Source organism: Mesoplodon densirostris, chromosome 14 (genome assembly GCF_025265405.1).
Source record: "Mesoplodon densirostris isolate mMesDen1 chromosome 14, mMesDen1 primary haplotype, whole genome shotgun sequence".
Taxonomy (NCBI): domain Eukaryota; kingdom Metazoa; phylum Chordata; class Mammalia; order Artiodactyla; family Ziphiidae; genus Mesoplodon; species Mesoplodon densirostris.
Genome location: NC_082674.1, coordinates 45,732,080 through 46,308,795, shown reverse-complemented (window position 1 = coordinate 46,308,795; position 576,716 = coordinate 45,732,080). Strand labels below are relative to the sequence as shown.

The following is a 576,716-nucleotide window of genomic DNA, read 5'->3' as shown; positions in this document are numbered from 1 at the left end:
TTTGAGTCTAAATCATTTACATAGATTCTACCTCCAAGTAGGCATCTTTCATTTGCTATCCCAGTGTCTGATTTGCAGAGACCCCTGACATCACCCTTGAGGCAAAGTTTTGGCACTGGACCCCCTTTCTCACCTCGTTTTGGTTCTGTCAGGTTGCTTCAGCCCAGACAGAGCTTACAGGACTTCAGATTAGTTGAGGAGACAAGATGTAGACCCAGACTAATTTAAAAAATAGTATGTTAATTGTAAGATCTCAGAGGGCTTAATTTTGGTCCTGAGGGACAGTCAGGATTTGCATAAATGGGAAGGAGCAGAGGGTGCATTCTTGGCAGGAGACAAGTCTTCAGCAAGAGCTCAGGGATGGGAATGTGCTTCACGAGTTCAGGGAGCAATGAATAAACCGGTTTGCTAAAAATACTTATCAAGTGCTTCCTATGTGTGAGGCACATAGAAGATACAAAGGAAGGGTAATGAGTGATCCTTGTCCTCAAGGATTCTGCAGCGTTCTGATTCTGAAATGCCCTCATCAGAGCAGAAAGGCCTGGGGAAAGTCTGAGGAATAAATCTGGAGGCAAGACTTGAGGGTGCAGGAAGGCATCAGCTCTCTTAGCACAGATATGGATGACCAAAAAAAAAAATGTGCTCAGGACATAATCTTAGTAAAGCTGCAGATTATGTTTAAAGCAAACATTTACAAAGAGGATTGGCATGAGGAATGTGCAGGCAGAGGGAGCAGTTCCGTGTCACAGAGCTTCTGAACTGCTGCAGTAGATTGAGCAAAAGTGGAAAGAGAAGGTACCAGGGACCAAGCCCAGATGTATTTTAACAGCAGACTCTCCAGCCAGCTGATGTCCCTGATATTTGTTATGTTGCTATTGTGTTGGTGACCTTGGCAGCAAAGTCGTACAGGCCGGGGAGACCTTTCTAGGTTGCTAGATTCTTTGGCTTTTTGAACTTGTTGCAAGAATTTGCTTTGGTTTCCTCTCCCTGACTACAGAGGAATGCCTGTGGTCCCTGAAATAGAATAACAGTTGACGGAGCTCTGCGTCATGTTCACAGGGAAAATTACTAGTGAGATAAGTGATTGGGTCCTTGCATTTGCTTTCCTCAACACAGCTAAATTCTAATGGTTTCTCTGAAGGAACTGAATTTGAATTTGCATTTCTAAAAGCTGGTATATCATCACTTAAAGGTACAATTAAAAAGTAGCAAGACATGAAATAAGAGCTTAGGTATACCGATAAAATGAACATTCATTCAGCAGACATTTTTGTCCCTATCATGTTCCAGTCACTCTGCTGGGCACAAAACCAGGTGCCTATTTATAAATGCCTCCCTTGTACAATGCTCTTATATACACAAGATCAGGACACTATCCAACTAAATGAGCAAGGAATTCCAGGCTCGAATTCTTCCATTGGAAGCATGAACTGTCCATCTAATAGAAGGGCATGAGAGAAGGGATTTCTTCAGTGGTCTGTGATAACCATTTGGCCTCATCCCCCTCCGGACTTTGTGAGGCTACCAAGTTTCACAAGGAAAGGCCCTTTTCCAGGGCTGTGTATGCAGGAGGCAATGAGACCAAGAGGTGGGGGAATAACCTAACAAAGCAGGAAACAAAACCCGACGTCAAATTCTACAAAGTGGTGGAAGCTGGCTTGCCTCTGATGAAGCTGGTTCCTTTTACAACAACAAGCAGGGCACTCTGCCTGTTCTCAGCCCAGGCTGGGTGAACCTAATCTGAATAAGCCTGCTGGGTGGAAAGGTGTTTGCCTACGAACCGGTGAGTGGGGTCCAAGAGCCAGGATCTGAGGATAGGCAGATGCCTGGTGTGGACGCGGCCCCCTGTGGTTGAGGCCAGAAGGCCATAGGGAGGAAGGTATACTGCGGGTTCCATCTGTTTGTGCTTCTGCTCAACTCCTTTGAGAACCAGACACAACCGAGAGAGGAAAGCTTGGCACAGGATGGTGCTGGAGCATGCACTGTGGAAGCCCAGCCTGGGTCTTCTGCACATTAACTTCCTGGTTGCCCCAAACATAGGGCTCTCCATTGTAGCACTAATCTTTTTTTTTTTTTTTTAATTAATTAATTTATTTTTGCTGTGTTGGTTCTTTGTTGCTGTGCGAGGGCTTTCTCCAGTTGTGGCAAGTGGGGGCCACTCTTCATCGCGGTGCGTGGGCCTCTCACTATCGTGGCCTCTCTTGTTGCGGAGTACAGGCTCCAGACGCGCAGGCTCAGTAGTTGTGGCTCACGGGCCCAGCCGCTCCGCGGCATGTGGGATCCTCCCAGACCAGGGCTCGAACCCGTGTCCCCTGCATTAGCAGGCAGACTCCCAACCACTGCACCACCAGGGAAGCCCTTTTTTTTTTTTTTTTTTAATTGGGATTTCTACCAATATGAATCATTTGTTAGAACAGTTTGGGTCCAGAAGGAGTGGAGACTGTGATACCCCTGGGTTTATGTTTGGGTGGTTCCTCTGACTCACTCAGAGAATCGGGTGATCTTTTGTACCTCAGTTTCTCCTACCCATGAAAACAGGATGAAACTTGCCTGCTTCAGATCACAAGGCTGTGGGAAACTTGCTTAAAGAAAGTAAAGAGTGTTTATACACGCGTAATACCTTTGAGGGAGGCAGGATTTCCATAGGAGAGCTACATGGTGCTCTGAAAAATCTTTCTTCAAAGTGAAGCCCATTTCATTGCTTGTGCCAATGTCCCTTTTCTTCCCACCTCTCTTCTAATCATCCCCACATAGTCATACACCCCATGTGATCACTTATTAGTAATAATAATAGCTACCCTGTATTGACCAACTCCTCTATGCCAATCACTCTGCTAGATATTACCTTGAATTCTTAAAACAGCTATGAAGATTAATTATTAATCAATCAATTAATTAATTATTAATTATTAATCCCTCTTTATAATGTGGAAGCTGAGGCCTAGAGAGGCGGGTGGAAAGGGTAGAGGTGAGCCAGCAAGTAAGTGGTAGAGCCAGGATTGTAACTCACGTCCATCTGACTCCAAAGCCATACCCGTTCCACTACACCCCACCGGCTCCTGGCCACTCTTCTCAGATTTCTGAGGGCAAAGGAGTGGAAACTGCTAGAGGAGGCAGCTCCTAGCAGAAAAGGGACGCAGAGTGCGTGGTGCCTAGCACAGCATTGGTGATGCCCACACTCACCCCAAGGATGTGCCTGAGGCTGCTTGTGGTGGACACAATGCAGTGGCTTTTCCTTGGCCTTTGCAGAAATGCTATCTGAGCTGAACCCACCCTTTTTTGTGTAGAACGCTGCATATTCCTAGTTCCCAGCTGTGTGGAGGAGCTCTGAAAAGGAATGAATTTATTTTCTGGGGCAGACTCATCACACATCCAGGTCCCTCTCCCCTCTTGTACTTTGGGGATGCAGCAAGCCCCCTATGTGTCCACCCGACCGCTTGTTCAGAGGGTTGAAGGCAGGTGGTGTCATGGGGCGCTGTGGATTGTGCCTCTGTTGTGCTGCTTCTAGAAGGTCCAGTTTTCTGGCAACATAGCTTACCTGGAAGCTGTTAACTTTGCCCTAGTTCATTTTATTGCATGCATTCTTACCTGTTTTGTGATGTTTTCAGACAATAGGTGTGGTGGCTGATGAGTTGAAACCCGTCTTAATTGTGCACTGAAGCAGGCTTAAGGAGTGTCATTACTTGCTTAATGATAGCAGCTTGCAAAACAGTTTCCATGGCTCTCAGCACAGCCAGGTCTTCATGGTCATACATCTGCTCCTGAAAAGGATTTGCCATTTGGAAATGCAAGCATTTGGCTCTGGCAAATGGTGCCCTGACGCAATCATTCTAGTGTTCGATGTCCTCTAAATGTCATTGTCTAGTGATTGGTATTGATTTTGGTAGCTCTTTCAGAGGCTGGGCTGTCAGCAACCCCTCTGGGGGAGATCATAGCATTTGATACCTGGGGAGTAGCTGCTGGTTTTATTGGTGCTTTGTTAGGACCAGAATTCCCTAGGGCCTATCATTAGCTCTTCAGAGGAGTTTTTATATACAATATCCAGAATACTTGTCAAATTTCTATATTATGTAATCACCATCAATGTAGTATGTGTAAGACTTTCTTTTTCCTATTTGCAGTAATCACCAGTTTAATACTTAGTTACTTAGGTAAGGATGCACAAAAAGGCAGAAATATGGAGCCAGTTCTTATATACAGTAACATTCTATTTTTCCAACTTTCTAGCCTTCTCAGGCAATGGTGTATTCCAAATACCATGTTTTTTCTGGTATCTAAAATTTACCTCTTCAAGTAAAAAAATTGATTTTTAGATGTTTAAAAATTAGATTTTAGGGCTTCCCTGGTGGCGCAGTGGTTGAGAATCCGCCTGCCGATGCAGGGGACACGGGTTCGTGCCCCGGTCCGGGAGGATCCCGCATGCCGCGGAGCGGCTGGGCCCGTGAGCCATGGCCGTTGAGCCTGCACGTCCGGAGCCTGTGCTCCGCAGCGGGAGAGGCCACAACAGTGAGAGGCCCGCGTACCGCAAAAAATAAAAATAAAAAAAAATTTTTTTTAATTAGATTTTAAACTTTTGTAGTATAGTCTTGATTTCTTAAATATTACATATTTAATGTAATATAATTTTTATTTTAATGACTTGATCTATACCAGAAATTGTGCAATACTGCTGTCAGTCAATGATCGTCTCAAGGCAGTTGAGGCGCATGGAGTTGGCCCTTTTCCCCCGTTAGCTAGAGTGTTGTGAGCTCTCATTCCCCTGGACCTTTCGCATTCTCCACTTTCATTTCTCCCTGCTGCCACGTGTTCTGTTGCTCCTAATCCACAGCCTTATTTCTCACAGAGGAGTAAGGACTCGGCAATGACTCTATTCCCCTGGAGAAGTTCAGCACGTGGGCTTAGTGACAGCAGCCCACTGCTTACATGTCCTCTTCATTTACTCTGGAATTCACAGCTTTGCTGTAGATGGTGGAGGGTAGAGGAAGGCTAAACCTCCAGCTCTCCAGGGTGTTACTGGCCTTGGCACTGAACAGAGCTGCCTGCCGCTTGGGGAAACGCATCTCAGCCTGTATGGGGACCTCACAGGTTATAGATTCATTGTATGTATGATGTGTCCTTTATTTCCTGGCCTGACTTTGACAGAAACCCCTGCTCTGATTTCTGTTTTACAAGTAGCTGATGGTTCGTGGAGCAACCGAAGCTTTCCCCCCCTCCAGTCTCTGTTTTGGTCCTTATGTACCACCCCCTGGATGGGCAAGAGATGCCAATACCATAGCAAAGAACCGGCTGCCCAACTTCTGAGCACTTCTGAGGATCCTTTGGTAACCCTCGTCACACGTGTAATTTCTTTTTTAATGCCCATCTTCCCCACCAAACTGTGAGCTCCAAGAAATAGGGAACTGTGTCGTTATTCTCTGAGGCCCCGGCCTCTGCAAAGTGCCTGACACATCGTGGGCACTCAGGGAATAGATGCTGGGTTAAGTTTGAAAAGGTCCTTCACTGACTTTCTCATCTGAACAGTCCTGCAAGAATACTTAGTGGACACGGATATTCTTCAGACTAGGTGTTTGAGCATGAAGAAATGTTTTTAAGGTGGCAAAATCTGTACTCTCCCCTGCAAGGCTGATGGGAAGGTCCATGCTGTCTTTCTGGTTTTCATTCTGTGATCGCTTTTCAAAGTGCAGCATGTGGAATCTTAGTTCCCCGACCAGGGATCGAACACCACGCCCCTTGCATTGGAAGCACCAGTCTTAACCACTGGACCGCCAGGGAAGCCCCCAGTCTGTGATGGCAGTCCAATCAGTAAGTGGCGACCCTGTGCTCAGCACTCTTCTAGGGGCTGTGACGACTGGAGACCCACTGGGAGACTCTGCGCTTGCCAAGAACAAGTTTATACCCTAGACGGGAGGCAACAGCAGCCTCACGGGGAAGTATGTTAAGTGCGCAGAAGTCTTGTGGGTTCAGAAAGAACAGAGAGACGGACGGAGCCCGGAGCTAAGACTAGGACCCTGAGAGGGGAGTCTTCGACATTTGGTGACTCAGCCTCCGACCTTCTGCCTGTCTTTAGAGGACAGAGTTATCTGCACAGTATCCACATCATTTTCTTATTTGTTTACACTGCCATTTCTCTAGCCCCGTCTTCTCTGGTGAGATAGCTGAAGTCTGGGCCAAATAGCTCTTTGATATCTTCCTACCTTGATTTCCTCTTTTCCTGTCTCATTTTCTTATTCATTGTTTCCCTCCTTCAGCCACCGTATTTCAGTTTTCTTCACATGTCCTTTCCTACCTTCCCAGTTCCCAGACCTCTAGCCTCCTTTCCCCCCACACCCTGTTGCCCACCTGAACATGTACCGCCCAGGCAGGAGTCGGTTCACCTTTCCTTCTACTCACTTTTTCCTACAAACTAACTACCCCATGGCCCTATACTTCTGAGCTTTGCTTTGCGTTTTCCAAAATGAGAGTGATAACTTTATTTTCTTGTCAAACATTTACCTTCTCCGATCCAAGTGCTGTGAAAGGCACCACAGAGAAGTAGTGTAATGAAGATATACCTTTCCAGGAACTCAGAACAGACTATTGGCAGTTATTTTATCTGAGAATCTCCTAAGCCTTTCTGGGGAAAAAAATAGAAGAATTTTGGGACTTAAGTTGAGCCCTAATATTGTGAACATTTCATAATTATATATTAGGAGGGGAGACAATGGGTGATCCTAATACCCTTAGGTAGAGAGGGAACCTATTGTGAGGCGGGAGAAAATTTACATTCTTACCCATTCTACCATGGTTGGTGGGCGTAAGACATGAGAAGGTATCATTCAACACCCTCTTGTCTAGCTCTGGGAATGCTCTGCTCACCTGCAGACAGAGCTGCAAATGAAGAATAGCAGGTTTCCTTGGGAGGTGGGAGGAGTCTCAGAGGAACTGTTATCACTGGTGAAAAAAGAAGCTTCCCCTTCTGTGATGAGAGACAGGAGCAAAAACTCTGAGAGCAGACCCATGGTGAGCACTAGGCCAGGCAGAGGCAGGGCCCTGGTCTCCTGCTGCCAGCAGCAGTGAGCTCTGTGGACTCCTCTTCCACCCATGGTAGTAGTGAAGAGTTACAGAGAAGGACCATCATCCTTGGGCAGTGGAGTCAATGGGGCATGTTTGGGAATGGTGGGGACCCACGGGGAGCTTAGACTTCCAGCAATGACTCTGGGTAGAGAATCAGGACTCAAAGGTATTACAGTTGTGCCCTTAATTGTTTCCCCAGACTTGGTGGGTAGAGAAAACTAAGATTAGGTAAAGAAGAATGAACTATGCCCCTGGTCCTCACAGAGAATGACATTGTGATGGGTGGTTAGGGAAACGGACACATACGCATGTAATACAGGGGAGTGAACAGAGTTGGGGTGATGGGTAAGGAGAGAAAGTGTTGAGTGTGAGCTGAGTGTGGGATTGGCCAACCTTAGTGATCTGAATGGGAAGAGTCGAGTTGTGGCCTCCTTGGAAATCTCTTAAAGTGACTGATGGTGTTTGTTCCTCTTTGTGGCATAAATGTTCTCAAAACTGCTGATGAGGAGATGAGGACTGAACCTTCCTCATTCACTCTAACCAGATGAGATCATTAGTGTCCTAGAGCATTTTCTTACTAGTTGATACTGAAGTTTTCCCATCCTGGTCTTCTTTGGCCAGTGCAGAGATAAATGCTAATGACACCAGGGAATTAAACTTAGCAGAGTTCAGATAAAACCAGCTGTCCAGGGGGTGATGGTGCCACGACCACTGCTCAGGGCACTCTCATTCCGTAAAGCTGACTTCAGTATAGGTGGTACAGAGTTGCTGAAGACCAGTCATGGCAGAGATCATACAGATAACCAGGTACAATTTCTGTCCTCTCTCACCTGAAGAATCTGAGGTCCAGTGAAGATAAGATCTTGCCCAAATTCAGAGTTGCAGAACCAGGGAAAAAAAACCCAAGTCCTCCAATTGCTGGGTCAGGGTGTCATCTCTTCTGCAGTGTAACCTTAGAATACAATGTCCTCTAGCTAGACTGGGCTATAGCACTTGACTCAAGAAGACCTTAATAAAATACAAAGTGAAGCCATGTATTAAGCTCCAATCATCAATAATACTTTAGTGTGGAGGGTGACAGCTTTCTCTTACATCAACCAGGCCAATAGGATAGGATTTAAGAATAACCTGCTCCCATCCCTACTACCAGTAGAAAACCTTCCCCCTTCTTTCCTCCTTCTGCTTTGCCCTAAAGCACATACCCACCTTAGTTAGGGCAGCATCTTTGTTAGTGCTGAGCCTAGAAGTGCACCATGTTGACTTTCCTCTTTGGGCCATGTCAGGATCTCTTAGACAAGGCAGATCTTTGGGCCTTTCCTGTGTTTTTCTAGTTGCCATTTCTGTGATGGAAGTGAAACTCAAGACGTTTTAGATTAAATCTCATAATCTGTCATTCTTCTTCACACCTAAGAGATCAAGAGTAGAGGAGGAAAAGCCATGAAATATTCCTTCTGCCAGCCAGTGAGGTCATTGATGACTAACATGGTCAGTGTCTTTAGAAAAACTGACACTAAGAAAATGCATTTGGACAAGAAGGTCCTACTGTATAGCACAGGGAACTATATTCAGTATCCTGTGATAAACAATAATGGAAAAGAATATAAAAAAGAATTATATATATATATATACATACACACATATACATATAGGAATCAATTTTCTGTATAGCAAAAATTAACACAACATGATAAATCAACTATACTTAAAAAAAATGCATTTCAGGGGTTAAAAACTCCATTCTAGAGCTTTATAAATGACACGCTTTATCTGGTAACTTAAAGAACTTTTGATGTTCCATTGTTCTCCTATGAGGACCATGGGTCATGTGGTTCATCTCCCTTAGTCCCCACTGCCAAGTAGGTGAAAAATGAGATGCTTTGAATCAGATCTCACCACTGAACATATACTCACTGCCTGGGCTAATTCCTTCTCTCACAAATTCCTTTCCTTACATATCTTCTCACAGAATTATCGGCCCTTCAAACTGGTCAGATAAAGACAGTAAGCACTCAGCTCTGGTCACCTCACTTCCCTACCAAAACAGTTATCAGCTGCTGACTAGCTGTAGCAGTTGTTCCCAAAGAGTGGTCCCTGGACCAGCAGCGTCAGCATCGCTGGGAAGCTTGTTAGAAATGCACATTCTTGGGCCCCACTGCAGACCCACTGAATCAGGAACTCTGCAGATGGAGACCAGAAAGTTGTGCTTTAACAAGCCCTCCAGATGATTTTGATGCATGTTTGACAAGCACTGGACCCCAGCATTAAATGTGCTCTCTGGAGCCTGCCATTGGAGAGGCATCATATTATAAACTAAAAGCCACCTGTTCAGCCTTCTGTGTGCACCCCTGTATGCACTCTGTACTCTGGTTAAAGAGAAGAGGCACTTCATTTTCATGCCTTCCTGCCTTTACTCAGTTGGATCCTCTGCCTGGAATGCTTTCCCCTGCCTTACCCTGTACCTGTCTACCCAATTCTTTAACTAAAAGCTTTGCCTGCCTTACATGTCGGAAGGCATGTTTCTGATGAGGGATGTTTTTCATTTTTAGAAGCAAAGATGGCCATCCCCAGTTATTTACAGGCCCCTTCATCACGCTAATAGGACCCCAGCAACACTGGAGGGTTTCTCCAAGTGACAGTCTGCAAGCATCCTCTAATCCTCACGTAGGTTAACTAACATTTGCTCATTGTTTCCCTTCCGGGAGCCTCCAAAGGCAAGTGCTGTGACCGAAGAGGGGATGATTCAGTCCAGACCTGATGGGTAAACAGGATACAAAATCCAATGCTGCTGATGTGAGCAATGAGCAATAACGACAGCCTATAATTCAACGGCATGAGCTTTGATAACTATCTCTTGCAGTTTCTAGCCTCCCAAGCTGAATGCCTCCTCAGGATGTGAAAGTGAAACTCATCCTGATAATTGAAGCACTGGAAAACACTGGTAGTTTTGTAAAAACGACATACTGCAAATACACGATGTTCTGAGCAATGCATTCGCTTCTGCCAGGTTTCATGAGCCAAAATGACCACCTTCATTACAAAAACCGGAAACAAATCCTGACTACTAATCCTAAACTCTCAGCTAGTCTCTGTAGGACGTTGCTCAAAATGGTGTCCACCAACGTGATCCCTCCTGCCTTCAAGGTGTCACTCACTAGGTCTGTAGCCATTTGCAGCTGTGGGGGAACTGGGCAGCCTCTTCCTGCACAAATGGATGATAACGACTGACATGTCCGACAGGGCTGTTGTGAAGATTAACTGGATCGTAGGTTCCCCTGTAAATGGCAAAGTTAATGTAAATATGAGCTAATATTATTATTTTGACCACCCACTCCCTGCTGCCTCCTCCAAAGCCAGAGATCTTATAGTTTCACTTGACAAACTGAAAAATCATTCTTATGTCATAAATATTCAGTTAGTCCTGGAGTATGCCCAGAGGTGACTGGGGCTTGGCTGAAAACAGCCACTAGGTTTTTTTAAATTTATTTATTTATTTATTTATTTATTTATTTATGGCTGCATCGGCTCCTCGTTTCTGTGTGAGGGCTTTCTCCAGTTGCGGCAAGTGGGGGCCACTCCTCATCGCGGTGCGCGGGCCTCTCACTATCGCGGCCTCTCTTGTTGCGGAGCACAGGCTCCAGACGCGCAGGCTCAGTAATTGTGGCTCACGGGGCCAGCCGCTCCACAGCATGTGAGATCCTCCCAGACCAGGGCTCGAACCCGTGTACCCCGCATTAGCAGGCAGACTCTCAACCACTGCGCCACCAGGGAAGCCCAGCCACTAGCTTTTAGTGAGATGTTGTGATTAGGATGTGGAAGGAGTTAGAAAGAACATATTTGGTTCGAAGCGCTGATTTTTCCCAGTGTGGTCCTCAGGCTGATCTCTTGTTCACAGAATTGTGGGCTCTTTGAATTGGAGGGTGCCGTAGAGGTGACCTAGTCTAACCTTCACACGTTTCAGAAATCCATGCCACAGCATCCCTGACAACTGTCATTAGCTCTTGCTTGGACATCTCCAGAGTTGAGTGAGCCCATCTCAAAAGCGCATTGCACTGTTAGATGGTTCCAGTTGTTGGAACATTCTTTCAAACTTTGAGCCAAAGTCTTTCATTTTACTTCGAACTATTGTTCTACATTCTCAACTCTGACAGAACACACAGAAGGCTGCTCTTCTCAATATGGCAGGGCTTCCTGAAGACATAATGCACAGCTAGCTTGCTTCTCTTCTCTGAACTAAACATCCTCAGGTCTTATAAATTTCCTTTGTTGATGTAGTTTCTAGAACTGCCTCCCAATCCTGGTTCCCTTGTCTGGATGAGGAGCATGAATTTTTATGATGTGATTGCTGGGGTAATGATAAACTGGCAGGAAGATGGTCTTATAATAAGGCAAACTTTCCCCTCCTCCCTGCACCCTTACTGCAGCACACAACTACAGGAATTCAAAAAGAACCCAGTGGTAACTGACCCTCCAAGCTTCCAAGTCTCTAAGGAACCAGCCAACACAGTGACATTGGACTACGCGGGCAGCCTGATACTGTTTGTTATGCAGAATGAATTCACTTGGTGTATTTCCTGCTGGTCCTCTCTTTATCCAAAGTGATAGAATTCTTCTCAGTACTTCTATAGAAATGTTTAAGCAGCAGGCAGTGTAGGAAGTTGGATGTAGTGGTAACGTGCATAGGCAGACTGATCTGAGTTCGAATACGGCTCTGCCACTTCAGCGATTTACTTTACTTCTCTGAACCTCTGTTTTCTCATGTGTAAAATCAGGATGATCATTCCTACCTCAAAAAGTTAATGTGAGGGCTTAAAAACATTGCTATTTCCAAAACAGAGCCTGGCTCACGGGAGGTGCTTATGAGTGCACTCTGATGTTCTTAGCACATGGACTTTTGTTGAGGTTTTGGCCCTCCTCCCTCCAAAGCAGCCCAGATAAAGGTGTTTAAGACATTCTGGTGTGGTGATGAGAGTACTGAGGAATCCAAAGCATGGGGTGGCAAAATTCTTTTTGTGAAAGCCCTAAGGTAATTATAATACTTTAAATTTGCATTTTAATAGTCACATGTGTCTAGTGACTACAGGTAGCAACCTAGGTGCATGTGAATTAGAATTGTGGCAAAAAAAAAAAGGCTAAGCCCAGTCCTTGGGTTGAATGACAAACTAATAAGCAGTAGGGAAAGGATTCAAGTTTTCCTGTAGGAGAATAACAAGAACAGAAATGTGGAGAATCCGAAGACAGCCAACAGCTGACACCCTTGCACAGGGTGGTCAGGTATTTCAGCCTTTGTGGGTCATACAGCCTTATCACAACCACTCAGCTCTGCTGTTGAAGTGCCAAAGAACCACAGACAATATGTAAATAAATGACTGTGGCCATGTTACAGTACAGTGTTATTTACAAAAACAGGCAGCAGGCTGGATTTGACCGTAGACCACAGTTAGTCAACCCCTGGTCTAAAGTCCTATCTTCTTTCTTTCCCTTTTCCTTTTCTTTTCTCTTTCCTTTCCTTTTCTTTTCTTTTACTGTTTCTTTCTCTCTCTCTTTTTCCTCCTCCCTCCATCCCTCCCTTCCTTCCTTCCTTTCTTCCCTTGTAAGAACAGTTAACATGAGATCTACCCTCTTAACAAATTTTGAACTGCATATTGTCAACTATTGTCACAGTGTTGTACAGCAGATCTCTACAACTCTGTAAGTTATTCATTTTGCATAACTGAAATTTTATACCTGTAGAACAACAACTCCATTTCTCCCTCATCCCAGCCCCTGGCAACCACCATTCTACGCTCTTCTATGAGTTTGGCTATTTTAGATATCTCATATAAGTAGACTCATGCAGTATTTGTTCTTCTGTGACCAGCTTATTTCACTTAGCATAGTGTCCTTAAGGTTTATCCTTGTTGTCATCAACAGTTGAAAGTCAAACTTTCCTTCTGGCATGTGGCTGATTCTTTCTGAGTAGTGCTGCAGTGAACATAGCATCAAATATCTCTTTGAGATCCTGATTTTGATGCTTTTGGATAAACACCCAGAAGTGGGATTGCTGGATCATATGGTAATTTTTTTGGCAATTTTTCAGGAACCTCCATACTGTTTTCCATAGCTATTACGCCATTTTACATTCCCATCAAGAGTTCCAATTTCTCCACATCCTTGCCAACATTTGCTCCTTTGCTTTTTTGATAAAGCCATCCTAACACACATCCTAAGTATGAGGTTGTTAGAGTCTTATTTTCTGATCTCAGCTCTGGGGACCTGCTTCTATCACTTTCATCTTTCCAAGAGCATCTCTCTTCCACTCTCAGGGACTCTAGGATCCCCTCTAGGTTCACTGGGCACACAGTCCCAAAATCTGTCTGAAGATTTGCTTCAAATACTTGTAGCTCCTAGAGGGGCAAGGACCTCCATCCAGTATCCTTGAGAAAGAAGGAGAGGGAGTATGTATTATACAAAACCTTCCATCCAAATCATCTCTTAGGTATGCAAGTGCCCTGTTGTATGATTCCATGACAGTCTATACTCTTGCTTTGTACCATTTAGCTCAACTATGGTTATTTTTGTGATAGTCAGCTTACCGTCTCCCCTCCTCCCTCTCTATGAAGGCAGGGCCATGTCTGAATTGCTGTACCTGGCTATATCCCTGGCATTTAGCAGAGTGACCCACACAAGGTACACAGTCAACAAATACCTGCCCCTCAACTCATCCATAGAAGTTTTTCAGACCCCATCTGCCAGACTTCCTCTTCCTAGCACTGTAGGGAAAAGTTTGACTTCCGATGGTTAATGAACTCCAGGCCTAAAAAACAAGACCTAACGACATATTATAGGCATGGTCTTGACTGAAGGCCTGCCATCTCAGGCCTCAGAAGTTTTCTTGGTAACTATCACTGACAAATCTTCTCTATTTACACATTTCAGGGATTTCTTGGGAAACTTAAGGAACTGTTCCTTTTGAAACTTGGGATTGGTGATTCAGTCAATATTTTCTTCCTTGGAGAAAGGACCTTTTAGAATTTTTGTACCTGGCATACCTTTTTTTGATCCTTAAATTGGATTTTGTGAACTAAGTTTTGGGGGGCTTTTCCTTTTGTAAGCATGAACAGCAGCAGAAGACAGTTAAGTGCTGAATCTGTGTTCACAAACCAGGCGTGGAAGTGCAGTCATCTGAACAGCCCCTCAGTGGACAGAGCTGGCTGACCTCCACAAGGCAGGCAAAGTTCACTAAAAGGCTGCTGGGAGAGTTTCCAGGGCTCATCCCAGGCTGCCGCCTCGCTTATACCCCCAGGAGGGTAAAAAGGAGGGTGATTCATAGGTTACCCAGCAGGGGTAAGTGAGGTGGGAGGAAGATGGTGGGTAAGTGCGGGGAGAGATGGATGGTGTGTCTCTTTCCCTGTTATTTTGTTGTTGCAGCCACCTGGTGCCCTCTGTGGGTCTCAGTGGAGGGCAGATCCCAAGCCAGTGTCCCTTCCTCCCTACTGCAGCCATGCTGAAGTCCCATTCAGTATCCCACAGCCCTTGCCACCATAATTTGGCTGAATAACTCCCCTTCCCACTTTGTCCCACGAATTCTTGCAGGTTTCAACAGAGGCTCAGTGTAGTGTCCTTCTCTTGTCCCTTTCCCTTTGCTTGGGGGCTGCAGAGGGTTGAATAGTGGTCCCCCCCAAAGATATGTCCAAGTCCTAACCCCTGGAACCCATGAAGGTGACCTTATTGGAAAATGATCTTTGCAGATATAATGTAAGGATTTGAGATGAGATCATCCTAAGCTTAGGGTGGGCCCTAGGTCCAATGACAGGTGCCCTTATAAGAAGAGGAGAGGACACACAGAGACACAGGAAAAGGTTATGTGAAGTCAGAGGCAGGAATTAGAGCGATATAGCCGCAAGCCAAGCAATGCCGTAGATTGCCCCTGGTGGAGGCAAGGAGTGGATTCTCCTTCAGAGCCTCCAGCTGGAACCAACCCTGCCCACACCTTGATTTTGAACTTTTGGCCTCCACAAGTGTGAGAGAATAAAGTTCTATAGTTTTAAGGCACCCAGTGTGTGGTAATTTGTTATGGCAGCCCTAGGAAACTCGCACAAGTGGTAATGTGAGCGTGGTTCGGAAAAGACCTGAACATATCAAGCACACATTGTTATCTTTTCAGCAGCATTGTCTGGGGCAGCCAGGGCTTGGAAGTGTTAAGGAAAATAGTGCTGGGTCATGTGCTATTAACCACCAGCCCTAAAGCCAGGGGTGACTGTGGCAGATAGCACCTCCCTTATCCTTATCAGCTGGGAAAATGAGAGAATAACGATAGAGCTCTGTGACCACCCGGCTGGCTGCAGAGGGCGAGAAAGGGCAGTCTGGTCATGGGGCTTTCATATCTCTCTCCTCTCTTCACTCCTCCTTTGCTTCTTAGCCTACAAGTGGGAAAAGAACAGGGCTTCCCATCCGCAGCAACTGCTGCCTGTTAGACTGCAAACACAGTTCATTTTCTAAATGATGGACTCTTCCCTAAAGGGGCAAAGTAAAGCAGCATTCAGAGTTGGAGAAGAAAAATCCTCCCAGCCTCACTACTCTCTTTGGTCTTTCCCTCTTCCAGGCACCAGCCCTTTGGCCTGACGTCAGATCAGTGTGGCCGGAAACATAAACTGGGTGAAGCAGAGAGTGAGTACCAGGCATGTGCTGGTGAGATATCTGGGGAACCATGAAGGGGCCAAGGTGGGGGATGGCTCGCTTTGGCTGTTTGGGTTTCCATCATTTAAAAATGTTGGGAGTTCCTTTTGGTGTTGATGGATAGGACAAATCTTGTTTGTCCTATTGGCTGAAAAAAGTCTCAATTAATGATAAAGAGAGAGATTTTTGGCAGTCACTAAATGGTCCAGTGCTATAGCTTCAGCTAAGACATTTCTGTTAAAACAGAAATATGTGTGCTGTTTATAGTTGCTTTCATGTTCATTTCATTTGAGTCTCTCAATAGCCCATGAGATGAGTGGAGCAAGGATTATTACTCCATCTTATAATGAGGAAACATGAGGTTCGTGAGGGGCAGAGGATATAGATGGACAGCAGGGATGTAGTAGGGAATTCCAAGTTCGGGGAGGAGTATGGGTTGGGAGATGAGTGTGAAGGGATCTGAAAGTGAAGAAATCTTCATGGCTGCAGAGCAAGTCACGTGGATGAACGATACAGTTGGAGAGCACTGTCACTTGAACAGTTTTCTGAAGTGGCGTAGGTGATTAGAAATGAAAACTGAATGGGAAAAAATCAGGGATACCTGTGTTTTGTGAGCAGAGATTCCCCCTGGAGCCTGAACGTTCAATACGTGGTGGATTTTGCTAAAACTGAGTCTCCTCACCCCCATGACTGCCCACCTTAAAGATGCTTCATGATAATATGACGAATGAACTTTGTCCTCTGCAATACAGAGGAGAGGCTGCCATGGTAGCGAGTTGTTGCATCCTGTGCCTGGATGCTGAATGGGGTCCCCCTGTGCAAGGCAGCATTTGAGGAAGCTGGCTCTTTCGGGCTCTGGGAGGCCTGGCTGGTGCATGTGACCTTTGGGTTGTTATCTGTCTATATGGAGCCTTGAAAGGAGGGACTTGGCACATCTACCACCCAGGGCGGGAGGCCTGTCCTCAGCTGGTCTGACACATCACATTTGCTTTTTGATTTGCACACATAAAATGAATCTCCCCAACGACCCTCTCCCAAGAGCCTCATCAATTAGAACTGCTTTTGTCCTGAGCCTCCTTTTGTTGACCAGCTTGGGAATTCGTTAGGAGGGAGAAGAAAGGGAAATTGTCTTTGTGGGCAATGGTGCTGGAGAGCTGGCTTCTAATGAAGGAGCCCTGAATGGTGCCATTGTGCTGCTGTTTATATAGTTTTTATTTTAATTTGCATCCGTACCAGGCCCGGATCCCGAGAGCCATTCGGCTGTGTTTGGAGCTTTTATCTCCTCCCATAGAGCCAAATCTGCCAGCTTATCATTTGCCTCGAGGAAATTAATGTGGGTCCCCCCTCCCCTTGCTTTTATCATGTGCAGTTGAATTGTTTATGCATCCGTGGAGAGAAAGAAAGGCTGCACAGAACCGCAGAAGGTTTCTTTCCCAGTGTTCATGGATCATCTGAGACTTAAAAGTCTTCTAGAGCCAAGGACTCAGGGAGCAAGGCCTGGACTGAGGCAAAGGGATGGAGGGTAGGGGATGGGGATGCGGCCTCAAGGAACTGAACTGAATGCCTTGAAGTAAGAAGTGAGATAAACTGTGCTCCATTTCCCCTCATCCTCTGCGTGGATATATATTCCTTACTCTTTTTCTACCTTTCCTGAATGTGTCAGCAAAATATGACTCAAGAACCAAACCCAGCTCACTTTTCCCTTTCTTTTTTTTTTTTTTTTTTTGCGGTACGCGGGCCTCTCACTGTTGTGGCCTCCCCCGTTGCGGAGCACAGGCTCCGGACGCGCAGGCTCAGCGGCCATGGCTCACGGGCCCAGCCGCTCCGCGGCATGTGGGATCTTCCCGGACCGGGGCACGAACCCGCGTCCCCCGCATCGGCAGGCGGACTCCCAACCACTGCGCCACCAGGGAAGCCCCACTTTTCCCTTTTTAATTAAATTGCAGCTCTGTAGTGTGGCATTGAAGACTCCACATAACTTAGTCCCTTGCACTTCCTGCTGCTGGCTAATGAGAATTATCAGTTCCAGCGTATGGACTTCCTGCGCCGTGGTTCTCCCGCTCTGTGAGCTTGCCTCTGTCCCATGTCCCTGCTCAGGCTTCCCGCCCCTGGAATGCCCTCCTGCCTCGTCTAGTCCCCGCTCCTTCAGTCCCATTTGTGGAGCCTTCCCTGAACGCTCCAGCTCACATGGTTCTCTTCATTCACTAAGTCCTGGCTACTCAAAATGGGGCCCTGACCAGCAGCTGGGACCTCCACTCAGAACCTGTGAGAAATGTAGCATCTTGAGCTCCACCCCAGAACTACTGAATCAGAATCTGCATTTGAACAAGACCTCTGGGTATTCCAAATGCACAGTAAAATTTGAAAGCCCCGTTCCAGACACCTGTGACATTTATCAATTGGGCCTCCCCACCTGGGGATGGGTTGATTCCCAAATGTCTTCATGAGAGTGGACCTCGCTTCCCTGCTGTGAGTGGTCACACTTAGAGACAAAGGCAGGCAACTTAGGTTCACTTGTGGCATCCTTTACAGCTCAAGGATGACCTGACTACATTGTAAGAGCTCAATAAATACTTGGTTAATTCCATGCAGATTTGCCCTGTAAGTCACATTTATTTGTTGCTCTTTTTAAAACATTGGGCATCCAATGTTTTGATGTCCTTTTATGTGTGCTTGTTTTATCATCCTCATCTTAATTATGAACATATTAAGGGCAGGGACCTTTGGCTGTTTTTTCTTGTCTCCATACAGCTCTTTCCCCTATGACAAAATAAGCCTTCCCAAGACTTTTCAGAGCAGAGAATAGCGATCGCCTCTGACCCTATTTCCACATTGTGTTGGGTCAGATAATCCTGGTGCCCAGAGTGTTGCCCTTGGGGCTCTGCCCCCATCTCAGCCTTCCTAAGGCAATTACTGCCAACATCAGGTTACCCTCATATCTCTGTCTCCAGTACTCCAGCTCCAGAAACAAAAGACTTAGACATTGCCCTCAAGAAGTGACAGTTTAGTGAGCATGAAAGAGGTTATAGATGCACAGTGTGTATTGGGCACAGGGGTCTGAAGCCCTCAGGGAGAGCTTCTGGAGGAGCCTTAAACCATGCCTGGAAGAGGAGGAAGGTTTTGTGTTCAGTCTAGGCTAAGCCATGTGACAAAGTCCTCAGGCCGAGAGACCATGGGGATGGAGAGCCAGGGCACTACCGCGCCGTGTGTGTGTGTGTGTGTGTGTGTGTGTGCGCGCGCGCGCACGCGCGCGCCTGGGTGGGTGGGCCCAGCTTGCCCAGGGCTTTGTGCCTATCTAAGTGAGATTTCATCTTACAGGTGGTGGAAAGCCACAGGGGACACTGAGCTGGGAGGAGACAACTGTGGGGTTAAATCTCTCTGTGCCAACACTGGGTTGGGTGGCCGGGACAGGGTGAGAGGGACACCTGTGGAAGGGCTGTAGCCAGAATCTAGGCAAGAGAGGATGGCAACCCCCCAGGAACGCCAGCTGTAAGGACCCCAGGGTTGTGCTCTCCTCACATCGGGTTAGTTGCCAATTCATGTCCAACCAGCCTCTGAACTCTCCAGAACCTGTTGTCTATTCCCACTGGCATGGTCCAAATACTCATCACTCCTATTTGCCTCCCCTGGAGGTTCTTCTAAAGTGTAGTCTGGCCTGGCTCTCTTTCCTGGCTCCCTAGTGTCCTTGCCTGGAGGGTAAGGACCAACCCCTCCCCCATGGCATAGCAGGCCCTTTGTTCTGGCCCACCAGCCCCTCTCCAGCCTGAGCTCTCTCCACCCCATCTAATGCCCTCCTCTCTGCACAGAGTTCCCAGTTCCTGGAACCTGCTTTGCCCTGGGGAATTTCAGAGCTTTCCCCTGCACTTAGAAACTCCTCCCCCCACTCTGGTTGGTGAATTCTCTTCCTCCAAGATCCAGTGCAAATGTCATCTCTCGGGGAAAACTTCCCAGACTCCCTAGACACACATGCTTCCTCCTCTGCATCACCTGAGCCTTTATGCATCACTCTCTGGCTTCTGATGTTGAATTCAAGGTGACTGTTTATGCATCTGCCTCCCGCCTCCCTGGCTAGTGCCTTGAGACAGTTCCTGGAAAAGGGGGTCTTGGGGGGCACAGAGGGGTGACGTACTCAGGGCCCCCCTCTCCTCAGGCCCTTCACCTCTGTAGCAACAGCTCCCCGCTCTGGCTCTGCACCTGGCCCAGGGCACCAGTTGGTTGAATTAAACACAATTGGCCTGAGCCAGGAAAGCAGAAGGCTGAGAAGAGAATCTAAGTGTGCCCCGTCCAATAGAAATGCAACGTGAGCACATTTTACATTTCGTAGCTGCCATATTAAAAAAAAAAAAAAAAGTAGGGCTTCCCTGGTGGCGCAGTGGTTGAGACTCCGTCTGCCGATGCAGGGGACATGGGTTCGTGCCCCGGTCTGGGAAGATCCCACATGCTGCGGAGCGGCTGGACCCGTGAGCCATGGCCGCTGGGCCTGCGTGTCCGGAGCCTGTGCTCCGCAACGGGAGAGGACACAACAGTGAGAGGGCCCACGTACCACAAAAAAAAAAAAAAAAAAAAAAAGTAAAAGTTAAAAGAAACAGATAAACACATGTTCATAGCTACTTTATCTGTAATAGCCCCCAAATAGAAACAACCCCAATGTCCATCAACAGGTGAATGGATAAAAAAATTATGATAGATTCATATAATGAAATACCACTCAGCAATTAAACAAATGAACTCCCGATAACAATGTGAGTGAATCGCACAATAATTATGCTGAGTGAAAGCAGTAAAAAATTATGCATACTATGTGATTCCACTTACTTAAAATTCTATAAAATGCAAACTATTCCATAGAGACAGACTGAATATCCTTAATTATCTTAGGATGGGGGGGGTAGTGGGAAGGAGGGACTACAAAGGGGCATGAGAAAACCTCTTTGAGGGTGATGGACATGTACATTATATGATGTAATGATGGTTTCACGGTATGTACATGTCAAAACTTGTCAAATTGAACACTTTAAATACATGTAGTTGATTGTGTGTCAATTATACTTCAATAAAGTGATAGAAATGAAACAATAATTAATTTAAATAATATATTTTAACCCCATATATCCAAAATATTATCATTTTAACATATCAATATAAGAATTATTAATGAGATTTTTTACATTCTTTTTTTTAAATTTATTTATTTTATTCATCTATTTTTGGATGCGTTGGGTCTTTGTTGCTGCGCGTGGGCTTTCTCTAGTTGCGGCAAGCAGGGACTACTCTTCGTTGCAGGGTGCGGGCTCTAGGCGCGCGGACTTCAGTAGTTGTAGCACGTGGGCTCAGTAGTTGTGGCTCGCAGGCTCTAGAGCGCAGGCTCAATAGTTGTGGCGCATGGGCTTTGTTGCTTCGCGGCATGTGGGATCTTCCCGGTCCAGAGCTCGGACCCGTGTCCACTGCATTGGCAGGCAGATTCTTAACCCCTGCGCCACCAGGGAAGCCCTACATTCTTATTTTTGTACTGTTTTTGAAATCTGGTGTGCATTTTATAGAGACAGCACATCTCACTTTGGACTGGATATTTCAAGTGTTCAATAGCTGCACTGACCAGTAGCTACCATGCTGGACACCACAGATCCAGACCCTCTCGTGAAACTCCCTCCTCTCTCCTCAGATTGGGCAAATCCTGGGCAAACAGCTCAAATCTGCAGCTGGAATAGTTTTGAGCTGGCCCTTTCTGTGGCTCTGAAGGTCTTGGGCCCTGTGGGGCTGTGGGTCAGAGAGTGGCTTTGGAAAGTCTGGATCATAAACCTAGAATTTTGTGTGAATTCCCACCTCCCATCCTACCCTCTGTTTAAGCCTGAAAAGTAGCGTATCTGTTTGCTTTAAGAGAACACCTTCTTATAATACTTTCCCTTTTGCATGAGGTCACAAACTTACTTCACTGACTGCATGTGGGGGGGTGGGTACTGGGGTAGCAAGAGGAGCTGCCCGGAGCTAAGGAGGGCACCCACTGGGTGGGCATCAGCCTCTGAGAGGTGGAGTGAGCCTGGGGCTGCAGCTGGGGAGAGTGCTGGTGCAGAGCAGCCCTGGGCCCCACCCAGGGGCCTTCTCTGAGTCTGGGATCTGCCCTCTCAATGCCCTCAGCTCCTGTCAAGAAGGGGTCAGAGGGGTGGGGGGAATGGGAGGTGCTGGTGACAGGACAAATCGGGGCTTCTCCAGCCCTGTGGTTGAGGGATCTCCTTGGGGGCTACCCAACAAATGCTGCCTTAAGGATTGTGAGAGCTTTTTATAGTTCTGCCAGTAACCAGCTCAGGGCCCCTGACCCAGTTACCTTCTCCTCAGGGTCTCAGTTTCCCCATCTGTACAATGAAGGAATTGGAATAAACAACCTAAAAGGTCCCTTCCAATCTTGTGTGAGGGACAGTGATTCTAACTGCATTAAATTGAGCACATACAGGTGCTGGACAGTGTCCTGCATAAGGACGAGGTGACAAGAAGCACACATGACACAGTTCTTGCCTTTATTAATGGAAAGTGGATTTATAGCCCTCTGTATTGCTTGACATTTTTTACGAGAACATATACCTTTTTTTTTTTTTTTTTTTTGCGGTACGTGGGCCTCTCACTGTTGTGGCCTCTCCCGTTGCGGGGCACAGGCTCCGGACACGCAGGCTCAGCGGCCATGGCTCACAGGCCCAGCCGCTCCACGGCATGTGGGATCTTCCCAGACTGGGGCACGAACCCACGTCCCCTGCATCGGCAGGTGGACTCTCAACCACTGCGCCACCAGGGAAGCCCAGAACATATTACTTTTGTAAGTGAAAAAAGGCAGAGAAAGGGAAAAAAAAAAAAAAAAAGGTATGTATGTGTGGTGAGAAACTAACCCCTCAAGAGATCAGTTTTAAATTTTTTATTTAAAATCTTCAAACATACACAAAAGTAGAAAGTGTAGTACCCATCACCTGGCTTCAACAATGAACACACTGCCATTTTTGTTTCATTCACTCCTCACACCACTACTTTGTTTTGTTGGTAGTTTTTAAAGCAAATTCCTGATGTCACATAATTCTATGGATAAATACTTGAATAAGTATCTCTGACAGGTAAGGACTTCTGACAGAACAAAATAATGCCATTAGCACACCCAACACAATTAACAGTAGTTTTAAAAACATATAAGAATGTGTTCAATTTTCCTGATTGACTTAAAAAATCTTTTTCCATTTGTTTGAACCAGTGAAAGAATACTGGGAGCTTTCTAAATATTTTTAGAAACACTTTTAAAAACTGCTGTCTTGGGCTTCCCTGGTGGCGCAGTTGTTGAGGGCCCGCCTGCCGATGCAGGGGACGCAGGTTCGTGCCCCAGTCCGGGAAGATCCCACATGCCACGGAGTGGCTGGGCCCGTGAGCCATGGCCGCTGAGCCTGCACATCTGGAGCCTGTGCTCCACAACGGGAGAGGCCACAATAGTGAGAGGCCCGCGTACCGCAAAAAGAAAAATTGCTGTCTTGGTTGTGGCCTGTGAGGCATCTGCTTGAAGGCCATTTCTTGTTGTCCTGTGTGACTGTGACACTCACTGGCTTGTGGGTGATCAGTGGATGGGGAGCCAGAGGCCACACGTGACAGTGTGGTTCCCAGCCAACCTGCTCCCCAGAGGGGCCCCCCACAGGAACCCAGAGGCCCCAAGGAGGGGGAATTGGTATCGCTGACACTCTAGATTCTTAAGGGAACGGACTGCTTCAGAGATTCAGCTGTCGCTGGGCTTTTATTCCCCCAAAGCAGTGTGGGGTGTGCTCTTCACCTCTGGTTTCTGCACCCCCTTCTCCACTGCCCCTAGTGCAGGAACATGGCCCCAAGCACTTTTGCTGTCAAATCTTAGGAGGAGGAAGTTGGGTCATCTATAGCCCAGGAGACCTAGGGATGTCCTTAGGGATTAGCAGAAACCCTGGGGCAGCTGGTGGGGCAGGTGGAGCCTGTATGTTTGGCAACGAGAGGTCTACTGTTCTGTGCCCCCCATGAGTGGAAGGCTGTGACAGAACAAAGGGCGGTGGATCATGTGATCAGGGTGTTTGGGGGAAGGGAGACAGTGGCTTCCTGTGTTAAAGCCAGCCCTCCTCAATCCTGTATATACATTACATGTGTGTTTATAATTTTCATCCTGTTTCCATAGAAGATCCAGGTGGATAGTAGGCACATCATTAGAATTAGGTTAAGGACTTGGCACATGGGCTGTCTTTGCACACACTCACCAGGGTTTTTTCTATAATAAGTCTTCATTAAAGGACCTGCACATTTATTAATAGGTACTTTATATTTTTAAGCCATATAATGCCTCAAATTAAAGTAAGGATCGAAATAAACAAAAAAATACAAGTTTAAATAATGTGCTACTGCTTAGCTATTATAAGCTTTCTTATCTGAACACTTTTCTTTTTGAAAAACAGTTATTATGAACTGTTTCAAAATACAAAAGGCATTATTCTTTCTACTTTTTGTAGAGACAATTATATAACAAATATTGTTGTTCTCCTTACCCAGCTTAAGAATTTGTATAATATAAATATAAATGGAAGCCTCTTAAATGGTTTCTCATCCAGCACCCCTCCCTCCATAGATGTTCATCTCTCGCTTGCATGTCTTTATACTTATACTAATTTGTTTGTATTAATATATATATAATATCATAATAAATAATAGTAAATATTGATAAATATAATAAATAGTAAATATTTGCATGTTTTAAAACATGCTAAAATTAGCATCATACAATATGTAGGGAATTAAATACTTGATTTTCTTTATACAATGAAGACAAACAGGGGGCCCAGGACTTTTTGTGTGGTTCCTGGACATCTCTGTTCCAACCTGCTATTCAGAAGAATGGTATTAATTACCTTCTTAACACCTCTCCATTGTTGCTCTTATTTTTCTTTGTCCTGGCTGAGCTTTTTGTATGCCACCTCTGCTCTTGCTGGCTCTGGAATCAGCCAGACCTAGACTGAAATCTTTCTGTGTTATTTGATAGCTGTGTGACCTCAGGCAAATTACTTTACTTCTCTGAGCTTCAATTTCCTCTGTATTGTATAATTCCTTCAATTTCCTCAATTTCATCTATGTAACAAATAATATTAGTACTTGTAAAACAGATAATATTAGTACTCAGCTCAGACTTGTGAGGTTTAAAGAAGACAGTGCAGTTTAGGGGCTTAGCTCTGGACCTGCCAGAGTTGGTGCTAGGTCAGTCTGAATTATTTCTTCATTTTTGCATCTTGACATCTTTGAAGGAATCGACATTGAGACAAATGCTCACTTAGCTCCAGATTCCCCTTCAGGGCTGAGGTGTTCATTCCTCCACCTGCTGCCCACAGCCGAGTCTCTCCCAGGACCGGCCTCTCAGCTGAAGTGAGTTGCTTTGGCCAAAGTTGCACTCCTTTCCCAGAGGCAGCCCCCATCCAGTGACTGGTCATGCGGAGGTGCAAAGGCCCAGCCCCCTCCCCCCATGCTGGGACCACTCTGAAGAGCCCTCTCCGCTCCAGAGCTCCTTCTGGGACCTGCTAAGACCTTTGTTGTGATGGCACCACAGCCTCTGCTCAGTCCTGTCTTCACTCCCCCAGAGGTGCTGTTCCCCAGAGCTCTTCCCGGTAAACCTCTTGCATGCAAATCTCAGTCTCAGAGTCTGTTTCTCAGGGAGCCTGACCTGAGACACAGTGGAAAATAGAATAACATCTATCAGAAAGAAAGGAGACTTATTGGCACATGGGTGCGGGCTGACACTGGGCAGGTGGTGGCTCCTTTTCTCTACCCCGTCCCCCCTCTCCAGACCCCAGTCGGGCTACTTGGGCCCCCAAAGGGAGGGTAGACCTAATGGATTTGATAGGTCTGTCGTTTAGCAACCCTGGGCTTATGTTAATTCCTTTTTCTTTTAAAATTGCACAAGTAATATATGCATAGATTCTTCTTGCAAAAATATCAGCCAACAGAACAGTCATAGCAAGAGCCCCTTCGCTGCTGCCTCCCCAGACCCACTCTGCTACCCAGAGAGAACTTATTGCCAGTTTAGTATTTTTTCCAGAGGTATTTCTATCCATTTACACATGCATATATGTACATATAGAAATGTGTGGTTTTATGGGGTTACATGTTTAAAATGTGGATTACACTATGCATATTGTTAAACAATTCACTATTTTTTCACGTCCTATGTCTTGGAAATCTGTCCATGTCAGTGCTCAGCATATCACCTATACTTTCTAACCGCTGCATAATGTTCCCTGCGATGTCTGTCCTGTGGCTTATTAGGCCATGCCTTTACTAGAGGACATTTAGGTTATTTCCAATGTTATGCTTTTATAAACAGTGTTATAATGAACATTTCTGCCTGTGCTTCTTTATTCACAAGGGCACATGTTTCTCTAGGTTAGCTGTTAGAAGTAGAATGCCAAGTCAAAGAGCATAACACGTTTTAAAATTTGATGCAACCTAACTGCCCTCCTAACTCCCAATACTGGATACTTTTTTCTCTTTTCTTCTAGCTTTACTGGGATATAATTGATGTCTAACATTCTGTAAGTTTAAGGTGTACAATGTGATGATTTGTTACACAAAGATATTGTGAAATGATTATCACAATAAGGTTAGTTAACACATCTATCACCTTACATAATTACCATTTTGCTGTTGTTATGGTGAGAACATTTAAGATCTATTCTCTTAGCAACCTTCAAGTATGCAATACAGTATTGTTAACTATAGTCACTATGCTGTATATGAGATCCCCAGAACTTATTCCTCTTATAAGTAATAGTTGATACTCTTTGACCAACATCTCCTCATTTTCCCTACTCTATAGTCCCTGGCAACCACCAATCTACTTTGTTTCTATGAGTTTGGCTTTTTTAGATTCCACATATAAGCGAGATTATATAGTATTTGTCTTATCTATTTTCTTTTTGATAATAGCCATTCTAACAGGTGTGAACTGATATCTCATTGTGGTTTTGATTTGCATTTCCCTGATGGTTAGTGACGTTGAGCACCTTTTCATGTACTTTTTGGCCATTTGTATGTCTTCTTTGGAAGTCTATTCAGGTCAATTATTTGGAAAAGTTTGAAAAGGATTGGCATTAATTCTTCTTTAAACGTTTGGTAGAATTCACCAATGGAGCCATCTGGTTCTGGACTTTTCTTAGCTGGGAAATTTTAAATTGCTGATTTAATCTCCTTACTCATTACCGGTCTGTTCAGATTTTCTAATTCTTCATGATTCATTGTTGGTAGGTTGTATATTTATCAATTTATTCTAGGTCGTCCAATTTGCTGGGCTATACTTGTTCATAGTAATCTCTTAGGATCCTTTGTATTTCTGTGTTATCAGTTGTAATGTCTCCTCTTTCATTTATAATTTTATTTATTTGAGTCTTCTCTCATTTTTTGCTTGGCAAATCCAACTAAAATTCCAGCACTGGATATTCATAGTCTTTTTAATGTCTGCTAATTTAATGAACTATGATATTTTAGTATTTTAACTGTAGTTTTGTTTACAGTGAGATATGGCATATTTTCCTTTGCTGTTTGCCATTTCTATTTCTTTCACTAGGAAGTGCCTCTTTATATTCTTTCCCCCTTTTTATTAAATGGTTCACCTTATTCTTAATAAATTGTAAGAATTATTGATATACTGAATATTAACCCTAGCTTGTTATACATGCTGAAGATATTTTAATATGTCATTTTCTTTTAACTTTGTGATATCTTTTATGGTTCCAAACTTTGGATTATTATGTGGCCCAGGTTTTTAGTCTTTTTTCTTCATGGCTTCTGTGTTTTTGAACCTTAAGGCCTTCCTTACACCATGGTTACAAACGTGTGAAAACATTTATTAAAGTTGCAATGAGTTGGGACTCTCCTGTGGGCCAGCATCCGCTTGGTCTTTTACACTTAGGAGAGAAGCCCAGGTGGGGTGGCTATGTCCTGGAGGCCTACACCTCCACATTTCCTTCATCTTAGGAGGGAAAAGAACAGACGCCACTGTTTGTAGATAGTCACTGCTGCCACGAAGCAAGTCTAGACAGAGCGCTTCAAGCTGCTGTTGCTGCCCACTCCATCCTGGGAGGGTGCAGAAAGTGTGAGGCCACCGGGAAGACCAGAGTTGTGGAGAGTCCCATCCCTTCCTGCCCAAAGTCCTGACACACTCAGCAGTCCTGAAACAGTGCAGATGGGTGTAACAGGAGAGGTACTTTTAGGATGTGCTGCCATGTAGTAGAAAAAGCAGACACGGAGTTGTGGTTCTGTTGCTAAACCTGAAAACATCTATCATCACAAGGTCTCGCTCAAGTATCTGCATTTATAATGAACCGCGCTAGGCAATGTGCAAAAAGGGAGTGATGCCTGCCTTGTTAGAGGTGGCCCCTTCCCCAAAGGTGCTGCGATCAGAATCAGACAGGTCTGTGATTGCATCCTAGCTCTGACCGTTAGCAGTTGTGGAGTGTGGGCAAACCAGTGACCTTCTCGAGGTCTTGATCACCTCCTCTGTAAAATGAGCATTATCCTGGCCTGAGGGTGTGGTGTGTGCTGTGAGGATTGATGGGTTAGTGGATGAGAAAGGGAATGTTAGTGTTCTAGAAACTATAGCATCGTTCTTTTACCTGGAGCCTTGGGGACATGTGAAGGAGAAGACATGGTCTCTGTCCTCAAGGAACTTGTGATGAAGACACATGGAAACAGAAAATAGCTCAGGGCAGGAAATCATCAAGTTGTCAAACTGTACGGTAGTGGAAATTGGAGAAGGGTTCAGATGGCCTGAGTACAATCCTATGCATGGTTGTTTTTTTACAAAAGTTGCCAAAGTCGTTTGTGTGAAGTGAAATGAAGCGATCCAAAGGAGATCACCTTGTCAGCAGAATCTGTTTGTCCCGCCCTGTTCTGAAGAACAGTGGAGCATCACTTGGGGCAGCTTCTGTCCCAGACTCCTCACTCTAAGGATGACGCTCTTTTCCTCTGATTTAGCCTTAAGTGCCTGCAGGGCTTTTCTCCATTGCCAAGACTCTGACTGTCTTGGTGAAGTGACCCTATGAGAGCTTCGGGGTATCTAACAGGAATCACCAAACAGGATTTAGAGGGAAAGGCTGAGAAACTGACTGTTGGGGGTCTGAATAACAACAAGGTAACATACCCTATGCTGAGTCCTCTCAGTGGGTTTTCAGTCTTGCTCCATGCTAGGCCCCAGAGTAATGCAGATAACCATCAGAGAAGGACAAGTAAAACATTGGTAAAGGAGAGGGAGGTTAGGATGATGCTTTCAGCCATAACTGGCTGCGGAGCTTATGTATGGGGAGCTGGCAATTCCACTGTGGTCAACAGAGAAGAGGCCTGTGACTGGCCTGTGTGTTATTTTGCCTTTGCTCAGCTGTGGGCCAGTGTAATCAGGACACAAGGTCCCCAGTCCATCTCTGAATGGGTCATTTTGCTTCCCAAGACCAGCTTCCTAAGAGATAGTTGTCTGACCTCCTTTACAAAGAGCAGTGGTGGCCATCACCTCTAGAAAATGGTCCAGGGTAGGGCTGGCTACATAATTTGCAGGACCCAGTGCAAAATGAAAATGTGGGTCCCTCGTCCAAAAAGAAGGAAAGAAAAGTGCTGTTATACTAAAACATAAAACTTTTTCTTTTAAAAAGATCTTGTAGCTTATAAACATAATAGGCATAATAATGTTACATAAATTACAACATAAACTTACAAATGCAAAAACATGTTTTTGGTGTCATATAATATTACATAATACAATAAATGATCATACTTTATTAATGCAATAACTTGATCATAAGATTTTACTGGTTTGCTTTTTTGCAAATTCATTTATTAGGTCATCAAAAGTTGTACTTTTAGTAACTTCATTTTCAATTGATGTAATTGAAAGTGACTTTAGTCACTCTTGGCAAATGCAAGATCTCAAATAATTTTTGAAAATCGTTAATTTTGAGAAGGATCCTTCTGTGGTACAACTCTTACTGGAAATGTTAGGTATATTTTAGAGACTGAAACAATAGGGTAAATTATTTCAAAATAGAAATGTTAGTATGTCTAGAGCTGATGATCAGCTTCATGTATGTCTGAATTTAATTTTAAATATAAATTTATACAATGGCATTTTAATGTTTCCTCTGGTATTTCCAGTAACTTGCAGAGGTTATACAAGAAACTGAAAGCAATTCGTGATTTGTATATAATTAAAAATGCTTATTTATGCATTCTATTGCTTTATCTTTCATTATAATAAAATTAATTAATTTAAAATTCTTTCTTATTAATAATTGGCTTATCTGAAGCTTCAAATGAAAATAATGTCCTTTCTGTTGAATGCAGTGGTCTTTAACTTTACTTTCTAAGTCTGTGGATATTTGCTTTGTAGTGCTGTAACATTTTTCAAAACCAGAAATTCTAAACTATTTAAAGAATTCTAATAACTTTCTGATGGGTTTTACTGCGATGTCCATGTGCACAATTTTATTTTATAATAATTTACTGACACCTGTTTATTGACTGAGCAATGGCAGTTCCCATCCCAGAGCTCAGACCGGAGAGTTAGTATTTGTGTGGATGCTGCAGGGGTGGGCTCTGGGCTGGTGGGTCTGCTGGCCCCCCACCGCTGTACTGGCACTGCTTCCATGAGGGGCTTCTCCCTCTCCTGGGGCTGTGGCCACCACTGCCATCAGTGCTTCTTCTGTTGCTACCACCACTGTCACTAATCTGAGCTCAGATCTGGGCCTGGCTGTCCCTTCAGCACATTGCCCGCTGTGCCCACAGGCTGGAGTGTGTGTGTGTGTGTGTGTGTGTCTTTGTGCTCTGCTGTCAGAGTATCTCCTCTGCTCACCCACATGCTTTGTTGTATCATCAGACTTTGCTTACAAAACACAAATTCAAAGGTAAAATTATGAGGTATTTCAAGAGAGTGGCCACAGAGAATTGAACCAAATCTGAGAGTTGGGCCCCTGTATGACTGCACAGGTTACAAACCCATGGAGTCAGCCCTGATTCAGGGCATGGATGCAAACCTTGGTGGGGAAGCAGAAGCATCTTTGTACTGCAAGCCAAAAAGCGCTCCAAGTCGGGGACCCATAAACACCAGGACTGTGTTCTAAAAATGGAAACCCAGCACATCCTAAGTTGTAAAGTAGGGGTTCCATACCGATGAACAGCTTGAAAAACTTATATTCCCAAGGTAGAGAGGAAGTCACAATAAGTAACAGATGGTACTTATTCTCCCCATTCCTGCCCCAAGAGCTGGTGACCTAGGCCTCGTGAGAGGTCAGCTGAGCATAGGGGATGACCATTGCCAGGTGCCAGGTAGCAGATCTCCCACTGGTGCTTAACTATCATCACGGCCTCATCCTCTAACAGTGCTACAGAGTGGTGGGCAGTGTCCTAAGGCCTTGCCCAGCCAAGGAGAAGAATGTTCACTGGATGGAGAAACAGGAGACAGAAAAGCAGACGTGGTCTTATGTCTAGGTAAGATGACTGGTACTTGTTTTGACCCAGTACAAGTGCTTTCTCCAGGATGACACTCAAGTTCTCCAGAGATGGAAGTGGGATTTCTCTCTTCATCCAGGATTCCCCAAATGAGACATGTTCAATAGTGAAGCTGGTACCTTAGAAAGTTTTTATAACTTTATTATTTTTTTAAATTTAATTTTTAAAATTGAAGTATAGTTGATTTACAATGTTGTGCTAATTTCTGCTGTACAGAAAAGTGATTCAGTTACATATATATGTATATAATATATATATATATACATTCTTTTTTTAAAATATTATTTTCCATTATGGTTTATCAAGGATATTGAATATAGTTCCCTGTGCTATACAGTAGAACCTTGTTGTTTATCCATTCTATATATAGAAACTTACATCTGCTAACCCCAACCTCCCACTCCATCCCTCTGCCAACTCCCTCCCACTTGGCAACCACCAGTCTGTTCTCTATGTCCGTGAGTCTGTTTCTGTTTTGTAAACAGGTTCATTTGTGTCATATTTTAGTTTCCACATATAAGAGATATCATATGATATTTGTCTTTCTCTTTCTGACTTACTTCATTTAGTATGATAATCTCTAGTTGCATCCATGTTTCTGCAAATGGTATTATTTCATTTATGGCTGAGTAATACTCCACTGTATATATGTACCACATCTTCTTTTCCTTTCCCATATTAGGGAAGTTTTCAACTATAATCTCTTCAACTATTTTCTCAGTTCCTTTCTTTTTCTCTTCTTCTTCTGGGACCCCTATAATTTGAATGTTGGTGTGTTTAATGTTGTACCAGAGGCCTCTGAGACTGTCCTCAGTTCTTTTCATTCTTTTTTCTTTATTCTGCTCTGCAGTAGTTATTTCCACTATTTTATCTTCCAGGTCACTTATCCATTCTTCTGCCTCAGTTATTCTGCTATTGATCCCTTCTAGAGTATTTTTAATTTCATTTATCGTGCTGTTCATCATTGCTTGTTTCCTCTTTAGTTCTTCTAGGTCCTTGTTAAATGTTTCTTGCATTTTCTCTATTTCCAAGATGATTTTGGATCATCTTTACTATCATTATTCTGAATTCTTTTTCAGGTAGACTGCCTGTTTCCTCTTCATTTGTTAGGTCTGGTGGGTTTTTAGGAGCAAAACGCAAGATGAAGCAAGTTGAAGGTCTTGCTCCTTCATCTGCTGTGTGTTTCTCTGTCTTCTCATTTTGCTTATCTTACTGTGTTTGGTGTCTCCTTTTCCCAGGCTGCAGGTTCGTAGTTCCTGTTGTTTTTGGTGTCTGTCCCCAGTGGCTAAGGTTGGTTCAGTGGATTGTGTAGGCTTCCTGGTGGAGGGGACTAGTGCCTGTGTTGTGGTGGATGAGGCTGGATCTTGTCTTTCTGGTGGGCAGGTCCACGTTTGGTGGTATGTTTTGGGGTGTCTGTGGCCTTATTATGATTTTAGGCAGCCTCTCTGCTAATGGATGGGGCTGTGTTCCTGTCTTGCTAGTTGTTTGGCATAGGGTGTCCAGCACTGTAGCTTGCTGGTCATTGAGTGAAGCTGGGTGTTGGTGTTGAGATGGAGATCTCTGGGAGATTTTTGCTGTTTGTTATTACATGGAGCTGGGAGGTCTCTTGTGGACCAGTGTCCTGAAGTTGGCTCTCCCACCTCAGAGGCACAGCCCTGACGCCTGGCTGGAGCACCAAGAGCCTGTCCTCCACATGGCTCAGAATAAAAGGGAGAAAAAATAGAAAGAAAGAAAGAAATAGGATAAAATAAAATAAAGGAAGATAAAATAAAATAAAATAATTCAAATAAAAAGTAAAAAATAATTATTAAGAAAAACAATTTTTTAAGTAAAAAAAAAAGAAGGAAAGAAAAAACGGGCGGACAGAACCCTAGGACAAATGGTGAAAGCAAAGCTATACGGACAAACTCACACACAGAAGCATATACATACACACTCACAAAAAGAGGAAAAGGGGAAAAAATAATATATCTTGCTCCCAAAATCCACCTCCTCAATTTGGGATGATTTGTTGTCTATTCAGGTATTCCACAGATGCAGGGTACATCAAGTTGATTGTGGAGATTTAATCTGCTGCTCCTGAGGCTGCTGGGAGAAATTTCCCTTTCTCTTCTTTGTTCGCACAGCTCCCAGGGGTTCAGCTTTGGATTTGGACCCGCCTCTGCGTGTAGGTCGCCTGAGGGCGTCTGTTCTTCACTCAGACAGGACGGGGTTAAAGGCGCAGCTGATTCGGGGGCTCTGGCTCACTCAGGCTGGGGGGAGGGAAGGGTACGGATGCGGGGCGAGCCTGCGGTGGCAGAGGCCGGTGTGACATTGCACCAGCCTGAGGTGCCCTGTGTTCTCCCGGGGAAGTTGTCCCTGGATCACGAGACCCTGGCAGTGGCGGGCTGCACAGGCTCCTGGGAGGGGAGGTGTGGATAGTGACCTGTGCTTGCACACAGGCTTCTTGGTGGCTGCAAGCAGCAGCCTTAGCGTCTCATGCCCGTCTCTGGGGTCCGCGCTGATAGCCGCGGCTCGCGCCCGTCTCTGGAGCTCCTTTAAGCAGCGCTTTTAATCCCCTCTCCTCACGCACCAGGAACAAAGAGGGAAGAAAACGTCTCTTGCCCCTTCGGCAGCTCCAGACATTTTCCTGGACTCCCTCCCGGGTAGCCGTGGCGCACTAGCCCCTTTCTGGCTGTGTTCAAGCCGCCAACCCCAGTCCTCTCCCTGGGATCCAACCGAAGCCCGAGCCTCGGCTCCCAGCCCCCGCCCTTTCCGGTGGGTGAGCAGATAAGCCTCTCGGGCTGGTGAGTGCTGGTCGGCACCAATCCTCTGTTTAGGAATCTCTCCGCTTTGCCCTCCACACCCCTGTTGCTGCGCTCTCCTCCGTGGCTCTGAAGCTTCCCCCTCTCCGCCACCCGCAGTCTCCGCCCGCGAAGGGGCTTCTAGTGTGTGGAAACCTTTCCTCCTTCACAGCTCCCTCCCACTGGTGCAGGTCCCGTCCCTATTCTTTTGCCTCTGTTTTTTCTTTTTTCTTTTGCCCTACCCAGGTACCTGGGGAGTTTCTTGCCTTTTGGGAGGTCTGAGGTCTTCTGCCAGCATTCAGTGGGTGTTCTATAGGAGCAGTTCCACATGTAGATGTATTTCTGATGTATCTGTGGGGAGGAAGGTGATCTCCACGTCTTACTCTTCTGCCATCTTCTCAAATCCCCCTGTACCACATCTTCTTTATCCGTTCCTGTCAGTGGACATTTAGATTGCTTCCATGCCTTGGCTATTGTGAAGAGTGCTGCTATGAACTTACGGGTGCATGTATCTTTTTGAATTATAGTTTTGTCTGGATATATGCCCAGGAGTGGGATTACTGGATCATATGGTAATTCTATTTTTAGTTTTCTGAGCAACCTTCGTACTGTTTTCCACAGTGGCTGCAACAACTTACATTCCCACAAACAGTGTAGGAGGGTTCCCTTGTCTCCACATCCTTTACAGCCTTTGCTATTTGTAGACTTTTTAGTGATGGCCATCCTCACTGGTATGAGGTGGTACCTCATTGTAGTTTTGATTTGCATTTCTCTAATAATTAACAATGAAGAGCATCTTTTCATGTGCCTATTGGCTATCTGTGTTTCTTCTTTGGAGAAATGTCTATTTAGGTCTTCTGCCCATTTTTCGAGTGGATTGTTTGGTTTTTTGTTGTTGAGTTGTATGAGCTGTTTGTATATATTGGAAATTAAGTCCTTGTCAGTTGCATTGCTTGCAAATATTTTCTCCCGTTCTGTAGGTTGTATTTTCATTTTATTTATGCTTTCCTTTGCTGTGCAAAAGCTTGTAAGTTTGATTAGGTCCCATTTGTTTATTTTTGTTTTTATTTCTATTGCCTTGGGAGACTGACCTAGGAAAACATTGGTACAATTTATGTCCAGAATGTTTTGATCTCTTCTAGGAGTTTTATGGTGTCGTGTTTTATGTTTAAGTCTTTAAGCCATTTTGACTTTATTTTTGTGTATCATGAGAGGGTGTGTTCTAACTTCATTGATTTACACGTGGCTGTCCAAGTTACCCAACATCACTTGCTGAAGAGACTGTCTTTTTCCCATTGTATATTCTTGCCTCCTTTGTCAAAGATTAATTGACCATAGGTGTGTAGGTTTATTTCTGGGCTCTCTATTCTGTTCCATTGATCCATATGTCTGTTTCTGTGCCAATACCACACTGTTTTGATTACTGTAGCTTTGTAGTATTGTCTGAAGTCTGGGGAGGTTATGCCTCCTGCTTTGTTCTTTTTCTTCAGGATTGCTTTGGCAATTCTAGATCTTTTATGGTGACATATGAATTTTAGGATTATTTGTTCTAGTTTTGTGAAAAATGTCATGGGTAATTTGATAGGGATCACATTAAATCTGTAGATTACTTTGGGTAGTATGGCCATTTAAAAAATATGAATTCTTCCAATTCAACAGCATAAAATATCTTTCCATTTCTTTAAATCATCTTTAATTTCCCTCATTAATGTTTTATCGTTCTCAATGTATAAGTCTTTCACCTCCTTGGTCAGGTTTATTCCTAAGTATTTTATTTTTGGGGGTGCAATTTTATTTATTTTTATTTTTATTTTAAAAAAGATTTATTTATTTATTTGGCTGTGCTGGGTCTTAGTTGTGGCATGTGGGATCTTCGTTGCCAAGTGCGGGATCTCCGTTGCAGAGGCAGGATCTTTAGTTGTGGCATGCGGGATCTGTTAGTTGCAACATGCGGGATCTTTAGTTGTGGCATGCGGGATCTTTAGTTGTGGCATGTGGGACCCTTAGTTGTGGCATGTGAACTCTCAGTTGCAGCGTGTGGGATCTAGTTCCCTGACCAGGGATCAAACCCCAACCCCCTACATCGGGAGCACGGAGTCTTAGCCACTGAACCACCAGGGAAGTCCCCAGGGGTGCGATTTTTTTGTTTTTTTGTTTTTTGTTTTTTGTTTTTTGTGGTGCGCGGGCCTCTCACTGTTGTGGCCTCTCCCATTGCGGAGCACAGGCTCCGGACGCACAGGCTCAGTGGCCATGGCTCACGGGCCCAGCCGCTCCGCGGCATGTGGGATCTTCCAGCATGTGGCATCTTCCCGGACGGGGGCACGAACCCGTGTCCCCTGCATCGGCAGGCAGACTCTCAACTACTGCGCCACCAGGGAAGCCCCCAGGGGTGCGATTTTAAAAGGTTTTTTTTTTTTTACATTCCCTTTCTGATATTTCATTGTTGGTGTAAAGAAATGCAATCGATTTCTGTATGTTAAGCTTGTAACCTGCTACCTTGCTGAATTCGTTTATCAGTTCTAGTAGTTTTTGTATGGAGTCTTCAGGGTTTTCTATATATAGTATCATATCATCTGCATATAATGACAATTTTACCTTGTCCCTTCCAATTTAGATACCTTTTATTTCTTTTGCTTGTCTGATTGCTGTGGCTAGTATAACTTTATTTTCTTATTACAAAATCAACTCCAGTTTTTAGAGACAGATGTTGATTTAGAAAATACAGATAAGTAAAAATAAGAAATCCCACCTAGCAGAAATAACTACTGTTAAAATTTTGATATATGATCTAGCAATCTTGCTGTTTGTTTGTTTTTCTGTATGTATTTCAGGAAATAATGTCAACTATAGGAAAGTACATGGAATAACATGAGAAACACTCATGTGCCCAATACCCTGAATGAATATGTATTTACATTTTATCATATATGCCTCAGATTATTTTATATAAAAGAAAAAAATATAATATTACTTGGTATCCTACTCAAATCCTGTTTCCCTTCGTCCTTCCCTAAAAGCAATTCACCTCTACTGTGAATTTATATATATCCTTTCCATACACATTTTTATAGATTTACTACATATGTATATATATATATATATATATATATATATATATATATATATATAGTGAAGATTAAATATTTCCCTAAACTGTACATACTTTTTCTGGAATTTGTTTTTTTCACTCATTGTTTGTTGCTAAGACTTATTCAAGTTGATACAAATAGACCCAATTGACTAATTTTAATTGCTGTTATAGCAGGGATTGGCAAACTATGGCTACAAGCATCCAGCCTGTGAGCAAATCTGGCTAAGAATGGTTTTGCATTTTTAAAATTTGTTAAAAAAAAAAAGAATCTGCAATACAGACTTAGGTGATTTACAAAGCCTAACATATTTAATATCTGACCCAGAAAAAGTTTACGAAGCCCTGTTGGATTGTAGCCCTTTCTATGAACATATGACAATCCATTCCCCATGGGTGGACACTGAGGTTGCTTCCAATGTTTTACTTTTCAGACAGAACTGCTATGAACATTCTCACATATGTCCTCCTATGCATATGTGCAAGGGTTTCTCCAGAACAAGTAAAATTACTGAGTTGGACAGTGTGTGCATTTGTAGTTTGACTGCCAAATTCCCCTCTACAGTTGCTATACAAATTCAGACTTAAACTAACAGTAAATGAGAGGTCTCAGTTTTTCCAAAATTTCATCAACATAAAATTTTATCAGATTTTCAACTGCTGGCAGTCTAATAGAGGTGAGTGGCTCATGGCTTTTATTTATGTCTCCCTGTATTCTAGTGAAGTTGAGCAGCTTTACTTACATTTATTGGCCATTTAAATTTTTTCTTTTGTGATTGCCTTTCTTTTCTTTTTACTGGGATTTACCTTTTATTATTATAGGAATTATTTATATATTCCAAATTCTAATATTTTGTGAGGCCAATGTGTTGTAGATCTCTTATCCTACTTCGTTGGTTTTTTAATTTTAAAATTTCTTTTGCTGTTTTGGGTATCATTTGATGTACAGAAGTTTTAATTTTTGTTGTAGTTAAATGTATGAATCTTTTTCTATATGGCTTGTGCTTTTTACTTCTTATTTAAGAAAATTTCTCCTATTTTGAAATCATAAAGATAGACTCCTATCTTATGATTTGAAAGTTTGAAGGTTTCACTTTTTATTTATATATTTTTAAATATTTTCCATTTTTATTGCAATATAATTGACTTACTGTTTTTTATTTTATTTTTTAAAATAAATTTATTTTTATTTATTTATTTTTGACTGCATTGGGTCTTCATTGCTGCGTGTGGGCTTTCTCTAGTTGCAGCAAGCAGGGGCTACTCATTGTGGTGCATGGGCTTCTCATTGCAGTGGCTTCTCTTGTTGCGGAGCACAGGCTCTAGGCACGCAGCCTCAGTAGTTGTGGCTTGCGGGCTCTAGAGCACAGGCTCAGTAGTTGTGGCGCATAGGCTTAGTTGCTCTGTGGCATGTGGGATCTTCCCAGACCAGGGCTCGAACCTGTGTCCCCTGCATTGGCAGGCGGATTCTTATCCACTGCGCCACCAGGGAAGCCCTGACTTTTTATATCTAGGTATTTAATCCATCTAGAATTTGCTTGGTGTATGGTGCAGGGTAGGAATTGAATTTATTATTTTCTGTCTGGAATACCAAGTCCCAACACCATTTACTAAAGGTCTTCCTTTCCCAATTAATTTATCATTAATTAATTAATTGATTAATCCATTCATGCATTCAATGAATATTTGTTGAGGTTCTACTATGTGCCAGGCACTTGAAAACAGTAGGGGGAAAAAATACAGAAAAATCCCCTCTGTCCTAAAGAAGTATACATTCTAGCAGAGGAGACAGACAATAAACAAAGTATACAGTGTGTCCGATAGTGATACCATCTGTGAAGAAAAATAAAGCAGAGCAGAAGGACAAGGACTGTGAAGGAAGCATTGCTATCATAAATAGGGTGGCCAGGGAAAGCCCCTTACAAACTGGTATCGTGACATTTGAGCAGAGACTTGAAGGAAGTGAGAGAATGAGGATGTGGATATATGAAGAAAGAAAGTGCCAGGCAAAGAGGGATGAGTACAAAGGTGCTGAGGAGGGAGTGTGCTTGGTATGTTCAAGAAGACCAGCCAGGAGACACATATGACTGACGCAGAGAGATTAGCAGGCGAGGAGGTCAGAGAGGTAATGAGCAGCTGGCTCATGGAGGACCTTGTGGGCTGCCGTCAGGACTTCAACTTTTTTTTTTTTTTTTTTTTTGCGTTACGCGGGCCTCTCATTGTTGTGGCCTCCCCCGTTGCGGAGCACAGGCTCCGGACGTGCAGGCTCAGCGACCATGGCTCACGGGCCCAGCCGCTCTGCGGCATGTGGGATCTTCCCGGACCGGGGCACGAACCCGTGTCCCCTGCATCAGCAGGCGGACTCTCAACCACTGCGCCACCAGGGAAGCCCCAGGACTTCAACTTTTAGTCTGAGCGAGCTGGGGAGCCTCGCAAGGTTTTGAACAGGAGAGGGCATCATCTGACTTACATTTTAAAGGATTCACCTTGGTTGCTGTGCTGGAGGAAGTTGGTGAAACTTCTCATCACCTCACTTTTTCTGTCTTTGTGGTTGAGGATGTCTAATGCATCCTTTGCTTCTAGTTGATACAAGGCTACTTGTATGATACCACAAAGGGCTGGACCCTCTCGGGGGAGAGGCTCCTGGTGATTACCATTGTCAGGGGAAGAGTAAGAATAATGGAACGTGAGGATAGCATGCTGACTATAATGACCTCAATGGATAAAGGGGTCAGTCATGCTTCCTGGAGAACTCTGGATACTTTGATGGATGCTCTATGATTATAATTATTTATTCCCAGAGCTTTATGTTCGAGTGACTGATAATGAAATAGAACAGGCACCAGATGAGTAGATATTAGCTAAAAGTTTAATTAGCTGAAGAAAGAGAGAAAGCAGTGACAGCCTTAGGCTGACATCTCTTGAGACCCTAATAGTCTGAACTTCACAGTATCTCTTAGTGACAGTTTCCCTATCAAGGCAATTCCTTGTGGTCAGTTTGCATTTTCCCTACTGTTGTGCTCTTGGCTCTTTGACCCTCCTCTATCAAAACACTCATCACATAATAACCAGCTTAATTGCAAGTGATTTCTTCTAGACTGTAAACTCTGTGAGAGTAGGGATTGGGGTTGCCTAGTTCACTGCTCTATTCCTCGTCCCATGTACAGTATCTGCCAGAGAAGGTGCCCAATAAGTATCTGGTGAATGAATGAGAAACTGTCTCAGGACATGGAGCTATTGTGTGGGATTTGCAGCTGGTTCTGTGTTCTTGTGTTTGGTCTGCTGGGGAAGGCGTTGTATGCCGCACTTTTCTCTTGGGAGTGTTCGGTTGGGTGGTCCCACAGGAATTCTCCCAGCTCTCCTGGTGGCCTCCTGGGTCTCCTTGTTGGTTGAATCATCCTTGAGTGGGGACCCTGGGGACCCCTGCAGTTGGATGCAATATCTGGAGCAGCCGCTGCCTGCAGCCACGTGGGTGTGATCTGGAGACCAAGCTTGTCTTGATCTCTGCGCCAGGCTTCTGACAATAAACAAGCTTTCCACCCAGCAGCTGTTGACAGTTACCTCCCACGCGGCCCACCAGAGCCCTGCCCGGAGGTGGCATGACTCCCTCCCAGTTGCTGTAAAAATAACAACACTATATTCGTAGCCAGAGCTCCAGGCCTTTACTCACATAGACACTGTTCACTTATCTTAGAATGGGGGTCAGAGGAGCATAGAAACACAGAAAAATCATCTGGACATTTATTTAACCATCTCCACGTTAATCTGTTCAGGTTCACGTTCTCTGATTCCCCTGTGCCACTTCTGGCTGCTGAGCAGTGGGAAGGGGACAAGCAGAGCTGGGGAACAGTGAGAGGCTGGTTGTCAGCTCCCGGCCATGAGGAGGGCCCCTGGGGAGGCCTGGGGCCTGGGCTCTATTTCCCCTGGGGCTGCCAGGGGCCCAGCGGCAGTTTGCTCCTGCATCTGCCCACGCCCTGAACCCGGCAGTGGGGAAGGCCTTCTGGGAGGAGCAGCCTCCGAGAACTGGAAGGCTTGCCTTCCTTCTAAGAACCTTCTGTTTCCTTCTGCCTGGGTCTCTGCTCTTCAGAGATGCTCTGTGATGCTCCGGCCCTGCTCAGGTGCTGCGGGGGCCAGGCAGGTGCCCAGGGTGGGTGTGGGACTCGTCCATCACCCTCCTCTCAGCCTCCTGGCTGGTCCAGGTGCACATGGGCTTGCATTTGACAGCCGCTGCACTGACCGCACTTTTTTTTTTCCAGCTCCTGAGAAGCAAATGGAGAGGCACTTTCAGAATCCCATCCACATCCTCCCACCTCTCAGGCTGGCCAGGGGCTGAGAGAAGGAGAAATAGGAAGCCGACTAGTCAGTGGCCTGACTCCTACGCCCCTGTATAATTATGGGTTGGCCACAAGTTCCATCTCATTTTCTCAGCAGCCCTTTGACAGAAGGGAGGAGCAGGCAGCTGTTGACACCACATGCCCTGGATCTGAGTGTTGCCCCACCGGCCTGGGAGCAAGGCTGCCCTGTGACATCCCAGGGGAGGTATTTACTTCTCCCCCCAGCTTTTTGTTTTTGTTTTTTTGGGTTCTTTTTTGTTTGTTTGTTTTTTGTTTTTTGTTTTTTTGTTTTTTTGTTTTTTGCGGTACACGGGCCTCTCACTATGGCGGCCTCTCCCGTTGCAGAGCACAGGCTCCGGACGCGCCGGCTCAGCGGCCATGGCTCACGGGCCCAGCCGCTCTGCGGCATGTGGGATCTTCCCGGACCGGGGCATGAGCCCGTGTCCCCTGCATAGGCAGGCGGACTCTCAACCACTGCGCCACCAGGGAAGCCCCTTTTGTTCTTTTTTTTGCTCCCTGTAATACTTCCAAAATTTCCACTGTGGCTGAGTGAGATTCCAAGGTGGTCTGGTCACTGCCCAGAGAATACGGGATTACACTGTAGCGAGGAATGCCTGAGGTTCTGTGAAGAAAATGGTCCTATACGTCCAAGGCATCATTGTGTTTACTTCCACTTTAAGGCTATTATACTCACATCTGGTGAGCCTGGGCCCCTTAGCTGAGGGATGAAGCCAGCAGCCATCACGTGTTCTTAAATAGACTCAAGGCTTTGCTCTAAGCTTTCCAGATAGATTCATTTAAAACTGCAGCTTGCCTGTCACTTTAAGAAATTCATCGTATCCACCACCAGCCTGATACTGTTGAATATATTACTATTATGCATGGAGACACATACGATAGCTCTCACAGTGGAAACTACAGCTTTAGATTGGATAATTGCAGAAAATTTGACTGCAATTCACCAAGAATGTATTTTGGTGAATAAGGAAACAACATTTTGAAAAGTAGGTCAGGGCACTTTTAGGGAACCCAAAAAACCCACAAGGATTCTCTGCAGGTGTGATAATTGGGTGGTCCAGCAGCCTCCCACCTTCATCCCGGTTCCCTTGTATTTTTCTTTCCAGGCTGCTGTCTGTGACAGCTTGGGAAGGGGGCCCAGGCAGCTCTCCTCTGAACCCCTCCCTATGACTTCTCCTCTCTGCCTTTCCCCCAATACACATCAGCCTCACTAGCACCTCAGCTTCTAATTTTAGCTTCTGTTTTGCATTTTGTATAGCATACAAGGAAATATAATGCAGAATTTAGACAGGAGAGAAGTTGGGCTGTTTTCTCCCTGATAAATTGGCAGCGATCCATATTGATGGCTGTTGGCTGAGAGCAGTCAGTAGAACAGGGAACAGCAGAATGGCTGTGCCCTTATCTGCGTTAGCGAGCAGTCTCTTTTCAGGATCCCAGGAGCTAGAAGGTTTCTGTCCTTTTCCCTTTGCACTGATGGCTGGTTGCATGATTTCAAACACCACTAAACTTACTTCTGGTTTTGTAGAAGTTCAGATGGACACAGATCATTGACTGTGTTGAGAGTGAGGGAGTGTGTGTGTATGTATTTGGGGTGCAGGGAGGAGTACTTCCTGTAAGAACAATGAATTAGATTCGATAATCTGTCAAGACTAGAAGCTAGACAGATTCTGCATTAACAATCAAGTTGAGGACCATATCTTACAGCCTGTGTCATGTGGACTGTCTTCCTTGGGTGTCTTTTAAAGGATGGGGCAAAACTTTGGGAACAGACTAGATCAGTGCTACTGAGTGTGGTAACATCAGCATCATCTGGCAGCTCATCAGAAATTCAGAATCTTGGGCCCCAGACTCTACCTGCTGAATCCTAATCCCTGGAGGGTGAGGCCCAGGAATCTGTGTTTTAACCTGCTCTCTAGGTGACTCTTATGCATGCTAAAGTTTAAAAATTACTGAGCTAGATGGTCTCTCAAGGTCTTAACAGTCCAACTAAAAGTTAATTGTTCCTATAACTTTTTCTATGTCTTCTCAGGTGAGGTTGTTGAAAATTTCGTTAGAGAAACAAAGCCAAACCCAGCCTTTGTTATTGCAAAATATAACGCACAGAAAAGCACATAGATGAATTATATAAAAAGAAGTCTGTAAAACTAAATGAATTATCATAAAAGTAACCCTTGGTCACTTCACCCAGGTCAAGAACCCTAGGAGGCGCCTTCTCAGTGGAATCCCAAACCCTTTCTCTACCCTAAAGTGAACCACTCTCCTGACTCCTGTGGTAATCACTTCTTTTCTTTCCTTTATATTTTTACGGTCTAAAACTGTATCCCTAGATAGCCCAGCGTAGTCTGGTCTATTTTTGACCTTTATCTAAATGGAATTACAAAGCACCTCCTCCTTGGTGTCTGGTTTCTTTTTTTTTTTTTTTTTTTTTTTTTTTTTGCGGTATGCGGGCCTCTCACTGTTGTGGCCTCCCCCGCTGCGGAGCACAGGCTCCGGACGCGCAGGCTCAGCGGCCATGGCTCACGGGCCCAGCCGCTCCGCGGCATATGGGATCCTCCCAGACCGGGGCACGAACCCGTATCCCCTGCATCGGCAGGCGGACTCTCAACCACTTGCGCCACCAGGGAGGCCCCTGTCTGGTTTCTTTTGCTCAACATTTTGTCTTCGAGGTTTCATTAAGTTTTCAACACAGTGATTCTTGCCCTTTGTAAAGCTGCCTCACCCTCTCATTGCTTGGGTCCAGAGCAACACCTCAAAGCTGCACAGATTTTCCTTTAAAATGGCAGCAAATTAGGGGCCTCCCTGGTGGCGCAAGTGGTTGAGAGTCCGCCTGCCGATGCAGGGGATACGGGTTCGTGCCCCGGTCTGGGAGGATCCCATATGCCGCGGAGCGGCTGGGCCCGTGAGCCATGGCCGCTGAGCCTGCGCGTCCAGAGCCTGCGCGTCCAGAGCCTGTGCTCCGCAACGGGGGAGGCCACAGCAGTGAGAGGCCCGCATACCGCAAAAAAAAAAAAAAAAAAAAAGACAGCAAATTAAAATTAATTTGGTTAATGAGAATTTCATGGTGTTCCTTGAGCTAATCATGGATTCCACAGGATGTTACCAAATGAGGACTGGGAATGACTGCTCCAGGGCTCCAGCTGTGTCTTCTCTGTGCCAGGGATGGGATGGAGGAGACAGTTAGGAGGACCTTCAGGAGGGGGCAGCTCTCCTTTACAGAAAGGCAACGCTCAGAACTCTGAGCTCCCAACATTTCTGAGGGACCTCAAAACCCAACAATCAACCAGTGTGTGGCATTGGATCAGGTACAGGGTGACCCAGGACTGTTTCAAGGCAACACGTCTGTCTTCCTGCTAGTTTCATTCAGGTTTTCTCATCCATCACACAAACAACAACTGTGCTTAAAGCACATGCTAGAAAGAGTAGAAGAGGCAAGACATATAAGGCACGATTTCTGTCAGTCTTTCCCCCTAGACTCTTGTTCTCCACAGAGGTTAAGGGCAAGGCCTTTGAGTCAGTCCAACCTGAGTTCTGGTTCTGGTTCTGCTACTTACCAACTAGGTGACCTTAAGCTCATCTCCATCTTAAAAATGGAGATTATAATACTAGTACATATCTCATGGGGCTATTTTGGTGATTAATTAGGAAATGCTTGAAAAATCCTTAGCGTAGCATCTAGCTAATAATAATTCCAGCTAACAGTGAATGCTTCCAATGTGCTAGGTTCTGCAACCCTATATGCTTGGTTCTATTGTTACCCTCAGTTTCAGATGAAGAAACTGAGGCCCAGAGAGGTTAAAAAACTTGCCCAGGATCCCACAGCTAGTATGTGGCGGAGGCAGCCTAACACCAGAGTCTTTGCTCTTAACCACTGTGTGTGTTAGTAACTCTTAGCTGTTTTTATCATCTTTTTATGTCTAGGCTTTGGTACTCTTGGTGTGTTTTTCTCGTTATCTGTTTCAAACCTCTCACGTGACTTCTAGCACAGCCAGGGTCCTATCAGCTGCCTGTCCTAGATCAGCCTCTTGAAGCAAATGAGACTGGCTTTGGAATTTGAGGATGGTCCCGTCTCCTTGTTATATGATCCTCTTTTGAGGGTCGTCTCTCACAACAGAAACTGGTGACGACAATGGTAGCCATAGTAGATGCCAGAGGGTCTTAGCTGTCACTTTACAAGCACTGGCTTGCCCCAAAGCCTCATGCCTCACTGAATTGGGATTCTGCAAGCAATGAGCAGTCAAAATGGTTCAAAGGTGGGAAAATGGTCCTGAAAGGACAGCTTAAAGGAATTGGCAGTCATTTGGTGGTGGCATATTGGTGACTCTAACTTTGAACAAGATATGAAAGTTGACAGTTTCCCCTGCTCGCATGTGGTGAGAGAAGAAGCAACTGCTGAAAGGCATGAGCTTGACAGAATGTTTTCCTTCTATTGATGACAAAGTCTTAGTGCCCTGGAGTAGACTACTGAGGGATATTGGGAACAGACTGTGTTTCCTGGGCAGTGACATCGGCAGGTTGAGACGGGGGTGAACTTCTTCCCTTCTTTTTCCACTATTTTATGATAAAGGCATTTCTTCTTTACTCTCAAATTTCTAAAGACCTTCCACCGTTATGGTAGGTAGAAGCATCCCCCCCACACACACCAAAGATGTCCACATACCAATCCCTGGAACCTGTTTATCCAGGTGGGCCCACAAGTTTCTTCCAAGAAGAGGGAGCAGGAAAGCCAGTTTCAGGAGGATATGCTGTGAGGAAGACTCAACCAGCCATTGATGGCTTTGAAGATGAAGGACGAGGACCACGAATCAAGGAATGTGGGTACCTCCAAAAGCTGGAAGAGACAAGGAAGGGGACTGTCCTCTGAAGCTCCCAGAAGGCAATGCGGGCCTGCCAACGTCTTGATTTTAGCCCAGTGAGACCCCTGTCAGGCTTCTGACCTACAGAGCTGTAAGAGGATAAGATTTGTGTTCTTTTACGTCACCTAAGTTTGTTGTAGTTTGCTACAAAAGCTGTAGAAATCTAATACACACAGTTTAACCCGTATGGCAAGAATATAATTTGGTAGATTGAGGGGGGAATTTTTAATTTTCTCTCTCAGTCTTGGCTTCTATATCCCAAGTTCATGAGACCTGTAAGCCCAGATGTAGGTGTTAGTGCAGTAAGTACCTCTGTTTTTCAAGCTGTCTTTAATGCTGCCTGTCAGCTGATACACCCTCTGGTGTCCCCTGGGATTGACATGGGGAGGGGATGGGGACTGCTGTTCTTTATGCTGTCACCAACCCTGAGCGTCTGCACCCAGAGAAGCTTCAGAGGAGAACGCAGTAGGACCGGTTGTCAAAGGCAGCCTGATGGGTGTGTAACCTTCTCTGCTTCTCGGAGTGACCCTAGTCAATCATGGCATCTCTCGTGACCTGGACTTTGGAGCCTCCTGTCCCCTTCCAGCTCCAGCCCCTGCTTAGAGAAGGGAGTTTTCTCCCTGTGCTGACTCACCTCTCAGGCTGCACAGTGGAGCCGCAGACTAACTCACGGCAGTGGGAGGAAGAACAAGCCAGGGTCATCAGGAGCGAAAGATGCACCAAGTCCCAGAGCGAAGACGTGACATCACAAAATGTTTGAACTGTGCCTGTCTTATTATAGATTCATGAAAAGACAATTGATTCCAAACCGCTGACTGGAAAGAAAGAAGCCTAGCTATATTTTTCTATAAATTGAATATTTAGCATTGTAAAAGGAAAGCAAAACTTTCAACAAGTACAAAGAAAATCAAGTTTTAAGTAAAATACGGTTTCCCAAAGCAAGGCTGTGAGGCCATGTCAGGGGCCAAGAGGCCGAGCGTTGGAGCGTTTCTTTCCCAACCTGGCTTACTTGCTCAGGACCCAGGTCAGAAGGAGTTGATTTTCTGTTTTTGGCCGGGGAGGGGTGGCCAAGAACATGCCTGGAGCAGAGAAATTCCTACATTTGGCCCCAGACTGTTGGGCCAGGGGCTCCTTGGCCTTCTGGTCCCCAGCTGCTTTGGCCTGGAGGTCACCTCTCCCTCATCTTCCCACAAGGCTAGTAAGTGCTTCTGTGACTCCTACGTGGGGGGAGGTGGTATGTGAGAGGAAGGCAGGCGGATGAGCCTATAATATTGTCTAACTGCAACAAGGGTCACTGCCGCAGCCTCTCAGAGCAGCTGCCACTGCCACCCTGTCTCCTCTCCCTACTGTAGACTGACTGACAGAAGCTTCCCGGGAGGGCTGAGCAGTCAGGGGTGCTAATGAGGAGAAAGGCAAACACAGCCTCACCTGAGATCCTAGTCTGTTGTCAGGGAGTATCCATGAGGCTTGTGTTCAATTCCACACTGGCCTGAGTGTCCCCAGACTGTAGAAACCCCAGCACTGGGACTCTGAGGGACCCTCTTCCATAGGTAAGCAATGCCCCCCCTCCAGCAAGGAAGAGAACACACCTTCTCCCATCTCAGGGAGCCATGGCCCCAGCCCCTTCCCCTCCTCCCGGAAGAAAGAGTGTGGGGGTCCCTCTTGCTGGTGAGTCTTTCTATTTTTCTAGTGACAAGCACAGGACAGAGCCTTTCTCTCCTTGTCAGGTCACCGTGTTCCTCCTTCTCCTGCCAGCCCTGAGGTTTCGTCTAGGCCCTGGCATCACAGTGTGACCAGGCCTGCTCTCTCTGGACCATCCTCTGAGCTCCTGGCTACCCACGTTGTTCTGGTCACAAGTTTTCATTCTACAGTGTGTTCTTCAGAAGCCAATTTTCCCATCTTTGTAGGCGCCAGACTCTTGCCACTTCCCCTTTTCACTTTTAGCTATTTTGTGGTTCCACAAACTCCAGTTGAGGGTTTGCAGAAGAAATCCAACAAGTAAGCCAGAGTCATGAGCAGCTCTGTTGAGCCCTCTAGCAGAGGAGAACTCCGATTCTAGCGTTAGATGAGAGTCGGGGGTCATCTGTTATAATTATCCTTGCCCCTTCAAGCCCTACTTACTCAGTTATAGAAGTGCAGGCCTCCCCCTGAAACATCAGTGTTTATCCATTTGGAAATCTGTTTCCATAAGACAGCCCGAGCTGCAAGGCTGGGCTGGGAGCCAGCAGCAGGGTGGATGCAGTGCCCTGAAGGGTCGGCCTCCGGAAGAGCCTCTGAGGGCTTCTGCAGACATAACTGAGGCAATCTGGCTCCAAGTTCACTGCAGGGGCAGTGCCTGGGGAGAGGCTCCTCTATAAAGAGCTCAGATGCCAGCTGGGGGCTTCCTAGCCCTTCCGCTGGCCATGCTTACTTAGGTTTGGAACTGTATATGTATGGACGGTGTAGCTTCTTGAAAGCCGGGAGTGTTGATGGGGTTAGGAGCCTGGACTCCTAATCCCCAGGTCTAGGCTCAAATCCTGCTTCATCGCCACTTGGCTGTAGGCTCTGTGACCCCCAGTTTCAACACCTGTAAAGCGAGGGTTTTATGTCTGCCTTCCAAGGTTGCTACGAGGCTGTCTGTGCCAAGTGCTTAGTGAGTAATAAGCGTGCGGTCCACAGAACCTTTATTAGCAGTGTTATTTGTTGTCATCACAGTCGTCACTGCACCCAATATCATAAGCTGCTGAGGTGGGCCTGGTATAGTCCTCAGCAAGCTCGCCCCCAAGCAGCCTCTCGAGCTGGCCCCCGAGCTCTTCCCAAGGCTCAGGTGCACCCTCCCCTGATTTCAGTGGCACTGAATTGGAAGGCACTGCCCAAGTGCTCACTTCCTTTTGACTGTCATCCTTGGAGCAGAGTCCCCAGAGGACCACTGCAATCAGCTGCTTCTGGTGGTTACAGCAGTTTTTAGAGCCGTGCATGCCCACAAGGCAGACTTCAGCTCGCTGAGTCATCCTGCAGTGTCTGTGCCGAGCCAGCCACCAAGACAAAAGGCAGCAGCAGTCAGGAAGACGAATGACCGTGGTGTACACGGGGATTTTAGCAAATATTTCTCTTTAATGTGTCTGGATGAAGACAGGGTTGGGTGGGTGTTAACATTTATTAGACACTTACCGGCCACTTGGCCTCCACAATTGGACTTTGCTTTCTCTGAGCCCAACCCAAACTGCCCAGTGGGGACCCCCTCCTCTCAAACAGCCAGACACCCTCCTGAGGGGGTCCCTGGGGCTAGTCTCTGACACCCAGTGGAGGGTGGGAGGTGACTGTGAGGGGAAAGTCACTAGTGTGGTCCTGGATGGGGGGACGACCCTCTCCTCCCCTCCCCCTACGCATGCACACAAGCTTCAAGGTGGGATTATAGGAACAAGAGAGGACAGCATTGATTTCTCCCTGGGGTCATCACAGAAGGAAGTGACTTGCAATAAGGACTGTGCTGTGAGATCTCTTTTCCACAGTTGCTGGGGAAATTCAGTTGTTTCTGTTAATACCACTGTTTATTTGGGCCTAGGATATGAGGATGTCTCTAAGACTGCTTCATCATTATCTATACTTACTTTCTGTTTGGAAATCGTGGAAGAGTGAGGTTAAAGTGAAGTGGTTTCTTTCCTGCAAATATTCCAATGTTCTCTCAGAAATTATTAGAAAATAAAAAACAACTTTGCAACTAGCAGATTTCCCAAGGTTTGCAAGCAAATGAGTAAAAAGAAAGATAATATAATTTTTTTTTTTTTATAACCTGTGGGGTTTTTTTTTGCGGTACGCAGGCCTCTCACTGCCGTGGCCTCTCCCGTTGCGGAGCACAGGCTCCAGACGTGCAGGCTCAGCGGCCATGGCTCACAGGCCCAGCCGCTCCGTGGCATGTGGGATCTTCCCGGACCGGGGCACGAACCCGCGTCCCCTGCATCGGCAGGCGGACTCTCAACCACTGCGCCGCCAGGGAAGCCCAACCTGTGTTTTTTATGATTTGAGGTTGGCTTTTAATTTTATTTCTGGAGCGAACACATTTGGTATTTATTTAAAGAATGAGACAAACAAACAAACAAAATGGATCCAAATGGATGTATCTATTTCTTAAGATAGATTGACGTTGGTCTGCATTATTAATAAGTAATCAGGAAATGCTTTTTGGGAACGTTTGTTTTCTTCATCAGCAAGAATTTTTCCAGATATAGTTCCTCAACAAGGGATCAAACCCATGCCCCCAGCAGTGGAAGCACAGAGTCCTAACCACTGGACCTCCAGGGAATTCCCTGCTTCTTTTGATATTATTGTAACCTTGAGTAAATACCTGTCGTCATAAGAAAATGGAAGGTGAGAAGGGGTCACCTGGCCTTGCCCCTGCTTCATTTATAGCTTCAATTGTACTTTCTACCGATGAAAGAGACCCTCTGAAATTGAGATGCCAGAATTTTTTTTTTGATAACATTCCTTCTTTACCCGAAGTTTTCTCTTCCTACTTACGGGTGTAAGCCAAATGTCTCACTCTTCAGTGTAGAGGCACACAGTTGCTTCCTGTGAGTAATAATACCCCTGCACAAGTCTGAGATTTTATGTGGGTGTGCCCTCAGTCTCCTCTTTCCTTGACTGAGTGATCCTCATTTTCAGATAGTTAGAGGCTGTCTGCTCTCTGCCTGGAGATGCTGTGTACTTGCAGGACGCCCAGGCCATCCCATGCTCTGAGTCACTGTTGCTTTTCCCCTGACAAACCACTAACAGGGTGCTTACATAATGATACCCTCTTGCTCTAGGGCATAACAGCAAAATAGCCATCCTGCTCAAGTTCTTCCTGTTCTAGAAGGTGTTTCAGCAGAATGCTTGCTGAATGTCAAGTCAATATCCAGAGTGAAAAATTTCAGAGGACAGAAATTCCAGGAGTGGATTTCTCATTAAAGTTGAGTTATCCCTTTTCTATTCAGGGCTCACCTAGCTATGTGATACTGTACCTGGTGGTCCTTCTGTAAGAAATGTGAGGATTTGGCTTTTGGTAGCACAGATAATACCAGGAGCCATCAGTGGAGCCCAAGCTGTGTTGGAGTCACCCTGGTTTATCATCAGTGTTGACATCTGCCCAATTTTGCATCTATTGTTGAAGGACTCAAGCTGCTCCAGGGACTTTCTCCCATGCAGGCACCTACTTGTCGTGACTCTTTGTTATGGCTTATGATTTTGGACATTTACTGCATTTTAAAAGGAATTTAGCACTCTTTTCATATATAGCTGGGTTTTTATTAAATTTCAAGATTTTAAGAGTTTATAATTTACCAATCTTTGAAGAGTTGTGGCTGAAACAATTCACAAGTGGATGCATTTAAAAATAATAGCTCAGGGCCTCCCTGGTGGCGCAAGTGGTTGAGAGTCCGCCTGCCGATGCAGGGGATACGGGTTCGTGCCCTGGTCTGGGAGGATCCCATGTGCCGCGGAGCGGCTGGGCCCGTGAGCCATGGCCGCTGGGCCTGCGCGTCCGGAGCCTGCGCGTCCGGAGCCTGTGCTCCGCAACGGGGGAGGCCACAACAGTGAGAGGCCCGCACACCGAAAAAAAAAAAAAAAAGCTCAGGGCTTCCCTGGTGGCGCAGTGGTTAAGAATCTGCCTGCCAATGCAGGGGACATGGGTTTGAGCCCTGGTCCGGGAAGATCCCACATGCCGCGGAGCAACTAAGCCCATGTGCCACAACTACTGAGCCTGTGCTCTAGAACCCGCAAGCCACAACTACTGAAGCCTGTGTGCCACAACTACTGAAGCCTGCACGCCTAGAGCCTGTGCTCTGCAATAAGAGAAGCCACCACAATGAGAAGCCTGTGCCCCGCAACAAAGAGTAGCCCCCGCTCACTGCAACTAGAGAAAGCCCGCGTGCAGCAGCGAAGACCCAATGCAGCGAAAAATTAAATAAATGAATAAATAAATAAATTTATTAAAAAAAAATAGGGCTTCCCTGGTGGCGCAGTGGTTGAGAGTCTGCCTGCCGATGCAGGGGACACGGGTTTGTGCCCCGGTCCGGGAAGATCCCACATGCCGTGGAGCGGCTGGGCCCGTGAGCCATGGCCGCTGAGCCTGCGCGTCCGGAGCCTGTGCTCCGCAACGGGAGAGGCCACAACAGTGAGAGGCCCTCGTACCGAAAAAAAAAAAAAAAAAAAAAAAAAAGCTCAATCTGTAGATTTAAAACAAGTCTACTTCTCATCATTCAGATATGGTACTTGGAGCAATAGCCAGCTGAGCCTGCGGTCACTAGAAAAGGCTGTGGACCTGAGAAACTTCTGGCCTTGACCTTCTCTTGCCATTTTTTTTCAGGAACGTGTTCAGCGCAGAGCTCCTGGAACTATTCTCTGAGGAATATAACTGTTAAGAGTTCCTGTAGATCCTCTGTTCTTACTATTTTCTGGATTCTAGTCATAGAGTTTGTTCTCTTATTTCTTTGGGGGATCAGGGTAATAAGTGAGGAGAGGTCAGTAAGGATAGAGGCAAGGCCTAGTGGTTTTTTATTTCCAAATCCAGAATAGACGATTTTTATCAACACCCCTTCCCCAATTTCTCCACTGGAGCCACTCTTGCTGACTCTTCCCCTCAAAATACAGTGAAAACAAAACAAAGAGACAACCAGAAAACCCCACTCACGCACGTACTGCAAGGGACTCCTGCCTCTAATAAATCCCCATTTTCCTGATGCTCACGGATATGAGGGCTCCGGGTGCCCAGAGGGCCCTTTATCTACCCAGAGCCTGACTGACATCTCTGCTCACTTTTGTATCTGCTCAGCCCAGAGTGCATGACCTTGTTCTATAAATACCAGTCTTGTTTAAATAACAGCTGCCTTGGACTCGTGGCCACCACAAATCCCCCAGATGCACTAGGCAGGCAGTTCCCTCCTGGCTGTGAGCTTTGACCCGCCCTCCCCCTGTGAGAGGCAGCAGAGGCAGGAGGGTAGGGCCTTGAGCTGCCATCACTCACCCTTTCTTTCCACCAGTGGGTGAGACCTTTGGGGGATACAAAGATGAATACAACTCAGTCCCAGCTTTCGAGGAACTTACAGTGTGGTACAATAGAAGAGAGATGCACAGATAATCATAATACTAGAAAGAAAGAAAAACCATGGGGCAGTAGGGATTGAGAGAAGAGTGGGCTCTCTCCCAAGTGGGAGATCCTGAAAGCCTTCATGGAGGACATGCATTTGAGCTGAGATTGAAGATTAGGCAGGATTTGAATATAGGAAAACAGATGAGCTATTTAGGAAAATATTACTTTGGATCCCTAGCTTATACATCAAAGTAAATTCCAAGTCCCAACAGTTTAATAGAAAATGCAACTCCTGGGAATTCCCTGGCGGTCCAGTGGTTAGGACTCCGCACTCTCACTGCTGAGGGCCTGGGTTCAATCCCTGGCTGGGGAACTAAGATCCTGCAAGCCCCACACTGTGGCCAAAAAGAAAAACAAAATGCAACTCCCCAAATAGTAGGAAATATAATCAATTGTTTATGTGATCTTGAAGTGGGGAGGTTTATTTTAAGCATAAAAGAAATAAAATATAAAAGAAAAGACTGTTTTTTCTAATTGAAGCATAGTTGATTTACAATGTTGTGTTAGATTCTGGTGTACAACAAAGTGATTCAGTTATATATATATATATATATATATATATATATATATATATTCTTCTTCATATTCTTTTAAATTATAGGTTATTAAAAGATATTGAATGTAGTTCCCTGTGCCATACAGTAGAACCTTGCTGTTTATCTATTTTATACATAGTAGTTCGTATCTGCTAATCCCAAACTCTTAATTTATTCCTCCCCCGCCTTTCCCCTTTGGTAACCATAAGTTTGTTTTCTATGTCTGTGAGTCTGTTTCTGTTTTGTCAATAAGTCCATTTGTATCATATTTTAGATTACACATATAAGTGATATCATATGATATTTGTCTTTGTCTGACTTTCTTCACTTAGTATGATAATCTCTAGGTTCACCCATGTTGTTGCAAATGGCATTATTTCATTCTTTTTTATGGCTGAGTAGTATTCCATCTTATTTATACCACATCTTCTTCACCCATTCATCTGTCAATGGACATTTAGTTTGTGTCAATGTCTTGGCTATTGTAAATAGTGCTGCTATGAACATCAGGGTGCCTGTATCTATTGGATTTAGAGTTTTGTCTGGATATATGCCCAGGAGTGGGATTGCTGGATCATATTGATAACTCTGTTTTTTTTTTTTTCTTTTTAAGGAAACTCCATACTGTTTTCCATAGTGGCTGCACCAATTTACATTCCCACCAACAGTGTAGAAGGGTCCCCTTTTCTCCACACCTTCTCCAGCATTTATTATTTGTAGCCTTTTTAATGATGGCCATTCTGACTGGTGTGAGGTGATACCTCATTTTAGGATTGATTTATACTTCTCTAAAAATTAGTGATGTTGAACATCTTTTCATGTGCTTATTGTCCATCTGTATGTCTTCATTGGAGAAATCTTTGGAGTCTACTTAGGTCTTCTGCCCATTTATTGATTGGGTTATTTATTTATTTATTGTTATTGAGTTTATGAGCTTTTTGTATATTCCGGAAATTAAGCCCTTGTTGGTTGCATCATTTGCAAATATTTTCTCCCAGTCTGTAGGTTGTGAAAAGATTGCTTTTGACTAAAAAGATGAACTATCATAAACACACTATACAACATAAGAGAGCTAGGGAGAATGGGGAAATATTTGTTACCTATAATAGTAGATAAAGGGTTCATATGAATATAAAGAGCTTGCATAAACTAAATTAGAAAAATAAATATCCTAACAGAAAAATGGGCAGAAGGCAATGAGCAATTTATCAAAAAAGAAATATAAATGGCTTATGAACATGGAAAAATTCCATATGAGTAGTAATCAAAGGAATGTAAATGAAAACAATAGAGAGATGCTATTTCTCACCTATTAATACAAGCAAAGTTTTGTTTTTGTTTTCAGTTTTTAACCAATGTCCAGCAATAACACTGGCAAAGAATGGACAGCTCTTTCATTCAGAGCTGCCTCACTGTTTCTTTAAATATTTTCTTAACTTGGCTTAAAAATGAACTTTATGTTAGTAACTTCTTAGATTAATAAAGAGACTTAAAGTTGCTTTTAGAAACGTAACATTATGAAGTTTTGTTTTACAAATCTCTTGTATTCCTTCCCCTGCCCACCACACCCGCCTCCCTGATTCCAGGTCTAAAGAGAAGCAGCAGTTTCTAAGCATCAAGGGCTGGCCTGCAGCGAAGGCCAGTAACCTGTAGCCATGGGTCCAGTCTGACCACCACCAGGTTTCTGTCAGACTGGCCAGCTAAGAATGAATTTTACATTTTTAAATGATTGATAAAAATCAAAAGAAGACAATATTTCATGACGTGAAAATTATATAACATTTAAATGTTAGGTTCCCTAAATAACTTTTTATTGGAACATGGCCACACCCATTTGTTTATGTGTAGACAATGGGGGCTTCTGTACTACAACAGCAGAGTTGAGTCATTTCTATGGTAGGGGAGGAAAAAGTTTTCCTTAACTCTCGTAGGGTCCCTGGCTGAGTCTGAAAATTAAACTGACAGAAGACAGATGAACAAGACAAAATCATATAAATTTTATTGAATTTTTATGTGTATGTAGGAGCCTTTACAAGTGAATAAAGACCCAAAGTGACCAGAACGGGTCAAATACATTTGTGAAGAGTTGACAAGACAAAGGGGTTTGGGCTGGGGTAGTAAATGATGAAGAAATAAGTAGGAAGATAAGGGTTAGTTTAATAAGGTTTGCTTGTACAGCCTTCTCGGTCCTCAATTCCCTGCTTTTGGTGCTAAGAATGTCTTCCTTCCTCCTGGTACAGGGAAGGCATCTTTCACATGGGAGTTTTACGACCTGTTTCAGGGAAGAGGACAAGTAGGGGGAGGCCTGAGTGACCTTCCTGCTTCTGCTGTTTTTTAAAATTCCTTTGGCTTAAAATATTTAATATGCCAAGGTGCCCTCTTTTGGGGTAGTATGTCCTGAACCCCATCACAACAGAGACTCCATGGCCCACAAGGCCCCAAACATTTACTCTCTGGTTCTTTACAGCAAAAGTTTGCTGACCCCTGGCATAGAGTAATAGTAGATATGACATCTTCAAGGAATTTCAACTCTCCAAATCTAAATCCAATGCTATTTCACTTGACATTTTGACCCTCCCTTCTCTTTCCCCCTAAATCGTCATCTGTTGCAGAGAAAGGACTAAAATATGTCGGCATGGTTTGGACTGAAAGTTATGAAATAAGAACATCTCATCTTTAAGGAAAGTTAATATTAATAATTTTTCAAAATTGACTTGTTAACTTTATAATTCAAAATGAGACCAGAGACTTTCTTCATGTCTTTAGAATTCAGATATCCCATCTAAAACAAATACCAGTAAGAAAGAAGATTTCCCAACTATTTATGTTCTTTTAATTTTACATTTGATTTAGAAGTGTCAAAGTATATGATCCTATATCCTACAATGAGTGATAATTTTGTAAAATTTGAATATGCTGATGAAATATACATTTTTAGTCACTTAGCCCTTATCAAAGGAAAAATTCACTGTAGCCATAACAATTTGAGCAGTACAATTAATTTATTTGCTTACTTTTTTTTTTTTTTTTTTTTTTTTTTGCGGTATGTGGGCTTCTCACTGTTGTGGCCTCTCCCGTTGCGGAGCACAGGCTCCGGACGCGCAGGCTCAACGGCCATGGCTCACGGGCCCAGCCGCTCTGCGGCATGTGGGATCTTCCCAGACCGGGGCACGAACCCGTGTCCCCTGCATCGGCAGGCAGACTCTCAACCACTGCACCACCAGGGAAGCCCTATTTGCTTACTATTTATTCACATGCAGCAATTCTTCTAGTTAATTGTTGCTGTGCTCCAGGATATATATATGGTTGTTCATACTGTAAGAGGGCAGAAACTGGGTTTATCTTTTTCCTCACTGTCTAGCTAGTACTTACACATCTAGCACGTTGACTGGAACATACTATTAGTGGAAAATATGTTTAATGAATGAATGTGATTTGTTCATTGTTCTGTCAAACTTTTTGGTTGTATATATACATGAAAACATACACTGAATTATTTTGGATTCAGTGAAGGCTAGGTATATTGCTTTTCAACACATCAGTTACTATATTAATAATAACTTCTATTTTCACAGAGGGTTACTAATATTATACCACTCAACCAAGAAGCTACCATAAGAAATCTCATTAATATTATTACAATTGATAATATATTCTTTCACTGTTCTGAACAAGTTATTTCAATAACAACATTGATTTTTCCAAAAATCTCTTTTTCTGATTGAAAAATTTAATACTTATTCATAAGAAATTCAGGGACTATAGAAATATATAGGAAAAGACAATTATAATTTCACCCCTAGAAATAATCCCTATTAACAGCTTGGGCTATCCTTCAGATTTTTTTTATTCATATGCCAACATGTATCATAATTATTATTTTACTAAAATATGATCCCACTATACATACTGTTTTGAAACTTATTTTTCCTCTCAAAAACATGTTTCCATGTCAACACCTAAAGATCCACTTTATTATTTTTAGTGACTGAATAATTTCCATTTTATGAATCTACCATCATTTATCCACAGACACGTCCCTGTTGACAAACATTTGGATTACAATTATTATTTTTAAAGTGCTTTAAATGCTATATCATCTTAATAACATATAAGCTACTCAAAAAAAAATCCTGAGTGCTTTCTATCAAGACACACACTCACATACAACACAAAGAGGAAAACAACTGAGTAAATTTTTATTTAGGCAATGACAGACCTGGTACATCCTGGGAATTTCTGGCCAGAGCCTTGCAGACAACTTGGCGTAGCTGATGCAATGACAGTGCAATTATATGTCAGTGATGCAAGGAGGTAAAATTGCAAGCAAACGCCTTTGTTTGAAGGAACCCATGGCATAAGCAGTTTAGGCACTTTTCATGTTAGGGCTCTGTCAGGCTTTCAGGTTTAGCGAGGTGCCTGGAGTCTTTGTTGGGATCTAGTGGACCACCAGGGAAACAGCCCCCAGGCTGCTGCTTCTCTTTCACTGTCTTTATTCTGAACTATTCAGTGGCGGCAGCCCTGAATGTTTTAACCCCCCAAACCTGAAGAAAGAGTTGTATTGCAAATAGTTGAATGGATGGATATTTGATAATATGGATGGGCATCCAGACAGGACCAGTGTTAGGATTTATGTGACCTGAGATATGTCTCACAGCTCCACCAGTTTGATTAGAAACAGAGCTGGAGGGCTTTGGGAAATGCCACCCCTAACAGCTCCCTGTGCTGCACTATGAAAGACCAGACAAATGTGGCTTGGCAGTGACTCCAGTGAAAAGTGAGACCTTAACTCCCCAGTTGGGCCACTCCCAGCCAGGCTCCTGCCAATTTGCCCCTTTCCAGATGAATATAAAAAGCAGGAAGTGTGCTGTGCTTGAGGACCTTACGAATGCTATTAGCTTTGTTGAATTTGGATTCATTTATAGGAAATGTTCTAATATGTGTGAGTGTTACATCATTTAGAGCTGCACATTAGTGGGATAAAAGCTGCAGATGGAACTTTAGAATCATTTTTTAAAATAAATCACTGTGTCACTAGTTATGAATAAAACTAAGTCTGTGTCGCATACAAGATGACCCACAGTATGAGCAGACAACAATGACGAGGCTAAAAAGAGAGTAGTAATAAGAATACTAATAGCCAACCCTTACTCAAGTCCTGCGGTCTGGCTCGATGCTAAGCACTTTATAGGAATTACCTCATGTAAATCTCACCAGGATCTTGTGAATTTAGGCATTGTTATTAGTCTCATTTTACAACTGAGAAAGCTGAAGCACAGATAAGTTGATAAAATGGGCCAATGTCACATACTTAATAAGTGGTAGAGCCCTGATTCAAACCCAGGAGCCTCTGCCTCTTGCCTGTCTACCTCTGGAGCCTGTGTTGTTAGCCACCAGTATGTCTGAGAAATTTAAAACTCTGAAGTCAATGTCAAATCAACCCAAGGGCAATGAGCACCCCCAGAGCCTGGATGGAGGTCTGGAAATACCATCTTCCATTTAAAGGAGCCAAGATGTAAAAATAATTATAAAATTAAAAAAAAAAATTTTTAACTTAAAAATTAAAAAAAAAAAAAAAAAAAAAAAAAAGGAGCCAGGCTGATTCAAGGTCTGGGGCAGGAAATGAACGAGAGAAACTTGAAACATCTTGTCATACAGATGGCAAGAAAGCTATCAAAGACTACTAGGGTCATTCCTAAAGGACTCCAGAGCCAATCTAAAGAGGCTCCCATTAGCCAAAGATGTGACAATTTGAGCATCAATAGGAATAACAACAGCAGGGGATTGAAATATACAAATGTGTTTAAATCTATGAGTTCATAATGATGCTTTAAAAATTCATCACGTTTAAAAGACGATTGGGAAGCAATTCATTATTGATTTGAAAACTGGTAAATAAATTCTATTATTTTTCCCTCTCTTCCCTATGTGAACAATATCCCTGAGTAACTGAATAATACATGGAGTGAAGCTCCTCTTTACAGAAGTATTTCAGCTTCTAAATGACAAAGGAATGATTAAATTAGAGTATTATCTTTCTGCAACTCCTAAAGAACTAACGGATCTTGACATTGAGCATCACTGATTACTAACATAACAAAAAAGAGAGACAACCAAACAATATTTACTTCCTCATGGAAGAAGGAAGAAGACACCACCACCCAGGAAAAAGTCCTGCCAAAAAATCTGAATCTTGTCAAGCTTCTCATTCCAACTACCAATTTTAGAAAATACAGAGGACAGAGGAACATGTTACACTACACTGTGGGAACACAAGCAACAAAGACCCAGACAGTGGGGAATGCTACAGGACAAATGAACTGATTTTGTCAATAAATAATTTACAAGGGAAAATGAAAAAAGAGGGAGACAGATGAAAAGGCATAAGAGGCATATCAACCAATTGCAATGTGTGAACCTTATTTAGATCTTATTTTTTAAGTTGTAAAAGAAGTTATATTGGGACTTCCCTGGTGGCGCAGTGGTTAAGAATCCGCCTGCCAATGCAGGGCACATGGGTTCGAGCCCTGGTCAGGGAAGAACTCCACATGCCACAGAGCAACTAAGCCCATGTGCCACAACTACTGAAGCCCATGCGCCTAGAGCCCATGCTCCGCAGCAAGAGAAGCCACTGCAATGAGAAGCCCACGCACCACAGCGAAGAGTAGCCCCCACTCGCCGCAACTAGAGAAAGCCCGTGTGCAGCAACAAAGACCCAACACAGCCAAAAATTAAAGAAATAAATATATTAAAAAAAGAAGTTATATTTATGAAAAATTGATAATATGAATAATGACTGAATATTTGATTATGTTAAGGAAATGCTGTTAATTATTTTAGGTGTAATAACGGTACTTTTTTTTAAAGGCTTCTCTTTTACTGATGAAAGGACATGGTCTCTGGCATTTGCTTCAAAATAATATGAAAGGAGTGGGGGTTAGAAACAGAACTGGCCCTGAGTTGGTAATTACTGAAGTGGGTAATGGGTACATGGAAGTTTATTAATATTCTACTATTGTATATGTTTGAAAAATTATCATAAAAATTTTTAATGAAGTAACTAATTTGGGGGTTGCACAAGGTACACACTATTTCTGATCAAAGAATACATGAGTAATTTGGCCCCAAATCCTTTAGATACTAAGATAAAATGAAACTTATTCTATCACTCATGATTTTAATGTATACACTTTCTATGCTATGCAGTAGTATGAAAAAGATAAATTTGAGTAGCTCTTGTTAAAATAAAATGTGAGAACATTAAGCTAGAAATAGGAAGACAAAACCCAGATGGTACTGTGTCAAGAAATATCAATGGCAATAATGTATAATAGTTTGGTAGCTATTATTTGAGTAAATTCATTTACAATTTAAACACTAGAGTTTTAAATAATTAATTATATATCTTTATTGGAGTATAATTTCTTTACAGTTTTGTGTTAGTTTCTGTTGTACAACAAAGTGAATCAGCTGTAAATATACATATATCCCCATATCCCTTCCCTCTTGAGCTTCACTCCCACCCTCCCTATCCCACCCCTCTAGGTGGTCACAAAACACCGAGCTCATCTCCCTGTGCTACAGAGCAGCTTCCCACTAGCCATCCATTTTACATTTGGTAGTGTATATATGTCAATGCTACTCTCTCACTTCGTCCCAGCTTCCCCTTCCCCTCCTGTGTCCTCAAGTCCATTCTCTACGTCTGCATCTTTATTCCTGCCCTACAACTAGGTTCATCAGTACCGTTTTGTAAAAAATTTATTTATTTATTAATTATTATTACGTTTTTGGTTGCACTGGGTCTTCGTTGCTGCACACGAGCTTTCTCTAGTTGCGGCGAGTGTGGGCTACTCTTCATTGCAGTGCACGGGCTCTAGGCGTGCGGGCTTCAGTAATTGTGGCACACGGGCTCAGTAGTTGTGGCTTGCGGGCTCCAGAGCACAGGCTCAGCAGTTGTGGTGCACGGGCTTAGTTGCTCCGTGGCATGTGGGATCTTCCCGGACAAGGGCTCGAACCCGTGTCCCCCGCATTGGCAGGCAGACTCTTAACCACTGTGCCACCAGGGAAGTCCCAGTACCGTTTTTTTTTAGATTCCATATATGTGTGTTAGCATACGGTATTTGTTTTTCTCTTTACTTCACTCTGTATGATAGACTTTAGGTCCATCCACCTCATTACAAATAACTCAATTTTGTTCCTTTTTATGGCTGAATAATATTCCATTGTATATATGTGTCACATCTTCTTTATCCATTCATCTGTCAGTGGACACTTGGGTTGCTTCCATGTCCTGGCTATTGTAAATAGAGCTGCAATGAACATTGTGGTACATGACTCTTTTTGAATTATGGTTTTCTCAGGGTATATGCCCAGTGGTGGGATTGCAAGGTTGTATGGTAGTTCTATTTTTAGGTTTTAGCTCTTCTCTAAATGTTTGATAGAATTCGCCTGTGAAGCCAGCTGGTCCTAGACTTTTGTTTGTTGGAAGGTTTTTAATCACAGCTTCAATTTCAGTGCTTGTGATTGGTCTGTTCATGTTTTCTACTTCTACCTGGTTCAGTCTTGGAAGGTTGTACTTTTCTTAGAATCTGTCCATTTCTTTCAGGTTGTCCATTTTATTGGCATATAGTTGCTTGTAGTAGTCTCTCATGATCCTTTGTATTTCTGCAGTGTCAGTTGTTACTTCTCCTTTTTCATTTCTAATTCTATTGATTTGAGTCTTTTCCCTTTTTTCTTGGTGAGTCTGGCTAATGGTTTATCAATTTTGTTTATCTTCTCAAAGAACCAGCTTTTAGTTTTTTTGATCTTTGCTATTGTTTCCTTCATTTCTTTTTCATTTATTTCTGATCTGATCTTTATGATTTCTTTCCTTCTGCTAACTTTGGGGTTTTTTTGTTCATCTTTCTCTAATTGCTTTAAGTGTAAGGTTAGGTTGTTTATTTGAGATGTTTCTTATATCTTGAGGTAAGATTGTATTGCTATAAACTTCCCTCTTAGAACTGCTTTTGCTGCATCCCATAGGTTTTGGGTCATCATGTTTTCATTGTCATTTGTTTCTAGGTATTTTTTGATTTCCTCTTTGATTTCTTCAGTGATCTCTTGGTTGTTTAGTAGCATATTGTTTAGCCTCCATGTGTTTGTATTTTTTACAGTTTTTTTCCAGTAATTGATATCTAGTCTCACAGCATTGTCGTCAGAAAAGATGCTTGATATAATTTCAGTTTTCTTAAATTTACCAAGGCTTGATTTGTGCCCCAAGATGTGATCTATCCTGGAGAATGTTCTGTGTGCACTTTAGAAGAAACTGTATTCTGTTCTTTTTGGATGGAATGTCCTATAAATATCAATTAAGTCCACCTGGACTAATGTGTCATTTAAAAGTTTGTTTCCTTATTTCTTTTCTGTTTGGATGATCTGCCCATTGGTGTAAGTGGGGTGTTAAAATTACCTACAATTATTATGTTACTGTTGAATTCCCCTTTTATGGCTGTTAGCATTTACCTTATGTATTGAGGTGCTCCTATGTTGGGTACATAGATATTTACAATTGTTATATCTTCTTTTTGAATTGATCCCTTGATCATTATATAGTGTCCTTCCTTGTCTCTTGTAACAGTCTTTATTTTAAAGTTTATTTTTTCTAATATGAGTATTGTTACTCCAGCTTTCTTTTGATTTTCATTTGCATGGAATATCTTTTTCCATCCCCTCACTTTCAGTCTGTATGTGTCCCTAGGTCTGAAGTGGGTCTCTTGTAGACAGCATATATATGGGTCTTGTTTTTGTATCCATTCAGCCAGTGTATGTCTTTTGGTTGGAGCATTTAACCCATTTACATTTAAGGTAGTTATCAATATGTATGTTTCTATTACCATTTTTTAAATTGTTTTAGGTTTGTTATTGTAGGTCTTTTCCTTCTCTTGTGTTTCCTGCCTAGAGAAGTTCCTTTAGCATTTGTTGTAAAACTCGTTTGGTGGTGCTGAATTCTCTTAGCTTTGCTTACCTGTAAAGTTTTTAATTTCTCTGTCCAATCTGTATGAGATCCTTGCTGGATAGAGTAATCTTGGTTGTAGGTTTTCCCCTTTCATCACTTTAAATATATCTTGCCACTCCCTTCTGGCTTGCAGAATTTCTGCTGAGAGATCAGCTGTTAACCTTATGGGGATTCCCTTGTATGTTATTTGTTGTTTTTCCCTTGCTGCTTTTTATATTTTTTCTTTGTGTTTAATTTTTGTTAGTTTGATTAATATCTGTCTTGGCATGTTTCTCCTTGGGTTTATCCTGTATGGGATTCTCTGCACTTCCTGGACTTGATTGACTATTTCCTTTCCCATATTAGGGAAGTTTTCAACTATAATCCTTCAAATATTTTCTCAGACCCTTTCATTTTTTCTTCTTCTGGGACACTTATAATTCGAATGTTGATGTGCTTAACGTTGTCCCAGAGGTCTCTGAGACTGTCCTCCATTCTTTTCATTCTTTTTTTCTTTATTCTGCTCTGCGGCAGTTATTTCTATCATTCTATCTTCCAGATCACTTATCCGTTCTTTTGCCTCAGTTATTCTGCTATTGATTCCTTCTAGAGTATTTTAAATTTCATTTATTGTGTTGTTCATTACTGTTTGTTTGCTCTTTAGTTCTTCTAGGTCCTCATTAAACATTTCTTGTATTTTCTCCATTCTATTTCCAAGATTTTGGATCATCTTTACTATCATTACTCTGAATTCTTTTTCAGGTAGTTTGACTATTTCCTCTTCATTTATTTGTTCTTGTGGGTTTTTTTTTTTTTTTTTTTCTTTCTTTCTTTTTGCGGTATGCGGGCCTCTCACTGTTGTGGCCTCTCCCGTTGCGGAGCACAGGCTCCGGATGCGCAGGCCCAGCGGCCATGGCTCACGGGCCCAGCCGCTCCGCGGCATATGGGATCCTCCCAGACCGGGGCACGAACCCGTATCCCCTGCATCGGCAGGCGGACTCTCAACCACTGCGCCACCAGGGAGGCCCTCTTGTGGGTTTTTATATTGCTCCTTTGCCTGTACAATATTTCTCTGTCTTCTCACTTTGTCTAATTTACAGTATTTGAGGTCTCCTTTCCCTAGGCTGCAGGGTCATAGTTCCTCTTGCTTCTGTTCTCTGCCCCCGGTGGTGGGGTTTGTCCAGTGTCTGGTGTAGCCTTCCTGGTGGGAGGGACTGGTGCCTGTGTTCTGGTGGGTGGAGCTGAGTCTTTTCCCTCTGATGAGCAGGGACGTGCCAGGTGGTGTGTTTTGGGGTGTCTGTCCAGTTTCTTCTCATTCTGATCTATTTTCCATTCTGCGGTCAGAGTATCAGTGTTCCAAGCTTCCCTCATCAGAAATACCCAACATGCTTGTTACAAATGCAGATTACCAGGAGTTTCCTTGGACATTCTGAGTCTCTGAGTCTGGGCTGAGGCCTAGGAATCTGTGCTTTTATAACACAGGCTCTGAATTAGTATTATTATTGGGGAAGTTTGAGAAATACTGTTTGAACACACATCCCTGATACCATCCTTGTAAGACCTCCCTATAACAGTGTTTTAAAGAACTTATTTAAAGGTGATTTCCAATAAGAAATAGAGATTACATTGCAAACCAAGACATGCAAACATTTTTGTGTGCAGTAACAGAAACTAAATGTTCACAGAACTAATTTTTTATCCTCTATTCTCTTTCACTCTAAAATAATGTTAGTCAGGGGCTTACTAAATGGATTTTAAGACCCAGAGTTTGAAAACACTATCCGGTGGGTTAACATCCAAGTTCCTTAGCTTGTTTTGTCACAATCTAGCTATTTTTTCACACTTTGCAAGTACTTCCATGTTAACTTGCTTCACGGTTGTGGCTTCCTCTGCCTAGAACTTCTCTTGGCCTCTTGGCCACTTGGTGAACTTTTTTCTTGTTTCAAGTCTTTGCTCATATATCACTCCCATGTGTAATCTCCCCAACGTCCTGGAGCCACTGAGGAACTTTGGCCTAGATGCTCCCTTTGCAATTTGTACACACCTAAATTAACACCTAGCATTTACCCCACAAACCTGCAATTATCCCTTTACAAGGCTTGTCACTCTAACTACCCCACACTCCTTGAGTGTAGGGAGCCCCTTCTCAGCAATTTCTGTATTCCAGGGCTTAGAAGGATGACCATCATGGAACAGAAGCTTGGTAAACAATAACCCATGCAGTATGCATGAAGGAATGAGCAGATTGTGAGTGACGAGTGCTAGCGCCAAACCCAGAGCTCAAGGCAGGAGATGAAATGAGAAAGTAGTTTATGGTCAGTAGCCTACATGTAATGTTGGAAAACTTGGACTTTATCTTCCAACTAAAACAAAGGGTTTTTTTTTTTGTTTTTTTTTCCTAAGTAAGATTATTTGACCAGAGAAAGGGTATGACTAGAACTTGTCTTAGAAAGACAGCTTTGATAGTGTCATGGAGGATGCTGGGGAGGGACTGGGAGCTTGGACTTGAGGCTGTCGGGATGATGCTAATGAGAACTCGGGCCTGGGACCTATATTAGGTAAAAGCTGGTGGTTGGTAGGATGCCAGGGATGAGAGGTGAGGAATCAAAAATGACTTGGAACCTTAGCCAAGGCATCAAGGTCAACATCAGCAGTGATGAGTCATGTTGATAGTATGTACCTTTGATATGGTGTGATGAGAATGACACTTTCCCTCTGTGGTCTGTTTTTCAATAACCCATCGCTTTAGTCCAATCATGAGAAAAACACAGAAAATCCCAATTGAGAGACATTCTACAAAATATCTGGCCAGTATTCCTCAAAACTGTCAAGGTCATCAAAAACAAGGGATGTCTCAGAAACTGTTATAGCCAAGAGGAGCCCAAGGAGACATGACTGAGTGTAATGTGATGGCCTGGATGGGATCCTAGAGCAGAAAAATACATTAGTAATCTGAATAAAGTATTGACTTTAGTTAGTGATAACATGTCACCACTGGTTTGTTAACTGTAACAGATGTTCCCCACTGATCTAATAGAACTGACTTGGAGGTGGGTGATGCTGTGATTAACATCATGATAGTGTATGGCTGTTACATGTTATATGCATGGCAGATGATGGTGTAGGAAATACAGGGGAGGATTTGTGTGGAGTAGGAGGTCATTCTGAGACCATTTTTATTTCATTGATATTCAAAGTCTGAAGCTTCTTATGTAAGTATTCTTGCTATGCATCTTTTTTTTTTTTTTTTTTTTCCGGTACGTGGGCCTCTCACTGTTGTGGCCTCTCCCGTTGTGGAGCACAGGCTCCGGACGCGCAGGCTCAGCGGCCATGGCTCATGGGCCCAGCCGCTCTGCGGCATGTGGGATCTTCCCGGAACCGGGGCACGAACCCATGTCCCCTGCATCGGCAGGCGGACTCTCAACCACTGCGCCACCAGGGAAGCCCTTGTTATGCATCTCTTACTTCCACTTCTGGATATTAATACTCTCTCAAGTCTACTTCATTCTTCACCTGGCCTAACTCAGAGGTAGCAATCAGTTAGCACAATGCTAACATCTTTGTTCCCTGTGCCTCGGGCTTTATTCCACCAGGTTATCTCCTAGTTGGCTCTTCCTCATCATTCAGCTCAAGTATTCCCTCCTCAGCAAGCTTCCTTTGACTATCTGATCTAAAGTAACCCCTCCCCAGTCATTCTGCACTGCATTGCCCTGTTGTGTTTCCTTCATGGCTCTTATCACTATCTAAAATTTGCTTGTTTGTTTATGTGTTTATTGTCTGTGGCAGATCTCCCCACTGGAATCCAAGTCCCACCAGGAAGGCAGAACCTCATCTGCTTTATCATTGCTCTGTCCACAGCCCTGGGATAGTACCCGGAGAGGCTCAGAAAATATCTGCTAAATGAATTCATGTAAATCACTGTCTTAGTCAGCTCAGGCTGCCATGACAAAATACCATAGACTGGATGGATTAAACAACATACATTTATTTCTCACAGTTCTGAAGGCTGGGAGGTCCAAGAATAGGTGCTGGCTGATTTGGTTCCTGGTGAAAGCTCTCTTCCTGGCTTGCAGATGGCTTTCGTCTTGCTGTGTCCTCACATGGCAGAGAGAAAGAAAGATTATAGCACCATCCATTATGGTTCCATCTCCTCTGCCACCCAGATATGTTAGTGACTGCAGGAAAATCTACTCTTATGGTATTTCCATGTCCTACTCATACTCCTTTTTTTAAAAAAGGGAAAGCAAGGAAATGTTTTTCTTTATAATTTCTTTCCCATTCTTTTTCTCCTTAAACAAAGCAAAGCATGCAGACAGCAGAAGCATATCTAAATGAAATGCATCTTTTCCTTAGCAGATCTTAAAGGGAAGTTAAGTAAAGAGCTCTGCTGGAATTAGGGGAGGGCAGAACTGGCCATATTTGCCCTTTTACCCTTTTCCTCTTACCAATTTTTCTTTCCCTCCTACCCTCATTTATCTTTAATTCTCTCCTAATTCCCCCTTGTGGGGGAGAGCTGTGGGTATCCTTGCACACTCCAGGTCTCAGCGAGATGCAGGCCTTGCTCAGAGACAAACATCACTTCTAAGCTGAGCTGGGGGATCCCTTAGGGATTATGGGGTCCAGGCCCTCCCTCAACCACAGCAAACACCTTTATGGCCTAACAGGAGAATATAAAACACTTTCTTGAGGCCCAGGGAGCTTACTGCTTAAGTTATTCAAGATACACACACACACACACAGACACACACACACACACACAGACACACACACACACATGAAACAATATACTTGTACATGTGCTTTCGGCCAGTTAGAGGTCAATGACAATTCAAATGTATTTTTGAGCAATTCAAGCACAGAGTCTGTTGAACTAGGTGTTTACAGGTATTTACTAAGAACAAATACAGATTCTATATTGCATAAAATAATAAACATGTGCAATATTCCTTCTCTACGAGAGCTGCTACTGCAATTTGCAGCCTCATGAATGTACATCACGGGCTATCAGAAGCATTTTCAACCAACCAGAACAAGGCAAGGCCCTCATCATGTGCTGTTTGCACACTCACACACACATGATTATTTATGTTAGTTATCAGGATCCTAAGCAACATTGAATTGATAAATAAAAAAGTGATTTTTTTAGTCATTAGCTGTGGTTAGTGACTGAAAGTCAAACACAAATGTTTTACCCTTTGGGAAAAGGTCTGAAGAAAAAATGAAGTGGCAAGAGCAGAACATTTCAATAAAGTTATAAAAAGAGACAAAACTGGATACTTGGAAAGAATGAAACTTTCTTTGTGTGTGAATTTTCCTCAGGCCTCTGCCAGCTCGAGCAAGGCCTCTGTTTTTCCCAGGGGAGGCCCTGGTCCATTTTACCTGACTTAGGGGAAAAGTTAAATGACAAAACTTAAATGAGTGAGGCTTTTAGCAGATGCCACAGTCCAGGATGGCCTTTGATGGAGGGAAAACAGGAAACAAGTGAAACTCAGATGCATTCTTTCACACATTGTGACTGTTCTGTGCCAGGTGCTGTTCTAGGAGCTCACATTCTAATGGGGAGAGACAGATGAAAAATATGTAAACAAACAACAAATATGTGTTCTTAGGAAATAAAACAAGGTAAAACATAGAGAGTGACAAGTGGGCCGAAGTTCTGGGACTGCGGCAGCTATACAAAAATTTACGGGAAAAGCATTCTAGGCAGAAGAATAGCGAGTATGAAGGCTCTGAGGGAAGGAGCACCGTGTGTGTGTGTGTGTGTGTGTGTGTGTGTGTGTGTGTAGAAGGGGTCAGTGTTCATGACACCCCATGAATGGAGGAAGAGAGGAAGGAGGTGAGGTCAGACAGGTGAGCAGGACCAGGTCACGAGGGGCCCAATAGACCACGGGGAGGAGTTTGAATTGCAGTGGATGCCATGGATGATTTTCCACTGTGGACTGGTATGTTCTGATTTGGACACACACACACACCCCCCATCTGGATGCTACTGATATGTAGAAAAAAGATCACTGGGGGCCAGAATAGAGGCAGGTGACTAGGAAGTTAGGAGGTTCTTGCACTAGTTCAGCTGAGGAACGGTGGCTGATACTTGGGTGGGATCATCAGAGATGTATGGAGAAGGTGAGAAATGTCCAAACTTGGGATGTGTCTTGGAGGCAGGGCTGTCCGGGCCTGCTGATGGCTTGGTTAGAGGAGAGAAGGAGGAATCAAGGATGACTTGAAGTGTGAGGCTTGAGCAACTGAGTGGATGCAGGGCTGTTAACTGAGATGAGGAAGATGAAGGGAGGAGCATGTTTATGGGGTGGAGTTGAATTTGGCTTTTGGCCATTTAAAAAATATATATAAACAAATAATTTATTTTAAAAAATTTCACTGTCAAGCATATCATATCAAGTAAATCTGACATCAGACTTGGAACACCTCACTAGGGCAAGAGCAATTAACTGTGCCAAAGGCAGTGATGGAAAGATTCTTGTCTTCAGTGTTTGTCCAATTTATCCAGCACTGAAATAATGCAAAACACTATTTTAAGAAATTACAGAATATATAGGACATGAGTCAAATGTAACAGCAAAGATAATACACTACAGATATGAACCTAATTTTAAGTAAAGATCAAGTACAAAACTTGGATATATATAAGCAATAAGTTAAAGGTGGTGATTTATAAACAGACTTCCTTTAAATAAGATTTATCCTGGTGCATCTAAACTCATTCTATTGCAAACAAAACAAAAGCCACAATATTTAGACTTCTCAGCAATAGCTCCTATTAAAATGTAGTACAATACAACTCTAGTTATATTTCAAAATTGAAGCCTTTGTTTGAGGTAGAACCAGCACAAATATATAAAAATATATGATTTAAATATATGATTAACTAATAAAACTCAACTTTTACCTAGTCATCAATCTTCTACAACTTTAAGTTTTCGTATTAACTGTACTTTGTGAACATTCACTCAATGACAATAAGAGTAGATCTTTTACATACACAGGTGAATAATGTGCTTATTTCTTCTTTTTCCATTAAAATACTCCCATTTGTAAAAGGACATATGTTTTTCTATTTATCTTTTCAGATCTGGGTATGAGAGAATGGAGAAAATTGTTCTCAGTATGTTTCCATCTTCAGATTATTTAAGATCCTAAATTTCTGAAAAAAAACTCATTATGTAATTAAGACAATTTTTTTCATACTCATTGACTCAATTGACCATCTTTTTCCAATTTATTAATCACATGCTATGAAATGCCATTATTCAACACTGAAAAAATGTTTCATTATTATCCCCTTCAGAAGGAGAAGTTGAAATAAAGGCTTCTTTTCATTCTCTGATGAACACTGGGCTCCTCCCATAGGAGTCAAGTAAGTATCCACTCTATTATGTTATTCAAAAGTAGTATTTTGAAGTCCAGAGACAATGGACTGTGAAAATTGCATCTCCTATGTATTCCCCAGGCAACATTTCACAGCTTGGTTGCAGCACAAGGAATCATCTCATGGCTCATGTGTTTACCTTCTGCCTGATAGGCTTTTGGCCATTTTAAATTGGAGTTATCTGTTAGACATCTAAGAAGAGAAATTGATTAGGCAATTGGATCCAAGGTCAAGTGCTAGAGACAGGTCTTTGGGAGTCAACAGCTGCAGTCACCTTGCCCCTTAGAATGGGCACAAAACCCTACTCCACATTTCATGGAACTCCAGAGTGCTTAAGATGATGTGGGAGAACTTCCGGGTAGACGGAGGGGAGGAGTGGCTTCACTTTCATTGTCACCTCTACCTAGCTCCCGCTTCTGCTTCTGTTGAATCAGTGCAGTTTATGGACTGTCTCTTCTTCCTCTGCAATATCCTTCCCCCAAGGGAAGGAATTCAGCCACTTCCTTGATTTCCATAGCCAGTCAAGCTAGAGAGTGTGCAGGAAACTGCACTAAAGATTTGCTGGAGACAGAGGTGAGTGCCTCAGACAGTGTATGAGTAGCGTGGAGTAATAATGTTAAATGGAATATTAGTCCTCCCTGATTTTAAAATGTCTTGGCTCACTCTACCTGAGGCATATTTAGGGATATTTCTATGGTCTTATGATACCTCACATTCCCAGCTACTGGACTTTCCAGGCTCTCTCTACCCCTGCCTCATCCTTCCCGCAGCTCCAGACCCATTTTTCAAATCTACCAAGTACTCAGGAAAAAAAAAAAAGAAAATTCATTAAACACATCTCTCCCTAGAAAACATATGCTATTTGTAAAAAGTAAGCCTTTCTCAACTTTAACAATCCCTGAAGAGTCTTGACCCCTGTAACTATTCTGACTTCCAGACAGCTTCTGGGGGCAGAGAGCAGAGGAGGGCGTTCAGTCTCGTTGCCGCTCCCCGATCACTGATGTGGGCGATGGGGGAATGGCTCCATGCCCCAGCTATCCCAGGAGGCATCTTGTAACCACGTGCCTGGAGAGACCAGTGGCAAGGAAAGGAGTAAGACCCCACCCTCGGCACCGGGACCACAGTGCTTTGCAGAGGAGTGACGGCCAGGGGAAGGCATTTTGCTTTGGAAAAGACTTGTACCTCAGTGCTTCTGCATTTCATGTAATTAAGACAAATTTTTCATTATTCATTCAGATTTAGGAAATGACAACTAGAAACAGAAATAGCTAAAGAACAAAACAGGCAGTTGACAACTTTCGCTTTGCTGGAGCAGAACATTTCTGTTCTTTAACTGAATTTTCAGCACATGCAGACAAGGAGATAGGTTTTTCTGCAATTGATATGTCCATTAATGCAGACAGTTCAAGAAAGTGGCTGGACTGATCAAAATGCGTTGTGACCAGAAAGAACTGTGGAGGCGGACAAGATACGTTCAGGGTTCTGTGACCTCAGAACCAAAGCAGAGACCCTTCCCTGGCCCCAGAGCTGAGCATTTAGCAGTGCTATCCTGGAAGGGGTGGGTATCTTGCTGCTGTGCTGGGTACATTAGTGCTGGATTTTAGCATTCATGCTGATGTTTAAGTTAATGATAGAATATGTGCTGTGGGTTCAGTTCTTCCAAACACTTTGTTTGCTCTGTAGTATCCTGAGATAAATCAGCCAGAGGATGGGAAACCAGATAAGCTGCCATTAAAAAAATGTTGTCTAAGGTGGACTCATTCCTGATTGATGGTCCCACCATTGTACAGACTCCACTTTTGGCTCTCTCTCTCCTTTTCTGTGTTCCTCTCTCTGTCTCCAACCGTCTCTACTCCTTTGCTTTCAGAAGATTCTTTTCTTTCTGCCTTTCACCAAATCCAAGTGGTCATTTTTAACCTATTTTGCTTCCCAGGCCCTTTTGAGGAAAGCTGTAGACCTTACCCAAGAACAATGTATGTAAAGGAACATTCATTGTCAAGGCTGCTAAAATCTATCCATGGAGCCCAAGTTAAGGACTCTGCTCTGAGGGGCAACACAATGGTTGAAGGAAGTGAGGAGGGAGTTATGAGCTCTGGGTTATGGTTATGAACTATTGCTCCTTTGGTGGAGCAATGACCCTGGCTTGGGAAGATGTAGTCTGGCCTCACTGTGGGCGCCCTGGAAACCCCACTGTCTGCTTCGTCATCGGTAAACATGGCAAGTCTTCCTATTCCCTTTTCTGTAAAATGAGGTGTTTGGAATAGATGATTTCTAAGGTGCCTTCTGACTACAATTCCTGATTTGTCCCTCCCTGCCAGCCCCATATCATGTGCTATTAGTTATTAGATCCAGGGAGTGCCCTGCTCTGCACATATTCCAATATATATTCCTGCTGAGAGAATATATGAGAAAATAATATAAAAGGTTTTTTAAAATTTATTTATTTTTATTACTTGTTAATAAATTTACTTATTTATTTATTTTTGGCTGTGTGGCTGCGTGTGGGCTTTCGCTAGTTGTGGTGAGCGGGGGCTACTCTTCGTTGTGGTGTGTGTGCTTCTCGTTGCAGTGGCTTCTCTTATTGCGGAGCATGGGCTCTAGGTGCACGGGCTTCAGTAGTTGTGGCACACGGGCTCAATAGTTGTGGCTCGTGGCTCTAGAGTGCAGGCTCAGTAGTTGTGGCACACGGGCTTAATTGCTCCGTGGCATGTGGGATATTCCTGGACCAGGGCTTGAACGCGTGTCTCCTGCATTGGCAGCTGGATTCTTAACCACTGTTCCACTAGGGAAGCGCAATATAAAAGGTTTTGATGTGCCATTAGTCCAAGTTGAAAACTATTTATATTAAAGAGTATTATCAAGTCACCTGACAGTTAATCCAAAAGAATGCATGTGTGGTTTATATTTTTAAATAAACAAACTTTATGTGTCCCCACACACTCTAAGTTGTGATGCAGACCAAGCAGGGAAAAAGCTGTCATTTCCACTTTCCCTTCCTTTCTTGTGTCCTTGAATACTCATTGAGTCCCCTCTGTGGACTGGGCCCTAGGGATACAAGACTGTGCATAGAATTTGTCTCTGCCCCCCCCCCGCCCCCCGCAGCTCATGTCCCAGCTGGGCAAAGGTAAGGTAAACAACTAAGTACACTTGAGAGAACTGCTGTAGCTGGACATGCAAGGCCCTGAGGCAGCATTCCCTGACCTAATTTCTCAGACATCTGCATGTACAGTCAGGCAGATTCCTGGCCCTACTTAGACGAAGAGCACTAAGGTTCTAGAACCACAGTTCTGTGGGAAACGAGAAGGGGAATGAGGCTGTCTTTCTCTTTGCAAATGCAAGTGTCTGTATTTATAAATTATTTGGAAAACTTAAGAGAGTTATTAAGAATATTACATAGCAATTTACTTGACAAACATTTTTTAAAAACCTGACCATACAAATGATCTGGAGCAAGGACACCCTGATGTCAGCTGGTAGCAGTATAAGTTGGTACAACCACTTTGGAAAGCAATTTTGGCAATATCTAGTATAACTGAAGATATACATATACTATAATTCAGCCATTGCTCCCTAGAGAAATTCCCAAGCAAAGGTGCAAAGATACATGAATAAGAACAGTCTTTGCGTCATCATGTATAACTGTGAAAAAGTGGGAACAACCAAAATGGGCATCAACTGGATTCAGATTTGAAAAATCAGAATGTTGTATAGCAGTGAAAGAGAATACATTGGACTATTTGTACCAAATAGATAAATCTCAAAAAATAAGTTGTAGAATATTTTCAGCATGATACCATTTATATGAACTTTTTATAAATGCAAACCAATGTTATTATTATGGATCTATCCATATGTTGTAAAATTATAACATTGAAAAGATAACAATAACAAATATTAATGAGTGAGTATGTGGAACATCTGGAAACCTCATCAATTGTTAGTGGTGTGTAAATTAGTACAACCTTTGCTGTTTGGCAGTTTCCAGTAAAATTGAATATATGCAGATGTGTGACCCAGAAATTCCACTTCTAGCTATGTACTGAACAGAAGTACATAGATGGGCCACGACTCATGTATAAGAGTGTTCCTAGCCACACTGTTCACAGCATTCCCGAACTGGAAACAACCCAAATGGTTGCCTGGATGAACTAATTGTGTTACATTTATACAATGGGTTACTACACAACAGCAACAGGACAGAACAAAGTAGTGGATTAATCTCACAGACATAATGTAGAGCAAAGGAGGCCAGACACAAAAAAGCACATCCAGTAGAACTCCATTTTTATAAAGTTGAAAACCAGGCAAAATTGGTTGATGGTGATAGACCTTTGGATGGTGGTGACTTTAGGGAAAAGGTGATGTCTGGGAGGGCTCCCTAAGGGGCTTCAGAGATGCCAGTTATGTTCCATTTCTTGGGTTTAGTAGCAGTTACATGGGAGTATTCATTTTGTGAAAATTCATTGAGCTGTAAATTTATAATCTGAGTAGCATGTTATACTTTAATCAAAGTTAAAAGACAAACAAACCTAACATGTATTTGTAGACAGTGGTCAGTTCCTGAACTTGTTATACAGCTTTATATTCCCGTACTGGGCAATAAGCCAGGCAGGCACCTTAATCTTTATGTGTTTTCAATTTAGATGAATTGGGAAATTGAATTAAATTAAATTAAAATAGCTGCTGTCCTTGAGGGCGTGTGGCGCTTCCGTGCATGGCACACATTTGATAGTAAGGGCTTGAAGTTGGAAGTCCTGACTTGTCTGAGCTCTATCATCTGTTAACTCTGTGATCTTGGACATGTCATAATATTCTCTCTGGCCTTAGGTTTGACTCAATTAGGACTACAATAATGGCTTTTGTGAAGATTACACAAGATATATCCATGAACATATGTTTTAAACCTTAAGGAGCTTCAAATTTGATTTAATATGATCCAAGAAATGTATAGTGAGGTGGTGTTCATGTCTCATAAGGCCTAATGTCAGACAGAATCTGGGGTCCTTAATGATGTGTGTCAAAAGATGGGATGAGCCTGGACAGGATCTGAAACACAAATTCATTTTTTTTCTGCATAGACTGGGGAACGATCATGTGATGGTTAACTTTATAATGTCAACTTGGTTGGCTATGGTACCTAGTTGTTTAGTCAAACATGTCTAGATATTGCTGTGAGGTATTTTTTAGATGAGACTGACATCTGTATCAGTAGACTTTAAGTAAAGCAGATTACCCTTCGATATATGAGTGTACATTACCAGTCAGTGGAAGGTCTTAAGAGAAAATACTAAGACACCTTCAGGAGGAAGAAATTCTGCCTCCACACTGCCCTTGGACTCAAGACTGCAATGCTAACTCTTCCCCGGGGCTCCAGCTGAAGCCTGCCCTGGACGTTTCTGACTTGCCAACCCCACAATTGCATGAGCCATTTACTTAGATTAAATATCTCTATATTTCTCTCCATATATCCTATTGGTTCTGTTTCTATGGAGAACCCTGACTAGTACAAGTTAGGTGAGGGAAGGATGACAGGAAGGTGAGAGGGAAATATTTATGGCTGTTAGAGAAAGGAAGATCCAGTGCCCTTTCTAAAAAGTGAATTCTGCAGGCTTGGGTGAACTGTTTTCTCTGGATTACATATGAAAGTACATTTTCTCTTACAATTCCCCTTAATTTTGTACTATTTAAATGAACATATAGATTTGTCTATTTTAACAAAACTGGTATTTTTCCTTCCAATATATATGTGTGTGTGTGTATGTGTGTGTGTTTAAACATAGTTTAGATCATTCTGCATATACAAATTCATGTCCTGCTTTTGTTATATTTATATATAAACATTTTTCTATGTTGTGACAAAGTGTTGAAGACACCACTTTTAATGACTGCGTATCCAACCTAATGATATTAATTTATTTATTCATCCTTCTATTGTTTACCTCGGATGGTTGTTGATACATTGTTGTTACTATTGTTTTAAATCATAATGCAGCAAAGTTTAGTGGGTAAAGCGTAAAATTTGGAGATTTTAGACCTGGGTCTGAATTTCAGAAATGCTACTTAGCTGTATAACTCAGGGCAAGTTACTCAGCCATTTTAGTGTGAGATGAGGCTGCTACTACTTTACTTTATAGGTTATAATGATTAAGTGAGAAAACATATAAAATGCCTAGTGGAGTACCTGGCACATGGTAGACATTCAGTAAATGATAAATATAAAATTTCCAGTCAACTGTAAAGTTCCCAAGGGCAAGCAATGGTTTTATTATTTCCAACACCTAATCTGGTTTATGGTGCATCATACTCAGTACAGTACGTATTTGTTGAACTATTGACTGCTTTAGTGAGCTTTGCAGAAACGTAGGATTATTTTCTTAAGTGGAATTACTGGGTCAAAGGAAGACCTTTTAAACATGTTATAGATTGGTCTCCTAAAAGGTTTGAACCAATTTAAGTACTGTTATACAAATAGGAAGTGTATTTATGCATGAAAGCAGCAGGCCTCATCTGCCATGAATCATGACCGTAGTCATAACCAGGGGGCTTGGCTTTGAGTCCTGCTGGCACTGAAGTTTCCTGTACCATAAGGAAGGGAACAAACCAGGGCCACCAGGCCACGGGTGGGTAAAATTGGGCTAGTCACCAAGATTGGTTTGCTATGGCAGCCCACCAGGGGACTGCCTGTTTTAGGAACTTATTTGGGAATGTATTTCTGGGGGCTACTCCTGAATTGGCTGTTCTTGAGTCCTTGACTTTGGGGGGAAATGTATCTCCAATAACATTTTAGTTGTGACATAACTTTTGAGTGTGTAGAAAACAATGACAGAGGTGGTTACTTACTATTGCGTTTATGGAAAGCCAGAGTGTCAGGTGAATGTGTCTTGGTTCCTATATTAACAAGCACCTTGGGTACAGGTCTATCAGCCTGATCCTGAGCTCCAAACAAGGACATAGTACAGCCAGTGAGAAATAATCTCTATAGTTTCAGAAATAACAAATACAATCTTAATAGATACAAATTTTTGCACATTTATGCCTAGAGATTACATCAAAGATTGAAATTCAGTTTAGGCCTTTTTTTTTTTTTTTTTTTGCGGTATGCGGGCCTCTCACTGTTGTGGCCTCCCCCGTTGCGGAGCACAGGCTCCGGACGCGCAGGCTCCGGACGCGCAGGCTCAGCGGCCATGGCTCACGGGCCCAGCCGCTCCGCGGCATATGGGATCCTCCCAGACCGGGGCACGAACCCGTATCCCCTGCATCGGCAGGCGGACTCTCAACCACTTGCGCCACCAGGGAGGCCCCAGTTTAGGCCTTTTACTGAGAAAGTACCCACCTACTGGGAAGAATAAAATGGCTGTAGTATTTAAAGTCAGCATGAGGATAAACAGCAGAATTTATGTGTGTTCAGGTCTCCTTTTCCCCACACTTGGTAAAAATGAGTTAGCAATCTTGATTAGCAGAAAGGCAGGAGCTTTCCATTTTTTCTATCACCAAGATGAAATAAACTCTCTGGATTTGCAAGTAGTGCAATAATCAGGAATGTTTAATATTCAAAATGTTATCTGTGCATTTATATGCATATAATGCTGTGTTGCCAATGTGACATTTAAATTAGACAAAGAGTGAGTTTGGGGTTCATTTTCTTGTGCGTAGCAGCTTAAGAGAGGGGGAAGGCACTGTGCCCCTTTGAAAGATCTAAATACAGAAAAAAAAAGTATCATGTCACTCCCTTCCGAAAGAAAATTTTTTTTTCTTTTTCACTTTTTTTTTTTTTTTTTTTTTTTGTGGTATGCGGGCCTCTCACTGCTGTGGCCTCCCCCGTTGCGGAGCACAGGCTCCGGATGCGCAGGCCCAGCGGCCATGGCTCACGGGCCCAGCCGCTCCGCGGCATATGGGATCCTCCCAGACCGGGGCACGAACCCGTATCCCCTGCATCGGCAGGCGGACTCTCAACCACTGCGCCACCAGGGAGGCCCCTCTTTTTCACTTTTAAGACCAAAAGATTTTTGAAAGATAAAGGTTACCTATTGTCTACATAGTATAAATTTCTTTCAAATCAATTTAATTAAGTCTGACTAGAGAGATACTGTCAAAAGCATAGTTTATGGTATGTATCATGTATATAAATGTGCAAAAGCACCGTAATTTATTGGATATAAATAAAAGAGGAAGGACCTTATGCCCTATACTTTAGGAAAAATAGAATATTTTAAAAGAAGATAAAAATCTTTTCTTAATAGAAAGGTGGTTTCAGTCTACTCAAGTTTTCCTACCCTTTCTTCAATGTCCTTTGCTTTCAACAGAGACTTCTCATTGAAAAGTTCTCAAAGAGGAGTTTGAAGCATAATCATGTTTGAAATGAAACAAGGTCTATTCTTGTTATGAATAACTTTGAGGAATGTGGTACTAAGGCATTAAAAGAGGGTATGAAAATTATAAGTCTGACACAGAATGTGGAGAGAAATATCATGATGGAGATGAAATATGACAACAGAATCATGGTAACTGGTATGAATTTGCTCTTTGTCACTCAGATACAAGGAGTCACATTTCTGTCTTTTTTTATATCAAATTAAATTTGACTCAGTACCTCCACCTAACCAGGATGATTGGAAATCCACTCAGTGTGGACCCACTCCCTACACTCAAAAGTGTAGGGAGGGGCTTCCCTGGTGGCGCAGTGGTTGAGAGCCCGCCTGCCGATGCAGGGGACACGGGTTCATGCCCCGGTCCGGGAAGATCCCACCTGCCACGGAGCGGCTGGGCCCGTGAGCCATGGCCGCTGGGCCTGTGTGTCCGGAGCCTGTGCTCCGCAACGGGAGAGGCCACAACAGTGAGAGGCCCGTGTACCGCAAAAAAAAAAAAAAAAAAAAAAGTGTAGGGAGCCTTCCTTTCCCCTTGAGATTAAACAAAAGTACGGTTGTCCCTTGGTATCCATAGTGGATTCCAGGACCCCCAGTGGATACCAAATTCCATGGATTTTCAAGTCCCTTAGTCAGCCATCCATATCCGTGGGTTCCATATCTGTTGATAGCGAAGGCCAACTATAATGCAAGCTACATAGAATACAACCTGTACCAGGCCCTGCTCTGACATATTAATTCATTTTATCATCACAACTATCTGAGGCAGGTCATGGTATTATACTCATTTTTAAATTGAAGAAACTATGGTACAGAGATTAGCTTGCATTAGATCACCTGGCTAGTAAGTGGTGAGTATTTGGACTCAGGCAGTCTGAGAATCTGTTCTCTTAATGACAATACCAATTCTAGAGCTTATGCATTTCAGGAACTTTGGGACAGACTCTTCATCCCTTTAATCCTAGGCACCATGTTTCTGTAGGAGAGTCTAGATCTGTTGCTCCATGATCTGACACTCAATCAGAAAACTGGTGGCCTCTGGTCAGATCTGACAGCAGACAAGTTTTGTTCAATGACTGTAGTATCTTTCAACACTCTGAATTAATTGCCAACATTCAAAATGTAGAGAATTCTTTAAAAAGTTAAAATTTCTAGCTTTTATTGAAAGATCACAAGGTCTGGCAACACCACCAATGTTCCCACTGGACCATAGGCTGGAACTCATTGTCTTCTGTCACTTTACACAGGAATTTGTGCTCCAGTAGCTCTCCCTGGGTATAGTCAAGCTCTTTACTCATCTAGGTTACCTGACAGACTCAGTAGGCCAGACTTGGGAAAAAAAAAAAAAAAAGGTCAGCTACACCTAGTCTTCCAGGACACAAAGATATGTCTGCCCTCCCAAGAGATGGAAGAAGAAATAGGACTTGTTCCTTCATGATAAGTCAACCACCCAGACACAATTAATTTCTCACTAGCACTGGTAAACTTTTTGCTTCCATAAAGACAAAGATTGGTTTGGGTTTCCCTACCATCTTTCCAGGCACTGAGATTTGAAGCCTTGGCAACCTTTTTGGTTCTTCTCTTATCTTTGCCTAGTAGATCAATCAACTGCTAAACCATAGAGACACCACCAAACCTCTTATGCCCACAACCTCCTCTATATTCTCCTTGCCCACCTCCAAGATACCACGTTAATACAGGCAGTCCTTGCCCCTTGCCTGGACCATACTAATCCATGACCTCCTAGCAGTCTATTGGCTCCAGTTAATCTTTTTGAATTTATTTTCCATTTCCCATCTCTCATCCTTATCCCCAGTGCTCAGATGAACTCAACCTCTTTTTTGCCAGTACCTGCACTGGGTTTTTCTACTTGTGCGATCATTCCATTTCTCTCAAACTAAAATTCTCTTCCTTCCCTTCCATTTATTCAAATTTAACTCTCTTCAATAGCCTTAAATTTTAATTTCTCCTTGACTCTTTCTGTGATCCTACCTGGAAGTAATTACCCTCTCCCTCAAATTCCCACAGCACTTTACATGTACCCCTTCTAAAGCACTTCCACCTTCACTCTGTGTTTACAAATAATGTCCCTACTTGACAGCAAAGCTTTTGAAATTTCATTTTTTAGTTCATTTTTTAACCATTCGGTATGTTCATTTTGTATTGCCCACAACTCCCAGAATGGTATCTTGCAAGTATTTTTTAGCAGGTTTTCAATATTTGTTGAAGTAAAGAAGAAAAGGAAGGCAGGTTAAAGTCTTCTATGAAGCAAAGAAGTATTTAGTAATAGGAACTTGTTTATTTTTTATAACTGTTTCCTTGCCTCTATAATGTTAAAGAAAAACTGAAATATCATTTCTAAATCTACAATATTTGGCTTAAGAATAATATGGCAAAACTATTATTTCTACCTTGATGTTTCATTATTTTATTTTCTAACACCTTTATTAGAAATAACTGCTTTACAATGATGTGTTAGTTTTTGCTTTATAACAAAGTGAATCAGCTATACATATAAATATATCCCCATATCTCCTCCCTCTTGCATCTCCCTCCCAACTTCCCTATCCCACCCCTCTAGGTGGTCACAAAGCACCGAGCTGATCTCCCTGTGCTGTGCAGCTGCTTCCCACTAGCTATCTATTTTACATTTGGTAGTGTATATATGTCCATGCCACTCTCTCACTTCATCCCAGCTTACCCTTCCCCCTCCCCGTGTCCTTAAGTCCATTCTCTACATCTGCGTCTTTGTTCCTGTCCTGCCCCTAGGTTCCTCAGAACCATTTATTTTACTTTAGAATCTATATATATGTGTTAGCATATGGTATTTGTTTTTCTCTTTCTGACTTACTTCACTCTGTGTGACAGAATCTAGGTCCACCACCTCACTACAAATAACTCAATTTCATTTCTTTTTATGGCTGAGTAATATTCCATTGTATATATGTGCCACATCTTCTTTATCCATTCATCTGTCAATGGACACTTAGGTTGCTTCCATGTCTTGGCTGTTGTAAGTAGAGCTGCAGTGAACATTGTGATACATGACTCTTTTTGAATTATGGTTTTCTCAGGGTATATGCCCAGTAGTGGGATTGCTGGCTCATATGGTAGCTCTATTTTTAGTTTTTTAAGGAACCTCCATACTGTTCTCCATAGTGGCTGTATCAATTTACATTCCCACCAGCAGTGCAAGAGGGTTCCCTTTTCTCCACACCCTCTCCAGCATTTATTGTTTGTAGATTTTCTGATGATGACCATTATGACCAGTGTGAGGTGATACCTCATTGTAGTGTTGATTTGCATTTCTCTAATGATTAGTGATTTTGAGCATCCTTTCATGTGTTTGTTGGCAATCTGTATATCTTCTTTGGAGAAATGTCTATTTAGGTCTTCTGCCCATTTTTGGATTGGATTCTTTGTTTTTTGGATATTGAGCTGCATGAGCTGCTTGTAAATTTTGGAGATTAATCCTTTGTCAGTTGCTTCATTTGCAAATATTTTCTCCCATTCTGAGGGTTGTCTTTACATCCTGTTTATCTTTTTTCTTTGCTGTGCAAAAGCATTTAAGTTTCATTAGGTCCCATTTGTTTATTTTTGTATTTATTTCCATTTCTCTAGGAGGTGGGTCAAAAAAGATCTTGCTGTGATTTATGTCATAGAGTGTTCTGCCTATGTTTTCCTCTAAGAGTTGTATAGTGCCTGGCCTTACATTTAGGTCTGTAATCCATTTTGAGTTTATTTTTGTGTATGGTGTTAGGGAGTGTGCTAATTTCATTCTTTTACATGTAGCTGTCCAGTTTTCCCAGCACCACTTATTGAAGAGGGTATCTTTTCTCCACTGTATATTCTTGACTCTTTTATCAAAGATAAGGTGACCATATGTGTGTGGGTTTATCTCTGGGCTTTCTATCCTGTTCCATTGATCTATATTTCTGTTTTTGTGCCAGTACCATACTGTCTTGATTACTGTAGCTTTGTAGTATAGTCTGAAGTCCGGGAGCCTGATTCCTCCAGATCCATTTTTCTTTCTCAAGATTGCTTTGGCTATTTGGGTTTTTTTGTGTTTCCATATAAGTTGTGAAATTTTTTGTTCGAGTTCTGTGAAGAATGCCATTGGTAGTTTGATAGGGATTGCATTGAATCTGTAGATTGCTTTGGGTAGTATAGTCATTTTCACAATGTTGATTCTTCCAATCCAAGAACATGGTGTATCTCTCCAACAGTTTGTATCATCTTTAATTTCTTTCATCAGTGTCTTATAGTTTTCTGTTTACAGGTCTTTTGTCTCCTTAGGTAGGTTTATTCCTAGGTATTTTATTCTTTTTGTTGCAATGGTAAATGGGAGGGTTTCCTTAATTTCTCTTTCAGAATTTTCATCATTAGTGTATAGGAATGCAAGACATTTATGTGCATTAATTTTGTATCCTGCTACTTTACCAAATTCATTGATCAGCTCTAGTAGTTTTCTGGTAGCATCTTTAGGATCCTCTATGTATAGTATCATGTCATCTGCAAACAGTGACAGCTTTACTCCTTCTTTTCCGATTTGGATTCCTTTTACTTCTTTTTCTTCTCTGATTGCTGTGGCTAAAATTTCTACAAGTATGTTGAATAATAGTGGTGAAAGTGGACAACCTTGTCTTGTTCCTGATCTTAGAGGAAATGGTTTTAGTTTTTCACCATTGAGAACGATGTTGGCTGTGGGTTTGTCATATATAGCCTTTATTATGTTGAGGTAAGTTTCCTCTATGCCTACTTTCTGAAGGGTTTTTATCATAAATGGGTATTGAATTTTGCTGAAAGCTTTCTCTGCATCTATTGAGATGATCATATGGTTTTTCTCCTTCAGTTTGTTAATATGGTGTATTATCTTTTTTTTTTTTTTTTTTTTTTTTTTGTGGTATGCGGGCCTCTCACTGTTGTGGCCTCCCCCGTTGTGGAGCACAGGCTCCGGACGCGCAGGCTCCGGACGCGCAGGCTCAGCGGCCATGGCTCACGGGCCCAGCCGCTCCGCGGCATATGGGATCCTCCCAGACCAGGGCACGAACCCGTATCCCCTGCATCGGCAGGCGGACTCTCAACCACTTGCGCCACCAGGGAGGCCCAATATGGTGTATTATCTTGATTGATTTGTATATATTGAAGAATCTTTGCATTCCTGGGATAAACCCCACTTGATCATGGTATGTGATCATTTTAATGTGCAGTTGGATTCTGTTTGCTAGTATTTTGTTGAGGATTTTTGCATCTATGTTCATCAGTGATATTGGCCTGTAGTTTTCTTTCTTTGTGACATCTTTGTCTGGTTTTGGTAACAGGGTGATGGTGGCCTCGTAGAATGAGTTTGGGAGTGTTCCTCCCTCTGTTATATTTTGGAAGAGTTTGAGAAGGGTAGGTGTTAGCTCTTCTCTAAATGCTTGATAGAATTTGCCTGTGAAGCCATCTGATCCTGGGCTTTTGTTTGTTGGAAGATTTTTAATCACAGTCTCAATTTCAGAGCTTTTGATTGGTCTGTTTATATTTTCTGTTTCTTCCTGGTTCAGTCTTGGCAGATTGTGCTTTTCTAAGAATTTGTCCATTTCTTCCACGTTGTCCATTTTATTGGCATATAGTTGCTTGTAGTAATCTCTCATTATTCTTTGTATTTCTGCAGTGTCAGTTGTTACTTCTCCTTTTTCATTTCTAATTCTATTGATATGAATCTTCTCCCTTTTTTTCTTGATGAGTCTGGCTAATGGTTTGTCAGTTTTGTTTACCTTCTCAAAGAATCAGCTTTTAGTTTTATTGATCTTTGCTATCATTTCCTTCATTTCTTTTTCATTTATTTCTGCTCTCATCTTTGTGTTTTCTTTCCTTCTGCTGACTTTGGGGTTTCTTTTTTCCTCTTTCTCTAATTGCTTTAGGTGTAAGTTTAGATAGTTTATTTGAGATATTTCTTGTTTCTTGAGGTAGGAATGTGTTGCTCTAAACTTCCCTCTTAGAACTGCTTTTGCTACAACCCATAGGTTTCCGGTCATCATGTTTTCACTGTCATTTGTTTCTAGGTATTTTTTGATTTCTTCTTTGATTTCTTCAGTGATTTCTTTCTCTTGGTTATTTAGTAGTGTATTGTTTAACCTCCATGTGTTTGTATTTTTTACAGGTTTTTTCTGGTAATTGATATCTAGTCTCATAGTGTTGTGGTAGGATAAGATACTTGATACAGTTTCAATTTTCTTAAATTTACCAAGGCTTGATTTGTGACCCAAGATATGATCTATCCTGGAGAATGTTCCATGAACACCTGAGAAGAAAATGTATTCTGTTCTTTTTGGATGGAATGTCCTATAAATATCAATAAATCCATCTTGTTTAATGTGTCATTTAAAGCTTGTGTTTCCTTATTTATTTTCATTTTGGTTGACCTGTCCATTGGTGAAAGTGGGATGTTAAATTTCCCTACTATAATTGTGTTACTGTCGATTTCCCCTTTTATGGCTGTTAGCATTTGTGTTATGTATTGAGGTGCTCCTATGTCGGGTGCATAAATATTTACAATTTTATATCTTCTTTTTGGATTGGTCCCTTGATCATTATGTAGTATCCCTCTTTGTCTCTGGTAATAGTCTTTATTTTCAAGTCTATTTTGTCTGATAAGAGTATTGCTACTCCAGCTTTCTTTGATTTCCATTTGCATGGAATATCTTTTTCCATCCTCTCACTTTCAGTGTGTATGTGTCCCTAGGTCTGAAGTGGGTCTCTTGTAGGCAGCATATATGCAGGTCTTATTTTTGTATCGATTCAGCCAGTCTATGTCTTTTGGTTGGAGCATTTAATCCATTTACATTTAAGGTAATTATCGATAGGTATGTTCCTATTACCATTTTCTTAATTGTTTTGGGTTTGTTATTGTAGGTCTTTTCCTTCTCTTGTGTTTCCTGCCTAGGGAAGTTCCTTTAGCATTTGTTGTCAAGCTGGTTTGGTGGTGCTGAATTCTCTTAGCTTTTGCTTGTCTGTAAAGATTTTAACTTCTCCTTCAAATCTGAGTGAGATCCTTGCTGGGTAGAGTAATCTTGGTTGTAGGTTTTTCTCTTTTATCACTTTATTTTTTTTTTTTTTTTTTTTTTTTTTTTATTTTACAAATTTAATCAGTTATACATATACATATGTTCCCATATCCCCTCCCTTTTGCGTCTCCCTCCCACCCTCCCTATCCCACCCCTCCAGGCGGTCACAAAGAACCGAGCTGATCTCCCTGTGCTATGCGGCTGCTTCCCACTAGCTCTCTACCTTACATTTGGTAGTGTATATATGTCCATGCCGCTCTTTCACTTTGTCACAGCTTACCCTTCCCCCTCCCCATATCCTCAAGTCCATGCTCTAGTAGGTCTGTGTCTTTATTCCTGTCTTACCCCTATGTTCTTCATGACATTTTTTTCTTAAATTCCATATATATGTGTCAGCATACAGTATTTGTCTTTCTCTTTCTGACTTACTTCACTCTGTATGACAGACTCTAGGTCCATCCACCTCATTACAAATAGCTCAATTTCATTTCTTTTTATGGCTGAGTAATATTCCATTGTATATATGTGCCACATCTTCTTTATCCATTCATCCGATGATGGACACTTAGGTTGTTTCCATCTCCGGGCTATTGTAAATAGGGCTGCTATGAACATTTTGGTACATGTCTCTTTTTGAATTATGGTTTTCTCAGGGTATATGCCCAGTAGTGGGATTGCTGGGTCATATGGTAGATCTATTTGTAGTTTTTTAAGGAACCTCCATACTGTTCTCCATAGTGGCTGTACCAATTCACATTCCCACCAGCAGTGCAAGAGTGTTCCCTTTTTTCCACACCCTCTCCAGCATTTATTGTTTCTAGATTTTTTGATGATGGCCATTCTGACTGGTGTGAGATGATATCTCATTGTAGTTTTGATTTGCATTTCTCTAATGAGTAAAGATGTTGAGCATCCTTTCATGTGTTTGTTGGCAGTCTGTATATCTTCTGTGGAGAAATGTCTATTTAGGTCTTCTGCCCATTTTTGGATTGGGTTGTTTGTTTTTTTGCTATTGAGCTGCATGAGCTGCTTATAAATTTTGGAGATTAATCCTTTGTCAGTTGCTTCATTTGCAAATATTTTCTCCCATTCTGAGGGTTGTCTTTTCGTCTTGTTTATGGTTTCCTTTGCTGTGCAAAAGCTTTTAAGTTTCATTAGGTCCCATGTGTTTATTTTTGTCTTTATTTCCATTTCTCTAGGAGATGGGTCAGAAAGGATCTTGCTGTGATTTATGTCATAGAGTGTTCTGCCTATGTTTTCCTCTAGGAGTTTGATAGTGTCTGGCCTTACATTTAGGTCTTTAATCCATTTTGAGCTAATTTTTGTGTATGGTGTTAGGGAGTGATCTAATCTCATACTTTTACATGTCCCTGTCCAGTTTTCCCAGCACCACTTATTGAAGAGACTGTCCTTTCTCCACTGTACATTCCTGCCTCCTTTATCAAAGATAAGGTGACCATATGTCCGTGGGTTTATCTCTGGGCTTTCTATCCTGTTCCATTGATCTATCTTTCTGTTTTTGTGCCAGTACCATACTGTCTTGATTACTGTAGCTTTGTATCTTTTATCACTTTAAATATGTCCTGCCACTCCCTTCTCACTTGCAGAATTTCTGCTGAGAGATCAGCTGTTAACCTTATGGGGATTCCTTTGTATGTTATTCTTTGTTTTTCCCTTGCTGCTTTTAATATTTTTTCTTTGTATTTAATTTTTGATTGTTTGATTAATACGTGTCTTGGTGTGTTTCTCCTTGAATTTGTCCTCTATGGGACTCTCTGTGCTTCCTGGACTTGATTGACTCTTTCCTTTCCCATATTAGGGACGTTTTCAACTATAATCTCTTCAAATATTTTCTCAGTCCCTTTCTTTTTCTTTTGTTTTTCTGGGACCCCTGTACTTCGAATGTTGGTGTGTTTAATGTTGTCCCAGGGGTCTCTAAGACTGTCCTCAATTCTTTTCATTCTTTTTTCTTTATTCTACTCTGTGGTAGTTATTTCTAGTATTTTATCTCCACGTCACTTATCCTTTCTTCTGCCTCATTTATTCTGCTATTGATTCCTTCTAGAGAATTTTTAATTTCATTTATTGTGTTGTTCATCATTGTTTGTTTGCTCTTTAATTCTTCTAGGTCCTTGTTAAACATTTCTTGTATTTTCTCCATTCTATTTCCAAGACCTTGGGTCATATTTACTATCATTACTCTGAATTCTTTTTCAGGTAGACTGCCTATTTCCTCTTCATTTGTTTGGTCTGGCGGGTTTTTGCCTTGCTCTTTCACCTGCTGTGTGTTCCTCCGTCTTCTCATTTTGCTTAACTTACTGTGTTTGGGGTCTTCTTTTCACATGCTGCCATTTCATAGTTCCCATTGTTTTTGGTGTTTGCCCCCAGTGGCTAAGGTTCTTCAATGGGTTGTATAGGCTTCCTGGTGGAGGGGACTGGTGCCTGTGCTCTGGTGAATGAGGCTGGATCTTGTCTTTCTGGTGGGCAGGACCCCATCCGGTTGTGTGTTTTGGGGTTGTCTGTGACCTTATTATAATTTTAGGCTGCCTCTCTGCTAATGGGTGGGGTTGTGTTCCTGTCTTGCTAGTTGTTTGGCATAGGGTGTCCAGCACTGTAGCTTTCTGGTCATTGAGTAGAGCTGGGTCTTAGCGGATTATATGGAGATCTCTGGGGGAGCTTTCGCCGTTTGGTATTACATGGAGCCAAGAGGTCTCTGATGGGCGAATGTCTCGAGCTCGGCTCTCCCACCTCAGAGGCACAGGCCTGACACCCGGCTGGAGCACCAAGACCCTGTCAGCCACATGACTCTTGGGAAGTCTGAAGTCTCCTGCCAGCATTCAGTAGGTGCTCTGTAGGAGTTGTTCCACATGTAGATGTATTTCTGATGTATTTGTGGGGAGGAAGGTGATCTCCACGTCTTACTCCTCCGCCATCTTGAAGGTCTCTGATGTTTTCTTATTCTATGATGCTCATCTGTGAGCTAGCTTTAGAGTCACTACCACCTTTCACAACATCCCGCAAAGCAAATGAATTACTGAAGCACATCACCCTCAAGAATGTGAGTGTCTGAGAGAAGACTTCAAATTTATGCCAAGGGTGGACTGTGCTAATGTTGCCACCTAATATCATGATTGGGTTAGGCAAGTGAGTTGCTTTGGGACATGCTGTGGCTTTGGCTTAGCCTTACAATTGAAGTGACCAGGGCAGGTGGCCCTAAGGGCGTGTGGTGACGTGGATGGTGCACCAGATCTCATGTTGGAGACTGAGGATCAGGTTCTGGCACTGCCACTTACCAATGAGTGATCTGGACAAGTTTATCAGTCTCTTTCTTTGCCTTTAAGTGAAGAAAATTGTGCTTTACCTGTAGAGTTCTTTTCAGTTCTCAGTATCTGTGAATCAGGCTGTTAGATTATAATTTTCAGTACATGATTCAGCAAATGTTTTCAGAAAGCCTTTGGTATGAGCAGTCTGAAGACAAATGGGAATTCTAGAGATTGCATTTAAAGTGGTACCTAATGGACCCCTGGAATTTTTGTACATTGACACCATGATATAGCTTCATATAGATTGCACATATTAGCATTCTGCTATAATTCCCAGAAGATGTTGGAGCAGTCATTAACCATTTCCTTAAGTAAACCAATTTGTTGCCAAATTCCCCTTTCTCCTTCTACTCTTAACCCTGTGGACAGCACATGAGAATTGAACTACTGCACTGTTTCTTCTAGTGGTCACAACCAAATTTATGCTACTGCATATTTATGTTTCCTATAAAGTTATTTGCAGACAGTACCATAGATAGTTAAATATGATGAGATGCACACTGATTAAATTGATACTCTTGGTTGTTTGATATTTATGGAGGGAAATAAATAATGAGATTGAGCTAAAGGTTATCCCCAGCAGGAAAGAAAAAGGTCATCTAAGTGTATGAATAGCAATAAACTCCGTTTAAAAATGGTTTCTGTGGGAAATAGAGCTAGTTAGAATTGACTTGTTTTTTGTTGTATAGTATGTACAGTAAACCTTTTCTTTAGGATTTATTTTAAAATATTTGACGTTCAGCTTAGCCTCTTAATAGCATTGCCTAATAAAACTGCAGAAATAAATAATTGTATTGGGTAATGCAAACTGGAAGAGGCAATTGAATATGAGAAAAAATGGTGAAGCACAGCAACTGAAGAATCTTGTTTCAGGGGGTAGAGTTACAGAAAGAACACTAACAATTTTTTTTCTTTTTTATTTATTTTATTTTATTTTTGGCTGTGTTGGGTCTTTGTTGCTGTGCGCAGGCTTTCTCTAGTTGCGGTGAGCGGGGGCTACTCTTCGTTGCGGTTCATGGGCTTCTCATTGCGGTGGCTTCTCTTGTTGTGGAGCACGGGCTCTAGGCTCACAGGCTTCAGTAGTTGCAGCATGTGGGCTCAGTAGTTGTGGCAGGTGGGCTCTAGAACGCAGGCTTAGTAGTTGTGGTGCACGGACTTAGTTGCTCTGCAGCATGTGGGATCTTCCCAAACCAGGGCTCGAACCCATGTTCCCTGCATTGGCAGGCGGATTCTTAACCACTGTGCCACCAGGGAAGTCCCAAGAACACTAACAATTTATCTTTTGATTATCTGAAAGAAATATGGCACATTTGAGGAAGTATAAGGCACAAATGATAACCCTGAAAAAGAAGATGAAGAATGGCTATAATTATGATCTTTATATTTAGAGATTTCCAAATTTGAAGATCATGTAAACATTCCTTTGGACAGTTTCAAAATTAGAATGTATATCAAGTCTTATTAGGCATGTACTCAAGTGCTAAGTGGTGGAGATATATCTAGAACACCAAGATGGCACCATGATAATTAAAGAAAGGGACTTCCTCAAAAAACTTACTATCAAAAATGAAAGCTTTAAAAATGTGTGTGCCCCTTGATGCAGAAACTTCATGATCAAGAATGCATCCCAAGGAAACATAGATACACATGACAATTTTCTTTGATGGTAGTTAGTCAGTTGTATTTATAATTAAAAAGAGGAAGAAAGAAAAACTAGAAATGACTCACATTTCCATCAATAAGTAATTGTTTACATAAATTGTGCACACCCATACAAAGGGAGACTATTTTAATGATACGGGATAGGATGGGGGCCATTTAGTGCCGGAAGCAGGGGGAGGAGTATGGTGAACATTTCTACTTTCTTGTAGTCTGGAAAATTCTCAGATAAATGAAGTTTATCTTAGAAATCTTTCAACTTTCCTTTCTGTTCTCTCTCCTTTTGGATTCTAAAATCCTCAAGCTAACTCAGTCACTATAACAACTCTATGTCACAAAGTTATGTAGACTCATCTCTCCTAAACTATTATGATTCTTCTCTTCCTTCACTAATAAATCCACAGAATCTCTCAAAAGATTCTGGGGTTTTGTTTGGATTTTTTTTCATTACAATCACAACATGGCAGCAGTGCTGGGATTCTAATGAAGGGTTTGTGTTACTGTTTTCTAAGAAGAGATAATCTAGAAATTAAGTGTTTGAAGTCAGTGAGTGCCTGCAGTATTTTTCATAGAATCAGATCACATTTGTTCTGTGCACTAGCAATAGCAAACAACTGATATTTTTAGTGGCAAATTGTCCCACTCCTACACTGGCAAGGCAAATCATATGCAGTTAAAAGCAGAAAAGGGCATCAAACACTTTGAGGCTGCTTGTTAATGGGTTTCCCTTTTTGCAAAGAACATGACTAATTACATCTGAGTATATTTTCTCTTAATTTTTTAAAGCACTTTTACATCTCCTTTCATTGTGTTCTTATAATCACCTGTGCAGAAGGTAGGTGACATACTATTGCACCCATTTGAGAAATGATGAAACCGAGACACAAGGATTTATTTGTAGAGCAGTAATAGAACGCAGGGTGACTGACTCTGAGCTGGACATTTTCTCTTATAGATCACAAGCAGGAGCCCCCTCTGGCCAATAAATTCTTACTATAGAAGTGAGGTAGAATGTGAAGCTATTCCCAGGGACTCAGCTTGGGCTTATAGTTTTGCAGTTCCATTAAAAAAAAAAAAAAAAAACAGAGCAGCTGTTTGTTTTTGATGGAGACAAAGAAATGGAAGATTTTCTATGCTGAGGTAATGATACATCTAGACCAGTGGTTTTTAACCAGGGGCAATTTTGACCCCTCCCCTCAACCCTCCCCCAAGGATATCTGGCAATGCCTGGAGACATTTTTTTTCTCATTTATTTATTTTATTTTTTCTTTTTTTACATCTTTATTGGAGTATAATTGCTTTACAATGGTATGTTAGTTTCTGCTTTATAGCAAAGTGAATCAGTTATACATATACATATGTCCCCATATCTCTTCCATCTTGCGTCTCCCTCCCTCCCACCCTCCCTATCCCACCCCTCTAGAGACATTTTTGATTGTCTTAACTGGGAGGGAGTATTACTGGCATCTCATGGGTAGCAGCTAGGCCTCCTGCTAAATATCCTACAAAGCACAGGACAGACCCCACAACAAAGAATTATCCTGTTCATAATGTCACCAGTGCTGAGACTTGAGGAACCCTGATCTAGATGTCTCTCTGCCTTGGTTAATGGTGGCTGGCATGCTCTCAATTAGTCACATGTTCAGTCTCTGCCATCAGAATTACATAAACTAATGATGGGCAAAACTTTTAAAAAGAGTTCCATAATGTGTTCCCTTTCCGTCCCATATGGTTCTTCCTCTTAATTCTTCACCTCCTCTCAATCCTTGCTCCCCAGTTGTCATCCTCCCCACCTCCCCAGCTTAATTCATATTTCTGTGTTTCCCCCAGCCTTTTCCTCTTTGACATCAACTGATGTGGTACCTCTCCACTCTGGCCCCTCTCACTTGCTCTCAGACTGAGCACACAGTCTGGCAGAGACTGGGTGATGGATGAAGTTGCAGGCCCTTGGAGGCACCACCAGGAATGCTGACTGGGTCTCTCTTGGGAACTGCCTATCTCAGAGCATCTGCTATTAGTTTTGAAAGCCTGCCCAGAGTGCCTTAAAGAAAACCCACAGGCTAATTTTCCCAAAAGCAGAGTAAACTATGCTTCTCTTGGGAGGAGGACAAACAATTATATTCCACACTGCCCTACACATTGTAACCCTATTTGCTTAATGTTAGCGAACTACGCATAGGTAGTCTCTGGACATTCAGATATTTTCAGCTTGCTCTTAGACAGTGGCAGAATTGAATGTACTAAATAAGAGGAGCAATTAGAGTATTAAAGAGAGTTTCTGATTTGGGGGGAAGGAAGGAGGTAGAGAAGGCCAAATTATTTTGGTATTTTCTTTTCCAAAAGAATGCTGACATGGATGAGAAGCATTATCCACATCTCAGTAATAAAGATTAGAACTACATATCTTAAAGTTGTGACTTCTTGAATATGATTGGGCTAACCACAACTTTTTTTTTTTTTTTTGCGGTACACGGGCCTCTCTCTCTGTTGTGGTCTCTCCCGTTGCGGAGCACAGGCTCCGGATGAGCAGGCTCAGCGGCCATGGCTCACGGGCCGCTCCGCGGCATGTGGGATCTTCCTGGATCAGGGCATGAACCTGTGTCCCCTGCATCGGCAGGTGGACTCTCAACCACTGCGCCACCAGGGAAGCCCATCCACGACTATTTTAATCAGTCTCATTAGGATTGGCTCTGAACTAGGTAAAATGTGTCAGTTTCTTCAGCTGAATTTTCATCTAGCTAGCAGCTCTCAAAGTGTGGCCCCCATAACCTTGAGGCCTCGTGAGGTGCTTTCAGAAAATCTGAAAGGTCCAAATTTTTCTCATAATGATATTAAGAAATTATTTGCTTTTCTTTTTTGTGTACCACTCTCCTCACTCATTTTGCAAAGGAATGGTTATGAGAACCCCTGGTGCCTTGCCACAAGTCAAGCAGTGGCTTTCAAGTGTACTAGTTTCCAATGTCTTCCTCACCTCCATGCACTCGCAGTAAAAAGAAAATTCAGTTTTACTTAAAATTTTACTTAAGATCCTGTTGAAGCAGTAGAAATTATTAATTTCTGTCAAACCTTGACCCTTGAATACCCATATTTTTAATATTCTGGTTGACAAAATGGGAAGTACACATAAAACACTGTGGCTACATATTGAAGTACAGAAGTGCAGTAGTTGTCTTGAGAAAAAGCACTGTGCAATTGTTTGAGTTGCAAGCTGAACTAGCTAATTTTTCCATGGAGCACCATGTTTACTTGGAAGAACTACTGAAATACAAACTATGGTTATTCAAACTTGGGTGTTTGGCAGAACATTTCAAAAAAATAAATGAAGTGAACCTATTATTTCAAGTGAAAAAAAAACCTACAATATTTTCTAAAGTTAAAATCTGAGTTAAGCAAAAATTAGAATTTTGGAAAACTTATATCCACCACTGTGAGTTTGACAGTTTCTGAATACTAAAAGACTTTTCTAATAAGATGAGTGGTGATATTAATTAATGTGATTGTATAGTATTGTATAAGGAAACGTGTCAACATTGGGAAGACCTGAATAAATCTTTGTACTGATATTTTTGATATAAGCAATGAATAATGTTACCAAATCATGGATGGGTGGAAGATTCATTCAAAGTGCAAGACAGACCAATGGATTTTAATGTAGCAGAGTAGGAGAAGTTCATTGATGTGAACTTTTTGTTCACAAAAAAGCAATGAACCAAGTTTGTTGGTTTCAGATTCAGACTGCAAATAACCTTTAAAATACCACAACTTACTGGGTTTTGGTGTAGTATCAAATAGTCATATTAACAATTATCTGAAAAGGCTATTAATATGCTCCTTCCTTTTCCAAATACATATCTATGTAAGGCCAAATTTTCTTCATATACTTCAACCAAAACAACATGTTGCAACAGATGGAATGCAGAAGTAGATGTAAGAATCCAATTGTCCTGTATTAAGCTAGACTTTAAAGACCTTTGCAAAATGTAAAATAGTATCTCTCGTCTCACTAATTATTCTTTGCTTTAGGGAAAAATAGCTCTTTCTCACAAAACTTAGTTATGTTAACATGTAATGAAAGGGGATATTCATATTATTTTTTTTTGGAAGAAAAATTGTATTTTTTTTTTTTTTTTTTTTTTGTGGTATGCGGGCCTCTCACTGTTGTGGCCTCTCCCTCTGCGGAGCACAGGCTCCGGACGCGCAGGCTCAGCGACCATGGCTCATGGGCCCAGCCACCCCGGGGCATGCGGGATCCTCCCAGACCGAGGCACAAACCCGTGTCCCCTGCATCGGCAGGCGGACTCCCAACCACTGTACCACCAGGGAAGCCCTTCATCATATTTTTGAAATACTACCATATTGGTTCAGAAACTGTTAGAAATTATTAGCATGTGAACAATTCAAATTATCATCAGTTTGAAAAAGGGGTTATTAAATTACTTTCAGGTGACCAATATTAAACTCAAATATATTTTCAAATCATATTGGGTTTGAGTTATGCTCTTTATGTTGACATGCAGATTATTTCAAATTCTGAATTAGTAATATCTAAATGAATGTTTTTTATAACCTCTTTATATCTGTTCATTGTATTAGATTTAACTATGAGAAACTGTCAATATTCTCTCATTTTTTGACATAAAAATGACAACTTCATGTGGCTCAACTTAATGCAATTTTGAAAACACAGAAGATTAATGAAATCATTTAAATTAGGTTAAAAATGATATAAAAAGTATGAAAAAGTATAGACAATAAAAAAACGGCCTATGTAAAAACCCCAAGTCCTAGTCCCATACCCCAGCATTCTGAGATAACTACTGCCAACAATTTCCTGTATATCATTTTACAAATTGTCCATGGACACACAATCATACATATATCTGCTAAAACATACATACAAGTGGAATCATACTAAACAAACTACTCTGCAAATTGCTTTTTTTGCTTAATATATTTGGATATCATTTCATTTGATTCATATATGTAGTTCTATTCCCTTTTTAAAGTTCTATTAATCTATTGGAGGATGTACAATAATTGACTACTGAATTTTAAAAATATTGACAATAATAATGTCCATACGGTAAAATGCACTAATCTTAAAGTTTATTTTCTGCATGTGTATATACATGTGCATGTACATTAATTTCTACATGTATATGTATGCCTGTGTAACTGCCACCTATATTGAAGTATAGAATATTCCCAGCATTCTAGAAGGCTCCACCAAGTTGATTTTTGGGAAGGAAGAAATTTTCCTCTATTTTTCTAGGTTCTTCTGACTGGTCTAAGAATTAAATTGACATGAGACATATTAACAGGAGAAAATCACACAGAAGTTTAATAACATGTTAACGTGGGAGAGACCCAGAAAAACTGAGTAACTCTTCAAAATGGCTGAAGCCCTCATCTTAAATACCATCTTCAGCTAAAGACAAAAGAGAATGTTGGGAGTAGTGGTTTGGGACTTCAAGGGGGTGGAATGCAATTTACAGGGAGATGGAAAGCAAAAGTTTGGTAAATAAATGTTTGCTGGGCCATACAGAGACAATGGGACACAGAGAGGAATTTTAACAAACAGGCTTTGCTAGGTTCTTCCCTGTCTATATAGTTATCTATGGTGTTTGCTCCTGTCCTGGAACAGGTCCTCCATCTACATTCTTTAGGCAGTTAGGGGGAAGGTCAAAGATTTCTTCCTGAGTGTTTTGGGCCTTGATTGTTTTCAGCTCAAAATAATCCACATACCAGAGAGACCTTTTGGGGTGGCAAATTTTGCTCCCCAGCTGTTCCCATCTAATACCACCCCAACCCAGCCACCATTATTCTGATTTTTATCAACATAGTTTGATTTTGTCTGTTCTTAATCTTCACATAAATAGAATCATACTGTACGTTTTTGGTATGTGAGTGCCTGATTTCTTTTGCTCAACATCAGTTCTCTGAGATCAATCCACATTATTGTGTGTAGTAGTAGTTTGTTCCTTTTTATTGCTGTATAGTCTTCCATTGCATGAATTTATCCATTCTACTGTTGATAGACACTTGGTTTTTTATTTTTAAAGTTTTAGATGTTATGAATAAAGCTTTCATGAGTATTCTTTACACGTCTTTTAGTGGACATATGCATTCATTTTATTTGGTATATTTTACCAAATGATAGAATATACCAAATAAAATATTCCAATTTATTCTTTGATGATTTAGGAACTTTTGTGTTAACCTTTTAAATATTAATGATTATTGCAAAAGTGCTACAAATGGTCTAAACCTGGGATGACTCTGGAAGTTTCTTTTTTTTTTTTTTTTTTTTTTTTTTTTTTTGCTGTACGCGGGCCTCTCACTGCTGTGGCCTCTCCCGTTGCGGAGCACAGGCTCCGGACACACAGGCTCTGCGGCCATGGCTCGCGGGCCCAGCCGCTCCGCGGCATGTGGGATCCTCCGGGATCGGGGCACGAACCCGTGTCCCCTGCATCGGCAGGCGGACTCTCAACCACTGCGCCACCAGGGAAGCCCTGGAAGTTTCTTTTAAAAATAAATTTTTGCTATCATGTGTTTCTTACCATTTGAGAGCTTAAATTAATGTTTTTAAATCAATATTTTACCTAATTCAGATCTTTTAAATAAAACATTATTTCAGTAGCATATCATAAGTAAAAAAAAAAACAAAAAACAAATTGAGAGTACTACATCACTTCATTTTTACCAAAATGACACTCAATAGTATTTTTTAGCAAATTATTTTTTTTGGTTTAATCTTTAAACAAACTACAACATTTAGAATAAACTTAAAAAACTTAACTTACAACTTACAACAAACTAACAAACAAACTTAACATTTAGAACAATCTGACATTATCACCTGTTTCTAAACATAAACATGGTTCTGGTTATTCACTGCTTGAAACTACAATTATTAATAAATTAATATTACTAGAAATAGGTTTATTAGTATGGTTTCTTTCTTTTGATTAAATACTGAGTGACCAAAGTATATTTTTAAAATAAAGTATCACCTGTGGTAATTTATGGATGGGGAATTTTTTAAAACACTGGAAACCATACATTGCTCTCATGCTCTAGGTGTTTATATTAAGTTGCCTACTTGACACCTCTGCTTCAACATCTGGAACTCAAAAGTTCTAAAATGGAATCCTTACTTCCCACCCCTTTCTAATGTACTTCTCTCCTCTCCCCACTTCCACCTGTTCCTCTTCCAGTCTTCCTCACTTCAGAAAAAGGCTCACCCACTTACCCGTTGCTTAAGCCAGAATCCCAAGCTTTATTTCGGATTCCTTCGTCTTCTTACATTCCACCCATCAGGGAGTTCTGTCATTTCTCCCGCATAACCGTCTCTTATTTGTTCTCTCCTTCCCCTCCTCAGTGCAACAGTAGCCCAAGCCACTAGCTTCTCTTGCCCAGACCTCCAAAATAGTCTCTTTTCTGGTGATGGTGGTTTCACTTTTTTTTTTTTTTTTTGGCTGCACCACGAGGCTTGTGGGATCTTAGTTCCCCGACCAGGGATTGAACCTGGGCCCAGGCAGTGAAAGTGCCGAGTCTTAACCACTGGACCACCAGGGAATTCCCAAGTGTTTTCACTTTTGACACCCTCTGTCTGTTCCCCACAGAGCAGTCAGAATAATTTCTAACAACATAAATCAATTTTATTCTCCTGCTTACAACTCTTACCATAACATCTGAAAAAGAAATTCAACTCATTACCATGGTCTACTAATCCAGAGTAATGTGGCATCTACTAACCTGTCCCACCCCATCTGGTGCCATTAAGCTCTAGCTACATGGCCTCCTTTTAATTCCTTGAGCATGTCATGCAAGCCCTTTCCCACCTCATCCCTTTTCACATGCAGTTTCCTTTCCTTAGGAGACTCCTTACCATCTCACATGGTTTGCTCCTTCTCAGCATTCCATTCTCAGCTTAACTCTAACCTCCTTGGAGTGGCCTTTCCTCATCACCTGATCTAACTAGCCACTATCTTTTATTCTCCTACTCTATTTTTTAAGCAGCACTTACTCAAAATTGTAAATATATATGAATTGGGCTTCCCTGGTGGCGCAGTGGTTGGGAGTCCGCCTGCCAATGCGGGGGGCGCGGGTTCGTGCCCAGGTCCGGGAGGATCCCGCGTGCCGCGGAGTGGCTGGGCCCCTGAGCCGTGGCCGCTGGGCCTGCGCGTCCGGAGCCTGTGCTCCGCAGCAGGAGAGGCCACAACAGTGAGAGGCCCGCGAAGAAAGAAGAAAAAATAAATAAATATATATGAATTTTCTTGTTTATTATCTTCTTTGTTGCATCAGTTAAGATTTGGTTCAACTGCCAACCAAAATACAGTGGCTGGAAAAGATAGTGGTTCATTTTTCTCTCATATAAACAAAGTTTAGAGATAGGTAGATCAAGGTTAGTATGATAGCTCTATGATCCTAAGAGATCTAGGTTCCTTCTCTCTAGCTGCTCCACTGAATTCATCACGTGGCTTCCACTTCACAGTTCAAAGTGGTTGCTCAAGCTCCAGACATCATGCTTTTATTTCCTCCATCAGCAATCAGGAAGGTAAATGTGGTCTTCATGCAAGGTGGGGGAGGTTACAAACACAGTTAAAAGTCGTGAGTTCTTTAATGTTGGTTCAAGCAAAGATTAGCAATTGGTGTTAAAACTATTTTAGGTAAATGGCTGATGAGAAAAGGACCTCCATAAAGTGCCCCCCAAAACTCTACACAGATTTCTTTTTGTCCATGAGGAGAAAAAAGTAGCTTTATAGTGGAGGAGTCAGGCCGTCATCAGTTTAACCCAGTACCGTAGTTAAATATGCTGTGCCTCTTGATGTGACCGAAGTACACAGTACCACCTGTGATGTAATCTTGCCAAAAACTTTTGAGTCTAATTGGACCTTTTGTTATAACTTCCAGTTTTATAGGAATTACAAGGAAAAGAGAAATGAACTAAATGATACCCTGAGGAAGCAATCAGACAGATTGAGGAATTGGGACAATTGTCACTGTCTCTGTCTCTTTAATATTTCAGTATCATGACTATAGGGACTAATTTATTTTAAGAAGACTGAGGGAACATAACAACTAGATGTGATGTGTGGTCCTCAATTCGATCCTGGTTTGGACTAACCAGCTATAAATGGCATTGTGTAGACAATTGGAGAAATGTCAATATGAGTGGGTATTAGGATATGATATACTGTTAAGGAATTATTAATAATCAGCTGTGATTATGTTATTTTGGCTATGTAGGAAAATGTTCTCAATTTAAAGGATGCATATTAAAATTCAGGGGAAGAATGATGACTGCTATTTACTTAAAATTCTTCAGCATAACAAATTGGGGGTCTATTTCTCAAGAAGAAGGGGATAATGGATACTGGGGGCCAACAAGAAGTCCACCACTAGACTGTAAGCTGTATGAGGGCAGGGACTATGCCTGTTTTGCTTCCTACTCCATAACCACTGTTTAACGCAGGACCCAGCATGGAGTAGGCCCTTCAGATATATTTGTTAAATGAAGGAATAAATGAGTATGGGAAAGAAATGCAGAAATTACCCATGATTTCCACTAATGCTGAAAATTCAGCAGACATTGCTTAAGAGATCATGGTACTTGAAAAATAAGTACAACTGAAACATAACCATGTGCTATAATTGTAATTAAAAAGATAAGAAAAACTATAAAACTTCAACAGAAAAAACCCCAAAATCCCAAAAGGTAGAAAACATTAAAATGGTAAAATAATAATGAGCAGGATACTATTATTAATTTTATTGCCCTGTACCTATTTCTTTTGGAGTCCAGGACATCGAACTGGCATTTTGTAATAAAAGAAAAATAACCAAATATGAAAAACTAAATTCCATGTGTTTTTCAGGAGATTGTTAGAAATTCAAGTAGATATTTTTCTTCTCCTTACTCCCCACCTTCTCTCTTCTTCCTACTCCTGCAATAGTAAGATAGCCAGTTCTCTCTTCTTCCTACTCCTGCAATAGTAAGATAGCCAGACACCCACTGAAACAGAGCAAGACCCTGTGGGGCCTTCTCAGGGACAGACCCCCTGTGTCCCCTAGTTTGTAAAAAAAACTTTAGCCTTCTAGGCCTTCCCTGAATTCCAAAGAGCAAATTTAATCAGAGGAGTGAAAAAAACAAACAGATAATCCCCCCAAACACCTGCAGAAACAAAGGAAAACAGTCAAGCAAGACAAAATAATAATAGTTCAGCCATAAAACAAAGTCAAGGACCTTTAGTTCCTCCTCAGGGGCTATAGATAATATCCTGAGCCATATCCTTGAGTTGTTTTGCAGATACTAAAACTCCCACCAGATAGAAGAAGCTAACTGCATGATGACCATGAGCATGTAGCCCCCAGATGCTGGAGCCTGAGGATTGATAACACTGACCCCTGTAACATCACCCTGTTACTTCACCATCAACCAATCAGTAGAATGTCCACAAGCTGATCAGGCAGCCCTCAACTCTCTTCACCTTGCCTTTAAAAATCCTTCCCTGAGAGCCATTCGGGAGTTTTGAGCAGTAGCTATCCATGTGCCTTGCTTGGCCTTGAAATAAACACTGTACTTTCCTTCACCATAATCTGATGTCAGTAGATTGGCTTTATTGTGCTTCGGGCTGGTGGACCCAAATTTGGTTCGGTAACACCATTTGCTGGCTGTATCTCCTACTGATTAGCCAACCACATTCCAGGAGAGTTTTCTCCTTTCTGGCATCTTTAATTGAAAAGTAATAATTAAATTTTTACTATATGTATGAAGTTATTTTTTAAAAAAGAAAAAACTGATTAAGTCTAAATCATAGATCTTATTCTCAGGGGGTCAGGATCAATACAGGTAAAACAAAAGTAAAAAACGCCAAAAATACCTTATTTTTTCCTCATGCTTTACATTTACAAAGAGCTTTGAAAACAAAATTTCATTTATTCCTGAAATGATACCTTGCTGTAGGCTGAATAACAAGAGATTAATTGACTTGCTCAAGGTCCTCTCCGTAGTTAGAAATCTGGTATCAGAAGCCTTGTTTTCTGACTCTGTCCCACATCCCTTATGTATGGCACTACCTTCTGAAAGCCAAAACTTAAGACCAGCATTGCATTTTTGACTCTGCAGTGTGCCAAGGACAGCTAACTGAGCTACCTTATGACTGAAGTACATTTTGACTTAGAGATGATTTCTAAAGCTTTCTGTCCTTCCTGTGGGATTTTTTCCCCCATTTTTCTTAGCAACCAAGAAGCACCACTTTATTTTCCCTGTTCTCCTGGCTGAGCTCCTTCAGCTGCACCCAATGTGATCATCCAGAGAGAAAGAAAACCTCCAACTACCATGAATCGCGCTTAACCCAATAGGAGATCATTGTGGATTCTACTAGGAGAACTTCAGCTAAAATTTCCTCCACACAGCAAAGCTGTGAAATGCATGCCAGCTGAAAGTGGCTGGTAGCTGGCATGTATACCGTAGTAATCCCTTAGGAGTAAAAAAGAATCTGTGATTTTGAGTGGTGCATTTAACATTATCACCACCTACACATTCAGTTAAAAGCTGTTCATGGCTGAAGAGAAACCCCTGATTCCCTCCCACGTCATATCTCAGCTTCGTTTTGGTGTGAGCTGTGGGCGGCTTCATCAAGAATGTTTGTACCCTTTACCCAGAGCAAACATTCCCATAGTGCAACACTTGTAGGTTCCATAAAATAGAAAATCAATTTAGTAATATTTAATAATAAGTAAATAATAAAAATACAATAAATCAAAAAAATATCTTCTCTGACTTTCCCCTCTGCTTTATCCCCTGTATATCACTAATCAGCCCCTGAGGTCTCTCCATTTTTTTTAAGCCCCTCAAATATATTATTTATTTCCACTCTACCACCCTTGTTTAAGTTCTTTTCATCTTCAGTACTACAAAAAAACCCAATGAAATACTCTTACTACTCATTTTCCCTTCACTTTCTCCAAGTTATTCTTTTCATGTTCCAAATAGTTTTATTGAATCAAGTTCTTTTCCAGCGCAAACATACAATGACTTGTAAAGCCTTAGCTGCTCTGACATTCCAGGTCCTCTAGAATATGGTCTCCCCTTACCTATGTGACCTTATCTTGCTTTCCTAATAATAATTATTATTATTTCCTAACAACAATAATAATTGCTATTGAGTACGCAAATCGCAGACTCTGTGTTATGTGCTGTTCCTGTTCAATTTGCTAATGCAAACTCTTGCTCCAGCTAGTTCTATGTCCGTATGTTTCCCACGTAGGCTTTGCTCTTTTCTATAGTGTGCTCTATTTCTATATCTTCTATGTCCCCAAATTCTACTAACTAAGATGTTTAATACCACCGTATGATTATTTAGTCATTTCAGGTATGTAAATTTACCTCCTGTAAGTTGTCATATATTGGCAGCCATGGATGGGCTTCAAAGGGTGCATGAACCATTTAAGAGAGTATGTTTTGCATTTGTGCATTTTTCCTAGGTCAGGAGATCTCATAGCATCCCAAAGAGGTCCATTGAGGGGGCTGAGTTACTCTCTGGATGCCAAGCCATACTGTCAGTCATTCCTACTTAAGCATAGGAAATATATATCTTACTGCATACCCTATGATCCTCCACTGTAAAAAAACTTCTAGCAAAGGTGCATGGGCCTGAGTTTTAAAATTCTGATCTGTTTTTTCACTCTGTATTAAATGAGGTGTCCTGAATTTTGATGTGGAAAATACTATTACTATATGCAGAGCTTATTTCAACAATAATTTTAAATTAAATACTTTTGAATAGGTAATACAATTACACAATTTGAAGGTCAAAACTACATAAAAAGGATAACCAGAGAAGTCTCACTCTTACCTGCCTTTTACAGATAACGATCATCAAAAAAGATTTTAATACCATAGATAATAAAATAATGTCTGTAGCTACATTCATCAACACTCTTTTGTTTGCAGGTAACAGAAATTTATTTCATACCAGTGTAAACAACAGCAAAAAAGAAATTTCTTTAAAGAATGGAGTATCTCAAGGAAGGCAGATAGTACAGCCAGGTTTCAGGAAGGATTAGAACCAGGAGTTGGGAATCCATCAAGAACACAGCAGCCAATTTTTGTCTCACTTACTGTGCTCATTGGCTTCAGTTCTCTCTTTCTTTCTTTCCAAACTGACTTGGTTGCTTTGGCTGCATGAGGCCAAACATAGCTACCCCCTTCCTCCTGAGTATACTCATCCTCAGTTCAGATGACCAGCCCAGCTTCTTATCTCTCAGGGCTAATTCTTAGAGACAGATAAAGAGACAGAGACAGAGGGATTGAGGTGCTGTTTGGCCTGACTAGGGTCATGTGTGCATCCTTGGTTGATCAGCTCTGGACAGGCGAGCAGGGAAACAATACAAACATAGATGCCAGGGATTAAGCCCTGTGTAACGAAGTTAAAGCAAAGGGGTGTGGACCAGCCTAATATCCCTCAAAGTGCCTACTAATGCAGTCTTGGTCAACTAGCTTTTAATTTTCATGGCCCTGAGGCCACCTTTGTTTCAGATAGGTAGGTACCCAGGGCTGATGATCTCTTTTCGTTTTGGCAGGAAACAACACAGAATATGAGTAGCATACTCTCCTGAGACCTGGAGGACTGCTTATCCTAATTTTTTTGTTTGTTTGTTTGTTTGTTTTTTGGCCACACCATGCGGCTTGCAGAATCTCAGTTTTCTGACCAGGGATTGAACCCGGGCCATGGCAGTGAACCCCCAGAATCCTAACCACTAGGCCACCAGAGAACTCCCCTGCTTATCCTATTTTTATTTAAAGTTTCCCTGGGTTAATTCTCACACTAGCTGATGCTTATATTATCACCTCTGGTTACCTCCTGGATGTCTCCTAGTCAGGAACAAGGACCACTGCCTAATCACCAATTACAACAATGCAGAGTAATGTGTAGCTCATACCTGATCCTTCCTTCCATCTCTGTTTTGAAGAAGGTGGGGGTGAATGCCATGAAGAAAGATAGGTATTGCCTAAGTAACAATATCAAATTTTAATACATAAGGAATATGGCTCTAAAGTACTTACATGTCATAATGGTGCTAAATGAACTTCACGGATGTTATTTCTTCTCAATACTTTTCTTATCTATGAGCTCAGCATGATATTAGTAGAAGCTATTTGAGAAAAGCAAAAGAGACACTGTCTTTTTAGGTGAGATTTTCCAGCAGAACAAATGTTAGCAGTCTTCCATCCATCTTTCCTTCCTTCCTTGTAAATATAGCAGCGTCTTCTCAGAACTTCCCAGGACTTGTACTGTCTGAAATTCTTATTTCACTGCATAAAATATCCTACATAATGTTTATGAATAAAAACTAAACTGCATAGTATACTTCCGTGTGCTCTTATAAGTATTTTATGATTACTCAACTAATCCTTGAAACCAGTCTTTGAGGTGGCCACGGTTATTATCCCTATTTTACAGATGAGGAATGAGGCAAAGAGAAAATAATTGTTCAAAATCACAAACCTAGTAAGTGAGACTGTCAGGATTTAAAGACGTTTGGCTCTAGAATCTATCCTTTTAACCCCTACCTCCACTATCTCAGAGTGAAGGCGATTCTTCAAAACAGTGATTGTCAACTTGTTTAACATGTTTTAGAATATATTCTGGGGGCATACTTAATAGGAATGACAAATCTGTCGATGCAGTTCATTTGTGAGGCCGCAGAATGAAGTGTGTCTGAACTGGTCTGGTTGTCGTTTACCTCTCTAGTCATTTCTTTAGGGCTTACCTTTGGCAAATGCCACCTTTCTCACAAGCTTTACATTTGGAAACTGTTTGTGAATAAAAAAATTTTTGAGAGCATTCTAGCTCCAAATAGACATAATATTTTCCCTTCCATGTTGTTATTATTTGTAATAACATTGCTCACTTGAATGCTTCTCTTCTCCTAGGTGGTGGTCACTCGTACTGGCTATAACAGCAGAGCTCTGCTTGGAAGTGGCAAAAGAGATGAAATTAAAATTGATAAATTAGCTTGGTGAGACTTGAGAATGGAATAGGACAAGATGGGTTATTGCTTTGGAGAGGTTTTGATCTAAATATGGAAAGTGATTATGAAGTGTTTGTAAAGCTTTGGAGAATCAGTATGACCCTATAAAGACAACAGGCAGGAATGCCATGCTTGAATTGTAATCTACAAGCTAAGACCCTACAGGGCTCATCACTCCCTAAATATGTTCTCAGAGAGATTTCCAATAAAATCATATGCACATACATAATGACTGACATATCGAGTTAGGGTACATTTGAGATTAGTGAGGAGGAATACAAATTCAGATTGGGCAGCAGAGCTGTATGCCTTTCTCCAGCCACTTTAAGTTATGATGGTGCAAGAATAGAGAAAGCAGGATTGGATTTAACTGAGCTTGTGGTTTCACCAAGCTAGATAGGGGAAGGGAGTTGAGAGAGTCTTTGCTATTCTCAACTATTTGTTCTTCTATGTAAATTTTCAAAGTACCTTGTCAAGTTTCATGTAGAAGTCTCGTGATTTTGATTTGAACTTCCTTGACCATACTAATCAGTTTGGGACTAATTGCCTCCTTTATGATACTGAATCTTCTTATAACTCTTCATATCTTTGTCTCTATAATATCTTTTAATGAAGTCTTAAATTTTTCTCCAAAAAAATAAATAAATAAAAGAAATCACATGTACTAAATCTAGCAACAAAGGACATGAAGAAAAATTGTCTATCACTTCCTTGTTCAGTATTTTCATAGTTAAAGCTGTTTATGAAAATTTTCTGTCTAGGTTTCATCATAAAATTGTGAAATACGTTATTACTGTCTCAAATTCTTCCTTTGAGACTCAAACGGTTTAGTAATAACAAATGCTGTAACTTGGCTGCCGATTTGGAAATAGTTCTTTTGTAGCTGTTTGCTGAGTTTTTATCCTTTGAGTAGGCTGTCTTGCCTCTCTCAGGGATATTGTGTTATATCTCCCTTGGAAAAATACACCTTCCCTCCCCTCCCCTCCCTTCCTCTCACCTTCCCTCCCCTTCCCTCCCCTCCCCTCCCCTCCCCTCCCCTTCCCTTCCCTTCTCTCCCCTCCCCTTTCCTTTTTCCTTTCCTTTCCTTTCCTTTCCTTTCCTTTCCTTTCCTTTTCAGCTTAGTTCCCTTACATAACATAAAATTTAGAAAGGCAATGTCTTCAAGAGAATGTGTAAAGGTTATAAGGCATCATGCATTATTTTAATTAATCACTCAAGTTCACACTGATTATATTAGATTTTTTGAAATCCAATAATTTGACTAAAATGAGGGTTCTCTTTTTGTGTGTGCACATCCGCATGCATGTAAAATTTGGCTATGTTTGTATTAGTTTCCTAAGGCTGCCATAACAAAATACCACAAACTGGGTGGTTTAAAGAAACAGAAATGTATTCTCTCACACTTTTGGAGGCTAGATGTAGGAAATCAACGTGTTGACTGGGCCATGCTCCACCCAAAGCCTCTAGGATCCTTCCTTGCCTCTTCCAGATTCTGGAAGCCTTGGTGTTCCTTGGCTTGTGGCAGTATGACTCCAATTTCTGCCCCATCTTCACGAGGCTGTCTTCCCTATGTGTCTCTGTCTTCTACTTTTCTTAATAGGATCCCAATCATATTGGATTAAGGGCCCACCCTACTCCATTATGACCTCATCTTCACTAACTACATCTGTGATGACCCTATTTTCAAATAAGGTCACATTCTGGGGTACTGGGGTTAGGACTTTAACATATCTTTGGGGAGGACTCAACTCAACCCACAGCAATATCCCTTGTAAGCTTTTTAGGAATATAGGCATATTAATTTAAAAATGTAACTTTACCTTTGTTATTTGAAATAGAGAAAAGAAACAAATGAAGGAATATACTATTAAAATCTGCAGTGATAAAATTTTGCATGTCAACCAGGCTTTTATGGGAACTCTTCATTTTCTACTTCAGCAAAAGCTTGGAAGGCAATGTTTTTTATATTTTTGATTAAGATATTTGGCTGAATCACTGAATTTAATATAGTTTTCTTGAATATATTTCCAAGCCTGTTCAACTTTCTACATAGTTTTCATATTTGCTTTTAGAAATGAGAAAGATAAAGTTAGAAGAGAAGCTCATCTAAGTTAAACACACCATGTGACTATCCTCTTTCTCTTTTTTTTCTTACTTTGAAACGTATAAAAGGAAACTGTCTTCTTTCAAGAAAGGCTCTAAAGAATCTTGTTACATTTATAAAGACTTCCAAATGCTGTAATAAATCTGCCGGCATCATCTTTAATTCAGAGCATTGTTGCAACTCTCCTACTGTAAAATACAACTTTCTGAGCTGTTTATCCCAATATTTGATGTTGGCACTAGAGAGAAATTAAAGGCTAAAAATAAACAATAAAAAATGATCTTGAAGGTAGATCAGATTGAGAGAGTCATTAGGTTTAACCCCCTGATTCACAGATGAGGATATTGAAGCCCAGTTGCTCCTGAAGGTCACCAAGCTGGGGATCTAGAATCTTGCTCTACTGAATCACATCGTATTTTCTTCCATATCTTATTCAAAACTTGTACAAAAGGTGAAGAATAGTTGGCACTGAGTTGTACACTTTAAATGCATGAATTGTATGGTATGAGAATTATACCTCAATAAAGCTGTTTAAAAAAAGATTAATGGCTGGGTTTCAGAGGTTCAGCAATGAAAGCAGAATACGCTTAGGAAACATTCATTTTAAATAATAGCTTCTTTTTTAAAAATTGCACAGTACATAGTCACCTGAAAACAGTAACTAGCCCCAATTCTAAGATCTAAATAACAACTTAAGCTAGACTTAGTTTTATTTACAGCACTATCAATTTCATAGAGATAGAAGGTGATTTAGAGAAGGAAAATTGTTTAAGAAATAGTCTTAGAACATTTGTTGACACCCAGAAAAGTCTGCACACATTTATAAGGTTAAGTTAAAATGTAAACTCTTAAGTAATGCTCTGTCATGGAGCTTGAAGTACCATACTGCAAGTTCACCTTTCCAGAGGGCAAATTAGGTTAACAGGAAACTTCGTGTTTTTTCTGTTCTTTCTTTCTGGAACTCTTATTAGTGATTCACAGGCCTCCCAAATTTATCTTCTAGCTTTTTCATCTTTTGTCTTCTGTATTACATCTTTGTCTTTTTTAAGAAAAATAATCAGCTTTACTGAGATATAATTTTTATCCAACAAAGTTTACTCATTTTAATCATATATTTCAATGAGTTTTGACAATGTATATAGTCGTGTAACCATCAACACTATCACTCCAAGAAGTTCCCTGTCCCCTCTGCAATCACTCCCTCCCCTCCCCCTGTCCCTGGTGGTTTTGCCCTTTTAAGAATCACATAAACAGAATCATAGGTATGGAGGCTTTTGTGTCTTGCTTCTTTCATTAATATAATCCTTTTGAGTTTCCTCCATGCTGTGTATATCAATAGTTTATTCCTTTTTATTGCCGAGTAGGATTCCAAAGCCACAATATGTTTATCCATTCATTCGTTAATGGACGTTTGGGTTGTTTCCAGTTTTCATTTCTGTTGGATAAATATCCAGGAGTAAAATTGCTGAGTCATATCATTAGGTATGTTTAACTTTGTAAGTAATTACCAAATGATTTTCCAAATTGGTGGTACCATTTTATACTTGCAAGAACATTCATTATGTATTCTTGCCAAATTTTATAGCTTTGACTGTTCTATTTATGTCCGTGATTCATTTTGAACTAATTTTTTTATTATGATGTGAGATAAGGATCAAAGGTCGTGTGTGTGTGTGTGTGTGTGTGTGTGTGTTTGCATATGAATGTCCAATTTTTCCAGGACAATTTGTTGAAAAGACTATGCTTTCCCCACTGAAATACTTTGACACCAGTGTAAAAACCTGACTATATATGTGGGTCTATGAGTCTATTTCTGGACTCTATTCTGTTCCACTGATCTACTTGTCCATTTTTATGCCAGTACTACACTGTCTTAATTATTGTAGCTTTATTATAAATCTTGAAGTCAGGTTGAAGTCCTTCTAGTTTCTTTAATTTCTCTAGCAATGTTTGTAGTGTAATGGTCTTGGGCATATTTCGTTAAATCCATCCTTAAATATTTCATGTTTTCTGAGGCTATTGTAAATGGTGTTGCTTTTTTTAAAAAAGAAAACAGTTCAGTTTCCATTTGTTTGTTACTAATACATCTTTTTGTTCTTTTTTCTATTTCCCCAGGAAGTTTTACAAATGTACCTTCCAACACTTTAATTTTTTAAAATTTCAATTAAAATCTTTTTGATGTAGTAAAATGAAATTTACCATTATAACCACTTTTAAGTGAGCAGTTCAGTGGCATTAAATGCATTCACATTGTTGTGCAACTATCACCACTATCCATCTCCAGAACTTCATCATCCCATAATGAAACTCTGTATATACCAAATACTCTCTAAATACTAACTTCCCATTTCCACCTTCCCTTAGCCCTGGTACCCACTGTTTTACTTTCTGTCTCTATGTATTTGACTATTCTAGGTACCTCATATAAGTGGAATCATACATTACTTGTCCTTTTGTGTCTGGTTTATTTCACTTAGTCTTCAAGGTTCAACCACGTTGTAGCATGTATCAGAATTTCATTCCTTTTTAAGACTGAATAGTATTCCATTGTATGTATATATCACATTTTGTTTTTCCATTCATTCATTAATAGACCCTGGGTTGTTTCTACGTTTTGACTATTGTAAATAATGCTGCTATGAACATGAAATTGGTTTTAATTTGTGAACTCACTCATGTTCTTTGATTTTTTTTCATTTTTGTTATTTCTGTTTTTTGTTTTATGGAATGATATATTCTGTTATCTCCCTGTAAATATTAAAGTTTCTATGATGTTTTCTTCCGTTTTCTGTATGCCTCTGTTCCCTCAAGTTTCTTTTTCTGTTTATTTTCATTTTTAGCTTCCATTCAAGACTTTTGTGAAATGACTGGTGGTTCTTGTGTTTTGTTTTATGTTTAAGAGTAGAGAATTTAAAAAAATGGACGGAAGCTTTGTGGGGAGAAGGGGGCAGGTGGGGCTCATCAGGTCTTTTTACTGGGGTACTCCAAATGCCAATACTTTGAGAAATTTTCACTGGAACCATTTTGTTTCTCCACAAATGAATTCTCCAATTTCCTTTCTGGAGGAGAATGAGGCATAGGGGACAGCAGGGGCTGGGGGAGCAGTGATGATATGTTTAAGCCTTGCTGCAGGCTTTCTAAGTGTAGGAAGGGGACAAAGGGGCTGAGGATTCCTCTCTTACTTAATCCACTTGTTTTCAATACTAGCACCTCCAAGGGCTGAGCATCTCAAGGATTCTATGGCACAAAATGACTTACTTCTAGTTGATATTGCCCCTTGAGAGGTGTTTAGGTTGTAACTTCACAGTCTGCTAAATCAGTAACTGCTCCTCTATCTGCTTTGTCTTCCAAAAATGTGTTGAAATATTTTATACACTGTTGTCTCCTCTGTTATTCTCTCTGTCTTTGTTGGTTAATACCATTTTTATTGCTTTACTGACATTTTAATGGGGTTTTAGGAGGGAGAGGAAATGAACACATGACACACCATATTTAACTCATTAGAGTAAATAGTATTTATCATTTCATAAGTGATTTACGACATTACTTTTACCACCTGACAGGAAAAATTTCCACTCTGGACAATAAATAAAACTCAGATAAAATGGAAATAATAGATCATAATAAGTTTGTAGTAATAAAAGGAAAATGAATTTCAAAAAAGACACATGCAGGGCAATATACTATAGCATTTCCGGTGATGAATGTGTTTCTCAGTTCTTGGGAAAGTAGAAAAAAAGTTGAATATGAGTAATATAGATGTGTTGATTTAAAAAAATCGTATACCTCATAAATATAAGTAGTATATAAAAGAATCATTTATTGTTTAATTTTGTAATTTATAGAGTTTGCTTAATCTCTCATTGCCTTTCTTTCAGCCATTTCCTTCTCTTTAGCATCTTCATTAGTGGCTGGTTAGTTACAGAAAGAGGCAAAAGTCTACCAGGCAATTCTACCACTTGTTATTGGCTAAGTGGCTGGAGTTACCAGTTTAATGAGGGTTTGAGAATTATCTGTGGCTTATATTATTATTATTATTATTATTATTTTTGCTCTACGCGGGCCTCTCACTGTTGTGGCCTCTCCCGTTGCGGAGCACAGGTTCTGGATGCACAGGCTCAGCGGCCATGGCTCACGGGCCCAGCCACTCCACTGCATGTGGGATCTTCCCGGACTGGGGCACGAACCCGTGTCCCCTGCATCGGCAGGCGGACTCTCAACAACTGCGACACCAGGGAAACCCTGTGGCTTAAATTATTGGTGCTGTCCCTATTACTATAGATTACTTAGTGCTGAATAGAATTATACTTGGCACTTACTGGAATATTATTTTGAGTTCTGAGTTTAAGGTGAATGGAGAAAACAAAATGAGCGCCTATTTAAAAACTGGACCTATTGGAGTTTTTTGTTTTGTTTTGTTTGTGTGTGGTACGCGGGCCTCTCACTGTTGTGGCCTCTCCCATTGCAGAGCACAGGCTCCGGACCCACAGACTCAGTGGCCATGGCTCACGGGCCTAGCCGCTCCGTGGCATGTGGGATCTTCCGGCATGTGGGATCTTCTCGGATGGGGGCACGAACCCGTGTCCCCTGCATCGGCAGGCGGACTCTCAACCACTGCACCACCAGGGAAGCCCTTTTGTTTTGTTTTGATTTGTATTGTGTAGGAAAAGAAAAGGATCAGTGGAACTAACATTGTTCAAATATGTCCAGAGATACTTCATGTTGATCTTTCCCAGGGCTCTATTCTAGGCCTTTTTCTCCCATGGGCAGTAGACAGTATCCACCAATCTGCTTGGCCATCCTCTCCTTTACCCCACCATTTTTCCTCAAATATTTACCCATGAAACCTAACCAAAAGGTTTAACTACCTGCTCTCCAGACTAGATCTAAGCTCCAGTCCTAGTTTTCCATCTGTCTCCTGATTGTTTCTACTACTCCAATGTTCTTCAGGCAACTCAAGTTCGGTGTATCTAAAAAGTTAGGTCATTATATTCTCCCCAGCATTACTCACCCTTTCTGTGCTCCTCTCCTGACTTCTTTAATAATGGCAGTACCAATTTACCTTGTCACCTAAACTTAAACCTTAGAATCAGCTTTTCTTTCTTCAGCCTCTCCATCCTATTAGTCACCAAATTCTATGAATTCAACTTAAATGTTTTTCAAATTTATCTTCTCCTATTTCCTATGCTATTAGTTTAGGCTCTTATCAACTTCTGCCTGAACTATAAGCAATAGTTGTGTTTCACTTAAACCAGTCTGTCGGTCTGTCTCCCTCTCTCTATTATATATTGATACATATAATATATATTCATACACATATGTATATACATACATACATACACACATATATGAATGTGTATACACACCTATATATTCTTATGTAAACTAGACTATATGTTCCTTGATGTTAGGAAATGTGTTAGATGCTCAATAGATTTTAGTTGAAGAAATGAATAATGTTTATTTTAAAGATAGTGACCACCTGGTTTCTATTTCCATTCACAATAAAATAACAAAATTTATACCTCAATGTTTAGGTATTAGGAAGAGTGGGATACCTACTAGAATGAGTTATTTATAACCCAGATAATTTTGTAAACTCTTCTTTGTAGTTCTTTTTTTCTCACGAGGACAGATTTTCTTTTATTTCTCTAAGATGGTTTAGGAATTTCTTTGCTTGGATTTGTGATGCTTAGAACAACTGATCAAAAATAGTTTTTTTGCTAGATCAAAATAAATATCACCAGAGAAATGATGCATATTAAACTAGGAAGGAAATGCAGTATTAACACAGAGGACCTTTTTGGGCCTTATGACTTTCACTTGCATATTATATGATTTCTCTTTGAAACTTGAAATTTTAATTTTAGGTCCAATTCTAATTGTCAGTGTATAACTAGCATAGCCAAAGATGTTGATCTTATACTATTTATATGTCTATTCTTATTACAGATGAACTTAGTGTATGTCAAGATGTTAGCCAGAACCATAAACTGCATTTCACAAAAAGGTACATTTCATGAAATCTAAAATTCCAGTGAAATGGTAGGGACAATGACATAGCAAGCTGTTAATTTTTCCCTTAAGGTGCCAAAATGATGTTTCAGTCTTTTTTGAATACAAAGGTTGAACGTAGATCATTGGTGCTCTTTGAACACAAGCAAGTCTTTCTCTGTAGGCAAAAAAGCTGTGATGCACAGCTTCTTGAAACAGATTTGTCAGGAATCTACCTTTCATCTTTCTCCCATGGTTGCTGAATCTACTCTCCAGTCTACATCCTACAGTATGTAGACAAGAGTACACCCATCCCACGCTTTTAACTCTCTCAGGGGGCATACGTGATGCAAGGACAATTAACCTGTTCTATGTACGTATACCAGATTAGGTGTCAATTCGACACTCTACAATATACTACTACAGAAATGGAATGGGCTATTTCCCTAAGTAGTGAGTCTCCCTTTACTGAAAGTGTTCATGCACATTTGTGTCTGATTCGTTCAGTGCCGTTGTTCAGAGTCTTGAACAGTGCTTGGTGCAGAGTAAGTACCCAATGTGTGTGTGTGTGTTTGTATATATATATATATATATATATATATATATATATATATATTTAATGTATTAATGAATTAAGCACATAATGGCTGATGTTTCAGTTAGCCTTTGGTGCGTAATGGACCATCCCCAAAGGTAGTAGTTTAAAATAGTGATTCATTATTTATCATGATTCTGTGGGTTGGCTGAACATTCATTCTGAGATTGTCTCATATTTCTGGGACATCAGCTCTGTGGCTGGGACGGCTAGGTCTTTCTCTCCATGTCTGTCATCTGGGGCCTCAGCATGCCAAGAGAGAGAGCGTGGAAGCTGTAATACTTCTGCTGGTTAAGCTTGGAACATTTCCAGCATATTCTATTGGACAAAAAAGTCACAAGGCCAGATCCAGAGATGGGGAAATTGACCCAACCTCTTGATGGGTGTCATTGCAGAGTTTGTAGCCATTTTTAATCTACCACAAATGGCCAAGTTTAAAAAACCTTCTGTAGGGAATTCTTGTAATGGGAGGGAGATTGGTCAAGCTGATTTCCCAGAGTTCTTCCAACTCTGAGATTCCACCAGCCTGAATGGATATTTTATAATGTTCTAAGGGAGAACAGTTATTAACCCATTGTAACTGGAAACTTTAAACTTCTACATCTGGTAAGATAATTTCAAAGATAATTCATTGAATAATTATTTTCTATTATTATGACCTAGAATTTATACTCTTTCTTTAACCATTTCAAATACCTACCAGAATGTTCTTGTTAGTGAGAGTGGTATTTACATCTAGTTACCCTAATGTGTCACTAACACTACTTTTAATGCTGGTATAGCAGCAACATTCTCCTTCCCTTATGCTTTGTTGACCATTCTATGAACACTGGATAAGCTCTTTATTCTTATTCATCCATCAAATACTTAATTTTTTAGAAGCCACTGAGATAACAATATAAAATTCTTATTTTTCTCCTGTGTCAGAGGAGAGTGCTTATATTATTGCCTCAATATTTAATGCTATTTACTATTAAAATTATAAATCTACTTTTCTGTAATCATTCTTTTATGACAATTTTAATAAAGATATTCCTTTGTGACTATTTTAGTAATAGCAGATAGATATACGAATGCAGAAATATCATATAAGCAACTTACAATTAATATGTTAAAACCCTGTGAAACTTTCCATTAAGGAGTTTCAGAACAATCACAGTAGGAAAAACAGTATGGGGAAGATTGAACTGCTGATGGCTAAACTGTGATTTAATAGAAAAGTTCATACCATAGAATTTTGCTAGTATATTTTTGTTTATGTATGGACTTAGTTGAAAAATCATGTATGTTTTTGATAATTTTTGACAAATGCTTGAAACACAACTGTTTTAGTTATTATTGAGGAATCTGTTTTGTTAAAAATTTTTACTTTGGCATGAATCCTCCTGCCCCCAAATTCTACACTAACACTTCTCTCTTCCTACTCTTCCCAACCCTTCTAAAAACAAATAAACAAACTCAAAGCAACTCACAACAATTTTCTAAAAATAAAGCCAGTTCATCTCTGTGGGACTGATAAGTCAGGTCTTTTTTGTTTTTAATAGATTTATTTAATTAATTAATTAATTAATTTTTTGGCTGAGTTGGGTCTTCCGTTGCTGTGTGTGGGCTTTCTCTAGTTGCGGCCTGCGGGGGCTACTCTTCCTTGCGGTGCAAGGGCTTCTTATTGCGGTGGCTTCTCTTGTTGTGGAGCACAAGCTAGGCGCGCAGGCTTCAGTAGTTGTGGCACACGGGCTTCAGTAGTTGTGGCTCGCGGGCTCTAGAGCGCAGGCTCAGTAGCTGTGGTGCACGGGCTTAGTTGCTCCGCGGCATGTGGGATCTTCCTGGACCAGGGCTGGAACCCGTGTCCACTGCATTGGCAGGTGGATTCTTAACCACTGCACCACCAGGGAAGCCCTGATAAGTCAGGTCTTGAATGTATTGTTGATAATTAACCTGATCAGGTAACATTGCCAGGCAATCTTGTTCTACCTTTCCTTTAAAAAAAATAATAAAGTTTATTTATTAGTTTTACATTTACAGAAGAATTGAACATTAAAGAGAGTTCTTATACACTCCCATGCCCACCTCCCAATCGGTTTCCCCTATAACTAACATCTTGCATTGGTGTGATGAACCAATACTGATATATTACTAAAGTCCACAGTTTACATTACGGTTCACTCTTTGTGTTGTACAGTTCTGAGTTTTGCCAAATGTAAAATGTCATGTATCAATCATCACAGTGTCATACAAAATAGTTTCACTGCCCTAAAAATCTGTGTTCCACCTATGTGTCCCTCATCCCTCCCCCCAACCCCTGCTTTTCCTTTTTAGTACCCAAATAGAGCCTAGGGTAATATTAATTAGTTGGAGCTAAGAATTTGCTTAAATAACCTGTGATTCCCCATGGCAATCAACATTTCCTTTTTTAAAAATAAATTTATTTATTTATTTATTTATGGCTGCATTGGGTTTTCGTTGCTGCACATGGGCTTTCTCTAGTTGCGGCGAGTGGGGGATACTCTTTGTTGCGGTGTGTGGGCTTCTCATTGCGGTGGCTTCTCTTATTGTGGTGCATGGGCTCTAGGTGTGCGGGCTTCAGTAGTTGTGGCATGCGGGCTCAGTAGTTGTGACTCGCGGGCTCTAGAGTGCAGGCTCAATAGTTGTGGCGCACGGGCTTAGTTGCTCATGAGGGATCTTCCTGGACCAGGGCTCGAACCCGTGTCCCCTGCATTGGCAGGTGGATTCTTAACCACTGCGCCACCAGGGAAGTCCCAATCAACATTTCTTAATCGTCAATTCAGACTAGCACTGTTCAACAGAAATAAAATATAAGCCATATATATTGAAAAATTCGTAGATGATGCATTAAAAAGTAAGAAACAAATGAAATTAATAATATATTACACTTATCCCAATATAGCCAAAATATTATCGATCCAACATGTAACCAATATAAAAATTGAGATATTTAAATTTTTTTGTACTAACTCTCAAAATCTAGTGTGAATTTCAAACTTACAGCACATCTCATTTCAGATGACTCACATTTCAAGTGCTCAGTAGCCAGGAGTAGCCAATGACTAAGGTATTGAACAGTGCAGGCCTAGACTGTGAGCAACTTGAAAGCAAGCTAACCTCCTCTCTCCAGGGCCTCCAGATTAGGCAGGAAGGGAATATTTTTGGAAGGTATATCAGAAAGATAAAAGGGATCTCTAAACCTCTGGATGCTGATACTTAAATGTTCTGCAACCACTTTCTTTAAACCCTCCAGTTCTGGAAAAAGTGGAATGGGGATTATGCCCATTCTGGCATACCAAAGAAATGAGTATGTATTTGGCTTCCTGACTCCCAGAAAGCCTGAATCATCCGAAATGTTGACTCACAAGCCTAAAGTGACTGAAATATAATGTGAATCAAATTTGCCCTCCAAAGCATCGTTCTCTTTCCACCTTCCTCTCTCCCCTCCCTCTTTGGGTGAGTCATCCTTCTACCAAGTAAGAGTCCAGTAGCGGGCAGATCCCAAAACCCTCGTTGAAGGAGATGAGCAGACTTTCAAATGGTCTGCCCCATTCCCTAGATCGTCCAGCCCAGCTGTTTTGCCTACGTCATCCAGGATCCGCAGTTTAGACTGGGACTGATCTTAAAACTGTCAAAAATATTATTTTTTCTTTTAAGATGGTGATGGTAGTAGTGATAAGGTGGTTTGGGAATTTAAGTTTGAAAAAAAGACAACCTTTTATTTCAAAATCTAAAATATAACGTATACTTCAATCCTTAAGGCTACTCCACGGTCCCGTTATTTGGTACCTTTCTGCGCTCTGGGTTTTTTCCTTTCCTGGGAGGAAAGTTTCCACTCCCAGTTCCCAAGATAACGCCCTTCCGGTGGAGCGCCAGGAGCGACTCCGACCCCTCAGGGCAGGCAGGCAGCCGGCTCGCTTTCCCAGTCCTCTAATTACACAGACTGACCTCCAGCTGTGGGCAAGGCCAAGCCCCCAGTTCGACCCTCAACTACCCTAGGCTGACTGTGGGGTTCCCAGCTCCAAACCCCGCCCATCGAACCCAGCCTGGCCGGTAAAAGAGAGGAAGTGCAGTAACACCCACCCACTTGCGTCTTTTTCCTTTTCCGTTGGGCCGGCTGGTTGCCCGTCAACTCTACCTCTTAGCCGATTGGCTCGCTTCCTCCCGCGTTAGTGCCTGCCTCTCCTTGGCAGGAGGGTGAGTCACGCCAAACTGGGCGGAGAGTCGGCTGGCCTCTCTCCTTCGCTCGTCTGGGCGGCGGCGGCGGCGGCAACTGGGGACGGGGCGGGTGGCGCATCACGGGCGCGGAGGCAGGAGGAGCAGTCTCATTGTTCCGGGAGCCGTCGCCACTGCAGGTCCCTCGGCTCGTTGGGCCCTGCCCCTCTCAGTCCTCCCCACCCCCCACAACTGCCCGCGGCTGTGAGGAGAAGCGTCTTCCGCGGAGGCAGCAGCTGCAGCATCATCTCTCCCCCGCCAGCAATGGAAGACATGGACCAGTCGCCTCTGGTCTCCTCGTCCTCGGACAGCCCGCCCCGGCCTCAGCCCGCGTTCAAGTACCAGTTCGTGAAGGAGCCCGAGGACGAAGAGGAAGAGGAGGAGGAAGAGGAGGACGAGGACGAGGACCTGGAGGAGCTGGAGGTGCTCGAGAGGAAGCCCGCCGCCGCGCTGTCGGCGGCCCCGGTGCCCGCCGCCGCCGCCACCCCGGCTGGCGCGCCCCTGCTGGACTTCGGCAATGACTTCGTGCCCCCGGCGCCCCGGGGGCCCCTGCCGGCAGCGCCCCTCGCCGCCCCGGAGCGGCAGCCGTCTTGGGACCCGAGCCCCGCGTCGTCGGCGGAGCCAGCGCCCTCCCTACCCTCCATTACCGCAACCTCGCCCTCCCAGCTCTCTGAGGACGATGAGCCTCCAGCCCGGCCTCCCCCTCCTCCCCCGGCCGACGTGAGCCCTCAGGTGGAGCCCGCGTGGACCCCGGCCGCCCCTGCCCCCGCCGCGCCCCCCTCCACGCCGGCCGCGCCCAAACGCAGGGGCTCCTCCGGCTCAGTGGGTGAGTGCCGCGCCCTTCGCCTCGCGCCGCCCCTCGCGCCCCTCCCTCTTTTGTGCGCAGCCCCCAAAGCCTGCGCCCAGCCTTCCTCTCCGCCCGGAGGGGGCTTTGTCTGCGGACCTCGGGGCGAAGGCGCCCCCGCTGGTGGGAGCTGCGGGGAGCAGGGTGGGGCGGCCGAGGAAGCCCGGGCTTGTTCTTTATTGTCCGTCTGGGTGTCGGGGAACACGTGCACCCCGCCCGCTCCCAGGTTCTTCTCTCAGGTCTCCATTACACCGCGTCCGGGAAGTTAGGAACCCACCCCTTGCAGGAGCTGGGTGTGTATCGAGGAACTAGGGGTAAGGATTCATCGGGCTGGCTCGGTTCCGGGGTGAGGATGGAAGGCCTTGGCGGCCTAATCTTTTGTCTGCCCGTCTGGGTTGCTCCTGGGGAAAAGACGCAGTTTTGCTGTTGGCCTGTGCCTGCATTCACCTCTGGCCCCCCTCCTCAACCCTCCCTCGGCTTGGGTGGCCCCATGCGCTTCACACCCCCCCCTTCCCCCGCTGGTCCAGTGGAGAACGTCCACTTTGACCCGACTGCAGTGAAGGGAGAGCGCCTCCAGTGGTGTGGCGCGTGGAGAACTGGGGAGAGGAGTTCTGGCGAAGACCTGCCGCCGCCCAGCTTACCGGGTTGTGATGTGGCGTCTCCCCCCGCCTCCCGGCTTAACCGAGCCAGGGAAGTAGGACCTGGGCGTCGTGTTCCGAGGGGACGCAGTGCTGCCAGGTGCTCTGCCGCAGGGTCAGGGGAATTGCTGTTAGGGTGGACAGGTTTAGCCTCTTAAGGCATCGTGATTGAATCGTAGAGAAAAAAGGAAAAGGCAAAATGGTTGACATTCCTAAAGAAGGGGAAACCTGTGGATTCCCTATCGGGAATAGGCCAATTGAATTTGTGGCAGATTTACCATGAGACTTCATGAAATGTTTTGAGACAGACGTTTTCGTTTATTGGTTAGAAATACTACTTCGTAGAAGTAATGTTTTAGGTCTGCAGAGACAAATCTGCATAGTCTGTAAATAGTTTTCAAATCTTTTCATTCACGAGCATCTGGTTGTGTGTTGTTATTATTACTAGGGACATTGTTTTATTACCCTTTTCATCTTGGGAAACTGTTTATTTTGGAAGAGAAAAAATTAAGTTCGTTAGAGATTGAGAATTCATCTTATTAGACAACGTTAATTAGCTTATTAACAAATAGCTTGTTACTTTTGGGACAAAGTGTCCCACTAGTAGTAAGATTTTTATGTATAAAAGGGTAAGAATCAAGAATCAGGTAGTTAACAGCCTGCTGAGAAATTGTCATAGCCTTGTAGGATTTTAGAAATGGTTCTTTTTCTAGAAAAAGGAACTCAGTGGGAGATCACGGAAGAATTTTTTTTTCTTCAATTCACTCCTGCTCCACAGTGGGGAAAATAAGCCAATAGTGATGTTTCTGAATAGCATTTTGATATTGACATACCCCAAAACATTACTCAACACATTATTCACTACACTAAAGATATTAGAATCTGAGGAGTAACTCAAATTTTCCCTTTTCTGGGTAAAAACACATTTTAGAGAAACTAAGGTGAGGTAGAAAAATATTAAATAATAAGAAATTTGCAAATGATAAATTTAATGATTAAGAAAGGCATACTAATTTGTCATATTGTATTCCTTCGTGGAAACAAAGAAAAGAGTTCTGTTGTTTGAACCTTGGAGATTCAGGAGGTGACAGCATTCTCTTGGAATTTTGACTTTTGGAATACTAAGTTTGGAAGACAAAGGAGAAAGAATATTGCCTACTCAGCGACTCTATCCTTACATAGTTCCCTAATTCTGTATTGATGTTGCCTATTTGGAAAGTTTAGTTCCTTTAGTAAGTACAGGAACATTATGATTTATGGGCACAGATGGTTAAGGCATTTCACTGAGTCTGGGTTTCTTAACGAGTTCATTCATTCAACTGATTATTGATTACCTACAAAGAGGCACTATTCTAGGCTATGAGGATATAGCAATAAGCAAAACACATGTGTTCCCCGTGGGGGGGAGTACAGATAATATGCACATAATTAAGCAAGTCAGATTAGTGTTAAGTGTTATGAGGAAAATAAGCAGAATGATGGTGTGGAAAATGACTGAGATGTGTGGGAGCCTTTTTAGGTAGGGTGGCACTGAGAGAGGCCTTTCTGAGGAGGTGAGATTTAAGCTGCAGGTATAAAAAATTTCTAAGAAGCTCCTAGGAGGCAAAAGCCCTGAGGCAGTAATAAGATTTGTATGTTTGAGAATCTAGTAAGAAGACTAGTGAGAAAAACTAGGGGGAGAGTGGTATAAGGTGAGCGTGGGGAGGTGGACTACACTTAGATCATTTGAGGTCTCTAACAGGCCATGGTAAAAAAATTTGCTTTTTAAAATATTGTTTATTTTAGAAATGTGCTCCTTAAATATTTATATTGGGATTTTGGAGCAGAAATGTAGTTTTGAAGATTTAGAGAAACTAAAAGGACTGATGTGAGTAAAGACAAAGAGCTGAGAAATGTGCAGGACATGGTTAGAAACATAGAGCAGTCTGACTGGAAGAGGGTTTATGTTAGTGAATATGGTAGATCCCTGACAGTTGTGTGTGTAACATTGTTGCTTACCCTATTTTTTGAGTTAACCCTGATTTCCCTTACTTGGTAAGTTGTAATTTTGCTGTTTGCTGTTGTGCTTGGAGCATCCCCATTGCAATGAAGTAACTGAAGTGAGACTGAAGCCTCTCCCCTGCTGACCATTTTTCATGGAGAAACATTGGCTTCGGGTTAAAAAGGTGGTTGGTTAACCTAGGCTTTGAGGATATGCAAACATTCATTAAGGATAGCATTGAGCTGGTGTCTGGACATGTTCTAAGCCAGTGTTAATTAAGATTGAAAATGTGTGGTAGATCTGGATTCTGAAGGGTGTTGAATGCCAAATTAAGGAATTAGGGTTTTATCCTGCTTTTATCCATGCTCTGCCATTCACAGTTGCCTTTGCTTTTGGCAATTTAAATAATGAAACAAAAAATGTTTTTGTGGTTTCCAAGATATAAAGTTATTTCATTATTTTTCATCCTTCTGAATTACTGCTTTAGACATTGGGAAGCCACTGAAAATTATTGAACTGAGGCATGGCATCATGAAAGCAGTGTTAGAAAAGATAGGTTGGAAAGAAAAATAGGGGAACTATTTAGAAATATTTCACAGTAGCTCTGAGAGAGGTGAGTAGAGCCTGAACTAGTTCCTTACTAGTTCATTCAGTGAAAATGGAATACAGGGAGGAATATAAGAAACTCTAGGAAGCATGATTTTTTTGGCTCTGAATCTCTGTTTTTATAGTTAGGTTAATAAGACGTTTTATGAAAGCAAAGTTGATAGGACTTGGAGGCCATGGATATAAATACAAAGAAAAGAATGTTGATGCTTATTAAATCAATTTCAGAGATTGTCTAAAGTTGTTGCAATGGAAGCTTGTATAGAATTGAATGTTGTTCATAAGTATAGGTTATGGCTTAAGGATTAAAAATTATTAGTCTTTTACAAAGTCATTTATTATATGATTATATCAGCATAGGAGCACATATTAGAAACCTTAAAAGATTTTGAGTGATATATAGTTTAAATCTTAAGCATCAGTCCTTAACATAAAGTTCAAGTAAACAGTGATGTGACACTCCCAGGAAGCAGTTGCCTCTAAAGAAAGGGATGTCATGCCATAATCCATTCCCCATCCTCTCTCCTCCTATTATTATCTAGAAAATGATAACAAGGAATGGAACTGATGAATTTAGAGATTCTGAATAATTCTCTTGTTAACCATTTCTAATTTTCTGACTAGGAATAACAGTTGGGAACAAGTGGTGTGCTCCTTAAGGATAAAGTGAATTACATTTCACATTGGTTCCTAGGAAGCTCAGTGTCAAATTTATAGTTCTTTTTAGTAACTCATGAGCTTCCTCAAATCCTTTTTAAAATGAAGTGATGAATATATATTGAACCTTTGATACATGTCTAATTATGTGGTATAGTATTTAGAAACATGCTATTTGAGCACTGTATTTCTGTAAACTTGGAAGATTTGCTATGTTATATGAAGCGTTTCCAAAAAGGAACATATTTTCTATTGTTCAGTAATTGACTCTGTTTTATGTGTAGTTATTTCATAATATACCTAAAAGCAGTTTATTTGAACCACTGCTGTTGCAAGGCTCCAATTTAAATGACACATTTTAAAGGTACTTTGCTAGCCCAGGGTAAAAGTACCAACCAAATGGATAATAGTTCTTGATTTTTCCCTGGGACCTCTAAGTAGAAGTAAATGTTGGCAGATAAACTATTCTTACAGTACATTCTTTGAGACTTTTTGTTCCTATTTCTAAATATAGACCCTAGAAGGTCCCTCTGGGGGTGGTAGCACCAGGGATGGGAACTGTAAGGGCAGAACCATAATTCATCAGCCGTGTTTAAATGGGTGAGTGTGACCTTTGTGGCCAGCTAATGTAGGACATAGGCATGCAAAATGGTAGGACCCAGCTCTACTTATGCTAAGGTGTTCTCAGACCAATGGCCTCATCATTCATTTCAACTCTAAAGGGGAATTGATAATTTCACATCTAAATTGATGGGTTTTTGTTTCTTGGAATGGTGATTCTTTTTTTTTTTTTTTTTTTTTTTTTTTTGCGGTACGCGGGCCTCTCACTGCCGCTGCCCCTCCCGTTGCGGAGCACAGGCTCCGGACGCGCAGGCCCAGCACCCATGGCTCACGGGCCCAGCCGCTCCGCGGCATGCGGGATCCTCCCAGACCGGGGCACGAACCCACGTCCCATGCATCGGCAGGCGGACCCTCAACCACTGCGCCACCAGGGAAGCCCGGTGATTCTTAATTTTTAAGTTGCTTTACTCATGTGTTCCCGTAACATTCTATTCTTACCTCATCATATGTATCATACTGTATATATGGGAATGGTATGTTTACTCATTTCTGTTCACCAGACTATATGCTCCATGAGGAAAGGGGCTGTATTACCTTTTTTTCCTTGAGGAAAAGGACTGTATGACATTATATTTGCATTGCTGAGCACAGTGCCTAAGATGTGGCATAGGCACTCAGATATTTGTTGAATGAATATAATATTATAGATGAATCCTGAGCTATATTCTGTATTGTTCTAGAATTACTGCAATATTTTCTCTCAAATAAAAATCCCAAGTCTTGGGACTTCCCTGGCGGTCCGGTGGTTAAGACTGCATGCTTCCACTGCAGGGGGCATGGGTTCCATTCCGTGGTCAGGGAAGTTCTGCATCGTGGTGTGGCCAAAAAGAAAAAAAAAATCCCAACTCTTTTGAATTAAAGCATTAATTTATTTACATATACAAGGTATATGGATGTACCCTATTTTATTTAATCAGTCTCTTATTGATGGTTAATTAGGTTGTCTTTCAGCTTTTTCTGTTGTAAATAACATTGCTGTGAACACCTTTAAATATACCTCTTTGCAAATACATGCATAGAAGTATATATATGTGTTGTAGGATATATGCGTTGTAGGATAAATTCATGTAAGTGGAATTATTGATCCAAAGGGTGTGTGCATTGAAAATGTTGATAGATAATGCCAAACAATAGGTACTACTCCTACTCTTATAGTAGGAGCTGTAAGCTGCTAAATATTGGATTATCTTTTTAGCAGTCCCTGAGTCCTTTGCTTAGATGGCCCTCTAGTTAAAAAACATTATCTCTTTAATGACTTGTTCTTATTACCATAGATGAAGAAGGCTTATAAAGTTTTGTTGTTCAAACAGATTTGGCAATAGTCTGGTTATATTGGTGGTCCCTTGGAAGTTCAATATTAAGAAAAAATTAGCACACTTTTTTTTTTTAACCAGGTTTAGGGCGGAGTACGGGGACAAAAAGATGAGTAGAGATTGTAGTTATGAGAGGTACATGTAGGAGATTAGGAAAGAATACAAGCCCCCACCCGTAAAGTATTTTCTGCTGTCTTAAAACCAGAGGACTCTTGTGGTTGTACTATAGGGGCAATTATATATTTATGTTCCATCAGCTGCCTTTGTGAAAAGAGAAAAAAAAATCGCTTGTTTTTTTCTCCCCAACTTTATGGACTGACTTGTAAATTTGACTAATTGGAAGGTCCCGTTGTTAAATTTATTTATCTCGGTGTTCTGACAGCCCTAGGTGAAGCTGACCTAAAGCATTAAAAAAATTTTTTTAATCTACTGGAGTCTTTGGTCTCAGAAAAGAAGGGAATTTACTTGTTTAAAATTCTGTTCATCTTTGTTCTAAGGGGGTTTAAACCTATCATATAAATCTCTTTCACAAATAACCTTTATAACTTTTCAGTCTCAACTAATCACCATCATTATTAAGTTATTGAGAGTTTTATTATTCTACCAAGTTCTGGATTCAGTTTGCTAATATTTTGTTAAAGAATTTTGCATGCCTGTGTAAGGAATATTTTTCTGTATTTTTATTTTCTTGTAATAGCCTTGTCTGGTTTGGGTATTAGTGCTTAAGTCTGTGAAACATTTTGAGAAGTGCTTGCTCTTCCTTAATTTGCTGAAGGAGTTTCATAAGCATCCTTCGATGTTTACAGAATTTACTAATGAAGCCATCTGGCCTTGGAGTTCTCTTTGTCAGATGGTTTTAAATTATGGGTATACTTTTTTAAAGTGATATAAGGCTATTCAGATTTTCTACTTCTGCTTGTGTCAGTTTTGGAAATGTATGCCTTTCAAGGAACTTGACTATTTCATCTTGATGAGTGGACATCAAGGAATTTGTCCGCTCACCTAAGTGTGTAATTTATTGGCATAAACTTGTTCATAATATTCTCTTATTTTTTAGGATTTATAGTGATAGTCCCTTTTTTTTTTTTTTTTTTTGCAGTACACAGGCCTCTCACTGTTGTGGCCTCTCCGGTTGCGGAGCACAGGCTCCGGACACACAGGCTCAGCGGCCATGGCTCACGGGCCTAGCCGCTCTGTGGCATGTGGGATATGCCCGGACCGGGGCACGAACCCGTGTCCCCTGCATCGGCAGGAGGACTCTCAACCACTGCGCCACCAGGGAAGCCCGATAGTCCCTCTTTTATTTCCAATACTTATTTTTCTCTTTTTCTTGATCATTTTAGGGATTATCAATTCTATTGATCTTTTCAAGGAACCAACTTTTGGTTTCATTGATTTTTCTCTGTAGTTTGCATGTTTCCTATATCATTGATTTCTGCTGTTATTTATTTTCTGTTACTTATTTGGGTTTAACTTGCTCTTTTTCTGGTTTCCTTAGGTGGAAGCTTTAAACTTTGAATTTAACTCTTTTTTTCTAAAAGCATTTAGAGCTATAAATTTCTCTCTAAGCATTGCTTTAGCTGTATCCCGCAGATTTCCATTATTATTTGATTTAAATTATTCTTTAATTTTTCTTGTGATACATTCTTTGATTCATGAGTTATTTAGAATTGTGTGTTTAATTTCCAAACATTAGGGCATTTTCCAGAATTCTTCTATTTTATTGATTTCAATTTAATTCATGTGGTCAAAGAACATACGCTGCATGATTTCAATCCTTTTAAATTTATTGAGATTTGCTTTATAGACCAGGAAATGGTTTATCTTGGTGTATGTTCCATGTGTACTTGAGAAGAATGTGTATTTTGTTGTTGGTTGTGGTGCTCTATAAAAGTCAGTTCATTGGAGTGTTGTCTAAATCATCTATATCCTTGTTTATTGAGTGTGTGTGTATGTGCATGTGTGTCCAGTCTATCAATTAACTGAGAGTTGAATGTTAAAATTTTTAAATAATATTTGTCGATTTGTCCTTGTCTCTCTTTAGTTTTGCTTCATGTACTTCCATTACACCTTTCCCATATACCTTTAGTGTTGTTATATCTATTTACTGTTATGTCTGATTACTCCTTTTTCATTATCAAATGCCCCTCTTTACCTCTGGTAATCTCAAGATAATACTTGTGTTTGAATCTACTTTGCTCGACATTAGTATAGCCATTCCAGATTTTGTAGGATAAGTGCTTGGATCATATATCCTTTTACGTTCTTTTACTTTTTTTTTTTTTTTGCGGTACGCGGGCCTCTCTGTTATATGGCCTCTCCCGTTGCGGAGCATAGGCTCCGGATGCGCAGGCTCAGCGGCCATGGCTCACGGGCCCAGCCGCTCCGCGGCATGTGGGATCTTCCCAGACCGAGGCACGAACCCGTGTCCCCTGCATCGGCAGGCGGAGGCTCAACCACTGCGCCACCAGGGAAGCCCCGTTCTTTTACTTTTAATCTACCTGTGTTATTATGTTTAAAGTGTGTGTCCTATTAAGGGGCACATAGTAGGGTTTTTATCTAGCCTGAAAACCTCTGCCTTTTAATTGGGGCCGTTTTCTACATTCAGTGTAAATTTTTTTTTTTTTTTTTTTTTTTTTTTTGCCGTATGCGGGCCTCTCACTGTGGTGGCCTCTCCCGCTGCGGAGCACAGGCTCCGGACGCGCAGGCTCAGCGGCCATGGCTCACGGGCCCAGCCGCTCCGCGGCATGTGGGATCTTCCCGGACCGAGGCACGAACCCGTGTCCCCTGCATCGGCAGGCGGAGGCTCAACCACTGCGCCACCAGGGAAGCCCCGTTCTTTTACTTTTAATCTACCTGTGTTATTATGTTTAAAGTGTGTGTCCTATTAAGGGGCACATAGTAGGGTTTTTATCTAGCCTGAAAACCTCTGCCTTTTAATTGGGGCCGTTTTCTACATTCAGTGTAATTTTTTTTTTTTTTTTTTTTTTGCCGTATGCGGGCCTCTCACTGTGGTGGCCTCTCCCGCTGCGGAGCACAGGCTCCGGACGCGCAGGCTCAGCGGCCATGGCTCACGGGCCCAGCCGCTCCGTGGCATGTGGGATCTTCCCGGACCAGGGCACGAACCCGTGTTCCCTGCATCGGCAGGCGGATTCTCAACCACTGCACCACCAGGGAAGCCCCCAGTGTAATTATTAATATGATTCACTTAAGTCTGTTTGTTTATTTATTGGCTGCTTTGGGTCTCAGTTGTGACATGTGGGATCCTCCATTGCGGTGCGTGGGCTTCTCTCTAGTTGTGGCGTGTGGGTTTAGTTGCCCCACAGCATGTGGGATCTTAGTTCCCCCACCAGGGATTGAGCCAGCATTCCCTGCATTGTAAGATGGATTCTTAACCACTGGACCACCAGGGAAGTCCCCATTTAAGTCTCTTTTCTCTTTGTCCCATCTGCTTCTGTTTTTTTTTGTACTTCTGCATATTCCTTCCATCCTTTGTGCTTTTATTGTCATACATTTTACTTCTACATATATTATTATATATTGTAATTATTTAAGCTTCAAAAGTCAGTTTTTTTTTAATTCCCAGGTATTTTATTCTTTTTGTCACAATGGTAAATGGGAGTGCTTCCTTAATTTCTCTTTCAGATTTTTCATCATTAGTGTATAGGAATGCAAGAGATTTCTGTGCATTAATTTTGTATCCTGCTACTTTACCAAATTCATTGATTAGCTCTAGTAGTTTTCTGGTAGCATCTTTAGGATTCTCTATGTATAGTATGTCATCTGCAAACAGTGACAGTTTTACTTCTTTCCAAATTTGTATCCCTTCAAAAGTCAATTATTCTTGAAGGAAATTAAGGTATGAGAATACTTTGTATCTACTCATATATTTACTATTTCTTTAAAGAACTTAGGGAATGAGAATATTTTGTATCTACACATACATTTACCATTTCTGCCCTTCTTCATTCCTTCATGAAGATTTGGGTTTCTGTTTGGCATCTTTTTCCTTCATTGTGAAGAACTTCATTTAACATTTCTTATTGTGCAGGTCCCTTGGTGATGATTTCTTTCAGCTTTTGTTTTCATCTTTTGTTTGTCTGTTAATATCTTAATTGAGCTTTACTTTTGAAGGATTTTTTGATGAATACAGTCAATTTTGTTATTTGTGGTGGTTATGGCCTATAAAGTCACAGAAAATACTGAACTCGCAGATACTGAATCATTGTCCCTAGGGGAAATACAGGGTTAGGTTCCTGTGAACCTTTAGTCATAACATTTTTGTTATTCGTCAGTATATAACTTTGTTTTAAGTGTGTTTCTATTTAAAGAAACACATTATTTGATATATATTGTAGACTAATTAACATTGAACTCATGGCTAACAGAACTATAACTCATGTCTGAATAAACCTTATCTAACACACGTGATTCCTCTGTAAGGTACATCATAGCCTTCTTGATGTTAAGAACACTAGACAGCACTTCAGCATTGTGCTTAGGGGCCATATCAGAATACCAACAGAAAGCACAGAAATGTAAACAGTAGAGCACTAAATAGACCGCTAAAAGAATACTTGTTTACTGTATGTGAGCTGAAACAAGAAGGCATAGGCTTGCCTTGTTTGACCTCACCTGGCAACATATGTTGGGGAACTGGAATGTATGGCTATTCTGCATGTGCCTGCTGCTGTAAGTACTGATTTTGGGTTTTTCAATTTAGTGAGTAGGCCAGTTGGCAAATTAAGGAATCAGATTATGATGGTTGGCTGCATGCAATGCAGTTTTTTGCATCATTTTAAAGAATGTTTTTTTTATTTTTATTTTTTTTATTTTTTGTGGTACGCGGGCCTCTCACTGTTGTGGCCTCTCCCGTTGCGGAGCACAGGCTCCGGACGCGCAGGCTCAGCGGCCATGGCTCACGGGCCCAGCCGCTCCGCGGCACGTGGGATCCTCCCAGACCGGGGCACGAACCCGTGTCCCCTGCATCGGCAGGCGGACTCTCAACCACTGCGCCACCAGGGAAGCCCTAAAGAATGTTTTATTATCTTTTGGATTGCGTTGTTTCCAGTGAGAGGTCAGGTCATTCTTACTGTTTACCTGCCTTTTCCCTCTGTTTTTAAGATTTTTCTCTGTCTTTAGTTTTCAGCAATTTGGCTTCTACAGTGTAGTTCTTTGTGGTTTTGTGTTTATCCTGCTTGTGGTTCATTGAGCTTCTTGGATCTGTGGGCTGGTATTTTCTATCACTATTTTCAAATATTAGGCCGTTATATCTTAAAACTTTTTTTTCCTGTTTCAGTCATTATTGTCTTTGGGGGGACTCCAGTTATGTATGCTTTAACTGCTTGATTATCTCATAGGTCATTGAGACTGTTCATTTTTTCCCCCCAGCTTTTTGTTCTTCATGCTGTGCTTCAGTTTGGATATTTTCTTTCTGTTGCTCTTTAAGTTTATTGATCTTTTCTTCTCCATTTTCCAATCTACTTTTAAGCTCATCTGGTGAAATTTTCTTTAGGTTAATGTAATTTTCAGTTACAGCATTTCCATTTGGTTCTTTTTCTAGCCCATGTTTTTCTACCAAGACTCTCTGTTCACTCATTATGTCTATCTTTTACTGTACATACTTAGGAATTTTTAAAAGCTGTTTAAATTTCCATTTTAATATTCATTAATCCAACATTTACACTATTTCTTTTTGTTTATATAGGCTGTTTTTTCTTATTTATGCTCAAATTTTCTTCTTTTCATGTCCAGTAATTTTTTATTTTATACTGCTTGTCATGGATGTGGTGATAGTTTTGTTCTGGAAGGCAGTTGATGTGCTGGCAAATCACCTTGATCTTTTTAAGTCTTGATTTTAAAGTTAGGGTGGGTCTAGAGCAGTGGCTGGCTGACTTTTTCTTTAAGGGCAAAGTAGTAAATATTTTAGGCTTGTGGGTCATACAGGTTCTATCTAACTACTCAACTTTGCCATTATAATGCAGAAGTAGCCATAGACAATACATCCCATGAATGGACATGACTTTCTCCCAATACAACTTTGGCCCATGAGCCATGTTTTGCTGACTCTTGGTCTAGAGTATCCCTTAGTTTAGGGTTATAGTAGTCCCACTCTTAAGGTGTACCTTTTCTGGAATCTCACTTTTATGCTTGGGATGTTTATGAGATCTCTCCACTCTGACTGGCCAGAACTTTAGGTCAGGTCTTCCAGAACAGTGTGACCTCCAGAGTATCCATTCAGCTCACAACTCTATCATAGATTTGTCTGCTGGATCTTGGTAAGTCTTGTGATCTATATGTGCAGCATTGTATTCAGCCAGATGTTTAAAGGGAACATCTATCTAGATTTCTGGAGCACCTTTTCTTTGAAGCTTTCCTTTGTATGTCACCCTGCCCCACAAATCCCAGACAACTCAACAGCTTCCTCTGCTCAGCAAGAGTGCAGTATCCTTGGGCTCCTCTGCCATGTGCTGTTGACAGAAAGTGCTTTCAGACAGAAAGCCAGGGCATTCCTCTGGCGTGCTTCCCTCTTCTCAGGATTACACTTCTGCCTGTGGTCCAGTGTCTCAGGACAGTTGCTTCATATATTTTGCCCAGTTTTATAGTTGTTTATGTTGGAAGGGTTAGTGTGATAAAATTACTTTCATGGCTAGAAGCAGAGGTTCTTCTCTATGATTTTAAAGTGCAGTTTATTTTTCTTTTTTTATAAATTAGATACGATTTTACTGACCACTTATACTTTTTTTTTAAAGTTTATTTTATTTATTTATTTATGTTTGGCTGCATTGGGTCTTTGTTGCTGCACGTGGGCTTTCTCTAGTTGCAGTGAATGGGTGCTACTCTTCGTTGTGGTGTGTGGGCTTCTCATTGCAGTGGCTTCTCTTGTTGCAGAGCATGGGGCTCTAGGCACGCGGGCTTCAGTAGTTGTGGCTCGCGGGCTCTAGAACGCAGGCTCAGTAGTTGTAGTGCATGGGCTTAGTTGCCTCGGGGCATGTGGGATCTTCCCAGACCAGGGCTGGAACCCGTGTCCCCTGCATTGGCAGGCGGATTCTTAACCACAGCGCCACCAGGGAAGCCCTGACCACTTATACTTTTGGTTGATAAACAGGTTTTGAAATGAACCTGTCATGGAAAATACTCAGTATAAGAGTGTGTGGACATTGTTGAGATTGTGATAGCATGTATATATTTTTTGAATTGACCAGTAATAAATTCAAAACTGATAATGCCATTTTTACTTTCTTGAAAAGTGATTTACTAAAAAAAAAAAAAATTTCTCCAGTGAACTTTAATTTTGCAACTGATTCTTGTGTAGTGGAAGTAATTAGCGTTCACAGTTTGTAGCCCTGAGGCAGTTAATCGAAACTTACATTCTAGTTTTAGGCTTAGGTAAGGAAAAGAATCTAACATTAGGGCCAACATGAGGAACAGATCATTTGGAAATCTTTCATACTGTCATTATAAGCAGCTCAGTGGTTCTTTTTATTTTACTGAGGGTAATAAGGAAATAAATATATATATATATGATTATAGTTTAAATTATTTTCTAGCTTTGTCATTAACTAAGCTATGTGACTTTGAATAAGTTGCTTTATTCTCTGAGCTTAGGTACCTGGAAATGTAGATTAACAAAAATAAGGTAAGAATGAGTATGTTTTACAAAGAGAGTTAGTGAGGCTGAATATGGTGAATTTGAGCATTAGTGGATGTCAGCGTTCATATGCAGGAGGGGGAAGCATGGGTTTGGTTAGGAAGAAGTTTATTTTGTTAGCATAGATGACATGTAAGGAGATGTTGAGATAAGCTTAGACAGTTAAATTGGGGCCATATAGTGCAGGGCCTTATATATCTGACTAAGAACTTTTGGTGTAATTCAGTATGTAACTGGGACCTTTTAAATATTTTCGAGCAAGAAAAATATATAGAATTGTCCTTTTTGATGGCTGTAGAGGAGAGAGGTAATAGGAGAGTTCTGGCTTCCCTTTTGCCTATTTAGTGAAAACTTTTTTTTTTTGTAATATGACATTATGTTTTTACTTAATGTGGATATATATAATTAAGTCCTTAATATTTATTGTTTCTTCTGGCTGTCTGTTCAAATAGTACAAATGAGATTGATGATTAAGGTTTTAATTTCATTCAGTAGTTAGAATTTGGCATTATGAGTAGATCATAGAAAGAAGGGGAGTTGTTTGCCTTTTTTGTAAGCCCAGTAATGTAAGCGTATGTGTAACATATCTCAGTAATTCAGAACATTTTATTTTTTACTTAATATAGGATCCCTTATTATAAAATTAGTTCATTCACTTGTGAAAGTGAGGGTCTTGCAGAAAAAGGAAGATGAAAATCAGTAATTATTTTTCAGAACAGGAAATAGATAATTTTTAGGTGTTTTAGCCTTAGAATTTGGTAGCTTTTGTGATATATAAATATTGTTGATCAAAATTTTCTTTTGACATCGTCAATTTTATTAGTCATTTTCAAATTCTAAATTTGTATAGTAAAGTCTAGAAAAGAAGTACTGCAGAGCGGTTAAAGGAAAGAGCATGGACTGGTAAACTATGGATTCAGTCTCAGATCCATCACTTTTTTCAGTTTTGTGACTGGGGAAGTTACTTAGCCTTTTTATGCCTCTGTTTCCTCATCTGTGAAATCAAGATAACAGTAGTACCTATTTTACAGGATGGTTTTGAGTATTAAAAGACCATGTGAAATCAATATGCCTGGCCATCGTTAACATCTCTATAAATGTTGTTATATGGTGAAGTAAAAGCAAACAATCAGTCAAATATTTTGGATAATTACAGGGTATTTGCTGGGTGACTGTTTATCTTGTTTCAGGAGCTCAAATTTATGGGGCTGATAAAGTAGGAATATGTAATTTATTATTGCACTTGTGCATAGGATGCAGCACATGAACTTGGGAGTTAGACCTATTCAAATCCTGGCTCTCTGGCCTCCTAGCTCTGTGACTTAGGGCAAATTGTTTCTTTTTTCCCCTTCCCTCCCTCACAACATTTTGAGGTTGTTACTCTTTATTTTGCAAATGAGGAAATGAAGCACAGAAAGGCTAAGTAGTAACTTTCTCAGGGTTACACATTTATATTGTGTAATATGTGACGGATCTGGGGTTTGGACCCAGGCAGTTTGATCCCATGATTCATGATGGGCCTTAGTAGGAGTCCCTGAGCAACTCTCTTCTTCTTGAAGGCAAAATGGTAATGACCTCTTCTGGGTTTTTTTCTAAGTGCTTTTAGAAATGGAATACTTGTTTTGTGGCTAATTTTGGATTGAGTCTCATTTTACAAAATGAGGATTTATTTTTTTTTGGAAATTTGTGAATATTTCAACTATCAATTTATAAACTTTCTCACTTGACCAAGTGCCAGGAATATAGTTTTTACTATAAGAGATATTCTGGTATTAGATACGCATAAGAATATATTTTTAAAAAATACTTTAAAATTTTGGCACAGTTTTAGATATAGTTTGGTTTCCCTCTGATTTTAACATGTTTCTAGTTCACTTTACAAGTAGACTGTCTCTGAATTAGTTGGCTTTTAACTATATTGTCTAGATGAAAAAGACAACCATTTTGTTAAGGATTTGCTTCCTTATATTTAGGTGGAGCAGCTGTGTAATTATTTGGTTCTGCTCTTTGACCCCCAAATCTCAGTTTGTACAACATTATAATTCATTATTTTAGCTGAAAGGAATTTTCAAATTGTCATTTTACGAACGAGAACTGTGTAATTTAACTAAGATTCCATAACAAGTCATCTTTAAAAAGTGTGTACACATATGTGTAAATTTTATAAAATCTCATAAGGCAGTGTGTCTTACTGGTTTGGATGAGTGGCCCATTCAACCTGTTGTTCTAGGTTATAGGAGACTCTTAAATGCATGTCATGTATTTCCCATCTCCACCCCATCTAGGAAGCCTTTAGATATGACATCATACCTAGTATGAATTTAAAATTTATGTGACATTATGAATTTAACTCTCCTACTCATCAAAAGGAATACCCTTGGAAGACAAGTTCCATGTTCATGATAGCCACATCTGTGATTTATTTTTTTTCTATTAATCAGCCTTGTCTAGCTTGTTCTTCCAGATAGAAGTGTCCAAATTTATTAGGTCCTCTACACTAAAGGAATACCTCCTGTCGCCTCTCAGACTATTTCACATTGTCTTTTGCTAGAGCCCTTTCTCTAGTATAAACCACAGAAGATCTTTAGCTCAAGATCTCCCAATTGCAGGTATAAAATGACATTGTACAAGGTTAATATACCAATATATAGTGTATTAGTTGACTGGGGCTTCTATACCAAAATACCATAGACTAGGTGGCTTAAACAACAGAAATTTATTTCTTACAGTTCTGAAGGCTGGGAAGTCTAAGATCAAAATGTGGGCAAGTTAGGTTTCATTCTGAGGCCTCTTTTCTTGGCTTATAGGTTGCTGCCTTCTGTATGCTCACATGACCTCTTCCTGTGACCATGGTCCCACCCTCATGACGTCATATATTCCTAATTACTTCCGAAAGGCCCCATCTCCAAACACAACACATTGAACCTTAGGGCTTGAACATAATGAATTTTAAGGGAAACACAAACATTCAATTTATAACATACAGCATATATTGGTTAAGAAAGTGAGCTCTGGAGTTGAATTGTCTGAGTCTCACTACTTATCTATTGAGTGAGTTACTTGTCTGTCACTCTTTTTTTTTTAATCTGTTAAATGAGATATTAACAGCAACACTTGTAACAGTAGAGTTGTAAGGAGTAAAATGAGTTCTTGCATCATGTAAATCACTTAGAATAACAAGTAGAGAATATGCATGATTTTCTGAAAGTGTTCTAAATTGAACATATACCAATAAAAAAAGATAAGATTAGTATATTAAAGCCACTTTGGTTCATGAAGTTTCTTTAACATAAACATGTTATTGCCTCTTGAAAAATGATAGGTTCTATAGATATCATTTAATCAATTTTATAATATATATTATAATTTAATCTGGATTAATGGTACTACTAATGGTACTACTTTTTCCTTTCCATCATGGCTTTTTCTCTGTAGATAAAGTTTTGTGTTAACTCATTACAAACTGAACCCCTTGCTTGTTCCTCTTTAGTCTCCTTCCAACTCTGTCTTTATTTCTGCTGAGGTTATATTCTATTTGTTTTTCAGATGAGACACTTTTTGCTCTTCCTGCTGCATCTGAGCCTGTGATACACTCCTCTGCAGGCAAGTTCTTTCTGCTAGCCTTTTACCCTCTGTGTATTCTAACTTTAATTCTTTAGTTATGTTCACTCTGTGCTTAGTAGTTTGAATTTACTAAAAATAAGCATGGTTCCAAGAATGTTTATCTACTGACCAAGTTGAAATTTGCATTTTATATGCAGTGTCCAAGAGAGAAATGGGCAGAAACCTGATTAATAATTGGAAATGTGTAAGGAATTCTTGGCCCCTTGATTTATGTTTACATATTGACTAGTCATTTTTTCCAAATACAGTTTATTTGCTTATAGCTGACAGGCTTTCATAGAAAAGAATGTCAGCCTATGACAGTTAATTATCCAGGGCCCTTTCTTTCTTATGCTGTCAAACTCTCTTCTCAAATCCTCATTTCTTCCTCTGAGACTAGTTAGAAGTAGCTTTTCTCAGTTAATTGTACGTGAGGTTTTTCTCAAAGACTTGATGTCTTTGCATAGTATATAATAGCTTCTGTAGCCATGCACATGTTTTTTGACAATAGCTTTAATTTTTCAATTATGATTCAGTCTACTTAATTATTATTTATTAACTAAATGTTATTAGCATTTTAGTTATCAGTAAGTCTTTACTAACAGTATTTTTGAATCTGTCATAAAACTTGCATTAAATCTGAGAACACTGGCATTCTCTAACTTTCCTTTCTGTCCATGGTCACAGAAAAAATTATGGATTTGAAGGAGCAGCCAGGTAACACTGTTTCTGCTGGTCAAGAGGATTTTCCATCTGTCCTGCTTGAAACTGCTGCTTCTCTTCCTTCTTTAGCTCCTCTCTCAGCTGCTTCTTTTAAAGAACATGAATACCTTGGTAATTTACCAGCAGTACTACCTACCGAAGGAACACTTCGAGAAATTTCAGATGAAGCTTCTAAAGAATTCTCAGAGAAGGCAAAAAAACCATTTGTAGACAGAGATTTACCAGAGTTTTCAGAATTGGAATACTCAGAAATGGGATCATCATTCTGTGGCTCTCCAAGAGCAGAATCTGCCATAACAGTAGCAAATCCTAGGGAAGAAATAATTGTGAAGAATAAAGATGAAGAAGAGGACTTAGTTAGTAATAACATCCTTCGTACTCAGCAAGAGTTACCTATAGTCCTTACCAAAGCAGTTAAAGAAGAGGATAGAGTTATGTCTCCAGAAAAAACAAAAGACGGTTTTAATGAAAAGGGAATTGTAGCAGAAGCTCCTATGAGGGAGGAATATGCAGACTTCAAACCATTTGAGCGAGTCTGGGAAGTAAAAGATACTTATAAGCAAGATAGTGATGTTTTGGCCGCTGGAGGTAATATAGAGAGCAAATTGGAAGGTAAAGTGGATGAGAAACGTTTTTCAGATAGCCTTGAACAAACAAATCGTGAAAAAGATAGTGAAAGTAGTAATGATGATACTTCATTTCCTAGTACACCAGAAGCTATAAAAGATGGTTCAGGAGCATATATCACATGTGCTCCCTTTAATCCTTCTGCAAACATTTTCCCCTTGTTGGAAGATCATACTTCAGAAAATAAGACAGATGAAAAAAAAATAGAAGAAAAAAAGGCCCAAATTGTAACAGAGAAGAATGCTAGTGCCAAAACATCAAACCCTTTCCTTGTGGCAACACAGGATTCTAAGACAGATTATGACACAACAGATCATTTATCAGAGGTGACTAAGGGAGTAGTGGCAAACATGCCTGAAGGTCTAACCCCAGACTTAGTACAGGAAGCATGTGAAAGTGAATTGAGTGAAGCTACGGGTACAAAAATTGCCTTTGAAACAAAAATGGACTTGGTTCAAACTTCAGAAGCTATGCAGGAGTCACTTTACCCTGTAGCACAGCTTTGCCCATCCTTTGAAGAATCTGAAGCTACTCCTTCACCAGTTTTGCCTGACATTGTCATGGAAGCGCCATTAAATTCTATAGTTCCTAGTGCTGGTGCTTCTGCAGTGCAGCTCAGTTCATCACCATTAGAAGCTCCTCCTTCGGTTAATTACGAAAGCATAAAACTTGAGCCTGAAAATCCCCCACCATATGAAGAGGCCATGAATGTATCACTAAAAAAAGTATCAGGAATGAATGAAGAAATTAAAGAGCCTGAAAGTATTAGTGTAGCTGTTCAAGAAACAGAAGCTCCTTATATATCTATTGCATGTGATTTAATTAAAGAAACAAAGCTCTCTACTGAACCAACTCCAGATTTCTCTGGTTATTCAGAAATAGCAAAAGTTGCACAGCTGGTGCCCACTCATTCTGAGCTAGTTGAAGATTCCTCACCTGATTCTGAACCAGTTGACTTATTTAGTGATGATTCAATTCCTGAAGTTCCACAAAAACAAGATGAAGCTGTGATACTTGTAAAAGAAAATCTCATTGAAACTTCATCTGAATCAATGATAGAACATGAAAATAAGGAAAAACTCAGTGCTTCACCACCACCTGAGGGGGGAAAGCCGTATTTGGAATCTTTTCAGCCCAATTTAGATACCACAAAAGATACCTTATCATCTAATGAAGTTTCAACATTGATCCAAAAGGTGAAAATTCCTTTGGAGATGGAGGAGCCCAATACTGCAGGTTATTCAAATGATGGCTTATTTATTGCTAAGGAAGCAAAAATAACAGAGAGTGAAACATTTTCAGATTCATCTCCAATTGAGATTATAGATGAGTTCCCTACATTTGTCAGTTCTAAAACAGATACTTCTCCTACATTAGTCAGGGAATACACTGACCTAGAAATATCCTACAAAAGTGAAGTTGCTAGTGTCCAGGATGGAGCTGGGTCATTGCCTTGCTCAGAATTACCCCATGACGTTTCTGTCAAGAGTGTACAGCCTAAAGATGAAGAAGAAGTTCATGTCCCAGATGAGTTCTCCAAAGATAGGGCTGATACTTCAAAGGTGCCCTTACTGCCTCCAGATGTTTCTGCTGTGGATGCTCAAACAGGGATAGGCAGTATAGTTAAACCCAAAGTTCTTGTGAAAGAAGCTGAGAAAAAACTTCCTTCTGATACAGAAAAAGAGCACAGACCACCATCTGCTATATTTTCAGCAGAGCTGAGTAAAACTTCAGGTAATCAATCCATACATTATTTTGTGCTTTCTTGCCACCTTTTGACCTATGGAACATTCTACTACATTTTGTGTAGTATGTTACATTTATAGTGTCTGATATATCACATTGATAAGAATTCTTTTTACTGTCTCAGTTTAAGATTTTAGTGCTTTTTCTAGCCCGCTTGCACTCATCATGCACCCTTGCTCTTAGCTTTTCCACACAATTATTTGTTGGTCATTTTTATATTGCACCATGGAACTAGAAAAAACTTTTTTTAGAATTGGCTTCAATGTCTTTTCCCTTCTTTTCTTTTGCTTTAGTGTTTCCTGGTAGCATGAAGAGCAAGAGGTATTAAAACAAAATATTTTCAGATGTGTTTACTTTTGTTTTCCCAGAAATATCTTCATTTAAAAATTTTGATGAAAGAACATTTCTGTTACCTGTTTCTGATCTTTCAATATAATGCAATAATTTCCAGTAAAAGGTATAAAGTTAAGCATATTGAGTATTAGATGTTTTGTTGAAAAGTATAAATTGAGGTATGCTATTTTTAATTCTCCTGAAAAGTACTAATTCTCATTTTTTTCTTTTGACTCTACACTTCCCACATATCTGATTTGTGTAAAGTGATTTGTACATGTGTTTTTTATTTAGCATTCTAATTTAGATGATTACTGTGTATTTACTGAATACACTTATGCATTGGAGATAGGTAGTACTGGTGGCAGAGACCAGTTTAGAGTTGCTGTAATTGAAGAAAGAGGAAATTATGAACGTAAGGCAATGGGATGAGCATGGAGACATAGTACTTAGTGTTTGATTGGAATTGGACATGAAAGTTAAGGGGAGGAGTTAAAGCTTACTCTAGGAAACCTGGGTTTCTTGTATGTGCAGATACATGGCAGTATGAGAAACTGAGTTAGGGAACATGAGAAAATAAAGTGGGAGAAAATAAAAAACTCAGTTTTGAATATGTTGTCATTAAGGTACCTATGAGACATCCAAGAATGATGGGTATTAAACATGAAGCTCTTGAGAGAGACCTTGACCGTATGTGTGTATTTACCATGGGCTCAGAGATTGTAATTAAAGCCACAGACATCAACTAGGGGGAGCCGAGGGAAGAGGAAGATTTAAAGTTGGAGGAATTGCTCAACATTATCAAATACTAGAGCGCTCAGTTAAGATAAGGATTGAGAATTTGTCAGAAGGGAGGGAAGGTGTTATAATGGTAATCCCTATTCTCAGATGGTTAACGATTTTCTACATCCTTGATTATGATATATTTAGGTGTTTTTTAAAAGTTTTGATTCTTATTACTGAATCAGATTCAGTAATTCTGATTCTTATTCTTATTTAAACCTGAAAGTATTGATAAGTATTAAATAATAAATAAAACTTGCTCAGATAATTTATTATCTCCCGTTTGTTTCCCTTGTTTTCTTAAAATGACATTTGTAGGCAAAATTCAATTTTAATTTTGGGAAGAAAGGCTGATTTTGTAAGGGAGATGAGCAAGGTATTATTGATGCAGACATTGATGCCTTATTGATATTTTTGGATAAAATTTGTTATGAGAAAAATGAATACTAGTCTTCTCCCTTGATAAGGGTATTTTATCTAACTGTATTCTTTTTTTTTTTTTTTGGCCACGCCATGTGGCTTGTGGGAGCTTAGTTCCCCAACCAGGGATAGAACCCAGGTCACAGCAGTGAAAGCACCGAGGTCTAACTACTGGACCACCAGGGAATTCTGTCAAACTGTATTCTTTTTTTTTTTTTTTTCTTTTTGCGGTATGTGGGCCTCTCACTGTTGTGGCCTCTCCCGTTGCGGAGCACAGGCTCCGGATGCGCAGGCCCAGCGGCCATGGCTCACGGGCCCAGCCGCTCCACGGCATATGGGATCCTCCCAGACCGGGGCACGAACCCATATCCCCTGCATCGGCAGGCGGACTCTCAACCACTGCGCCACCAGGGAGGCCCTCAAACTGTATTCTTAACAATGAAATGTAAATACTGATTTTTCTCAGTTCATAATTATGAACATTCATTCTGTTTTTTCTTTCACTGTACGTCATTATTTAGAGGCTCAGCGTTTCATATATGTTTTTATTTACTTTTAAAAAAAAATTGTGGCTAAAGATTTATGCTTTCAGTACCCTGATGGTTTCCATTTTTTAAAATTTATTATCATTATCACTAGCACTTTAATTTTTCACTTTCCACTCATTTTAAATATAAATGTATAAGTTACAGTATTCTAATAATTGCTTAAATTTATACTACTAAATATAGACCCAGATAGTGAAACTTCTGAAAAGAATAGCTAACTGATAGGCAGCACTACCAGATGACAGTTGAAATCTTCTCAGATGATGCATGGAAGTCCCAGTTTGGCATAGAATGACAGTTTAGGGATATAAGTGTATGATTGGAAGTGGAAGATCATCAACACATACTAAGGGCACAGAGAGGCTGTCTCTACCTTGGAATATTAGGAATGGCTTCACAAAGAGATGCTTCTATAAAAGCTACAGTTAGCAAATATGAGTAAACACATAGACCTGTTCATTTATATAAATATAATAAAAGTTTTCCAAATCCTGTTTTGGTATTTTTGGGGCAGGTGTATATGTGTGGGTATTATGGTCAGTTATGTAGAAACTGAAGCTATTCAAACTATTCACTTGAAGCTAGGGACATAGATGGATTTGAGACTGGCCATGGGTGACTCAGTGAAAAGAAACATTCAGGTTTATTCAGAACTAAACTGAAAAACCAATCTGTGCTAAGGAGGGATTATGATACACTGGATGCTAAATTTTCTCTGACTGGAATTAAGCAGAATTTTTTTTAAACTTATGGTCTCATTTAGAGAGTTTTTTTTTTTAAAAAAAGGATGATTGCTTTTTTAAAATTAACTTTCATTTGGAAATAAGTTCAAACTTAAAAACAATTGCAAAAATAAAAGTAGTACAAAGAATGTCTTATACTCTTCATCTAAATTTACCTACTAACATTTCTCCATTTACGTTATTATTTATGATCTCTCTTTTTATAGATAACTAGACAATGGATACATAGATACAGTGTATCCTTTTTTTCCTGAACCATTTGAGACTAAGTTATATACATTCTGTTTTACCCCTAAATACTTTAAAAAGGGATATTCTCTTACATAACCTCAGTACAGCTATTAACTTTGTAAATTTTACATTCATACAATACTTTTTTCTAATCTACCATCCATATTCTAGTTGTGTTAGTTGACCTAATAATGTTCTTTGTAGTGTCCTCTACTACAAGGTCCAGTGTAGTGCCAGGTTTTGCATTTAGTTATGTTACCTTTGGCTCCTTTAATCTGGGACATTTCCAGTCTTTATCTCTTATGATTGTAACATTTTTAAAGAACACAGGCCCTTTCCCTTCTTCCTTTTTAATAGAAAGTTCCTTGTTTTGCGTTTGTCTAATGTTTCTTAGTGATTAGATTGAGTTTGTGGATTCATGGCCAAAATGAAGATAATGTAGTGCCCCTCTCATAGCAATCTGGAGGTACCTACTATTCGTCAGTCCCTCATTGATGAGGTTTAATTTATACCATCTGGTCAAGGTGGTTCCTGTTTTCCTTATTGTATAATTACTATCTTTCTTCCTTCCTGACAACTAATAAGCAGTCTGATGGGTGACACTTCAAGACCATGTAAATATCCTGCCCTCCATCAAAATTCCCTCCCTAGATTTAGTATCTATTGATGATTCTTGATTGATTTATTCTTTACCATTGTTTGCAAAAGATGATTTTTCAGTTCTAATACTTTCTCCACATTTATCAGTCAACGCTGGCATTCTACTCTTAGCAAGAGCTCTCCTTTTCCATTAATTAACTAATTAATTATCAGTATGGATTCATGAATTTCTCTTTTCCCCCCAGTGGTTTATAATTCATTACTGTACTTAATTATTTTGGTTGTCAATTGTCACAGATTTGGAGGGCTCCCCTTCAAATTGGCTCAAGGACATGCAGCTGTCCTTTTTTTTTTAAGAGTGGAGAGGGAATCACTTCTTACTTTCCAGCATAACGAAATGGTGTAGGCTCCTCTTTTGCCCACTCTGTCCCAGCCCTGAAGTCAGCAGTTTCTCCAAGGATTCCTGATTCCTTTCAGTGATCAAGAGCTGGATGCTAATTGTACTTTGCTCCTGTGGGGTTTTTATATTTTAGCCCTTCCAGTGGACCAAGGTAGGAAATACTTGTATACATACATACAAATAAACATACACATATTTATTTATATATTTATGAAATCATGTGTTTACATAGATACCTCCAAATCCAAATCATTCCCAGAGGACTATTTCTTTCTTCCCTCATTTCACATTTGTATGTTCCTTCTATAGTGAGAACCTGGCTTCTAACACTACCAATACATTTATTAATTTGTTTAATCCTTGAGTACATCTAAAATAGTTTTAGAATGTTTTATAATATCATTATAATAAACATAGTAAAGGGTTCAGGTTTATTTTTTAAATCCACCTCCCTCAACCCTGCCCAGGTTACTCGGATTAGTTTTATTTTCCCTTTTCCTTCTACCTTCCCCCGTCTTCAGTGTGGTTATAATACTCATTTGAAATAAAGTTAGATTTGTTTCAGTTTGCTTTCAGTTTTAGGTTTTCTTTCTCTCTAGGACATTTTTAAATTAAGAATTTTGAAAGGCTGAGAAAAGAAGCTGAATTCTTTGCATTTTACCTAGAAAGGGGAGACTACCATTTATGGGAAATCTTTTAAGCACCAAGCATTTTCACATAGTCATCTCATTTAGTCTTCACCATATCTGAAAGAAGGAATGATTTCATGGATGACAAAACCTAAATCTGGGGATGTTACAAAACTTTACCAAGGTTGCATAGCAAATTATGTAGTAAGCACAATACTTTTGAGCTTCTATTGTGTTCCAGACATTGGGCTAACTTACTTTTTTTTTAAAAATTTTTATTGGAGTATAGTTGATTTACAATGTTGTGTTAGTTTCAGGTGTACAGCAAAGTGAATCAGTTACACATATACATATATCCACTCTTTTTTAGATTCTTTTCCCATATGGGTCACTGCAGAGTATTGAGTAGAATTCCCTGTGCTATACAGTAGGTACTTATTAGTTATGTGTTTTACATATAGTAGTGTGTATATGTCAGTCCCAATCTCTCAATTTATCCCCCACCCCCACCCCTTACACTCTGGTAACCATAAGTTTGTTTTCTATGTCTGTGACTCTTATTTCTGTTTTGTAAATAATTTGTACCATTTTTTTTGGATTAGATCACATATAAGCGATATCATATGATATTTGTCTTTCTCTGTCTGACTTCACTCAGTATGATAATCTCTAGGTCCATCCATGTTTCTGCAAATGGCATTATTTCGTCCTTTTTTATGGCTGAGTAATATTCCATTGTATATGTGTGCCACATCTTGTTTATCCACTCCTCTGTCGATGGACATTTAAGTTGCTTCCATGTATGGCTATTGTAAATGGTGCTGCAGTGAACATTGGGGTGCATGTATCTTTTTGAATTACAGTTTTCTCCGGATATATGCCCAGGAGTGGAATTGCTGGATCATATGTTAGTTCTATATTTATTTTTTTAAGGAACCTACATACTGTTCTCCATAATGGTTGTACCAGTTTACTTTCCCACCAACAGTGTAGGAGGGTTCCCTTTTCTCCACACCCTCCCCAGCATTTGTTGTTTGTAGTTTTTTTGATGATGGCCATTGTGACTGGTGTGATGTGATACCTCATTGTAGTTCTGATTTGCATTTCTTTAATAATTAGTGTTGTTGATCATCTTTTCATGTGCTTTTTGCCATCTGTATGTCTTTAGAGAAATGTCTATTTAGATCTTCTGCCCATTTTTTGATTGTGGTGTTTGTTTTTTTTGATGTTGAGCTGCATAAGCTGTTGATATATTTTGGAGATTAATCCTTTGTTGGTTGGTTTGTTTGCAAATATTTTCTCCCATTCTATGGCGTATCTTGTTTTGTTTATGGTTTCCTTTGCTGTGCAAAAGCCTTTAAGTTTCATTAGGTTCCATTTGTTTATTTTTGTTTTTATTTTCATTAGCAGGTGGATCAAAAAAGATCTTGCTGCGATTTATGTCAGAGAGTGTTCTGCCTATGTTTTCCTCTAAGAGTTTTATAGTTTCTGGCCTCACATTTAGGTCTTTAATCCATCTTGAGTTTATTCTTGTGTATGGTGTTAGAGAGTGTTTTAATTTTATTCTTTTATCTGTAGCTGTCCAGTTTTTCCAGCACCACTTATAGAAGAGACTGTCTTTTCTGTATATTCTTGTCTCCTTTGTCATAGATTAGTTGACTAACTTTCTTATTTATATTAGTTCTTATCCAGTTCCACAAAGGAGATATTTTTTCCGACAAGTGAAGAACTGGGATGTGACCTAGGTTTTGTCCCCTTCACAGTTTTGGAGCAAGCAGTTATTGTCCTAAATAGCAGACGACCAGGGTGCTGCTGCTTTTATTACATACCTGTTGTGTTGGGGGCATTAACCAATGCAAGGCATTTTAAAAACGTCAGGAACATTGGTTCAGGAACATTGTGTACATTTTCTCATGTGGTCCTCTATAAGTAGGGATATTAGAATGAGGGTAACATTCTGTTGCTTTCACGTGGAGACTGAATAACCCTATTGTTATTCAGCTGGACAACTGCTGTCTTTGTTGTTGGTGGGTCATTGGTGAAGAAAGGTGCTAATGTCTCCCCTCCAAACCACTGAGATCTTGACTTAATGATAGTGATTGCTTAATACATGTTTGTTGGTTGCCTGGTTTGCCACTAGTGCACAGAACGTTTTAAGTTCATAATCAAAGTATAGATTGTGTTTTGCTGACCTCTTGGAACTATTGGTGAGTGAAGTGTAAACCAACCAGAAGTTAATTATTCATTATACTTAAAGTGTGTGCTTTCCAGGAATAACCAAATTGTATTGCCATAATAAAGAACTCGCTGAAAAATGGCCCATTTATTTAGGTAAAGAATTAAAAATTATCCTTTGCCAATTTATAGATACTTCTTAAATGTGTTCATGAATAAGAGCTTTCTTTTGATGATGTTTATAACTTAAAACATTTTTCTTATATTAATTAAGAAAATTGATTATATGGCTTTTGGGCTTTCTCAGTAAAGCATTATAGATATTAAGTATTTTGTTAAAATACATTTTTAGTGAGCATATATAGGATGCTTCTTGAATATTATTATTTGGATTTTGATTAGGACAGTGAGCAGTTAATCTGATGAAAGTAGAAATTTAAGTACCCTGAAAAATGAAAATGTTTAATCTAACACATTGAGTAGAATTATCTACTCAAGTGGAAGGCTTTGAGTAAATATAAGTGTAGCTAAATTAGAAACTGACTTATTAATAAGGAAATGATTATATTTACTTAAATGTTTGACATTGTCAAATTAGTGTGGATTTATTTAGTGCTAACTGTGGGTCCAATACAGATTGAAAATAAATATGAAATATGAACCTTTATAAAAGATAGATACTGCTACATATAATATGGTTGAAAGAACTTCATCTTGGGCGTCTTACATACCTAAGATCTAATCCTGGTTTTATTCCCGATTAGCTGTATGACCCTGGGCAGATGTTTTAATCTATTTGAGCTTCAGTTAAATTTAGTAGTTAGAATTTCTCTCAGGGACCTGCTGTCAGTGAAGTCAGGGTAGCAGTACATGAAGCAATCTGAAGTAATATATGCTAATTGTACAAATTTGAGAAGTAGAGAAAAAGCATGTAGATGAAAAAAAAATTGTAATTGTATTGCCCAGACATAATCATTGCTTGTATTTTAGAATATTTCTTCTAGTCTGTTTCTATGCATATGGATACTTTATGAATGCAGTGAAAAAAAGTGTTTTTCCAAACTGGGATCATACGTTATATATTGTTTATTGCTTTACAAAATTCAGCAATATATTATATTGCACAATGCCAAAATTTCCATTTCTTTATTTTTCTGCTGTGTGATTATCTAATGTTTAGTGTTCCTTGGTATTGGATATATTATAATTTAATCAGTTCTCTAGGATCCTTAGATTGTCTCGTTTTTTTAATTTATAAATAATGCTGTTTATGTTTAAATATGTTGTACATATCTCCAAATTATTCTTTTCCATAAGTTACTAGAAATAAAATCCTAGGAAATGGGTATGTGCATTTTTAAGTGTTTTGACAAAAATTGGCTGTCAGAAAACTTGTACTAATTTTTAAAATTTTTTTATTGGAATATAGTTGCTTTACAACGTTGTGTTAGTTTCTGCTATACAGCAAAGTGAATCACCTATACATATACATATATCCCCTCTTTTTTGGATTTCCTTCCCATTTAGGTCACCACAGAGCACTGAGTAGAGTTCCCTGTGCTATACAGTAGGTTCTCATTAGTTATCTATTTTTTACATAGTAGTTTATATATTGTCAATCCCGATCTCCCAATTCATCCCACCCACCACCTTCCCCCTTAGTATCCGTATGTTTGTTCTCTATGTCTGTGTCTCTATTTCTGCTTTGCACATAAGTTCATCTGTATCATTTTTCTAGATTCCACATATAAGCTAATGATGTTTGTTTTTCTCTTTCTGACTTCACTTTGTATGACAGTCTCTAGGTCCATCCATGTCTGTACATATGGCACAATTTTGTTCCTTTTTATGGCTGAGTAATATTCCATTGTATATATGTACCACATCTTTCTTTATCCATTCCTCTGTTGATGGACATTTAGATTGCTTCCATGTCCTGGCTATTGTAAATAGTGTTGCAATGAACACTTGGGTACATGTATCTTTTTGAACTAGTTTTCTCCGTTATATGCCCAGGAGTGGGATTGCTAGATCATATGGCAGTTCTATATTTAGTTTTTAAAGGAACCTCCATATTGTTCTCTGTGGTGGCTGTATCAATTTACATTCCCCCCAACAGTGTAGGAGGGTGCCCTTTTCTCCACACCCTCTCCAGCATTTATTGTTTATAGACTTTTGGATGATGGCTATTCTGACTGGTGTGAGGTAATACCTCATTGTAGTTTTGATTTGCATTTCTCTAATAGTGACATTGAGCATCTTTTCATGTGCTTTTCAGCCATCTGTATATCTTCTTTGGAGAAATATCTATTTAGATCTTCTGCCTGCTTTTTGATTGGGTTTTTTTTTTTGATATTGAGCTGCATGAACTCTTCGTATATTTTGCAGATTAATCCCTTGTCACAACTTGTACTGATATTTACCCTTCTAATGGAGTAAGACAACAACCCATTTCTCTATTGATCACCAACAATTAGTATTATTTATTAATATTTTTTAATCAGAAAATTTGGATAACTAAGGACTTATACATTATACAAAATTCAAAAAGTACTATTACAGTAAGTCTTCTTCCTGTCTTAACTAAGCTGCCTAGTGCTCCTTCCTAGAGTCATTTACTAGACTTCTCATATATCCTTCCAGACATTGTATACCTGTCTTTTTTTTTTTTTTTTTAAACCTTTACCAGTTTGATAGGTTAAAGTAGTTATCTTGCTATTTTGATCTTCGATTATTAGTGCAGGTGAGCATGTTCCACATATTTATTGGCTGTTTGTATTTCTTTTGTGAATTGCCTGTTCATACCCTTTGCCCATTTTAAAATTTAGAATCACCTCTTTCTGATTTTATGAGAGTTCTTTATATAGAATGGATGCAAATCCTTGTCATGTTACAGTTTTCCCTTAGTTTTCTAAATAATTTTTGTTTTACTTTACATTTTGGTGGATATTTTCAGTTTTCACGTGGGAAAATTTATAACTTTTAATTTTTTTACTAATTTATAGTTTCATTTTTATGTTTAATTCTGATCTGTTCAAAATTGATTTTGAATTCTGGTCAGAGATCATTTTATCCAACATGCTTTTTTGGTGTTGGAGTTGTTTTCCTATCCCCATCACACTCTGATAGTTCCCTAGTACCAGACAGCAATCCTAAGGAAGAGCCAGAAAATTGAGAACAGTTTTAGCCAGATTGCATGCTTTGGGTTGGACAGTCCACGGTACTATGGGTGTTGGTGCCATCTAGTGTTGTAGATAGAAAACGATGTCTTTGGAACGCTCTGTAATTGACCATATGGAAATTCAGTTGGGCCGAGAAATTTAGTGAGTTGTGGATATTTGCTTCACACTAACAAATGACTTTGAAAATGACTTTATAAAAGGATTTTGAATTTTGACACATTGTACTGAATCAAACAAATGCTTGAATCATGCTATGATAAACATTATGAAATGACCTTAAATATTCCCCCAAACATGTACTTTAGTGAAAACTTAAAAGTTTTAAAAGATCTGTTCAAAACCCAATGACTATTAAATTTTTAAATTCCAGATTTAAAAATGCTTTGGATCTTTTGGATTATCTGTGTATTTATTTTAGATTATAATATAAGAAATCAACATTTATTTAGTTCTCATTGAATAGTATCAGTTTCTTTCTGTATGATTTTTAGTATGTATTTTTATCAGCTTATATGAAATTGTTTATAGACCTTAAAATGCTCATTATATTTTGGTTATTTTTTAACTTGTCATTCATTTTCTAAACCAAAGTCTTTGTTCATGTCTTAAAGTTCAATTCAGTAGTTAGTGCTGAAGTGCTGTAATTTAGTCCATAGAGGGCATTACATTACAGCATATGGTATTAAACAGCATTATTTAATATCTTTCAGTAATGGGACATATGTTTAGTTTTATACTTTTGTATAGCTCAGAATAATTAAATTTTGAAGTAAGTTTAAAACTTACTGTGTAGCTGTAATTTTTTTTTTTTATTAAAAAGTCCTGTTGTCTATTGCTGGAAAGTAGAAATAATTTTTTTTAGCTATCAAGAATTGTATACAAGCAACCCCCAGTTTAGAGAGTAGCACTTTCAATCCAAATGACCACCTCTTTCTCACCTTATTTGCCTTCATTTCTGAACATTGTAAAGCAAACAAAGCAAAACAAAAACTTGAATTTTTCTGGGGTTCAGAATTAGAGGAAGGAAAGAAATGGAAAAAGAGGAATATCTTGGGAGAGCTGGCCTAGGAGGTCTTAGAGTTTACATATTGTTGCCTATTCCAAAATACAGTCCTCTACTGTTTGAAATACTGCCACTTAGGTACAAGACACACACACACACACACACACACACACACACACGTTTATGAGAGTGTTATAGAGAAAGGAGTTTTTTATTCTTTAGTAGGACTTATTTTAATCATATAATTTTCCTGCTAATGAGGTAAGTGCATGAAGAAAGAGTTTTGATCTGAGATATGAAGAGAAGAGAAATGTAGAGAGTGTAGGTAATTTTAGAGCATGGGTACTGTTTGGAAAGGAGTTAGGGGTGTGTTTGGGGCAGTTTTGGTCATTGGTTTTTGTCATGCTTTGGGGAGATACTGGGTATAAGGACATTGAGGAATGGAAGTTGCCAATCATGAACTCAGAACAGGTGATTTCAAAAGTTCAGTGTAAGGCTGATTTTGAGTTTAGGAAAAGAAGAATTCCCCCCCTCCCTACCCCCATGCACAATATGCAGTAGGACTTAGAGTTCAGACAGCACTTTTATTTGCTTGTATTATAAATAAAGGAATCTTCTGTGCTTCTCTCCTTTGGAAGCCTTTACTTTTAAGGGAAAATAAGTTCCTATCCCAAGTAATCAATGTGGTATATATATCTGCTCTATTTGAAAATTGTCCTTGAAATAATTTTTCATTTTTAAACAAAATGTTAAATATTTGAAGGAAAACAAGTAAGTTTTTAACAGATTTATGTTCTCTATTTGCCTGTTATCTTGGGATTTAATATGGAATAGGACCTGTAATCTACCCATATAACATTTTTTCTCAGCTGGAGGAGAATAGAACTATAATAACAAAGCACAGTAGTGTGTGTGTGTGTGTGTGTGTGTGTGTGTGTGTGTGTGTATGTGTGTGGTGGTGGTGCGGCGCTTCTTTTTAAAGAGGGTATTGGGTTATTGCCTAGAATTAAATGGCTTAATATATGCACTTTCTTAGATATGATTTACAGGCTTTATTTCCTTGTGGTTTTACGGTTAAAATTTTTAGCATAATAATAGTAAATAGCTAGCACTTACACAGGGCCACTTTTTATCAGGCACTGTCCTAAGGCCTTTTGCATACACAAACTCATTTGATCCTCTCATCACAATAAGCCTAGCCCAGTGGCTTTACATTTTTAACAGATTGGTCTCATCAGATTTTCAAATTTAAGCACTTTTTCCTTAGGTTACCAAACTTAAAACAACTCTAGTTTTAAAACTTTCTAAGAAAGAAATGGGCAAAATGTAAATTGATTTATCTTAGTTAGTTTTCCCTGTAAACTTAATAGCCTAAATTGCAAAGATCATAAAAGCTAAAGAATTAGATATTACTATGTAAGGTCTAATTTCAGGGCTCCTATTTTGACTTCTTAATCTGCCAGGGGAGCTATTATGAATGGGTGTTATTATATGTTCTTGCTGTCTCAGATGATTTTTAAAAATTGTTACACCAAGTCAAGTACTGGAAGATGTGAATAAAATGAATGGTAAATACCCTTTGTCTCAAGAAATCTTTTTTCTCCCCCTACTATTAATGTAGTAATCTCTGACTTCAAAACAGTGTTTGGGCGATGTTTTTGAGTGCGTTATTCTAATGCTAAAGTATTTATTGGCCTTTAGTCTTAAGGGATTCATTATTAGAAAATACTATTTTGAAAATATTATGTAGTTAATGAATAGTTTGGGATTTCTAACTATTGCATGAAGAGGCCAGAGATTTTCAGCTATGATATGACTTGGTGACAACTGTTCTCAAATATCACATTATACAAGGGTTCAGTGAATAAAGTTTAAAGTTAAATATTAACTTCTGAGCTGAGAATACTAGACTCTCTTTAAAAATTGCTTTGCTTTATTTATGTTTGGAGTTAGAGAGGCAGAGAGGAAAAGAACTGAGTTCTGGATATTCAGGCCACTTCTGATTTGAAGAATTTTGCAGGGTTTTGCAGCCCACACAGTTTTTTTACAGCAAGTTCCAAAAATTATCATACCTATTTCAGTGTAGCTATAAAAGTCTTCTGAAGTATGTAGTTTCGTACATAGGCTCCATATCTTATAATGCTTCAGCATATCTCACATTTAAAAATATTTTCGCTGATTTGTCATTGTATGTTGCCTTTTCTGCTAAGTCAAATGGTAATATCAGTTAAAACAGTTGTGAGACGTTAGTAAAGATGTAATATTCTGCACTGGAACGAATGCCAGTTTTATAAAGTTGAACAAAAATTTCGGAAATTTCTTATATAGATTTGTTTTTGTTTTATCAATAAAATTTTAGTTTGGTCTTACGTCACTTTCCCAAAGCAAATGTGGTATAATTAGTGCATGAATATTTCTCCTCAAGCAAAGAGTCTATTAATAGTACCTGCAGTGGTGTCTAATAGATATTTATTGAAAGATCGATTTGGAGCAGGTGGTAATTAAGAATAAGTATATATTTGCAAGTCTCTGGATTTCTGTAGTTGCAAAAGAAGGAAAAGATAGCATTACCTTAGAAATACGAGATTGCTGAAATTAAGTAAAAACGTTTTTCTATTTAAGTAACATATTCAGTAAACATTAATAATTTGACTTTGTGATTCTCCTGTCACACCCTCATAAGGGTGCAAAATGCTGATAATTTAAGAGAAAGTAAGAAGAGACTCGCATTTCCCAGGCTTGAAATTTAAGCTGTTACCCTTCTTTGGATCAGTCCATTTTTATCTTATCAGGTAACCATTGATTTTAAAGTTTTAAATGAAGCTGGAAACCAGCAGCATAATTATCAAAAAATAAATAAATAAAAATAAAACAAAATAAGATTTAAAAAAACTGTACATGGCTTTAAGTGCATTTCAAATATATTCAGTGGTTTACTCTGCCAGAAGAACAACCCTCTTTCTTTTCTTTTGGTGGCCTGCCCCTCCCCCTGCAAAAGTAGCTCCATTTGGTGTGAGCAACAAGCAAAAGACTAGAACAATAAACAGATAGAGGAAGGCGGTAGTGCCTGAGTATTAGTAGCCTAGTTACAGATTGCACTGCGTCAGACTGCTCCACACCCAGAAGGCGTCAGGTGACTTCAGTCCTGCTGCAGTTGTGCAGCAGAGGAGACTGCAGATACGGTTGAGGAAACGGATATTTCATGTCTCAGGGGGTAGATTTTTGCAGTTACAGCTTTTCTGTTGGTATGCATAATTGATAATTGCATCTGTAGGGCAGATCGTGACAAGAGATGGACGGTCAGAAGAAAAATTGGAAGGACAAGGGTATATCTGCTTTTTAATCTTTTATTCATTTTTTAATGTGACCAGTAATATATATTTCTATGAATAAGCTTTGCAATTTAGATATATTTTGGATTGAAAATGAAGCCTATGAAGGGTTTAAGAGTAAAGGATTAAAACAGCTATTTCAAATGTGTTTTTGCAGTTCGTTATGTATGAGAAAATGTCACGCTGTTCTGTTTCACTGGCATTTGATTTAGTCTTTGCAGTCCTATCGTTGATTAGGTTCTATTATTTAATCTTGCATGTTGTGAACAATATAGTTTTAACATAATTTCATTTGGTCACTTTGGTGTGATAAATCTACATAGCCATGTTTGTATTCCATAATGACATATTTTCTGTGACTATGTATTTTTTTTTTTTTAATTTGACTTGGTGATAGTTGAAATTCTATCCAAAGGTTTGTAGGTAGCAAGATCCTGTGTTTGCAGTAAGCCTGTTTTCTTCTTTGGAAATATTATTGAACCTTTAAAGTTATTACCAGTCACCTTTTAATTAGATTATAATTTTGTATATCTTAAAATGGTTAAAATGTATACACAGTAGTTTTAAATGTGGGTCCATATTTAAGTCACTAACCTTTGTCCTTGTAATAACCAATCAGTGATCTTGATCCCCTTTCCTCCCCCTTGAAAGCCCAGATCCTTTCAAGTCTCAGTGGATTGGGGTTGTGTAAGAATTTAAGCTTGTAAGTGTAATGAATATTTTTAAAGTATTTTATTATGTAGATGGTTAAATGTGCCATTTTAAGAAAAAGGGAAGGTGGGTGGGCTGTGTATCTGACCTTATAATAAATTGTCTTAAAAATTATTAGAGCTATTTTTTTAACATCTTTATTGGAGTATAATTGCTTTACAATGGTGTGTTAGTTTCTGCTTTATAACAAATTGAATCAGTTATACATATACATATGTTCCCATATTAGAGCTATTTTTAAGTAGTCCAATTAGACATTCCACACAAGCAATTTGTTTTTCTGGCCACATTCAAGTTTTATAATTAAAAAAAATTATTTCTATAGCAGAATTCTTAGCAGGATTGGTGATAATGTTTCTAAAAGCAATATGTGGAGCTAATTACAGGAACCTTTACAACATCCTTTTAAAAATTGGTTCAATAAAGTATTGTGGGGAAAAGGTGAGCTTAAGATTGAGTTCATATTGAGACATTGGAAAGATTTTACAGTTAACACTTAACAGAATATAATATAGCTTTGGATTTTTACCTTTATGGTTTCTTTACATGTGAATGTAATGAACAGAATGATTTTTATTTCTTCATCCTTCTGACCATTAGCATTACAAAGGGAAAGTAAATTGCTATATTAGTTTTTGATAAGTAAAACTGATAGTAGTGATAACAATACAGTAAATCCAGACTTTAAAAATAAGTGAAAAGTCACATCAGGGCCTACTCAGCAACTATTAAGGCTCTGTATTAATAATTTGAGTCTTAGACCATTTAACAGCATCTTAAGTTCTTTATTTGCTAAACTAATTTAGGAATATTTTGAGATTAGAGAAATTAAGATCCAGTATAGTCCATATTATTATACCAGACATTTATTTTGATTATTTTTAGGTACTAAGTATAAAATCAAATTTACTCTTGAATGTCTGTCTCTGGGGAGCCTCATTTTGTATGTAAGTGGAATGGCCTGATATTTTTTTAGTGTTTGGCTTTTTTGCTTGGGAAGACTAACTTTACCTATTGTTCTGATTCATTGCTTAAGTTATATTTTAGTGTTTATCAGCAGCTAATTTTAACGTTGCAGATTAGAGGTTATGATTTAAATGGAAATCCGTGAGAAGCTGAAACTGCCATGGAGTGAGTTTTTCCTCATTTTATGAAAAGTGTGGCGATAGAGGAAAGAATCTAAGCTTTCTAGGTATATTAAAAAGTAAACTTAAGCCCATATATTATTCTACTCTTTTGCCACCCTTGTTCCCTCCTTAAGTCCCATGGTTGAAACACATCCAGTTGGTACATCTGATTATGGTAACATGTAAGGGTATAAAGAAGTGAGAGATACTCTGATTCCGTGTTTTAAAGAGTTTGGTTTTTTTGGTTTTTTTTTTTTTTTTTTTTTAGCTTATTAACTAGTATTTAAGACATTTATCTTGCAGGCTAAGACCAAAATTAATAATTTATATTTTATACATTTTTCATCTTGGATTTTCTATTGTTCTTAGCGGGATACTTACAACAAATGAAATCTATGAAGTACTTGATTATTGGGGTTAAAATGGAAAGCATTGATTAAGACAGTCAGAAGATTTTCAAGAGCTTAAAATAGAAGGAATTGGGTAGGTTTGGGGGTTTGGGTGGGGTGGGAGAATGATTTAACCACTAAACAAGGTGTAATTTAGACAGTGAATAGAGCTTTCTGGGTAGAAGAGAATATTTATAGGATAGTAGTTGAAAGATAAGATTGGTATAAGTAGAGGATGTAGAAGACTTGTAAGATCTAGGTCAGGTTTCCTCAAACTTCCCTGAAGAGGAGAATCACCTAGTGCTTCTTTATTTTTATATGATTCCTGTGACCCTATTCAGATCTACCAAATCAGAATTTATAGGGGAAAGGCATGGCAATATATTAAGCACCTTGACAAAGGGTTATGTTAATATTAGGCAAATGTAGGAAACAGCAACCTAGGTTTTAAAGTTTCTGTTCTCGTATGTTTTGATTTTGGCCAGAGTGAGAACCTTACCGTTTTTGGTCTTCAGTTTCCTCTTCTGCATGATTTCTAGTGTTCCAATTTTGATGTTCTCTGGTTTTATGAAAAGATACCCTGGGTCAGATTGCAGAAGACATTGACTTTTGGATTTTATCATAAAGGAAATAAAGAGCCTTTGGATGTTTTAAAGTAGGGAGTGGTAAAATGACAGCAGTTTTGAAAGACTGTTTTGGGGTGCTATATAAGATAAATTGGAGAAGAACTTAGAGGCAGAACAGGATGACTGTATTTGTGCCCAGATGTGCCTGAACTTGGCCTGAAGTAGGAATGAAAAGGAGGTGACAGGTTTGAGAAACTTAGAAAGGAATACTTGATATTTGACATAGATTTGTGGGACTAGGGTGAGGGAGGGACTCAAAGGACAACATGAAATTTCAGTCAGAGTGCAACCTTGGCAATGCTAGTGCTTTAGTGTCAGTAGAAACAGAGCTAAAGTAGGTAGAAATGATGCAAAGTTCTGTTTTGGAAACTTCATATTTGAAGCTCAGAGAAATGACAGGCTTAATGATGAATGCAGAATTGGGAATTGAATGCAAAGTGAGACAGATGAATACTGTGAGGATATTTGCATAAAAAGAACAAGATTAAGGAAGGAGAGCCTAAAACCTATATTGTGGGGACATGCAGCACAAGGAGGGATCAGGAAGTTATAGTCGGAGCAGTAAAAGCAGCAGGTTAGGGCTGGTTTCCCTGAAATTAGGGAGGGAGAGATTTTTCGAGAGGGAATGGATGGTTAAATACTAGAGAGAAGCCATTTAATGTGAAGATTGAGAAATGATTGTGGACCTTGTTGAATTTTAGGAAAATGTACAACACTACCCATCATTAGTAGTGTTTGGGGGATTTGGCAGTTAACATACTGTAGGTGACCTTTGAGAGGAGTTTGTGTAGGATGGGGACAGAAATGTTTCTAGCATTAAAATTCAGTTTGATTATATGGCAAGACAAAAACTGACTTTGGACCATTTCTGGAGCATACTTCTTGCAGAGGTTCTTGTAGGGCTCCCTTATCTTTACTTTTGCTAAGTCACTTTCATTTTCTTTCAAAGCTTAAGGTTACTGAGTATATGGGTAAAGGTGTACACTCATACTGACATTCAGGTAGAGAGGAGAAGGGGTCTTGGCTGCTTGAAATAAATACCCCTGAGAATCCCCCCCCCCCAAAAAAATCCTGAGAAGGGAACTTGGGTGTTAATCAATTGCGAGACCTATTGATTGGAGGAAGCCTCCTGCTTTTCAGTTCTAAACTTAGTTGAAACCCAGCGTTTAGTCATTTCATTAGATATTTCTTCTAGGTCTTGGTTTAGTAGTGCAACACTGTGTGTGTGTATGTATGTGTGTATGTTGTAGAAGGTCTGTGGAAGAATAAAACTATCACTTCACAGAGTGGTTTTGGTGTGTATTTCTAACGGTGTGTGTATGTGTTGGGGTTACGTATGGTACATTTTGTTCTATAATCATTTTTCTCACACTAAATGGGGAAATACCTTTCATTTAGAAATATTCTACATTGTTTTACTGGGTGTAGTATTCTAAGTATGTACTGTTAATCCCTTATAGTTAAATATTCAAGTTATTCCTAAATTTTTGCAAACATGAAGAATGCTAAAATGAATATAATTGAATATAAATTATTGCTCTTATTCATAATTATTTCCAAATTGCTGGGTTATAGTATTTAGGCTTTTGGTTCATGTTGCAGAACTTCCCTTCAGAAAGATACAAATTATTTTGAGTAATGTATAGGAGTGTCTGTCCTGAAACCTTGGCAAAGATTAAGTACTACATATGCATTTCTGATGGTTTTAACTCTTTATAAGATAGCTATTTTGTCAGTTTTAAGTAAATTACTTGATGAGAACCAGGTTTAAATTGAAAAAGAGTAAATTTGTAATTTTTTTCTCCTATATATGGTTTAAAGCCTTGCATGGATAAGTAGTGGGAGCAATGGAAATATCTTCTCAGTTTTCTTTATTTACCCAAATCTAGTACTCTTAATTCCTCAGAACTTCTAACTGGTTTTTCCACTAAATCCTATATGTTAAGCCAAATTAATCTTCCTAAAGTATGGCTCTAATCATAGCACTTAAGGGGTTTTCCTTTACTTTTCAAATTAAGTTCGTACTATCCTGGACTTTTAAGAGGCATTCCATGGTCTAGTCCTAGCCTTTATAATCCCATCTCCCATTACTCTGTCTCCGGCCACGTTGATGGACTTGCTTCCTAAACATGCCTGTTCTTTGCATTTGCTTGTGTTTTTCTCTCTGTCTAAAATCCCCCTTCCCATTTCATTTTGCCCAAGTCTTGTCAAAAGCCCAATCCTTCCTGAAGTATTCACCTGAAGTATTCACAGGTGGAGGGAATCCAGTATTCCTCAGAACTCCTATCTCTTGGTTTTTCATTTTGTGCCTTCTGTTACAGTTATATATCTATATCTGTATATATTACAGTTATATATAACTAATATATATGTATATAATACATGCAATAATGAAATATATATATAATAAAAAATATATTATATATATATATATATATATATATATATATATATATAAATATTGGCTTTTTTTTCTAGTCTGTAAATTCCTTGAAGGCAGAAGAAACAGTGGTGGCCTTATCACTGGGTCTCCTCATTGACTCCGCACAGCTTTTCAACAAAGTGACAGGATGAGAACTTTGATGTTCAGGCAGGTTTACTCCTGGCCTTGAGTCTTATACATCCATCCTTGGGAATTTTTTAAAATGTTTTTTCAAATGGGAGAAATAAAAAGGATCCCCTACCTTACCCCTTTTTAAAGGAGCAATTAATTAACTTAAGCAACTTTTGTAAATCCAGGATTTTTATATCATACCCACAGGCAAGACATCTTAATAGTCACTTATTCTTGTTTTATGGGTAAGGAAACCAAGAAAACTAAAGAGATTAAATTATTTGTTCAGGACTAGACAGCTAGTGGCATAGGGTCATTATCATGGATAATGCTCATTTATGTCACTGGATGTGTGTTTATGTGTGTATAATGTATATCTATTTAAATCTGCCTCATTGCTTTCAAACTTTTTAATCCAATCACCTTTTAGGCATTTATGTAAGGTATTGCTAGACACTAAAATACTGTTTGTCTCTCCTCGATACCACGATCTTATATTTATTCTATGTAGCTCAAAGCAATTTAAGATTAAAAAATTATTAAATGTTAATGATACTTCTGCAAGTCTATTGTTAAGAGTTGGCAATTGAGACAGATTTAGGAATTACTACTCTCAGATTACAAATTTGCCAAAATTCTGATTTTCCATAAGAATAGCTGTTGCTAGTGTATAGTTGTTGTATATACTCATTTGTGTATTTTTTCCACTTAAATAATCTAAAATTAAAATAGATTATTCTGGTCAGTGATGTGAATACTTTACCTTATTTCATTATCTGTACTATTAGCTATTTATTCATTGAGCATTTATACTGAGTGTGTGCCATAGGTGTGTAAGGTTATAGAAGTATAACTATAACTAGTTTACCTACTAGTGAAGTTGATTCTCTTTTTAAACTAGTAATTTGCTCAGACTTTTCCCCCATTCCAGTTTATTAAGCTTTTCAGGTTTATAGAGTTATGGAACAGTATGTTTTCCATTTAGTTTTTATTAGTAGAAAACAGGATTTTGGCAGCAATTTGCTATTTCTAAGGTTTGGTGCCTATTTCTTGTAATGTGTGTATGCCAACAAGAAGTAAAGTTGGAAGTGGGAAGTTAGAATTATTTTCTGCTGTATTTTTTGTCATCTTCTAATAAAGCTGGAAATGGAATGTGGGATTAAAGGAAGTGTTGAAAACAACATGAACTAATTAATTAAATAAATTGTTGTGGTGGTTATTGAACCTCACTGTTTTCTGTCTCAGAGGAATTTGGATTTTCCTAAGAAGGCAGCAACAATCATAGGTAGTTTTACCTTCCTTCAGTATATTAAGACATTTTCTACTTGAGGATACTTAATCTAAGGGAAACAAGCACTTAAAGTAAGCTCAAATTTCATGGCAAATAACGGAGGGAAAAAGATTTGGTTAAGACTTTATCTTGAAACATAAAACCAACAGTTATGAAAATAAGTTTTAGTTTATTTTTAACAAAGTTTAGGTTGTAATCACAGCTGTGCATAAGTCTTAGAATGAACAGAGATGGATCAAGTTTTTGGGCTTTTTGGTGTGTATTTTTTACTACAAAATTGTTTGGTAGTACAACATGATATTTTTGTGGTTGATTTTCAGTGGATCACATGTAATGTCCTTTTACAAAAATGTTCAAGGGTTTTAATGACTTTCCTCGTGGCTTCTCAATCTTTTGAGGTCAGATATTCTGTTCTGAAGTGCCTATTGGACTGTCAATCTCTTTTGGAGTAATTCTCCAACATCACTCAAAACATTAACCATACAAAATGCTACATTATTAGGAAGATCTGCAGTTTTGTGTTGTGGTTGATTTGTGTTGTCTTATCTATTAATATCTATCTATCTATAGCTATTTACAGTTTTAATTTATTATTTTCAGAGGGACAATTTAGATGGCTTCTAGGAACCACGATTTGCAATTTGAACAGAACATGATTTACTCCTATTACTGAATCTATGTTCCTGGAATTTACTGGTCTGTGTATATAACTCTGCTCATGGTGTTAGTTAATTACTTCTCTCTTCTCAATTATTTAAATTGGGGTTGAAACACTATTTGGAATCCTCAAGTAGGGTAAAAAGCAAACTTGAGTACTGATAAATTCCTTTAAATACAAAATATGTGGTATGATGGAAGGAGTGAGACCTTCACAGTCAGACCTGAATTTCAATCAGTAACCCTGCACAATTTATTTAATAATACTTCTAAGCCTCGGTTGCCTTATGTATAAAGTGCAGATAATAAACACTTTATAGAGTTGTTGTGATTAGTGATAATGTATATAAAGTACTTGCACAGTTCCTTGCTCAGAATAGGGGATTACTAAATTCTTATAGAAAGGGCAAATATAGAATTTATAGTAGTTTTATGTAAAATGTTTCTTCCTTAGGTGTGTGGTTGTTGAAATGGACAACATACTGTAAAGTTGTCAGAAGTAAGACAGGGAAGCTTTAGTGATGAAAGAGACAAGGACCTGAAATTGTATCTTTTAAAAACTCTAGCTACAGGATGAGGAGAGATGGCCAAGAGAGATGCTGGTTTGCCAGGTATTTGGTTGAGATACTTTGTAGCAATACTAGGTATCCTTCAACCTGAAACTTGCTAACTGAAACCAAGTTAGCAGTGCTTTCAGAGAAAGTTGAACTCACCTTTTAAAAAATCAGAGCTTAGTTAAGCATCGTATTTAATATTTGATTGCCCTGCTTCACTTTATCTCTTCAGACATTACTTTTATTTAGTGTGTTTAATTCATCAAGCATTTCCATGTGTGAAATCTCCTTTCATTTTCAACTAACTTGTTAGGTGGCTATCATTTTTCTAATTTTACATGATGGTAACTAGAAGGAAGAAATAGGACTCAAGCTCCTCTTACCGTGTTTGCTGAAAGAGTTAAGCTCCCGCTCTGCACAGATATTTTTGTGGACCTTCACCTGTCATTTTTTAGCCAAGTGATTGGTTATTATATGGAGATAAGATGCTTACTATGTGGTAATAAATGATCAACTCTGAATTCTAGTCACTTTTCCTGGCAATTGGGAAGAATTTGATTTAAGGATTGTGATTTCTAATAAATACATATTTATTAATATAAAGACCATGGTTATGAAAAATAACAACTGAAAATTTAGTATCATTCTAATATTCATATATTTATTTATTAACTTCCTTTTTAACTGCCTTTCTCCCTTTCTCATTCTTCACCTGACTTTATTAGAGAGAACTTAATATTTGCTTTTGCTTAGGAAGTAGGCATTTTACTGCTAGCTGTTCCTTGTTCTCCCAGTATTTTGGGGACCACCTAGTTCAATGTTTTTTTCCACCCAGACAAAAGATTTAAAAACTGAAACCTGACTTCAGGCTGTTCAAGAAAGAGCTATAGTAAGAATTTGATTTGAGGCAAAACGTAATTGGATGGCTCCTGCATGTAAGGCTGGCACTATTTTTAGCTATGACAGATGACAGTTTATGATTACCAGATGTAGGCAACTCGTCTTACTCTGCATTGGGCCAGAAGTGTTTCTTTTGAATAAGAGATGATAGTGTATTGAATTATTTTAAATTAAAATTTTAGTTTGATAAATTGCTACTGCTTAAAGCACTATCAAAATAAAGATTTTTCACATTTTCATTTGGAAAACAAAAGTGGGGAAGCACTGCAGGGAATAAATCACTTTTTTCTAAGTGACAAAAATTTGTTTAAATTGATCAAAATTATTTAATAATCCATAAGCATCCTCCATTGTTGTAAGAGGAAAAAGCATGGTTAGATTAATTTCAGATCTTAAAAAGAATATTTCCTGAACATTTTATTTAAGAATAAAGTTTACGTCACAGTAGATTGCCTTGTATGATTAACACTTCATTCTGCAGTGTAGAAGGAAACTTCAGGAACCATGAAGGTTTAAATTTTCCTTGTACGAGCCCTTTGTCTTAATTTTGGTTTCTCAAGAATAAAGAGGCCATTGAACTCTTCCTTCATAAACAGAACTAACAAAGTGATTACAGAGGAATCCAAAGTTAGCATTTTAGTGACCCTATAGTTCTTATTTAAAGATGTCCTTTATTTTAATTTGAAAATATTATAGTCTTTAATTATTCTTAGGAATAGAAACATTTTAATCTGACCACTATTCAGACAGTGCAGCAAATATTAATGAAGCAGGTAATGAGAATATAAAGATGAAATGCATTTAGCAGCCCTTCAGGGTCTAGTAAGGAGAGACAAGCCTGTAAAACAATATTTACTGTTTTATAAATTATCTGAAAACATTGCTATTTGTTACTTAATAAGTGTGGATATCTGATGGTAGTTTAAATAAAACAAATGTTAAATCCAAAGCACAGAAACATTTTTTGAATAATTAGGATTAGTGCATGCTTTAAACTGGCATTAAGTGTGCATTCATTATAATCAATTAGTAATATTTATTGAAGGTTTAGTTGGTTCAGGCTTTGTGCTCAGCTCTGGAGATGTGGTAGGTAGTAAGATAAAATGCTGTCTTCTGGATCTTACAACCTAGCAGAGAAACATGTTTAAAATGAGTTTTTTTTTTTTAAATTAAGTGTACATACAACTCATTGACTTTTAGTATATTTATGGAATTGTGCAGCCATCACCATCATTTAATTTCAGAACATTTTCATCCCCCCCACCAATAAAAAATCTTAAACCCATCATCAGTCACTCGCCATCTCTCCTCCTCCCAGTTACCGGCAACCACAAATCTACTTTCTGCCTCTGTAGAACTGCCTATTCTAGACACTTCATGTAAACAGAACCATACAACTGTGTAACCTTTTGTGTTTGCCTTCTTTAACTTAGCATAATATTTTCAAGGCTCATCCATGCTGCAGCATGTTATCAGTACTTCATTCCTTTTTATTGCCCAATAATATTCCATTGTATGAATATTTTGTTTATTCATTAGTTGATGGACATTTGGGTTGTTTCCTCTTTGGGTTATTATGAATAATGCTGCTGTGAACATTTGTGTACATAGATTTTTTTCTAATCTTTTGGGTGGAAATTCCTAGGTGTGGAATTGCTGGGTCATATGGTAACTCTCTGTTTAACTTTCTGAGGAATTGCCAAACAGTTTTTCACGGTGGCTGAATTTTACATTCCCATCAGCAATGTAAGAGGATTCCAATCATCATCACTCTTACCAACATTTGTCATTGTCCATCTTTTTTATTTTAGCCATCCTAGTGTGTCTGAAGTGGTATCTGATTGTGGTTTTGGTTTGCATTTCTCTAATGACGATGTGACCATCTTTTCATTGCTTACTGGCGATTTGTATGTATTCTTCGTAGAAATTAATATTCAAATCCTTTGCCCATTTTTAATTGGTTTGTCTTTTTATTGTTGTTGTAAGAAGTTTTTTTAATATATTCTGAATACAAGTCTTTTATCAGATATTTAATTTGTAAATATTTTCTCCCATTCTGTGGTTGAATTTTCACCTTGATAGTGTCCTTTAAAGCACAAAAGTTTTTAATTTATTGAGGTCAATTTATCTGTTTTTTTTTTAACTGCTTCTGCTGTTGGTGACATATGTAAGAAACCATTGCCTAATCCAAAATCATGAAGATTTATACCTATTTTTTTCTCCTAAGTTTTGTACTTTAAACTCGTTAGGTCTTTAATCCATTTTAAGTTAATTTTTGTATATGGTGTAATGTATGGATGCAACTTCAGTCTTTTGAAGTTAGATATCCAGTTGTCCCAGCATCATTTGTTGAAAAAACTATTCTTTTCCCCATTGAATGTCTTGGCATCCTTGTCAAAATCAGTTGACCATAATGTAAATGTAATTTCTGGACTCTTCATTTTATTCCATAATCTAACTGTCCATCCTTCTGCAGCTACCAAACTGATTACTGTAGCTTTGTTGGAAGTTTTGAAAAGGGGAAGTGTGAATTCTCCAACTTTGTTGTTTTTCAGAATTGTTTTTGGCTACTCTGGATCTCTTGCATTTCTATAGGAATTCTGCAACTGGTATGTCAGTTTTTGCTAAAAGGCAGCTAGGATTTTGATAGAAATTGCTCTGTAGATCAATTACCATTTTAATAATAATGCCTTTTAATCTATAAACATGGGATGTCTTTCCATTTATTTGTCTTCTTTAATTTCTTTCAACAATATTTTGTAGTTTCCGATATTTTGTAGTTTTCAGTTTCTGAGTCACTCTTTTTAAACTCTTTTTGATGCTATTGTAAATGGAATTTTCTTAATCCATTTTCAGACCGTTTGTTGCTAGTATAGAAATACAATTGATTTTTGTATATTGATTTTTTTTTTTTTTTTTTTTGTTATCCTACAACCTTTCTGGACTTGTTCATTAGTTCTAGTAGCTTTTTGGTGGATTTCTTAGGATTTTCCACCTACAACATCATGTTATTTGCAAATAGAGATTGTTGAATTTCTTCCTTTACAATCTGCATATCTTTTAATTTTTTTTCTTGACTAATTGCCCTGCCTCCATACTCCCAGGACAGTGTTGAATAGAAGTTGAAAGAGGGGATATCCTACCCTAGTTCTTGGCCTTAGTGGGTGGGAACGCTTTCAGTCTTTCACCATTAAGAATGATGTTAGCTGTGGGTTTTTTGTAGATAACCTTTATCAGCTTGAGGACATTCGTTCCATTCCTATTCCTACTTTGTCAGGTGTTTTTATAATGAAAGGGTCTTGGATTTTGTCAGATGCTTCTTCTGTGTCTAGTTGTGATGGTCAAGTGGGGTTTCGTCCTTGATTCTTTTAATATGGTTATTATTGATTGGTTTTCATACATTGAACCAACCTTGTATCCCTGTGATAAATACCACTTGGCCATGGTGTATAATCCTTTTTATGTGTTGCTAGATTCAGATTGCTAGTACTTTGTTGAGGATTATTTTGTCTGTATTCATAAGGAATCTTGGTCTGTAGTTTTCTTTTCTTGTGATGTCTGCCTGTTATTGAGCAAACATCTAAATTAACTAATGGATATAAATTTCTTGATGGATATTAGAAGCAATAGTATTTCAATATATTTCTCAGAAAGTTTTTTTTTTTTTTTTTTTTTTTTTTGCGGTACGCGGGCCTCTCACTGTTGTGGCCTCTTCAGTTGCGGAGCGCAGGCTCCGGATGCGCAGGCTCAGCGGCCATGGCTCATGGGCCTAGCAGCTCCGCGGCATGTGGGATCTTCCTGGATCGGGGCACAAACCCATGTCCCCTGCATCGGCAGGTGGACTCTCAACCACTGCACCACCAGGGAAGCCCTCAGAAAGGGTTTTAATAAAACTTTGTGACTCCCTCCATTGAGAATCAACAATCCTGGATAAACTTAATCTTCCAAAGTTTTTTCATTTAAACCAATTTAAGGAATCTGAGACCTGAAATATTTGTGAGTGTCAATTAAGGTGGCTAGAAACTAATATTTTTTCATCCTTACAGCTTCACTAGCAATTTCTTAAATTCCTTTACAAAAAAAGATTGAAATCCTTCTATACTTTGCACAATGACTGTGATAACAGTATAGATTGCCTCTCAGACCTTCCTATTCTAGGAAATATTACTTTTGTCTTACATGTGCCTATCGGTACGTAGTTGTCCTGTCTCTCTTGACTCTTTTAACCTTTGTTCCTCCTCTGTGCTTTAAGCCTCCACCAGGGCATCCCTGGGGCTTATTTCCACAAGACTCATGGTATCTGCTTTGAGAACTCTTGTATAGCTATTTACGTATTTTCATACAATATGTATCGACTTGCATACAAGATTTTCAGAGCTCTTCCATTTATTGAAAAGATCTCATTTCTAGGAACCATTTAATAGGTGGAAAGGAAGCAGTAGGTTATGGTTTACTGTACTTTCATGCAGTTAGATTTATATTAGGCTGCAGTCACTGTATACTTTTGGATCATATAGATGACTATTCCCATATCATCAACTTTGGGGAAATTGCCTTTATTATACTCAAAGCATCAGAATTTTAACTATCAGCTGTATGTAAATATTAAGCTAGCAGGGAGGGTATTCTCTTCCCAATAGGAAAGCCTACTGGGAAAACCACACTCTTAATCAGATTCACATGGTTCTTAAAAGATGCTTTCAACAGCTTGATTAATTATAGTTTTCTACTATGGAAACATACAGGTCAAGAATATTGGAATAGAGCTCTTTTCTCCTTTTTGGATTTAACTGTAGGTGAAGTATATATATTAAAATTTACAAGTTCCTTATCAATTAACCTATCTTGTTAATTTTACTTTCTTCTTGGCCTTTATGATTCATCTCACATGTAATAATTATCTGCTTATACTCTGCCTATTCATTATACGTGCAGATGTGTAACATTTTGAAGGACTTTAATGTGCTGAGCCTTTAATTTGGCATCATACATGAGGAGTGTGAGCTTTATCAATAGGAAGCCTGTGTTAAAAAATCATGTTCTACCACTTATTAATTAAATGATTTGGGTCCAGTCATATAAGAGCTGGCTCTCACTTTCTTGTCTGAAAGCCTGTCTCATAGGGTTTTAAAAATTGAAAGAGGTAATGTCTACAGACAGTATTTGGTATAATTTAAGTGCCCAGTAAATGTTGACTCAGGAAATAAAGGGGTATGTGGAGAATGTAGATCAGCAACCTGGAAAACATTTCTCAGGCGTAAAAAGTGTACAGCTTTTCAGTCTTTTTTTGGCACCTCTCATACTGTTGTCATAGTGACATAGTTCATGATCGCTTGAAAAATTATAGGAATATGAATTTGTTGTTTTCCTAAAGCTTTAATAATGTTTGACCAAAAAAGAAAGAGTTTCTAGGAAGGTTCATTTCAAAAAGACTGATATAAATAAAAATATTTAAGCCTCTCTCCCCCCAGTAAATCTAGATCGAGAAAGGAAGCAGATATTTTAAATTTTTATTTGGCACAGATAATACAGCATTAAATCTCACTAATTTGGACGCACTGACTAGGAATTTGAATGCAAGATTGATATGTGTCTTTGTACTAACTGTGAATCATGTTAGTTTCTGTGAGTCTAGAGGAAGTAGAGCCTCATCCAAAGTTATACAACGCAGAGCCAGTACTAGGATGTGGGTCTCTTGAGACCCAGTCACTGATATTTCCTTGCACCATAGCCATCTATATAGAAGTCATAGACTACTTATCAATAGTTCTTATCTAGTCATTGAAGCTGTTCAAACAGTATTTTATTAGGTAATTTGGTTAGACGTTAATATATGTTGTATATGCCTCTAAGTCTAAAGTCATTTATTTCATAATCAGGTTTTACTGACTAGTTTTCTTTTTAGCATCTTTATTGGAGTATAATTGCTTTACAATGGTGTGTTAGTTTCTGCTGTATAACAAAGTGAACCAGCTATACGTATACATATATCCCCATATCCCCTCCCTCTTGCGTCTCCCTCCCACCCTCCCTATCCCACCCCTCTAGGTGGACACAAAGCACGGAGCTGATCTCCCTGTGCTATGCAGCTCCTTCCCACTAGCTATCTGTTTTACATTTGGTAGTGTATATATGTCCATGCCACTCTCTCACTTTGTCCCAGCTTACCCTTCCCCCTCCCCATGTCCTCCAGTCCATTCTCTACGTCTGCTTCTTTATTCCTGTACTGACTAGTTTTTAATGAAGGTAAGGAATAGTGAGGATATCTGCAATTATTTATTTATTTATTTTATTTTTTTGTGTGTGGTACGCGGGCCTCTCACTGCTGTGGCCTCTCCCGTTGCGGAGCACAGGCTCCGGACGCACAGGCTCAGCGGCCATGGCTCATGGGCCCAGCCGCTCCGCGGCATGTGGGATCTTCCCGGACCAGGGCACGAACCTGTGTCCCCTGCATCGGCAGGCTGACTCTCAACCACTGCACCACCAGGGAAGCCCTCTGCATTTATTTTTTTTTATCACTAACAGTGATTTTGAAGGTTAATAAATGTTTTGGAGCACTTTGAGGACCAGACATTTTTTTACAAAGGAGGGTTTTTTTCATATAAAAGTAGGTTTGTGGTGTACCTTACTTGCTCATTCTTCTAGGTTGTCAACTTTTAGGTGCCCTATAATAGTGAAAACGTAGATAAGTTTTAAAATCCTTTTCCACGTGGTTTATAAAGTAACATGTTTGTGACATAACACAGCAATACAGTTTATTTAAAGTTACTTCATAGGTTGACATTTTGTTTTCTTTTTCTCTGTATATATATATATATATTTTTTTTTTTTTTTGCGGGACGCGGGCCTTTCACTGTTGTGGCCTCTCCCGTTGCGGAGCACAGGCTCCGGACGTGCAGTCTCAGCGGCCATGGCTCACGGGCCTAGCCGCTCCGCAGCATGTGGGATCTTCCCGGACCAGGGCACGAACCCGTGTCCCCTGCATCGGCAGGCGGACTCTCAACCCCTGCGCCACCAGGGAAGCCCCAGGTTGAGTTTTTTGAACAGTATCAGCTCAATGAATGTTTGCTGAATGTCAGAAAACTATTAGCATTGCTTTTATTTCTTTATTCAGTGTTTATTATTCATAGTGTAGATACACTATTTCAAGTTCTGGTCCGGTCGCAGTTGTGTTACTATCGTGGTACAGTAGTAGAAACTAGTTGAATCGAACAAAACTGATGTAGATGTTTTCGGCAGAGTTGGAGCGAACTTGAAATAGGGAAAACTTTAATAAATAGTTGAAATCAGAATTTGAAAACAAAGCCGTAAATCATATATAGGATGTTAAATTAATAGCATTCAAATCAAATCCTGTTTAGGAGAATGGAATAAATGTTCCCATAATAAATGTTGTTGAATCCCTGCTATGTGCGACACACTGTGATGGGCATTTAAAATATCTTAATCAGTAATCAAATGATATTTACTATTGGGAATTTAGGGCTTCATAATAATATCTAACATTTTACAGTTCACGTGCATAATTTTTCCCACAAAAGTACCCTTAACAGTAAAGGAAAGTCAAATACCTTCGAGGACCTGGGGATCAAGACCAAAGCAGCCCCCAGAAATGTGATTTTTCTTTGTCACCTCCTTCATCTTAAAAATGAACTAATATTTAAAATTGTACTCGAGAGTATATCCATATTTATTTTACTGTAAGATTTCTCCCCCCACCCTAACTGTCCACAGTCCAGAAAGAGATGAGTTATGTTTAGCCTGTGAATTCAAGAGCCCCTTGGCACACTGCAGAATTCTCCTTGGGTTGTACATAACCTCATCTTGAAACCACAGGTCTCTGGTTATTTGATCCCCACAGTGGCCTGTGTCCATGGGCCAAGAGCAGACTTGCTAGGTTAAGCTTTGTCTGATTCCTTACTATTAATAAACGTTATATAACACTGCAACACATTTTTTCTTTGATACCTAAAGTTTTATGGCATTGCATGTACCTCTTCCTAGAGGGAAATAGCTTTTTGGGTAATCTAAAGGCTGTTTCCCTCTGTTATTTGCTTTGCAGGAAATTTTTGTTTAATGATAGCCAAGTTAGGTTACAATTTTGTTAAGTTTCTCAGAGATCTTTTAAAAGCAGAGCTGTGAAACTCATCTGTGTAGTTTTTAGTGAAGTTTTAGTTTCTTGGCATGTTTTTTTTTTGAGTTAGTGATTTTTCTGCAGATAAATATATTTTTGTGTCACTGAAATATCTTATTTTAGTGAGTGCATAAGATACTTTTTCTGTTATTTGAATATATGTATCGTGCATTTTGTGAAGATAAAAACCCTCAAGATGATTTTTAAGAAGCCTCTTGTTTTGGATTAGGTGTCCTGCTGTGTTGGGCTTGAGAGATTTAATAATATTGTAGAGCCAGGATGACTTGGACATGTAGGAAATAGATTTGAATGAGAAATATTTTATGGTAAGTGGAAATCAATATAAGGTGTTATGCCAATACACAGCTTGGGGGGGGTTAAAATTTAGCTTATAAAGTTAATCTTTCTGTAGTATTTTAGATTTTGGTTTTGCTTTATCTAGAGGCCTTTTTTACTTTTGTGGGTGGAGTAAATATAAATGTGCCAAATACAAATGGGTAAAGTAATGTTCTAATTTCAGATTTCTTCTTTTTAAATTTTTAGTTGTTGACCTTCTCTACTGGAGAGACATTAAGAAGACTGGAGTGGTGTTTGGTGCCAGCTTATTCCTGCTGCTTTCATTGACGGTATTCAGCATTGTGAGTGTAACGGCCTACATTGCCTTGGCCCTGCTCTCTGTGACTATCATCTTTAGGATATATAAGGGTGTGATCCAGGCTATCCAGAAATCTGATGAAGGCCACCCATTCAGGTGAGATGTTTGGAAAACAAGGCACACGTTGGCAGCACTATAAACAAGAGTAGTATTGAGACTTCACTCTGCTCTCTGTAGAGTTACAGGCATGCATTTTTTACTGCTAAAAGATAATTGCAAATGTTTGCTGAAAACCTATACCAAAAGCATCTGCTTTTGAGATTTCCTAACAGTCATTTCATAGGCTCATGATGGAAAAGACTGGGTTTATGTATCATTCGCCTAACTCTACTACTTGTTAGTAACATTTATTTATTAGAAGTAGGTATTGGTTACCTAATTTTACTTTTTTGGAAGCTGTATCTTTTTAACATGTTTGGGATTGGTGAGAGTTATATTTTCTTCATTGCTTACTTTTTATGCTATCTGATATTAGAAATACCTTTCTTTCCAATAGTATGTTAATGTTTTTCTGTTATGCTTCCTCATCATGTCTATGTCTTTTCCTACCATTCCTTCTCTATCTAGTTTCTTCTTCTCCTTCCCTAAGGCATTACTTTTGTATTATCCTTTGGATAGCTCCTTTATTTCAGCATCTCCTTGTCTCTAAACCGTCATCTTCTTACCTTATTTTGACAAGTAGCATTATCTCTGCAATTGCTAATGGGGTGGACGCACCTCAGCTTGGGTCTTCTGACCTCACTTCATATACTCATCACGTTCCCCACTCTCACCTCCCTTTAAAAATTGAGATAAGTGTAATTCACATACTATAAAATTCAGTGGTTTTCAGTATATTCACTGAATTGTGCAAGTGTCACCATCTCATTCCAGACATTTTTATCACACCCAAAAGACACTCTGCATCAGTACCTCTTGCAGTAACTCCCCACCCAGCCCCCCACAGCCACTAATTCATCATGTCTTTAAATGAGTCTTTTATCTCAGACTTGTCAATTTCTATCAGTTAACACCACTATTATCCTAATTTCAGGCTCCCGGTTTTCATGAAACTCTATGAGAATAGATACTACTCCATTTTACAGATGGGGAAACAAACTTTGAATTCAGTAACTTGAAATTGCAACTTCAAAATAGCAGAGTTATATCATGCCACAAATCATAAAGGAATATGATTTTTAATTAGTTACAATGAAATATATAAAAACATAGTCAAGCCAACAATTCTAAATTATCTATAAATTTTACATATTGTTTGATTTTTTAAAAAGACTTTTAGAAGAAACTAGTGATTTCTTTTTCTTTATTTCCTTAGAAACACTGTCCTTAGCTCAAAGGCCTTTTATGGTTATTATAAAGTAAATTCAGCCAACATGCCAATTTAATAAGCCTTTTGGACAGTTTTCCAAGTTCTCCAGTCACATTAGTAAAGTTAATATCATACAGTTCTTACGTAATAACCTGTGGTCATTGGAAAATAGTGACGACTGTGCTGGTATTACATTAATATCACATAAATGGCAGTTGAATGAATGTAAATATCCACAGGGTGTCATTGACGGAGAGTGCTGCCTTGTGGCCTGCTGGCCAGGCATCTTGTCTTCAGCAGGAACAAAAGCAGTGCTACAAAGCAGAATACCAGCTAAGTCGTATCAGCCACTTTTCTATATTTCTTAAAGCTGCATAAATAAATTTTTGCTGATTTAAGGGTAGGTGTGAATGACCGTTTTTAACTTGATAATAATAACTTGCTATTTGTTGGCTAATAAATAACAAGCGTCCTATGCTAGACATTGTACTAATGAAGATATATTCCTAGTCCTTGACAGTTTATACTCTAGTAGAAAAAAATATACAAGTATACACATGTTTATATTTCAAGGCTGGATATGGTAATTACTATAAGAGTAATACAAAAGAAAGCATTGTTAGAGTTACATAGTAGGGTTGGGAGAGGCATCGTGTATGGATGGAATTTGAGATGGTGCTGACTGATGGTGTGCTATCTCCAGAGGTGAGAGGAGAGCAGTGTGGATTGGGAAAACAGTGTGAGGAATAAAACTTCACATTAAGATGAAAAATGTTTGGTGAATGGCTCAAGTTTGAGCTACAACATTGTAGTGAGAAATAAGGTTGGAAGGATTTAGGAGGGCTGTGGTTGAAAAGTTGGAACCATAGAATCATAGAATGTTTGAGTCTGAATGGATTTAGGAAGTCTGTTTTTTAATTTTGTAGAGTTGGAACCATGACCCAAAGAAGTTCAATGCCTTTTGCAAGGTTACATAGCTAGGTGGTAGCATGTTTCCCAATTCCCACCTGAGTTCAACCTAAATAGCACTATTTAGTATAGCTCAAATAAAACGAATCTGGCATTGGCTGAAGGAGTGAATCAGAAGATAGAGACTGGTTTGGACACTGATAGACTATTCCAATTTTTAAATAATGCGCACTTAAACTATAGTGATGGTATAGAAAATGAAAACGAGAAGGCACAGGGCTTCCCTGGTGGCGCAGTGGTTGAGAGTCTGCCTGCCAATGCAGGGGACACGGGTTCGTGCCCCCGTCTGGGAAGATCCCATATGCCGCGGAGCGGCTGGGCCCGTGAGCCATGGCCGCTGAGCCTGCACGTCCGGAGCCTGTGCTCCGCAACGGGAGAGGCCACAACGGTGAGAGGCCCGCGTACCGCAAAAAACAAAAAATGAGGAGGCACATTTGGGGCATATTTCAGGGGTAAAACTATGAGACAAGGAGTTATCAAAGAGGACTGTAATTTCCAGTGTAACTAGGGTCCACGGATATGGGGAGTCTTTGAGGAGGGACTGAGTAAAGAGTTGCTTCCAACAGATAAGAGAGAATCCTTAGCACTTCTGATTGCTCTAAGATAAATGGCTTCTTTGAAACAGTAACTAATGAAACAATTCCTTGCATTCCTGCCTACTTGACTTTTCCCCCCATTACAGTTGTCTTCTTAAATTTTAACAATTCCAGCTGTATTTCAGTATAGATTGGGGCATCTAAATGGACAGTAACAATTGTGTTTTACTGAGATTGCCTTTTGACTTTTGGCAGCCGTTTCACAATTGGGGGCTTGACTTATTGGATAGTTTCCCCTAAAGATTAGGCTGAGAGAGTATAGTATTTGGAAATGAGTAGAAGTTTTGTTATAGGAAAACTGGATGAGATAACATTATGTCCTCCTGAAAAAACCAAATCCATAATAATAACTACCACTTATTGAGTGCTTCTTTGTGCCTGATTGTGTTAAGCACATTACTCATTGAAATCTCAAGATAATCTCCATTGTATAAGTGAGGAAACTGAGGTTAGAGGGATGACTAAATTACTTTCAAAACGTTACACAGCCAGGTAAGTGGTAGAGCTTAAGATTCAAGCTCAGATAGGTCTGATTTCAAAGCGTATGCTTGTTTTCTATACCCGCGTTATCAATGAAATACCCCATGCTTGGTGAGTTTTTACATTGTGCTTAATTTGGAAAGAGTAGGCTTCCATAGTAAAATATTTTACTAGTGTCCTCTTTTACAGATATATAATTGCTGATTGACAGACATCCAAGGAAAATCATCCAGTCAGTGACAGTTATGATGTGTTTTGTTTTCTAGGGCGTATTTGGAATCTGAAGTTGCTATATCTGAGGAGTTGGTTCAGAAGTACAGTAATTCTGCTCTTGGCCATGTGAACTGCACGATAAAAGAACTCAGACGCCTCTTCTTAGTTGATGATTTAGTTGATTCTCTGAAGGTAAGTTTACTTGCTTTCCATTTTTTGGCATACCCAGAATTTAATATCAGAGTTAAGAGAGTAAAATTCTATTTTCTATATTAAAGTAAATGATAAAGATGTAATGAATTCATTACTGTAAACTTGGGTTCCAAAATTCAGAATCTGATCAAATATTTAAGATGGAGGAAAGACAATTCCTTTTTAAAGGAAAATGTTATAAATTCATACTTTTGGAAATCATAAGGATTAAAAGTGAGAAGATTAAAGAGAGTTTTGACTGTAAGAATAAAGATTATCTAATAGAGTTATAACCAGATATGATTTCATCTGCTTGACTTTGTTTTAGAGTCTAGCACTTAATTTCTTAGCTTATGTGTGATTCATTCATACATATAAGCTATTTCATATTTTTTATACTTTCTTGGGATCTTTATTCTGGAAAAACTTTAATATTCTGAAACACTTCAACTAATCACCAGTTGGTAAACTTCGGAATTTTCTTTAGTTTTTGGATCTTGCTACATAGCAGCTGTTAAGAGTCTCACCTTGCAAGTAAGCTCCCCAAAGTTCAGACTGATTTAAAGCGAGCACTAAACTCGTCATGTAATGTGAACCCCAAGCACTGGGACTTTAGTGCTTTTCCTTTATGTGGAACCTGCCGTTTGTGTTGTGTGTATTATTGCCTGTGACTTAAGACGGACTTGTTTCCAGTCTAAGCCTGGGTAGAAATGTACTGTGGTAGTAATTACCATAATTTCTCTTTTCCAATAGATATGTACAAGTTTGCAATTTACTGTGCAAACCAAGGATGTCATAGCAATTGGATGATTGGGTCTTTAGATTCTGTGAAACAATTTCTGAACTGGTCAGAATAGGTTTAAATGCTCAAAATGCTTTTGACAAATACCTTAGCTTTAATAGGCCAGTAAATGGACATTATTTTCAGCTGTTTGCTTCTCTCAGTTTATTAAGGCTTGGAACGTCCGTTACTAATAATATTAATGGTAAATAATTTAGTTAACTTTTATTATTATCTTTTGTGTAGATTGCTTGCATTTAGTGACTCATTCTGTAGTAGTGCTTTGAAATAATCTGATGTCAGTCTGTAAATAAAAAGATCATAGTTATGTCATTTGGGATGTTTGATTAGTTTCAAAAGGGGACAAATAATATTTGGGAGTAAATCAAATAGAACCTTGTACACATGGGTCCTAGAAGAAACCAGCTCCTGTTTATTGAAGTGGTATTCACAATATATAGCTTGAGTGCTCGGGTAGAACATGTTTGAAAAATTATTGAGGGGAAGGTACTAGTGCAGTTTAAGATGAGGGTTGTGCGGGTAGGGGTTGATTGAGAAGAAACACTGTAAATAGTGATAACAGAGCTTCAAACAGCAAAGGGCCATCTCTGAATTTGGCAGTCACAAATTGTTGGTGGGGCTGACTTCAAACAAAGGCATCATGAAACTTGATTGAGGAGTCACTGTTTTTATAGACTTAATAAAAACTGCAACAAAAATAAAAAGTCATCATGTTTGCAGCGTATAGCAGTGAAGGTAGCTATGTATGTCTAATTTAACACTTTTCTTGAGAGAAGAGGCATTCTTGAAGATACCTGTTTAAAAAGAAAACAAATTGATCTGGGAATGATTCATTCATTGTATTCCAGTTTTTACAAATTACAATTTAAAGTTTCCCCTTGTCTTTAATCAGTTGAATACTTATTTGTTCTTTCAGAGTTTATTGTCATCTATACACAGTCCTCTGTGTAGACAGTTATGTAGGTGTGGAAATATTTGCAAAGGCTAAGGAAGTGAGAAAATGTTAGAGGAGGACTGATTAAATACTTTAGAAAGCCTTTAAAATCTGATTTGCACAGGTATTTGAAAATAGAATATGAGGAAATTTTATTAATAAATTACATTTATGAGATAAATTCCTTTTGCTGTTAAATCTCATTTTTAAAATTTCTTTTGAAAATTACCTTGGGTTTTTTTTTTTTTTTTTTAAACAATTGTGTTATTATGAGGAAGCTAGCATAAATGAGAGAAACAACTGGGTAAATTCTTGCCTTGAGTGATTTTGCTAATTTGAAAGTAATGGGAAGTGGCACATAACGAGATAGGTTACTTTATGGAATGCTTTATTTTTATGAGTTTTTCTTATATTTTTAAAACATTCTTTATTTCTTAATATTGGGGGAAGAAGTTGCATTAGAAGTGTAGTTTACTACTTTTTCTCCTTAAGGATTAGAAAAGAGAAAAATAAAACTTATTTTTTTTACTAAGTTTAAACTAAGTTTTAAAAAACTTAGTTTTTTATTAAGTTTAAAACTTATTTTTTTATTAAGTTCTTTTGAATGGTTTTCCCCGAGTAGTGTTTTTGGCAAGCCCAGAGCTCAAGGAAAGCTGCTTGGTGACTTCTCCAGATGGCAACTCATTCAGGGCTCCAAATAAATAACAGTTGTTTCAACATATTAACACTTAGAATGAATTTTGCATTTAGGTCTCAAAATCGGTTGAGGCAAAGAATAAGGTAGGGTGTTAGTCTTATTCTCCCAATGCAAAACCCTCTGATAATATACTCGAAGGGTCTTCCTAGATAAACTTTGTGGTTCTTTGTGATTCTTCATGGGGGGACTTTTAAACCTTATGTCATTGTGTGTGAGTAGTATAGATTTCATTTGTTTCTTTTCACTGAATTAAGGGTACTATAGAAACACAGGATACTTGCTTATTATGTCTTAATTGGGAAAAGCTGAGAAAAAAAACAACACTTGTCTCTTTTCAAAATGACTTAATAGTATTCTTTTTCTAGAGAGAGTTCCTTGAGCATTTGCCACTCTTATCCCCCATAGTTTTTGTTCATATAGAGAGCATTTTTAAAAAGAAAATTATTTTCCCTCTAACTCTGCTACTTTTTGCCTTTGGGCTACAGCAGTTGGCAGGAGAATCATATTCTTCCTCCCTAAAGCAAGCAAAAATGTTTTTTGCAGTTCTTTTTTTTTCTTTCACTTTTTCAATGTAAAGGAAAAATCAGTTTGCTCTGTTAAACTGATTTTATTTCCGTATATTCAGATTTTAAATTTGGAAAGCTTGCTAATAAATAGCCCCAGTCTCTCCAGTTTCCAGATGAATTTGTGATCTTGTTAAATAACAGAGTTTTAAAAAAATTTATAGGATCCAGCTTTTGATTGGGATTACTTTTATCATATGGTTCATAGCTAGGAAAACGGAAACCACCCTGATTTCAAGAAAATGCAGTGGGAATTAGTCTCATTTATAAATCTTTTTTCATTTAGAAAATTGACATTGTATCAAGCTCTGTGGCTTTTAAAAAATAATAGCTTTTTAAAATTTGAAAGAGGTTTCTCTATAACTCACTGTCTTTATAAGTATTTCATGCCCTCAAATTTATATAATCTACATTGTGAGATTCTGGGTCATAATCACCGCTACTTCTATTTGAAACCTTCTTCCTCAGAAGTTAAAAAATATAGAGCCACTATTCTTAGCATGTGAAATTTTTCTTCTCTTTGCTTATTATCATTTTTTTGGTGCTGTGAGAGAGAGGCTATTCTATACGTTATTGTAAAGAAATAACCAAACCCCAAGGTTCATCAGGCCTGTTGGAAAAGATTTGATGTGAGGTGGTGGTTAATCATTTGTGCCTGGTCTAGATGTCTTTTTGGTGGTTGACTTGGACAAATAAAAATAAGACATGTTCTGCAGATTTCTCCTTTTAAATTCTTGTGTACAGTTGACCCTTAAACAATGTGGGGATTAGGAGCACTGACCCTCCTCACAGTTGAAAATCCATGTACAGTTTATAGTTGGTTTTCCATATCCCCGGTTCCTCCTCATCCAAGGCTCCCCTGTATCTGCGGTTCCTCTGGTATCCCTCGTTCCATATTCATGGGTTCAACCAACTGTGGATTGTGTAGTACTGTAGTATTTACTATTGAAAAAAATATGCTGACAAGTGGACCTGGTAGTTCAGACTCTTGTGTTCAAAGGTCAACTGTAATTGTTCCATTTGTTTTGATTTTTTGCAGTTACCTGCAAGCTTCTAAATCCTAGAAAAGATTTCAACTGTCCATAGATTGAGCCACAATCCATTTCCCAAAAGATTAATTCTAGTCAAATATTATGGGCAAAATCACTGAAAAAATATTTCTAATTCCATTCAGTAGGATTTATTTCAAACAGTAGTGTAAAATTTTACCACAGGCAAATGTTTTGATCAATCCTCACGATTTGTTTTAAAGTGGGTTTGTTACGTTGCATGCCAGACATAAGGTAAGGGGAGGAGAATGAATGGAAAGGGAAGTAAAGGAGGAGTGTTCTCTAGTAAAATTAAGCTGTGAAAGCTGTATATGTGTCCTTTTCTTGAGGAGCCTAGTGTATATCACTTTATTAGTCTCTGAGAAGTCCAGAAGAGCCCGGATAAGTTTCTTTAACCTAGTGATACTCGTCAACTGTGTTTAAATAACCCATTACCACCAGAAAACTAGTATAAGATAGTTGAACAAATTTAAACCACCGAGTTAAGGTTTAATTCCATTTCTGTGATTGACCTTCTGTGTAAGCTGTCTTTGAAAGGGGCTCTTGTTTTAAAACAATGGTTCTCAGTCTTGGCTGCACATTGGAACCACTGGGGAGCTATAAAATAATACTTGGGAAGGGGAAGGGCTGGGGGTCCCATCCCCTGAAATTGTGATTTAATTTTTCTAAGGACACTGCTTGGAGAACACTGTTTTTAAAAGTTATGTCTTTAAGCTGTAAACCCTAGGCTATAGTTTTCCCCCTACGCTTACTTCTGCACCCCTTTTATTATAAAAGAAAAGCATGTGACAGTCTCCACTGGGCTCAGCTTTGGGACTTCTTGAGTAAGGCTCAGCTTTATTAGGGGGTTCTGCCTTTTGAAATCTCAAATCCCAAGAAAAAGTCTAATACTTTTATTTACTAGATACTAAGACTAGGTGTTTTCGGCAGAGGTTCTTATTTTTCCATCATATGGCTTTGGGTGATAAAGACTGGATTCTTTATGACAGTAGTTCTGTGACTTGCAGTGAAAATATATGTTAAAATTATAAGAAAATTTTTAGCTATGGTTGTCTCATCATCCGGTAACCATAATGTTCCAGAATTCAGTCTGAAATCTGAAAGTGAGCAAAAAAGTCCTGAATTCCAGAAATAGCTGACCCAAAAGAACATTAAAATCTAGCCCTCACGCTCCTAAGGCATTAATTAACATACACATTTTGACAGTTTCCTTTCTGGTTTCTTTGGCCCACAGAAAAATTAGACAGGAAATGGGCTGGGGAAAATGTGATACTAATGAATGAGGCTGAAGATGTCAAAAGTCAAATGACTTTCAGCATTTAAAACTTCAGAAAAAGTTTGAAAATGTCAGAATTGCTGAAGTAATTTCTGAAATTCTGTTAAACACCCTCCTCCCATTTTCCTTAAAAAATGCCTCCCCACCCCACGGAGCCATCATCTAATAAAAAAATCTGCAGAGCTTTTCAATGAGATATGTATGTGATATGCACTTAAATTGAATTCCCTATTCCCCTGGACAAAAGACAAACAAGACAAGGCCCTTGCTCTCTTCCGGTAAGTATTTACTAGACCTCCATTGTACTTTGCCCCTCTTTCCTCCAGCCTCATTAGTGCCTAGAGAGAGATGAGCCTTTGACTTCTACAGTTAATATGCATTGGCTGCAATGCTGCCAAGAATTTGCCATAGAAGAGCATAGAATTTGTAGATTTAAAGTGTTTATTGACCTTTTCCCTGCCTGTCTGTAATAGCATGCACATTCATGACCATTAATAAATGATTACTCTGTAAATGGTTTTACTGTATAGCAGAGCAGAGATTCTGGAGTCAGATAAACCTGAGATCACTGTCACCTCTAGTCTGGCAACTTGCTTAATCTTTCTGTGTCTTGGTTTTCTCTTCTATGGGGATAATAACAGTATTTAACTTTGGGGGTTATGATGAGATTAACTGACCTAATATATGTTCAAAAATTTGTTAGCTGCTGTTGTTATTGACAGTTTTAGTAATTGTGCAGTTGCTAGATGCTGGTTCTTAACTCCTTTCTCTCCTGATGGTGTGTTCTCTGGAAACTCTTACCCAATATTTTCATTTTGGGCCCCTGAAGTGTTAAATTTTCTCCAAACTTAGCTGCAACTTTTTAAAATTCTGTGATAGCCCATAAAAATGTGAATTTCTGGTCTCTCTCTTTAAATGGGAAAATTTGGCAACATTAGCCTGGAATACTTGCTGGGCAACAGTCTGTGGAGCTGGATTGTGTGTGCTCCTTGAGAGGGAGAATGCACATATCTGCCTCAGTCCTTACCAAGTCTCCCTCATGTTTTTATGTCACCTGCCTGGCCCCATAGACCTTTGAAGCCTCCCTCCGTTCCTCTCTATGTGTCTGGATAGTCTGGCTTTTAGAAAGAGTGTCCTCCAAGAGGCAAGTCTAGTGATATTTGAGCCCCTTAGATCACCTAGGTGTGAGGTCTTGGGTTTCTTTTTGGCTTTGGAGTGCAGCCTTGTTGGTGACTTAATGACCAAATTAGGACTGACTTCTAGCTTGTGTGTTAGTTTCTGAATTTTGTCATGGTAAGGATGTCTTTATTGCTAAAGCAATTTCTTCTAAAATGTAGAAGGTCGACTCTTCCGTGTCGACTTGTGGATGGTGATGGATGAGAATAGCTCTGTTGCTCTATGGTAAACTTGCTCAAGTGCAGCAGTTATATTTAGCTTTTGCAATAGGAGTCTAAAACTATGTGAGAGGGAAAAGGCTTGCTAACTGGAGTCATGCTTCAAACCGTTCTATCAGTGGTTTCATAGTGGTTGCAAAGACCAGGGCAGCATTTAATTTTTGATTTTCAATTGATGAGTGTTAAGAAGGCTTGATATTTGCTCACTTGAACATTAAATTCAGTTATAGGGGTAAGCAGAGTGTTGCTCTTTGTAGAACTGACAGTTGCTGCAGGAATCCAAAGTATCTTCCTAACCTGCAGTAAATATAATTACTAGAGTCTGAATACTTTAATTACTGCTCAGCACCCAGCTCATAGTAGGCATTCAATCAGATTTTGTTGAGTGAATGAACACATGGACAAAGATATGCTTTAGATAAGGGTTAGCAAACTACTGTCTGTCTGGCCTATGGCCTGTTTTTGTACAGCCTGGGAGCTAGGAATAGTTTTTATGTTTTTAAAGGATAAAATTCAAAGAATATGTGACAGAGATCCCTTGTGGCCCACAAAACCGAAAATGTTTATTATCTTACTGTCTTTCTTTACAGAAAGTTTGCTGATCCCTGCTTTAGATGATGGACGTGCTAACTCCTCTCTCCTCTCCTTCTTTTCTTATATACTTTGTTATTGGTACCTAAATAGTTGTTGTAGATGGTGGCGTTGTGGTGGTGTTTGTGACCTACTAAATATGGCAGAGAGATTGCCAGACACATGAAGGCTCTTAATAGGAAGCAAAGGAACTGCTCCTGCTGAATGTTTAATAAAATCCGGACTTTGTGTTTATAAGTCTTCAAGAACTGCTCTGAACATGGCATTGAGTTTTTACTATATGATGTCACCAAGAACTGGAAGAAAACTTTGAAATCCTCTTTTTCAACCATTCATGAGTAAACTAAAGTATGGAGAGGAAATAAAGGACTCCTCAAAATGAAATCACTTTTTGGAAACAAGGCCTTTCCCAAACTGCTGTATTTAATGATTTAAAAAAAAAATACCAGATTTTGAGACCAGATTACTAAAATAGGAGAGTTTAGTCAGTTCACTGCAGTCCCCAGTCCCCTGGAGGGGACAGCGAAATACGATATGAGTGAAGTATTACCTCAACTTGGGCAAGTTACTACACTCTATGTTTTTAGTGTCTGCATCTGCTGTGGTAATGATAGCAGTGCCTACCTTATAAAGTGATTAGGAGGAATAAATGAGTTTGTATTTGTAAAGCATTTAAAACAGTGCCTGGCACTAATATGGTAAGAACTGGGTTAGTGTTTGCTAAATAAATAAAGAACGCAGTGGCTAAAAGAATAATAACGGTCAATTTTATTAATAGGTATAAAAGTTAGAGTCGTCCTCATTCCAAGGGGTCCTCATTGGCTGTTAAAACATGTATCACTGGAGAGACAGTGCCTCTGATCCTTAATAAAATGCTAGAGCTGATATTTTTGGTACCTGAAACCTAGTCTCCCTGATAATAAGTCTTCCTGCACCATTATTGCTTATTCAGATGTATGATATTTTAATGTCTGAATTATTCAGCTCATACAGATCTTGAATCACTTGTTTGTTAGTACTTTAAAATCAGTTTTAATAGCTAATCCTCATGATAACTTTCCAGTCTTCCCATTTAGAAGCTAAGTGCTATAGTTGGTGTACCTTTGGTATGTCTTCTGATCTCAGAGAAAACAGAATCGACTATTTGGTGGTGTAGTCCAGAGAAAAATGAATTGAGTCTATTAATTGTTTTAATTAGATTCAGAAATTCCTGAATGGAGACTGGCAACTTAGAAGTGAAATACCCATATTATTTTACCAAGTCTCCAAGGAGTATGCTGCTATTAGTTTGGCATTTAGATGGGTTGCTTTTATTTGAAGGCTTAAGAAACTTACTTGGGGACTTCCCCTGGCGGTCCAGTGGTTAAGACTTTGCCTACCAATGCATGGGGTGCGGGTGGTTCGATACCTGGGCGGTGGAGCTAAGGTCCCACATGCCTCCTGGCCAAAAAAAATATAAAACAAGCAATATTGTAACAAAGTCAATAAAGACTTTAAAGATGGTCCACATCAAAAAAAAAAAAAGAAACTTGAATTTAAGTGGCTAATGTTTTTAAGTGGCTAATGTTATTTTCTTATAGTTTGCAGTGCTGATGTGGGTATTTACCTATGTTGGTGCCTTGTTCAATGGTCTCACGCTACTGATCTTGGGTAAGTCTACAAAACCATTGGAATTAAAAATTACTTAAAAAAAAAAGATGGGGGACTATCCCTGGTGGTCCAGTGGTTAAGACTTTGTGCTTCCACTGCAGGGGGTGCGGGTTCGATCCCTGGTCAGGGAACTAAGATCTCACATGCCACACAGCACAGCCAAAAAAAAAAACAAGATGGTGTGCAAGGAGCTTAAAGACATTTTAGTGGAGAATATCCTTATATTATAGGAAAAATAGAGGATATAGGTTAGAGATTGTGATCTCTTTAAATAAATTGCTAATACTGATACTGTTTATGGAAATGTCACTTTACTTCCTGAAGACTACTCCAACTAACAGTGATAAACCAGATCAAGGGTGGCCTTATTTGATGGTGCAGTCAGATCTAACTAACCAAGACCAGGGATGCCTGTATTTTATAAAGTCTGCGTGATGTGATTTGAAGCCAGGAACGGTTCCTGCAGCCTCCCTTGGTTACTTCATTGCCCTGTGATGGCTCCCCTGCAGCAGGTGCATCCAGGAGATCCTTGTATCTTCCTCATTAGGAACACTTCAGACTATCTTAAGAGTGCTGCCAGTTTGATGGCTTTGTAGTGTTTGTTCCCTAAATCATACCAGTCTGTTTTAAAAGTTGTGTATTTCCTTTTTCAGCTCTGATTTCACTCTTCAGTGTTCCTGTTATTTATGAACGGCATCAGGTAATTTAACTGCAGACTTCAGAATACAGAGCACACTCTCTTATATGGAACTTAGAAATGGATCAGTGCCAGTTTCCAAAGCCTTATAAAAATGAGAAATGTGGTTTCTTAAGCCTTTAATATGTTTAATAAGATTTTTTAGCAACGGTAATTTTCTAATAACTTCTTTCTACCTCTCTCTCTCAGGCGCAAATAGATCATTATCTAGGACTTGCAAATAAGAATGTTAAAGATGCTATGGCTAAGTAAGTATTTAAAATCTTTTTTTAACGCTAAGGACAGGTGTACTGGCTTTGACAACGGTGCAGTATTCTCATATTTAAGACATAATGAGTAGTCAGTTTCAGTCAGACCTAAAGTGTGACAGTTGCCGAAAGATTTTTTTTCTAACATTTGGATCATTAATTTCTATGTGTACTTACATGTATTTAAGGCTTTATTTGTCTAATTTGTAAGGCCAGGGTGGCAAAATTATAGCTCATAATTTGACAGCCTTAGGATTTTATTTCTTGTATAAGCTGAGCAATGTACAAGTAATTCTTGAAGGATAGGCATTTTAAGAAGCAGAAAACAAAATACTAAAATTTCAAAATATTTACATTAACCTTTTCCCCCTCCTTTTCATTTGTAGAATCCAAGCAAAAATCCCTGGATTGAAGCGCAAAGCGGAATGAAAAAACCTGAAATAAGTAACAATAGGCGTTTAAAGGGGATATTCATTTGATTCCATGGGGGGAGGGTCAGGGAAGAATGAAGCCTTGACATTGCAGTTTCACAGATCTTTATTTTAGCAACACAGTATCTGAGGAAAAATGACCTGTCTTGACTGCCCTGTGTTCATCATCTTAAGTGTTGTAAGCTGCTATGTATGGATTTAAACAGTAATCATATTTGTTTTTCCTGTATGAGGCACTGGTGAATAAAAAAAAGATCTGAGGAAGCTGTATATTATACTTTGTTGCAGGTAGTCTTGCTGTATTTGGGGAATTGCAGAGAAAGTGGAGCTGAAAAAATAACCCTTTTCACAGTTTGTGCACTGTGTATGGTCTGTGTAGATTGATGCAGATTTTCTGAAATGAAATGTTTAGACGAGATCATACCACCAAAGCAGGAGTGAAAAGGCTCACCTTGCTGGTATGTTCTAGGTGTATTGTGAATTTTACTGTTATATTAATTGCCAATATAAGTAAATATAGATTATATATCTATCTATATATAGTGTTTCACAAAGCTTACCCTTCTACCTTTCCAGCTGCCCCACAGTGCTTGATATTTCAGTCGTTGGTTTCATGTGTGTAGTTCCAAAGCACATAAGCTAGAAAAAGAACATATATTTCTAGGAGCACTGCCATCTGTTTTCAACATGAAACGATGCCATGCCAATAGAACTCCTCAACATAAACTTCATCACACAGTCTTACTGTAGTTAATTTTGTCACAAACCCTGGACTGAATCTAATGCTTCCAAAAGTGTTGTTTGCAAATATCAAACAAACATTGTTATGCAAGAAATTATAAAATGACGATTTATACAATTGTGGTTTAAGCTGTACTGAACTAAATCTGTGGAATGCATTGTGAACTGTAAAAGCGAAGTATCAATAAAGCTTATAGACTTAAAATATGTTTGGTATTTTGGTTTCCTGAATGTGCTGCAGATCAAAATGGTAGACTTCACTTCCACGAGTGTGCGGTGGCTTGTACTTTCAGAAAGGTTTTAAGCTCAGAGTACAGCCACATTTATTTTGAAAACAAAAAGAACAATTTATTTATTTGACACATACCAAAATGTTTTTAAATATTTTTTATACTTCTTTGATAATTGAAAATACATGCACCAATATTTTAACACAGAATACAGTGCAGGATTTATGAACATACGTAAAATCATACCATATAAATGTTTATAAATCAGATTTAAGAACTTTTCTTGACACACAGACACTATTGCTTTTTAAATATAGTGTCCATATCCTCATTGATCAATTTATTGTTTTTCACGTGGTTATTCAATGCAGGATCCGATCAGTATGAAAGGTCAGTGGTACAATATAGGCAGACATGGTTATCACTCAGCATCACCAGTCACATGGTTACAGAACACAGAATTAGGGCTGCATAGGGACTCTAACTGTGGGCCCAACAACCTATCAGTGGATTAATGTAAGGCATTAATAAATTGGTATATAAAAATAGCTTAATGAGTGATCTAATCCATTTAGAATGCTGAAGCACTTCTGTGGTAAATGTTAATCTATTTAATTGAAAATGCTTCGTTTCACCTTTCCTGTAAACTGACAACTGCAAATAGCCAGTGACTCAAGATCCAGAATTTTTTAGTTCACTGACTAGAAGGACTAACCGGTATATGTGCTCAGAGTCCCAGTCCCTCACCAGCCTGCCTTCCTGAGCGTGCCGTCAGCCCTTACCGTTGTCAGCGGTCGGCCAGGTGTCAAGTACGATGGAGGTGGTTTAGGATGCCTTCTGGTTTTGCTGGCCAAGTCACAGTCTGTCATCCAGCCAACTCTGAGGAACTCTAAACTAGATGATTTTTTATAATCGTGAGTTGTCAAATATTATTTGGGCTTAGGAATTTGTTCCGCAGAGAGTTCTTAAAAATCCAGACTTGACCTATGTGGTTCACGTGACACAAATCACTGGGACCAAGTCTACCCAACTCTGGGAGTGGTAAACCCAGGGCAGCCTCAGGTCACCTCAGTTACCACCATTTTAGGTTTAACGAGATAAATCAGCTCACCTTCCTGGACCTACTTGAGCTTTTTTTTTTTTTTTTTTTTTTTTTCCTTCCTCTTCTGTAGTAGAAGTTTGTCTTATTTGAAGTGTTTTGGATGTTGTGGGTTTGGCACTCAATATGATGAAAACCGGTTCTACCCACCCACCCTGACTCCTGAATTTAATATTCTTTGCTGCTCAACTTCAAATAGCCACTGTTTCCCAAGCAGGTAACTGATGTCTTTCATTTAGGAAGCCTTGACCTAAATACCTGACCTGGGTGACAGACCAGGAGTCTGCTGAGGGTCCTGTAGCCTTCTTCAGTTTTGACGTTTTAGCACCGTATGTAGAAAGGAGACAATCTGTGGGAGGGGGGACAGCAGCCCACACACCTGGAAGCTTTCAAAGGCACTTAACGGATATAAAACTGCAAATGAAACGTTAAAAAATTAAGTGTCTCAACTTGTTTATACATGGCTCATTTGGTTTTGAAAGCTAAACGTGGAGAACAGAGGCTATCAATATTTCTAGTTCAGTGAATCTAACTTAAGCTGTCCTGTTCAACTTCCTTATTTGTAAAAATGAACATTTTTAAAGTATATAGAAACATACTAGCAAAACATCTTTTGTAAAAGTTTTGATGCAAATCAAAAGCTACATATTGGTTAGGGTAACTGAGGCTTTAAATTTTGTCAGTGGGCTACATTGTCAGATAGGATTTCTTTGTCACTGTAGTTAGTACGTATAGTTTTTAGTCTCAGGAACAGAAAGGCAAGCAGTCTTAACTTGTTAGAACTGACCTTCCTTTTTGGCCTGGCGGTTTTGGAGATTCCAGGCGATGGGCGCAGTCCCACCACTTCACTAGCACTTGGAGCCTGTACGGCCTGCGGTGTCGTAGGCCTTTCCCAGCAGCTGGCGGCCAGGAGGCACGTCATCACTGCCTCCGCGGTGGCTGGCGGCAGCAGCAGCCATAACGTAAGAGGACTCTGGCACTTCCAGGCATCGCCACACGAACACGCTGAAAAGGCAGACCAAACAGTCACTTTGCAGGGCTGGACGTCATGCTTTTGTCAAGTGACAAAAACCAACTTTGCCAAGTGCTCCGGAGTCAAACCCAGGTGGTGTAGTGAACATTTTGATTTCAATTTCAAAAAACAAACCAGGGATCTTGCCACCAATTAAAGGTCTGTTGCTTTTTTAAAAGGTCTATTGTTTTTTGTTTCGTTTGGCTCTTTCAGCAGCCTGCGTGTCCCTTCTGAACGGGAGGACTTCTGGCAGCCTGACTTCACACTCTCTCTCTTGTTACTACTGAAAAGGTTTTATCAGCTCCACTCGAGTAGGAGAGCCCTTCCTGGTGCTCAGCACAGGGCCAGGGATCGCGGTAGGCTCTCATGACTGCAAAGGCCAAGGGAGCCCTGCACTGGAAAGGTGACATCTAAGCCTTTTTTAGTAATTAAGAGTCCCCTCGTATCTCCTGGGGACGGGTTCGCTTATGTCTCCCAGTGTTGGCCTGTTCACAGCTCGGCGGATGCTGCTTTGAATGGGTGTTTGCGCCCCACAGGGAGCTGCTGTCAGTACTATCTCAAGGGCTGTAAGTGCCAGCAGCGGTTGGCACAGCAGCCTGGAGACGGGTGCTCCCAGGCAGGCCATCAGAAAGCATCTTTTGGGGCCATTTTCTACACAGTGCTTTTGGGTAGGAAGTGGGCTGAAATTCTCTTCAGGTGCCTTTTCCACAACCTCACTCAGACCACTAAAAATAAATCTGGAATGCATGCATTTCTTCTTGATCCCCCCCAGGAGTTCTGCCTGGGCTGAACAGAAACCAATATTCACGTTTCGATAAAGCCCTTCAACTACATTAGGTGTGGAGAAGCTGAGTGACTTCGAATGACCCCATCCTGTTGCTCCACGCTCCAAATAAGAAACGCCCTTGGTGGAGGGACAGGAGAAGGCTGCCTTCTTGGAAATGCTGATGTCATCTCTGGAGCAGGCTGGTCGGGGTCCTTCCAAAAGGCACTGGAAGACCAACCACGCCTCACAGGACAATGGGCCTGTTTCACAGTGAGCAGTGGTTAAGGTCAGTAGCAGCCCTGGCTCAGGAATCCACATAGCTGGTTGAGGTTCTCCTGCTACTAAATAGCACTGGCCCTAACGGCTTCACCCCTTATCTGCTTTCATGTGTATAATCGGGTAACATATGTCCTGCTTGTTTCTCAGGGTGACTGAGGCTCAGTATTACTATTTTTAAACCTCTCTCAGTTGTGGATTAATGATCCATGTTAAGAACTCTAGTGATGAATTGGAAGTTCTGAGTTAAAAGGCCTATGGATCAAGGTCATTCTGACCTCCTGATTATATGCAGTGGACGCCGTGGGCTGTCCAACAGCTCCTACTGGAATCAGTATCTTGGGCCTCTCACCACCTGCCCCTCCAGCCAGCAATGCTCAGAGTAGCTGTTGCATGCCCTTGGCTTCTCACCAATCCCAGGACAGCTCTAGTGGGGACAGAGGCCCATCAAGAATTGGGTTGGGAGTCCCCAGAGACTAAAGCTCTTCTACTTGGAAAGTCGTCACTGGATCTCCGGTTCACTGTCCCACCTCAGCCCCTCCACGTGCCCTGGGAGGAGCTGACACCTGAGGTGGGGACGGGAGGGGGTGAAGGCTAGGCCTGGGGGCAGAGCCAGAAGAATCAGGCTGGTACCTGCAGTCGTCTCCTCCAGTGCTGACCACGTGCTTGTCGTCATGAGAGAAACGGATGTTTGTCACGTGAGCCGAGTGACCGAAGTAACGCTTATGCTTGGCCTGTGAGCAAAAGTGAATGGAGGTGACTGAGACCCTGTTCCTTCAGCCACCATGGACCACTTCCAGGACTCAGTCCCCCCTCCTAGGACGGGATGCCCACTGGGTCTGAGCATCTCTGTGAGCAAGCCCTTCACTGGCTTCCTGCCTCATTCCTGCCCCACTTGTGGCCACTCTGTCCCCCCTCCATCCTCCTGGCTTCCAGGACTTCCCCTCCTGAGGGAGAGGAAAAGGTTAGGTGTTGCCAAGTCTCCCCAGGGCTGTGACAAGATTCCTCTTGTTCTAGATTCTAGATGGCCATGTAGATGTGGCCACGATTTCCAGCAGACTGCAGAAGATCAGCCAGCCCGGAGGCAGTGCAGGGAGTTACTCTAAGGAAAACTCACAAATTTCTCTGTGCATGGGAAATCAAAGAGCTTCACGAGCCCAAAGTCGTCTCCCGTGACAATGTTCAGGCCAGCGTGGGTCACACACGCGCAGTTGACATCAGCCTTGTCTGCGTTTCGTGGCCAGATGCCAATGACTTCGTCTCCCAGAATGCTGTTCCAACAGGAAGAGGTGTGAGACGGGTGGGAAGGCTTCGTGCAGTCAGACACCCTCTCCCAGGAATGAGAGGGGAATTCAGCGTGGTCACGCAGCTCCTCTGGCCCGATGGCACCTGTCCCCTCCCCCTCTGAATACCTGCCCCAGCTCCTACCATTCTCTGCCCCAGTCCCTTTCACCCTAAAAAGAAAAGGTACCTCCATCTTTGATTCTCTCCCTCTTCCCTACGATGCTTCTGAGTATATGTAACTTGGGAGAAGTGCGGGGCTCTTCAAGCTCACGGGTTGGTGGCCTCTTTTCCCTTGACGGGCAGGGCCCTGCTGCTTACCCCGCTACCCGGCACTGCCGGCCCTCCCTCTCCCTCCCAGGGATTGGAGGAGGCCTCACTATACCGCAGGGGGTCTGGCCAAGAGCTGGGGGATGGTTTCCCTTTGAACTTGCTAGATGGGGTTGGGGATGAGTAGGACAGATTACACAAAAAGAGGGACTTTGCGTTTCAAAAGCCCAGGTCAGACCAAAGCCAGTGGCCCAGACTGGGAGCAAGAGGCCTCCCGCCCCGACCCCGCAAAGGAAAGAGCTCTGTCTCTGAGCTGCTTCCCAGCCACACACAAACTTGGAGGCTGAGGCTGGGACAAGAGTCTCCCTTGTGACCTTTTCCTCCAGAGTTTTCCTCCAGTCACCTTGTCCAGGAGGCCCAGGTGATCTTCTCAATGACCGTGGCTTCAGTGACCTGCTTCCCCAGGGGGACCTCATGCACCTGGCGCTTGTAGGCTCCTGTTGACACCTGCAAGTGGGAAGCAGCCAGGACTATCAGCTTTCTTTCCCGTCCAAAGGACTCCCCTTTGGGTGTATTGCTTCCCAACCTCTGCATCCCCAGGACTTTTCACCAAACCCAAGCTCAGCTCCAGGCTGCAAAGCCTGTGGTCAGCCCGCAGCAAAGTTCACACAAGCAGGGCATTTTCCCCTCCGTTTTCTTGCTATTTTCCAAAGTCCTAAGGCAGCGGTTCTCCAAGTGTGGTTCTTGACCGGCAGCGTCAGCCTCAGCTGGACACTGGTTAGAGATGCACATTCTTGGGCCCCACCCTAGACCTACCCAGTCGGACAACCTGAGGGCGGGGCCCAGCAGGCTTTCACAAAGCCTCCAGGTGATTCTGGTGCGCGCTTACGTTTGGGAACCCCTGTTCTCAGAGAACCAAGGTCCTGTGCAACAGAGCTGAGGCAAGTCTTATGGACGGCAGCTGACAGAGATGATTTCTGAAGTATTAGGACCTGATCCTGGCTTCTCTGGGAAACTTCTAGAGGCAACTGACCATTTTCCAACCAATGGCCGCTGCCTCCATCACTAGCCCCCTCCCTCCCTGGGGTGCTAGACCAGCCACCCCAGATTTCCCTGCTGTACAGGGATGAGCCGAGATCTTTCCCACATCAGGGCCTTCATGCAGAAGGCCTGGAACCATGTTCCCGCCTCCCTTGGGTGGCTGACTCCTACACACCCTGCAGACCGCAGCTTAAACAGCACTGTACGGAGAGGATGTCAGTGCATCTATTTAACAGTCAGTGCCTGTTAGATGCTCCCTCAGGGCACTGTACTTTTCCTTCTCGGCACATAATCACGATTTGTAGTTATAGGTGTATTTTGTGATGATTTGTTTAATGTTCATCTTGTCCATGACAAGGCAAGCTCCAGGAGAGCAGGGATCAGGCCCATTTCATACATCCAAAAGCCTGGCGTAGCGCCTGGTTCAGTCCACACTTGATGAGTGAAGCGTCCTCTCTCCTTTCACAAAGACTACCCGACTCCAGCCTGGCTCACAAATGCATAACATTTGTTCAAAGTGCTGGAGAAATCATTGTTCTATTTTCAGCTCTAAGTGCCAAGAGTGGGAGCCCTCTCGATCCCTCCCCGCTTGTCAGTCTCCCCAGGGGCCAGTGATGGACTCTCACTCCAGGCTGACTGTCTGGAGTCTGAGTCCCAAGTTGGAGGGACCACACTACCCATGGGATGTGGAATTGAGATGAGTAAGTGTAAGAAGCAACACAGGCTTCCGTGCAGCCCCAGAGAACTAGGAATTAGGAAGCTTTGGAGGGGTGGTGGTGAGAGGAGGATCAAGATGATTAGGGCTTGTTTCCTGCTTTCCTACTGAAGAATAAGTACTATTTTAAGTTCTATTCGACTTTCTTAAGTTCTCTAAGCCTCTGTTTCTTCATTTATAAAATAGGAGGGAAACTAACAGTACTTAAACAGTTCCAGTGAACACATTTTCTGACACAGAGGAAGCACTGATTTCATAAAAGCCATTGTTTGTAATACTATTATTAATGGTTACCCCAGATATCAGTAAAGCCAAAGCATACCTGGATGTATTTGCCATCTGCGGAAAAATCCATCTGAATGACAAAGCTCGGGATATCTTTGCAGTAGCCGATGCGGTTCAGACTTGTGCCCTGAGTGAGGTCATAGAAGTCAACTGTGTGTCCAGAAGAACCAACAGCTAAGAATCTGCTGTCTGGGCTGATTCTAGAAAAAGCAATCCAAGAGCACGGTCCGTGAGGGGGGCTGTGTAGGGCCGGCCAGGCATGAGGTCTGCTCTGGGACAGGCCTCCCAAGCTCAAAGGCAATTAGATCACACGTCATGATTCACGTGTGGTTAGCTTTTCCTAAAGTCTATGGAATTTGACAGCTTCTCTGGATCAAACCACCCGTAAGTAAGTAAATGGATGTGTGCAGTCTTTTGTAGAAGGCTTTTATGAGAAGTTTTTACCACACTCTCATGGAAATTAGCAAAGACATGTCTGAGAACTAACGTGTGAGAGGGTCTCCTTCCATAGTTGGCTCACTGAAAAGGGACCCTCTCACAAGTGAGCTCTTCATTCCAGCCATGACCCTCCTGGAATGGGAAGCATGGGAGGGAGAATGAATGCCCGCCTTTCTCCTCCCTGCCCAGACTGCCTGCTAGGTACCTGATATCTTGGATAGCAGATTTCCGGTCTCGTTTCTTCCCCCAAACTTTCAGGCTGTTCACCAACAAGACGACAAACTCTCCATTCTTCATGCCAATGGCCACCATCTCCCCGTCAGGGCTGTAGGCTGCACACCTGGCCGCGTGGCCCAGGTTCACCTTGTTTAGCAGCTTCTACATCGACACAAAGTAATACCACCTGAGCCCTTGGCCGCCTCAGCTGGTCTCCAGGGGAAATCCTGCACCCAGGCCAGAGCAGCCAGGCTGCCTCTAGGGAGGCGCCAAACCTCTTGCTTCTAATAGTAAGTGTCCCTGAGTGGCTGAGGGGGGCAGTATGTTTTGACTGAGCAGCTGGAGAGACAACACGGTTTAGGACAGAGGTTGGCGAACTTTTTCTGTGAATGGTTTGAGAGTAAATATTTTTAGGCTTTGGAGTCCATATGGTCTCTCACAACCAGTCAGTTCTGCCAGTGAAGCACAAAGGCAGCCATGGACACCAACATAAACAAAAAGCATGGCTTACTTTGCAGAAACGGGCAGCAGGCAGACTTGACCCTTGGGCCGCAGCTTGCTGACCTCTTCTTGCTCAGGGGAAGAGTTTGAGCTTCAGCATGTGTGAGTTCAGATCCCAGATCCTGGCTCTGTCCCTAGCTGGGTGTGTTTGGGTAAGTTACTTCCCCGTTTTCCCATGTGTAGAGGATCAATATTAGTATTGGTCTTGCAAGGTGTCGTAAGCATTAACGATAGCATATATGAAGCACCGGGTATGTAGTGGCTGTTAATAAACATAATCATTATGAACTAAGGAGTATAACCACCACACTTAGCCTTCTCCATGTCTGTTCTATGATCCTTACACTGAAAATGTGACTGAAACATTTACTAGCCATTTTGTAATGAAACCAAGTATGTTAATTATTAGAACTTAAGTACTTGTTTTACTATCAGCTAAGACTTGGTAATATTAATCTTTTTTCCCCCCAGATTTCCTATTTGACATTTTTACTCCAGACAAGTTATTTTTTTGAATTTTTTTGTATTTTTAAATTGTTTTTCCAAATGCTAAGAGAAACCTTGTTGGGATTTTGATTGAAATGTTCCATTTGGGAACATTTGATATTTTAAATCATTTTTAGTCTTCCCATCCAGGGAAGACATGATTTATCTCTTTGTTTTTTAGTTTTGTGGGTTCTTTCATGACAAGAGAATAATCATTCTCAATTATATTATTCCTGTACTATAAATATTCATAGATCGATATACAGCTAAAATACATATATATATAGACTGGGTGTGTGTGAACAGGACTTCTTTTATTATCAGTCCCTCTAACTTAATTGCTGCCCTGTGGCCGATCTCCTGCCCAGCCCCATCCCCCCTTCTGGCCTGACCCTGGCCGAACCTCCCCTCGCCCACGGCTGTCACTGCTCCGAGGCCCACATGGGGCATCCAAGCCTGTGCAGTGTCGGCCCCTGACCTTGTCAGCCAGGTCCCAGATTCGGGCTGTGCCGTCGTTACTGGCAGAGATGAAGATGTCCTTGGAGGGGTGTGTGGCCAGGCCCCAGATCTCCCCTTCCATGTGTCCATCAATCAGGATGTTGGAAGCAGCATTTTTTTCACCAACTTCAATGATTTCTCCATCCTTGGTTCCCACTAAAATCTTTCCCTGTTGTAATCAAAACACTATTAGAAGAAAGAAAAGCACTACAGGATCCCACTCATATGAAGTACCTAGAATACTCAGACTCACAAAGTAGAATGGTGGTTTCCAGGGGCTGGGGAGATGGGGCAAAGGGAGTTATTGTTATTAGACACCGAGCCTCCGTTTCACAAGATGAAAAATGTTCTGGGGAGGGGTGGTGGTGATAGTTGCACAACTATGTGGATGAATTTAATACCACTGAATTGTACACTTAAAAATGGTTAAATGGGGGCTCCCCTGGTGGCGCAGTGGTTGAGAGTCCACCTGCCGATGCAGGGGACGTGGGTTCGTGCCCCGGTCTGGGAAGATCCCACATGCCGCGGAGCGGCTGGGCCCATGAGCCATGGCCGCTGAGCCTGCGTGTCCGGAGCCTGTGCTCCGCAATGGGAGAGGCCACAACAGTGAGAGGCCCGAGTACCGGAAAAAAAAAAAAAAAAAAAAAAACACTATTAGAGTAACTTGGGAAAGTGCCTTTACTGGCACTGCTATTAAAATAGGAAGAGCCAAGAAGTGTTTTGTTCTTAGCCACTGATTTGCCATCCTAAGCGAGCCCCTCACTTGGCCTGTACTCCCCCCGCCACCTTGGGGAGAGCTCCACCAGAGCCCTCCATCATCTCGCCTCTGCTGAATGGTGCAGTGACTGCAAGCTCGCTGCAGAGCAGGGCAGCCAGCTCCTCCTCCTGGACGGCGCAAACTCTTCCTAAGTCCTTCCTCGCACTGAACAAAATCCACCTCCCAGGTGACCTCTAGGTTCTGGGCCTCGTTCTGCCTTCATCTCCTGTAGGTCTAATTACCCTTCCGGATGACTGTTGTGTATCTATTTAAAAACAAAATTCCCAATTTCCAATTATGTAGACTCCAAGTCAGGTTTGCCTTTTTAGTGGAGAGCATCTAGAAAGCAAATTCTTAGACTGATACCAATTCCAAAATATAAATACAAGGTATTAAATAGAGGTTAAGAGATTTGTTTTCAAGTGCTTCAGAATCTCCTGGGGAATTAAAAATAAAGAAGAAGAAAAGGAAAACACACATCAAGGTCAAGGCCCCACTCCCGAGATTCTGACTTCGCGGCTCTGGATATGAGCCTGGATATCCATGATTAAAAGACAAAAACAAAACTCCACAGTTGTGTGTGATATTTAGCTCAGGTACAACTTGAAAACCAATGGCTTTGAGTCAGACAGTTTGGCAGTCCTTCCCCTTCCCAGCTGCGTACCCTTGGGCATGGGCAACTACTTAATATCCCTGTGCCTAAAATCACATTGTCTATAATAACAGCAGCTAACATCTACTGACTGTGGCCATGTGCCAGGCATAATGAAAGACGCTGTGCATGTATGATGCATGCAATCCTCACAACAACCCGTGTGCTGGACACAGAAAGGCTAAGCAACACAGCCAAGGTCACACAGCCAGTTCTACTGGGTGAGTCACACTCTGCACCCAGATCTGTCTGATTGTGCTAAGCTGCTTCCCCTCTGCACTAAGTCACACCCGGGAGGCTTGTTCTAAGAACTCAACCACTCAGCACAGGGCAAGTGTCCGGCTGGGAAGGTGCTGGACAAATTCTGGGTGCCGCTGGCAAAGGCCCGCCCCACCCGGTGCTCACTTTGCCACGGCACACAGAGCGCACACACTCCACCAGCTGCCCCGTCTCCAGTTGGAAGGCCCGGCAGCGCTTCATCTCCTGGTCCCACAGTTTCACAGCACCTCCTTCTTTGGTCCTGAAAAAGATCAAGAACTTAGCACGTTAGCCCTCATCCTAAGACCGCCCAGGATCCTCCGCTGCCCTCTCTCCCTGTCATCTCCTCAAGGTCCCATCCCCTCATCCCCAGGCCCAGCAGGACAGACCCTCTGGGGTGGCCCCTTTCATAAGCCCTGCTGATGAGCTACCAGAACCCCTTGAACTTGCAGATTTCCTAGACTGCTTTCAAATGCCACCACCGTGGAAGGAAGGAGAATCAAAATCAAACCGTGTTTTTGTTAGATCGAACGACGAAGAGAAATGTTTCTCCTATTTTGCAGCTTGGCTTTCACATGGTCCTGGTCTGCACTGGACATCCCCCCTCTTCTCACCCCTCCTGCCTCCTCCCAAAGAGCCACCGACAGTAACACCTAATGGACAGCAGAGTCACCTGGTCTCTTCAAGAACACCTCTCCGGTTTTTCAACTACCAAGGCACCACCTCTCTGACCCTTACTTCTGAAGGTTCTGACCCAGGGCCCTCTGGGAGAGACGGAAGACTCATCTCCGTGATGCAGAAAAGACAGGAGAGTGAAAATCTGCATTTTCTCCAAGTTGGAGATGCTTCTGTCAGTTTCTCCCAAGACAATCCAAAAAGACCTGGTGTTCCCAGAGGAGCTCGGGCTTACGGCCGCTCTTTTCCACCGGTCACTATGAGCCCGTCCCGAAGGGTCGTGTACATTGTGAAGACGGGGCCTGTGTGAGCCTTGGCCACCAGCCGGACAAGGAAGTGGTCCTTCCACACGTAGACGTCGCCGTTGATGGCACCCGTGAAAGTGAGGTTGTTCTGTAAACAAAGGGACACCTTCCACACCAGGACACTTCCTGCAGCCCTCGAGAGGGTTCTCTCCCAGCCACCCACTCCACTGCTAAGGCACCAGAGCCGGAGAAACATAAACACACTCAAATTGACCTTCTGTGCCAAGGGAAGGTGAAAGAATTCTCAAAAGAGCATATGGTAAGGAAATCATCTAGCTTTGCGGTGTTAGTTTTGGGAACAGTTGATTTCCCCACTGAGCACAGCTCCGCTTTTTTTTTTTTTTTTTTTTTTTTTTGCGGTATGCGGGCCTCTCACTGTTGTGGCCTCCCCCGTCGCGGAGCACAGGCTCCGGACGCGCAGGCTCCGGACGCGCAGGCTCAGCGGCCATGGCTCACGGGCCCAGCCGCTCCGCGGCATATGGGATCCTCCCAGACCGGGGCACGAACCCGTATCCCCTGCATCGGCAGGCGGACTCTCAACCACTTGCGCCACCAGGGAGGCCCACAGCTCCGCTTTTTAATGCACTTCCATTCTGTGAGCAGCCTCAGGTGACTGCAGGGAAGGGCGGGACCCCAGTCTTTGAGGAGACTTTGCTGGCCTCATCTACAAGGAGGGTAAACCCACACCTGGAGGACCAAGAGTTGGCTGTGTTCCAAAATTTCCCCAGGGGGAGCCTGTGTTGGCTGAGGGCAGCCCACAGCCTGTGTAAGAGTGTCAGGGGATTTATGGCACAAGAGGACTTGGGGGAAAGGGATGCTGTCCAGTGGTGGAAATGTCCCTCAGCCTCTGTGGCCATCTAGCCTAGTCGGACAGGCCTGCAAGTCAATCTGGCTCTGGAATAATGAAACTCCAGCCCTGGGTCGGGGTCCTGCTTTTTTCTGATTAACATTTTGAGGGGGAAAATACAGTCAACTCACCCATCTGTGCTAAGGAAACAAAATAGTGGTTGCAAATAATCCAGTAAAGGAGATCTGTGGAAATGGCTTCCTTGCTGTTCACAGCTTCTAGGATATACCTGCCCCCCATGCCCATGCCCAGGGGTTCAGGGTCCCGTCAGGAAGCTTCTGCTGAAACTCACAGCACCGAAGGCCACGGAGAGCATCGTCTGCATCTTGGCAGCCTCCATGGACCCGATGACCCCTTTCTTATAAAGCAGGGCACTGCCTGCCAGGGTCCAGAACTTCATGTGCTTGACTCCGACAGACACAAACTGCGTGTCTGAGTCAGGGCGAAACTCCACCACGAATATGCGCTCCAGGTGGCCCCCTCGGCTAGCAACCTTGGCACCTGCGTGGGTGAAAGAGTCTGGTGAGGTGGGTCCTACGCTCCCAGGCCAGGCAGGGGAGCTGCAGCCCAGGACAGAGGGCTCTCTGTCCCAGCAAGGCCCAGGGCACACTTCTGGTTCCTTCTTCAGCCGCCTCCTCCCACCTTCAGATACTACTCCCTGGGTGGGAAAGAGACCTTGTCTGGGAAATTTCCAGAGCAGCAGGTGCTGCTAACAAAACCCCCAACCTAACTCTACCCCGTCCCCACGAGCCACAAGCCACATCCAGGCATCTGGGAACAGAGGAGGAAAGGATGGCCCAGGAGACAGAAGTTTCCAGATACGAGAAAAGGGCAAAACAGCTTAAGGGCATCCCCTGCCTTGCCACCTCCAACAGGATTCACCCCAAAGGAAGCCGCAGCCTCCCTACAGCACCAATGGAGACACATTCTTTCAGACTGTTGTTGTTTTTCTCCCAAATTCCTCTGCTTTTAATTTCTTTAAAAAGTTCCCCAAATCCCTTTTTCTTTCATGGTTTTTAGGTTTCAAATGCTTACCTTTTATATTACTAGTTCTTTCCCTCATTTATTTGTTTTTGATTTCTGTCCTGAGTTTTATTTAACCTTTGCCTTAATGAGATCTCAGCCCCGCCATTTATCTGCACAACAGTTTTGGAAAAATTATTTTAACCTCTCTGTGCCTCAGTTTCCTCATCTGTAAATTGGGGGATAATAATAGTTCCCACTTTATAAGGTGTTGTGACAATTAAAAGAATTGATAAAAGGGAAGCCCTTAGAACAGGCTTGGTGCAGTGAGGGTTCTGTAAGCAGTAACTACAGTTAGTTATTTTTATTGCTCTTTTACCTCCTTTTAAAATCTCTGAGCTTCTAGTCTTATCCCATCTATTTTTGTCTCATCATTATTTTCCAGTCCTTGAATTTTTAATTTTTTTTAACATCTATATTGGAGTATAATTGCTTTACATTATTGTGTTAGTTTCTGCTGTATAACAAAGTGAATCAGCTATATGTATATATATATCCCCATATCTCCTCCCTCTTGCATCTCCCTCCCAACCTCCCTATCCCACCCCTCTAGGTTGTCTCAAAGCACCGAGCTGATCTCCCTGTGCTATGCAGCTGCTTCCCACTAGCTATATACACTACCAAATGTAAAATAGGTAAGTCCATGCCACCCTCTCACTTCTTCCCACCTTACCCTTCCCTCTCTCCAGGTCCTCAAGTCCATTCTCTACATATGAGTCTTTACTCCGGTCTTGCCCTTAGGTTCTTCAGAACCATGTGTTTTTTTTTTTAGATTCCATATATATGTGTTAGCATACAATATCTGTTTTTCTCTTTCTGACTTACTTCACTCTGTATGACACACTCAGATCCAGCCACCTCACTACAAATAACTCAATTTCGTTTCTTTTTATGGTTGAGTAATATTCCACTGTATACATGTGCCAAATCTTCTTTATCCATTCATCTGTCGATGGACACTTAGGTTGCTTCCATGTCCTGGCTATTGTATACAGTGCTGCAATGAACATTGTGGTACATGACTCCTTTTGAATTATGGTTTTCTCAGGGTATATGCCCAGTAGTGGGACTCCTGGGTCGCATGGTAGTTCTATTTTTAGTTTTTTAAGGAACCTCCATACTGTTTTCAATAGTGGCTGTATCAATTTACATTCCCACCAACAGTACAAGAGGGTTCCCTTTTCTCCACACCCTCTCCAGCATTTATTGTTTGTACATTTTTTTGATGATGGCCATTCTTACTGGTGTGAGGTGATACCTCATTGTAGTTTTGATTTGCATTTCTCTAATGATTAATGATGTTGAGCATCCTTTCATGTGTTTGTTGGCCATTTGTATATCTTCTTTGGAGAAATGTCTATTTAGGTCTTCTGCCCATTTTTGGATTGGGTTGTTTGTTTTTTTGATATTGAGCTGCATGAGCTGCTTGTAAATTTTGAGGATTAATCCTCTGTCAGTTGCTTCATTTGCAAATATTTTCTCCCATTCTGAGGGTTGTCTTTTCATCTTGTTTATGGTTTCCTCTGCTGTGCAAAAGCTTTTAAGTTTCATTAGGTCCCATTTGTTTATTTTGGTTTTTATTTCCATTTCTCTAGAAGGTGGGTCAAAAAGGATCTTGTGATTTATATCATAGAGCGTTCTGCCTATGTTTTCCTCTAAGAGTTTTATGGTGTCTGGCCTTACATTTAGGTCTGTAATCCATTTTGAGTTTATTTTTGTGTATGGCGTTAGGGACTGTGTTAATTTCATTCTTTTACATGTAGCTGTCCAGTTTTCCCAGGACCACTTATTGAAGAGGCTGTCTTTTCTCCATTGTATATTCTTGCCTCCTTTATCAAAAATAAGGTGACCATATGTGTGTGGGTTTATCTCTGGGCTTTCTATCCTGTTCCATTGATCTATATTTCTGTTTTTTGTGCCAGTACTATACTGTCTTGATTACTGCAGCTTTGTAGTATAGTCTGAAGTCAGGGAGCCTGATTCCTCTAGCTCCGTTTTTCTTTCTCAAGATTGCTTTAGCTATTTGAAGTCTTTTGTGTTTCCATACAAATTGTGAAATTTTTTGTTCTAGTTCTGTGAAAAATGCCATTGGTAGCTTGATAGGGATTGCAATGAATCTGTAGATTGCTTTGGGTAGTATAGTCATTTTCACAGTATTGATTCTTCCAATCCAAGAACATGGTATATCTCTCCATCTGTTTGTATTATCTTTAATTTCCTTCATCAGTGTTTTATAGTTTTCAGCATACAGGTCTTTTGTCTCCTTAGGTAGGTTTATTCCTAGGTATTTTATTCTTTTTTGTTGCAATGGTAAATGGGAGTGTTTCCTTCATTTCTCTTTCAGATATTTCATCATTAGTGTATAGGAATGCAAGAGATTTCTGTGCATTGATTTTGTATCCTGCTACTTTGCCAAATTCATTGATTAACTCTAGTAGTTTTCTGGTAGCATCTTTAGGATTCTCTGTGTATAGTATCATGTCATCTGCAAACCGTGACAGCTTTACTCCTTCTTTTCCGATTTGGATTCCTTTTATTTCTTTTTCCTCTCTGATTCCTGTGGCTAAAACTTCCAAAACTATGTTGAATAACAGTGGTGAGAGTGGGCAACCTTGTCTTCTTCCTGATCTTAGTGGAAATGGTTTCAGTTTTTCACCATTGAGAATTATGTTGGCTGTGGGTTTGTCATATATAGCCTTTATTATGTTAAGTTCTCTCTATGCGTACTTTCTGGAGAGTTTTTATCATAAATGGGTGTTGAATTTTGTTGAAAGCTCTTCCTGCATCTACTGAGATGATCATATGGTTTTTCCCCGTCAATTTGTCAATATGGTGTATCACATATATGGATTTGCCTATATTGAAGAAACCTTGCATTCCTGGGATAAACCCCACTTGATCATGGTGTATGATCCTTTTAGTGTGCTGCTGCATTCTGTTTGCTAGTATTTTGTTGAAGATTTTTGCATCTATGTTCATCAGTGGTATTGGCCTGTAGTTTTCTTTCTTTTTAACAGCTTTGTCTGGTTTGGTATCATGGTGATTATTATGGCCTTGTAGAATGTGTTTGGGACTATTCCTCCCTCTGCTATATTTTGGAAGAGTTTGAGAAGGATGGGTGTTAGCTCTTCTCTAAATGTTTGATAGAATTCGCCTGTGAAGCCATCTGGTCCTGGGCTTTTGTTTGTTGGAAGATTTTTAATCACAGTTTCAATTTCAGTGCTTGTGATTGGTCTGTTCATATTTTCTATTTCTTCCTGATTCAGTCTTGGCAGATTGTGTTTTTCTAACAATTTGTCCATTTCTTCCAGGTTGTCCATTTTATTGGCATAGAGTTGCTTGTAGTAATCTCTCATGATCTTTTGTATTTCTTCAGTGCCAGTTGTTACTTCTCCTTTTTCATTTCTAATTCTATTGATTTGAGTCTTCTCCCTTTTTTTCTTGATGAGTCTGGCTAATGGTTTATCAATTTTGTTTATCTTCTCAAAAAACCAGCTTTTAGTTTTTTGATCTTTGTTATTGTTTCCTTCATTTCTTTTTCACTTATTTCTGATCTGATCTTTATGATTTCTTTCCTTCTGCTAACTTTGGGGTTTTTTTTGTTCTTCTTTCTCTAATTGCTTTAGGTGTAAGGTTAGGTTGTTTATTTGAGATGTTTCTTGTTTCTTGTGGTAGGATTGTATTGCTATAAACTTCCCTCTTAGAACTGATTTTGCTGCATCCCATAGGTTTTGGGTTGTCGTGTTTTCATTGTCATTTGTTTCTAGGTATTTTTTGATCTCCTTGTTGATTTCTTCAGTGATCTCTTGGTTATTTAGTAGTGTATTGTATAGCCTCCATGTGTTTTTTTTTTATAGTTTTTTTCCTGTAATTGATATCTGGTCTCATAGTTTTATAGTCAGAAAAGATACTTGATATGATTTCAAATTTCTTAAATTCACCAAGGCTTCATCTGTGACCCAAGATATGATCTATCCTGGAGAATGTTCCATAAGAACTTGAGAAGAAAGTGTTTTCTGTTGTTTTTGGATGGCATATCCTATAAATATCAATGAAGTCCATCTTGTTTAATGTGTCATTTAAAGCTTGTGTTTCCTTATTTATTTTCATTTTGGTTGACCTGTCCATTGGTGAAAGTGGGGTGTTAAATTTCCCTACTATAATTGTGTTACTGTCGATTTCCTCTTTTATGGCTGCTAGGATTTGCCTTATGTATTGAGGTGCTTCTACATCGGGTGCATAAATATTAAAAATTTTATATCTTCTTCTTGGATTGATCCCTTGATCATTACATGATGTCCTTCTTTGTCTCTGGTAGTAGTCTTTATTTTAAAGTCTATTTTGTCTGATAAGAGTATTGCTACTCCATCTTTCATTGACTTGCATTTGCATGGAATATCTTTTTCCATCCCCTCACTTTCAGTCTGTATGTGTCCCTAGGTCTGAAGTGGGTCTCTTGTAGACAGCATATATATGGGTCTTGTTTTTGTATCCATTCAGCCAGTCTATGTCTTCTGGTTGGAGCATTTAATCCATTTACATTTAAGGTAATTATGAATACGTATGTTCCTATTACCATTTTCTTAATTGTTTTGGGTTTGTTATGGTACGTCTTTTCTTTTTCTTGTGTTTCCTGCCTAGAGAAGTTCCTTTAGCATTTGTTGTAAAGCTGGTTTGGTGGTGCTGAATTCTCTTAGTTTTTGCTTGTCTGTAAAGGTTTTAATTCTCTGTCGAATCTGAATGAGATCCTTGCTGGGTAGAGTAATCTTGGTTGTAGGTTTTTCCCTTTCATCACTTTAAATATGTCCTGACATTCCCTTCTGGCTTGCAGAGTTTCTGCTGAAAGATCAGCTGTTAACCTTATGGGGATTCCTTTGTATGTTATCTGTTGCTTTTCCCTTGCTGTTTTTAATATTTTTTTTATATTTAATTTTTGACAGTTTGATTAATATGTGTCTTGGCGTGTTTCTCCTTGGATTTATCCTGTATGGGACTCTCTGTGCTTCCTGGACTTGATTTACTATTTCCTTTCCCATATTAGGGAAGTTTTCAACTAGAATCTCTTCAAATATTTTCTCAGTCCCTTTTTTTTCTCTTCTTCTTCTGGGACCCCTATAATTCAAATGTTGGTGCATATAATGTTGTCCCAGAGGTCTCTGAGACTGTCCTCAATTCTTTTTATTCTTTTTTCTTTATTCTGCTCTGCAGTAGTTATTTCCAGTATTTTATATTCCAGGTCACTTATCCATTCTTGTGTCTGTTATTCTGCTATTGATTCCTTCTAGAGAATTTTAAATTTCATTTATTGTGTTTTTCATCATTGTTTGCTTGCTCTTTAGTTCTTCTAAGTCCTTGTTAAACGTTTCTTGTATTTTCTCCATTCCATTTCCAAGATTTTGGATATCTTCACTATCATTACTCTGAATTCTTTTTCAGGTAGACTGCCTATTTCCTCTTCATTTGTTTGGTCTGGTAGGTTTTTTTTTTTTTTTTTTTTTTTTTTTTTTTTGCGGTACGCCGGCCTCTCACTGTTGTGGCTTCTCCCATTGCGGAGCACAGGCCCCGGATGCGCAGGCTCAGCAGCCACGGCTCACAGGCCCAGCCGCTCCGTGGCATGTGGCAACTTCCCAGACCGGGGCACGAACCCGTGTCCCCTGCTTTGGCTGGCGGACTCTCAACCACTGCGCCACCAGGGAAGTCCGGTCTGGTAGGCTTTTACCTTGCTCCTTCATCTGCTGCGTATTTCTCTGTCTTCTCATTTTGCTTAACTTACTGTGTTTGGGGTCTCCTTTTTGCAGGCTGCAAGTTCTTAGTTCCTGTTGTTTTTGGTGTCTGTCCCCAGTGGGTAAGGTTGGTTCAGTGGGTTGTGTAGGCTTCCTGGTAGAGGGGACTGGTGCCTGTGTTCTGGCGGATGAGGCTGGATCTTATCTTTCTGGTGGGTAGGACCGAGTCTGGTGGTGTGTTTTGGCGTGTCTGTGAACTTATTATGATTTTAGTCAGTCTCTCTGCTAATGGGTGGGGTTGTGTTCCTGTCTTGCTAGTTGTTTGGCATGGGGTGTCCATCACTGGAGCTTGCTGGTTGTTGCGTGGAGCTGGGTCTTAGTGTTGAGACGGAGATCTCTGGGAGAGCTCTTGCCGATTGATATTATGTGGAGCTGGGAGGTGGAGCAATGTCCTGAACTCAGCTCTCCCACTACTGAGGCTCAGGCCTGACACCCAGCCAGAGCATCAAGACCCTGTCAGCCACACGGCTCAGAAGAAAAGGGAGAAAGAAAGGAAGAAAGAAAGAAAGAAAGAAAAAAGTAAAATAAAATAAAATCATTATTAAAATTAAAAAATTATTAAAACAAAAAAGTAATAAAAAGAAGAAGAGAGCAAGCAAGCCAATAAACAAATCTATCAATGATAGTAAGCTCTAAATACTAAACTAACATAAACATAAAACCAGAAACAAATTATATGCAGAAAGCAAACCTCAAGTCTACAGTTGCTCCCAAAGTCCACCACCTCATATTTGGGATGATTCATTGTCTATTCAGGTATTCCACAGATGCAGGGTACATCAAGTTGATTGTGGAGATTTAATCTGCTGCTCCTGAGGCTGCCGGGAGAGATTTCCCTTTCTCTTCTTTGTTCGCATAGCTCCTGGGCTTCAGCTTTGGATTTGGCCCCACCTCTGCGTGTAGGTTGCCTGAGGGCATCTGTTCATTGCTCAGACAGGACAGGGTTAAAGTAATAGCTGATTAGGGGGCTCTGGCTCACTCAGGCGGGGGGGTGGGGGGGTGGGGGGTGGGGTGGGGAGGGAAGGGTACGGATTCAGGGTGAGCCTGGGGCAGCAGAGGCCAGCTTGACGTTGCTACAGCCTGAGGCGCGCCGTGTGTTCTCCTGGGGAAGTTGTCCCTGGATCATGGGACCCTGGCAGTGGTGGGTTGCACAAGCTCCCGGGAGTGGAGGTGTGGATAGTGACCTGTGCTTGCAAACAGGCTTCTTGGTGGCTGCAGCAGCCGCCTTAGCGTCTCATGCCCGTCTCTGGGGTCCGCGCTGATAGTCGCGGCTCGTGCCTGTCTCTGGAGCTCGTTTAGGCGGTGCTCTGAATCCCCTCTCCTCGTGCACCACAAAACAATGGTCTCTTGCCTCTTCAGCAGCTCCAGACTTTTTCCCGGACTCCCTCCCGGCTAGCCGTGGCGCACTAGCCCCTTTCAGGCTGTGTTCACGCCGCCAACCCCAGCCCTCTCCCTGGGATCCGACCGAAGCCCAAGCCTCAGCTCCTCGCCCCCGCCCGCCCTGGCAGGTGAGCAGACAAGCCTCTCGGGCTGGTGAGTGCTGGTCGGCACCAATCCTCTGTGCGGGAGTCTTTCCGCTTTGCCCTCCACACCCCTGTTGCTGTGCTCTCCTCCGTGGCTCCAACGCTTCTCCGCCGCCGCTCCGTCTCCACCCGCGAAGGGGCTTCCTAGTGTGTGGAAGCGTTTCTTCCTTCACAGCTCCCTCCCACTGGTGCAGGTCTCGGCCCTATTCTTTTGTCTCTGTTTATTCTTTTTTCTTTTGCCCTACCCAGGTACGTGGGGAGTTTCTTGCCTTTTGGGAGGTCTGAGGTCTTCTGCCAGCGTTCAGTATGTGTTCTGTAGGAGTTGTTCCACATGTAGATGTATTTCTCATCTATTTGTGGGGAGGAACGTGATCTCCATGTCTTACTCCTCTGCCATCTTGAAGGTCCTCCCTTGAGTTTTTAATGTTAATTTTAAACTTCTTTTCTTTCCATTTTCTTCTTATTCTTAATGTCTTAATTCCAACTTCCTCTTAATCAATCTCCCTATATTATTTACTCACATATTTTTTTTCTTCCCCTCTTCCTCATCACTTGTATTTATTTACTTTTAAATGGCTATTAGAGTAGTGGTGGGTTCTTAACATGGCTGGGCCTGTAGCCAGGCCTCAGACACTCCCTCCTGGACTCCCTTCCCAGGAATGGCTAGGGAGATCCTCAGGTTACCTCTCGGGGCAGTAATTCTCTCCCTGCAGATGGAATGCCTAACTTACTGGAACAGATTCCTCACTACCTAGGGCTCAGAGTTTTTAAAAACCATGGTCCCCAAGGATACTATAAACTAATTTAAAAAACAAACAACAGACTGGAAGAAAACATATGCAGTGCTTTAAAAGACAATCAGTAAAGAGCTACAAAGCATAAGCAAAAGACAACCCTCCCACCCACAGTAGGAAAAGGATTTGAACTGCAGAAGAAGCAATGTAGGTGGCCAATAAAGAGATAGAAAGAGGATTAATTTCAGCAATCATGGGGAAAATACAAAATAAATAACATGCACATTTCTTCTAATCCACTGTTTGCTTTTGCCTTGTTTTAATCTCATGGACACTTCTAATTGTGAAGATGCCTGTCTCCCTCTTTGCACTGGCTTCCAGGTTGCTCAGAACAAATTTCATACAAGTATCTAGGACCTGACAACATGCATTTTATATATTAAGCTCATTTTTTAATTCCATTTAATTTTGTTTCACACACACACAGACACACACACACACCCAAGGGTTCCACAAGATAATTTGTTAAAGACAAATGAGAAATGAATAATATGCTCTCCAATGATAACAAAGAATGGATATAAACCTCCCTCAAAACCACATTATTTATCTGTAAGCAGGACTTGAAGTGAAGGCAAAAACCACAAATAATCAGCTCAGAGGAGCTGCTGGTTGGTGTCAGGCTATGAGACATTATCACTGACTTAGAACCCTTCCATACAGACACATGCTGGTTCCAACAAAGATAATGGGAGAAAATTACCAAAGGGAAGACTTCTCTTTTTCCTGGGAGCTTATTTAAAAGTCCTGGCTCCACCAATCCACTTGGGAAGTCAGAAGGGGCCCTAGGTGAGCAAGAGACAAGGCAGGGACAGGTACTGTGCTGGGGCAGATACTGTGCTGGGGCAGGTACTGTGCTGGGGCAGGGCCAGAGCAGGTATTGCCCAGAGGGACTGACAGGGAAGTGGGGAGAGTGAACCTGGACTGAAAGAGACCAAGTATAGGTGTTGATATAACTTTCTTCCAAGGAACTAGGAACAGACTTGATCTTGACTACTGCAGAGAATACAGTTAGAACAATAGAAGAAAGGCTTTATGAAGCAAGTTACACCCTCACCTAAGAAAGGGCTTTCCAACAGTGGGTGGGCTGTCTTGTGAAGTGACACGGGTCATATCCTTGACAGTATTCAAGCAGAGAATGGAAAGAAGCCCGTGAGGAATGCGCTTGGAGGAATTTCTCCATGGGATGGATCCTGAACGGGCAGAAAGGCTTCTTTAGTCCTTCCGGCTCTAAGATGCTATGAGTCTGTCACCGAAGATGCTCAATTTTTCATCTGGGGCTGAGTCTATTTAATCAGCTGTCCACCTGACATCACAAGGAACAAACTGCATCCCAAGGCTATAGATTATGGGGGCCATTTGGACACAAAACACTGATGAACAAGAACATGAGAAATGGATGGAATATGATGAGTGAGTCTCACCATAAATGTCTGCAGGTCCCCAACCCCTTTTCCTCATATGGGGGCTCAGTAGGGATTGGAACTTTCCTCCTACTGGGCTCATTTACTGTCCCCTCTCACAGCCCTTCCATGGGAAGATGCTTATTTAAAAGTCCTGGCTCCACCAATCTACTCTTGGGAAGTCAGAAGGGGCCCTAGGTGAGCAAGAGGCAAGGCAGGGACAGGTACTGTGCTGGGGCAGGTACTGTGCCTGAGATCATGCACAGATCTCCCTCTGAGATCATGGGACTCGAGAAGCCCTGGATTGGAGAAGTGCTTCCTCTGTGCCTGCCTGGCTTAGCATGCCCCAGATACAGGCAGCCCGGCTGGAGACAGACCTCATTAATGTCTTAACTAACTGGATCCGCTTTTACCACCCTGAGAATATACATGGAAGATTGCATATATTTGATTCAAAGAAGACCATAAATTTAGTAGCAGCCTGTGTGCGGGCACATATTGGGGGAGGACAAGATAGAAATCTTGTCACATTCAATGTAAGCCTTAATTATAAGATGAATCCCCATTTCAAAAATGTTAATAAAAAGAGTTTCTAAGACTATGCTGATAAAACCCCATCCCAGTTCCTGTAAGAAGGCAATCAGGGTGACAAAGCTGCAGCAGGATCCAGGGCTCCACCAGACAGACAAGGAAGTTTGGATAGGAAGGTGATTAGGACAGAAATGGTGGAGGCTGCTGCCTCCTGTCTGAGGAGGGAGCCAGCCAGCACTGAGCCACTTTCCCAAAGTGCCCGAAGACCCTTCACTGACCAGCTCAGGACTCCAGAGGCCATGGGGTCCAGGGATGCAGTGGCAGCTGATGAGCAGCTTCTCTAGGATCCCAAGAGCCCTGGTTTCTGCCGAGGCGGCAGCAGTGCCTATGGTGGGCCGTGGAGTGAGGCAGATCTAGGTTGGAGCCCAGCCCATGCCACAAACAAGCCTCCCAGAGGGACAAAAAGCCCGCTTCCCTTACCCTCCTGCCAGCGCCAGACGGTGATGGTGTGCTCGGGGTCCACGCCCACTGACACCAGCAGCTTCCCGGTTGCGCTGAAGTTGATGTAATTCACCCCCTTCGAGTGGAAGCACCGCAGCACGGAGAGGGTGTGTTTGGTCATGGCGTCCCACACGTGGATGGAAGGTGTTGCTCCTGAATGTGGGAGGTACGACGAAGAGCTAAGGCTGGGGAATGGTGGAGCCGAGGCAACGCTGACGCTCACCTAAAAGCCGCTTTAGGACAGGTATTCGGGGCGTTACAGTGACGGGGGCTAAGAGACCTATGGCCTGGCCTGGCTGGAGGTGAGAGACAACGGGAAACATCTGCTGTGCTTTCAGAGGCAGAGACCTAAGGGTGTTTATGTCCAACACACACACTCGAGGTGGAGTTTACACAAAGGAAAGTGGTGAGGTCAATGATTTGTATCTGCAACTCAGCCAGGTATAATCAGCAAACGAGGTCCATCGACATGGTTTTGCTGTGCAGATTCAAACTACTCACGGATGGAACAGCCTTACCTGGGGTCTCCGTAATATCACCTGCATTGGATGAGCAATGGCAATGAGGAAGCGTCAAGGGAAAACAATAGCTAAAATAAGTCATGTTTCTAAGAGTGAAGCACTTAACACCAGCATCAGAAAGTTCCAAATTAAATTTTAAAATGGGCATGGGTTCCATGAAAACAAGCAGGAAGATATGTTTGGAAAAATTGCCTTTGAAATGACAGAGTTAAAAGAAAACAACCACCACTCTTCACAAATGTGAATCAGTTCACATTTGTCACTGGCATTTTCCTAGGGTGAGAAGAGCCAGGCACACATACTGGAATCTACCCTTGCCAAGCGCAACCTCCAGGCTTCAGATGTGGGGCTCTTCACTTGACACCTGGGCTCTGAAAAATTATTCTCACAAGTCCCCAGGGATGGGGGCCACCCGTTTATTTGGATGATGAGGCTCTGGTCTGACTTAACGGTCCTTCAGGTCACCAATCACTGGTTGTGTCAACTCAGGCGACATAGATACATTCAGGGCTCAAAAAATCAAGAGTGACATCAAGAAAGGGTGGATACCAATGACCTGCCCGCTGCCTCCCCAGTAACTGCTGCTAAGTCAACGTCTCTGCTCAGCTGGGAGAGCCTCGGCGGCTGCAGGACCCTCCTACCTATCTGGCTGGTGGCCACCACGTTTCTGTACTTGGGGTGCTGGTTCACCGTGAGGCAGAGGATGTCATCCGTGTGCTCCAGGTAGAAGCTCTGGCTCCCTAGGAGAGACGGGGCAGGGTGAGCAGGGGCCTGAAAGAGCTCTTGGGGCAACCCCAAAGCTTTGTGTGAGTCTCTGGAAAGGCCTTGTAGAAGCGAGAGCTTAAAGTGCCGAACTCTCACTTTTGGAATCATCCTTAGGGAGACGGGAGATCCTTTTTTACATTGACGCGTTCTGTCCCAGGATCGGGAGGAGAGCTGGTGTCTGTTATCTAATCCGTATCTAACACACAAGTTCCACTTCAATCCTTCTGCATCCTGGGTGGCGTCACAGCACAGCCCAAGTGCACAGGCTTCCAGAGTCCAGAACGGTTCCTCCTCCTGCAGCCCAGGGCCCACGGCTTCTCAGTGTCTCTTCCTCTGGGCAGGGCAGGGAGGGGGCACCTGGAGATAGTGCTTTGCTGAGCAAAATGGCACCACGTACTCATTGGAAAGGGAAGACTAAACAGGAGAATACTTAGGAAATCCCTTTTAATCATCTTTATCTATCAAAGTGCTAATCTCCTGGGTGCCTGGATAGCACAGGTGATGGCTTCACACCCCTGAAGTCCTAAGTCAACATGTGTCACAGGAAGTGGAAGAAAGGACAGGAAAAGCTTTATCGTCTATTGCAGTGAACAGTTTGCTGACTGCCCAAGTGGTCACTGTAAACCCACCCAAAGGCACAGGAACTGAGAGGTGAGTGATGGCGTGGAATACAGCACATTGCTACTAACCTGGTAACATGCGGCTAGAAAATCGAGAAAAATGTATAGAAAATTCCAAGGCCCCCCTCGCCCCCCAAAACCAAATCATTATGTGCCCAGTGATTTTACTGTCTAAAAAAATCTATGCATGAACTACAAAGAACTATGAAGGAGCATAAAAATTTGAGGGGAAGAAAAGGTTTAAGATATAAAGCAAATAAAGGCAACATGTTACCTTGTTTAAATCTTGTGGTAAAAATAAGGGTGTCTATCAGTTTCTGAATGATTCTTTTTGCTTGAGGTGTTTCTTTTTAAACTTTTTTTAAAATTTAAGAGTCATTCTATAGTTAAGGGACATTTTGGGTATTTTTGTTTTTTGTTTATTGTTCTCATTCTCATTGTGAATGTGGTTAACTATTCAAAACAAACAAAACTTGAAAATCTGAGTTGCTAAAAAATTTGGTGACTTAAAAATCAATGAGAAACGTTCCCCTTTTTTTGTTCTTGGTTACTGTCTATAAGGGTTTCTCTACTCCCCACACCCTCCTTCTGGCTTCCCTCCATCCCTCTCAGCCTCGGTGGAGCTGACGGAAACACCGACACCTCCCTTCCAGGGCCTGAGATGAGGCGTGGCTGGGTGAGGGATCAAGAGAAAGAAGGTCTGACTCTGTGAACGTGGGCCTGAGCATCTTCCAGGACTAAATGGCACCAGTCTGGAATGGAGTGGAATGGCTCTAAAGGGAAGAGAGAGCTTAAGCTTTGGAGCATCTAACCAGTGGGAAAGTGCATAAAAGGGCTAAAATAAAAGCCTGTGTTCAGATGCCGGTTTCTCCCAACCCATTTACCTGTGGACAGGTTCTGAACGATGCCGGCCGCGGCCGCGTGGAAGATGATGTCAGCACCGTCATTCAGGTAATGCAGGTTATTGCGACAGTCAAACCCTCTGTAGCCAAACACGTGGTCGAGAGCCAGCTCCTACATTCCCACACAAGGATGAAAGGGTCCTTAGAGGAAGTAACAGCACAGGAAGAAACCCGCACTTCGGGGACAGCCACGCATGTCACGGGAACCATGAGGCTGGTGAGACAGCCAACCACTCACTCCTTGACCAGCTGGGGATACAGTGCAGCCCTTTCTTTACTTCCTTGACATAATAGGGGGACAGGCTAACACATAGAATTACAGTGAGTTTTCGAAATAAAAAAGACTTGCTTCCTTGCCACTCAGGCGAGGCAAAGCCTACCAAGGTGATAACCGGTAAAGGTTACCCAGAAGTTTTACGTCTGCACCTTGGCAGGTGCTCTCGAAGGTGAGCTGAATGGTGTCTCAGAGCTCTGCTCTGATTCGCCCAGATGCAGCAGGGTCCGGCAGAGCACAGCACTGAGGCAAATGCCATGCTCATTCTGTTGCCTGGTGCTTGCCCTACAAAGTTTCTACACCATCTGCATTCTTTTCCCCCCAACAACTAGATACTGTTCTAGGTTTACAGTCTTTCTCTTCTTCCTGTCTTGTCTTCCATGACAAAAGCAGCGACTGATTCAGATCAGATCTGTTCTTAATTCGACGTGACACACCTGTATTGTTGGCAGCTCTTCGGCACCGGGCACTTTGCTGGTTGGGGCTTGTGGGGGGGAGGGGTACAAGATTAAGAAGATGTGGGTCCCTTTTCTCTAGGTTCCCTGATTCTAGCCTTTTCTCTCTCCAAAGCTTGCGAATTGCAAACATCAGATTAATTCTAAAATACCACAACACCTCCTTACTCAAAAGCATTCACTGACTTTCACTACCTATGGGAAAGTCCAGACTCCTTAAGTTGGCACAATCAGGCCCTGCTCTCACATCTCCTGTGACCCTTGGTCAGGCTGACATGTCCATTTAGCCCACGTATCAGGAGTTTTCCTATTTTTATGACTCTTTTTCTTTTTTTTAATTATCTCTCACCTGGAAAGCCCTTCTCCTCCTTTCAACTGAGCGAGTGGCTAGTGGCTACCCACCTCTAGTCTCTTCCTCACCCCATGTGTTTCCCAGAAACTGCGTGTGTAATATGTGATCCCCAGTCTAGGTGGACAACTGACTCAAGCTGGGCCAATCAGATAGTTCCCGCCAGGAATTTAGAATTGAGGACAATGGTAGGAGATGTAAAACTTGGGCACTGGATAGCACCACAGTCTACTAAAGAAGTTCAAGAAGTCTGCAGGAAAAGAGATGAATGCATCAGGCATGCATGAGGCCCTGCTGGGCAGAAAGAGGCACCATCTTGGCTTAGGGCAGCTTTTCAGCTCCTGCACCCTGTCTTTGCTGAAGTTCAGCTGTATTTCCTGACCTGTGCTGTGTTCTATGATAAACCCCCCGCAATATATTTCCCTTTTCCAATACAAATGTTTCAGATAGATTTTCCGGCCTCGGGAGTTCGGAGCGCAGCAGAGGAGAGAGATGAGTAGGGAACAACGGTAGTAGAGCCTGACAAGGGTGTGGAGGAGGGGGTGCGGGGAGGGTGGAGTACAGGGCGGTGAGGGCGGGAAGCATCAGGGAAGACTGCACAGAGAAGGGCTTGGAAGGGTGGGGTGTGGGGAGGGAAGAGGAGGAGGCTTCTAAGCATAAGCAGCTTGAAATCACAGGGGCCTGAAAGTCCCAGGCAGCTTCAGAGAACATTCGTGGCTGTGGGGTTAGAAACATGAGTTGCAGTGGAGAATCTCAGGTGATGAGCTAGGAAGGGGGCTCCTGGGTGAGGTTCTGAAACCATGAGCTTGGATCCCATCAGGAATGTGGGAACCTCCTGGGTCTTAAAGCTGGGGTGAGGCATGAAGAGTTGTATTTTCAAGAGCTAACTCTGTGGGCAGCAAAGGCATCTGTCAAAGAGGAAAGGGAAAAGTCTGAGGGCAGAAAGAACAGTTAGGAGGCCTCTTTCAGAAAACAGCAGGTCCCCTGGAGCTGCCACCCTAACAACTGAGTACAAAGCCCTCTCCACTTACTGGCTTGGTGATCTTGGGCTGGGGCCTAACGTATCAGTTGACTCCTCTGAGCTATAGTGTTCTCATCTGTAAAATGGAACAATAATGGTACCTACCTTGTAGATGTGAGGCATGTGTGAAATACTTGGTGGGAAGTATATACACAGCAAGGTACTGGCACACGGCAAGGGCTCAAACAACATTAGAGACAGTGTATAAGCCTGCACTCTCTATGCACCCCACTCCCTGAGTGGTACTAGGTACAGGGAAAAGGGGCCAGGTCTGAAGGACATGGGACATTTTTGACTTAGTACCCATAGGACCTGGGAAAGGTCTGAAGGAACCCTTCAAGGCAGGGCTGAAAGAACATGACCCAGGGGATGTGGGGATGTGACTCTGGTCACTGCCAGGGGACACAGTACTGTGTGGAAGGGAGAGAGGATAAGGGAGAGCCATCGGGTCCAGTTAGGGTCACTTGAAGGCATCTGTGGCAGGGGTCCCCAACCCCCAGGCCACAGACCAGTGCCTGTTAGGAACTCGGCCACATAGCAGGAGGTGAGCAGCGGGTGAGCGACGGAAGCTTCACCTGTATTTACACCCACTCTCCATGGCTCTCATTACCATCTGAGCTCCGCCTCCTGTCACATCAGCGGCCGCATTAGATTCTCATAGGAGCCTGAACCCTACTGTGAACTGCGCATGCCAGGGATCTAGGTTCCGTGCTCCTTATGAGAATCTAATGCCTGATGGTCTGAGGTGGAGCTGAGGCGCTGATGCTAGCGCTGGGGAGCGGCTACAAATACAGATGATCATTAGCAGAGAGGTTTGACTGCACAGAGACCATAATAAACCAATTGCGTGCAGACTCATATCAAAACCCTATCCGTGAGTGGCAAGTGAAAACAAGCTCAGGGCTCCCACTGATTCTGCATTATGGTGAGTTGTGTAATTATTTCATTAAATATTACAATGTAATAATAATAGAAGCGCACAATAAATGTAATGCACTTGAATCATCCCCAAACCATCTGCACCTCCCCTCCCATCCGTGGAAAAACTGTCTTCCACGAAACCAGTCCCCGGTGCCCAAAAGTTTGGGGACCGCTGTGTGGGACTTGCAGATGGTGATGTCCACCAGGCAGATCTTAGAATATCAATATCAGATTAAAAGCAAAATAATTTAACCTCCTCACCTCAACCAGTTTCTTTTTTTTGGTGATACTGTTCTTCTGGAGTTTCTCAGGCTGGGGAGCTGCTCTGCTAACGGGTGGTCTAGAACAGAGAGTGGCCAAAAGAAGCACAGTGTTGAACAAAAGGCAGCAAGGTTGCTTGTCCAGCGAGGTCAGCTAAGACCAGTGCCAGGCTCTCTCCCCTCCCCCAGTTGGAGGACCCCACGCCTGGGTTTGATCTGTCCTGCCCCTCCCTCCCCCTACCCCCCACCCCAGGAAAAGCTGTTTCTGACATTTTGGGTCCTGGATTCACAGGCACCGGGTTGGGCTTCCCCACACGTAGGGCATCACAGTCAGGGTCAGTCCCTCTCTCCTGGGAGCCAGGAAGAATGTGTGAGCCAGAGGGGCTGGTCTTAAAACTAAAGAGGAGCCTAAGTCTGGGAAGGAAGAGGCCACACTTCCTGAACCCACTGGCCATTCTTCAGACAGGGATGTACCAACACTGTTCAGAACTAGGTGGCCAGAGATCATGGCGTGTTGTGAAGTAGGACTCATAAGCCATGCCTGGGAACGGGCCCTGAAGGCCAAGTGCCCAGGTCATTCTTGCCACACGAAAGGGCATGTAGGAAGCAAAGGCATGAAAGACAGAACAAACTCCTCCACTGCCCTGTCCCTCAGGGTCATGGTCTGCATTCAACTGCTACCACCATGCCCAAGGTTACTTTTCCCTGCTTGGTTTTGGAGATCTGGGCCTCCAATTTTAATTAAGAGATTTCTTTAATGGGTAAGCCCTCACTAGGACTTGTATATGAGGAGGGCGATCTTTTGGTCACATGGACTTCCCTCAAATCAGACTTCTGTCAGAGTTTAGGGGCCCAGGGATGGACAGGAGGGACCTGCATCTGCTCCCGCCGCTTGCTCAAATCCATTAGCTATGGCTCTTGGGCTATGCAAAGAGAAAGGATTACCTGGATCCCCTTGCGAGCAGCACACAAAGCCAAGTGAGAAACTTAGTACAGGTCAGAGCCACACTAGCAAGCACCTCATTCATGCACAAGCATCGTCCAAGTGAACAGACATTCCCGTGTGGCACACACCATGCTTCCCGAGCATGCCAGCAAAGAGCTAAAACAGAAATGAAAGAGTGCACCGCTCTGCAAATTCAGAAAGCTCATACCCTGGCGTCTCTGGGCAAACTCTGCACTAAAGCGCCTACAGGATAGGGAGAGAAAAGGAAGCCTTGTCACTGCTTCCGCACCCTCTACGGACTTTGCCAATGCGCCTGGGGCCTCTGCTTATTTTAGAGTGTGCTGGGGAGAAACTTGTTGTCAGAAGAACAGTCACATCCTCCTGGATGTCGTTGGGAGTTAGGCACAATGGCTGCTTTGTTTCTGACTCAAGTTCAACTAATAATTTAGCCTAATCATTCGCAGTGTTTCTTGGGAGGGCAGCTTGCCTGCTGGAAGGGCTTGCGTTTTTGTGCTGGGGAGAAACAAGGTAGCTTTATTTTCTCAGAGACTCTTCAGTCAAAACATGTTATGTAATCATAAGTGATAATTGGACCAAATGGCATCATAATCACCACCGGAGAATGGGGAGAGAGCGCGTCTCTGCAAAACGACACCCCCGGCTGATATCATCGCCGCCAAATTGAGCAAAAGCGGGAGGCCGGGGGCAGGCCAGTTCTCACAATTAGACTGCCTTCGCATTAATTATCACTTCCCGGGACATCTGCTCTTTCTTCTGTTTTAGTGGAACTTTTAAATGAAATCCGTGGGTTTCTTCTTCCACCTAAGACTGTTTGAATGTATGACAAAAGCAAGCCAAGGTCTGAGATGGGAGCAAGGGGACGCTGGGACTAGAGCACGGTTCATAAGGCAGAATTTGAGATTACACGCAGGGCTCATTTTCAGGGCATACACAGGTTGTATAATATGTCACATATTATACAGTGTATACAGAGTATGCATACAAGCACAACCACTGTGTATTTATATATACAGGAGATTGTGTATATATATACACGTAGAGGCAGTCCGATGCTTTTTTTCACCTTGATTTTCAGTTAAAAACTGAAAAGTAAAGCAATCTCAGAATGTTTCTTTCTTATTTCACAAGCATGTTTACAGCTGTATTGCTTCAAAACTGAAGATGAGGGGGCAAAAGGCAGAAACCTGCATTGTGGCAAATTCAGCAGAGTGTAAGTATAGACCCTTCACGGTTGTGAATTCTGCATGAACGCTTAGTTCTAGATGCTCATCGAACACCTGGGCTTTTGCAGAGTGCTGTGCATACTTACTTGACAATTCCCTGCCTCCAAAGGAAAGCAAGTTAAAACACAATACAAGCATTAAAGGCTTCTTTCCAGGCATCTATAAACAGGGTTCATAACATCAGATGTGGCAGGGACTGACAACGATTTCAAACACAGCCAAACACTGGAGGTTTAGCATTTTTCAGTGGATCTAAATCCTTCCAGATTCAGATTCCTTTGGAAACGTGACTCTGAAAAGCTTTGCTGAGGTGGGAAAGAGTAGAGTGTGTGAGAACATTCACTCACTTTTCAGTCCAATAAACTCTTTATAGCTGGTTGTTCCCAGCTGGCACACAGGACGGGAGAGGGAGGAAGGCTGTGAGTGCAACTGGGAATCAGCAGGAAGGTGCAGAGAGGTTAAGGACTGGGAAGGTGAGCCGTGGGGTGAGGGGGGGAGGAGCAGAGACACGAAGGGGCCTCATGGGGGCAAGTGGGGCTCTGAAGAGACTCGGGGAGACAAAGGAGAAAGAGTTTCCATTGGGAAAGAAATTTAAGGAGGGAACCTGGCAAGAGAGCAAGAGAATTGGATAGTCAGGAGAGAGGAGGAAGGACAGGCTTGAGCTTGGAGAGGGCGGGAGTGCAGCTATTCTAGTAAGAGAGGGTGGAGGAGAGGTCTGGGAGCTCAAGTGTGTGGCGTGGTGTTAGGTCACGAGGCAGCCCTGTTCCTCCCCAGTGCTGGGGGTGCAAGCTGCTGGAGACCCACCCCACTCCCGAGAGTGGAGTCACCACCCCAGGCCCCATGTTCCCTGTGGGCATGGAAGGACCGTGACGGGTCAATCCCGGCTGCAACCCCACTGCCCAGCAGCTCGGCTGCTGAAGAGAAAGCTTAGACACACTTGAAGACGTGTGAGTGTTACCCTGACACAGGCTCTCACCCCACAAAGGGTGGCCAGCGCCCAGGTATTCACCTCCCCGCCCGTCACCCCTCCCTGGGGTGCTGGGCTGGCAGAGCAAGGGGTGGAGCAGAGGACACGATGCCCTGAGATGCACAGAAGAGGGTTCAATGCCGGGGCTCTTGGGGCAGCTTCTGAAATGACTGAGGAGGTCAAGGAAGTCAGTCACAACCCAAGACGAGCGCAACGTGAGAGCCAACTAGGGAGGAAGGCTCAGAAAGCCTGTGAGAAACAAAGTCGTTCCAAGCAGCTTCTATAAAGAGAGGTGCGGGTGTGGAGGAACTCAGCTACATTTAGCCAAGAAATGCAAGTTTGGAATTGTTTTTAGTGTAGTTAGTCAGACAATGTTCAAAGTGTCCTTGGAGGAAACGTAGCTTTCTTCAGATTCCAAAATGTGCTATTAAAATGCTCTAAGAGTTTTCAAAATGTCTTGGGAAACCCAGCTCTCCTTGATCCTGGTTCCAGGTGGGTACCAGTGGGTGATGCGAGCACTGTTTTAGAACTGTCCTCCAACAAGATCTATCACCCCCATGGATGGGCTGCAGGGACTCAGTGAGACCCCTGACATTCATGCCAAATTGTTTTGTACATGTACACTTTTCTGGGGAATGGAGGCATGTTTTAATTATATTTTCAAACATGTCTGGAGGGAGAGAGAGAGAGACAGACAGACAGACAGACAGAGGGGGGGATTGGGATCAATTAAGAACCACTGCTCCAGGAAGAGTCCAGGTTTAAGAAAAGTCTCCAAAGCCATGGGAGCTCTCTATTATCAAAACAAAAGGAACCGGATTCTGTTCAATGTATTCCCATGTTTTCTAGAACCATCTGTAGAGCTGCTCAGTGAAGAAGTGGAGTTGAAAGAAGGGTGTCAGGCAGGGAACTATGTGCTACCCTAAGAGAACCCTTCTATCTTGAAAATGCTCTTGACTGAAACCTATAACATAGCCCTTTTTAACAAAATAGAGACATAGTCCCAGAGTTGGCCATTTTAGGTGAACATCAAATTATTTGGGTGAAAAATTGAGGGCATAAAGTACGGCGTAGAGGAAGTACAAGTAAAGGTGAAGACTACTGAAGAGGCCAGTGCAATAATCCAAGAGAGGGATGATGTATATCTGGACTAAAGCAGTGGTTGTGGAGAAGGAAACAAGTGAATATTTAAGGAAGTATTGGTGAAGTATATTGCAAAGACTTTATAATTGATTAGCTCCAGGGGATGAAGGAGGAAGAGCAATTCAAGTGGAACACCAGTTTTCTGCTTGGGCCTCTAGGTGGATGGTGGCACCACTGACTGAGACAGGAGAAGACTGTTGAGGGAAGATGACGAGTTCCATTTTGGCAAACGTTGGGCATCTGTGGGTTGGCTATACCGGCTGGAGGTTAAACTGAGAGGTGGGACTCAGACATACGACTTTGGGAATCATCAGCCAACAGGGGGAATATACGAATCAGGGAGAGAGTGTAAGGTGAAAAAAGAGAATGGCCCAAAGTGAAATCCTAAGGACCAACAGCATGTGAGGGGCTGGAGGAGGAAGCAGAGATGGGGCACTGAGAAAGAATGGTTGGAGAGGTTGGGGGAGGGCCAGAAGAGATTGTTTCCAAAAGGTAAGTGACAGAAGAATATCTAAAACCGCACTGTCCAATATGGTAGCACTGACCACATGCGGCTCTTGAGCACTTGAACTGTGGCTTGTCCACATTAAGATGTGTTATAACTGCAAAATACACACCAGGTTTCGAAGACCTAGTAAAAATAATTTTAAAAAGAATATAAAATATGAATTATTTTTATATCAATTATACATCAAAATGACATTTTTATATTTTAGGTTAAATAAAATACATTATTAAAATTAGTTTCACCATCTCTTAATTTTTGCAATGTGGCTACTAGAAAAATCATATACATGGCTTGCCTTATATTTCTATTGAACGATGCTACTCTAGAAGAAACAAGTTTGTCCTTTAAACAAGACAAGGAGGAGAATGGATTGGATTTGGGAATTAGAAAGTCACCATGACAGATGGAATGGCTGGAGAGTCAAGGAGAGACTTGGTAAGGTCTTGGTGAGAAGGAGAAAAGGGAGGGAACGTGATGGTGGGAATATGTGTATAAGTGTAAAAGCTCAGCCAAGGGTCTTGTTTTTCTCCTGAAGAGAGTTAGGTGGGGATGGGAAAGACTGGAATGTGTTTCTTACCTGAGGACATGGATCCAGTTTTGGGCAAGTGGCAGAGGAGACATAGGAAAGAGGAGAGATGATGAGGGAGCTCGGATGGATGGGAGGCTGGGGTCCAAGCACCAGCTTGAAGGAGGGACCAGCCTTGAAGAGGAGGAGGGACTCACTTCCTCTGAGAAGAGAAGGAAGGAGGTGAATAGTTTTTGTGGGGTGGAGAATAGAAAGGACTCTGGTAAGGGCAATTGGTATCAATGTGATTTTCTAGTCAGAAGAGTGGAGGCGTGGGGTTTTAGGAGAAATACAGGAATGGAGAGTGGAGAGGACTGGAAGAGTGGCATTTAAGGAAGCAAAAAGTGAGGCCAGGAGGGAGCTGATAAAAAAAAATGGAGGTGTCTAGACACTGGATGTCTTGATGAGGATGAAGATCAGGTGTTCTGGGAATGAGAAATCTAGAGGACAGAGGGGTAAGTCATGGAGACAGGAGCTACAGGTGATGACTTAAGCCACAGCACAGCAGGAGCTGGGGTCGGGCAGTTGACCACTAGCCACAGACAGGAAGCTGATAAATGATAGGAAGTGGGAGGGGGAGAAGATGGCAGAGCACGATATGTACTTCCAAGGAGTGAAGTTCCTTTGAAGTGAGCACGCCGATATGCTTCACACACACCTGCAAGAAAGCCTGAGCCTCCACACCTTACACCCAGTGACATCGTTTCAAGGGGCACAAGTCGTGCACCCTAACAACTGCTTCTGCAAATATCTTCTCAGTTATCACATCAGGACCACACAATGGTAAAAAGCAGGTGGGTAAACAACCCTAGTATCACCCATTCCCTCCAAATGGAGGTCTGAGAGATGTTCAGAGACTTGATTAAAAGAATAGGACCCAACTCTGCCAGTGTCTTCTGAAAGAGAGAGAGAAACTCCCTCTCCGTACAAAAGCGTTTACCCATTTGTGATATGTTCTTTAGCTCCATATGTGAGTGGGTTTGAGTCAACTGATTGCACTGTAGGAGTATGATTTCCAAGGTGTGTTCATCTATTAAAAAGTCATTTTTTAGCACTTCAAAGCACCTCTGCATTTTTATGCCCTGGAACATTCTTTGTGACAAAAAATGAGCAAATTGCTTTCTAATGAATGGTAGGCTAAGTTCCTAAAATTATCAGTTACATAGAAGTCATTACTTTGCTTCAAGCAACACAGAAAATCAAGGGGTGTGAAAAGGGAAAATCATTTATGAAGGTAGCATTAAATTCCCTTAAATCACTAACCATTCAGCTTTCAGAAGAATTACACGGCAAACAACAGGCCTTTGAAATGATTAATTTCAGCATATCGGAGTTTAATAGCTATTGTAACTTCAGTTCCTTCCACCTTGTCAGAGAACAAGAAACTTGCCACCTTCTACCTGCTCAGGACAGCTCTGAATGTAGAACTCTCCCAGAATTAAGGGATTCAGTGAAGAGGAATAATTTAGCCTGGAGAGAAATGCTCTGGAGTAGCAGAGCATTGCCCTGTTTGCCCTCCACATGCGCAATCACCCTCCCAGAGTGAGATCTGAGCTTAGCTCACATGCAACATATATGCAACTGCAGGGCTCTGTACCAAATCTTAGGCTCTCTATGGTCCCTCCACTGTGGGATGGAGTGGTTTTAACAGATCTCAATATGGTAAATTCAGCAGCACCTGCTAGCATGACTGTCAGTTCTTAGAAGCTCTTACACTACAAGCTCACAAAGCATCTACTGGTCAGTGATGACAAAGGGCTTCTGTCAGGCCAGGGAAGCTGAGGAAAGTGCCAGGAGAGCTGGGCTGTTTATTCGTTTATGTCACCATGGATGGGAGCACTGTCCCACTTCATCATGCTCATCAAGCCTCAGACAAACTTGAAATGTGGATTTACTGATTAAAATAAGGCATTTTTCAAAAATTGGGGGCAGGTTCTCTCAGCAGACTTGTGTCCTCAAACATAGCACAAAAGGTAAAAAGAGAAACTGGGATTACCTATAGATGCTGGTTTGTTTCAATTCAGGGAACTCTATCTAAACCTTTCCCATATTTTTACACTTTGCCACTTGGGAGCATGTTCTTTGTTTCATTGTAAATCTGCTGACTAAGAAGCTTTGTCTGTAAAAAGAACTTTTCAGTTCTTTTTGCCTCGGGTTATTGAAATATATTTAAATCAAATAAACATTTAATTCCTAATGGACGGAGGGTATGAAGATAAAAAGTCATTTAACCAAGAGCAGTTTCATGGCAAGATGGGGCATCATTCAATTCTACATGGGTCACACCTTTCACCACAAAAGTAAGACCACACATCAGTGCTAACAAAACAAAGGTAAAAGTGGTTTGCTGACAAAAACCAGATTTGTAGACCATTTTGAGGACAGATTAATTTACTTAAATATGCAGAGAAGCAGGTTAAGTAAATGCGTCCATTCATCTACTCACTGAAGAAATATCTGTTCACTATGTACAAGGCACTGTGTGAGGCACATGGTGGTGACCATGATAGACACAGGACTGACCCTTGATAAACTGAGAGTTACATAGACAAAGTTTATAATTCAGTGGAACTTTAACTAGCTTGATACCATGGACCCATATATTAAGGAACTAAGGGTTCAAGGCAACTATTAATTTGGGGCTGAAACAAAAAACAAAAATCTAAAGCAAACCAATCCCCCTAAACATGATGTACAGTTTTCTTCATAGGATTTTCTTTTTGTTTAAGTTCACAAATCTGTACAAATTGATTTGGAAAGGATATGAGATAATAGAAGTAGATAAGCTTTACAGCCTTCCCCACTCAGCCATAAGCATGGTTTAAGAAAAAGTTTGGAAAACCCTAGTGCTAGACCACTCTGTTTTGAGGTCATTTGGTGCTAGGACCTGTCAATTCGCAGATGAGGGGGCCACCATTTATAGAAGGCTCAGAATCTGCTTCTAATCTTTGTTTGTAAAAGCTTCTTTGTTTCCTAAGGAACATATGGCCTAGATTGAGAGTAAATATGTACCAGAGGGACTGAAAGATTAATGTAAGAGTATTCACAGATTCCTTCTTTATGATCCCCTGCTAAGAATAGCTCTGGCACTGCCACCTCCATGTTTCCTCATACTGGCTAGATGAAATGGATGAAGGGTGAGGTTGCCTTGTGGGGGAAGGCAGTCTGTGGAGTGGAAAACATTCTTTTCCCGTCCCCTCACCATGGAGGATTGGGAGAAGGATTCCACTCAGGACACAATGCCCACCCCCGGCGACCTTCAATACCTGTCTGCGGGTGCTCAAACCACCCTCCCCAGAGTGAGGCACTAGAGGGAGGGGGAGGACAAAGATCACCCTTCAGGATCCTGATCTGCCTGCAAATCCACAGGTAGGGGTTACTGAAAGATAATGAGATGCTGACAGCCAAATGGGTGAATATTGCAAGGGGCCCCTGGTGCCTGGGGATGAGTCCCTGTCCATGGGAACTGTTGAAGGCACTGCTCATTCAACGACGTGAAAGGAAACTTGTAGCATATATGACTGAGCAGGGAAGTTGCCTGATCCCCTAGATTCCCTCCTAAACACTCACTGTCATATTCTGCCTGCCAAAGGAGACAATGACCCTCAATGCCACAGAGATGTAGCTTAGGAGTAAGGGTCTCTCCACTTAAGGATGGTGTTTGAAATTGCCTAAAGGCAGAATCCTTTAACATGAGAGCTGGAAGGGGCCAGGGGTGTCTACTACTTAGAGACAGACATTTCCAAACTGCATTATGAATGTAAAGACAAGATGCTGACAAGATCTTAGACTTTGATATCTAATCCATGGGTGTCAGTTGGAAACCAACCTAAATCTTGTTGTTAAGGAGTTTCATTCAACAAATATTTACGGAGTGCTGGCACTGTTATCAAATTTGGACATAAAGTAATATATCAGAAATTTTGCTTTCACGGAGTTGACATCCTAGTTTGAGGAGAGGGGTTAAGAAGAATCTCCTAATCTGGTAAACAACAAAAGCCTGTGATTGTTCAACTCTTAAGGCAATCCTCAGACCTCCAACCAACAGGAGTAGGATTAAAAAAGAAGTGGCAGGGCTTCCCTGGTGGTGCAGTGGTTGAGAGTCCGCCTGCCGATGCAGGGGACACGGGTTCGTGCCCCGGTCCGGGAGGATCCCACATGCCGCGGAGCGGCTAGGCCCGTGAGCCACGGCCGCTGAGCCTGTGCGTCTGGAGCCTGTGCACTGCAACAGGAGAGGCCACAACAGTGAGAAGCCCGCATACCACAAAAAAAAAAAAAAAAAAGAAGTGGCATTGATCCCACTTCTGACACCAATCCCACATCCCACTTGTTTTTTTTTTTTTTTGGCTGTCACCCACAGCATGCAGAGCTTCCCTGATCCCTGGTTTAGGGATCAAACGGCGACCAGTGCAGTGGAAGCTCAGAGTCTTAACCACCAGAACACCAGGGGAGTCCAACAATCCCACTTCTGATAGTCTGAAGCCCTTGCCAGAATGCAGTCAGCCACTTTCCAGGTAAACACTGGATATCTATTGAGGTTTTAGATGTAAGAGAAAATCCAAGGGCAGCTAAATTTTGCTTTGACTCTCACTGAGCCAACTCTTTTTGTAAAAGTCAGAGATTCCAGAACAAAAAAACAAGGGAAATGGAAAGATGTGAAAGGTTTCAAATGTTGGGGAGGTAATGGTAGTAATAATAAAGTTGATATAAAACTGTCATTAACTAACTTTTGCTTTAAAAAATGGCCAAGGTGGAGACTGATTTCAAATTAAAAATTTTAAATGTAAGGATTTCTACTTTAAAATATGTGTACTATCCCACTGAAGAAAAGCCTAGAATTAGACGGCTTCGCTGGTAAATTCTACCAAACATTTAAAGAGGAATTAACACCAATCCTTCTCAAACTTTTCTAAAAAACTGAAGAGGAGGGAACGCTCCCAAATCATTTTACAAGACCAGCATTATCCTGATACCAAAAACAGAAAAGGACATTACTAGAAAAGTATAGGCCAATATCTCTGATGAATACAGATTTAAAAGTTCTCAATCACATACTAGCAAACCGAATTCAGCAGCACATTAAAAGAATCATTCACCGTGATCAAGTGGGATTTATCCTGGGGATGCAAGGATGGTTCAACATATGCAAATCAATCAGTGTGATACATCATATTAACAGAATGAAGGAAAAGAAATATATGATAATCTCAATAGATGTGGAAAAAGCATTTTACAAAATTCAACATCCATTCATGATAAAAACTATTAACAAATTAGGAATAGAAGGAACATATCTCAACAAAATAAAAGGCCATATAAGACAGGCCCATAGCTAATATCATACTTAATGGTGAAAGGTTAAAAGATTTTCCTCCAATATCAGGAACAAGACAAGGGTGCCACACTATTCAACATAGTACTGGAAGTCCTAGCTAGAGTAATCAGGTAAGAAAAAGAAATAAAAGTATCAGAATTGGAAAGGAAGAAATAAAATTGTCTCTATATTCAGATGACATGATTTTACATACAGAAAATCCTAAAGACAACCATAAACCTGTTAAATCTAATCAATGATTTCAGTAAAGTTACATGATACAAATTAACACAGAAAAATCAGTAGTGTTTCTATAAACTAACAACAAACTTTCAGAAAAAGGAATAAAGAAATCAACCACATTTACAAGAGCATCAAAAACAAAATACTCAGGAATAAATTTAACTATGGAGGTGAAAGATCTCTACTCTGAAAACTACAAGACATTGATAAAATAAATTGAGGAAGAGGCAAATAAATGGAAAGGTATCTCATGTTCATGCATTAGAAGAGTATTGTTAAATTGTCAATACTACAAAAGCCATCTATAGATTAAATGCAATCCCTATCAAGATTCCAATGGTGGGACTTCCCTTGTGGCACAGTGGTTAAGAATCTGCCTGTGAATGCAGGGGACATAGGTTTGAGCCCTGGTCCAGGAAGATCCCACATGCTGCAGAGTAACTAAGCCCCTATGCCACGACTACTGAGCCTGCACTCTAGAGCCCATGAGCCACAACTACTGAGCCCATGTGCCGCAACTACTGAAGCCTGTGTGCCTAGAGCCTGTGCTCCACAACAAGAGAAGCCACCGCAATGAGAAGTCCATGCACTGCAATGAAGAGAAGCCCCTGCTCGCTGCAACTAGAGAAAGCCCACACGCAGCAACGAAGCCCCAACACAGCCAACAATAAATAAATAAATAGATAGATAAATAAATTTAAAAAAACTTATATTAAAAAAAAGATCCCAATGGCATTTTTTACAGAAGTAGAACAAAAACTCCTAAAAGTTATCCAGAACCACGAAAGATGCTGAATAGTCAAAGAAATCCTGAGAAAGAAGAACAAAGCAGGAGGCATCACACTTCCTGACTTCAAGCTATACTATAAAGCTATAGTCATCAAAACAGTATGGTATCAACATAAAAGCAGACAAATAGACCAATGGGACAGAATCAAGAGACCGGATATAAACCCAAGCATATACAATAAACTAACATTTGACAAGGGAGCCAAGAATACTCAACAGAGAAAAGACAGTGTCTTCAATAAATGGTTCTGGGATAATTGGATAGTCACATGTAAAAGAATGAAACTAGACCCATAGCTTACACCACTCACAAAAATTAACTCCAAATGGATTAAAGACATTTAAATATAAGACCTGAAACCATGAAACTCTTAGAAGAAAACATAGGAACAAAACTCTTTGATATGAGTCTTGGTAATGATTTTTTGGATACAACACCTAAAGGGCAAGAAACAAAATAAAAAATAAACAAGCAGACTACACTAAACTAAAAAGCTTCTGCACAGTAAAGGAAATCATCAACAAAGTGAAGAGACAATCTATGGAATGGGAAAAATATTTGCAAACCATATATTGACAAGGGGTTAATATCCAAAATATATTTAAAAACTCATACAACTCAATAACAAAATACCAAATAACCCCACTTAAAAATGGGCAAAGGACCTGAATAGACATTTCCCCAAAGAAGATATATGAAAGGCCAACAGGTACATGAAAATATGCTCAATATCACTAGTCATTTGGGAAATACAAATTAAAACCATAATGAGATATCACTTCATTCCTGTTAGAATGGCCATCATCAAAAAGACAAGAGATAACAAATGCTGGCGTGGATGTGAAGAAAAGGGATCCCTTGTGCACTGTTGGTGGGAATGTAAATTGGTGCAGCCACTATGGAAAAAAGTATGGAGGCGCCTCAAAAAATTAAAAATAGAACTACCATATGATCTAGCAATTACACTTCTGGACTGTATCCAAAGGAAATAAAAAACACTAACTCGAAAATATATCTATACCCCTATATGTACAGTAGCATTATTTACAATAGCCAAGACATGGAAACAACGTAAGTGCCCATCAATGAATGAAATGGACAAAGAAGTTGTGGTACACACACACACAATTACTAGAGTTACCCATAATTTATAAGTAAACTACATCAAACCAGTGCTAAGACAACACAAATTAAGTGTTAAAAGCTAACTTTTCTAATTCAGAATTTTTTTTTAAGGAAGAGATGACCTTGCAAGTCTGAGATAAACAGTAGAGGCTAGCAGGAAGCCCAAAGCCTTTCTGAGGGAAGAAAAAAATATGCTTTAGCTTGGTATTTTGATTTGTGATTTGTGACTATAAGTTATGCAGCTTCTAAGGTGAGAAAACAGGGGTGGTTTGAACCTCTCATTCTTTTCGTAAAAGGTGGAAAATGCTATAACACGCAAGATGATGGTATGAAGATGGTGTAGAAACAGAAAGGGTTAAGTCCCACATTCTCTTATTCATCCCTGGACAGACAGCCAGAAGCTGCAAGCCTCAGCACTTGTTAATAAAGGACCCTGAAAAACTACAGACTGCTGACTCAGGTGCACTGAGGAAACAATCCCTAAGCTAACTATTACATCCACTTAGAACAATAAAAATTAGTGAATACTTTAATGCCAATTTCCATAAAAATAGTTCAATTTGTATTTATTTTGTATCTTTTATCATAAAGTTGGAGTTTTGTCTGAATACAGGTTCCAACTGAATACATTAAATAAAAATCTCCATTATTACTGTTCCCCATGCAGATGGTTAATCTAAGCAGTTAGGTGAGGAGGAGGTGGGAACATGGCCCCACCAGGTGCAACTAGGAAGACTAATGGCTGGTCAGCATATTTGGATTTTTTTTTTTTTTTTTTTTTTTTGTGGTACACGGGCCTCTTACTGCTGTGGCCTCTCCCGCTGTGGAGCACAGGCCCTGGACGCGCAGGCTCAGCGGCCATGGCTCACGGTCCCAGCCGCTCCGTGGCATGTGGGATCCTCCCAGACCGGGACATGAACCTGCGTCCCCTGCATTGGCAGGCAGACTCTCAACCACTGCGCCACCAGGGAAGCCCTGGATTTTTTTTTTTTTAATTAATGGTTTTTTTATAATTATTTTTAAATTTTTATTTATTTTATTTTTGCCTGTGTTGGGTCTTCGTTGCTGCATGGGCTTTCTCTAGTTGTGGTGAGCGGGGGCTACTCTTCATTGCAGTGTGCGGACTTCTCATTAAAATGGCTTCTCTTGTTGCAGAGCATGGACTCTATGCACGCAGGCTTCAGTAGTTGTGACATGCAGGCTCAGTAGTTGTGGCTCACAGGCTCTAGAGTGCAGGCTCAGTAGTTGTGGCACATAGGCTTAGTTGCTCCATGGCATGTGGGATCTTCCCGGACCAGGGCTCGAACCTGTGTCCCCTGCATTAGCAGGTGGATTCCTAACCACTGTACCACCGGGGAAGCCGCATATTTGGATTTCAATAAAAGACCATATCCCACATTTGGAGTTATTATTAGATCCTATCTATAAATTAAGAAAATGATTTTGTGATTCATTTCTGTGGTCATCACCCAGTTACCACAGGAGGCAAAACTGGGGTTGCATGGTATTTTGATCCATACAAGAAAACGGATATTGGTACCAAACATTTCTATAGTTTTAAGTTTCTAACTTCTGTTTTTTTTGTCTTAATGTGAAAATACAAATCTCTGGAGATGGGCCAAAGATGTTTAAACGCTATTTTTAAAGATACTGTGGAACCTCCTAGAGTAACGGAAATAAAAACAAAAATAAACAAATGGGACTTAATTAAACTTAAAAGCTTTTGCACAGCAGCAAAGGAAACCATAAACAAGATGAAAAGACAACCCTCAGAATGGGAGAAAATATTTGCAAATGAAACAACAGACAAAGGATTAATCTCCAAAATATACAAACAGCTCATGGAGCTCAACACCAAAACCCAAAAAATCCAGGTAAAAAATGGGCGGAAGACCTAAATAGACATTTCACCAAGGAAGACATACAGATGGCCAAGAGGCACATGAAAAAATGCTCAACATCACTAATTACTAGAGAAATGCAAATCAAAACTACAATGAGGTATCACTTCACACCAGTCAGAAAGGCCATTGTCAAAAAAGCTAGGAACAATAAATGCTGGAAAGGGTGTGGAACCCTTCTACACTGTTGGTGGGAATGTAAATTGATACAACCACTATGGAAAACAGTATGTGGGTTCCTTAAAAAACTAAAAATAGAATTACCATATGACCCAGCAATCCAACTACTGGGCATATACCCTGAGAAAACCATAATTCAGAAAGAGTCATGTACCACAATGTTCACTGCAGCACTATTTACAATAGCCAGGACGTGGAACCAACCTAAATGTCCATTGACAGATGAATGGATAAAGAAGATGTGGCATATATATACAATGGAATATTACTCAGCCATAAAAAGAAACGAAATTGAGTTATTTGTAGTGAGGTGGATGGACCTAGAGTCTGTCGTACAGAGTGAAGTAAGTCAGAAAGAGAAAAACAAATACTGCACGCTAACGCATATATATGGAATCTAAAAAAAAATGATACTGATGAACCTAGTTTCAGGGCAGGAATAAAGAGGTAGACATAGAGAATGGACTTGAGGACTTGGGGTGGGAGGGGGAAGCTGGGGCAAAGTGAGAGAGTGGCATGGACATATATACACTACCAAGCGTAAAATAGTTGGCTGGTGGGAAGCAGCAACATAGCACAGGGAGATTGGCTCGGTGCTTGCAATGACCTAGAGGGGTGGGATAGGGAGGATGGGAGGGAGGCTCAAGAGGGAGGGCATATGGGGACATGTGTATGCATATGGCTGATTCACTTTATTGTGCAACAGAAACTAAAACAGTATTGTGAAGCAATTATACTCCAATAAGGATCTATTAAAAAATAAATAAAATAAAATAATGCAAAAAAAGATACCATGGAATATAAAAATGTAATGTGACTATAAAATATTGATTTTATAAAACGCTGTAATTCTCATCTTTTATGAGTTGATTCTTGAGGCACTCCTAGACAGTGGTGTAAAAACTATGGCTCATCAAGACTGTCCCGGGCCTCCCTGGTGGCGCAGTGGTTGACAGTCCGCCTGCCGATGCAGGGGATACGGGTTCGTGCCCCGATCTGGGAGGATCCCATATGCCGCGGAGCGGCTGGGCCCGTGAGCCATGGCCGCTGGGCCTGCGCATCCGGAGCCTGTGCTCCGCAACGGGAGAGGCCACAACAGTGAGAGGCCCGCATACCGCAAAAAGGAAAAAAAAAAAAAAAAAAAAAAAAAAAGACTGTCCCACTTAAATTAGGTAAAGTTTTAAGTGTCTCTAATAATTCTTGATATTGATTTGGCTGTATTTACTGGCATCTTTGATTGTATATATACAGTTATAATATTAGGTAATAAACACCTTTACATATTCAAAGGCATTTATAAAGGATAGTAATTACTGTTCAATATTAAAATGGCCTGAAGTTCTCTTCTGTGATAATAACACGTTTCCATTAGGAAAAAAATTAAAGGAGAATGAGCCAATATTTTCCATGCACCCCTCCAAAATCTACCCTCCACCCTTCTCTGCTGTTCTGTACCCTCCATGGCTGGGCTGTTGTGGACTGTATCAATGGACTGTCTTGCCCTTCAGGATCTGACTGGATTCAGCTAAAGAGAGGCACCAGTAGAATATTAGTGAGTGAGAGGAGAATGCAATTGAGGCATCTATTCCTTCAGTACCTCCTTGCTGGGACTCACGTTAGTTACCTTCAACCCTCCCCCTCAGTTCTCAGCTCCTGTAAGGTGGCCTGCTCCCACAGCTACCTTCTCCACGTCTGACAAGACCTTCCTGCCCTTGCCCCTTCTGTCCCTTGGATGGTAATGACTTACTGTCCCCAAGGTGCTACCTCATCCCTATTGTTTCTTTTCTTTCCTTTTTAAAAAATTTATTTTATTATTTTATTTTTTGGCTGTGTTGGGTCTTCGTTGCTGCGCGTGGGCTTTCTCTAGATGTGGTGAGCGGGGGCTACTCTTCGTTGTGGTGCAAGGGCTTCTCATTGCAGTGGCTTCTCTTGTTGCAGAGCACGGGCTCTAGGCACACAGGCTTCAGTAGCTGTGGCACGTGGGCTCAGTAGTTGTGGCACGTGGGCTCAGTAGTTGTGGCTCGCGGGCTTAGTTGCTCCGCGACATGTGGGATCTTCCCGGACCAGGGCTCGAACCCGTGTCCCCTGCATTGGCAGGCAGATTCTTAACAACTGTGCCACCAGGGAAGCCCCCCTATTGTTTCTTTTAATCCTGCCCACACCTTTGCTAACAGTCCCTTCATTAAGCTCTCCCCAAATTACTTCCTTTTCAGAGTATCTTTCTTTCTTGCTGGGGTCACAACTGACACAGAGAGTTTAGGCCAAGTGTGAAAGACAGGTTATACCTTGCACTGTCTATCACTTTTATGAAATTCTATCTAAGATATTAGTTGTCTTATATTTATATATTCTTTGAATCCAACTCTAGGGAGCCTGAGCCAAGAATCAAAACCAGAAAAGAAAGATTTCTGAAGTTTTAGACAAGAGTATCCAATGTAGTCTTTAGAAATACAATATATAACATGGTGCAAAGACAGGAAAAAAGCTCCTAGTCAAACAAAGCAAAAAAAAAAAGTTACATTTAAAATATCCATATAACCTTATGACTTTTTGAGACTACTTTTTTCTATTTCAGGTCTACAATAATTTAAACAATCTCTAGTAGTTATGGGGAACAAACTAATGTGCACTCAGTAGAGACCAGATTCCCTGCTTGGGACAGGAAAACCAAAGATGAGCGTGCATTCTGAGCACTAGACGAGGTTCTGGAAGCATGGATTCCTGACGTTGGAAAAGACTTTCTGACCTTCCTCAGCCACATGCCACAGATGGCTGCTGAGCACCAGGATGACCCAACAGTTCACGCAAGGCTAGGGACTAGCTGGACAGGTGTGGCTGGGTCAAGGAAGCAAGACAGTCCAGCGTGCTAAAGCAAAGCTGAAGTGGGTGACCAGGATGCTCGGTAAGCACCTGGAAGGGACTACATATTGGTAGGTGTAGCCTAGTATTCTTTTGAGAGCAATTACACATTTCTCTCAGCTTTCCCACCTGTTGAAAGACTGAAACTGAAGATCATATGGCTTCTGAAGAATAAGAACTCACAATGTGTTAGAATTATACATAAAAGCATAATCAAAAGCCTTCCAGCTACTTAAAAATCAAATGGGTCTAATTAGAAACAATCTATGACTATCATAAATTTTAGGCAGTAGGAATTCAGTTGCTTAAAAACTGATTGATACATAATGTGCAGCTGCCTTCAAGGTACTGTTCTCAATATGACAGATGCCACACTCATCCCACAGGTTCTCAGGTGGAAAGGGATTTAAACCAGAAGTAGAACTGCCTGAAACATTGGTAGGAGGCAAAATAAGTCCCTGCACTGAGTGGGTGTTCCAAGCTCATATCTCTTGTGGTCCTCAAGTATCTGTCTCCCGTTAGTCTTACTGGTGCATGCCTCGGCACAGGTACATAGAACAGGCACCCAGGTATCTGCAGGTATACACAGAAGGGAACAATGAAGGGAAGGTCAAGGACAGTCCCTGGTCAGTAGGGCTTGAAGTAGTCAAAGGGAGCAGTGTCAAGGTTGACAGTCCTGAATATTCCCAGGGAGAACCTGGGTGTTTGTTGCCTGGCCCCCTGCACCTGATGTCTGAGATGCTGAGCATTGGCCTCTCTCTCACGTCGGGCATGCTGGAGTCTGTGGAGCCCATTTTGCACTCCAGGCGGAGGACTCAGGTAAGCTGTCTGCCTGACTTACTGTCTGGAGTACCCCTTACCCCAAGGGCTTGGTCCTGCCCCACATTCCCTCTCTCATCCTACTTTCTCACCAATTCCCTGAATGCCTGCCTTGCCTGGCACCCCTTTCCTTTGCAGCTTGGAAGCTGCCTACAGTCCTATCTCTGAGGTTCAAGCTTCCGTAAAATTACTGACAAGGATTGGAGGAGACTGCTTGTTCTCAGTTCTGATTAGGAACTGACTCATGCCCATGGAGGCTGCTAACTCAGACACCATTTACTACTCCTTCTCCCCTCGCCCATTCCTGGTGTGGTCCTGCTTAGCTCCCAGCATGCTGTGCAGTTGGCATCCTGCTCTATGGTTACAGCCCCCTCTGGGAACTGATGCTGTCAAGGCTTCTTAAAGTTATCGAAGACATTGCTATGTATAGAAAAGGCTTGACTATTCCTTTGGACCCTGTATTTATATCTTAAAACTGTATTCTTCACTGCATGTTTTACTCACTACACCCTGGTGTGGATTATTGTTTTAAATGCCAGTAAAGTGGTGAAATGCCTACCCCTGTATCTCATAACACTATGAACCATTTTTTCCTTTCATATTAAAAAAAAGTCAATGCTGTGTATGCTAATCTATAACGATCTTGTGTGATGAAGAAAATGAGGGAGCTTCAAAATTCTGGATTTTAAGACTGAAAATTCTTAGTGTCCTCTCTGTCTTCACCTTTCTTACCTCTTCCTAAATTGGGCAGGTATGAGATTTTTACAGACCTGCCCAAAGAGACACCAAGACCAAGAGAGGTTCAGGTGAAACTTATTTTAGGTTAGAAACTAGCTGTAGTGTTTGGATTTAGGAATGTGATTAGATTTCTATATCTTAGTGGCCAGTCTAAATCTCAGCATGATGAATCACTGAGTTGTAGCCATCAGCCAGAAACAACCTTGGAATAATAGCCAAGTTAACTCATTTCATAATGTTATGTGAAACTGGAAAGGTTGGGTATTTTTTTTTCAAAAGAATGTGTAATTTAGGCCAAATGTTTATTTTAGAGTGGATTATTTAAGTGGGAAGCTTATTCATGTACTTATGTGCATATGATTTTTAAAAAATTTTCTTTCTTTATTCTTAGAATTAGTTCCTTTAAAAATATTTCCTCTTTGTGGCCACTAAAAAACCATGCAAAGCAAAATAAACTATAATTTACAGACTATTGAAAAATCTCTATTTTTCTTTTTTTTCATTAAAAGAGAACTCTGAACCCTCATAGTAACATTTAACAAAGATGCTAGGGAATAATTAGGGTTTTTTTTTTTTTTTTTTGCATCAATTCAATCTTCTTGCCTGTAGCACACCCACCATTTATCAGCCTTATTTTAACATCTGGCACTAAACTGAAGCAGGAGGGGAAATGACATTTTATCTCTTTGTATTTAAATTTCCACCTAATAGTAAAAGGTGATAGATTAGATTTAGTAAATACTTATTAGGCAGAAAGCCATGCTGAATGCAAAAAACAACTTAAACCGCATTAATTATACATCATGGGACCAGGGTACATGTGAACACTGAACCCATGTCAGTGGAAAGAGCCCACAGAGAATTCTTAAACATCTTTGAGATCCATGAAATTCTCTTTGGATGTTTGAGTTTTTATTCAATATTTATCCTCCTTAGTATGAATATGGTAAATCAAGTAATTGTAGTAATTATGAGTTTTTGTTTGTTTTTTAGAAATGCTAAAGTGTTTTATCAATACTTACAGTAGCACATCAGAAAGCATGCCAAAATAATACCAGACACCCTCTTTCTACACAGAGGATCCACAGCAACAAAATCAAATTGGTTAGGCCTGGAATGGTCAAACACACCTGAACAAATCTAGGCAGGTGAAGACACAGTAAGAGAAGGCACACCAAGTGATACGGTGTAATGCACAGACTCTGGGCAGAATGGAAGATTATTTTTCACAATCCACAGATATTCCTCCTAGACCTTAGAAGCCTGCCTTCCCCCCACCTCCCCAGTCAGCATGCTCCCCCATCAGCCATCACATTCAGGACGGGTTTGGGCCGCCCTGACATCCTCTCTAGGCAAAGGGAAGCCTGGCCTAACCAAATCTCATGTCCAATCAAGTCATTTTCCATAAACAACTTCTGCAAAGTATAACCCGCCCTTTCTTCACATTAAAGGCTGTGGGCAGTTTCCCTCAGCTTAAGCCTGTGTGCAGGTTAAGACTCTGTGCATATACACAAATAAAGACTAGCTTAAGTAGCAACTTTGAGTGCAAAGAAAATGCACTCTGGTTTCAACGAGTTTCTTGTCAAGTGTACTAAATGCAAGCAAACCTGGCAACACCATACCTTTCTTCCACTGAAACTTCTTTCATCTGCTGGTGTGGTTTGGTGCCTTCCATTTCCCTGATGCTCACAGCATAGATCTTGGTGGTGTAATCGATGGCCTTTTCTCTAGCAACGTCACTGTCATAGCCTCAAACAGAAAGACACAGGAAGGGAGCAGAGTTGGTTTGTGGTGGTGCAGGAGTGGGTGTGGAGGAAGGCGTGGCCGGCACAAGGCACTGGGCTCACCTCCATCCTCCTCTGCGTCAGTGTCCGACTCCTCGCTGTCCACCAGCTTGCTCTCCTGGGTCCCCACAAACTCCCTCGTCCAGATCATCAGGGCCGTGTCGGCACCGCCCACCGTGAGTAGCACAGAGTCGTTGTGCAGCCATCTCACGTTGGTGACGTGGGCACTGTGCCCCACGTACCTCTTGAATCTCGCGTGCTGGCCCTGCAAAGCCGGAAAGTGGCGATGACCCTGCTGGGAGTCTCATTATTCCCGTTTCCGGACTGTTTCATCCCTGTTACTCTCTAGAGTGGCTTCCACTGGATACAAAGGAAACGATTCATGTAAGTAGTAATTTCCCTATATTTTTCTAGAGTGTAAGCTCCACGGGGGCAGCGATTAGCTCTCTTTCTTCCCTAAAGCATTTCCTGCCTCGTAGGTCCTCAACAGATAGTCTGTGAGGGAATGAAGTAAATGTAAGCTACAGAACCTGTTTCTGGAAGGAGCCTAAGAAAGTATAAAAAGCTTGCTTCTGCTTCTCTCAAGTATCAAATGTGCATTCTCCATAGGTCTCTAGTGCAAACTCCTGATGGCGAGTCTGGTTGAAAGTTGAGATCAGAAGTGTCTCCCTAGTCATCCCCCACAGTGGGTTTTGTACCACAGCCCAGGCTGTGACAGAAGAGCAAGGGCCTTCTTATGATCCTGGGGCAGCAAGTTCAGCTTTAAAACGAACTCAACAGTTTCTGCCACAGACACTGGAAACAATTCCTAACACTAGAAACACTCAAGTCATTGATGTTAAAACAAAGTAAGCTCAAAGAAAAAGGAAAAAACAAAGAACATCAACCCCCCTCAAAATAAAGACATGAACTGAAAAGCCCAATTAATAAACAAGTTGACATGGCACCTTAAAAAACAAAGAACAAAAAACAAAACAAAGTAATGTCCTTTTTAAAGAAACATAACCAAATAAACGGAACCCAGTTTATCAGTCACTACTGAAAGCTCTTCAGAGTGGCACCCAGGTCACACCACCCCAGTGGGGAAGGATGAGGGTTGATCATCCTTCAGCTGCTCACCCCGGTGCAGTACTGACAAGCGGGGAGAAGCCCATGCTGGCACCAGAGACCAGCTTCCATTTTTGACACACGAGCCACAGCCTGGCAAAAACAGCTCCAGCAGGAGCCACTGAGAGAGGCAGAGTTTTTCCATCCTCTCAGTGACTCCCAGGGAATACCTTATGCAACGTGGGAAGCTGCATGCACTTTCTGAGGTCATGCGAGGGCCGCTGGTGTCTCAGATGAAAACTTTATTCAATCATTGACAAGAGGCTTCCAGATGGTTTTGGACGGGCATGCTGGGAAACCTGAAACCAGCCCAGAGGCATGGCAGGAGAGTGCGTGACTTTGAAACATTCTTGGTCAAGATCTCTGTGTATTTGGCTGACCTCTAGCTGACAGCAGAGTGGAAGTACCCACCCCTCGGCAGAGTACTAAGTCTAGAAAGATTAGGGAAGCAAGCAGGCAGGCAGCATTTCTAGGAAGCCCTCCAGAGCCACTATTTGCTAGAGAATAGGCAGAGCAAAGTAAGGATTTCCAAGGCAAACAACTGTGTGACCACGTGAGATCCAGAAGGCATGGAAACAAAGAGGATGGTCAGAGTGGCTACAGCCATGGGTCCTGCTGGTCTTCCTCCTGAAAGCAGGAACTGACCCATGTTATCAACTACAAATGTAAGCTGGTCTCTTGAGAAGAGGAGAAAGTGAAAAAGCTTGAGAAATGCCTCTCTATACTCCTACATCTAGACAGGATAGAAGAAACCAAAAAGAAAAATACGAAGGAAAAAATATTCTAAAGTGATCAGAGTTAGGTAGCAGGGCAAAAGAAAGTGCCACACAGGAGAAAGAGAAAGAGGAAAAAGTTCTAAGTCACTAAACCTGTTTAACAAAGCTGAGATTCTTTTAGCAGAGATGATTCAAGATTCTCAGAATAGGAAACAAGATCACTGCTCCACAGAACAATAATGGGAATTCACAGTTACTAGAAGGTTCCAGGAAGCTAGCTGCTCCCCCAGGAGCAGGGTGTTTGGTGGTTCCCTGAGGGCCTATGGACAGAGTCTCCTGGAGACCTGGCACAGCAGGTCAGATGAGCTGTCTTTCTGGGTCATCATGCCAAACTATGCATTTTTGTAACACCCATCATGACTCACTACCACAACCTTCCTCTTCCATTGGGTCATGAAAGAATAGAGAATCTAGAATATACTCCAGAGTGCTGGTTATTAACTGCTTTTAGGTGAGAAATTCCTGAGAATCTGATGAAAGCTATGTACCCTTTCCCCACATTCACAACATTTTACATATAGTTTCTCTGTCTGTAAAATTTTACGTACAAGGTTCTTCTTTGAAGAACCACTCTCTAGAGCTTTTGACATTCTGAGAAGGAAACTTAACAACTTGAGGGTGGATTTTTAAAATGTACGGGAATGTAAATTGATACAGCCACTATGGAGAACAGTATGGAGGTTCCTGAAAAAACTAAAAACAGAACTACCATATGACCCAGCAATCCCACTACTGGGCACGTACCCTGAGAAAACCATAATTCAAAAAGAGTCATGTACCACAATGTTCACTGAAGCTCTATTTACAATAGCCAGGACCTGGAAGCAACCTAAGTGTCCACTGATAGATGAATGGATAAAGAAGATGTGGCACATATATACAATGGAATATTACTCAGCCATAAAAGGAAACAAAATCGAGTTATTTGTAGTGAGGTGGATGGACCTAGAGTTTGTCATACAGAGTGAAGTAAGTCAGAAAGAGAGAAACAAATACCATATGCTAACACATATACATGGAATCTAAAAAAAAAAAAGAAAAAATGGTGCTCAAGAACCTAGGGGCAGGATAGGAATAAAGACGCAAATGTAGAGAATGGACTTGAGGACATGGGGAGTGGGAAGGGCGGGCTGGGACAAAGTGAGAGAGTGGCATGGACATATATACACTACTAAATGTAAAATAAATAGCTGGTGGGAAGCAGCCGCATAGCACAGGGAGATCAGCTCGGTGCTTTGTGACCACCTAGAGGGGTGGGATAGGGAGGGTGGGAGATGCAAGAGGGAGGAGATATGGGGATATATGTATATATATAGCTAATTCACTTTGTTATAAAGCAGAGACTAACACACCATTGTAAAGTAATTATACTCCAATAAAGATGTTAAAAAAATAAATAAAATAAAAAATGTAAATGACATGGTGGTATCTTAACCTCTCTGATAGAGTGAAGGGGAACAGCACTGGAAAGGAAGGGAGGCTATGGAAAGCAATCGGCTAGCTATACAGATGGAGTTAAAGGACACCATCAGGTTTTCTGGGATGTGGTTGAAGGTACTGGACAAATGGGTGGGCTCTGACAAAGGAGAGTCTATCTTATGGAGGCTGGAAACAATGTGATTATCAGGGGACTAATACCCACATTGAGATATTAAACTGTAAAACTGCACATATAAGGACTTACGTTTGTCATGGATTGAAAAATGCCTGGAAGAGAGATTTAGTAACTCATAGGAAAGGAGAACAAGGAAAAGGGTTAAGAAGAAGACATGACATTAGACTCTAACAAATGGACCTTGAATTTTGGACAAAGAGCTACATGATGATAATACAGTCTCATAGACTTGATGACATGGTATTCAGTGCTAGAACACTGCAATGGGATGCTGTCTTAGTCTGGTAGGGCTGCCATAAAAAAATCCACATGTTGGGTGGCTTAAACAACAGATATTTATTTCTCATGGTTCTGCAGGCTGGGAAGTTTAAGATCAAGGCGCCAGCCAATTTGGCTTCTGGTGTGGGCTCTCCTGCTGGCTTGTGGACCCCTTATATTGAGCACATAGAAAGTTCCTATCTAGCCTTTGCTCAGTGTGAGTGTGCATGGGGAGAGGGAGTGAGCTCATTGGTGTCTCTTCTTATAAGGACACTAATCCTATTGGATCAGGGCCCCACACTTATGACCTCATTTTACCTTAATTATTTCTGTAAATGCCCTCTCTACATATCCAGTCACATTGGATGTTAGGGCTTCAACATATGAACTTTGGCAGGGATGCAAACATTCAGTCCATAACAGAGGGTGAAGTGTGGCTAACACACACAGAGCATTGGAGGAGTGACTGTACGGCTAGAAATGTTCATCAGCCTGGGTCCATGAATTTGGGAGGGAAAGAGTGCCAGGAAAATCAGATGGACAAAAAGAAGGAGAGAAGTGATACTATCAAAGTGGTTTATATGGGTTAGTGATTTTCAAATGTTTTTAAATTATGAAACTTTTTCTTCAATCAAATCTTACACAGTAGAACTCAAGAATAAAAAGAGAAACAATCCAATGTAAAATAGTGGACAAAAGATTTGTACAAACACTTCACAAATGACCAATAAGCAAACGAAAAAGTGCTTAGCATGATTAGTCATCAGGGAAACGTAAGTTACAAACACAATAAGATCACACTATCTACTCCTCAGGACAGCTAAATTTTACAAGTCTGACAACACTGAATTATCAACTGTAAATCTCTTACATTTTTGGTGAAAACGTAAAATGATACAATCGTTTGGAAAAAGATCTGGCAGTTTCTTAAAAAGTTAAACACACATTTTCCCCAATAACCCAGAAATTCCACTCCTATATTATTTATTTAAAAGAAAGAAAATATATGTCCACAGAGATTTGTCCAAAAATGTTCATAGCAGCTTCATTATAACCAAACATGGGAAAAGCCTGCATCTACCAACAGCTGTGTGGATAAACAAACTTTGCTATATCCACACAATGGAATTCCACTCAGCTAAAAAAGGAAAGGATTATTGTTACACACAACGTGAAGAAATCTCAGAAACATCATCTGAGTGAAAAAAGCCAGAAACAAAATGGTTCCTAACTGATCATTCCATTTATATGAAGTTCTGAAACAGGGAAAACTAATCTATGGTAAAAAAAAATTGGAATAGTTTTTTTCATCTGAGGGTGGAGTGGGGGTGGGGATTGACCCAGAAGTTAGCATGAGGAAACCTCCTGGGCTGATGATAATATTCTATATCTTGAGAGGTGTTTGGATTATACAGGTGTATATGTTTGTCAAGGCTCATCAAAAGGAACCTTAAAATTGGTGCATCTCAACTATACATAAATTTTACTTAAAAATACTAAAAAAAATATTGAACCCTAGGTAATGATATGTAAGTTGAAACAGTTAGGGGTAAGTATCCTGATGTCAACAATTTACTATGAGTCACAGAATCTAAGTGGTGGGTTTCTGGGAGTTCACTGTATCATTCTTTCATCTTACCTGTATGCTTGAAAATTTTCATAACAAAATCTTGGAAAAAATCTTACACAGAAGCTCAATGTATAAAATACAAAAACACAGAGTAACTCTGGTTGGAGCAGGAGTGGGGCCCCAGAGCCCCTACCTTGTTTTCTGGGGTTGTCCCTGAGGAGCCTTCCTGGAACTCTGGGAGGTGGAAGAACACAGTCTGAAATTACTGCTATAGATAGACAGCCCTCCTGCTCAGGCTGGGGATATGGATGATGAACTCCCAAGACCAACACTAAATCTAGCTCAGGAGCAAGATGCAGTAGTACTGTGGGGATTTCAGGTATCTAAACACCTGCCCAAACCTTAGTCCACTAAAACCAAGGTATCACTAACTTCTTGACTTGTCCTGCTAGCAGTCTCAATTCAAAAAATGTAGAAATAGTGAGGAAAATTGCTACACAGAACTGAGTTCTTATCAAATAAGAAGGGCTGATAGGTGACAGTAAAGTGATGAGTCATTGGGAAAAGGCTACCAGATGGCTTTGGGATTAGGGATGGACAATGAAGGGAACACTGGACATAATCAGAAGTGTATATTAGAAGAGGCTACCCAAAATGACAATCTGATGAGATTCTAACAAATGAAGAAGGAAATAGGAAGGCATCTAAAGAAACCAAAGTGGCTGAAGAGGTAGCTGGAGCAAAAAGCCAGGGATGAACACAAAAGTCTTCTACAGACAACTTTAGTACCGTTTCAAGAAAGCAAAACTCAAAAACTAAGACAACTGAAAAAGATTTTAAAGATGTAAACCCATGCACATATGGTCACCTTATCTTTGATCAAGGAGGCAAGAATATACAATGGAGAAAAGATAGCCTCTTCAATAAGTGGTGCTGGGAAAACTGGACAGCTACATGTGAAAGAATGAAATTAGAACACTTCCTAACACCATACACAAAAATAAACTCAAAATGGATTAAACACATAAATGTAAGGCCAGACACTATAAAACTCTTAGAGGAAAACATAGACAGAACACTCTATGACATAAATCACAGCAAGATCCTTTTTGACCCACCTCCTAGAGAAATGGAAGTAAAAACAAAAATAAACAAATGGGACCTAATGAAACTTAAACACTTTTGCACAGCAAAGGAAACCATAAACAAGATGAAAAGACAACCCTCAGAATGGGAGAAAATATTTGCAAATGAAGCAACTAACAAAGGATTAATCTCCAAAATATATAAGCAGCTCATGCAGCTCAATATCAAAAAAACAATCAACCCAATCCAAAAATGGGCAGAAGATCTAAATAGACATTTCTCCAAAGAAGATATACAGATTGCCAACAAACACATGAAAGGATGCTCAACATCACTAATCATTAGAGAAATGCAAGTCACAACTACAATGAGGTACCACCTCACACCGGTCAGAATGGCCATCATCAAAAAATCTATGAACAATAAATGCTGGAGAGGGTGTGGAGAAAGGGAACCCTCTTGCACTGTTGGTGGGAATGTAAATTGATACAGCCACTATGGAGAACAGTATGGAGGTTCCTTAAAAAACTAAAAACAGAACTACCATATGACCCAGCAATCCAACTACTGGGCATATACCCTGAGAAAACCATAATGCAAAAAGAGACATGTACCACAATGTTCACTGCAGCACTATTTACAATACCCAGGACATGGAAGCAACCTAACTGTCCATCGACAGGTGAATGGATAAAGAAGATGTGGCATATATATATAATGGACTATTACTCAGCCATAAAAAGAAACAAAATTGAGTTATTTGTAGTGAGGTGGATGGACCTAGAGTCTATCACACAGAGTGAAGTAGGTCAGAAAGAGAAAAACAAATACCGTACACTAACACATATATATGGAATCTAAAAAAAAAAAGAAAAAAAATGGTTCTGATGAATTTAGGGGCAGGACAGGAATAAAGACACAGACGTAGAGAATGGACTTGAGGACATGGGGAGGGGGAAGGGTAAGCTGGGACGAAGTGAGAGAGTAGCTTTGACATATATACACTACCAAATGTAAAACAGATAGGTAGTGGGAAGCAGCTGCATAGCACAGGGAGATCAGCTTGGTGCTTTGTGACCACCTAGAGGGGTGGGATAGGGAGGGTGGTGGGGGGAGACGCAAGAGGGAGGGGATATGGGGATATATGTATATGTATAGCTGATTCACTTTGTTATACAGCAGAAACTAACACAACATTGTAAAGCAATTATATTCCAATAAAGATGTTAAAAATTTTTTTAAAAATATAAAGCGAACTATTGGAAATACAAAAAAAAAAGGATGTATTTAGGGCTAGAAGAAAAAGAAAGAAAAGTTAGGAACACTTCTTACATCAGATGGTTTAATATGAACAGGAAGCAGATTTAATGATGTCCTCTATTAAAGGGAACGCTCTTCAAACCAGTAAGGGCCAAAGAGAGCTCCTGTCCTTGAGTACAGACACGTTTAAATGTGACCATAGAAGTAAGGTCAGTAATAGCTGAGAGTTTAGAAACCAGGAGAGGTGGCATCCAAAAAAATAGGTTCCTGTATCCAAAAGGGAAAACAAGTAGACTCTGGCAAATACTGATTCATGAGTTGATGCAATCCCTCGAAAATTCTAGGGTGAATTATTACACACAAGGTTGATAAGCACTTGGAAAAGGAAGTAATGATGACTAGGCAACAACAAGGGTTCACTGTGAACTAACTGCTTATCTTTTATTGGTTGGTTTATTAGGAGAGATTAGGGATACCAGCAACACAATCTGGCTTTCAGCAAGACATCTGCTAAGTTTTAATGATGTCTTGTTGGATTAGAGACAAATGTGATCTCCATGAGGACATGGTCAGACAGATTTAAATGTCTGTTACTGATACGTGTACATTAATGAATTAGAATGCCAAAATGAATGGGGGCTCTGGGTGGTGGTGGTGTCTAGTTGTTCTGTCTTTTTCTTTCCATGATTTGGAACTCACACTTGTGAACTCAGAGGATGCTGGAAGGGCAAGTAAATACTTTGAAAAGGTATTTCAAAGATGTTGACAGGTTGTTGGAACTAGGGAAAATAAATAAGATATATCTTATTTGGTACAAATACAAAGTTCTGTACTTACTCAGATTTTAGGAAATCAATTGGATAAGTCCAAGATAGGGGATAACCCTAACATTTGGGGGAATAACATCTACGATTCAGGTGTGTGGTATGGCAGCCAAAAGGGTTGATGCCATCTTAAGTTTGTTTTAATGCAAAAATAAAATCAAAACAAGAAGATGAGTCCTACTGTACCCTGAGCTGGTCAGATTGCATCTGAATCACCGAATTTGGTTTTATTTTTATTTTATATTAGAGTATAGTTGATTAACAATGTTGTGCTACTTTCAGGTGTACAGCCACTATGGAGAACAGTATGGAGGTTCCTTAAGAGACTAAAAATAGAGCTACCATATGATCCAGCAATCCTACTCCTGGGCATATATCCAGAGAAAAACATGGTTTGAAAAGATACATGCACCCCAGTGTTCACTGCAGTGCTATTTACAATAGCCAAGACATGGAAGCCACCTAAATGTCCACTGACAGATGAATGGGTAAAGAAGATGTGGTACATGTATACAATGGAATATTATTCAGCCATTAAGAAGAATGAAATACTGCCATTTGCAGCAACCTGGATGGACCTGAATTTGGTTTTAGATGAGACAGTTTAAAATGGAATTGAAATGGGTAAGGGAGATGAAGAGTCACAAACTTCCAGTTACAAAATAAATGAGTCAGGGGGATGAAACATACAGAGTGGGGAATATAGTCAATAATAATGTAATATCTGAACACAGTGTTTTAGGTCAATTATACTTCAAAACAAACAAACAAATAAACAAACTCATGGAAAAAGAGATCACATTTGTAGTTACCAGAGGTGAGTGGTGTGTGTGTGGGGATTGGATGAAGGCAGTCAATAGGTACAAACTTCCAGTTATAAGATAAATAAGTACTAGGGATATAATGCTATAACATGATGACTATAGCTAACTCTGCATATGATATAATGAAAGTTGTTAAGAAAGTAAATCCTAAGAGTTCGCATCACAAGGAAAAAATTTTTTTTCTTTTTCTGTTGTTTTGTATCTGTATTAGATGATAGATGTTCACTAAACTTATCGTGATAATCATTTCATGAGATGTATATGACAAATCATTATGCTGTACACCTTAAACTTACACAGTGTTACATGTCAGTTATATCTCAATAAAACTGAAAGAAGAAGAAACAAAAAAAATTTGTTAATGGACTTGATAAAATGGATTATGCTTAGAGGGAGGAGGGAGCTAGACACCATGTCACTCGGGAAGTGGCTGAAGGAATTGGAGATGTTTAGGCTGGAGAAAAGGCTGTCAGAAGACTGGACTCATTCAACAATGATTCAGAAGGCAGAACTTTGGCTAAAGGAAAAAAATCAACTCAATACAGAGCAAAGCATTTTAACAATGGAGCAATTTACAAATGAATTGGGCTGCTTTGTGTGGTAGTAAGTTCTTCATCCCTAGAAGTATGCTAGTAAAGACACCAGTCCAAGATGTAGAGAAAAATCTTACTTTGCAGTTTGTGAGATGCTGGATTTGATGTCCACTGACGGCCTTTCAAGGAGGAATTCTACTCCACAAGACTCTGACTCAAACCAGTAAACATAATGTCACAAAGCTTTCTATACAGCGTAAATAACCATGATATTGTAGATTACACTACTGATTGCTTATTCCTTCAATATTTAAAAATCCACTTAGATACAATAGATAGATTTGGGGGTATTAATGAGACTGAGCAAGTATATATAATAAACATGCAATATTACCTTGACAGGATATGAAAAAAGCTTAACAAAACCAAAATCATCTCCTGTGGCTAAGAGGGAATGGTCTTTGGTGAGACTGGCAGCATTCACATCAGTCACATCACTGTGCACTGGCCAGATGCCCTCACAGGTGGGCCCCAGCACACAGGTCCAAGCGTCCCACTCTATCTTCTCAATCTTGAAAAGAAGGAAGGAAAATTAATATATTTTCATAAAACCTAGAGATCTTTTTGTTTTATTTAAAGGAAACAAATGGAGGCTGAATAGTTCTAAATTATGACTTTGCCAACACCAGGCATTTGTTGTATGCTGCGGTGCCTAAGTTCTCAGCTGCATTGTTAAAGTGGTCTATGCATTGTCTCAATAACACTGTAGTCAAACCTCCACAGATGGTCCCCTAGATAAAGTGAACATGTTGGAATTATGGACACCTGACAATACCAAAGGTTTTTAGCTCTCACCTAGACATTTATCATTGTATATGCCATCAGCTAGATCAGGGTTTCTCAGCATCAGCCCTACTGACATTTTAGGAGGGGAAATTCTTTATTGCCAGGGGCTGTCCTTTTTAGCAGCATCCCTGTCCTCTACCTACTGGATGCCAGTAGCACCACCTCCCCAGGTTGTCCCAGACACTGTCAAATAGCCCTGGGAGAGGGGGCAAATTGATCCCAATTGAGAACCACTGAGCTGGACTGATCGATGGGGCTGATCATTTAGCAAATTATTTTTAAAAGTCACAGGACATAACTTTTTAAAGGGCTGCTTCCTTGGAGGAAAGAGTAATAAGATTCTGCAGTAATAAGATTCTTAATATTCTTTATGCTCTAGAGAGACCATCTTTAAAACTGGAGGAGCTGTTCATATTGTATTGCCACAAATGTACATTTTATCCTTTAACACTTGTCTGAAATTCTCAAACAGAGGATTTGCAATTCATGTAGGTTAAATTCTGATAAAATTCAGGATTTTCTTTCCTTTTTTAAAAAAGAAAACAGTAACAATAACACTTTGTTATTAGACTTTCCTGGGGGATTTGATCTCATTTACTTTCATTCAAGATCTGCTAGTATACCTTAACGTTACAGTTTCTTTACATAAGCACTTTAAAGCACTGTTTAAAAGGGTGTAAAAAATCATTAGAGAATTGTAGCTAAAATTAAAGGCCAGATTGCTCTCTTTGAATCTGGAAACTGCTTTCTGGTGCACGTTGTTAACACACCTCGCCTCCATTTCTGTTGTTTTCTGCTTGGTACCACTGCCTAGAAGGGAAATGACAAGATAAAGATGCAGCCAGGATTTTAGTCACAACGTGGGGAGGTGCTATACATATTTGGTCACTCAAATTTCTCCTCATTTAATATTCTGTGTTTCTTCTGGACACATGCAGAATTGGAACCAAAAAGCTGTGGTTCACCCAGTGACGTGGGGTGCCTGAGGCAAGGTCACAGACTTAGGTGATGTGAAGTGGTTCCCCAACAATTACCTCAGTTTTCTGAGGTGCAAGTGGAGTCTCCCCAACTCCTTATGACATCTTCAACTGACCATCACAGGAAAAGAAGCAGGGAACCTCCCCTCTAGTTCTAGAAACGGGCTTTCTGGCCACTGACTCCCTTACAGATACGAGATTCCATTTCTGACACCTTCCTTGTCCATCCCCAATGCCACCTCCCTGAGTGGCACCTTTCCTGGCCTCATTATATAGGGAGGAATGGGCAGTGAGCTGGTATTTGATCACCCTACAGTCACCCCGACAGAACACCCTTGGCCAGATCTGGACACTGTGCTCTCCAGGGGAAGCATGTCTAACTTGCGGGAAGCTATAGAAATCGCATTTAAAATGGAGCATTAGGGGCTTCCCTGGAGGTGCAGTGGTTGAGAGTCCGCCTGCCGATGCAGGGGACGTGGGTTCGTGCCCCGGTCCGGGAAGATCCCACATGCCGTGGAGCGGCTGGGCCCGTGGGCCATGGCCGCTGAGCCTGCGCGTCCGGAGCCTGTGCTCCGCAGCGGTGGGGGGGCCACAACAGTGAGAGGCCTGCGTACCACACACACAAAAAAATGGAGCATTAGGAGTGATCCCTATAACTATACTCAATATCCTATGATAAACCATAATGGAAAAGAATATGAAAAAATGTATATATATGTATAACTGAGTCACTTTGCTGTACAGCAGAAATGAACACAACATTGGGAATCAATTATACTTCAATAAAATAAATTAAAAAAAAAAAGAATGATCCCTGTAACTGACAAAACCCAAAAGGGGTAAATAAACTTGTTAAAAACCCTGGACTGTAGATGGCAGAAGAGTCCTCCAGGGGTGTCTTCCACAGCACCTTGCCCCAGGCAGGTATGTCATTATCATCATCATTTTGCAGAGGAGGTGACTGGAGCCCACAGAGAGGTTAGTCACTTAAATCCCAGCCTGCTTGGCAAGGAGAGGGAAAGTCAAGCTCCAGAGACTCGGGCTGCTAGTATAGAGCCGGCTTATCTGCACCATGCTGCATCAGATGAATATAAATGGACATTTTAATATTTGTCATAGTTAACAATTTGCTGGGTAAGCTTTGTGTTAGTTTCACCATGACTGTTCCTTTAAAAAAAAATCTTCTTCGAAAAGGAGATTTTCAAAACCCTTCATACTTAATTGAAGAGCCTGACACTATTGGTAAGTAAAATGACGAGCTACCTCTTTGGAGCTCTTAGTAGTGCCAATACCAGGGTGGCCAGGCTGAGGCGACCTTAACTGGAGGGACTCCCCAACCAACAGCACCAGAGATCAGCCTCTGGAACAAAAACTATACACTGCAGAGGGACAAATGAACTCTTCAGAGCCAGAGCCTGGCACTTCAGGAAGACTTAACATAAATTTCCCTTTGGTAGGTTTTTTTTTTTAACATAATAATTGCTCATATGTCCCAAGTTGGCCTCATCCTCTCTTCACCATTTGGTCCGATTGCATCTTATTTTATCAGTAGTATACTTATTTGGGGCACTAGAACAGGTGAAGTGATGTAAAATGATGCTGCATTGTCTAGGCTGGGGAGTCACACACAGACCCCTCTAGGCTAGGATCACAGCTCCAAGGTCCTCTTACTTTATTGGAGCCTTAATTTCCCTGTCTGTAAAATGAGACTGATAAGTAATCAGGAGAGGCTGCTGTGAGGATTGGATTATAGGTATATGAAGTGCCCGGCACATTCCACAGATGTTCAGTGAAGGAATGACATAACTTAAAATATCCCTTACTCAAGGCTATTAAAGTTTCCCCATATAAATAAGTTAAAATGAAGACTGATCAAAGATCAATAAACTGGAGTTGGAGAGTGAGATCAATCGATCCATTAACAGTTTCCATTAATACAATGCCATCACCCATAACAACTTGGGTTTCTTATGTACTGCACATATATTTCCTTTAGAAACAATGAAAATATTATGAATGGACATGAGTCCAGATGTCTCTGGGAGTACATCAGAATACCAGGATTGTTTATATTACCGGCTAACTGAAGCTAGAGAGAGGAAGACGCCTGTCCCTCAGTGGCGTACCCTTGACCCTTTTTCCTCTAAGGAAGCAATATTTCCTTTTCTTTCATCGAAGGTTACATAGCGAAAAAATGAGTCAGATTGTCTCCTGGGACTAAAAGGATGTCCTTAGTGCTAATCAGGCAATGACTTTTTGGCCATCAGGGTTCACTACATGGAAGCACTGTGCAGACTGAAAGACAAAAGCAGCGAGCCTTTAGGAAGAGCTTTTAGGAAGGCGTTAGTTCATGGATTCAAAAATTTTATCTAGGCTTTGACTTCAGCAATTAAAAAATGGTGTATGTGGCTAAGAGCACGAGGAAAATATGGAAAAAGGAAACAGTTTGCTACATTAGGATGGTCAGGTTGTGGAATGTTTTGTTTTGAAAAATAATTTCTCTTGTTGTAGAAGGTATTTTTACTATTACAAAGAGTAACCATTGAGAAAGCACATTTCAAAACTTTACGTTCATAAAAAGCTTTACATAAAATGACAGGACATGTAGAGTGGGAAAAGTAATATGTAGCATCCAAATTGTTAGCTCAGTCATTGTCTTCTGGCAGAGAAAAATTAAGCAGAATGCCAACTGTGCATTGCTACGTTTGTGGTACAGTAAATCCATATGTCCTCAGAAAGTAGGAAACCAGGCTAAGCAGTCAGATTTAAGAAATGGTCAAGCTTAAAGATACACAAACTATAACTCATATTAGTGAATAATAATTGATAGGTTTTGTTAAAATGCATATACTAAATTTTCATGAAATACTTTTTAAAAAGCTTTGTGTCTGACTGTTACCTCTGAAGGTCTTATTATGTGCCGTTTGCCTCTTGGAGCTTCAAAAAAGAGTTGTTCTTTGGCACCTGAATTAACTTGCAGTAATTTCCCTGTTATGATAGAATAAAGTAGGAAGACAATTAAACTCTGCATTTATCTTTTTGTTATAAAGTGATGAACATGATTGCAACTATTTTGATTCATTTTAATCAAAGTCTCATAAACTAAGTAAATATATGTTGAATGATCCAGAAGTGCATGCAAAGACAATTACATGGCAAGGTACAAACTCCAAAGCTGTGATTTTAAAAAATACGAACCTCATAAAATCTGACCTTGAACATCCTTCAAAACTAGAAGAATCAAGCTTGCTGTGTTTTACTCTGTTGCATTGAAAGCTATTTTTCCAAAGCCTGACAAAAAAATTTTTTTTGCTCTTTTCCCCTGTTGCCTCCTAGCACAGAAATGTAGTAAAAGCAAACTGCTTTGGCAAGAATTATGGCACTGGAAGCAAGAACCTCGTAAGCATTTGTGCTTACTAGGATATAAATTCTAAATTTGCCCTTTAACATTTAGAAACAGGAAGACAAGGACACATAAAACAAACTGTAAATGCTCATTCCATTCCCCCCTTCCTTTTTTACTTGAAAATCTATAAAGAAATCCAAGACTTTTCCCGAAACAAAATGTTGAGCAAAAATAGTCTTTCGGTCTGATGTAAATTTTTAATCTTGGATCCATTTTGATTAATATTGAAAAAGATTAGATTTCTTAATTCTCCTCCTATCATATCAATGATCCTTTATGGCTTGAAAATTTAAATGACTCAAAAGATCTACTTTCTAGTATTTTTTCAGCATATTTTAAACGATGGAAAATCTCAAACATATATGGAAGTAATAGTATAAAGAAGCCCTATGGGGCCAATGTCCAGCCTCGAAGGTTATTAGCACATGGCTGGTCCTGGTTATTAGCACATGGCTGGCCCTGCTGCAGGAACCTCCTCATTCCCTCACCCCAGATTACTTTGAAGCAAACGTCAGATATCCTAACATTTCATCTGCAAATAATTCAGTGTACATATGCACACTAACATTTTCTACTCTCTCTCTTTCTTCCATAACTATTTATATCTAGTAGCCTTGAAATGTCCTTCGTGGAAAAAATAATAGCAAAATAAGAACTCCGTGTTACATCATGTTCTTTAAACTTTAAGTGGGTACCGCCTAGGTCTGAAATCTAGTTTGGCTAAACTTCAGGAGTTGCAGGTCTGTTTCTAAGTGACTAATTAAAAACAAGGTTCTCCTAAATGAAACCTGGATCATTTCCAGTTTGCTGAGTTATAAAATAGTGATTAGGGGGTTTGCCTTGGCTGTGAGGAGCAAGTAAATTTGAGAACATTTTCTCTGAAATGGGCCCGTCTTCCTGACTTTATGGCTCAACGTATGCAAATCAGAAAAGAAAAAAGGGAGTTAAATCAGCTTTGGCTATTTAGCATTATATGCAAATGAGTAATCAATATTTTTCCAATGAACTAGATATATCTACAAAGTATACTTTTAGAATTCTCAAGAGTGACTGCAAATAACAAAGGATGTGGGAAAAGGATTAAAAGATTCAATGAAAACATTCTTTGAATATAGATAATTTTAGATATTTTTGGCCATGAGATCGATACTAAGAGAACTCAAAGGATTGTAGCTCTAGGATAATCCTAACAACTCACTTTACACCATAGTTTCAAAGATCATACTTTACTTTAAAAACAAACCAAAAACTATAAAAATAGCTCAGTGAAGTATTTTCTTACTGCAGGAATGTTTACAAAACCACTTCTGCAAGCACCAGAAATGCTTTGCAGCTCCACAGACACCTGTGGGTACCTACCAAGCCCACGCCCTTCCCTGAGAACTGCCCTCCACTGTGTGCTGGGCCTCTGCTGTCTTGTCTGCACTCTGGAGGTGGACATTGACCCAGGAGCGACCAGGCTGGAGACTGGGCTAGGCAGTCAAATTCTCTCTCCTGGGAAATTGGAATCTTAGGCTGAATCAGTGGGTGCATTGCTGGGAGGAGATGTAGCCTTTGGGACTGGGGGTGGCATTTGGGGGCAACAGAAAGTGGGTCTTGTGCAAATGAATTAGGGAAAGCCAGCCTGTGCAGAGAGAGGGGCCACAAGCAGGCACCAGACCCAGGAGAGCAGTGGACACTGAGACAGGATGCCTCAGAGCAGGAGAGGAGGGGAGGGGAACTCCCTGGCTGGGTTCTAGGCATTTTCTGATTCATTTCTAAAGTCAGTTTCTTGGGAGATGTTGCTTCCTGCTCTTGGATTCTATGAAATATCCCTATCTTTCCAATAAAGTCATTCTTTATTCTTGTTTTTAAATTTAAGCTGGCTTGAGTGGGTTTCTGAAATCAAGGATATGAAGAAATTTTTTAAAAATCAATTATTCTTGTGTTAGGAAGGTAGAACTATGGGTGTGTTTTCCCCCCAAATTTTCTTTACTACTGTTATTAAACTGTATTTTTTTTTTTTGAAGCACAGAGGAACTATTTAGGTCACCACTCCTTTTTTTCCACTGCCTGCTGCTCTGTAATATATAACCACGGAAATATTCTGAGGACAGGAGCAGAAGCAAAGAGCAAAAAGGATAATTTGTCCCTGAATAACAGTAATCCTATTCTTTTAGAATCCTCACATTTTTATTAACTAGAAATGTCCATTCACACAGAATAAGAGAATTGCAAGAGATAGCTGTCCCCATCACTAAGCAGGTCCCGTAAATCACACATATTGCAGGTGCCTAGAGCTTTATAATCCAGAGTGATTCATACATGTCACCCCAGTTGCTATATAATTTACAAGTTAGAACAATTCCAAAATTGGTACTAAATAAACCAAACACATCAGGCCATTTGCAGTGAAAATGGGAATGAGGTGTCCTATCATGGCTCAAACTGTTAGTTGGTAAAAGATCTTACAGTCCTGATATTTCTGGAAATGAACTAACAGCAGCTAGAAAATACCCTTCCATGTTTTCTCTCTTTCCATATATATTTTTTCTTTCTCAGGCATTCTGTGCAGGAGCTTTTATTCAGGGGTAGCTGCTGTTCCTGCAAAAGCCCAATGAGCTTTTCAGTTTCCCTGGGACCTGAGGTTGCCATGGACACGGAAGGCTGTGGAGGCTGGCGGCTGTGCCATTCCCCACCCCTGACGAGCCAGCTGGCTGCGGCAAATGTGTTCACTATTTTTGACAAGATCAAAGGAATATAACAGATCCCTGCATCTAAGTTCTGCTCTCTACCCTCTGTAGGCCCTCGAGGCCCTGCTGTGAAAAGCTAGGCTGATCTTCAGGCAGCCTGGCACATGCTGGAGGGTAGGCATTTTAGGAACTGGGATATCAGGAGCGGAAGAATATCAATATGACACACGTCTCATGGCAACAAAATTGGAGTTAAACCAGGGAAGATTCACGGGTACACTTGCTCTTATTCTCCAGATGGCATAACTCCTCCCTAAAAATCAAAAATATTCTGTTCTCCTCTCAGGCCACAGAAACCATTTGGTCTGATTCTCTTAACTGACGGAAGGGGCCACTTCGGATGAGAGGCAAAGTGGCTTTTTAAAGACCCTGGCCTCCTTACTCTGTCTTTCCCATCACCCTATGTGCTAGTTGGACCACAGACTCTGGCTTTGGGCAGAATTATGGAAATAGTGAGGTTTGCCTCTCTCCCTGCAAAGTGATGGCTCCACACTAAGGACCTCAATACCGACCTCCGCCCAGGCCCCTCTATGGTGGCAGCCCACTGATCCCCGCCAAGGGTTTATTCTTCCCATCCGGGGTTTATTCCTCTTTATATCCCTACATCTGACAGAGGGCCTACAACACATTTGAAGAATAAAAAAAAAATAACCTTCCCCAAATGTAAATACAACTGCAATGTCCCATCTCATCGCCATTTAGGATAGCTACTATCAAAAACAAAACAGAAAATAACAAATGTTGGTGAGGATGCAGAGAACTTGAAACCCTTGTGCACTGTTGGTGGGAATGTAAAATGGTGCAGCTGCTGTGGAAGACAGTATGGTGGTTCCTCAAAAAATTAAAAGTGGAATTATCATTTTTTCCAGAAATTTCACTTCTGGGCAAATACTCAAAAGAACTGTACACCCTGTTCAAAGCAGCATTATTCACAAGAGCCAAAAGTTGTAGGCAACTCAAGTAACCACTGATGGATGAATGGATAAACAAAATGTGGTATACACACACAATGGAATACTATTCAGCCTTAAAAAGGAAAGTAATTCTGACACGTTACAACATGGATGAACCTTCAGGACATTATGCTAAATGAAATAAGCCAGTTACAAAAAGACAGATACTGTATGATTCCACTTATATAAAGCACCTAGAATAGTCAAATTCATAGAGACATGAAGTGGAATGGTGCTTGTCAGGGACTGGGGGATGGAGAAGGGGGAATTACTATTTAATGGGTATAGGGTTTCAATTTTATAAGATGAAAAGAGTTCTAGAGATGGATGGGGATGGTGGTTGCACAATAATGTAGATGTATTTAATGCCACTGAACTCTATACTCAAAATGGTGAAGACAGTAAATTTTATGCTAGGTGTACTTTACCACAATTAAAAATAATTTTAAAGAAATCTTCCCAATCAAAACATATTCTTCCTATGCCCCAATTTCTCTTGGTCCTTCACTCCATAAAATGTAAATAATAATTGGTTTTAACCCGCTAATGGTCATCATAGTGGTGGGATTCACATATTGTGTCAGGTGTTTTGTGTGTGTGTGTGTGTGTGTGTGTTGGGTTCTAAATAAAACTCACCACACTCTATTCTACATACGCATAAAGATGACCCTCACTGTTCTAAAGCTTTCTCACAAAGGGGCATATCTAGGGATGTTAGCCAGAGAACAAATAGGGTGAAATCCTTGCTTTTTAAAAAAACGATAAAGCATAGAATATCAAAGAAGGTGGGTGAGAGGCAGCTGCTTCCATTCACCCCCTGGACCTCGCTGGTTCCTAGATGTCTCCCGGGCCAGTGTCCTGTTTGATCATACATGCCAGTCTAAGCCCTCGGCACTGGATCTGGATGGTCCTGACGTGAAAGTGAGAGGAATTATCTGATCTCCCTTTGCCCTTCTTGGGACTTGTACCTCTCACAATAAATGACATGCATGCCTTCTTCCCATCTATTGCACGGTGTGAAACACCTGCGGGTTGTAACACTTAAGTCCAAATTCTGGTGCAGCAAGTACAGCTACAAGTAAATCCCTGCCTGGCAGAAGGATCAGTCTACGGCCACTACTTCAAGAAATACGTGAAATAAAATATTCTGGCATCTCTGAAATAACCTCTCTTGGGTCAAGGCCCTCATCATCTCTTTCTCCTGGTTTATTTTAGCTGCTTTCTAACTCCAGGCTTACTCACCCTCCCCAGGATGGCAGGGAATGCCTCACTCTAATCCCTCAGAGGTACCTAATGCCTACAGGATAAAGTTTGGGGTTAAATTTCCTGGCGTGAGGTAACAGCTCCTTTATTTCGGGTCTTGGCCTCTCTGCTTTCCCTGCCCTTCCCGCCCGCAGCCGCTCAGCATTACTGCTTCTTAATCCCCCGTTCTTCTTCCCACCTCCACGTAGTGGCACACCCTGATCCTTCAGAGCCTGGGACGCTTGTCTCAGATGTCGCCATCTGGTGAACTTCTACTCAGCTTTCAAGATCCATCTCAAAGGTCACTCCTTCTATGAAGGCTCCATGGATTCCCCTGGGAACTCTTTCCTCAGAGACACCACTTACTACCACAACAGACTAAAACTTCTCTGAAAGCTGAGACCCTGCCTGTTCCAAAGCAATCTGCCCCGGACTCCAACATCAGCCATGTCCCCGGGATGGGTTTTAAAAGTGACCCACCCCAGAGCACGGATGCTGCACCCTGGGTACTTAATGCTGGCTTGGCCCACTCTGAGCCCCTGCTCACCACTTCCCCTGTGACCCACCATTTCTTACTCCCTGTTTTACCCAGTCTGTGCTCTTATATTGTTCAGGTACAAGCATGTCTCCCGCACTAAGTTATAAACTTTGCAGTAGGAACCACGTCTCACTTCCTTCTGGATCCTCCACATTTTCTGGCTTAAGACTGCACATGGCAAGAGCTAGATTTGTTACATAAATAAACAGACAAATCCCCATGGCATCTGTGGGCATGACTTGGAGGAGGTAGGGTGTAGGTTGGGAGTTTTGAGAGAAACCAGAGAAACTCTAGGTGAGCTGAATGTAGCTTCCTACCTTCAATGGAGGATGAAAATTACTTGAAACCTCTTGGGCAGTTCTCTGGGAGATGGAGAATTGGTAGGAAAAGGGAATGCAGTAAGGAGGAGATACAAGGCAAGGACACAGCATGCCATACTCAGAGATGAAGTGGTGGCTTGCTATGGTAATAGAAGGCAGCATATATCTTCAGCAGTCATAAAACTCAATAGCTTGAGTTAATAATAATTATAGGGACTTCCCTGGTGGCACAGTGGTTAAGAATCTGCCTGCCAATGCAGGAGACACGGGTTTGAGCCCCAGTCCGGGAGGATCCCACGTGCCACGGAGCAACTAAGCCCGTGTGCCACAACTACTGAGCCTGCGCTCTAGAGCCCGCGAGCCACAACTACTGAGCCCACATGCTACAACTACGGAAGCCTGTGCACCTAGAGCCCGTGCTCTGCAACAAAGAGAAGCCACCACAATGAGAAGCCGGCACACCGCAATGAAGAGTAGCTCCCACTCGCTGCAACTAGAGAAAGCCCACGCGCAGCAATGAAGACCCAACACAGCCAGAAATAAATAAAATAATTAAAATAATAATAATTATAGTAGTGGTAGTAATAATAGTAGTAGTAGTGGTAGTAATAATTATAATAATAATAATAATATGGAAAAATACTCAAAATGTTAACAGCAGCTGCCTCTGGGTTCTAAAATTACAACCACTTCTGTTGTGAGTTTCCCCCTCTGTTTTTCTTTAAAACTCAACTGCCATTTGCTCTGGAAACAGTATATGAATGGACATGATTTTTAAAAACTGAAATTATATTTTAAAAGCCACAACATACTTTACCTCTAGAGTCCCAGTCAATGTGTGTAATGTAACTAGAAGCACCTTTACAGATGCCAACCCTTTTGCTTGTAAGGACGTTGTAAATATCCACAAAGTTATCATGGGACGCCACAGCAAGGTATTTTCCTGTATCTATAAAGAAAAAGTGAGTGGTTAACACCAAAACATTTTATGTGGGAATTTATTTCCAGGAACTTAGCATTTTTAAATGGGTTAAAGGTCAAGGAAATATTTATAAAAGGTCCACTCTTGTAACTTTTTGTCCCAACATGTTTTAAAAAGTTTTTGCTGTCATCTTCACCTTTTGAAAATTTAATGTCAGAGATCATTTCTTTTCTGTGATGGAAGGAGACCATGTCTTCAACAGTGTCGGCATTTACAACCAGGAAACTCCCATCATTCAAGCCAACTGCTAAGGCTTTCCCATCAGGGGAGAAAGCACAGCATCTTCCACCTACAAAAGAATCCACAAAGAGCACTGTTATGATCCGAGACTTTGCTACCAAACAAAGCAAATGCAGAGATGGGGAAATGTGCATATGCTCATGGACATGTGACTGTGTCTTTAAATTAACACTCCTGGTGAGAAGAACTAAAACTTCATAATTTAGAACATCTCTTCCCTCCAAACCCAAGGACAATGATCATAATATTAAAAATAAGTTTTCAATTTTTTTGAGGTTTATCCATTCATTTCTTTGTATCTGAATACCTGGAGTTTTCAAAAGACAAGTAGAGTGAAGGGGGAAAAGGAATAAATAATTAATATAACCAGTATTTCTGCTCCCAAGACGTGATATTTAAGAATGGGAGTTCTGTAATAAAATTTCTGGAAACTAATTTTTTTCCTATCATGCTTTACACACAGAACTTACTTTAGAGCACCTTGTTGTTCTACTTTTAGTCACTCTAATTCTCTGATCCGTGATTATAATCCATAATTCTAGAGGTGGAAGATTTTGTTCCTGTCTCTTCTGTCATGAGAAGAATGGAATATAGACATTCTCTCCAAGGGTGTCTGCAAAACTGGGCTGAGGGTGCTACACGATCAATGCTTTCTACTGCTTTGTAGGGTCACAGGGAGACATTTCCAAATGCAGAGCATGGACTCGGTGAGGGGGTATATTTAATAAGAATCCTATTTAAGGATAGGCCCCTCCCTGGTCCTGTTCTTCTTATTGTTAAGACTTTGGTGAGCACAGCCCTAGGATGGGACAGTCATGCTGCCTTGTGCTAAGGCATTCCAAACTGAGCTTCCACACCCACCCCTCAGCCACTGTTCAGAGCAGGCTGAAAAGCCATGTTCACACCAATAACTTTATTTTTTTTAATTTTATTTTTAATTTAATTTTTTTTTTTGCGGTACACAGGCTTCTCACTGTTGTGGCCTCTCCCGTTGCGGAGCACAGGCTCTGGACGCACAGGCTCAGCGGCCATGGCTCATGGGCCCAGCCGCTCCGTGGCATGTGGCATCTTCCCGGACCGGGGCACGAACCCGTGTCCCCTGCATCGGCAGGTGGACTCTCAACCACTGCACCACCAGGGAAGCCCCACACCAATAACTTTAAATTGGCTCATCTGAAGTATAATATACCTTCCTTCCTTTCTTCATCCATTCACTTTGCAGTTATTTACCTACTATGAATCAGGCATGGTGCTAGTGCTGAAAGAACAGAAAGACCAGCCCTTGAGGAGGGACAGCACGATTAGGTTAAGAATAAAAATTTATTGTATGAATGATGACACTTGACAGCAAAAGGGAGAGCTATTAATAATTACACCAGGACACCAGCTGTAAACTGGGTTGAATGGCCATCCTAACTTAGATGTGTTAGTTGTTCTTTTGAACTAATTTTTAACCTAGTGAATAAAGTCCATTGGCTGATATTCAAGTCAGTCACAGCGAGGACTTGGTCTGTTATTTCCCCAGTACAAATTAGTGGCCAAATGATTCAGTCCTGTAGTGGGTAAGAGCATGGGCTTTGGAGTCAGACTTGGGTTTGAATCCTGGCTCCACTACCTACTGAGACCCAGAAGTCCAGTGTGAAGAGAGGCAATATGGTGGAGGGAGGCACCATCATGCAGGGGCCACAGGTGTGCTCTCTGAAGCCACGCTGCCTGAGTATGAACTCAGTTCCATCACTTACTAGCTGTGCAACTCTGGGCAAATGACTTAAGTTCTCTGTGCCTCAGCTTCCTGATTTGTAAGTGGAAGTTAAAAAGGCCTTACTCCCTGGGTTCCCATGAAGACCAAAGGCAAAGTGCTAGCATGGTTACTGGCTCAGCAATATGAGCCACTGTCATGACTGTCACTACTGTCTTGACGCCTTTTTTCATTTTATCCCCCTAGAATACTCTCCCCATGTCTATTTATAAAAGTACCTAGCGGGCCTCCCTGGTGGCGCAGTGGTTGAGAGTCCGCCTGCCGATGCAGGGGACGCGGGTTCGTGCCCCGGTTCGGGAAGATCCCACATGCCGCGGAGCGGCTGGGCCCGTGAGCCATGGCCGCTGAGCCTGCGCGTCCGGAGCCTGTGCTCCGTCCGTGGTGGGAGAGGCCACAACAGTGAGAGGCCCGCGTACCGCAAAAAAAAAAAAGTACCTAGCACAAATACTCTGGGGCCAGGCCCCAATCTCACCCTTTCCTTTCTTAACTTTCACAAGTCCTTTGAGCCTCGGCTCTTAGGTTTCCTCCCTGATGGAGCTGTCTCTGGCTGTGGGCCTTACCCTGAGCCTCCATGATACCTTGCTTGTGCCAGAGATCTTTTGTTTGTCTGTCCTCACCCACTCTCCGCCCTGCTCTGTGCCAGGAGCTGGCCTTCCTGGACTCGATCAGTGGGCCCCTCACCCCCTGGCTTCTGATTCATTTGGTCAAGGGGCAGCAGGAGACTGGAGGGAGGGTAACAGGGAAGGAAGGATAAAGCACAGGGAGGCTGGGGCATGTGCTCCCTTGGCTGCCTCCCTGTGGGGTCACTGCATGCTGGCTGAACCTCCGGGCTGACGATCACAGCCCCTGCCAGGCTGTCGTCTCACACAGCTCTCACTGTCAAGGTTCCAGCAGCTGCCCCTCCTCTTGTCCCTTCAGGCCCAGGGCTGGCAATGGTACCCGGCTGTTACTAGCTGCATCGTGCTGCACCAGCCCTGGTCATTTCCTATACCCTGCCCACCCCTTTATAAATAGTCCCGTTCTGAGACGCTTCTCAAGTTACCCAATTTGAATGGACCAGCCGTTGCTGGGAATCTGTTCAAATCTTGTCCGTCTCTGACACTAGAGACGGGACTGTTCATCCTGGGATCCCCAGTGCCTGATATACAGAAGCTGCTCAATAAATGTTTGCTGAATTTGCACTTCTTGGTATACCTCTTAGCTCTAGTGCATACGGGTGTTCAATACATATTTATTCGTTTCTTGGTATTAACTATTATTTTTAAACTGACTTTCATTTTTCAGTAATAAAATCAGTTCTGGAGACTCTTAGGCATAAAAATAAGCAGCATTCTTTACAAGCTGATGAGTTTCAACTGGTGCCCACAGTTCTAGATGAGAAGAGGAAGGACATATTGCCCCCAGGTGGTAAATGTCTGTGCAGTGCAAGGAAATAAAGAATAGAGCCGGGCACTGATAGATCAGGCCAGCCTTCTGGAACGATTCTCCAGGTGATTAAGCTATATGTGTAGCAACAAACACTAAACCCCCATCACCCAGCATATCTGGGGGCATGTAATAGGTGCGCTCGGTAAATATTAGCTGGATGAACAGACGAATGAATCCAATACTTTTGGGTGTAAATACTTTTACAGATGTGTACGGGGACATCACGTACCTTTTTTGAGTTTCCGTACTGCCAGCATACGGTGCTGGGAGGACAGTTCCCAGATCCGCAGTGTTTTATCGTCGCTCACTGTTGCGCAGACAGGCAGGCGAGGGTGAGCCGCCAGCCCCCATACTTCTCCTTCCATGTGCCCCTGTAGGGGAGGAAACGGGGCAACAAAAACCAGTTCATGCTTCTCGGCTAGCCCTTGCCGCGAGTATCCCAAACAGGTTCAAATATGAGCAAACACAGTTTGAGTTTCCTGGAGCCAAAATGATTGTACTGGATAAATTTTTTGCTTGAACTTGAATCTAAAGCTGGGCCTGCGTGATGCTAAAGCATCCATTTGGAAAGCAAAGAAGGGACTCACATTGCTCCTAGGTTTTGTTTATATGATGCTGAACATCTTTCCATTTAGAAACATCCGAGTAAATAAGGAACTGCTCTCATTTTATCCTGTTGTTTGACATTGAATAAACACAGTATATATGTATCTTTTCATAAAACAGCTTGGTCACAATGACACAAACCACTTTCTTCCATAAAACCATATTCTAAAAAATGGAGGTACCACTTATCTCTGTCAGAGGAATTGGACAGGAATATTCTTGTTAATTAATTCTATTTCAGTTCTTTGAATGCAGATTTGGCAGAGCAGATTAGAGAGAACTAAATTTTCATTTCAAGCATCCTGGGTATAGCTCAGGGTCAGCATTTATTCACAAATTGTTCTATCCATGGAGCACAGAAAACCGAAAGGGGCTTGATAGGCATTGGACCAATTCCACATGCCGACGTCTTGCCACAAACACACTTAACTGGCTTAGAATAATAACTGAGATGAAGCAGTGTTTAACGAATGAACAATTAGGGAGAAAATGAATCTGATTTTTCTAACTTGTCACTCAGTAAAGCAGTGTAATGAACAGATTAGATACGGAACAATAAAACAGACCAGATTGTTTACTGAATTTCTGCTTTTAGGGGCTAATTATAAAAAGGCTTTGCTTAGTAAAGCAAAAAGGAAGACCACACACAGTCATCTGAAAGGTGTTTGTAGTTGGAACGCTTTGGGGAACAGGTGGCTCTCCAAAGAGAAATTGGAAGATTCCGGTTTAACTGGGAAGCTGTTTGAGCAAAACAGTAATTTGGCAGAAGATACAAAGTTCCCAATACAGCTGACATTCAAATATCTGAGAAGGGCGTAGATATTGGTTTTGAATTTATTAGATTTGGAGCACCCAACATCCCCAGTTTTCTAGTTTCCTTCCCTTTAGAAGCCTCCCACCCCCGAGGCCACCGTCAGAGGATGGGTCAGGTGTGAGCCCTCCCTTGTTCTCCACCAGACTGGATCTGCTTGGGGCTCTTTTACAGACTGAGTCCTTTTGCCTTTTGCACACAGAGGACAGCGTTGTGGGGCTCTGAGACCCTTTCAAACCACTGCATCATATATTGATTTTAAATGGTATTTCTTTAATCTAATATGATTATGTACTTTAATTCCTGGACCCTATAGGAACGGACAGTGAGTGAAGCAGGCTGGAAGTCTCGAGTGGCACAAGGAAATGAGCTTGGGACTTTACTTTCCTCCTGACCATCCTAAAGCTAATAATAACCAGCTGCATAATTGACAGTTGATTATATTCAAAGTGTATACAATGGGGATTTTCAGAACTCACCTCCTGTCTCTTCTCTCCTCCCCCCAACCTATTCTCTTAAAAAAAAAAAAAGCAATCTATTCCAAGTAACGTTGAATTGCCGTGCTACAGAAACGAGAAAAATGGTTCTGAAATCTCCCCACAGCAGGATAGTTGATGGTCTTAACCACGCTGCCTCTACTATTCCTTAACTTTCTCTCGGTGTCCACCTCTCAGGAAAGGACTGTCAGCCCCTAGAGTAAGCCCTATTCCACCACACAGAGCACAGGGCTGGTCTTGGCAGGAGCCCAACAAACACTGATTGAACTGAACTACTGAGTTCTACCTAGGAGGAGATGGCAAATGATTGATAGACTGGAAGAGGAAAGAGAGATGCTGAGATAAAGGAAAAGAATGGCACACGTGTAAGGAGAGAAGATGGTCTTCCCAGCTCCACCGCCTGCCTGCCCAGTGCTTAGGGGGTCATGCCTTCTGCACTGTTTTCATGCAGTCTCCATGCTGAGGCATGTGGAGAACAGTCTGGTGGAGTGACAAAGAAAAGGCTCTGGTACCCGACAAAGCTTGGTGTGAATCCCAGCCCTGCAGTTCTTAGCATGTGGCTGTGGGCAGTTTACTGGGTTTTGAGCCCCTCTTCTATAAAACAATTACAACTAAGCAAAGCTGTCATGGAGATGAGAGAGGAATTTTGTACAACAGTATTGCCTGACACATAGTAGGTGCTCAATAAATGGCACCTGTGGTTATTTGCATTATTAGAACAACAGAAACAAATATAGTAAAGAATAGAGTTGTAGAGAATGAAAAAGTGAAAAGCCTTTATTGTCAAGTTTAAAACATATTTAAACAAAATTAGCTCAGCTATTATTTACTTTTTAAAATTTGAAAATGTAGAGTTTAAATTTTACGGTGCTATTTAAATCATATTGTAGTATAAATCTTACAACATACTTAGCAATATAGCATGTGGCAAACAATTTAAAGTCTCAAAAATTTGAGGATTAAAAAGAAAGAAACACTGAACTTTCAATAAAATTAAATAAAAAGTCATGGTCAAGGAAAACGAAGGCAAGTGCAGCTGCAGAATAAAGAAATCTCCCCTCAAGGACGCATCTCAGCACAGTTCCCAATCTGGGCTGCCTGTAGCAATCAGCTACAGAGCTTCTGAGGTTTGCTTCTAACACAGAACTTTTTTTAAAACACAGATTCTTATTCAGGATACCCAGGGTGGGGTCTGAGCACATGCACTCTAATCCGTGATGTGTGTGCAGATCTGCTCTCACGTGTAGCAAATCAGAGGGCCCCTTTCAGTGGGATTTTGGAGGCTAGTCTTAATACAGCAAGGCTGCAGGCGTGCATCAGGTCAGGGAAGGAGGCCTAGCTCCTCAGACCCACAGAAGTCCTAAAGCTTAGATAACCAGTGCATATTCTTTCCACTCTACCTTCTGAATCCACACCCTCATCCCTGCCCGTGCCTCTTCCACCTGTAACTATGGCCTATCCATCACCAAACTGGACAGGACTACCTCCTCACCTCCACAGACTCCCACTCCCTCAGGTGACATGTGATCACTTCTACGATCTTAAAGGATTCTGTTGTTTATTTTAATCTGATTTTACCTGAATAACATTTTGAGGGGAGAGGAAGTGTGAAGAGTATGTTATATGTTTATGTGAATCAAGGCTGAGACTAGAATGATGCACAAAATCTAAGGAGACACATATATTTGGTGTATGCAGAGCAAATAATTTTTATTAGTTTGACAGATTTTGACAGGTCAAGAGGAAATATACCCAAGAAGCCCCACCCACACCTGGACCTGATTTAGACAATGAGATTATGGACTTTGAACAGATACTATGATGGGATAAGGCTCTTGGGGACCTTGGGAGGGGGGATGTATTTTGCATGTGGTAGGGACATGATTAATTGGTGGCCAAAGGGCAGACTGTACTGGAGAGGTGACCCTCATGATGCTCCTGGTTTTCACACTCTTGTGTAACCACCTCCCTTTGAGTGTGGTATAGCCTGTGGCTTGTTACCAACCAATAAGATATGGCAAAGGGGATGGATGTTCATGATTACACGTATGTGATGATATGATTATGTTATTTGAAGTTACTTAAAGGCACAGTAGTACCCATTTTTCCTCTTTCCCTTGCTCTCTTTGAGGAAGCAAGCAGCCATGTTGGGGAACCCCATGTGACAAGGAACTATAGGCAGCCTCTGAGAGCTGAGGGTGGCCTCTGGCCAATAGCCAGCAAAAAACGGAATCCCTCAGTCCTGCATCCCCAATGAACTGAACTCTGCCAACAACTCGAGTGACCTTGGAGCAGATCCTTCCACAGTTAAGCCTCAGATGAGACCACAGCCCTGCCCCTTATTGCAGCCTTATAAAACCTTAAACAGAGGACCCAGTTAAACTGTGTTCAGATTCCTGACCTGCAGAAACCATAAGATAAGGAATGTTTTTGTTTTAAGCTGCTAAGTTTGTGACAATTTGTTATACAGCAATAGATGATTAAGATAGCATTTGCCTGACTCTGAAAGTGAGTGTCTCCTTAAATTTTGCGCCCTAAGTGTCCCCCGTTGCCTCACCCTGGTTCCAGCTCTGGTGTGAACTGTGGTTTAGGATGTGTGCAAACACAGTACCTGAATGAGCAGTGTCATTGGGCCATTCTTGTCAATTTCCAGGATCTCTCCATTTTTCGTTCCCACCAGGATATGTCCATGTCCCAAAGTGATGGCACGAATTGAAGGGTTATCTTCCAAAAGCAAGCCTGAGGAGGAAAAATTGCATTTAATACTTCAAATGTTCTATTTAATATAATAAAAAATAAAATGATTGTAATCATTATATAAATTCTGTTTTTATAGTTCCAAAGTACTAGGTAGTAGGCAATTATCCTTGATATTTCTACCAGGAGCCAAGGGCTCTGAATGTGGAAGAAAAAAAGACAGTTGATTTGGTGATGGTTTTCCAAGAACTTAGTACTACTTTTTCCATCTCTATGAACAGAAAGATTTCTACTGCATACTCGGGAGTGGCACCTTTTGAGCTGGTTGACAATGCTGCTCTTTTAATGGCATAAGTCTTCAAGCATCTTTCAAACATATCATCCCAGAGTTCCACGATTCCATCCTTTCCACCTGTTACAAAACCCTGTGAAGGCACACATTAGAAGAATTATATACACATCAAAATGACAAGGTACCCACCCAGCCTCAAAAGGATTTCCCCTTGGGTAAAGAAGCTTTGTTTGTGTTTTCTTCCTAAGTATAGGAGACTGAAAAATCTGAATGATAACATAATATTAATATAATATTTTCTGGAAGCTTCTCTCCCCTATTTCTCTAGCAGGATTAAACACTTTCTCATTGTGTGTCCATTTCACTTTCTTCAGACCATTGGTTGGAATTTGGCACCCTGAATCATGGACGGTCATTTCTGTGCCCAGTCCCCTGACTGGAATGCGGATTCTTACAGAAAAGGACCAACCTCAAAGCCTGGCAGAGTTTCTGGTATCTCATATACTCCTGCTGAATGAACTGGAATTAACATTACAATTAAAAATGACTGTTAAATATTTTAAAATATTTACTTCCAGGAAAAACATCATTATTTATTATTAAGAGTAATTTAGGTATTTCATATAACAAAACTATCCTGCTATTTTGTTCAATACACAACAATTTCCACAATAATTAAAATCCAGATTAATTTTTACAAAACCTGGAAAGTAAAAAGTTTAACATATTGGGTATTTTTTGCTAGATGATGATTTTTACTCTTGTTCTAAGCTTATGATTTCTTGGCTTTATTAGTTTTCCTTTTTGGCAACTTACATATACAAACTGTTCTTTAAAAAGTTTTTTTTTTTTTTTTAAAGAACAATACTGAGTAATTCATTCTGTTTTCTCAGAAACTTCTAATGTACTTCATTTCAATGAAGTTCACAAGGAAATAATATTTTGGAAGTTTGTTACATTAAATATCCTTATTATAGATTGTGAACCTGGGGACATTCACTCTCCAAATTAAATTTAAATGCAGTATAGTATAATGTGATATCCCTGCCATTTCCCATGATTTTTCAGCTTAAGTTATCAAGCAATAAAAGAGTTTAAACAAGTTATATCACATCAACTTCTGAGTCTACAAAAAACTTTGCATTCTGCTTTAATCTTTTCTAAAACTTGAAGTTTAATCAAAAACAAATTTGCTAATGAAAAACATCTTAACCACTAAAACAACCATTGTAGTTGCACATCTAACAAGAACCTACTTCCATAGCGGGATCAGCATATTTACCTGGGAACAGGTAAATGCAAAATGAGGCTTGGTTTAATAAGGTGTATTAGGTGGCTTAGACTGTTTGGAGGTCAGAGAGCACACATAAACTGGTACCATCAGCAAACTAGCAGTGAACAAAAAATTGATATTTTCTGGCAAATTGATTGAGGAAAGTGTTTTAAGGGCACTGAAGGTAAGTGTGATCTATTTATTTATTTATTTTTTGCCGTGCCTCAAGGCATGCAGGATCTTAGTTCCCCAACCAGAGACTGAACCCGTGCCCCCTGCAGCGGAAGCAGGGAGTCCTAACCGCTGGACTACTGGGGAATTCCCAAGTGTGATCTTTATTTAAAACAACACTGCAAGGCCAGGGACAGATCAGGACAAAGATGAGCTTGAGTAGAAATACAGCTGGTGTGATGGTTAATTTTATGTGTCAACTGACTGGCCACAGGGTGCCCAGGTTAAATATGATTCCTGTGTGTGTCTGTGAGGGTGTTTCTCGATAAGATCAGTATTTGAATTGCTAGATTCAGTAAACTGCCTTCCCCAATGTAGATGGACATCATCAAATTCATTGAGAGCTTGAATAGAACAAAAGGTAGAGGAAGGACAAAATCACCCTCCTTTTTCCTGTCTCACTGATTGAGCTGGGACATCTTATCTTTTCCCACCTTCAGACTGGGATTTACACCATTGGCTCCCCTGGTTCTCAGGCCTTTGGGCTTGAACTGAATTACACCATCGGTTTTTCTGGGTCTCCAGCTTGCAGATGGCTTAAGTGGGACTTCTCAGCCTCCATAACTCCATGAGACAACTCCTTATAATAAATCTCCTTTTTGTATATGTATATGTACATGTATGTGTATATCTCTGTCTATATCTACATCCTACTGGTTCGGTTTCCCTGGAGGACCCTGACTAACACAGCCAGTGAAAAGACTTGACTCTGACACGCTTGTTAAAACTGAGCCTGTCTACACAGGAACAAGCTGGTTATCAACATAACTTCAGGTCATACTGATGGGAGGGACAATAATCCAAACACCAGGCACTTCCAGGTCTCTGCTCATTGTGCCACCGAGGTGGAAGACTGTGTTGAATATTTCTCAGGACTCTCTTGCTACTGCGTGTCTGCATTTATCCCAACACTTCTTAAGGAGTTCTTAGAAGTGACAGCCAGGAAGAAAAAGTGCGAAAACAGAAAAGAGAAGTTGCCATAAAGAAATAATTATAAACAAAAGAGAAATTTAAAGACCATTTGTGGTCTCTCCATTCATGACAACTACTTCCTAATTCAGAGGGTACTGTTTTTACACACAGGCATCCTCTTGGTGTGGACCTTCCTAAGCCTAACTTAAACTTTTAGAAAGCTAATGAGGAAAATAGACTATACCTTATCCAATGCATACATAGCAAACACGGGCCCGTCATGAGCTTTCACTGTCTTTAATAGGAGAATATCCTTCCAAATAAAAATATCTCCAGTAGCTGCTCCTGAGAACACCAGATCTTCCATTCGCCCATAAGAAACGCACATCATTGTTTCTAACTTTCCAACACTTCCAAAAATTCCTCTTTTAGAAGTGAAGCCCCCACCTGGAGTAGACCAAGAGTATTTATTACTTTTTGAAAAAGTGACACCTTCTATGGACATTTAGAATGACTATCTTCAGTGAAAAACCCAGTGTGTCTACATTATGTGTCTACATAAAGATGTATTAAAATGGCAGAAAACATCATAACAAAAACATTATAAAAGGTTTTCTCCTTCACGCATTAATTCAGTGCTTGTTGAATCCCTACTTTGTGGTGGGCACAGTGGTTGACACTGGGGTATAAAGGTGAAAAGGAAGAGTTCCTGCCTTCAGGAACTTAAGGTCTGGTTGAGGAGAGAACGCAATATACATCTCTAACCAAGCTTCAGCGCAAGTTCTGTGCCAGCCAGAGGAAGGGGTGACTGAGTGCCCTGGGGAGCCAGGGAAGTCTTCCTGAATGCTGACCTAAGCAAGTGAAAACAGCAGTGGCTGTAATGTAAAATGTAAACATGTTTTATGTATGTTTTGCCTCGATTTTTATCACAGTGACTTTGGGGTGAGAAAAATGAATCACTGTGTAGGAGAAGTACATCAGATTTGTTCCTTAAATGTTCACATTTCCCTCTACTTTCTTATTAGCACTGAGAAACCCAGACTCATTCCAGACAACTGTAGGCAGGCTGGCTCTCCAGACATGGTGGGTGCCATGACCCTTTCTTCAAAAGCAGAAGGCATTGGAACAGTAGCTTATTTATGTTTTGCCCAGTAAAAGATTGGGCTTGGTACCAAAGTTGATACTAAGAATTCAGAAACAGTCCCAATGAAAGGTCTGACCTATTAGTGAGAAAAACAAGATATCCTTCCATGTTTTGCCCTGCTTATTTACTCATCCTTATTATCAGCATTATAAACCACAAGTGTTTATTTTGACCACTTACTGTGTGTACTGTGTGTCATATTTAATTCATGTGCTAAATGCAGTTATAAATAAAAGAACCCTCACAATATTGAAAATTGTATTCATCCAACTAAAGTGATTATTTCCTGCTCAGTAGTCCAACATAATCACTGCTTTCAGAATGGATGACTGAATATAAAAATAATTATTTTCACAGCAGAACATTTCCCAAAGCTTTCTAGATATTGATGAATATGCATGGCATCATATAGAGTGTTCTAAGCTTCACAGCTCAAACATTATTTGGGAGCAAACGTCTTTTAGGCATACTTTAATTTTAGATTGCAGAGATAGGCTAGGTAGTGGTGTTGGTTGTTGTTCTTTTTCCCAGCTGGAGTAAAACTTTCAACCACATAAAGGATAAACTCTAACAATAGTACCTGCTTGTTGCCAGAATTTGATGTGCTTGATCCCAACCGTAACCAGTCTGTCAACATGGTGTGGGTTACACTTTACCACAAATATCTTATCTTTATGTCCTCTGTAAGAACAAATAGGGGAAAAATTCCAGTTTTGATGACAGCACTGCTAGAGAGTTTTATTAAAAGCATGCATTTAGTCTAACTTTCATTAAGCACATCTAATAGGACAAGTAAATTAGAAGCTGATTTAAAATACACACGGGGACTACACTAAAATAATGAGTTTTGGCTTTTCTTCACATGTTTGAGCCCTTTCTTCTTACCCTACCATTGCTACCAAAATCTACTTAATTATGCTTTAAAAAAATTAATGAAATATTTTAAATGGATCAGAATGTCTCCATAAGATAAAATTAATGCCACAACTATAGAATTGTAATTCTTGGGATACAGAGATCTTGTATAAGAGGAGGGAGAAGATACTGTAAAAGTATTAATGAGAAGCTTCAAATGTAATATTCTTGCTGGGGAAGGCATAACTTTGGGTTAAACAGAGTTTCAGCTAGAAATGTATTCACAAGAAGCCGAAGCCCCTGGCTCACATCCATGGAGAGAGAAAGGCTGTCGTCTCTCGATTTAAGGCACTCAAGGATGCTGTGCATTCAGAAATGTAAGTTTATAACCCAGAGGCAGAAGGACAAATATAAAAGTGAGGACTGACTGTAGGCTGGAGCTGTACACCAGCATTCCACGGTGCCAGGGCAATTTCTGGTTTAGAGTATAAAGTAATCACATTAGAATCTAAGGATTTACTGGTCTTAACGGACTATTTGATGGTCTTCTCTCGTATATAGGACCTAACTTTCATTATGTAAAAGAAAAGCAATTAACATAAAGAACATGACTGACTAGTCTCCCTTATGAATACAGATACAAAAATCTTAAATAAAATACTAGCAAAGAGGGCCTCCCTGGTGGCGCAAGTGGTTGAGAGTCCGCCTGCTGATGCAGGGGATGCGGGTTCGTGCCCCGGTCTGGGAGGATCCCGTGTGCCGCGGGGCGGCTGGGCCCGTGGGCCATGGCCGCTGAGCCTGCGCGTCCGGAGCCTGCGCGTCCGGAGCCTGTGCTCCGCGGCGGGGGAGGCCACGGCAGTGAGAGGCCCGCATACCGCAAAAAAAAAAAAAAATACTAGCAAAGAGAATCCAACAACATATTTAAAAAACAGTACATTATGACCAAATGCAGGGTGGTTAATTATTAAGGAATCAAATAATACATCATATTAATACATGAGAAAATTATGTTATTTTCACAGATGCCAAAAAGGCATTTCGCAAAAAAAATCTAACAGTCACTTGTGATTTAAAAAGTACTCAACTAACACTCAATAAAGTAGGAATTAATGGATCTTTTAGAGTTATCTCTTAGACTTTTATATTTCCCTGCAGTTCTTGACTCTCAATGAGAAACCCAGATTCATTCAAGACCAATTATACACGGACTGGCTCTTCAGACGTTGTGTGCCATTATCCTTTTTTTTAAAATAGAATGTGCTGGAACAGTACCTTATTCATGGTGTGTTTGTGTGTGTGTCTGTGAACTCGAAAGTCAGATTCTTACTTAATGTTATTCCCAATAAAGTCAGGAACAAGACTATCACCACTACCATTTAACATTGTACGGAACATATTACCTAATGCCATTAGACAAGGTCTAAAAAAACTAAAGGCACAGGAGCTGGAATGGAAGAGGTAAACTATTTCTTTTTGCAAATGATAATAATTATATGTCTAAAAAATTCAAAAGAAAATAACGTAAAAATAACTACAAATAAGATAATTTAGGAAAGTTGTAGTATATAAAATTAAATACAGAATCAATAACCTTAATATATACAATATCCAGCTGAAAAATATACTAGAAGAAAGGACTCTATTTATAAACAACAATAAAAATATCAAGGCATAGGGCTTCCCTGGTGGCGCAGTGGTTGAGAATCTGCCTGCTAATGCAGGGGACACAGGTTCGAGCCCTAGTCTGGGAGGATCCCACATGCCATGGAGCAACTAGGCCCGTGAGCCACAACTACTGAGCCTGCGTGTCTGGAGCCTGTGCTCCACAACAAGAGAGGCCACGATAGTGAGAGGCCCGCGCACCGCAATGAAGAGTGGCCCCCACTTGTCACAACTAGAGAAAGCCCTTGCACAGAAATGAAGACCCAACACAGCAAAAATAAATTAATTAAAAAAAATCAAGGCATAAATTTAACAAGAACTGTGCACTATATGCAAATGAGTACAACAACCAAAAAACACCCCATATTTGTAAGATAGAAAAGTAGACTTAAAAAAATGGAAACACATTCCATGTTCTTGGGTTTGAAAACTCAATCATAAAGATGTTAATTCTCCTAGCTTTGCTTATAAATTCAACTTGATTCCAATAAAAAAGAGCATTTAGTGTCTGTTCTTTAATCTGGAGTTAGACACCTTGATTTTAAAGTTCTTATGGAAGAATAAAACAGCAGTAATGGCCAGGAAAAGTCTGAAAAAGAAAAGCAAAGTGGGAAGAGTAGCTCTCCTAGATATTAAAACAATTTATAAAGCCTTCATGATTAAAACAGTGTGGTATTGGTACACAAAGTGACTGACAAACCAATGGCAAAATAGAAAATCTAGAAAGAGACCCAATATTTAAATGTAGTAGGTAATAAAGACAGGTCTCAAATCAATGGGGGAAAAATTAATACTAAAAATAAATGGTGTATGTTACCAAATGCTGGCAAGGATGTGGAGCAACAGGAATTCTCATTCATTGCTGGTGGGAATGCAAGATAGTACAGCTACTTTGGAAGCCATTATGGCAGTTTCTAACAAAACCAAACATGTTCTTACCATAAGATCCAGCAATGATGTTCCTTGGTATTTATCCAAAGGAGCTGAAAACTTACGTCCACACAAAAACCTGCACATAGATGCTTACAGCAGCTTTAATCATAATTGCCAAAACTTGGAAGCAACGAGCAACCAAGATGTTCTTCAGTAGGTGAATGGATTAAAAAAAACTGGTACATCCAGACAACGGAGTATTATTCAGTGCTAAAAAGAAATGAGCTATCAAGCCATGAAGAGACATGGAGGAACTTTAAATGGATATTACTAAGTGAAGGAAGACAATCTGGAAAGGCTACATGCTGTATAATTCCAACTAAATGACATTCTGGAAAAGGCAGAACTATGGAGACAGTAAAAAGATTAGTGGTTTCCAGGACAGAGGGGAGGGAGGGACAAACAGCCAGAACACAAAGGGTTTTTAGGGCAGTGAATAGTGAAACCATTCTGCACGATACTATAATGGTGGATATATGTCGTTATACACTTGTCAAAACGCATAGAATGTGCAACACCAAGAGTGAACCCTAATGTAAACTGTGGACTTTGGGTGATAATGATGTGTCAATGTAGCTTCATCTATTATAACAAATATACCACCCTGGTGCCAGGTGGGGATTTGAAGGTGGCTGGGAGAGTGGGTATACAGGAACTCTGTATTTTCTGCTCAATTCTGCTGTGAACTTAAACCTGTTCTAAAAAATAGTCTATATAAAAGGGAAAAGGAAAATCGTGTTTGGAACACCTTGATAGCCATATGGAGAAAGGATAAAATTGAATCTGTTCCTCATAAGAGATACTGGGATAGATTCCAAATGGTTTAGAGATCTAAATGTAAAGATGAAGCCATAGCAGATTAGAAGAAGTCACAGGTGATTTCCTTTTAACCAGAGGACAGGGAACACTTTCCTTAATCGGTCTCAAAATCTTGAAGTGGTAAAGATTGATAAATTTGACCACATAAAAATAAAAGCCTTTGCATGATGAAAAACATCATATCAAACTCAAAAGACAAATGACAAACTAGGGGAAATATCTGCAAGTTATAGACAACAAATATTATTAGCCCCTAATATTTAAAGGACTACTTCCTGTGTGAATTGTATTTCAGAGAAACCAAGTGGTTCATGAGAGAAAACTCTTATTTATAGAAGAATTCTAGCTAATATGAAGAATAAATAATAGAATTAGAAAATTATCATTTTCAATCCCTAATTAAATAATCAATTCAGCCCACAGTTGTAAATGGATGCTACAACCATTAGATAATACATTGATGGGAAGCCTTCAATGGAAGGATGAGGCTGATAGTACCAGAACCCACAATGGAGCTGAGTATTACTAAGAGTAGGAGAACCAGACATTTGGGGCAGTGGCACACCATGGGGTGGACTGGAATTCCTGAGAAAGAGGAATTCCATCCCTGACATTGTTTAGAATTGCTGGCTCAGAAGAGTAATAAAAAGCAGATTGGCTTTTAGTTGGTTTTCTTATTCTTTAAAAAATTCCTACAGATAATAGAAGCCCTATTGTTTGCACCTGTCAAGTACTACTCCCACTGCCCCCACCATCTGGTATGCCACTGATTATGTTTCTTCTGATAGAGTGAAACATGAAGTCCATATCAGGTACTCTTGACTAGAAAATTGAACTTAGGAGAAAATATCTGCAAATCACATATCTGATAAGGGACTTATATTCAGAATAAATTTTTAGAAACCCTTAACTCAATAATAAAAAGACAAATCACCCTGTTAAAAATGAGCAAAATACTGATATCTAAATAGACATTTCTACAAAGAAGTTATACACATGGCCAGTAAACACATGAAAAGATGCTCAGTATCGTTAGCCACTGGGGAAATGAAAATCAAAACCTTAATAAGATATCACTTCATATCTACTAGGATGGCTACAATGAAGTGACAGACAATAATAGGTGTTGGCAAGCATGTGGAGAAATTGGAATGTTCATTCCTTGCTGGTGGGAATGAAAAATAGTGCACCCGGGCTTCCCTGGTGGTGCAGTGGTTAAGAATCCGCCTGCCAATGCAGGGGACATGGGTTCGAGCCCTGATCTGGGAAGATCCCACATGCCGCGGGGCAACTGGGCCCGTGAGCCACAACTACTGAGCCTGTGCTCTGCAACAAGAGAGGCTGCGACAGTGAGAGGCCCGCGCACCGTGATGAAGAGTGGCCCCCACTCGCTGCAACTAGAGGAAGCCCTCACACAGAAACGAAGACCCAACACAGCCAAAAAAAAAAAAAAAAAAGTGCACCCACTTTGAAATGTATCTTGGCAGTGCCTCAAAATGTTAAATACTAAGTTACTATATGACCCAGCAATTCTACTCCTAGGTATATACCTAAGAGAAATTAAACATATGTTTACTTAAAACCTTGCTCACAAATGTTCATAGCAGCATTATTCATAATAGCCAAAAGGAGGAAACAACCCAACTATCCATCAACTGATGAACAGATAAATGAGCTGTGGTAGGATCCACACAATAAAAAGGAATGAAATACTGATCATTCTTATGACATAGATGAACCTTCAAATATTGGGTTAGCCAAAAAGTGCCTTCGGTTCTTAAGTAAAAATAAAAGACACATTCTTCATTTTCACCAAGAACTTTATTGAACAATGTATTCACCCTTTCGTTCCACTACCTTCTGCCATTTTTCAGGCAACGTCATAATTCCATCTTCCTCAAACTTTTTATCATTTTGAGCAAAGAACTGTTCCAGATGTCTTTTACAGTTTTCCAGGGATTTGAAATTTTTTCCATTAAGAGAATTTTGTAAAGATCTAAGTAAATGGAAATCCGAAGGTGCAATGTCTGGTGAATATGGCGGATGAATCAGAACTTCCCAGCCAAACTGTAACTGTTTTTGCCTGGTCATCAAAGAAACATGCGTTTTTCTGTTGACTAATTCTGGATGCTTTTCGTCGAGTGCTGCTTTCAGTTGGTCTAATTGGGAGCAGTACTTAATGGAACTAATTGTTTGCTTTTCCAGAAGGAGCTCATAGTAGAGGAACTCCCAATCCCACCATATACACAACATCACCTTCTTTGGATGAAGACTGGCCTTTGGTGTGGTTGTGGTGGTTCATTTCGCTTGCCCCATGATCTCTTCCATTCCACATTATTGTACAGTATCTACTTTTCATCACCTGTCACAATTTGTTTTAAAAAACAGAACGTGTTCATTATGTTTAGGTAGAGACTCGCATGTGGAAATATGGTCTAGAAGGCTTTTTTCGCTTAGCTTATGTGGAACCCAAACATCAAAGCGATTCACAAAACCAAGCTGGTGCAAATGATTTTCAACACTTGATTTGGATAATTTGAGTATGTCGGCTATTTTGGATATTTTGAGTATGTCAGCTATCTCCCGCGTGGTATAACGTTGACTGTTCTCAATTAATGTCTCGATTTGATCGCTACTGACTTCAACTGGTCTACCCAACCGTGGAGCAACGTCCAGTGAGAAATCTCCAGCATGAAACTTCGCAAACCACTTTTGACACATTTGATCAGTCACAGCACCTTCTTCATACACTGCACAAATCTTGTTTGGCATTTCAGTCCCGTTTTTACCTTTCTTGAAATAATAAAGCATAACGTGCCAAAAATGTTGTTTTCTTTCATCTTCAATATTAAAATGGCTACACAAAAATTCACCAATTTTGATAAGTCTTTTAAAATGCACGCTGATATGACAGCTGTCACATACAATCTAACAAAATTGCTTCGAATGAAGTTAAAGACAACTAAGTGCTACTAGAGCCATCTTATGGAAAAAACCGAACGAACATTTTGGCCCACCCAATATTATGCTACATGAAAGAAGCCAGTCACAAAGGACCTCATGTGATTCCATTTATACAAAATGTCCAGAATACAAAAGTCCAGAGAGACTGAAAGTAGATTAGTGCTAATGAGTATGGGATTTCTTTTTGGGGTGGTGAAAGTGTTCTGAAATTAGATAGTGTTAATGATTGCACAACTCTGTAAATATGCTAAAAAAATCAAATTATGCACTTTATTCATTTATTTTTATTATATAAGTCTCAAGTGTACAGCATTATAAGTTGACATCTGTATACACTACAAAGTGATTGAACTGTACACTTTAAAATGCGTGAATTGTATGGTATATGATTTAGCAATAATACTAGTATTAAGGAAAAAAAGCTGAATGTGAATCTAATCAAGCCTATGGATCTAACTACCATTTATAGGAAATACAGGGAAATTCTTGATATGCTTTCATGAAGACCCAGTCAAGTTTAGAATGTGACACATTCTAGAGGTCAAATGACCCGGTTTCTCAAATGCATCCATGGCAAGAATAAGGTGGGAGGGGGACTGCTATAAAATAAAAGAGGCTTAAGGGAGATGACAATCAAACGTAATACATGGGCCCTGTTTGGATGCAGATTTGAACAAACCAACTCTCATTTTTGAAACAGATATGTTTGATTTTAAATAGAGTAATAAATTAAAGAAAGAAATTACTGTTGCTTTAGTTAGTTGTGATAATGGAATGGTGGTTTTTAAAAATAAGTCTTTTCAGTTAGAAATGCCTAATGAAGTACATACTGGTCAAGTGACACAATGTCTTGAGTTTTCTTTAAAATTTTATAGCAAAAAAGAAAGTAAAAGTAAAAAATGAGGGGAGGGGGAAGAGCTTTGTATCATTTGTAGGATCTTGCAGCTGGGTGATGGGTATAAGGGAGTTCTTAATGCTATTTCCTCCGCTTGTGTGTAACTTTTAAAATTTCCATAATAAAAAGTTAAAAGGAAACTAAAGAAAGAACAGAGCGGCTCCATACCTATTATGTAGGCCTTACAGTGAAAGGCAGGGAAAGGAGGAGAAGCTGATTTTTGAACTTTCTCTCTTTGTATCTTTGAAAGTCAAGTGAAGCTTGGACATCAGGGCCAAGATAGATCACTGAAAGTATCAGGAACAATTAGGACAGTGAGAAAAAGGTTTAGATAAAAGAGAAGAGAAAATGTGCTTAACATAAAGAGGAGAAGTGAACCAGATAACCATAAGAAAGATTAAACATCCAAAGATTTCTTGATTGGAGGAAAATTCCCACAGCTCCTAAATCATTAATATAAACTTTAGAGAGAAGACGCTAGAGAAAACTGAACTGAAAATTGAGAACAGATATCACAAATTACATCCGCTACATAGAAAAGAGCATTGTTTTGTTTGCTAGTGTCTATACAAGGTCAAACAATTAGATGGTTGGAAAAGTCTTTTTTGAGAGCACACTTTAGTTTTCACCTAATTTCTTGGTGTCATAAAAACACCAATGTTGTTTCTCTTGTAGCTAAAATTCTAAACTGACTAGTGATGGCGCGTAAATGTTTAGTTAATGTCAACACCTAAATAAAGAACATTCTTTGAATACCTCTGTTATTTTTCCCTTTAGACACTTGTTAAATTTGTAGAGAAGTTGCCTACAACTGTGTGTGTGTGTGTGTGTGTGTAAGAAAAACAAAATGAAAAGAGTTTCAGGTCCTACCCTGATGGAATAAGAATGTAGGAGAGTCCATACTGCTGCCCTAATACAGGACGATTCCTACGACCTGAGTCATAGGTAATTCACCACGTAGGGCCACATTTTAAACTCTATCAGCAAGTACAGGGGAAAAGGGAAGGAACGCTTCTCTTCTAGAAGCCAAGGGCAGCTGCACACCACGTGAGTTGGTTTCCCAATCTTCTATTCAAAACCCTCTCATTTGCATAGAGGCCCAGTCTCAGTGTATGTGATTTGGTTTTCTCCTTTTTTGTGAAGGTAGCCCACAAGCGGAAGACCGAATGAATGTTTGATTTATATCCCAGTTCTAAAAAAGATTTAAAGTGGCTTACAATATAGAATAACATAGAATAAGCCAGGTAACATTGAGAAGAAGAAAGGAAAATGATACACTGGTGAGTGAAAAAAAAAAAAAAAAGCAAGTTACAGAGCAGTCTGCATAATACCCCACATATGAATAAAAATGGATAAAAATATTAGCAGAATATATACCAGAGAACATACGCTAAAATGTTAGCCATGGCTATGTCTGGGTAGTGGAATTATGAATCATTTTCATTTTCTTTTTGGTGATTTTCTGTGCTTTCTTTTTAATAATCATGTATTATTATTATTATTTTTTTTTTCGGTATGCGGGCCTCTCACTGCCGTGGCCTCCCCCGTTGCGGAGCACAGGCTCCGGACGCGCAGGCCCAGCAGCCATGGCTCACGGGCCCAGCCGCTCCGCGGCATATGGGATCCTCCCAGACCGGGGCACGAACCCGTATCCCCTGCATCGGCAGGCGGACTCTCAACCACTGCGCCACCAGGGAGGCCCTAATCATGTATTATTTTGAAAACAGAGGAAAAATTTAAAAAGGAAAGTGAGAAAGATCTCAATTTGGTATGCAGGAGACCTGACCATATTCACTAAATGTATGTAAGGGTAGGGACCTAAAATAGAACAAGCAGTGGAGCTAATACATACACTGAAGGTCTATGTACCTGCTCCATGCGGGCCTATGTTTTGTCCTTAAGCTTTTTAGTAGCACAACTATTTCTCATTAACATTGAAGTAATCTTGTTATGCACCTTGATAACTGTACCTTTTGCTTAATATCCCCACTGTTCAAGCTTCTGAGATGAAGCTTGTCAATAATAATTAGCCATTGCCCCCCAGTCATGTTACTGGTGTGATGGAAATCTAAATAAAGGGACATAGAGGTGCCTGATTAATTATCTCATTGCTCTGCCCTGATTGACGCTGATATCAGGCTATTTCACTACTGCCCAGATTACTCTTGGTTATTACATAGGTTACCTGTATATTAGACTAAAATCTGAACAATCTTTAAAAGGAAAAAGAGACTAAAAAATTCATTTGTAATGGAGGGGACTGAAGTCATTCATGAAAATTAGCAAAGATCCAAAAAAACTGTGCAAAGAGATTGGATCAAGCCTCATCAAGATCTTGTAATAAGATCTTTATGGGCCAATTCCAAACTTCTCTAATTTCTCTGAGCTGATAAAAACAGAGGTTCACTTAAACACGTTCCCAACGGAAGGGCGGCTTTTGAGTGCAGGGGGTCCCCGTTAGCCTTGGGCAGCAGCGGTACTGCCGGTGATGCCATCACAGCCATTGACTGTGACCCTCCCTCCATGGGGAAATCTCACATCCTGGGTGACGGGTGCTACTGCAGAACATTACCTGCCAGAACCACATGACCTGCGGGAAGCGGGTTTGTTGTCAAGCCTTGCTAGTGGCGATGCAGGCCATGATTGAGACACAGAAGTGCAGAGTGGGGATGTCACTGAATCAGCCATCTTCTGAGAGTAAATTAGACCCTTGGAGGAGCTACACTGACTCCCGGAAGACAGGAAGGTCCCACTGGTAAAGTATTACTCCTTTTTCTTTGTCACTTCTTTCATGCCCCTGTTTTTAAAGTTTCTATCTACTTAAGCGCCTTAATCTCAGGCCATAAATAGAATTTTAATTTGTTTGGTTACTTATTTACATAAATATTTATGATAGATAATATTGTGTAAATATTATTTATTATTTAAAAATCTAGTATTCATCCAAAGAACTTTAACAATCTCTGATACTCTTTGGATAGAGCAATGGTGAATGTTACAATTGCAGAATTGGTCTCTGAAGACAACTCTGCAGGTGTCCCATTAGGGGCATGTGACATATGGCTTGGGAACAATCCTAAAAATAAACTGTATTATTAACATAATGGTGTTAAGTCGCTTTGTGTTAATTAAATAGAAGTAACACTACCAAACATATCAAATATATACTTCTAAAATATTAATAAATATTTCTTTCTTCCATTTCTATTACTGTTTCTGATATGTAACAGGTGAGCTACCCACATTTGCAGAGGGTTTTCTAGCAGGAAAATTGCGTTTCTGTTGCTTTTGAAATGCAGACGTGTGCTTTGCCTGAGATTATCTGTAATGCAGATGATATGTTATCAGAAATATTAAAGTAAAATTCAGTACATTAATCTAGGAGGAAAGCGGACTTGCGATTAGAAGCTGAATCTGAGTATTAGCGGGGAGTGATATAACCGTGAGGAATACTAGATAGAGCAAAAGAAAAACCGCTCGGGTAGGCGGATTTATGAGCTGTCATTTGCTGCCAAGAAGTCCACCTCAGTAGCAGTCATCAGAAAAGCTCCTCTTTCTCTCCTAAGATGGTCAGCTGGAGTCCTCAAGCCTCCATTTGCTCCCCCTCTGAGTCTCCAGCAATCTATAGGTCTTCATTCATTAAATCAAATTGCCAAAAAACACTTTTTTCCTATATAATTTAAAATATCAATTTAAAAAGTGAATATTGGGGTTCAAAGGCATTAACTTAAAAATGATTTTATGGTGCCAGATAAAAAGGAAGTTGATTTATGCAGGGAAGAACCAGTAGAGAGATAAACTGATAACATGCCTTGGGCAACAAACTGTATTGCTGGGCCTTGGTGGCCAACTATTTTGACCTCTGACTATGGCCGGGCAAACAGCTAAGACCAATGTAAGCAGGAGTGGAAAGCAGTGTTCAGACTTAGGGCTGATTCAGCAGGGAGGCAGGCTGGGGCAAGGGAGGACAGGTGGCCTATAAATAGCAGGTGGTCTTGGAAGGTCTATTTATAAGATGGGGAGATTAGGGCAACAATTTGCCTGCTTTGAAAGTGAGTGGCAGGTGCACACGCCAGGCCTCCTTTCCTGCATGCTGCAGCCTCATGACAAGTGGAACTTCTGACTCCAGTGACATTGACAGTCCTTCACTAGATGCTAAGATAGTGGAAAAACAAGGGGCAAGGCACAAGTCTGAGGAAAGCTGCTTTCCTACTGCTGGGAAGAAGCTTTGATATAGAGAATGCATACATTACTAAAAGCAAAGTGATGAATAACTCTCTGGAAAGGATTTCAGAATTTTCCAATTGCCTGAAACAAACATTAATTCCTCTATGTCAGGTTTGTCACCATGAAATATTACAGTATGTTTATACTTCGGTGTTAAGCTTTCTATGTGAACTTCATCTGAGTTTGAAGATGAAATCTTACCAGAAAATGCAAACTATTAACTTTTACTGCAGTGTGATCATTGGCAGGATGCCGTTAATACCTCGGCAGCTTCTTACCTGGTGGTGGCTATCTTTTCTCCCTTTTTCCAGTCCCAAAATACAATACTGTGAAAATCGTCTAAACCAACCGACACCAGACATTTTCCATCGGCTGTATGAAAACAACACAAATGTCAAATGACTCATTTCTCAATGAAAAACCACAACATTTTATATACTGTAAAGAGGAACAAGAAATTGATCTTAAGAATATTATTTAGGCTCAAATATGTTAGGAGAATAATACACTAAGGGGACCTCACTAAATGAAATGCATAACTACTAATAGTGGAGGTTCTCAATGTATAATAACTGGTTGCTGAATCAAATCGCTGACCCAACATTCCAATCTGAGACACAGGGCTGGGGGGAGCTTCTCAGGTAAGTCACCAAAACCTTGTCTATTTTGTGTCAGACAAATCTCATGACATTTACTAGAAGAGCCATTTAACTTTGTGACCCAGTCTATTGCGCTCTAAAAAAAAAACTGGTTCTGTTCAACCCTCCAAAATAAGAGCATTATAGAAACTAACTTGGAAAATTCTTTCAAAAGATGATTTTTATAATTTTAAAAAAAATCTTAATGTCTTAGTTTCCCTATTTCAAATGTAATATGCTTGTTGTAGGACATTTAGAAGATACGGACAAAGGAAATTTAAAAATCATCCAAATTTCTAGGCCTACATCTGATATACATTCTATCAGTTTCTCTACCTAAACGTGCTTTGAAAAGACAAAACCAAGATCATAGTGAACATACTATTACATATTTTGTTACTTGTCATATGATGAACATTTTCCCTTAGTATTAAATATTATTTATAATACTATCAATAATTACTATAATTCGGACAGGTTGTTTTCCAAAATAAAATATATATATATGATATGTAATTGAATTTGAAATCAAAATAGTTAATTTGCTTTCTCATTTCAAGACAGAAGAAGAGGTACAGTCAGTAAGTCTTTCCTTTGCTGCCTCCTCACAAAGCTTCACAGGAGAAGCATCTCAGGTCAGCAGTTCCTCCCTAGTCTGGAGTGGGCTAGGAGACCAAGCTCACCAAGGCTCAGTTTATTAGGGTGTATTCTCTGGTGACACACAGCCAATGGCCTTAGGGTAAAGAAACATGAGTATGTGATAAACCGTTTCTCCACAGCCCACTCAGGGTTTCAACTGGTATTTTCAAAGACAGCCCTGGGGTAGATGCCAAATTAGGGTTGCCAGGGAAAATGAAGGAGCCTAGTCAAATTGGAATTTCAGATAAGCAACGAATAATTTCTTAGTACAAGTATGTCCTTGCAATGTTATATTGCATGGGACATACTTGTACTAAGAAATTATTCGTTGCTTATCTGAAATTCAAATTTAATTGGGCCTCCTGTATTTTTATTTGCTATATCTGGTGACCCTCCTCAAATGCTGGTTAACTAATGCCCAACCCTTGGGTGCCCTTACTTGTTCCAGAGACCCTCCCCTGACCAACTGGGAACGGTAGTCTGCTCCTTTTCTGGAGGAAAAAGGAGAGTAAGAGCCTGGCTTAACAAACCAAATCCTCCCCAATTCTCTACTACCACCAAGTATGAGGCAAGGATTTGAAAGTTACATTAACCCTTTCAAGCTCCTAGACTACAGTAGGTGAAGACATTAACACTTTGCCAAAGCCCTAAATCACCACCAGTGAGTACTATAAACAAATGTGTCTTCTCAATCACTATATGTCCTTATGCTTAAATGTTACCAGGCTTTAAACTGTGCCCCATGTCTTTTCATGCATTTGGGAGAAGGGACTGGTTGATGACTTCCAACTCATTACCAGCAACATTACTTTTCCTGTACCTCTTGGTGTGGCCTGGTTATATTTCCATATTAGCATGTCTCTGTATTTGGTGATTTTGTTTTTATTAGAGAGTTCTCTCTCCCTTTTTAGATCCTAAACTCTTATTTAAGACTTACAGTACTTGTATCACATTTCCAACATGATCCTCGCACTGAGATGGTTTTCAATGAATTCTGATGATACTGGTGACATCAGGAGGATGAGGGAGATAAAAATGGAATATGCCTACGGATGGTACAGAGGGAATGGGAATATTCTGTTATATAAAAATTTTAATCAAAAACACTGCACAGATATTCAGTGTCTTTTTTTTGCATTTCTTAATTCTACATTTTGTTTTCTTTTGTAACCTGTGTAGCTATATTAGTATGTCTTTCTTAGAATGCAAACATCCACACATTTTAAATGATAGGTTTTTTTGTTTACATTTTACGTCTTTTGAAGAAGTCCTCAGGGTAAGTTGATTTTTTTTTTTTTTTGCTTCTTTTTATTGGAATTTCTGCAAGGCCCCATCAGCTTGTCTTCCCAGTTATACCACCTTTCTACCCCAGTTTGTGACTATGAGTAGCAATGAAGCAGCAGAACAAATCTAGAGGTGCCTCAACAACCATAGCTCTTCTTTAGGATGGTGACTTTTTCTTGAATTCTGCAGGTGTGGGCAATTTCTACATACCACACAGTTTGGAGATATAATTGGCTACTTTAATTTTTTCTGAGTTTTTATTTCCCCTCACAGAGGCTTGATCTGAGCTTTGAAAATCCATTGTTCCTTGACCATTTAGTTGGAGTTTCTGATTTTCAACCATATTTTTAGGGTTTAGGTAATGTCCTTTCAAATCTTTCCATTCACAGTATGTATTAATTATGGATATTTTGTGACATAGTCCAGAAATAATTCTAAGGAGCTTAATGTCAACAGTAAAGGGCAAATTAGAAAGAGAAATATTTTACTCAGACAACTACAAGTTGGTCCTGTATTCAGGGCTCATAAAAAATGCATAGGTTTTTGGAACTGACACAATGAAATCACACTAGTCTTAGATGTGCCCTTGTGGAAATCAGTATTATTCAATGAAGGTTTTTAAAAGTATGAGGATGATATTTAGGCTAGAAAATATTTATATCTGAACCTTTCTCTTTCTAATTGGTTTTCTGTTCATGTGGAAGCACTTTCCTGACTGCAAGTACAGAAGCAAAGACAGATTCGTTTTCCCTGGACAGTGAAAATAAATCCACAACAAGTTGCTCAATTAAGTGACACAATATAAATTCATTCCTTCTAGTTGACATAATTTAGAGGTATGGGTTATGTTGTTAGAAATGTTTTTGATTAAAAATGTCATCTTTTTTGTTTGCTTTGGAAGAGTGGCAAGATTAATCTAAATTCCTAGGTATAACTGCTTATCTGCTGTCTAGTTTTCCATCATTTGCCTGCTTTGTATTTCTATGACAATCTCTTTCTCTAATTTCTTTCTATTATCGGTAGGTCTCCACAACACCCCCCAAGATGAGCTGACATGTAAGAGACAGGTGGGTGTGGAGATACGCTGAGGCACTCAGATGGGGCCACCAGCTAGGTAATAACCAATGTCGGTGTCCTGTTTACATGGTTAAACTGGGAAACCTAAATCATCTTCTCTCTCAGCATTTTGCCTTGAACTCCTCACTTCACTACAAGTATCCAACAAGAAGGGATACTCCTGCTCATGAAAGTGTTTGACTCAGGGCTGTTCTAGGAGAGGGGTCTCTTTTCACGAGGGCACTGTTCCACGTGGCAGCCTCTATGCACCACCATGCCCACACCACATTTACACTGGAGAGTGAGGGTGGAGGCAGCTTGAGGCACTGGCCATCGGGTCGAAGGAGTGAGGAAGTAGTAGGGCAAAATGAGTGGTCCAGGTACGACTCTCATGCTAAAAGTTCACACCAGCCCTGGTGGCAGGCAGGGGCAGGAAAGGGCAGGAGGACTGAGAGGGAGAGCACAGCCCGCACAGCTTCCACCAGCTGACGGCCCCAGGCCTGGTGGCTTTCTCACGGGACTGAGAGCCAGGAGACCTAGGTCCTTGCTCTGGATCTGCCACTGTCTGACTTTTAACACAGCCATACAACCAAACTCTTTGGATCTTCATTCTTGGCCTACAAAGTGGTGCAGGCATCTGTTTAAGACTAAAGCTATATAATTATAACACAAGGTACTACTATCAATATAAATTAAACCAAAGAGGCTTCAGGTCACACCTTCAGTAGGGCCATAGAGACCACAAAGATCAATCGACCACAGTTCATTTGCATGTAACCATACATGGTGATGGATCAAATACAGTACATACTTCCTTACTTCCTGAATAGTCCTTAATGTTAGCGCTTTCTCAAACTATCACCTAGCTTCCTTCCTGCCATTTATAAATTAACATCGTATTTCAACTCTGAGACAAAAATATAATTTTCCACAATCAAAAATACCACATTCAGGACTTCCCTGGTGGCGCAGTGGTTGAGAGTCTGCCTACCGATGCAGGGGACAAACGTTCGTGCCCCGGTCCAGGAAGATCTCGCGTGCCGCGGAGCGGCTGAGCCTGTGCGTCCGGGGCCTGTGCTCCGCAATGGGAGAGGCCACAGCAGTGAGAGGCCCGCGTACCGCAAAAAAAAAAAACAACCCCCATATTTACTGCATAAATGGGCGCTTCCTTAGTGACTATTATCTGGGGAATAGAGAATGTATTGTTAAAACTGGAATATCCTTTTTATGCAGAAAATATTTTATATCTGGGCATTTCTTTATTTGCCCAAAATGGGAATTAGAAGCAGTGACAGAATCAGCTTCTCAGCCTCTTCCACAGCGCCTGGTTCCTCTATTCCAGGCAATGACGTAAGGGGCTGCCTTATGAGGGGAAAATTTCTAATTGCAGCTAACTTCTCGATCTTCCTTTTATAAAACTACTAAGCCCAGAAGAGACGTAAGCTCTCAGAAATGCAGAGATCCAGTTACTGGGTACCAGCTTATTGCTACTAACTTGCCTCATAATCAATGTTTTTGATCAACATTCCTCTAATCTCTTCTCTAAAGGTATTCAGCATGAGTTGGTTCTTCTGATTTTCCTAAATTTAAAAACCAAAAATTTAATCAATTCTCTAGAAAAAATAATCTGATGATTACTGAATTCTATTTCTAGTATTCTACATTTCCTGCCACTGTTTATACATTAATACATATACACACATTTCAGTTGAAATCAGTGAGTAGATATTTTGAGTTCTACTTTTTCTTAACTTGACACATAGAAATGTGTATGAAATACACATGGTCCACATACTTGTCATTTTGAATTATAGCTTTTGTTAAACAGTGCCAAATTGTCTACTAGAATTTTTGAGTTAATTTGCAAAGTTGCTGACAATATGAATATGAGAGTCTCCATAATCTAGTACACATTTAGGTTTTATTATTTTATTTAATGGGTATCTTACCACTCTTCTAGAACATACTTATTAATATAATTTTTATATTACGTATACACACGTATCCGCTAGCAAGTTAATTTAGGAAAAGAACACAGTTCAGCCATCAGGTAGAACTATTAAAAAAAAAAGCAGAAATCCATTCACATCTTTGGAATAGAATCTTATTTGAACTCAAATTATAGTTTCATTTTAGATTTTACTGCTTTATCAAGGATACATGGTACACTTATGAAAGTTGTATGTACATCAAACTCCTGGAAGTTTAGGACTCTGTATTCACCGTTTATCAGGTGCATTATCTGGGCCTTCAACTGGCAGGTGGTAGCCAAGTAATTCTCTCTTCCTTGCTCCTCATGCCTATGTACCTCACATGCCCACCAGTGTACAGTATGAACAATTTAGCTTTGATTTTTACTAATTCAATAACCAAAGTATTGAATAACTTCTAAAAGTGATATAAAAACTCAGATTTGTATAGTAGTTTACAGCATATGAGAATAAGCGTGTGACACACTCACACAAATCTGCACCATGTGATTGGTCAGAGAATAAAGATAACTTTCATCCAAAGATGGTTTACAATGTGAAGTTCTAGTAGCAGTAGTGAAAGGCAAGACAAAGTACATTAAGCAAAACTTCATTCACGTTTTTGGAGTAGCTTCTGTGTCTCTACAGCATGTGCAGTGGGGAACAGAGAGATGGGTTAGATGAGTAGTTTACTGTCTGAGAAGGGCATAGGAGCTGCTAAGACACATAACTACTGAACCACATAGACTCTAACAGGTACCACAAGAGCAATGACAACAAATGGGCTAAGGGATACAGAAGAAGGGACAGGACATTTCTCCCTGGAAGAATGGAAGAGAAAACTTTCAGCTTGGTCTTAAAGGATGGTTGGACTTGAACAGACACATGGGAACAGCATGAGCAAAGGAACACAGGCAAAAAGAAGGACAGGAGTGCATTTAGGTTCTACAGTTAGGTAGATGGAAAGGAGCATGAGTGGGTTAGTGGGTGAAAACACTGCAGAGGAAGGTTGAGGCCAGATCATAGAAGGCCATGAATGTCCAACCACGGGCTCAGCCCTGAGTCAGTCAACCAAGGGGAGTCCATGTGGTAGCAATGTAATTGCACTTTCAGAAGACTCCAGAAATGGGCAGGATGGATTGGACAAAGTGGGGATGGAATCAGAGACCAGCATAACCACCATGCACAGACGAGAGGAAGTTCGGGCCTGAACAAGGAGAGTAGAGAGGGAGGTACGTAAGAGAGAGACTGGGGTTGTGAAATGGAATTTAACAACCAATATTATACCCATGGCACATATTAAACATTTGAATGGAATTTAGAAAAAGGAAATTACAGAATCAGTTTTCTGTAGAAAGTTTAGAAATTTTTTCTACAGATCTAATATCTACATTGGGGTTATTAAAAATTTCTAGGTTAAAAACACCTTTTGCGATAGGCCCTCATTCTTCAATTCTAGCATAAAGAAATGCTTTTATTCTAAAGAAAATTATATTTATAAGTTAGTATTTTTTTAACAGCACAGTGTTAAAATTTTAAATTAAGGAGATGGAAACTTCAGTTCTAGTTTTTCAATACGAAATTTTATTTCCAAAACACCAGTGTTGTAAAGTGGACCTTTGCAGAGAATTTGCACCCTTCGCTCTAGTTCTTTACATTTTAAATCACAGGTGGTGTGTTCCCACTTATTTGGAGAGATGAAACTGATGTTCTGAGTCACTGCCAGACATTTGCAACTAAGTCTTTCAATGGTAACAGCTGCTCTGGATTTCAAGTCTCTCAAGCAAATGCAGAACACAGTGTGAGCTCTGGGTAATGAGTTGGGAGAGAGAAAATGAGGAAGATGAGGAAAGGAGGTGTGATCATATTCACACATCTGATTTCCAGTCTAAGACTGGGTAGCTGACAGACGAAGGGCTTACCTCCTTACAAGCAGGACTAAACTAAATAAAAGGATTTTTTTTAAAAAAAAACAAACCCAAAGTAAATATGGAAGCATCTGTCAATGACTCCAGTGGCAAACTGGTGCTTACCTGAAAAATCGAGCGCACACACTCCTCTCTGATGTTGTCCTTTCAACAGTGACAAACATTTTAGAGTCTGCGTGTCCCACACGTGAATAGCAGCATCTCTCCCAACCTGAAATTACAGGATGAGTGTTATTAACTAATTATAAATTATAATAAGAATGATTTTGTTCCTTAGAGTCAAGTGCCACTCAGAAATCAAAACCCACACATTTGGAGAGCAGGAAGACCCTGGGAAATCATCTGGTCCAACTCCACTGTTTTCCAGATGAGGAAACTGAGGCACAGGGTCTAAGGGTCTTATTCTGGCATCAAGGTGGGTGCCAGCAGAATCTAACCTGGTACATGGCTCCCAGTTAAGGGATATTTAAAACTCTAGTTCAAACATCCACTGTGCTTTGTTTTTGTCAGTTAGTTCTACCCTTCCCTTCTGCCTTCTCAACTCCACACATGATTCCACTCAGCTGTATGTTTTCATGGCACTATCCTCAGAGTTCTTTTACCCACCTCAATTATTTACCCACCTCAAGAAGGCCTGGCCCTACTTCTCCCCCTGGGAAATGAAAGTTTCATGGCTTAACTCTCTGTCATTAAGGTGGCTTCTCCTCAAGGGGACACAAGCTTCTATCATACCAATTCCCAACAACAGAGAAAACTGTAATACTAAAGTGGTTTTCCTCACTTATAATGCATAGGGGGAAAAAACCTTTTGGGTATGATGACTCTAAAAGGGAAAATGGGACATAAAGCCACGCACATAAATGAGCAGAGTCTGGCCAACTCCTACACTGGCTTGTGGAGGCCCAGTTACCCCTGGAGTGGCTACTGGCATACTGGTCTGCCTCCCAATTACAGTATAGAGTGTGGTAGCTCCTCAGGGGTTTATGTAAAGAACCAATCTCTGTTTTTTCTTTCACAGGAAGACTATTAAACACCTATGAATCAAGCATCTTCTGTTTCTAAGAAAGACAATAAAGGGGGAGGGGGCAGGAAAGAGTGAAAAGGCAAAGTAGTGATCAATTACTTATAAAACTTAATGTCAGAATAGATGGTCTAATTTGCAGTTGGAGGAGCAGCAAACCAGTGTTTCAATTAATGGCTCTTCCATTTTGGAGGACTGTAATCCTTTTACAAATATAAGAGCTACAAACTCTTCTCCCCCCAAATGCACATTTCTTGGGGTTGACTCACGTCAGGCCCTCAGTTTCATCCATGGATCTCATGAACATCAGGCTATAAACCCTGTTCAAACACTTCTACCTCCTGTATGTCAAGTCTCAGAAATAGTTCGTTGTCTCATGTTAATCTTTGACCCTCATACCAGTAGTTTTTCTTGGAATTTGCCACTTAGATGTTGAGGATCAGGTGAAGTATTACCTACAGTTAAAAGCCCATGATAAAACTGAACAAAAATGTAATCTATATATTGGTAGCAAAGAGCACAACACTGAAAATACTGTTGACAATATTATTGCTTTACCAGCAAGACAATAAATCTGAGTTTAACAGATTCTCTGTTTACTGAGTTTACTTCTATCCCCCTCCTTTTCCACACAAAATGATTGACCACAGGGCTCTATTTTGAGCAGCTTTTCAATTATAGACTCAATCCAAAGTTTGGCATTCCAAAATGGCTCATATAAAGTTTAGTTTTTTTGAAGGTTAAAATATAATAAACTAGCCAAAGTTCATATGACTTTAAGTTTTACAAAAATAACTATACACTGGATGTTATAGTAGTATTAAAAGATGGTTCATTCAATAAACATTTATTGAGTACCTAGGATATACTAAGTTCTGGGTAAACAGTAATGAGGAAAATATATTAAGACTTCATGGAATTTACAATACTCTAGTTTTACCTAATCCTATTCATAGATCTCATCATGTTAGGATAAGAATCCCTCAAAGTCTTCCCAAAAGTGCTGGAATGTATTGGTTGACTCTCCCACCCTCATGAAATGATCCAGCATTCACTGCACTTTCAGCTTCCTGCCTTATGTTTATTTCTACCAAGTATTTCTTGAATTTCTCATATGTAAACTGAATTCAAAATTAAATCCTCTCTCTCTTTGGCTAAACTCCCATCTTACAGGAAAGATATATACCTGCCCAGTGGCCACATAGTCCTTCACTGGATGGATGGTCAGGCTGAGAATGTCATCATCATGTCCCAGGTACAGCCTCTGGGAGTGTTGTTGCCTATTGTACACGACAGCAACTGCAGCAATGTGATAGACCACTTCTCCAGATTGTGTGTAGAACAGATTGTTTCTACAATCGTAGCCTCTATAGCTGAAGCACAGGTCCAAGAAATGCACAGTAGTTGAACACACAGTGAATGAACAGAGCAGAAGTTGTGAGAAGATAAAGTTAACATGTTAATATGGACAAGGACAAGCAGAACCCAGGTGTCTCCACAGCTGCCTAGGACAGTGATCTTCAATGGGGGTATGAGGACCTCTGAGGGCATGTGATGACTTTCTAAGGGGCAAATGGACACTGATAATTTTAACAGAATCTATTTCCAGATCCTCAGGTGCTATATGTGCTTTCTCTTAAAACTGACTAGTCTGGGAACACACCTGTGATGAGGTACTGGTTTTCCTTTCCCACCTCCCCTTTCCTAATTGCCTTCCTCCCAATTTAGGAAGTCATTCCTCTCATCCATCGGGAATCTTACTATGGTATATTACCCTGGAATGTCAAACCTTCCAGGGACACCAAAACAAATACAAGTGTGGGTGGATGTTCAAAGTGAATAACTCTAACAACTGGGTAAGAAATCCTTTTGCAAGTCAAGTGACTTCCAATTCTTTGCTTTTAACAAATTTGAACAGTGATTTAACTGAATTGTTAGCTGATGGATCATTAAACTACATTTTTGTGTGACATATCAAAATCACGACATACTTTTGGCCTATAACAAAGAGGAGTTTAAAGAATTGATCACCATTGCTGTGATAAAACTGTCTCTATTCTCATCTACTTAAGTAGCTAGATATGAATAACCTTTCTTAGTGCTTACATTAAAAAGTGAAAAACTGGAATAGATTCAATGCTAAACTGTTACCCTCTAGCAATAAGAAATATAAATGCACATATATCTGAACTCATTAAAAAAATTCTATCTTATTAAAAGAATTTTTCCAATAAAATTATTTGCTTAACAACTATCAGAATTTGTACTATATTTATGTTGATTTGGCCAGCTATTTATTACTAATAGTTATAACAATAATTAAATCCAGAAAAAAATTGTTAATGCTTAGAGTAGCACTGTCCAACAGAACTATTCTGTGAGTCACAAGGTAATTGAAAAATTTTCTAATTGTCACATTAAAAAAAAAAAGGAACAGATGAAACTTATCTTAAGAACATTTAACCCATTATGTCCAAGATATTATCATGTCCACATGTAATCAATATAAAACATTTTAATGAGGTAAATTTCTTTTTCATGCTAAGTCTTCAAACTCTGGTGTGCGTTTTCCACATACAGCACGTTTAGACCAGCCACATTTCAAGTGATCATTGGCTACAAGTAGATATCGTACCAGACAGCACAGAGTTAGAGACTTATGGTCACAGGGAATTAAATTTAAATTGAAAATATAGATATATTTTTTCCTTGTTGAAGTTATGACAGGGTTATCAATAAAAGACTTACAAGCATAAAAATATTATATTAGGGTAAAATTCTGTGGGAGAAGTGGAATAGAAATATAAGTTCATGTATTTGTTATATTGATGATAATGGGAATCAAATATCTATGGCATTTGGGTTCCACTGGAGCCATCTAAATAAATAATGTGAGTATTTATAAAACACAAGATATATTCTTCACAACCATTTAAGCTTAGGTTGAAAAATCTTAGATGTCAACTTAAAGTGTGGAAGGTTGTACATGATTTTCAAAATTCAAAATTATTTGGGTACACGTGAACAAAAGTATTTGAAGGAAATATTGTCCTGGGAAAGCCAGCTGAATAGAGCAGGAGTTATGGGATAAAGGAAGCAGAGATGGAGAGAATGAAATGAAATAACAATGAGTGGCAGTAACACATGCAACACGAAAGTACATGAAGTGTCAAAAATCTAGATACACACACTGAGATGGCCATAGAACACTGAGAAAACTGGACAGAGAGTCGTGGTTAAAATATTAACCGCAGGTAAGTGCACACTGGAGAGAAGAGCCAGCCTGAACTGGGGTAGCACTGAGAAGAAGGATAACAAGGTGATAAGGCTGGTGACAGGCCACCCACCCATGTATGAACTGGAGTTTCAAGCTGTCCTCAGGAGCCTTTTCTCGTTTGAGGAAGGACACTGCATGGTTTTTCTCTTTACTTTGTTGCTTTAGCTGAGGTAGATCTTCCTTGTAAACCTTCAAGCATAAAAGAAACATTTGGTTAGAGACTCTTCAGGTTTCAAATATATTAATGTCTTGACATTCTCAGGAAATCTTTAATTGCAGGAACTCAAGTTTTTGAAAACATAAGAAGCTAAAAATGGTCACAAGGGACAAAGAAGAGCATTATATAGGGGTCAACTCATCAAGAAGATATAACAATGGTAAATATTTATGCACCCGACATCAGAGCATCTAAATATACAAAGCATATATTAACAACTAAAAGAAGAAATAAATATCAATACAATAATAGTTGGGAACTGTAAAACCCCACTCCCAACAATGGATTGATCATCCAGACAGAGAATCAATAATGAAACAGCAGATTTGAACAATACTACAGACCAAATATCCTAACAAATACAGAACATTTCATCTATCAGCAGCAGAACATACATTATTCTCAAACACACAAGGAACATTTTCTAGGACAGATCATGTTAGACCACAAAACAAGGCTCAATAAATTTAAGAAGATTGAAATTATATCAAGTATATTTTCTGACCACTATAGTATGAAACTAGAAATAAGTAACAGGAAGAAAGCTGGGAAAGTCACAAATATGCAGAAATCAACACACTCCTCAACAACTAATGGATCAAAGAAGAAATCAAAAAGGAAATTTTAAAAAATCTTGACACAAATGAAAATGGAAATGCAACATACCAGAACTTACAGGATACAGCAAAAGCATTTCTCAGGGGAAATTTTGTAGCTAATAAACATATACATTAAGGAAAAAGAAAGATCTCAGATAAAGAACTTAATATTATACCTCAAGGAACTAGAAAAAAAAGTTTGGACTTAGTTTGGACACTAGTTGGACACTAAGTCCAAAGTTAGCAGAAGAAAGGAAGTATTAGAGATTAGCGCAGAAATACATGAAATAGAGAATAGGAAAACAATAGAAAAGATTAACAAAACTAAGAGTTGGTTCTTTGAAAGGACAAACAAAATTGAGAACATTAAGACATGAGATTGGATTTTACTTTATTCTAATGAACAAAACTAAATTGAAATATCTTTTAAATCATTGGGATTTAAAAGAATTTTTTAAAAAATTTTGCTATTATGTTTCTAAATCAATTTATATCCAGAAAATATATTACTTTTCTGATAAGAAAGGAAATTATTAAATAAAATTATCAATAAAATATAATTTAAATATTTTGTTATAATTTCTTCTAAGGCAAGAAATCTCTTGATGATTCAGATGTGTAAATGTGTAAAATGTGGGCCACATGAATCATGGTGATCTCTTTGGAATTATCCTTCTTTCATGACCTCATGAATCTTTCAGATCAGACTCTGGGATACAGAGCAAAGCTTTTGGTCTAACCTAGGACCTAAAATGTGCTGCTGACTGAGAGAACATTCTCGATAATTTAAATGTAGATAAAATCATGTAGCTAAAATTTTGTCTATCATGTATTTATGCCCTACTATCAAGAGATATAAATTTAACACATTTAAATGAAATACAATTCATAATTTCTCATCTTCATATAGGAAAGTTTTCATTCAATCAAACTACATTACAAGAAATCATGAAAATATTATAATGAAGTTCATATTTAGGATTTGACCAAAAATCGTTTAAAAAAAACGGAAGTCAAGAGATATCTCACTACTGCCTTGTCTATTACAGACGCAGTGAACTAAGCTTTTAAAATCTAATGATAATTATTCATCTGAATTCACGATGCTTTCATCAGCTCATCAACTACTTTAGAGAACTGAATTCTAGTCTTGGCATTTCTACTGCTTATTTGAACAAGTCTCATAACCTCTGTGGGCCTCAAAGTCCCATCTGTAGAACAGACTCCCTGCTCAGGAAAAACTCAGGAATCAAATATAGACAACATGAATTAAATAATCTAGGTGAAAACTTTAGAAAGTAAGGTATCAGGGAGAATATATAAATCCTAGGCATGAATTTCAATTGAGCCATTCCTTTTCATTCTTTTACTAGCACTATTTTTATCAAATAGAAACATCCCAACTAAAAAAATTGTATTTCTTTTTTCCCTAAATTGTATGTTTATTTTGCTTAAATTCCATTTCCCCTTGATATTAGGGTATAATATTTGCATGATATTAATAATTTCCTTTCAAATCTTTATACTTAGTAGTTTTATAGCATAATATATTGTACCAATACACAGTCAAACCGATTTAGTCCTGAAGTTAACCTAAACAATCAGTTGGACTACTTTTGTACTAATCTAATTTTTCAAATACTGAATCAGTGAGTGACAATTATGGGTTGGGAAAAAAATTCATCATCTGAAAAGCTGTACATTCAGAGTTTACGTAGAGGCAAAGCCAAGTAGCACATACAATGCATGCTTTGGAGAGAAGCCCAGATCCACTACAGGCAATGTGGATGTGGGCAAAGTACTCAGCCTCTCAGGGGTTACTGTGGGGTTGGATTCGGTATATGTAAAGCACAGGATGTGGCCCCATAGAGACACTTGATACATGGCAGCTGCCATAGGCCTATGTGGTAAGTTTCCATGGGGCAACACTGACGGTTGCTGTGTCTGAAATCTGAAATCTGAAATGTTCACGTATGGAATCTGCTTCACATACCTCTGTTAAATGACAAGGAAGAAAATAGGACCCCTAGGGTTATCACCATTAAGAAGGTGATACCTGTCCAGATTCTAATGAAGGATTACGTGCTTTAATACACACAATTTAGTGCTAAAATTAAGTGTCTATTTTCAAAAAATTTGGTTGTAATTGTCCAACTTTTCTACTAAAGATGATTTCTGACTGGAAGGATAATGTGCATTGTATTTGGGCTTCTACTTTAATTAAATGGATAACGGTCTCCATAAGTTAAGAGAGAAATGAGGACAACAGCTCACTTGCAAACTACCATGCCTCCAGGGATACCTATTCTATAAAGAAAACACATGCTTTAATGATCTGCTAAGAAAATGAAAAATCTTGTAACTCACTTGCACATTTTTCTGTAAAAAATATTTTAAAGTTTTAGCTGCTAGGAAGGCAGAAAACCCAAACTGTCATGGGTTCCATTTTGAAAATTTGCTACTACCTCTACTTAAAAATTTTTTACTGATACAGTAAATGCCTTATTTCAAATCTGTACTTAAAGATAAGAAGTAGGCAATTTTCCTAATTCTTTTCTTGATTTTCTTCTGCCTAAGCACTAACCAATTTTAGTGCAATGTACAAATTCAGTGAGATCGAGATTTGGGGTTATAAGGCATTTGTCATGAGGCTCCCTGTTTACTGACCTGGCGATCATAATTGATTTGAGTTTCTTGCTCAATATCAGAGTCCAACTCCGGCACATCAGATAAATCCGAATCAGATTCTTCACTATAGGAATCGGAGCCACCTTCTGCAGAAACACCCCGTGAGAAACAAGCAGAAATTCTGAGACTCTAAATGACTAAAACTTTTATTTAAATTTTTTTTCTCTCCTATTGAGGTCAATAAAAATAACTACACCATAGTTTTCATTTGTTGTAGATTCTTAAAACATCTTTTTTTTTTTCATCTTTTTGTTAAGTTCACCATACCTCTAACCCCCTTTTCAGGAGTATTACCAGACTAGGATAACTCCCCCGACTATTTCCACACTTCTATTAGATAACAGATCTTTGGGTTTTAAATCTTGCTTTGAAAGGGAAAAAAAGGGGGTGGGGGGGGGCTAGGTTTTCCCAAGGAGAAGGCTGGGACAGAAGGAGATCCAACCACTCAGTTCAGTAAAGACCCTCATTAGCCTGTTAACATGCCCACCCATGCTGGTAATTGCCATGGTCAAAATTGCTGCAGAACCCCTCCCAATAAGAACATCTCTTCACATATTACATGATCATTCCTGCCAACATCACAGTAAATTAAAGGACTATACACATCCATTGAACTGGAACACAGTGGCCCTGATTGTGGACCATTCTCTGAATGCCGTTCAGGAGGCAACTTCTATTCCAAATGTTACCTTGTCACCTGACCCAGCAGACCCACCACCTGTTAGAACCGTCCTAAGGAGGCCGAGATGTATCTGTTTGGGTTATTCTCAAAAGTTAATTCTTCATGTAAACCTTAGACCTTCAACTTGCATTTGGTATAAGCAAAATCCTTTGAAGGAAATTATCCAACTGACCCATACTCAATTGGCCTCTATCTCAAAAGTTTTTCTGTTCTTTTTTTTTAATGTTAAATTTATTGTAGGAATGAATTTTTCAAAACAGCTTTAACTCTTTACCTTCAGAAGAGATGTTAGACCATTCTTTGAAATTTTTATTGAAAAATAAATAGATGTTGAAAAATTATTACTGGTTTTACCCTGGGGTGCTGTTTCCAGCAGGCCATTGCTGACACCTTCTGGAATAAATCTCCACTGGAAAACCGAGTGGTCAGCCCCTCCTGTGCTTAATACCCACTGAAAGTCATGAGACCAGCGGACGTTTGTGACATGTGCAGAATGACCCACATACTTTCTAAATTTGGCTCCTGAAAAGATATTTTTGAGGAGAAGATTAGTTGTGCAAAAAACAGAATTTGTTGGTTAAACAATTACATTCTATTCATGTTGAGAAGTAAAAGCTTTAAATGTGTTAGAAAATATAAATTCAATCTTATATATAATAACAAATAATCAAATGCTCCAAAAGATATCTCAATCATTCCAGTATGGATTAAGCTAAAACTGGGTCTTAAAATTTAAGCCCTGTGTCTAAAGACACATCTGAACCTGTTCCAAATAACACCTACTGCTTCACTGATTCTGAAAATAAATGCTAAAGAATGAATATCTTACACATTCTTATTTAAATACAAGATGCAACAGGCAATCCTTTAACTGGGAAATGGAAAATACTTCTGTGGTGGGGCGGGGGGAGTAAAATTGTTGTTTGGGTCATGTAGATGTAGAGTTGGGAGAATGAATTTTTTTCTCTTAAATTGATTGCTTTACTCAGTAAACACCATCCCCAGGTAGTGAATGCAACAGAAAAGCTATGTGAACTTATATTTGTGGTTGAATAACTGCAGCAAAGTCTCCAGTGTATGGTGAGTAGATAGCAGCATAAAGGCACTCATGGAAATAAGCAAGATCCATCTTCTCATGTGGAGGCCTAGGACCCCAAAGACTATGAGAGATTTCTGGGGCAAACAAGCACACCATCCCTCCTTCAGAAATACTTCTACCTATTACAGCCCCTCTAAGCAAAATCTCTTTAACGGGGGAAAAGGCCATCTCTTCAACTATCACATGTTTAAAATTTAAATACCCACTGGAGAGGTAATGATTTAAATTTATATGTAGGCGAAAATGACTGCCACATGTCCCTTCCCTGAGAGCATGTTCTGACCAGGTGAGGTTTCATTATATCAAGCCTTCCAAAAAAGACAGGGGGAATGCTGCCACAGAAGGGGAAAGGAAGGACTTGAGTCTCAAAAGCAACCATGCCCATTTCAAAGAGTTTCCTAAATCAGTTTTGGTAATTTAATAAAGTCAAACAGATTCCAACTCTGGTCAGCTGGAAATGCTGGCTGATGATAATTCAATAATTATGAAGTAAATATATATTCTTCCCATATCTCTATAGATCTTCTTGGGCTATTCTTTGCTGCCCTGACCTTTAGACCCTCCTCAGAAATGATTTAACCCATCTCTTTGGAATTGTTTAAAAAATGTCCACAATTCTAAAAAAAAGTTAAACTCATAAAAGCACATGGTAGATTTGCAGTTATCAAGGACCTAGGGGGAAATGGGGAGATGCTGGTCAAAGATACACTTTCAGTTATAAGATGAATAAGTTCTGGGGATCTAACATACACCATGGTGACTGTAGTTAATAATACCGTATTGTATATTTGAAAGTTGCCAAGAGAGTAGACCTTAAATGTTCTCACTACACACATACACATACACACACACACACACACACACACAGGATAACTAACTGAGGTGATGGATATGTTAACTAACTTTAAAGTAGTAATCATTTCACAACATATACACATATATGAAATCACCATGTTGTATACTTTAAACTTACACAGTATTACTTGTCAATTTTATCTCAGTAAAGCTGGAAAAAATATGTCCACAAATTATTTGATACAAATCAAAACAGAGTATGTCAAAAGTGAAGGTATGTGACATCCAAGAGGAGGTTATAAAAGGCAGTACAGATGCCTCCTTGCTCTTTCTTGGATCTCTAGATACCATGTGATAAGGACACCTAAGCAGCCTATGGAGAGGCTCACATGGCAAGGAACTGAGGCCTCCAGCCAAGAGCCAGGTGAGTGAGCATCTTGGAAGTGGATCTTTGGCCTCAGTCTAGCTTTCAGATGACTGCAGCTTCATGAGAGACCTGGAGCTAGAATCAGCTGGCTAAGCTGCTCCTGAATTCCTGACCCCCCAAAACTGAGATAATAAATGATTATTGATTTAAGCTGCTAAATTTGGGAGGGAGGGGAATTTGTTTTACAGCAATAGCTAGCTCATACACCATTAGGAGGCTGGAACTAGAACCTGAAAAAGCATTAGTGTCATCAATATTTAGGCCTTATCTCTGATCATTCTTCCTTTCTCTCCCTCACTTGCTTTACTCTAGGCTCACTGGTCTTTTTGCATGCCAGGCCCTCTTCTGCCTCTAGGCTTTTGCACTTGTGTTCCCTCAGTCTGGAATGCTCTTTCCCTGCATCTCTGAATGGCTGGTTCTCTTATCTCCTTCAGGTTTCTAGTCAAATCAAACTATCAGTGAGCCCTGCTTTGACCATCCTACTTAAAACAGCAATACTACACTGCCCGACCTGAGCGCTCTTTACTCCCATTGTTTGCTTTATTTTTCATCACAGCGCTTCTCACCATCAGATGTGTTTATATTGTCTTGTTTATTGACTAGGTCCCCTCAGTAGAACAAGAGCTCCAGGGACTTGTGCTTGTTTTATTCATTGACATATCTCCAGCCTCTAGAATAGCACTTAAATATTTACTGACTAAATGAAGGCCACATCCATCTCTTCCAAGGTTTTCCTTAGAACAATGAGTGACTCTACAAGGCCTCCCTTTATTCTCTGGACCCTAAGGAAGGCTCAGCCCTCAGCCTTCATCTCCTCTCTATTGATTCTTTCTCCTTGGCTTTAAATACTGTTGATATTCCCTCAGCTGCCAAACATTCATCTCCAACCCTGAACTCTCCCAAGAGTGTTGACAGCTTGTGTGCTATGCCCACTTGGATGTCTAACAGGCACCTCAAACTTATCACAGAAAAACCAGGAGTTTCCCCTTCCCCTCCTACTCTGTTACCACCATGAAACACACACACACACACACACACACACACACACAAAACCTTTTCCTTTCTCATTTTCCCATCTCTATAGATGGTGCTACCATCCACCCCATTGCTCAAACCTAAAACTTAGGAGTCTTCCTCAATTCCTCTCTTTCCCTCTATTCCCACACCCAATCCATCAGCAAGACCTTCAGCTCTACCTTGACACTGTTTCCTAATCTCAACCATCTCTCTTCAGGTCTATTCCTGACACCTTTGTCCAAGTCACATCATCTTTTACCCAGGCTCTTGCAATAATCTCTCTACTTGAAGCCTCCCCTTCTCTATTCCATCCCACACAATATCAAAGTGGTATTTTAAAAACTTAAATTGCTCATGTCACTCTTCCATTTAAAACCCTCAACAGTTTTCCACTGCACTTAGAATAAGACCCACGTTTCTAGCAGTTGCTTCAAGGCCCTTCATGCCTGGCCCCTATTGCCCTTCCAGCCTTGGAGTGCACAGCTCTCCCCTTGTTCATCATGCTCTAGACACACTGACCTTTCTGTTCCTGCATCAAGCTCATCCAAGTGCTGCTGAAGGCCAGCACTTTCCCCTCCAACGTCTAGGGTTTCTGCAACTCAAGTCTTACAGTATCCAGGACACTTGTCATAGGAGGTAATTGTTCAAGGATTGTGTGTATGTGTGTGTGTGTGTGTGTGTGTGTGTGAAGGATTAATGGAATGGCAGCACACAAGTGAAACATGGAGATCCTTGGCCTTGAGCCTCCCCTAAGAGCATGGGTAGGTGCCAAGGGTGTTAAGATATGGCAAATGTCAATGAGCAAGGCTTTGGATTTTACCTCATGTCAGTGTCTGGGGGGTGATGGTAAAACAGGATGTACTCTAAATGACATCAGGGAAAATTATCAGTATCGATCCTAATTATTTTAAGATTTCAAAACTGTCAAAAGGAAATGAGGAAAACAAATTGGTTCAGCTATGTAAAAATAATATGAATTGTAGTCATTTTCATTAACTGCAGAACACTTATCTCTAATTATTATGCAAAAGAATACTATGTACACATAATCATAAATTTGTCAATTAACTTGTGAGTTTTATCTAATCACAATGGAAAACTATAATGTTTACTCAGTCTCCACACTTTCTCATAGTCATCAGTCCCTGCTAATATTTGGGTGTTTACAGGTTCAAAAGTTGGGGGAATACTTGTCACTGGTACCTTGGTTATAGGGAGACAAGTTCCACCAACTTTTACCATTCTCATCAGCAACACTCTTTATAAACTTCTCCACCAGTAGCTTTAGCACAAAAAGGCTCCAAGAGCCTAAATGACTCTGAGGCAAATTGCAAGATGTATAAACAATGTGTCATGAAAAGTAGAACAAGTCAGTTTGCTATGAGGACATGGATACTTCTGCAGATTGTTGAGGTGGGTTTTATTACTCTCACCATACTGTCACTCTGGCTGTCAATGTCTCCTTGTTCATTCAGATGTCTCCTGGCTGCCTTCATCCTCAGGGTTGTTTTACATATAAGGGTATCTCATTTTGACAAACAGCACTACTCACTGTACCTCCCTACCTGCCTCCCCCATCCTAATAAGCTAACCCAAGATCTACATCTCCACTGCTATTTTCTAGACCCAAGTCTATCCTACAAGGCTCAGTGACTCATAGGAAATACCAACTCTCACTGAATTCCCAAGTCCTGATACTTGATACCAATAGTATTGCTTCTGACCCTCATGACGTTTCTTCTGATTCCTGAATTTCCAGATGCCTTCTGGTTGCCTAACTTAACTTCTGCAAGTACATTACTCAATTTAACAAGACACGCCCTATTACTCAAAAGACCCATTATGGAGAAAGAGAACAGTTTGAATTAGGCATGTTGAGGTAATGCTGTGCCTCAAGCGTTTTAATCTGATGGTCATTTTGTCAAGTGGAAGTGATGGTGGTTTTGCTATGCATTTTACGTTCAATTTTTTACCATAATTGTCACTGCTTCAAAACTGCCAGTTAGCTGAAAATGACTTTCTGATGACATTTTCAATCCCTTTCCTTGCTTATTCTAAAAATCGTTCAAGTGAAAGGGTTTTCAGGCAACAGCATATCCCTACTGCTGATCAGATTTTCAGGGTGCAGGCAGGGAGTCTCAGAAAAGCCTGTGTATGGGCTTTGCCTAAACTTTTGAAGGAAGAAGAGGACAGGGTCATTACATGATTAATTCAGTCACATTCTACAAAACCTGACAGTGCCAGAAAAATTGAAGTGACAAGATTTTAACAACAATAAAACAAAAGGACAAAACGCAAGGGCAGAAACGGTTGTTTTGAATCAAACTCTCTCAAAAATTTCACCAGTTATCAGTCTCCCAAAAGCAAAAATGAACAAATGGGACCTAATCAAACTTATAAGCTTTTGCACAGCAAAGGAAACCATAAACAAAATGAAAAGAACCTACAGAGTAGGAGAAAATATTTACAAATAATGCAACCAACAGGGCTTAACTTCCAAAATATACAAACAGCTTATACAGCTCAACAATAACAAAACAAACAACTCAATCAAAACATGGGCGGAAGATCTAAATAGACATTTTTCCAAAGAAGACATACAGATGGTCACCAGGCACATGAAAAGATGCTCAACATTGCTAATTATTACAGCAATGCAAATCAAAATTACAATGAGGTACCACCTCGCAACAATCAGAATGGCCATCATTAAAAAATCTACAAATAACAAATGCTGGAGATGGTGTGGAAAAAAGAAAACCCTGATGCACTGTTGGTGCAGCTACTATGGAAAACAGTATGGAGATTCCTCAAAGAACTAAAATTAGAGTTACCGTATGATCCTGCAATCCCACTCCTGGGCATATATCCAGACAAAACTACAATTCAGAAAGATACATGCACCCCAATGTTCAAGCAGCATTATTCACAAGAGCCAAGACAGGGAAGCAACCTAAATGTCCACTGACAGATGAATGGGTAAAGAAGATGTGGTACATATATACAATGGAATATTACTCAGCCATAAAAAAGAATGAAATAATGCCATCTGCAGCAACATGGATGCAACTAGAGATTATCATACTAAATGAACTAAGTCAGAAAGAGACAAATACCATATGATATCACTTATATGTGGAATCTAAAATATGACACAAATGAACTTATCTACCAAACAGAAACAGACTCACACACACAGAGAACAGATCTGTGGTTACCAAGGGGGAGGGGGTTGGGGGAGGAATGGATTGGGAGTTTGGGATTAGCAGATGCAAACTATTAATATACAGAACAGATAAACAACAAGGTCCTAATATACAGCACAGGGAACTATATTTGATATCCTGTGATAAACCATAATGGAAAAGAATTTTAAAAAGAGTGTATATATTTGTATAACTAATTCACTTTCTGTACAGCAGAAATTAACACAACACTGTATATCAATTATACTTCAATAAAAAAAATTTCACCAGTTACCTAAGTCTGGTGTGCAAAGTGCAAAATTAGTGCTATCAGAAGGGGTCCACAAATTGTATTATCACCACAACAATCACTTTCAGATTTTACTTTAAATATGTCTATAAGGATTTGCTTTGCTTCCTATGTATAAGCACAATTAGCTATAACACATAAAAGAATTTTAATTACAATATTTTAATGTAACATGTAATTTAAATTATATTTATGTAGATATAAGTAAAATAGAATACAACTTGTTTAAAACATGAAACATGAAGTTTATGAATCACGAAATGTTGAGTAACATCTCTGTTAACAAATGCTGACTTAAATTTGCAAAACCACGTTTCAGAATGTCAAAAGCAGAAGATAGCAAACTTTCTATTGAAAAGTGTTAGAGTAAATATAAAGATAAAATGAATAGTCTGCAGTAACAGACATCAAGAAAATAAGCCTTAATTATACTGTATGTATATTCTAGATCAAATCTTCATTTAATGAAACATTTCTTTTGGCCTTACCTTTCTTGAGACAAGGAAACTTAAACAATTTAACCAGTCCAAAATCATCTCCAGACACCAGTACTGAGTTGTTGTAATTTGCATCCACTGAGTTGATGTCAGTGACATCAGTGTATTTTGGCCAAATCCCACTCACTTCTGGGCCGTTCACACATGTCCAGGAGGCCCAGGGAATCCCTTTGATTTCTTCTTTACTTGTTAAAGGCTTCCCAGCTGAAAATAATCAATAAATTTTAATATAATGTTACATTTAAATAAAATCATATTCTAATTTACTTTATTCATTTTTCTCATAGAGGTCTAAAACCTTTGTTTTAAAATGTTTATAAACCAAGGAAATTATAAATTCTAATCTCTTTCCCCAAATGGTGATTTTTTTTTTCTAGCAGGGTTTAAAGGAAGCACATGCTCAAAACTCCGATAGGAGAAAGAAAATGATCATGGTACTAAATCTAATGTCTTAAACTACTGATATTTACTTGACCTTAATTATTTAGATACAGATGATATTATGTTTTGTGTTATTGATGAAATGACTAGTATTAAATTATATATTATCATATTTAGTTACTAACATTTTGCCAGGTTTTTAAAGAGTTTATTCTGAACTCCTACTTTTCATAATTCAAGGAACCATAGAAGTGATTTTTTACAAGTCAGCCTCAATTAATTAGTGGAAAAAATGAAAGGATTTTCTATTTAAATTTTAAAGGGCTACACAATGAAAATCCACCAAATTTTGATGAAATAAATGTAATTAGCTGGGGAAAATAGTCCCGACAATTGTTCTAGGTATGGTCCTATGTGTGGGGCAGAGTTTTCACCAGCAGTTGGTAAGGGACGTCCCCAGGGAGCACAAAAAGGAGGAAGCCCATGGATAAAGAAAAGCTTGGAAAAATGCTTAGTCATGCACAATTTAAAAATTCAAAATCAAGACAATTAAGTGTATTACCTCATACTTTCCCCCTCAAAAATAACAAATATTTTCAAATAAAGAACCTATGAGAATAGATGCTCGTGTACATTACTGGTGCACTGTCAAATTGGCAATTCTAGACTCTAACAGAGCATTATATAAAAATCCATTATGAAGACCACAGAATCGGAGAGTTTATAGTCTGAACATAGTCTTGAATCCAGTGTTCCTGCTTTAAAGAATATAGTCCAAGGAAGTAACTCACAAGAGAAAATCCCACCTCTACAAAGATATTTGGATCTACACTGTGTGTACCAGCAAAGATACACTGGTATCTTTGATATCACTGAGCAGGGTGTTACTTTGTTACTGCAAACGACAAAAATGTGTTCCATATTTTTTCACATATGAAAATATATATGAAATACTGTCAAGCAGAGAAAGTAGACACAAAGAAATATGTACCTAGTAAAGGTATACTGATGAATTGATATAGGGCAGAGACTATTAAAAATGTTGAAGATATGTCACACCTTGTTTTATGATAAAATTGATTTTTCAATAAAAAATTAAAATACAATTATTTGAGGTCAAGATTCATGTTAAATATCAAATTTTTCCTTTTACATTATAAAAAATCATTAATCAAAGATTGTAATACAGAAATCTTTTATTTATGACATTTTAACATTACAGGTTAAATGTTACTAAATGAGTATTATATAAATAAGATGAATAAGATGAATCTATTATAGAAGTTATAGTGGGGGTTACAAATAAAATTTGTGGGTTTTTTAAATCCCAATGAGTACATTTCCCCAAATAATTGTATAATAAGGGCTTCCAATTATGAAGGACACAAAAGAGATGAAAGCAATCATAGTAGTTGACTGTAATCCTCAAATCTTCAGTATTTTTTAAGTATTTTCCTACTAGTTTTTCCTTTTGCTTATCTTTAGGCATTCTTTATATATTATAGGTGTATAGTTGACCCTCAAACAACTTGAGGGCCAGGGCCACCAACTCTCCACGCTGTCGAAAATCCATGTATAACTTAGAGTTGACCCTCTGCATCCATGGTTCCACAACCACAGATTCAAACAACCTCCTACCATGTAGTACTGTAGTATTTACTACTAAAAAAATCTGCACAGAAGTAGACTGGTGCAGTTCAAACTTGTATTGTTCATGTATATCCTTTGCCCATTATAACAATTCCAAGTATTTATGCCCATCATGGTCTCTTTTGTTGTGCAATAATTTTTTATTTTAATGTGTTCCAATTTATAAATCTTTTCTTTGAGAGTTTGTGGTTTCAGGGTCTTGTTTCAGAAAACATTCCTTGCCCTGAGGTCCTAAGAATATCCTCATATATTTTCTGCCATGGTTCAGAGTTGCGCTTTGTACAAACATTCATTGCCCTTGTGACTTACATGGCATTTTGTAGAACAGCCGTTCTCCAGCACCGTCATTAGTTTGCAAGTATTTACTATCCAAAGACCAGTCAATGTGTGTGATGAAACTGAGAGACTTGTTGCATTCTCCTATTTTCTTATATCGCTGGGCGACAGCGTAGATATCTACAGGGCCATCATTGGATCCCACTGCCAGATAAGAACCATCTGGAGAAAATTTCATTTCGTGAATGACTTCTTTTCGATCTTTGATATGAACCACTTCTGTCATATCTCTATAAGAATAGAAAAGCAAAGCGATAAGCAGCAAATCTAGAGATAGGAACCCCAAGTCATGTTTTAAAATCTGTGTGCCACAGAAAAAAATTACTTTGAAAGGGAGAGAAAAACTACAGGAATTAGATAATTAACTTTTATGGAAAGATATAAAATATTATTTAGTTCATGGCCAATGTAGGAGAAATTAAACATTTTAAATAATATTTTGGGCTCCCAAAGTAAAAAACAAAACAATTTTAATGAAATGCATTTTTGCTTTCATGTTCAATTACATGTATTCTTTTTCTCTAAAACTTTTTATTAAAATTTGGGGTTTGTAAAATTGTTTTAAAAATATGTCACAGAGAAAGGTAAAACATATCAAGGTTAACATAAAAATAAACTATCTTTCTAATACTTTAAGAACAAGAAACCAGTGACTGTTAAGCTTGATGCTTACTGTAAAAAGAGCAAGTCCAAAAAGCAGAAGAGGAAAAATACTTTTTTAATGTTGAATTTTTATGTAATTATTTAACTTTCACTATGAAAGGTCAATAATGCCTATATTGAATCACTGGAATATTCTGTATCCTTTCTGATAATTTCTACTCTTATTTGAAAGCTCACTGAGGCTTTTCCCCCATAGCTATAAGACAAGATTATGACTAGCAGGTCCCCTGAACTAGTAATGATGCCTCCATCAACTCTAAAATGAACTGAATGCATAAATAATGCCAAATATTTGCTTCCACATAATAATTTCTCATACCTGCTATCATTTACTAATAGCATTATAGTTTACTATAATGCCATAAAATAGGTGTGGGAGGATTGTTTTTTGGCTTGGGAAATCCATCAAAAAGAAAATTTGGTAATTAGCTATCTTTTCACACATCACTAAGCAAAGAAAGAAAATGTTGCCCACCCATTTGGTAATAAGTTGTGTGGCTGGTGATGAGAATTTAGTGTAATAAACCATGCCAAGAGCTATATAGAAGTTGCTGTGTGTGAGAGATGCAGTATCTAATCTACAGCTACATTTCCTTTCTGTAATCACAAAATGTGTAATCCAAAAGAATAACCAATGTGTTCAAAGAATTACAAGGGTGGGTCATAATTTTTGTCCAGTAGAAATAATATAGGAGGTTAACAAATATGAAATGTTCCATTTTATTGGTGATTATAGGTAGAAAAATCTTTACTTAAGTTTACCTCTAAAAATTTAGTGCTGTTGGAGGCTGCTTTCTTCTTTCTTCCTCTTTTCTTGGCTTATTACAAGCCCATAATCTCTTATCTAAAACCCCTGGGACCAGACAAGCTTGGGAGTTTATTATTCATTTGATTTTAGAAAGGTTTGCATACAATCTATTACATAAGATCCCCAGTAGGAGTTAAGACAGCAACCCCTTTTGAACACGTTAATATTTTTGCAGCAAATCACATGATACATGACTATCCCTACTAAGAGAGTAATAGACTGTAAACAATCTCACATCCAGTTCACTGGGTCAGGCAGTGCTGCCAAACAAGTTACCAAAGAACTTCGGACGCTCAGAGTGTTTGGATTTTGAAACTATAGACAGGCGGTTGTGAATCTACAGTGCTCCTATTCAAAACAGTAAATGCATTTTTCCTAAGGTCCTGGCATACATTCTGACCAGGAGAATTAATTTTAACAAAAGAATATCTCTAATGTCACTTTCAGTATCAGTACGTGCCTGACTCGGAGAACAATGAAAGATCCGTCCTTCATGCCCAGGGCCAACTGAGATCCATCGGGGCTGAAAGCAACGCTTCGAACGGCTTCCTCCATGTTACAGCGGGCGATCAAGGCATGGTCTGCCAGGCTCCACAGCCTAAGCACAGTTCAAAGTCAAAGACAAAACAAAACAACTTCTCATAGTCATCAGCCAGCCCAAGGCCGAAGGCCTGTTCACCACTGCGATAATAACAAGAAAGACTGCAGTAACCTCACACCAGTGTCCTTCCTCTTGGCATGTCTGGGAATCTGGGAAAGTGTTTAGTCTATCTTTATGTGATTTTCACCATTTGAAATACCCATCAAGAAATATAAAATGAGATAACATTTCCAAAGATTTTGAGATTCATAAAATAAGGAAATTTTAAACACTACTTCACACAAAATTATCCTTTTCTCTTTGGAGATTAAAAATTGTTCTGGATTTATACCAATGGCTGTTAATAACACATAGGATAAGAAGTACTACTAGATGCTGTTGTTGCTTTAAAAAAAAAAAATACGAGTTCCCTTCTAGTAACTGTGTTATGTAAGCACATACAGATTGAAATACACATTACATTTGTTGGCCTCCTGAGCAAGACGAAGTATTTCAGATGGAGAAGAACGAATGATACCCCTGCCCAGGATGGTTCCAAAGTTGGCTGTACACAGTCATATGCTGTTACTCCTCATGAGCTCCCTGGGCGCCCCACTGCTGATAGGTCCCCTCTTGGTTGGGGCCGGGGCAGGGGGGGATACTTCGCCGTGCCCCTGGCTGATGAGCACAGCTACTGCTGGAGAAACAGAGGTCAAGTGCAAGTGCCACTAACAGAATTTTCAGCAGCTCCTTGGAACACCTAATCCAGGCACCTCAAACTGAGAGAACATGAACTAAATATTTGGAGACACAAATAAAGGTTTCCATGTGAGATGCAATTGCGGCATCTGACCTCTCTCTGCTACTACTCTGAAGACAGTCTTCTCCTAACGTGCAAACAACAATATCTGCGAGGGGGTCTGAGAATCTAAGTTCTGTGATAAAGAACCATGAGTAATTCAAATGCGGTGCAATTTCTCTAAATGCATTCCGCCTTCAGGAGGGATGGTGGCATGCGCCTTGCAATGCAGGGCTGCGCAGTGAATAGTTTACTGATCCCTTAGGCAGCCTGCACTGTTCAGCCTAAAGCTTATGGTATGCTTTCAATACCTTGTCCATTATTCATAATCTCATGCTGTTTTTAGCCTTGTACTATTTTAAGCAATGTAAGCTTTGCTTGACTAGCATGAAGAAACCATCACTCCTCAGCAAACTGCACTAATCTTATAAAGCCACTAAGCTAATCTTTATCAAGAAATTATGACTTATACCCTTCCTAAATTTCAATACTCTGTAAAACTTCCATTTAAAATTTTAGCTAAATTAATCGTTAAGGAAAGTAATACAAATTCTGGCAGTAAGGGCTCTTTTCAATTCTAAGACTCAACACAGTTGTTAAAATATAAAAGCCAAAAACTTTCTTGAAATCCCTTCTATCTGGATGGGTATGAATCGAGTTTCTTGGGTGTTTGAATAACTTGGCATTGGTTTGGCTCAGAGTAATGGAAGGAAAAGGAAGAGAGGAGGAGGAAGTGAGTAAAGAGAAGTATAAGCCAAATAAACATTTATGTCACATGAAGAGATAACTGTAATTGTTTTCACTGATTTTTAGACTGATGAGGCTTTAGTGCTCAGCAGAAGCTCAAAAATGGTTTTCTCTTTGGATTTATGCTTTTCTAATGAGTATACTCATTGCATCTTGATTCAATTCACAAACATACAGAATAAGGGCGGGGGGAGGGGGAGCAGTGACCTTTAGTCTAGTTTACAGTGCTCCACTTTAGCTATTCAAACCCAGAAGCAGTAATCCATCAACTGATTATCAATCAGTCTCTTCCTCTCACTGTCAGGGACTCTCTTTCTGGCCTGCTTGTTGTTGAGCACACTTAAAGCTCAGTAGTACGGAAATACCGGAATCAGTGTAATAGTCTTCACCTCACACTTGCAAATCAGTCTTTCAACAGTCTCAAGAACATTGGAAGCATAATTTTGCTCATTTTACTACTGTCGTGTTCTCAAATAACAAGTGATCCATAGCGAGAACACTTGAGGCCCTAAAAAAATGGGCATATTTTCTTAGGAACCCACACTTTCCTTTGAAGACATGGTAAATTCTCACAGGGAATTTTGAGCAAAGAAAGAATTAATGACTCACGTGCTAAGACGACTTTGAAAATCAGAATTTCAGTTCTCTTGGTGATGTTTAGTCTGTGACTAAACTGATGGTGAGTAACTCAGCTGTGAAACTGCCAAGCTGCCTCCAGCAGGACCCAGGGTACGAGGAAGAAACATGATCTTATCACAGATGAGTGCACTCAGCTTACATCTTCAGCTGGAAGAGACCTGGAGGCCAATCTAACCAGCAGTAGTGAATTTTCACTTCTAAGAACATTTTCTTGACTTAAGATGGAGCCAAAGAAAGATAGCAACAACAAAAGGTCAAGAAGCCAACTGTCGTTAAGCAAAATGGCTTAACATTCTGTTTGGAAATTGTGAGGTTCTGCCCTGTGGCTTATCCTTCTCTTAAAGTAATAAACAAATTTGGGCAAAATGAATGTTATCCCAGGGAGGTGAGTGAGGTTACAGCCACCACTGCTGGGGCCTCACCTGACAGAGCGGTCATCGCTGCCTGTCACAGCCAGCGGCTTCTTGGGGTGCAGGGCCAGAGCCCAGAGCTCCCCCTCGCAGTGGCCCTGCAGGATCAGCATTGGCTTGTCCCGTTCTCGCACGATCACTTCAAATATCTCGCTGTCCTGGGTCCCTGCTAGAAGGCGGTCTGCTTTCCAGCACACACTCCGGATAGAGAGGCCTGACAAAAATAAACGAATAAAATAAACACATATCTCCACACCATTCACAAATAAAACACCTAAAGTTAATACCCTGTCACGGGGATAGCATCTAAGGCAACACATCTGAACAATGCCTGGGGGTGGAGAATCAACTCCACACACCACCCTGTGTTACTGACCACTGCCCTCTGTGTGTTAGTTGTTCCCCTGACCCCCTGTGATTTATTTTGTAAAAGAGTGATTGCTCTTTCCTGTCTGACTTAGGCTAACTGTGTGTTTCTACAGCAGGGTCTATATTAAATACAACATCTTAAAGTGAATATAAGAACAGGAATTGGTCTCTATGAAAACCTAACCCTCTTTGAAACAATTTCCTTCTGATTTGCTATGGAAAAGTTAATAATCACTTCAATCTTTAGGATGCTAACATTGTAATACAATTATACGTGGGTGATACTACAGAACGGTTAACTATCATATTAGGCAAGTTTAGTATGTATTTGATCAGAACCTAGACTCATTCTGGATAAATAGATGCACCCATGTCCCAGAAATATGCAAATGAAACTCTAATTTCAGTCTCAGAATACCATCAAACATCTGAAGATGTTTTTCCTCACTGACTTAACGATTTATGGAATCTTCTCTAAAAGCACAGTACTCCCTTTTAAATCCAACCTTCCTCTGTATTATTCCATCCTCTTTAGGCAGATCCCCACTTGCCTGCCTGAGTGTTGATCTGGGCTTCTCTCAGTCTGTTCTATTCTTCACCGGCTACATTATTTACTTACATAGTGAATTTTCTCACGTCTGAATTAGAAATACAGAAGCAATCCCACTTTCATAACTACTTTAAACTACTTAAGGATGTGATAAGCTTTGAGATCTGAGTTGTCTCCCCATCTGGCTTTGTGTCTTTTGTGTAGAAAGTGCCAGAAGTCAGAGCACCTGGACTTCAGTACTGCTCTGCACCTGATTGGCCAGACATACCAAGGAGAGTCCCCTTTTCTCTGGGGACCAGTTTTTCTTCCCTTAAATGCAGACTGTAATTATGGAGACCATGTAATTTATCATCCAAATCAGGACCCCTCTGCAAGTAAAAGCAGGCTCTAGAAATAATTAAATTTACATAAGTTTGTAAAATATTTATTAACCAAGAAAGAAGCTTTACTATATTGAAAAACCTATTAAATAATTCTATCAAAAATATTTTCAAATCTAGAATTATAATGACACTTTATCACAGAATGAAAGGTCTAGAACAGAGGGATGAGTAGGCAGACACACAGAAGATTTTTAGGGCCATGAAACTCCGTAGGACCTATAATGGTAGGTACATGTTATTATACATGTGTCAAAACTCACGGAATATACAACACCAACCGTGAACCCTAATGTGAGCTATAGGCTTTCGGTGATGATATGTCAATGCAGGTTCATCCACTGTAACCAATGTACCATTCTGGTGGGCAATGTTGATAGGGAGGCTGTGTGTGTATGAGGACAGAGGTATACGAGAAATCTCTGTACCTTCCATTCAATTTTGCTGTGAACCTAAAACTGCTCTAAAAAGAAAATCTATTAAAAAATCCAGGAAAAATGCTGGGACAATATAAGGTTTAATTGGGGGTATCTGGACACCATAACTGAAATCCTCATTTATTTTTTTTAATATTTATTTTTGGCTGTGTTGGGTCTTCGCTGCTGTGTGTGGCCTTTCTCTAGTTGCGGTGAGCGGGGGTTACACTTCATGGCAGTGCACGGGCTTCTCATTGCAGTGGCTTCTCTCGTTGTGGAGCATGGGCTCTAGGCACGCGGGCTTCAGTAGTTGTGGCACACAGGCTTAGTAGTTGTGGCTCACGGGCTCCAGAGCACAGGCTCAGTAGTTGTGGTGCACGGGCTTAGCTGCTCTGTGGCATGTGCGATCTTCCCGGACCAGGGCTCGAACCTGTGTCTCCTGCATTGGCAGGCGGATTCTTAACCACTGTGTCACCAGGGAAGTTCCTGAAATCCTCATCTTAACTCACTGTGGTCTTGAAAGCATCCAATGAGATAATGAATTTATTTACAAAAAGTATTTTTTTTTAATGTACAAGGCTATTATTACATGAGATAACTCTCTTTACTTCCTGCTCTGAACTCATTGTTATGTGTCTTGAAATGGAAGGAGACAGCACACAGGCAGATTTATTATTCCTGCTGTGAGTAGTAAGTAGGGATACCTTGGCAACGGCTAGTTCAGGGTCACTCAAAATCTTCCACTGCAAACATCACGACGGGCTTTCAAGGTTGAAAAGGACAGATGTGTGGGGAAAGCAGTCGGGATAAGATGGCAAGCTGACAGTGCAGGAAGCTCAGCCAAGGAGGAAAGAATCCTTTTGCGGCTGTCCCTTTCTTATCCTTATCTTTTTCCCATGCCTTATTATTAACATGTTCTTATTTTCTCTAGGAAGGGGGTGAATTTGTTGTCTCCCCAGCAGGCTTTGCATCATCTACAATTTTATTACAGGAAAGGTATTATACTTTGTTCTTCAGAAACAGGAAGTAAATAGGGATATTAATTATATTCCAAAATTGGCAAAAAAATTAAAGAATTTACTAGTTTATTATATTCATTGTCCATTTCCTCTCACTCATGTCTGTGAAAACAAGAGTTTTCTCAGTTTTATACCCTGCTGTATCCTCAGTACCTAGCACAGTGTCTGGCATGTGGTAGATGCTCAGTAGGAATCGATGAATGAATAAAATAAAACATTCAAATCACAAACATTTCTCGAGTCTTGGAGATACCAAGAAATAAAAGACAACATCTCCACCCTCAACGAGACCATTCAAAGAAGGAGGGATATATTCATTTATTTATACAAAAAATTGTTATTGAGCACCTATTACATGCCCAAGACTGGAGCTGGAACAGTAAACACGCCAGGCTCATGCCCTCATGGATTTTGCGCTCTAAGGAGGAGCCAGACACTTGTAAGCAGAGATATATATATATTCATTGTATGAATATACAATAGGGAAAGGACAGTTTCTTCCATAAATGGTGTTGGGAAAACTAGACAGCCACATGCAAAAGAAACATTTAAAAATAAACTTAAAATGGATTAAAGACTTGAACATAAGACCTGAAAGCATAAAACTCCTAGATGAAAACATAGGTGGTAAGCTCTTTGACATCAGTCTTGGCTATAATTTTTTGGCTCTGACACCAAAAGCAAAAACAACAAAAGCAAAAGTAAACAAGTGAGACTACATTAAACTAGAAAGCTTCTGCATAGCAAAGGAAACCATCAACAAAATGGTAAGGCAACCTACCAAATGGGAGAAGATATTTGCAAATCATACATCTGATAAGGGGTTAATATCCAAAATATATAGAGAACTCATACAACTCAAGAGCAAAAAACCCCAAACAATCTGATTAAAAAATGGGCAGAGGATCTGAATAGACATTTTCCCAAAGAAGACATACAGATACTCAACAGATAAATGAAATGATGCTCCACATTCCTAATCATCAGAGAACTGCAAATCAAAACCACAGTGAAGGAGATGGGGAAGATGGCGGAAGAGTAAGACGCGGAGATCACCTTCGTCCCCACAGATACATCAGAAATACATCTACACGTGGAACAACTCCTACAGAACACCCATTTAACGCTGGCATAAGACCTCAGACCTCCCAAAAGGCAAGAAAGTCCCCACGTACCTGGGTAGGGCAAAAGAAAAAAGAATAACCAGAGACAAAAGGATAGGGACAGGACCTGCACCAGTGGGAGGGAGCTGTGAAAGAGGAAAGCTTTCCACACACTAGGAAGCCCCTTTGCGGGCGGAGACTGTGGGAGGCGGAGGGGGAAAGCTTAAGGGCCAAGGAGGAGAGCACAGCCACAGGGGTGCGGAGGGCAAAGCGGAGAGATTCCTTCACAGAGGATCGGTGCCGACCAGCACTAACCAGCCCGAGAGTCTTGTATGCTCACCCGCCGGGGCAGGCGGGGCTGGGAGCTGAGGCTCGAGCTTCAGTGGGAGCGCAGGGAGAGGACTGGGGTTGGCGGCGTGAACACAGCCTGAAGGGGCTAGTGCGCCACAGCTAGCCGGGAGGGAGTCCGGGAAAAAGTCTGGACCTGCCGAAGAGGCAAGAGACTTTTTCTTCCCTCTTTGTTTCCTGGTGATTAAGAATGCTGCTTAAAGGAGCTCCAGAGATGGGCACGAGCCGCGGCTAACAGCGCGGACCTCAGAGACGGGCAAGAGACGCTAAGGCTGCTGCTGCCGCCACCACATGAAGCCTGTGTGCGAGCACAGGTCACTATCCATGCCTCCCCTCCCGGGAGCCTGTGCAGCCCACCACTGCCAGGGTCCCGGGATCCAGGGACAACTTCCCCGGGAGAACGCATGGTGCCTCAGGCTGCTGCAACGTCATGCTGGCCTCTGCCACCGCAGGCTTGCCCCGCATCCGTACCCCTCCCTCCCCCCGGTCCTGAGTGAGTCAGAACCCCCGAATCAGCGGCTCCTTTAACCCCGTCCTGTCTGAGCGAAGAACAGACGTCCTCCGGTGACCTACACGCAGAGGCAGGGCCAAATCCAAAGCTGAACCCCGGGAGCTGTGCGAACATAGAAGAGAACGGGAAATCTCTCCCAGCAGCCTCAGGAGCAGCAGATTCAATCTCCAAAATCAACATGATGTACCCTGCATCTGTGGAATACCTGAATAGACAACAAATCATCCCAAATTGAGGAGGTGGACTTTGAGAGCAAGATTTATTATTCTTTCGCCTTTTCCTCTTTCTTTGAGTGTGTATGTCTATGCTTCTATGTGAGATTTTGTCTGTATAGCTTTGCTTTCACCATTTGTCCTAGGGTTCTAACCGTCCCTTTTTTTTTTACTTAAAAAATGCTTTTTCTTAATAATTAATTTGTTTATTTTAATAACTTTATTTTATTTTACCTTACTTTATTTTCTTTTCTTTTATCCTCTTTCTTTCTTTCTACTTTTTCTCCCTTTTATTCTGAGCCGTGTGGTTGAAAGGCGCTTGGTGCTGCAGCCAGCAGTCAGTGCTGTGCCTCTGAGGTGGGAGAGCCAACTTCAGGACACTGGTCCACAAGAGACCTCCCAGCTCCATGTAATATCAAACAGCGAACATCTCCCAGAGATCTCCATCTCAACACAAACACCCAGCTTCACTGAACGACCAGCAAGCTACAGTGCTATGGCATACACCCTATGCCAAACAACTAGCAAGACACAAACACAACCCCACCCATTAGCAGAGAGGCTGCCTAAAATCATAAGTCCACAGACACCCGAAAATACACCACCAGACGTGGACCTGCCCACCGGAAAGACAAGATCCAGCCTTATCCACCAGAACACAGGCACTAGTCCCCTCCACCAGGAAGCCTACACAACCCACTGAACAAACTTTAGCCACTGGCGACAGACACCAAAAACAAAGGGAACTACGAACCTGCAGCCTGCAAAAAGGAGACCCCAAACACAGTAAGATAAGCAAAATGAGAAGACAGAAAAACACACAGCAGATGAAGGAGCAAGATAAAAACCCACCGGATCTAACAAATGAAGAGGAAATAGGCAGTCTACCTGAAAAAGAATTCAGAATAACGATAGTAAGATGATCCAATATCTTGGAAATAGAATAGAGGAAATGCAAGAAACATTTAACATGGACCTAGAAGAACTAAAGATGAAACAAGGAACGATGAACAACACAATAAATGAAATTAAAAATACTCTAGAAGGGATCAATAGCAGAATAACTGAGGCAGAAGAACGGATAAGTGACCTGGAAGATAAAATAGTGGAAATGACTACTGCAGAGCAGAATAAAGAAAAAAGAATGAAAAGAACAGAGGACAGTCTCAGAGACCTCTGGGACAACATTAAACACACCAACATTCAAATATAGGGATTCCAGAAGAAGAAGAGAAAAAGAAAGGGACTGAGAAAATATTTGAAGAGATTATAGTTGAAAACTTCCCTAATATGGGAAAGGAAATAGTTAATCAAGTCCAGGAAGCACAGAGAGTCCCATACAGGATAAATCCAAGGAGAAACATGCCCAGACACATATTAATCAAACTGTCAAACATTAAATACAAAGAAAACATATTAAAAGCAGCAAGGGAAAAACAACAAATAACACACAAGGGAATCCCCATAAGGTTAACAGCTGATCTTTCAGCAGAAACTCTGCAAGCCAGAAGGGACTGGCAGGACATATTTAAAGTGATGAAGGAGAAAAACCTACAACCAAGATTACTCTACCCAGCAAGGATCTCATTCAGATTTGATGGAGAAATTAAAACCTTTACAGACAAGCAAAAACTAAGAGAATTCAGCACCACAAAACCAGCTCTACAGCAAATGCTAAAGGAACTTCTCTTGGCAAGAAACACAAGAGAAGGAAAAGACCTACAATAACAAACCCAAAACAATTAAGAAAATGGGAATAGGAACATACATATAGATAATTACCTTAAACGTAAACAGATTAAATGCACCCACCCAAAGACACAGACTGGCTGAATGGATACAAAAACAAGAACCATATATATGCTGTCTACAAGAGACCCACTTCAGACCTAGAGACACATACAGACTGAAAGTGAGGGGATGGAAAAAAATATTCCATGCAAATGGAAACCAAAAGAAAGCTGAAGTAGCAATTCTCATACCAGATAAAATACTTTAAAATGAAGACTATCAGAAGAGACAAAGAGGACACTACATAATGATCAAGGGATTGATCCAAGAAGAAGATATAATAATTGTAAATATTTATGCACCTAACATAGGAGCACCTCAATACATAAGGCAAATACTAACAGCCATAAAAGGGGAAATCAAGAGTAACATATTCATAGTAGGGGACTATAACACCCCACTTTCACCAATGGACAGATCATCCAAAATGAAAATAAATAAGGAAACACAACCTTTAAATGATACATTAAACAAGATGGACTTAATTGATATTTATAGGACATTCCATCCAAAAACAACAGAATACACATTTTTCTCAAGTGCTCATGGAACATTCTCCAGGATAGATCATATCTTGGGTCACAAATCAAGCCTTGGTAAATTGAAGAAAATTGAAATTGTATCAAGTATCTTTTCCGACCACAATGCTATGAGACTAGATATCAATTACAGGAAAAGAGCTGTAAAAAATACAAGCACATGGAGGCTAAACAATACACTACTTAATAACGAAGTGATCACTGAAGAAATTAAAGAGGAAATTAAAAAATACCTAGAAACAAATGACAATGAAAACACAACGACCCAAAACCTATGGGATGCAGCAAAAGCAGTTCTAAGAGGGAAGTTTATAGCAATACAATCATACCTTAAGAAACAGGAAACATCTCGAATAAACAACCTAACCTTGCACCTAAAGCAATTAGAGAAAGAAGAACAAAAAAAAAAAAAAACCCAAAGTTAGCAGAAGGAAAGAAATCATAAAGATCAAATCAGAAATAAATGAAAAAGAAATGAAGGAAATGATAGCAAAGATCAATAAAACTAAAAGCTGGTTCTTTGAGAAGATAAACAAAATTGATAAACCATTAGCCAGACTCATCAGGAAAAAAAGGGAGAAGACTCAAATGAATAGAATTAGACATGAAAAAGGAGAAGTAACAACTGACACTGCAGAATTACAAAGGATCATGAGAGATTACTACAAGCAACTCTATGCCAATAAAATGGACAACCTGGAAGAAATGGACAAATTCTTAGAAATGCACAACCTGCCAAGACTGAATCAGGAAGAAATAGAAAGTATGAACAGACCAATCACATGCACTGAAATTGAGACTGTGATTAAAAATCTTCCAACAAACAAAAGCCCAGGACCAGATGGCTTCACAGGCCAATTCTATCAAACATTTAGAGAAGAGCTAACACCTATTCTTCTAAAACTCTTCCAAGATATAGCAGAGGGAGGAATACTCCCAAACTCATTCTATGAGGCCACCATCACCCTGTTACCAAAACCAGACAAGGATGTCACAAAGAAAGAAAACTACAGGCCAATATCTCTGATGAACATAGATGCAAAAATCCTCAACAAAATACTAGCAAACAGAATCCAACAGCACATTACAAGGATCATACACCATGATCAAGTGGGGTTTACTCCAGGAATGGAAGGATTCTTCAATATACACAAATCAATCAATGTGATACACCATATTAACAAATTGAAGGAGAAAAACCACATGGTCACCTCAACAGATGCAGAGAAATCTTTCGACAAAATTCAACACCCATTTATGATAAAAACCCTGCAGAAAGTAGGCATAGAGGGAACTTTCCTCAACATAATAAAGGCCATATATGACAAACCCACAGCCAACAACGTCCTCAATGGTGAAAAACTGAAAGCATTTCCACTAAGATCAGGAAAAAGACAAGGTTGCCCACTCTCACCACTCTTATTCAACAAAGTTTTGGAAGTTTTAGGCACAGCAATCGGGGAAGAAAAGGAAATAAAAGGAATCCAAATCGGAAAAGAAGAAGTAAAGATGTCACTGTTTGCAGATGACATGATACTATACATAGAGAATCCTAAAGATGCTACCTGAAAACTACTAGAGCTAATCAATGAATGTGGTAAAGTAGCAGGATACAAAATTAATGCACAGAAATCTTTGGCATTCCTATACACTAATGATGAAAAATCTGAAAGTGAAATTAAGAAAACACTCCCATTTACCATTGCAACAAGAAGAATAAAATATCTAGGAATAACCCTACCTAAGAAGACGAAAGACTTGAATGCAGAAAATTATAAGATACTGATGAAAGAAATTAAAGATGATACAAATAGATGGAGAGACATACCATTCTTGGATTGGAAGAATCAACACTGTGAAAATGACTCTACTACCCAAAGCAATCTACAGATTCAATGCAATCCCTATCAAACTACCACTGGCATTTCTCACAGAACTAGAACAAAAATTTTCACAATTTGTATGGAAACACAAAAGACCCCCGAATAGCCAAAGCAATCTTGAGAACGAAAAATGGAGCTGGAGGAATCAGGCTCCCGGACTTCAGACTATACTACAAAGCTATAGTAATCAAGACAGTATGGCACTGGCACAAAAACAGAAAGATAGATCAATGGAACAGGATAGAAAGCCCAGAGATAAACCCACACACATATGGTCACCTCATCTTTGATAAAGAAGGCAGGAATGTACAGTGGAGAAAGGACAGCCTCTTCAATAAGTGGTGCTGGGAAAATTGGACAGGTACATGTAAAAGTATGAGATTAGATCACTCCCTAACACCATACACAAAAATAAGCTCAAAATGGATTAAAGAACTAAATGTAAGGCCAGAAACTATCAAACTCTTAGAGGAAAACATAGGCAGAACACTCTATGACATAAATCACAACAAGATCCCTTTTGACCCACGTCCTAGAGAAATGGAAATAAAAACAAAAATAAACAAATGGAACCTAATAAAACTTCAAAGCTTTTGCACAGCAAAGGAAACCGTAAACAAGGCCAAAAGACAACCCTCAGAATGGGAGAAAATATTTGCAAATGAAGCAACTGACAAGGGATTAATCTTCAAAATTTACAACCGGCTCATGCAGCTCAATAACAAAAAAACAAACAACCCAATCCAAAAATGGGCAGAAGACTCAAATATATATTTCTCCAAAGAAGATATACAGACTGCCAACAAACACATGAAAGAATGCTCAACATCATTAATCATTAGAGAAATGCAAATCAAAACTACAAATGCAAATCAAAACTACTGGTGTGAGATATTATCTCACACCAGTCAGAATGGCCATCATCAAAAAATCTAGAAACAATAAATGCTGGAGAGGGTGTGGAGAAAAGGGAACACTCTTGCAATGCTGGTGGGAATGTGAATTGGTACAGCCACTATGGAGAACAGTCTTGAGGTTCCTTAAAAAACTACAAATAGAACTACCATTTGACCCAGCAATCCCACTACTGGGCATATACCCTGAGAAAACCATAATTCAAAAAGAGTCATGTACCAAATTGTTCATTGCAACTCTAATTACAATAGCCATAAGATGGAAACAACCTAAGTGTCCATCATTGGATGAATGGATAAAGAAGATGTGGCACATATATACAATGGAATATTACTCAGCCATAAAAAGAGACGAAACTGAGCTATTTGTAATGAGGTGGATGGACTTAGAGTCTGTCATACAGAGTGAAGTAAGTCAGAAAGAGAAAGACAAATACCGTTTGCTAACACATATATATGGAATTTAAGGGAAAAAAATGTCAAGAAGAACCTAAGAGTAAGACGGGAATAAAGACACAGACCTACTAGAGAATGGACTTGAGGATATGGGGAGGGGGAAGGGTAAGCTGTGACAAAGTGAGAGAGTGGCATGGACATATATACACTACCAAACGTAAAATAGATAGCTAGTGGGAAGCAGCCGCATAGCACAGGAAGATCAGCTCGGTGCTTTGTGACCACCTAGAGGGGTGGGATATGGAGGGTGGGAGGGAGGGAGACGCAAGTGAGAAGAGATATGGGAACATATGTATATGTATAACTGATTCACTTTGTTATAAAGCAGAAACTAACACACCATTGTAAAGCAATTATACTCCAATAAAGATGAAAAAAAACCACAATGAGGGAATTCCTTGGCGGTCCAGTGGTTAGGACTCTGTGCTTCCACTGCAGGGGGCAGGGGTTTGATCCCTGGTCAGGGGAGTATGATCCTGCAAGCTGCAGGTGCAGCGAAAAACACAAAAACAAAAAACAAAAACCATAATGAGATATTATCTCATACTTATTACAATGGCTATTATTTTTTCAAAAAGACAAGAAATAAGAAGTGTTGGCAAGAATGTGGGGCAAAGGAAACCCTTGGGCACTGTGGGAATGTAAATTGGTACAGCCACTATGGGCAACACCATGGAGGTTCCTCAAAAATTAAAAATAGAACTACTGTATGATCCAACACTTCTGCTTCTGAAGCAAAAAAAACACTAACTCTAAAAGGTATCTGCACCCCCAAGTTCACTGCAACATTACTCACAATAGCCATGACATGCAAACAACCTAAGCGTCCATCAGTGGATAAAGAAAATGTGATATATACATATACAATAGAACATCATTCAGCTACAAAAAAAGGAATTATTGCTATTTGGGACAACATGGGTGGCTTTTGCGGGCATACTGCTAAGCAAAATAAGTCAGACAGAGAAAGACAAATATTGCATGATCTCACTTTTATGTGGAATCTAAAATATAAAAGTAAAAACAAACCCAAAAAACTCACAGATACAGAGAACAGATTGGTGGTTGCCAGAGGCAGGGGTGGGCAGTAGGCAAAATGGGTGAAGGTAGTCAAAGGCACAAACTTCCAGTTACAAAATAAATAGGTCCTGGGGGTGTAATGTACAGCATGATGAACATGTACAATGTACATTTAGTAATACTGTAATGTATATTTGAAAGTAGCTAATGTATCTTGAAAGTGGATTTTAAAAGTTTTCATCACAAGAAAAAAAAATTGTAACTGTGTGGTGATGGACATTAACTAGGCTTATTGTGGTCATCACTTTGAGACAAATATATACATTATGTATATATAATACATATATAATACATACATAATATTATATGTAATATAATATATATATTATATATATACACATTGTATATAATCATTATGTTGTATACCTGAAACTGTTATATGTCAATTATATCAGTAAAAATGATATATACATACAGCTATACATATATATATATACACCTTATATATCTTAGCAATGCTACATATTTTAACTGTCATCAAAATACTCAAAGCACAATCCTTTTATAATTCCACTGACTGTCCTAAAGACTCACCCTTTCCAAGCAGGCCTGGCATCCAAGGCACTACTACAAGCAGGAACAGGCCAGTTCTGCCCGTTTTCCTCCAACAGTGCATTCCTCCATCCCATAAGACTTTAGGAGAATTTCTCCCCAAGGACCAGCACTGTATTTGATCCAGTGTACAGACATTTTTCTCCCCACCACCCCCACTATTTTTTAACTTCTTGTTTGGGGAACAAATTCAGAAAGGTCAAGAATATTATAACAAACAACCCATCACATGGAATCAATGTGTTAACATTTTTAAAATATTTGCTTTGTCTTTAAGAGGGTTAGAACAAAAAAGAACCTTCCACCTCAGCCTAGACTGATGAGGCAGTCCAGCTACACAGCACCCAGCTGTGTTTTCAGACTGTGTCCAGGGAGTTCTTGGATTCCTAGAAGAGCCGCAGGGGCCTGGCAAGGAGAGCGCAGGGAAATGAGGGGCGAGAGGCAGAGTCTGAGGATCCAACCCCTGCTTTTCCCTCAACAACTCACAGTCTGTGTTTTCTAGCAGATTTCATTTGAAAAAAGCGTTCCACTGAACTAACCAACAAAAGGGAGAAGATTTACATGTGGCAAAGGCAATGAAGTTAAACTGATAACGGGTTATTTCTGACCAAGTAGGGGCAGGGGAAGAAGGAGAGAGAGAGAACCAGGGCAGGAGTCATTTCATTTTCATTGTTTGCAACATAAACCTAATGAGCTGTGAACATTTTCTCTGGAGACCAGCCCAGGCTCTCCACAAACACTCAGTTCTTCAAAGAGATAAATTGGATTTTGTCACATCAGACAAGTCGACCCCAGGGGTCTACCTGCAGCGACAGACAGGATGCTAGGCCACTCTTACTTCCCAGAGAACCATTTAAAATAGGAATGACTTCCTAAGGACACCTCAGTGGGTAGAGAGCTGTATTCAAGTTTCCTAATAACGTCCCGTTTAGGAACGTTATTGGTCACCTCGGGCTGGCCGAGGTGACCATTGCATTGGGAAGTATTAAGCTGGCTTTGTTTCTTTATCTTCTGCTCTGGGAGTCAGACAAATATAAGGTATTATTTGGACTACGGTTAGAAATCCACCAAGAGTGAAAAGAGAGCCAGGGAAAACCATCCTAATTATTTTAAACTACAGAAATTCTCTTTTCTTCTTAAAAAGTGCATGTTTCAGAGACTTTTGACAGAATGAACTGAAGGCATTTTGCTGAATTGGTGAGGGGTGCACATTTTGGACACAGGGGCCTTCTCTGCCACTCGTTCCACTATGAGAAATGTGGGGTTCTGGCCTGTGCTTGGTCCAGACAGCCAGCAGATGGCAGTAGAGAGCAACCACCCACCTCAACATAAAAATCCTAGAGGCTAAGATCAAATTCTCACCAGCCCTTTGCCCGGATTTTATATTCAGACCAGGGAGTGGGAAACAGTATCCTTTTAATCCTCTCTGTGACAGTTCTGAAACCTGGGCATGGGAGATCTAGTCCATGAGTATCATGAGTATCAACAAAGACCTAAAGGACATTGCTTATTTTCCACTAGTTCACTGAATGGTTAAGTACATGGACTGGATTTATATCCCAGCTCTATGACATGGCAAGTATTTAAGCTTTCAAAACTTCAGTTGCCCTACCTGTAAATTGCAGAGAATATTAGCACTCACACATCACAGCACTGTTACGAGGATTCAATGCAATCATATATTTAAACACTTGACCCAGTGTCTGGTACTTAGGAAACTAATCAATAAATATCAGTTGTTATTATTTTTAACCAGCAGGTTTTTATTAAGTTCACATCTCAATGGAGAACAACTTGCTGTGCGTGTGGTCAGACTCCGTCCCCAGGCAGGATCAGCACCATGAGCTATGAAGTTGCTGCTTCTGCCTTTCCTTGAGTCTCTTAGTTACATCCTTGTGTTACAACTTATTTGTTGTGTTGTTTGTTACCATTTTTTAAAATAGATCTCTATTGGAGTACAATTGCTGCATAATACTGTGTTAGTTTCTGTTGTACACCAAAACGAATCAGCCATATGCATACATATGTCCCTATATCCCCTCCCTCTAGAGCCTCCCTCCCACCCTCCCTATCCCACCCCCCTAGGTCATTTTGACATGCCAGCACTGCCGACTCTCAGAAGGAAAGGCTATATCTGACAAAGAGAACTCTTTGGGGAATAAAATGGGTTTTTTTCCCTCAATTGTTTGGCCCAAGAAGGGAAGACTGGCAGCTGGGAGGGGGTTGGTATTGATACTTATTAGTGTTCTTAAATCTGGTGCACCGAGGCCTGATATATGGTAAAGGGCCAAGAGCAGTTGCTCCAACACTTACTGTCCATCAGAAACTACATAGAAAGTGTTTTTAAAACAGGGATGCCCAGGGAATTCCCTGGCAGTCCAGCGGTTAGGACTCTGTGCTTTCACTGCTGAGGGGGCGGGTTCGATCCCTGGTCGGGGAACTAAGATCCCCACAAGCCTCGCGGCATGGGCGAAAACAAAACAAAACAGAACATGGATGCCTGGACCCTACTCAGAAATTCCTCTCAATTGCTCTGGAGTGGAGCTGGGCATAGTTATTTTTAGCTCACCAGGGCTGAGAACCACTTGTTGAGAACCAACCACTATCAAGCTGTTCCCAAACTAGTGTGTGTTCTCAGACTTTAGTCAGACTGTTGAAAATTCAGATTTCCAGGCTGATTCTAATGCAGTGGTTCTTCAAACAAACGTTGGAAAACTCCACTCTAGTAGATTAGAAAGCTGAAGTCCTGATGAGCAGATAGCCAAAAATAAGTGCAACTTTGAGAAATCTTTTTGGAGTCAAACAAGCAAGTTCTGTAAATGGGCAGGAATGGTTCTCCCAGACATTCCCAGCCCTGCACCCAGAGCTTTGCACATGTGCCCAGGAAGGCTCACAGTGACTCAGGAGGAGGCCCTCGGACAGCACCAGGCCATAGGTGGGGACAGGAAATATGTAAATGAGGAAATTACAGCACAGACAGTTTACCTTATTTGTCCTAAGTCCCAGAGCTAGCAGGTGATGGAGATAAAATGAGGATTCACGCAGTGCAAGTCTGGAGCAAACTCTCTTCCCCACAAAGGTATTTCCCTTCTCTGTGGATGCGTACCCAGGACATGGTACCAAAGATCAAACAAGAGAGCATGATGGCCTTCTCCTATCAACCTAATCTTATTAAAGGTGCAGTACTAAGCAGCGCCCCAGGTAAAAGGTAATAAAAGGACAAAAGGGAGAGAGATTTCACTCAGAGGGAAGAGGGAGTGTTGGGAGGGGGTGTGGGAAAACTGCAGGGCGCCCCCCCAGCAGGGGGTGGCTGAGGTGCCTAAGGAGTCTGGAGGTGGGCCAGGGGCTCTGGCGGCCTAGGGTAGTGTGGAAGGCAGAGTTTGGAACCTAAGGGAAACAAAAGGGAGGGAAGGCGTGCATCTCCCCAGGGATTCGTGAGCACCAATAACTGGGGAACAGGACTGGCTTTATGATACACAGAGCCCAGTACAAAATGGAAATGTGAGGTCTCCTTGTTTAAAACTGATTAAGAATTTCAAGATGATGACAGCAAGCCCTAAACCAAGCATAGGGCCCTCCTGCAAGTAGGCAGAGCTCACGCCCTGGGAGCCAGCCATGCCTGGGGACCCCCAGAGCTGCTGCAGGAAATACGGGATCCTGCATGCAGAGCGCCTAGCACAAAGCACCACAAGTCTGCAGCATGAAGTGCCCATGGCCTGCTGCTCCTGTTTACAAGGGCTCTCTGCCTGAGAACTTCCAGCAGATTACTGTCTACAAAATCCACTCCACAGGATCCCAAATCCCATAGCCTCAGGAATACTGAAGGATCCACACAGCCTAACGGGACCCCAGAGGACAGAAACACACTGCCAAGCCCGCTGCCTTCACCCCAGGAAAGGAACACCCAGGCTGGTCTTTGTAGGAGGCCCGCTCGGTCAGAGTGTTTACAGGGGAATTATTACCAGAACAAACCAGACAGTCAGCCTCTGCTTCTCTGACACCACGTCCCACACCAAGCCTGGACAAACAACAGCCGACACTCCTCTGGTGGCACACCTCACCATCCGCAGCCCCTGCACGTTCCTCTGCAGGGCTTCCACTTGCTCAGAACACCAGAGACGCAGGAGGCCGTAAAGGACAAAGGTGAGCAGACAGGGAGAGAGGTGATGGATGCGATGGGAGTGGAGGTGAGCGATGACGCACTCAAGGGACCAGGAGAACCACAGAAGATACTCGCTTTGTTTCTATCGTCAACAAGGCTGCTTTCAGATTTGAGAGTTGGTCCTGTGAACCTTCTATACTAGGGTTTCTCAACTGCGGCACTGTTAACATTAGGGGCTGGATAATTCTTAGTCGAGGTGTCTAACACTATAATATGTAATTTTAGGATGTTTAGCAGCGTCCCTGGCCTCAGGAATGCCGGTAGCACCCTTCCAGTTGATAATCAAAAATGTCTCCATACAATGGCAAATATCTTCCAGAAGATAAAAACGCCCCTGTTTGGGCTTCCCTGGTGGCACAGTGGTTGAGAGTCCACCTGCCAGTGCAGGGGACACAGGTTCGTGCACCGGTCCGGGAAAATCCCACATGCCGCGGAGCGGCTGGGCCCGTGAGCCATGGCCGCTGAGCCTGCGCGTCCGGAGCCTGTGCTCTGCAATGGGAGAGGCCACAACAGTGAGAGGCCCACGTACCGCAAAAAAAACCAAAACCAAAAACAAAAACAAAAAAAGCCCCTGTTTGAGAACCACTGGACAGAATGATCCTCAATGTTCTCTGAGGGAGAAAAATGGTAATAAGAAGAATGGGTAGTGGGGAAGAGTCACCTGCGCTCCCACCTCTAATCCTGCCCCACTCTAGTCCACTCTCTGCTCTGGAGCAGGTGGAGTCCTGGCCATGACACTCACCCCCTTAAGCCTTTATATGACCTCCTACTGCTGGTCCGTGGGGGCCAAGCTTGAACACAGAAATTATCTGTTCCTCCCTCTGAAGCCTTTCACCTCTCACTGTGCACTCCAGTCACACGATGCACTCTTCATCATTCGTCCATTTCCAGGGTGCCTGCATGTGCCAGGCACCGTTCTAAGTGCTTGCTTGGGAGGCATCAGTGAACAAAGAGGCTCCTGCCCTTGTAGAAATAGACAACATCCATAAGCATCACAAACAGGTAAGTTATACTGTTTGTTACAAGGTGAAAAAAAGATCTGTGAAGAGAGGATCAGGAGTGCCAGGATGGTGGAGGCAGAGTGGGTTGCAATTTTGAATAAGGTCATCAGGGCAGCTTCACTTGAGCAAAGGAGAGGGGTAGTAATCATGCAGATTCCTGGGGAGAGTGATGCAGGCAGAGGGAGCAGCCTGGGCAGAGGGTAGAGCAGAGGGCGGGAGGCCTGAGGGGGAAGGGGCTGGTAGGCCATCCTAAGGATGTGTACTCTTTTTCTTCGGAAAATGGGAATCATGGCAGGGTTTTGAGGAAATGTGACCTGGCTCATGTAAATTTCCAACAACTCCCTCCAGCTGCTATTCTGAGAATAATGGCTGAAGCAGGGACACAAGTTATAAAGCAACTGAAGTAGCCCATGTGCAAGATGATGGTTCAGACCAGTGAGGGGGCAGTAGAGATAGTGAGAAGGCTAAGAAGAGGCATCTTGTATCCTCGAGACTTCAGCCTCCTTCTCTTGCTCAACACTGAGGGAATGCTGCTTGACCTAATGCAAGATATATCCAGATTCAGAGTCTACAGTTCATTAGACATAGCAACGATTCAATAAATATGTGTTGGGAGTTAAAATAAGCACACAAAAAACTCCAATAAAACGCGTGAAGCACACTTTTTAGAAGAGCCTGTCTAGTTCCTAGGCACGCTTCTGACACTTAGTAGATGCTTAATAAATGCTTACTGAATGGATAAGTAAATGAATAATGCATCTTATACTGTGTGACTAATTACTGTACTCCTCTAGACATAATCATTTACAACCATTAGCTCAAAGTATTTTATTACCATAGATGTAATTCATTTTGATTGCCTTGCTTTAAGAATTATTTTTGGCTTTTTTTGCTGCCACTGTAAGTCACTGAAGCTTCATTATTTTACCTAGATCATAAATTTGTTTTAAAAATGATCAGACTCAAGATGCACTTTTGTTGAGTTTGGTGTGAGACTTGAGTTACAGCTCGAATCCTACAATGGCCCTGAGCTTCATTCTATTCATCCATAAGGTGATAGAGTTCCACGAGATGACATCATGTGGAACTTTTTGTCTCTCCCAGCTTGAAAATTCCAGAACTGGATATTCACTGAAAAATGTACTGGAGGTCCACCATCCCATATATCTAAAATTTTTGGTGGTAGGCGCATTTTGGAATTTTGAAAATTTTGGATTTTGAACTCATGTAATAGATCCAGTGGAGTCTGGGGCAGCTCCTTGAAATCAAATATTTCTGCAGTGAAGGGTATGAATATTCACACATATGAAGACAATAAACAGCTTCATAATAAGTGTAAGTCATGTTTTGCTGCCAAATTAGTTATAAAAAATATTTTGGAAAAAAAGAAGTTGCACCCTTACCTAACACCATGTGCAAAAAATTACCTCAAAAATGGATCAAAGACCTAAATATAAGAGCCCAAACCATAAAACACTTATAAGAAATCTTGAGAGATCTTCATGAAATTGTATCGTACTTGGCAATAATTTCTTGCTATGACACCAAAAGCACAGGTAAAAACAGAGAAAATAGATATATTGGATTACATCGAAATTAAAAACTTTTATGCGTCATAGGACATAATAAACAGAGAAGGCAACCTATGCAATGGGAGAAAATATTTGCAAATCATATATCTGATAATGGGGTTAATATCTAAGATATATAAAGAACATATACAGCTTGGCAACAAAATAACAAATAACCTTATTTAAAAATGGGCAAAGGGAGTCGAAAACAAGATGGCAGAGTACAAGGACGTGCTCTCACTCCCTCTTGCTTGAACACCAGAATCACAACAAGCTGCTGGACAATCATCGACAGGAAGACACTGGAACTCACCAAAAAAGATACCCCACATCCAAAGACAAAGGAGAAGCCACAATGAGATGGTAGGAGGGGCGCAATCACAGTAAAATCAAATGCCATAACTGGTGGGTGGGTGACTCACAGACTGGCGAACACTTATACCACAGAAGTCCACCCACTGGAGAGGAGGTTCTGAGCCCCACGTCAGGCTTCCCAACCTGGGGGTCCGGCAACAGGAGGAGGAATTCCTAGAGAATCAGATTTTGAAGGCTAGTGGGATTTGACTGCAGGACTTCGACAGGACTGGGGGAAACAGAGACTCCACTCTTGGAGGGCACACACAAAGTAGTGTGCACACTGGGACCCAGGAGAAGGAGCAGTGACCCCACAGGAGACTGAACCAGACCTACCTGCTAGTGTTGGAGGGTCTCCTGCAGAGGCGGGGGCTGGCTCTGTTTCACTGTGGGGACAAGGACACTGGCAGCAGAAGTTCTGGGAAGTACTCCTTGGCATGAGCCCTCCCAGAGTCTGTCATTAGCCCCAACAAAGAGCCCAGGTAGGCTCCAGTGTTGGGCTGCCTCAGCCCAAACAACCAACAGGGAGGGAACCCAGGCCCACCCATCAACAGTCAAGTGGATTAAAGTTTAACTGAGCTCTGCACACCAGAGCAACAGTCAGCTCTAACCACCACCAGTCCCTCCCATCAAGCCTCTTAGATAGCCTCATCCACCAGAAGGCAGACAGCAGAAGCAAGAAGAACTACAATCCTGCAGCCTGTGGAACAAAAACCACATTCACAGTAAAACAGACAAGATGAAAAGGCAGAGGGCTATATACCAGATGAAGCAACAAGATAAAACCCCAGAAAAACAATTAAATGAAGTGGAGATAGGAAACCTTCCAGAAAAAGAATTCAGAATAATGATAGTGAAGATGATCCAGGACCTCGGAAAATGAATGGAGGAAAAGATCGAGAAGATGCAAGAAATGTTTAACAAAGACCTAGAAGAATTAAAGAACAAACAAACAGAGATGAACAATACAATAACTGAAATGAAAACTACACTAGAAGGAATCAATAGCAGAATAACTGAGGCAGAAGAACGGATAAGTGACCTGGAACACAGAATGGTGGAATTCACTGCTGCAGAAGAGAATAAAAAGAAAAAAGAATGAAAAGAAATGAAGACAGCCTAAGAGACCTCTGGGACAACATTAAATGCAACAACATTCGCATTATAGGGGTCCCAGAAGGCGAAGAGAGAGAGAAAGGACCCGAGAAAATATTTGAAGAGATTATAGTCGAAAACTTCCCTAACATGGGAAAGTAAATAGCCACCCAAGTCCAGGAAGCATAGCCAGTCCCATACAGGATAAACCCAAGGAGAAACACGCTGAGACACATAGTAATCAAATTGGCAAAAATTAAAGACAAAGAAAAATTATTGAAAGCAGCAAGGGAAAAACAAAAAATAACATACAAGGGAACTCCCATAAGGTTAACAGCTGATTTCTCAGTAGAAACTCTACAAGCCAGAAGGGAGTGGCATGATATACTTAAAGTGATGAAAGGGAAGAACCTACAACTAAGATTACCCTAACCGGCAAGGATCTCATTCAGATTCGATGGAGAAATCAAAAGCTTTACAGACAAGCAAAAGCTAAGAGAATTCAGCACCACCAAACCAGCTCTACAACAAATGCTAAAGGAACTCTCTAAGTGGGAAACACAAGAGAAGAAAAGGACCTACAAAAACAAACCCAAAACACTTAAGAAAATGGTCATACGAACATACATATCGATGATTACCTTTAACGTGAATGGATTAAATGCTCTAACCAAAAGACACAGGTTTGATGAATGGATACAAAAACAAGACCCATCTATATGCTGTCTACAAGAGACCCATTTCAGACCTAGGGACATATACTGACTGAGAGCGAGGGGATGGAAAAAGATATTCCATGCAAATGGAAGTCAAAAGAAAGCTGGAGTGGCTATACTCATATCAGATAAAATAGACTTTAAAATAAAGAATGTTACAACAGACAAGGAAGGACACTACATAATGATCAAGGGATCAATCCAAAAAGAAGATATAACAATTATAAATATATATGCAGCCAACAGAGGGGCACCTCAATACATAAGGCAACTGCTAACAGCTATAAAAGAGGAAATCGACAGTAACACAATAATAGTGGGGAATTTAACACCTCACTTACACGAATGGACAGATCATCCAAAATGAAAATAATTAAGGAAACAGAGCTTTAAATGACACAACAGACCAGATAGATTTAATTGATATTTATAGGACATTCCATCCAAAAACAGCAGATTACACTTTCTTCTCAAGTGCGCATGGAACATTCTCCAGGATAGATCACATCTTGGGTCACAAATCAAGCCTCAGTAAATTTAAGAAAACTGAAATCATATCAAGCCTATTTTCTGACCACAACGCTATAAGATTAGAAATGAATTACAGGGAAAAAACGTAAAAAACACAAACACATGGAGGCTAAACAATACGTTGCTAAATAACCAAGAGATCACTGAAGAATTCAAAGAGGAAATCAAAAAATACCTAGAGACAAATGACAATGAAAACACGATGATCCAAAACCTATGGGATGCAGCAAAAGCAGTTCTAAGAGGAAAGTTTATAGCTATACAAGCCTACCTCAAGAAACAAGAAAAATGTCAAACAAGCAATCTAACCTGACACCTAAAGGCTCTAGGGAAAGAACAAACAAAACCCACAGTTAGCAGAAGGAAAGAAATCATAAAGATCAGAGCAGAAATAAATGAAATAGAAACAAAGAAAACAATAGCAAAGATCAATAAAACTAAACGCTGGTTCTTTGAGAAGATAAACAAAATTGATAAACCATTAGCCATCTCATCAAGAAAAAGAGGGAGAGGACTCAAATCAATAAAATTAGAAATGAAAAAGGAGAAGTTACAACAGACACCGCAGAAATACAAAGCATCCTAAGAGACTACTACAAGCAACTCTATGCCAATAAAATGGAAAACCTGGAAGAAATGAACAAATTCTTAAAAAGGTATAATCTTCCAAGACTGAACCACAAAGAAAAAGAAAATATGAACACACCAATCACAAGTAATGAAATTGAAACTGTGATTAAAAATCTGCCAACAAACAAAAGTCCAGGACCAGATGGCCTCACAGGTGAATTCCATCAAACATTTAGAGAAGAGCTAACACCCATCCTTCTCAAACTCTTCCAAAAAATTGCAGAGGAAGGAACACTACCAAATTCATTCTATGAGGCCACCATCACCCTGATACCAAAACCAGACAAAGATACTACAAAAAAAGAAAATTGCAGACCAATATCACTGATGAATACAGATGCAAAAATCCTCAACAAAATACTAGCAAACAGAAACAAACAATACATTAAAAGGATTATACACCACGATCAAGTGGGATTTATCCCAAGGATACAAGGATTTTTCAATATATGTAAATCAATCAATGTGATACACCATATTAACAAGTTGAAGGAGAAAAACCATATCATCATCTCAATAGATGCAGAAAAAGCTTTTGACAAAATTCAACACCCATTTATGATAAAACGTCTCCAGAAAGTGGGCATAGAGGGAAACTACCTCAGCATAATAAAGGGCATATACGACAAACCCACAGCAAACATCATTCTCAATGGTGAAAAACTGAAAGCATTTCCTCTAAGATCAGGAAAGAGACAAGGATGCTCAATCTCACCACTATTAATCAACATAGTTTTGGAACTCCTAGCCACAGCAATCAGAGAAGAAAAAGAAATAAAAGGAATACAATTGGAAAAGAAGAAGTAAAACTGTCACTGTTTGCAGATGACATAATACTATACATAGAGAATCCTAAAAATGCCACCAGAAAACTACTAGAGCTAATCAATGAATTTGGTAAAGTTGCAGGATACAAAATTAATGCACAGAAAACTCTTGCATTCCTATACATTAGTGATGAAAAATCTGAAAGAGACGTTAAGGAAACACTCCCATTTACCATTGCAATGATGAAAAATCTGAAAGAGACGTTAAGGAAACACTCCCATTTACCATTGCAATGATGAAAAATCTGAAAGAGACGTTAAGGAAACACTCCCATTTACCATTGCAATAACAACAAAAAAATACCTAGGAATAAACCTACCTAGGGAGACAAAAGACCTGTATGCAGAAAACTATAAGACACTGATGAAAGAAATTAAAGATGATACCAACAGATGGAGAGATACACCAACTTCTTGGATTGGAAGAATCAATACTGTGAAAATGACTATACTACCCAAAGCAATCTACAGATTCAATGCAATCCTTATCAACTTACCAATGGCATTTTTTATGGAACTGGAACAAATCATCTTAAAATTTGTATAGAGACACAAAAGACCCCGAATAGCCAAAGCAGTCTTCAGGGAAAAAAAACGGAGCTGGAGGAATCAGACTCCCTGACTTCAGACTATGCTACAAAGCTACAGTAATCAAGACAATATGGTACTGGCACAAAAACAGAAACATACATCAATGGAACAAGATAGAAGGCCCACAGATAAACCCACGCACCTACGGTCAACTAATCTATGACAAAGGAGGCAAAGATATACAATGGAGAAAAGACAGTCTCTTAAATAAGTGGTGCTGGGAAAACTGGACAGCTACATGTAAAAGAATGAAATTAGAACACTCCCTAACACCATACACAAAAATAAACTCAAAATGGATTAGAGACCTAAATGTAAGACCAGACACTATAAAACTCTTAGAGGAGGGGCTTCCCTGGTGGTGCAGTGGTTGAGAGTCCACCTGCCGATGCAGGGGACACGGGTTCGTGCCCCGGTCTGGGAGGATCCCACATGCCGTGGAGCGGCTGGGCCCGTGAGCCATGGCCGTTGAGCCTGCGCGTCCAGAGCCTGTGCCCCGCAGCGGGAGAGGCCGCAACAGTGAGAGGCCCACATACCGCAAAAAAAAAACTCTTAGAGGAAAACATAGGAAAAACATTCCTTGACATAAATCACTGCAGGAAGTTTTTTGATCCACCTTCTAGAATAATGGAAATAAAACCAAAAATAAACAAATGGGACTTAATGAAACTGCAAAGCTTTTGCACAGCAAAGGAAACCATAAACAAGACCAAAAGACAACCCTCAGAATGGGAGAAAATATTTGCAAACAATCCACGGACTAAGGATTAATCTCCAAAATATATAAACAGCTCATGCAGCTCAATACTAAGAAAACAAACAACCCAATCCAAAAATGCGCAGAAGACCTAAATAGACGTTTCTCCAGTGAAGACATACAGATGGCCACGAAGCACATGAAAAGCTGCTCAACATCATTAATTATTACAGAAATGTAAATCAAAACTACAATGAGGTATCACCTCTCACCAGTTAGAATGGGCATCATCAGAATATCTACAAATGACAAATGCTGGAGAGGGTGTGGAGAAAAGGGAACCCTCTCGCACTGTTGGTAGGAATGTAAATTGATACAGCCACTATGGAGAACAGTATGGAGGTTCCTTAAAAAACTAAAAATAGAACTACCATATGAACCAACCATCCCACTACTGGGCATATATCCTGAGAAAACCATAATTCAAAAAGACACATGCATCCCCATGTTCACTGCAGCACTATTTACAATAGCCAGGTCATGGAAGCAACCTAAATGCCCATCGGTAGACAAATGGATAAAGGAGATGTGGTACATATATACAATGGAATATTACTCAGCCATAAAAGGGAATGAAATTGAGTCATTTGTTGAGATGTGGATGGATCTAGAGACTGTCATACAGAGTGAAGTAAGTCAGAAAGACAAAAACAAATATCGTATATTAACGCATGTATGTGGAACCTAGGAAAACGGTACAGATGAACCGGTTTGCAGGGCAGAAGTTGAGACACAGATGTAGAGAAGAAACATATGGACACCAAGGGGGGAAAACCGCGGTGGGGTGGGGATGGTGGTGTGCTGAATTGGGTGATTGGGATTGACGTGTATACACTGATGTGTATAAAATTGATGACTAATAAGAACCTGCAGTATAAACAAAAAACAAACAAAAAAAACCAACTAAAACTAAACTTTCTTTAGGTTATTTGTATGGAAATATGTTAATATAAATGTTTCAGACATTACATGAAATTTCTAAAAATCTTATATGTTCTGGTATAATGTTATAAGTCATAATTCTAGTTATTACTTTAAAATGTATATCTCAGAAATAAAAAAAATTTTTCACTTCAAAGGAGCTGTTACAGTGGAGGAATACTGGACTGAATGTCAATATTATGACATAGTATGAGTGTGTTTCGTGTTTGGTAATTGCAATCATTGTTGCTTTTGTTGTGTTCATCCATTTACAATGCTTGGTGTCAGTTTATTTATCTCTTGTAAAAATAGAATACAGTGTGTGTGTGTGAAAAAAAAATGGGCAAAGGACTTGAACAGAAATTTCTCCAGAGATGATATACAAATGGCCAACAAGCTTATGAAAGATGCTTAACATCAAAAATCATTAGGGAAATGCAAATGAAAACCACTAGGAAATACCACTTCACATATATCAGAATAGCTATTATCAAAAAACCAGAAAGTGTCTGGGAGGATGTAGAGAAATTGAAATCCTTGTGCACTGCTGGTAGGAATATAAAAATGGTGCAGCTGTTATGGAAAACAGTATGGAAGTTCCTAAAAAATATTAAAAACAGAAATACCATATGATCCAATAATTCCACTTCTGGATATATATCCCAAGGAATTGAAAGCAGAGTCTCAAAGAGACATTTGCGTACCCATACTCATTGCAGCATTATTCACAATAGCCAAAAGATGGAAGCAACCCAAGTAGCCATTAACAGATGAATGGATAAACAAAATGTGGTATACAATGAAATATTATTCAGCCTTAAGAACAAAGGAAATTCTGACACATGCTACAACATGGATGAACCTTGAAGACATTATGCTAAGAGAAATAAGCCAGTCACAAAAGAGCAAATACTGCATAATTCCACTTATATGAGAATAAGAATAGGCAAATTAGAACAGGCAAATTCACAGAGACAGAAAGTAGAATGGGGGCTGCCAGGGCCAGGATGAGAAGGGAATGGGGAGTTGTTGTTTAATGGGTATGATGTTTCAGTTTGGAAAGATGAAAAATGTTCTGGAGATGGATGGTCATGATGGCTGCATAATGTGACTGTACTTGATGCACTCATATGTTTACTTAAAAAATGGTTAAAATGGTAAATTTTATTGTGTATTGTGTATATCTTACCACAATAAAAAAGTTGGTTGCTCTCATAAAAAAATATATACATTTTGGCACTCTGAGTTTTTTGACTTCAGAATTGTAGATAAGGGGTCCTGGATGAATTAGATCGCTGGTTTATATCACCATGTAGTGTTAGTAAAAACTTGTTTGCAGACTCACCACTCGCAGAAGTTGTATGTCACTGGTATAAATAAAACACTACTATTCCTTTGATTGAGGAATGGTCCTCTGGGCTTATGAAGTCCATTTTCTTTGACTAAGACTTGGGGAGAGGACAAGGAGCCCTGAGAATCAGCTCTGGCTGCACAGATTCTTGTTGATATGACAATGACCTATCTCCAAGCTGGTTCACCCTCAATTTAAAGAAGGGTTAATTGTTTTCAGTAGAAGTCAAAGTCTTCATTAGCTCAAGTTTGGCTATAAAGATGTAGGAGAACTGATTAATACCATCATTTTATAATAAAGCTGTAATATCATTTTCGGTTTTTTTTTCTTGAGCTTAGTGTTAATCTTAGTTCATCTAAAAACTGTTCTCTTTCTTGTTTTTTAGCAATTAATAGTTATCAGAAGATGCAAATCTAGGTAAATCTTATGAATATTTACATAAAACAACTTGGAAATGGCCAGATTCATTTTGTAGATCCTCTGGAAGTCTATAGGAAGGCCAGTAGAAATTTTTACAGGTGACATAGTAAGTGTGATCATTACAAACAGACTCAGATTACCAAACGTATAAGTAGCAGTTTCTGAATTTTTACTAGTAAGTTTATAAATTTAAGGACTACAGAATATTGGTACTATGTCATGGGAACTGGGACATGGCCATAATTAATTCTCTTGCTAAATTTATTTAAATAGTTGTTTGAGTAATATGAGAAGTCACTATATTTCCACAGAAATGAATTCAAGAGTCATTGCTATACAAACAGCAAAAATATCAAAGAAGGCTCATTCATATCAAGAAATTTTTACTAGAATAAAACCATCCATACATGTAGCTTCATGTCCAAATTGAGAGCAAAGTAGTAAGACAGGCTTGGACCTGAAACCTGGGACCCTTTGCTGCAGTGCTTGCACCTGGACAAACGTCTCCTCCAGCAACAAAATACAAAGAAACTATAAGGAACTAAAAATAACTGTGTGTGTGCACAGTTGGGCTAAATTATGAGCAACAAGATACAAAAAGACCAAAAACCCAACTGCCACTTCTGACCAGCCCAGAGGAAAAGCAGGGTACTGCGCATGCCCCCTGCACACAGCACCACCAAGGGGGTGGGCAGACTGCCTGCCTAAGCCACCCCTCCGGCCGGACCCCTGGACCCACCCCTACCCTCACCCCATATAAAGAAGCAGTTTACCCCAACTCAGGGAGGGAGCAAGGGAACGTGTTACTTGTTTTCGCTCCCTCTGTGCTGCAGCAGGAACCCCAATAAAGCCTTGCCTGAATTTCCTGACTGGCCTCTTATCAATTTCCACTGATTAAGGAGGCCAAGAACCCTGGTTGGCAACTAGTTCTAACAGTGCTTTGCTTGAATCTGCTCCTTTCAAACGGCACTTTGTTTCCATTTTGAGGCAGAGCCTGAAGGTGGAGGAAAAGTCAAGACTCCTTTTGGGGGGAATGGCGGCGGCGGGGGTGGGGTGGTGGTGTGCAGGGCAGGATGGGGTGGGTCAAAGTACACCCAAAGTCCTGTCCATTCTGCCTTCTTCCTCCTGTTTCAGCCTCTCCCCACAGTCTTTCCTTCACTCCCCTCTAACCCACACTGTCTGCAAATGTTCAGAAGAGCAAGGGCATGTATGGTATTGGCTGGTTGAAGAGGGAGTTGGAACAGAAAACTGTATACATTTCAACTACTTTTAATCCTCACCTGCAATTCTACATATTTTAATCCTTATACTTGTGCTGGGTCTCCTAGCTCACTCTGGCTTCACTCCCACCTTCAGGTGCCCTAGATACACCCCTGTCACAGGGTGGCCCTGGCAGCTGGTCTCAGAGAACATCATGGAGGGCCTGTTCTGAGACTTGGCTTCTCAACTCAACGGCCCCCCCGGCCCTGCTTCAGTGTGATGATGGCGCCAAGGCCCGGCTGAGGGCAAGAGAAAGTCCCTGAGGGTGGTTCAGGATAGTGGCAGGTTCCCCCTGCAAGGCCCTGTCCACACAGGCTCGAGAACTAGCTGAGTTGAGGGTGAAGAGTGAGCCAGATTTGGAGTTGTTACCAATACTTCAACCACGAGCCTTTCATTCGTTTGACTCTAGACATTTATCCTGTTTTCCACTAAGGGCTGGAAAAAATGCCGGCAATTCTTTGGAAGTTTGATAGTACATGGTAGACTTCTGTTACAGTGTTGCCAAAAGTGTGACAGGCAAAGGTGCCACTGATGGTGAAGATGCTACACGGACAAAAATTTTTAATCCAATAGCTAGAACTTACCTTAATAAGTAAAAAATATATATATAAATAAACAGTATATTAAAGCCATAATTTCACAGATATTATTGCTTATGAGGAGAAGTTTAAAAAAAGAAGATAGAAAGAGATGCATTCACATCCATTTAAAGTAAAACACGAAGTAAGCAAGAGTATTGGTAGTGAGCTGAGATTGCAAAAATGAAGAAGGTGGCAAGAAAATGGCACCCATTCTCACGGCTCCTGAACAGCAGCATGGTCTATCCAGTCCTTTCAAAGCATAGTTCACTACTCTTCCTGAAATATAGGCTATTGTCCCACTGGCCATCCATCTAAAAATACATGCTAATCCCTCCCCTGATATCTATAAGCCCAGGTGCTACAGGCCACACCTATGAGATGCAGGCTTGCTTAAGGTCCTTCTGTCCACTGTGCACCACCTATATCCTCTTCGATCTTGGCAAGCAAGCGTGTGTGGGTATCAATTGAGACTGATAGAAAACAGAACGTGTCCCTGACCATCTTCCCTTGACTCTGGGGATAGGAGTTGACCATGGGGTTGGCTTTGTACAATCAATACAAATCCCTGGCTATATAGATGCTTGTTCTGAACTGGCTCCTGAACTCTCCTTTGAGAGCCTGAAGTCAGGGACTGGGTATCAGGTAGAAAAGTAGAGCAGGGTAAATATGGCTTCTGCCCTGATCCTCACACTTTAAAATTTATACCTTGATTATGTGATAAAATTTTGGGATGAGCTGGATAAAGTGACTGCCAAAAAGGAATCATTACTTCTGGTTGATGCTCCCCAACATCTAGCCAGTTTATGGTCAATAATCCCATCTAGTAAGTTAACTCATGAGTTATCTAAGTATATGTTTTGCTTCCAGTTTACCTTGAGGGATACACCAAGAACTTTCACGGTTCAAGGTCAAACATTTTTGGCTACTTTACTAGCATTTTTTTTTTTTTTTTTTTTTTTGCGGTACGCGGGCCTCTCACTGCTGTGGCATCTCCCGTTGCGGAGCACAGGCTCCGGACGCACAGGCCCAGCGGCCATGGCTCACGGGCCCAGCTGCTCCACGGCATGCGGAATCTTCCCAGACCGGGGCACGAACCCATGTCCCCTGCATCGGCAGGCGGATTCTCAACCACTGCGCCACCAGGGAAGCCCTTTACTAGCATTTTTAACATTGCTTTTATGGGCGCTTACTTGCTTATATCTGCCTGAAGTATTTTTCTGGATAAAGTTACATTGGCCCATGTTCTCTGGCAGAGAACTCGAGGGCCTTGACTGTCCATGCAACGAAGTAGACACTAAATTCTCACGTGAACAGAACTCCCCACATGTGCTCAGTGGACTAACATCACTTGTGACTTACTTCGTCTTATCTTTCCTATTTACATTTTTCACTTTAATCTCTCTCAGTGCCAAATTCTCTATATGAAAAATGAGATAATAAGTCTAGGGCCTCCCTGGTGGCGCAGTGGTTGAGAGTCCTCCTGCCGATGCAGGGGATATGGGTTCGTGCCCCGGTCCGGGAGGACCCCATATGCCGTGGAGCGGCTGGGCCCGTGAGCCATGGCCGCTGAGCCTGCGCATCCGGAGCCTGTGCTCTGCAACGGGAGAGGCCACAACAGTGAGAGGCCCGCATACCGCAAAAAAAAAAAAAAAAAAAAAAGTCTATCATGAGAATTTAAAAAGATGTATATAAACTTCTTTGTATTCTCTGGTACACATATTTAACATATTGTAACAGCAGCCAACATTTACTGAGTGCTGACCATGCACCATGACTTACTTTAAGCACTTTGCAAGTGTATTTAATCCTCATATAACTCTATGAGGTTGGTGCTGGTATTACCCCCATTTTACAGATGAGGAAACTGAGGCCCAGAGATGTTAAGAAATTTGACCAAGGTCTCCAATCTATCACAGGTAAAACTTGGATTTGAACCCAGGCTCCCCAACTCTGAGCCCGGGCTCCTAACTCCTACTACTATGGTAGCTACTCCACTAAAGCTATTTTTTAAAAAATAATTTCTCTTGTTTTTCCTATTATTTATTTATTTATTTATTTATTTATTTTCAGAGACTGCATGCAGTTACATTTAGGGTCACTAACTTACCCAGAACTTCCCAGTTTTATAACTGAAAGTCCCATCTCTCAGGTTACACTCAGTAGTTTTATTATTATGTTGTTTATCTTTGCAGCAGGACCACTGCTTGTACATATAGATATCTTTGTGCAAATTAGGGAAAAGGGGTATCCACTTACATTCAACATACTTTTAATCTTGTGTCCATTACATTTATGTAAACTACCTTAAATCCTTCATGGTATAAGATGGGGTAAGAGAAACAAATATAGAAACAGACTTTCACACTGTATTTAACACATTAAGATCTATGGGTAAGTATTAATACATGTGTTACCTTTATATCCTTGTTCTGTCTCCCTGAGATCAATTTTGGTTATTGGTTTGAAATCAGTATCCCATAATCGTATACACCCATCTCGTCCACCAGTGGCAAAGCCTTCTTCGCAAGCATACATGCTGAAGATTCCAGCCTGTTGATTAAGGCAGATAATACTCAATGCTGCAATCGTTCTAAACAGTCATTATAGCTGGATCTTAATGATAAAAATACAAAACAAAGCAAAAACAAAACAAAAAACAAATCTCTTGTTCTCTATTGAAATCCTGGCAACAGAACAAGTAGCCATTTGTAACAGCCATTTTAGCTAGACTAAAAATTCATAATACCAGTAAAGCAAACTAGTTCAAGTGCTCCTTTGCCACAATTAAACTAATGACAGGCTGTAAAAAAAATTCAGGAATTCCTTGGCTAAAGCAAATATAAAAATCATAAATTTCTTTCTGTGACAGCTAATCATTATAAAGACAAAGGTGGAGATGTTTCATATAAATTCCTTCCCAAAACAAGTAAAGATATGCGGGCTAGGAACACAAACACTTCTATAGGTACAATGGTGACAGAAATGCATCCCAATGAGCTCAAGCAGGCACCATCTGAGCCTAAATGGAAGCATAAATTACACTTGTGTTAGCTTGTTAAGCATTATTTGAAGATGCTTTCCACATCTGATGTGGTTTCACAACTTACAGATGCTTTTCCACAGAAAATGTGTTACAAGAGTATAATGTTGACATAATATCCAGTGTAAAGAGAAATTAGGTTACTAACGCAGCTGTTTTTATGAATGAGGACCAATACTGGCCTTTTAATTGTTTCAAGAGCTGATTCATAATTAGCGAAGCCAAGAAAAATGGTCTTCAACATACAAGACAGTGAAAGTTCTAAAATTTCATAGCTCTTTTGCTAAGAGTTGCTGAAACTTTTCTTCATGTTCATAGTAACAGGGCAAGAAGCTAAAAGTCTGTTAAGTTTCTGAAACATTTTACCAAATTTCCATTTATTACAACAGGCTTTACCTTTCACATCATCTCCCCATTCTTCTGGTCATTTCTACTTGATCATCTATGGACACAGCAATATAACTATTTTAATATATGTCAGAATTGAGCAGAGTGCTCAGAGTCAAGTTTGTCCTTGTTCTTACAGAGCAGAACATCAAAAGAATTTATCAGTGGTTTTTGTTTGCATTTTAAGAACCTGTGATATGGACATGGAGGTGACGCTCTCTCAGGATGAGGAAAATCTACCTTATTAACCACTATAAAAATAACAGTTGTCTCCACTCTTGCTATTCAACATATGGGCCACAGGCCAGCAGCAGTAACGTCATCCCAGACCCACTGAGTCACAGCCCACATTTTTTTTTAAACATCTTTATTGGAGTATAATTGCTTTATACTGTTCTATTAGTTTCTGCTGTACAAAAAAGTGAATCAGCTATACATATACATATATCACCACCTCTCCTCCCTCTTGCGTCTCCCTCCTACCCTCCCTATCCCAACCCTCTCGCTGGTCACAAAGCACGGAGCTGATCTCCCTGCGCTATGTGGCTGCTTCCCACTAGCTATCTATTTTACATTTGGTAGTGTATATATGTCCATGGCACTCTCTAACTTCATCCCAGCTTACCCTTCCCCCTCCCTCCCTGTGTCCTTAAGACCACTCTCTACGTCTGAGTCTTTATGTCTGTCCTGCCCCTAGGTTCTTCATGACTTTTTTTTTTTTTTAGGTTTCATATATATGTGTTAGCATATGGTATTTGTTTTTTTCTCTTTGACTTACTTTGCTCTGTATGACAGACCCTAGGTCCATCCACCTCACTATAAATAACTCAATTTCATTTCCTTTTATGGCTGAGTAATATTCCATTGTATATATGTGCCACATCTTCTTTATTCATTCAACTGTTGATGGACACTGAGGTTGCTTCCATGTCCTGGCTTTGTAAATAGTGCTGCAACGAACATTGTGGTACATGACTCTTTTTGAATTGTGGTTTTCTCAGGGTATATGCCCAGTAGTGGGATTGCTGGGTCATATGGTAGTTCTATTTTTAGTTTAGTTTTTTTTTTTTTTTTTTTTTGCAGTACGCGGGCCTCTCACTGTTGTGGCCTCTCCCGTTGTGGAGCACAGGCTCCAGATGCGCAGGCTCAGCGGCCACAGCTCACGGGCCCAGCCGCTCTGCAGCATGTGGGATCCTCCCGGACTGGGGCACGAACCCATGTCCCCTGCACTGGCAGGCGGACTCTCAACCACTGCGCCACCAGGGAAGCCCTTATTTTTAGTTTTTTAAGGAACCTCCATACTGTTCTCCATAGTGGCTGTATCAATTTACATTCCCACCAACAGTGCAAGAGGGTTTCCTTTTCTCCACACTCTCTCCAGGATTTATTGTTTGTAGATTTTTTGATGATGGCCATTCTGGCCCGTGTGAGGTAATATCTCATTGTACTTTTAATTTGCATTTCTCTAACGATTAGTGATGGTGAGCATCCTTTCGTGGTTTGCTGGCAATCTGTATATCTTCTCTGGAGTAATGTCGATTTAGGTCTTCTGCCCATTTTTGGATTGGGTTGTTTTTCTGATATTGAGCTGCATAAGCTGCTTGTATATTCTGGAGAAAAATCCTTTGTCAGCTGCTTCATTTGCAAATATTTTCACCCATTATAAGGGTTGTCTTTTCATAGTCTTTATGGTTTCCTTTGCTGTGCAAAAGCTTTTAAGTTTCATTAGATCCCATTTGTTTATTGTTGTTTTTATTTCCATTTCTCTAGAAGAGGCTGTCTTTTCTCCATTGTATATTCTTGCCTCCTTTATCAAAGATAAGGTGACCATATGTATGTGGGTTTATCTCTGGCCTTTCTATTCTGTTCCACTGATCTATATTTCTGTTTTTGTGCCAGTATCATACTGTCTTGATTACTGTACCTTTGTAGTATAGTCTGAAGTCAGGGAGCCTGATTCCTCCAGCTCCATTTTTCTTTCTCAAGATTGCTTTGGCTATTCGGGGTCTTTTGTGTTTCCATACAAATTGTGAAGTTTTTTGTTCTACTTCTATGAAAAATACCATTGGTAGTTTGATAGGGATTGCACTGAATCTGCAGATTGCTTTGGGTAGTATAGTCATTTTCACAATATTGATTCTTCCAATCCAAGAACATGGTGTATCCCCCCATCTGTTTGTATCATCTTTAATTTCTTTCATCAGTGTCTTATAGTTTTCTGCATACAGGTCTTTTGTCTCCATAGGTAGGTTTATTCCTAGGTATTTTATTCTTTTCGTTGCAGTGGTAAATGGGAGTGTTTCAATTTGTCTTTCAGATTTTTCATCTTAGTGTATAGGAATGCAAGAGATTTCTGTGCATTAATTTTCTATCCTGCCACTTGACCAAGTTCATTGATTAGCTCTAGTAGTTTTCTGGTAGCATCTTTTGGATTCCCTATGTATAGTATCATGTCATCTGCAAATAGTGACAGTTTTACTTCTTCTTTTCTGATTTGGGTTCCTTTTCTTTCTTTTTCTTCTCTGATTGCATTGGCTAAATCTTCCAAAACTATGTTTTATAATAGTGGTGAGAGTGGGCAACCTTGTCTTTTTCCTGATCTTAGTGGAAATGGTTTCAGTTTTTCACCATTGAGAACGATGTTGGCTGTGGGTTTGTCATATATGGCCTTTATTATATTGAGGTAAGTTTCCTCTGTGCGCACTGTCTGGAGAGTTTTTATCATAAATGGGTGTTGAATTTTGTTGAAAGCTTTTTCTGCATCTATAGAGATGATCATATGGTTTTTCTCCTTCAATTTGTTAATATGGTGCATCACATTGATGGATTTGCGTATGTTGAAGAATCCTTGCATTCCTGGGATAAACCCCACTTGATCATGGTGTATGATCCTTTTAATGTGCTATTGGATTCTGTTTGCTAGTATTTTGCTGAGGATTTTTGCATGTATGTTCATCAGTGATACTGACAGCCTGCATTTTAACAAGATCTCCAGGAGATTCATAGGCACATTAACATTTAAGAAATGCTCGTTGCAGCTTCACTCAATGACCAGCAAGCTACAGTGCTGAACACCCTATGCCAAACAACTAGCAAGACAGGAACACAACCCCACCCATTAGCAGAGAGGTGGCGTAAAATCATAATAAGTCCATAGACAACCGAAAACACACAACGAGACGTGGACCTACCCACCAGAAAGACAAGATCCAGCCTCATCCACCAGAACACAGGAACTAGTCCCCTCCACCAGGAAGCCTACACAACCCACTGAACCAACCTTACCCACTGGGGGCAGACATCAAAAACAACGGGAACTACGAACCTGCAGCCTGCATAAAGGAGACCCCAAACACAGTAAGATAAGCAAAATGAGAAGACAAAAACACAGAGCAGATAAAGGAGCAAGATTAACAACCCACCAGACCTAACAAATGAATAGGAAATAGGCAGTCTACCTGAAAAAGAGTTCAGAATAATGATAGTAAAGATGATCCAAAATCTTGGAAATAGAAGAGAGAAAATGCAAGAAACAGTTAACAAGGACCTAGAAGAATTAAAGATGAAACAAGCAACGATGAACAACACAATAAATGAAATTAAAAATACTCCAGATGGGATCAATAGCAGAATAACTGAGGCAGAAGAACGGATAAGTGACCTGGAAGATAAAATAGTGGAAATAACTACTGCAGAGCAGAATAAAGAAAAAAGAATGAAAAGAACTGAGGATAGTCTCAAAGACCTCTGGGACAACATTAAACACACCAACATTCAAATTATAGGGGTTCTAGAAGAAGAAGAGAAAAAGAAAGGGACTGAGGAAATGTTTGAAGTGATTATAGTTGAAAACTTCCCTAATATGGGAAAGGAAATAGTTAATCAAGTCCAGTAAGCACAGAGAGTCCCATAAAAGATAAATCCAAGGAGAAACATACAAAGACACATATTAATCAAACTGTCAAACATTAAACACAAAGAAAACATATTAAAGCAGCAAGGGAAAAACAACAAATAACACACAAGGGAATCCCCATCAGGTTAACAGCTGATCTGCAAGCCAGAAGGGACTGGCAGGACATATTTAAAGTGATGAAGGAGAAAAACCTGCAACCAAGATTACTCTACCCAGCAAGGATCTCATTCAGATTTGATGGAGAAATTAAAACCTTTACAGACAAGCAAAAGCTAAGAGAGTTCAGCACCACCAAACCAGCTTTACAACAAATGCTAAAGGAACTTCTCTAGGCAAGAAACACAAGAGAAGGAAAAGACCTACAATAATGAACCCAAAACAATTAAGAAAATGGGAATAGGAACATACATATTGATAATTACCTTAAATGTAAATGGATTAAATGCTCCCACCAAAAGACACAGACTGGCTGAATGGATACAAAAACAAGACCCATATATATGCTGTCTACAAGAGACCCACTTCAGACCTAGAGACACATACAGACTGAAAGTAAGGGGATGGAAAAAGACATTCCATGCAAATGGAAACCAAAAGAAAGCTAGAGTAGGAATTCTCATATCAGACAAAGTAGATTTTAAAATAAAAACTATTAGATGAGAGAAGGAAGGACACAACATAATGATCAAGGGATCAATCCAAGAAAAAGATATAACAGTTGTAAATATTTATCCGAACATATGAGCACCTCAATAAATAAGGCAAATACTAACAGCCGTAAAAGGGGAAATCGACAGTAACACATTCACAGTCAGGGACTTTAACAACCCACTTTCACCAATGGACAGATCATCCAAAATGAAAATAAATAAGGAAACACAAGCTTTAAGTGATACATTAAACAAGATGGACTTAATTGATATTTATAGGATATTCCATCCAAAAAGAACAGAATACACATTTTTCTCAAGTGCTCATGGAACATTCTCCAGGATAGATCATATTTTGGGTCACAAATCAAGCCTTGGTAAATTGAAGAAAATTGAAATTGTATCAAGTACCTTTTCCAACCACAATGTTATGAGACTAGATTTCAATTACAGGAGAAGATCTGTAAAAAATACAAACACTTGGAGGCTAAACAGTACACTACTTAATAATGAAGTGATCACTGAAGAAATCAAAGAGGAAATCAAAAAATACCTAGAAACAAATGACAATGGAGACACGACGACCCAACACCTATGGGATGCAGCAAAAGCAGTTCTAAGAGGGAAGTTTATAGCAATACAATGCCACCTTAAGAAACAGGAAACATCTTGAATAAACAACCTGACCTTGCACCTAAATCAATTAGAGAAAGAGGAACAAAAAACCCCCAAAGTTAGCAGAAGTTAAGAAATCATAAAGATCAGATCAGAAATAAATGAAAAAGAAATGAAGGAAACAATAGCAAAGATCAATAAAACTAAAAGCTGGTTCTTTGAGAAGATAAACAAAATTGATAAACCATTAGCCAGACTCATCAAGAAAAAAAGGGAGAAGACTTAAATCAATAGAATTAGAAATGAAAAAGAAGTAACAACTGACACTGCAGAAATACAAAAGCATGAGAGACTACTACAAGCAACTCTATGCCAATAAAATGGACAACCTGGAAGAAATGGACAAATTCTTAGAAATGCACAACCTGCTAAGACTGAATCAGGAAGAAATAGAAAATATGAACAGACCAATCACAAGCACTGAAAGTGAAACTGTGATTAAAAATCTTCCACTCCCTAACACCATACACAAAAATAAGCTCAAAATGGATTAAAGAACTAAATGTAAGGCCAGAAACTATCAAACTCTTAGAGGAAAACATAGGCAGAACACTCTATGACATAAATCACAGCAAGATCCTTTTGGACCCACCTCCTAGAGAAATGGAAATAAAAACAAAAATAAACAAATAGGACCTAATGAAACTTCAAAGCTTTTGCACAGCAAAGGAAACCATAAACAAGACCAAAAGACAACCCTCAGAATGGGAGAAAATATTTGCAAATGAAGCAACTGACAAAGGATTAATCTCCAAAATTTACAAGCAGCTCATGCAGCTCAATAACTAAAAAACAAACAACCCAATCCAAAAATGGGCAGAAGACCTAAATAGACATTTTTCCAAAGAAGAGATACAGACTGCCAACAAACACATGAAAGAATGCTCAACATCATTAATCATTAGAGAAATGCAAATCAAAACTACAATGAGATATCATCTCACACCAGTCAGAATGGCCATCATCAAAAAATCTAGAAACAATAAATGCTGGAGAGAGTGTGGAGAAAAGAGAACACTCTTGCACTGCTGGTGGGAATGTGAACTGGTACAGCCACTATGGAGAACAGTATGGTGGAGGTTCCTTAAGAAACTACAAATAGAACTACCATATGACCCAGCAATCCCACTACTGGGCATATACCCTGAGAAAACCATAATTCAAGAAGTGTCATGTACCAATATGTTCATTGCAGCTCTATTTACAACAGCCAGGACATGGAAGCAACCTAAGTGTCCATCAACAGATGAATGGATAAAGAAGATGTGGCATATATATATATAATGGACTATTACTCAGCCATATAAAGAAACGAAATTGAGTTATTTGTAGTGAGGTGGACGGACCTAGAGTCTATCATACAGAGTGAAGGAAGTCAGAAAGAGAAAGACAAATACCGTATGCTAACACATATATATAGAATCTAAGAAAAAAATGTCATGAAGAACCTAGGGGTAAGACAGGAATAAAGACACAGACCTATTAGAGAATGGACTTGAGGATATGGGGAGGGGGAAGGGTAAGCTGTGACAAAGTGAGAGAGTGGCATGGACATATATACACTACCAAACGTAAAATAGATAGCTAGTGGGAAGCATCCGCATAGCACAGGGAGATCAGCTCGGTGCTTTGTGACCACCTAGAGAGGTGGGATAGGTATGGTGGGAGGGAGGGAGATGCAAGAGGGAAGAGATATGAGAACATATGTATATGTATAACTGATTCATTTTGTTGTAAAGCAGAAACTAACACACCATTGTAAAGCAATTATATTCCAATAAAGAAAAAAAAAAGACATATGCACCTTAATGTTCATTGCAGCACTATTTACAATAGCCAGGTCATGGAAGCAACCTAAGTGCCCATCGACAGACAAATGGATAAAGAAGATGTGGTACATATATACAATGCAATATTACTCCGCCATAAAAAGGAATGAAATTGGGTCATTTGTAGAGACATGGATGGACCTACAGACTGTCATACAGAGTGAAGTAAGTCAGAAAGAGAAAAACAAATATTGTATATTAACGCATATATGTGGAATCTAGAAAAATGGTACAGATGAACCTGTTTGCAAGGCAGAAAGAGAGACACAGGTGTAGAGAACAAATGTATGGACACCAAGGGGGGAAAGTGGGCGGGAGAGGGGGTTGTTGGTGGTGGTGTGATGAATTGGGAGATTGGGATTGACATATATACACTAATATGTATAAAATAGATAACCAATAAGAACCTGCTGTATAAAAATAAATAAATTAAATTAAATTTAAAAAAAAAAAGAAATGCTGGTCGTGGGCTTCCCTGGTGGCGCAGTGGTTGAGAGTCCGCCTACCGATACAGGGGACACGTGTTCATGCCCCAGTCCGGGAAGATCCCACATGCCGCAGAGCGGCTGGGCCCGTGAGCCATGGCCACTGAGCCTGCGCGTCTGGAGCCTGTGCTCCACAACGGGAGAGGCCACAACAGTGAGAGGCCTGCATACTGCAAAAACAAACAAACAAACAAACAAACAAAGAAATGCTGGTCTAGAAGATGAAACTGACCATGAAATACTTCTAGGTTCTGTCAAGCTGCTGCTGCTGAATTACAACACTAATCAGTCAGTCCATAATTGAGACGAAAGCTAATTAAGTTATTAAGCTTTTGAAATATTAATTTCTTCCAGGTGAACAAAAATAATTAGGGAAATCGTTCATGAATATTTAGTGAGTGTTCAGCAGAAGTGGCTGACCCTAAAGTAACAGGGAAAAAATACAGAGATTTGTGACTTTAACTTATTTAATAAGTCATTCCCAAATTTCTATACGGGAATACTTACACTATGTGCTCCTTGAATCGTGCGGACTAAATTGAGCCCTTTCCAGACATAGATGTCGCCATTTAAAGCACCAGAGTAGGTGATGTCTTCTTTGGCACATGCAAGGCAAAGGATGGTCTGAAGATCCCCTGTTTTGCCAAATATCCCTCTTTTTGCAGTCAGGGCATTTCCACAGAGTGTCCAAAACTAGAAAATAAGTGATAAAATAGATCCAAAAAAAAAAAAGAGTATTCTGATGCATCTCATTATTGGTATTTATTTGCTAACATTTCAATACATTTTACATAATTTGCTATAGGTGCACTAGATACACATAATTTAACTTATTTTGTTATAATGGCAGAGAACTGCAAAACATTTTAGCCAACTACTAGCAGTAAAAAAAAAAAACTTATAACAATATTTTTTAAACTTACAAAGTTCCAACATTCCAAAACTTTGCTAAATGTTTAATGTTCATTTTTTTGTTTAATTTCTTGTCAAGTTATAGCACTAGTATAGGTTCACTGTAGAGAAGTTTAGAAACAGAGAAAAGTGAAAAGAGGAAAACTGGAATTATTCACAACCTCCTGTTAACATGTTGATATATCTTCTAGGTATTTTTGTTGCATATATATATGCATTTAGAAATAATTTCTAGGGCTTCCCTGGTGGTGCAGTGGTTGAGAGTCCACCTGCCGATGCAGGGGACATGGGTTTGTGCCCTGGTCCGGGAAGATCCCACATGCCGTGGAGCGGCTGGGCCCGTGAGCCATGGCCGCTGAGCTCGCGCGTCCGGAGCCTGTGCTCCGCAACGGGAGAGGCCACAACAGTGAGAGGCCCGCGTACCACAAAAAAAATAAAAATAAAAATAAAATAATAGAAATAATTTCTAACTAAAAATTACATAAATATTCACTGTAGAAACATTACTCAGAAATGTTTCTAAATATAAGTTATATTTCATATAGCCAAATAATTGACTAGGCTTTTCAGCTTTAGTTGCATAATTTATCATGAGGGAGACCATAAGCATAAAGGTTGAGCTGCTTTATAGACAGCAGCAGGGAGACTCCCACGGTTATGTAGAAATTAAGTATTTCACTCTGACATATTTTTTTTCAGTATGCGAACTGGTATAATTTTACTGCCATGTACGTAGCCTCTCACAATTTATAAAGGCTCTTTACATGTGTTTAGTTACTTGATCTTCATAATACCCTTACGAATAGGCTAAGGCAGATATTATTATTACACCCATTTGGAAGGGAGAGAAAGAAGGCATAAGTGACTTGCCAAAGGTTCACCAGGGGTTATACATGAGAAAGTATTGAAATATTTGCCTTGAGAACTTTAAATCCAATGAAGAAGATACATATAAGACAAAAAAGATCATTTTAAGGCAACATATTCAGACTGCATACAAGTGGTAAGGAAATTCGAAGATAGAGAACCATGTTGCATTAACTGGAATGAGCCACAATAGAATTTGGATCAGTGGTAAGGAAGAAATTGCATTGTGGTTTAGGAGAACAGCGTTAGGTGAATCCAAGTGACAGGAAATGTGTGAGGAAAAATTAGTGACAACCCTAATATTCTGTGCTTGCAGGAGAGGAAAAATGACGGTCCTCTCAGAGTGGCTGGGTATTCAAGGAAGCAGTTCTAGATGGGTGCACCCCTCAGGAGGACCAGGACTCAGGCAGCTGTGGAGGTGGTGGCCCTTGGGGAGAATGAGAAAAAGATGTGCCATCATTTGAGACTATACAAGATTCTTCTCTCATTAAGTATCAACTCTGGTGGTTTGCTTCTTTGGCTATTACTGTTTTTACAAAAAGGCACTAAAGTATACATCAAAAGAATAAGACCAATCTGGGGAAAGATAGTTAGGTATATGCTTTGGGAAAACACTTAAGTATTAACTTTGAACCTGAACAAACTATGAGACATAAACAACTACTGGTTGTACCTACATGTCAAAGAACTTGCTGTTACATGGTGATACTTAAGGCAGACATTTATCCTTCTATATCTCCCCATGCATGAAAATTAAAGGAAGTGTAACAATTTGGTAATTATTATCCCTTTAACTTGGGATGTGTACTTTAGGCTGAGTTGTTGAAATATTTCTAGATGGACAACCACAAAAAAGAGAGACTTATCCCTACACAAAGATTCTTCTGATGAAATCACCCAGTCAAATGGCATAATGTCAACATGAAACATTCCAGATAATCAGATGATTCTCTAAAAAGGCATATATAGCTGTAATGACAGGATAGGCATGAGATTTTCTGCAGAAAATGGCAAATCTGAGACATTATCTCTTCTTGAAAAGCACTTCATGTTTGGAAAACAGTGACAGATTTAGCAACACACCATTAACTCCACGTCAAATGAAAAGACATTGTTTATCTTCTCCAATCTCCATTCACAGATTGTAATGCAAATTCTGTTAGAATTGGCAGGTACTTGGGAGCTCATCTGGCCCTAAGTAATCCCTGAGGTCCCTTCTGTCTGTGACTAGAGAATGGAGAAAGAACAATAACAGTCAACAAACCTGGTAGGCTCATTTCCTGTAAAACCAACCAAGCAGAAAATGCTCAACTGCTACTGTTTTTCAAGCATTCATTTCAGATAATCATAATTTGCCTGTTTGCCGAACACTGGGGATTGCAAAATGAGAAAGGATTTTACCCTAGCTACAAAAATTTCACATAAAAATATTTTCTTGGGGGCTTCCCTGGTGACGCCATGGTTCAGAGTCCGCCTGCCGATGCAGGGGACAAGGGTTCGTGCCCCGGTCCGGGAAGATCCCACATGCCGCGGAGCGGCTGGACCCGTGAGCCATGGCCGCTGAGCCTGTGCGTCCGGAGCCTGTGCTCCGCAACAGGAGAGGCCACAACAGTGGGAGGCCCGTGTATTGCAAAAAAAAGAAAAAAAAAAAAAATTCTTGGAGTGCATCAGAGATTCTGCATTCACCTTGTGACTAGAATGATTCGTTTGATGTTAGGCAGCTTTGGAGAAAAAAGGTGGGGGTCCTGGAATTGGATGTAGAAAATACAGATAGTGAAAATAATTTGTTAAAGCCTGCTGAAATTTTTTGTGGATTTCCTTCTAAACAAAATTAATAAAGAATAAAGAAGGACATAATTAATAAAGAATCTGCATTTGCATTTGCAGATTCTTCCATTTGAGGTAAAAATGCTTGTTTTTGCTTAGAAAAAATGCCTAGGTCTGCCGAAACACAATTAACAAATTTAACAGGACAAACAGCTCTTAGTGTTTTCAAATGAGGTTCCAGGGTTTTATCTGTCTGTGCTTTTAGAATCAACTCATTAAAAGTTAACCAAAGATGGAAAGAAACAGGGAAACTGGACGAATCTATCAATTAAAGCAGTTAATCTATTATCTTTGATAATCTGGTTTGGGGGTGGGGACTTAAGCCAAGATAGATCATTAAAGAAATAATTGCTAAGAGAAAAAAGCTTGTCAAAGGGAGCCAAAAATGGAGTTTAAATCTTATCTGTGCCACTATTTTTGTAGTCCTAGGAAATGGGAAAAGAAATTAATATTATTGTGCCCCTACTGGTTCCATACACTGTTTAATGTAACTCTTAAATTCAGGAGGTAGCTATCCCCACCCCCTTTTTATCCTGTCTTTTTTGTTTTTGTTTTTTTGCGAAAGAAAGAAATTCAGTCTCAGAGATAAAATAGCTTTCCCAGAATCAAGTAGAGGGAGACAGAACCAGGATTCAAAGTCAAACAACCTCCTAGGTCTTGGCTTCCTCACTGTGGAATATGAAAGTTGGCTGAAGGCTCCCTGGTCACGGTCCCAGACTTCCAGAGAGCCACCGTGGAACAATAGAATCTGGCTCATCTTGAGCTCATGTATTTCTTTGCTTGTGGCTGAAAGAACAACTCAGTGCCTCTTCCATATGTTATGATCAGAAACTCATGCTAGCAGATATATTTCCTTGGTTAATTAAAAACTGTTAAGGGAATTAAGATGTAATGGCTACCATGTATTTCAGGGCCAAAATTTTTCAAAATATTTGTTCCCTTGGAAAGAAAATTAAGATGTTCTTTGGTGATGAAAAAGTTGATAATCTGTGAACACGTTAATGGGTCAAGGACCCTTCTGCTCTCCAGACCTATGGATTCGATGGGTGCCCAGTCCCTGCCTATTAACTCCTGACTAAAGGGCAACCCCTCCCCTGGGTTCTGCTGCCTTCCAAGCTCACCCTACCAAACTCACCTATCCATTAAGGCTCAGCTCAAATAGCATCTCTTCCTGAAACACTTAACATTCCTCTAACCAGTTGGGATCTCTCTGTTATCCCTAGAGAATTTTGATTTTGCCTCTCTTACAGAATGTTCTATTTCAATGTTTTAATTGCTCAGTTTTAAGCAAATTGAAAATCCGGTCAGTGTTTATTCTATCACATGTTACAAACTCAACTAATGTTTATCAAATTTAATGAGTTTTCTAGTCTTTCAGTTGGATTGTATAAATTATGAGGAAGGATCATCCAACTACTGTTGAAGCAAAAAGTGCCTTCATTTCAGCAAACATAGTCTCAGGTTAAAATCATCTCTCTGCATAAGGATTATAAAATGTTTATGAAGCCCTAAGGACATGTGACACCTGTGAAGAGTAGAACCTATAGATTTATCTTTTTGTCCCCTGTTTTTCCATTACTTTTTTCTTATTTTGGAAGAAATGCATGTTATTGTAAAATAATTTTAAAATAAAGGGAAAATTTAAAAACTATCAACTCACTACCCAAGATAACTGTTTAATGTTTTGGAAGAGCCTTCCAATTTACTTCCTACACAAAAATATACTTTTAAAGTAAAAAAATCAAAGCTACAAATTTATCCCACCTAGAAGTAGACTGTAAATAGATCTTAAATATGTCCAATATTAAATAATCCTCTAAAACATGACTTACGATTGCACAGTATTTCTTCATCTGGATATACCATGTTTTATTTAACCACCTGAGGGCAGTTAGGGGGTTTCAGGTCGTTTTTTGTTTGGCTTTATTTGCTATTGATAAGTTACTCAGCAACGAACCAGTGCTTGGTTCATACTCCTAAGAATTTCCTTGGGATAAATTATAAGATATGAAACTACTGGCTGTGCTTACTTTGGCAGCACATATACTAAAATTGGGATGAAATTATTGTTTCAAAGGGTATCAACATTTCTAAGGTAATTGACAGGTATTGCCAAATTTCTAGACTGAAAGACTATACTCATTTACCCTTCCACCAGTAAGGTTTGAGAGTGTTCATTCCCCAAATCTTTCCCAATACTGGATACATTTTAATCATCATTTTGATATATTAAAAACATTGTTATTTTAAAATATCTATACCTTAATTATTGATGAGTTAGCATTTTCATGTGTGTATTAGCAGACAATTGACAATAATAAAAATATTGTGGATGTTCTTTGTCCATTCTATAGATTTGTTAGAATTCTTTATATTTCAAGAACAAGCCATTCTATGCTTGTTGCCTATACTTTGCTAGTTTGTGGTCTGCCTCTTTTGTTTCTTGGGGGTAGTGGGAAGGTAAACAGAATATTTTAATATTTATATAGTTGAATCTATAGTATTATCCTTTGATGGAAGAAATTTTCACCTATTAGGGTGTGGGGAAGCCATTCTGGCTTATACGTGATTTGTCCTGAATTTTATGTGAACTAGAACAGCCTGACTTATGGCCTGTCAAACATACATTGTACATTTGCTTTAACCATTAAAGAAAAGAATGCATTATCCAGAAGTAAAGAATGTCCTCTTTGAACATAGGAGTAAATGCCTACCCTTCCATGATGCCCATGTTAGTACTCCTTCGAAGACAAAGTTCCCTTCCCAGAGGTCAAGGTCATGCTGACTCTCTGTGTATGTGCTAATTTGAAACTACACATCTCTGTTGAAAGCTTGAAGGAATGTACCCTGTCATGTTTGATGTATGTATGTTCTTTGTTCAGAGAAAATATAAAACTGTGTTGAAAACCATGTTTCTCCAGAGTGCTTTCTTCCTTGGTGGAGACTGCACTCCTGGGCTAGTCCTCAGCTTGGCTGAAATAAAACTCCCTTCTATTCCTTACTGTACACTGTTTATTGGTTATTTGTGTCAAACACCTTTATGGTTTCTTTATTTGCTTTTACATTTAGAAACACCTTTCTCCAACTTGAGAGAAATTAAATATTTACATATATATTCTTCTATTTTATAGTTTTTTTAACATTTAACTCTTTAATTCATAAATAATTTATTTTAGTATATGCTATAAAGTAATGACATACAACTAGAATAATAAATTTTTCTAGTGCCCACTTGTCAGACGTACTATTATTATATTCTAAATTGTCATACATATTAAGGTCTATTTCTCAGCTCAGTTTCTTTTTTGTTGGTGTTTATTTATTCTTACCCCAGTCTTGTACCATTTTAATTTTTGAAACTTCATACTATGCTTTAGTAAATAGTAGTGCATTTTCCTTTTCATTATTCTTTTTTGTGCCAAAGTTCTTGGTTCTCTTTCATTCTCATAGATTAACTTAGAATAACTTAAAGGGAGATGCTGTCAGATAACAATAAAGCTTAGAAAGACTTTAATTGAACTTGTATTAAATATAAATTAACTTGGAGATAAATAATGCATTTATCATTTTTACACTTCATGTCCGGAATCAAAGTTGTCTCTCTCCATTTGCCCAAGTCTTCTTTTACATTCCTCTATAAAGTTTTATAATAGTTTTTAAATTAGGTCTTGCATATTTCTTGTTATGTTTATTTCTGAGCATTTTATCATGTGTCCCTTTCTAACCATTAAGTAAGAATAATGGGAAGGATCATGAAAAACTAGACTAAAAGAAGAACAAAAGAACTGGGAAACAGAAGGAGTTGGTTGGAGGAGTAACACAGACATTTCCTCTGTTCACACAGAAATGCACCATTTTTGTAGCAGCAGAGATCCACACACGTTCTGTTCAAGCAAGTAACCCTTACACTCTTTTCTTTATGGACTTTAACTTGTATTATCTTCAAACCTATAGACAGAAGATCCTGGGCCATATCCCAGTGTCCAGGAGAAATTTTTGCTATGTCAGAGGAAAGGATGTCTATGGTGTTAATTTTGCTACCTGTGTAACAAAATAGAGAGGAGCAAATAGACAGAGGCAGGTCCTGCTCCACAAGTAGTATTCCAGGCTGTGTAGTCTACAGGAAGATAGGCATTTAAAAGCCAATGGCCCAGGTAGGTCTGTACTCTGTATCCCTCCCTTCTAGGTCCAACACAACATGGCATCTTTCTTCTAAAAGAACATATCAACATATCAAAAAGTTTTGACATATCAAAAAGTTTTGACATGCAATATGTATAAACATTCATAATGAAAAAACTTAATTCACAAAATTAAAATCAGAACTGTTTTAAAACATGCAATCCTAAAGGTATTATGAGTCTTCTGTCTTCTGTATAATATTTAATTAACATAAAGTTTCCTTTTCAGCTGCCTGCTGAGCACTTCGCTTGATTGTTGTTATACTGCATTTCTAAAAGGGAGGCCCATCAGCTGATGTTAGTGTGCTCTGGGATCAGAGATGCAGGTAAGAAGCCTCCAAATTTAAGGGGAAAAAAGGTAAAGTCAAGCAGTTTCTCAACTCCAAATTATATATATAAACATCTGGAATTATTTTCATACAAGGTACCAAAATTTCTGTATAATAACTACTTTACCTTTATATGTTTCACTCCACAGCTAACCACTCTGTTTGGCTGATATGGATCCCAGGAAATATCAAAAATCTGTTTAAAAAGATAAAAAGTTGCTCTGTTGATCATTCATGTGTTTTTGCCTTCTTTCAGGTACTGTCCAATTGCCAAGACTCTATCCTAACATTCAGAGCACAATGTTACCTACCCAAATGGAGTATTTGGCTATGGAGATGAGTCAGGAACTGCTAAAACACATTTTAGCACCTTGTATCTACTTACCTTAGTCCTGAATGAATAAGTAATAATTAACCACAATCATTGAGAACTGGTATCACATTTTTAACTTTGTCCATCCAAGGAAAATAAACTGTGATGATTTAGGATAGTTTTTTGATCAAATTTTTGGTGGCTCTCCACAATGCTAATAACACACTTTTGAGATACCTTTACAATGAAAACAAAGAGAATGGCAATTGTTTAAAGTGCATATTCCCCTAGCCCATGTCAGAGATTCTGATTTAGTGGATCAGAAATTAGGTCCAGGCACATGCATTTTAAAACACAGCCCAGGAGACTCTGATGCAGGTGGTCCATGGACCACATTCTGTGAAGCTCTAATAGAAAGAAGGACCAATTGTAGGGGCAGAGACTAGACTAGAGAAAGAGGCTGCTAACTTCTCATCAAGTAGGAAGCTATTGCTCCAATCATCAGACAAAGAAGGAGGACCTTTGATTAGGTAGAAAGGAATAATTAATGACCACAGAAACAGCGCTGAAGAAAGAACACTTGGTCTAAGGACCAAGTATGAATAAGGTCCAAGTACCCATTTTATCTATGCGAGCTCAGGCAAGTCTTAGCATCTCTAACCTTAACCTCATCATCTCGAAAATTAATGAATGACACCATCTCAGTTCTGTTGTGAGGTCAATTAAGATAATATATGGACGATCATTTTGCAGACTACAAAGCACTGATTATACAAATTAGTGCTAGGGGCTAAGTATTTTAGCAACTAAAATAATCTTGAAAATAATCATTTGCCCATAAGCAACCAATAATAATTCACACTGTCCTCAACAATAAAGAGTAAAACTGTGTGATACAAATTATGGAGTCTGGGAGAACAGTGTTCTAAAAGCAGTATTTCATTAAAACATTCTAGGCTCTTAAAATTACAGAGTTCTCACTAGATAGCATTGTACTTTTTAGAATCTACTCCTAACTGGAAAGTGTACAGTTCATCAGCAAAACAACAGGAAATTCATGTATTGATCCAGTCCAATTCAACCACTTTGTAAGATAAGATATAATGGGATCACGGAACAGCAGAAACAGTAATATCCAAAATGCAAGGTATGAGCAGGAGACAAGATGGTAGAGTAGAAGGACTTGAGCTCACCTCCTCTCATGAAAACACCAAAATCACAACTAACTGCTGAACAACCACCTACAAAAAAGACTTGAACCTACCAAAAAAGATATTCCACACCCAAAGACAAAAAAGAAGCCACAACAAGACAGTAGCAGGGGCACGTTCATGATACAATCAAGTGCCATACCCACTGGATGGGAGACCAAAAGTTGGAAAATAATTATATCACAGAGGTTCTCCCACAGGAGTGAGATCTGAGCCCATGTCAGGCTCTCCAGCCTGGGGGTCTGGCATGGCATTGGGAGGAGGAGCCCCCAGAGCATTTGCTTTGAAGGCCAGTGGGACTTGAGTGCAGGAGCTCCACACAACTGGGGGAAACAGAGACTCCACTCTTAGAGGGTGCAGACAAGGTTTCATATGCACTGGGACCCAGGGCAAAGCAGTGACTCCATAGGATCCTGGGCCAGACCTACCTGCAGGTTTTGGAGGGTCTCCTGGGGAGGCAGTGGTTGGCTACGGCTCACTGTGGGGGCAAGGACACTGGTAGCAGAGGCCCCAGGGAATATTTATTGGCGTGAGCTCTCCCAGATGTTGCCATTTTGGCACCGAGATCTGGCCCTACCAAACAGCTTGCAGGCTCCAGTGCTGGGATGCCTCAGGCCAAACAACCAGTGGTGGGGGTAGGGGGGAAACACAGCCCCGCCCATCAGCAGACAGGCTGCCTAAAGTTGTCCTGAGCCAACAGTTGTCTATGAATTCACCCCTTGACACGGCCCTGCACATCAGAGGGATAAGACGCAGCTCCACCCACCAGTGGGCAGGCACTAATCCCTCCTACAAGAAAGCTTCCACAAGCCCCTGGACCAACCTCACCCACCAATGGGCAGACACCAGAAGCGAGAATTACAATCCTGCAGCCTGAGGAACAGAGACCACAAACAGAGAAAGTTAGACAAAATGAGATGGCAGAGAAATATATTCCAGATGAAGGAACAAGATAAAACCCAAGAAGAACAACTAAGTGAAGTAGAGGTGGTCAATCTACCTGAAAAAGAAGTCAATCTACCTGAAAAAGAAGTCAATTTACCTGAAAAAGGAGGGCATGGCATGATATATTTAAAGTGATGAAAGGCAAGAACCTAGAGCCTACAAGAATACTCTACCCAGCAAGGCTCTCATTCAGATTCAGTGGAGAAATCAAAAGCTTTACAAACAAGCAAAGACTAAGAGAATTCAGCACCACCAAACCAGCTTTACAACAAATGCTAAAGGAAATTCTCTAGCCGGAAAAGAAAAGGTCACAACTAGAAACAAAACAATTACGAATGGGAAAGCTCACCGGTAAAGGCAAACAAACGTACAGTAAATGTAGGAAATCATCCACACACAAATATGATATCAAAACCAGCAATCATGAGGAGAGTACAAATGCAGGATAATGGAAATGCATTTGAAATTAAGAGACCAGCAACTTAAAACAATCTTGTATATATATAGACTGCTATATCAAAACCTCACGGGAGGCCCAGAACGGAGCCCACGTTTCCACAGAGCTGGAACTCCCAGCTCGGGGTCTCTTCCCTCCGCCGTCACAGAAGTGCCCTGGAGCCCGAGGGGAGGGCGGCCTCACTGAGGCTGCCGGCTCTGGAGGGGTCCCGGCAGCCGAAGCCGCGACAGCCGTGCAGACGGCGGGCCGGGTGTTTCAACAAGTAACTTAAAGACAAAATGGAAAAACAAGGAGGTTTGTGCCTGAGATCATGCTGATGTAAAACCAGGATGGCCACCTTGGGCCAGAATCATCACACCTAAATCCACTCATTATGCTGCTACTGGCCTTATGACATTGATTTCATGGCTGAGTGATATTCCGTTGTACAATCATCATACCTAAATCCCCTCATTATGCTGCTACTGGCCTTATGACATTGATTTCATGGCTGAGTGATATTCCTTTGGGAAGATGGCGGAAGAGTAAGATGTGGAGATCACCTTCCTCCCCACAGATACACCAGAAATACATCTACACGTGGAACAACTCCTACAGAACACCTACTGAACGCTGGCAGAAGACCTCAGACCTCCCAAAAGGCAAGAAAGTCCCCACGTACCTGGGTAGGGCAAAAGAAAAAAGAATAACCAGAGACAAAAGGATAGGGACAGGACCTGCACCACTGGGAGGGAGCTGTGAAGAAGGAAAGGTTTCCACACACTAGAAGCCCCTTCGCAGGCAGAGACTGCGGGTGGCAGAGTGGGGAAGCTTCAGGACCACGGAGGAGAGCGCAGCAACAGGGGTGTGGAGGGCAAAGTGGAGAGATTCCCGCACAGAGGATCGGTGCCGACCAGCACTAACCAGCCAGAGAGGCTTGTCTGCTCACCCGCCGGGGCGGGCGGGGTTGGGAGCTGAGGCTCGGGCTGCCGTCGGAGTGCAGGGAGAGGACTGGGGTTGGCAGCGTGAACACAGCCTGAAGGGGTTAGTGCACCACGGCTAGCTGGGAGGGAGTCCGGGGAAAAGACTGGACCTGCCGAAGAGACAAGAGACTTTTTCTTCCCTCTTTGTTTCCTGCTGCATGAGGAGAGGGGATTAAGAGTGCCGCTTAAAGGAGCTCCAGAGACGGGCGCGAGCCGCGGCTAACAGCGCGGACCCCAGAGATGGGCATGAGACGCTAAGGCTGCTCCTGCAGCCACCAAGAAGCCTGTGTGCGAGCACAGGTCACTCTCCACACCTCCCTTCCGGGGAGACTGTGCAGCCCGCCACTGCCAGGTTCCCGTGATCCAGGGACAACTTCCCCAGGAGAACGCACGGCGCGCCTCAGGCTGGTGCAACGTCACGACGGCCTCTGCCGCTGCAGGCTCGCACCACATCCACACCCCTCCCTCCCCCCGGCCTGAGTGAGCCAGAGTCCCCGAACCAGCGGCTCCTTTAACCCCATCCTGTCTCAGCGAAGAACAGACGCCCTCCGGCGACCTACACTCAGAGGCAGGGCCAAATCCAAAGCTGAGCCCCGGGAGCTCTGCGAACACAGAGAAAGGGAAATCTCTCCCAGCAGCCTCAGAAGCAGCGGATTAAAGCTCCACAATCAACTTGATGTACCCTGCATCTGTGGAATACCTGAATAGACAACGAATCATCCCAAATTGAGAAGGTGATCTTTGAGAGCAAGATTTATTATTTTTTCCCCTTTCCTCTTTTTGTGAGTGTGTATGTGCATGCTTCTGTGTGAGATTTTGTCTGTATAGCTTTGCTTTCACCATATGTCCTAGGGTTCTATCCGTCTGTTGTTTTGTTTACTTCTTTTTATTTTTCTTAAAAAAATTTTTTTTTCTTAATAATTATTTTTTATTTTAATAACTTTATTTTATATTAGCTTTCTTTCCCTTTCTTTCTTTCTTTCTTTCTCTCTCTCTCTCTCTCTCTCTCTCTCTCTCTCTCTCCCTCCCTCTCTCTCTTTCTTTCTTTCTCTGTCTTTCTCTCCCTTTTATTCTGAGCTATGTGGACGAAAGGCTCTTGGTGTGGCAGCCAGCAGTCAGTGCTGTGCCTCTGAGGTGGGAGAGCCAACTTCAGGACACTGGTCCACAAGAGACCTCCCAGCTCCACATAATATCAAACGGCAAAAATCTCCCAGAGATCTCCATCTCAACACCAGCACCCAGCTTCACTCAACGACCAGCAAGCTACAGGACTGAACACCCTATGCCAAACAGCTAGCAAGACACAAACACAACCTCACCCATTAGCAGAGAGGGTGCCTAAAATCATAAGTCCACAGACACGCCAAAACACGCCACCAGACGTGGACCTGCCCACCAGAAGGACAAGATCCAGCCTCATCCACCAGAACACAGGCACTAGTCCCCTCCACCAGGAAGCCTACACAACCCACTGAACCAACTTTAGCCACTGGGGACAGACACCAAAAACAACAGGAATTATGAACCTGCAGCCTGCAAAAAGGAGACCCCAAACACAGTAACATAAAGCAAAATGAGAAGACAGAAAAACACACAGCACATGAAGGAGCAAGATAAAAACCCACCAGACATAACAAATGAAGAGCAAATAGGCAGTCTACCTGAAAAAGAATTCAGAATAATGATAGTAAAGATGATCCAAAATCTTGGAAATAGAGAAAATGCAAGAAACCTATAACAAGGACCTAGAAGAACTAAAGATGAGACAAGGAACGATGAACAACACAATAAATGAAATTAAAAATACTCTAGAAGGGATCAGTAGCAGAATAACTGAGGCAGAAGAACGGATAAGTGACCTGGAAGATAAAATAGTGAAAATAACTACTGCAGAGCAGAATAAAGAAAAATGAATGAAAAGAACTGAGGACAGTCTCAGAGACCTCTGGGACAACATTAAATGCACCAACATTCGAATATAGGGGTTCCAGAAGAAGAAGAGAAAAAGAAAGGGACTGAGAAAATATTTGAAGAGATTATAGTTGAAAACTTCCCTAATATGGGAAAGGAAATAGTTAATCAAGTCCAGGAAGCACAGAGAGTCCCATACAGGATAAATCCAAGGAGAAACACACAAAGACACATATTAATCAAACTGTCAAACATTAAATACAAAGAAAACATATTAAAAGCAGCAAGGGAAAAGCAACAGATAACATACAAAGGAATCCCCATAAGGTTAACAGCTGATCTTTCAGCAGAAACTCTGCAAGCCAGAAGGGACTGGCAGGACATATTTAAAGTGATGAAGGAGAAAAACCTACAACCAAGATTACTCTACCCAGCAAGGATCTCATTCAGATTTGATGGAGAAATTAAAACCTTAACAGACAAGCAAAATCTGAGAGAGTTCAGCACCACCAAACCAGCTTTACAACACATGCTAAAGGAACTTCTCTAGGCAAGAAACACAAGAGAAGGAAAAGACCTACAATAACAAACCCAAAACAATTAAGAAAATGGGAATAGGAACATACATATTGATAATTACCTTAAATGTAAATAGATTAAATGCTCCCACCAAAGGACACAGACTGGCTGAATGGATACAAAAACAAGACCCATATATATGCTGTCTAAAAGAGACCCACTTCAGACCTAGACATACATACAGACAGAAAGTAAGGGGATAGAAAAAGATATTCCATGCAAATGGAAACCAAAAGAAAGCTGAAGTAGCAATTCTCATATCAGACAAAATAGACTTTAAAATAAAGACTATTAGAAGAGACAAAGAAGGACACTACATAATGATCAAGGGATTGATCCAAGAAGAAGATGTAACAATTGTAAATATTTATGCACCCAACATAGGAGCACCTCGATACATAAGGCAAATACTAACAGCCATAAAAGGGGAAATCGACAGTAACACATTCATAGTAGGGGACTCTGACACCCCACTTTCACCAATGGACAGATCATCCAAAATGAAAATAAATAAGGAAACACAACCTTTAAATGATACATTAAACAAGATGGACTTAATTGATATTTATAGGACATTCCATCCAAAAACAACAGAATACACATTTTTCTCAAGTGCTCATGGAACATTCTCCAGGATAGATCATATCTTGGGTCACAAATCAAGCCTTGGTTAATTGAAGAAAATTGAAATTGTATCAAGTATCTTTTCCGACCACAATGCTATGAGACTAGATATCAATTACAGGAAAAAATCTGTAAAAAATACAATTACATGGAGGCTAAACAATACAATACTAAATAACCAAGAGATCACTGAAGAAATCAAAGAGGAAATCAAAAAATACCTAGGAACAAATGACAATGGAGACACGACAACCCAAAACCTATGGGACGCAGCAAAAGCAGTTTTAAGAGGGAAGTTTATAGCAATACAATCCTACCTTAAGAAACAGGAAACATCTTGAATAAACAACCTAACCTTGCACCTAAAGTAATTAGAGAAAGAAGAACCAAAAAGCCCCAAAGTTAGCAGAAGGAAAGAAATCATAAGGATCGATCAGAAATAAATGAAAAAGATATGAAGGAAACGAGGGCAAAGATCAATAAAACTAAAAGCTGGTTCTATGAGAAGATAAACAAAATTGATAAACCATTAGCCAGACTCATCAAGCAAAAAAGGGAGAAGACTCAAAACAACAGAATTCGAAATGAAAAAGGAGAAGTAAAAACTGACACTGCAGAAATACAAAGGATCATGAGAGATTACTACAAGAAACTCTATGCCAATAAAATGGACAACCTGGAAGAAATGGACAAATTCTTAGAAAAGCACAATCTGCCAAGACTGAATCAGGAAGAAATAGAAAATATGAACAGACCAATCACAAGCACTGAAATTGAAACTGTGATTAAAAATCTTCCAACAAACAAGCCCAGGACCAGATGGCTTCACAGGCCAATTCTATCAAACATTTAGAGAAGAGCTAACACCTATCCTTCTCAAACTCTTCCAAAATATAGCAGAGGGAGGAACACTCCCAAACTCATTCTACGAGGCCACCATCACCCTGATACCAAAACCAGACAAGGATGTCACAAAGAAAGAAAACTACAGGCCAATATCACTGATGAACATAGATGCAAAAATCCTCAACAAAATACTAGCAAACAGAATCCAACAGCACATTACAAGGATCATACACCATGATCAAGTGGGGTTTATTCCAGGAATGCAAGGATTCTTCAATATACACAGATCAATCAATGTGATACACCATATTAACAAATTGAAGGAGAAAAACCATATGATCATCTCAATAGATGCAGAGAAAGCTTTCGATATAATTCAACACCCACTTATGATAGAAACCCTGCAGAAAGTTGGCATAGAGGGAACTTTCATCAACATAATAAAGGCCATATATGACAAACCCACAGCCAACAACATCCTCATTGGCGAAAAACTGAAAGCACTTCCACTATGATCATGAACAAGACAAGGTTTCCCACTCTCACCACTCTTATTCAACATAGTTTTGGAATTTTTAGCCCCAGCAATCAGAGAAGAAAAGGAAATAAAAGGAATCCAAATCAGAAAAGAAGAAGTAAAGCTTTCACTGTTTGCAGATGACATGATACTATACATAGAGAATCCTAAAGATGCTACCAGAAAACTACTAGAGCTAATCAATGAATTTGGTAAAGTACCAGGATACAAAATTAATGCACAGAAATGTCTTGCATTCCTACACACTAATGATGAAAAATCTGAAAGTGAAATCAAGAAAACACTCCCATTTACCACTGCAACAAAAATAATAAAATATCTAGGAATAAACCTACGTATGGAGACAAAAGACCCATATGCAGAAAAATATAAGACACTGATGAAAGAAATTAAAGATGATACAAATAGATGGAGAGATAAACCATGGTCTTGGTTTGGAAGAATCAACATTGTGAAAATGACTCTACTACCCAAAGCAATCTACAGATTGAATGCAATCCCTATCAAACTACCACTGGCATTTTTCACAGAACTAGAACAAAAAATTTCACAGTTTGTGTGGAAACACAAAAGACCCCGAATAGCCAAAGCAATCTTAAGAATGAAAAATGGAGCTGGAGGAATCAGGCTCCCCGACTTCAGACTATACTACAAAAGTACAGTAATCAAGACAGTATGGCACTGGCACAAAAACAGAAAGATAGATCAATGGAACAGGATAGAAAGCCCAGAGATAAACCCACACACATATGGTCACCTTATCTTTGATAAAGGAGGCAGGAATGTACAGTGGAGAAAGGACAGCCTCTTCAATAAGTGGTGCTGGGAAAACTGGACAGGTACATGTAAAAGTATGAGATTAGATCACTCCCTAACACCATACACAAAAATAAGCTCAAAATGGATTAAAGACCTAAATGTAAGGCCAGAAACTATCAAACTCTTAGAGGAAAATATAGGCAGAACACTCTATGACATAAATCACAGCAAGATCCTTTTTGACCCACCACCTAGAGAAATGGAAATAAAAACAAAAATAAACAAATGGGACCTAATGAAACTTCAAAGCTTTTGCACAGCAAAGGAAACCATAAACAAGACCAAAAGACAACCCTCAGAATGGGAGAAAATATTTGCAAATGAAGCAACTGACAAGGGATTAATCTCCAAAATTTACAAGTAGCTCATGCAGCTCAATAACAAAAAAACAAACAACCCAATCCAAAAATGGGCAGAAGACCCAAATATACATTTCTCCAAAGAAGATATACAGACTGCCAACTAGCACATGAAAGAATCCTCAACATCTTTAATCATTAGAGAAATGCAAATCAAAACTACAATGAGATATCATCTCACACCAGTCAGAATGGCCATCATCAAAAAATCTAGAAACAATAAATGCTGGAGAGGGTGTGGAGAAAAGGGAACACTCTTGCACTGTTGGTGGGAATGTGAACTGGTACAGCCACTATGGAGAACAGTATGGAGGTTCCTTAAAAAACTACAAATAGAACTACCATATGACCCAGCAATCCCACTACTGGGCATATACCCTGAGGAAACCATAATTCAAAAAGAGTCATGCACCAAAATGTTCATTGCAGCTCTACTTACAATAGCCAGGAGATGGAAACCACCTAAGTGTCTATTATTGGATTAATGGATAAAGATGTGGCACATATATACAATGGAATATTACTCAGCCATAAAAAGAAACGAAATTGAGCTATTTGTAATGAGGTGGGTGGACCTAGAGTCTGTCAAACAGAGTGAAGTAAGTCAGAAAGGGAAAGACAAATACCATATGCTAACACGTATATATGTAATTTAAGAAAAAAAATGTCATGAAGAACCTAGGGGTAAGACAGAATAAAGACACAGACTTACTAGAGAATGGACTTGAGGATATGGGGAGGGGGAAGGGTAAGCTGTGACAAAGCGAGAGAGTGGCATGGACATATATACACTACCAAACGTAAAATAGATAGCTAGTGGGAAGCAGCCACATAGCACAGAGAGATCAGCTCGGTGTTTTGTGACCACCTAAAGGGGTGGGATAGGGAGGGTGGGAAGGAGGGCGACACAAGAGGGAAGAGATATGGGAACATATGTATATGTATAACTGATTCATTTTGTTATAAAGCAGAAACTAACACATCATTGTAAAGCAATTATACTCCAATAAAGATGTAAAAAAAAAAAAACCTCATGGGAGAAATGTCTATTTAAGTCTTCTGCCCATTTTTGGATTGGGTTGTTTGTTTTTTTGTTATTGAGCTGCATGAGCTGCATGTAAATTTTGGAGATTAATCCTTTGTCAGTTACTTCATTTGCAAATATTTTCTCCCATTCTGAGGGTTGTCTTTTGGTCTTGTTTCTGGTTTCCTTTGCTGTGCAGAAGCTTTGAAGTTTCATTAGGTCCCTTTTCTTTATTTTTGTTTTTATTTCCATTTCTCTAGGAGGTGGGTCAGAAAGGATCTTGCTGTGATTCATGTCATAGAGTGTTCTGCCTATGTTTTCCTCTAAGAATTTGATAGTTTCTGGCCTCAAAGAAGATATACAGATTGCCAACAAACACGTGAAAGAATGCTCAACATCATTAATCATTAGAGAAATGCAAATCAAAACTGTGAGATATCATCTCACACTGGTCAGAATGGCCATCATCAAAAAATCTAGAAACAATAAATGCTGGAGAGGGTGTGAAGAAAAGCGAACACTCTTGCACTGTTGGTGGGAATGTAAATTGATACAGCCACTATGGAGAACAGTATGGAGGTTCCTTAAAAAACTACAAATAGAATTACCATACAACCCAGCAATCCCACTACTGGGCCTATACCTTGAGCAAACTATAATTCAAAAAGTGTCATGTACCAATATGTTCATTGCAGCTCTATTTACAATAGCCAGGACATGGAAGCAACCTAAGTGTCCATCAACAGATGAATGGCTAAAGAAGATGTGACACATATATACAATGGAATATTACTCAGCCATAAAAAGAAACGAAATTGAGTTATTTGTAGTGAGGTGGATGGACCTAGAGTCTGTCATACAGAGTGAAGTAAGTCAGAAAGAGAAAAAGAAATACTGTATGCTGACATATATATATGGAATCTAAGAGAAAAAAAAAGGTCATGAAGAACCTAGGGGTAAGACAGGAATAAAGACACAGACCTATTAGAGAATGGACCTGAGGATATGGGGAGGGGGAAGGGCAAGCTGGGACAAAGTGAGAGAGTGGCATGGACATATATACACTACCAAACATAAAATAGATAGCTAGTGGGAAGCATTTGCATAGCACAGGGAGATCAGTTCAGTGGTTTGTGACCACCTCGAGGGGTGGGATATGGAGGGCCAGAGGAAGACGCACGAGGGAAGAGATATGGGAACATATGTATATGTATAACTGATTCACTTTGTTATAAAGCAGAAACTAACACGCCATTGTAAAGCAATTATACTCCAATACAGATGTTAAAAAAAAAAACCTCATGGGAACCACAAACCAAAAATCTACAATAGATACACACAAAAAAAATAAAAAGCAACTCAAACACGACACTAAAGATGGTCATCAAATCACAAGAGAAGAGAACAAAAGAGAAAGAGCAGAAAAAATACCTACAAAATAAATCCAAAACAATTAATAAGATGGCAATAAGAACATACATATGGATAATTACCTTAAGTGTAAATGGATTAAATGCACCAACCAAAAGACACATGCAGACTGAAAGTGAAGGGATGGAAGTATCCCATGTAAACGGAAATCAAAAGAAAGCTGGAGTAGCAATACTCACATCAGAGAAAATAGACTTTAAAATAAAGACTGTTATAAGAGACAAAGAAGGACACTACATAATGATCAAGGGATCAATCCAAGAAGACAATATAACAATTGTAAATATATATGCACTCAACATAGAAGCACCTCAATATATAAGGCAAATGCTAACAGCAGTAAAAGCAGAAATCGACAGTAACACAGTGATAGTGGCTTTAACACCCCAGTTTACATGAATGTACAGATGCTCCAGACAGAAAATCAATAAGGAACCACAGGCCTTAAATTACACATTTGACCAGATGGACTCAATTGATATTTATAGAAAGCAGAAGAATCAACATTCTTCTCAAATGCACATGGAACATTCTCCAGGACAGATCACATGCTGGGCCACAAATCAAGCCTCAGTAAATTTAAAAAAACAGAAATCATATCAAGTATCTTTTCTGACCACAACGCTATGAGATTAGAAATCAATCACACACACACACACACACACACACACACACACACACACACTGTAGAAAACACAAACACATGGGGGCTAAACAATATGTTACTAAACAACCAAAGGATCACTGAGGAAATCAAAGAGGAAATAGAATACCTGGAGACAAATGACAATGAGAAGATGACAATCCAAAAACTATGGGACACAGCAAGAGCAGTTCTAAGAGGGAAGTTTATAGCAATACAATCTTACTTCAGGAAACAAGAAAAATCTCAAACAAACAACTTAATGTTACACCTAAAGCAACTAGAGAAAGAAGAACAAACAAAACCCAAGGTTAGTAGAAGGAAAGAAATCATAAAGATCAGAGCAGAAATAAATTAAAAAGAAATGAAGGAAACGAGAGCAAAAATCAATGAAACTAAAAGCTGCTTCTTTGAAAAGATAAACAAAACTGACAAGCCTTAAGCCAGTCTCATCAAGAAAAAAAGGGAGAGGGCTCAAATCAATAAAATTAGAAATGAAAAAGGAGAAGTTACAACTGACACTACAGAAATACAAAGGATCATAAGAGACTACAAGCAACTATATGCCTGTAAAATGGACAACCTAGAAGAAATGACACATTCTTAGAAAGGTATAGCCTTCCAAGACTGAACCAGGAAGAAATAGAAAATATGAACAGACAAATCACAAGTACTGAAATTGAAACTGTGATTTAAAATCTTCAAACAAACAGAAGTCCAGGACCAGATGACTTCACAGGTGAATTCTATCAAACATTTAGAGAAGAGTTAACACCTATCCTTCTGAAACTCTTCCAAAAAATTGCAGAGGAAGGAACACTCCCAAATTCATTCTATGAGGCCACCATCACCCTGATACAAAAAAACAGACAAAGATACCACAAAAAAGAAAATTACAGGCCAATATCACTGATGAATATAGACACAAAAATCCTCAAAAAATACTAGCAAAGATGAATTGGGAGACTGGGATTGACATATATACACTACTATGTATAAAATAGATAACTAGTGAGAACCTACCATATAGCATAGGGAACTCTACTCTGTGCTCTGTGGTGACCTAGATGGGAAAGAAGTCTGGGAGGAAGGGGATATATGTATACATATGGCTGAATCACTTTGCTGTACAGCAGAAACTAACACAACATTGTAAAGGAACTATACTCCAATTAAAAAATATATATATGATCACCTCAGTAGATGCAGAAAAAGCTTCTGACAAAATTCAACACCGGTTTATGAGAAAAACTCTCCAGAAAGTGGGCATAGAGGGAAACTATTTAAACATAATAAAGTCCATATATGACAAACCCACAGCTAACATCACTCTCAATGGTTAAAAGATGAAAGCATTTCCTCTAAGATCAGGAACAAGACAAGGATATCCACTCTTGCCATTTTTATTAAACATAGTTTTGGAAGCCCTAGCCATGGCAATCAGAGAAGAAAAATAAAAGGAATCCAAATTGAAAAGGAAGAAGGAAAACTGTCACTGTTTGCAGATAATATGATACTATACATAGAAAATCCTAAAGATGCTACCAGAAAACTACTAGAGCTCATCAATAAATTTGGTAAACAAAAAAGTTTTAACTTTGTATGGAAACACAAAAGACCCTGAATAGCCAAAGCAATCCTGAGAAAGAAAAACAGCTGGAGGAATCAGGCTCCCTGACCTCAGACTATACTACAAATCTGCAGTAATCAAAACAGCATGGTACTGGCACAAAAACAGAAATACAGATCAATGGAACAGGATAGAAAGTCCAGAAATAAACCCCTGCACCTATGGTCAATTAATCTACAACAAAGGAAGCAAGAATATACAATGGAGAAAAGACAGTCTCTTCAATAAGTGGTACTGGGAAAACTGGACAGCTACATGTAAAAGAATGAAATTAGAACACTCCCTAACACCATACGCAAAAATAAACTCAAAATGGGTTAAAGACCTAAATGTAAGACTGGATACTATAAAACTCTTAGAGGAAAACATAGGCAGAACACTCTCTGACATAAATCTCAGCAAGATCTTTTGGATCCACCTCCCAGAGTAATGAAAATAAAAACAAAAATAAACAAATGGGGGCTAATGAAACTTAAAAAGCTTTTGCACAGCAAAGGAAACCATAAACAAAATGAAAAGACAACCCACAGAATGGGAGAAAATATTTGCAAAGGAAGCAACCAACAAGGGATTAATCCCAAAATATACAAACACCTCATGCAGTTCCATATCAAAAAACAAACAAACCAAATTAAAAAAATGGGCAGATCTAAATAGATATTTCTCTAAAGAAGATATACAGATGGCCAAAAAGCACATGAAAAGATGCTCAACATCACTAATTATTAGAGAAATGCAAATCAAAACTACAATGAGGGGCTTCCCTGGTGGCACAGTGGTTGAGAGTCCGCCTGCCGATGCAGGGGACACGGGTTCGTGCCCCGGTCTGGGAAGATCCCACATGCCGCGGAGCGGCTGGGCCCGTGAGCCATGGCTGCTGAGCCTGCGCGTCCAGAGCCTGTGCTTCACAACGGGAGAGGCCACAACAATGAGAGGCCCACATACCGAAAAAAAAAAAAAAAAAAAAACTACAATGAGGTATCACCTCACACCAGCCAGAATGGCCATGATGAAAAATTCTACAAACAATAAATGCTAGAGAGGGTGTGGAGAAAAGGGAACCCTCCCACACTGTTGGTGGGAATGTAAATTGGTACAAAAGAATGTAAATTGGTATAACCACTATGGAGAACAGCATGGAGGTTCCTTACACAACTAAAAATAGAATTACCATATGATACAGCAATCCCACTCCTGGGCATATATCCAGACAAAACCATGATTCGAAATGATACATGCACTCCAATGTTCATTGCAGCACTATTTACAACAGCCAAGACATGGAAGTAACCTAAATGTCCATTAACAGAGGAATGGATAAAGAAGATGTGGTATAAGTACAATGGAATACTACTCAGCCATAAAAAAGAATGAAATAATGCCATTTGCAGCAACATGGATGGACCTAGAGATTACCATACTAAGTGATGTAAGTCAGACAGAGAAAGACAAATATCACATGATATCACTTATATGTGGAACCTAAAAAAATGATACAAGTGAACTTATTTACAAAACAGAAACAGGCTCACAGCCTTCGAAAACAAACTTATGGTTACCATAGGGGAAAATGGGGGGGGGGAATAAGTTATGAGTTTGAGATTAACATATACACACTACTATATATAAAATAGATCATCAACAAGGACCTACTGTATAGCACAGGGAACTATACTCAATATTGTATAATAACCTATATTGGAAAAGAATCTGAAAAAGAATGGATATATGTATATGTATAACTGAATCACTTTGCTGTACACCTGAAACTAATATAACATTATAAATCAATTATACTTTAATATAAAATAAAAATTATATTAAAAATAAATAAGTAAATAAAATTAATAAATTGAGAATAAATACTGATATAATTTAATGTAGGAAAAAAACCCAAATGCAAGAATCACAAATATTTTCAACCTGTTCATTAAGTACCAAGTTAATACCAATTAAATAGCAGTAAGTTAATATCAATACCTGGGGGTAAAGCCCAAGCATCACTATACTCTAAAATCTTCCCAGGATGTGTAGCCAGTGGTGGGAACCATTGCGCCAGAGGGGTGCCAGGCCTCTTCCAACACTAACGTTCCATTGCTGATCACTCCTGGACTTTCTGAGGACTTAATCCTCGAATACCATTTGCCCAAATGTTCAGTAAAAACTATGGGGGCCCCTTAAAATGAGAATTCTTCCTAGATGAATATGCCATTCATATAAAGAAATCTTTTAGAGTTTACACCAATCAAGAGGCAGTGAATTTACATTTAATTAGGGCCTCATTCTGCATGGAGTTATACTTTGCAGAAATACAGAACAACTAGGAATCAATGTAAGACAGTATGCAAATTCATTTTTTTAAATTAGAAAATCAAGACAATAAAATAGCCAAATTATTTTAATTATTCTAGACACTGGAGAAATAGATTTCTGACCAGCTAATGCACATGCCTGCTTCCTACCCCATCTTGCCAGCTATGGCTACATGGAATTATCATCTACGACCACAATGACTTCAATACGAATGGTAAGCAGGCCACAATTTATATTCCAGTTTCTTGAATATAACAAAGAATCACACAGTTGTCATTACATTCATTTGAACTTCAAATGTATACACTTGTAAACATATCTTGTGAATATTATTTTCTAACAACTATTTCCATTTCTAAATGAATACACCTAAACAGTGCATATAATTTCAAATTCAATTCTTTTATTTTATGAAGCTAAATGCCAGTATCAAAAATTTGTTTTGCCTATGAATAACAGTAACAATTTAAATAAAGCATCTGATCACCAGAAGAGATCATGCCTAGATAGCTACTAATCATAAATTAATTTTTATAAACAGTAAGATTTTAAGTTGCATATGGAGGGAGGATCTACACTTGAAAATTTTATTTAAAAAAATACTACAACTCTGAGAAGCTACATCACAGTTCCCCCACAGTAATGAAACCTGCATGGCTTGATCCAACAAGGTCTTCTTACCCGGTCGGAGTGGCCAGTGGCTGAGGCCAGAAGTTTTCCCTTCCTCCAGTCCCAAATGCAGACTGTGTTTTTGGCATCCAATCCCACAGAGGCTAAACGCTAAGAATAAGAACAATAATTTAATACCAGAAAATGATGGGAAAACTTCCTATTATCCATTCCGTCTTTCGATAAATAGTTCTTATTACCTACTATGGGCCAAGTATTGAATTTCTTGTGAAAAAAATGATTTCTCAAAACCCATCTTAAATCCAAAACTAAAGAGATCACAGTAGATATTATTCCATTAGCATATACTAAAATTTCGACAACCTAAAACCTACAACCAATTTGTCCTTCTTAAACATAGGAAACATGCAAAATCTCATGAAGTCTCTGATTAATCAGTGGAAATCATAGGAACAGAACTAGAAGGCAGGAATTAAATTTTCAAATTTAAGATCTTAATATGGTTTTAAGAGCATCTAGGATTCTGTAGTCTAAAAGCCTCACCAAACTGTTAAAATGAAAGGGTTTGACAAACACATGGAGAAGAAATCCCATAAATGAACATTATCTTCATTCTTCTTAATTTTCATAATTTCACAAACATTTGGAGTGACTACGGAAGGATACATAATTTTAGTAAAAGTACTCTGGTACTTCATCTCCCAGTCTAAATTCACTGGATTCAGATCAGACCTTGTCCTCAAAGGGAAAAAAAATCCCACACCTGAGTGTATACAAAATTAACAGGGTCAAAACATATATTACGGACACCAAAATCTGAGCTTCTAGCAGCATAGGAACAGCACTATGTAACAGAGAGAGGTCTGGGCTGGGAGTAAGTAGATTTGGCTTCCCTTTTGACTTCATGATTAACCAGATATAAGACCTTAGAAAATTAAACTCCTTAAATTTCAGTTTTTTCAACTGTAAAATGAGTGTAAAATATTTTTTCTGTCTACAAAGTAGTATTGTTTTATGGATCAGTGAAATAATGTAAGTCAAAAGGTTTTAAAAACAACACTACCCAAGTATAACAGTATGTGAGCTTATGTATTTCACTGTGTGTACATGCATATATATGCAATGATAGATAGCCATATATGGCTAAATACATTTAGTGTTATACAGAGATTATTCAGGTTTCTTCACTAAAGGTAGCTTCCATTAGGAATATTTTTTTTAAACATCCTTGCTTTCTTTTTATTTTATTTTATTTATTTATTTATTTATTTTTGGCTGTGTTGGTTCTTCATTTCTGTGTGTGGGCTTTCTCTAGTTGCGGCGAGCAGGGGCCACTCTTCATCGCGGTGCGTAGGCCTCTCACTGTCGCAGTCTCTCTTGTTGTAGAGCACAAGCTCCAGACGTGCAGGCTCAGTAGTTGTGGCTCATGGGCCTAGTTGCTCCACAGCATGTGGGATCTTCCTAGACCAGGGCTGGAACCTGTGTCCCCTGCATTGGCAGGCAGATTCTCAACCACTGCGCCGCCAGGGAAGCCCCATTAGGGATATTTAGTATAAAAAATATATAGTTGGAGGTTTTAAAATAGGTTCTTACTGAAAGGAGGTCTTTACTGTAATTTTCAATTGAGAGTTCCAGTAATGGAAATGATTTTAAGACATGGTTGTATTTTTACCTATATATGAAAATCTGAAGTGGGTGAATTCCATTCAGCTTATTTTTTTCTTTTCTCTTTACTTAAACAGAAAAAGCAGTTAACATAAACATGGGCACTGAAGTAAAACCCACATAAGAAATGTGAAGAAGATTGAGAAAAAGCCAAAAGAAATCTATTCTGTTCATTTGCAGTGACAGGCCCTATCGCTACCTGAAAAGCATTTCAATTGCCTTTTGATGCTTGTGAGGTGATGGTCCATTTGTCATTTTCTAAATACCACTCGATTCCAGTGAACTCTGTCCAGGGAAGAAGACAGATCTGAAGCAATAGGCATCAACAAGCCACGAAATCCATCACAGCAAACAAATAGGAGGTTATTTTTCTCAACTGACAGTTGTGAAAGCACCATGCAGTCCATCCCCATCTCTACCTTCAAAATGGAACCTAAAAAAATAGCTAGGATTCTAACACAAAATAACATGAACAAAGAACTAAAAGTTACAGCTGGATTTCCCCCTGCTACATTACATTTTTCTTGCGATTTTGATAAAGAATGTTTGCTAGAACATTGATAAAGAATGTTTGCTAGAATTTTGATAAAGAATGTTTGCTAGAAAAGCAAAATCAGATAGAGAATGTGCATGTAAGTTCACATCAAAGCATTCATTTACACTTGTACATACATATGCATCCTGACACATTCATTGAGTTTAGTCAGGAAGTCAATGACTGCAAATCTGAATACATGTTACTATCTAGCTATTTCTATTTAGACCTGGATATACAATAGAACTTATGCTTATCCTGACTAAACTGGACAAGATTATAGAGTAGTTAAATCAAAAACATATTTACCAGGGGTCCACATATGTATTGAATCTAATTCTGGAAAGAAAAATGAATAGAATGATCACTACTCTCTCAAAATAGCAGAAAACACAAAGTAAATCTTAACTGTTTAAAAAGTTACCCAAACCAGGTCAAGTCCTATCTGAACTACCTGCAAACTCTCAGTTTGGTCAATCCTCTATGAATAATTTCACAGGTCTTTCCACAATATGGACTTAGAGAAGTAACTCTAAAATTTACCAAAAAATAGACTGAAGGAACTAACTGGCATTAATACAAGAGTGAAAGAGACAGAGGAAGGGTGTCCTAGGAACGTGGAGAAGGCTAGGAAGAAAAGGCATGGCCTTCGTGAGGAGGTGAATGCAGGGGGAGCCAGGAATGAGGCCTCTACGCTTCCACTCCCTTCTCTTTAACATCTTTTAAAAATTGAGATAGAACTGGTATCTAGAACACATTAACAAATCTTTTCTATCAAGTGTTGCTGGAAGTCCACAGAAAGAGAGATACTTTGTTGGAATGGAAGACTGGGAGGGCTTCATGAAGACCTATGAAGTGTCTTGGAAGAATGAGTCACTTTAAGGGGCAAACAGGGTGAGCAGGGCACTGGAGGTGAAGAGGGCAGCATAAGAAAGTGTCTGGAGGTGTCAAAGTACCTGGTCTGGTAGAGGAATCTCTCTGACTTGTCCAACTTGACTGCAAGGGAATAGTGAAGAGAAGGCTAGAGAAGTTGGTCAGCCTAGAATGCCCAGCCACAAAGTGTGGACTTCATTCAGGGAGTACTCCAAGCTTCTGTTATTTTTAAACAACGTTCTGACACTTTTTTCAGTTGGTGAAATGCATTAGCAAGAAATTGACTGTGTGAAGACCAGTTAAGAGGTTACTTAAACTGTCAGGCATGACACAGATTTGGAACTTAAAGGATGGTGGCAGGGAGAATGGGAAGGAGAGAATGTATGTCAGAGTCACCGTAAAGAAACTAATAAATACACATGGATCAGTGACTGCTTGAATTGAAGTAAGTGGGTAGGGGAAAGGATTTAGAAGTCACCTCAAGGTTAAAGAATCAAATAGAATCTTCTCAATGAATTATTAAGAGATGATGCTATCTTCTGAAAGCAAGGGGAACCAAGGAGATACCCAGGGCTTGAGGTCAGTGAAAAAGGTTCAGTCCAACCCTCATTCCAAATAGGAAGCTAACAATGGAAGACAAAGTAGAATCACTGAATCACTATGAACCCAATCAACATAAAGTTTACAGCTTCCTTTCTGGAGGCTTTTTAACCTAATAGTGAGACTGGGGGAACCAAAACTAGGTCCTATCCAGAGCTGGATGTCAGTTCCATGAGTGTGGAAAAGGACCAAACATATGAGGATTCTAAGAGGCTGACAAGGGGAGATAGGGAGGGTTGATAGACCTTCTGAGCCTATACGCTATGTGCATTATAATTCTAGGTGACTCGTGAGAAGTCATTAAAGATAAAGAAAATGTAAAAAGATACATACCTGTCCATCCGAGTCGAAAGCCAGGCAGGCGACTCCATGTGTATGGACATCTTTAAGAATAGACACAGTCTGGACATTATAGGAGTCCCATATACATATATATGGCTCCTTCCCAACTTGGCCAGTTGCAACAAGGGTTTTATCTGGGTGTAAGGCAAGGCTGAAAAAGAAAAAGGCCTCTTTCACATCTTCCTATTGAACAAAGTTAAGAAAAACATTGATCATCTTTTATCCACATTTCTCATTATAATCATCTAACAAGATAATCCCAAGAGAAAGAGTCAAACTGTCCCCAAAGTAATGAATTAGCTTATTGGTCTAATAGAAACATTCAACTTTGGCAAAGAGAGGCTTAGCACAGTTTAACAATAATTTCATCTCATCTTACCCGCTTGGTAACCTTGAAAATCAGACAACTGTTATAATTCTGTGATTCTATGTTCTATAATTGCTTTATGTTATGGTATTTACTTACTGATTTTGAAAATATTACTCAGCTTTCAAAGTAACTTTTGACTTTAAATTGGAAAAAAAAAAAGCTGTTGCCAGGAGAAAGTGTACTTCTCAGAATTAATTAAACCTGCTTGCAGAAGCTCTGGATACCATCCTCATTAGGGTTTCAAAGCATGGAGAGGGGTTTCAGAGTCAAGTGCTGTTTCTCTATCTGCTGCCACAGATTATGTATTTTAAATGAAAATTTCTATTTTACACAAATCACTGTGACACTAAGAGAACCACAAATTACTATGCCTGTGGTTTGTGTAGAATTTTTCCTACATCTGTAGTCCAATCAAAATAAAGCTGTCAAATACCAACTAGAATTTCAAGGAATCTGTAGCAGTTAAGAGGGAGAAATGTAATCATTATTACTCCTAGATGAGAAATCACTTGAACGTGTTAAATTCGTTGTGTAAAGAAGTTGTGCCTTTCTAAAAATAGGTGTTGGGAATTAAACGAAAGACCTATATAAAAAACTAGCAGATGACTGTTTACACAATAAACAAAAGCAGAACGTTTTTCCTTCTCAATTTCAGCATCTGTTTACAGTTAACAGAAGTAGAATTTTTTTTTCCTTTTCAACTTTCAGCTTGATTTTGATAAGAATATATGCTCTGGAATCAGAGCATTTGGATTTACACCTGGATTTGCATATTGGCTGCCCCTCAATACCTCTAGTTCCTTAGACATATTACTTGATCTCTTTTGCCCTCAGGTTCCTCATCTATAAAATGAAGATAATATATGAAAATAGATGATATAATGAATATAGAGCAGTTAGCACAGAGTAAGCACTTTCATTATCATCATTATTTGTGTAACTGGCAACAGAAAGATACAACCAACATAGGCATGTCTCTGTGGATACGGGTGTTCCTTTCAGAAACAAACTACTTTCTGCTTCTCCCTTGGCTCCATGCGTGCCCCCGCCCCCAATTCTGCAACCACCAAGCCCCACAGTCTGTTCTGGTGTCTCTCATCGCACTGTGCTCACTTCCTGGGTCTCCCACCAAACCTAGTACCATCTTTTGCACAGGACCCCGAGTGCTGGCTCCCTTTTCTTACCGTCAGCGCTCCCAGGCCCTTGTACCCTGGCGCTGGGGTTGCAGCTGGCCTTCCCAGGAGCTCCCAGTGCCCCCATCCACAGGTCTTCAGTCCCTGTGACGCCTCCTAAGCTGGAGATCAGCTCCATTTGCACTCTCCCTATGAGGCTGGAGGCTTCATCGAGTTTGGGTTTTTCCTTTTTCTTTGTAAGCAAAGAGGGTGGAGTTGGAGCTGCCTGGAGGGTGAGCTTTGTGGTTTGGGCTGCAGGGTGTGGCGGGGAGTGAGTGTGGGTCCAGATGGAAGGGGAGGAAGAGGATGGGTTGGGAGCGCTGACCTTCAGGGCGCCTCAGAGGAATCAGGCCCAGACGCTTCTGCCGCCACCGCCCTTCCAAGAACCAGCCCCATCTCGCGAGATCTCGGGAGTTCTGCGGAGGCAGAGGCTTCCTGGGATGAGAAACACCTGCGTGCTCCAGGTGCCAGTGAGGACGCTCCAATCAGCAAGGAGTCGGGCTCACAACACCAATCAAGCAAATCTCAATCTGCCTCACCTGCCCTCCCCCCACCCCCTGTCCCCTACCCCTCACCGGCAGCCATAGTCACAGGGCACTCTTCCCAGGGGCCTGGCCAGGTGCTGGGGACCAGGCTCTGGCTCAAAGGCTGTGCAGTGGGGAGACTGCCTGAGTTCAGAACTTGGGAGTGAAATGCATGCAGGTGGGCCGAAAGTCTATCATCTTTCAGGAAGAGGAAGGACAAATCCAGTATCTGCCATGGTCCAAGGCTGCAGCAACCCCTATGCACCATGTCACTGCACATCCTCGGGGGCCAGTTGTTCCTCCTGGCAGCAGCGAGGTGTCTAGAATTCACCCCAGGAGACCGTGGCTGCCTTTTCCTCAAGCCTTTCTCCTGCAGCACCAACTCAGGCATTGCTCTCCCTTTCTGACCCAGTCCAACTGCCTGCACCCTGCGATGGGGGAACCGGCCTCTCCAGGCAAGCCCCTCCATCAGGAAATGTGCTCCTCTTTCGAACTCTGTCAGGGAGTCTATGGGCCTGGGCCAGGCCTGTTCTGGACGGGGGAGTGTGGGGTTTCCCGGGAAGACAAACAAGGTACAGGTGATTTCCTGGCTTCAGCTGTGATAGGAGTGAACGTGGGTCCTGATGGAGGGGAAGGGAGGAGAGGATGGGCTGGGATGAGAAACACCTGGGTGCCCTGAGTCTGAGTTGGCCATCTTAGTACTTGCTGGAAAATATGTCCTCTGGGATCGTTATGAGGAGTAATATAAAAAGAAGACACACATAAAAGGGTAGCTTTTTCATAATAGGTGACTGTGAGAGGCTTTAAAACCTTTTAAGCTTGTAGAACACTTTAGCATTCAGAGTTGGTGAGAGAAGACCAATAAAGTATAAAAGTACCCTCTCAATATCAATTTTGCTGGGATACCTCTGGTCCTTGATAGTTTCTAGATGTCCTAGAAAATTGCAAGTAGATTATGGAGTGTCATACCTGTTTTATTAAAATAGTGGATGGAAGCAGTCTATGAAAACCCTATGACAATTTAGTATATTTTTGTTCATTCATCCATTCCTTCAACAAACCCTTATTTAAGGACCTATGAAATGTCAGGAGGTGCCATAAATAACAGAAACAGAAAATACACTGCCCCTCTTTCAAGAAGCCCACCTTAAAAGGAAGGACAGACATGTAAAATAATAACGGGCAGGCCAGGGCAGCCTTGAAAGCCCTTTTACAACCAACATAGGCATGTCTCTGTGGATACGGGTGTTCCTTTCAGAAACAAACTACTTTCTGCTTCTCCCTTGGCTCCATGCGTGCCCCCGCCCCCAATTCTGCAACCACCAAGCCCCACAGTCTGTTCTGGTGTCTCTCATCGCACTGTGCTCACTTCCTGGGTCTCCCACCAAACCTAGTACCATCTTTTGCACAGGACCCCGAGTGCTGGCTCCCTTTTCTTACCGTCAGCGCTCCCAGGCCCTTGTACCCTGGCGCTGGGGTTGCAACTGGCCTTCCCAGGAGCTCCCAGTGCCCCCATCCACAGGTCTTCAGTCCCCGTGACGCCTCCTAAGCTGGAGGTCAGCTCCATTTGCACTCTCGCTATGAGGCTGGAGGCTTCATCGAGTTTGGGTTTTTCCTTTTTCTTTGTAAGCAAAAAGGGTGGAGTTGGAGCTGCCTGGAGGGTGAGCTTTGTGGTTTGGGCTGCAGGGTGTGGGGGGGAGTGAATGTGGGTCCAGATGGAGGGGAAGGAAGAAGATGGGTTGGGAGCGCTGACCTTCAGGGCGTCTCAGAGGAATCAGGCCCAGACGCTTCTGCCGCCACCGCCCTTCCAAGAACCAGCCCCATCTCGCGAGATCTCGGGAGTTCTGCGGAGGCAGAGGCTTCCTGGGATGAGAAACACCTGCGTGCTCCAGGTGCCAGTGAGGACGCTCCAATCAGCAAGGAGTCGGGCTCACAACACCAATCAAGCAAATCTCAATCTGCCTCACCTGCCCTCCCCCCACCCCCTGTCCCCTGCCCCCCACCGGCAGCCATAGTCACAGGGCACTCTTCCCAGGGGCCTGGCCAGGTGCTGGGGACCAGGCTCTGGCCCAAAGGCTGTGCAGTGGGGAGACTGCCTGAGTTCAGAACTTGGGAGTGAAATGCATGCAGGTGGGCCGAAAGTCTATCATCTTTCAGGAAGAGGAAGGACAAATCCAGTATCTGCCATGGTCCAAGGCTGCAGCAACCCCTATGCACCATGTCACTGCACATCCTCGGGGGCCAGTTGTTCCTCCTGGCAGCAGCGAGGTGTCTAGAATTCACCCCAGGAGACTGTGGCTGCCTTTTCCTCAAGCCTTTCTCCTGCAGCACCAACTCAGGCATTGCTCTCCCTTTCTGACCCAGTCCAACTGCCTGCACCCTGCGATGGGGGAACCGGCCTCTCCAGGCAAGCCCCTCCATCAGGAAATGTGCTCCTCTTTCGAACTCTGTCAGGGAGTCTATGGGCCTGGGCCAGGCCTGCTCTGGACGGGGGAGTGTGGGGTTTCCCGGGAAGACAAACAAGGTACAGGTGATTTCCTGGCTTTGGCTGTGATGGGAGTGAACGTGGGTCCTGATGGAGGGGAAGGGAGGAGAGGATGGGCTGGGATGAGAAACACCTGGGTGCCCTGAGTCTGAGTTGGCCATCTTAGTACTTGCTGGAAAATATGTCCTCTGGGATCGTTATGAGGAGTAATATAAAAAGAAGACACACATAAAAGGGTAGCTTTTTCATAATAGGTGACTGTGAGAGGCTTTAAAACCTTTTAAGCTTGTAGAACACTTTAGCATTCAGAGTTGGTGAGAGAAGACCAATAAAGTATAAAAGTACCCTCTCAATATCAATTTTGCTGGGATACCTCTGGTCCTTGATAGTTTCTAGATGTCCTAGAAAATTGCAAGTAGATTATGGAGTGTCATACCTGTTTTATTAAAATAGTGGATGGAAGCAGTCTATGAAAACCCTATGACAATTTAGTATATTTTTGTTCATTCATCCATTCCTTCAACAAACCCTTATTTAAGGACCTATGAAATGTCAGGAGGTGCCATAAATAACAGAAACAGAAAATACACTGCCCCTCTTTCAAGAAGCCCACCTTAAAAGGAAGGACAGACATGTAAAATAATAACGGGCAGGCCAGGGCAGCCTTGAAAGCCCTTTTAATCAGGCCAGAAAGTTAGGGCACCACTGACGGTCATGAGCAGGATACAACATAAATAGTTTCACATGTCAGGCAGGTAACCCTAGTAGCAGTGAGGAACAGTGGGAAGAACAGATGGGTGAGGGCTGTTAGGAAAGGAAGCAGACAGACCAGAGACTAGGTGAGAGAGGGTGAGTTAAGACAGGGGCAGAGAGGATGCAGAGGAAGAGTCAAGAGATATGTAAGGGAAAGGGAGCAAGAGAGAGACAGGGTGAGGGTGTCTGAGGCTAAGGAAAAGCTTGAACATGTCAAACCTGACAGTTTTTTGCTTAGCCAACTGGGTTGATAAATCACAGAGCTTGGCAGCATTAGAGTCTGAAGCCTGATCCTGGGAAAAAGATAGCCTTAACTCGACCTTAGTCTCCACCAAAGAGGCTCCCCAGGTTACACCACACCTGAAGTCCCAAGAGCTATGAAGAAGAGGATTTGATTAGACTGTCTGTTCCATGAGGGCAAGGGCTGTTTCTATCACTCTACATGGTTCCTGGAACATCGTGGCAGAGTAAGCATTAACAAGGTGCTTGCGAGAGGAATGCTGGACATAGAGAGATGAGAAGGGAGGATGCCCAGAGCGTCACCACGCTGCTCCCCCATCCCATGCCTTGGGCCTCCTCCCTTGGGAACAAACAGATGTCAGAAACTGAGCTGGAAAAGATAAAAGTCAGAACAGCTGAGCATTTTGAAAATGACAAAAAAACCATTTCTTGGTTGAAGGAAGCCATGTGGCTGACAGGGTCTTGGTGCTCTGGCCGGGTGTCAGGCCTGTGCCTCTGAGGTGGGAGAGCCGAGTTCTGCACATTGGTCCACGAGAGACCTCCCAGCTCCATGTAATACCAAATGGCGAAAGCTTTCCCAGAGATCTCCATCTCAACGCTAAGACCCACCTCCACTCAACGACCAGCAAGCTACACTGCTGGACACCCTATGCCAAACAACTAGCAAGACAGGAAAACAACCCCACCCATTAGCAGAGACGCTGCCGAAAATCATGATAAGGTCACAGATACCCCAAAACACACCACCGGACTCAGTCCTGCCCACCAGAAAGACAAGATCCAGCCTCACCTACCAGAACACAGGAACCAGTCCCCTCCATCAGGAAGCCTACACAGTCCACTGAACCAACCTTAGCCACTGGGGGCAGACACCAAAAACAACGGGAACTACGAACCTGCAGCCTGCAAAAAGGAGGCCCCAAACACAGTAAGTTAAGCAAAATGAGAAGACAGAGAAACACACACAGATGAAGGAGCAAGGTAAAAGCCCACCAGACCAAACAAATGAATAGGAAATAGTCAGTCTACCTGAAAAAGAATTCAGAGTAATGATAGTAAAGATGATCCAAAATCTTGGAAATAGAATGGAGAAAATATAAGAAACGTTTAACAAGGACCTAGAAGAACTAAAGAGCAAACAAACAATGATGAACAGCACAATAAATGAAATTTAAAATTCTCTAGAAGGAATCAATAGCAGAATAACTGAGGCAGAAGAATGGGTAAGTGACCTGGAAAATAAAATAGTGGAAATAACTACAGCAGAGCAGAATAAAGAAAAAAAAAATGAAAAGAACTGACGAGAGTCTCAGAGACCTCTGGGACAACATTTAACACACCAACATTTGAATTACAGGGGTCCCAGAAGAAGAAGAGAAAAAGAAAGGGACTGAGAAAATATTTGAAGAGATTATAGTTGAAAATTTCCTTAATATGGGAAAGGAAATAGTCAATCAAGTCAAGGAAGGACAGAGAGTCCCATACAGGATAAATCCAAGGAGAAACATGCCAAGACACATATTAATCAAACTATCAAAAATTAAATATAAAGAAAAAATATTAAAAGCAGCAAGGGAAAAAACAACAAATAACCTTAAGGGGATTCCCCTGTATGTTAACAGCTGATCTTTCAGCAGAAACTCTGCAAGCCGGAGAGAGTGGCAGGACATATTTAAAGTGATGAAAGGGTAAAACCTACAACCAAGATTACTCTACCCAGCAAGGAACTCATTCAGATATGATGGAGAAATTAAAACCTTTACAGACAAGCAAAAGCTAAGAGAATTCAGCACCACCAAACCAGCTCTACAACAAATGCTAAAGGAACTTCTCTAGGCAGGAAACACAAGAGGAGGAAAAGACCTACAGTAACAAACCCAAAACAATTAAGAAAATGGTAATAGGAACATACATATATACCAATAATTACCTTAAATGTAAATGGATTAAATGCTCCAACCAAAAGACATAGACTGGCTGAATGAGACTCATATATATGGTCTACAAGGGACCCACTTCAGACCTAGGGACACATATGGACTGAAACTGAGAGAATGGAAAAAGATATTCCATGCAAAGGGGAATCAAAAGAAAGCTGGAGTAGCAGTTCTCATATCAGACAAAATAGATTTTAAAATAAAGAATGTTACAAGACACAAGGAAGGACACTACATAATGATCAAGGGATCAAACCAACAAGAAGATATAACAACTATAAATATATATGTACCCAACATAGGAGCACCTCAATACATAAGGCAACTGCTAACAGCTATAAAAGAGGAATTGACAGTAATACAATAATAGCAGGGGACTTTAACACCTCACTTACACCAATGGAGATCATCCAGAGAGAAAATTAATAAGGAAACACAAGCTTTAAATGACACAATAGACCAGATAGACTTAATTGACATTTATAGGACATTCCATCTAAAAACAACAGAATACACTTTCTTCTCAAGTGCTCATGCAACATTCTTCAGGATAGAACATATCTTGGGTCACAAATCAAGCCTTGGTAAATTTAAGAAAATTGAAATCATATCAAGTATCTTTTCAGACCACAACACTATGAGACTAGATATCAATTACAGGAAAAAATCCATAAAAAATACAAGCACATGGGCTTCCCTGGTGGCGCAGTGGTTGAGAGTCCACCTGCCGATGCAGGGGACGCGGGTTCGTGCCCCGGTCTGGGAGGATCCCACATGCCGTGGAGCAGCTGGGCCTGTGAGCAACGGCCACTGGACCTGTGCATCTGTAGCCTATGCTCTGCAACGGGAGAGGCCACAGCAGTGAGAAGCCCGTGTACTGCAAAAAAAAAAAAAAAAAAAAAAAAAACATGGAGGCTAAACAATACATGACTAAATAACCAAGAGCTCACTGAAGAAATCAAAGAGGAAATCAAAAAATACCTAGAGGGCTTCCCTGGTGGTACAGTCGTTGAGAGTCCTCCTGCCAATGCAGGGGACACGGGTTTGTGCCCTGGTCCAGGAAGATACCACATGCCACAGAGCAGCTGGGCCCATGAGCCATGGCCGCTGAGCCTGTGCGTCTGGAGCCTGTGCTCCGCAACGGGAGAGGCCACAACAGTGAGAGGCCCACGTACCGGAAAAAAAAAAAAAAAAGAAAAAAAAACTTAGAAACAAATGACAATGAAAACATGACAACCCAAAACCTATGGGATGCAGCAAAAGCAGTTCTAAGAGGGAAGTTTATAGCAATACAATCCTACCTCAAGAAACAAGAAACAACTCAAATAAACCATCTGACCTTACACCTAAAGCAATTAGAGAAAGAAGAACAAAAAACCCCAAAGTTAGCAGAAGGAAAGAAATTATAAAGATCAGATCAGAAATAAATGACAAAGAAATGAAGGAAACAGTAGCAAAGATCAATAAAACTAAAAGCTGGTTCTTGGAGAAGATAAACAAAATTGATAAACCATTAGCCAGACTCATCCAGAAAAAAAGGGAGAAGACTCAAATCAATAGAATTAGAAATGAAAAAGGAGAAGTAACAACTGACACTGCAGATCAAAGGATCATAAGCAATTACTACAAGCAACTATGTGCCAATAACACAAGCAACTATGTGCCAATAACATGGACAACCTGGAAGAAATGGACAAATTCTTAGAAAAGCACAACCTTCTGAGACTGAACCAGGAAGAAATAGAAAATATAAACAGACCAATCAACAAGCACTGAAATTGAGACTGTGATTAAAAATCTTCCAAAAAACAAAAGCCCAGGACCAGATGGCTTCACAGGCGAATTCTATCAAACATTTAGAGAAGAGCTAACACCTACCCTTCTCAAACTCTTCGAAAATATTGCAGAGAGAGGAACATTCCCAAAGTCATTCTATGAGGCCACCATGCCCCTGATACCAAAACCAGACAAGGATGTCACAAAGAAAGAAAACTACAGGCCAATATCACTGATGAACATAGATGCAAAAATCCCCAACAAAATACTAGCAAACAGAATTCAACAGCACATTAAAAGGATCATACGCCATAATCAAGTGGGGTTTATCCCAGGAATGCAAGAACTCTTCAATATACGCAAATCAATCAATGTGATACACCATATTAACAAACTGAAGGAGAAAAACCATATGATCATCTCAATAGATGCAGAAAAAGCTTTCAACAAAATTCAACACCCATTTATGATAAAAACTCTCCAGAAAAGTAGGCATAGAGGGAACTTACCTCAACATGATAAAGGCCATATATGACAAACCCACAGCCAACATCGTCCTTGAGGGTGAAAAACCGAAACCATTTCCTGTAAGATCAGGAACAAGACAAGGTTGTCCACTCTCACCACTATTATTCAATATAGTTTTGGAAGTTTTAGCCACAGCAATCAGAGAAGAAAAAGAAATAAAAGGAATCCAAATCGGAAGAGAAGAAGTAAAACTGTCACTGTTTGCCGATGACATGATATTATACATAAAGAATCCTAAAGATGCTACCAGAAAACTACTAGAGCGAATCAATGAATTTGGTAAAGTAGCAGGATAGAAAATTAATGCACAGAAATCTCTTGCATTCGTATGCACTAATGATGAAAAATCTGAAAGAGAAATTAAGGAAACCCTCCCATTTACCACTGCAACAAAAAGAATAAAACACCTAGGAATAAACCTACCTAAGGAGACAAAAGACCTGTATACAGAAAACTATAAGACACTGATGAAAGAAATTAAAGATGATACAAACAGATGGAGATATATACCATGTTCTTGAATTGGAAGAATCAATACTGTGAAAATGACTCTACTACCCAAAGCAATCTACAGATTCAATGCAATACCTATCAAACTACCAATGGCATTTTTCACAGAACTAGAACAAAAAATTTCACAATTTGTATGGAAAGACAAAAGACCCCAAATAGCCAAAGCAATCTTGAGAAAGAAAAATGGAGCTGGAGGAATCAGGCTTCTGGACTTCAGACTATACTACAAAGCTACAGTAATCAAGAGAGTATGCTACTAGCACAAAAATAGATTATAGATCAATGGAACAGGACAGAAAGCCCAGAGATAAACCCATGCACATATGGTCACCTTATTTTTGATAAAGGAGGCAAGAATGTACAATGGAGAAAAGACAGCCTCTTCAATAAGTGGTGCTGGGACAACTGGACAGCTACGTGTAAAAGAATGAAATTAGAACAATCCCTAACACCATACACAAAAATAAGCTCAAAATGGATTAAAGACCTAAATGTAAGGCCAGACACTATAAAACTCTTAGAGGAAAACATAGGCAGAACACTCTATGACATAAATCACAGCAAGATCCTTTTGGACCCACCTCCTAGAGAAATGGAAATAAAATCAAAAGTAAACAAATGGGACCTAATGAAACTTCAAAGCTTTTGCACAGCAAAGGAAACCATAAAGAAGACCAAAAGACAACCCTCAGAATGGGAGAAAATATTTGAAAATGAAGCAACGGACAAAGGATTAATCCTCAAAATTTACAAGCAGCTCATGAAGCTCAATATCATAAAAAACAAACAACCCAATCCAAAAATGAGCAGGAGAACTAAATAGACATTTCTTCAAAGAAGATATAGAGATTGCCCACAAACACATGAAAGGATGCTCAACATCACTGATCATTAGAGAAATGCAAATTAAAAGTACAATGAGGTATCACCTCATACCAGTCAGAATGGCCATCATCAAAAAATGTACAAACAATAAATGCTGGAGAGGGTGTGGAGAAAAGGGAACCCTCTTGCACTGTTGGTGGGAATGTAAAGTGATACAGCCACTATGGAGAACAGTATGGAGGTTCCTTAAAAAACTAAAAACAGAACTACCATATGACCCAGCAATCCCACTACCGGGCATATACCCTGAGAAAACCATAATTCAAAAAGAGTCATGGGGCTTCCCTGGTGGCGCAGTGGTTGAGAGTCCGCCTGCCGATGCAGGGGACACGGGTTCGTGCCCCAGTCTGGGAGGATCCCACGTGCTGCGGAGCGGCTGGGCCCGTGAGCCATGGCCGCTGGGCCTGCGCGTCCGGAGCCTGTGCTCCGCAATGGGAGAGGCCACAACAGTGAGAGGCCCGCGTACCACAAAAAAAAAAAAAAAGAGTCATGTACCACAATGTTCATTGCAGCTCTATTTCCAATAGGTAGGATATGGAAGCAACCTAAGTGTCCATCAAAAGATGAATGGATGAAGAAGATGTGGCACTTATATACAATGGAATATTAGTCAGCCATGAAAAGAAATGAAATTGAGTTATTTGTAGTGAGATGGATTGACCTAGAGTCTGTCATACAGAGCGAAGTAAGTCAGAAAGAGAAAAACAAATACCATATGCTAACACATATATATGGAATCTAAAAAAAAAAAAGTGGTTCTGAAGAACCTAGGGGCAGGACAGGAATAAAGACACAGATGTAGAGAGTGGACTTAAGGACACGGGGAGGGGGAAGGGTAAGCTGGGGTGAAGTGAGAGAGTGGCATGGACATATATACACTACCAAATGTAAAATAGATAGCTAGTGGGAAGCAGCTGCATAGCACAGTGAGATCTGCTCAGTGCTCTCTGTCCACCTAGAGGGGTGGGATAGGGAGGGTGGGAGGGAGACACAAGAGGGAGGAGATATGGGTATGTATGTATATGTATAGCTGATTCACTTTGTTATAAAGCAGAAACTAACACAACATTGTAAAGCAATTATACTCCAATAAAAGATTTTAAAAAAAACAAACAAGGGGCTCGCTGAAGAGGGAGTGAAGGAGGCCAACGGTCATGGCTGCCGTTTTGCCTCTCCCTCTTGCTGCAGGCACAGGTTCTACACAGGACTGGAAAATAAAGAGAATTGAGCATATTTCCCCTAGATGCTGAGAGACATTTTCAAGAGACACAAATGAAACTCTTTTGCTGTGATTACTGCTTCTAATTAAAATGCTTGAGAGACTTGGTAAATTTCTGGGGTTCTAAAAAATGAAGAATAAAAAAAATTGCTATTCCAGGCAATTGTTCTAACTATAATTTCATGATTCTTGACTTTTCTCATACCTTGAATGAGGGGGGAAATGACCAAAACACTTTCGACAAATCTTTAAAGAGGCCTTCAAAATAATTTATCAGTGTATGTTACTCAATTATCAGTGTGACCCCAAAACATCCCATTATGGATTTGAAATATTTTTACTCTGGTTTTTTTCGTCCTTTTCGTTCATCTTAAAGCACATAAATTTATCACATTTATGAAAATGTCCATACTGGATTTTTTTCCCCAGAAGTTTCTTTAACACTGTTCTTTAAACCATCTTTTCCCAGCCCATGATACCCCATTTATCTAAGTTCCTCCTTTACATTTGAATATATTAACAAAATTATCCTGTTCTCCTTTTATACCCCAAGTCTCTGACCTCGCTTCCCTGGCTTGCAGGCAACAATGCACTGACTCATAATGTTCCTACTTATCCACGTCCATGGCAAGAATAGGGCAAACAGACAACCACCTCTACTCACTTTGCCATTCCCCATCAGCTTCCCAGAAACTTCACTCCTTCCACCTGGGTAATAGAATGACAGCATCCATGTATCTTTTAGAGCAGAGCCAAGTGGTGCTTACTTTTGTTTTAAATATGTCATATCATTCAACAGCAGTTTTTAATCCTCGTAAGAAAGCAGGGGAAAACCCCAGCAACCTTAATCACTGGATTTGCACATAAGGTATTGGTAAGGGTGCAGTTACAGGAGCGTTTATTTAATAAGCATATTTGAAGCTACCATCAAGGTATTTATTCCCTTCTCACTTCTCTGCATTTATGAATTCAAGAATTTCATGAAAAGTCATTTTGAGCAGGATCTGCTTTCATCTAATCCCAAAACATATTTGCAATTTTAGTTCAGAAGCGTTTAAATGAGATAGATAGATAAATAGATAGATAGATAGGCACAGATTCCAAATTGGCCCCCTACTGCATACTTCAAAACTGCTCAGGCCCTAAGCCTAAGAAGCTACCCTAAGTATTGCCTTTAGATCAACCAACAGATTATAGGAGGATGTGTCTCCTTATCCTCTTAAGGGGCCATGATGAAAACTATCATGGCCCCTGAATTCCTTCTGATAAGATTTCATCAGAAATGGCCAATTGTTATGTTCTTCCATGAAGAAATTACAGAAGTGGAAAGTACCACCACTACACAAAATATCTGGTCCACTCTGGCCTTCCCATCGTCTTCTTTACCATAACATAGTGTTGGGTTCTTTCTGTGACTGGAAGTATCCATACTTACTTATATTTTATGTCTTCCATTTGAGAGTCCATAAAGCTTGCACATTACAAATTTTACAGATTATTATGGCTACAACAGCAATGTCACAGTGTTAAAACTTTCAAAATTGACTCCCTTTCACTGAGGGTCTCAATACGATGGAGGTCTCATTCCACACCTACATAGAAAGGTTTGGTGTCCTTTCCTTGGTAGTTTATTGCATTGATTGTATTGTAGACATGGCAACAAAAAAGGGATCAAGCTTTTAAAGAACTGCTTTTCTCTGTGTATATATAAATCTAGTTCCATTGGGAAATCCCATCTTCTGTTGCCATAGCAATAGAAAGCACTGCAGAGAAGGACTTTCATCACCCTATCGGGGAGAAGGAATTGATTTGTTTCTCCAAGGGCAAAAGCATGTCTTTCTGATGTCAGATAAGATCAGGAAGATTTCCCAATATGTTGTGTGGGGAGAAAATGAGAATTCATAGGGTCATGAAAAGAGGTAGCCTTATGGGGGTAAACAAAAAACTCTCATCAACACTAATCATTCTCAATTCCTGAAGGCAAAAAAATTATATTTGAGTACTTGTTCCAAGTGCAGCATTTTAAAAATGTTCATGATTTGGACTTTGCTTTTTAAAGCCTTATTTCATTTTTGCCCAGGCTGCTTTAGGGATTCTCTCAGTAATAACTTTATACGGTAGTAGCTTTTTTTTTTCTTCCAGTAGCCTCACCAGGAAAGCATGAAAGCCTTCTCTCTCCTTTCTCTGAAAATAAACCTGAGAGAATTTTCCAGTGTTGGAGGTATAAGTGCATCAAAGTGATGATTAGGCTGGACTGTCTGAGGGCAGAGGGGGAGGCTGCTGCTTTCTGGGCTGAAGAGGCAGTGGCCCAACCTCAGTGGATGCTCACCTGTGAGAAAGAAAAGGCAAAGGAAGACTTTTTTGAAAATAGTGGGCTGGTGGTAGTGGGACCTCAGATGGGGGTGGCTGTGCTTCAGTCCTTGTCCCCAGAGCTGCACTTGGCACTGGAGTGTGATCTCACCTCACACCACAGATACAGCCCTGCCTTCTAGGTGGGCCTGGGCAGGACATATGGAAGTGAGAGCAATGTCAACAGACCACCAGGGTCCACTGCCATTGTCCCTGAACCGTGTAAGCCCATGGGTACCTGTATAATCCACGGTTGAGCACTGGTCCCTCAAATTGGACTTCTCAACAACCTTGATGAGTGGTACATCTAATGAGAATTAATGTGATTTAGAAAAATAAAGACACAATATATCTTGCATGCTGAGTGTTGCCATACGGGTATTGGTATGGAACCATATTCTAGTAATACCTTAATACCACATAAAAGAATGGCTAAGGGCATAGTAGTTTGGCTGCCTGAGATCGAAGCATGCAGCAGCATGCTGGAGCCAGCAAGAACTGATTGCTAAATTTCAAAATTTTTGAATATCAGTTGTTAAACACAGCCACTGTTTACAATTAAATTATATAAACTTGCAACTAAATAAATTATATTAAAAACAAAGGTAACCTACCTAAGGAGGTAAAAGACCTGTACTCAGAAAACTATAAGACATTGATGAAAGAAATCAAAGATGACACAAACAGATGGAGAGATATATCATGTTCTTGGATTGGAAGAATCAATACTGTGAAAATGACTATACTACCCAAAGCAATCTATATATTCAGTGCAATCCCTATCAAATTACCAGTGGCATATTTTACAGAACTAGAACAAAAAATTTTAAAATCTGTATGGAAACACAAAAGACTCCGAATAGCCAAAGCAATCTTGAGGGGAAAAAAATGGAGCTGGAGGAATCACATTCCCTGACTTCAGACTATACTACAAAGCTACAGTAATCAAGACAATATGGTACTGGCACAAAAACTGAAATATAGATCAATGGAACAGGGTAGAAAGCCCAGAGAAAAACCCATGCATATATGGTCAACTAACCTATGACAAAAGAGGCACGGATATACAATGGAGAAAAGACAGTCTCTTCAGTAAGTGGTGCTGGGAAAGCTGGACAGCTACATGTAAAAGAATGAAATTAGAACACTCCCTAACACCATACAGAAAAATAAACTCAAAATGGATTTGAGACCTAAATGTAAGACCGGACACTATAAAACTCTTAGAGGAAAACATAGGAAGAACACTTTCTGACATAAATCACAGCAACATCTTTTTTGACCTACCTCCTAGAGTAATGGAAATAAAAACAAAAATAAACAAATGGTCCCTAATGAAACTTAAAAGCTTTTCACAGCAGAGGGAACTACAAACAAGATGAAAAGACAACCCTCAGAATGGGAGAAAATATTTGCAAACAAATCAATGGACAAAGGATTAATCTCCAAAATACATAAACAGTTCATGCAGCTCAGTATTAAAAAAACAAACAACCCAATCCAAAAATGGGCAGAAAACCTAAAGAGACATTTCTCCAAAGAAGACATACAGATGGCCACGAAGCACATGAAAAGCTGCTCAACATCATTTATTATTAGAGAAATGCAAATCAAAACTACAATGAGTTATCACCTCACACCAGTTAGAATGGGCATCATCAGAAAATCTACAAACAACAAATGCTGGAGAGGGTGTGGAGAAAAGGGAACCCTCTTGCACTGTTGGTGGGAATGTAAATTGATACAGCCACTATGGAGAACAGTATGAAGGTTCCTTAAAAAACTAAAAATAGAATTGCCATATGACACAGCAATCCCACTACCTGGCATATACCCTGAGACAACCATAATTCAAAAAGACACATGCACCCCAATGTTCACTGCAGCACTATTTACAATAGCCAGGTCATGGAAGCAACCTAAATGCCCATCGACAGATGAACGGATAAAGATGTGGTACATATATACAATGGAATATTACTCAGCCATAAAATGGAACGAAACTGGGACATTTGTAGAGACGAGGATGGATCTAGAGACTGTCATACAGAGCGAAGTAAGTCCGAAAGAGAAAAACAAATATCATATATTAACACATATATGTGGAACCTAGAAAAATGGTACAGATGAACCGGTTTGCAGGGCAGAAATTGAGACACAGATGTAGAGAACAAACGTATGGACACAAGGGGGGAAAGTGGCGGGGGGTGGGCATTGTGGTGTGATGAACTGGGAGATTGGGATTGACATGTATACACTAATATGTATAAAATAGATAACTAATAAGAAAAAAAAAGATAAGGTGATAGAAGGTAAAACCTGGAGCTTTTGTAGTAGTAGTAGGAGTTGTTGCCCTACCCTCTGTACCTAAACAAAACACTAATGAAAGACAGCAAAAACAAACACAATTTTGGCTTATGTTATAAAATAATGACTCAGTCTTTAATGGTCTAGGAGCTGATCATAGAGTTTTCGTATCCACACTCCCTTCCTTACATTTGTCAACTGCATCATTTAATAGTTTTTATATAAGAGAAATTTCTAGGAAGGAAGAACTCCAATGACACACTAGTTGACAGGTCTTATAATGGCAAAACACTAAACTTACAATTTTAATTCTTTGGGGTTGAGATCATTCAATGCTAAAGATCAACATTCATTAAATAAAGACCCTAAATCAGTGCGTGACATATATTAAATGGCAATAAATATTAACTATTACAATTACTATGATAAAAAAGAAAAAAAAAGAAAACAAAAAATAAAAACAAAGGTAATACATACTAAAACTCATCACTTCCTAATTATTTTACTAATTTTACTATTATATATAGTCTTAAGTATATTGATTGCCAGCCTATCTGTATGGAGAAATACTATATAGAATGATGTACCTCTGCACATCTCTTTCCAACTGTTTTCAATGATGTCACATTAGTGTTTGAAATCAGCTGCTGTGGGAGTTTTTACATCATGGAAATCAACAAATGCTGCAAATCAGCACTTGATTTGTTGTTTTATCAGTTGTCTAGATTTAAAATATAGAAGGATAAAATGTGAACAATGCAGAATAAACTTAAAAGTGTGTTATGTTTATAGCTGTTACATTACAAATAACACAAAAAATTGAGAAAATATTCTTCCAATATTCAAAAAGTATTATCCACTTAGCAAGTAAGTCGCTCACATCATTGGCTAATGATTAAAGTTCTGACATGTCTTTGTTGCATCACTTTTCTCTTATCAATATAAACAAAAATATCAACTAACATTCATGTCAGAACTATATTCATTTGTCAATGATGTGAGGGACTTCATTTCTGAACTAGATAGTAATCAAGCATTTATTCCTCATCTGATTTTGTCAAATCATGGTTGAACTGCAACCATAGGTTGGTCACAGATACAAGAGTTCAGCAAAAAGCAAGGAAAGAATTTTATGACAATTAATTGGTTATATGGAATTTACAATAAAGAGTATTATATATTTCATTATTATTCGTAAATTGTGTGCAACACATTTATATCAGCAAAATTTACAAAAAATTTATGAATATACATACATTTTCTCTTAGAGAGCTTGTTCTTAAACAGGTATCAGTACATCACTGAAGCATATCTCCTCTACTTACTGGCATGTAAGTCTCTCACAAATCACCTTCAGCAAATTACTCAATCTTTCTGTGCCTCAGTTTCTCATCCATAAAATACGAATAATAACAGTACCTACCTGAAAGAAGGTAGGTACTATTGTGAGGATTTAATAAATTCTAAAACAGTGATTAAAACAACAGTGCTTAAAACATAGTGAGCAGTATATGTGTTGTTAGTATTAACTAACTGCCATGTGATAGAATCTGCTCAAAACAATCACATGTGAAACCCCTGAGGATTGACATTCTAAGACAGGGAGACTCATGTACATAGAGAGCTACTGTGAACTAATCTCCAAAGTTTAAAAATAAGACTACGCTCTGAGAATTAAACTGGGGAAAACCACATGAAATGGACAAGATTGGTTATCTAAATAAGTCATCGAAGGAGAAAATATCCTAGGCAAGAAATTTGAAAATTGTATCCAATCATGATTGACAGTGAGAGAATCTGGACTCGAACACTGAAATCAATAAATATGAGTAGAATGTTAATAGAAGGGGAAGTTCTGTGTAAAGCCTTTATAAAAAGGAGTCACAATTAAGAAAGTAGAGTGTTGGCATAAGGATAGACACACAGATCGATGGAACACTATTGAGTCCATCAATAGACTCACACTTATATGGTCAATTGATTTTCAATGAAAGTGTTAAGGTAACTCAAAGGGGAAGGATAGTTTTTTTAATGAATAATGGAACAACTGGACATCCATATGGAAAAAAATAAACCTCAACACTTACTTCTCATCATTCACAAAAATTACCTCAAATGACCAGAGATCTAAATGTAAGAACTAAAACCATACAACTGATAGAAAAACACATGAGAAAACCTTTGTGACCTTTGAAAGACAATGATTTTTTTTAGAGAAGAAACAGAAAGCATTAGCCATAAAAGAAAACAATTGATAAATTGGGACTTCAAAATTAAAACTTCTGCTCTTTGAAAGATACCATTAGGAAAATGAAAAGGGAAGTCATAGACTGGTAAAGAAAATTCTCAAAGGACTTGTACCCAGAACATACAAAGAATGCTTACAATTCAATAGTAAGAAGACAACCCAACTTAAAATATGGCCCAAAGACTTGAACATTGTCAAAGACAACTAAATTGAAAAGGCTGACAATACCAAGAGTTGCTGAGGATGTAGAGCAATTGGAACGTACACACATTGTTGATGGGGATGTAAAATGATGAATCACTTTGGAAAGTAGTTTGGCAGTTTCTTATAAAGTTAAACATACAGTTACCATATGACCTAGCAATTTCATTCCTAGATATTTACCCAAGAGAAATAAAATTATGTCTCTAAACAAAGACATACACAAATGTTCATAGCTGCTTTATTTATAATAGTCAAAAACTGGCAATAACTCAAATATTCATCAACAGGTGAATGGATAAACAAATTATTGTATATTTATACAATGGAATCATTTTCAGCAATAAAAAGGAATGAACTAAGTACTGATACACACAACAACGCAGATGAATCTCAAAACATTGTACCGAGTGAAAGAATACTGGAGCATTCAGTGGAATACTCATGTCACTAAGATCTTCATCATACAAAATTAGGAGCCCAGAGACACTGTCTATAGTTGATGACCCCAAAAATAAAGATATAAAAATATAAAAGCTACAAAGGTAAATGTTAAGGGAATTAAAAATATGAAATAACCCTTTGAAGAGGATAAGAGAAGGGATGTAAGAATGGCATATGTAAGCTATATTCTCATGTGTCTTGAAAGGAAGTTGACCATGTCTAAAGCAGATAAATCAGAAAATAGCAATTAATCAAAATTTTTTTGAGATGTAGGTACATAATCACCAGAAAAAAAGTCATAAGAATTAAAAGTGTTCCTTTGGAAAGTGGATTGGGGATGGGAAAGGGTGGGGCAGGGGCAGCTTTTCATTATAAAGCCTTCTGTAATTTTTGATTTGTGGGTGAATATTGCTTTGATACAAACATGAAAATTAAAAGAGATAAAAACAAAAAAAATTAAATTAAATGAAAAAGTTACAGAGAAATAAAAATTGATTAACTTATGCAAAAAAGACCATATCTGGTGGTTGAGAAGTTTTCCACAGGCAGGAAGTAGGAAGGGATGTCTGATGACTATATCAGATTTATCAACCCCCAGATGTTATCATCAAGTATAATTGTTACTGATAAAATGAATTTGACCAGCATGGCTAGTCTTACAATTCATTCTTTGAAAAACAAGAAATAATACCTTAAGACTGTAACACAACAATTTGGTAATGAGAAGTTTCATTAATGAAGGGGGTCTATGTGAAACTCAGCTTTCTGGAGCTATTCATCTCTTTTTTCTTCAAGTAAGGAGCGTGACTCAAGCATTGAGGGTTATATTTGGCGGAAGTCCTGTTAATTTAGGATAATTAAATATGCCAGTCATGTGTTTCAGTAAGGTCTGATTAAATACTTCAGAGAAGTCATTAGTGAATCCATCTGGTCTAGTGGCTTTGCCAGATGGCAAAATGTTACTACCTTTACCTCTTTTGTTCTTGGACTATTCTATCAATACCTCTATTGTATCATAGCATGCAGTTATTTTCAGGGTAAGTCCTAATTTGCTAGTTTACATTATCAAAGAATCTGGAAGGTGGAAGGCAAGCCTGACAATTGTGTTACACCATGCCAACTATAATACTCCAAGATGAGGAGAACCCTGGAAGTACTTCCTCCATGGGGATAGTCATCTAAATGGAAAAGTGACCAGTTTTGATTCTTTAAAACTACAGAGTTGTACAGCTTTGTGAGAGTACCTTAAAATGACAATCTTAAGTTGTTTTGGTTCTTTGACCATGCAGAGGTGACCTTTGACTTACCAATTCCCTAACCAGCTGGGTCAAAATGCAAGGTATTCTCCAAAGCACTGACAATGGCAACTTTAATACAGTCACTTCACTGGCTGGTGTCTAAGGTAAACACTTAAACCCAGGTGATAACTAGAGGCTTGGAGCTGCTGGAGGAGGGTCTGAAGGTGGCTTGATGAAGATATGAAGCAAAGATAAAGCCTAGAAAAGAGCCCAACATTTTATTGCCACTCAACCTCCAACCCCTCAAGTATATTCTAAGGCTAAGTATTAGGTTGAGCTGAAGCCCCACTCTTTCCTAGTAAAGGCCAGAGTTGCAACTCTAATTGACTGAGTTGGCTGTGATCAGATGGAATTTATATTCGGGGAACTGTTGCTTCCAAGGCTATCCCCTGAGTATCTGGGAACTAGGGGTACCACACTACAGCAACTCTTGCATTGAAGGCTCTTGGTTACCAGTACGACCTCTTCCCTTTGTTTTTATTTTATTCCTCTTCCTTCCCCTCTTTCCTTCCCTTTAAAGTTTTACTCTGTCTTTACATTGGGTATTATATTTTATCCAGCATTCCTATGTGTTTGGATAGGAGTGGGAAGGGTGGGAAGGTATGTGTCTCTGTCACCTCTGTACCACATGTTGCCAGAACTGGAAGTCCATGCTTGACACTTCACCACCACCCTCAATTTTCAACAGCTGAATTTTATCATTGTGGAACTACCACTGTGAACATGGCATAAATGACTAATTCAAACCTTTTTAAGATTCCATATGCATAAGAGCATCTGTATTTCCACTGAGTACAGAGATGGTTGCAGACTGATGCCCCCGCCCCTGCTATTCTCTCATCACTGCAGACACCTTCAGTGAAATATGAGCAACAGGCTAGAAAGATCAAAATGGGGTTCAGGATCATCCATCTTCAAACCACCTGTGCCCTATAGTAAAGTGAGAGTCTGTGAGAGGCCCAGGCAGAAGGGGCCAGGATGAGCAAACTGGCTTTTTCATGTGGGTCCACATTAGGGTGAGGAAGGGGTGATTTCCATAAGAAAGTGCTGAGCAAGTGCCTAGCACCTCTGCCCTTAGGAGATGAGATGCAGAAGGGTACTATTCTCAGGACAAGGACTAATGGCAGCATGGACTCTGCTGTGCCGGAAGAGAAGGGAGGAGCACCCTCCCAGAGGAGAACCCTCTGATGACTGGGCTTTCAAAAGACTGCTTCCACCAATAAGGGGTTAATATCCAAAATATATAAAGAACTCATGAAACTCAACAACAACAACAAAACAGACAACCGATTTAAAAGTGGGCAGAGGAGCTGACTGGATGTTTTTCCAAAGAAGACATACAGATAGCCAATAGGCACATGAAAAGATGTTCAACATCACAAATTATCAGGGAAAATGCAAGTCAGAAACCACAATCAGATATCGTCTCATGCCTGTTAGAATGACTATTATCAAAAAGGCAAGAAATAAGAAGTGTTGGCAAGGGTGTGGAGAAAAGAGAACGTTATATGCTGTCAATGGGAATATAAATTGGTGCAGCTGCTATGGAAAACAGTATGGTAATTCCTCAAAAAATTAAGAACAGAGCTACCATATGATCCAGCTATCCCACTCCTGGGTATTTATGCAAAGAAAATGAAAACACTAATTTGAAAAGATACATACACCCCTATGTTCATTATAGCATTATTTACAATAGCCAAGATATGGAAACAACCTAAGTGCCCATCAAGAAATGAATGGATAAGGAAGATGTCATACACACACACACACACACACACACACACATATGCACAATGGAATACTACTCAGTCATAAAAAAGATGGAATCTTGCCATTTGCAACAACATGGATGGATCTTGAGGGTATTGTGCTAAGTGAAATAATTCAGACAGAGAAAGACACTGTATATTTTCACTCACATGTGGAATATAAAAAACCAACCAACCAACAAAAAAAAAAAACACAAAAAAACCCCCAAATACATGAACAAACCAAACAGAAACAAACAGGTAGTTACAGAGAATAGAGTAGTGGTTACTGGAAGGGAAGTGTCGGGGGGGGGAGGGTGAAATGCTTAAATGGGATCAACTGTATGGCAATGGATAGAAACTAAATTTTTGGTGGTGAACGCACTGTAGGGTATACAAAAGTAGCAATATGTTGTACAGATGAAACTTACATAATATTATAAACCAATGTTACCCTAATAATAAATAAACAAACAGACATATCCAATCTCTGAAATCTCTCTTGAGCTGTTCCTTCCTTTGCTATTTTTCTGACTGATCTATCAACTACAGAAAGGAGTGCCAATACCTCTCACAGATTGCAGATGGGTCAATTTCTCCAAGTAGTTCTGCTGAGTTTTGCTTTACATTTTTAGGCTATGTTGTTAGGTACATACAAGCTTAGAACTTTTTATTTTTGTAGTAAGTAAATTTATCATCATGTAGTTACTCTAATATTTGATCTTGCTTTAAATTCTATTTTATCAGATATTAACTGAGCTGTATCAGCTTCCTTTCGGCTAGAATTTGTCTGGGATACTTTTCCTATCTTTTTACTTTCCATTTTTCCATGTTCTTAACCTTTAAGGGTGTCTCTTGAAAAAGCATATAGCTGGATTTTAAGAGTTCAGTCTATTTGTATTTAGTGTAATCACTGAAATATTTGGGTTTGTTTCTACCACTTATTTTATGCATTATTCATCCTGTTTTTTCTTTTCTAGTTTTTCTTCCCTTTTTTACCTTTTTTTGAATTTATTTTTCTTATTCTATTTTTCCACTGTACTAGTTTAAAAGTTGTCGGTTCTTTTTCTATTCCTTTTGTGATTATTCTAGAAGGGTTAATATGCCTTCTTACAAAAATCTAAAGTTGAGAATTATCCTCCTTAACCATATAAGACCCTGAGAACACTTTAACTCCCATCTTGCCTAGCTCACATTCTAATTCTACCATTATTTAATTGTTGGGTTTTTTTAACATACAAGTTACACATTATTGTTATTGTTTCATGCAATTGATGTTTATTTAGTTATCTACACATTTATCAATTACTTTGCTCACATTTCTCTTGCCTCTCAGTTCATCTAGGATCATTTTCCTTCTACCTGAAGTATATCTTTAACATTAATTTAGTGGAGCTCTGAAAAAGTTCATGTTTAACTGAGACACTATTTTGTCCCTGTTCTTGAAATACAATCTCACCAGATACATAATCCTTATATGCCCTCTCATTCTATCCTCTATATTTTTAAACCTCTCTGTCCTAGACAATTTATTTAGGTATATCTTCCAATTCACTAAGTCCTTCTTCAATTGTGTTTAACCTGCTATTTATTCTGAAGATCTATTGGTTCTTATTCAAATCTTAGTTGTTTTAAAGAGTGTCTTGTTCCTAATTTATATTTTAATTCCTTCTTTTATTTTTTTAAACATATAAATCATACTCATTTCCAATATCTAAAGTTCTCTGTGGACCTGATTCTGTTGCCTGCTTTTCTCCTGTCTGCTCTTATGATGTCTTATTTTCTTATAGGTAGCGTGATTTTTTTTAACTGAAAGCTAATGCTTCTTGGAATTTTATCTGTGGGAATTCTTTGAGACTCAGGGTAAAAGTGCATTATTCCTCCAGCAGATCTGCATTTGCTTCTCTGGGCACCTGGGGACACCATTGTCCTAGGATCATGTGTGAGGTTTTGTTAGACCACACAGGAAGTGTGAATTTGTGTTTCAAGCCTATATGACAGCCAACTTGTGATCATGAATTTTCAAGAGGAAAATTTTATTTTCCCTTCCCCACTTCCCCCTTATGCAAAGGAGATTTTTTTGTTTTGTTTTGTTGGCTAATACACTATTATAATTTTGGTCCAAGTCTTCATGGTTCTAACTACACCAGCATATACCATTGGATGCCCTGTTTTGTCTCCTGTCCCCTACATCCCACAAGCCCCTCCAAATGGAAGGCACATGGACTCTTCCAAATGGAAGAGTTCAGCACATGCCCCAGAGGTAAGACCATCTTGAGTATTGACTTATCTTTCTGGGTTTCAATCTTCAATTCATTTTCAGCCTCTATGTATTCCTTGATTTATCATCTCAGAAATAAATTTAACTGCATTTTAATATTTTATCTAACATTTTAAATTGATCTCAACGGGAAGACTGTTCAGGTTATCTGATGGTGCATGCTACTAAAAATAGGAAGTTTGTCTGTCCCTTCCTTTGCAATCCCACTACCACTGCTGTGGTTTAGGCTCCTTCCTACCGTTTAGAAATCACTTCGTAATCTTTTACTCCACTTATCACAATCTACCTAGAATTATAATTAGGCCTGTTTTAAAACATGTGTCTCTCATGTTGTGAGCTCTACAGGGACAAACAGTGCAATTTATTGATTATTATTTCACAATGCCACCATCCATACAAGCACACACACTCACATACTCACACTTAAACACACGCACACTCACCCACTCACACATACTCATCCACTCACCCTCATACGCACAGACTTACATGTTCTTATCCACACACACTGCATAAAACTGCACCTTGCATAGGAAATGCTCAATATAGCCTAGTTGAATCAAATTTCATTTTCACATCTTTAACTTCTAATACCTAACTTAAGTCTAGATCGCTGGTTTTGTGAACTCTGTGATTTCTGGATTTGGCCATCATCTGGGATTTTGTTCTGAGTACATACTATAATTTCATTGATTTCTGCTTCTTATCTGTGACGCTGCTTGGAGATAGTGTGTGCAATGGATAAGACAGACCTGCATTTGGTTTGAATCTCTACCATTTACTGACTGTGGGAAGGTCAAAAGTTAAATTATATCTCTGGGTCTCAATTTTCTCATCTGCCAAATGGGGTAAATGTAAACACTTAGTACAGGATCTGGGACTCAATGAGTACTCAATACATAGTAGCTATAAGTGACAAGTCCCTTTAGCATGACAACTAAAATTATTTATTATCAAGTGAACCAAATTAAAACTTAAACATACTAGATAAGTTACTTATTTTGATTTTCAGATGTGGAAAATAAAAACTGAAATGAATATCTTTTTCTCACTTTTTCTCTTACTGGGATCATTAGTTCCAATTCAGTGATTATCAGTATTTTAAAACAATGTTAGCTACAAGAGGGCAGGGATTTTAGTCTGTCTTTTTTCATTAATAACATTGGAATAGCAGAGTGCCTAGCATCTAATGGATGCTTTATGAATATTTATTGTATGAGTAAATAAGTAAACATACATAGTTCCAGATACCTGAATAAAAGTAAGATGGATGAAAACACACATTAAATGATATAGGCTACCTTTCATGCATATAATTCCTGACAAGAAAGATCATAAAAAATGTCATTTGTACTCAATATTAATAGTTCCTCAAAAATATTTATTTAAAATTATCCAGAAGCTCAAAATCCGATTATTAAAAGTGCCATTCTGAGAATGATGGCATAACATTGTAATTCATCGGGACTTGCAATTTTCTAACTAAATTAGGTTACAAAATAAAAAACAACCATGTTTGTGATACTGGTCTTGAAAAATAGCATATTAGATTCCTTATATTTGCATAGCAAAAAATGTTAAATAGCATTGAAGAAAGGGTCTTTGAAAGCCAAGAGCACTGCAAACAAGCGTCATTCAAGGTCACTGATTTTCCTTTGTACTTTAGTTCAGCACGAATGGTTTCATGGGGAAAAGGAGCTTTATCTATACTCTGTTATTCCACAACAAAGGACAATCATGCCCTCCTCAGCACAGGGGCATGGAGTTAGGTCCTCTTCAATTCCCACATCACACTGGGGAGTCCAGCATGAAAAACAAGTGTTCTTCCAGTGATGGGAATTCATGTAAGCAGCACTTCAATGCCCAGGCTGGCCTAGCCTGCTTGCATTACTTCATATTCCCAGACACTGGTTCATCCATCTACCCATCCAAATATTTGATATGCCAGGGGTTGGAGTGAGAGTGCAAGGAACACAGGCTGTGATGAGGGCCAGCAGACCCATGAGAGACGTTACCATCTTGGAGGGTAGAATTACATCCTTGAGTTATCCTCTAAGTCAATTCATGCTAGTTTTAAGAAAAATAATGAAAGCACCCATGTGGTGGGGGTTTCTAAAGACTGTGATTATGTTAGAACATTTTTGATGATGAAAAATGTCCATATTTTTTAAACTGGTACTCCAAAAAAATCTGGTCAAACTGTACTCCTTAACTCAAGCTTCATTTTGATAGAATAGTGGATGATAGCTTTAACACATAAATCCTGAGCTATCTAGGAAGCTATCTGATCCTTCTTCAAATATGCAAAGAACAAAGTGGAGAGTAGTTAAGTGGTGTGCCCAGAATCTTGCAGTTAGTGGCAGAGCTCTAGATCAGCTTTACCCCTAGCCTGTAGTTCAGCTCTGTTGATAGCCTTTGAAAAGGCTGGATTTTCGGGGCTTCCCTGGTGGTGCAGTGGTTAAGAATCTGCCTGCCAATGTAGGGGACACAGGTTCAATCCCTGGTCCAGGAGGATCCCACATGCCGCGTAGCAACTAAGCCCATGAGCCACAACTACTGAGCCTGCGTGCCACAGCTACTGAAGCCTGCACGCCTAGAGCCTGTGCTCCGCAGCAAGAGAAGCCACCGCAATGAGAAGCCCCGCGCACCGCAAAGAAGAGTAGCCCCCCCTCACCACAACTAGAGAAAGCCCACACGCAGCAATGAAGACCCAATGCAGCCAAAAATAAATTTTAAAAAAGTCTGGATTTTCAATGAGCAACATGTTCTCTGGAGAAATGTACCATATAAATAACCAGATTGTGAGCAAGGGATCTGAGCCAGTAACTGTAACAACCATTGTTATTGCTAATCCTCAGCATAACCTTGGGAGATTGTTATTATTACTCTCACTTTATAGATGGGGAAACTGAGGCTCAGAATATGAGGGGACTTGTCTAAGCTCAGTCCACAGATGCAAGTTATCCAAACATAACTCATATGAATGTGCAAAGAATAAAGAGAAGTCTTGCTCAGACCCTTTGGGCTAATATCAGCCAGAACTTTAATCTTAAAAGGAAAAAAACAATTAAGTCCCTAATGTGTGCCAGTTGGCTTGCTAGGCATTTTCTCATTCACTGTCTTATTAAATAATTTCTGTTGAGGATCAGAGAGCTCCATTTAGTAAGGAGTTGAGTGAAGATTCAAACTGAGGTTTGCCTGATTCTGAAAATGTAAGAGCTAATTAATTTTACCTCTTTTAACATCAGCTTCTTTTATATTATACTCTTCCTGAAAAGGATCAGATAATAAATATTTTAGTCTTTGAAGGCCACAGTGTCTCTGTTGCAACTACTTGACTCTGTCATGGTAGTGTGAAGGCAGCCATGGATGATCCATAAATTAATGAACATATCTGTGTTCCAGTAAAACTTTATTTATGGACACTGCAATTTGAATATCATATAATTTTCATGTGTCACGAAATACTATTCTTCTTTGAATTTTTTTCATTAAAAATGAAAATTATGTTTTAAAATGAACTTTAAAATGTAAAGCCATTCTTAGCTCATGGGCCATACAAAAACAGAGTCCACCAGATTTGTCCTGTGGGCTGTTGTTTCCCAACTTCTGAGTTATACCATCCTTCTTTTAGTATCTACCGGATGCCAACAGCCAATTAAGAAGCCAATTAAAAAATCCAGTTTGTCAAAGGGTAATTTTACTTCTCAGCAGGAAAATCCACGATTTTGACATTGAGCACATGGCTTACAAGATAAAATAACTTTCTTTTATCTTATATTTCAAACATATAAGTACAAATACACACTCATACATACACGTGAAGGAAAATAAAATGAACACCAGTGGGCCCACCATCCACTTTAAGAAACACATTATCAAACAATGATGCTCCTACATTCCCCTCCCCAGGCACATCCTCCTCTCTCCCCATGAAAATACCACTATCCTGAATTTTGTCTTCATCATTTCCTAGTGTTTTTAATATATAGTTTTACTCTGCATGTATGCAGATTTGTGTTTGGACTTTATTTAAATAGTGTATGTATTCTGGAACTTGCTTTCTTTCACTCAACATCATGTTGGAGATTTTATCCACATTCGGTGTAGCTGTACGAAAGGAAGGAAGGAAGGAAGGAAGGGAGGGAGAGAGGGAGGGAGGGAGGGAGGGAGGGAAAAAGCAAGCAAGCAAGCAATATGTCTATTCACAAGAGAATGGATAATGACAGCATGGTATATGAAATACTATTCAGGAGTAAATTTTAATAATATAAAGATAGATTGCTAACTAAAAATATAAATTAGATTTCTAATAAAGAGTCTATTAGTCTATTTCTAATAAAGAATACATTTTAAAATAAATGCCGAAATCTTTTTAATAAAAACATGTCTCCTGGGGAGTAACAATCACAAATATGATCTGTATACATAGGGTTCACTGATAGAAAGAGAGAGAAGCTGCAGGTGAATTCTTTTGGAGAGTGTAATGCTGGGGGCAGGAGTTGGGGGGAGGGCACAGATTTTCATTCCCTGAAAGTATCTCCTCTTCTGGGAAAAGGGACGTACAGAGCTGGGCCATGGAGGCCCAAATCCAGCTGCTCAGAAGGTACATTAGTGAATCACAAACATGACAAATTGAGAAAGTCAAGTGATATAAACCATTAGTCTTCTTTTCAAGCCAGTAAAATGAATAGCTCTATTAGTGCTATTAAAATTGTACATTTATCTCATTAGAATGACTCAGGTCCTTTGCCTTTCTCCATAAAAAAATTTACCTCTCTAACTTAATGTTAAAACAGATATCTCACTAATAAATCTAGAAAATAGTATCAGTACAATATTGCATTAATTCATACTAATGACTTTAAAATTCACTGCAAATCACTGGTTGACTCAGAAATGAAGAAGTGTTTAGAAAGAAAAAGAAAAAGAAAAAAAAATGTGGCATGTGCATCTTATAACTTCATGAAAAATATGTAGGGATAAGCTAAACTTCAAGTGTCTTTCTAGAACTTGTTTGCCAATGTTAAAGGCACAAAGTCAATGTTCCCTAGTGACACTGCCAGTGAGGTGGCAAAGTTAATTCATCTCAATGCCTGGACTGTGTAGCTCTTCTTTTCTTCCTGAAATTTGTTTCCTTCTAAGGGTCAGGTAGTAAATATTTTTTAAATGTTTGTGAGTTTAAATAATATTTAATAAATTTTAAATTTTAAATTAAAAATCTAAGGGTCTGAAATGGGATATTTACTCCAACATGTACTATGTAGTCTTTCTAAAATAGTATTCATTCCCAGCTCTTCCCAAATTCATATCCTTCTCCAGTGCTCCAGGAAGATTCAAGGAAAGCTACTTTGAGCACCCACTAGGTGCAGGGAGGTTAGAAGTGAGTATGGGTATAACGTGAGTTAGATGCAGAGCCTGCCTTTAAGTGATTTATAATCCAGTGAGGAAGACATACATATAAACAACTGCATAAGATAGGCTAGGTTATGCTGCAGTCACCAAGAACCTCAGAGTCTCAGTGGCTTGTTCCCTCCTTGTGCTACATGACCACGTGGGTCAGCAGAGGGACTCTCTCAGGGACCCTGGCTGGTACAATGGTCACTATCCTGAATACACCAAGGGGGAAAACACATGGTGAACACTGGCATTTAAAGCTTAAGCAACACATGTTATTTCTACTCATATTTCATTGGCTAATGCAAGCCACATGGCCACACCTAACTCTAAGTGGACAAGGAGGTGCAATCCCACCCTGTCCCAAGAAGGAGAAAGTACTGGAATATCTGTGAACAGCATCAATGACAACACAAGGACCAATTACTGTACAATAAGAGGGAAAATAATCAAGGTACTGAATGGTGCTGGAGAAAAGAAGGATTATTAAATCTGACTGGGACACAGAGGGCTTCAAGAAGGCCAGTGGCACTTAAGGGGAACTTGAAGGATTGTATTTGGTGAAGGCTGTGGGGTGGGAAGACAATCTAGGCTCAGGAACAAGGTAAGCAAAGATGCTGGGCATGCACCTGCAGGGGGTGTCCACAGTGTCCAGGAAATGGGAAGCAGTAAGTATACAGAAAGTTCAGATAGATGTAGACGGAGAGGAAGCTGAATGGTCCAGACTGTGCTGAGCAGAAATACTCTTAACAACAAATTTCAATTTAGAAAGCAGGAGCCCACCAAAAAAAAAAAATGTTTTGTGCATTAGTAACAACATTTAAGGAGCTTGGTAATTTTTTGAGTCATGTTATCTACATTTAACCCTCACACAAACCCTGACAAGATACCGTGTTGATACCCCTACTATAAATATGAGGCAACTGAGGCCTGTGTCACAGCATAGAGAAGGAGGGGGCTTGAATTCAAATCTCATGCCAAATCACATTAACCACATTACCAAGACACGACTCAAACTGGTTTTTCATTCATTCACTCATTCATTCAACAAATATTTACTGACCGACTCTGTGGTAGGTGCTGGGGATATACTCATGAATAAAATAGTCTGTAATTCCACATAGTTCAGAGTATCCTTAAGGAGACAGACAAGCAAACAAATAAAATGAGTTTTGGGGTCCATGTAGCAAAGAGTAAGCACAGGAGAATGGAGAAGCAAGAGAGTGGAGACTGGGACCTTTCAGAAATCTATTGAGAAATGGGGAGTTGCTCTTCAAAAGGTACAGAGTTTCAGTTATATGAATATACTCATAAATCAGATGAATAAGTTCTAGAGATGTGCTGTACAACATCATGCCTATAGTTAACAATACTGTAATGTACACTTAAAACTTTAAGAGGGTAAATCTCATGTTAAATACCACGATTTTTAAAAAGAAAAGAAAAAATAAAGCTATTAGGAAGCCCCTGAACCAGGGCAGTGTTAGAAGGGATGAAAAAGAGAGGATGGGTAGGGAGGGTAAAGCAAGGAGATGGGATCATCAGGAGGAGTGGATGGGGCAGGGGAATTGCTCCCAGGGGAGGACTGGGAAGGAGCCCAGGAAGGGAAGCCCATAGGGAGAGAAGATGAACTGCAGGCAGGGACCGTGCCTCTTGTGTTCCATGCCTGACACACAGTGGGGTCTGACGATACCTGCTCAAGTAACGAATATACTTCCATTTTGGATATGTTGAGTTTTAGGCAGCTTCAGAAGGTCTAGCAAGGGTTTTGAAATTTCATTCTGGTGCTCTGGAGAGAGGTGAAGGCCGAAGACATGGAACTGAAGTTACATAATGAAGATCATGTCAACACCAAAGGATATGTCTTCAGTCTCATGAGCCTGGCCTTCCTCGTTTTAGCTTTCTCAGTGGTTTCGACACGCCTTGGTTTGCTTCTCTCCTTCACGGTCATCCTTAAAATGTCCTATTAAGTTATAGCAAATACTCTCCTGATTGTAGGAGACTCCAGGGCACTGTTCTTTCAGCCTACACACGGCCACCGCACACTGAGGCATTCCAGCTCCAAAGCATTCTTTCCCATTAAGTCAGGAAGATTATATGTTGTGAAATGACAATGGTATTTTTTCCCTCCAATAATAAACATACATGGATTAATCAATTCTTATCAGTTAACTCAGGATTATTATTATTACCTCAAATGTGACAAGCTTGTGTTTCCAGAAGTAGTGGATTTGATAAGATTAGTATGTTGTGTTAAACAACTCTTGGAAAGAGTACTTTATTAAATGTTAACAAAATCTATATAAAATAAATTTTTATGAAAAGGAATTTGTCATCCATTACAAATCCCCAAGAGAAATTTCTACCTCATATAATAAAGGAAACTAAAATTAAACAATATTTATTGAGTTCCTCTTTTGGGTACAGGCATCAGATGCTTATACATTTGAATAAATTCACAGAGATTAAGTTCTAATGTGCATGAAAAGATTAAACACATTCAGCATAAATAATTTTAAATATCTGACATATTATTGAAATTTCACCATCAAAGAATACTATTAGATTTCAAATTTCTAAAGTTGTACAAATAGTTTGGAACACTTATTTCTTGGGATGTGGCAAAGCCAAGCCATTTACTTGAAGTGAAGAAGGCTTTGGGCAGAAAGGTGTGAAGCAGCCTGGGATTTCGCTGTGAGAGCCAGGAGATGTGCAGACATGGCTACAGGGGCTCACAGTGAGGGACAGACAAGCAGACATATGAGAGGAGACCCAGGCTCCCTGGGAGCTGTGGTTTGGCAGGTGGGGAGATGGATGAAGAACAGCCAGGCATGATGTTCCAGAACCATGGCAGGCAGGGAGGGCTGAGGAAGAATAACCTGTGTTCAGCAAGGCCCCAGGCACTAGGTGAGGCTCAGGAGCAAGGCCCTGGTATTAGGGAAGGAACTAATAAGGACATGATAAAGCCCCAGTTCTCCAGAGTCCCTGGGAAGCCTTAGGGGAATGTAAAAATTGAGTGCACAGTAGCAACTTCAATTCACAGGTATGGAAGTGGGGAACAGTGCACAAGCCCATAGGTAGAAGGTTCAAGGAGCCACGGAAGAGGCTAGCACTACCTCCATCAGAGTTGTCTCAGGAGCTAAGCCAGAACAGTCTGCAGGTTGAGGATGCAATGGACTTAGATGTGGGTGACATGGGTACTGCAGAGCCAGGGGGAAAAGAAGGGCTGACAGGAACTCACAGATGGATGGTTTCTAGATTATTGGTTGAAGCTAAAGTTAACTCAGTTTTGAACTGAGTGCAAGATATTCTTTTAAACTTAAATCTAAATATTAATGTTAATGGCAAAGATTAATCATTTATTGTACTGATTCATATAGAATTTTCATGACATGTAAAGTCTAATAATGGGCCAAGTTTCTTATTCACTGCATTTCTCTAAAAGCTGCACTCTCTTTAATGATTACATCTGCAGAAAAAGAGAAGATGTAGGAGTCCTACATAATTATCAAGCAGAAATTTTTTTCACTCACTCGGGTTTTATCTGAATTGCTAATTTAAATAGGAAAAAAAGTCATTTTTTTTCTTATCTAAGCAGTGTCCAGGGAGTAGATAATATCCCTTAAAGCATGAATGGGCAAACCTATCAGAAAATCAAAACCTCTCAAAAATTATAAATTTTCAGAACTACCTAAATGTCAAATCATGGCAAGTAAAAAGAATTGAAAATATTGGAATATATTACCCTTAAAATGGCTTCTGCAAACTATTACAAAAATAAGAGGAAGGAAGAAACAAAGAGCAGAAATCAATGAAATAGAAAACTGAAAAATGATACAGAAAATTAACAGAGCCAAAAGTTGGTTCTCTGAAAAGATTAATAAAAATGATAAGCCACCAGATGGGAATTCCCTGGTGGTGCAGTGGTTAAGAATCCGCCTGCCAATGCAGGGGACACAGGTTCAATCCCTGGTCTGTGAAGATCCCACATGCTGCAGAGCAACCAAGCCCTTGTGCCACAACTACTGGGCCTGCGTGCCTAGATCCCGTGCTCCGCAACAGGAGAAGCCACCACAATGAGAAGCCCGTGCACTGCAACAAAGAGTAGCCCCCACTTGCTACAACTAGAGAGAGCCCACACACAGCAAAGAAGCCCCAACACAGCCAAAAAAAAGAAAAGAAAAAAGAAAAGCCACCAAAAATACTGATTTAAGAGAGAGAGAAAGAGAGAACAGAAATTATTAAGAATTATCAGGAATGAAAGAAGGGATATCACTGAAAATTCATAATCAAAAACTTTCCCACAAAGAAAACTCTAAGCCTGGATGGTTTCATTGATGAACTGTAACTGACATTAACCAATTCAATGCAATTTCAATCAAAATTCCAACAGGCCCATTTTTAAATTGGGTGGTTTGTTTTTTTGATATTGAGCTCCATGAGCTGTTTGTATATTTTGGAGATTAATTATTTGTCTGTTGTTTCATTTGCAAATATTTTCTCCCATTCTGAGGGTTGTCTTTTTGTCTTCAAACCCTTAAGTGGAAGTGCAAAGGTTCTAGAACAGCCATAATGATCTTGAAAAAACAACAAATTTAGAGGACTCACACTATTGATTTCAAGATTTACTATAAAGCTACAGTAATTAAGAAAAGGTGGTATTGGCATAAGGATAGACAAATGTATCTATAAAATGGAAGTCCAGAGAAGTTGAGTAACTTGCCCAAGATCACAGAGCTGGTAAGTGGTGGAGATGGGATTTGTACTCCAGTCGTCAGGTTCTAGAGCTTGTGCTTCTAACCACTATACAGACTTCTTCTCCACAACACAGTCTCACTACAAACCAACTGCTTCCCATAGACCCCTTCCTATCAACAGCAGCCTAAAAAATTTTGATGTTAATAATAATAATAATAGCCAACATTTGTTAAGCACCTACTACATATCAGTCATTGTGTTAAACAATTCACTTATATTTAACCATCACAACAGTCAAAAAAGAACAGCTATTATTATCCTAATTTTACAGATGAGAAAACTGAGGCTGAGAGAAGATAAGTGACTTGTCCAAGTCACACAGTGTATCAGTAAAAGGGTTAGGATTTGAATCCATACCTGCTTGATTCCAGAACCAAGTGTAATAAGCTGTTTGGTAGCTGAACCAAACCGTAGGAAACCAAATAACCACTAAAATGTAGAAAGTATTTACAGCTTACAAGTTCTTTTCACACATACATATGTAAATGCATTATTCATGGCAAGAATGTGTTTATAGTTGCCTTTATTTATATTCTTATTTTTGATACTTTTGATGCATTACTGTAAAAATCAATGTACATTTTGTTTTAAAGTGACAGATCTTAAAGCATTAGCCCCCTGTAAGCATGCATAAGCACTTACCAAAACAAGAATATTAAAACCCCTAAGGTGTTTATACAAAGGTCTGGTCACTCCCGAGTGAGGCAACGGCGTCTCACCTGAACTACTCCCAAGTTAAGTAACGCAGTTCCAATTTCATTTACATTAATTACTCTAAGTCAGTGTTGTTCTAACTTTTAAAATGTGACCTTCAGTGAAATGCCAATGGGGACTATTTAAATTGATTTCACTGGCCACTGATTGGTCTCAACCAGAACTTTGAAAAATTCGTCCAAGTATAGTAAAGAACTTGGTCTTGTCCAAACAGAAGGTCAGAACTTTGCCCTCTGCTTCTGGGGATAACCTCTGGATCCTTAGAATGTCATGCCTGGTAAGAATGGCTTTGTTTGCCAGGGAACACTGGGTGATGCAGAGTCTAACGATATGACTTAGGGTGGGGGGTGGCCACACCAGAGAGACCAAAAATATGGCTTCAGGTCCCAAGGTATCAGTCCATCTGGAGACTGAGATCAAACACACGGGCAACCAATCAATCATGGAGCCCCAGTAAAGACTCTGAACACTGAAGCCTGAGTGAGCCTCCCTGGTTGGCGACATCGTGTGTATTCTCACACATCAATACCAGGAGAGTAACACGTCCTGACTCCACAGAGAAGTCAATGAAAGCTCTGCATTTGGAACTTTCCTGGATTCTGTCCTATGTGTCTCTTCCTTTGGCTGATCTTAATCTGTATCCTTTCCTGCTAATAAACCATAACTCTGAGTGTAACAGTTTTCAGTGAGTCTGTGATTCTTTCCACTCTCATACTGAGAGTGGTTTTGGGAACCCCACACTTCAGTTGGTGCCAGAGGGAAGGGTGGTCTTGTGTGGAGGCGGTATCCTCTAACTGTACAGTTGGGCCTAAACCTCCATGCACTGCCCAAGACAATCATGTTCAATTAGATAATCAAATGTGAACAGCACCAAAAATCCTCGAAACGGGCACTAAGAAACTTCAGAACACTGACCACCAGCCTGTAAAACAACTCCCAAGAAAATTCTAAGTCACTAAATGATTTCCCGCTGCCCTCATGACCTACTTACATCTCAAAGGCCCCACCTCCTAATACCATCACCTTGGAGTTTAATATTTCTACATATGGATTTGGGGGGGACACACACAAACATTCAGAGGGCAGCACCCTCATTGATGGGATTAGCATCCTTATAAAAGAGGCCCAAGAGAGCTCCCTTGTCCCTTCTGCCATGTGAGGACACAGAGAGAAGTCAGCAGTCTGCAACCCCAAAGTGGACACCTACAGGACACTGAATCTGCTGGCCCCTTGATCTTGGACTTTCCAGCCTCCAGAACTGTGAGAAATAAGTTTCTGTTGTTTATAAGCCACCCAGTCTGTGATATTTTTGTTATAGCAGCCTGAACAGACTAAGACTAGATAGATAGGTAGGTAGGTAGGTAGGTAGATAGATAGATAGATAGATAGATAGGGATATATATGGTCATGATGCCTTAATGTGTCTGCTTAAATGTGTGTGTGTGTGTGTGTGTGTGTGTGTATACTAAGCAGAGAAATTAAGATGTAACTATTCATATTACTAAAGCTAAAGAGGGTTAGGGAGGGGTTTCCATGCCAGATCTTATTAATTCTCCATTTTAAACTCCTATGATTGTGACTGTTCTACACTAGCTCCTTGCTACTCAAAGTGTGGTCCTCAGACCAGTAGCATTCACAACAGCTGAGGCTTATTAAACACAAATGCAGAGCCTCAGGCCCCACCTCAGACCAATAAGATCAGAGTTTTTTATCTTTTAAAAAGATTCTCCCAGTGACTTGAGCTTTAAAGTGAGAAGCATTTCAGGGTGAGAATTGCTGGTCTGAATCACTTACTCCTGCACTTAATCATATACGGCCTGGTGATGCTCTAAACGGTTTATTCTACACATTCACTTCATGTCACCAAAACAGAACTGAAATTTTCTTCGAAGTAGGGCCTGCATTAATCCCCCCAAACTTTACTGATATGTTAAGCCTACTAGGCTTAAAGCCTTCTGGTGCTGAATCAGTGACAGCTACTTAAATGTGTGTGTGTCTGTGTGTATATGTGTGTGTGAATGTTTAATATATTCAATTTTCATTACAAAAGGACTAGGCCTTCCTTTATTTATTTATAAATTTATTCATTTACTTATTTATTTTTGGCTGCGTTGGGTCTTCGTTGCTGCACGCAGGCTTTCTCTAGTTGCGGTGAGCAGCGGCTACTCTTCCTTGCAACGCGCGGGCTTCTCATTGCGGTGGCTTCTCTTGTTGCGGAGCACAGCCTCTAGGTGTGCAGGCTTCAGTAGCTGTGGCACGCAGGCTCAGTAGTTGTGGCTCATGGGCTCTGGAGCACAGGCTCGGTAGTTGTGGCACGCGCACGGGTTTAGTTGCTCCATGGCATGTGGGATCTTCCGGGACCAAGGGTCAAACCTGTGTCCCCTGCATTGGCAGGCAGATTCTTAACCACTGTGCCACCAGGGAAGTCCCAAGGCTTCCTTTAAAAGAGCAAACTCTCCAAGTATATTTAAAATAGGATTCAATTTACAAAAAAATCCACCAAAACCATAACAAAACCCTCAATTTACTTAATGCTCTTCAAAAAGGCACAAATTACATAAATGAGAAGTCTACCTTGAGTGGGAATATTTCATTTCTCCTTTAAGAAATAGGTTCTCTAAAGAAATAGGTCATTTAGCTTCTTTATGCTCCTATTGTGTTATTCTGAGTGTAATAAGTAAAGACTGAATAAAATAGGGAAATTCAGAAGGAGATATTTTATCTCTCATCAGTCATTTTTAGAATCCATTAATCAGACTGATTCCCAGGGGTATTTCTTCTGGTTAAAATTAGATATAGATATATAGACACAGAGATGCCATATATAGATAGATACCACAGAGATTTTATTTATATACTAGATGGGTTTTGTATCTACTTGCATTTTCTTTTTTAGAATCTTTTGAAATCTTTATCTCCTTAAACTTTCTCACACAGGAAGATTATAGTTTCATTTATTTATATAATTTTATCAAGTCCCAATGTTGTTGTTTTTTACATCTTTATTGGAGTATAACTGCTTTCAAATGGTGTGTTAGTTTCTGCCTTATAACAAAGTGCATCAGTTATACATATACGTATGTTCCCATATCTCTTCCCTCTTGCATCTCCCTCCCTCCCACCCTCCCTATCCCACCCCTCTAGGTGGTCACAAAGCACCGAGCTGATCTCACTGTGCTATACGGCTGCTTCCCACTAGCTATCTATTTTACGTTTGGTAGTGTATATATGTCCATGCCACTCTCTCACTTTGTCACAGCTTACCCTTCCCCCTCCCCATATCCTCAGGTCCATTCTCTAGTAGGTCTGTGTCTTTATTCCTGTCTTACCCCTAGGTTCTTCATGACATTTTTTTTCTTAAATTCCATATATATGTGTTAGCATATGGTATGTCTTTCTCTTTCTGACTTACTTCACTCTGTATGACAGACTCTAGGTCCATCCACCTCATTACAAATAGCTCAATTTCATTTCTTTTTATGGCTGAGTAATATTCCATTGTATATATGTGCCACATCTTCTTTATCCATTCATCCGATGATGGACACTTAGGTTGTTTCCATCTCCTGGCTATTGTAAATAGAGCTGCAATGAACACTTTGGTACATGACTCTTTTTGAATTATGGTTTTCTCAGGGTATATGCCCCCAATGTTTTTTAATAAATTTAGATAATGAGAACAGGTCATCTAGACTTTGGAGCTGACTTTTTAATGCTAACAATTATAACTTGCTGATAAGCATGTCTATGAAATAGAAATTATGCAAATTCCACAGAAGTAGCTTCTTTTGAAGCCAAATGAGTAACATTTGTCTTAAATGCTAAACTGTACCTCCTTAACCTGCTCGTCTGCATGTCATCACTGTTTTCTCCAGGGAATTGGGCTCACTCAGTTATCAAGTTTTGAATATGAGGGAGTCTCATCTTCTACGAGAGGTTGGATTCTGCAATTTGCTTGTGGTCGGTCTCTTAGCCCACCATCAGGGACAGTATAGTGCATGCACGTGGTCTGTGTCTATGACTCTGTATAGTACTGAGGCCCACTGAGGAAACTAGACAGTCCTTCAGGGCACAGACTCCTTGCAAGAGGTGGCAAGAGCCCCAGCCATGCTGTTTAAGTCATTCTCTCTCTCCCCATCCCCCTCCTCTCCTTCTGCAGGAAAGACGAGGGAAATGTGTGTTTGATGAGACTCACTATACTACTTTTATACCCACAAGAAGCTTACAACCTAGTTGAAGAAGGAAAACCAACCTAGAGAAATAGTTGCCCAATAGTAGAATGGCATGGTAAAATCCTGGGGGAAAGGCTATAAATGAGAAAGGAGTTTAAAGAAGCATAGGTCAGTGGCAGCTGGTGTGGTCAAAGAAGATTAACAAATGAGTCAGCATCCTGAAATGTTTAGTTGCTGTCATAAAGACAGGGCCAGTCTTGGCATCAGAACCTACTGAAGACTGCAAATTCATCTCCAATGACCCTCCTTCAGGCATTTACTAAACATGATAAATATGACATTAGTCATGTAAGAATGCTTAGGATCTTTTTATTAATAAAGTTAATCCCTGAGCTCACTAAACATTTATAGATGACCGAGACTTTATTCCACTTAAAGGAAAAAGAGGCTGTTGGACACTGAGAAGCTTTTATGGGGAAAATGTTAGGCAGACAGGATCCCTAGCGGGGCCTCTGGACCAGTCAGTTTAAGGAGCCCATAGGGGTGTAGTGGGAGGGGTTTGAATTAAGGAGAACTGAATAGATGCTGCCCTACCATCACTCCCATCCCCCAAACACACACTCCCAGATGTTTCTGCCAGAGAAGAGGATTGAGGACTGGTGTTTTAATAATGAAATCACATGGTCAGCAAGTGGTCAAAGTAAGACTTTTGCTATGAAAAAGTTTTATAATACAGGATAAGGATATTCAGGGACAGAGAAAGAGGTGAATAGGACTCCATAATGCTGAATTGGTGTCTTTAAGTATTTAAATGATCTAAATGTAGTGACAAGGGTGTGAGTGAAGATAAATAGGCAGCATAGTATAATGGCACAGTCTGGAAGCAAAGAAGCCTCAGCTGCAATGCCAGCTCCCCTACTGTGTGACAATGCTGTAAGGCCAGCTAGGTAATCTGGCCTAGCCGTTGAATTGCTTTATCTGTGAAATGTGGGTACTAACCGGATTTTCTTCCTAGGGGTGTGAGCTTTGTATAAGATGACGTATGGAAAGTGCTTAGTGCACTGAGGGAAAGTGAAAAATGCTCAGCCAGGGTCAGCTTTGGTCATGTTTACTGGGCCAGGCAAGTCAAGGGGGCTGACCAAAGAGCCATTAAAGGGAAACCCGTGATGAAGACTGTTCCATCAACTGTTAAGTAAAGGCTTCTTCTCTCAGTGAAGAGGGAACTGTGTCCCAGGGGTTTATTGACAAGGGGCAGGGGATGCGAGAGAATCAACCTAGGTTGGAGCTCCAGCCATCACGTCTGTATTCCAGGCAGCAGAAGTGGGGAAGACACAGAGGTCCCACGACTCCCACCAGCCTAGTGGAGCCAGCTCCCACTATAAGTGCCTTCCTGGAAGTCCACACAACACTTATGTAGTCACCCAACCACAACTGACTCCAATGAAGGCTGGGAAATGTCACTGGGGGGGGGACACATTGCTTGTCTGAAAAAATCTGAGGTTCTGTTGCTAAGGAAGGGGAGACTAGATATTTGTACACAACTGGCAGTCTCTTCCACAGTCCCTGAAACTATAACTGCTGTGTTGGGTGTGTGTAAAGAAGTTCAACAGGATTTAATGCTCACAGTAATCATGTGCTCTTTGAATTGCACAGAAAATTAAATATACATAGATTTGCTTTCATAATATAAATGTTCTTTGAAATGAAGATGATCAAAAGTAGCTTTTATTAAATAACAAGTGTTGGTGAGGATGTGGAGAAAAGGAAACCCTCATGCACTGTTGGTGGGAATGTACATTGATGCAGCCACTACAGAAAACATTATAGAGGTTCCTCAAAAAACTAAAAATAGAACTACCATACAACACAGCAATTCCAATTCTGGCTATTATTCCAAAGAAAACAAAAACACTAATTCAAAAAAATATACGTACGCCTATGTTCATCGCAACATTATTCACAATAACCAAGATATGGAAGCGACCTAAGTGCCTGTCAGTAAATGAACGAATAATGAAGATAAAGTATATATATATATATACACACAATAGAATGTTACTCAGCCATAAAAAAGTGACATCTTGCCATTTGTAACAGCATGGATGGACCTTGACGGTACTATGCTAAGTGAAATAAATCAGACAGAGAAAGGTAAAGAAAGGATGATTTCACTTATATGTGGAATCTAAAAAACAAAACAAAGAAACAAACAAAACAGAAACAGACTCATAGATACAGAGAAAAAAACTGGTAATTGCTAGAGAAGAAATGGTTGGGAGGGGTGTATAGGTGAAGGTATTAAGAGGTACAAACTTTCAGCTGTAAAATAAATGTCATGGGGACATAATGTGCAGCATAGGGAATATAAACAATAATATTGTAATAATTTTGTATGGTGACAGATGGTACCTAGTTTTATCATGATGACCATTTTGAAATGTATATAAATATCAAATCACTATGCTGTACACCTGAAATTAATATGATATTGTATGTCAATTATACTTTAATTATAAACAAACAAATTTAAAGTAGTTTTTATTATATGCTGGGACCAAAAATCAATTCATAAGTATTTCCTTGTATCTTTTCAGAAAAACAAGGTTAATCTGTTTTATTACTTACTTTATGATTTGATTCTCCTCCCCTCTCCTGTCCCCCAGGAATTGAAAGATTAAAAAATTTAAATCAACATATAAAATAATCCAGATGCCATACTTTAAAACTGTTTATATCTTGAGTGGTCTCTTCAGTTGTCTGTTAAAAAAAAAAAAGACTGCTTCCAAACACATGTTCTAATAACATGTCTTTTAAAAATCCTAAATTTCAATCTCTTAAATAAAGTATAAGGTCCTTGTGAACAATGTCTTATATTTATATAACATCTATATTTCTATTTTATCCCAAAGTGCCCAATGGAATATTAAGTATTAAAAAATACTTCAATAAATACTTAAAATATTTATTTCTTTCCAGATACTTTTTTTGAACAGTAATTTTTTTCATTTTTAAAAAGTTAAGCTATAATTTACGTAAGGGAAAATTTACCCTTTTTTAGTGTACAGTTCCATGAGTTTTGACAAACATCTGTGGTCATGTAACCACGGCCACTGCAATCAAGACATATAACAGTTCTATCATCCCCCCACCAGTTCTGTCTGCGCCTCTTTTTAGTCAACCCCTCCCCTTGTATTTGGCAATTACAAATACAGCTGCTATAAGTATTTCTTTACAGGTTTTTGTGTGAACATTAGTTTTAATTTCACTTGAGTAAATATCTAGGAGTAGTATTCCTGGGTCACCAGATATTTATTCAAAGCCCCAAATCAAGAGTTAGCTTAGGTATCAAGTTTTTATTAAGCACTTTGACAGTCATCCCCAAAGATCTGCATAATACGTTACTAAAAAGAGAAACTGGCACTAATACTTTAAGAGATAGCCCAAGGGACATTAACAAAGTAGGCTAGAAGTGAAGGGACCAAATGTATCAAGATCCATTTTTCATAGTGCCCAACACAACAGAAATAAGAGGAAATATTAGATGTTGAAAAGCAATAAGGAAATACACGGTTTTAAGATAAATGTATTGCTAATGGTGCTGTAATTTATACTTTCTTCTATTACTCTTCCTACAAATCACATTTCTGAACTTTAAAAAGATTGTTGAAGAGAACGGGGATGACTTTAGGAGGTCATGGTGTATTCTCATATTTGCTTATGTGGAAGCTTCTAACGAGGAGCTCGCTGTAATAAACAATACAACAAATCTTAAAGAAATGTTGGGATTTTCTGAGTCAAAGAAGACATATCACTTCTTCCTAGAATCAGAACTAAAAGGAAACTCAAATATAATCTCATCCCACTCTCTCAGTTCACAGATTAGAAGAAAACAAAAGCCAGAGAGGAGAAATCACTTGCCCAAGAGCACAGCTACTTCATGGTGGAGCCCAGGGCTGGACCCGACAAGGGGAAGGTGAATAGAGGGGTGGACAGTATGGAACTTCTAATATAATCCTGTTACACGAAGGCAAACAGAATACACCATCCCATAATACAGCACAGGGATTATTTTAAGTTAAAGTTACTTAGAAACAGCCAGAACAAGAACAGTACTGTGACCCTCCTTTGTCCCACTGAAAGCAGCAAATATATTTCCCATGTGAGGGGTACCCTCCCTGCATCTGGCAGGGAGGCATCCTTACCGCCAGAGATGGGGAACTGAGGGTCGAGAATGCTGTTTAAACAAACCTTGTTAATTCTTCATTAATTAGCTGCCCTAAGCCCAAACCCCTTTGTTGTTGTTTTTTTTTTTTTTTTTTTTTTTTTGCTGTACGCGGGCCTCTCACTGCTGTGGCCTCTCCCGTTGCGGAGCACAGGCTCCGGACACACAGGCTCCGCGGCCATGGCTCGCGGGCCCAGCCGCGCCGCGGCATGTGGGATCTTCCGGGATCGGGGCACGAACCCGTGTCCCCTGCATCGGCAGGCGGACTCTCAACCACTGCGCCACCAGGGAAGCCCACCCCTTTGTTTTGCTAATTCTTCACAAATCTATTATTTCTTTGTCTAAAAGGTATAAAAGCTGCCTGCTTTGGTCAATTCTTTAAGTCTCATATTTCTATGAGCTCTTGTACATACAAATTTAAATTTGTTTTTCTCCTGGTAATCTGTTTTATTTCACTTAAATCATTAGACCAACGAAAGAACCGGGAATGGAAGCAGAGAGAAGCTTTTTTTCCCTACACATATAAATATTAAATTCTCAATGGCTCTAGCACACAGGCCAACATGGCAGGTATAATGTTTACCTAGGGACATAGAGAGGAACAAAAGGGGTAGCTGTGTGGCTTTTTGTTTGTTTAAGGTAAATATTTTATTACAGCACCTCAGCAATTCTTCCTTCTAATTATAGAATGCACTGACTAGAACTAGAAGTGGGGGGAAATCAATCAACTGAGTTCTCTATTGTTAGAGAACTCAACCAGGGAGGAATAATCTTGTATCACAGGTACAAAGTGGGGGAGTACTGCTGGATTTCTGTTAATTTTGAAGGTGCATAGATTTCAGTTAAAAAAAACCCCAAAACTTGGACTCATTCTCATCTTGGCAAACCACCAATGAAATTCCTAACTGGAAAGAATGTGGACATCTCCCTGATAAACTATCTTGAAAGGAGATGAGAAAAAGACCCTCCTGGGGAGGGAGATGCAAGAGGGAAGGGATATGGGAACAGATGTATATGTATAACTGATTCACTTTGTTATAAAGCAGAAACTAACACACTATTGTAAAAAAAAAAAAAAAAAAAAGACCCTCCTAAATGAACATGCAGTGGGACTACAGGTGTGACTATAAAAGAGCTAATCTCATTCATGATGGCCCCACCCTCACGACCTAATCACCTTCCATAGATCCCATCTCCTAATACCAACCCACTGGGGATTTGGTTCCAGTGCTTGAATTTGCGGGGGACACATTCAGTCTATAGCACCTTCTGATCAGGCATTCACTCATCATATCATCTGTGTTCTCATACACAACTCAGGAGAAGCAGAAAATAAAGTCGAAAACTTTATAACCCACTCTGAATATATGACTATACCTATTTTATTTTGTAATGTTTATTCAGAAGAAATGCTGGTGGCAATGCAATAACTTAGGCCTGTGGCTGATGTTTATGTTTACACATTTAAAAAGTAAATTACAAATATGTATCACATATTATGGAGTCCTGATACTGACATGGATGTGACTGATCAACCACAGGATCCTGGTGCTAAGTATTTTTTAAATATAACCAATTTCGATTTTGCATCCAAGTGCATTAGAATTTATGTCCTTGGTTCCCAAATGTTCATATTTAAATATCATGATACAAGATAAGAATAGGCCCTCTAGCTTTGAAATGGGTGGTGACAATAAAGAACAGAAATGGTAGGGCATACACTGATTAAGAGTGGATAGCACGTAAATGTCATTTATAATTTCCACTCATCAGAAATTTCTTCTATTATTCAGAGCACAACTCACAGTTAAGATGCTTTTTACCCCCAATGGTAAATCTGAAATTAATTATCCAAACATCCTCTTGGGCACAATATAAAAATTTTAACCTAATTAACTCAGTAATATATCAACAAAAACAATATATACACATGTGGAAAAACTGTGAGAGAGAAAATATTATTACAAAATGGGTGCCTTGCCATTGTACACACAGCAAATTATCCAATTTTTTAACTGGCTCATTAGAAATAACTACCCACGGGCTTCCCTGGTGGCGCAGTGGTTGAAAGTCCGCCTGCCGATGCAGGGGACATGGGTTCATGCCCTGGTCCGGGAAGATCCCACATGCTGCGGAGCAGCTGGGCCCGTGAGCCATGGCCGCTGAGCCTGCGCGTCCGGAGCCTGTGCTCCGCAACGGGAGAGGCCACAACACTGAGAGGCCCGCGTACCACGAAAAAAAAAAGAAAGAACTACCCACTATTCAATCTTTACTACATAAGACCACTAGTAATTAATGAGTTTTAAGATATATAAATTACTATTATTATCTATTCAATATTTTGGGAAAACCTTCTTCAAGCAAATAATGTACAGGTTATCTTTACATTTTTCATCATTTAAAAATAATATAAGAAAAATGCGTATATAGCTTTGCAAAAGGAGGTGAAACACACTCCCCCCACACACACACACCCTGAAGCTTGTTCTAACTTATGTGTGCAAGAGCCAGAGAAATCAATCAATACTTGTAGATATTCTTTATTCTAAAGTTCTCTTTGTACTTATTGACTAACGTATATTAAAAATGGAAGGGTGGGCTTCCCTGGTGGCGCAGTGGTTGAGAGTCCGCCTGCCGATGCAGGAGATGCGGGTTCGTGCCCCGGTCCGGGAAGATCCCACATGCCGCGGAGCGGCTGGGCCCGTGAGCCATGGCCGCTGAGCCTGCGCGTCCGGAGCCTGTGCTCCGCAACGGGAGAGGCCACAACAGTGAGAGGCCCGCGTACCGCAAAAAAAAAAAAAAAAAAAAAAAAAAATGGAAGGGTTATTAAAACTTCAGGAGAATTAAATTTTCAGCTTCTGAAATAGATGTTTTAAAAAGTTTGGTCCTATTTTTTTTTAAAGCCAATTAATGTTCATCACCACTTTCCAACCAAGCAAGTACAGAAATAACACCTTTAGGAATTTCCAATATCATGACTGGTCTACCAGTCTATTAGACTCTACAAACTAGGAAAACCAGCCAAATAACCAGTTACTTTAGTGAAAAATTTTGTTTGATCGTTTTTCTAACTTTCAAAGACATTTAAACAAATTCCATTTAAACACTCAGGCCACCTTAGACAGGTGAAGCAAACTTTCTCCTATAAAATCTGAATTGAGAGACCTCAAGAAAGCCCGCAGGTCAAAAGACAGCTACACACATGTGACTCTAAGCTCCTCAACAGAAAGTTGCTCCACTTCATTGTTAAAGATTGCATTAAATTCTGTAAGCATTTATTAATCATTGAATGAGTATTATCTACTATTTATAGATCAATATGTGTTACTTTACACATGATCTCATTTAATCCTCAAGAACAATCCAGTGGAATAAGAATACTTATCCCCCCCCTACACACAAGTATACTGAGACTCAGAAAGGTTAAGGAACTTGCCCAAGGTCACAACGCCTACACGTGGCAAAGCCAGGATTCAGATTAGGGTCTGTATGACTTCACAGTCCTTTCACAATTCAGTCTTCCTCTGGTTCCTTCTTAAAATACAAATATGCTTGAAATTCTCATAAAACCTGACATCTAGGTACAAATAAAATTTTATTTCTCTCTTTCATCTCTCTCACTGACAAGGCCCAGACCATAGGAGAGCCACGTTTTTTATATAAGTTAGGATACTGATGAGAAAATGAGAGCATTTGTCAATTTGAACACTACCAGCCTCTGAATGGCCTCCTCCAATGCCCTCTCCCCCCTATCCACAATCCATGACTCCTTGGAGCCCTGCTGAGTCTCCACTGGCAGTACCTGCCTTGCTTGGGGACAAGGTAAGAGCACACTTGAGGCACCTACCTTACAAGGGGAACCTGTCTTCTCATGTTCCATCTCCACCTGCCCCCTTGTTTCCAGACCCATAATCAGAATCAGATACCAGCTGCACTGGGGGCCAAAAAAAAAAGGTCAAACCAGAGAGAAAAGGCTAACACAGCAATATTTTGCAAACTTACAAACTTTATAAGTTTGTCAAGTTTCACTCAGCCCGTATAAACTTGGGGAATCTATGTGGGAATCTGAGGAAAAGGAAGAACATGATTTTAACTTAGGCTTTATAGATCAACTGTCTTAACAGGGCTTCTGGACTCAATATGGAAGCTCAAGCAACTAGGAGTCATTCTAATTGTTTGCTCCATTTCTTCACTAAAATGTGGACTCAATGGTGAACTACACTATTTGCCAGAAACTCCCTAGTATAATGGAGAGGAAGGAACCCAAAGACTCTGAGATGTGTGTTGTGGATTTTATCTTGTGTGAACTGTTCACTGTCCCTCTGAGAAGGCACAGCTGACTCTTCTTTCACCAGAACATACTGCAGGGCTGGATAGGGGTTCAGTACAGCACCTGAATTAGGGAGCCCCCTATGGCTGGGCACTGTTCTGGGCTGTGTGGTCTGTGGCTCTCCTAGAGATTCAGTGAACTCCCAATACCCTTTACTTCTCTGTTTATAGCACCTAGAGTAGATTCTCTTTGAGGCCAAGAACTCTGAGACCTCAGTCCAGGGCATTCTCTGCTGAAGCTAGGGAGATTAAGACAAGAGCAGCTAAGGAGGGCTGGAACCAAAGATGTAAAGAGGGAGGAGCCCTCCTTGAAGACAGAGCAGAGAGAAATCTTCTAGGGAAAGCAGAGGAGCCACAAGGTACAGTCATCTCATCCTCTCTACGGCCAGCCCTGGGCCACCCCAAGTTGATTATACCAGAGAAAACATAAGTTTCTCTACAATGGATGCTCTCAGTTAACTCTTTCACCATAGCTCTCTGGACAGCCCCTCCACCCCCTGTCACCCCTAACCATACCCAGCACTCCCTGTGCTGCTGCCCAGGCCTGGCCATTTCGTCTCTCCTACTGATGCTCCTGGTCACAACCGCCCTGGCCTCTTCCTGAAGAAACTGACTTTAATGGGCCAATTGCTTATAAGACCAAGGCCCCTTGAGTATTCATTATTGTTCTTCATCACCTCCTGTAATAAGGCAGAGGATTTTATTAACTAGGATTTTTGCTCTGTACCTTCTGAGAGAAAAGCAGGTAAATCTGGAAACCAGACTGTACTTCCCAAGGGGCTGCACCCAGCAGGGAGGGTCATGAGTCAGGAAAGAGTCCCAGGGAAGAAGTAAAATAAAGGGAAAGAAAGGAAGGTGGGATGAAAACACACAGAGGGTGGCTATGAGGAGCCACTGCTCCTGGCTCACTGTCCCCAGGAGGAGGGTTTGGGGGGATGTTCTGAGCACCTGCCAAAACCATTTGGTTTGGGGATCCTCCCTGTTTCTCCCTTACTCAGCAGTGGCTGCCAACCTATGCTTATTCCTTGGTGGAACAGAAATATGTATCTAGACGAGCTGATGAGATCCAAGACCAATATGCGAGATTCTAGTTCCCCGACCAGGGATTGAACCCACACCCCATGCAGTGGAAGCGTGGAGTGTTAACCACTGGAGCGCCAGGGAAGTCGCAAAACAGGCTTTGTGACTTCACCTCTGGGGAACTGTAATTTATGCCAAAGAGACTTGGGGCTGACATGGTCTTGGTGCTCTGGCCGGGTGTCAGGACTGAGCCTCTGAGGTGGGAGAGCCAAGTTCAGGACACTGGTCCACCAGAGACCTCCCGGCTCCACATAATATCAAACGGTGAAAGCTCTCCCATAGACCTCCATCTCAACCCTAAGACCCAGCTCCACTCAATGACCAACAGGCTACAGTGCTAGACCCCCTATGCCAAACAGGAACACAAACCCACCCATTAACAGAGAGGCTGCCGAAAATCATAGTAAGTTCACAGACACCCCAAAACACGCCACCTTTCCTGCCCACCAGAAAGATAAGATCCAGCCTGATCCACCAGAACACAGGCACCAGTCCCCTCCACCAGGAAGCCTACACAACCCACTGAACCAACCTTACCCACTGGGGTCAGACACCCAAAACAACAGGAACTAAGAAACTTCAGCCTGTGAAAAGGAGACCCCAAACACAGTAAGTTAAGCAAAATGAGAAGACAGAGAAATACACAGCACATGAAGGAGCAAGGTTAAAAACCCACCAGGTCAAAATAATGAAGAGGAAATAGGAAGTCTACCTGAAAAAGAATTCAGGGTAATGATAGTAAAGTTGATCCAAATTCTTGGAAATAGAATGGAGAAAATATAAAAAATGTTTAACAAGGACCCAGAAGAACTAAAGAGCAAACAAACAATGATGAACAACACAATAAATGAAATTATAAATACTCTAGAAGGAATCAATAGCAGAATAACTGAGGCAGAAGAATGTGTAAGTGACCTGAAAGATAAAATAGTGGAAATAACTACCACATAGCAGAATAAAGAAAAATAAATGAAAAGAACTGAGAACAATCTCAGAGACCTCTGGGACAACATTAAACACACCAACATTCGAATTATAGGGTGCCACAAGAAGAAGAGAAAAAAAAGGGGACTGACAAAATATTTGAAGAGATTATAGTTGAAAACTTCCCTAATATGGGTAAAGAAATAGTCAATCAAGCCCAGGAAGTGCAGAGAGTCCCATACAGGATAAATCCAAGGAGAAACATGCCAAGACACATATTAATCAAACTATCAAAAATTAAATACAAAGAAAAAATATTAACAGCAGCAAGGGAAAAGCAACAATTAACATACAAGGGAATCCCCATGAGGTTAACAGCTGATCTTTCAGCAGAAACTCTGCAAGCCAGAAGGGAGTGGCAAGACATATTTAAAGTGATGAAGGAGAAAAACCTGCAACCAAGATTACTCTACCCAGCAAGGATGTCATTCAGATTTGACAGAGAAATTAAAACCTTTACAGACAAGCAAAAGCTAAGAGAATTCAGCACCACAAAACAAGCTCTACAGCAAATGCTAAAGAAACTTCTCTGGGCAGGAAACACAAGAGAAGGAAAAGATCTACAATAACAAACCCAAAACAATTAAGAAAATGGTAATAGGAACATACATATTGATAACTACCTTAAATGTAAATGGATTAAATGCTCCAACCAAAAGACACAGACTGGCTGAATGAATACAAAAACAAGACCTGTATATATACTGTCTACAAGAGACCCAATTCAGACCCAGGGACACATACAGACTGAAAGTGAGGGGATGGAAAACAATATTCCATATAAATGGAAATCAAAAGAAAATGGAGTAGCAATTCTCATATCAGATAAAATACACTTTAAAATAAAGACTATTACAAGAGGCAAAGAAGGACACTACATAACAATCAAGGGATCAATCCAAGAAGAAGATATGACTATTGTAAATATTTATGCACCCAACATAGGAGCACCTCAATACATAAGGCAAATGCTAACAGCCATAAAAGGGGAAATCGACAGTAACACAATCATAGCAGGGGACTTTAACACCCCACTTTCACCAATGGACAGACCAACAAAAATGCAAATAAATAAGGAAACACAAGCTTTAAATGATACATTAAACAAGATGGACTTAATTGATATTTATAGGACATTCCATCCAAAAACAGCAGATTACACTTTCTTCTCAAGTGTTCATGGAACATTCTCCAGGATAGATTGTATCTTGTATCACAAGTCAAGTCTTGGTAAATTTAAGAAAATTGAAATGGTATCCAGTATCTTCTCTGATCACAACGCTATGAAACTAGGTATCAATTACAGGAAAAAAACTGTAAAAAAAAAAACAAACACGTGGAGGCTAAACAATACATTACTAAATAACCAAGAGCACATGGAAGAAATCAAAGAGGAAATCAAAAAATATCTAGAAACAAATGACAATGAAAACACAACAAAGCAAAACCTATGGAGTGCAGCAAAAGCAATTCTAAGAGGGAAGTTTATAGCAATACAATCCTACCTCAAGAATTAAGAAACATCTCAAATAAAAAACCTAAATTACACCTAAAGCAATTAGAGAAAGAAGAACAAAAAACCCCCAAAGTTAGCAGAAGGAAAGAAATCATAAAGATCAGATCAGAAATAAATGAAAAAGAAATGAAGGAAACAATAGCAAAGATCAATAAAACTAAAAGCTGGTTCTTTGAGAAGATAAACAAAATTGATAAACCATTAGTCAGACTCATCAAGAAAAAAAGGGAGAAGACTCAAATCAATAGAATTAGAAATGAAAAAGGAGAAGTAACAACTGACACTGCAGAAATACAAAGGATCATGAGCGATTACTACAAGCAACTATATGCCAATAAAATGGACAACCTGGAAGAAATGGACAAATTCTTAGAAAAGCACAACCTTCTGAGACTGAACCAGGAGAAATATTAAATATAAACAGACCAATCACAAGCAATGAAATTGAAACTGTGATTAAAAATCTTCCAACAAACAAAAGCCCAGGACCAAATTCTATCAAACATTTAGAGAAGAGCTAACACCTATCCTTCACAAACCCTTCCAGAATATAGCAGAGGGAGGAACACTCCCAAACTCATTATACGAGACCACCATCACCCTGATACCAAAACCAGACAAAGCTGTCGCAAAAAGAAAAACTACAGGCCAATATCACTGATGAACATAGATGCAAATATCCTAAATAAAATACTAGCAAACAGAATCCAACAGCATATTAAAAGGATAATACACCATGATCAAGTGGGGTTTATCCCAGGTATGCAAGGATTCTTCAATATATGCAAATCAATCAATGTGATAAATCATATTAACAAATTGAAGGATAAAAACCATATGATCATCTCAATAGATGCAGAAAAAGCTTTCAACAAAATTCATCACCCATTTATGGTAAAAACCCTCCAGAAAGTAGGCATAGAGGGAACTTGCCTCAATATAATAAACGGCATATATGACAAACCCACAGCCAACATCGTTCTCAGTGATGAAAAACTGAAACCATTTCCACTAAGATTAGGAAGAAGACAAGGTTGCCCACTCTCATCACTACTATTCAACATAGTTTTGGAAGTTTTAGCCACAGCAATCAGAGAAGAAAAAGAAATAAAGAATCCAAATTAGAAAAGAAGGAGTAAAGCTGTCACTGTTTGCAGATGACATGATACTATACATACAGAATCCTAAAGATGCTACCAGAAAACTACTAGAGCTAATGAATGAAATTCATAAAGTAGCATGATACAAAATTAATGTACAGAAATTTCTCGTGTTCCTCTACACTAATGATGAAAAATCTGAAAGAGAAATTAAGGGAGCACTCCTATTTACCACTGCAACAAAAAGAATAAAATACCTAGGAATAAACCTACCTATGGAGACAAAAGACCCATATGCCGAAAACTAGAAGACACTGATGAAAGAAATTAAAGATGATACAAACAGAGGGAGAGATATACCATGTTCTTGGATTGGAATAATCAACATTGTGAAAATGACTCTACTACCCAAAGCAATCTACAGATTCAATGCAATCCCTATCAAATTACCAATGGCATTTTTCACAGAACTAGAACAAAAAATTGCACAATTTGTATGGAAACACAAAAGACCCCAAACAGCCAAAGCAACCTTGAGAAAGAAAAACGGAGCTGGAGGAATCAGGCTCACGGACTTCAGACAATACTACAAAGCTACAGTAATCAAGACAATATGGTACTGGCACAAAAACAGAAATATAAATCAATGGGACAGGTTAGAAAGCCCAGAGATAGACCTACACACATATGGTCACCTTATCTTTGATAAAGGAGGCAAGAATATACAATGGAGAAATGACAGCCTCTTCAATAAGTGGTGCTGGGAAAAGTGGACAGCTACATGTAAAAGAATGAAATTAGAACACTCCCCAACACCATACACAAAAATAAACTCAAAACAGATTAAAGACCTAAACATAAGGCCAGACAGTATAAAACTCTTAGAGAAAAATGAACACTCTATGACATAAATCACAGCAAGATCCTTTTTGACCCATCTCCAAGAGAAATGGAAATAAAAAAAATGGGACCTAATGAAACTTAAAAGCTTTTGCACAGCAAAGGAAACCATAAAGAATATGAAAAGACAACCCTCAGAATGGGAGAAAATATTTGCAAATGAAGCAACTGACGAAGGATTAATCTCCAAAATATACAAGCAGCTTATGCAGCTCAATATCAAAAAAACAAACAACCCAATCCAAAAATTGGCAGAAGACCTAAACAGACATTTCTCCAAAGAAGATATACAGATTGCCAACAAACACATGAAAGAATGCTCAACATCACTAATCATTAGAGAAATGCAAATCTAAACTACAATGAGGTATCAAGGTATCACCTCACAACAGTCAGAATGGCCATTATCAAAATATCTACAGACAATAAATGCTGGAGAGGGTGTGGAGAAAAGGGAAGTCTCTTGCACTGTTGGTGGGAATGTAAATTGATACAGCCACTATGGAGAATGGTATGGAGGTTCCTTAAAAAACTAAAAATAGAACTACCATACGACCCAGCAATCCCACTACTGGGCATATACCCTGAGAAAAACAGAATTCAGAAAGAGTCATGTACCACAGTGTTTTTTGCAGCTCTATTTACAATAGCCAGGACATGGAAGCAACCTAAGTTCCATCGACAGATGAATGGATCAAGAAGATGTGGCACATATATACAATGGAATATTACTCAGCCATAAAGGGAAACGAAATTGAGTTATTTGTAGTGAGGTGGATGGACCTAGAGACTGTCATACAGAGTGAAGTAAGTCAGAAAGAGAAAAACAAATACTGTATGCTAAGACATATATATGGAATCTAAAAAAAAAAAGGTTCTGAAGAACCTAGGGGCAGGACAGGCATAAAGACCCAGATGTAGAGAATGGACTTGAGGACACGGGGAGGGGGAAGGGTAAGCTGGGATGAAGTGAGAGAGTGGCATGGACATATATACATTACCAAATGTAAAATAGATAGCCAGTGGGAAGCAGCTGCATAGCACAGGGAGATGAGCTCGGTGCTTTGTGTCCACCTAGAGAGGTGGGTTAGTGCGGGTGGAAGGGCAACACAAGAGGGAGGAGATATAGGGATATATGTATATGTATAGCTGATTCAGTCTGTTATACAGCAGAAACTAACACAGCATTGTAAAGGAATTATACTACAATAAAGATGTTTAAAAAATGAAAAGAAAAAAAAAGAAAGGAAGGTGGGACAGGGGTGGGGAGAAATTGAGACACATTAGGAGGATATGATAAGAATAAACATGAATGGTGAACAAAGAAGGGCAAGACTGGGGAAACCCTTTGGGAAGATGGATGAATGAACTAGAAATTTAGGATATTTTGCTCAATGACATGCTGTAAAGCCCCTGAAACTTCTTTAAGAAAACCTAGAACCAGGATTGATGTTATTCAGCAAGGTTTCCAGAATTGGGTTTGGTTGGAAGGGTGGCGGTAGAGAGCAGGTCTAGACAGGCTAGGGAGTAGAGACAGGTTTCCAATCCAACAAGTATTCTCAGTTTACACCTCCAATAGCTTCATTTTACAAATGAAACAGTCATGCAATAATCCTGCACAACAATTCAATGATCTTAATCGTGATAATGCAAAATACACAAATTGAGGTTAAATCATAGAAAATCATAGGAGATTCCCTAAGAAACTTACAATACTGTATCCCTTATGATCTTAGTTTTTTTAAATAGAATTAAAATAACACATTATGTGGCCTTTATGCTCACTTTATGAAAAGTGAGGCACTGAAGAACTGAACTTATCTTTGCAAACAAACCAAACTAACCCACCCAGCCCAAGGTCTGTGTGTTACCCTTGGTGCAGTGCACTCTCAAAGGTCTGTTCTTATCCCTCCCACCATGGTCCTTATTTAAAACAAGCAAAGACCAGGTAAGGCGTGTCCAGGCCACAGATGCCCTGTGATTCATGCCTCATTCCTACTGAGAAAAGCTGCCATCTTGGATGGAAGGCAGAGAGTAGAATTTTGTCTGTGACATGCTAATCCATCCTGTCGTCTTCTGGCTCTACAAATACTGTGGTAGAGCTAAAATAACAAAAAGGTCCAGGATTCTAATTCACCACGACCAAGCAAGAGAGTTCCAAAAGCAATGATGAACTGTGTAGTAAACTGACACAGTAGTCTACATGTGCCCAAATCACAACCAATCACCAGAAAAAGAAATGTGACAAATACAGAGCAAGGGGAAAAAATGGAGAGTTAAGAAATATCCAAAGTATAGAGATATACATATAAACTAATAGCTTATAAATTTTTATTTCTAAGACAAAGAACAAGGAAGGAGTAGTTAAAATATTACCTTAGGTGGGGGAGTTAAAATGCACCAAAATAAACTGCAGAGGAAACTAAAAAGCTTAAGTAAATACAATAATTTAAATTGTAGACTGGCAAAAATGTGGCATATCAGATATGTACAAGGATTGATAACTTTTTCAGCTTTGAAGCAACAGACACCAAGAAAAAGATCATGATTTCCAAAAAGAAACCACAATTAAACATTTACACAGTAGAATAAGAACAAAACCCAAAAGTCAAAGACTGATAGAAATACTTGCATTAAATGTAACCAATGTCAAAATCTGTACAATATGGAGGAGGAGTTTAGGGTTTTAACTCTGGAATCCTAGGGTGTGATGGCCAACCTCTAATTACCATTTATTAGCTGAGTAACTCTGAGCAACTAACTCCTCTTTAAGCCTCAGTTTCCTCATCTGTAAAATGAGGACATAAGAATTCTTAGTTCATAGGGCTGTTGGGAGCATTAGCACAAAGCCTGGACCATGACAAAGGACTGAGGAAATGAGAGCTCTGAAGGTGACAGTGCTGCTGGATGAACAATTCACCCAAGGAGAAGTCGAAAGAAAACTGAAGTTTTTATTCCCTGTCAACAAAATTAGAGTACCTTTAAATGCCATTTTACACTCCTAAGCTGCAAAAAAATATAACACCCAATGTAGGCAAAGCAATTCACTATTGGTGGTTCAGGAAAACATTACAACACTTTTAGAAATATGGTAAAATGAAGTAAAACCTTTATTAGTAGTTATACTCATTTACATGATAACTACTCATAAGTATTTATTCTAATTCAATATAAAAGAGACAGGCACTATAAAGTTAATTGCTTGCTAATTGATTTAAAAGTTTATAACTACATAAAGATCGAACATTAAGGAAATGGTTTAATAAATTATGGAACGTAAACATGTTATGCCAGAATGCAGATATTTAAAATAATAATTACATTACAGTGATATTAATATTAAATGAAAACAGCAGAATACAAAATAGCATGTACAGTCTCATTAGAACTATATTTTGACATATACCAATACAGATAGTATTATGTAAAAAGAAAAATGGTCAGTTTTTTAGGGTAGTGAAAAAAATGAGTGATTTTAATCTCATATTTAAAAGCCTTGTATTTCTAAAATCTATTTTTTTTCAAAAATCAAGCCTTAAAATTTTTCAATGTATATAATTCTGTCCTTGTGTGGTCAAGATCACATCAATTCATTATACACCATAGCTAACTTTAGGGACATTTTTCTGTGCAACATCAGATATTCATGCTTAATTACATTTTAAAAATCAGACTGAGAAGAGGTATATATCTCTATTTCATCTCCTTATCTAGTTAGACAAGCTCCTAAAATCAAATATAATTTTGTTCCAGACGTGGAAAAAGATTTTACAGACTGGGTACAAATTGACCATATGGCAATACAGAAAACTATTTGCAATGTTCTGAGGATTATTTAAAATATTGACTAAAGAGAAGATTTTAAAGTATAAATTAAAAATATAGACTTAAGCTTAGTTTTTGCTTGCTAATGTTTCATCACATATTTATATAATATCCACAACAATAAAAAAGAAATATGCATATACATCAATTGCCATGGAATATGAATAATTTCTTGTTTCATAAAACAAGATACGAGGTCAGTGAGTGACATTTCGCAGGCATTATAATAAAGTATTTTCCATGTAGGATGTGATAGGGTATGTTATGAATTTTATCAGCTATTATTTACTGATTGACATAATGTATGCATGCATACATACATACATTAACTTCTCCATCAGGTAGACTAATCCACAGGAACAAAGCTAATGGTCACTGACTGCAATAAAAACATCTATAATTTACTGGGCTTTTACTATGCATTGGTCAGGATGCTAAGCCCTTTACATGAATTAATTCGTTTAATCATCCCAGCAGCCCTGGGTCAGGTGCTAGCTTCATCATCTCTTTACTAATGAGACACCTGTGGCTTGCCATGGGTTACACAAGAGACAGGAGGTGGTGAAGGTCTAAAATACAATATTGTCTCACCCCACAATTATTAACCTTTATGCTTATATTCAGTATACAGTTTCCAGGGTGAAATGAAAATGCATTTAAAACAACTTCAAACCTGGGTTGCAATAAGAGGTTTTTTTTAATTAGCCCTCAGCTAACTGAGAAGTTCAATTAATCAAAATACCCTAACATCCCCTGCAAACCTCCACAGTGGAGGTTATGGCTTTTAATCAAAAAGTAAGGGGTTTACAAAATGGAGATAGTGGTGGGGATGCACAGTGAATGAAGGTAAGAATGCTGAAACATCTTGGAAAAGAAGACAGGAAGATAGAACTTAGTTAAAAAAAAAAAAGAAAAGAATTTAATTTGATCCAGTAGAGTTAGTTATAACCCTTATGATTTGATTAGACACATCCTTATTCTTGTTGCAAAAAGAGCTGAGAAGATGAAAAAGTATCCAGTAGACCAAAGTAATTAACAGATAATCATTGCATATATCTTACTTGGGCTCTAGAAGCAAGAAGAACAGATCCTTTGAATTTAAAAGCAAGCCTTTTATTTGACAAGAAAAATAAAATAATTCCAATTTAGAAAAATCATGTCTTTTTCAATTTCCCTAAGAAATCTTCCTAATATTTCAAAATACTATGTCAATTACTCTAAAATCTAACTTTTATTTATCATGCTTCCCAATATATGTTTGACTTTAAAAATACAAAATATTTCATAAGAAATAAAATGACATTTTGTAAATATTTTTTAAGTTTTTGTTTAGTATTAGGGAAACACCAAGGGAAAGGAACTAACCACCAATGAAGCAATGAAGGAAAATGTAATATTTGAGGTAAAATTTAACATAGGTGCAGAAAGATACTTATTAAGTGGTACAGAAATTTAGAATATAACTTAGTGAAAGCATAGATTTTTTTTTCTTTTTTTTTGCAGTACGCGGGCCTCTCACTGTTGTGGCCTCTCCCGTTGTGGAGCACAGGCTCCGGATGCGCAGTCTCAGTGGCCATGGCTCACGGGCCCAGCCGCTCCGCAGCATATGGGATCTTCCCGGACTGGGGCACGAACTTGTGTCCCCTGCATCGGCAGGCGGACTCTCAACCACTGCGCCACCAGGGAAGCCCAAAGCATAGATTTTTTAAAAAATATTTTATTATTTTATGCCTAATCTCTATATAATAGAGAATGAAGTTTGGTTGGCACAAAATACATAAACCTTTTTGTTACATGTACTATAATTAAAAGTGGCAAAGATAACTCCATATTAACAAATTTAAAAAATTTTTTAATTTATTTGTAAATTTATACATGCACTTCACTATAACACTTGTATGTTTTTAGTATTAGATATGTTTTAAAACATACTTAGGATTCTCTAACTTCAATAATTTATCACCACTATCTACATACAATTATATTTCAAATTTTTCACCAGTAGAGAAAAACTGCCATAATTTGGGCAAGCATCTGACATTTAAGTGTGATGGTAATATTTTAGTTTCTGTGTGAGCCAGTTATATAAGGATGAAAATGTTTCCCATTCCACAGCCACAACTTGCATCTTCTTATCTTGACCACTGTTTTCAAAGTCACATGCCATTCACTGGCCACAGAAGGGTCTTGTCAAGAATGTGGGTGAAGGGGCTTCCCTGGTGGCACAGTGGTCAAGAATCCACCTGCCAATGAATGCAGGGGACATGGGTTCAAGCCCTGGTCCCGGAAGATCCCACATGTCGCAGAGCAACTAAGCCCATGCGCCACAACTACTGAGCCTGCACTCTAGAGCCCACAAGCCACAACTACTGAGCCCATGTGCCACAACTCCTGAAGCCCACGTGCCTAGAGCCCGTGCTCCGCAACAAGAGAAGACACCACAATGAGAAGCCTACACACTGCAACGAAGAGTAGCCCCCACTCGCCGTAACTAGAGAAAGCCCGCACACAGCAACGAAGACCCAACACAGCCAAAAATAAAGATAAATAAATTTTATAAAAGTAAAAAAAAGAATGTGAGTGAAGAGCTGGCTCATTGCAAATCTGTTATCACTACCAGAAAAGTCTCTCAACACCTAGGCCAGCTTGGCCACTCACTGGCTGTGGGTCCTTGGCCAGGATACTTACTCTTTCCATGCCTCACGTGTAAACTGGGATAATAATAGGTGTATCTAGTACGGTTATTGGAATCACTCAATATTTAAGTGCTCGGAGCAGTGCAGGCACATAGTAATCACTCAATCAAGGTAAATTGTTATTTTTATTATTCAGTAGTATATCCGCATGTACAGAGAACTGTACACTATGATTATCTTTTAAAATTTTACATACAAATGCATAATACCAGAGATAATAATTCCTTTCCTACTGCCCAAAGAAAAATTAGAAATAAGCGTAGGCTTTGAACCTTTATAATTAATTAGCATGTCAAATGCTTAGTGGCAAGAATGAACCATCTATCAAACTTCTGCAACAATTCCAGCATTCACAAAATTCTAATTATTATTTATGTGATACACAAGCAAAAAGGCAGCTTATTCTTTTTTTTTTTTTTTTGCGGCACGCGGGCCTCTCACTGTTGTGGCCTCTCCCGTTGCACAGGCTCCGGATGTGCAGGCTCAGCGGCCATGGCTCACGGGCCCAACCGCTCCACGGCATGTGGGATCCCCCTGGACCGGGGCACGAACCCGTGTCCCCTGCATCAGCAGGCGGACTCTCAACCACTGCGCCACCAGGGAAGCCCAGGCAGCTTATTCTTAAGCACTATCCTTTAGCCATGTTTCTTTGAAAATATCTTGTTCAGGTTGTCATTCCACATTTACTGCAAGGGTGCAATTATTCCACTAGAAAAGCATGTAGTACATTTGAGATATTTCCCTAAAGAATTGTAATTATTATACCTCACCTTAGAGAATGACATAATCACTCTTTATTTGTTTTTATTTGTTTTTTAACCTTGAATTCTCCTCCAGGTTTCCAGTATGAGAGTCTCTTTAATTACTGGGAAAAACAGAGACTAAAGGGAGAAATAAGAGCCTTTTTTAACCATTGACAGCCCAGCACAGCCCCCATATGTAAAGACAATCTCTCCCTTGAAAGTCAATTACTCTCTTGGACAGTCGATCATCTATCTGTGTAAGTCTAAAGCTATGAACATCATTTTTGTCAATGGATTCTAAATGCTAAGGGAAAGTAAATCACTCTGGTTTTTGAACTTTTTAAATCACTCTAGTTTTTGAACTACCATTTTAAACAATCCAGTCTAGTAAATTGTTTAGACTTATGTAAAAGTACAGACTGGAATCATTTTTATCATATCTAATTAATTATTCATTTCCAATTATATTTTAACAGATATTATACTATTTGGGTTAAAAGGCACTTTGCTGTGTAATATTTGTAATATTACAAATATTACACAAAAACTGTAAATAACTAAATATCTCTCAGTTGATTAAATGCATATGTGTTGCCATCTGCATAGATAAATTCCTCTAAAGATATACACCCAACTGTAAATAGTAGGGACTTTTAGAAAGCAGGATAAGCTGGTGGGGGGTATGGGGGGCGTCTCATCCCACACTGTACATTTCTGTATTATTTGAAGGTTTTACAACCATCTTGCTTCACATTTTCAACTTCTGTAAAGATTCTTTTTAAAGATATTCTAAAAGAAAAACATGTCAAAAATCTTGGATTCTCTTCTGCAATTCTACCACTGACAAGTTCATGGAACTGTGACCAAAATGGTTTTCCCCTCCTGTTGTGTCTGTCATTCAAAATATCTACTCAGATTTCACTAATACTGTCTTAAAGAAATAAAATTCTGAACATCTGTCATTTCTCAGGTGGGAGTACCAAGAATTTATTCATTCTTACTATCACAATTATAAAGAATGTAAAGTAGGATCCTTTATACATTTAATATAAATTAATTTTACTCTTTACATTGAACTTCTAGTTCTATTTCAGTCTTTTCCCTTCTTTCTTACCACAATAAAAAGAAATATGTGGGACCTGACTTAGCACATGGCTTCAGTATCTCAAGCAAAGTGATAAAGCAGACTGTGATCAGCAATCAGACAAGAAAAAGAAACAAAAGCCATCCAAATTGAAAAGGAAGAAGTAAAACTATTACTATTTGCAGATGACATGATACTTTATATAGAGAAAAAATACTTTTTTCTAAAGTTTCCACCAGAAAATTATTAGAACTAATAAATGAATTCAGAAAAGTTGCAGGTCACAAGACTGATATGTAGAAATCTGCTGCCTTTCTATACACCAATAATGAACTATCAGAAAGAGAAAGCAAAAAAAAAGAATCCTGTTTAAAATCACATCAAAAAGAATAATACCTAGGAATAAACTTAACCAAGGAGGTGAAAGATTTATACTCTGAAAAAAATAAAACACTGATGAAGGAAACTGAAGATGATACAAAGATATGGAAAGATACCCTGTGCTCTTGGATTGGAAGAATTAACATTGTTAAAATGGCCATACTACCCAAGGCAATCAATAGATTCAATGCAATACCTACTAAAATACCCATGACATTTTCCATAGAACTACAACAAATAATCCTAAAATGTGTATGGAATTGCCAAAGCAATCCTGAGAAAAAAACAAAGCTGAAGGTATCATGCTCCCTGACTTCAGATACTACAAAACTACAGTAATCAAAATACCATGGTACTGGCACAAAAACAGACACATAGATCAGTGGAACAGAATTGAGAGCCCAGAAATAAAACCATGCACCTATGGTCAATTAATCTACAACAAAGGAGGCAAGAATATACAATGGAGAAAAGACAGTCTGTTCAATAAGAGGTGCTGGGAAAACTGAACAGCTACATTTAAAAGAAGGAGATGAGAACATTTCCCCACACCATACACAAAAATAAACTCAAAATGGATTAAAGGCCTAAATATAAGACCTGAAACCATAAAACTCCTAGAAGAGAACATAGATAGAACATTCTTTGACATAAAACATAGCATACTTTTTTGGATCTGTCTCCTAAAGCAAAAGAAATAAAAGCAAAAATAAACAAATGAGACCTAATCAAACTTAAAAGCTTTCGCACAGCAAAGGAAACCTTCAACAAAATGAAATGACAACCTACTGAAGGGGAGAAAATATTTGAAAATGATATGATTGACAAGGGGTTACTATTAAAAATATATAAACAGCTCATACAACTTGATATCAAAAAAATCCCTAAACAAACAATCCAATCAAGAAATGGACAGAACACCAAAATATTTTTCAGAAGAAAACATACAGATGGCTAACAAGCACATGAAAAGGTGCTCAACATCACTAATTACTAGAGAAATGCAAATCAAAACCACAATGAGATACCACCTCACACATGTCAGAATGGCTATCATCAAAAAGTTTACAAATAACAAATGTTGGCGAGGGTGTGGAGAAAAGGGAACCATTGTACCATTGTTGGTGGGAATGTGAATTGGTGCAGCCACTATGGAAAATAGTATGGAGGTTTCTCAAAAAACTAAAAATAGAACTACCATATGACCCAGCAATTCCTGGGTATACACCCAGAAAAAACGAGAACACTAATTCAAAAAGATACATTCATCCCATTGTTCACAGCAGCACTATTTACGACCGCCAAGATACAGAAGCAACTCGCGTCCATCAACAGACAACTGGCTTAAGAAGATGCCTATATATATATATTATATATATATATAATATACATATATACACACACACACACATACATACATACACACAATGGAATATTACTCAGCCATAAAAAAGAATGAAATTCTGCCATTTGCAGCAATGTGGATGGACCTAGAGAATATTATGCTTAGTGAAACAAGTTGGACAGAGAAAGACAAATACTGTATGATATCATTTATTTGTGGACTCTAAAAAATAAAGCAAATGTATATAACAAAACAGCTACAGACTTACAGATATAGAAAACAAACTAGTGGTTACCAATAGGGAGAGAAAAGGGGAAGGGGCAAGATAGGAGTATGGAGTTAAAAGGTACAAACTATTATGTATAAAATAGATAAGCAACAAGGATATATTGTACAGCACAGGGAATTATAGCTGTTATTTTGTAATAACTTTAAATGGAGTATAATCTAGAAAAATACTGAATCACTATGCTGCCCACCTGAAACTAATATAATATTCCAAGTCAACTATACTTTAAAAAAACAACAGACTAATCATAATCACCATTTGGAAATGTAGCACCTCTTAGGGGTTAGAATTACAGGTCAGCCCCAATTTAAGAGGGAGTATAGAACTTTCTCATAATCCCAGATGGAAAACAGTTTTCTCTCTCTCCTCTCATCACTCTTCCTGTCTCTCCCTCTCTCTATATATATATATTTAGCACAAACCTCAGAGCCTTTTTTAGTAATAAATTTTAGCACTTAATAAGCTTTACTGGAATCTAATTCAAATCCTTCACCTGTCATCTTAAACTGATTTCATCGCATTTTCTTTTGAGAATTAATTCTGGATTTGCACACTCTGACATAATCCCAAAGAAACCAAACATTTAGAGATTCACAGGCACATGCAAACAGAAGCGAACTCTTACCCCTACGTGCCTAAACAACCCCAAACAGTTGGGGAGAAAAGAGAAAGTCTAGTCAAGTTGATATTTCCAATCTCTGAACATTTAGGCGATAAACATCTGATTAACTTTTGTTTTAAACATTTTTCTTCAACTTTTCTTTCTCTCTATGAGCTTACATTTGAAAATAGAACAAGTAATATTTGTTCACATGTAAATATTTCCCAATAATGTTATCAATAATTTTAGAAAGTCTATTTTGAAGGCAGTAGAAATCTGTTGCAAATAAATCACATTAAAAAATAATTCACTAATTGAATTTTAAGACAGTTTATTTACCAAAGAAAATATGGGTACTTTCAAATAACTTTTTTTTTTTTTTTAACTGCAGTACACGGGCCTCTCACTGTTGTGGCCTCTCCCGTTGCGGAGCACAGGCTCCGGACGCGCAGGCTCAGAGGCCATGGCTCACGGGCCTAGCCGCTCCGCGGCATGTGGGATCTTCCTGGACCAGGGCATAAACCCGTGTCCCCTGCATCGGCAGGCGGACTCTCAACCACTGCGCCACCAGGGGAGTCCTCAAATAACTTTTTTTTTAATTCATTTTTTTATCTTCCAGTTTTACTGAGATATAACTGATATACAGCACTATATGTTTAAGGTATACATCATAATGATTTGACTTACATACATAATGAAATGATTACCACAATAAATTTAGTAAATATCCATCATCTCATATAGATATAAAATAATTGGAAAAGAAATAAATATTTTTCCTTGTGATGAGAACTCTCAGGATTTACTCTCTTAACAACTTTCATATATAACATAAGAAGTGTTAATTATATTAATCATGTACATTACATCCCTAGTACTTTCTTATAACTGGAAGTTTGTGCATTTTGATCATCTTCATCCAGTTTCCCTTCCTCCCATCCCCCTGCCTCCAGTAACCATAAATCTGATCTCTTTTTCCATGAGTTTGTTTGTTTGTTGAAGTGTAATTGACCTGTAGCACTATCTTAGTTCCTGGTGCACAACATAGTAATTCAATATTTCTATACATCACAAAATGATCACCACTGTAAGGCTAGTTACCATTTGTCACCATATAGTGATACTGTATTATTATTGACTATATTCCCCATGCTATACGTTTCATCCTCGTGACTTGTTTATTTTGTAACTGGAAGTTTATACCTCTTAATCTCCCTCACTTATTTCTCTCATCCCCCTTTCTCACCTATTCCCACCCCTCTGTCAACTACCTGTTTGCTCTATCTATGACTCTGTTTCTCTTTTGTTACGTTTGTTCATTTGTTTTGTTTTTTATATTCCACATAAAAGTGAGGTCATATAGTACTTGCCTTTCTGTCTGACTTATTTCACTTAGCATAATATCCTCAAGGTCCATGCATGTTGTCACAAATGTCAAGATTTTGTTCTTTTTTACAGCTGAGTAATACTCCATTATATGTGTGTGTGTGTGTGTGCGTGTGTGTGTGTATGTACACCACATCCTCTTTACCCATTCACCTATTGATGGGAACTTAGGTTGTTTCCATATCTTAGCTAATGCTGCAATAAATGTAGGGGTGCATATATCTTTTCAAATTAGTGTTTTGGGTTTTTTGGTGAAAAATACTCAGAAGTGTAATTGCTGGATCATATGGTAGTTCTATTTTAATTTTCTGAGGCTCCTCCATACTGTTTTCCACGGTGGGTGTGACAATTTACAATCCCACCAACACTGCACGAGGGTTCCCTTTTCTCCACACCCTCTCCAATACTTGTTACTTCTTGCCTTTTTGATAACAGCCATTCTGATAGGTGTGAGGTGATATCTTTTACTAATATAACATTTCATGCCAGTTTGAAATGTCCAAGCACGGAAAGGGCTCTTTCTGTCACTAGAATTGCTGAACTAACAGTGGGTCATCACTCTCAGTGTGATGACAGAATTCCAGTGCTGGATGGAACTCATGACTCTCTCTCTCTCAAATGGCCAATTAAAACATACGGAAGTTAAATGAGGCCCCTTAAAGACACAACAAAATAATAAGTATGTTTCTGGTTTCCAGAGCTTTTTCTGCACTGTCAAAGATCACACTAGAATCATGTTTTGCTAAAAAATTAAATACTGAGAGAGGGTGCTAATAGCAGGCAAAAACTTTGTGTATCTAGAACACAGAAAGCAACAGGTTCAAGTTTACATGGAACCCAAAGCAAAAAACCTGCAACCTAAAAATGAGCATAAAAGTCCAAGCTCAGAGTCAAACAAACATAAGAAGCAGAAGTGGTCTTAAAGTCTTTGGGATCCTCAATTAAATGACCTACTGCAGAACAGCTGGACCAATTATAAGTTCCTCCCCATCACTGTGCCATCATAACTGCCCTCCCACCACCTGCCCTAAACAATTAGCTGACAGTGAAAAGGCATTTGGCTCCATGCTAAAACCTTAAGATTTGCACCAAATGAAGCATCTTCAAGGCTGGGAGACTTCCCTTCTCTAAGTGTTGAGGTCAAAGAAAAGCAGGGCTGTTGTAACTCTAGACCTCCACTGGGTAGAGATGGAGGTGGACAGAAAAGCTGTGTCTAGGAGTACAGCTGTCCTTACTTTGACAACTGTGGTAGAATAAACAGAGACCCCAGTGAAATGGAGAATAAAACAACTACAACAACAAAGTAGACTTGATTAATAAAATCAAGGGTGGTTTTCTGAAATAACAATAAAGTAGTTAAAACTTCGCTAAGCTTAAGACTAATGAAAGAAAACACAAACAAGCAATATTAGGAATGATAAAGGGACACAATTATAGATACAAGGAGATCTTAAGAGCCTACTATTTAAAAAATATATGAAAATCTAGATAAAAGGAAAACTTTTCTAGAATATAAAATTATGGAAATTGACTCAAGAAAAGGAAAATAATTGAATAGACCAAAAATTATAATGATGATCAAACTTCTACCCAGCATGAAGGTACCAAACCCAGGCAGTTTAATAGGCAAGTTCTACCATACCTAGATTAAACAGGGATTCCAATGTTATTTAAACTGCTCCAGAAAACAGAAAGAGATAGATAGCATCCCAAGTACGTCTATAAGGCTGGCATAACCATTAACACTAATGGTTATCAAAACTGAATGAAGACAGTGGAAAATTACAGAAAATCATCCTTATATGCCACCATGAAATAAAATACATAATAGCAAACTGAATCTTAAGAATAGTATATTAAAAGAATTGTATATCATGACCAAGTAAGGTTGTCAAAAGAATGCAAAGATAGTTCAACATCAGAGATTATATTACAGGCATACCTCATTTTATGTTGCTTCACTTTATTGCACTTGGTAGATACTGCATTTTTCTTTCTTTTTTTTTTTTTTTTAACAAATTGAAGGTTCGTGACAACCCTGCCTTGCACACGTCAACTGGAGCCATTTCTTCCAACAGCATTTGCTCACTTCATGTCTCTGTATTACATTTTGGTAATTCTCATAATATTTCAAACTTTTTCAATATTATTACATTTGTTATGGTGATCTGTGACCAGTGATCTTCGGTGTTACTATCGCAAAAAGATGACAACTCACTGACGGCTCAGATGATGGTTAGCATTTTTTAGCAATAACGTATATATATATTTTTTGGCCATGCTGCATGTCTTGCAGGATCTTAGTTCCCCAACCATGGACCGAACCCTTGCCCCCTGCAGTGGAAGTGTGGAGTCCTAACCACTGGGCCACCAGAAAATTCCCAGCAACAACATATTTTTAAATTAAGGTATGTACATTGTTTTCTCTTAGACATAATGCTATTGCAAACTTAATAGACTGTACTATAGGAGTCAAGATGGCGGTGTGGGAAGATGTGGAGTCAGCGTCTCCCCACAACTAGGGCAACTGCCGGCTGCTGGTGGGGAACTCTGACACCCAAGGAGACGGGAGAACCACAAAATGAACTGGTAGGACACAGGGGGACTGAGGGGGCAGGAGAAGTGGAGGCCAGACAAGATCAGTGTCCCTGAGGCCAGGGAGGTCAGGAGAGGCAGGCAGGAGGGGCCCTCCGGGAGAAGCAAGAGAGGAGTGGAGGTGTTTGCCCTGCCCACTTGGGCCCAGGGAGCTCACTGAGCTCCCAGGCCAATCCCCTGCCCTCCAAGGTCCCCAATTCCCCCCCCGGCCACACTGGTACTGGGGGCACAGGAGGCAAGCCAGAGAGATCAGGAGAGGCAGGCAAGAGAGGCCCTCTCAGACCCCAGACCGGAGGAGCAGGAGAGGAGAGGAGGGTGTTTCCCCCACCCGCTTGAGCCCAGGAAGCCTGTTGGGCTCCCAGGTGAGGTCCCCTGCCCTCTGAATCCAGGGGTGGGGGGGGCACGCCTGGGCGCCTTCTGTTCCTTGAGCCTAAGCCCCACCCACCCACAGCCCCCAGGGCCTTTTCCAGCCCTGTGGGTCCTGAGCATTGGCCCCACCCACTGCCCAAACCTCACCCTTGCTTAGGCCTCACTCTCTACAGCCAAGGTCTCCCCTCCCTGCCTTTTTCTTCTTTTCCCTCCTCCTCTTTTTTACTATTTTGGTACTGATGTACCTTCCAGTTGTTGATTCATCTATATTTTTATTTTTACATTCTTTCTAACATATCTGTTAGTTTACTAGTCTAATTTTATTTTTTAATTTGTTATTGCTCTTTCTTTTTTTCTTTTTTTTTTTGCCACCTCATGCAGCCTGCAGGATCTTGGTTCACAAGCCTGGGGTCGGATGGAAGCTCCTGCACTGGGAGCTCCAAGTCCAAACTACTGGACTAACAGAGAACCTCAGACCCCAGGGAATATTCATCGGAGTGAGGTCTCACAGAGTTCCTCATCTCAGCACCAAGACCCAGCTCTACACAATAGCCTACAAACTCCAGTGTTGGAAGCCTCAGGCCAAACAACCAGTAAAACAGGAACACAATCTCACTCATTAAAAAAAAAAAAAATGAGGGCTTCCCTGGTGGCGCAGTGGTTGAGAGTCCGCCTGCCGATGCAGGGGACATGGGTTCGTGCCCAGTCTGGGAAGATCCCACATGCTGCGGAGCGGCTGGGCCCGTGAGTCATGGCCGCTGAGCCTGCGCGTCCGGAGCCTGTGCTCTGCAACGGGAGAGGCCACAACAGTGAGAGGCCCGCGTACCGCAAAAAAAAAAAAAAATGAGATGGCAAAAAAATATGTCACAGGTGAAGCAGCAAGGTAAAAACTTACAAGACCAAATAAATGAAGAGGAAACAGGGAATCTACCTGAAAAAGAATTCAGAGTAATTATAGTAAAGATGATCCAGAATCTCAGAAATAGAATGGAAGCACAAATTGAGAAAATACAAGAAATGTTTAACAAAGATCTAGAAGAACTAAAGATCAAACAGAGATGAACAACACAATAACTGAAATGAAAAATACACTAGAAGGAATCAATAACAGAATAAGTGAGGCAAAAGAGCGAATAAGTGAGCTGGAAGACAGAATGGTGGAAATAACTGCCAAGGAGCAGAATAAAGAAAAAAGAATGAAAAGATTTGAAGACAGTCTCAGAGACTTCTGGGACAACACTAAATGCAACCACATTCGAATTACAGGGGTCCCAGAAGAAGAAGAGAAAAAGAAAGGGTGTGAGAAAATATTTGAAGAGATTATAGTGGAAAACTTCCCTAACATGGGAAAGGAAATAGTCAGCCAAGTCCAGGAAGCACAGAGAGTCCCATACAGGATAAACCCTAGGAAAAACACACCCAAACACATATTAATCAAACTAGCATAAATTAAATTCAAAGAAAAAATATTAAAAGCATCAAGGGAAAAACAAAAAATAACATACAAAGGAATCCCCATAAAGTTATCAGCTGATTTTTAAGTGGAAACGCTGAAGGCCAGAAGGGAGTGGCAGGATATACTTATAGTGATGAAAGAGAAAAAGCTACAACCAAGATTACTCTACCCAGCAAGGATCTCATTCAGATTCGATAGAGAAATTAAAAGCTTTTCAGACAAGCAAAAGCTAAGAGAATTCAGCACCACAAAACCAGCTTTACAACAAATGCTAAAGAAACTTCCCTAAGCAGGAAACACAAGAGAAGAAAAAGACCCACCAAAGCAAACCCAAAACAATTAAGAAAATGGGAATAGGAACATACATGTCGATAATAATAATCGATAATAACTTGAATATAAATGGATTAAATGCCCTCAACCAAAAAGACACAGACTGGCTGAATGGATACAAAAACAAGACCCATATATATGCTATCTAAAAGAGACCCACTTCACACCTAGGGACACATACAGACTGAAACTGAGGGAATAGAAAAAGATATTCCATGCAAATGGAAATCAAAAGAAAGCTGGAGTAGCAATACTCATATCACATAAAATAGACTTTAAAATAAAGACTGTTACAAGAGATAAGGAGGGACACTATATAATGATCAAAGGATCAATCCAAGAAGAAGATATAACAATTATAAATGTTTATGCATCCAACATAGGAGCACCTCAATACATAAGGCAAATGTTAACAACCATGAAAGGAGAAATCGACAGTAACACAATAATAGTAGGGAACTTTAACACACCACTTACACCAATGGACAGATCATCCAAACAGAAAATAAATAAGGAAACACAGGCTGTAAATGACACAATAGGCCAGACAGATCTAATTGATATTTATAAAACATTCCACCCAAAAGTGGCAGAATACACTTTCTTCTCAAGTACACATGGAACATTCTCGAGGACAGATCACATCTTGGGTCACAAATCAAGCTTTGAAAATTTAAGAAAATTGAAATAGTATCAAGCATCTTTTCTGACCACAACACTATGAGACTGGAAATCAATTACAGGAAAAGAACTGTAAAAACCACAAATACATGGAGGCTAAACAGTGCACTACTAAATAACCAAGAGATCACTGAAGAAATCAAAGAAGAAATTAAAAAATACAGAGAAACAAATGGAAAACACGGCGACCCAAAACCTATAGGATGCAGAAAAAGCAGTTCTAGGAGGGAAGTTTATAGCAATTCAATCTCACCTCAAGAAACAAGAAAAATCTCAAGCAAACAATCTAACCCTACACTGAAAACAACTAGAGAAAGAAGAACAAAGAAAACCCAAAGTCAGCAGAAGGAAAGAAATCATAAAGATCGGAGCAGAAAGAAATGAAATAAAAATGAAGAAAACAATAGCAAAGATCACTAAAACTAAAAGCTGGTTCTTTGAGAAGATAAAATTGATAAACCTTTAGCCAGACACATCAAGAAAAAAAGGAAGATGATACAAATCATTAAAATTAGAAATGAAAAAGGAGAAATCACAACTGACACTACAGAAGTACAAAGGATTATAAGAGACTACTACAAACAACTATATGCAAATAAAATGGTCAACCACGAAGAAATGGACAAATTCTTGGAAAGGTACAATTTTCCAAGACTGATCCAGGAAGAATTAGAAAATATAAGCAGACCTATCACAAGTAATGAAATTGAAACCGTAATTCAAAATCTTCCAACAAACAAAAGTCCAGGACCAGATAGCTTCAAAGGCAAATTCTATCAAACAATTAGAGAAGAGCTAACACCGATCCTTTTCAAACTCTTCCAAAAAATTGCAGAGGGAGAAACACTCCCAAATTCATTCTACAAAGCCACCATCACCCTGATACCGAAACCAGAAAAAGATATCACAAAAAAAGAAAATTATAGACCAATATCACTGATGAACATAGATGCAAAAATCCTCAACAAAACACTAGCAAACAGAATCCAACAGCGCATTAAAAGGATCATACACCATGTTCAAGTGGGATTTATCCCAGGGATGCAAGGATTCTTCAATATATGCAAATCAATCAATGTGATATACCACATTAACAAATTAAGGAATAAAAACCATATGATCATCTCAATAGATGCAGAAAAAGGTTTTGACAAAATTCAACACCCATTTATGATAAAAACTCTCCAGAAAATGGGCACAGAGGGAACCTACCTCAACATAATAGAGGCCATATATGACAAACCCACAGCAAGCATCATACTCAATGGTGAAAAACTGAAAGCATTTCCACTAGGATCAGGAAAAAGACAAGGATGTCCACTCTTGCCACTCTTATTCAACATAGATTTGGAAGTACTAGCCACAGCAATCAGAGAAGAAAAAGAAATAAAAGGAATATAAATTGGAAAAGAAGAAGTAAAACTGTCACTATTTGCCGATGACATGATACTATACAAAGAAAATCCTAAAGATGCGACCAGAAAACTACTAGAATTAATCAATGAATTTGCTAAGGTTGCAGGATACAAAATTAATGCACAGAAATCTCTGGCATTCCTATATACCAACAACTAAAAATCAGAAAGAGAAATTAAGGAAACATTCCCATATACCACTGCAACAAATAGAATAAAATACCTAGGAATAAACCTGCCTATGGAGGTGAAAGACTTCTACACAGAAAACTATAAAACACTGACAAAAGAAATCAAAGATGATATAAACAGATGGAGAAATATACCATGTTCTTGGATTGGAAGAATCAATATTGTGAAAATGACTATACGACCCAAAGCAATCTACAGATTCAATGCAATCCCTATCAAACTACCAATGGCATTCTTCATAGAATTAGAACAAAAAATCTTACAATTCGTATGGAAACACAAAAGATTCCGAATAGCCAAAGCAATCTTGAGAAAGAAAAAAGGAGTTGGAGGAATCAGGCTCTCTGACTTCAAACTATACCACAAAGCTACAGTAATCAAGACAGTACGGTACTGGCACAAAAATAGAAATATAGATCAATGGTACAGGATAGAATGCCCAGCAATAAACCCACGCACATATGGGCACCTAATTTACAACAAAGGAGGCAAGAACATACAATGGAGAAAAGACAGCCTCTTCAATAAGTGGTGCTGGGAAAACTGGACAGCTACCTGTAAAAGAATGAAATTAGAACACTCCCTAACACCATACACAAAAATACACTCCGAATGGATTAAAGACTTAAATGTAAGACCAGACACTATAAAACTTTTAGAGGAAAACAGGAAAAACACTCTTTGACATAAACCACAGCAAGATCTTTTTTGACCCACCTCCTAGAGTAACAGAAATAAAACAAAAATAAACAAATGGGACCTATTGAAACTTAAAAGTTTTTTCACAGCAAAGGAAACCATAAACAAGACAAAAAGACAACCCTCAGAATGGGAGAAAATATTTGCAAATGAAAAACAGACAAAGGATTAATCTCCAAAATATACAAATATCTCATGCAGCTCAATATCAAAAAAACAAACAATCCAGTTAAAAAATGGGTGGAAGACCTAAATAGACATTTCACCAAGGAAGACATACAGATGGCCAAGAGGCACATGAAAAGATGCTCAACATCACTAATTATTAGAGAAATGCAAATCAAAACTACAATGAGGTATCACCTCACACCAGTCAGAATGGCCATTATCAAAAAAGCTAGAAACAATAAATGCTGGAAAGGGTGTGGTGAAAAGGCAACCCTCCTACACTGTTGTTGATACAAATCACTATGGAAAACAATATGGAGGTTCCTTAAAAAACTAAAAATAGAACTACCATATGACCCAGCAATCCCACTACTGGGCACATACCCTGCGAAAACAATAATTCAAAAAGAGACATGCACCACAATGTTCATTGCAGCAGTATTTACAATAGCCAGGACAAGGAACCAACCTAAATGTCCATCGACAGATGAATAGATAAGGAAGATGTGGCACATATATACAATGGAATGTTACTCAGCCATAAAAAGAAACGAAATTGAGTTATTTGTGGTGAGGTGTATGGACATAGAGTCTGTCATACAGAGTGAAGTAAGTCAGAAAGAGAAAAATAAATACCACGTGCTAACGCATGTATATGGAATCTAAAAAAAAGAAAAAAGGTAGTGATGAACCTAGTTACAGGGCAGGAATAAAGAGGTAGACATAGAGAATGGACCTGATGACGTGGGGTGGAAGGGTGAAGCTGTAGCAAAGTGAGAGTAGCATCGACATATATACACTACCGAATGTAAAATAGTTGGCTGGTGGGAAGTAGCAGCATAGCACAGGGAGATTGGCTCAGTGCTTTGCAATGACCTAGAGGGGTGGGATAGGGAAGATGGGAGGGAGGTTCAAGAGGGAGGGGATATATGTGTGCATATGGCTGATTCACTTTGCTGTGCAACAGAAACTAACATGGTATTGTGAAGCAATTACACTCCATTAAAGATCTACTAAAAAAAAATAGACTGTACTGTAGGGTGAACATAGCTTTAAATGCATTGGGAAACAAAAAAATTCACAAGACTCACTTATTGTGATATTCACTTGACTGCAGTGGTCTGGAACTGAATCTGCAATATCTCTGAGGTATATCTGTATAATTATTTACTACTATAATATATTAAGAGAGAAAATTCTATCATTTTTATTGCCTCTTCCATTGGAAAGGGCCTTAGTTGTAGCCTATATATTCTATAAGGGCACAGTCCATGACTGTCTTATTTATCATTATATTCTGAGAAACTAGCATACTCCTTCCCTCACAAAAAGTTACTGATACTCTTCTGGGACACACCAGTAAACAAAAACCAAATCCTGCTCTCTCAGATCCTACAGTCTGGTCAGGGAGATAGACAATGAACAATAAACAGATGAATATACAATTGCAGGTAGTAATAAGAAAAATTAAGTAGGGTGAGAGAGTGAGGGTAAAAGAGAGAGGGACCAGTGTGGCCACTTTAGAGAGACAAGCCAGAAAGGCCTGTCTGATGAGGCGACAGGGGCACAGAGATCTGTATGAAGGGAGGAGCCAAACATGAACCTAGGGGAAGAGCATTCCGGGCACAGAGAACAACAAGCACCAAAGTCCTGAGTCGGGAACTTGCCTGGATGTCTGAGAAACAGCAGGAGCCAGTGTGGCTGAAGCAAAATGGCTAGGACAGAAATGAGGTCAGAGAGGTGGCTAAGGGCCAGAGCGTGCAGGGCCAGGACTTGAAATTTCACTACAAGTACACTGGGCAGCTATTAGAGGGTTGAGAGTAAAGGGAGTGATAAGACTGATTAAGAATTTTTAAAGGATCACTCTGGCTGCTGTAATGAACAGACCATAAAGGGAGCAAAAATGGAAACAGGAAGACCAGTTAGGAGACTACTAGTGAGGCCCAAGGGAGAAACACTGGCTTCGATTGGATGGGATGGGCCCACCCACAGATGTGTGCTCAGTAAGTATACATTTAATGAATGATTTTTTTCATTTCTTGATCTTATTTTCAGGAAATTTTTACGTAATAGATTTGTCAATCGAAGTGATGGATATCAGTAACACAGAATCTGAAACACAGGAAGCACTTCTATATCTCCACTTTGGAGAAAACCAAAGGCACGAGCAATGTCAACACTATCTTTTCTAATGCAACTTATTAGAAGAGGCCTTGACTGAACACTGGCCAACATGAAGTAGAAATTAAAGATTTGGCAACATAACATTTCCTAAGTTTGATCATTAGACCAAGGATGGCCAACTCTTTTAGTCCCACAGGATGCTCTAGGAGAAAAATATTCTGTTAAAATAACTTTGGGAAATGCTAAAACCACAGCTAAGACTGACTGGGTGCTTACCATAAGTCAGGTCCTCTGCAAAAGCCCTCTATGTTTTATGCTGTTTGACCCTCACAACCACTTTAAGATGTACGGTAGCAGATATGCTAGTTCTCCCTTTCTCTCTGCAGTGGACGCCGAGTCACCCAGAATCCCCTTTCATGAAGGACTTGTTGGCCCAACTGGCCCATCCTTCAGTTGTCAGTCTCTTCAGGGGTCACTTCAACTCCCAAGAGTTGCCTTGTCCAAGATCACACCTATTCCCAGGCCAGTCCATACCTAACAGCTGATCAATACAAGTATATAAAGGCCATCCCAGCTCTAGAGCAACCTCTGGGGCCCCCCGAGGCTGTCATGGGACCAGCATTGTGGCTTGACTTTTCCTTCTGTCCTCCCATCCATTGCCTTTGACCCATAGAGCACCCCTTAATAAACATCATGCAAGCTAAACTTGGTCTCAGTCTGCCTTCTGGGGAAATCAACCTACAATACTCCTCTTCTTTCTCAGAAATAGAACATGTAGGCCTTCCCTGGTGGCGCAGTGGTTGAGAGTCCGCCTGCCGATGCAGGGGATACGGGTTCGTGCCCCGGTCTGGGAAGATCCCACATGCCGCGGAGAGGCTGGGCCCGTGAGCCATGGCCGCTGGGCCTGTGCGTCCGGAGCCTGTGCTCTGCAATGGGGGAGGCCACAACAGTGAGAGGCCCGCGTACAGCAAAAAAAAAAAAAAAAAAAAGAAATAGAACATGTAAATGTCAGCTGGGCATGTGAATAAATGCCAAGAATAAAGACTACATTTCCCAGCTTCCCTTGGAACCAGTCAAGTGTGGCCATGCAACAGAGCTCTCGCCAATGGGATGGACATGGAAGTTATGTGTGAAATTTCCAGGAAATGGGAGGAGAAGCGCCCTCCCCTGTGCTCCCTTTTCTCCTTCCTGTCAGCTGGAATGCAGACATGAGGGCTGGAGTGGGAGCAGCCATCTTTTTGAGGATAGCAAAGCAACAAGACAAAAAGGAGGCTCTGTGCCAGGCATCGGTGGGGGCATTTTATACTTAATCCTGTGAGGTAGGTAATATTCCCACTTTACAAGCGAAGAAACTGACCAAGAGTTAAACATTGGGTCCAAAGGCAAACTGAAAATAAACAACAAAACTAGATTTGAATCCAGATTTGATTCCAAAGTTTATGCTCCTATGCCAGACTGAGCCTCTGGGAAGAAATTTAGTGATAGTTTTGCTTAGGAAAAGTGCAATTTATGATTATCCATTTTTTCTGCACATAATTAAGAGATATGGATGTTCAAATCCAGTACACAGATTTTAAGTTAGCTGCAAGAAAGAGGTTCCCAGTTGTAAATATTGTAGGAGATTAGAGAAGAGAGGACAGAGAGATGGCTCCTTCCATGAAGAGCCGAGAGATTAGGCAATGTAAATGGGAAGTAATTATCTAGCGATGCTTTGCGTAGAGATACAGATGTCAGCTCGGAAATCTCCTTCTAGGCCTGCAATTTCTTTCTAAACATGAGCAATGCCTTTTCCTATCTTGCGTAAAGCAGGGTGGAAGAAAGCTCAGACCTTCAGGAGTGACACGGGGGAGGAAGGGAGTAGTGGTCATCCCAGCTATACTGGCCAGGCTACTGGCCCAGGAGAGGAAGAACAGGCTCAGTTAGGGATCTGAGATAAGCAATGTGACAGCATGGCTGAGAACGCTGACAGAGGGAGCTGTAGGCACACAAGAAGCACCAGGGAAAGCAGTTCTGAAGCTTCTTTGAAATATCTTGTCCTCTCAGTTTTGGGCTACATACTGGGCCTCACTGCTGAGTGGTGCCTTCTGATCCTAAGGTCATTCACTATAGCTCTGGTTCCTCTGGAGAGAAAAGATTTCTCTTAGAGGAGCCAGGGGTCTGCAGCATCAGCACCTCATGGAAGAGCCACAGCCTCTAGCTGGACAGTTAGCTCATGAAGACCACCTACACACTGACCCCTACTAAAGAGGTGCATCTGGGATCAGAGGGGCTCTCTGCTCTCTTAAGCATCTGGGCCTCATCCTGCATGAGTCAGTTACCCTCTGACATGGGAGCAGTGAAACAAGCCAGTGTTGTCATGTCTTGGGCCTAAACTCAGTACCCAAGCCACCAAAATACTGAAAAGTGCCCAGTTCCAAGCCTCGTCCAAATGTAGCATTTGGTTAAGTTAATCCAGAATAGTACACGAGGACTCTGCCAATGTCATCACCTTCATCAATCAGCAGTCATGACTGTAACAGTTGTGTGTGAAAGAGACAGTATTTTGTGGGGGGGGTGGGGGGCGGGGAGGGGTGTGGGGAGTGGTGTCTAAAGTAGAACAGACCTGGGTGTGAAGCCCAGCTTTGCCATTTACCAGCTGTGTAACCATCAGCAAGTCTCTTGACCTCTCCCATCTAGATTATATTGATAATCTTACCTACATTGCTGAGCTGCTGTTGAGTAGTTATCAGTGAATGTGCATAAGATATCCACTGCATTGTAGGTGTTCAACAAATGTTTTTCATTCTCATGAACCAAAATGTAGCCTCAGTTCAGGAAAAATTTTATTTTGGAACGAAATTATCCAATCTCCTTAAAGGTAAACCATACAGTTAAAATAAAAATTGAATAGGTATCCATCGTATTTTACTTTTCATGAAATGTTTTATAAGTTCCACAGTCCTGGATGACCATTCTCTGCCTGGTGAAATCCATCACAGTCCAAATCTATTACCACCTATTTCCTTTTTTGTCCAAACTAACCAGATGGAATTAGCCCCTCTCCATAAATATTTCCACAGGACATCTCACACATCACTAAACAAGTCACTTGAAGCTTGGTTTAAAGTATAGCTGTTTCTCCTATTAGACTGGAAGTCCTTGGATGACAAGAATCATGAGCTAGTCATTCTTAATCCTAATTTCCCAGCACAGCGTCTAGCACAGAGTAGGAATTCCACAAATACCTGGCAAAATAGCACTGAATTTAATAAATGCTGTGGATTCTATGGGTTTCATAAAAATTGCCCTGAGTTCCGTAATCCTGATGGCAGCTGGGATCTTGGAGCATAAAGCATTTCAGAGACTATTTAGTGCCAGTACATTTCACTGGAGAAAATATCATTTGAATGAGAGATTGTCAATTTAGTTTGTCTAGCCCCCAGGGTCCTAGTTAACACTGAGTAAGAGAGATCCCATTTTTCATTACAAATCTGAAATTAATTCAATTTGCAGCTTTGCTTGCCTAGTCAATTTAATTCTAATCCTCATGTTGAAGAGGTAACACAAATGAAACTATCAGAGGAGAAAAATAGGCTTCAGTGTTGCTGCCCAGTGTACAGTTATTTTACACATCAAGGCAACTGTGGATACAACATCAGTCAACAGATTATTGGACAACTGCAAAGAACAGCCTCAACCCCAATTATGGATATGCCTATGTGTATGTTAACATACACACACACACACACACACACACATGTGAGAGCTACCATTTTATAGAAGGTATTTTGGAGCAGACATTTTGAAAATGGCATTAACAGAATTCATTTTCACAGAAGGCATCTTGCATCTTGAATTACCTGCATTTGCATTTATTTATGCAATTAGCAATAGAAATGCAGCTGATAAACAGTTGGTGAAGATTTGTTGAGACGGCAAAGTTATATAAAGACTGGCTTTTGAATAACAGCAGACAGGATGTGAGGTATCTACAGTTAACGTATCTGCTCCAGTATGAGTAAGAAATGGTTGCTTGTGGCACTACAGGTGGCATGGTGACTCAGAGGATGATAGGGAATGAGTATGATAAAAAAGAAAGAATTGGATACCACAATACCAAAGGACACTTTATCTGGCCAGTCCAGGTTAAGGGCTTTAGGGATAATCAGGTGAGAAGGTGGTGAACCCCTAACTGTAATTATTACTGCAAAAGTTTGTAGCATACCATTAAGATTAGTGGCACAGTAAATTACATAGGTTGGATGACAGGGCTCAGTTTTTCTTGACTAATTCTTTTGCCATCTCCACAAAGCACTGAGTTAATAGAACCTCCTTGGGAATAGGTAAGGGGAGTTAAGGAACGAATTTTCAAAGTGACTACTTGGGTGCTTAGATCAGTTTAACCTAGCAAACAGAATAAAATGGTCTCCTAACAAGTGGATCAGCCTCCACATAAATGTCATGGCGAAAGCGATGATTCGGTAACAAGAAAAAGCATGTACAAAGTTTACGAAGGCCTGGAGCAGGAAGACCATGCGGAGTGGAAGAGGAAATAGAGGAGACAGACACAGAGCAATAAACAATGTTGATTTTGAAATGAAAATGGGTCACTGATGATGTTGGAGAGCTGCCGGGATACAAGTCATCCTGGTTCGCAGTGACCATTGTTTATTCATTCAACAAGAATCAAGTGCCCCACATGTGCCAGGCACTGTTCTATGTGCCAAGATAAGAAAGTAAACAAAACAGTCATGATCCCTGCTGTTAAGAAGTTTACATTCTAGTAGGTAAAGGAAGAGGGCGATGACAACAAATACCTACTTTATAAAGAAAGTACATAATGTAATGGCATAAACAGTGATTTGGAGGGAGACTATTACTATCTAGTGAGGAAAGGCTTCTTTGAGGAGAGGAAGGTAGGCTTGAAACCTGAACAAGAAGGAATCAGTCATGCAAAGTCCAGGGCAGAAGGAGCAGCAATGTGCAAAGGCTGTGACACAGGGTGAGCTGGGTGGTGCTGAGGACCAACGAGCCAGTGAGCTGCCAGTGTCCAGCAAATCAGAGGTGAGCAAGAGAAAAGGCTAAACAGAAAGCCAGAGGTCATGCAAGGAGTTTGGATTTTTTTTCTATCTGCAATATGATGCCACAAGCAGATTTTGAGGAGGAAAGTAACTTAAAAACTCTAGCCATGATGTAGAAAATGGGCTGCAGGAAGGCAGAAGAGGACACAGGGAGACTTGTTAGAAGGTTACTGACAAACTTTAGGCCATCAGTGATGGTGGTTTGCACCAGAGGGTAGCAGCAGAGTGAACAGAATATTAAAGATGAAGTTGACAGGACTTGCTGGGAAGAAGGGAAGGGTGGCGTTGTAAGGAATCAAAGATGATGGCCCGGTCTTGGGCCTGAGCAAGTGGATGAATGGTGGTGCCATGTACTGAAACGGAAAGACTGGAAGAGGATTAGGTAGGATGGGGGTGGGAGGAGATCAAAGGTTCTGTTCTGACCATGTCAGGTTTATATCCTCAGATGAAGATGTCAAGTGGGCACTTAGATACATGAGTCTTGAGTTCAGTGGAAGGATCAGGATTGAAGATACCAACATGGGCGTCAACGTGAAGATGATAATTACAGGTACGAAACTGAGACTGTGGATAGGGAAGAGTCCAGGGGCATCTCGATGCTGAGAGGTTGAGCAAGAAGCCTCCAGCCAAAGATACCAAGAAGGCGACACTGGAAAGGGAAGAGAAGCCAGAAGAGTGTGGGGGTCACATAAATAAAGGGGAAGAACACATTCTAAGAAGGAAGGAATGACCAACTGTATCAAATAAGAACAGAGATGTGACTACCCTGGATTTGTGAACATGGAGGTTACTAATGATGTTAATAAGGGCAGGTCTGGTGGAGTGGTGGCAGGAGAAGCCCAGCTGGAGCCGACTGAGAAGAGAACAGGAAGTGAGAAGTGGAAAAGAGGGATGCTAGACTATCCTTACATTAAAAATCAAGAAATTTAACTATCTGAGGTCTGAGTGCTGAGGTTCCCCTAAGAATTACTGGAGATTCCCTATAAGAAAAACCAAAGAGCATGAAAGGAATCAGTCATCAATTCATTTAGGCAGTACCCAGGTACAGTAGAGTTCACAGCCCTGTCACCCAACAGGAACCAGGAACCATGGAACAAGTGGTCCCCGGTGCACTGATGGCAACCTTAGAGTGACATATGCCTGGACAGTCCCAGTTTATATCTGTTGTCCCAGAGTAATTATTAAGGACTCTCAAAGTGTCCTGGTTTGGATAATAAATTCTATCTTTTCTCTATTTATAGTTCACTGTCTTCTTATCCAACACTGGACAAGCCCTATCACTTAAATGAAGTTAAGATCACTATTTAAGGGGCTTCCCTGGTGGCGCAGTGGTTGGGAATCTGCCTGCCAATGCAGGGGATACGGGTTTGAGCCCTGGTCTGAGAAGATCCCACATGCCGCGGAGCAACTGGGCCCGTGAGCCACAACTACTGAGCCTGCGCGTCTGGAGCCTGTGCTCCGCAACAAGAGAGGCCGCGACAGTGAGAGGCCCGTGCACCGCGATGAAGAGTGGCCCCCACTTGCCGCAACTAGAGAAAGCCCTCACATAGAAACGAAGACCCAACACAGCCAAATATAAATAAATAAATAAATTTTTTAAAAAAATGATCACTAAGTTAGAAAACTGCCCAAGACTGGTTCCAGGCAAGAAGCTAAGGGCAAATATCTGATTATGTTGGTAGAATATCAATTTACTGGGGAAATATTAAAGGTTCCATCATACTATTTCATAGAATGCAAAATTATATTGTCAAGTACTGAATCCTAAATTACAATAACATAATGTAACAGTTAATATTAAATCATAGTATACAAAAAATGGTGGTGAGCTTAGAAAAAGACCTAGGAGGACCCACATAAAACTGTTTATAGTGGCTGCTCATAGGGAGTGAGAGCTCAGGTGGATGGGGGTAAGAGCTCTTACCTTTTATTTTATACTACTTCAGTAGTTTTCAATGTTTTATTTTTGCAGTGAACATACACTACTTTTGTAATTCAAATTTTTAAAATTTATTTAAACCGATACTTAACCATTTCTCAAAAATAAGAATCCACGATAGATCAGATGCACAGTAACAAAATCTGTATTTCCAGATCTGGTCCCATAGTACCCGATGCTGTGCCTCTGACACATAAATTGAAGTGAATCCGGATGTCCTCTGCAGCATCCTCTATGGCAATACTCAAGCCTTGAATTATGGTGAAGTCTCCTGACATCACTACTAATTCATCAAAGCCTCCTGACAACCCTCCAGGTACACACTGTAGCCGGATTGGCTCATATAAATCTTTGCCAGTTTATTTACAAAGTCCTGTCAGATTCTGGTGTCTCAACCAGCTTATGTGTACATTGTATTTTGATTAATTAAAATAAGTCACTTACCATCTTGGCTAGTGTGGTTCTTATCTGCCCAGCTTTCAGCTATAGGCTAAGACCCACACAGCCAAAATCTTATGCAAATAGTCTCTGCAGCTCTCACTGCCACATGAGCCTGTCCCAATTCACCTCTGTGATGCAGAAGCAAGAAATTCCAGGGCAGCTATGTGAGCCCTATTTACAACAGAAACCATCCCATATTTTTCCAAGTCATGCTAAAAGCCTAAGTCATCATTATCCATATGTGTTGGCATTATGTAGATATAATTATGTATATTATCTCAATCGGAATCAATAAATCATATATTTTGATTTAAAATTTTTGTGTGATTTTCATCTGTATAGAAGCCAAAATCCCATTAATTTTCTGAAAAAAGAGATAATTTTAAGTAGAATCAAATATATACAAATATATATTGAACTAGAAAAGTTTAAAGATGCAAGAATCCTTAGAGATGATCTAATCTATCTTTTTTATAGATGAAAAAACAGATTCAGAGGAGATAATGGCTTGTCCAAGATCACACACAATGTCAACAGCAGACCTTGGACTAGAATCTGGTCTCCTGACTCAGCATCTCCGCCATGTTGCTTGCCACGAACAAAGTGAATTCTCATGGACACTCCATAAAGAGACATTTATGCATGTTGACTACACAATTATAAAATACAATCTACTTGATATAAATAAACTGTTTACAAGTGTTCTCATCGTTGTGTTGCCTGCCACCCTGAAAACTTTACAAGAGTCAATTCAGAATGCCTCCACTCACACTGGGAAGGATAGCAGTGGGGCAGACTGAGAAAAGGCCTTGCACATAGGACTCCTTGAGATGCTTATCTCTTAGTAGGTTCTAGCAATCAGAAGCCAGAACGTTGCTAAATCAGTTTGATTCTTTGACAGTTGCTGAATCTTTTTAATTAAAAAATGAGTACCTAAATGAGTGGTATCTCTGAGATCAGCTAAAGCTAAATTTTTCTTAAAGACCATTTTTCTTAAAGACCAGTGAATCATCAAAAATGTTTTTCTGATCTATTTAGGACCTATGATGAGAACTGAACCAAGGTATCACCAATCAAGAAGAGGCCTTCGAATATCTCATCCATGCTACCTTTCAGGAGGTCGACTGAACCAATGTAAAAAATTTACTTAGAAGGCAATTCCATAATTTCTGCAAAGCCTAAGAATCTTTATCCAGAATGCAATCTCATGCAGATGTTTGTAAGCAGAATTTAAAATTAAATCAGAAGTATTTCTTCCAGTATTTTAATGCAAGTTAAAGTTATCACAATAGTTTGTGTGTGTATATCATATATACACATATGTATATATTTTTCACATTACCTAATTATTGCATAGGCCCAATAAATATGCATTACACAGAACTGATTTGAAATAGAAACAGTATAAATAAAATAATCTGCATGTGAAACAGCTTTTTAGACTTCAGACTAAAAGTATAAGCTCGAGTGGCTTTTTAGATAAAATATGTTTTCCAGTCTTGATAAAAATACCTATGTACATGTTATTTATTTTTATCTAGTAGATTCTACTTTATCATCATATAATAAAACTAAAAAGCTATCTCTATGCTGATCTGTGAGAATCTAGGTTTTTTCCAGCTGCAGGTTCTTCTTCATTGATATACATCCTGAACAGATTAGAAACTGTCAAACTGTCATGTTAATACTAAGTTAAATTGTGTTTATGCTGCAACAGTTAATACTTCGTCACAACAACAGTGTCAGAAGAAGATTCAAGATGCTTCAGAGAAACAGCGACAGCAAATAGATGCTCTACAAAAACTGACTTTACCTCACTTACGGAGAGTAATTTTGACAAAATTACGTAAACGCAGGCTACTCTGCTAAAAATATTTAATATATTAGATGCTACTTTTAGCTGTAATTTCAAACAAAGTGGAACAGATGATCCTACTATTATAAAAAGTATTGGTTATGAAGTTTTTTATTTGTGGTAAACACGGGTACTGCACAAATAGAATAAGGCATAGTGCTAAGAGAACTATGAGAGAATTCTAGGGTAACAAGGATAGTTATACTCAAAATAAAAAACACAGAATCTAATTAGAAAATCACCCTTTGGTGACCAATGATGATTAAAGCATGAATCGTCAACTGATGGTGGCAGACACCACCTAAACCAGGTGACCAAAGCTAACATCATCAGTAATAGTACAAATCAACATTATGTGCCTCTTGATAATATGTACAGAGAAGAATACAACATCACTTCTATGATATTTCTGCCCAAAATGTGTAACCCAAATCATGAGGAAAATTGGGCAAACACAAACTGAGAGGCACTCTACAAGATAACCGGCCTGTACTCATCAGAAATATCAAGCTCATGAAGGATGGAGCAAATGTTCTAGATAAACAACACTAAAGAGACTTGATATATAAATGTAACACATGATCTGGGATTTTCTTTTGCTCTAAATGACATTATTGGGATAATTGCCAAAATATTAGTCAGATTTGTAGAGCAAATAATAATATTGTTTAAATGTTAATTCACTGATTTTGAGTATTGTAGTGTAGTTATACAAAAGAATGTCCTTGCTTTTAGGAACTACACAGTGAAGTATTCAAGGGAAAAGAGCCATCAATCAGGTCTGCAACTTATTCTAAATAGTTCAAGAAAAAATATATGCATTTATATATATTTTTTATATTACATATGCATATATGTATGCATGTGTGTATGTATGTATTATAGATGGACAGATGAATGGATGGATACATTGTGGGCAGTCAGATAGGTAGGTAGATAGATAGATAGATGAAGGAAGGAAGGAAAGAAGCGAGGGAGGGAGGATGAAAGGGATGAAAGGAGGAAGCAGAAGGGAGAGAGCAAGAGAGAGAATATTAAAGCAAAAATGGCAAAATATTAACATTTGGGGAATCTGGGTGAAGGGTACATGGGTATTCTTTGTATTAGTCTTGGAACTTTCCTGTAAGTCTGAAATTATTTCAAAATAAAAAGTAAACTAAAAAAGAAAGTAGAACATATATACATAAAGAATGGTTCAAGTTTTTACTAAGGATTAAAAATAATAATTGACAGTAAATACCTATTATGTGATAGAGACAGTGCCAGGTGCTGTAGGGACTATACTAAGAAGAGTGCATGAAATGTTCTTGCCCTTAAACTTATAGAGGAAAGAGGATTAATATAATAAAATGATCAGAGAACAGTTCAAAAGAGTAGATATATAATTAAGTGCTAAAGATTTTAGGTGTGCATAGCTAATTCATAACAATTTTGAGCCACTGTTGAGGATTTAAAATAATGATAAACCATACCAAAAATATAAGACTTATCACCATTTCTGTTCTTACAAACACACTTGTAAATAACTTCGAAAGATATCTCATGTGTGCATATAATTACACACAAGAATTTAGAGGCTGGATATAATAAAATATTTACTGTTTCTAAAACTTCTACAATCACTTGGATTTGAAATGCAGGTACTTTTTCCACTCAAAGTAAGATATCCAGAAAATGTTATTATAATAAAATGGAAATAGAAGAAATATCCTAATGATGGTGAAAGAAAGAAAAAAATTTTTAATAGTAATAAATATAGGGACTTCCCTGGTGGTGCAGTGGTTAAGAATAGGCCTGCCAATGCAGGGGACACAGGTTTGAGCCCTGGTCCGGGAAGATCCCACAGACCAAGGAGCAACTAAGTCCATGTGCCACAACTACTGAGTCTGCACTCTAGAGCCCGTGAGCCACAACTACTGAGCCCACATGCCACAACTACTGAAGCCCACGTGCCCTAGAGCCCATGCTCTGCAACAGGAGAAGCCACCGCAATGAGGAGCCCACGCACCGCAATGAAGAGTAGCCCCCGCTCACCGCAACTAGAGAAAGCCCGCATACAGCAATGAAGACCCAATGCAGCCAAAAATAAATAAATTAATTAATTAATTAATTTTTAAAAAACGAAATAAATATACACTGCCAGCACAAACAGTAGCTAACTGTTCACATGTGTGACTTAACCATTTCCCACTAATCAAACGTCAACAACCCCAGATGAAGAAAATCCACTAAAAGCTTTAATGGAAGCACTCAATGGATAAGTTTTAGCATAAGTGATCTGGTAAATAGAAGAGGTTAAACAGGAGAAACTAGCATCTCCTACACTCATATAGGGAATGGAAATAAGGCTGAAAAAGCCACCTTGGCCCTTTGCTGTCCCATTTCTCCAACTTGGGTTTGATTCTACCCTGAGCAGAATATTATTTAACTAGTCATTGCACTGATAAGATAGGTGATGTTCTTAAAAATCAAGTTCATCTTTCAGCTCATCCTTGTATTTACTGATGAGGGCACAGTTTAATTTTGTCTCCCCCAAAGTGAAAGCTGGAGGACATCGCTTTAGCCATTGAGTAACTAAGCATTGATGGAAGCAATGCAAATAAGCCTAGATCAGCAACAAGAGGCAAACAAGAGCAATTTCAGGTTAATGTACTTCAGATTCCTTATACAAGTGGAGTGCCCCAAGGTTTCACAAGCAATAGAGATAATGAATTTATTTATGATTACTTTTGGGGAATCAGATGTTGAGTTAATTATCAGTTTGACTTCTTTTCCTCTTGGCCTAATCTCATTAATTCCATATTTACTTTAATTGGATCTCATTTGAATTTTCTGATTTCATAACATGTGACTAATAATATTTCTCCATGTCTACTTTGTACCAGTTTGTTTTATATTAGGAAATTATATGGGCTTGATCTTATTTTACATGCAGAAATAAACACAGTACACATGGTTGCTCTTCACAACGTTTCTCAAATGGCAGAATGAAAAGAATTAGACATGGAGTTTGAATTATGACCTTGGACAGGTTACTTAACTCTTAGTCATTTTTGCCAACCTAAAAAATAAAACATTAACTAAAAGGCAAGAAGATATGATCAAAGAGGAGAAGACCAGAGGCCTGATAATGACCTTCTCTCTTAACTTTCACCCAAATCTTGGGTCAAAACCTTAAGAGGTGGCACAACCACCAAGATAGTTTTGGGAGGCCTCCAAGTCTGGGGGTCTTGAACCTAAACTCCCAGCCTCAGCTTGGCAGAGAAGGAGGCTTGAAGGTGCGTCTGAGCCAATGCGCCCCCTAGTGTCCCACAAAGAAAGCACCACAGCCTTTTGGAGCACCCTGCTCCAAGACTGCTGAGGCTTTTCTTCAATGAAATTAATGTAATTCCCAATTTGTACCTTAACCATTTTGAACTACATTCACTCGTTTAGGCTCCTGATATTTCACTTGTACGTTTTACCTGTGTCTTGGAGAACAGTCAATATCCTCTACCCACATACCCGTGAAAAAGCAACATAGACACATCCAACCATACACTATGTTTGACTTTAAATTATCAATATGCCTTAGTAGCAGAATAGGAACTTAAAAATAAAAAATAAAAGAAACTTGTAACACTCCTCTGAGTATATCTTGCTTTGTAGTCTTGAATTTTAGAATCATGTTAATTTTCCACATAGTCAAATGTAAAATTAAATCATCAAAGATGGGGGAAGGATCCTAAAACTGAATGCAAACTAAAATAAATGAACCCAACTATATTTAAAATGAATAACATTACCACACTAAATTTTTAAAAACAGAGCTAATCCAAGTAACATCTGAACACAGAACTTTGACTACTCTTAATATAAAGAAAAATAAAAGAACTGCAAAGAATCTTGAACTCTTCTTAGTAGGTTTGTTTTTTATAGTCCTGGGTATAGCAATCCTGAAACTATTTTATGTGTATTATAGGACTGATCAAATGAGTAATCACAGTGGAAGAAGGGAGATACAAATAAGAATGGGGGGAGGCAAGGAAGAACTTGGGGTGGGGCTCTAAGTTGTAATTGTAAGTATCAGTATAAACTTGGGATTTAAAAATATATCTCCATCTTTTTAGCTGCATCTATGAGAGTGTGTAGTATATGTATTTCCAAGCTCTGTCTGTTGAAAAGGTCAAGAAGAGATGACATTCTACCACAGCAATAATTACAATCCTCACTAAAAGAACCAGGGCTCCTTGGAGAAACAGTTGATTCCAGTGCTGGGGCACAGAAAGTACTAGATGGACCTGGAACAGCTAGTTATGCCAAACAGCAATAAAGTGCTTTAAAAAAATTACAAGAGCCTATCAAAAGGATGCAGGAAATAAAGGGGCTTCCTACTGGCCCTAGGGATAATTTGAGCATCCAAATAATTAAGAGCAGGAGGCACTGCTTTTTAGCAGAATGCTGACTAATATGGAGGGAATGATGAAGTTTTAAAAAATCATAAATTCAGACATAAATTAGTAGCAGTGGATACTAAATCTTGGGATGGGAAAAGCTTGATGAGGAATAAGATATTTATACAGTCTTAAAGTGTTTCCGCACAAATTACTTATTAATTACAAAAGAAAAAATAGTAACTACACAGTGGAGAAAATGGATAACACTTTAATGATAAAATTTAACATTGCCGGGCTTCCCTGGTGGCGCAGTGGTTGAGAGTCCGCCTGCCGATGCAGGGGACACGGGTTCGTGCCCCGGTCCGGGAAGATCCCACATGCTGGGCCCGTGAGCCATGGCCGCTGAGCCTGCGCGTCTGGAGCCTGTTCTCTGCAGCGGGAGAGGCCACAACAGTGACAGGCCCGCGTACCGCAAAAAACAAACAAACAAACAAACAAACAAAATTTAACATTGCCAATAATAGGCGAATAGACACCCTGAAGCTCTGGATAGGAGGCCCTGAGGAGGACTCATGTCACTCCCGAAGCACTCCAGGCAAAAATGCATACCCTGAATCTAATCATGAGGAAACATCAGATAAACTCAACTTGAACTTTATTCTGTAAAATAACTGCCTGGATTCTTCAAAAGTATCAATTTCCTAAAAAACAAAAAAAGGCTGAGATGCCTTTCCAGATGAAAGGAGATAAAGAGACATGACAACTAAGTTCAGCACGTGATCTGAACTGGGACCTGTACTAGAAAAAAGGCCCTAAAGGAAATTACTGGGCCAATTAACTAAATTAGAATATAGACTGATTTATAGAATTTATAGATAATAGTATTATGCCAATATTAAATTTCCTGAATTTAAATAACTGTATTATGGCTTAATAAGACAATGTCTTTATTCTTAAAGTTGAACGTTTTAATATTAGGAATAAAGGGAATAATGCTTGAAACTTGCTTTCAGGTGATTCAGAAAAAAGCAATATTAATATATATCTATAAAGAGGAAGACTGATAAGGCAATTGTGTCAAAAATACTAAAGATGGGTGAAATCTGTGAGCTATGCTTGCTATTTTTCTGTAAGTTTGAAATTATTCCAAAACTAAAAATTGAGAGTTTATAGTTTGAATTTAAAGTATAGGTACCTACAACTAGTTTTTCTAAACCCTTAAAAAGTTTCCATATTATAATTCAGACAAATTAAAGTCAAGCTATATCCAAAGAGTTTATAATTTACATTAGTGAAAGAAGCACTTTCAATCAAATTACATCTGATTCATCAGTCTACTTTATGCCTTTGTGATGCTTCAAAATGATTAACCAAATATTTTATATTTTAATTTGTTGCAGTCATATGTTAAAGCATACTTTAAACTGGTAAACTGTTCTGAAAATGGAAAATACCTTACCTGATTTTCTTATTAGTAATTATAAACATGGAAGTACCAAAATGTTTAAAATTACTGATACTTCCCCCAAGATTAGTGGAAATAGGCACCTAAATTTATGCTTTGTTTTCAATTAAGCATTTATTAAAAAACAAAACACATCATTTATTAGTCTACTTTCCAGTTTATAAAATTATGCAAAATTCAGGTTTATAAAATTGAATAAGACCATTCCACAAACTGGGAGTATTAATGACATTTGTAATCCATTTAAAATTATATTCTCTATTTGAAATACCTGCATGGAAAACAATTCCCCAATTTCTCAAAAATGATGAGACTCATTGTCATTCAACTGCACTATTAATGAGAATAAAGTGGGAATTAAAATCATAAAGCTAAGAAGCCAAAAACCTAGTTTTTAAAATAACTTGGTATTAACTTCACTAGCATAAACCTCAAAAATACTGATTACTGAACTCAGAATTTCCCAGATTAATAAAAACATCGTTGATCACCATTCATCATGCTAGGGCTCATCTCTTCTATATTCAGGAAGTTTGTATTTCCAGGCTCCCCCAGACCCAGAGGGTAACCTCCATTCTTTCCATCTGTCCCCGATTCTTCTTCTAGTAAATGCATTCCCTTCATTTCAAAGCAATAGGAAGAGGTTGGGAGGGAGGGGCTTGAGGTGGGGGACATGTCTCATGTGCACCTCCATCATCTTTGAAATCTAAATTCTCGGGCAAGAGTAGCAGTTGGCTTCAAGATTCACTTTGAGAGGAAAAGACAGGACATTCACAAACTCACTTTTTCATACAAGAAAAGAAACCCAGATAGACTCACATTTGGCAAAAAGAATTAAATTTGATAAGATCATATACTGGCAAGGTAATAGAGAAACAGGTCCTCTTCAAGCCTGCTGCCTCTTGGTAGTGCAGTTCTGCAGAATATATTAACCTGAAAATGGGCATTGCTATGACTAACTAAATCTACCTCCATATATCTCCCTAGAAGGACATTCCCCATGTATACGGGTATTTACCAAAACACTGTTTGAAAAGCAAAAGAACCTAAATCTCTTTCAGCGAGATAACTTATTTAGAAAGAGAAGGAACACATGCACAAAGAATTCTATGTAAATTCGGGGATAGATATGTGAAGATCTAAAAAGATACACATCAAACTCATATCAGTGGTTACCTCTGGGGATTGTGGAGGGAGATCAGAAATGGAAACTAAAGTTTAAATCTGAGATGTTCTAAAGTTTAAAGGAAAATTCATTTATGTACTACTTAAGTAATTAAAAATTAATTTTGAAAGGTTAAAAAAAGAATCAAGTTAAACACCAAGTAAATCTAAGACAGAGATCACTTCGACTAGAAAATATGGAAACTGAGAAATACTAATTAGACTAAGTTTGAACTACTAACATTTTTAATACATCAGCGCAATGGCCCAGAGTCAGAGTCTGAACCTTGACCTGGCTGCGTATAATGAATCCTACCAATTCCTAAAGAGAGGTAACTATCTTACTTCTCATCTGTACTTAAAATTTTTAAGAAACCCATTCTTAAGAAGAAAGGAAAGAGAAGGAAGGAAAAGAAGGAAGAAAGGGAGGGAGAGAAGTTTCCCCAAGTGTTAAGTCTAATTTTGTTTATTTGTCTGACTTCAAACTTCAATATTGAATCATGTATAATATTTGAGTGGTGGGGAGAGGACTACCAGCAGAAAATTCTCTCCAAAAAGATCTTTGATTTAAAATAAAGCAAAACAGGGAGGCAGGGGGACATTCTCCTACAGACACCTTGAGAATGCTAGACTCGAGAGAGTTGAAACTATCAACTCTTTTTCAATAGACAATATGGATGGAAATAACTCCCAAAGCCTAGGGAAATACATTTAGGACATGTAGGCAGTTAGGAAGATGAAGGGATCCATTTATTTTTAATAATTTCCATTGAGAGAAGATGGATACATTAATTTACATCTTGCTCTGAACTTAATAAGTAAAACTTAAGGAACCGCTTGCTCACATATGTCAATTTATTTCCTTAAATGCAAAAGAAAGTAGCGCTAGGGGGCTTCCCTGGTGGCGCAGTGGTTGAGAATCTGCCTGCCGATGCAGGGGACACGGGTTCGAGCCCTAGTCTGGGAAGATCCCACATGCCGCGGAGCAACTAGCCCCGAGCCACAATTACTGAGCCTGCGCGTCTGGAGCCTGTGCTCCGCAACTAGAGAGGCCGCGATAGTGAGAGGCCCGCGCACCGCGATGAAGAGGGGCCCCCACTTGGCGCAACTAGAGAAAGCCCTTGCACAGAAACGAAGAGCCAACACAGCCATAAATAAATAAATAAATAAAAGTAGCGCTAGGAAGAGACGACACAGAGTAGCTGTGTTCGCAAATCTGCTGTCTTCTATAAAAGCTAAGTTTATTTTATTTCATGTGTTAGTTTGTAAGTTCTTCTGGTGGTTACCTCCATAAATTACAGCATATAACCTTGACTCCTAAATCTTAATGTTAATCCATACCTTTCCCCTCTTTCCAGAAAGAACTTGGAACACTTTAAGCCCATTTAGTCCCTTTCAACTTAAATGGTATTGTTATGCATTTTAAAAATATTACACACATTTAAAAAACTTACTATTGTTTCATACAGTGTTTGTTTATGCACATATTTACCACTAGTCTTTCTGTTACCTCTCTTTCCTACTGGGATCATTTTCCTTCTGTGTGAAGAACACTAAAATTAAAACTGCGAGGATTTGCTGCTAACAGCAGACCCACATGAAAACAAATTCTAAAGGGTATTCTTCCTAGTGTGGGTCTGCTGGTGGCAAATCCTCTGTTTTTTGTTTTTTGATTTTTAAGTCTGAAGATGTCTTATTTCCCCTTTCTCTTCCATTGTCCTATTGAGAAGTCAGCTATCAGTCTAACTGCTTTCCGATAAAGGTAGCTGATGTTCTTTCTCTGGAGACTGTCCTGATTTTCTCTTCATCTTTGATTATCTGCAGTTTCACTACTATATGTCTAGGTGTGAATTTATTTATCCTGATTAGAATTCTTTTGGCATCTTAAGTACCAGGGTTGATGTCTCCTATCAGTTATGGAATTTTCAGCAATTATATCCTAAAATACTGCTTCTACCCTCATTCTCTCTCTCTCTTCCTATTCTTTTAAGTCACCAAATGAATATATGCTAGACATTTTGTCTGACTTTTGTTCCTTTTGTTTTGTCTACTCACATGCCTGGTCATCTCTGATTGTGACTGGACACTAAATTTGAAAGATTATTTGTAGAAGTAACTTGAAGTGTGGATGCTATTATTCTCCACAGAGGACTTGTGCTTCCTTCTTCTTGACTCCTAAGGCCCTAGAAGGCCTATCAAGCCAAGCTCCTCACTTCAGGTTCCCTGAATTACTTAAACGACAGGAATCCAGGATTCAAGCTGTATGAGGGCTACTTTGCTTCCAGTTCATCTTTATTCCAAGGGTGCAGCTCAAAGTAGAGGATTAATATACCAAGATTCATGAATTCATACCAGAGTCCAACTTTTGTCACCCTAACCCGTTACAGCCTCCAAAAGCCCAGCTTTTCAGCCTCCCGTAGAGGCACCCCCAGGGGAAAAACAGCTTCTCTCCTCTGGACTCTCAGCTTCTCTGAAATCTCAGCCCCAGTAACTACTATCTTACTCTTTTTGAAGCTTTTTAGAAGATTTTATTTTTATATTTCATCTAACCTTTTTGGTTGTCTTCACTGGGAGAACTAGCCCAAATTACACTGCCTGGAATTACTAGGCATTACTGGAAACTTAAGAGTAAGTATACTCAAAAACAGTTAAAGAATTACAGCAGCAGTAAGCACCTTAGCACAGTCTAACATTTGGATGTAATTAAAATGTATCCAATTCCAAACAGGTTCTGATGCTCTCTCTCCTGAACATTCACATAGTAGCTTAATGATGATTTACTGATGTAAATCCAACTTTTCTTTGGATTTAAATGAGTTGGCACGTGTAAAGTTTTTAGAAGGCTGGTAAGCACTCAATAAGCATTAGCAAATACTATTATTCTATTTCCAAAAAAAGCGAATCCTTACAAGCTTTCAAGTCACCATCATTATTCTTCATTCCACTATTACCATAAAAAATCCTCCAGAAAACCAAAGTCATTTATTTATTTAGCTATTGAAAAAATACACAAAAACCTTAGACAGTATTCCTAAACTCAAATTTTGATGGTAGCTACAAGAAATACAAGTCAAAGTCACTGTAAACTGTGGGCCTAATTATCAGATATGCATATATTATTTATCCAGTATGAACTTGTCATTTCTTACTACCTGAAAAGAGGGCACTATAGATACAACAGATTAGTACACAACTGTTCTGTAGTCACGCATTTAACAAATGAAAAAGAAATCGAAAACATTCACTTAATGGAAGCTGCTTCATTATGTATAAGAGTGAGCCACACAGGAAGCTGTGCCATATGCTGAGTGCCAAGCATTCCATCACAATGTTTTGTTGTCAAGCTTGTGATTCATTGACTTATTATATGTGGACGTGATAACAGGAAGAACCTCTATATGCTAAAAATCAACTTATGAACCATTCACATTTTATGCTTGGAGAGCAGCATCCCTGCATCACCTACACTGCCCCACACTTTGTATAAAGAGTAGTTAGTCCACCAGATAGCCTACACCCTACATTTCAGCTGGAGCGCAGCAAAACCAGGACAAGAACAATGTCCTCAGACCAATCTGTAACCCGTCCCCACATCTTAAAATAAGATACAGCATCATACTCATTTAAGAAATATTTACTGACACCTGGTTTCAGCCAGATACTTTGATAGAAACTGGATGTTTAATGGTGAACAAGATAACATGATCCTGGACTCCCAGAAGTTAGTCTAGGCATACAGACGAGAAAGAGAAATAAATGCATGACTGTACTATAGAATAATAAGCACTATGATGGAAGAAGCACAAGGCTACTGGAGGAGCATATTGGGGACAGGATATCAGGAAAAGTGTCCCAGGAAAATCACTCCTAAACTGAGACCTGAGAGATGAGTAACAGCCAAGCAAAGGTGAGAAAACAGAACTTCAAGAAACCACATGTGTAGAGGCCCAGAAATTAGAAAAACTATAAGGGTGCATTCTGGTCAAGCAGAAGCAAAGGCTAAGCTTACTCTGTAGGAAGTCTCTATAATCAGGGCCAGCAGGATTCCCACCAAAAACAATGTTACATACTACAGAGGGAAAGAAACCACCTTGAGGAAGAGTCAGGAGACACAGCAAACAAGAGAATGAGCACACACATATACACCCAAAGACTTGGAAATTATAGAACAATTTGAAAGATTCTATGTATATTTAAAGTCAATAAAAAGATAAAAGAAGGTATAGGCACCACAAGGCAAGAATAATACAGAAGAAAACAGAACAAAGAACACTGAAAATCAAATAGAATTTGTAGAAAGTATCATCACTGACATTCCAAACCAATGCAAGACTTCTAGTTTTAAAACATTTGTCTATGCTTCTTTCTAAAACCAAAGTAAAAGGATAGGGAGTTATTTTAAAAGACATAAACTCACAAAGAGAACAGGAAAGGAGAAAATATACAAGAGAAACTTTAAAAAAAGGAGCCAGAAAGCAAATGATTAAGTGGTGACTGATTTTAGAGCCCTAGGAAAGCTGAAATCTAAGCCTAACAGGGGTTGGAGTGGGAGGAGGGAGGGGGAAGCCAGAAAGAAGCAGCCGGTTCACAGCCAGAAACCTGCAAAGGCTCAGGGCTTGGAGACATGAGATAGCTCTGCAGGCAGGAGTGGAGGGTGTGGGAAGGTAGGAGGGCCAGCTTAGAGTTTGTGGTTTGTAGAGGAGTCTGTCCACCAGATATCCTCCCACCTAGCAGACGTCTGGAGGTTTACTTTCTGGGTGGCTGCCCAGCTAAGGAGAGGGCTAAGGCGCATTCAGGCAGTGAAGCAAGAGTCTACTTAATCCTAGAACCCTCCCCATTCGGCTCCTACAACCCTGGCATTTAGGCTTAGAGCCACCCATCCTACCCCAGGCAAGAGATTCAGGGATCTCTTTCTAGGGAAACTGGCCAACACAAGAGAAAATACCTCTCAGTTCTGACATGTTCTCATCCTTCAGTGAAAAGCCGGCCCACCAACTTATCACTCTATGGTAAAGCCACTCAACAAGTCCTACCCCGCACACCGTGCTTCCAACCAGCTTTACAGAGTCTTGCTCTTAAGTACAAAAGGAGAGCCAAAAGTTGCGTGATGAAAGCCTTGAACCTGAAAGATAAACACCAATACAAATGAATAGGGTGGAAAAAGGAATGCTGAGGTAATAGAGACAATGAAGGGGATAGAAGAAAATTTAAAAACAACATAATTAATATCCTCAGAGAAATAAGAGAAAGTATTGTAATATGCTGAAACAAGAATCAGAAGCTATTAGAAAAGAAACATTCAGTAAATGTAAAACAACATTTCAAAATATAAAATATGGTAATAGAAATAAAAATTTAATGGAAAGTCTGGAAGATAAAATTGAAAAAAATTAACAGAAAATAGGAAACATAACAATGATATGGAAAATATGATTACAATTACAGATCAACCCAGGAGGTCCCAAAACTACTAAAGGGACTTTGTAAAAGAAAGAGCAGAGACAATGGAGAGGAAGACATTATCACAGCAACAATGCAAGAAAATATTCCAGAACTGAGGCTCACAGGTTTGGAGACTGAAAGCTTCCATGAGAAGCTAGAAAAATGGATAGAGATTCAAACAAAGGAATATTATTGTTAAATTTCAGCATGCCAAGAATAAAGAGAAGATCCTAAAAGCTTCAGAGAAAATAACAAACAACAACAGAAATAAATGAGTAATTCTACTTAAAAAAAATTCCAAATCTGGACTAGGATTTTTATAAAGTGCTCATCAGAGCATCATTTATGAAAAGGAAAATAAAGGAAACAACCTATATGTCCAACTATAAGGGAACTAGTTAAGGAAACTTTGTTATATGCAACAATATAAAATCAGGACTCAAACTTGTATAAACAGGACACAGAAAGCATTAACCATAAAGTATAAGATTGAGAAAGATTGTTAAATTGAACTTCATTAAATTATGAACTTCTAATTATCAAAAGGCACTGTTCAGAGTAAAAAATGCAAGCTACAGGGTGGAAGAAGATATTTGCTATATAAATTTGACAAAGGATTCATATCCAGAATATACAAATAATTCCCATATATCAGTAAGAAAAAGACAACTCAGTTATTTTAAATGGTCAAAAGACCTCAACAGGCACTTCACAAAAGAGGGTACCCAAATGATCAAGAAGCCTATGAAAAGGTGCCAGTATCAGTTTCCTATTGCTGCTGTAATAGGAAATTACCATAAACCTGGTGACTTAAAGCATCACAAATTTATTATCTTACAGTTCTGGAAGCCAGGAGTTCAAAATAGGCCTCAAAGGGCAAAAACTGAGATATCCTCAGGGCTGTGTAATTTCTGGAGACTCTAGGGGAGGATCTGTTCCTTTGTTTTTTCCTTCTAGAGGTTGCCCACATTCCTTGGCTAGTGGGCCCCTTGTATTTCAAAGCTAGTTGAGTCCTTCTCATGCTGCATCACTGCTTCCATTGTGACAGCTTCCCTAACTATCCTTCCACTCTCTTTCACTTATAAGGACCCTTATGATTACATTGGGCCTGCTGGGATAATCCAGGACAATCTCCCCATTCTAAAATCCTTAACTTAATGACATCAGTAATGTCCCTTCTGCCATGGAAAGTCACATATTCGCAGGTTCCAGGGATTAGGACATGGACATATTCAGAGGGGACACTATTCTGACTACAATGTGCTCAACTTTATTGATCATCAGAGAAACTCAAATTAAAAACACAATGTTCTATACTAACCACAAGGCTGGCTAAAACAGAAAAAGACACACAATACTAGCTGTTAGCAAGCATGTATAGGAACTAGAACTCTCATATATTGTTGGTGCATAAATTAATACAACCACTTGGGGAAACTGTTTAGTAGTGTATCTATTAAAACTAAACATGTATTGATACATGCCCTATGGTACACTAAAAGAAAAGTACGTTCATCCTCCAAAAGACATGTTTAACTATGTTCAAAGAAGCATTACTTCCAGTAGCCCCAAACTGGAAACCACCCAAATGTCCAGTAGTGAACAGAGTAAATTATATTCACACAATAGAATACTAGACAGCTACAATGAAAAAGAATGAACAATGAATGCAACAACATGTATGAATCTCATAGACAGACTGGTGACCAAGTCAAGCCCCACATAAAAGAGCACATACTGTATGATTCAATTTATATAAAGTTGATGGCGGAATAGAAGGACGTGCTCTCACTCTCTCTTGCAAGAGCACCGGAATCACAACTAACTGCTGAACAATCATCGACAGGAAGACGCTGGAACTTACCAAAAAAGATACCCCACATCCAAAGACAAAGGAGAGGTTGCAATGAGATGGTAGGAGGGGCACAGTCACAATAAAATCAAAACCCATAACTGCTGGGTGGGTGACTCACAGACTGGAGAACACTTATACCACAGAAGTCCACCCATTAGAGTGAAGGTTCTAAGCCCCACGTCAGGCTTCCCAACCTGGGAGTCCAGCAATGGGAGGAGGAATTCCTAGAGAATCAGACACTGAAGGCTAGTGGGATTTGACTGCAGGAATTCGACAGGACTGGGGTAAACAGAGACTCCACTCTTGGAGGGCACACACAAAGTAGTGTACACATCAGGACCCAGGGGAAGGAGCAGTGACCCCAGGGGAACTGAACTAGACCTACCTGCTAGTGTTGGAGGGTCTCCTGCAGAGGCAGGGGGTGGCTGTGTCTCACCATGAGGACAAGGACACTGGCAGCAGAAGTTCTGGGAAGTACTCCTTGGCGTGAGCCCTCCCAGAGTCTGTCATTAGCCCCACCAAAGAGCCCAGGTAGGCTCCAGTGTTGAGTCGCCTCAGGCCAAACAACCAACAGCGAGGGAAGTCAGCCCCACACATCAGCAGACAAGCAGATTAAAGTTTTACTGAGCTCTGCCCACCAGAGCAATAGCCAGCTCTACCCACCACCAGTCCCTCCCATCAGGAAACTTGCACAAGCCTCTTAGATAGCCTCATCCTCCAGAGGGCAGAGAGCAGAAGCAAGAAGAACTATGATCCTGCAGCCTGTGGAACAAAAACCACATTCACAGAAAGATAGACAAGATGAAAAGGCAGAGGGCTATGTACCATATGAAGGAACAAGATAAAATCCCAGAAAAACAACTAAATGAAGTGGAGATAGGAAACCTTCCAGAAAAAGAATTCAGAATAATGATAGTGAAGATGATCCAGGACCTCGGAAAATGAATGGAGGCAAAGAATGAGAAGATGCAAGAAATGTTTAACAAAGACCTAGAAGAATTAAAGAACAAACAAACAAAGATGAACAATACAATAACTGAAATGAAAACTACACTAGAAGGAATCAATAGCAGAATAACTGATGCAGAAGAACGGATAAGTGACCTGGAACACAGAATGGTGGAATTCACTGCTGCAGAACAGAATAAGGAAAAAAGAATGAAAAGAAATAAAGACAGCCTAAGAGACTTCTGGGACAACATTAAATGCAACAACATTCACATAAGAGGGGTCCCAGAAGGAGAAGAGCGAGAGAAAGGACCTGAGAAAAGATTTGAAGAGATTATAGTTGAAAACTTCCCTAATATGGGAAAGGTAATAGCCACCCAAGTCCAGGAAGCACAGAGAGTCCCATACAGGATAAACCCAAGGAGAAAAACGCCGAGACACACAGTAGTCAAATAGGCAAAAATTAAAGACAAAGAAAAATTATTGAAAGCAGCAAGGGAAAAATGACAAATAACATAAAAGGGAGCTCCCATAAGGTTAACAGCTGATTTCTCAGCAGAAACTCTATAGCCAGAAGGGAGTGGCATGACATATTTAAAGTGATGAAAGAGAATAACCTACAACTAAGATTACTCTACCTGGCAAGGATCTATTTCAGATCAGATGGAGAAATCAAAAGTTCTACACACAAGCAAAAGCTACGAGAATTCAGCACCACCAAACGAGCTCTACAACAAATGCTAAAGGAACTTCTCTAAGTGGGAAACACAAGAGAAGAAAAGGACCTACAAAAACAAACCCCAAAAAATTAAGAAAATGGTCATAGGAACACACATATCGATAATTACCTTAAATGTGAATGGATTAAATGCTCCAACCAAAAGAAACAGGCTCACTGAATGGATACAAAAACAAGACCCATCTATATGCGGTCTAAAAGAGACCCACTTCACACCTAGGTACACATACAGACTGAAAGTGAGGGGATGGAAAAAGATATTCCATGCAAATGGAAATCAAAAGAAAGCTGCAGTAGCAATACTCATATCAGACAAAATAGACTTTAAAATAAAGACTATCAGAAGAGACAAAGAAGGACACTACATAATGGTCAAGGGATCAATCCAAGAAGAAGATATAACAATTATAAATATATATGTACCCAACATAGGAGCACCTCAATACATAAGGCAACTGCTAACAGCTATAAAAGAGGAAATCGACAGTAACACAATAATAGTGTAGGACTTTAACACCTCACTTACACCAAGGGACAGATCATCCAAACAGAAAATTAATAAGGAAAAACAGGCTTTAAATGACACAATAGACTAGATAGATTTAATTGATATTTATAGGACATTCCATCCAAAAACAGCAGACTACACTTTCTTCACAAGTGTGCATGGAAAATTCTCCAGGACAGATCACATCTTGGGTCACAAATCAAGCCTCAGTAAATTTAAGAAAATTAAAATCTTATCAAGCACCTTTTCTGACCACAACGCTATGAGATTAGAAATCAATTACAGGGAAAAAAAACACAAACACATGGAGGCTAAACAATACGTTACTAAATAACCAAGAGATCACTGAAGAAATCAAAGAGGGAATCAAAAAGTACCTAGAGACAAATGACAATGAAAACACGACGACCCAAAACCTATGGGATGCAGCAAAAGCCATTCTAAGATGGAAGTTTATAGCAATATAATCCTACTTCAAGAAACAACAAACAACTCAAATAAACAATCTAAACTTACATCTAAAGGAACTAGAGAAAGAAGAACAAACAAAACCCAAAGTTAGTAGAAGGAAAGAAATCATAAAGATCAGAGCAGAAATAAATGAAATAGAAACAAAGAAAACAACAGCAAAGATCAATAAAACTAAAAGCTGGTTCCTTGAGAATATAAATAAAATTGATAAACCATTAGCCAGACTCATCAAGAAAAAGAGGGAGAGGACTCAAATCAATAAAATTAGAAATGAAAAAGGAGAAGTCACAACAGACACTGCAGAAATACAAAGCATCCTAAGAGACTACTACAAGCAACTCTATGCCAATAAAATGGACAACCTGGAAGAAATGGACAAATTCTTAGAAAGGTATAACTTTCCAAGAGTGAACCAGGAAGAAATAGAAAATATGAACAGACCAATCACAAGTAATGAAATTGAAACTGTGATTAAAAATCTTCCAACAAACAAAAGTCCAGGACCAGATGGCTTCACAGGGGAATTCTATAAAATATTTAGAGAAGAGCTAACATCCATCCTTCTAAAACCCTTCCAAAAATTTCAGAGGAAGGAACACTCCCAAACTCATTCTATGAAGCCACCATCACCCTGATACCAAAACCACACAAAGATGTCACACAGAAAGAAAGCTACAGGCCAGTATCACTGATGAACATAGATGCAAAAATCCTCAACAAAATACTAGCAAACAGAATCCAACAACATATTAAAAGGATCATACACCATGATCAAGTGGGATTTATCCCAGGGATGCAAGGATTCTTCAATATACACAAATCTATCAATGTGATACACCATATTAACAAATTGAAGGATAAAAACCATATGATCATCTCAATAGATGCAGAAAAAGCTTTTGACAAAATTCAACACACATTTATGATAAAAACTCTCCAGAAAGTGGGCATAGAGGGAACCTATCTCAACATAATAAAGGCCATATATGACAAACCCACAGCAAACATCATTCTCAATGGTGAAAAACTGAAAGCATTTCCTCTAAGATCAGGAACAAGGATGTCCATGCTCACCACTATTATTCAACATAGTTTTGGAAGTCCTAACCATGGCAATCAGAGAAGAAAAAGAAATAAAAGGAATACAAATTGGAAAAGAAGAAGTAAAACTGTCACTGTTTGCAGATGACATGATACTATACATAGAGAATCCTAAAAATGCCACCAGAAAACTACTAGAGCTAATCAATGAATTTGGTAAAGTTGCAGGATACAAAATTAATGCACAGAAATCTCTTGCATTTCTATACACTAATGTTGAAAAATCTGAAAGAGAAATTATGGAAACACTCCCATTTACCATTGCAACAAAAAGAATAAAATACCTAGGAATAAACCTACCTAGGGAGACAAAAGACCTGTACTCAGAAAACTATAAGACACTGATGAAAGAAATTAAAGATGGCACAAACAGATGGAGAGATATACCATGTTCTTGGATTGGAAGAATAAATATTGTGAAAATGACTATACTACCCAAAGCAATCTATAGATTCAATGCAATCACTATCAAATTACCAATGGCATTTTTTACAGAACTAGAACAAAATATCTTAAAATATGTAAGGAGATACAAAAGACCCCAAATAGCCGAAGCAGTCTTGAGGGAAAAAACAGAGCTGGACGAATCAGACTCCTGGACTTCAGACTATAGTACAAAGCTACAGCAATCAAGACAATATGGTACTGGCACAAAAACAGAAGTATAGATCAATGGAACAGGATAAAAAGCCCAGAGATAAACCCACACACCTATGGTCCACTAATCTATGACAAAGGAGGCAAGGATATACAGTGGAGAAAAGACAGTCTCTTCAATAAGTGGTGCTGGGAAAACGGGACAGCTACATGTAAAAGAATGAAATTAGAACACTCCATAATACCACACACAAAAATAAACTCAAAATGGATTAGAGACCTAAATGTAAGACTGGACACTATAAAACTCTTAGAGGAAAACATAGGAAGAACACTCTTTGACATAAATCACAGCAAGATCTTTTTTGATCCATCTTCTAGAGTAATGGAAATAAAAACAAAAATAAAATGGGACTTAATGAAACTTAAAAACTTTTGCACAACAAAGGAAACTACAAACAAGACGAAAAGACAACCCTCAGAATGGCATAAAATATTTGCAAATGAATTAACAGACAAAGGATTAATCTCTAAAATATATAAACAGCTCATGTAGCTCAATATTAAAAAAACAAACAACCCAATCCAAAAATGGGCAGAAGACCTAAATAGACATTTCTCCAAAGAAGACATACAGATGGACAAGAAGCACATGAAAAGCTGCTCAGCATCACTAATGATTAGAGAAATGCAAATCAAAACGACAATGAGGTTATCACCTCACACCAGTTAGAACAGGCATCAGCAGAAAATCTACAAACGACAAATGCTGGAGAGGGTGTGGAGAAAAGGGAACCCTCTTGCACTGTTGGTGGGAATGTAAATTGATACAGCTACTATGGAGAACAGTATGGAGGTTCCTTAAAAAACGAAAAATAGAATTACCATATGAGCCAGCAATCCCACTACTGGGCATATACCCAGAGAAAACCATAATTCAAAAAAACACATGCACCCCAGTGTTCATTGCAGCACTATTTACAATAGCCAGGACATGGAAGCAACCTAAATGCCCATTGACAGACGAATGGATAAAGAAGATGTGGTACATATATACAATGGAATATTACTCAGCCATAAAAAGGAACGAAATTGGGTCATTTGTAAAGACGTGGATGGATCTAGAGACTGTTGTACAGAGTGAAGTAAGTCAGAAAGAGGAAAACAAATATCATATATTAATACATATATGTGGAACCTAGAAAAATGGTACAGATGAACCGGTTTGCAGGGCAGTAATTGAGACACAGATGTAGAGAACAAACATATGGACACCATGGGGGGAAAGTGGCAGGGGGAGGTGGTGGTATGATGAATTGGGCGATTGGGTTTGACATATATACACTAATATGTATAAAATGGATAACTAATAAGAACCTGCTGTACAAAAAAAAATAATAAAATTCAAAAATCAAAAAAAAATTTATATAAAGTTCACCAACAAGGAAAACTTGTCTAAATGAAAGGGGTCAGAATAGTGGTTACCTTCCAGAGGGGATAATGCCCAGGAAGTAGTAGGTGACAGGTTCTAGAATGCAGGAATGTTGTATTTCTTGATCTGTATGGTAGTTACATGGGTGTATTCGCTTTGCTAAATTTCATCAAGCTGAATACTGGCAATTTGTGTGCTTTTTAATATGTGTGTACTTGAATTTTAAAGTTTATAAAAATGTAGAGAGAGATTTGGTGTTAACTATGGACAATTTTTTTTTCTTTCTGGCCTTATTTTCCAAAATTTGTCTAATGAGCATATATGGAAATAATGGGGGGGGGGAAGCAACTTTCAAAAAATAGCAGAACTGAGATTCTGTGAGGTTCCCACCAAATCTAAGTATCGTGTGTAATTTAAACACAATGTAACTGAAAAACACTGGGCTGCTAGACGTGCTGAAAATGATGACCTAGAATGAATTCATCCTTACGGTGGGGAAGAAGAAATAAAGGTTTGGAAGCCTAAGTTACAGATAGAGGATGTTAAAGTTTACCTTCAAAACAGTTAATCATGTGATATCCAGACTTTTAAAGTATTTGGGGTATCATTATGAAATCCCAAATTCTATTGCCCTTTTTTCTTGAAACTTGATTACAAAATTCACATTCTATTTTTGATACGCTCTTACTGCCTTAGCTTTCAGAAAGCAAACTGAAGGCACTTATTAGCCCAAAAGTCTACAATAAATGGCACAATATCTTCTGAATAACAAACCTTGCATGATGAGTCATGAAAACTTTTAAGCTACCATATGCCAACATGGAGTAACATATTTTGTCTGAACTGAAAAATAAAATTTAAATATAACCCAATGAGACAACCTCAGGGATTTTTTAAAAAATCCTAAAATCCTAAAATTTAATAAGGATATGGGGACAGGGCAATGAAGAGGGATGTGTGTACTGTATGTTGCAGAACATTTGTCCTTCCTTTTGTAAATTTCTCTTTCTTTAAATGTAATCATATTTTTTTCTAGAAGTAGAAACTCTAATTTATTCCTCTGTTCCCTTGTGTTTTCCATAACATAACTAAAGTTTATTGTGAACTTTCTACTCAGTATTCTAAAGGGACTCTTCTGTTCAGAAGCTTCCACTTATCTGTACTCCATTAGAGCCCTCCAAGCTAAGAGCAAGCTCATGCCCAAACTCCCTTATGCCTTTGTATGTTTCTCAGGAATTAATCCAAGGGAGTGATCCCTGTTCTCCACACCAGTAGTTGGTTTCTTATTTGCTATTTAACATGCCCCATATCATTCTGCGCTCTGCTTAAGCAAACTGTTGTTGTTGTTGTTGTTGTTGTTGTTTTCTGGCTGCGCACCATGTGGCTTTCAGGATCTTAGTTTCCTGACCAGGGATTGAACCCACACCCTTGGCAGTGAAAGCGCGGAGTTCTAACCAGTGGATCACCAGGGAAACTGCCAAGCAAACCGTCTTTGTCACCATAAAAATGGCTCTAACTCTCAATCTAAAAAGACAATGGGGAGCTGACCACCCCATTCAAAAGGATAACAAACAGATCTACTGCTCCCTGGACTCATCTATTCTCTGAATGATACTTCAAGCTCAGTCCCTATCATTTTCCAGGCTTTCTTGTGACTACCACTTTGAAATATCTACTGTTTTAATAAGCCCAACATTTCTCTCTTCTTCTGGTAATAACACTTCTCCCTTTTTGTAGGAATTAACCTTTCCCCATCCCATGTGGCTCTGGGAGGACTGCCAGTCACAATTCCTTACACAGGCTAGACAAGCATGATACTCAATTCTTGGCTACAGTGACAGGTCCAAAGGATGGACACAGGACCCATGCGCACAATCAGAGTGTCCTTCCCTGGAATGGTATACGCTAGTGCCGGAAAAGTTCCCTGTGTCCTCTGATGTCTCTAGCTGAGAGGCTGGAAACCTGCAGCCATCCTTGGTCATGGCATCACTAGGCTGCCTGCTCCCATAGCTTAAAAGAAATCTATCAGCAAAAGGAGTGAAAGAGGCCAATGACCAGAGAGAAGCCAAGAGATGGAGAAAGAGAGAGTCTAAGAGAATACTGACAGTGTCACGTGAGTCCCCGTAGGCCAATGTCAGCACCAATCTGGAATTTTCCAGTGACATAAACCACTAAATTCCTTTGTTTCCTCAGGCCAATTTAAATTGGGTTCTGTTACCCTGAACCAAAGTCTTAAAACACCAAAACCCTGCAGTGGTGGTGATGCCGGTCGCTAGCTGCTCTCCCCAACTCCTTACAGCTAACCGGAGGAGCGCGTATCTCAGGGCGTGGACTGGCTGGTGAGTAGGTGGCTGTGGGGCATTCTGCATGGGTCGACCAGGTCGACCATTTCCAGGTCGACCATTCCAGGTCTAAAAAGTGAATCCAGTCCCAGGAGCCCAGGATTACCAATCTGCATGTCCCCCGAGTTCTCTGTGGGCCCCACCCAGAAGCCAGACTCCAGGTTTTCATGCTGGGTGGCCAGGCTCAGGGGATGCTGTGTGGTGAGCATGGACAGCCATGGGCCCTGCCGTGTGCCAAAGCACGTGTTTCTGTCATCACCAGTGTCTATTCCGTGCAAAGTAACTGATCCCTCCGTGTTCAAGAAACAGGTGATAGGGATTGTTAACTTTGCTTTCAGCAGATCCATCAGGGAAAAAAGTTAAGCTGGACCTAGAACCAAGCAGAAGTTCTTAGGAGGAGAGATCTAGATTTTTCAACAGGGACCACTCTGAGAGACATGAATAGATATACCTTAATGCGTATTCATGTTAGACTTATTATTATTATTAGAAAATATCCTTGATTCTCACCATCAGATGACAATAACTGAGTGACAAAAACAGGCCAGGCAATTAGGCAAATGGTAAATTAGGCAACTAGGCCCTGGGGCGAGAGACACCTGGGTTTGAATCCCAGCTTGACAGTTACTAGCTATTCTCCTTGGGCAAATTACTTAAATTCTCTAGGCCTCAGTTTCTCCTTTAGTAAAAAGGGAATAATAGTGTCTACCTTAAGGACTTGTGAGGAATAAATAGGATAATGTACACAAAATGCTCAGCGAAGTGCCCAGCACATAATAATACATTATTAATCAACAAAGTACGTATACAAAATGTTGATTTTTATCTTCTCTCTACATCAACAATATATATTAGTAGAACGATTCTATAGGCACTATCATAAAATAAATCCTTATTTATAACATTATGATAGCAATGAAACTATCACATATGAAATCATCAAGCCAAAGATATTTGAACATAATATTTATTATTGAATATTTTAATTGAATCTATCTCTGTGCATCTTCACATGTATAGGATGTAGGCATCACCATTAAAAGGACCAAACAGAAAAGAAGAAACTTTATGTTTACTGTCATCCAGAAATGCCTCACTTTCTTGAATTATAAAATGTCCACACTTTCTGACTTCAGGAGAGTTAAAATTAATCTCATACCAGATCAGCAGAACCAACGTATGTCACTGTCCTACACATACATTGGTACATCTCTTTTGGGGAGGCAGTTTGTCAGTATCTATCACAATATAAAATGTACAATGCCGCGGAGCGGCTGGGCCCGTGAGCCATGGCCGCTGGGCCTGCGCATCCGGAGCCTGTGCTCCGCAACGGGAGAGGCCACAACAGTGAGAGGCCCACATACCGCAAAAAGAAAAAAAAAAAAAAAAAATGTACACATTCTTCGACCCCAGCCATTACTTCTAGAAATATCAACTACAGAAATACCCATGCATATGCTCCAGAAAAGCACATATAAGTATGTCTGCTACAGTATGGCTTGTAATAGTGAACAAAGTACCCATCAGTAGGAATGCTGAGACACAGAACAGAGACTGAGTTGACAAACTAGGAGTCCAGGGATTCTTCCAAAAGCCACATGTAGGTGAACACTGGCCTCTAAATCATTCAACAAAAATTCATTGAGTGTCCTCCCCATGCCAGGCCTTGTGCTAGGCATGTAAGAACAATGGTGACTAAGACAGACTCTGGCCCTTTAGCCAGAAGAAGAAAACCCAAAACCAGATTCCATATTCTCCCAATCCAAGGAGGTTCTTATAAGATTGTTTTTAATAACACACTTGATTTTTAGTTTATAACTTCAACTAAGGATCAATAATGCCCACTGAAAGCACTGGGGCAAACTTTTGTATGAAACGGAAGTAAATCTTCATTGAGCCTTTGTCTGGCATCACATAATCATAGTTTTGATCATTTCTTATGTCATGTCACTGTTTATCTCTCCTGAGTTTCCTGTCAAATAACTGTAATTTCTTTCTGGTGTCTTGCCAAAAATCAATAAACAATTTTACCCCTTATAATTTTTGTAATAAATTGCGCTAAAAGGAATCAGTTTCCTCTAGAATTACTGGAACACCTTGCATGTATTAAAGTGAAACTTTAACCAATAAATTATAAAAAATACAACCAGGTGCAAAATTAGGGTAAGTAATAATAGCTCAGTTCTGTAATCAAGTACTAATATAAAGTAGTACTCCTAGATAAACTTCTATAATTTAGTTATGAATAAACAACATTAAAACAAGATACTAATAGTAACAAGAACTGTTTCACATTCTTCCACGTATACTTCAAGGATTTTATTCCCCGTAATTTCACATATTTCAAGGATAAATAACACATCATAAAAGCAATCATGACAATTAGTACAGCTTTGCTTAGGGCCCAAATAAAATAAAACGAAGAGCCTGAAATAATTTACCAAGTTCCCATTTCCCTTACCATTTCCATTCAATATTGCCATATTAGTCTTAAATAAGAATTAAGGTCATTCACTATGCGGGCTTCAGACCTACATGGTAGTTTCCGCATAGTGTAGTGACAAGCAAAGTTATAGCAGAAATCTAAAGAGAGCTAACAATTTTGTTTTCTGTCACTTCACAAATATTTATTTAGTTTCTGTATCAGGACTTTTGGAACCCCCAAACAAGACTAATCTACATTTTTTTTAAAATTGAGTTTTAACATCTCATTATTAACTTCCACTGTTCTGAATTTCTGGGAGATTGCCTTGTTATAATATATTTTCTATACCTATTTTCATTTGCTACCACTGAAATACCAATCTAGCAGACCTTTCACTTTATTATCCAGAAAGCACACTTGGTATGAAAAGAAGGATGTCCTTTGCTGGACATGATTCTTTTGTGGTTAAGGAAGGTGAAGTGGCCTGCTCTGAATATGTGAGGACCTTAGACTCTCAAGTCACTGTATAGGATGGTCTAATTATGAAAACATTTTATCCACCAACATGGTGGACATATGGTGAAGTTCTAAAATTATTATTATTTACACTTTACACATATTTACCAAAATGTTCCATATTTCTTTGATATTTTTTAAAAAAACACTTTTTAAAACCCTATAGTTAAAATTCCTAAGAATACATAAGGGAAATGTCAAGGATGTGTGTTCACTTTGAATGAGCATAGGCTGTGGAAAATACACAGTGCCCATATTGCAGTCTCTTTGAAGTGCGTACAGGGCAGGAGACAAGTAACTTGGACCTCCAGTAACTGACAACCTGTAACCACTTCCAGGATGTTTTCCATCCCAGTGTGACCGCCTCCTTGTTATGGCACTTCTGTGTGATTGCTCGTGGCATGCTACTGTTCAATACTTTCATTGATTTATTTCTGGAAATATGATTTCCACTTTTTTGTGGCACCCAGAAGGAAAAACCTAGCTGCTGAATTAGCTTCTGAGATTCTTGAGAGATTTAGATGAAACTAGGTCACATTCGGAATTAAATATACCGATAAACAGATAATCATTTTTCATCTACAAAATAACAAAAATATTATCACTTAAAGAGAAAATCTGCTCTAGCTCAGAAAAAAACCCAAAACTCTAAATTATGTGAAATTTGAGCCTATAATTTAATCTTTGCAGTGTGACAGAGTATAAGGATTAATAAACATACCAAAAACCCCCAAATAAACCTGTTTTCCTTTATTTATTTATTTTGCTAAAGCATTTAAACAGTACGCTAAGCCTTGAAAAGAAATAATAAATCACTACGAAACCAGATGAAATCACAAGCCTGTCCTTAGGAAAACAATAAATAGATTTTTAAACCTATGGTTTGCAGCTCCATTAAAGCAGACATGCCTCTTGGTTAAGGAAACTTTGGGGAGGAAGAGACATAGCTGGTGGTCAACTCTCATTTTCGTTCGGTATTCCCTACTGAAACAGATGGCATCTTGGGGGTGCTTAATCTCCCAGAATAGGTGCCTATGAGCAAGATGACTCTTAAATCTTCCAGATCTCAGGAAGCGTTTTGCCCAAGTCCGTGGGAATATAGCGCTAATTAGTCTACACTTTCCTCTTGCCCCAGATTTTGATTCTTACTCATTGTTCCAGCAATCTGAATTCTGCCCCCACATGACCGGAATGAAAATGCTCTTCCCTTGACCTCTTTTGAGTCCCAATCCTGGCCCATCTCTTTGCTGGGCTCCAAGGAGGAGCCTTCCAGCAGCCCTCACCACCAGGCCCACCGAAACACAGAGAGACAGGCGTTCGCTTCCCCCTGGTCTTCCATGGTCTTCCATGTCGCTGCACTCCCTCAGTTCTTCCCGTCGCTCTGCCCCTTCTCAGGCCCCTTTGTGCTCTAGAATTTAAAGGTAAGGGTGTATCCTGGGGTTCTGTCTTAAGCCCTCATCCTTTTCACTTCTCATGCTCTCCTTCAATCTCACACATATGATGATCACCATGAGGGTCCCTGGCAGGCACTCAATCAATATCTGTAAGAAGAATCACCCTCATCCATTCTGGCAGCCACCCATATAAGAGACTGTCTAATCTGGATCTCCATCCAACTACCTTCTCTGACCACCATGTCCCCCTGATGAATGGCTGAGAGACTACAACTCTCATGAATGGGTTGGAGTCGATGATTCTAGTTTGACGTTTTCCACAATGGGATTATTTCAGGTCATTGTGGCTCTCTCTGTCTCTCCCTTCTGGTTTACAGTCTCCACGTAACAGAAAGAGCATGGCTTTGGAGTCAGATGAATTCAAATCTGGGGTCTGTCAATTACTAGCTATGTAACTATACCTTTGAAATTCTGCAGGATTACAGAGGAAAATGTATACATGTAAAATATCTGTATGGTTATATTTTTAAAAACTTACTCAGGGCCTAGTGAGGTTTGGTTGGTTTTTCTTCCCTTTATTTCTTTTTAACTCACTTTGCAAAGCTCCTTACATGTTTTATTTAATTGAATTCTCCTAATAACCTATCAGTAGATCTAGAGGAGGAAGCTGAGCTTGGCTGGGAACGACTAAGAAGTGGTAGAATCAGATTCAAACCTAGGTCTGCTGGCTTTAAAGTCCTAGTTCTCTCCACCACATAAAGTGCCTCCAGGATGCTAGGTGGGTGGGGTGAGGAGACACACAAACGGAAAATCACAGCGTTAACAGGAGAAGTGCTGTGCAAGAGGTATGGAAAAAACGCTGTGGGGGTCCTGAGGAAAGAGACTCTGCTTCTGCCTCAGGAAATCACGGAGGGCTTCACAGAGACAGTGTGATGGAGTTGTGTCTTGGACAACATGAATCTGCCCCACAGACAGACCGACCAGGTAGGACATTCTAAGCAGCAGGGTCGTGTGCAGTAACAGAGAGATGAAACCGTGTGAGTCACCGCAAGGAGTATGGTGTGACGGGAGCAAAAGCGAGGGAAGGTGGAGAACAGAGCTGTGGTAGGAGAGGAGGGCAAAAAGGTAGGGCGGGGCCAGGCCCGAGCGTTTGAAGCCCCTTCCAGAAGCAGGACAGGGAGAGATCAAATCTGTAGTTTCGAAAGCTAATCCCAATGCTAGCGTAGTGCAGGGATTCTGGAACACAGAACCACTTGGGGAACCTCTTTTTTTAATGGCTTGGTTTGTTCCTTTATTGTGAATGTTTGGTCATTTTGTTAAGCTGGTGTCTGCCAAGGTTGTCCACTGTAGTTATTGTTTGTCCATTGTAATTAGCAAGTATCTTGTGGTGAAGTACTATGTAAATACCACGTTCCTCAACAAACTTCCATCCTAGTTACTACATCAACTGATTTTCTAACTCCATCGTTCCATCTATATTTAATAGTTGATGTTCTGCTCAAGGGAGAGCTTTCTCTTCTCCCCATTAGTTTTTTATATCACTATAGATGCATAGGTTTATTTTATTCAACGGATTATAATTAATGCTCAAATTATTCCAGATATGACCCAAGGAAGTCCTTTCAAGCTGGCTCATGTCATTTTAATATCTCCCTTTATTCTTTAAGCACTGTTATACTTTCTATTTCAGACTCATCTTGCATTTTCCCTGCCCCAGGCCTGGAATCAGCTCTATTTATAAGGAGTTCTAATTTTTTGTTGTGGAGAATGATATTTAGAAACAAGTTCTGAGTGCTAGGTGTGTGCCTCCTACTGATGTGTCATTGCTTGTCAGTCCTCTCAATGGACAAAGCAAGGAAAGTCTGTGTGTGTGTGTGTGTGTGTGTGTGTGTGTATGCACTTATATACACCTATATCTCTATTTCTGTGGGAAATTTCTTTAAAATATAGACTTTGGGGACTCTTGCTGGACCTACTGAATCAGAATCTTTAGGAGCAGGCTCATAAATCTGTATTTTTTTAAGTTTAGCCAGGTTTTCAAACAGAGGATTGATAATAGAGTGATAGTAGAGGCAGGAAGACTAGTTAAGAAGCTCTGTAACTGTTCTGACGTAGGTTAACAGGGGTGTGAACTAGGGCAGAAGCAGCAAGACAGAGAGGACGTGGCTAACTGGACTTGGGGCTGATGGATAAAGGAGGTGAAAGATAAGGGGGCAACAGGCACTCAAGGCCTCCTTCTTGGAGGACTGTTATTGCTGTGGCCTGTTAACTCTGTCATTTACACAGTCAGCACTGAACACAGGCTTATTTCATTGAACAGATGTTCAATGTACATCTTTTCTCCTATAGTTTTCTCCTATAGTTCTCCCACTTTTCTCCTATAGTTTGTATAAAAATCCAAGTGACATTCTGGGAAGAAAATAATTATGAAATATTCTAGAATTTATATCTCCTCCATTATATTTTATCATATGGACTAAAAACTGAGTGTTACTCAAAACAAGAAGGATGATATGAATTCACTGTCAGCAGGCAAGGCTCCCACATAAACACGGCCTGGCCAAAGTGATTGCATTCAAGTGACTGCACTCATGTCTACTATGCAGAATAACAGACCTGGAAGGCTTTTTAAGAAGCAACGTCTGCAGCCTTATCTCTCATTGTCCAAAAAAAAAAAAAAAAAAAAAAAGGGCTAGAGTTTGTTAGAGATAAAAGTCATTAAGTCAAGATGACTGCTTACCATCAGTGCAGCATAAAAGTCACTGGAGCATGAGCAAAATGTATAAAAGAGATGTAGGAAGAAAAGTAAAGCTAAAAGGAAATGGCCCTTAGAATTCTAACTGCTATAATGGAAAGTTTAAAACCCAGATAAAAGTACAACCCCAAGGAAAAAAATCATTCCTAATGTTTTTGTAGTAAAAGCAATTCATCAACAATCTTCTCATTGCTAAATCCACAGGGCCCTTTTCTAGACTTACCTTGCTGCACTCTAGTGATACTGCTGAGCATCTCCTTGACACTGTCTCTGCTCTTGGCGTCCAGGGCACTCCACTTTCTGGGTTTTCCTCCTACTCCTGTGACTATTCTCATTGTTCACAAGCACTTCTTTCTTTGCTGATCCCCTGAACGCTGATCTTCCTCAAAATCCTAAGCCTGGCCTCTTCTCTTTCCTCCGTGTACTTTCTGGGCTATCTCATCCACTCCCACATGCCCCCTGCAACTCACAAGGTTCTCTCCTGAGCAAGAGACCCACATATATGTATAATCACCTCTCGGATGTTCCACAGACACTTCCATCTGAACATGTTCAAAGCTGAATTCATCACTCCTTGGCCTTGAACCTGCTCCGCAACCAGCTGATTATCACCTTACACCCTTCCTTCTCCCCACTCACCTATATCTAGTCAATCACCAGGAATCTAGAACCTCCAGAATATATTCATTGCTCTCCTTGCATACTATCATAATGATCTCACAGCTATATCACTTCAAGTGCCTCCAGACTTCCCTTCCAACAATCCACTATTCACACTGCAGCCAGAGTGACCAGCCCAGAGCCCAAAGCTAATGACGCTCCCTCCTCCAGAAAACCTTCTCTGACCACCATGCACTCCCATGCATGGGTTAGGTCTATGTCCTGGGCTAACTATCACAGACCTGAATACACATACCCAGCTGCCAACTTATTTATGAATATTGCCCTCATGATGATAAGTTCCTTGAGAAGAGATGCATATTATTCACTGTTGGGTGCCCAGTGCCTAGCACAGCATATGACACATAGTAGACACCTAGGAAATATTTGATGTAAACCATTTTTGTTCCTCTAAATCCAGGGATTGTTAACCTAGAGTCCATGTACCCCTTAACAGAATTCAGGAGGGTTTATGTATTTAGATGGTCTAAAAATTACTAAAAATCTTTATTTTTCACTAACTTGTAACAGACTTTAGTATTTCCTATCATTCAGAATGTAGGCAACAAACTATGTGACCTAGAGATCAATAAAATCACAGATATTTTCATATCATATTACAGTTGTTACAGATCTTTCAAACATCATGGATACTCATCACTACTTTGAAATCATGATAATTACTAAAACTGCTAGACCTTTCAATTGTGTGAGTTAATAAAGAAGCACATGTAATACATCACAACATATTAAACATATTTCTACAACTGTATTTCAGAATAGTTAATTTTCTTTGTAATCCTATTTATGTATTTTATTTTATGCACTAGGAAACATTATTCCATGATAGTGGCAGTATAATTTGATATATCCACTTTGGAAAAGTGTATGGCAGTGCCAAGAAAAACTGATCATATATGCACCCCATGCCCCAGAAATACCACTCCTAGGTGGAATTGCATATAAATGTTCACTTGTACTAGAATGTTAATAGTAGCTGAAAGAAACTAGAAGCCACCCAAATGCCCATCTACGGTAGAATGGATAAATTATCATATTTCCACACAATGGAAAATATGGAACTGAGAATAAACATGCAGAAGCACAGATAAATCTCATAACATAATGTCAATCGAAAGTAGCCAAACACAAAAAAATGCATACTGTACCATTCCTTTTAAAAGTACAACATCAGGCAAAACTAATCTACATTTAAAAGTCAGGATAGAGGTCACCTTCACAGTGGGGACTGTGACTGAAAGGGGGCGCTCAGGGGTCTCTCTCATGCTTGGTAAGGTTCTATTTCTTGATGTGGGTGAGGGTTACAGGTGCATTTGGGTTGTGAGAATTGATCCAGCTGTACACTATGATATGTGCACTTTTCTGTATCTAGATTGTACTTTGGTAAAAGGATAAAGCAGAACAAACAAACCTATTATTCTGAGATGGGATCCACAAGCTTCACAGTTTGTCAAAGGCAATCCTGCCACACACACCCCAAAAGAAATCCTATTCTAAGCAGAAATTCCAAGGGGGTTATCTCAAAACAAACAAAAGTCAACATATACTAGTCATTTATTCATTCAATAAATACTTACTAAGTGTCTTCTGTTGATACATACCAGGAATCATTTGGGGCACTGTAGGCAGGGCAATGAACAAAAAACTCTGCCCAAGTAGAGCTTATATTCTAGTGAAGAGAGTTAACAAGGCTCAAAATAAAAAAGAGCTAAGGGGAAACATAAAACAGGGATGGGTAGTAAGGAGTATGTTGGGGAGGGGCCTGAATTTTAAAAAGGGTAGTCAGGAAAGGCCTCACTGAGAAGATGACACTGAGCAGGGACCTAATGGAGGGGAGTCATGTGACGTCTGGAAGAAGGAGGAGTCAAAAGGTGGGAAGAGCCAGTGCAAAGGCCCTGGGGCAGAAGAGTGCTTAGGTATTCAAGCAGCAGCTCGGAGGCCAGTGTGGCTGGAGTGGAGCAAGGGATGGGGAGAAAATAGATTAGATCATAGCGGTAACAGGAGGCCAAATCTCCAAAGAGTCTTAGAGGCCATTATAAGGACTTGTGTTTACTCTGAGAGCTCTGAGCAGGAATTAACATGACTTGACTTACATTGCAGCCAGATCAACTGGCTGCTGTGTTGAGAATAAAAAGGCAGGGCAAGGATGGAAGCAGGGAGGAAGCAGTCGGTAAGAGGTCTTGGAGAAAGAGCATGAAACAAGAAGAGGAGAGAACAGATGCCACGAGAAACACAAACACAGACACCCATACAAACACACACAGACACCTTATTACTGTTGTTGCTGTTGCTACTGAACCTTGAGAGAGCAATCTGCAGCTTCATAACTCTTCACTCCTAAATATCTTAGCACATATCTCCTAAGACGAGTACTTTCTCTTAAATAACTGCACTGCTACAATCAAATTCAGAATTTTAATGTGGACATGATGCTATTACCTGACATATAGTCCCATGTTCAAATTTCACTCATTGTCCCAATACTGTCATTTATAGCAATTCCTACCCACCCAAATCCAGGATCACATATTGCATTTACTTGTGTGTTTTTAGTCTCCTTTAATCTGGAACAGTGTCTTTTGTGAGAATGACATTTTTTTTGCAAAGTACAGGCCAGTTGTGGTGTAAACTGTCCCTCAATTTGTATTCATCCGTTTCCTCATGATTAGCTTCAGGTCATGCATTTTTGGCAGGAAAATATGATAAGCGATGTTGAGGAGCCCCTTTGTGTAAAAGGTGGGCCTTGGGGGAGGAGACAGAGGTCAGTCAGGGAGGCAGGAGGCTACAGAGGCTACAATCTCAAGGAGAGAAAAGGGAGGATATTGAGTAGAAGGTGATCAACTCTACCCAGTGCTGTTAAGAGGTTACGCAGGGGGCGGCCCCATTTAGCACTGGAGGTCACGGGAGTTGCTCCAGAGAATGACTCCAGTGGCTGGTGGAAGTAGAAACCAGTTTATTATGTTGAAGAGTGATCAAAAGATTTTAAAAAAGAGGCAGTAAGTGGCAACAACTCAGAATCTCAGCACTTTGATTTAGAAAGGATTTCAGAAGGATCTTCGAGATCTTGTAGTGAGTCAGCCTGCTCATTTGTAGAAGAGGAAACTGAGGCCTGTGTTAAGTCCCAGGCCCAAAGTCACACATCTGGTTACAGACAGAGCCACAGCAGTGTTAAATTCCATGGGACTCAATCCCCTCGTACAATGCCGTGCTCCCTTTCTAAGAAGCCTGGCATTAAAGGAAAAGAGTGTGGAGAAGAATCACAAAGAAAAGGTTAATATAAGTGAAGTAGAAATCCTATGCCTTCAGTGATCTTCCTAAAATGTAAATTGGTCTTGTTTAAATCCTCTCCCTGGTCCCTGTAAGTTGTGGGGTGAGCTGTAAATCCAGCCCACTTCTCCAGCTTCATCTCCCACAATATATTCCTCACTCTAGCAACACTCAACTACTCTCCTTTCAGGAGACCCTTTGCACAAACTGTTCCCTCCCTGGTGTTCCCTCCTTCCCCTATTCCCTTTCCACTTGCCTGCCAAATTGCTCTTCATCCTTCAAAAACCACTTTATCCATGAGGCCTGCCTTTGAACACCTACTTCTGTACCTTTGGGTGAAACTCTTCTGGGCCAGAAAGGACTTAAATTTATTTAGAGTTGACAGGTGTTACCTTATAATCTCTGCAGACATCCCCCCTACAAATGTTCCATCATACTGTCAAAAGGTACTTAAAAGACCCTGGTGTTTCCTAAATCTAAAGGGATACAAATTAAGATTTTCCTTATAATACAGTCAAAAAACCTTAAGTCATTCAAAAGGAATGTTTCATTGTGTGATCCATGGATATATGTCTTCAATGGTTATTTTTCCATCTAGACCAGGAGAGCCATAGAAGGAGGAAGCCATACAGAATTTGGTATCTGACTTAAGAGCAATGAAGTAATTGGTAACTGCTGCCATTCAAGTATTTCTTTGAAAAGATGATTCTGAATCCTGCCTCTAAGTGCCAACTGAGGATATATTTTCAGGATTTTCTCTTTACAAAGTATGTACAGAATGAGTTCTATAGAAGTCTCATCCCCATTTCATACCTTGCTCCTTGCAAATAATTTGAGATATGAAGAACTAAAAACAAATAACAATACATTGAGCACTTACTATGTCCACGACAGGTGTTAGGCAGGGGGACACATGGATCACGGATCAGGTGGAGAGATAGGTAAGTCAATAAATGCAAAACAATGAATGCAATGACTCTAGCAGGGAGGTCCTTGCATGGTGGCCTGGACGCACAGAGAAAGAAGGGCCTAAATAGTCTTGAGCTGTCAAGGTAACGCTTCAGGGGAGATGACACTGCACTGAGACTGAAGGAAGAAAAAGACTGTAAGGCTTCCCTGGTGGCATGGCACAGTGGTTGAGAGTCCGCCTGCCGATGCAGGGGACGCGAGTTCGTGCCCCGGTCCAGGAAGATCCCACATGCTGCGGAGCGGCTGGGCCCGTGAGCCATGGCCACTGAGCCTGAGCATCTGGAGCCTGTGCTCCACAATGGGAGAGGCCACAACAGTGAGAGGCCTGCGTATCGCAAAAAAAAAAAAAAAAGAAAAAGACTGTATAAGTGGACAAGTGAGGGGTCATTTCAGGCAGTCAAAATGGCATGTGCAAGGTGTAGAAAACAAACTTATGGTCATCAGGGGGAGAAAGGGGGAGGAGTGATAAATTGGAAGATTGAGATTGGCATATATACACTACTATATATAAAATAGATAGCTAATAAGGATCTACTGTATAACACAGGGAACTCTACTCAATACTCTGTAATGGCCTATATGGAAAAGGGTCTTAAAAAGAGTGGATATATGGATATGTCTAACTGATTCACTTTGCTGTACTGCAGAAACTGATAGAACATTGTAAATCAACTATACTCCAATAAAAGTTATTTTTTTAAATTGGCATGTGCAAGGATGAGGATACAAAAAATAGGATGCTGGGTCCAGGGAACTGCAAGGAGTTTGATGTGGCTGGAGGATGTTAGGACAGGGAGGGACATCAAGCTGGAGGAAGAGAGAGGGACCAGATCATAATAGCCCTAGGAGACCACGCTGAAGGAGCATGGATAAGCTTGAACCTTATCCTGCTGGTAATGGGGAACCGTAGGCAGATTTTAAGTCTGGCTTGAGGAAGATTCTTCTTCAATGTCTGTTAGATGGCCAAGCTCACTAAATCATCCAGGGTTCACTCATGCAACCTTTTCACTCATTGCCAAGGCTGGTGTTCAGCAGGTATGCACCAGTATCTGTGTCAGCTAAAGTATGGAAATAGTTCTTCACCAGCTGGTAAACAGCTGCTGCCCCAAGTTTCACCTCCCTCATCTGAGCAGCCTGCACCAGCTCCAGGAAGACTCCTGTGCGTGCCGTCAGGCCATTTCTCTGGTGCCTGCTACCATCAGCCCCTATTCCCATATACTCCACTCCGCCACCACCCCTACCACCAGACCCCAGCAGGAGAGGGAACACTCTTAGTAGGAGCACTGGCACCCCAGTAGGCAAACACTTGATGTCCACCTAGCCCTCCAAGGCTGTGGTTACCAGCCATTGGCCAGCATTTCCCAGGGACTCCCTCGCATGGCCTCTTATGAGAACTGAAAATACCATGATGAATTGTATCACCAGTATTTTGTGGGGGGGGTTGTGTTTTTTTTTTAAATAAATTTATTTATTTATTTTATTTTTGGCTGCATTGGGTCTTGGTTGCTGTGTGCAGGCTTTCTCTAGTTGCGGCGAGCGGTGGCTACTCTTGTTGTGGTGCGTGGGCTTCTCATTGCAGTGGCTTCTCTTGTTTCAGAGAATGGGCTCTAGGTGCACGGGCTTCAGTAGTTGTGGCACACGGGCTCAGTAGTTCTAGCTTGCAGGCTCTAGAGCGCAGGCTCAGTAGTTGTGATGCACGGACTTAGCTGCTCCGCAGCATGTGGGATCTTCCCGGACCAGGGATCGAACCCATGTTCCCTGCATTGGCAGACGGATTCTTAACCACTGCACCACCAGGGAAGTCCCCAGTATTTTGTTTTTAAAACCTCTTAATATCTCTTTCCTGGCCTCTTCTTGCCCTCAACTCTGTATTTCTCATCATTGTCCTGCTCTGTTATGTCCATCAAAAAACCATTTGCCACCTTCTCTTCTAATCCACCTCCTATAGTAGAGTTGCCATTCATTCTTCCTCAGTCTTTATCTCCCTTATTTGACAATCTTCCTTAAAGGGGCAGACCTTTGAAACCTAGTCCCACTCTCCAGGCTACAGATGATAGAACTGGCGGACATCCTGACCCTGCTGACCCTGCTAGGCCAATTAGATTCTATTTCCTGGAAATCTGGAATTAAGACTCACAAGACCTAATCAACTGGGGGTTTTTTGTGGGGTTTTTTGGAGTATAATGGCTTTACAATGTTGTGTTAGTTTCTGCTGTACAACGAAGTGAATCACTGTATGTATACATATATCCCCTCCCTCTTGGACCTCCCTCCCATCCCCCCCATCCCACCCATCTAGGTCATCACAGAGCACCGAGCTGAGCTCCCTGTGCTATATCGCAGAGTCCCACTAACTATCTACTTTACACATGGTAGTGTACTTATGTCAAACCTAATCTCCCAATTCATCCCACCCTCCCCTTCCCCCACTGTGTCCAATCAATTGGTTTTGTAGGATCAAACTGGGTAGTCATGTACAGTGAGGGGGTCCAGATGGCTTTTTTTTTTTTTTTGGTGGCTATGTGCAAAATGGATCATTAAGTTAAGAAGCCAGACTGCAGTAGAAGGAAATCAAAGCATATTTTATCCAGAGAGAAGCAGAGATGTGAATTCCTGTGATGACGGGAACACTGGCAAGAGAAAGAAATAGGAAAAGAGTAGCCACTTGATAATTGTGCAGTGTCTGAGAGGCCAGCCATGCTCTCTGTAATTGAGTTCCCGAAACTTCTCTTGTCATCTTATGATCCCCTCCTTGTGTTTCTTTGAGAAAATTTCAGTTTCTTGCAACTAATAGTCTCTTACTTAGAAGGCATCCTGTCATTGGTAGAACTTGTTTTATTCTTACCCATGAAATCAATTCATAATGAACACAGAAAAAAAATTAATGACATTATTAAACAGAAGTTAAACTAAAGAAAAATCCTCATGTCTTAAAATAATTCTCGAGATTATTAGACCCACGGATACACCAGAAATACAGCTACACGTGGAACAACTCCTACAGAACACCTACTGAACGCTGGCAGAAGACCCCAGACCTCCCAAAAGGCTCGCCCCGCACTCCGTGCCCCTCCCTCCCGCCCGGCCTGAGTGAGCCAGAGTCCCCGAAGAGGCTGCTCCTTTAACCCTGTCCTGTCTGAGCGAAGAACAGACGCCCTCCGGCGACCTACACGCAGAGGCGGGGCCAAATCCAAAGCTGAGACCCAGGAGCTGTGAGAACAAAGAAGAGAAAGGGAAACCTCTCCCAGCAGCCTCAGAAGCAGCGGATTAAAGCTCCACAGTCAACTTGATGTACCCTGCATCTGTGGAATACAGGAATAGACAACAAATCATCCCAAATTGAGGAGCCAGGAGTCAGTGCTGTGCCTCTGAGGTGGGAGAGCCAACTTCAGGACACTGGTCCACAAGAGACCTCCCAGCTCCACACAATATCAAACGGCGAAAATCTTCCAGAGATCTCCATCTCAACAGCAGCACCCAGCTTCACTCAACGACCAGCAAGCTATAGTGCTGGACACCCTATGCCAAACAACTAGCAAGACAGGAACACAACGCCACCCATTAGCAGAGAGGTGGCCTAAAATCATAAAAAGTCTGCAGACACCCCAAAACACACCACCAGACGTGGACCTGCCCACCAGAAAGACAAGATCCAGCCTCATCCACCAGAACACAGGCAGTAGTCCCCTCCACCAAGAAGCCTACACAACCCACTAAACCAACCTTAGCCACTGGGGACAGACACCAAAAACAACGGGAACTACGAACCTGCAGCCTGCAAAAAGGAGACCCCAAACACAGTAACATAAGCAAAATGAGAAGACAGAAAAACACACAGCAGGAGAAGGAGCAAGATAAAAACCCACCAGACCTAACAAATGAAGAGGTAATAGGCAGTCTACCTGAAAAAGAATTCAGAATAATGTTGGTAAAGATGATCCAAAATCTTGGAAATAGAATAGACAAAATGCAAGAAACAGTTAACAAGGACCGAGAAGAACTAAAGATGAATCAAGCAACGATTAAAAACACAATACATGAAATAAAAAATACTCTAGATGGGATCAATAGCAGAATAACTGAGGCAGAAGAACGGATAAGTGAGGTGGAAGATAAAATAGTGGAAATAACTGCTGCACAGCAAAATAAAGAAAAAAGAATGAAAAGAACAGAGGACAGTCTCAGAGACCTCTGGGACAACATTAAACGCACCAACATTCGAATTATAGGGGTTCCAGAAGAAGAAGAGAAAAAGAAAGGGACTGAGAAAATATTTGAAGAGATTATAGTTGAAAACTTCCCCAATATGGGAAAGGAAATAGTTAATCAAGTCCAGGAGGCACAGAGAGTCCCATACAGAATAAATCCAAGGAGAAATACACCAAGACACATATTAATCAAACTGTCAAAAATTAAACACAAAGAAATCATATTAAAAGCAGCAAGGCAAAAACAACAAATAACACACAAGGGAATCCCCATCAGGATAACAGCTGATCTCTCAGCAGAAACTCTACAAGCCAGAAGGGAGTGGCAGGACATAATTAAAGTGATGAAGGAGAAAAACCTGCAACCAAGATTACACTACCCAGCAAGGATCTCATTCAGATTTGATGGAGAAATTAAAACGTTTACAGACAAGCAAAAGCTGAGAGAGTTCAGCACCACCAAACCAGCTTTACAACAAATGCTAAAGGAACTTCTCTAGGCAAGAAACACAACAGAAGGAAAAGAACTACAATAACGAACCCAAAACAATTAAGAAAATGGGAATAGGAACATACATATCGATAATTACCTTAAATGTAAATGGACTAAATGCTCCCACCAAAAGACACAGACTGGCTGAATGGATACAAAAACAAGACCCATATATATGCTGTCTACAAGAGACCCACTTCAGACCTAGAGACACATACAGACTGAAAGTAAGGGGATGGAAAAAGATATTCCATGCAAATGGAAACCAAAAGAAAGCTGGAGTAGCAATTCTCATATCAGACAAAATAGACTTTAAAATAAAGACTACTAGAAGAGACAAAGAAGGACACTACATAATGATCAAGGGATCAATCCAAGAAGAAGATATAACAATTGTAAATATTTATGCACCAAACATAGGAGCACCTCAATACATAAGGGAATTATTAACAGCCATAAAAGGAGAAATCGACAGTAACACAATCATAGTAGGGGACTTTAACACCCCACTTTCACCAATGGACAGGTCATCCAAAATGAAAATAAATAAGGAAACACAAGCTTTAAATGATACATTAAACAAGATGGACTTCATTGATATTTACAGGACATTTCATCCAAAAACAACAGAATACACATTTTTCTCAAGTGCTCATGGAACATTCTCCAGGATAGATCATATCTTGGGTCACAAATCAAGCCTTGGTAAATTTAAGAAAATTGAAATTGTATCAAGTATCTTTTCTGACCACAATGCTATGAGACTAGATATCAATTACAGGAAAAGAGCTGTAAAACATACAAACACATGGAGGCTAAACAATACACTACTTAATAACGAAGTGATCACTGAAGAAATCAAAGAGGAAATTAAAAAATACCTAGAAACAAATGACAATGGAGACACGACGACCCAAAACCTATGGGATGCAGCAAAAGCAGTTCTAAGAGGGAAGTTTATGGCAATACAATCCCACCTTAAGAAACAGGAAACATCTCGAATAAACAACCTAACCTTGCACCTAAAGCAATTAGAGAAAGAAGAACAAAAACATCCCAAAGTTAGCAGAAGGAAAGAAATCATAAAAATCAGATCAGAAATAAATGAAAAAGAAATGAAGGAAACGATAGCAAAGATTAATAAAACTAAAAGCTGGTTCTTTGAGAAGATAAACAAAATTGATAAACCATTAGCCAGACTCATCAAGAAAAAAAGGGAGAAGACTCAAATCAATAGAATTAGAAATGAAAAAGGAGAAGTAACAACTGACACGGCAGAAATACAAAAGATCATGAGAGATTACTATAAGCAACTCTATGCCAATAAAATGGACAATCTGGAAGAAATGGACAAATTCTTAGAAATGCACAACCTGCCAAGACTGAATCAGGAAGAAATAGAAAATATGAACAGACCAATCACAAGCCCTGAAATTGAAACTGTGATCAAAAATCTTCCAACAAACAAAAGCCCAGGACCAGATGGCTTCACAGGCGAATTCTATCAAGCATTTAGAGAAGAGTTAACACCTATCCTTCTCAAACTCTTCCAAAATACAGCAGAGGGAGGAACACTCCCAAACTCATTCTACGAGGCCACCATCACCTTGATACCAAAACCAGACAAGGATGTCACAAAGAAAGAAAACTACAGGCCAATATCACTGATGAACATAGATGCAAAAATCCTCAACAAAATACTAGCAAACAGAATCCAACAGCACATTAAAAGGATCATACACCATGATCAAGTGGGGTTTATTCCAGGAATGCAAGGATTCTTCAATATACGCAAATCAATCAACGTGATACACCATATTAACAAACTGAAGGAGAAAAACCATATGATCATCTCAATAGATGCAGAGAAAGCTTTTGACAAAATTCAACACCCATTTATGATAAAAACCCTGCAGAAAGTAGGCATAGAGGGAACTTTCCTCAACATAATAAAGGCCATATATGACAAACCCACAGCTAGCATCGTCCTCAATGGTGAAAAATTGAAACCATTTCCACTAAGATCAGGAACAAGACAAGGTTGCCCACTCTCACCACTCTTATTCAACATAGTTTTGGAAGTTTTAGCCACAGCAATCAGAGAAGAAAAGGAAATAAAAGGAATCCAAATTGGAAAAGAAGAAGTAAAGCTGTCACTGTTTGCAGATGACATGATACTATACATAGAGAATCCTAAAGATGCTACCAGAAAACTACTAGAGTTAATCAATGAATTTGGTAAAGTTGCAGGATACAAAATTAATGCACAGAAATCTCTGGCATTCCTATATACTAATGATGAAAAATCTGAAAGTGAAATCAAGGAAACACTCCCATTTACCATTGCAACAAAAAGAATAAAATATCTAGGAATAAACCTACCTAAGGAGACAAAAGACCTGTATGCAGAAAATTATAAGACACTGATGAAAGAAATTAAAGATGATACAAATAGATGGAGAGATGTACCATGTTCTTGGATTGGAAGAATCAACATTGTGAAAATGACTCTACTACCCAAAGCAATCTACAGATTCAATGCAATCCCTATCAAACTACCACTGGCATTTTTCACAGAACTAGAACAAAAAATTTCACAATTTGTATGGAAACACGAAAGACCCCGAATAGCCAAAGCAATCTTGAGAACGAAAAATGGAGCTGGAGGAATCAGGCTCCCTGACTTCAGACTATACTACAAGGCTACAGTAATCAAGACAGTATGGTACTGGCACAATAACAGAAAGATAGATCAATGGAACAGGATAGAAAGCCCAGAGATAAACCCATGGACATATGGTCACCTTATCTTTGATAAAGGAGGCAGGAATGTACAGTGGAGAAAGGACAGTCTCTTCAATAAGTGGTGCTGGGAAAACTGGACAGGGACATGTAAAAGTATGAGATTAGATCACTCCCTAACACCATACACAAAAATAAGCTCAAAATGGATTAAAGACCTAAATGTAAGGCCAGACACTATCAAACTCCTAGAGGAAAACATAGGCAGAACACTCTATGACATAAATCACAGCAAGATCCTTTTTGACCCACCTCCTAGAGAAATGGAAATAAAGACAAAAATAAACACATGGGACCTAATGAAACTTAAAAGCTTTTGCACAGCAAAGGAAACCATAAACAAGACCAAAAGACAACCCTCAGAATGGGAGAAAATATTTGCAAATGAAGCAACTGACAAAGGATTAATCTCCAAAATTTATAAGCAGCTCATGCAGCTCAATAACAAAAAAACAAACAACCCAATCCAAAAATGGGCAGAAGACCTAAATAGACATTTCTCAACAGAAGATATACAGACTGCCAACAAACACATGAAAGGATGCTCAACATCTTTACTCATTAGAGAAATGCAAATCAAAACTACAATGAGATATCATCTCACACCAGTCAGAATGGCCATCATCAAAAAATCTAGAAACAATAAATGCTGGAGAGGGTGTGGAAAAAAGGGAACACTCTTGCACTGCTGGTGGGAATGTGAATTGGTACAGCCACTATGGAGAACGGTATGGAGGTTCCTTAAAAAACTACAAATAGAACTACCATATGACCCAGCAATCCCACTACTGGGCATATACCCTGAGAAAACCATAATTCAAAAAGAGACATGTACCAAAATGTTCATTGCAGCTCTATTCACAATAGCCCGGAGATGGAAACAACCTAAGTGTCCATCATCGGATGAATGGATAAAGAAGATGTGGCACATATATACAATGGAATATTACTCAGCCATAAAAAGAAATGAAATTGAGCTATTTGTAATGAGGTGGATAGACCTAGAGTCTGTCATACAGAGTGAAGTAAGTCAGAAAGAGAAAGACAAATACTGTATGCTGACACATATATATGGAATTTAAGAAAAAAAATGTCATCAAGAACATAGGAGTAAGAGAGGAATAAAGACACAGACCTACTAGAGCATGGACTTGAGGATATGGGGAGGGGGAAGGGTAAGCTGTGACAAAATGAAAGAGCGGCATGGACATATATACACTACCAAACGTAAGGTAGATAGCTAGTGGGAAGCAGCCGCATAGCACAGGGAGATCAGCTCGGTGCTTTGTGACTGCCTGGAGGGGTGGGATAGGGAGGGTGGCAGGGAGATGCAAAAGGGAGGGAATATGGGAACATATGTATATGTATAACTGATTAAATTTGTAAAATAAAAAAATAATAATAATAATAATAATAATTCTCAATAACCTTAGAATAATCCTCTGACCAGCCTATTGATGTACTACCAGTCCACAGCAAGCTTCTTTCCTCTCAGGGAGGTAGAGCTGGCCTGCCACTCCCCTCCTTCATGCCGATAGGAAAAGGAATGGTGGAGGATTAGTGGGCAATCCTAGAATCCTTCAACTTCTCGGTTGAGGCCATCCAGGTGTCTGCCTCCCATTGAGGGAAGAAAGGAGGAAACTGATAAAGAGGTCAAGGGGTACCCTCTCTGACCACTCTCTTTGCTTTCCAGACCACCTCCACCCCCTCAGCTGTCTCAGTATGTCTGTCTCCAGCAGCAAGACTGAAGACTACAAGTTCATTTTCAAAAACCAAGAATCTCTGGAAGTAAACAAAGCCAATGTATAGACTGTTGCTGGTCCTTAAACCAACAGCTGCTAAACACTGCACCAGCTCCTCAAAGTATAAATGGTTATATTTTTTAAATATATAAAAATCTAAAAAAAAAATGGTCATGAAGAACCTAGGGGCAGGACAGGAATAAAGACGCAGACCTACTAGAGAATGGACTTTGGGGAGGGGAAAGGGTAAGCTGGGACAAAGTGAGAGAGTGGCATGGACATATACCAAATGTAAAATAGATAGCTAGTAGGAAGCAGCCACATAGCACAAGGAGATCAGCTCAGTGCTTTGTGACAACCTAGAGTGGTGGGGTAGGGAGGCTGGGAGAGAGGGAGATGCAAGAGGGAAGAGATATGGGGATATATGTATATGTATAGCTGATTCACTTGGTTATAAAGCAGAAACTAACACACCATTGTAAAACAATTATACTCCAATAAAGATGTTTAAAAAAATCTATATATCTTTCATAGGATATAATGGCATCTTTACAAACATAGAATGGTAACCAAAGCCTCAAATTTCTATTACTTCTAGGTTAATCTTTTTTTTTTTTTTTTTTTTTGCAGTACGCGGGCCTCTCACTGTTGTGGCCTCTCCCATTGCGGACCACAGGCTCCGGACGCACAGGCTCAGCGGCCATGGCTCACAGGCCTAGCCACTCTGCGGCATGTGGGATCTTCCCAGACCAGGGCACGAACTTGCATCCCCTGCATCGGCAGGCGGACTCTCAACCACTGCGCCACCAGGGAAGCCCTAGGTTAATTTTTTTAATGATTGTTTCTAGGTCCCCAAATGTTCAGTATCTTCTGTGTGCAAGGAATGGGCTGCCTGGTAGGGCAATTCAAAGGCTATAGACATCCAAGACAATTTAATGGGAAAAGAAAAGTCTTTTCAACAAACGGTTTTGTGACCACTGGATATCCACATGCAAAAAAATGAAGTTGGACCCCCTATCTCACACTCAAAATGTATTATCTACCTAAATGTCAAAGCTAAAACTATAAAACTTTCAGAAGAAAACACGGAAATAAATCTTCATGACCTTGGATTACGTGATGGTTTCTTAGATATAACACCAAAAGTGTAAGTGACAAAAGAAAAAGATAAATAAATTTGACATCATCAAAATTTTTAACTTTTGTGCTTCAAAGGACACCATCAAGAAAGTGAAAAGATAACTTACTGAATGGGAGAAAATACTTGCAAATAATATATCAGATGAGGGACTTAAATTCAGAATATATAAAGAACTCTTACAACAATAAGAAGACAAGCCAATTAAAAATGGGCAAAGGATATGAATAGACCTTTTCTCCAAAGAATATACAAATGGCCAAAAAATTATGAAAAGGTGATCAGTATTATTAGTTGTTAGGGAATGAAAATTAAATGAGATACCACTTCTCACGCACAGGATGGCTATAATCAAAAAGACAATAACAAGTGTAGGTAAGGATGTAGTGGAATTGGAACTCTCATACATTGCTGATGAAATTGTTTGGAAAACAATTTGGCAGTACTTCAAAAAGTTACACATAGAGTTACCATAAGACACAGCAATTCCACTCCTAGGTATATACTCAAGAGACTAGAAACCATATGTCTACACAAAGGCTGTGGCATACTCATCCGCTGCTCACAGGGGCACCTTAGCCATCTCCTTAACTTGTTCCAACCAGTTCCTGCTTGGTTCTTTCTGGAGAAGAAAGAACACTGGGCTAGGGGGAGCTTCAAGATGGCAGAGGAGTAAGACATGGAGATCACCTTCCTGCCCACAAATACATCAGAAATACATCTACATGTGGAACAACTCCTACAGAACACCCACTGAACGCTGGCAGAAGACCTCAGACTTCCCAAAAGGCAAGGAAGTCCCCACGCACCTGGGTAGGGCAAAAGAAAAAAAGAAAAACAGAGACAAAAGCATAGGGACAGGACCTGCACCTCGGGGAGGGAGCTGTGAAGGAGGAAAGGTTTCCACACACTAGGAAGCCCCTTCACTGGCAGAGATGGGGGTGGCTAGAGGGAAGCTTCGAGTCATGGAGGAGAGCACAGCAACAGGGGTGCAGAGGGCAAAGCAGAGAGATTCCCACACAGAGGATCGGTGCTGACCAGCACTCACCAGCCCGAGAGGTTTGTCTGCTCACCCGCCGGGGCGGGCGGGGGCTAGGAGCTGAGGCTCCGGCTTCGGAGGTCAGATCCCAGGGAGAAGACTAGGGCTGGCTGCGTGAACACAGCCTGAAGGGGACTAGTGAGCCACAGCTAGCTGGGAGGGAGTCCGGGAAAAAGTCTGGACCTGCCTAGGAGGCAAGACACCATTGTTTGGGGTGAGCGAGGAAAGGGGATTCAGAGCACCACCTGAAGGAGCTCCAGAGACAGGCGCGAGCTGTGGCTATCAGTGCAGACCCCAGAGACGGGCATGAAACACTAAGACTGCTGCTGCAGCCACCAAGAAACCTGTGTGCAAGCACAGGTCACTATCCACACCTCCCCTCCCGGGAGCCTGTGCAGCCCGCCACTACCAGGGTCCCGGGATCCAGGGACAACTTCCCCGGGAGATCACACAGTGTGCCTCAGGCTGTTGCAATGTCATGCTGGCCTCTGCCGCCGCAGGATCACCCCGCATTCTGTACCCCTCCCTCCCCATGGCCTGAGTGAGCCAGAGCCCCCTAATCAGCTGCTCCTTTAACCCTGTCCTGTCTGGGCGGGAACAGATGCCCTCAGGTGACCTACACGCAGAGGCGGGGCCAAATCCAAAGCTGAACCCCAGGAGCTGTGCGAACAAAGAAGAGAAAGGGAAATCTCTCGCAGCAGCTTCAGGAGCAGCGGATTAAATCTCCACAATCAACTTGATGTACCCTGCATCTGTGGAATACCTGAATAGACAACGAATCATCCCAAAATTGAGGCAGTGGACTTTGGGAGCAACCGTAGACATGGAGTTTCCTTCCTGCATCTAATTTGTTTCTGGTTTTATGTTTATCTTAGTTTAGAATTTAGAGCTTATTATCATTGGTAGATTTGTTTACTGATTTGGTTGCTCTCTTCCTTTTTTCATATATATATATATTTTTTTCATTTTATCTTTTTTGAGTGTGTATGTGTATGCTTCTTTGTGTGACTTTGTCTGTAGGGCTTTCCTTTTACCATTTGTCCTAGGGTCCTGTCTGTCCGTTTTTTTGTTGTCGTTGTTTTTGTATAGTTTTTAGCACTTGTTATCATTGATGGATTTGTTTTTTGATTTGGTTGCTCTCTTCTTTTCTTTCTTTATTACTTTTTAAATTTTTTAATTTTTAATAATTTTTTTTATTTTAATAACTTTATTTTTCTTTCTTTCTCTCTCTCTCTCTCTCTCTCTCTCTCTCTCTCTCTCTCTCTCGTTCTTTCTTTTCTCCTTTTCTTCTGTGCAGTGTGGCTGACAGGGTCTTGGTGCTCCAGCCGGGTGTCAGGACTGAGCCTCTGAGGTAGGAGAGCTGAGTTCAGGACACTGGTCCACCAGAGACCTCCTGGCCCAACATATCAAACAGCGAAAGTTCTCCCAGAGATCTCCATCTCAACGCTAAGACCCAGCTCCACTCAAGGACCAGCAAGCTACAGTGCTGGACACCCTATGCCAAACAACTAACAAGACAGGAACACAACCCCACCCATTAGCAGAGAGGCTGCCTAAAATCATAATAAGGTCACAGACACCCCAAAACACACCACCAGACTCGGTCCTGCCCACCAGAAAGACAAGATCCAGCCTCATCAACCAGAGCACAGGCACCAGTCCCCTCCACCAGGAAGCCTACACAACCCACTGAATCAACCTTACCCACTGGGGGCAGACACCAAAAACAATGGGAACTATGAACTTGGAGCCTGTGAAAAGGAGACCCCAAACACAGTAGATTAACCAAAATGAGAAGACAGAGAAATACACAGCAGATGAAGGAACAAGGTAAAAACCTGCCAGACCAAACAAATGAAGAGGAAATAGGCAATCTACCTGAAAAAGAATTCAGAGCAATAACAGTAAACATAATCCAAAATCTTGTAAATAGAATGGAGAAAATACAAGAAACATTTAACAAGGACCTATAAGAACTAAAGAGCAAACAAACAATGATGAACAACATAATAAGTGAAATTTAAAATTCTCTAGAAGTAATCAATAGCAGAATAACTAAGGCAGAAGAACGGATAAGTGACCTGGAAGATAAAATAGTGGAAATAACTACAGCAGAGCAGAAGAAAGAAAAAAGAATGAAAAGAATTGGGACAGTCTCAGAGACCTTTGGGAGAACATTAACTGCACCAACATTTGAATTATAGGGGTCCCAGAAGTAGAAGAGAAAAAAAAAGGGTCTGAGAAAATATTTGAAGAGATTATAGTTGAAAACTTCCCTAATATAGGAAAGGAAATAGTCAATCAAGTCCAGGAAGCACAGACAGTCCCATACAGGATAAATCCAAGGAGAAACATGCCAAGACACATATTAATCAAACTATCAAAAATTAAACACAAACAAAAAATATTAAAAGCAGCAAGGGAAAAGCAACAGATAACATACAAGGGAATCCCCATAAGGTTAACAGCTGATCTTTCAGCAGAAACTCTGCAAGCCATAAGAGGGTGGCAGGACATATTTAAAGTGATGAAAGGGAAAAACCTACAAACAAGATTACTCTACACAGGGCTTCCCCAGTGGCACAGTGGTTGAGAATCCGCCTGCCAATGCAGGGGACATGGGTTCGATCCCTGGTCCGGGAAGATCCCACATGCCACGGAGCAACTAAGCTTGTGTGCCACAACTACTGAGCCTGTGCTCTAGAGCCTGTGAGCCACAACTACTGAGCCAGCGTGCCGCAACTACTGAAGCCCGCGCACCTAGAGCCCATGCTCCACAATGAGAGAAGCCACTGCAATGAGAAGCCCATGCACCGCAACGAAGAGTAGCCCCTGCTTGCTGCAACTAGAGAAAGCCCGCATGCAGCAACGAAGACCCAACACAGCCAAAAACAAAAATAAATAAATAAATAAAATTTAAAAAAAAAGATTCTACGCAGCAAGGATATCATTCAGATTCGATGGAGAAATTAAAAACCTTTAGAGACAAGCAAAAGCTAAGAGAATTCAGCACCAAGAAACCAGCTTTACAACAAATGGTAAAGGAATTTCTCTAGGCAGGAAAAACAAGAGAAGGATAAGACCTACAATAACAAACCCAAAACAATTAAGTAAATGGTAAAAGGAACATATACATCGATAACTACCTTAAATGTAAATGGACTAAATGCTCCAACCAAAAGACACAGGCTTGCTGAATGGATACAAAAACAGGACCCATATATATGCTGTCTACAAGAGACCCACTTCAGACCTAGGGACACATTCACACTGAAACTGAGGAGATGGAAAAAGATATTCCATGCAAATGGAAATCAAAAGAAAGCTGGAGTAGCAGTTCTCATATCAGACAAAATAGACTTTAAAATAAAGACTATTACAAGAGACAAAGAAGAACACTACATAATGATCAAGGGATCAATGCAAGAAGAATATATAACAGTTGTAAATATTTATGCACCCAACATAGGAGCACCTCAATACATAAGGCTAATGCTAACAGCCATAAAAAAAGGAAATCGACAGTAGCACAATCATAGTAGGGGACTTTAACACCACATTTTCATAAATGGACATATCATCCAACATGAAAATAAATACGGAAACACAAGCTTTAAATGACACATTAAACAAAATGGATTTAATTGAAATTTATAGGACATTCCATCCAAAAACAACAGAATACACTTTCTTCTCAAGTGCTCATGGAACATGCTCCAGGATAGATCATATCTTGGGTCACAAATCAAGCCTTGGTAAATTTAAGAAAATTGAAATCATATCAAATATCTTTTCTGACCACAATGCTATGAGACTAGATATCAATTACAGGAAAAAATCTGTAAAAAATACAAGCACATGGAGGCTAAACAAGGCACTACTAAATAACCAAGAGATCACTGAAGAGATCAAAGAGGAAATCAAAAAATACCTAGAAAAAATGACAATGAGAACACGACGACCCAAAACCTATGGGATGCAGCAAAAGCAGTTCTAACAGGGAAGTTTATAGTAATACAATCCTACCTCAAGAAACAAGAAACATGTCAAATAAACAACCTAACCTTACACCTAAAGCAATTAGAGAAAGAAGAACAAAAAAGCCCCAGAGTTAGCAGAAAGAAAGAAATCATAAAGATCAGATCAGAAATAAGTGAAAAAGAAATGAAGGAAACAATAGCAAAGATCAATAAAACTAAAAGCTGGTTCTTTGAGAAGATAAACAAAATTGATAAACCATTAGCCAGACTCATCAAGAATAAAAGGGAGAAGACTCAAATCAATAGAATTAGAAATGAAAAAATAGTAACAACTGACACTGCAGAAATACAAAGGAACATGTGAGATTATTACAAGCAACTACATGGCAATGAAATGGACAACCTGGAAGAAATGGACAAATTCTTAGAAAACCACAACCTTCTGAGAATGAACTAGGAAGAACTAGAAAATATGAACAGACCAATCACAAGCACTGAAATTGAAACTGTGATTAAAAATCTTCCAACAAACAAAAGCCCAGGATCAGATGGCTTCACAGGCGAATTCTATCATTTAGAGAAGAGCTAACACCTATCCTTCTCAAACTCTTCTAAAATATAGCAGAGGGAAGAATACTCCTAAACTCATTCTATGAGGCCACCATCACCCTGATACCAAAGCCAGACAAAGATGTCACCAAAAAAGAAAATTACAGGCCAATATCACTGATGAACATAGATGCAAAAATCCTCAACAAAATACTAGCAAACAGAATCCAACAGCACATTACAAGGATCATACACCATGATCAAGTGGGGTTTACCCCAGGAATGCAAGGATTCTTCAATATACACAAATCTATCAATGTGATAAACCATATTATCAAATTGAAGGATAAAAACCATATGATAATCTCAATAGATGCAGAAAAAGCTTTCAACAATATTCAACATCCATTTATGATAAAAACTCTCCAGAAAGTAGGCATAGAAGGAACTTACCTCAACATAATAAGGTAAACCATACATGGTTTGCCATATGTGACAAACCCACAGCCAACATCGTTCTCAATGGTGAAAAATTAAACAATTCCCACTAAGATAAGGAACAAGATAAGGTTGCCCACTCTCACCACTATTATTCAACATAGTTTTGGAAGTTTTAGCCACAGCAATCAGAGAAGAAAAAGAAATAAAAGGAATCCAGATAGGAAAGGAAGAAGTAAAGCTGTCACTGTTTGCAGATGACATGATACTATACACAGAGAATCCTAAAGATGCTACCAGAAAACTACTAGAGCTAATCAATGAATTTGGTAAAGTAGCAGCATACAAAATTAATGCACAGATTCTCTTGCATTCCTATACACTAATGATGAAAAATCTGAAAGAGAAATTAAGAAAACATTCCCATTTATCATTGCAACAAAAAGAATAAAATACCTAGGAAAACACCTACCTGACAAAAGACACGTATGAAGAACACTATAAGACACTGATGAAAGAAATTAAAGATGATACAAACAGATGGACAGATATACCATGTTCTTGGATTGGAAGAATCAACATTGTGAAAATGACTATACTACCCAAAGCAATCTACAGATTCAATGCAATCCCTATCAAACTACCAGTGGCATTTTTCACAGAACTCAAACAAAAAATTTCACAGTTTGTATGGAAACACAAAAGACCCCAAATAGTCAAAAGAATCTTGAGAAAGAAAAACGAAGCTGGAGGAATCAGGCTCCCTGACTTAAGACTATACTACAAAGATACAGTAATCAGGACAGTATGGTACTGGCACAAAAACAGAAATATAGATCAATGGAACAGGATCGAAAGCCCAGAGATAAACCCATGCACATATGGTCACCTTATCTTTGATAAAGGATACAAGAATATACAATGGAGAAAAGACAGCCTCTTCAATAAGTGGTGCTGGGAAAACTGGACAGCTACATGTGAAAGAATGAAACACCATACACAAAAATAAACTGAAAATGGATTAAAGACCTAAATGTAAGGCCAGACAGTATAAAACTCTTAGAGGAAAACATAGTCAGAACACTCTTTGACATAAATCACAGCAAGATCCTTTTTGAACCACCTCACAGAGGAAGGGAAATAAAAACAAAAGTAACTAATGGGACCTAATGAAACTTAAAAGCTTTTGCACAGCAAAGGAAACCATAAAGAAGATGAAAAGACAACCCTCACAATTGGAGAAAATATCTGCAAATGAAGCAACTGACAAAGGATTAATCTCCAAAATATATAAGCAGCTCATGCAGCTCAATAACAAAAAAACAAACAACCCAATCCAAAAATGGGCAGAAGACCTAAATCGACATTTCTCCAAAGAAAATATACAGATTGCCAACAAACACATGAAAGGATGCTCAACATCATTAATCGTTAGAGAAATGTAAATCAAAACTACAATGAGGTATCACCTCACACCAGTCAGAATGGCCATCATCAAAAAATGTACAAACAATAAATGCTGGAGAGGGTGTGGAGAAAAGAGAACCCTCTTGCACTGTTGGTGGGAATGTAAATTGATACAGCCACTATGGAGAACAGTATGGAGGTTCCTTAAAAAACTAAAAATAGAACTACCATACAACCTAGCAATCCCACTACTGGGCATGTACCCTGAGAAAACCATAATTCAAAAAGAGTCATGTACCACAATGTTCATTGAAACTCTATTTACAATAGCCAGGACATGGAAGCAACTTAAGTGTCCACTGATAGATGAATGGATCATGAGGATGTGGCACATGTATACAATGGAATATTACTCAGCCATAAAAAGAAACGAAATTAAGTTATTCATAATGAGGTGGCTGGACCTAGAGTCTGTCATACAGAGTGAAGTAAGTCAGAAAGAGAAAAACAAATACCGTATGCTAACACATATATATGGAATCTAAAAAAAAAGGTCCTGAAGAACCTAGGGCCAGGACAGGAATAAAGACACAGACATAGAGAATGGACTTGAGGACACGGGGAGGGGGAAAGGTAAGCTGGGACGAAGTGAGAGAATGTCATGGACATATATATACTACCAAATGTAAAATAGATAGCTAGTGGGAAGCAGCCGCATAGCACAGGGAGATCAGCTCTGTGCTTTGTGTGCACCTAGAGAGGTGGGATAGGGAGTGCAGGAGGGAGACACAAGAGGAGGGGATATGGGGATATATGCATATGTATAGCTGATTCACTTTTTTTTTTTTTTTTTTTTTTTTTCTTTTTGCGGTATGTGGGCCTCTCACTGTTGTGGCCTCTCCCGTTGCGGAGCACAGGCTCTGGATGCGCAGGCCCAGCAGCCATGGCTCACGGGCCCAGCCGCTCCGCGGCATATGGGATCCTCCCAGACCGGGGCACGAACCCGTATCCCCTGCATCAGCAGGTGGACTCTTAACCACTGCGCCACCAGGGAGGCCCTGATTCACTTTTTTATACAGCAGAAATTAGCACTCCATTGTAAAGCAATTATACTCCAATAAAGATGTTTTTTAAAAAAAAAAAAAAAAGAACACTGGGCTAGGTGCCAACTTAATAAAAAAATTGATTCTGTTAATTTAAGAATTTAATAAATATGAGTCATATATACATATATTATTAAAAGTCTATTTCACAAGATGGCAACATCTTTGGGGTTGAAAAAAAAAACAACACTGGTCTACTGAGATCTGAAACATACAAATGAGGATCTGAACATCTTGCTGCATAGCAGACCAGAAGCATTAGCATCAACTGGGAGCTGGTTAGAAATGCAGGATGTCAGCCCTCACCACCAGACTTGCTGAATCAGAATCTGGATTTTATTAGTGAGTGCTTGGGTGACTCCTATGCACAATGATATTTGAGAAGAACTGTTTGCTGTCAAACATTTTAATTACATTTAAGTCCAATCCACATATGACAAATCGAGTTAAACTTACAAGAGGAGGCTGACTGATGAAGATGTGTAGGTCTGCTGGCTAAAGGATAGCTTTCCATGCCGTTCCAGCTTACTGGGGAAAGAGTCAGTTCCAGAAGCAGAGTCAGCAAGGTAACCCTTCCCAACAGCTTGCTTTTTCTTTTTTGTTGGCAAATACATCATCTACATTGCAAAGTTATTGAGATCCACATCCTTGTGGGCAGGAGAGGCCCTAGAACAGCCCTGCTTAAAGATGCTGCCATGGGGCTTCCCTGGTGGCACAGTGGTTGAGAGTCTGCCTGCCGATGCAGGGGACACGGGTTCGTGCCCCGGTCCGGGAAGATCCCACATGCCACAGAGCGGCTGGGCCCGTGAGCCATGGCTGCTGAGCCTGCGCGTCTGGAGCCTGTGCTCCACAACGGGAGAGGCCACAACAGTGAGAGGCCCGCGTACAGCAAAAAAAAAAAAAAAAAAAAAAAGATGCTGCCATGAAACAGTTTTTCACTTACCACAGTATAATCTACATTCTGATTGACTGTTGGTGGTAGAGCCAATATAATTCTTTATAAGAGAGCATACTCCAGTGTAATGTTTTTCAAGCAGTGATCCATTATATAGTAACCATATTTTAAAAATAACATCATGGTCATATATTCTGAACTAAAAAGAGAATCATGACATGACAATAGCAAGTATACCCATAACAATAACTGAATGGAATATTTGTTACTGTCCTGGGATATCTAGGACACATGGTACCAAAACCCATGAGGCATTAATGACCTGGATGAGAAGTACTATGACCTTGGTCTTTCTCTGGACATCTATACCAGAATTCTGGGCACACCATGTTCTTTCTCACCCTGGTGCCGTTGCACATAACCGCTCTTTCTCCATCACATCTTCGCTTACCTACCCCTTCTCATCCTTCAGGTCTCAGCTTAAGTGCCATCTCCCTAGACAGCTGCTCTGGAAACCTTATCTAAGGTAGCTCCCATACCCCCACTCAACCCAGTTCCCCTCCAAGGCCATTCCCTCGTTAGTACTTATCACAATCTATTGATATATTCACCTTGCTTTCTTGTTCATTCATTGTTGGCTTCCTCCACCAGAATGGGGGCAAGAACTTGGTCATGTTCAAAGCTGCACCCCTGCATCTGGTACATTCTAGATGTGAAATGAGTTTTTGATGAATAAACAAATGAAAAAGAGTAAAATCTACCCAATTTAGAGAATAAATAAATCTTAATAAAAAATCACCAGACTATAGCTTATTAACAATAATAACAATAGTAAAATCATTTATGAATAGACTGTAAGCTTCCATCAAAACCTTTCACTACATGCTCATGCCAATGAACAGAGCAAGTAAGATCCAACAAATAGCATGGATGGTACCACTGAGTGACTTCGCTTAAATCTCTTTCCCTCTCTGAGCTGTACCTGTAAAATAAAGGCTATCTCTCAGAGTTGTGGGTGAAGGGATTTCTCTGTGTGTGTGTGTGTGTGTGTGTGTGTGTGTGTGTGTGTGTGTGTGTAGTGCCTGGTACAGAGCAAGCACTCAACTCAATACAGGTTTGATTCTTTATAGTTACCCCCATGCTTCCTTTGTTCAAACTGGTCAAGGGACTGAAGAATATGAAATCACATCTCCAGGCCTTCATGTGAACCTGTTTACCCAACACTCCAGGCCCAACCATGGCTATTACAACCCTCTCTTCAAATTCAACAAGTGCAATTGAGTGCACCTGCAGCACCAGGTAATTTTAGCCATGTCACAATTGAGACTTAACAAATTTTTTAACAACATCTCCAGCAGTTCGTTGTTTCAGGTCATTGCTTCAAAGCTGGTGATGTTCCTAAGGTGAACTTGAACACGGTTCCATTTCTAAACAGAGTTCTAGTGATCTGCTTCAAATATCCTTAAATAAAGCACGAGGTTGAAAAACAGTTACAAGGAGTCACAAACTTACTGAGTTCTGGTTAGAAACAAGGCACGATGGTAGGGACCACAGTAACCGAGAAAAATAAAAAAGTGTGTAAAGCAGTGAAGTGATAGCTCTGGGTTTTGGAATCAGACTGACTTGGGTTCCAATTCCCATTCTACAATCTGCTAAATAGTGACCATGGGCAACATCTTTAACCTCTCTGTGCTTCAGTTTCCTCACCAGGAAACTGAGGCTAACCACAGTACCAACGTCACGGGGTTGTCGAGAAGATGGAAGAGATAAATCTGTACGCACATTTAGCACTGAGTCTGCACACAGGAAATGTTGGTTCTGATTATTAAATTCATTCTCAGCCTCAAGGGTCTTACATATATTTACAAATGAAAATATTCAGAGTGAAACAACTAAATTTTATATATATATATATATATATATATATATATATATATATATCAAGTGAGCAGCATCGGTCACGAAAGATGTAAAACTTTAGGAGTGCAAGGCATTCCTTCATCTAAGGCACCTCTTCATCTAAGGATGGTAAAAGGTCTCATGGGAGAGGTGAGATTGAAATGGATGGGGCCATGCAAGACGTAGATACAAATAGGCTCCCTGCAGCGGGCACTTCCTATCTGCCAAACACTGTGGGGAACCTTGTATGTTATCTCCACAAGCTACAAGTTAGGTACTTCTAAACCTCTATTGCATGTATGAGAAGCTATTTTACTGATGATAGTTGAGACTCACAGAGGTTTAGTAGCTTCCCCAAGTCACCCAACTGGTGGCACATCTAGGTTCAAAATCAGGTCTGTCTGACCAAGCCCATGCTCCCACCACTATGCCACTGGGGGAAAGGGATCAGGAGAAGAAGGATGAAGGGGGAGATAAATCATCCCAGTGTGAGACAGGAAAGAACATAGTAATCTTATTATATGGCAAGTGGGAAGCAAACAATTTATGTTTCTTTTTTTTTTTTTTTTTTGCGGTACGCGGGCCTCTCACTGTTGTGGCCTCTCCCGTTGCGGAGCACAGGCTCCGGACGCGCAGGCTCAGCGGCCATGGCTCACGGGCCCCGTCGCTCCGCGGCATGTGGGATCTTCCCAGACCGGGGCACAAACCCGTGTCCCCTGCATCGGCAGGCGGACTCGCAACCACTGCGCCACCAGGGAAGCCCTATGTTTCTTTTTAAAGAAAAGGAAAATGAAGGTAGAAAGGTGGGTTAAGACCAGGGAGAATGGAAAACTCAGAATTTTGGACTTCAGACTATGGACAGTGAGGAAACATTTTTTTTGTCTTTGGTGTATGTGTGTGTTTTTGATTAAATACTGTACTACTACTATCATTACTAAGAGCATTTATTGAGCAACAATTAAGGGCCAGGCCCCATGCTAAACTATTTGCATACATTACTTCTAATAGTTACAATTCTGCAACTTAGGTGTTGTTATCCACCCTTTCACAAACAAACAAGGCCCTGAGAGGTCAAGCCACTCACTCGGATGCCTCTAGTAAACAAACAGCAGAGTGGGTTCAAACCCAAGTGGGTGTGAAATCAAAGTCAGCGCCCTTTCCCCTAAAATGGTACTGCCGAAAAACCACCCTTGCAACAGAGAGCTGAAAAATAAGAGAAACGAAAAGGGAGACAGGGGACTAGTCAGACGTAAAATAGGGATCCAGAGTAAGGAGAGAAATGTCTCAACTGGAGTCACTGTGAAAATGGACGGGAGGTGACAGAGAGCAAATGTGTTCATGACCTTTTCTTTCATTTGCTCCAGTACTGTGTCATGGTCTGCTACCTGCAGCAGAAACCAAGTTAGTAATTATTCCTGCCTGTATACTGTCCTTACCTTCAAGCACTGATTTGAGTGTTGCTTTAATATTTATTTGTCCCACCACAATGTTATCAGAGCTAAAATATGGCATCATCTGCTAATCTGTTAACTGTATTGAAGTGTAGTCATTCAAGAGAATAAAACTAAGCCTCCACATCCAGTAAATCACATTATGCTTCACATATTAACATCTTAAAAAATCTGACTTAAACACATAGTCTGTCAAATCAGGAGGAAACATACGCTGAACTCTAATGAGCTCTGCCAAATCCTACAGTATTATTATTAAAGTTCATCATGATCTCAGAGATGACACGGGTTTCTAAAATGGAGTGTGGTATCATTATTTGTTGGACTGCTTTCTAGTTAATATTCTCGGGAAAGTAGCACAATAAATAAAACAGTGGGAAATGTATGCATTATGAATATATCTTTCAAACTAATGCAAAAGCTATGTGGACAATTACTTACATTATCTCGTTTGATGGAATCAAGAGTTAGAAGTTTTAATATTTATGTCATGATTCCAAAAAACCCCAAACATTTCTGCACTAGTATTTTAGCTTTAGTCCTCCTCATTCAATGAGAAATGTCAATATTTTAAATAGAAAATCAGTAGTATAACTGGCTATACAGAAATGAGTTGAAATTCATAAAGATAAAAGAGTACAAATTTCCTTTCCATATATACAGTTAATACATTAATATTCCTAACATTTTACAATACTAATTTCAAACATCTAGTATGCTTCTGGGAATAAAATTATGAAGGAAATGGCACTTAAGAGTCCCATATACTAAGGCTAAAAACAAATATTGCCTGTGTACTACCTTCACCGGAAAAAGATATTTACATATAGAAGATAAAGCAAAATAACAACATAAACATTCTACATTCTCTAATTTTACAGCTCTTAATTATATAATGATCTGTGGTCTGTGTTTTTTAATCTGTTGGACTTAATTTTATTCCTATGTGCAAACACATACATGGATATTAAAGAACTCTGCTCACCTATACTCAGACCCAACCAAATATCATCGAAATTTAGCAATAAAGCCCTTTCTCTGCAGGCAGCCTTGCTACTATGTCACTGTAAAGCATAAAGATATAACTATCTTAATAAAAAGACTAGAAGCTAAATCACCTTTTTTTCTTTTCAAAATTGAAGCTCCTTGCAAACGCAGTTACACAAATAACTCCATTCACCTTATCTTCAAATCTGAGTGTTTCTTCAACTAAGCCAGATATCATCACATCCCCACTAGTCCCATAGCCTGTCATAACAGTGGTTCACTGCAACTCCACCCTTTTCCCACCTTCAGTTTCAACAGTGCATTTAATTTTTTTTCCTATTAGAGAAAATAAATTAAGATTAGGGGTTCAAATCCTCAAAGTAGTTCAGTGAACTGTCATATTACTATTATTTAACTGCAAGGAATTTTCTGTTTAATTGCCACTCTCTCCCTTCCCCCAAAGGACTACAACTTATTTTGATGGTGTTAATGGAAAGCACTGCATTAAGAAAGAGCAAAAACATAATGGGTTTTAATTTTTAAACATCTAACCTTTTCACGAGTCACTGTTAATCATTTGCACCTGTGACTTTAATAATCAGTTCAGCAATTACAGAAGCAAAATCACCAGGATGGGACTAGGTAAGGATGCCCCAATCACAACCATTACCATAGCAGGGAGAGAAGAAAGCTATTCTGTCATATGTGACATGAAGAAAGTTTTACATGTCAGTTCCACCCAATCTTGAGAACGGTAGAGCTCCTAGTACTTAAAATCTTCATCTTCTAAAATTCAAGATTTTTAAAAAAGTATATCTCACTGCATTTTCAAATATTAAGTTTTTACTTTCTGTAACAATTTTTTCAACTTTAGGGCTTGGGGGGAAAGAAGGCTCCAGAATACAGAATAATCACAACACTACAAGAGGGGGAAAAGCTAGTTTTTAAAAATCATTCTTCCCACAGAGACATTAAGACCATTATCATTACACCACTTAACCATTTATTTCATTATGAAAGGAAACAAAGCACAAGTGGCAATATTCTGAAACGTGATGTTAGTGTGTTCTGCATCAATGAAAACACGAGTCTGGAAGGTACAAATATGGTCTCTGTCAGTTGTAGTCCATCCTCAGCAAGTCATTTTCCCTGTGGGCTGAGGCTCCCGTATCATGGAAATCTTCCCTAACTGCTGAAGGCTGAAAAGGATTCCCTGTGAACAGCATCTGGACCACACCTTGTTTGGTCACACAAGAAGCTGACAAGGGCTGGAGGAAAATGCGTCTGGTCCAAAGATTAGAGGACAGGGCCAAAAATCAAAATATACCCTTCTACAATTTAATAAGGAGGACCCCTAAAATGTCTATTCATCCAGTTTTGTTCTTCTAATCAGTCCCGCCATCCGCTACTAGATGTTGGCCATTCTGTGGGCTGGCTGGTAGGGTTTTGTGGTCCAGCAACTGCCAGCCTTTTATAACCTCAGTGATGGTGTGGAAGCATCCATAAATATGCTTTTTGGCACTAAGTCAGTACCAAGGGAAATATTAGAGAACAAACTCCCCACCCACTGCAGAAATTTCTTAGTTTCAAAGCATCTGGAATGAAGATCCCAATTACCTTTAGCAAAATTTCTTTTAGGGTTTTTTTTTTTTTTTTCAATCCTCTTGCTTGCTGAGGAACCTTCTAAAGAGCCCCCCAAAGATGATACCCACAGTTCAGGTTATTGGACCTGCATTTTCCTAGTTAGGGAGGGAAGGAGAAGTGTTTGATAGTTTACCCAGGATCCTTCCACTTGTAGCAGGAATGAACACCAAAAAAGCATCAGGACACTTAACTCCTTAGAGATTTAAAAGCCTTCCGGAGGAATAAAGAGAAATCTCTCCCTCCCCACCTGCACCCCCTACCCTGCTTCTGCCCTAGCCTTAGAATCCGTAGCCCTTCTGTAATTCCATGAGGTTCCAGAGAGACTCCTTTATTCCATGGGGCTTCCGGATCTGACCCCAGGAAAGCCCAGTTGGTCATCCTTCTCCTCACCCTTCCAACCTTCACACCCAACCCCTCCCCACCGCCCCAGGCCACCTCCTTACCTGATAATGTCGTCGTTGTGTCCCAAGAAGAATTTTTGGCTGTGCTCGCGGGTGCTGTAAACCACCCCGACGCCAGCCACAAAGTAGACTACTTCCTTGCCGGCGGTGTAGTACAGGTTGTTGCGGCACTGGTGACCCCGGTACCCGTACACCCACTCCAGCCGGAGCTGGCAGCTGGGAGCTGTCCGATCCGCCATGATAAGCTGACCCCACTCGCCCCCCGGTTGCTCCGCGCGCGGGCCGCGGCCCCTGGGCTCCGGGTCTGTCCTCGCCAAGGCTCGGGATGCGGAGGACCTGCAAGGGCTCAGCGTGCAGTGCCGGGCGCTGATTTCCGCGGCGACGCACAGACACAGACCAGCGCGCCGGCCGCAACCATCATCCGCCACCGGAGACGAGCTGCCAGGTACGCGGTCGCCAGACCCCGCCGGGCTCTCCGGCTCCCTCTCCACAGGAGAGGCGTCTTCTGGGGCGCCAGCACTCGCGCGCGCACGCCTCACTGCACCTGCGGGCTTCGGCCCCCGTGAGAGGTTTTTGGGAGGGTCACCCGCCTTTTAAATCATGGATCTGCATATCCAAACACTGATTACCAGTTCGCTCACTGAAGTTTGCTGTGCCCGGGGGCCTCGCAGCAGGCAGCGGGATTTATTCTGTGACAGCTTTAATTTGATAAGGAACTCGAGAAAGCTTTGCCATCGCCATCCTTGGATCCGAAACTGACAGTCTACATCCAGGATGCGAGAGTGAGGAAGAAAGAAACAGATATTTTGCGTAAGTCACCCAGTCCAAGAAAATGATCCCCAAACAAACCAAGTTTTTAAAAATTTGTCAACTATTCCTCCTCTCTCCCTCCAGATCCATCTTTTTAATGATATGAAATATGCCCTAAATGATGCTGGCTGGTGGCTTTCGATACGATTTGAAAGAACATTTGCTGCAAGAGGGAGGAGATATGGGGATATATGTATATGTATAGCTGATGCACTTTGTTATAAAGCAGAAGCTAACACACCATTGTAAAGCAATTATACTCCAATAAGGATGTTAAAAAAAAAAAGAACATTTGCTGTTTCCCCCATTAGGCCAGGGCAAATATGCAACGGTCATTTTTTAGATGCTCCAATTAGTTAGTTGTCGTGTACGTGTTCATAATTCATATCCTCCGTGAACCGTCTCTTGGCCGAGAAAACCACAAGAACTTAGCAGCTCTCACTAATCAGCAACTCCAATTGAAAGCGCCATAAAAAGATTTTTCTGAATCTGAGGAAACTGAGACACTAGTGCAGCTAGAGGTAGAAAAGCTCAACCTACAAACGCTCCCGGTCCAGAAGAAATTAAATAATTAACAAGTGACCAAAATCTTGTACCTCTCCCCAGGAAGGTCTGCGCTAGCTATGGGGTCCCGCAGGCGCAAGGGTCACGCCTCTAGCCCGGCGTGGGGCGGGAGCGCCCGAGGAACCACTGGGGACGGCGAGCCCCCACATACGCGCACACACATCCCAGGCATTGGTCGCTGCCGACCTGAGGGATGCCAGCCCCAGGGGACACCCCGGCCCGCGCACAGTGCAGCCTTTGCAGCGTCCTGCACTCCTCCCACACCCGATCCAGGCTAGCCTGCGGAGCATCCCGGCTCTGCCGCCTCTAACCTCTGCTCTGAGCGGGCGCCGCGAGCACGTCCTGGATCTCGCACGGGCGAGCGAAATCCTCTGCTTGCCCCCCCTTCCCAATCCTTCCCCGCCTCCCGCACCCGAGGACGGGCTTCGTCACTGGGGCGTCGCGAGAGACAGGTTCTTCCTCCTGCCGAGGCTCCGGGGGCGGGGCCACAGCGCCGCTTTCGGGAACCGAGGCTGCGGGTTACTAGGCGAGATCTCGGCGCTTGGAAACGGCGATGCCCCAGAGCGCTGGGACCGCCCCCTCCTTCCACCGCCCCCGTAGTCCCCTTCCTCCGATGCATCCTGGGAAATGTAGTCCGTTCCACGCGGGCCCGGGCAGGGAGCGCGCGGGGCCGGACCACAAGTCCCAGGATTCCGCGCGCCCAGAGTGGGCCGTAGAGAGGCCGTTAACTGCGTCCGCGATGCTTGCGGTTCTTTGCTGAGCCGAGGAAGGCGCACCAAGGGTGACCGGTGGCTAGCGCCCTGCGTTATCTAGTGACTGAGGCTGCCGGCCCGCGTGCGTGTGTATCTAAAAAGAAGAGCAGTGGAGCTGGAATAGAGACCATACCATCTCTACGGCCCACGTCGAGAATTTCTTCTGTACCTGTCCCTGAGAGCTACTGTAGCCGACTCAAGCCCAAGTTTGTTTCCCACTTCAGTTTTACTTTTTATTCAGATGGATTCTAATCTGTTAAAGTGCAGTAATGCCGCGTTTAAGAAAAATGCTGGGGATGTGGTCTCACTTTGTCCTAAGAACCAGCGCCTTCCTATGAGCTGCTTCATAAGACTTGGGTAGTTAAGGATAACCAGATTGTGCAAACAGGAAGGTGCTCACGCCACGAACAACTAACCTTGACCCTCAAACGCAGAAGCCGGTGGCATCTGTCCAAGTGAACTGTGAATTCCAGTGTGTTCTGAAGTAGCCTCCTTTCAAATCCGGGCAACAGCTGACCTGTGAGAAGAGGCTTAAAAATCTCACTGACTAAAAAGCTGCAAAAGGACGATTAAAGGGACATTTTTAGCATGCCCTTTCCTTCCTGTGCTCTCAGTGTAATCCCTTATTCAGTTCTTCAACTACCTCAAGCTTTAGCAGAGCCCTCTGAATGGTAGGAAAGCCTCTGGAAGATTAGAAGTGCCAGAGTTTGGATGAGCAGTTGCTGCCTGCAGCAGTGAAGAGGATGTGAACTGGTCTCATCATTCTTTTTAAGGAAACAAGGATCTACAAATCCATGAAGTCGCACTGTGCTAGACAATAAGGGCACTACCAAATGTAAAAACAAAAACAAGCAAAAAAACATGGTCTGAAAGATTTGAGACATAAGCTAAAATATAATGACCAATAATGCTATGCCATAAAACAATGCCAATGAATTAAATAGAGACAGTAAATTCTATATAAAAATTCACAAGATGAAGAGCTTTTCCAGCTATAAGTCAGGAAGGACTTCATGGAGGAAATAGGAAATAAAGGTAGAATTGAGATAAGTAAACATAAATTGAAAGCACTGTGCATGGGTCTATAGAATAAAAGGGTGGATACAGAAAAACAAAGATTTAGAGAATAGAATTGGTGCAAGAGAGAATTCGTGTAAGATGAGAAGGGGACATAAACCTGAAAGGTTAGATTGTGGATGGAGCTGAACCTAGAGGTTTGCACCATATCTTAAAATAATGGAAGGCCATTGGATTTTTTCAGGGGGTGGGGAAGAAGGGAATAGCAATAAAAACTGTAGATTTGCCAGTAGTCAAAGCATCAGGTATTAGAGGCTTAAGGTAGACCTTGGTTGGGGTTCTACATGAGAGGTAGTAGTAATGGTCCAGAAAGGAAGGGACATCTTTCAGAAAAATTACAAAAGGATGTTGAAAAGAGTCTCCTCAACAAATAGAAATGGATATAACATGACATGTTCATTTCCTCAGTTACCTTTAATATAACTAGTGACCACCATGCTATACCATATTGTACTTTTAGTTAAATGAGTATATGTATACCTCCCAGCTCAAGACATAGATCTATTTATTATTAAACAACTGGTGAGAAAATATAGCAGAGTAAGGCATGGTTACAGAATTTTCCACCTCAAGTTTCTTAGACAATGAGAGGGGAAAATATTCTCAAGAAACAGTATTAAGGACATAAGGTAAGTTCAAGAACTCATGAAAATTCTCACTAAAATACTTCAATTTATAAAAGTAAAATGAGAGAGTAAGTGTATAGTTTCCAGGTTTTGGGGAGGATACTTTTAGAGAAGACGGCCCTGTGTATTACCTTGGGTCTTCAACAAAAATAAAATGTTTTACCAGTATCTGCCAGCATCAGGGCACTCTGCAGAGTCAAGAGAATAAGCCAGAATCCATAGGAGTGAGATACACCTTTGGCTGCATGGGAGGGGCTCTGGAACTGGACATTTCACAGGATCTCAAGAAAGAGCAAAGGCCTATCCCCTAGCAGAAGCTATACTCAATCCCAATAGATCTCACTATTTTTCCTACTCCACCCTTTTCCAATTTTAGGCTACAGGAAAGTGGATAAAAAGCAATATCCAGCCACTATAGCTCTGAGAAGATCAACTTATTCTCAGATAAGGTGAGAAGAATGTCTAGAAGAATTCATACATAATGTATCTGAATAAATGATTTGGAAAGAGCTGCCCCATCAAACATAAGAAACAAAAAAAGTAAGGGCAGGGACTTACCTTGTGCCGCGGTGGTTAGGAATCTGCCTGCAGAAGACATGGGTTCAATCCTTGGTCTGGGAAGATCCCACATGCCACAGAGCAACTAAGCCCGTGCACCACAACTACTGAGCCTGCGCTCTGGAGCCCGTGAGGCACAACTACTGAGCCCACGCATGACTACTGAGCCCACGCACCATAACTACTGAAGCCCATGCACCTAGAGCCCGTGCTCTGCAACAAGAGAAGCCACCACAATGAGAGGCCTGCGCACCGCAGCGAGGAGCAGCCCCCGCTCGCCGCAACTAGAGAAAGCCCACGCACAGCAACGAAGACCCAAAGCAGCCAAAAATTAATTAATTAATTAATAATAAATGTTAAAAATAATTTTTTAAAAACCTTAAAAAAAAAGTAAGGGCATAATACTGTATGCTGACACATATATATGGAATTTAAGGGAAAAAATGTCATCAAGAACATAGGGGTAAGACAGGAATAAAGACACAGACCTACTAGAGAATGGACTTGAGGATATGGGGAGGGGGAAGGGTAAGCTGTGACAAAGTGAAAGAGCGGCATTATATACACTACCAAACGTAAGGTAGATAGCTAGTGGGAAGGAGCCGCATAGCACAGGGAGATCAGCTCCGTTCTTTGTGACCGCCTGGAGGGGTGGGATAGGGAGGGTGGGAGGGAGACGCAAAAGGGAGGGGATATGGGAACATATGTATATGTATAACTGATTAAATTTGTAAAATAAAAAAAAAAAGTAAGGGCATAGCAAAAGCAAACCAAAATCTTGAAAGAAAGGTACATTATATGCAAAAGATAGATGAAGAAACTTTATGTCATCTTGAAGAAAATATACGTCAAAGAAGCAGATTCTCTACCAAAGAAGAACTTAGTTACAATATGAATTCAAAATATCAAGAGCTTAAAGACGGATACTAAAAATAAAAGCCAAGCTAAAGAAGTAATCAAATATAAACACAGTTTCAGATCTAATGAATACATTTGAAACAATAGGAAAAAAAACTGGAAATCATATTACCAGTATGGAGGAAACACCAGAAATTATCACAAGAAATGCAGAGGAAAAAGCCAAGGATATTAAAATAGATAATGCTTGAGACAACAAAGCTAACCCAACCTACAGATCATTGGCATTCCTAAATTAGAGAAGCCAACAAATGGAACAGAAAATAAAATAGAGGAATATATTAAAGAACTGAATCTGCACATTAAAGTGGTACACTGTATATCAGAAAAAAAAGATGATATATAATAGTCTCCTTGGAGGCATATCCTAGCAAAATTATTTAACTTCAAGAATAAATAATATTTCAAAATCATTTGCCAACTTTAGAGAGGACTGTTTTACCACCTCTGCCAATTAGTCATTAAAGAGAAACATTTAAGCATTTACTTTGTCTTCCTGGAGGAACTAAAGTTTATCCTCAGTTGATAAAGGAAAGCTATTTACATAAGAATGCTAGCTAATAAATGTAGGGAAAATAATAGATTTAGAAAATCATCCAGTGATGTAACTGATGCAGGAAAAGGTTGTAAATGTATACCAAAATGATTAGATGAGAGGATATTCCTTCCCATAATGCTAAAGAATCACCCTACAAATTATGTAACTTTAAATGGAGTGCTCTGGAGGTCACCATCTCAATTAAATTACCAAACTTAGTATCACCAGTACTGACACAATCTGCTCCTTCTGCCTCCTGATGTGATGCGGTATGAGATACTGCATAAAACATTTTTGGCCAAATAACTAACTCAAGTCTAATCAAGCCTTATGACTTAACTCTATGTTTACAGAAAATATGGGATAGATGAACAAGTTAACTGAAACCATAGGTAAACAATCAGATAAAGCCAGAAAATAGGGCAGCGTACTACACAAGTGGTCTGGCTTGATCAAAAAAGCAAATGTAATTAAACAAAAAATATATAACAAAAAGGTGAGGGATTATTCTTGGTTAAAAGAGACTAAAGAGATATAACAACCAAATACAATGGGTGACTCCTGATTGGATCTTGGATCCTGATTTTTTTTTTTAAGGCCACAAAAGACAATGTGGGAAAAGGAACAATTGGGGAATTTTAATACAAAAACGATTATTCTAGAGCAGTGGTCCCCAATCTTTTTGGCACCAGGGACCGGTTTCGTGGAAGACAATTTTTCCACGGATGTGGGGGGAATGATTCAGGCAGTAATGCAGCGATGGGGAGCGATGGGGAGCGAGCGGCAGATGAAGCTTCTCTGGCTCTCCCGCTGCTCACCTCCTACTGTGCGGCCGGGTTCCTAACAGGCCGAGGACCCGTACTGGTCCAAGGCCCTGGGGTTGGGGACCCCTGTTCTAGCAGATATCAGGGAATTACTGTTCTTTTTCTTTGGAAAATCGTATTCTAAGGAAACACATCCTGAAGCATTTAGGAATAAAATGTTACATCTACAACTTACCTTCAAGTGATTCAGGAAGAAATGTGTTCTCTATGTACATACAAACACACATGCACAGGAGAGATAAAGCAAATATGGCAAATATTAGCAGTTGCTTTATGTATCTTTTTTCTGTATGTTTGAAATTTTTTATTATAAAAGACTGGGAAAATGTTTCTCAAGGATCTAGGCAGAAACAAAAATGGAGGATGGGTGTAGAAATCAGGCTTGGCCTCACATTCTGCACTGCAACCTCCAATGCCAGAAAAAATGGAGCAGTATTTATAAGTCCTGATAGAGAAGGAAAGTATAATATTAGAATTATACCCAGCTAAATTGTTAAGTGTAAAAGCAACAGGCAGACATTCTCTGACATTAAAGAACTTCAGGGCATTTTTTAGCCCTTGTGACAGTTATAATGAAGTTTAATGGCACGTGACTAAAGAACCCAAATAAACCATTAAAGAAGGTAGAAGTTTCTCTACCACATAAAATGTTTGGAAGTATAGCAGATTAAGGAAATTTTCAGAAACCCAGAATCTTCCTGTCTTGTTATACATTAATACAGATCTTTCACCTCATGGTTTAAGATGACAGATCAAACTTCAGCATTTACATTTGCAATACAGCTAGCAGGAAGGAGAATAGATCTCCTCCCTTTAAGGATATTTTCTGTAAGTTTCATACACTTCTGCTTACATCCCATTGGCCAGAACTTAGAGTGCATCTAGCTGCAAGGGAGGCTAGGATTATACACTATATAATGGGGGCAGTATGTACATTTAAAATCAGGAATATTTTACTAAGAAAGAAATGGAAAAGCAATGTTGGTGTTCACCAGAAGTTTCTGCTAACACACTCATGAAAAAACTACCTGACAATGATATTCAGCCGTGCAAGAAGTGAACAAAAGAATCACTTTTGATTGGTAATGGTAAATGGTAAAGCATGGTAAAAAGATGGGAGGGGGGCTTCCCTGGTGACGCAGTGGTTGAGAGTCCGCCTGCCGATGCAGGGGACACGGGTTCGTGCCCCGGTCTGGGAAGATCCCACATGCCGCAGAGCGGCTGGGCCCGTGAGCCATGGCCGCTGAGCCTGCGTGCCCGGAGCCTGTGCTCTGCAACGGGAGAGGCCACAACAGTGAGAGGCCCGCATAAAAAAAGATGGGAGGGGAGCAATTAATCAGTTTATTAAGGAAACAGTTCTCCTCATTCATTCTTCATTTTCACTTTTTTGTTTGTTATTAAGTAAAATTAGTTGAAACCCTTTATTTAAAAAAAATTCATGAGAATGGTATAATTCCATTCTCATGAAATTATTTCTATCCACTTATCTGCCATGCATCTAACTATGTCTGTATAGAGATATTATAATATAGTTCACCAAAAACTAACCTAGTTATTTCTGGAGGAGTGAGATTTAGAATAACTTTTTGTCTTCTTTTTGGACCTTTCTGATTTTTCAAAAATGTTTGAAATGAGCATGTACTATTTTTATGAAAACAGTAAGTCATTATCCATGCATCTATGGTCAATTAATCTACAGCAAAGGAGGCAACAATATACTATGGGGAAAAGACAGTCTCTTCAATAAGGAGTTCTGGGAAAACTGTACAGCTACATGTAAAAGAATGATTAGAACACTTCCTCACACCATATACAAAAATAAGCTCAGAATGGATTAAAGACCTAAATAAAAGACCTGAAACCATAAAACTCCTAGAAGAGAACATAGGCAGAACACTCTTTGACATAAATCATAGCAATAATTTTTGGATCCATCTCAAAAGGCAAAAGAAATAAAAATAAAAATAAATAAATGGGATCTAATTAAACTTAAAATCTTTCGCACAGTAAAAGAAACCATCAACAAAGTGAAAAGACAACCTACTGAATGGGAGAAAATAGTTGCAAATGATATGACTGACAAGAAGTTGATAGCCAAAATACACTAACAGCTCATATAACTCAATGTCAAAGAGCAACACAATTCTAAGATGAGTGGAAGATCTGGATAAACATTTTTCCAAATAAGACCTATAGATGGCTAACAAGCATGAAAAGATGCTCAACATCTCTATTAGAGAAATGCAAATCAAAACTACAATGAGATATCACCTCACACCTGTCAGAATGGCTATCATCAAAAAGCCTACAAATATCAAATGTTGGCGAGAATGTGGAGAAAAGGAAACCCTTGTACACTGTTGAAGGGAATGTAAATTGGTACAGCCATTATGGAAAACAATATAGAGGTTCCTCAAAAGACTAAAAATATAACTACCATATGATCCACCAATTCCACTCCTGGGTATATATCTGAAAAAAAAGCCACTGTTTTGAAAATATACATGCACCCCAATGTTCATAGTAGCATTATTTACAATAGCCAAGACATGGAAGCAACTCAAGTGGCCATTAACAGACAAGTGGATAAAGAAGACACACACGCACAATGGAATATTAGCCATATAAAAGAATAAAATTATGCCATTTGCAACAACGTGGATGGACTTAGAGAGTATTATGCTTAGTGAAATAAGTCAGACGGAGAAAGACAAATACTCTATGTTATCACTTATATGTGGAATCTAAAAAATAAAACAAGCAAATATATATAACAAAACAAAAACAGACTGACAGATATAGAAAACACACTAGTGGATACCAGTGGGGACAAGGAAGGGGGAAGGGCCAGATAGGGGTATGGGATTAAGAGATACAAACTACTATGTATAAAATAAGTACAGGGATATATTGTACAGAACAGAGAAATATAACCACTATTTTGTAATAACTTTAAATGGAGTATAATCTATAAAAATATTGAATCACTGGGCTTCCCTAGTGGCGCAGTGGTTGAGAGTCCGCCTGCTGATGCAGCGGACACGGGTTCGTGCCCCGGTCCGGGAGGATCCCGCATGCCGCGGAGCGGCTGGGCCCGTGGGCCGTGGCCGCTGGGCCTGCGTGTCCGGAGCCTGTGCTCCGCAGCGGGAGAGGCCACAACAGTGAGAGGCCTGCGTACTGCAAAAAAAAAAAAAAAAAATATATATATATATATATATATATATATATATATATATATATATATATATAGAATCACTATGCTGTCCACCTGAAACTAATATAATATTGTAAGTCAACTATACTTCAAAAGAAAATAAGTCATTGCTCTTAAAAATATCTGTTGATAATAGACTGTATTTTTCTTGAAATGATATTTGTAGTCATTAGGACAAAACCTTTGGTTGACCTTTCTAGACTCCGTTAATTGGCAATATCAAGAGCCTGTCAGATCACTGAACAGAGTTAGGGCATATGAGTGTAGTTGTTTAACCAGAATTTTCTCTGTAAAAGGTAACCAATTTATTTGGAGCTAGGCCTTGTAGCCTTGACCTCATTAGCATTACACTTTAGATACCATTGAACTACAAAAAACTGACGATGATATTTCACCAGCAATCAACTAACGGGGTTAGAGTCCACATTTTTAACCAAGTAAAACACTTAAAAATAAAAATAAAAATAGCACATGAAAAGATTCTCTACATCATTAGCCACCATGGAAATGCAATCAAAACCACAATGAAATACGACTTAACACCTGCTGTAATAAAAAGGCAATTACAAGCATCAGAGAGGATGTGGAGAAATTGGAACCCTCATACACTGCTGGTGAGAATGTAAAATGATGCAGCTGCTCAGGAAAACAATCTGGCAGTTCCTCCAAAAGTTAAACATGGAGTCACCATGTGATCCAGCAATCCCATTTCTAGATATATACCCAAGAGAAATATATTCACACAAAAACTTCTATTGCGTTAGCAAAAAGGTTCATTCATTTTTTTCCATAAGATGGCTCTAGTAGCACTTAGTTGTCTTTAACTTCATTAGAAACAATTTTGTTAGACTGTATGTGACAGCTGTCAAATCAGCAAGCATTTAAAAAAAGACTTATCAAAAGTGGTGAATTGGGGCCTCCCTGGTGGCGCAAGTGGTTGAGAGTCCGCCTGCCGATGCAGGGGATACGGGTTCGTGCCCCGGTCTGGGAGGATCCCATATGCCGCGGAGCGGCTGGGCCCGTGAGCCATGGCCGCTGAGCCTGCGCGTCCGGAGCCTGTGCTCCGCAACGGGGGAGGCCACAACAGTGAGAGGCCCGCGTACCGCTAAAAAAAAAAAAAAAAAAGTGGTGAATTGGTGTAGCCATTTTAATATTGAAGATGGAAGAAAAAAGCATTTCTGGCATATTATGCTTTATTATTTCAAGAAAGATAAAAACGCAACCGAAATGCAAAAAAAAAAAAAGATTTGTGCGGTGTATGGAGAAGGTGCTGTGACTGATCAAATGTGTCAAAAGTGGTTTGCGAAGTTTTGTGCTGGAGATTTCTCCCTGGACAATGCTCCACAGTCGGGTAGACCAGTTGAAGTTGATAGCGATCAAATTCAGACATTAATTGAGAACAATCAGCGTTATACCACGCAGGAGAGAGCCGACATACTCAAAATATCCAAATCAAGCATTGAAAATCATTTGCACCAGCTTGGTTATGTTAATCACTTTGATGTTTGGGTTCCACATAAGTTAAGCAAAAAAACCTTCTTGACTGTACTTCCTCATGCGATTCTCTACTTAAACGTAACGAAAACACTCCGGTTTTAAAACAAATTGTGATGGGTAATGAAAAGTGGATACTGTACAATAATGTGGAACAGAAGAGATTGTGGGGCAAGCGAAATGAACCACCACCAACCACACCAAAGGCCCATCTTCAACCAAAAAAGGTGATGTTGTGTATATGGTGGGATTGGAAAGGAGTCCTCTATTATGAGCTCCTCTATTATGAGTCCTCTATTATGAGCTCCTTCCAGAAAAGCAAACGATTAATTCCAACAAGTACTGCTCCCCAATGGACCAACTGAAAGCAGCACTTGACGAAAAGCGTCCAGAATTACAGAAAACGCATAATCTTCCATCAGGATAACACAAGACCACATGTTTCTTTGATGACGAGGTAAAAACTGTTACAGCTTGGCTGGGAAGTTCTGACTCATCCGCCGTTTTCACCAGACATTGCACCTTCGGATTTCCATTTACTTTGGTCTTTACAAAATTCTCTTAATGGAATAGATTTCAATGCCCTGAAAGACTGTAAAAGGCACCTGGAACAGTTCTTTGCTCAAAAAGATAAAAAGTTTGGGGAAGATGGAATTACGAAGTTGCCTGAAAAATGGCAGAAGGTAGTGGGACAAAGGGTGAATACATTGTTCAATAAAGTTCTTGGTGAAAATGAGAAATGTGTCTTTTATTTTTATTTAAAAAACCAAAGGCACTTCTTGGCCAACCCAATACATGAATGTTCATGGCAGCATTATCCACAATAGTCAAAAGGTGTAATTAATCTAAATGCCCATCAATCAATGAATGGATAAGTAAAATATATACATCCATATAATGGAATATTATTCCTCAATGAAAAGAAATGAAGAACTGTTACAAGTTACAACATAGAACCTTGAAAATGTTATTCTAGATGAAAGAAGCCAGTTGCAAAAGACCACACATTGTATGATTGTATTTCCAGATGGAATATTCAGAAGAGTCAAATTTGTACAGACATAAAGTAGATTAGTGGTTCACTAGAGAAGAAGATGGGTAGGTGGAGGAAATGTGAATAACTACTAATGAGTATGGGATTGTGGTGTGGGAGGGTGATAAAAATGTTCTAAAATTAGATTGTGTTGATGATTGCTCAGTTCTTTATATACTGAAAACCATTGAACTGTACACTTTAAATGGATGAATTTATAGTATGTAAATTATATATCAAAGCTATTAGGAATAAAAATAAAAACAAAGTTTGACTCATTTTACTTGGTTGTTGCATGTACGTTTCCTATATATTATACATATTAATAATTTCTTGCTTTTTGATTCCTTAAATGCCAGTCATTCTTATAGCAGAAATTATTTTGTACTCATAGAGGAAAAGATTTTTAAATTAAAGTTCATGGTTTTAATCTATCGTTCAGAACTTATCCTATGTTTAATGTTTTATAGGAATATTAAACATTTTAGGTAAACTATACAGGTCACATTGGAAGATGTAAATGCTAGGTCTAAAAGGAATGGGCAATTATCAATAACTCATAGAGAAAGAACTTTTAAAGTTCTTCCCCGTCTCTTTTCAAACATTTTTAACAAAGGATAAAGAGGCTCTGTCCATTGAGCTAGAAGTAGACACTACAGTGCAAGAGGAGATCTAATCAATGAAAAGCTTCCATGATTTTTTATTGAAGATAGAATTCCTGTATATTCCCTATTCAATTGAGATAACATAAAAGAATACGATCAGACAAGTAAGAAAAGGCCTTTTAAATCCATGCTTGAAAAGGACCCATTCTAAAAAGCATTCCTAGATACAGAAAGTTTGTCTTTAAAATGTAACTAGCTATGACTCTTATGTAAAGTCTAGTTTATCTGAAGACCAACTTGCAACATACAGACATCTACAACTTCAGTACATCATTTGATATTTCTTAATCCAAACATTACCCCTGGCAATAATTCTTTTTTTCTGCTCCTGGTAATAATTTAGTCATAGTGTTCCTCTCTAATAAAGTCCCTACTGAAACTCTTGCATGAGAGTTCTAATCTCAAAGAGAGAATATGAAAAATTAGTCATATAGCTAATAACATATGCTATACATTCAGTACATTTTAAATGTTTTAGGTTGATTATATTAGGGGTAACATCTAGTTGTTAGATCTGGATCGTTGAAGCTGACATCACTACATATTCTTCCTAAGTGAACCCTATAGGCTAATTAATGTGCCTTCTCTAAAATTTTTGCAGTATTTCTTAGTGAGAACAATGAGAGGTTCCCATAGAAGATGCTGTGTTCCAAAATTTTAAAGATGTATGGTAAACTCACTGATAGGTAGGCTTCTATAATAATTATTTAATTATTATTTCTAATTATAATTCTTAATTATTAGTAGTCTTGTGTTACCTTCAGGTATACTTTCTAGAACACTGCTTAAGCTACACTGAAGGGGAAATCATAATCATCTCCACTTAAGAGTCACAGGATTCTAGGGACTTCCCTGGTGGTACAGTGGATAAGACTCCACACTCCCAATACAGGGGCCCAGGTTCAATCCCTGGTCAGGGAACTAGATCTCACATGCATGCCACAACTAAGAGCTCGCATGCCGCAACTAAGGAGTCAGCAAGCAGCAACTAAGGAGTCTGTGAGCTGCAACTAAGGAGCCCACATGTCACAACTAAGACCCAGTGCAACCAAATAAATAATAAATAAATTTAAAAAAAGAATCACAGGATTCTAGAGCTGGAAAGTATCTTAGAAATACCTAAATTTTACTACTAAAGGAGGCTCAGGTCATGGCCAAGAATGAAGAAAGTCCACAACAACAACTTTATTGACTGCTTGTATAGTTATCAAACAGATAATTCCTGAGTACTGCTGTGGGGAGGGATTAATAATGCTGCACAGAAAGTGTCATGGAAATAGTGTGATATGGGGAAATCCTTTCAGTTCAGAAGACAAGGTTCTGGAGGCAGACTGACCAAATTGTAATCCTTACTCTGTCACTTAGTAGTCTTTTGGCCTTGGACAGGTTACCTAATCCAAGCCTCAGTTTCCTCATCTGTAAAATGGACATAATAGCATCTATCTCATAGGATTGTCAGTAAGGACTGAATGAGTTAAATACATAAGCAACCTGAGGCCCCATATGAACTCTCCTCTTCCTTATGGGTAAAGATTTTTCAGGGCCAAGGAGACATTTCCACCCAGAATCCATACTCCTCCCTCCCTTTACTGCAGGCATCTGAGACCCTAGAATTACCTGCGCAAAAATGCCTGAGTCCGCATACAGGGCTCTCTTCTGGACTGCTCTGCTGGGGTGTACTCTCCTAAGTTAACGGATGACATGAAGGCACAGCTATCTGTGGGGTGGGAAGGCATGAATCTGAAGCTTGGCTGTATGGGCTGAGGGCACGCAAATTTGTGCTCAAGGCCCCTGGTGGTGCGGACGGAGTAGGAGATGGGATGAGAAGGAAGGCAGCCTGAAGGCAGGGGGCCACTTCTCACACTGCCGCATTCTGGCATGGAGCTCAAGGGAGTCTAAGAATTCTACATTTGACTCTGTCCTTCCAGGTTGCTATGAAAGCATATCTGACATGGTAAGAGATAGCTTGCTCGATATCTAACTTTCAAGCATGTAGACATATGGAATGAACTCCTGGAGTGTTCTTGCCCTGCCCCCATGGGTGTTGGGGTATGCCTGGTGCCTTGTACACAGTAAGCATTCCATGCATTTTATTTTAATCTTTTTTAAAAAAAACTAGATCTTTATTGGAGTATAATTGCTTCACAATACTGTGTTAGTTTCTGTTGTAAACAAAAGTGAATCAGCCATATGCATACATATATCCCCATATCCCCTCCCTCTTGCGTCTCCCTCCCTCCCACCCTCCTCCTATCCCACCCCTCTAGGTCATCACAAAGCACTGAGCTGATCTCCCTGTGCTATGCTGCTGCTTCCCACTAGCTGTCTATTTTACATTCGGTAGTATATATATGTTGATGCTACTCTCACTTCGCCCCAGCTTCCCCCTCCCACCCTGTGTCCTCAAGTTCATTCTCTATGTCTACGTCTTTATTCCTGCCCTGCAACTAGGTTCATCAGTACCATTTTTTTTGTTTTGATTCCATATATATGTGTTAGCATACGGTATTTGTTTTTTTCTTTCTGACTTACTTCACTCTGTATGACAGACTCTAGGTCAATCCACCTCACTACAAATAACTCAATTTCGTTTCCTTTTATGGCTGAGTAATATTCCATTGTATATATGTGCCACATCTTCTTGATCCATTCATCTGTCAATGGACATTTAGGTTGGTTCCATGTCCTGGCTATCGTAAATAGAGCTGCAGTGAACATTGTGGTACATGTCTCTTTCTGAATTATGGTTTTCTCAGGGTATATGCCCAGTAGTGGGATTGCTGGGTCATATGGTAGTTCTATTTTTAGTTTTTTAAGGAACCTCCATACTGTTTTCCATAGTGGTGGTATCAATTCACATTCCCACCAAGTCCATGCATTTTAACCAGTATTATTGTTGTTATTACTGTAAGAAAGTGACTCTTCTCACAAACGGTAACAAAATAGAAGCTTTCCTTTCCCCACTGACGTGAGAGAACACAGTCTGCCAAGAGAACACTGGTGTGAAAGCACTCAGATTAGAGATTTCTAAAGGTCCAAGCAGAGGCCCAACCACTTTTCAGGTTAGTGAGAGTGACAAGGAGGGAGGCAAAGCCCTCTGCCAAGATGAACAGACAGAGATTCCCTACTAAGCATGGACTCGGTGTCAGCACTTGCAGCACGGAGTGACAGGGTAAGTGCCCTTAGGACAAGAGGGTGACCAGAGGGCCAGGGAAGAGAAGCAGCCAGCCATTAGTGGACCAGAGCGTGAATTATTCTAGTAGCCTCAGGGCCTAAGTGTCAACACCAGCTCTTCAGTAAGGATGAGCCGCAGGTGCAGAGCAGAACCCACTGTGGGCTTTTACTTCTCTGCTTGGATTATACCAGAAAATGTGGGCCCACGCCTTCCCCACAAATCACTTTGTTATTTTTATAAAGTCCTAAATTTTAAAACCTGCTCTCAAGAAGATAGAATTTGATTCATTCCACCTGGCACCATTATATACATTAAATATACGTATACAGAAATATACAGTTGACCTTTGAACAACACAGGGGTTAGGGCATCCAAACCTCTGGGGAGTCAAAAACTTCAAGTATAATTTATAGTTGGTCCTCTGTATATGCAACTCCCCTGTATTCATGGTTCTGTATCCCCAGACTCAACCAACCAGGAATTGTCTAGTTCTGTAGTATTCACTATTGAAACAAATCTGTGTGTAAGTGGGCTCTCACAGTTCAAACCCCTGTCGTTCAAGAGTCAACTGTAAATGTAAACATAAAATCATCAAGCACTGAAAGAAAACATGAGTTAATTCACCTACAGCCTGGAAAAATATTTCTAACTATGATGCAAAATCCAGAAGTAGTATGGGCAAAAATTGATACACTCAATAACTAAAAAAAATTTTAAAAATTAAGAAATTTTTGCATGGCAGAGAACAGCATAAGAAAGTAAAAAGAAAAATGATTAACTGGGGAAAATATTTGTAATCAAAATCACAGAGAAGGGATAAATATCTCTAATATATGAACTTCTTTTGATAAAAAATAAGCCTACTGAGCTTCCCTGGTGGCACAGTGGTTGAGAGTCCGCCTGCCGATGCAGGGGACACGGGTTCGTGCCCCAGTCCGAGAAGATCCCACATGCCGCAGAGCGGCTAGGCCCGTGAGCCATGGCTGCTGAGCTTGTGCGTCTGGAGCCTGTGCTCCGCAATGGGAGAGGCCACACAGTGAGAAGCCCGCATACCGCAAAAAAAAAAAGCCTACTAACTCTATGGAAAAATATGAATAGGCAATTTACATAAGAAGAAATAAAAATGGTCCTTAATAATATGGAAAAAAGGGCTTCCCTGGTGGCGCAGTGGTTGAGAGTCCGCCTGCCGATGCAGGGGACACGGGTTCGTGCCCCGATCCCGGAAGATCCCACATGCCGCGGAGCGGCTGGGCCCGCGAGCCATGGCCGCGGAGCCTGTGTGTCCGGAGCCTGTGCTCCGCAACGGGAGAGGCCACAGCAGTGAGAGGCCCGCGTACAGCAAAAAAAAAAAAAAAAAAAAAAAAAAAAAATAATATGGAAAAAAAGAAATGCTCAAAATAAGAGAAATGCAAATTAAAACTCCACTATTTTAAAACAAGGAAGATCGACTGTACATTCCCAAGGATGTACCTGAAGACAAACAATAAAATAAAATGGTTATGTCCCTGAGGATAGATTCTAAAGTTAAAAAAATTAAAATGTTTTCAGTCATCATACTGGAACATAATAAATAATACTGCAGAAATGCAATCAGCAAAATCCAGCTTTGGGCAATTCCAAAGGAAACCTGTTTGGGTTGTTTTTATTTTAATCAAATAAATTACAAGAAATAAAAATGTCAGATGGAGGGGGAAACTGTATGTTAGAAGATACTTAAAATACATACCAATCTCATGGAGTTTACTTGGATTCTGATTTGAACAAACGATTAAAAAAAAAAAGAACCACTATGAGATAAACATGGAAATGTGAATACTCAATATTTGATTATTTTAAGGTATTAGAATTTTCAGGTGTTATAATAGCATTGTGATTATGCTTTTTAAAGTGAATCCTTATCTCTTAGAGATACATGCTGAAATATTTATGTATGAAAAATTTTGAGGTCTGAATTTGCTTAAAAGTAATCTGTAGAGGGTGGGAGATGAAATTAGATCGGTTCTGAGCTAATAATTACTGAAGCTGGGTAATGGCTATGGACAGGTTCCCTATACTATTCTCTATACCTTTGTATATGTGTAAAATTGTTTAAATATTTCATATTTCCAATTTTTAAAAAAACTGCTTCAAATATTGTTAGAGGCAGGATTCTGAACAGGGCCCATCCTCTCTGACTGCTCCAGCCAGGGTTCCAAGTGGCACAGTCAAAAAAGTAGCATCCCCTACAGAATCTTCTTTTGGGCTTATTTTCATCTGAAGGTGTTTATTCATTACCCCTGCAAGTGTTTTCTTTATTACATTTTCATTAAAATAGGTCAAGTAAAATCTTGCTTTATTACTTCACCCAATGAGAAATAGGAAACGCATGGTGATAGGGATTCAGGCTCTGGAGTCAGATGCTTCCAACCACATCCACCTCTGCCATCTGGATATGAGACCCTGGGCAAATTATTTACCTCCTAACATTTTGGTTTCTTCATCTGTGAAATGGAGATAAAAATAATAACCCACTTCATAAATATGTTGTGGATGAAAGAATGTATGTTTAGAATGCCTAGCACATGGTAAATATTCAAAATATTTTTATTGTTAATAATATTATATATAATCACTATTTAAAATATCCTCCCACAGAAGGCTCCCAAAGAATTTAAAATAAGATTTGGACTTAATTATGCATGTGTCTATGTGATTGCCTGAGTTACTACTGTTGTGTTTATATGCTGCCCGGCCATGAAATTGGGGTCCGTTCTCTGAACCAAAGTTTTCTGCCAAATTGTAGAATATATCGGAACTAATGCTGCATCAAACTAATAGTTCTCCACACTTTTAAAAGCATCAACATTGCTTAAATGCAAAGACTTTAATGAGCTAAATAATATGCCACAAGTTCATTAAATCACTACCATTATAGACTGTAATAAGTTCAAAATTGTACACAGAAGGCACAGTAATGTCATCAAATGAATGGTAATGTGAAGCCCTCAGAATCAATTAGTCGTGCCCTAGAGTGAGGAAAGTTAGAGAAATATTTATAATCCAAATATCCTGACCCCTGAAATCCTGAATTTCTGAAAACATTTTACTAATGGAAAGGAGACTAAAAAATGTCCTTTTGTGAACCCTGGTGCTGGTACCCACAAATACCTAATCTTCCATATTAGAAAATGTTTTGATTCCACTGAGGAAAGGTGAGCAATCTGAATAAAGGACAGAATTATCGAGCCAGGGGCACATGGAATGAAAACAAGACCTGAGTTCCAGCCCTAGTCACTTCCTGCACGGCACTGAACAGGCACTCAATCTCTTCAGGTCTCGGTTTACTCAGCTGTAAGATGAATAATCTGTAGGATCTCTTCCACCTCTAAAATGTTATGGGTAATTAAGAGTATTAGTCTGTTACTGGTAAAAACGTATTTCAGGGAAGTAGTACAGTCCAACCACACATCATTTGTTGAGATTCTACTTCAAAAATGGTGAAAACAAGAGAGAATCAGCGCTATTCACTCCCAATCTAGGGCTCTTTAGAAAGACCAGGCTAACCTTGTGACTAGACTTCAAATAATGTTGTCAATTATATCTCAGTGAAACTGGGGTAGGGGGTTAAAACCACAGAATTGTACACTTTTAAATGTTAAGTTTTATGGTATGTGAATTACACCTCAGGAAAAAAAATTTTTTTTAAAGACTGCTCATCCCCCAGGGAGTATTCTTGGTGACCTAAAGAAGCTTAAATGGGAATGTGGACCGAAGTATGAACCTTTACAACTAAACTAAGAAAACATGGATGGCAAATTTAGCTAAACCAACATCGAGAATTACCCTTTACCAAGACCAGCTACATAATTTGCATGGCCCAGGACAAAATGAAAATACAAGGCACTTGATCAAAAAATTGTTAAAATCTCTAGACAGAGATAGCAGAGCATCAAACCAAACTCGAGCCCCTTCTGAGTGGGGACCTGTGCAACTGCACAGGTCACACACCTGTGAAGTCGGCTGTATTTATCAAACTTTTAAGATTTTCTAGGTCCAGGGCTGAACACTGTACAGACAACTCATTCAATTTCCACCACAATGTTGCAAAAGTAATATTATTATCCCCTCTTATGAAAGAGAAAATAAAGGCTTAAAGAGGTTAAAGAATTTGTCCAGTTTCCCACAGCCTGGTAAGGACAGAGCAGGACTTCGTGCTTAGGCCAGACTCCAAAGTCATGTTTTCACCAGTGGTCTTCAAATTTATTAGGAAAGGGACTTCCCTGGTGGTGCAGTGGTTAAGAATCCGCCTGCCAATGCAGGGGACACGGGTTCGATCCCTGGTCCGGGAAGATCCCACATGCTGCGGAGCAACTAAACCCATGTGCCACAACTACTGAGTCTGTGCGCCACAACTACTGGAGCCTGCGCGCCTAGAGCCCGTGCTCCGCAACGAGAAGCCATTGCAATGAGAAGCCCATGCACCACAATGAACAGCAGACCCCGCTCACCGCAACTAGAGAAAGCCCGCACGCAGCAACAAAGACCCAACAGAGACAAAACTAAATAAATAAATAAATTTATTTTAAAAAAATTTTATTAGGAAAATTTTTTGAATGAATATCCCAATATTTATGTACATATACTACTGTATTATTAAATTATGTATCTTATAAATCATGCAAAACAAAGACATTTTAAAGATGCCATCAATAGAACTTCTAATATTTTCCTCCCATATCTCAACCCATCACCTTTCACAATCCCTGTTGTACCTAGGGGTTAGGCTGCCCTTGACCCAGCCAAATTTAGAGTTAATAGCACTTAAGATGTTAATTTTCCTATGAAGTGTGAACTTTTAATAGGATATTGTTAAAAGGTGTCACTCAAAAAGGTGAGTTGTTCACAACGGAATTTTAGGTTCTGTGAAAATCAAGGGGTATTTCTTTTTTTAATTCTGGAGGCTGACTTGCCTTAAAGAAATCTCATTTTACTCACTGGCTGGGCCCTGACCAGGATTTTTGGTTTATTCTAGGTTATCTGCACAGTTATACAGCAAAGGTTGATTACTTATGGAACACAAGAAGGAAAACATTCACTTGACAAGTGTTTATTGAGTGCCAACAATGGGCCAGAACTTCTCTGGTTGCCGGGGATGGAAAGTGAGTGAGATCCATAGGGTCCTGCCAGCAAAGAGTTCAGGTATGTTCTAAATTTCTGTTCGTGCCATGCCAACAGAAGTAACCTTAGAAAGAGAATGCAGTTTGTCTTCTGCTCCTTGAACCTAAACCTTTAAAAAGAAAAACTGGGACTTCCCTGGAGGCTCAGTGGTTAAGAATCCACCTACCAATGCAGGAGACGTGGGTTCGAGCCCTGGTCTGGGAAGATCCCACATGCCGCAGAGCAACTAAGCCCGTGTGCCACAACTACTGAGTCTGCACTCTAGAGCCCGCAAGTCACAACTACTGAAGCCCGTGCGTCTAGAGCCCGTGCTCCATAGCAAGAGAATCCACCGCAATGAGAGGCCAGTGCACTGCAATGAAGAGTATTCCCCGCTCGCCGCAGCTAGAGAAAGTCCGCACACAGCAATGAAGACCCAACGCAGCCATAAATAAATAAATAAATAAATAAATAAAATTTAAAAAAAAAGAAAGGACCATGCTCACAAGTATATTTTATGAAAAAAAATTCAGTACGTTAGAACTTGATGAAAACGCCAAATCTTCCTTAAAAATACAAGAATCTACTTTTCATAATACTTTTTTCTCTAAACTGTAGTCGTTTGTAATACTCTTGAAATGTTTGATTCAACGTGCACTAAAAATTTTGTTTTTTAAATTCTGCTTTTATCTCTTTGTACATAATAAATAATCTTTGTTTGAATCACGAAACTGCTAAAAATTGACAGCCCAAGTAAAGATAAAAGAGATTTTTATATTTCTTCCTCTAGATGGCGACATAGGACTATGTCTTTAAAACAGGGAGCTCTCCTGTGTCCCAAGAGATCAACCGTAATTTAATTCCATTAAATTAAATGGAAAATACAGAATTTGTTTTCTTACTGAATCTACAAAGGAAAAAAAGTGCAAATAAATGATATCTACAGTACTAGATTTTTCTAGTCTCCTGTTAGTTTAAAGGGTGGACTGTTTGGATAGGTTTTTTGCTTTGTAAAAGTAGCAGTAGAAAAATAAAAGGATGTGAGTAGAAAGAAGAAAATTGGGGTAGCAGATTATTTACTGAGCTGGGTATGTCAACAACTCTTCAGCTTCCTTTCTTTGGTTGCTATGGTAACTCACAGTTTTATTCATCCCAGCCCTTGTTTTTTATAAATTTATTTTATTTATCTTATTTTTGGTTGTGTTGGGTCTTCATTGCTGCAGGCGGGCTTTCTCTAGTTGCGGCGAGTGGGGGCTACTCTTCATTGTGGTGCACGAGCTTCTCATTGTGGTGGCTTCTCTTGCTGTGGAGCACGGGCTCTAGACGCATGGGCTTCAGTAGTTGTGGCGTGCAGGCTTCAGTAGTTGTGGCGTGCAGGCTTCAGTAGTTGTGGTTCGTGGCTCTAGAGAGCAGGCTCAGTAGTTGCGGCACACAGACTTAGCTGCTCCGTGGTATGTGGGATCTTCCCGGACCAGGACTCGAACCCGTGTCCTCTGCATTGGCAGGTGGATTCTTAACCACTGTGCCACCAGGGAAGTCCCCCTGCCCTTGTTTTGATAGAGCTTGGAAGTCAGTGGGATGTTGGAGCTGCAGGCAGACTGCCTCCTTCAAATCCCATCTTCGCCTTTTACTAAACGTGTGACTGTCAACAAGTGATTTAAACATGTACCTTTGTGCCTCAGTTTCCTCATCTGTAATGTGGGGATGATGATTACTGAGAATAAGCATGTAAAGCACTTAACACAGTGCCTGGCACACACTACACAGGCAATAAATTAGCAGTCATCACCAAACCACTATCATGGTCATGTCTGTGCTACCTAAGAAGACTCATCAAAGCATTTCTTTCACCATATTTCAGGAAGAAGCATGGTTCTTGGTATTGGCCAATCCCAGACAAGGAGAAAAATACTTGAAGGGCTAAAGAGTATTATATAATTTGAATATCTTTGACTCATTACTTAAAATAAATTGTTCAGTTTTTCATTTTAATGCAATCAAATAAATGGATGGATGAATCACTCCATTCTGTTTGTCATTTCAAATCTTTATAATTTTTGCTTTAACTAAATATTACATAAAGCAAATTTATGCAGAAGGCCACATTTTTACCAACCTATTTCTTCTTTTAAGTAGATTTTTACATACCCCAATCCATGTTTCTATCAGCATTTACTCCGTAATTATTAGGGGAAAAAAAGAGAATAAAAATAAGCACCATTTTCCAAATTACATGACCTAAAGAGCAAGTTCAATCATCTCATATTTGCAGGAGATGCTTGGTTTTATTTTACTACTATCCTCTTTTTGCCTTTCCTTCTTGATACTGTTAATTATATTAGGATTTAAGCAGTTCTTTCAACATTCACTCTCTCCACTGTCATTGATTTTTTTAGAATTGTCAAAATAATTTTTCATATTAACAGCCAATATGCCTGCTTCCTGCTGGTCGAGGTTCAGTTAGTCTGTTGATTTAGTCTGCTTTGTTTTTCTTCTAAACAGATTCAATTTAACCATAAAATTCCAATTTTCTGGTTAGCATCCCTTGGCTAATTATTTATCCCCTACACAGAGTTGTCTTTTTGAATTTGAATGTTTTACACTGGATGGAATCATTTCTCATATTGGTCTACTCACTATCAGTGAGACTCAAGCCCTTTGGTGGCAGTGATTATTGGCACTATACCATCCGTCCACACTTATGTCCCCCTGCTTCAGCCTGATGGCAAGAACTACAGAGAAATCTGAGGCCACAGACAGAGATCCTCCTATGAATCCTGGACAAGGAGAGTCAAAAGGACCGATCTGTGTAGTAAAGCTTGTCTCCCAATAGCTGGATAAACTGATGCTTCTAAAACTATGTTGCAGTTTATACATTTTACCTTTATAATCAACACTACTTGGCTCTACTCTAAGATTTTTGAGGGATGTTTTTTAAAGTCAGAGAAACTTCACCTGTGTGATCTCTGGTACAGGTTCAGTGTTTTACTTGTTTTCTACTAGTGACTTTATCAGAGGAAAGTAAGCCCATCCTGTCAAACAAAACATCAAAGAAAAACATGGTGTGTCAGTATGTTACTCTGGGGGCCCCAGAGAAAAACACTCTGTGGCATTCATGCCCTTGTGTACTCAAGTCCTTGACTCTGGCCTTGACCGTGTAACTTGCTTTGCCCAATGGGACATGAGCTAATGTGGTGATAGCAGAGGTTTAATAAGCACTTGCACATGGGAGCTTGTCCTCTTGGAATGCTTCATCTTGGAGCTAGACCCCTGAAGGGTGAAAGGCCAAGTGAAGAGGGGCCCTGGAGGCCATTTGGACATTCCACTTCCAACCAAGCTGCCAACAGACTGCAACAGCATGAGTGTCCTCAGCCACACAACACAGAGCAGAAGTTCCTCTCAATGGAACTGAGTCAACCCACAGAATCATGAGAAATAATAGATTGCTGTTTAGCTATGACATTTTGGGATGGCTTGTTACCCAGCAATAAACAACAAAATGTGCTCAAATGTTATCTTCTTAATTACACATGGTGCTTACTCTAGGTTTCTTCTTAGGAAAACATTACTGTATACACATTTCATTTTGATAAAGATTCAACTCAATTTATAACCAACGGAAATGTCAGAAGGATGCCTGACACCCTGCAGTGTGCTTTGACCTCTGAGCTATTTAAAAACATGTCACCCCGGGCAGCTCTGTCCTCACTGACATCTCTTCCAGGGAGCCGGGCTGGCTGGCGCTCCAGGCGTTGCGCATCTTACTTCTGAAAATGCCGACAGGCTGTTTCACGGAATATTGTCATCTGTGTCACTGAATCTTGAGCTGCCTTCATGGTAGCAGATTTCTGCAGGGATTGTTCCTATCTTTTTAGATATTTATAACTCTGTTTAGGTTGAATCCTTGAAATTAGAAAGTCAATATCTCTGAATTATAATTAATATCTGCAAATTTGTTTGTTTGTTTTTTTATGGTACGTGGGCCTCTCACTGTTGTGGCCTCTCCCGTTGCGGTGCACAGGCTCCGGACGCGCAGGCCCAGCGGCCATGGCTCACGGGCCCAGCCGCTCCGCGGCATGTGGGATCTTCCCAGACCGGGGCACGAACCCGTGTCCCCTGCATCGGCAGGTGGACTCTCAACCTCTGCGCCACCAGGGAAGCCCAATATCTGCAAATTTTGATGAAATTTTAATAGCTTAATCAAGTTTTAATAAAGTTTCCTTTTTCATTAAAATGTACATTTATGAAAGGTAATTATGAAACTAGAGAAACCTATAAAGGGAAAGTTTACTTACAGAAAAAGTATGAACATTTAACTGTGGACTAGTTAAATAAACTCCAGTATGTCTACACAATGCAGTGCTATGTAACTATAAAAAAAATGAGCAAGTCCTCTTGTGCCGATATGGAAAGAACTTCTAGATAATATTGTTAAATGAAAAAAAGCAAGTTTCAGAAAAGTGCATATGTTATGTTTCCCTTTGGGCAAAAAGGGTGAGAAATCTAGATTTGTATTTGCATGTATATGTAATATATTTTAAAATCTGATGAGTGGGAAACTGACACTGGGGGATTAAGCACAAGAAGGGGACTTTTCCCCATACACCTTTTTATACTTTCTGGTTTTTAAACCATGTGAATGTACTATCATTTCAAAATATGAAGTAAGGTGTTGAAGTTTGGGGAGACGATAACTAAAAACAGTGATTGACTCTGGGTGGTAGGTTTTCACATATATTTTTTCTTTTGTTTATTTGTATTTCCTATTTTTTCATGTAATTTAAAAAGCAGTATTTAAAACCTATTGAATAAAGAAAAAAATTCATTGATAGTCCCATTGTTCAATCCATTATCATTTTTTATGCATAAGCTTTGTAATCACAGATATATACAGTCTGGAATCTCTTATCTGAACATACCAAGGTTTACTTAACCATTTTCCTACAGCTGAACACTTTGATATTTTTTGTTGTATCCTTTCATAAATAATGATGCAATAAATCTGTTTGTACAAAAAGTATTTATCTGTAGGATAAATTGTCATAAGTGAAATTCTGTTTCAAAGGGTATAAATATTTTCAGAAGCTTGATATATACTGTCTAAATGTTTTCCAAATGGATTGTTGTCAGTAGAAATTTATGAGAATGCCAGGTTCATTAAATTATCACTAGCACTGATTAAAATTCTTAAAATCTTTGCTAATAGGCCAAATATGAATCTCTTTATAATGTCTTTACATTTCTTTTGCAATTAATGAAGATGAACATTTTTATATTTGTGTTGACCTGTTTAATTCCTCCTTAAAAATTTTTTTTTCAAGTCCTTTGCCCATATTGACATCTCAGAGGTTTTGCTTTATGTGTTTTTTAAACATATTTTAGTTATTAGCAAGTGTCAGACCTTGTCTGTCTTTTTCATTGGAAATATTTTTCATCTGTTTTCTGCATTTTGTTTGCTTTATTTTATTGCATTTCAGAGTGTTGGTTTTTATGTATTCATATCTAGCTTATATGCTTTCCATGGATCCCTTCCATCAGAGGCCTAATCAAGATTCCATTTTATTTTCTTCTATTTGATATATTTAGATTCTTTAAAACTTCTTTAACTTACTTAGAATTAATTTCTGTGCAATGTTAGAAGAGGATTTGAATAGGTATTTTAAAGACATCCAAATTCCTTAATAGCATTTATTGAATAATCTTTCCTTTTCCCATTGATCATGTGACCTTTATAATATTTTTGTTTCTTACACATACTAGTGTCCATTTCTGTAGTAAGTACTATGTTCCATTGATTTGCCACAGTATCATACTCGTTACATAGTTTGAGAATATGTTTTCATAAACGGCAGCCCTAGTACCCATTAGGACAATCACAATCATTTTCTTTGATACCATCTCTTTCTTTGATGTTTATTCATTATCTATTTCAGGTAAATAATTTTATCTTTTAAAAATGTTCCATGGTGTTCACTGGAAATTTGTATAAATCTATAAATTAGTTTAAGTAGAAGTTGTTTCTTTAAGATGTTCTTGCCTCCAACAGGAGCACATTTCTTGTATTCATTCAGTCAGGCCTTCCTGTAGCTCACCACATTTTTGTTTGTTTATTCAGTTGGTTAGTTGGTTGGTTGGTTGGTTTTCTGCTCACAGGTCACGTATATTTCACATTAAAAGTATTCCTTGGTACTTTATGGGTCTTGTTTCTACTGTGAATGGGGTTCTTGTTTTATTATATTTTTCTAACTGATATATATAGAGGAATGTTATTGATTGTGTATTTACCTCAAATCTAGCCCCTTTGGTGGCTCTACTATCACACTGGGAAACGATTTCCAGTTTAGGTTTTCTGGAAATACAAGTTGCTTTGACACTTAAGTGGGCCTGGAACTCTGTTAATTCATGGAGTATACAAAAATAATTAATGGTATCACAATGGCCAATCAACTGGTTGATTTGAATGTTTATTTTCCATCAACTACACTGTTTTGTGGACACAGCCTGTTTTAGGGATGTTAGCATGGAATCTTGTAAAACTAAAAATGTGAATGTATGCTGATGAATTACAAGTACAATAACAGTTCTTGAGTTAGATATGAGTAGGGCACCCAGCTAACTCTCACTGTGTTGACAATCGCAGGTGAGGAGATGTGAGAATCCTAAAATGGAAAGGAAATTGAAGAAATCAGCAGAATGACTGATCAGTGGTGGGTTCAGTCTGCCCAGATGTCTGAGTCCATTCCACATTTAACTGGCTCTAACTTTGTATAGATAGGTTTGGTACCACCTTTGTACAGACATATTCCTAAAAGAATTGGAAAGGCATTGGCATCATGGATATTTATCCCTTAGTGCTGCTATGGAGATACTCGTTATTGCCTTCATCTTAGCCAGGAAACAAGGTCCCTCTTTGTCCTCTTCATCACAAGTCTCCTCTAGAAACACATGGAAGTGGGCTCTGGCTCCCTCTGTTTTATCCCAGGAGCCAACATGGCAACCGTGCTGCCTCTCCCGGGAGAAGCCGCCCTGCCCAAGCCCCTGATGACAAGGATGAAGAGAGATGAGAGCAGGACATTCTACTCCAAGGAAGGCCCACAGGAGGGCAGGGGATAAAAACACTGAGAGGACAATTAGGAGTGGGGAGGGAAGCTGAGAAAAGCTTGCTATAGACTGATAGATGTCTTAAGGGAAAAAAAAAAAGACCTGTTATAATCCACCCTCTGCACTCTGTGTATCCTCCAGCATCTAAAAGTCAGATTTTCCTTCTGATAATGGCTGTAACTTCCTGCCTCCCAACTGCTAAAGACCTGGTTGAGGGGTTACCTAGCCTGTGACTCTCCATTCTCTGGAGAAAGGTGAGGAGAAAGGTGAAGAGAAAGGGCCTCTTTCTCGCTTTGTCACAGCTTACCCCTCCATGGACATATATACACTACCAAACGTAAAATAGATAGCTAGTGGGAAGCAGCCGCATAGCACAGGGAGATAAGCTCGGTGCTTTGTGACCACCTAGAGGGGTGGGATAGGGAGGGTGGGAGGGAGGGAAACGCAAGAGGGAAGAGATATGGGAACACGTGTATATGTATAACTGATTCACTTTGTTATAAAGCAGAAACTAACACACCATTGTAAAGCAATTATACTCCAATAAAGATGTAAAAAAAAAAAGAAGAAAAGAAAGGGCCATAACGTGTGAGTTGCCGCATTTATTTAAAACTCCTGTTTCCGTCGAAAAGGTGAGTGAAAAGTCCAGCTGGAGCAGCAATCTGGCAGAGGATGAAAGTTCGAGGGGTGCACATGCATTAGCAGGAATATTTCCACTGAGCAATGCCAATCAAATGTTAGGAGTTTCAAAGTAACACGGCTAGTAAACAGGTAAGAGAAATGACTTGTGCTCTGAGAAGCAGTTGGAGGATGATAGAAAAAGGTCATTTTTTTTACAATCGGGAAGTAGAAGTAAAGCTGGCAATCTCTCTGACAAGATCTGTGACAAGGGACCCCTGCCCAGAAACTCAGAGTCAGGAAGCACAGTGGCACGGCACTCAGAGGAGAAGCCCCCTCAGGTTGATGTAGCTCAGTGCCTGGAAGGCCAGAGGAAACAAGCATTCAGCTTCTTTTCTTCTTTATTTGTGTGTTCTGACCCAGAGTCTCCCTCCCTTCCTCCTCTTAGACGGCTGCTCTCTTTGTGGCTCGCTCTGGTATAAAATCAGGATGAACTGTCACTCCCGGTTACCTGGGGAGAAATGAGTTCAAAGCAATCTCCTGTGCTGGTAAATGTTCTTCCTCCAAGCTCTGAACGAACTGACTTCCTGCACTTGTGGATGCACGGGCCTCATCCTTTCCGGGAAGGACCTCGCTTGCCTTGCTCACCACTGCCCCCCAGAGCATGACACGGTGCATGACACCATTGGACACAATCATTATTGAATGAAGGCTCACCTCAAACCGTATTTTCCACTTTGTGTCTGCTCATTCCTGAGGCTCCAGAGGACTTCCCATCCTTCAGAACACTGTTTCAGAACTGGGGTTTGATACAGAAGGAAAAGGGACTTTTCTTCTATCCTCCTTTCCTTGGGTCTCTGCTGTGATCTCTGTCAACACCTGAAACAGGCTTTTTCCTGAGAAAAGTGATCCAGGACTGGAGAGTCACTCGCTTTCTTACTTTGGTGGGGAGCAAGGCTGTGTCTTAAGGAGCCACCTCTTTTCCCGGAAGAGTTGGCCCAGGCTAGAGCTGCCAGAAGGGCCTCAACACCACCCAGGCCTTGAGACACCTCTAGCTGAGATAGAGCCATTAGCAGCTGGGTTTGGGATGGGGAGATGGATTTTATCAATTTTAGACTTTCATTTATTTGAACTTCAACTCACAAGGGCAAGATAATTTGATTTCGAAATTTAATTCCTTCAAAACTTCATTGTCTTTGGATTTTTTTTTTACGGTACATGGGCCTCTCACTGTTGTGGCCTCTCCCGTTGCGGAGCACAGGCTCCAGACGCGCAGGCTCAGCGGCCATGGCTCATGGGCCTAGCCGCTCCGCGGCATGTGGGATCCTCCCGGACCGGGGCACGAACCCGTGTCCCCTGCATCGGCAGGCGGACTCTCAACCACTGCGCCACCAGGGAAGCCCCGTCTTTGGATTTTAACATGCAAGTAGGTCTAACCTTTCAACTTCATTTCTCCCTGAGAATTTGTAATGGAAAAGGGATTTATATTCACACCTGGTACCTCCTTATAATGTTTGCATTTTATTTGTGGAGTATCTTAATGTGATCATTTGCTCTCATCAAAGAACCTCTGACGATAGACAATGTGACTGATTTAAATGGGGGTCAGAAACAGAATGGGGAGTGTCCAGCTTTGTGAGCTCACTGTGTGGTTCTGACCCATCTCAGAGCCTTCTGCTGGCAAAACCTAAAATGCCAGCAGATTTTTTTGAAGCCTGAAGCTTATACAATTTTCAGGAAGGGAGCGGTTTAAGGAGAAAAGAACATAAGTTGATGAATACAAAATCAGGTATAGGGCCCTTGTAGGGGCCTGAGCAAGTGAGGGGTCATGAAGCGTCAGCGTCCTCAGCTTTGTGATAAATCCACCTCTGCTGCCCACTAACGATGTGGAGGGTACCCCCCAAAACAGTGGCTAGTCCACAAAGATGGGAGCAGGACCCTACTGATGAGTTGCTGGTCTCCCCCAAGATAGCCACACCCCTGGCTGACCACAGGCTGAACAGTTGTTGCAAACTCACCTAAAGCAATTTGCTTATTCACAACAGACTCCTTTGATGAACATCTATGGCCTCCTCTGTAACCTCCCTACCAAGATACAATGAAACTAATTCTTAGATTGAGTTCTGCCACCCATGCAAATGCTAATTAGCAGGCAGGCAAGAAACAGTCCTACAACCTATTCTGGGACCTCTGTGAATTCCTAGCTCTGTTCTGTGTATGGAAGGTTAACTAGATACAAATGTCACAATATTCTGGTTACAGGATATAGTCAGATTCAGGCACATGAATCACCCACTGAATATTTCGGAGTGTTGGTTTTTTGTTTGCTAGGAATAAAGGTATTCTACATAAGAACAGTACCAATATTAAAATCAGGAAATTTAACTTTGATACAAACCTATTATCTAATTCTCAGTCCATATACAAATTTTGTCATTGTCTCAGTCATGTAGCTTTTTTGCCTCCATCCAGGATCCACTCCAGGATCACACACTGCATTTAGTCATCAACACATTGCCTCCTTTAACCTGGAACAGTTCCTCAATCATTTTTTGCCTTTCTTGACCTTGACATTTTGAAGAGTAAAGACCAATTCGTTTATAGAATGTTCCTCATTCTGGCTTTGTCTGATGTTTCCTGATTAGATTAACGTTATACGTTTTTGGTAGGAATGCTGCAGAAGTGATGCTGTGTCCTCAGCGCACCATATCAGGAGGCACATGATAACGGCTTGCTCCATTACTGGGTGATGTCAAGTTTGATGACTTAGTTGAGACGGGCACTCCAAGATTCCTCACCATAAAGTTACTGCTTCCCCCCTTCATAATTAATAAACAATATCCAGGAAGACATTGTGAGCCTACATGAATATGTGGTTCATCATGAAACTCACCCACTATTTTGGGCAACATTGGTGAGTTTCTAATTCCATCATTTCTTTCATTTTTATTGTTGAATTTCTATTATAAGAAAGAATATTTATTTATTTATTTATTTCAGTATGAACTCACAGAATGTTATTCAATGGGTGGTTATCCATTATCACTAAAATTTTAAACTCTGTTTAGGTAAGAGTGGGAATGTCTGTAATTTCCAACCCACATTTTGTATACCTCTCATTTTACTGATGACATCCATTTGTCTAATTAACAGAGCCTCTATTGCTAGTCCAAGATAAAGATAGCTGAAACATTCTTAGCAGCTTAATGACCCTTGCAGTATATATTCCTGAATTAGGAAAACTGAATACAGAGTATAGATTAAAGCAAACATGCATACTTAGACCACAGTGCCTATGCTGAAGAATTTAGAGTAAATTATAGAGTACATTACAGTGATTAAACCTGAGAGGTCAACAGAATGAAAAGTCGGGTAATGCTAAGAGGAAATGCACCCACCTCTTCCTGGAGCTAAATTAGTATGGTTTTTTGCTCTCTGTCTGAATTCAAGCTCAGCTCAGCTCAGCCCCTCCATCTTTTGCTCTTGGAAATTTTCCTTGCCTGCTTGAAGCTCAGACTTCCTGCTCCTGACCAAGCTGTAGCCTTAACAGCACATGTCCTGCCCTCACTGGAGGAGGCCTGAGATGGTCCAGCACTGGACCATCTGTAACTGGGCAGGTATGTCTGTCTAATGCTCAGATTCAATTCAAAAAAGCTCATTTGCCCTAAGAAAGTCACTTCCTCCAACCTAGACTTGACCCAGTAATAAAGTTGATATTTTGGCCTTTCTTCAAAGAATACCTCGTCTTATTTCTCAGCTGGCTTGGACCATGGCTGGGAAGAGGCAAAATTTATCAGAGCCCTCAACCTTCCAAGGTCCGCCCCTTTCATTTCTACTTCAAGACAGTTAAGCAGTCTCCCCTCACTGACAACTCTCTCAGCGTTCAACATACTGAAATGTCTTCAGATGAAGAGAAACACCTCAAAGCCCACCTTATCTTCCTCACTAAATGCTAGTGCTCCGCAGGATCCATGTCTGTGCCTCATTTCTCATTCTCACCTCCTCCCAAGTTGATTTTCCATCCAGTAGCCAGAATTATGCTGTGAAATGAAACCAGATTTCTTCTCTGCTCAGAACCCTCCACGACTCCCCCATCACTCTCAGAGTAAAAGCCAAAGTCCTTACCATGGCCTACTGAAATACAAACATGGTTTAGATTACAAAATGGGTGGGTTAGATTAATTGCATCTTGCCTATGGTCTAGCCCCTTCCTACCTCTCTAACCTCTTCCTCCTACCCTTCCCTTGCTCACTTCTCTCCAGCCATTCTGGCCTTGTTTTGTTGCTCTAACAAACCAGGCACATTTTGTCCTCAAAACCTCTGCCCTGGCTGTTCCCTCTTTCTGGAAGAATTTTTCCTCATTTAGCTGTATGACTCATTTCCTTACCTTCTCTGATATTTACCCAAATGTCATCTTCTCAGTAAGGCCATCACTGGACTCCCGACCTAAACTGCAACCCACCCCACACCTCCACCAAATACATACGCCTCTTTAATCTCTCTTCAGCACTTAAGAGCACCTAATTTTTTTTTTTTTTTGTGGTACGCGGGCCTCTCACTGTTGTGGCCTCTTCCGTTGCGGAGCACAGGCTCCAGACGCACAGGCTCAGCGACCATGGCTCACGGGCCCAGCCGCTCCGCGGCATGTGGGATCTTCCCAGACCGGGGCACGAACCCGTGTCCCCTGCATCGGCAGGCGAATTCTCAACCACTGTGCCACCAGGGAAGCCCCAAGAGCACCTAATATTATACATTGTATTGTTAATTGTCTGGGTGTCACCATTAAAATGTAAGATCTCTTGGGACAGGGCATGCAACAGAAGAAAGTATTTGAAAGCTGGAATATAGAGAGATTATGTAGAATGCCACTGTTATGGACTAAATGTGCCCCCCTGCCCCCGCCAATTCATATGTTGAAGCCCTAGCCCCCAGTATGGCTGTATTTGGAGATGAGGCCTCTAAGTAAGTAATTAAAGGTGGGGTCCTGATCCAACGGGATTAATGTCCTTATAAGAAGAGACACGGGAGAGTTCCCCTCCCAACTGCTTCTCTCTGTGTACACTGACAGGTCACACGAACACACAGCGAGATGGGGGCTATCTACAGGCTAGGAAGAGTCCTCACCAGAAAATGAATCTGCCAGCACCTTGATCTGACTTCTAGCCTCCAAAACTATGAGAAATATACTTCTATTGTTTACTCCACCAAGTCTGTGGTATTTTGTTATGGCAGCCTGAGCAGACTAATATAGTCACATAGAGAGATTTTGTTTTAAAGACACACAATAAGGGCTTCCCTGGTGGCGCAGTGGTTGAGAGTCCGCCTGCCGATGCTGGGGGCGGGGGTTCGTGCCCCACTCCGGGAAGATCCCACATGCCGCGGAGCAGCTGGGCCCGTGAGCCATGGCCGCTGAACCTGCACGTCCGGAGCCTGTGCTCCGCAACGGGAGAGGCCACGGCAGTGAGAGGCCCGCGTACCGCAAAAAAAAAAAAAAAAAAAGACACACAATAAGATGGTAGAAATAAATCTAATATGTGAGTAGTTACATAAATATAAAGAGACTAAAAACCAGAGATCACCAGACTAAATTTTTAAGAATCCAGGTAAATGTTACAGGACACATGCCTAAAACATAAAATAATAGAAAGACGAGGTAGGCGAGAGGGTCAGGGAAGAATGGAAAAACAAACATTAGCCAAATGAAATTTCTTTACTAACCAAATGAAATAATATCAGACAAAATAAAGTTTAAGGCAAAATCATTACTAGACAGAAAGACGGTAACTACATAAAATTTCTAAACTTCGATTCATCAGGAAGATAATAAAAATTCTAATCTTGTATAGACTTAATAATGAAGCTTGAAACAACATAAAGCAATATTGATAGAATAATCCCCAACTCAATTTATGAAGCTCTCATAACCCTGACAGCACAAACATGAAGCGACAGTATAAGAAAGGAAAATGATGCCAGGCTCACTCATGAACATGACTGCAAAAATCCTAAAACTAATTTAGTAACCAAATATAGCTATGTAAAAACAAACAAAATAATACATCATGACTAGTTTATGTTAGGAATGCAAGTTGGGCTAGATAATATCACTGCTGTAATTCATTTTCCAACAAATTAAAGGAGAAAAAACACACATGATTATATCAATAGACAGACAGTTCTGCCACTAACACCTGCAGGGCTTGGGGCACAAGTACAGATGGAAGCCACATATCATGAAAATGATTTTCAAAAGTTATAAATTAGTCTAGGAAACTGATAGATAAAATATGCTTTATCCTCCTATCTTGATAAATATACCTCCATAAGGACAAATTTTTTAAATACACACAAAGCCTTGGTTTTTTATAATATCAAGAACATGCAAAAACATCCAAGATGACTAAATTTAAGTATTATTCTGTATATCTGGATAGTCTTTTAATGGACTATGTTTAGATGAATAATAAAGTGAAAACATATATAATTCATAAGGTATACATTTGTTCCATAAAATATATTTTTCTCATTTCTGTTTTAGTAAAATTACTAATTTTGATGTTATAATCAAGATTTTCAAATAATTTGTTGATAGTAATGATCTAAGTGATTGAAAATAAAATATAATTTTATTGAAAGGATACAAAATTTGAACATATTTTCATCAAAAATAAACTGAGATAAATGTGTAAAAATTGAAAAAGTAAAATTATTTTTATTATATTTTCTAAGAGAGCTATTTTATTTATACCCAGGACAAAAGTGTAATGTATGCTTGTGAAGACAAATTTGCAAATAAGTTTACCAGGCCTCAGGTTCTACCCCCAAATTTCCACCATACTGTAGACTATCTGTGGGTTAGATGTCATTGATTAAACATGAAATTAATGACTAATCAAACAGTCTTTTAGGTTCCACATTCGTGCTGACCTAGCAGACACACTTTTTCATTGTTCTGCTGAATAATGCCCCCCACAAAGATATCCACATCCTAATCGCAGAACCTAGGAATAAGTTACATTCATTACACGACAGAGAGGAATTAAGGTTGCTAATGAACTGACCTTAAAACAGGGAGATTATCCTGGATTATGCAGGTGGGTGCAATGTCATCACAGGGGTCCTTTAAAATGGAAGAGATGTAGATGTTCAAACTGTGTCGTGAGAAGGATTTGCGTCCACTGTTGCTGGCTTTGAAGATGGAGGAAGGGGCCACAAGTCAAGGAGTTCAGCTCCCCTAGAAGCTGGAAAAGGCAAGGAAACAAATTCTTCCCTAGAGCCTTCAGAAAGGTAGCCCTGCTGACACCTTGATCTCAGCCCACTGACCCCTGTGTCCAACTTTTAACTTACAGAACTCTAAGAGAATAAGATTGTACTGTTTTCAGTCTCAAGTTTATGGTAACTTTTTAAGGCAGCAAAGCGAAACTCATACTGCCACTCTGTTTTTTAACCCCATTCCTACATTGTTGGAATCCATCACCTCTTGAGGCAGAACCCTCCCTAATAGAAAATTAAAATGCCTTTTCCTGGCCTCCCTTGCAGTGAGTGAGGGCACGGGGCCATGGCCTCATGTCTACCAATTATATGCATCTGCATGGCTGTAAAAACTGTAAGCCTGGTGCCCTGGCCCTCCTGGAGATGCTGGGAGCCTTAATAAGTTCCATTTCTGCCTAATCAGCCAGAGTTGGTGTTTGTGGATTGTGACTCAGAAGCCTCAGTGAACCAGGTATGCACAGATAATTTATTCAAAAGGAAAAAGAAATTGTCAAATTCAGGAGAGGAAGTTTACCCCAGGTGGTAGTCAAAGAAACTCAGAGCAAGCTCGAGATGCTGTATTATACCTACTAAAAATAAAAACAATCGTTTTTGTGGCAAGAAGGTTACTTTCGTTTACATCTAGTAAATAAACGGATGCAGTTTGGAAAGCAGTAATAGGAAAATGAAGTAAAATCTGTAAACATGTGCTTAGCTTTTGACCTACCAATTCCCAATAAAATGTGGCAAAGTGTGTGGTAAGATGAAACAATTATTTGTGTATTTGTGAGAGAGATTACTGATGCAGGCTTAAAACGGGTGGGAATGATAAAATTTGCATTAGGACCCCAGAAGATTTTAGGAAGCAAGAGATAAAGACCCAATCTCAGTTTCACGAAATGTAAAGTTCCTGAAGCTGTCAGGTGACCAAGGTCAAGACCCAGAGCTGGAAAGGGCAGTGAATCCCCAGAGAGAACATCTCCACAAAGGTGGAGCTGACCAAGCTCTGACTTCGTTCTTCCCAACGGCAGTTCTCTGGGGGCATGAACTCCCTCCAGCTAGGGCCATTTCACAGGCCATACGCCCCGTTTTGTTTTGTTTTGTTTTTTGCGGTACGCGGGCCTCTCACTGTTGTGGCCTCTCCCGTTGCGGAGCACAGGCTCCGGACGCGCAGGCTCAGAGGCCATGGTTCACGGGCCCAGCCACTCCGCGGCATGTGGGATCTTCCTGGACCGGGGCACGAACCCGCCTCCCCTGCATCGGCAGGCGGGCCCTCAACCACTGCGCCACCAGGGAAGCCCCATACTCCCCTTTAATCACCTGCCTGGGTACACACCTCGTAAGCCTGTTTCTAGACCCTGCCCAGCCGTTATCACTGAGGGAGCCAGGCACCGAGCACCCAGCCGGCACTCAGGCTTTTTCATTTAAACTGGAGAGAATCACTTGTATGGGATCAATAGGAATACACGTTGTAGCAAATACCAAACAGGTGAATTCCCAGCTCACAACAATTGCCCCTGAGAAGAGCCCCACCACAGAGGTGGACCTGAAGTAATGATGTGCAATGTCCTTGCAACTTAACCCTGACCTCTGGCTACCTCCTAGGGGTAGACAACTGACCTAAGCTGTATCAACTTTTGACACTTGAAGGGAGAGACTGAAGCTGGTTGAAGCTGTTACCTTAATGCCAGTGTCCATATACTCCCGCCGCCGAGGCCTCCGCGGACCGCGACCCATGGAGACCGCTGCCGCCATTAGGCCTCGGACTTCACGTCCTGGGTCCGGCCAGTGGGCAGCCGTGGCGAGGGCTCTGGAGCTCTGCAGGACACAGCCCTTGGCCTGTCCCTGAGCCCCCCAGCTCACCTGCCAGCCTCGAGGCCGGAGGGCCTGGAGGGCCCCAGGGAGAAGGCCGAGCCCCGCCTCTGCCCGCGCTCTCTGCCGTGAGGACTTCTGTTTGCTGAGCGTTGGCGGAGCCGCAGCCCTCAGGGTCCCGCGCTATTGGCTGTGCGCCTGCCCCACCCCTGTTACACAACCAATGGTTCTGGCACATTCAGATCCAGCTTCTGCTCCTCATTTCTCAGCAGAGACCCTCTCCCTTTCCTCTGGGGTAAGTTCACACTCACACACCCACTTCCACAGAGCCCGGGCTGGCCGTGCAGGATGCCAGCGATATCCGGGCGACACCCTTTCTAGCAGCTGAAGGTAACACAGCTGAATGGGCGTGAGGCAGGGGGCCGGGGCGGTGACGGCGTCGGTGTCAGCTAGAACTTGTCAAAGCTTCAGGACACTCGGAGGCGCTGTGGGCTTGCTTCTCCTAGCTCGGGCGTCGCTCACTGTCTTCTGTTCCCTGCAGTGACAGTTCTGGTCTCAGCTATAACACCCCGATAACAAGTGTCTACTTCACAGGGTCACTGTGAGGTTAGCTGAATTAGCACGTGTGAAATACTGAGGTGGCACCCGATGCATACAGTAAGAGCTCAGCAAGCTGGCCACCAGTCACAGCTGGGGCAGAAATAGCACTCCTCTTGGTGGGGCCCCAAGAGCTATGACGACAGCCCTGGGGTGGAACGCGGGCCCTCCACTTCTCCCAGCTCACATCCCAAAGATCTGAGACACGAGGGGAGGCATGTGGTGACGTTCCCACAGCCAGGCTGCTCCCCTGAGAAGCAGCTGTGATAGAGAAATGACGGAAATGCCAAGTGTCACAATTAAAAAGATAATGTGCAGACAGGTTCATCTTTGCAAACTGTTCCGCTGTGGAATTTAAATCCTCCCCTCCTAACTGAGGAATGCCGAGGATTCTGCCTCCCCTTCTTCTCCAAAGACCAATGCAGCCTCTTCCACCCAGACCTCTGACCCAAGCGAATGGCTTCCCCTGAACCCTGCCTCAGCATCCCAGCCCGGTCACATGGGACACCCTTGGCCTTTTGAGGCATTCATATTCTGGGTACTTCCACCTCCTGTCAGTGACGAGAGATTTTGTAAGAAATACGGTGCTGAGTGGCAAGGGAGCAGCTCCTTCATGGTGTAGGGCCCCCAGGGACAGCGTGCAGACCCTCACAGATTGTCTTTCAACCAAATGAGTTTCCAACCACCAACTCAGGCATTCGGCACTCCCCAGAGAAACAGATAATTAGCACCTTCAAAGGTGAGGGCTTTACTTCAGAAGAAAAATAAATCCAGTTATTTAGCCAAGCATTTGGTTAATGCATAAATTTACAGCATCCCAACATCAGCTCCTTTCCCTGATGAGCTGTACCAATGTCTGAAGTAACCCCCACTGACTGCTGGAGAAGGGAGCCCTGTAGATGCGAGCGAGCAGGACTAGACCCTTAGGGCCTCTTCGGACTCATTAACCGGCATCTGTTCTCTGAAGCCAGGTGCATCCCAAACAAGCACCTTGGAGGGAAAGCCCAGGGCCCACCGTGCAGTCAGGGGGCAAGCTTCGATACATTAGCAGGTGCTTTAAATGCAGGGAGCTTCAGGCGTCATTCCAAGGTTTCTTCTAGAACCACTGTTCCTCCTTTTTTTTTTTTTTACATCTTTATTGAAGTATAATTGCTTTACAATGGTGTGTTAGTTTCTGCTTCATAACAAAGTGAATCAATTATACATATACACGTGTTCCCATATCTCTTCCCTCTTGTGTTTCCCTCCCTACCACCCTCCCTATCCCACCCCTCTAGGTGATCACAAAGCACCGAGCTGATCTTCCTGTGCTATGTGGCTGCTTCCCACTAGCTATCTATTTTACGTTTGGTAGTGTATATATGTCCATGCCACTCTCTCACTTTGTCCCAGCTTACCCTTCCCCCTCCTCATATCCTCAAGTCCATTCTCTAGTAGGTCTGTGTCTTTATTCCAGTCTTACCTCTAGGTTCTTCATGACATTTTTTAAATATATACAATGGAATATTACTCAGCCATAAAAAGAAACGAAATTGAGTTATTTGTAGTGAGGTGGATGGACTTAGAGTCTGTCATACAGAGTGATGTAAGTCAGAAAGAGAAAGACAAATACCGTATGCTAACACATATATACGGATTCTAAGGGAAAAAAAGTTCCTCCTTTTTTAAAAGAAAAAGTAGCTTTCAGAGAAGCTCCCCCTTTCCCCAAACCCCACCCCTCTTTGGGGGCCAGCACTCTCATGGTGAGATATGCAACATTTGAGGAACCAGGAAGAAAGTGGGGGCTTTAGCACCCCGACACTCACACATAATCTCCATCAACCTCCTCGATCCCCCTCACCCAAGCCACCCCTTGAGGTTGTTATTCATTGATGTGGCTTTCTCAATCTTACGTCGTAATGGACAATGGGGGCCCATCCCACCCATGTCCACTGTAATGGCCAGTGGTTTGGATACCAGGAAGGCACCCTGGTTGCCTGAGTGATATCTCTTGCAGTAGGTGTGGTTCAGGGATGGTGCAAAACCTAAATGAATCCTTTCAGAGTGAAACTCAGGGCTTTGTTCTATGTTTGGGGGAAGAGGAGCCCTCTCCCTCCTCCTAGATGTGAACAAGGATATGGCCTCGGAGGTGCTGGCAGTCCCCATCCCCAGGAGGGAAGCCAGGCTGAGGCCAAAACTGACCCATGGACGAGGGTGGGGTTGACAGAATACAGAGATATCACCTGCAGTCCTGAGAGGATGGGAGAATTTCCGGAGCAAATCAACCCATGGACTGGCTCTACCCCAGGATGTTTTAGTTGTATGAGCTGACGAAGTCTGTTATTCACTGCACTGGGAAGTGGTGTTTTTGTTATTGAATTGGGAAGCACTCTAATAAGATCATCTTTGGAAAAAAAACCACAGAGAGCCTCCTCCTGGCAGTGGGAGCAGACTCATTTCTTCAACCCCCTTGTCAAGAAAAGATGACTCGGCCTCTGATAAAGCCCATGGTATGGAGTATAGCATACTGAAGCTTCACTAGAGCTGGCACTTAGTAGGTGCTTTGCCAAGGTGATGAGGGAATATTCGTCACTTGGCTGCACAGTAACCAGTCTGGGCTCAGAGCCCACGCTCTTCCCCAGAAGAGCAAAGGCCAGGCAAGCCAGATACAGCACTCAGATCAGGTATCCAGGAAAGCCCAGGGGAGAGATGTGACAGACGCATGGAACAGATGGCAGCGGGAAAGGGCCCGCCAGCACACCTGCAAACACGGGGGCAGACACACACTCTTCAAGGCCTTTTTAGCTGCAGCCCTGGCACCTGTCCCTAGGATGGCGGACCTTGGCGGGAGATTAAAACCTTGAGAGATTGTCTCCCTCACAAAACCAAAGCTGGAGGAACAGCAACACTGGAAATCATCCTCTGTGACAGGGAAACTCAAATGGTGACCGAATGGAGCAGATCCTCCAGGGAGAGGGCTGTGAGCCAAAGCTTCCTCAGCTCCGTGGAGAAAGGCCCAGGCTCCGGAAGGAAGGCAGGATGCCCCACCCCTGGAGAAAGGCCCTGTGGGCTTAGGGAAGAGAAAATTCCCTTTCCCTTTAAAGCAGCAGTTCCAGGAAACTCCACTAATGTTCCGCCTCCTCCATTCCCACTCCCAGACACAGTGGGTCCCCAGAGTGTGATAAACATTGGAAGGCACAAGTGGAAACTTGTGCTGGGGCCCGGATGTGGAGCCCTGCGGGATAGCTGTGTGTGGGGAGCAGGGCAGGGGGTGAGGCGGTGGGGAGCCCTGCCCCTCCAGCAATTACGTGAGTTTAAAGCGAACACTGACAACCAGGGCAGCTCAGGCAACAAACCACACGTTTGGGGATTAGAAACTGGGGTGTTTCTGAGGACGCTGGTCTTCCAAGCTCCTCTGCAGAGGAAAGAGAGAAATGAGGTGCTACCTCGGAAAAATCTGAATTCTACAAATAATTCTATCCACTGTCACCAACCCCCTAAATCACCCCAGTTCATGTGAGTCTTGGGTCGGTGGCACAGCCTCAGCTTGAGTGAAAATTCCCTGAACAGCATAGGAGAGAAGCATTAGTTTCTCACGTCTTGACTCCTAGTTTAAAGTAATGGGAGAGAGTAGGTCCCTACAATTCCACTTCCTGAATCCCTCTTTTTAGAAGGAGGGCCTTTTATAAAAACATACAGAGCTCCAAACAGGATATAACATTCTTTCTCAAAGTCAGGCCAGTTGGGAATTTTTTTTTTTTAACAAGTTGAAAAACTTATTTTTCTAGGGTGGCCTGCATTCTTGAACCTTTGAAAAACTTCGAAGCTCACATTTATTTCTCCCTTGGGAAGTCTTTAATCAGCTCTGAAAGTAACAGAAGAGCACTTCACATTAAGCGCTTGACCTAGCAAACTGGCCCGAAAATAAGGAAGGTTGCTTGCGGCGGGGGGGGGGGGGGGGGGGGGGGGGGCGTGGAAAGATAGAGAAACTAACTAAAAAACGTATATATACACATAAACCACACAAAGGGAAGGAGCTTCAGACAGCCAAAATGACTAGGGAACACCCACATATGGATCGGGGGTGAGCATTAAATATAACAATTATTTGTAGAACTAAGATTACAGGAGGGTTCAGAGGGAGAGAGCAGAACTACTTGCTCAGACATTTTAGATACAATAAAACGACCTAGATGTGGGGTAAAGGGGAGAATGGAGAAACCACATACAAGATGTTTTTTAAAAATTGTTCTCAGCACTCCTGGGCAAAAATTGTCATCCCAGAGAAATGAAGGTGTATGCTCACACAAAAACCCCCACACAAATGTTTACAGCAGCTCTATTTGTAACAGCCCAAAACTAGAAATTATCCAGATGTCCTTCAGTAAGTGAATGATTAAGCAAATGGTGGTATATCCACCCCATTTAATAGCACTCAGCAATAAAAAAAAAGGTATGGATACATACAATACACACAATAACCTGGATAAATCTCCAGAGAAGTATGCCGAGTGAAAAAGCGGCCAATCCTAAAAGATTACATCCTGGGTGACTCCATTTATACATCATTCTTGAAATGACAAACTTATAGCAATGGAAAACAGACTGGGGGTTGGCAGAGGTTGAAGGCGGTGGGGCTGGAAAGCAGGTGTGGCTACATAAAAGGGCAGCAGGAAGGATCTTTGTGGTGATGGACATGTTCTGTATCTTGAGTATGTCAAATATCCTGGATGTGATACTGTGCTATAGTTTTGCAAGATGACACCACCGGGGGAAACTGGGTAAAGGGTACCGCATTACTTCTTACAACCCCGAGGGAATCTACAATGGTCACAAAATTTAAAGGTTTAATTAAAAAAATAAAAACTGTTCTCGGCAATTATATTGGTGGTGGTATTATTGGTATTCTGAGTTGATGCATGTAATTTGGGATAAAGCACATGAGTAATTATAGGATATTCTAATTCTATGGCTCCTGTATCCTTGAAAGCCATGATCCTGAGTGCAAATGATTAGGACATAAGAAAAACCTCTGCAATCCTGAATTCGAGTTACTTTTTCTTAGCTCTATCTACTGATATGCCTAGAAAACAAAGACCAACCCAGTAGCAACGAGCATTGCTAGCACACAAATTATGGTTTTCAAAATACCATTTTACACTAAAAGACACCAGGTTTTCTTACAGGAGTCTCTGATTGCAGGTCTGAGGGCAAGACATGTACTGGATGAGCCTGGGACAGTGCGTCATGCCAGATAAGGAGGAAGGGGATATCAAAAGGACTCAGAAGCCAACTTGAAGGGACTTCCACCAGCCAAAGATGGGACATCTTTAAATTTCAAAAAGGGTAATTTCATCAGTGGTCAGTGTTGGGAAATGGGAAGTGAATGATTTCACCATGACTCTCAATGGTGAGAAAAAGTCCTGAGCTTCGGTGGATAGAAGTTTTACCTTTTTTCTTTAATTTATGCTTTTTTGGGTTATGGATCATGCTTAGAAAGACCAGCTTAAATCATGGTAAAGACTCAGGCATTTACCCTGTCTTTCCCATATGAATTCTACCACTAGATGGAATATTCAAATATTCCAACTAATAAATGAAGAGAATGTATCCAGAGGGAAATATCATAGCTGCCCCCCCCATACACCACCAATCCTAAAAGTGCCAAAAAGTTGGTGAGAAGAAAGCCATGTGTCCACTCCTCAGCCTGATATACTCTATTTCACTGACTGAAGACCTGTAGGTTGTACAAAGAATCATCACTCTAAGTACCGCCAAGAAAACACAACGCTGAGGCTTGGGAAATGAAGATGCATTCCAACTTTAGAGACATTCAAATGTGACAAAAGTGGCCTTTAATCAATCAAGAATGCCTCCTTTGTGTCCCGAAAGTCTTAATTTACTGCTTCTCACTTCTCAGATGCATACACAGAAAGACCGGTTTTATTACCCATCCTGTACCACTAAAAATTCAGGTAAAATAGTACACTACAGCAACAAAAATAAACGTGCACAATTCTCAAAATGTTAAGCAGTGCATGATTTTTACAGAATTCCATTATTTACCTTGACAGGATTGAAGATCACGATCTCATATGGCCTGTAACTTCCCCCTGTGAACTTGTCTTCATTCGGATTTTCTAATCACATGTGCTGACATCAGCTCCTGATGACCCACCGAAGCCGTTCTTCAGCGGCTGCTTCCCCTGCTGCCCGTCATCTTCCACTTTCAGGCCTCAGGCATCCTCAGCAAGGGCAGTGAGGAGAGCATGTACCACCAAAACCAGGTATCGGGGGTCTGCAAGCCTCTGGAATTACATGCAAAATGTTCCATCCACATCTACTTTCTATGGGAATCTGGGATTGCTGGTTAGTTTCCTTTTGAGCATGGCCTGCCTGCCACCTGCCCTGGCTTTGTCAGGTAGGCTGTAATCAATCATGATTATTATTTTTTTAACATCTTTATTGGAGTATAATTGCTTTACAATGGTGTGCTAGTTTCTGCTTTATAACAAACTGAATCAGCTATACGTATACATATATCCCCATATCTCCTCCCTCTTGCATCTCCCTCCCAACCTCCCTATCCCACCCATCTAGGTGGACACAAAGCACGGAGCTAATCTCCCAGTGCTATGTGGCTGCTTCCCACTAGCTAGCTATTTTACATTTAATAGCGTATGTATGTCCATGCCACTCTCT

The 576,716-nt window shown here is 40.3% G+C and overlaps 2 protein-coding genes across 4 annotated transcripts; one reads left to right on the top strand and one right to left on the bottom strand.

Annotated features, from left to right (window-relative positions):
* Positions 1-119,644: 119,644 nt before the first annotated feature.
* On the top strand, positions 119,645-187,669 carry RTN4 (reticulon 4). 3 transcript variants are annotated; one of them, XM_060117886.1, is made up of 9 exons: positions 119,645-120,471; positions 137,503-137,559; positions 138,247-140,643; positions 172,521-172,728; positions 176,253-176,391; positions 185,278-185,347; positions 186,001-186,047; positions 186,234-186,292; positions 186,679-187,669. In XM_060117886.1, the coding sequence occupies exons 1-9, from the start codon at positions 119,910-119,912 to the stop codon at positions 186,719-186,721; spliced, it is 3,582 nt and encodes a 1,193-aa protein (XP_059973869.1). In that variant the 5' UTR covers positions 119,645-119,909; the 3' UTR covers positions 186,722-187,669. The 3 variants fall into 3 exon arrangements, with proteins under 3 accessions (XP_059973869.1, XP_059973870.1, XP_059973871.1); XM_060117887.1 differs by lacking the exon at positions 138,247-140,643 and having other exon boundaries at positions 119,674-120,471; XM_060117888.1 differs by lacking the exons at positions 137,503-137,559; positions 138,247-140,643 and having other exon boundaries at positions 119,677-120,471.
* Positions 187,670-189,641: 1,972 nt separating this feature from the next.
* Positions 189,642-531,511, bottom strand: EML6 (EMAP like 6). The gene is made up of 41 exons (XM_060116946.1): positions 531,315-531,511; positions 384,511-384,670; positions 380,556-380,654; positions 363,397-363,465; positions 355,661-355,846; positions 346,586-346,721; positions 315,293-315,494; positions 312,566-312,703; positions 310,608-310,864; positions 308,259-308,471; positions 301,292-301,459; positions 300,235-300,341; positions 296,822-296,940; positions 294,661-294,847; positions 292,559-292,664; positions 285,217-285,310; positions 273,164-273,264; positions 271,684-271,886; positions 269,045-269,156; positions 268,646-268,773; positions 264,350-264,491; positions 260,830-260,982; positions 260,529-260,660; positions 253,420-253,508; positions 249,092-249,268; positions 238,908-239,109; positions 238,683-238,809; positions 217,720-217,798; positions 214,421-214,550; positions 212,793-212,891; positions 211,610-211,783; positions 200,365-200,573; positions 199,156-199,313; positions 198,393-198,507; positions 196,559-196,747; positions 195,083-195,255; positions 194,477-194,639; positions 192,802-192,905; positions 191,965-192,118; positions 191,481-191,581; positions 189,642-189,798 (listed from the first exon to the last, which is right to left on the bottom strand). Exons 1-41 carry the CDS (start codon positions 531,509-531,511, stop codon positions 189,642-189,644), a joined length of 6,009 nt encoding a protein of 2,002 aa, XP_059972929.1.
* Positions 531,512-576,716: the final 45,205 nt, after the last annotated feature.

Excerpts from the sequence above, each read along its gene's own strand:
- RTN4 (XM_060117886.1), top strand. The coding sequence starts at position 119,910 with ATGGAAGACATGGACCAGTCGCCTCTGGTCTCCTCGTCCTCGGACAGC. Across the intron at positions 185,348-186,000 it reads TCTCACGCTACTGATCTTGG|CTCTGATTTCACTCTTCAGT; the intron begins GTAAGTCTACAA and ends TTCCTTTTTCAG. Across the intron at positions 186,048-186,233 it reads TTATTTATGAACGGCATCAG|GCGCAAATAGATCATTATCT; the intron begins GTAATTTAACTG and ends TCTCTCTCTCAG.
- EML6 (XM_060116946.1), bottom strand. The coding sequence starts at position 531,511 with ATGGCGGATCGGACAGCTCCCAGCTGCCAGCTCCGGCTGGAGTGGGTG. Across the intron at positions 294,848-296,821 it reads AAACTCCAGTTCATACATGG|CTATAGAGGCTACGATTGTA; the intron begins GTGGGTGGCCTG and ends CCTGTGCTTCAG. Across the intron at positions 264,492-268,645 it reads CAATGACACTGCTCATTCAG|GGGCACATGGAAGGAGAAGT; the intron begins GTACTGTGTTTG and ends CCTCCCCTACAG.